This window comes from Schistocerca gregaria, unplaced genomic scaffold, assembly GCF_023897955.1.
Source record: "Schistocerca gregaria isolate iqSchGreg1 unplaced genomic scaffold, iqSchGreg1.2 ptg000251l, whole genome shotgun sequence".
Lineage (NCBI taxonomy): Eukaryota > Metazoa > Arthropoda > Insecta > Orthoptera > Acrididae > Schistocerca > Schistocerca gregaria.
Genome location: NW_026061759.1, coordinates 3467856 through 4044571, shown reverse-complemented (window position 1 = coordinate 4044571; position 576716 = coordinate 3467856).

Here is a 576716-nt window from a genome sequence, read left to right as displayed (position 1 = left end):
TGCGTACATTTGTGATTATGTCCTTGCACCGGAAAATTATAACAGAAAACCTTTCTGTTACCTCTGACAGTATGTAACGTTATCGTTGTTGCTAGGATGTAGGACAGGAAACTTGCAGAGGCGGTGGTATGGAACGAAAGAAGAAAACAATGTGCAGTACACATAGGCTGTAAGATGCATACATCATGAACCATGAGCACTTGTTCATCATCGCTTGCGTGAAAGCCATCTCCACTATTGAACAAGTGCTTACAGCTCCAGAATTATGCAGTTTAGAGTTCCATGTTTACTGCACTTTTTTTCTTGTTTCGGTCTATACTGCCGCCTCTGAACTTTGCCTACCCTACAATCCTAGCAACAACAGTACCAGTACATGTATTCCACTGTCAGAGGCAGGATAACGATTTTCACTTACAACTTTCGACACGTTTGTTTCCGGTACAGGGGCCCTTACCTCAAATCGATACATTTGTCTGTTTCCATCATACTAGGAAGTTTGTAACACAATCACGGATCATCTTGCATATACATACATTTACCGGAGCTGGCGCCTGTGACTTTGATGCTCCACAGCGTCGGTGGGTGACGTTTTCAGGCATGAGTTTCTATGTAAAACTGCAAGCTCTAGAAGTGTTGTGGCTCAGTGGTCTGAAGAAGATGATTCTTGCGAGGAAGGAAATATATTTGAAGATGCAAGTAGTGAAGAATTAGCCAATGAACCTGCAGATGTGAATATTGAGGCAGATGGCAGTCCTTCCGATAATATTACTTCATCAGAGTCTGAAAATGGAGCACCACCACAAAAAGGTATAGAAGACCACACATACATTAGTCGGAATGGAGCGATTTGGAAATTAGATCCTCCTGCAACTTTTCGTACGCCTGTCCATAACATCGTAAAGAAGGCATCTAGTCCAGCCCTTGGTTTGAATACCTGTAAACCTAAGGATGCCTGGGACTATTTCATCTCCAAGGAAATGATCATCTGCACAAATATTGAAGGCAGAAGAGTGGCTGCTTTACGTGGAAAAACGTTTTGCTTGCTGGAATGGTGGGTTTTCTTGGTCTTTTACTGCTTTCTGGTGATGAGAAGACTTGGGATGTCCTTATTAGAGAATTATTCTAGGATGAAAAGGAAAATCCTACATAGAAGGCTACCTTGTCAGTAAATAGATTCGAGGATATAAGGAGAATGATTAGATTTGATGACAGGCGTACCCGTGAAGCTCGATCTGCAGATGATGCAGCAGTTCGCTATGTATGTGAACTATTTCTTGATAAGTGTAGAAATAGAATGAATCCCAATCATTCGCTCACAGTTGACGAACAGCTAGTCCTAATCCGTGGAAGATGCAGCTTCACCCAGTATATGCCCTCTGAACCAGCCAAGTGCGGCATAAAAATATTTTTGTTATGTGATCATATGCTTTAGAGGGAACTGTTTACACGAGAAGGAAGCCCCATGAATTTATTCAGAAAAATCTTGGATTGAATGTAGTGAAAGATCTTGCTAAAAGCATTCAATGATCATCAAAAAATATTACCGTTGACAACTTCTTTACTAGTGTGCTTCAGAAGCAAATTACAGTGGTGGGAACAATCAAACAAAATAAACCAGAAATTCCTAATGAGATGAAACCATCTGTCTCAAGAGCAATTCATTCCTCTTTGTTTGCATTTATAGGTGTCATTACAATGGTGAGTTATCTTCCCAATAAGAAGAAGTCTATAGTTCTCATTAGCACAATGCAATACGACAGAAACATTGATGAAACTCATGCAAAAAAGAAACCAGATGCAATAAACTTCTATAACTCTACGAAGGGTGGAGTAGATAAATGGACCAGAATATTCGTTATTACACTTGCAAGAGACAAACGAGAAGATGTCCATTTGCATTATGGATGAATATGATGGACATCGCAGCAATGACCACTGAAATTTTATTTTCCGCCCAACATCTGACATACCATAGTGGAAGAAGCAATAAAAGGCGTTTGTTCCTAAGAGGTTTAGCAGAGGAAATGGTAAGACCTCTAATGGAACTTCATATTCAGATCCCTAATCTTCCAAAGAAAATCGTTGATGATTTGCGAAGATGTCATATTGCCGAACCAACTACATGTTTCAGGAAAAAGAAGAAGATGCAATTATTGTCCATATAAGAAACACAGGAAAAGTGCTATGACATGCATTAAGTGCAAACCCAACATTTGTAAGGAACATAGTGGCGTTCTTTGTGCTTCTTGTTTGTCACATGTTGGAAACTAAGAAAGATGCAATTTTATGTGAACAATGAATAATAACTTTTTATAAAAATATTGCCTATATACATAATACTGTGAATAATGAGCATGTTTTAATTGAAGAAATTGGTTGTAATAAGTGTTTTAAAATGTAAACTGCAAGTTATAAGTGAATTAATAAAATAATTTGTATATGTTGTTTGTAAAGGAAAGTAACTAATAAAAATTCACTCTTAGAGTTTTATATAAAAAATTTTAATCAGGCCCACCAGATCCTGTCACTGTATCTTAGGAATCTTGCAATATGACAAAAAATTTGACAGAACGAAATTTAACTCCAAAGAATGAATATGTGGAAAGAGGAAAATTTTAAATTAGGTCAGGGCCTTGGAGGCCCTGCATATGCATTCACGTTTGTTTTCGGCACCATGCATCCTAGCGTTAAGAGAAACAGAATGTTTGCATAAAGGCAAACCGCCGGGCTGTCCCCGAGTGAATGATACAGACGTCGAACGCATCCGCCACAGTTTCACGAGGGGTCCGCAGAAATCCGTTCGCCGTGCAGCTCGACAGCTCAGCACGCCCCCGATGTCCGTCTGGCGTCTATGCGTCGACGTTTCTGCATCAAACAACATTAAATTCAGCTACTGCGAGCTGTTCGTGAGGGTGCTAACATCGTGTGAAGTTCCGTAATTTCACTCTTGGCAAGGTGGAGCATTGCTGTTTTCTCCCACAGTTAGTGTTTAGTGACGAGGCAACACTCCATTTACACGGAGAGGTGAACTGTCATAATGTGACAATATGAGGTACGGGACAACCACAACAAGTTGTACAACATAAAATATACTCTCCTAAATTTAATATTTGTATTATGTATTCCTATTTTTTGTCTGCATCCTAGATATTTATAGGCATCTGATTATTCCAGCGCTTCTATGCAGTCGCTGTGGTTATCCAATATGTAATCTTCTTGTTTAGTGTGTTTTCCCTTGCCTATGCTATTTTTCTTACATTTGTCTGTTCCAAAAGCCATATTTATATAATTGCTGAATACTTATGTTATCTTCAGTAATTGGTTGAGTTGTTGATTTGTTGCTGCCAGTAGTTTTAGATCATCCATGTGTGGGTATGTTCCAGTAATATTGTATCCATAATTTGTATTATTTAGCATGTTGGATAGTGGGTTCAGAGCAAGGCAGAACCAGAAAGGACTTAATGAGTCTCCTTAGTATATTCGACGCTTAATCTGTATTGGCTGTGATGTGATATTATTTGAATTTGTTTGGATATTAAGTGTCGTTTTTCATTACTATGTTTAGGAACTGTATCAATTTAGGATCTACTTTGTATATGTCCAATATTTATAGTAACCATGAGTGGGGTACACTATCAAAACCTTTTCGGTATCAATGTATGTGTACTGTAGCGACCTTTGTTTAGTTTTAGCTTGATATGTTACCTCTGCATCTATTATCAGGTGCTCTTTACATCCTCGTGCTCCTTTGCAACAGCCTTTTTGTTCTTCATTTGTAATTTTGTTCTGTGTTGTATGTATCGTTATTTTCTGTGTAATGACTGAAGTTAATATTTAGTATATTGTTGGTAGGCATGTCATGGGGCAATAATTTGCTGGGTTTGCTGTGTGTGCTTGATCTTTAGGTTTCAGACACGTTATTCCTTGTGTATGTGTATCAGGGAATGTGTATGGGTCTGCAATGTAACTGTTAAATAATTTAGTTAGATGTGAATGTGTTGACGTGAACTTCTTTAGGCAGAAATTTGCTATTTTATCTTTTCCAGTGGTTTTCCAATTGTGTGTAGAATTAATTGCTTTGGTCGCTTCATGTTGCAAAATTATCACTTCAGGCATTTGTGGTATCATCTTTTATGTCTCTGTTTCCGCTTGTATCCACCGTGCATGTCTTTAATGTTGTATCAGGTTTGACCATATGTTGCTTCAGAAGTGTTCCATGTCTGTTATGTTTGGTGGATTGTCTATTTTAATGCGTGTGTTATCTATTGTCTGGTAAAATTTCTTTTGGTTTGTGTTGAATGTTTGGTTTTGTTTCCTTCTATTTTCACTTTTTTTGTATGTTCTAAGTCGTTTGGCCAATGCTTCTAATTTCTGCTTCTTTTCATCTAATTGCTCTATCGCTTCTTGTTGTGAGATTTTACCTAACCTTTTTCGTTTTTTATATGATATTTCTTTTCTTAGAAATTGTGTTAGCTGTCTGATGTCTTCTCTCAGTTTTTCTATTCCGATCTGTAGCCTGTGTTGCCATGCAGGTTTTGTGGGTTTCTTCTGTGTGTTGGTTGGTTCTCATGTCTGTCTAGTGTGTAAATTTAGTGTAGAGAATGCTCCTATTTAAACCAGTAGTTGTAACTCTCCCATAGTTGTTTTTTCATTTATTTTGTTGTGTATGATTGTGTTGATAGTTTTTATTGTTGTTTCGACTTGTGGGTTATTTTGCGGTGTATGCAAGAATGGTCTAATGTCTGTATTTGTGTCTTTGTATTCTATATATGTCAGCTGAAATTTTTCTTTTATATCTAACATGTGTGTCACTTCGTGTTCTATTTGTACTTGCTCTGGTGGCAGTCTTAAGATTTCGTTTCCCTTTGATTGTTTAATTGATGCGTGTTGTTCTTCGTTTGTTTGCTCTGGGATGTGTGAGTCCATTACTGTATTATTTTCTTCTTCTTCTTCTGATTGGGCATTATTTTGTTCCAGTATTTGTTGTACTCGTTGTTTGATGTTTTCTAATTCTGATTATTACACAGATCTGATCAGCTAGTCGTTGTTCTGTTAAAAATTTTAATTCTGGGCATCTGGTAGTAAATGTTGTGTATACTTGTGATCTGTATCCAGTTGTATTGGTTGCTAGGTTTGTTGCTTGTTATTATTATTATTTCGTTGTTGTTCTGTTGGTTAACGTGTGAGTAGCGTTGCCAGGTTACTTGCTACAGTAATTTCTTTTTTTTTTTTTTTTTTTTTGCCTTTGCTAGAGCCGTCTTTTAAGTTTGCAGGAGCCACCGCTAGTTGCTTCTATTGGATTGCGACATTACTGTTCTTTCGAAATGTGCCGTTTGTTACTCTTAAAACCAACATGGAGAGCTCCCCAGCGGTGGGGTCGACTTTTTGAAACCAAATAAGCGGTAGTGTAACTCAAGACCCCCCAGTATCAGACCCTGCATCCAGGTGGGCCTCCGTTTGCAAGTAACTGACGCAGAAGAGTTTGGAATTTTGCGTCATGCTATATAGCGTTAAGGAAGTCTTATTCCATAGTCTGGTTGCGTGTCATAATGGTTAGGACAGAAGCTTAACCATGCCTCGTCAGGTGCAGTAAATTTTTTTTAAATCCTTATCGAAATGACTTTGGTGCCTATTTTTACTCAATTTATTGTTTTAAATGTAATTTCTTTCGTTCTATTCCTCTGTCACATCGTTTTAATCACCGTATGAACTTTTCCATTTGTTTCATTTTTCTTTACATCATTCTTCTTCCAATCGGAATTTTTGTGAATGTGTATTTTATTGTACCTATCTGTTTGACTATTCAATTACTTCAAAACTCCGATAAATTAATTAAAAAAACAAAAGACGAAATAATCTATTTATATTGACTGTGCATTAACGTGAAAAACGTATTTTTCGTTACAAGACGTGCCTTTTTTTGCATGGTAATCGACATACAAATATTTAAAACATAACCTAAATTCTTTGTGTACTATGGAAATGTATGGTAGATGAGGATATGAATGAGAGAAAGTTTTCTAAGTAAAACAAAATTCAAGCAATGTGAGAAATCGATATAATGAACACAATAACGAAAACACAGGGCCATAAAAATAGGAGAAATTAAATCGGAATTAATACATGAAGATAATTAAAAGTTCACGAACAAATATTTCCAGTGGAAAATGGATGATAAGAAGAAAAATTAGAGCAAATGAAGAAGTTCATATCACTATTGAATCACGTGACCGAGGAGCGGAAATAAAAAAAAATATATTTACATCAGTTGAATGAAAATGATTATCAATATCACTTCGATAAACACCTAGCATAGATTTCTTCCTCTGGTGAGATTCAAACCCACAACCTCATGCATGTGAAGCTAGTATCCTTTCCAATACCCTCACAACCAACTTAGGTCATTCGGCTTTCTTCACGTTATTGAGTCTCACACAAAATTCCGAATTTCTTTTCTCGTCAGTTCCTCGAAACCGTCTACCCACCAGGATGAATGGCTGCACTGTGTAATACTTGGGTGCTTAACCTACATAACCATATAGATGGTTACAGAAAGTCGATCCTACCCCTGGAGAAATCTCCTTGTAAGACATAACGAAAGAGTGCCGCCGTTTCATTATATCTACTGATACAGTGGTGGACACACAGTTAGTAGTGTAGCCATAGTAACACAAACGGTCTGAAAACTGCACGATCTAAGCAACGAGGGACTACCTCGCACTTAGTCCAATGGAAAATCTCCAGAATTACTAGAAGACTTGTAGCCAATGAACCGAGTCCCCTGAAGTCATTTAGTCCGTAGCGACTGTTGAGAACCTTCAGAGCAGTCATTACGATTCGCACTCTACTACTTCGATGTTACACGTTCGGTGTCCTACTCTATGGAGCTGAGTCATGGACTGTATTAGGCATTTGAAATGCGATCGTATGGAAAAATATTAAGGATACCATCGACAGATTTAGTCAAAAGTACGGCGGTACGAAAATGTAGAAATTCTCAACAGCATCCAGAGAGCAAAACTCGATTGTTTTGGTAGCGCAATTCCGCAACAACAAATAAAACCTGTTGAAATTAATAATTAAAGGAAACATTAATGGCCGGCAGTCTGGACGAGCGTTTCTAGGCGCTTCAGTCTGGAACCGTGCGACCGCTACGGTCGCAGGTTCGAATCCTGCCCGGGAAATGGGTGTGTGTGATGTCCTTAGGTTAGTTAGGTTTAAGTAGTTGTAGGTTCTAGGGGACTGATGAGCTCCGATGTTAAGTCCCATAGTGCTCAGAGCCATATGAACCATTTTTTGAAAGATTAATGGAATATGTGATCCACGACGCACAGGATTAACCTGGCTAAATAACTCAAACCAGCAGTTTGGGTTCAGCACTGAATCAATGTTCTGAAAAACCATGGACGGACAACAGATCATGCTATCGATCGGCAGTGTTACTGGAGGACGAGGTACTTAAGAGAGGAAGAATGACAATGCTTAAAAATTACATAAATGCTCACCATTAAATCTAATACTCCACTCATATAATCGCGCTAGCTGCCATTACAATTAATCTGCAATTGGCATACAGTTAAAATTTTTTGAACCTAGTGCTCTTAACAGCACTCATGTCACCACTTATTTTAATCAATGTACGTATTTTCTCAGACATCCACCGTACGAGGACGCACTGAAAAGTAATGTCGACAGATGTTTTACGTGAAAACTCGCAAAGCTTTTTAAATAAAACAAACTTCATTAACATTCTACATTGTATTCTTCACGTCTATAAATTTATTTCTCAAGACACTCACCCTCGGAACCAGCAAAATTTCCCCAACTAGATACTATTTTGTTGACACCGTCACAGTGTATTGTTTGACTATGTTAACAGAGCCACAACCTTACCCCTGCTTGCACCGCTTGACACAACTGAAATGCTCAAAGGTTTTCTTAGTTTTGCGATAGACGAAAATCGAGACTGTGTGTAGGATGATCGACGGCAGTGAACCAAGGACGTCGGCTTGCTGCAGATGCCGCAGCGATCGTGTGTAGTTTGGCACTGCCGTGCTCAAGGAGAGTGTGCTCCACATGCGGACGAAGTCTTCGAATTCGTTCTTTTAGTTTTGTGAGCTCTTTCTCACCCACCAACATAGTCACTCAGATAAGAGAGGTAACTATCCAAAATAAGGATAAACACTTGTTACAAAACGCTCCTTACGCAAAATCAGTGGGCTGTAGGAATCCAAAGTAAAGATGTAGAATGTTACTGACTTCATCAAATAAAACGGACCGAGTCGTTATCTTCTCAGCACGCCGTCGTGTTATAAGCACAAAAATCCAAAAAATTGCTCTGAAACAAAGTATGCTGTACTTTTAAGTGAAGATCTTTGTAATGTACATCTGTATTAAACGTTATGCTGGTGATATATGGTGACAATGCGTATTTATATTTACAATGAAGAGAGATTGACCAGTGGCCAATATACAACTAAAACCAAGTTGTCAGATGGATATTAACTGCAATGGATTAGTGGAGAAATACAGGGATGAAGAAGTAGTTCGATTGTCTTGCCGCATGCATGCTGTAGAGCACATCTTCCACCGGACTGCCTTGATGATGCATGGATGGTAACAGCGTAGCAAATGCCCGGTGGCGAAAAGGTCATGAATTCGTTGACTATATAGTCAGTCAATAGATGGAAAATCCTAGTACACCATCTGAAATGTGGAATTGGTGAAGACAGACAGTCGACCGAAATTATATCGAAATAAATTCATGCTTAACTTGTCTTCAGTTGCGTTAGGTAACACCTCGATAGCTAACACATCTGCGTTCAGAGAATTTATTTCGAAGTGATTTCGGTCAGCTATCTACCGTCATCAATTCGATGCACAGGACCATGAATACTGTCGAAGTTTGGCATAGCAAACGATACTCAATCAGGCAAAGGTATCTGAACCTACAATTTCTGATCAATATGCTAAAGGAGAATGTAATAAAATCAATACCTGAAATTAAAAAAAAAAGTAATCCGTCGGTTAGCCTATTCAGTGAAAGAGATTAAAAATAAATCCGTGTTGAAAAGGAGTTAAAAGATATTTTAAGAATACATAATGACTTGGTGGATTTAAGGAGTTTAAAATTTACGTCATTCGTACGAAAAGTTCGTAAAATAAGACAGAAGTAATGTTGTAGAACGGAAAATGTAAAAAAAAAAATATTTTTTTAAACACGGCTATGCACTATGTGCATAGACAGCCTTAAGCCTAGATAAAATGTGGAGGGGCGATCTTATTACAAAACACAGCCTCCCCATTGTCGCGGCTTCCCTTGCAGGTCGCAGAAACCGCAGCTAAAATGTATGTGGCCAGAAACACCACGTTGACTCACGGGTCGCCGAGTCCACGGCCGCAGAAGCCCATGACACCCTTTAAGAGGCGGCGAGGCATCTCGTACAGTAGTTATATGAGAGTGAATTTATTCCTCGCTCCTCATGAGACATCATCAAACTTATTTTCCTGCTTCTGGAGTGTCTACAGCGAGTATGAGGGAATCCCGAAACGTGACATCTTACTTTTGTACTGCTCTTCGTTCCACACCTTCAAGGACGAACTTCTTTTCTGTGGCACTCGAACACTTGTACTTCTTCGATGTCATTTTCACGGCGGATCTATGTACTGTGCTTATGCTTTATTGAGAAAACACGGGAATTTTTCAAAGTGTTTAGGGATGAAACGATTATCTTAATAACCGATAAAACAATTCCAGATATCGAGTAATATGTACCGGCTGGCACTTCATTACGAAATGTTTACGGGGCTGTCTGTTATGACAGCCGCATCCGTTTATGGAATGTACCGAACACAGGAGGTTTCTTCGGTAAACAGAAGTTCTTACATGGGTCTTGACAACACGATCGAATTACAGAGGTTCAAATAGTGAGACGCGACTGTGTGGAACTGCATAGGCAGATTTCGGTCCCTGGAAATAATTGTAACTCAACTAAGGACTTTATAGCGACACGAACGTCAGCCGGGTAAATAAGTCCCACACTAAGTGGACATCCAGCGGACGCAGGTAAACACTTCCTGTTACACCACGCCACTGCTGCCTCGGTGTAAACACGGAGGACAGCAGGAAGTGCACTACGACCACTAGCTGGACTCCAGAGCAGGAAACAGCCGGGGTCCCCGGTGGTCTAGTGGTAAGAGGGTCTGAAACGTTCCAGCGCCTCGGCTGGGGCTATTCGCCCCAGCCGGGTCGGGGTTCAATCCCCGGCCGGCGCTGGAATTTTCAGACTTCCGAACACTAGCCTCCACCTCTGCCTTGGCATGTGGCGCATGTCAGGCACCCCCGTGGGGTCCGTGCTTTGGATCCCACGTGGAGCTCACTCCCACACTACAAACTGTACCTAATTATGCTGCTACAAACATTTAAAATTTTAATTCACACACTTTCTTCACCAGACTTCATCTACATATATTTTAAGGTATTTAATATATCTCACTATCAAAAGAAACTGCTTGGTATATGTGTAGGATTACAACTATCAAATAAAACCCTTACAAAAAAAAGATTTTGTTTTCCTTCGTGTACTGAATACTGCTGAGGTAAATACCCAAACATGTGCCATTTTCCTGTAGTTAACAGTCAATATTCGAAAAAAAAAGGTTATCATACTGATTCATATATTACATACTGTATTTCACACGTTCTCAGTGCTGAAAAAGCAGTAAATATTTCAACGTCATAAGAAAATGCCAAATATTACATCAATAGCAAATCACAAGCCAACGCTGTGTTATTTTTAGTATCATGATTGACTATGTGATAAATAAATCCTGTATAATTGCATTTTCAAAAACGAACAAAGGCCTTCTTTTTTCTCAAATTATTCTAGTATCAAAATGGGATGTTTGATGTGACACAGGTCACTAAAGAGATAAACTCTTTTTTTGTATGAAAAACGTTGTTTCTCGTGGTTTTATGTGAGCTGAGTGCTGTATCAAACAGATAACACTTAACGTTAACAAGAGGAATTTCTTGGCGATTTCACTAACACGCCCATATATTTGATATAATATTTCGATTAATAGTTATATGACTACCTCTCTGCCTCTACTTTATGTAAAAGTATCTTTTGGATCAGAAGAGAAATTATATTACTACTTCTACGCGTTAAGTCTGGTTGAATGAAAGAGATTGTAATGGCCTCAGCCGAAGATGCTGAATGTTACCTTCTCTGCAAGGCATTTGCCATCGGTAATGAGTGAAACTGTAAAATAGGAAAAAGAGATGAAAAAAGTCTATTACTGTTGTACTATTATATCACTAGCGTTGCATTACATAAACTTACTTACAGTTCTCGTTGCTGTTCAATATTCTTTAACTCACTATACCGTGCGATTATTTTGTTAACATTTAATATAACAGTAGCCCTGTTCCGAGCCACAAATCCATTTTTAATGCTTAAAAGAGTGGACAAAACTATTAGTAATACTAAATTACGAAGAGGGAATGATGAATGTAACATTCTGCGTACATTAATGTCGCTCGAGATGTAGTTTGCATTATATGTTAAGAGAACAGAATTATTTTGTAATGTGTGAAATACACAAAAATACGGTAACAGACAAACCGAGCAGTGATGCCGTAGTCTGTTTTGTAATAATAGTGTAAAGGAAGAAATAAACAGCAACTAGACATTTAAGTCACTCAATATTCGCGGCCATTTTGCGGTTCATCACTTCGCTGCTACGTGTCGCTACTAGTACCTCACACACTTCGTTGCCTGTAGTGCAGAGCTTCGCTACCAGAGGGCTCTATCAGCATCGGCGAGGACTCACTCTGTCGGCGTTTGCTGCTTCACTGCTCAACATCTATGCTCGCTGATATGCTGCTAAATCTTCAGAATAAACGAAAAAAACAACACCAACACCACATATGGCAAATAGTGATAATTGTGAATACTACCGAACCATCTCTTTCATACGTCCTGGCTGAAAATACAGATCCAAAATATTTGCAGAGGAATGGAACACATTAGAGGAGACGATCTAGAGGAAAATCGAACACACTAGCCGCTAGAGATCGGTTGAAGAAATTCAACCCATATTTATAACATCTATAGATGTAGAAAATAACTTTTCACAGTTTTGACCAAAATATACAGTTTGAATTTAAGATGCAACCAGCAATAAAATACAGTGAGCGGCATGTTATCTAGAGCTCTGCCAAAAATCAGCCAGCAGATGTAAGACTTATAAGGAAGCCGGTAGTTGATAGTTGAGGAGGGAGAGAGAGAGAGAGAGAGAGAGAGAGTGAGTTTGCATACAGAAAGTTTCACACGTCGTGCGACACACTTATCGCGTTTGTAGAGGGGACCTACCTGGGAATCGATGTCTGGAAACATCATCCAGCGACGCTACAGAGTAACAAAGTTACAGGCACTGGAGTCTGTAAAATATGTGTACACAGGGAGATCCAATGAAGATGTTAGCAATTTTCTATGATGATGGAGATGGATAAATGTATAAATTTGAGGTTATGTCCCTATAACGGAAAATTGGAAGAGAAGACATTCCTGTTACGTGTGACAGTATGTACCGGTAGTGTTGCAGCTAAGATGTAGGGCAGGAAACTTTCAGAGGTGGTAGTATGGACCGAATGTCCAGTACACATGGGCTGTAAAATGCATACCTTAAGAGCTGTGAGGACTTGTTCATCTTCGCTAGCATAAAACATATCTCCACTGTTGAACAAGTGCTCATAGCGCCTCAGGTATGCATTTTGTATCCCATGTTTACCGGACATTTTTTTCTTACTTTGATCCATACTACCACCTATGAAAGTTAGCAACAACAGTACCAGTACTTGTATTCCGCCGTCAGAGGTATGATAACGATATTCCCTTGTAACTTCCGGAACATGATACATGATCAAATTGATACATAATCACGGCATCACACTCTACTTACATACATTTGCCGGAGCTGGCGCCTGTATTTTGATGCTCTGTAGCCTCGTTAGATGACGTTTGCATGCATGAGTTACTAGGTAAAATTGCAAGCTCTAGAAATGTGAAACACCTTGTATAAAGAAAGCAACATACGAAACGAACGAGATATTTGGGAAATTAATCGAAGATAAGAAAGAAGAAATAGAAATTGTTTCCAAATCGACCTTTCATTTCGCTGCTGCTGATTTGAAATTTCGTGGCATTTATTCGCTCTGAAGAGGATCGTTGAAACGATGGTCGAAATGTCGTTATTTTAGTTGTTTCACTGTTGCATAATGAAATGGCCTAGTACCCAAAATGATTTTCTTAAATTTGTTTGTAGGAATTCTATCGCTTCTCAACGATATTTTCAGAATGATAGTAGTATTTTTTCCTACACCTACCAACTTTAATAGTGCTAGAAATGATGAAAATAGTACCTAATACTTTTTGATATGGAGACAGAGACGGTGCTTGGTTTTAATGATAACAATATACAGGAAAATTCAGCCATGTTTCTGCGAAGTAGCATTACGCCGAAATTCTGAAATACATCCGTATATTTCGAATGTGGTACAACAGCTGTAGGTAGGAGACGAGGTACTGCAGAAGTAAAGCTGTTTAGACGGGGTGTGAGTCGTGTTTGGGTATCTCAGATGGTAGAGCACTTGCCCATGAAAGGCAGAGGTACCGAGTTCGAATCTTGGTCCCGCACAGAGTTTTAATCTGCCACGAAGTTTCATATCGGCGCACACTCCGCTCCAGAGGGAACTAATTCTGGAAACAGCTGTATAGTTACTGGAGAGATACAGGATGTTCCAAAATCACGTTAAAACTTCTAGGGAACTGAGTAATGATATTCTGAAGAGGAGCCCATGTATAGAAAGGTATAACCGTGCTACAGCCGTATGAATACACTTTCGCTAATGTGGTATGCAACAGGGTTATAATCACTGGAGGGGGGGGGGGGTTACTTACGTCGGATCGTATGATGTCATTTGACAGCTGTCTCCTCTCTGACCTGGTTCGAGTCTCGTTCATGTTTCTGTGAGTGTTAGAGGAACATTGCTGAGTACACTTTTGCCGAATACACCGACACGAGTATTGTGTGGCCAAAGCGCACAGTACTGGGAGAGCTGCTGGTCGCCTTTATCAAGATCGTTTTCCACAACGTCTGACTCCTCCCCACACGCTTTTCGTTACCATTGCGCAACGTCTTCGAGTAAGGGTGCCTTCACCGTTTAGCAGGTGCGTCTGAGGTGCCCCGTGGAGACGCAGCGCACGAGAATTGGAAAATATATTTATATGGATATGGTGTCTGTTCTTTCGGACATGTCCGAAAGGACTCTACGAATGTAGTGTGTGGTCATACAAAGGTGAGAAAGTGGGTCTCGCGGGAGGCGTGCGCGAGAGAGTCCCTGTAGTCTCACTATCCTCTGTGCCGTCGGTGGCTCAAATGGACAGATCGACTGCCATGTAAGCAGGAGATCCATGGTTCAAGTTCCGGTCGGGGCACACATTTTCACCTGTATTCGTTGATATATATCAACGCCCGTCAGTAGCTGAAGGAAATAATATCATTCTAATTTCAAATTGGAAAAGGCCCTCCTGTAAAAACAGTGTATCTGAAGACCGATTTCTTTGTTTCTTGATTATTAACGAGTGAAAGTGTAATACAATAGATGTACTAGATCACATTTACACTGAAATGCCAATGAAACTAGTATAATAATGCATATTCAAACGGAGAGGTATGTAAACAGGTTTAATATGGTGCTGCGGCCGGCAACGCCTGTGTATGACGTGTGTCTGGCGCAGTTGTTAGATCGGTTACTGCTGCTACAATGGCAGGTTATCAAGATTTAAATGACTTTGAACGTGGTTTTATACTGGGCGCAAGGCCGATGGGACACAGCATCTACGAGGTAGCGATGAAGTGGGGATTTTCCTGTACGACCATTCCACGAGGGCACCGTGAATATTAGCAATCCAGTAAAACAACAAATCTCCGACATCTCTGCGGCCGGAAAAATATCCTGCAAGAATGGAATCTGAAGAGAACCGTTCAGCGTGGCGAAAGTGCAATCCTTCCACAAATTACTGAAAATTTCAATGCTTGACCATCAACAAGTTTCAGCATGCGAAATATTCAATATATCTACATGGGCTTTCAGAGCCGAAGGCCCACTCGTGTACCCTTGCTGGCTGCACAGTACAAAGCTTTACGCCTCATTTGGGCCCATCGGTACGAACATTGGACTGTTGATGACTCGAAACATATTGCCTGGTTGGACGTGTCTCATTTCAAAATGTATATACAGTATGGAAGAGTATGGGTATGAATACGACATCATGACTCCATGGACCCCGCATGTCAACTGCGGACTGTTCAATCTGGTGGAGGCTCTGTGACGTTGTAGAGCGTGCGCATTCGGAGTGATGTGGGATCCCTGATACGTCTAGATACATCCTGTCTAATCACCTGCATCCATTCGAGTCCATTGTGGATTTCGACGGAAGTGGTTAATTCCAGCAGGACAAAGGAGCGGCCCACACAACCACAGTTGCTAAAGAGTGGCTGCAGGAACACTCTTCCGAGCTTAAACACTTTCGCTGGCCACCAAACTCCCCAAATATACTGTACGTTTCTAGTAAATTTTATAGCATTAACTAGCATATCTGGAATGCCTTGCAACGTGTTGATCAGAAGAGATCTCTGCTCCCTCTTACTGTTACGGATTTATGGGCAGCTCTGCAGGTTTCATGGTGTCAGTTCCCTGCTGCGCGACTTCAGCCATCAATAGAGTCCATGCCACGGCGTGTTGAGGGATTTCTCGCGGGGGCCATAAACGATATTTCTTTGGCTCCACAGTGTAACAAATTACTTGTCAATGTGACAGCGTTACCAACATGTTTTCAAATGGTTCTAGTATACGGTACGTCTCGGGAGACGGGTTACAATTTAAAATATGAGTATTATGTACTCAGTCCCCTCTACAAGTTCTAGCAGGTAGTGACGGGAATTTCAGAACATCCTGTACGTTTCCAGCAAACTGTATAGCCGTTGTCGTATTACAATTGGTATCTGCGAATACATTCCATAATTCGTGACAGATCGCGAGGCGCATTTACCCAGGGGGCGTCTCGGCTACGGGAGCTCTGACGGCCACGAGAATAGCCGGAGGTAGAGAGCGCAGCACGGCTAGTTTGAAAGCAACTTTCAACTAGTGTTGCCAGAGGTGTCTCTTTTTAGAGATTCTACGACTCGCCCCACGTAAGCTTTATCTGCTAACATTTCGAAATACACTATCCTATCAATGAATGTACAGACACCTATTAGTGGACATTAATATGCAGTGTGTCCAACCTTTGTCTCTATGGCGGCTTGAACTCTGCTCGGGACACTAAGTGAGGTGCCTGCCGACAATTTACGCACCACACACAGAGATCGTATCTACGTGTTTGTACATGCAAGGCAATACATTTCTCAGCAAGATAGCCACATCTCTCGCCAATTTTGAACATTTGGAGCAAAATGGACAGGTTCTGTAAAGAAGGTCGCGATTTTGGCGATGTAATGAACCAACTGAACTGAATTTGGTACCATATCCATCAGGAGGGTATCCACTAACCCTATCAGTCAATGTCAAGCCTAGTAACTGCCAGAGGTGGCCCAACACGTTATCGACTTATCAATTTGTGAAGCTCTTTGTCTTGAATTAATCATCCAGTTTTTCTTCAACTCTAATCATTCATTTGGCCCTACACGTACAGTCATGCTCAAAACTATCCTAACGAACGAATTGAATTTCGCCTGATTCACATGCAACCCACATAACGCAACTGTCTAGCAGGTCCCCTTATCGCTCCTTGGTACAGTCGTTTGACTATTGAAAGTGGTTCCAACAAGTCACCACGAGAAAAAACTGTTCTGTATCGCAATAACTCAAAATGTAAAGTAATACCACGATACTACAAATATCACGGAACACCTTATCACAGATAAGACTGCCCTTAAGGCTTGTAGCTCACATTTATTACAATTAATGACATATCTGACATTTTACCACTCTCATTATTACGTCAGATAGGTAATGCACATAGTAAATTCGTCGAAATCATTATATACTCTTCAAAGTAACATACCGTACTTATTAAACACAAAATAAGATTAAAAATAGAAAGGTATTCACGAGCAGCTGATTGAGAATATTTATGAACTTCAAATTACACGACGAACCGTCTCGTTCTGCATATGGATGCAAACTCAGGTCATGCAGACTAAGCAAAGATTTCGTGCCTGACGGAAACTAACAGTCACTCGTGATTAGGCATACAGAGAGTGATATACCTCGATTTTAGACAGAGCCAGTTTGCAAATACCAATTTTAAATTACATAGCGCAAGTATTTTTGCCGGACGCGAATTCCTACCCAGCACCTGTTGTCCCTGTTAACGAACGACGAGAGATGTTGAATCTTGGTTCTTAACAAGTAACTTACTTGAATTGCCGTGAGGAAAGGCTTTGTATTGGGCAGGGATTCGAACTCAGAACTTAATCGGATAGATATCGACGCACAATCAACTGTGACATTTCGGATTTTCTCGGCAGTAGCTAGATGTTTTAACTGAAATGATAAGACCAAACATTAATTTTTTTCCTTCCCAAGACTCCAACCCGGCATCTATCGCTGTTATATTCTAGATAAAACGAACGTTAAATATGGGTTTGTTGCACCAGCAGCGACATGTGAGCGTATTTGAACTAGAAATAATATGACGAAGAGTTCAGTGCTCACTGGGAATACAGCTCCACACATCATATCGCTTTTGACTACACACAAAGATACGTCAGCTTCCGAATGTTTGTCCAGCTCGGACTAACATCTTGAACTTACAGTGATCTCGCAAATAGTCCTGTGTCTCACTGGGTGTCAAAAACGTCACATATCGTTAGTGTTGACAACGAATGAAAATACATTAAACATTAAAATAATTATCCACCAGCAGATAGGTGTTCTCATGCTAGAGCTTGATAATACATAATGAAATCTATAGTGCCGGGCCAGTATTCGAACCCATTCACGCGCAGTATGTGGAGATGTTGAGGAATCTGCAGTTCTGAACAAACAACAAATTGTAGCCGTGCTGTATTCTCACGAAGGGATCAAATTGAGCGTTAAGTACGGTCTAAGTTGCATTCCCAGATCAGAACCGATTTTATCGACATACAGAAGCTCAGATAAAATATGGACTAAATGTCCTTTGAGCGTTATTTAAGCATCACAAGACTGCACATACATGCAATCGATTTCGAGGTGCAAAGTGTTTATCTTACTTTGGTGACAGGTGGGCATAAGAGATTTCCAAAAACTTTTTATCGTACTGAAATAATCTTTTGTCGGAAAGAAACAAGGTAAGTGTTTTATTCGTATATATTTTGTAGGAAACTGTAATCGTAATGGAAGATTATACACCTTAATGTTTGACAAAACTGCTAGGAGAAAACGCTGCATCCTAACCAAACCCCGCGGTTCCTCTCCATATCCCCGTAAGACACGAGCAGGGGATTCTCCACGCATACCGCTACATAGCTGTTCCTAGCATACCTGAGATTTGGCAACATCGTCACAAACATTAGGCAACACTGTGACAGTGCAATCACTTCCGCCTATGGTACTGAATTGGCTCACTAAATTTACTTGATAGTACCTTTCCATTTGAATGGCTCATGCTGTATAATCCTTACGTAAACTAAGATACTGAGGCAGAAAATTCAATTTTTTGGCTAAAGAAATGCTATTCTCCACATAAGTGGCAACTTTTATTATTTTTCACGATGCGTTATGAGGCTGAGCGACCAATACCATGATGAGAGTGGTGTAAAGGTAGCAGTGTGTCTGTAACCCGGTGGTGCCGCCCATGTCTCGTGTCAGAACGGCTCAATCAGTCGTCAGTTCCAACTGAGGTAGGGACCATCGTGTGCGAGCTTTTTTTTTATGGAGCTGCGAATTTCCAGAAAAAATTCTGTATCGAAATCGGAAGAAAACCTTTACACATCAAATCTTCTTGGTAGCTCGACTCAGTAAGTTGTGTTAATCGTCATAGATCATGGCGTTCTGGCTGCCAAGCTGCTTCGCAATACCAGCGTCTCTGAAGAAATTCGAATCGACCATCAACGATACGAATTTCAGTATTGTTCTTCACTTAACTCACATTCCAGGGTGATAAGTATGAAGGAAATGAGCCTCTTGATTACTCTATGCTAAACTTTCCTGCAGACATGTGCTGACAGTGTCTCTAGCAACTTACTTTTTCTCTGGGTAGCTTCAAATATGGGCAGTTTTGTCGCCTTAAATCCAATTGAATAATCTAAATATCATTTGTGAAAAGCGTTCACTTCTCCATTAATTAAATTTATGGACCTCAAAACAAGCAATTTGCCTTAGTAGCTATAGAGCAGGTTCTGATAGGTACTGACGCAATCATTTTCATCCATTTACCATAGAAAATCAAAGAAAGAAACCAAACACATTACATTGCATTTACTCCCTGTACATTGAGTAATACATATGAATCCACGACAATAATAAATTATTTGAAGAATCTCTTGTGCAAGGAAAAGAACAGAATGTGACGCTTTAATTATAGCGCACTGGATCTGAAACAATGAAATTAATTTTGTGTCACATTGATGTACTGCATTCTAATGTAATAAAGTAATCATCAAATAAAAACGGTTTTGTGCCTCCTTTGCTATCAGGAGTGAAACACAAATCGTAGACAGATTTTATGGGTCACTACTCAACAACATTAAAGCATTGTACATGGTTGAGAGTGTGGAGTGGAGCAGATGTTGTCGGCAGAAGGCAGCGCAGTGCCTCAGCCCCCGCCGGTAGGCAGAAAACGGTGTTCAGAGGCAGATGCTCGGTAAAGAAATCTTTCGCTAAAACATTGTTGAACCAAACTATTATTACCAGTGTGACACAAAGCGAAATATATTGTAGATTCGCTTGAATTACACGCATAGCTTCAGCACCGAGACGAAAGGGGCGATAAAAATTTTGTCGTTGTCTGCTTCCGGTCGCCAGATTTCATATTAGCTAGTCTCGCGTTTTACCTCAAGACTACAGCCTTAGTCAAGAATAATGGACTAAGACTGAACTCAAGACTTCCTCTGGGAAGTGCCGCAGTCTACAATGTTGCTGATCGAGCATACTGCCGGACACAGGATCCTGAGAGGAGCACGACTGTGTTGTCCACCTTATGTGGACGGCTCGGCGGTCAATGTTTTGCTCTAAGGCTGTATCTACAACACATATTGCACCCTGAACACCTAGAAGAATTAAGAAAACAAAAGTAGTTTATGAGAGCAACGTTAACTATGGCGTTAGAAGTATTCATAGTGTTGTGTTCGTGTGTGCAAACGCCTTCCAATGCCCACTCAAGGAGGACAAGGATGCAAAGTCTAGCTTCAGTATAATAAATTCGCTACAGTCTGCGGATGAACTCACACTTAGGTTGATAATTAATTTGAATATTTAGCAATACTATACTCATTGGTGTTAAACTCGTTATTAACCAATGATTCCCACAGCTACAGGGACACTACTTGTGATACTTAGGCAGTGCTATCAGACGAAAAGATCAACCTGACACAAACTGTGGGAAGTTTGTTTTACAAACTTCGTACCAGGATAATGAGCTTTTACGTATTTGGGATGTCTGTGAACGTTGCTGCTTGAGACGATTTAAGACGAAAGTAAATTCCTTCAGCAACGACAATGTTTGAAGAAATCGTCTTAACCGGACTAAATCGTGGTTTGTAAATCGTTTACCGGCCGTACTCTGCCGCATTTCTCTGATTGGAAGGCAAATAGCTTACGGAAAAATGTCACAGAAGGAAAAGGGAGAAAGAAATGTCTCCCACTGGAAGGTCATGTTGTCTTATTTAAATGATTACAAAATCAGGTAAAACGACCAGTCAGATTGTCAGTATAAGAACATTACTGTTGTCAGTATGATGTAGCACTGCCCAGGGCCTGTAACGATAAAGGGCCCGTTTAGGTCAGTCATATTGTATACAGAAGTGGGAGAGAGAGCACCGCTAAATTCTACAATCCGAATGCATTGCAGACACACAGAAATTACTGTTACAGTGTACTAATGGAGCCCAATTAATGAGTGAACTGCATATTTTCCGGTGAGAGAGAGCACTGGCAAATAGTCTTCGGTATATTAGTTTAATTAATCTGGTGTCACTCTGAGCCAGAATTTATGGCCAGCAGCTGAGTGCAAGGTCAGTGGGCCGGATCCGAGTTTTGCAAGTGCGAAATACTTTCCTACATTATAGAAGCGAATATTAAACTGGAACTAATATTCCAAAAATTTTGAACTTGGATAGCTTAGAATGAATATCTTTTTCTTTATTGCAAAGGAAAACAATTGATTTTCTAAAACATTCTCTGTCATACACAACTTGAAACAGGTCACGTCGACCAAATCTTATGGAAAAATTGACAGCGACGTATATCGGCAGGCAGTAAGATCTCTTGGCTTTTGGTTTGGCAGTACTCGACAGCCATTTCTAGGCGCAAGTAATAGAAGAAAGGCAGAGCGTTTTTGTTATCAAGTAACGTCTTCATCGATTACTTTAGTTTCAATGTAATCTATGAGTAATTGCTGGTGTTTGATTTTAACATGGAAAGAATTCTGTTGACAGTGAAAAAACCTCTTCTTGGGAAACTACTTGTATAGTGACCAAAAGGAACGAACTGATATTCAAGTACAGTGTTCCAGCAGCGGCATGAAGAAAATGATAGTAATAATGACGGTAATAATCCAATTATCCGGTAACTTCACACTTCCCAGTGGATCTTCACGAACTAAGAAAATTTCTGAATTTGTGAACATTTCAAAATAGCTTCACATCGAGCCTATGATGCCTACAAGGGTCTTTACATCCTGCTGACATGAGAATAACATAATCTCCGCGTCAGAAGCTTGTTTCTACTTAACCATTTAATAGACTCGCGTTTTATCCACCGTGACTACTTTTGTAAGCTCAGCACATCATCCGTTGCAGCTCACTCCTGGGGCTGGGAAATGTGGGCACAATGGTCTGGTGGAACTATCACAGGAGCAATGCGTGGGTCAGACATTTACTTTTAAGAAGCACAAACAGATTTACTTTGCCTCTGGTAACCTCAAGAGAAAGACGTTATAATCCAGATTTCGCAATACAAATCACGTTCCATCATTACAAACTGGGCAGAGCCAGGTTACGTTGGGAAACGACATAGCGGAAGTCATCGTAAACAGAAATACAGTCGCCAGTAAACTTACTTACATTAGAAAATTTTATTTTATTTTATGAAGCGATAGCCATTTAAAGGATGGGGCTCTTATTTTACTTGTAATTGATTGAACTAGAGACGTTGAAAAATTTGGTGCTGGACTGTGATTCGAATTCGTTTCTCCTCTTTCGAGGATCTGAATCACTCGGAACATTATAGTTCAACCATTTCGTTCCTTTTCGCAAGACTGCAACCTTCTCTAGGTCTCCTCCAAAGGTAAGTATGTGGGTCCGCATCCTGATCCAATACAAAAACATTCATAGTTTCAGTTCAAGCCCTATAACGTGCACACCGTCCCGCTAGTGAAAACCAACGTGCGCTTTTAATGTATATTCATGTTGTAACATTACAGGACATATTGGGACATATTGAAGTATTCGATACTGTAGACTTTTAGGGGATGTCGATACAGATATGCAAAATGTAAAGGGAAACTTTGGTGATGTTTAAATATTGTACTGTGTCAATATTAGGACATTTTGCACAGAAAGAACAAAAATAGAATTAATATAAGTATATATTAGTGTTAGTAACCTATTTTCATTCAATTTTGTAATTATATTTCATTTTGTAAAAGAAAGACTCACTGTTTGCTGTAGCTCTGATTAATTGTATAAATTATCAGTTTTGAGCTAAATTATTTCGTATAATATGGACAAAATACTTTTAAAAAACTCACCAGCTAAAGAGAAAGTCTGTAAATGAACGTTTAATGCACACTTCTGGAATTTTCTATGGAGAAATTCTATATTATCATCCCAAAAATACGAAAACTTGTGAAAACTGTTTCATAACCTAATTTCGAAAGACGATTAGTATCAAGAAATATTGCTAAAAAGATTTATTTACGTTTTGAAACAGGATTTAAATCATTTTACATATAAATAATTGTTCTAAATCACCCAAGAAATATCCAGAATCAAATGTCAAGATATTTCTGGAAACGTCGGTGCAAGTCTGGTGAAGGTTATCCGAAGGCTGGTAGAAAAATGTTATAAACTCTATTTTGAAATTATGCTTGTAAGAATTTATATGTGCTCATCCTTTTACTTGCTTTAATCTGTGCTAAAGTTCTGTAATGTCTGATTTGGTTTTAAGTCGTGAATTGCTATCGTATTGTGAACAAAGCATTGTCAAAGACTCTCATTGTTTGGAAGGATATTAGTACACCTAGGAGTTGTCAATGGGCAGTTCGGATGTGCAGTGCGGTTGGCTGGGAGAGTCTGTTGTTGAGTCTGTCAGTTCTGTTTGTAAATAAACGTCTATAATGAAGAATTACTTGTTGTCGTCAATATGAACTCAAGACCTTTTGCACGAAGCAGACACCTCCTAATGCATAGATCATGAAAACGATATTTCGTAATGATGTGTAACATGTCATTTTAATGAAAGGTTTCTTTACATACCATGATTCAATTTCTTTACAACAATTTCTTACTCTCTCTCATTCTTTTTGATCTCTCTCTCTCTCTCTCTCTCTCTCTCTCTCTCTCTCTCTCTCTCTATCATACACACACATTCATTCTTTTTTTCTTTATTTGTTTGTTTTGCTCGACTATCGGCGAGGCATCAAAACGTCTCTGAATGAGCTTCTTACTTTTTAGTACACTTACGAAATAAATATAAAAACAACTGTGAGAGTTACTGATATATGATGCTTAGTTTTCAGTCAGTTCGGAGTATTGTTAGTAACCACGCTCCAGTCCCTAAACCTAGTTACAGAAATGCGAATCAGACGCATTACGTATTCCAGGCCGTAGTAGCCGCGACTTGGAGACACCAGCTATGGTCACTTCCCAGCCCGCTGTACGATCACATCGGGTCGTCGTCTTTCTGCTGGTACTGTAACTGAGATTTGACAACAAGGCAACGTATGTTTGGGAACTCTGTGATCGACCAGTTCCTTCCTGGTGTGCACGAAATTTATCCTCAAGGTTCACTTGATTTTACCTGTCATTTCCATTGAATAATCTGATTTATTATCGTTTTAGGTGTAACAAAAGATTATAAATTTACTGTTTTCAGCCCAGGAAAGTCGTTGCACGTGGAAATCGCAACTAATCTCGTCCTTTAAATAGCGGTTTACGAGTGCTAGACATTATCGATCTCGTAAGAGTGAGCTAAGACACGTATTTCTACCCCAGCTCTATGGTAATGCGCTGACCTGAGAAAAAGCATCTGTTATGGTTCGCACTTCCAGTCTCACTAACTGTAACGTTTTTATCCCTTCTGTGAAAGAGCTACAAGCAGTCAGATAAAACATCGATAAGGAAATCGCAAAAAAATACTTTCGGCTCATAGTGCAATGGTGAAAACTTACAATGCTGCACAACAGGTAACTCCTCTTCCCGCCGATGACAAGCAAATTTTGGGTTTCTAGGAATACAAAACTTTACTTACGAAATGCGACATTTGCACTGCACGACGTTTTCAACAAAGAGATGGCGCAATACAGTAGACCAAGTGGAAAGAAACACTTCCTATTTAAATTTGCGCATCCTAGACTGTTGGCTGTTCTGTGTAGGTGGCAGGTACGTGATTTTATTTCGGTGATTACAAAATAAAGTCGAATGTATGCACTGGGTAGTCGAGGCAGCTAGTTCATTGTGATTCGGCCAACCAAGTAAATGAATTTACTGAACCTGCTGCAAATTACTACAGGAAGCCTGTGTGTCAGAATTCTCATCCAGTGTGGTGCAACGGCGTTACGATAGAAAAATGAGCCACATACTTATGATATGCTTGTATATCTATAGACTTGGTTCGATTCCAACTTCTGTCAATGATTTTAGATAAGGTGAGACAGATTCCATTCTCTTCTGGCTACACCAAGTGAAGAAGATATAATGACATTGTGGTCTGAAATTAACATGAAAAATGATATTCCTTTTCTACAAAGTAGACGTTAGGATGAATCACAATAAAGACTGGGGCGGCGACACGTAGAAACCTTTCTTATACTTATTATTTATTTCTAGTGACGAAACAAACGCTATGTAGGCTCACAGGACATTTAGTCCATATTTTATCTGAGCTTCTGTATGTCGATAAAATCGGTTCTGAACTGGGAATGCAACTTAGACCGTACTTAAGGCTGAATTTGATCCCTTCGTGAGAATACAGCACGGCTACAATTTGTTGTTTGTTCAGAACTGCAGATTCCTCAACATCTCCACATACTGCGCGTGAATGGGTTCGAATCCTGGCCTGGCACTATAGATTTCATTATGTATTATCAAGCTCTAGCATGAGAACACCTATCTGCTGGTGGATAATTATTTTAATGTTTAATGTATTTTCATTCCTTGTCAACACTAACGATATGTGACGTTTTGACACCCAGTGAGAGACAGAACTATTTGCGAGATCACTGTAAGTTCAAGATGTTAGTCCGAGCTGGACAAACATTCGGAAGCTGACGCATCTTTGTGTGTAGTCAAAAGCGATATGATGTGTGGAGCTGTATTCCCAGTGAGCACTGAACTCTTCGTCATATTATTTCTAGTTCAAACACGCTCACATGTCGCTGCTGGTGCAACAAACCCATATTTAACGTTCGTTTTCTGTAGAATATAACAGCGATTTGTGCCAGGTTGGAGTCTTGGGAAGGAAAAAAAAAAATGTTTCGTCTCGTCATTTCAGTTAAAACATCTAGCTACTGCCGAGAAAATCCGAAATGTCACAGTTGATTGTGCGTCGATATCTATCCGATTAAGTTCTGAGTTCGAATCCCTGCCAAATACAAAGCCTTACCTCACGGCAATTCAAGTAAGTTACTTGTTAGGAACCAAGATTCAACATCTCTCGTCGTTCGTTAACAGGGACAACAGGTGCTGGGTAGGAATTCGCGTCCGGCAAAAATGCTTGCGCTATGAAATTTAAAGTTGGAATTTGCAAACTGGCTCTGTCTAAAATCGAGGTATATCACTCTCTATATGCCTAATCACGAGTGACTGTTAGTATCCGTCAGGCACGAAATCATTGCTTAGTCTGCATGACCTGAGTTGGCACCCATATGCAGAACGAGACGGTTCGTCGTGTCATTTGAAGTTCATAAATATTCTCAATTAGCTGCTCGTGAATACCTTTAATTATTAATCTTATTTTGTGTTTAATTAGTACGGTATGTTACTTTGAAGAGTAAATGAAGAATACGACAAATTTACTACGTGCATTACCTATCTGACGTAATAATGAGAGTGGTAAAATGTCAGATATGTCATTTATTGTAATAAATGTGAGCTACAAGCCTTAAGGGCAGTCTTATCTGTGATAAGGTGTTCCGTGATATTTGTAGTATCGTGGTATTACTTTACATTTTGAGTTATTGCGATACAGAACAGTTTTTTCTCGTGGTGACTTGTTGGAACCACTTTCAATAGTCAAACGACTGTACCAAGGAGCGATAAGGAGACCTGCTAGACAGTTGCGCTATGTGGGTTGCATGTGAATCAGGCGAAATTCAATTCAGGTCGTTCGGATACTATTGGGCATGAATAGACATCACGTGTATCGATTTCCATCGCGCTGGGGTAAGTCCTTCGGGATACGTTTATTCTCCTTAGTGTGTAAATATATTTGGAGCATGTCATTCAAAAACGTTTGAAATGACATAGACGGGAGCGGGTTGTTGTTAGGAGAGCAGAATGTATTAGACTCGCGGATCATGTGGTGTTATTGACAGAGAGCGAAAGAAGTATGACTGAAATGTTAAAAGAATTGAACAAGAGTCGTGAGTAAATTGGAATGAGAAATAATAAGAAAAACGCAAAATGTCCGGTGATAGGTGCAAGAAAATCAAGAACAACTATAATGTTAGGCAGGAAGACACACAACAATTTAGTATTTTTAGATAACTGCGACGTGCTATTATGGACGACATTGGAAGTAATAAGGAGGTGAAAATACGTATAGCAATTGCCAACGAGACGTTTCATAACAGGAGGCTTTTATGTGGGTGCGTTGATAGGTGATAAAATAGGCAAGCACAGTGAGAAATGAGGTGGTGTTGAGTGGGAGAACAGAGAGAAATTTTAAAGGTAGCAGGATGAGCAAACACAATTGGCATGGACACTGAATGAGAAGAGATTGTTTATTGATGGTATGGAGGAAATGGTGAATGCAATAAGAAGAAGAAGAAGAAGAAGAAGAAGAAGACTCTGAACATACCAGGTGGTGGACAGCGTAAGAACAGAAAATAGTTGTGAGAAAATAAGAGGGTAACAAATGATGGGACTGCATGGAGAGCTACATGTGAAGACCTGCCCTAGGGCAGAACACTCATGGTGGTGGTGTTGATGAAGAGGAGACTTATGTAGGATATTTTGCAAAACGCCCATTTTCTTGTAATCCAAATTTAAACAAAACATAGGCAGCTTATAATTTGTAGTCTATAAACGACCGTGAATTGCGTGACAGATGGAACTTGCCAGTATACCAGTTATTAGGACTTATTCCCACTCCACTGACGTATGGAGCGTGCGTACTGTGGCTGCTTAAAAGCCTCTGTGCGTGCTGTGCTTAGTCTCTTCTGGTCATCACGCTTCCTACAGTTACAATACGTAGGCGGTTTCAGTATATTCCATTCCTACATTCATCATGTAACGTCAGTTCTAGAAACTTTCTAATTAGGTCTCCTCGCGATACTTTGCTCTTCCACGGAATAGTCTGTGTCTACCATGAACTGTCCGTTAGTCAGTAAGTGGAATAACTGGTTTTCCGACACATGTCGCCATGTAACTGTCGCTCTGTCTCCACGTCAGAGAGACGGAAATTCTGTGTGCCACATTTGAAGATGAGTCTGTAAAGGTTACAAAACTAGTTAATGGAATTACAAATAGTTCAAAAAGTGAGTTTTTGCAGTTTTCCGTATTTAAATTCAATGCACTAGTCACAGGCTCTCGGCGATCCTTAGGGGATATGCTTCATCGGTTGGGAGCGTGATGTGTCCCTCCGAGATTAATTTCACCTGGGCTTTAAGCGACTCACCGGTCAGCATTTACAGAGCTGCCAACTACATCTCACACCGGGAATATTACCAGGATTAGTTTGCATCGCAGCCTACGGAAGAGAACGCAAATCGAACGAGCATTCACAGTCATTCCCTCCATTGACTACCATTCGCCTATATTCAACAGTTAAGGATTCCTCCGGAAATATTCCAAGTAGACTTACTCTGGATATTGTACGTTTGTTTCCAAGCGCCTGCCTGTTCAATTTGAGCAGAAACTGCGTGACATTCTCCAACGGGTCAAAAAACCTGTGACCATTCGTGCCGCCCTTCTCTGTATACATTCAGTTTCGCCTGGCAGTTGTATCTGATTAGGATCCAAGAATCTCGACCAATATTGGGGGATAAGTCGCAAGCGTGATTTGTAAGCAATTTCTTTTGTACACTGATTGTATTTTCCTAGAATTCTACCAACGAATTGCAGCCAGCCACCGTATTTCCCTAAGACTGCGACTATGTGACGGTTGCATTTCAAATCTCTAGAAATTTTTACACCCAGGTATTCATGTGGGTTGAGCGATTGCGAATTTGACTCGCTGCACTATACTCGTAGGATAAGGTTATATCGTTTTGTGAACCGAACAATTCTACATTTCGGGAACATTTAAACTAAGTTGTCATGCTTTGCACTACACTGAAATCTTATGAGGGCGTGGCTTCTTTCAAACAGAACTTTATTACAGGCAACTGCATCATTTACGGAAACACTGAAGTTTCAAATAGACCGCGTAAGCACCCCCCCTTCTCCCCTCCAAATTGCTGTCTGAAAACTGGAAGTCCCATATGTAAACCACCTTCAGAAGTTCGTTCACTTTCCGTATCAGTTAATGTGTTAAAAACTTGACCTGAAGAAACATGACCCTTTGCAGTTGAAGACGCTCTGTTGTAAGAGAAGCTAGTTTTTTGACAAGTCTCAATATTTATGTACTGAACTAGGTGTTGTACAATTCTATAATTTTCAGGTACATTCGGCGACGTATGTGGATACTGTCTGACAAATGTGTTGCGAATAAAGTGAGTAGTAAAGAAGTAATAAAGTGAAACATCAAGCCTGATGCTGACACCTTACTACACGAACAGCGAAAATGTAGAAGTGATAAAAGTCTTTTTCCTTTCATCATTCTGCCAGGGATGTCAGAGGGAAAAAAAGTTTCGAAATTATGTGTGAAGTTTGTTGGAAGTCGCCACGTGCTGCCTTTCACAAATGCTCGGTGAATATAGTCTCGATAATTTGCGCGCCATAAAATTATGCTGCCTTAGACGAGTATGCAGTTTTTAACTTTTAACGCCCGACTTATTGCGTAAACCTATGCCTTTAAATGAAGGACGGAAGGAGGATTGCATTTAATGTGCTATCGATGTTGAGGTCATTAGAAACGGAGCAGGAGTTGGCACTGCGTCAGGGAAGGGTAAAAGTAGTCCGCCGTTCCCTTTCAAAGGAACCATCCCAGCATTTGCTTGGAGCGATTCAGAAAAGTTACGGAATACGTATCAGGATGGCCGGATGCGGATTTAAACGTCATCCTCCCGAATGCGAGTCTAGTGTACTAGTTGACAGCTCGTCGTGTAGCAAGCGTTGCTGGTGATGGGATTCCGGGTTCGATTCACGGCTGGGTTGCTTTCTCCGCCCGGGAAGTAGGTGTCTATGGTGTCATCATTTCTTCATCATTCGTGATGGTGGCGAAACTGGACTGTGTAAAGGTTGGGGCTTTGTACAGGCGCTGATAACCGTGCAGTTGAGCGCCCCACAAACCAAACATCATCATCATCATCATCATCATCATCATCATCATCATCATCATACCATGTACTAACCACTGCGGCAGCTCGCTTGGTATACATTTAAATGAGCAGATTAAGTCAGCATTTTTAGTATTTACATTGACTTCGTTCTTCATAAATGAAAGCAGGAACTACGACAAGACCAAGGAATTGGGATAACGAATGAGAAATACCTGATTGTGCTTCTGTTTGTAGATGACATGATTCAAGTTCACGAAATGACCTCCAAAGATCTATATACCACCTGAACGAAATATGCAATGAATACAACTTTAAAATTTCTAGTAATAAAACGAAAATAAGTGCACTCCGAGGAAAATACTCAGTCAGTTTAAAACTAGTTTTGGATAATCCTGCTTTAGAACTGGTCTCTTAATCTTTCATTTAGGCTACGCTGTAAGATCTGATATTTACTCTGATACTTAAAATAAATTACACAAATTCTAAGCTGTCTGTGACACTATTATCTGAACATTGGGCAATAAAGTACAAAAAGGTTGTCCCGAAATTCTATAACGTGGTCGCGGTTCCTGTATTATGCTATGAAAGCGAAAACATGGTTAAAAAAAACGAAAAATAAATCACACGGCAGAGATGAGGTTCCTAAGAAATTCGAAGAGCTGCACAACAAGAAATGATTAGGAATGAAGATACTAGAGAAAAATTAAGTATTTTCAACAGAAACTAAAAAATTCAAAAATATCGTGAAGACTGGTGAGAATGCTACGTCCCAGACTTCCCCAAAATATTCTGAACTACAAGCGGAATGGAAGACGTGATATTGAAAGGCCTCGGACGTGGGAGCAATTTCGTTTGTAGAGACTATCCCGCGCGGCGACTACTGAAGTACTTATACATTATAGAATTCTTAAGTTGTACAAGCAAAATAAGTAAGTTTTAATGTAGTTTACGTTCACTGATGCAAAAAAATTTTTCTTGCTTTTTAAAGTGGGCTATGTTCTTTCTCAGGGTTCAAACTGTCTCCATGCCAAATTTGAACAATATATGTTAAGCGGTTTGCACTCGAAAACGAAACAGACTGTGTTACAAAGTAGAAAAGCAACTGAGAGAAAGAAGCGGCGTCGGTTTCTGCAGAAGGCGGCCATCATTTTGTAGGACAATGTTCGGGCACGCTCGGTTCAAGTCGTGACTGATTTGATCGGTATATGGGGATGGGGAGCGCCGCATCACGCACCACGCCTAAAGGATTTCTTGCTAACCATCTCTTCCGACACCATTAATGAATTAACCCTCTTGTCTGCCCCACTTCTGTTGAAGGTTACACATCAGACAAATACCTTGTTGTTGTTGTTGTTGTTGTTGTTGTTGTTGTTGCTCTTGTCTTCAGTCCACAGACTGGTTTGATGCAGCTCTCCATGCTACTGTATCGTGTGGAAGCTTCATCTCCCAGTACCCATTGCAAACCTATATCCTTGTGAATCTGCTTAGTGTATTCATCTCCTGGTCTCCCACCTCGATTTTTACCCTCCACGCTGCCCTCCAATATTAAATTGGTGATCCCTTAATGCCTCAGAACGTGTCCTACCATCCGACCCCATCTTCTAGTCAAGTTTTGCCACAAAGTTCTCTTCTCCAGTATCCTATTCAATACCTCCACATTAGTTATGTAATCTACCCACTTAATCTTCAGCATTCTTCCGTAGCACCACATTTCGAAAGCTTCTATTCTATTCTTGTTCAAACTATATATTGTCCATTATTCACTTCCATACGTGGCTACACTCCATACAAATACTCGGAGAAAGGACTTCCTGATACCTAAAGCTATACTCGATGTTAACAAATTTTTCTTCTTTAGAAACACTTTTCTTACCATTGACAGTCGACATTTTATATCCTCTCTACTTCGACCGTCATCAGTTATTTTGCTCCCTAAATAGCGAAACTCCTTTACTACTTTAAATGTCTCATTTCCTAATCTAATTCCCTCAGCATCACCCACCTTAATTCGACTACATTCCATTATCCTCGTTTTGCTTTTATTGATGCTGATCTTATATCATCCTTTCAGGACACTTCATTCTGTTCAGCTACTCTTCTAGGTTCTTTGCTGTCTCTGAATTAGAACGTCATCGGCAAACCTCAAGGTTTGAGTTTCTTATCCATGGATTTTAATTTCTACTCAGAATTTTTCTTTTGTATCCTTTACTACTTGCTCAATAAACAGATTGAATAACATTGGGGATAGTCTACAACCCTGTCTCATTCCCTTCCCAACTACTGCTTCCGTTTCATATCCCTCGACTCTTATAACTACCACCTGCTTTCTGTACAAATTGTAAATTGCCTTTCGCTCCCTGTAATTTACCCCTGCCACCTTCAGAATTTGAAAGAGAGTATTCCAGTCAACATTGTCAAAGGATTTCTCTAAGTCTACAAATGTTAGAAACGTAGGTTTGCCTTTTCTTAATCTACTTTATAAGGTAAGTCGTAGGGTCAGTATTGCCTCACATGTCCCAGTATTTCCACGGAATCCAAACTGGTCTTCCCTGAGGTCGGCTTCTACCATTTTTTCCATTCGTCTGTAAAGAATTTGCGTTAGTATTTTGCAGCTGTGACTTATTAAACTGATAGTTAGCTAATTTTCACACCTGTCAACACCTGATTTCTTTGAAATTGGAATTATTTCATTCTTCTTGAAGTCTGACGGTATTTCGGCTGTCTCATGCATCTTGCTCATCAGACGGTCACGTTCTGTCAGAGCTGGGTCTCCCAAGCCTGTCAGTAGTTCTAATGGAATGTTGCCTACTCCCGGAACCTTATTTCCACTAAGGTCTTTCAGTGCCCTGTCAAACTCTTCACGCAGTATGTCATCTCCCATTTCATCTTCATCTACATCCTCTTCCGTTTCCATTATATTGTCCTCAAGTACATTGCCCTTGTATAGATCCTCTATATACACCTTCCACCTTTCTGCAATATCTTCTTTGCTGATAACAGGGTTTCCATCTGAGCTCTTGATATGCATACAAGTGAATCTCTTTTCTCTAAAAGTCTCTTTAGTTTTTCTTTAGGCACTATCTATCATGCCCCTAGTGATAAGCGCATCTATATCCTTACGTTTGTCCTCTAGATATCCCTGCTTAGCCATTTTGCACTTCCTGTCGATCTCATTTTTGAGACGTTTGTATTTCTTTTTGTCGGGTTAATTTACTGCATTTTTGTATTTTCTCCTTTCATAAATTAAATTCAATATATCTTCTGTTACCCTCTTTCTTTGCGCATGTCAAGTTCCGTAGGCCCAAATTGAGGAGCAAACCTTCTAGGTCATGGAACGTGCCAGTATCTACATCTACATCCGTACTCCGCAAGCCACCTGACGGTGTGTGGCGGAGGGTACCCTGAGTACCTCTATCGGTTCTCCCTTCTATTCCAGTCTCGTATTGTACGTGGAAAGAAGGATTCTCGGTATGCTTCTGTGTGGGCTCTAATCTCTCTAATTTTATCCTCGTGGTCTCTTCGCGAAATATAAGTAGGAGGGAGCAATACACTGTTTGACTCTTCGGTGAAGGTATGTTCTCGAAACTTCAACAAAAGCCCATACAGAGCTACGGAGCGTCTCTCCTGCAGAGTCTTCCACTGGAGGTTATCTATCATCTCCGTAACGCTTTCGCGATTACTAAATGATCCTGCAACGAAGCGCGCTGCTCTTGGTTGGATCTTCTCTATCTCTTCTATCAACCCTATCTGGTGCGGATCCCACACTGCTGAGCAGTATTCAAGCAGTGGGCGAACAAGCGTACTGTAACCTACTTCCTTCGTTGTCGGATTGCATTTCCTTAGGATTCTTCCAATGAATCTCAGTCTGGCATCTGCTTTACCAACGATCAACTTTATACGATCATTCCATTTTAAATCACTCCTAACGCGTACTCCCAGATAATTTATGGATTTAACTGCTTCCATTTGCTGACCTGCTATTTTGTAGCTAAATGATAAGGACCTATCAGTCTATGTATTCGCATCCCATTACACTTGTCTACATTGAGATTCTATTGCCATTCCGTGCACCATGCGTCAATTCGCTGCAGATCCTCCTGCATTTCAGTACAATTTTCCATTGTTGCAACCTCTCGATACACCACAGCATCATCTGCAAAAAGCCTCAGAGACTTTCCGATGTCACCCACCAGGTCATTTATGAATATTGTGAATAGCAACGGTCCTATGACACTCCCTTGCGGCACACCTGAAATCACTCTTACTTCGGAAGACTTCTCTCCATTGAGAATGACATGCTGCGTTCTGTTATCTAGGAACTCCTCGATCCAAGCACACAACTGATCTGATAGTCCGTATGCTCTTACTTTGATCATTAAACGACTGTGGGGAACTGTGTCAAACGCCTTGCGGAAGTCAAGAAACACGGCTTCTACCTGTGAACCCGTGTCTAAGGCCCTCTGAGTCTCGTGGACGAATAGCGCGAGCTGGGTTTCACACGGCCGTCTTTTTCGAAACCCATGCTGATTCCTACAGAGTAGATTTCTAGTCTCCAGAAAATTCATTATACTCGAACATAATACGTGTTCCAAAACTCTACAACTGATTGACGTTAGAGATATAGGTCTATAGTTCTGCACATCTGTTCGACGTCCCTTCTTGAAAACGGGGATGACCTGTGCCCTTTTCCAATCCTTTGGAACGCTTCGCTCTTCTAGAGACCTACGGTACACCGCTGCAAGAAGGGGGGCAAGTTCCTTCGCGTACTCTGTGTAAAATCGAACTGGTATCCCATCAGTACCAGAGGCCTTTCCTCTATTGAGCGATTTTAATTGTTTCTCTATCCCTCTGTCGTCTATTTCGATATCTACCATTTTGTCAACTGTGCGACTTCAAGAGAAGGAAGCACAGTGCAGTCTTACTCTGTGAAACAGCTTTGGAAGAAGACATTTAGTATTTCGGCCTTTAGTCTGTCATACTCTGTTTCAGTACCATTTTGGTCACAGAGTGTCTGGACATTTTGTTTTGATCCACCTACCGCTTTGACATAGGACCAAAATTTCTTACGATTTTCTGCCAAGTCAGTACATAGAACTTTACTTTCGAATTCATTGAAAGCCTCTCGCATAGACCACCTCACACTACATTTCGCTTCGCGTAATTTTTGTTTGTCTGCAAGGCTTTGGTTATGTTTATGTTGGCTGTGAAGTTCCCTTTGCTTCCGCAGCAGTTTTCTAACTCGGTTGTTGTACCACGGTGGCTCTTTTCCATTTCTTACGATCTTGCTTGGCACATACTCATCTAACGCATATTGTACGATGGTTTTGAAATTTGTCCACTGATTCTCAACACTATCTGTACTTGAGACATAACTTTTGTGTTGAGCCGTCAGGTACTCTGTAATCTGCTTTTTGTCACTTTTGCTAAACAGAAAAATCTTATTACCTCTATTAATATTTCTATTTACGGCTGAAATCGTAGATGCAGTAACCGCTTTATGATCGCTGATTCCCTGTTCTGCATTAACTGATTCTAATAGTTCGGGTCTGTTTGTCACCAGAAGGTCTAATATATTATCGCCACGAGTCGGTTCTCTGTTTAACTGCTCAAGGTAGTTTTCAGATAAAGCACTTAAAAATATTTCACTGGATTCTTTGTCCCTGCCACCCGTTATGAACGTTTGAGTCTCCCAGTCTATATCCAGCAAATTAAAATCTCCACCCAGAACTATAACATGGTGGGGAAATCTACTCGAAATATTTTCCAAATTATTCTTCTGGTGCAGAGCCACAACCGCTGCTGAGCCTGGGGGCCTATAGAGACATCCAATTACCATGTCTGAGCCTGCTTTAACCGTGACCTTCACCCAAATCATTTCACAATTAGAATCTCCGTCAATTTCCTTCGATACTATTGCACTTATTATCGCTATAAACACGTCTCCCCCTTTACTGTCCAGCCTTTGTCTGCGAACTATATGGGCGTTGTGACCGTTTATTAATGAGAGCAGTTCTGGGACCTTTCTATAGACGCTCCTGCAGTTTACTATTAGCACATTAATATTGTTATTCCCTGTTGCATTTTGCCTACTCCTGCCTTGCCGCGTCTCAGGAGGCGTCTTGTCGGGTCTAGGGAGGGAATTCTCTAACCTAAAAAAAAAAAAACCATGTGCACTCCACACGTACTCCGCTACCCTCGTAGCCGCTTCCGGCGTGTAGTGCACGACTGACATATTCAGGGGACCCTACATTTCTCCACCCCATTGCGGAGGTCGAGAAATTTGCACCCCAGCTCTCCGCAGAATCGTCTGAGCCTCTGGTTTAAGCCTTCCACTCGGATCCAAACCAGAGGACCGCGATCGGTTCTGGGAACGATACTACAAATAGTTAGGTCTGATTCCACCCCGCGAGCGAGGCTTTCCGCCTTCACCAACTCCGACAACCGCTTGTACGAACTGAGGATGACCTCTGAATCCACACGGCAGGAGTCATTGGTGCCGACATCAGCAACAATTTGCAGTCGGGTGCACCCAGTGCTCTCTATCACCGCCGGTAGGGCCGCCTCCACATCTCGGATGAGACCCCCCGGCAAGCAGACAGAGTGAACACTGGCCTTCTTCCCCGACCTTTCCACTATTTCCCTAAGGGGCTCCATCACCAGCTTAACGTTGGAGCTCCCAATAACTAATAAACCCCTCCCCCCGTGTGCCTGCTCGGACCTTGCTGAATGAGCAGCCACATGTCCATTCACAGGCAGAGCGGACGATGCCACACGGCCAGCCTCCACATTGACCCTCTGCCTCGTGCGCCGCGAACGCCGCTGAACCCGCCACTCCCCTTGGGGAGAGGGTGGCCCAACCGCGCCCGGTACCCGCGAAAATGTCTCGACAGCAGGGACAGTGGGTGAAGCATCTAACACCTGGGGTGCACCATGCGACGCACCAGACTCCACACTGCCGCTACCCTCCGAGGCAGCAGCCTGAAGACGGCTGACCGCGGCCATCAACACGCTCAGCTGTTCGCGAAGAGTGGCCAGCGTCCGTACACAGCAGTCACACATCCTATCCATCCTAAGGAATCAATATACTGAAGAGACTTAATCAACTTTTAAGTAGACTGCTAATTCACTAAAGGCGGCTGATTACTGACTAAACTGTGATTGCTAACCACTTCTTGTAGAAAACAATGAAAATAGCACTACCTGTCTCTGGACTGTATTGAAAACAAACACTAGCACTACTAGCACTATGGCTGACTACAAGGACTCTCTCTGACTGTATTCAAAACAAACATGAAATCTATTTAACTCTATTACTAGCACTCGACAATTAAAGCTTCCTAAAAGCAAAAACACACGGAAGAAGTAGTGACAAGTAAGAAAACTACAGTTAATACTTCAATCAAGGTAGCTCGCTGCACAGCAGACGTGAAGCAGACGGCGGTTTGGGCGACACATGAACTTACAACATAAAAGTAATAACAGATAAAAATACATGTTCATGAACCAGAGAGAAAATCAGTCCATAAGTTTAAGCAAACGCTATCAGCAGTACAATGAGAATCAGCTTAATTTTTCAATTAACTCCTCGACAGAATAGAAGGAGTGACCCATGAGGAAACACTCCAGTTTCGATTTGAAAGCGCGTGGATTACTGCTAAGATTTTTGAATTCGAGTAGCAGCTTATTGAAAATGGATGTAGCAGTATACTGCACACATTTTTGCACAAGAGTTAAGGAAGTCCGATCCAAATGGAGGTTTGATTTCTCCCGAGTATTAACCGAGTGAAAGCTGCTTATTGTTGGAAATAAACTAATATTGGTAACAAGAAACGACTATAAGGAATATACATATTGAGAGGCCAATGTCAAAATACCCAGACTCCCTGAACAGAGGTCGACAAGAGGTCCGTGAACTCACACCACTTTTTGCCCGAACCTCCCGTTTCTGAGCCAAAAATATCCTTCTAGAATGGGAAGAGTTATCCAAAAACATAATACCATACGACATAAGTGAATGGAAATAAGCAAAGTAGACTAATTTACTTGGCGAAGTATCACTCACTTTCGGTACCGTTCGAATAGTGAAAATGGCAGTATTAAGTCTTTGAACAAGATCCTGAATGTGGGCTTTCCATGACACCTTACTATTTATTTGAACACCTAGGAATTTGAGCCGCTCAGCTTCACCAATCATTTGCCCATGCTGTGAGATTAAAATGTCAGGTTTTGTTGAATTGTGTGTTAGAAACTGTAAAAACTGAATCTTACTGTGATTTAACGTTAGTTTATTTTCTACAAGCCATTGACTGAGGTCATGTACTGCACTACTTGAAACGGAGTCAATGTTGCACACAACATCCTTTACTACCAAGCTAGTGTCATCAGCAATCAGAAATATTTTAGAGTTACCCATAATACTTGAGGGCATATCATTTATATAAATAAGGAACTAGAGCGGCCACAACACTGATCCCTGAGGAACCCCCTCCCCCTTGACAGTATACCACTCAGATCCCCCATCACACTGTATTACTTTGCCCCATTCCTGTAGATCGTTCCCTAATGCACTTCCTGAAACACTCTACAACTTCTGATTCTGTCAGTTCTTTCAGGTCCCATATCCTTAAATTCCCACGTTTTTCCAGTTTCTTCAGTTTTTATCTACAGTTCATAATCAATATATTGTTATCAGAGACCACATTTGCCCCTGGAAATGTCATACAATTTAAAATCTGGTTCCTAAATCTCTGTCTTACCATTATATAATCTATATGAAATATTGCAGTATCTCCAGGTCTCTTCCACGTATACAACCTTCTTTCATGATTTTTGAACCAAGTGTTAGCTATGATTAAATTATGCTCTGGGCAAAAACCTACCAGGCGGCTTCCTCTTTCATTTTTTACCCACATTCCATATTCACCTACTGCGTTTCCTTTTATTCCATTTCCTACCGTCGAATTCCAGTCACCCACTAATATTAAATTTTCATCTCCCATCACTATCTGAATGATTTCTTTTATGTCATCACACATTCCATCAATTTCTTCATCATCTGCGGACTACTTTTACGACTGTGGTAGGCGTGGGATTCGTGGCTATATTGGCCACAACAATGCTTTCACTATGCTGTTTGTAGTGGCTTACCCGCATTCCTATTTTTATTAATTATTAGACCTACTCATGCATTAGCTTCATATTAGCCTTCCTAATACTTAAATCTATATTCGATGTTAACAATGACGCCGGTGGATGGACTATCACGAAATTACTGACCGTCGAGAAAGTCACAAATATAACCGACAAGCTAATGGGCCCTTCACAGGAAAAGGTTTTTCGCCGGAAAACGGGGAAAACTGAAACCCAGCAAATGAGTAAAAAAATGTATATTCACTGACAAAAAAAAGTGTACGCACACAACTTACACAACAATAGTCTGGGATTACTCTATTACGTAACAGTTTTTGTGATTGTATCTTGCAGCTTTAGTTATTTTTAATTAAAAGAGGCTTTAAAAGGACAGAAAGAACGTGTTGGACTACGCTACAGATCGTTCTGTTAGCAAAGTCCTCACTTTGTAATCACTTTCGTTGACTTCGGCAACTCTCAACAGAAATCTCCAACCTAACCGAGACAATGTGCTACGATACAGCCGAGATCATGACAAGAGAATGGGCTACATCACACTCGAAGTAAATTTATATAGGTAAGGATCCCCATGACCTGTGTACGTCTATTATAAAAAATCTCCAAGCCACTCTCCTCAAATAGATCGCCATCTTCTCTTGACCTTCAACTGTTACTATTTCAGAATTAAAAACCAGATTCAAAGAAAATTTGGCTACCAGCCAAAAACTAGAAAAATAAAAATAATAAAAGTGAGAACGTGAAACATGTTAGAATTAACCATAAACACGAGATTTTACAGAAAATAAAATTGAGAAAGGAAATCATTAATATTATCGACCGTTTAGGAACTCTAGGCTACGAAAGGGATGAAACAACATATCGAATAACTGGTGGAAGAGTTAGTGTGTTTTAAGATTATATCCAAACAAGAATTAGAGAAAAACATATCGAAGCAAGGCCTCTATTACGAAAAATAGCTAAATCTCGAGACAAATTGTGTCCTTTTGTATTAGATTAAATGTTTTGGCCCCTAGTACGGATGAAACAGTATCTGCAGTATCAACAGGAACTTCGGACATGTGTTTCATATTTCATCCAAGCCTGCAGTCTATAAATATTTAAACAAAATACTGAAACAAAATACCACTACCGGGGAATTACTTACGAAGCAGTTCTTGGTAAAGAAACACAGGACACAATTACGTATGTAGGCTTAATACGAACTACAACTGTGTTCATAAATCGCTATAGTTGCCTTGGACTAACGACGAGCGAATATCAATATAACCTGTACGCTTTTCAAAGCTGTTATCCATGAAAAAGCTAAACGACGTATCGTGAACAAAATACAATTTAACACCGAAACAATGACATTAGTTGACAATGGGCACAGACTTTAGTCAATGGGCACTGTTGAAAATTTGTGCCAGACCAGGATTAGCACCCGAGTCCCCTGGTTACTAGGGAGAGGCAATGATCACTGTGTCCGAATTACACAGTGGTCAACAGAATAGCACGAACTGCCCGAGCATGCCGTTCGTTAGATCGAAATTCTCAATTTCTCCATAGACTGCTAATACACTGCTCCTTGAACATAATCCTCCTCCCCTTAATTATACAGTACATGGCCAAAAAAACAGACACCGAATATATGCAAACTTGGCCTTACGAACATTGCAGACGTCGTCTATGTAACACACGTCAAACTTCAAAGAATTTACCAATTCGTTGCATTGTTTACTATAGACCACAAATCAAGTAACGTAAAAAAAGCACTGCGTCTATTGAGATCATGATTCATAGTTTAAAGAAAACTAATAAGTCGCCTACATATTACAGTTGCTGCCGAAAGAGGAGAACCATTATTTTCCCACAAAAGGAAATATAGTTAAAATTACGCTTCTATTTCGGTTAGTTTCGGCGGTTACTAAAATTTGCAGTGAAAGTTACATAGTGGACTCTACCCTCCCCCCACCAGAAACGTAGTTATCGTGGCTGTTGTGAGACTTTTGTACACAGTTAGAGAAAGTGTGTTAAATGTGGCGCGGACGGAAACACTAGGCTACGCTACAGGGCAATCTGCTCGCACAACGTTTAGTCGGCATTCATAATCGTTGGCGTAAACAACTCTCAATCAAATTACCACCTTCCAACCTAACTTAGATCTCGGGCTACACTACCAATCGGCCTGTCATCACAACCAAAAATTCATTGAGGGGGGTGGGGGGATTTCCTGTATCTCTCTCTAATGTATCTCTAGGCCCAACTGCCAGTTTTGTCAGACTCAACAGCAAGATTTACCAATGGTAAACACTTTTGAGACGGCTAGTAATTTTAGAATAGTCCTCTTCGTCTTACTTGGCATAAATTGTTCGCTGGCGTCCCAGCAGCTAGCTCCCTCAGTGTCTGCTTCTGCCATCGCACCACGCCAGTCTGCTGTTGTCCTAGCATACCGAACGCACCGCACATCCGACACCTTCGGAACCACTCACTGGCCAGTTAGCAATTGAGCGGAACACTGTTTACATCGTGAAAGGAAAACTATGCAAAGATGTACACTTAACTGGCACGACTGAGTAGCACACACACAGTAATATCTGAGGAATGTCCTTCGACACGCGCAGAACGAAAGTCTTCTCGCGATCGTACAGCGTCTCTGAAAAAAAAAATCTCGTGACTATATTCCGGCGTTACGGCCAGGTTCTCATACAAATGAGCAACAAAGGGTACATTTTAAATTTTTTTTTTTGAGACAATGACAATACATTCGAAGGATGTGTTTGGGAATTACGAGTGATAATACTATGAGCTTAATTTTAGATTTTCAATAAAAATGGCGCCCGTAATTATGATTTGATCAAGGGCCTGCGAGACTGGAGTACGCAGAGTGCGTGCAGTGTGGCACCACAGATGTTACCTGAATTCAAAAATGGGTAACATCAGTTGATACTACATTATTCCTCTGAAATTGAAAATGGATAACATCAGTCGATAAAACATAAAATTTATGCGAGCGCATGCCTAACCGCAATGAAACAACCTTAAATTTAACGATACAGTGCTAATTCGAACTTTGAGTTCGATTTTTGGGGGTTTGTTTCACTCCTTATGCCTACACAAAAATTAGTTAATATTAACAAATGTCATATTATAGCTATAAGTTCCTAAGAAAAGTGTTTACTTTTAGGGGTCAGAGGTAGAAGTTAAGAGATCGAACCACTTTCAATTTATGCTGCATGCCGTTCTGAGAAAATAGTTACCCGAAAAAAATGTGTTCAATGTTTAGGGAAAACATTTAGTTATATTATTACTTCGATTTGCATGAACTGAGTGTTACATATATATTTTTAATGTCGCTGAAAACGAATCTGAAGTCAGATTTTCAATATTCAAAACAGCTAATCCAATACGGAGGGCAAACGATTATGTTTTGACCAATTTTTACCAAAATTGTATTTTCGTTATTTACGTTTAGTCTGCAATTCAAGGAGTATTTATCTACCCTTCCTCTACCTCTGATTGTTCCTAGACAGCAACTTCCTGTTCTTCTTGGCAGGAAAAGCCGATCTGTCTAAGCTGGATTTGCAGCACTCGGCAGCCTGCACTTGATAATCGTCCTTATTTTCGGTGAGTATGTTTGCATGCATTGTGCAGTATAAATCATTTTGAGCACGTGCGACACGGGACGAGTTATCATCTACATCTATATGGATACCCTGCAAAACACGTTTAAGTGCCTGGCAAATGGTTCATCGAATCACCTTCACAACTGATAATTAATTGAAACCCTCAGCTGCCGACAGGTGTTGTTGATATACTTCGATGGGGACAGCTGAAAAGTGTGCCCCTACTGGGACTCGAACCCACGATCTCCTGCTTACATGGCAGACGCTCAATCCATCTGAGCCATCGAGGGCACAAATGAACAGCACGACTGCAGGAATTTATCCCTTGCACGCTTCCCGTGAGACACATCCCCAACCGTCCACAATCCGCATACGTAATGTACGTAATAGGTATTTGCCTATCCACTCATTACTGGCTCACACTAATGTGACGATTCCCGTAAGAGTTCGGGCAACCTGTGCGCATTCGCACAGACGAAGGTCAATGGCTGGGTAACGTTTAACCATAGATATGAAGTAACTGTTCTCGAAAGAACAGGCGCCACTGACGACCGTGCAGCACTTCTAGAATACATGATAGACCGGCCGATGTGGCCGAGCGGTTCTAGGGACTTCAGTCGGGAGCCACGCGACCGCTACGGTCGCAGGTTCAAATCCTGCCTCGAGCATGGATGTGTGTGATGTCCTTAGGTTAGTTAGGTTTAAGTCGTTCTAAGTTCTAGGAAACTGATGACCTCAGATCTTAAGTCCCAAAGTGCTCATAGCCATTTGAACCATCAGTCCGTATGTTTGCACACTACTTACAGTAACTTATGCTAAGGACAACACACACACAACCATGCCCGAAGGAGGACTCGAACCTCCAACGGGGGGAGCCGCGCGAACCCTGACAAGGCGTTGGAGACATGGCGGGTACCCCGCGCGGCTCATGGCAGCCGTGACACTGCTTCAAACACTGGGCTGTAGAAACTTTTGTAAAGCACGGATTAAAAAAAAAAACCTTTCCGTTCCAGGAGTCTAGACAAGTACACCTTTAAAAAATGCAACTACAAAGAAATTAAATTTTTCGAACGGGGCAGGGCTTAAAACTTTGAAGAGTTAAATTTTAATGGCCGTTCTCTTGTATGCAAATAGTTTCACAGTAGAAATTTCTCTAGTTTTATTTATTTATTTATTTTTTGCTGTAGGTAAAGAAGGATAGGATTGTGAGGAGGGGGAAAGGGGGGGGGGAGGAATCTTGCATCTCCAACCTTGGAATTCTTAGTACAGAATTTTTATTCATTACGAGATTCTCAGCCACTTGCAGAAGTGATTTCGCGTGATTCTGCAAAACTTTTCCTTTAGCCAATCGTAGCAACTATAGGATTCCGTTCCTGCTGCATGACATGTCTCGGAACTTAAACTGACCAACTTATTTGCATAAAGAGCTAGCTTATCATCCGCTTCTTTACTTACTTAGACCGTTCATGGTCTGCAAAGCATTTTTTTCTTTAATCGTTTTTTTATGTCTTTTATAAACTGCAACACTTTCTAAACTTTTCTAAACTTAATGCCGTTGAAGCATGGTCTTTTGCTGAATGACCAAAAAGCAATGCTGACAGCTGGAGTCCAAGGTTTTTGTTAATCAAGCCGTTTGTATTCTTGTGGTGATATCTCCGCAGAGTCTTTCATTCCCTAACGCATATTTCTTTATATCTAATTGAGAAGTGAAATACCGGTTATCGTAGATGCAGATTTAAAATATTTTAATATAACGCAATAAATATTTCATTAAAATTCTCATCCCCTTATGCTCGAAGTTAAAAACCAGTGAAACACGTAGTTTTTAAAAATTGTAACAGATTAGCCGAATACGAATTGTCAGATATGCTTTCATAATGCTTTCATAATGAACCATTTTCAGAAACGTGGAGCCAGATCTGGGGGTGAATTTCCTTCTCTCCGAGACACCCGGCTTCTTCTTCGACTTAGCCGGCAAACAGGCCGAGGACGACGGGTGGGGACCGAAAAGGCAGCAGTTGGTGGATGGCGACGTCGTCACTGGCTGTTGCCTTCGTGCGGGCCTCTTGTGTAAAGGGGGAGCCAACCGTGGCCAAGTGAAGGTCTGTATTCCACAGGAACGAGTTAGCATGGCACTCAGATATTTCCACGATTTGGCGGACGGGGGTCATTTGGGGTTCTTCAAGACCTTGAACCGAGTTCGGGAATACATGTTTTGGCCCAACCTATATCGCGATGGCAGGCGATTTCTTGGCAACTGTGTCCAGTGTAAGCGCGGTAAGCCCGATGTGGGGCCGCACAGAGAACTACTACAGTCACTTAGGAACAGTGTCCTCTGGACTGCGACTCAAAGACCGAAACAACGGTCGACGGAAACTGGCACCAGAAACGCACCAGCTCACTCTATTTCATCCCCTTAGGGGTTGAACTTCCAAAAACACCGAAACACGTATTTTCTTATTTGTAGCCTTGAAGTCAAATACCAATTTTCTTAGATGTAGCCTTAAAAATACTTTCATAGTTCTTCCATAATTATTTATCTCAAAATAAAATGTTCATCCACTATTTCACTTCATAGAGGTTAAATTCCCAATGATACTGGAACACATATTTCTTTATTTCTGACCTAGAAACCAGATACAAATGTTCGTATGCCTAGCTTCAAAATTCCCCTAATAGCTACATGATTCAGAAATCCTTTCATGTCCTGCGTCTCCCCCTTAGAGGTGGAATTTCGAAATATGCAGTATAAGCTGTATAAGATCAACACCCTTTCCAAATGTCAAGGTTTATTTTCCTTGGCGGTCTGGACTGTGTGAGTTTCATAGTAATAGTCCTACACACACACAAACACACACACACACACACACACACACACACACACACACACACACACACACACACACACCACTACCAATGCCACCACCACCTCCTGGGGAAATTTCTGCAGACGCCCTTGTTCCACTACAGTCATATTTTGCCGACGACCTACATTTAGCAGCGTGGGAGGGATAGTGTCGTGCAACAGACAGTATACTCAGTAGACAACGAACAGTTCGTTGTGAAATCAGCGACTTCGGTGATCTCACGTGAACCGATGCAACCTCCGCGGCAAGGCCGTTGCCGCAGATATTTCAGAGTAGTTGCTTACGTTTCATAATTATCTAGTTTACGGGGAAAATGTAAAAAAGGCGATTGTCACCGAAGCTACAACTAATCTGAATTTCTGGTTAGTTATCAAGTGGTCTTGTGTGCGAGCCTGAATTTTTCATCCTTTGCGGTGAGAATGATTCAAACCCGTCATGTTCTTCTTATGAAGTGTTCTATTTATTTTGCACACAATGATCGTTTGTAGTTGTCTTGAGTTACTACGTTGATAAATTTTTGTTTGGCGCACGTATCATAACTGAGATTTGCGCTGAATGGCTGAAGGTGAATTAGCGTAATGAGTAGTAGCGAATGTTACAGTAACATGTTTGTAAATTATTTCACGTAAATTACGTTAGTCGTGTAATATAATCCGTATACCAGTACAGTATATGGGCCAATTACGTTAGTCATGGAATACTATCCGTATAAGACTATGTCACCTTGGTGTCCCGGAATTTGCTTCAATTTTGGAATCCACGAAAGAACTGGAAATTTTCCTTTACACAGCTTTCCATATAATTTCTATTACAGTGATTCAGTCTTGTCTGTCACTCGACTTTTCTGACTGTGAAATAAATTCTATCGCTCAGGTGCTTATTACCTCTTCGTGTTTCCATTTGCCGATATTGCGCATAAACACATATCTCAAAGTTGCTATGGACATTGATGGAGCGACACACTTTTCTATGGCGACACTGCAGTTTAGAGATAGAAAAACCGATCAGTTAAAACGATATGGGTATTTTAGTTCTGAATAACCGATGTCTTTCGGTATTTGTTTGCTCTCGGTTATAACAAGTACCTTTTTATTTTTTTCTGATAACCACCTAAAAACAGATATATGAATTAGCCACAGATGTGGTAGTAAAATTTTTTGTTTTCAAATAAACCTTTTTTAAAAAAGACGAGTTATTTTTATTCGTAAGATTTCCATAGCACTGAAACACGGCGTTATTACAGAAAAAAATGGGAAAAGTTATGTATGCCACTTTAATAACACTGCTGATAGAAACGAGCAACAAATGGATTGGTCCAACATTGCCGAGACAATATTGTCCCTGTTACACAAGCAGTGCGCGAGACTGGACACAGTTTCTCGCTGTTGTCGAACGTCAGTTGTAACATAGAATGGCACCATCTGGAAGTCTGGAAGTATTTTACGATATGCGGTACGAGTGAAGAACAAAGTTAGATTTGGTCGACTTGCGACATCATACAAGGAAAGAAGTTAAAATTTAACAAATCATTCATAGTTCGGGATAAAAGTAGAAAGTGCCTCATCTGCTGCTGTGTCTACGTAGTATGCCGTTATCTGCTTTTAGCCCTTAAAAACAGAGAAATTAAAACGAAAAAGAGAGTTCTCCTGCCGCAGTTTTCACTCTTTATCGCTGGACTATACGTAATGCCCGCATAGTGCTGTGATAACCGATTTCAATATAATTTTTGAGCAGAGTTCTAAAAACTAAAATCAGTAGGATAATACTGCCAGTTTTCTGTAGTATAGAAGCACTCGCTATATTTTGAGAGAAGCAGCGAACATCGGACAAAGTTTTATTGGACTATTTAATTGAAAGAAATTAGAATTATATTAATACCGTCAGTTGCTCGCGGGCGTTGATAAATATCAACGTGGACAAGTGAAAATGTGTGCCGCGACCGGGACTCGAACCCGGGATCTCTTGCTAAAATGACAGACGCTCTATCCATCTGAGGCACAGAGGACACAGTGTATGGTTCGACTGCAGGGACTATCTCGCGCACGCCTCCTGCGAGACTCACATTCTCACCTTGAATGTCCATACACTACAGTCGTAGAGTCCCACTCCAACACACTCATTCCTCGTGGAAGACATGTCCATATCCATATAAGTATATGGTTCTGGCAATACCAGCCATGACCTTCTTCTGTGAAGATGCACACGTATTCCGCGAACTGTTACGGGACTTGGTAAGAATGTGTTCCACGAGTAATGAGTGTGTCGGTGTGGGACACTACGAATGTAGTGTGTGGACGTGCAAGGTGAGAATGTGAGTCTCGCGGGAGGCGGGCGCGAGATAATACCTGCAGTCACACTATCGTCTGTGCCCTCGGTGGCTCAGATGGGCAGAGCACCTGCCATGTAAGCAGGAGATCCCGGGTTCGAGTCCCAGACGTGCACACATTGTCACCTGTCCCCGTTGATATATATCGACACCCGTGAGCAGCTGACGGTATTAGTATAATTCTAATTTCGTTCTGAACGGCTGCAGGTCATCATAAGGGTATTTAATTTGACATTTTGATTACATTTATCAAGAAACTGAGAAAGTAAAAATTGTTTAATATTTGTTTGATTTCTACGTTTACTAGAGGAAATAATGTAAATAAAAGACTGAAAATCGGTTATTACAAGAACTGGTATTGTGACGGGTTTTAACAATTAGCTTAAAGAAGGGCTGGGAAACTGATAAGAGCCGAAAACCAGTTGTTTCAGCGATAACCAACATTCCCACTGGTGTTCTGAGTGGTAAGATTGACGCACAAGGACATCAAGAACAGTTTCTCAGAAAGGTTACTGCAGCTCTGATGTTCTCAAAATGAACGGGCCAGCCATTGGCGTCCGCGAGGGGGAAGGGGAGGGGGAGGGGAGGGGGAGAGGATGGGGAGGGGAGGAGGTGGGGAGGGGAGGATAGGCAAAAGGGCACTTTCACCCATCGCCCCCAACCCTCCCTGGAATCTGGAGTAAAGAGTTTTTATTCGTTACAGTATACTCTTCCAGATAAGAATTCTCCACAATACTGATAAACCTTAGCTTTGACCAGTTGTAGCGCTCATAGAGTTAGGGTCTTGTAGCTTGATGCACCTCGTAACTGACCAGCTGATTTGTACACAGAGTGCCAGTTTCAGAATCATGCACTCCAGCCCCGACGCGCCTTCCCCCCTCCCCACCACTGGAAATATTTCTGCAGACTCCAGTCTGCCACTGTGCATATATTTTGATAACATCCTGGTTTTAATAGCATCGAAGTAACAGAATTGTGCAGTAAAGGGTAGACCTAGCACAGAACACACCATTCCCAATGAAACGCATCACTTGGTAGATGGTGAAGTACTCTGAAGCTAGCCAGATAGAAACAGAACCTCCTGGCACTGCATCTAACCCAAATTCTAATCTTACACTAATCTCTTGTATGTACCTACCACGCCCTCAAAGAGCCAACGATTTACTATTATCAGAAGTTCCGAAAAATGAGGAAGAAATTGAGCCACACTTTTTTCCGTTGTTTATTATTTCGATTACCCCATAAAGGGAATGGACTTGTAGCCACAGGTTACACAAGCGATAGATGGTTTAAAATACATAAAAAGAGATGACAATAAGAAACGATTTTTAAAAACACAATGATGCACGGCTTTTACGATTTTTACAGGAAAAAAATGGATGACAAAATGAAGGTTTTTCAAAAATACGCTGGTAGACAATATTGGGGATTTTTTATCTTTATAGATGACTAGCGGAAAAGCTTGGTGTTGACCAGGCATTTATTTACAGCTGTGCGTCCACGTCCGTACTATGCAGCGTCTGGCCTTGTCCTGAGTTTTTATGACGTATCTCCTGAAACATGTGTCGTACAATGATATAATTTTATAGGTACATTCAGCGTCATAAGCGGATACTGTCTGCAAAATTTATTGCGAATATAGTAGCAAAGAAGTAACAAACTTAAATGTCACGAATGCTGTGATGCCCACACACTTGGGTGTAACTAATGTACACGGGATGCTTGGCACGATCATTATGGCTACCATCACCTGTGGTCGTAATTGGTCCAGCTGTGTCGACGTAGTGAAAATATAAATGTGCATAACATGGTAAACGTCCATTCTTTCCAGCCATCAGACCTGAACTACGATCAAAAATATCATGTAAAAGTGGTAGGGGCAATGGCCTTGCCGCAGTGTATACACCGGTTCCCGTCAGATCACTGAAGTTTAGCACTTTCGGGCGTGGTCGGCACTTGGATGGGTGACCATATGGGCCGCTATGCGCTGTTGGCATTTTTCGGGTTGCACTCAGCCTTAATGGCGGATAAATTTTTTGTTAATCGCGGCAAATTAACTTTACCCTAATGACACACAAGGTCAATGACGTACTATCACGTAAAGTATTCTCAGATCGAAATGTTTTGCATTACAAAATCTCCAATGTAGATTCATAATACCACAATTATAATTCACAAAATAATTTGGAGCTACGTTCAATGCATATTTAAATGCATCTTTCAAAACAATAACAGAATTCTCATTAGATCATCATTATCAATGGCTAGAGTATTCTACCAAAAACCGCGTCTCACTATGGCTTCTTCAGTACGCTGTTTTGTTTTCCACTGTTGATAATAGAAACGATCTGGCAGATGTGACATTGTAGATGCCCAGTATGCGTGTCTTAATGCAATTAAACCGTCTGGAACATTTACCCTTGAACGTCCCTAGAATGGGATTTCATGGAACGTTATTACTTTCCTGTGTCCATTTCCATCACACCAGCTGATCGCCACGACTGGGGAAGGGGAGGAGGGGGTGGGCTGAAAGTTGGCAGCAGTGGCAGAAAAACCAAAGAAAACCTCACGTTTTCATCATTTGTTTTCATAATGACAATTCGTCACATCGCACGCTTTTCTCTAGGAAACGGTAAAATTCATCGTCTGGATATCAATCTCGCCTGCTGAGGTATGCAGTCGCACCACTCTGTACGAAATAGGTTCTAAGCTGATGCAGTCGACAAGTAACATCGAAATATATCGTCACCAGGAAATACATCGACACCTTGAAATAAATCCACACCTCGAAATAAATCGCCACCTCGAAATAAATCGCAACCTCGAAATAAATCGCAACCTCGAAATAAATCGACACCGTGAAATAATTCGAAACCTCGAAATAAATCACCTCCAAAAAACCGCTAAATCGAAATGAGTCGATATCCCGAAATATATCGACATCTAGACGCATTTCGGCTTACCATATAGACCGAAATCTCGATGTTAGTCGACATATCGAGATAAATCGAGGTATAGAATTATATCTATATCTCGATATATATTGGTACCACGTAATATAAAGATATCTCTAAAAATAGCGATATCTAGAAATTTATGGATTACTAGAGATATAGAGGTACCTTGAAACATATCGATATCTCGAGAAGAATCGATATCTGTAGTACACCAATACATGGAAATATATCGATACTTTGAAATATATAGACAACCTGTATTGTGTCGGTATATCAAAATAAATCGTTATCTCGATATAATCGGATACTCGAAATCAATCGATACCTCGAAATAAATAGACTCCTCAATATAGGTAGATATCTCGAAATAAATCGATATCATGATATAATGTGTGCATCTACGTATGTCGATATATCGAATTGAATCGATAATGGGAAAAGTATGGACGTCTCAAAATAAATGTGTACCCCTAAGAAAACGAATATCGAAATAAATAGATATAACGAAATATATCGCTATCTTGATAAATACCGTTATCTAGTGGTCGGATAAATGTTTCAAGATGACATGACATAACAGTATAGTCTACATACATGAAAATACTTTGGATTTTCAATATATCGATAGATTTGTAGACCTCGGGAAAAAAATCTTTGATCCGACCTCGGGGCAAAAATGCAGACCTCGGGAAAAAACGCCGACCTCGGGGAAAAACGCCGACCTCGGGGAAAAACGCCGACCTCGGGGCAAAAACACCGACCTCGGGGAAAAACGCCGATCTCGGGGAAAAACGCCGACCTGGGGGAAAAACGACGACATCGTGGAAAAACGCCGACATCGGGGAAAAACACCGACATCGGGGAAAAACGCCGCTGTTGGGAAAAAACGCCGACCTCGGGGAAAAACGCCGACCTCGGGAAAAAACGCAGACCTCGGGGAAAAACGCAGACCTCGGGGAAAAACGCCGACCTCGGGGAAAAACGCCAACCTCGGGGAAAAACGCCGACCTCGGGGAAAAACGCCGACCTCGGGGAAAAACGCCGACCTCGGGGAAAAACGCCGACCTCGGGGAAAAACGCCGACCTTGGGAAAAACGACGACCTCGGGAAAAACGACGACCTTCGGAAAACTGCTGACCTCAGGAAAAATCCAGTTCCATTAATTTACATAGACAATCATGACAGTTACCATTAGGTTCTCAAAATGCAATCAAATTCCTGGTATTTATCACCTCACACAAAAAGTGGTCATGACAGAAAAGTCTCGTTCTTTAGAAAGTTTAGAATGAGATGTTCTAAATATTACAGATAATCCATTTACAATAATCTACAAGCACTGCACAATGAGAAGAGACTGTCAACCAGAGCACTTTGAAATAGTGCACTGCCAGGAAGACAGAGGTATCATTGATGTTTATAATCCTCTGGTGCTTGAGATTCAGAATCCAGGATTGCCTCGAATGAGAACAGCAGGAATGAATGTCCTGCACCAGTATAGAACTTACTCTGGAACTCCACAGAAAATCACAAGTCACAATTATATCACATCATTTTCAGCAAACTACAGAAGCCTCTAATGGACATAACAACGTCGTCACCTCCTTCACTAGTGAAAGATCTTAGTAGCTATTGAGTCAAGAGTAGGTGGCCAATTAATAATTTGTTGTTCAAAGCTAACTTCAGTGTATATGGGAATACTCAGTGGACATCTTTAACCATCATATTTTACTGTCTAAGATATGTCAACTTCCCAGACTATAAGTATAAGCAGAGCTTGGTCTTTACCAATCCGAGATTGTTTAGAATAGGTATCAAGGGAATCAGATCCACTGGGCATTTAGAGCAACCTGCTTTAAACAATATGAGCAGGCAATAGACACAGACACAGAGTTTGAAATATCTCTGTGAAGCGGTTACCTTCATCATCAGCAAACTTATGTTGTGTGCTGCGGTATGCGGAGGCACTAATAGCAACACAGTAAAACACAGAAGAAGCTTATAAGTTGATGTAATCATCCAGTAAGAAGCAGTAAAATTCAAGTTTTAGTAATCGATTATTGACTTATTATCCGGCTTTGGTGCCTCAGACATGTCCGACGACCTTAAGATTTGGCATGAAACGAAGTCTGGAAGACACGTTACACGAGAGAATTGGAAAAGTGTTCATGTGTTGTAAAAACCTAAGAAATCGTCCCGTTTTCGTCAATTGCCGTCGAATCGACGTAATGACAGATCGTCACATTGGATGCTTTTCTGTATAAAACAGTTACATTTATCGTCTGGAAACTTATGTCGCGGGCTGCGGCATGCGGAGGCACTAATAGCAACACCAGAGAACACAGAAGAAGCTTCTAAGTTATTGGTTCAAATGGCTCTGAGCACTATGGGACTTAACATCTGTTGTCATCAGTCCCCTAGAGCGTAGAACTCCTTAAACCTAACTAACCTAAGGACATCAAACACATCCATGCCCGAGGCAGGATTCCAACCTGCGAGCATAGCAGCCCCGCGGTTCCGGACTGAGTGCCAGAACTTCTAGACCACCGCGGCCGGCTCTAAGTTTATGTAATCTGCCAGTAAGAAGCAGTACAATTCAAGTTTTACTATCGATTATGGACTTACTAGCCGCCTTTGGCGCCAGGGATGTGACTGACGACGTTACGATTTTGCATGAAACGAGGTCTGGGAACCACGTTACACGAGAATATGTGAAAACTGATCATATGTAGTAAAAACTTAAGAAATCCGCCCGTTTTCGGCATCTGCTATCGGATCGACGAAATACCAGATCGCCACAATGGCCGCTTTTCTCTCTGAAACGATAAAATTTATCGTCTGCAAACTTACGTCGCTTGCTGCGGTATGCGGAAGCACTAATTACAACATAGCAGAACACAGAAGAAGCTTGTAAGTTGATGTAATCGACCAGTAAGGAACAGTACAATTCAAGTTTAGTTATCGATTATTGACTTTTTAGCCGGCTTTGGTGCCTTGGACATGAGCTACGACCTTACGATTTGGCATGAAGGGAGGTCTAGCAGCCACGTTGAACGGGAGAATGTGAAAAGTGTTAAAATGTAGTTAAAACCTAAGAAATCCGCCCGTTTTCGTCATTTACTATCAAATCGACTTAATGCCAGATCGTCCCATTCGCCGCTCTTCTCTCTGAAACGGTTACATTTATCGTGGGCAAAGCTATGTCGCGTGCTCTGATATGCGGAGATACTAAACGTACTATAATTGAACACAGAAGAAGATTCTAAGTTGATTTAATAGATAGTAAGAAGCAGTACAATTCATGTTTAGTTATCGTTGTTGATTTTTTAGCCGGCTTTGATGCCTTGGACATGAGCTAGGACCTTAAGATTTTGCATGCTGGGAGGACCAGCAGCCACGTTGCACGGGAGGATGTGAAAAGTGTTCATATGTAGTAAAAACCTAAGAAGTCCGCCAGATTTCGTCATTAGCTATGGAATCAACTTAATGTCAGATCGTCACATTGGCCGCTCTTCTCTCTGAAACGGTTACATTTATCGTTTGCAAAGCTATATCGCGTGCTGCGATGTGCTGAGACATTAAAAGCACCATAGTAGAACACAGAAGAAGCTTCTAAGTTGTTGTAATATCCAGTAAGAAGCAGTACAACTCAAGTTTAGTTATCGATTTTTGACTTCTTAGCCGTCTTTGGTGCCTTGGACATGAGCTAGGACCTTAAGATTTTGCATGCAGGGAGGTCTAGCAGCCACGTTGCACGGGAGAATGTGAAAAATGTTCATATGTAGTAAAAACCAAAGAAATCCTCCTGTTCTCGTCATTTGCTATCGAATCGACTTAGTGTCAGATCGTCACATTGGCCACTTTTCTCTCTGAAACGGTTTCATTTATCGAGTGCAAAGACTATGTCGCATGCTGCGATATGCGGGGATACTACATGCACCATAGTAGAAACAGAAGAAGCTTCTGAGTTGCTGTAATAGCCAGTAAGAATCAGTACAATTCTAGTTTTAGATATAGATTTTGACTTTTTAGCAAGCTTTGGTGTCTTGGACATGAGCTTGGACCTTAAGATTTTGCACGATTGGTGGTCTAGCCCCAACGGTGCAGGAGAGGATGTGAAAATTGTTGATATGTAGTAAAAACCTAAGACTTCCAGCAGTTTTCGTCATTTGCTTTCGAACCGACTCAATGTCAGATGGTCAAATTGGCCGCTCTTCTCTCTGAAACGGTACATTTATCGTGTGAAAAGCAATGTCGCGTGCTGCGGAATGCGGAGAAACTAAAGGCCCCTTAGTAGAACGCAGAAGAAGCTTCTATGTTGATGTAATGGACAGTAAGAAGCAGTTCAATTCAAGTTTAGTTATCGATTTTTGGCTGTTTAGCCGGCTTTGGTGCATTGGACATGAGCTAGGAACTTAAGATTTTGCATGCAGGGAGGAGTAGCATCCACGTTGCACAGGAGTATATGAAAAGTGTTCATATGTAGTAACAACCTAAGAAATCCGCCCGTTTTCGTCATTTGCTATCGAATCGACTTAATGTCAGGTGGTCACATTGGCCGCTGTTCTCTCTGAAACGGTTGTATTTATTGTGTGCAAAGCTATGGCGGGTGCTGCGGAATGCGGAGACACTGAAAGCACTATAGTAGAGCACAGAAGAAACTTCTAAGTTGATGTAATAGCCAGTAAGAAACATTACAATTCAAGTTTAGTTCTCGATTTTTGACTTTTTAGCCGGATTTGGTGCGTTGGAGATGAGCTAGGACCTTAAGATTTAGCATGAAGACAGGACATGCACCAACGTTGCACGGCAGGAAGTGAAAAGTGCTCATATGTAGTTAAAAGCTAACAAATCCGCCCGTTTTCGTCATTTTCTATTGAATCAACTTAAATATCAGATCGTAATATTGTACGCTCTTCTCTCTGAAACGGTTACATTTATCGTGTGCAAAGCGATGTCGCGTGCTGCGGAATGCGGAGATACTAAAAGCGCCATAGTTGAACACAGAAGAAGCTTCTAAGTATGTAATAGCCAGTATGAAGCCGTACAATTCTAGTTTAGATATCGATTTTTTCTTTTTAGCCAGCTTTTTTTGCCTTGGACATGAGCTAGGACCTTACGATTTTGCATGAGGGGAAGACTAGCAGCCACGTTGTACGGGAAATGGTGAAAACTTTTCATTTGTAGTATAAACCTAAGAAATCCGCCCGTTTTCGTCATTTGCTATCGAATCGACTTTTTGTCAGATCATCACATTGGCAGTTATTGTCTTTGAAACGGTTACATTTATCGTGTGCAAAGCTATGTCGCGTGCTGCGGAATGCGGAGACATTAAAAGTCCCTCAGTAGAACACAGAAAAAGCTTCTAAGTTGATGTAATAGCCAGTAAGAAGCAGTACAATTCAAGTTTAGTTATCGATTTTTGGCATTTTAGCCGGCTTCGGTGCCTTGGACATGAGCTAGGACCTTAAGATTTTGCATGAAGGGAGGACTAGCAGCCACGTTGCACGGGGGAATGTGAATAGTGTTCATATGTAGTACCAACCTATGAAATCCGGCCGTTTTCTTCATTTGCTATCGAATGGACTTAATGTCAGATGGTATCATTTGGCGCTAATCTCGCTGAAACGGTTACATTTATCTTGTGCGAAGCAATGTCGCGTGCAGCTGAATGCGGAGACACAAAAAGCCCCTCAGTAGAACGCAGAAGAAGCTTCTATGGTGACGTAATGGACAGTAAGAAGCAGTTCAATTCAAGTTTAGTTATCGATTTTTGGCTTTTTAGCCGGCTTTGGTGCCTTGGACATGAGCTAGGAGCTTAAGATTTTGCATGCAGGTAGGACTAGCATCCACGTTGCACGGGAGTGTGTGAAAAGTGTTCATATGTAGTAAAAACCTAAGAAATCCGCCCGTTTTCGTCATTTGCTATCGAATCGACTTTTTGTCAGATCGTCACATTGGTCGCTCTACACTCTGAAACGCTTACATTTATTGTGTGCAAAGCTAGGTCACGTGCTGCGGAATGCGGATACACTAAAAGCCCCATAGTAGAACACAGAAGAAGCTTCTAAGTTGATGTAATAGCCAGTAAGAAGCAGTACAATTCAAGTTTAGTTATCGATTTTTTGCTCTTTAGCTGGCTTTTACTCCTTGGACGTGAACTAAGACCTTAAGATTTTGCAAGAAGGGTGGACTAGCACAAGCGTTGCACGGGAGAAAGTGAAAAGTGTTCATATGTGGTAAAAACCTAAGAAATCCGCCAGTTTTCGTCATTTGCTGTCGAATCGACTTGATGTCAGATCGTCACATTGGCCGCTCTTCTCTCTCAAACGGTTACATTTATTTTGTGCCAAGCTATGTCGCGTGCTGCGGAATGCGGAGACACTAAAAGCACCATAGCAGAACACAGAAGAAGCTTCTAAGTTGATGTAATAGCCAGTAAGAAACATTACATTTCAAGTTTAGTTATCGAATTTTGACTTTATAACCGCGTTTGGTGCCTTGGAGATGAGCTAGGACCTTAAGATTTTGCAGGAAGGGAGGACTAGGAGCCAAGTTGGGCGGGAGAATGTGAAACGTGTCCATATGTAGTAAAAACCTAAGAAATCTGACCGTCTGCGTCATTTGCTATCGAATCGACTTAATGTCAGATCGTCACATTGCCCGCTCTTCTCCCTGAAACCGTTACATTTATCGTGTGCAAAGCTATGTCGGGAGCTGCGGAATGCGGAGACACTAAAAGCACCAGAGTAGAACACAGAAGAACCTTCTAAGTTGATGTAATAGCCAGTAAGAAACATTACAATTCAAGTTTAGTTATCGATTTTGGACGTTTTAGCAGGGTTTGGTGCCTTGGACGTGAGCTAGGACCTTAAGATTTTGCAAGAAGGGAGGACTAGCAGCTACGTTGGCTCCGAGAAAAATAACATAGACGCAAACTTTGAGAAAATTTTTACATTTTTTATCGACTTATACAACATGATAATTGCTTTGCAGTTTTGTGAGATTAAAGATGACTTTGCATTTCGTTTCTTTGATAGCTACACGATTATATCACGACGCTACTAATGTGTGACACAACTTACATTGTGCTTTTATTGTGTATCTGTTTTATATCTGCACAGTTTTTCTTAATTCTTCTGGAAAGGAAAACATGTTTTAGTAGTAACTTTGTGGTATAGCTACAATGAGACAGCCTTTCCTTTAGCACAACAATACGCTACAGTACAGTACTTACTTCATCACGGCAATAAGCGTAGTAACTACGATATCTACACGCAAAGCATTTCACTTTTGTTTATCATGAGGTAAGTACATTGACTTATGCAAAACGTAGCTTTCGGAGGACGATAACTACGACACTTCCACAGAGATTATCTTACAACAAGACGCACATTTTAGCGCTACAGTACACGTATTTGAGTGATTAATTTTGTACTTAAAACATTTATTTTTAAAGATATTTGAAGTACAATGATACAAAGGTTTTCCGTGATACATTTCATTCCTTTGCTGTAATCTGTAACACCTGAGGATATAATTACATTAATCCTCAGGGGGCTACACGCTTACTTTGTGTACCATGTGTATGGCAAGCTCAAGGAGGCCTAGCTAATATAGTATTTGCTTATACAACTTTACACATCGGTACCATATTTCTCTAGCACATTAATTACACAGCTATCTGATGATTTAACTGAGAGACAAACATATTTTTACTACATCAGTGACAAATGTTTACGTAATTATACGGGTGGATTACTTCACACTTATGAAATTGTATTTTGTCTGTACTTTGTGAACAGTTCATATTTTTTCGGAACTATTGTGACACTATGAGCGCTTTGAATGATATATTTGGTATGGGATCATGATTTTTAAAGTACGTTTGAGGTAGATGACACTTTTGTCGTGAGCAGAGAATTTTTTTTAGGCTTTGAAATTATTGCAGAAAGCTATGACATTTTTGAGATTTGACTGAGGTGTTACAATGTTATTATTACGACGACGATGTGAATTATGCTGCTGAGGTATGTTTAAGCTGATGCTATATGAGTTATTTGGTTATGCTACGTATCTGTTATGATGAAATATTGAAGAAGTGTAGACGAATAAGGTAAGGAATAATGAGTAGTGGTTAGGGACTCTGGTTTGTGAAAAATGTTGTTGGAAACCAGGAATCGTACTTTAAGTGTTATGAAAACTATGTATATGCGTGAATGTATCACTATGCTGTCGAAAATTTTTGAACACTATTATTTTTAAAAGATTTTATTTCTACAGATTTGTAACGCAAATTCTTCATCTGTGAATTTTTTTTATATGAGACTGCCACTGTAGGGGAAACTGGTGTCGTAAATATTTCGATAAGACAGTTAAGTGACCACCTGCACGTAATGTGTCGTGGGCACCCAGCTGCGCGACAACCACCTGACAAAAGAAAGCCATTAGTGTGTGCCTTTCAGAGGCACAGGTAAAAAAAAAGGGAGGCCATTATCTTCGCTATTGACATTCCTTTGTAGAAAGCACCGCAAATACGACACGCTCATTACTGAGAAAGATACTTACATCTGACACCTGATTATAACAAACGTCTTTCTACTAGAGTTGAGAGAATTCTACTAACTTATGAAATGTCACATGACTATTGAATGATATTTTTATGCTTTGTCCATAGTTGCTTATTTCATTTGATATCTGTTTTCCAGCTGTGTTGCATCACTGATTTTATAAAATAAAATTAAATGCATTTGCTAATATGAACACTTTCTGCCAACAGACCTATTAAATAATAATTTTATGATCCATATTATTCGAAAAAGGAGCACTTTGAATAGAAAGAACAATATGAAGGGATTAATCACAGTAACTGAATACAAAATTTTCTTTTCAAGTACACAGTAATATTTTTTTACAATAAGTTTTCGTGGTGCACCACTTTAATTACATAGACTATAAGATGTGAATGGACATTGTCCATATCTGCATTGTTGTCTTTAGTGTACATTTTTTTCTGCTTGAGCTTTGTCATGTTTAGGTATAAGTTATAGCATTTTCTGCGGCTGTTTGCCATTCATAGTGCTACTGAATGTCACTTTGTGTTACTAGGTTAAGCCAATTTTATTACTGATTTATTTTTCTTGTTTGGTGCGCATTGCCTTATATAGTTGTAATATTGCTGCCTTTTTTGGCAATTTCCATTTTTTTATCATTGCTGTTCGTGTAAATTGTTTTGTGCTGCTGCATTGCCTCGTCCCTTAGTTAAGCATCTGAGCTCAGTAGGTTGAAGTTAGCTTAAGAGGGGGTAGACTTTATAAGAAACTAACTATGATGAATTGGAAGAAAAGCATTGAGAAGCTATAAAAAAATGGTTTGGCCAAAAAAGTAGTGTACAGTGGAGAAAAACTATTTTTGAAAGAGGATGTGAACAGAAAACAGAAAGCATGCTTGGATAGGATTTTTTTTGGCTGGAGCAAATGTTGAAATAAGAGGGACGATCTATGGAATGAAGTTTTGGGTTGCACTGCAATACCAAATGTTACATTGAAAAAAAACCCTGTCCTTTCCTTTTGTGTTATCCCACTATGTGTTTGTGTACCCTTGTGTATTTGTTTTCTTCCTGTCTCTATGTACTGTTTCATAGAATTTTTTCTCTTCTAATACTAAGCTACATTCACTATGATGAGGAATACCGTTATCCTCAAATATAATTTGCATTAATAACATGTTATTTACTTCGTAAAGATGTTTACACATTATTTATTCTGTTTTATTCTAATGCTCATGTGTGAAGTTGATGTTTCAAAAGTTATTCTGATCTTTTATGTATGTACTTATGTCATAATTTTTGTAACTCTGATGTGCATGTTTATTTCTATTCTTTTGTAATGTCTGTTTTACTACAAATGTTATCTGTATTATTACGTTTTAATGATGTATTTTGTACCTTTGTTATTGTATTCTTATGTTATAAAATTGTAATTGACACCAGTTCATCAAATTAAGTAACTTGTAAGTTACATTTCACTGCACACGTTTCTGTTGGCCATAGTATACAGACAATATGTGAGAAGCAGGGACTGATAGTGTTTGCACGTGTGTTAATGATTCAGCAAGGGACTGGTTAACAGCATTGTTGGTTCTAAGGAAAATTGGTTGATGGATTTGCTATATTCTCCGCAAGACTCTTCGATGGTGATTGTGCACCTGCACAGTCGCAACAGTTGCCTGCTAGCCATCTCTACAAGGACTACAGTGGGTCTACACCGTTGATGACTCACCAATACCATTATCTGTACAAGGACTGCAGTGGGTCTGCACCTCTGGTGGCCCACCAATACCATAATCTCTACTAGGACTATAGTAGGTCTGCTCTGTGATGACCAACCTTCCAATATTCTTCAAAACTTCGACTGACTCTGCTGTGGGTTTGCTCCGTTGTGGCCCATTACCTGTCAGCATGTCTTTCCGTTGGAAGGACACCACTACTTCTTGAAGACTGCATGGAAATACACTACTTGCATGTGCATTTTCTTTTACTGCTCCGACTTTGAGAAAAAAAAAATTCTGCAATTTTACTGTGATGAATGATCAGGACTGTCATTATGGACAGTGAGAAAATTTTAGCTTTTGACCAACATTGTAGTGATAAGTGTGTGCATTTCATTTCTTTGTTATTGTAATTATGAAAAATTTTTTTCAAATCTGTATTGGCCACTGCCCAAAATAATTTGTAAAGTTTTTTGTGGTGAGCATGGGGGCTATGTAAGTAGGCTGTTTAGATTTTTTTATTGGTAACGCCACATAGCGCTCTGTATGAAAAATCACTGGCTGTGCTGTGTGCAGTCAGTGGCAGGTTGGCATTGTTGTAATACTCGCCATTGTAGTGTTGGGCGGCTGGATGTTAACAGCGCGTAGCGTTGTGCAGTTGGAGGTGAGCCGCCAGCAGTGGTGGATGTGCGGAGAGAGATGGCGGAGTTTTGAAATTTGTAAGAATTGGTGTCATGAAATATATATATAATGACTCTTAAGGTAAATACATTGTTTGTTCTCAATTAAAATCTTTCATTTGCTAACTATGCCTGCCTATCAGTAGTTAGTGACTTCCGTAGTTTGAATCTTTTATTTAGCTGGCAGTAGTGGTGCTCGCTGTATTGCAGTAGTTCGAGTAACGAAGATTTTTGGTGAGGTAAGTGATTTGTGAAAGGTATAGGTTAATGTTAGTCAGGGCCATTCTTTTGTAGGGATTATTGAAAGTCAGATTGTGTTGCGTTAAAAAATATTGTGTGTCAGTTTAAGCACAGCCTTGTATAATTGTTCCTAGGGGACGTTTCAACTCTAATTACATTTCTCCTCTTACGACATAGGATACTCAGTGACACACAGCCGTCTCCATTTTGGTCATATTCTCCCTGCACCGAATACCACTAATCCATTTTCTATACTCCCGCAACCTCAGGAAATCTCTTGCAGTCGCGTTTCTTTTGACACTCGCGGAGTCACAAACAGGGCGCGCAAAATCTCGGACACCCCTGTATGATGTCAATTGGCGGAAACACCGGCCAGTGCCCCTCGCGGCAGGTAGTCCCTAAGAAAGGGACAACCAGTCTGCCACCCTACTCCAGGCTGCTCAGCGAGCTTTTAGCAGCTCACTGCAACATTCAGTCTTTACCTGCGCATTACGAAGAACTTAGCCTCCTCTTCAACCAACTAAACTACCACGTAATCCTCTTATCCGAAACGTGGTTGAAACCACACGTATCCTCTGCATCTATCCATCTCCCAGGGTACAAATTTCTTAGGGCAGACAGATCAAAAAAGCGAGGTGGCGGGGTCGGCGCAAATATACGAACAGATCTCAAAGCGAAAGTTTTAAGTACGTCAAATCCTGCTGAAGAAAAAGAGGCTGAATTCATGTTCATTGAGATAAATATACAAAATCGGAGATTCTTGACTGGCGTCGTGTACAATGCGCCAAAAGTAAGCTCAATGAGTTCCTTCCAGTCGGAATTACATTCACTTCAGTGTCAATACGAACATGTCATCGTAATGGGTGATTTGAACATAGACCTGCTAAGAGACACTTCCTCCGCAATAAACCTAAGAAGATTGTTTAGTTGCAATAGCATGAACATTCTTCCATTACAACCTACACACCATATGGCGCACAGTCATACTCTTATAGACGTGATCGCAACGAAACAGACAAAGTAAGAGATGTTGGTCAATCAGCAGCCCCTGGCCTCTCAGCACATTATGTAATATTCCTGGCCTACTCTGTGCAGCCCCCAAGGATCAAATCGCGTTACATAACTTGTAGGAACATGAAACGTATTGACCTTGACGCTCTAACAGCCGATTGCTCAGAAATCTCATGGCATCAAATAATCAGAGAACCTACAAGCGACGGCAAAATTAATGAACTTGGTGATAAACTCACTGCCCTCTTTGACAAACATGCACCTGTGCGCACAGTCCGTGTAAGAAAATCTCCTGCTCCATCGCTGACAGCTGAATTACGCCAAAGGATGACTAATAGGGATGCTGCCCACAGGCGTTTCAAGGCAGATCCGAAAACCGAGAGTTTCGAAGAATATAGAAAGCTACGGAACAGAGTGAAACAATGCATTCGCAATGCCAAAATCAGGCACGCTCGCTCCCTTGTATGCAGCGATCTGACACCCACGACTCTATGGAAGAATCTCCGTAGCTTGGGGGTCGGAAAGGCAAAATCGGAAACTACTTTTCATGTGTCAGCTAACGAATTAAATGAATTCTTCTCTGCACCTCTGATTACCAGCACGGCTGATAATTACCGTCCACAAGAATCCCCAAACAGGATAACTAACAACGATACCTTCCATCTAAAACATGTAACAACAAATACGGCAAGAAAAGCAATAATGAGAATCTCTTCTGATGCAATAGGCAACGACATTATCGGTATAACCATGATTAAGAATGTTGCCGATATCTTAGTACCTGTCTTAACTGACATATTTAATTTTTCCCTCGTGAACGGAATATACCCCACTGCATGGAAAAGAAGCATAATTCGACCCATCCCTAAGATCGAAAACCCGCAACTGCCTAGTGATTACCGACCAATTAGCATACAGCCAGCTGTTTCCAAAGCCCTTGAATATATTGTTCATGACCAAATCACTGAACACTTGCATGAATTCAGTCTATATGACAAATTTCAATCTGGTTTCCATAAACATCACAGCACAAACACTGCTCTAATTAAAGTAACTGATGACCTGAAATATGCCATCGACAATCGAAAGGCAACAATATTGACGGTACTGGACTTTAGCAAAGCTTTTGATATTGTTAACTTTGACATATTACTCAGAAAAATGCAACAGCTTAATTTCTCTGATAGTGCAATGAGATGGTTTGAAAGCTATTTAAAAGACAGACAGCAATGTGTTGTCTGCGCAAATGAAAAATCTTCCTTGAAACATATTTCTTCGGGAGTGCCACAAGGATCAGTCTTAGGACCACTGTTGTTTTCTTTATATGTCAACGATATTTCGTCGGTTTTGTCCTCCTGTAAACATATGCCGACGACCTCCAGCTCTACCTAAGCGTCAGACCTGAAGACGTAAACACTGCAATCGCTCTGATGAATGATGATCTGTCTTCAGTAGTGACATGGGCGAAAAACCAGGGGCTTAAATTAAACGCAAAAAAGACGCAAGTAATCTTAATAGCCCATCAGAAATTAATAAGTTCAGATTTCCGCGAACGGCTACCTCCTATTCTGCTCGAAGGTACTCCAATACCATATCATAAAACAGTGAAGAACTTGGGTGTAACTTTGGACGAGCATCTCAACTGGGCGGAGAATACAGTCGCAGTGTGCCGAAAGACGTCTGCTTGTCTCTATGCTCTCAAAAAGTTTCGGAACATATTCCCACAGAACTTGAAACGCCAGCTCGTGCAAGCACTCGTTCTACCGAACCTCCACTATTGTGATGTGATTCAACAAGGCATGAGTAGTGAAAACAAAAGACGGCTAGAGCTAACCATGAATGCCTGTGTGCGTTACACCTGCAACATTCGCCGATATGATCATGTTAGTGCTTCATACTCCGAGCTAGGGTGGCTGCCGCCGGACAAACTGCGTGACTACCACACTATATGTCTACTTCACCGACTCCTCGTCGCGCAAGCACCCTAGTACCTAGCTTCAGAGATTAAAAACGTGTAATGCCATCATAATCGAAACACGAGGTCGCTCTTATCTGGTATCCTAGCTGTGCCCACTCACAAAACAAAAACTTTTGCAAACTCCTTCTCAGTTGCCGCTGTCCGCCTCTGGAACAAACTGCCCCTTACCTTGAGGAAAATTCAATCTCCTGTTGATTTTAAGAAGAAGTTGAAGCATTTCCTACTATCATCCGCATAAAATTCTCCACAAAATTAATGTGCAAGGCCAATCCTCTCATATGTCAAATAGCAAAGCTAGCGTCTCCTATCTTGCTTCTGAGATGCCTTCTTCTTCATCTATCTCTATTAGCCACGCAGTCTTATTTTCCTTTATATTTTCCTTAATTATGTTTCATCATGTCCCTCTATTCTACTCCTCCCTTCACCATGATTTCCCCCCACACTCCCTGCTGCCAGCACTCCTATCTGAAATCTTTCTCTTCAATAATGTATTTTTGGAGGTGTACCTTTCTAATTGTTTATCTCACTTTTTGTATTAGATGTAGTTTAACATGCCTACTACAACATATGACTGTAAAATAAGTAGAATGCCTGGTTAGATGTAAGAGAGGGACTGATGGCCCTAATCTTGTCAGGTTAAATAAATAAATAAATAAATAAATAAATTTGCTATCGAATCGACTTAAAGTCAGATAGTCACATTGGCCGCTCTTCGCTCTGAAACGGTTACATTTATCTTGTGCAAAGCTATGTCGCGAACTGCGAAATGCGGAGACACTAAAAGAACCATAGTAGAACAGAGAAGAAGCTTCTAAGTTGAAGTAATAGCCAGTATAAAGCAGTACAATTAAAGTTTAGTTTTCGATTTTTGACTTTTTAGCCGGCTCCGGTGCCTTGGACATGAGCTAGGACCTTACGATTTTGCATGAAGGGAGGACTAGCAGCCACGTTGCACAGCAGAATGTGAAAAGTGTTCATATGTAGGACAAACCTGAGAAATCTGCCCGTTTTCGTCATTTGCTATCGAATCGACTTAATGTCAGATCGTCAAAATGGCCGCTTTTCTCTCTGAAACAGTTACAATTATCGTGTGCAAATCTTTGTCGCGTGCTTCGGAATGCGGAGACACTAAAAGCACCATAGTAGAACACAGAAGAAGCTTCTAAGTTGATGTAATAGCCAGTAAGAAGCAGTACCATTCAAGTTTACTTACCGATATTTGACTTTTTAGCCGGCTTTGGTGCGTTGGACTTGAGCAAGAGCCTTAAGATTTTGCATGAAGGGAGGACTAGCAGCCACGTTGCACGGGAGAATCTGAAAAGAGTTCAGATGTAGTAAAAACCTAAGAAATCAGCCCGTTATCGTCATTTGCTATCGAGTCGACTTAATGTCAGATCGTCACATTGACCGCTCTTCTCTCTGAAACGGTTACATTTAACGTGTGCAAAGTTATGTCGCGTGCTGCGAAATGCGGAGACACTAAAAGCACCATAGTAGAACACAGAAGAATCTTCTAAGTTAATGTAATAGACAGTAAGAAGCAGTACAATTCAAGTTTAAGTTACAGGTTATAGAATATTTAGCCGGGTTCGGTGCCTTGGACATGAGCTAGGACCTTAAGATATTGCATAAACGGAGGACTAGCGAACCCCGTTGCACGGGAGTATTTGAAAGGTGTGCATATGTAGTAATAACCTAAGAAATCAGCCCGTTTTCGTCATTTGCTATCTATTCGGCTTCATGTTAGATGGTCACATTGGACCCTAATCTCTGAAACGGTCGCGTGCTGCGGAATGCGGAGACACTAAATTCACAAAAGTAGAACACAAATGAAGCTTCTAAGTTGATGTAACAGTCAGTAAGAAGCAGTACAATTCAAGGTTAGTTATCGATTATTGACTTTTTAGTTTGCTTTGGTGCCTTGGACATGAGCTAGGATCTTAAGATTTTGCATGAGGGAGGACTAGCACCAACGTTGCACGGGAGAATGTGAAAAGTGTTCATATGTAGTAAAATCCTAAGAAATCCGCCCGTTTGCGTCATCTGCTATCGAATCGACTTAATGTCAGATCGTCACATTGGCTGCCCTTCTCTCTGAAATGGTTACATTTATCTTTGCAAAGATATGTCGCGTGCTGCGATATGCGGAGACACTCAAACCACCATAGTAGAACACAGAAATAGCTTCTAAGTTGATGTAATAACCAGTAAGAAGCATTACCATTCAAGTTTTAGTTATCGATTTTTGACTTTTTAGCCGGCTTTGGTGCCTTGGACATGAGCTAGGACCTTACGATTTTGCATGAAGGGATGACTAGCAGCCACTTTGCACGGGAGAATGTGAAATGTTTTCATATGTTGTAAAAACCTAAGAAATCCGCCCGTTTTCGTCACTTGCTATCGAATCGACTTAATGTCAGACGGCCACGTTGGCCGCTTTTATCTCTGAAACGGTTACATTTATCGTGTGAAATGCTATGTCGCGTGCTGCGGACTGCGGAGACACTAAATGCACAAAAGTAGAACACAGAAGAAGCTTTTATGTTGATGTAATAGCCAGTAAGAAGCAGTACAATTCAAGTTTAGTTATCTATTGTTGACTTTTTAGCGTGCTTTGGTGCCTTGGACATGAGCTACGACCTTACGATTTTGCATGAAGGGAGGACTAGCAGCCACGTTGCACGGGAGAATGTGAAAAGTGTTCATATGTAGTAAAAACCTAAGAAATCCGCCCGTTTTCGTCATTTGCTATCGAATCGACTTAATGTCAGATGGTCACATTGGAGGCTCTTCACTCTGAAACGGTTACATTTATCGTGTGCAAAGCTATATTGCGTGCTGCGATATGCGGAGACACTAAAAGCACCATAGTAGAACACAGAAGCCGCTTCAATGTTGATGTTATACCCAGTAAGAAGCAGTACAATTCAAGTTTAGTTATCGATTTTTGAATTTTTAGCTGGATTTGGTGCCTTGCACACGAGCTAGGACCTTAAGATATGCATGAAGGGAGGACTAGCAGCCACGTTGCATGGGAGAATGTGAAAAGTGATCGAATGTAGAAAAAACCTAAGAAATCCGCTCGTTTTCGTCATTTGCTATCGAATCGACTTAATGTCAGATCGTCACATTGGCCGTTATTACCAATGAAACGGTTACATTTATCGTTTGCAAAACTATGTGTCGTGCTGCGGAATGCGCAGACACTAAACGTACCATACTAGAACACAAAAGGAGCTTCTAAGTTGATCTAATAACCAGTAAGAAGCAATACAATACAAGTTTTAGTTATCGATTGTTTACTTTATAGGCGGCTTTGGTGCCTTGGACATGAGCTAGGACCTTACGATCTTGCATGAAGGGAGGACCAGCAGCCACCTTGCACGGAAGAATGTTAAAAGTGTTCATAGGTAGCAATAACCTGAGAAATTCGTCCGTTTTCGTCATTTGCTATAGAATTCACTTATTGTCAGATCGTCACATTGGCCGCTCTTCTCTCTGAAACGGTTACATTTATCGTGTTCAAAGCTATGTTGCGTGCTGTGAAATTCGGAGACACTAAAAGCACCATAGCAGAATACAGAAGGAGCTTCTAAGTTGATGTAATATCCAGTAAGAAGCAGTACAATACAAGTTTTAGTTATCGATTGTTGACTTTATAGGCGGCTTTGGTGCCTTGGACATGAGCTAGGACCTTACGATCTTGCATGAAGGGAGGACTAGCAGCCACCTTCCACGGAAGAATGTGAAAAGTGTTCATATGTACCAAAAACCTGAGAAATTTGTCCGTTTTCGCCATTTGCTATCGAATTGACTTATTGTCAGATCGTCACATTGGCCGCTCTTCTCTCTGAAACGTTTACATTTATGGTGTGCAAAGCTACGTCACGTGCTGCGATATGCGGAGACACTAAAAGTCCCATAGTAGAACACAGAAGTAGCTTCTAAGTTGATGTAAAAAACACTAAGAGGCATAACAATTCAAGTTTTAGTTATCGATTTTTGACATGTTATACGGCTTTGGTGCCTTGGACATGAGCTAGGACCTTACGATTTTACATGAAGGGAAGACTAGCAGCCACGTTGCACGGGAGAATGTGAAAAGAGTTCATATGTAGTAAAAACCTAAGAAACCGGCCCGTTTTTTTCGTCATTTGCTGTCAAATCGACATAATGTCAGGTCGTCACATTGGCCGCACTTCTCTCTGTAATGGATAAATTTATAGTGTGCAAAGTTATGTCGCGTGCTGAGGAATGCGGAGACGCCAAAAGCCCCATAGTATAACACAGAAGACGCTTCTAAGTTGGTGTAATAGCCAGTAAGGAGCAGTACAATTGAAGATTTAGTGATAGATTTTTAAATTTTTAGGCTGCTTTGGTGCCTTGTACATCAGCTAGGACCTTACGATTTTGCATGAAGGGAAGACTAGCAGCCACGTTGCACGGGAGAATGTGAAATGTGTTCATATGTTGTAAAAACCTAAGAAATCCGCCCGATTTCGTCGTTTGCTATCGATTCGACTTTATATCAGATCGTCACATTGGCCGCTCTTCTCTCTGAAACGGTTACATTTATCGTGTGCAAAACTATGTCGCGTGCTGCGGAATGCGGAGACACTAAAAGTCCCATAGTAGAACACAGAAGTAGCTTCTAAGTTGATGTAAAAAACACTAAGAGGCATAACAATTCAAGTTTTAGTTATCGATTTTTCACTTTTTAGCCGGCTTTGGTGCCTTGGACATGAGCTAGGACCTTAAGAATTTGTATGAAGGGAGGACTAGCAGCCACGTTGCACGGGAGAATGTGAAATGTGTTCAAATGTAGTTAAAATCTAAGAAATCCGCTAGTTTTCGTCATTTGCTGTTGAATTGACTTAATATCAAATCGTCACATTGGCTGCTCTTCTCTATGAAATGTTTACATTTATCTATGCAAAGCTATGTCGCGTGCTGCGATATGCGGATACACTAAAAGCGCCGCAGTAGAACACAGATGAAACTTCTAAGTTGATGTAATAGCCAGTAAGAAGCAGTACAATTCAAGTTTAGTAATCGATTTTTGACATTTTAGACAGCTTTGGTGCCTTGGACATGAGCTAGGACCTTACGATTTTGCATGAAGGGAGGACTAGCAGCCACCTTGCACGGAAGAATGTGAAAAGTGTTCATATGTACCAAAACCTGAGAAATTTGTCCGTTTTCGCCATTTGCTATTGAATTGACTTATTGTCAGATCGTCACATTGGCCGCTCTGCTCTCTGAAACGTTTACATTTATGGTGTGCAAAGCTACGTCACGTGCTGCGATATGCGGATACACTAAAAGTCCCATAGTAGAACACAGAAGTAGCTTCTAAGTTGATGTAAAAAACACTAAGAGGCATAACAATTCAAGTTTTAGTTATCGATTTTTGACATGTTATACGGCTTTGGTGCCTTGGACATGAGCTAGGACCTTACGATTTTACATGAAGGGAAGACTAGCAGCCACGTTGCACGGGAGAATGTGAAAAGAGTTCATATGTAGTAAAAACCAAAGAAACCGGCCCGTTTTTTTCGTCATTTGCTGTCAAATCGACATAATGTCAGGTCGTCACATTGGCCGCACTTCTCTCTGTAATGGATAAATTTATAGTGTGCAAAGTTATGTCGCGTGCTGAGGAATGCGGAGACGCCAAAAGCCCCATAGTAGAACACAGAAGTCGCTTCTAAGTTGGTGTAATAGCCAGTAAGGAGCAGTACAATTGAAGTTTTAGTGATAGATTTTTAAATTTTTAGGCGGCTTTGGTGCCTTGTACATCAGCTAGGACCTTACGATTTTGCATGAAGGGAAGACTAGCAGCCACGTTGCACAAGAGAATGTGAAATGTGTTCATATGTAGTAAGAACCTAAGAAAACCGTCCGTTTGCGTCATTTGCTATCGATGCGACTTTATATCAGATCGTCACATTGGCCGCTTTTCACTCTGAAACAGTTACATTTATCGTGTGGAAAGCTATGTTGCGTGCTGCGAAATTTGGAGACACTAAAAGCACCACAGTAGAACACAGAAGGAGCTTCTAAGTTGATGTAATAACCAGTAAGAAGCAGTACAATTTAAGGTTTAGTGATCGATTTTTAAATTTTTAGCCGGCTTTGGTGCCTTGGACATGAGTTAGGACCTTACGATTTTGCATAAATGGAGGACTAGCAGTTACGTTGCACGGGAGAAAGTGAAAAGTGTTCATATGTAGTAAAAACATGAGATATTCGTCCGTTTTCGTCATTTGTATCCAATTGACTTATTGTCAGATCGTCACATTGGCCGCTCTTCTCTCTGAAACGGTTTCATTTATGGTGTGCAAAGCTATGTCACGTGCTGCGATATGCGGAGACTCTAAAAGCACCACATTAGAACACAGAAGAAGCTTCTAAGTTGATGTAATAGCCAGTAACCAGCAGTACAATTCAAGTTTAGTTCTTGATTTTTGACATGTTATACGGGTTTGGTGCCTTGGACATGAGCCAGGACCTTACGATTGTGCATGAAGGGAGGACTAGCAGCCACGTTGCGCGGGAGAATGTAAAATGAGTTCATATGAAGTAGAAACCTAAGAAACCCGCCTGTTTTCGTCATTTGCTATCGAATCGACATAATGTCAGGTCGTCACATCGGCCGCACTTCTCTCTGAAATTGATAAATTTATCGTGTGCAAAGCTATGTCGCGTGCTGAGGAATGCGGAGACACCAAAAGCCCCATAGTACAACACAGAAGACGCTTCTAAGTTGATGTAATTGCCAGTAAGGAGCAGTACAATTTAAGTTTTAGTGATTGATTTTTAAATTTTTAGGCGGCTTTGGTGCCTTGTGCATTAGCTAGGACCTTACGATTTTGCATGAAGGGAAGACTAGCAGCCACGTTGCACGTGAGAATGTGGAAAGTGATCGAATGTATTAAAAGCCTAAGAAATCCACTCGTTTTCGTCATTTGCTATCGAATCGACTTCATATCAGATCGTCACACTGGCCGCTCTTCTCTTTGAAACGGTTACATTTATCGTGTGCAAAACTATGTCGCGTGCTGCGGAATCGGAGACACTAAAAGTACCATAGTAGAACACAGAAGTAGCTTGTAAGTTGATGTAAAAAACACTAAGAGGCATAACAATTCAAGTTTTAGTTATCGATTTTTTACTTTTTAGCCGGCTTTGGTGCCTTGGACATGATCTAGGACCTTAAGAATTTGTATGAAGGGAGGACTAGCAGCCACGTTGCACGGGAGAATGTGAAATGTGTTCAAATGTAGTTAAAAGCTAAGAAATCCGCTAGTTTTCGTCATTTGCTGTTGAATTGACTTAATATCAAATCGTTACATTGGCTGCTCTTCTCTATGAAATGTTTACATTTATCTATGCAAAGCTATGTCGCGTGCTGCGATATGCGGATACACTAAAAGCGCCGCAGTAGAACACAGATGAAACTTCTAAGTTGATGTAATAGCCAGTAAGAAGCAGTACAATTCAAGTTTAGTTATCGATTTTTGACATTTTATACAGCTTTGGTGCCTTGGACATGAGCTAGGACCTTACGATTTTGCATGAAGGGAGGACTAGCAGCCACGTTGCACGGGAGAATGTGAAAAGTGATCGAATGTATTAAAAACCTAAGAAATCCGCTCGTCTTCGTCGTTTGCTATCGAATCGACTTAATGTCAGATCGTCACATTGGCCGCTCTTCTCTATGAAACGGTGACATTTATCGTGTGCAAAACTATGTGGCGTGCTGCGGAATGCGCAGAAACTGAAAGTACCATAGTAGAACACAGAAGTAGCTTCTAATTTGATGTAATAAAGAGTAAGAAGCATAACAATTCAAGTTTTATTTATCGACTTTTGACTTTTTGGCCGGCTTTGGTGCCTTGGACATGAGCTAGGACCTTAAGAATTTGTATGAAGGGAGGACTAGCAGCCACGTTGCACGGGAGAATGTGAAAAGTGTTCATATGTAGTAAAAACCTAAGAAATCCGTCCGTTTGCGTCATTTGCTATCGATGCGACTTTATATCAGATCGTCATATTGGCCGCTCTTCTCTCTGAAACGGTTACATTTATCGTGTGCAAAGCCATGTTGCGTGCTGCGATATGCGGAGACACTAAAAGCACCATAGTAGAACACAGAAGAAGCTTCTATGTTGATGTTATAGCCAGTAAGAAGCAGTAGAACTCAAATTTAGCTATCGATTTTTGAATTTTTAGCCGGATTTGGTGCCTTGAACATGAGGTAGGACCTTAATATTTTGCATGAAGGGAGGACTAACAGTCACGTTGCACGGGAGAATGTGAAAAGAGTTCGAATGTAGTAAAAACCTAAGAAATCCTCTCGTTTTCGTCATTTGCTATCGAATTGACTTATTGTCAGATCGTCACATTGGCCGCTCTTCTCTCTGAAACGGTTACATTTATGGTGTGCAAAGCTATGTCGCGTGCTGTGGAATGCGGAGAGACTAAAAGCACCATAGTAGACCACAGAAGAAGCTTCTATGTTGATGTAATAGCCAATAAGAAGCAGTACAATTGAAGTTTTAGTTAACGATTTTAACTTTTTAGCCGGCTTAGGTGCCTTGGACATGAGCTAGGACCTTAAGATTTTGCATGGAAGACTAGCAGCCCCGTTGCACGGGAGAATGTGAAAAGTGTTCATATGTAAAAAAAATCCTAAGAAATCTGCCCGTTTTCGTCATTTGCTATCGAATCGACTTAATGTCAGATCGTCACATTGGCCGCTCTTTCTTCTGAAACGGTGACATTTATCATGTGCAAAGCTATGTCGCCTGCTGCGGATGCGGAGGCACTGAAATCCCGATAAAAGAACACAGAAGAAGTATTTAATTTGATGTAAATGTCAGTAAGAAGCATTAAATTTAAGTTTAGTATATCGATTTTTGACTTTTTATCCGGCTTTGGTGCACGGGACAGAGCTAGGACCTTCAGATTTTGCATGAAGGGTGGACTATCAGCCACGTTGCACGGGAGAACGTGAAAAGTGATCGGATGTAGTAAAAACCTAAAAAATCCGCTCGTTTTCGTCATTTGCTATCGAATCGACTTAATGTCAGATCGTCACATTGGCCGCTCTTCTTTATGAAACGGTTACATTTATCGTGTGCAAAACTATGTGGCGTGCTGCAGTATGCGCAGACACGAAATGTACCATAGTAGAACACAGAAGTAGCTTCTAAGTTGTTGTAAAAAACACTAAGAGGCGTAACAATTCAAGTTTTAGTTATCGATTTTTGAGTTTTTAGATGGCTTTGGTGCCTTGGACTGAGCTAGGACCTTAAGATTTTGCATGAAGGGAGGACTAGCCGCCACGTTGCACGTGAGAATGTGAAAAGTGATCTAATGTAGTATAAACCTAAGAAATCCGCTCGTTTTCGTCATTTGCTATCGAATCGACTTAATGTCAGAGCGTCACATTGGCCGCTCTTCTTTATGAAACGGTTACATTTACCGTGTGCAAAACTATGTGGCGTGCTGCGGTATGCGCAGACACTAAAAGCACCATACTAGACCACTGAAGAAGCTTCTAAGTTGATGTAATAGCCAATAAGAAGCAGTACAAATCAAGCCTTAGTTAATGTCAGATGGGCACGTTGGCCGCTCTTATCAATGAAACGGTTACATTTATCGTGTGCAAAGCTATGTTGCGTGCTGCGGAATGCAGAGACACTAAAAGCACCATAGTAGACCACAGAAGAAGCTTCTAAGTTGATGTAATAGCCAATAAGAAGCAGTACAATTCAAGTTTCAGTTAACGATTTTTGACTTTTTAGCCGGATTTTGTGCCTTGGACATGAGCGAGAACCTTAAGATTTTGCATGAAGGGAGGACTAGCAGCCACGTTGCACGGGAGAATGTGAAAAGTTTTCATATGTAAAAAAAAAAAAACCTAAGAAATCCGCCCGTTTTCGTCATTTGCTATCGAATCGACTCAATGTCATATGGTCACGTTGTCCGCTCTTCTCTCTGAAACGGTTACATTAATCGTGTGCAAAGCTATGTCGCGTGCTGCGTAAGGCGGAGAAACTAAAAGCACCATAAAAGAACACAGAAGAAGATACTAAGTTGATGTAATAGCCAGTAAGAAGCACTACAATTCAAGTTTAGTTATCGATTTTTGACGTTTTAGCCGGCTTCTTGTGATTTGGACATTTTGCTAGGACCTTAAGATTTTGCAAGAAGTAAGGACTAGCAGCCACGTTGCACGGGAGAATGTGAAAAGTGTTCATATGTAGTAAAAACCTAGGAATCCGCCCGTTTTCGTCATTTGCTGTCGAATCGACTTAATGTCAGATCGTCACATTGGCCGCTCTTCTCTCTGAAACGGTTATATTTGTCGTGTGCAAAGCTATGTCGCGTGCTGCGATATGCGGAAACACTAAAAGCACCATAGTAGAACACAGATGAAGCTTCTAAGTTCATGGAATAGCCAGTATGAAGCAGTAAAATAATAGTTTTAGCTATCGATTATAAACTTCTTAGCCGGCTTTCGCGCCTTGGACATGAGCTACGACCTTAAGAATTTGTATGAAGGGAGGACTAGCATCCACGTTACACGGGAGAATGTGAAAAGTTTTCATATGTAGTAAAAACCTAGGAAATTCGCCCGTTTTCGTCATTTGCTATCGAATCGACTTAATGTCAGATCGTCACATTGGCCGCTCTTCTCTCTGAAACGGTTATATTTAACGTGTGAAAAGCTATGTCACGTGCTGCGGAACGGGGAGACACTAAAAGCACCATACTAGACCACAGATGAAGCTTCTAAGTTGATGTATTAGCCAATAAGAAGCAGTACAATTCAAACTTTAGTTAACGATTTTTGACTTTTTAGTCAGCTTTGTTGCATTGGACATAAGCTAGGACCTTAAGATTTTGCATGAAGGGAGGACTACTAGCTACATTGCACTGGATAATGTGAAAAGTGTTCATATGTAGCAAAAACCTAAGAAATCCTAGCGTTTTCGTCACTTGCTATCGAATCGTTTTAATGTCAGATGGCCACGTTGGCCGCTCTTATGTCTGAAACGGTTACATTTATCGGGTGCAAAGCTATGTTGCGTGCTGCGAATTGCGGAGACACTAAAAGCACCATAGTAGAAAACAGAAGAAGATTATAAGTTGATGTAATAGCCAGTAAGAAGCAGTAAAATAATAGTTTTAGCTATCGATTATTGACTTTTTAGGCGGCTTGGTGCCTTGCACATGAGCTAGGACCTTAAGATTTTTCATGATGGGAGGACTAGGAGCCATGTTGCACGAAAGAATGTGAAATCTGTTCATATATAGTAAAAACCTAATAGATCCGCCCGTTTTCGTCATTTTGCTATCGAATCGACTTAATGGCAGATTTTCACATTGGCCGCTATTCTCTCTAAAACGGTTACATTTAACGTGTGCGAAGCTATGTTGCGTGCTGCGGAATGCGGAGACACTAAAAGCACCATAGAAGACCACAGAAGAAGCTTCTAAGTTGATGTAATAGCCAATAAGAAGCAGTACAATTCAAGTTTTAGTTAACGATTTTTGACTTTTTAGCCGGATTTGGTGCCTTGGACATGAGCTAGGACCTTAAGATTTTGCATGAAGGGAGGACTAGCAGCCACGTTGCACGGGAGAATGTGAAAAGTGTTCATATGTAAAAAAAAAACCTAAGAAATTCGCCCGTTTTCGTCATTTGCTATCGAATCAACTTAATGTCAGATCGTCACATTGGCCGCTCTTCTCTATTAAACGGTTACATTTATCGTGTGCAAAACTATTTGGGGTGCTGCGGAATGCGCAGACACTAAAAATACCATAGTAGAACACAGAAGTAGCTTCTAAGTTGATGTAAAAAACACTAAGAGGCATAACAATTCAGGTTTTAGTTGTCGATTTTTAACATTTTAGACGGCTTTGGTGCCTTGGACTGAGCTAGGACCTTAAGAATTTTTATGAAGGGGGGACTAGCAGCCACTTTGCAAGGGAGAATGTGAAATGTGTTCAAATGTAGTAAAAATCTAAGAAATCCGCTAGTTTTCGTCATTTGCTGTCGAAGTGACTTAATATCAAATCGTCACATTGGCCGCTCTACTCCCTGAAACGGTTACATTTATCGTGTGCAAAGCTATGTCGCGTGCTGCGGAATGCGTAGACACTACAAGCACCATAGTAGAACACAGAAGAAGCTTCTCAGTTGACGTAATAGCCAGTAAGAAGACGTAAAATAATAGTTTAGCTATCGATTATTCACTTTTTAGCCGGCTTTGGTGCCTTGGATATGAGCTAGGACCTTAACAATTTGTATGAAGGAAGGACTAGCAGCGACGTTGTACGGGAGAATATGAAACGTGTTCATATGTAGTAAAAACCTAAGAAATCCGCCCGTTTTCGTCTTTTGCTATCGACTCGACTTGATGTCAGACCGTCACATTGGCCGCTCGTCTATCTGAAAAGGTTACATATATCGTGTGCAAAGCTACGTCGCGTGCTGCGACATGTGGAGACACTACAAGCACCATAGTAGAACACAGAAGAAGCTTCTAAGTTGATGTAACAGCCAGTAACCAGCAGTACAATTAAAGTTTAGTTACCGATTTTTGATTTTTTAGCCGGCTTTGGTGCCTTGGACCTTAAGAATTCGCATGAAGGGAGGACTAGCAGCCACGTTGCACGGGAGAATGTGAAACGTGTTCATATGTAGTAAAAACCTAAGAAATCCGAACGCTTTCCTCATTTGCTATCGAATCGACTTAATGTCAGATGGTCACATTGGAGGCTCTTCTATCTGAAACGGTTACATTTATCGTGTGCAAAGCTACGTCGCGTGCTGTGATATGCGGAGACACTACAAGCACCATAGTAGAACACAGAAGAAGCTTCCAAGTTGACGTAATAGCCAGTAAGAAGCCGTAAAATAATCGTTTTAGTTATCGATTATTAACTTTTTAGCCGGCTTTGGTGACTTGGACATGAGCTAGGAACTTAAGAATTTCTATAAAGGGAGGACAAGCAACCACGTTGCACGGGAGAATGTGAAAAGTGATCGAATGTAGTAAAAAACTAAGTAATCCGCTCGTTTTCGTCATTTGCTATCGATTCGACATGATATCAGATCGTCACATTGGCCGCTCCTCTCTCTGAAACGGTTACATTTATCGTGTGCAAAACTATGTTGCGTGCTGCGATATGCGGAGACACTAAAAGCACCATAGTAGAACACAGAAGAAGCTTCTACGTTGATGTAATAGCCAGTAAGGAGCAGTAGAACTCAAATTTAGCAATCGATTTTTGATTTTTTAGCAGGCTTTGGTGCCTTGGACATGAGGTAGGACCTTAATATTTTGCATGAAGGGAGGGCTAACAGCCACGTTGCACTTGAGAATGTGAAAAGAGATCGAATGTAGTAAAAACCTAAGAAATCCGCTCGTTTTCGTCATTTGCTATCGAATCGACTTAATGTCAGATCGTCACACTGGCCACTCTTCTCTCTGAAACAGTTACATTTATCGTGTGCAAAGCTATGTTGCGTGCTGCGAAATTCGGAGACACTAAAATTACCATAGTAGAACACAGAAGGAGCTTCTAAGTTGATGTAATAACCAGTAAGAAGCAGTACAACACAAGTTTTAGTTATCGATTGTTGACTTTATAGGCGGCTGTGGTGCCTTGGACATGAGCTAGGACCTTACGATTTTGCATGAAGGGAGGACTATTAGCCATGTTGCACGGGAGCATGTGAAAAATGTTCATATGTAGCAAAAACGTAAGAAATCCGCCCGTTTTCGTCATTTCCTATCGAATTAAATTCAGATGGTCACATTGGCCGCTCTTCTGTCTGAAACGGTTAAATTTATCATGTGCAAAGCTATGTTGAGTGCTGCGGAATGCAGAGACACAAAAGCACCATAAAAGAACAGAGAAGAAGTTTCTAATTTGATGTAAATGCCAGTAAGAAGCAGTACAATTTAAGTATAGTTATCGATTTTTGACTTTTGAGCTGGCTCTGGTGCCTTGGACATGAGCTAGGACGTTAAGATTTTGCATGAAGGGACGCCTACCTGCCACGTTGCACGGGAGAATGTAAAAAGTGTTCACATGTAGTAAAAACCTAAGATATCCGCCTGTTTTCGTCATCTGCTATCGAATCGACTCAATATCATATCGTCACGTTGACCGCTCTTCTCTCTGAAACGGTTACGTTTATCGTGTGCAAAGATATGTAGCGTGCTGCGGAATGCGGAGAATCTAAAAGCACCATAGTAGAAAACAGAAGAAGCTTCTAAGTTGATGTAATAGGCAGTAAGAAGCAGTAAAGTAATAGTTTTAGCTATCGGTTATTGACTTTTTAGCCGCCTTTGGTTACTTGGACGTAAGCTAGGACCTTAAGACTTTCTATGAAGGGAGGACTAGCAGCCACGTTAAACGGGCGAATGTGAAAAGTTTTCGTAAGTAGTAACAACCTAATAAATCCGCCCCTCTTTGGTTATTTGCTATTGAATCGACTTAATGTCAGATGGTCGCATTGGCCGCTCTTTTCTCTGAACTGTTACATTCAACGTGTGCAAAGCTATGTCGCGTGCTGTGGAATGCGGAGACACTAAAAGCACCATAGTAGAACACAGAAGGAGCTTCTAAGTTGATGTAATAACCAGTAAGAAACAGTACAATTCAAGTTTTATTTATCTATTTTTTACTTTTAAGCTGGCTTTGGTGCCTTTGAAATGAGCTAGTACCTTACTATTTTGTATGAAGGGAGGACTAGCAGCCACGATGCACGGGAGAACGTGAAAGTTGTTCATATGTAGTAAAAACCTAAGAAATCCGCCCGTTTTCGTCATTTGCTATCGAATCGACTTAATGTCAGATCGTCACACTGGCCGCTCTTCTGTCTGAAACGGTTAAATTTATCTTGTGCAAAGCTATGTCTCGTGCTGCGGAATGCGGAGACTGTACAAGCACCATAGTAGAACACAGAAGAAGCTTCTAAGTTGATGTAATAGCCAATAAGAAGCAGTACAATTCAAGTTATAGTTAACGATTTTTGACTTTTTAGCCGGCTTTGGTGCCTTGGACATGAGCTAGGACCTTAAGATTTTGCATGAAGGGAGGACTAGCAGCCACGTTGCACGGGAGAATGTGAAAAGTGATCATATGTAAAAAAAAAACCTAAGAAATTCGCCCGTTTTCGTCATTTGGTATCGAATCAACTTAATGTCAGATCTGACTAGCAGCCACGTTGTACGGGAGAATGTGAAAAGTGTTCATATGTACGAAAACCATAAGAAATCCGCCCTCTTTCGTCATTTGCTATCGAATCGACTTAATGTCATATGGTCACGTTTTCCGCTCTTATCTCTGAAACGGTTACATTAATCGTGTGCAAAGCTATGTCGCGTGCTGCGTAATGCGGAGAAACTAAAAGCACCATAAAAGAACACAGAAGAAGATACTAAGTTGATGTAATAGCCAGTAAGAAGCACTACAATTCAAGTTAAGTTATCGATTTTTGACGTTTTAGCCGGCTTCTTGTGATTTGGACATTTTGCTAGGACCTTAAGATTTTGCAAGAAGTAAGGACTAGCAGCCACGTTGCACGGGAGAATGTGAAAAGTGTTCATATGTAGTAAAAACCTAGGAATCCGCCCATTTTCGTCATTTGCTGTCGAATCGACTTAATGTCAGATCGTCACATTGGCCGCTCTTCTCTCTGAGATGGTTATATTTGTCGTGTGCAAAGCTATGTCGCGTGCTGCGATATGCGGAAACACTAAAAGCACCATAGTAGAACACAGATGAAGCTTCTAAGTTCATGGAATAGCCAGTATGAAGCAGTAAAATAATAGTTTTAGCTATCGATTATAAACTTCTTAGCCGGCTTTCGCGCCTTGGACATGAGCTACGACCTTAAGAATTTGTATGAAGGGAGGACTAGCATCCACGTTACACGGGAGAATGTGAAAAGTGTTCATATGTACTAAAAACCTAGGAAATTCGCCCGTTTTCGTCATTTGCTATCGAATCGACTTAATGTCAGATCGTCACATTGGCGCTCTTCTCTCTGAAACGGTTATATTTAACGTGTGAAAAGCTATGTCACGTGCTGCGGAACGGGGAGACACTAAAAGCACCATACTAGACCACAGATGAAGCTTCTAAGTTGATGTAATAGCCAATAAGAAGCAGTACAATTCAAACTTTAGTTAACGATTTTTGACTTTTTAGTCAGCTTTGTTGCATTGGACATAAGCTAGGACCTTAAGATTTTGCATGAAGGGAGGACTACTAGCTACATTGCACTGGATAATGTGAAAAGTGTTCATATGTAGCAAAAACCTAAGAAATCCTAGCGTTTTCGTCATTTGCTATCGAATCGTTTTAATGTCAGATGGCCACGTTGGCCGCTCTTATGTCTGAAACGGTTACATTTATCGGGTGCAAAGCTATGTTGCGTGCTGCGAATTGCGGAGACACTAAAAGCACCGTAGTAGAAAACAGAAGAAGGTTATAAGTTGATGTAATAGCCAGTAAGAAGCAGTAAAATAATAGTTTTAGCTATCGATTATTGACTTTTTAGGCGGCTTTGGTGCCTTGCACATGAGCTAGGACCTTAAGATTTTTCATGATGGGAGGACTAGGAGCCATTTTGCACGAAAGAATGTGAAATCTGTTCATATATAGTAAAAACCTAATAGATCCGCCCGTTTTCGTCATTTTGCTATCGAATCGACTTAATGGCAGATTTTCACATTGGCCGCTATTCTCTCTAAAACGGTTACATTTAACGTGTGCGAAGCTATGTTGCGTGCTGCGGAATGCGGAGACACTAAAAGCACCATAGAAGACCACAGAAGAAGCTTCTAAGTTGATGTAATAGCCAATAAGAAGCAGTACAATTCAAGTTTTAGTTAACGATTTTTGACTTTTTAGCCGGATTTGGTGCCTTGGACATGAGCTAGGACCTTAAGATTTTGCATGAAGGGAGGACTAGCAGCCACGTTGCACGGGAGAATGTGAAAAGTGTTCATATGTAAAAAAAACCTAAGAAATTCGCCCGTTTTCGTCATTTGCTATCGAATCAACTTAATGTCAGATCGTCACATTGGCCGCTCTTCTCTATTAAACGGTTACATTTATCGTGTGCAAAACTATTTGGGGTGCTGCGGAATGCGCAGACACTAAAAATACCATAGTAGAACACAGAAGTAGCTTCTAAGTTGATGTAAAAAACACTAAGAGGCATAACAATTCAGGTTTTAGTTATCGATTTTTGACATTTTAGACGGCTTTGGTGCCTTGGACTGAGCTAGGACCTTAAGAATTTTTATGAAGGGGGGACTAGCAGCCACTTTGCAAGGGAGAATGTGAAATGTGTTCAAATGTAGTAAAAATCTAAGAAATCCGCTAGTTTTCGTCATTTGCTGTCGTAGTGACTTAATATCAAATCGTCACATTGGCCGCTCTACTCCCTGAAACGGTTACATTTATCGTGTGCAAAGCTATGTCGCGTGCTGCGGAATGCGTAGACACTACAAGTACCATAGTAGAACACAGAAGAAGCTTCTAAGTTGACGTAATAGCCAGTAAGAAGACGTAAAATAATAGTTTAGCTATCGATTATTCACTTTTTAGCCGGCTTTGGTGCCTTGGATATGAGCTAGGACCTTAACAATTTGTATGAAGGAAGGACTAGCAGCGACGTTGTACGGGAGAATATGAAACGTGTTCATATGTAGTAAAAACCTAAGAAATCCGCCCGTTTTCGTCTTTTGCTATCGACTCGACTTGATGTCAGACCGTCACATTGGCCGCTCGTCTATCTGAAAAGGTTACATATATCGTGTGCAAAGCTACGTCGCGTGCTGCGACATGTGGAGACACTACAAGCACCATAGTAGAACACAGAAGAAGCTTCTAAGTTGATGTAACAGCCAGTAACCAGCAGTACAATTAAAGTTTAGTTATCGATTTTTGATTTTTTAGCCGGCTTTGGTGCCTTGGACATGAGCTAGGACCTTAAGAATTTGCATGAAGGGAGGACTAGCTGCCACGTTGCACGGGAGAATGTGAAACGTGTCCATATGTAGTAAAAACCTAAGAAATCCGAACGCTTTCCTCATTTGCTATCGAATCGACTTAATGTCAGATGGTCACATTGGAGGCTCTTCTATCTGAAACGGTTACATTTATCGTGTGCAAAGCTACGTCGCGTGCTGTGATATGCGGAGACACTACAAGCACCATAGTAGAACACAGAAGAAGCTTCCAAGTTGACGTAATAGCCAGTAAGAAGCCGTAAAATAATCGTTTTAGTTATCGATTATTAACTTTTTAACCGGCTTTGGTGACTTGGACATGAGCTAGGAACTTAAGAACTTCTATAAAGGGAGGACAAGCAACCACGTTGCACGGGAGAATGTGAAAAGTGATCGAATGTAGTAAAAAACTAAGTAATCCGCTCGTTTTCGTCATTTGCTATCGATTCGACTTTATATCAGATCGTCACATTGGCCGCTCCTCTCTCTGAAACGGTTTCATTTATCGTGTGCAAAGCTATGTTGCGTGCTGCGATATGCGGAGACACTAAAAGCACCATAGTAGAACACAGAAGAAGCTTCTACGTTGATGTAATAGCCAGTAAGAAGCAGTAGAACTCAAATTTAGCTATCGATTTTTGATTTTTTAGCAGGCTTTGGTGCCTTGGACATGAGGTAGGACCTTAATATTTTGCATGAAGGGAGGGCTAACAGCCACGTTGCACTTGAGAATGTGAAAAGAGATCGAATGTAGTAAAAACCTAAGAAATCCGCTCGTTTTCGTCATTTGCTATCGAATCGACTTAATGTCAGATCGTCACACTGGCCACTCTTCTCTCTGAAACAGTTACATTTATCGTGTGCAAAGCTATGTTGCGTGCTGCGAAATTCGGAGACACTAAAATTACCATAGTAGAACACAGAAGGAGCTTCTAAGTTGATGTAATAACCAGTAAGAAGCAGTACAACACAAGTTTTAGTTATCGATTGTTGACTTTATAGGCGGCTGTGGTGCCTTGGACATGAGCTAGGACCTTACGATTTTGCATGAAGGGAGGACTATTAGCCATGTTGCACGGGAGCATGTGAAAAATGTTCATATGTAGCAAAAACGTAAGAAATCCGCCCGTTTTCGTCATTTCCTATCGAATTAAATTCAGATGGTCACATTGGCCGCTCTTCTGTCTGAAACGGTTAAATTTATCATGTGCAAAGCTATGTTGAGTGCTGCGGAATGCAGAGACACAAAAGCACCATAAAAGAACAGAGAAGAAGTTTCTAATTTGATGTAAATGCCAGTAAGAAGCAGTACAATTTAAGTATAGTTATCGATTTTTGACTTTTGAGCTGGCTCTGGTGCCTTGGACATGAGCTAGGACGTTAAGATTTTGCATGAAGGGACGCCTACCTGCCACGTTGCACGGGAGAATGTAAAAAGTGTTCACATGTAGTAAAAACCTAAGATATCCGCCTGTTTTCGTCATCTGCTATCGAATCGACTCAATATCATATCGTCACGTTGACCGCTCTTCTCTCTGAAACGGTTACGTTTATCGTGTGCAAAGATATGTAGCGTGCTGCGGAATGCGGAGAATCTAAAAGCACCATAGTAGAAAACAGAAGAAGTTTCTAAGTTGATGTAATAGGCAGTAAGAAGCAGTAAAGTAATAGTTTTAGCTATCGATTATTAACTTTTTAGCCGGCTTTGGTGACTTGGACATGAGCTAGGAACTTAAGAATTTCTATAAAGGGAGGACAAGCAACCACGTTGCACGGGAGAATGTGAAAAGTGATCGAATGTAGTAAAAAACTAAGTAATCCGCTCGTTTTCGTCATTTGCTATCGATTCGACTTTATATCAGATCGTCACATTGGCCGCTCCTCTCTCTGAAACGGTTTCATTTATCGTGTGCAAAGCTATGTTGCGTGCTGCGATATGCGGAGACACTAAAAGCACCATAGTAGAACACAGAAGAAGCTTCTACGTTGATGTAATAGCCAGTAAGAAGCAGTAGAACTCAAATTTAGCTATCGATTTTTGATTTTTTAGCAGGCTTTGGTGCCTTGGACATGAGGTAGGACCTTACTATTTTGTATGAAGGGAGGACTAGCAGCCACGATGCACGGGAGAACGTGAAAGATGTTCATATGTAGTAAAAACCTAAGAAATCCGACCGTTTTCGTCATTTGCTATCGAATCGACTTAATGTCAGATCGTCACACTGGCCGCTCTTCTGTCTGAAACGGTTAAATTTATCTTGTGCAAAGCTATGTCTCGTGCTGCGGAATGCGGAGACTGTACAAGCACCATAGTAGAACACAGAAGAAGCTTCTAAGTTGATGTAATAGCCAATAAGAAGCAGTACAATTCAAGTTATAGTTAACGATTTTTGACTTTTTAGCCGGCTTTGGTGCCTTGGACATGAGCTGGGAACTTACGATTTTGCATGGAGAACTAGCAGCCACGTTGTACGGGAGAATGTGAAAAGTGTTCATATGTAAAAAAAACCTAAGATATCCGAGCGTTTTCGTCATTTGCTATCGAATCGAATTAATGTCAGATCGTCACATTGGCCGCTCTTCTCTATGAAACGGTTACATTTATCGTGTGCAAAACTATGTGGCGTGCTGCGGAATGCGCAGACACTAAAAGTACCATAGTAGAACACAGAAGTAGCTTCTAAGTTGTTGTAAAAAACACTAAGAGGCATAACAATTCAAGTTTTAGTTATCGATTTTTGAGTTTTTAGACGGCTTTGGTGCCTTGGACTGAGCTAGGACCTTAAGAATTTGTATGAAGGGAGGACTATCAGCCACGTTGCACGGGAGAATGTGAAATGTGTTCAAATGTAGTAAAAATCTAAGAGATCCGCCCGTATTCGTCATTTGCTATCGAATCGACTTAATGTCAGATCGTCACATTGGCACGTTCTTCTCTCTGAAACGGTTACATTTATCGTGTGCAAAGCTATGTTGCGTGCTGCGATATGCGGAGACACTTAAAGCACCATAGTAGAACAAAGAAGAAGTTTCTAAGTTGATGTAATAGCTAGTAAGAAGCAGTAGAATTCAAGTTTATTTATCGATTTTTGACTGTTTAGCGGGCTTTGGTGCCTTGGAGTGAGCTAGGACCTTAAGATTTTGCATGAAGGGAGGACTACAAGCCACGTTGCACGTGAGAAAGTGGAAAGTGATTGAATGTAGTATAAACCTAAGAAATTCGCACGTTTTCGTCATTTGCTATCGAGTCGACATAATGTCAGATCGTCACATTGGCCACTCTTCTCTATGAAATGGTTACATTTATCGTGTGCAAAACTATGTGGCGTACAGCGGAATGCGCAGACACTAAAAGTACCATAGTAGAACACAGGAGTAGCTTCTAAGTTGATGTAAAAAACACTAAGAGGCATAACAATTCAAGTTTTAGTTATCGATTATTGACTTTTCAGACGGCTTTGGTGCCTTGGACTGAGCTAGGACCTTAAGAATTTGTATGAAGGGAGGACTAGCAGCCACGTTGCACGGGAGAATGTAAAATTTGTTCAAATGTAGTAAAAACCAAAGAAATCCGAGCGTTTTCGTCACTTGCTATCGAATCGACTTAATGTCAGATCGTCACATTGGCCGCTCTTCTCTCTGAAACGGTTACATTTATCGTGTGCAAAGCTATGTTGCGTGCTGCGGAATGCGGAGGCACTAAAAGCACCATAGTAGACCACAGAAGAAGTTTCTAATTTGATGTAAATGTCAGTAAGAAGCAGTACAATTCCAGTTTAGTTATCGATTTTTGACTTTTGAGCTGGCTTTGGTGCCTTGGAAATGAGCTAGGATCTTAAGATTTTGCATGAAGGGAGGACTAGCTGCCACGTTGCACCGGAGAATGGAAAAAGTTTTCATATGTAGTAAAAACCTAAGAAATCCGCCTGTTTTCGTCATCTGCTATCGAATCGACTCAATGTCATATGGTCACGTTGTCCGCTCTTCTCTCTGAAACGGTTACATTTATCGTGTGCAAAGCTATGTCGCGTGCTGCGTAATGCGGAGAAACAAAAAGCTTCATAAAGAACACAGAAGAAGTTACTAAGTTGATGTAATAGCCAGTAAGAAGCACTACAATTCAAGTTTAGTTATCGATTTTTGACTTTTTAGCCGGCTTTATTGCTTTGGACATTTTGCAAGGACCTTAAGATTTTGCAAGAAGTAAGGACTAGCTGCCACGTTGCACCGGAGAATGGAAAAAGTTTTCATATGTAGTAAAAACCTAAGAAATCCGCCTGTTTTCGTCATCTGCTATCGAATCGACTCAATGTCATATGGTCACGTTGTCCGCTCTTCTCTCTGAAACGGTTACATTTGTCGTGTGCAAAGCTATGTCGCGTGCTGCGATATGGGGAAACACTAAAAGCACCATAGTAGAACACAGATGAAGCTTCTAAGTTGATGGAATAGCCAGTATGAAGCAGTAAAACAATAATTTTAGCTATCGATTGTAAACTTCTTAGCTGGCTTTGGTGCCCTTGGACATGACCTAGGACCTTACGAATTTGCATGAAGGGACGCCTAGCAGCCACGTTGCACGGGAGAATGTGTAAAGTGATCGAATGTAGTAAAAACCTAAGAAATCCGCTCGTTTTCGTCATTTGCTATCGAATCGACTTAATGTCAGATCGTCGCATTGGCCGCTCTTCTCAATGAAACTGGTACATTTTTCGTGTGCAAAACTATGTGGCGTGCTGCGAAATGCGCAGACACTAAAAGTACCATAGTAGAACACAGAAGTAGCTTCTAAGTTGAAGTAATAAACAGTAAGAAGCATAGCAATTCAAGTTTTAGTTATCGAATTTTGAATTTTTAGACGGCTTTGGTGCATCGGACTGCGCTAGGACCTTACAATTTTGTATGAAGGTAGGACTAGCAGCCACCTCTCACGGGAGAATGTGAAAAGTGTACATATGTAGTAAAAACCTGAGAAATTCGTCCGTTTTCGTCATTTGCTGTCGAATTTTCTTAATGTCAGATCGTCACATTGGCCGCTCTTCTCTCTGAAACGGTTACATTTATGGTGTGCAAAGCTATGTTGCGTGCTGCGATATGCGGAGGCACTAAAAGCACCACAGTAGAACACAGAAGAAGCTTCTATGTTGATGTAATAGCCAGTAACCAGCAGTACAATTCAAGTATAGTTATCTATTTTTGACTTTTTAGCCAGCTTCGGTGCCTTGGACTTGAGCTAGGTCCTTACGATTTTGCATGAAGGGAGGACTAGCAGCCACGTTGCACGGGAGAATGTGAAAAGTGTTCATATGTAAAAAAAACCTAAGAAATCCGCCCGTTTTCGTCATTTGCTATCGAATCGACTTAATGTCAGATCGTCACATTGGCCGCTCTTCCCTGTGTTTACTTCGTAGATTCTTATTTAAATTGCGTGTGAGTTTCGTATAGGAGGTGCAATTTCGAGTTTTAGTTACTGTAATCGTAAAATCAGCAGATTGTAGCGCAGTCGTTAGGCATTTGTACAGGTTAGTTGATACATTCTTTGCGTGTTCCGCTTGCGTTATCTAGGCAAGGACTTGTGTTGTTAAACATCGATTAGAATGGACAGGGACTGCGATTGCTGTGTTCGGATGAGGGCTGACTTGGCATCCCTTCCCTCACAGCTGCAATCGGCGCTGACTTCGGTCGCGCAGCTTGAGGCTGTTTCCAATGGGCACCACTGTGGGGAGCCGGACTCGGGTATCACGGGGATGTCAACCTCGTCCCGTCTGTCCCCAGATCGGTCTGCCGCTGTGGTTGCCCCGGTTGCTGCCCGCAATGGGGCTGAGCCCTCGCCTGTGGTTGATTGGGAGGTCGTTCCAAGGCGTGGCAGGCAGCGAAAGGCGTCCCCGGAGGCTGAACAGAAAGCCTCCCTGGTGCGTCTGACAAACCGGTTTCACGCACTGTCTCTGGCTGAGCCAGATGCAGCTGCCTGCCCTGTTTCAGAGGATCATTCTCAGCCTTCAAGGTCCAGGCAATCGCAGAGGGTGGGCTTACTGGTAGTTGGGAGCTCCAATGTTAGGCGCGTAATGGGGCCCCTTAGGGATACGGCGGCTAAGGAGGGGAAGAAATCCAGTGTGCACTCCGTGTGCATTCCGGGAGGAGTCATTCCTGATGTGGAAAGGGTCCTTCCGGATGCTATGGAGAGCACAGGGTGCAGCCTGCTGCAGGTGGTGGCACATGTCGGCACTAATGAATTGAGTCGCTTTGGATCTGAGGAAATTCTCTCTGGATTCCAGCGGCTATCTGATTTGGTGAAGGCTGCCGGTCTTGCTTACGAGATGAAGGCAGAGCTCACCATCTTCAGCATCGTTGACAGAACCGACTGTAGATCTTTGGTGCAGAGCCGGGTGGAGGGTCTGAATCAGAGGCTCAGACGGTTTTGCGACTGTATTGGCTGCAGATTCCTAGACTTGCGCCATAGGGTGGTTGGGTTTCGGGTTCCGCTGAATAGGTCGGGAGTTCACTACACTCAGCTGGCGGCTACACGGGTAGCGGAGGCTGTGTGGCGTGGACTGGGCGGTTTTTTAGGTTAGAAGGCCTCGGGAAAGTGCGGGATGGGCTGAAATGTCAAAGGGTGCTTGGCAATTACAGGACGTGCTTGGATCAAGGAACAGTCGGAATTTTAGTTGTAAATTGTTGTAGTTGCGCTGGAAAAGTCCCTGAGCTTCAAGCGCTAATAGAAAGCACAGAAGCTGATATAGTTATAGGTACAGAAAGCTGGCTAAAGCCTGAAATAAGTTCTGCAGAAATTTTTACGAAGTCTCAGACGGTGTTCAGGAAAGATAGATTAGGCAGAATTGGTGGTGGAGTGTTTGTGTCTGTCAGTAGTGGTTTATCTTGTAGTGAAGTCGAAGTAGATACTCCGTGCGAATTGGTGTGGGTGGAGGTTATACTTAACAGCCGAATTAAGTTAATAATTGGCTCCTTCTACCGACCCCCAGACTCCGATGATATAGTTGCGGAACAGTTCAGAGAAAGTTTGAGTCTCGTAACAAATAAATACCCCACTCATACAGTTATAGTTGGTGGGGACTCAACCTACCCTCGGTATGTTGGCAAAAATACTTGTTCAAAACCGGTGGTAGGCAGAAAACGTCTTCCGAGATTGTCCTAAATGCATTCTCCGAAAATTATTTCGAGCAGTTAGTCCACGAACCCACGCGAATTGTAAATGGTTGCGAAAACACACTTGACCTCTTGGCCACAAACAATCCAGAGCTGATAGAGAGCATCATGACTGATACAGGAATTAGTGATCCCAAGGTCATTGTAGCTAGGCTCAATACCATTTCTTCCAAATCCATCAGAAACAAACGCAAAATAATTTTATTTAAAAAAGCGGATAAAGTGCCACTAGAAGCCTTCCTAAAAGACAATTTCCATTTCTTCCGAACTGACTATGCGAATGTAGACGAGATGTGGCTCAAATTCAAAGATATAGAAGCAACAGCAATTGAGATATTCATACCTCATAAATTGGTAAGAGATGGAACGGATCCCCCGTGGTACTCAAAAAAAGGTCCGAACGCTGTTGAAGAGGCAACGGAAAAAGCATGCGAAGTTCAGAAGAACGCGAAATCCTGAAGATGGGCTAAAATTTACAGACGCGCGAAATTTGGCACGTACTTCGATGCGAGATGCCTTTAATAGGTTCCACAACGAAACATTGTCTCGAAATTTGGTAGAAAATCCGAAGAAATTCTGGTCGTATGTAAAGTACACAAGCGGCAAGACGCAGTCAATACCTTCGCTGCGCAGTGCCGAAGGTACTGTTATCGACGACTGTGCCGCTAAAGCGGAGTTATTGAACGCAGTTTTCCGAAATTCCATCAGCAGGGAAGACGAATGGAATATTCCAGAATTTGAAACACGAACATCTGCTAGCATGAGTTTCTTAGAAGTAGATACCTTAGGGGTTGCGAAGCAACTCAAATCGCTTGATGCGGGCAAGTCTTCAGGTCCAGATTGTATACCGATTAGGTTTCTTTCAGATTACGCTGATACTATAGCTCCCTACTTAGCACTCATATACAACCGCTCGCTCACCGATAGATCTGTACCTACAGATTGGAAAATTGCGCAGGTCGCACCAGTGTTCAAGAAGAGTAGTAGGAGTAATCCATTTAACTACAGACCTATACCATTGACGTCGGTTTGCAGTAGGGTGTTGGAGCATATACTGTATTCAAACATTATGAATCACCTCGAAGGGAACGATCTATTGACACGTAATCAGTATGGCTTCAGAAAACATCGCTCTTGTGCAACGCAGCTAGCTCTTTATTCGCACGAAGTAATTGCCGCTATCGACAGGGGATCTCAAGTTGATTCCGTATTTCTAGATTTCCGGAAAGCTTTTGACACCGTTCCTCACAAGCGACTTCTAATCAAGCTGCGGAGCTATGGGGTATCGTCTCAGTTGTGCGACTGGATTCGTGATTTCCTGTCACGAAGGTCGCAGTTCGTAGTAATAGACGGCAAATCATCGAGTAAAACTGAAGTGATATCAGGTGTTCCCCAGGGAAGCGTCCTGGGACCTCTACTGTTCCTGATCTATATAAATGACCTGGGTGACAATCTGAGCAGTTCTCTTGGACTGTTCGCAGATGATGCTGTAATTTACCGTCTAGTAGGGTCATCCGAAGACCAGTATCAGCTGCAAAGCGATTTAGAAAAGATTGCTGTATGGTGTGTCAGGTGGCAGTTGACGCTAAATAAAAAAAGTGTGAGATGATCCACTTAAGTTCCAAAAGAAATCCGTTGGAATTCGATTACTCGATAAATGGTACAATTCTCAAGGCTGTCAATTCAACTAAGTACCTGGGTGTTAAAATTACGAACAACTTCAGTTGGAAGGACCACATAGATAATATTGTCGGGAAGGCGAGCCAAAGGTTGCGTTTCATTGGCAGGACACTTAGAAGATGCAACAAGTCCACTAAAGAGACAGCTTACACTACACTCGTTCGTCCTCTGTTAGAATATTGCTGCGCGGTGTGGGATCCTTACCAGGTGGGATTGACGGAGGACATCGTGAGGGTGCAAAGAAAGGCAGCTCGTTTTGTATTATCGCGTTATAGGGGAGAGAGTGTGGCAGATATGATACACGAGTTGGGATGGAAGTCATTACAGCATAGACGTTTTTCGTCGCGGCGAGACCTTTTTACGAAATTTCAGTCACCAACTTACTCTTCCGAATGCGAAAATATTTTGTTGAGCCCAACCTACATAGGTAGGAATGATCATCAAAATAAAATAAGAGAAATCAGAGCTCGAACAGAAAGGTTTAGGTGTTCGTTTTTCCCGCTCGCTGTTCGAGAGTGGAATAGTAGAGAGATAGTATGATTGTTGTTCGATGAACCCTCTGCCAAGCACTTAAATGTGAATTGCAGAGTAGTCATGTAGATGTAGATGTAGATGTAGAACAGTGACATTTATCATGTGCAAAGCTATGTCGCCTGCTGCGGATGCGGAGACACTAAAATCCCCATAAAAGAACACAGAAGAAGTTTCTAATTTCATGTAAATGCCAGTAAGAAGCAGTACAATTCAAGTTTAGTTATCGATTTATGACTTTTGAGCTGGCTTTGGTGCCATGGATATGAGCTAGGACCTTAAGATTTTGCATGAAGGGACGCCTAGCTGCCACGTTGCACGTGAAAATATAAAAAGTGTTCATATGTAGTAAAAACCTAAGAAATCCGCCTGTTTTCGTCATCTGCAATCGAATCGACTCAGTGTCATATGGTCACGTTGACCGCTCTTCTCCTGAAACGGTTACATTTATCGCGTGCAAAGCTATGTCGCGTGCTGCGGAATGCGGAGACACTAAAAGCACCATATTAGAACACAGAATAAGCTTCTAAGTTAATGTAATAGCCAGTAAGTAGCAGTACAATTCAAGTTTAGTTATCGATTTTTGACTTTTTAGCCGCCTTTGATGCCTTGGTCATGAGCTAGGACCTTTTTAATTTTGCATGAAGGGAGGAATATCAGCCACGTTGCTCGGGAGAATGATAAAAGTGTTCATATGTAGTAAAAAGCTAAGAAATCCGCCCCTTTTCTTCACTTGCTATCGAATCGACCTTATGTCAGTTGGTCACACTGGCCGCTCTTCTCTCTGAAACGGTTACATTTATTGTGTGTAAAACGATGTCGCGCGGTGCGGAATGCGGAGACACTAAAAGCACCATAGTAGAACACAGAAGAAGCTTCTAAGTTGATGTAATAGCCAGTAAGAAGCAGTAAAATTCAAGTTTTAGTTATCGATTACTGACGTTTTTCCCTTCGTCGGTGCCTTGGAAATGAGCTAAGACCTTAAGATTTTGCATGAAGGGAGGACTAGCAGCCGCGTTGCACGGGTGAATGCAAAATGTCTTCATATGTAGTAAAACCCTCAGAAATCCTCCCGTTTTCGTCATTTGCTATCGAATCGACTTATTGAACGATCGAATCATTGGAGGCTTATATCTCTGAAACGGTTTCATTTATCGTCTTCCAAACTATGTAGCGTTTTGAAGTATGCGGTGACACTAAAAGCTTCATAGTCGAACACAGAAAAAGCTTCTAAGTTGATATAGTCGGGTAGTAAGGAGTACTACAATTCTAGTTTTAGTTACCGTTTATTGACTCACTAGCCTGGTTTGGTGACTTGGACATGAGTTCGTAATTTAAGATTTTGCATGAAAGGAGGTCTAGCAGCCGCGTTGCACGGGAGAATGTGAAAAGTTTTCATATGTAGTAAAAACCTGAGAAATCCTCCCGTTTTCGTTATTTGTTATCGAATCGACTTAATGTCAGATCGTCTCATTGGCCGCTCTTCTCACTGAAACGGTTACATTTAGCGTGTGCAAAGCTGTGCCGCGTGCTGCGGTGAAAGGAGACACTAAAAGCACCATAGCAGAACACAGAAGAAGCTTCTAAGTTGATGTATTAGCCAGTAAGATGCAGTACAATTCAAGTTTTAGTTATCGATTATTGACTTATTAGCTAGTTTTGGTGCCTTGTCCATGAGCTGGGACGTTAAGATTTTGCATGAAAGGAGGTCTAGCAGCCGCGTTGCACTGGACAATGTGGAAAGTGTTCATATGTAGTAAAAATCAGAGAAATCCGTTCGTTTTCGTCATTTGCTATCGAATCTACTTTATGCCAGATCGTCACATTGGCTGCCCTTCTCTCTGAAACGGTTACATTTATCGTGTGCAAAGCTATGTCGCGTTCTGAGGTATGCGGAGACACTAAAGGCACCATAGTAGAACACAGAAGAAGCTTCTAAGTTGATGTAGTAGCCAGCAAGAAGCAATACAATTCAAGTTTTAATTACCGATAATTGAATTTTTTGCCGACTTTGGTGCCTTGTACATGAGTTAGTACCTTAAGATTTTGCATGAGGGGAGGTCTAGCAGACGCGTTGCATATGAAAATGTGAAAAGTGTTCATATGTAGTAAAAACCTGAGAAATACCCCCGTTTGCGTCATTTGCTATCGAATCGACTTAATGGCAGATCGCCACATTGGCCGCTCTTCTCTCTGAAACGGTTACATTCATCGTCTGCAAAGATAGGTCGCTTGCCGCGGTATGTGGCGACACAAAAGCAACATAGTATAATACAGAAGCACATTCTAAGAAGATGTAATCGCCAATAAGAAGCAGTACTATTCAAGATTTAGTAGTCGGTTATTCACTTATTTTCCGCCTTTGGTACATTGGACATGTCCGACGACCTAAAGTTTTGCATGAAACGACGTCTGGAAACCACTTTGCACGGGGGAGTGTGGAAACTGTTCATATGTAGTAAAAACTACAGAAAACCGCCAGCTTTCGTCATTTGCTACCGAATCTATTTTATTGCCAGATCTTCACATTGGCCGCTTTTATCTCTGACACAATTACATTTATCGTCTGAAAATTTATGTCGCGTATTGCAATATGAGGAAAAAACTGAAAAAATCATATTAGATCACAAAAAAGCTTCTAAGAAGATGTAATCGAAAGTACCAAGCAGAAATATACTATTGACTTATTTGCCGGCTTTGGTGCAATGGGCATGAGCTAGGACCTTAAGATTTTTCATAATATTACGTCCGTACGCATCGTTGCACGCGAGAATGTCGAAAGTGTTCATATGTAGTAAAAACCTCAGAAATCCGCCCGCTTTCGTCATTTGCTATCGAATCTAATTAATTGCCAGATTTTCACATTGGCCGCTTTTCTTTCTGAAACGGTAACATTTATCGTCTGGAAATTTGTGCCACGTGTTTGCAATATGCGGAAAAATCTGAAAACATCATGATAGAACACAGAAAAAGCTTCTAAGAAGATGTAATCGAAAGTAGGAAGCAGTACTATTCACGTTTTAGCTATTGGTTATTTACTAATTTGCCGGCTTTGGTGCATTGGACATGAGCTAGGACCTTAAGATTTTGCATAAAAGTACGTCCGTACGCCACGTTGCACGGGAGAATGTGGAAAGTGTTCATATGTATTAAAAACCTCAGAAATCCGCCCGCTTTCGTCATTTGCTATCGAATCGAATGTATTGCCAAATCTTCACATTGGCCGCTTTTCTCTTTGAAACAGTTACATTTATCGTCTGGAAATTTATGTCGCGTATTGCAATATGCGGAAAAAACTGAAAACATCATATCAGAACACAAAAAAGCTTCTAAGAAGACGTAATCGAAAGTAGGAAGCAGTACTATTCAAGTTTTTGCTATCGGTTATTCACTTATTTGCAAGCTTTGGTGCATTGGACGTGAGCTATAACATTAAGATTTTGCATGAAAGTACGTCTGTACGCCACGTTGCACGGGAGAATGAGAAAGGTGTACATAATAGTAACAACATGAGAAATCCGCCAGTTTTCGTCATTTGCGTTCGAATCGACTTAATGCCAGATCGTAACATTGGCCGCTTTTCTCTCTGAAACGGTTACATTTATCGTATGCAAAATTATGTCGCGTGTAGCGGTATGCGGAAAAAACTGAAAACATTATATTAGAATACAGAAAAAGCTTCAAAAAAGATGTATTTGCCAGTAAGAAGCAGTACTATTCAAGTTTCAGTTATCGGTTTATTCACTTATTTTCCGGCTTTTGTGCATTGGACATGAGCTAGGACCTTAGGATTTTGCAAGAAAGTACGTCTGTACGAAACGTTGCACGGGAGAATGTGGAAAGTGTTCATATGTAGTAAAAACCTGAGAAACCCGATCGCTTTCGTCATTTGCTATCGAGTCGAATGTATTGCCAGATCGTCCCATTGGCCGCTTTTCTCTCTGAACAGGTTACATCCATCGTCGACAAAATTATGTCGCGTGTTGCGGTATGGAAAAAAACTGAAAACATTATATTAGAACACAGAAAAAGCTTCGAAGAAGATGTAATCGCCAATAAGAAGCAGTACTATTCAAGATTTAGCTATCGGTAATTCACTTATTTGCCGGCTTTGGTATATTGGACATGACCGACGACCTATAGATTTCGCATGAAACGACGTCTGGAAATCACATTGCGCGGGGGAATGTGAAAACTGTTCATATGTAGTAAAAATTTGAGAGATCCACTCGCTTTCGTCATTTGCCATCGAATCGACTTGATGCCAGATCGTCACACTGGCCGCTTTTCTCTCTGAAACAGTTACATTTATCGTCTGGAAATGTATGTCGCGTATTGCAATATGCGGAAGAAACTGAAAACATCATATTAGAACACAAAAAAGCTTCTAAGAAGATGTAATCGAAAGCAGCAAGCAGAACTAAACTATTGACTTATTTGCCGGCTTTGGTGCATTGAACATCAGTTCAAATGGCTCTGAGCACAATGGGACTCAACTGCTGAGGTCGTTAGTCCCCTAGAACTTAGAACTACTTAAACCTAACTCACCCAAGGAGATGACACACATCCATGCCCCATTCAGGATTCGAACCTGCGACCTTAGCAGTCGCACGGTTGGACATGAGCTAGGACCTTAAGATTTTGCATGAAAGTACGTCTGTACGCCACGTTGCACGGGAGAATGTGAAAAGTGTTCATATGTACTAACAACATGAGAAATCCGCCCGTTTTCGACATTTTCCATCGAATCGACTTAATGTCAGACCGTCATATTGGCCGCTTTTCTCTCTGAAACGGTACATTGGACATGAGCTAAGATCTTAAGATTTTGCATGTAAGTACGTCTGTACGCCACGTTGTACGGGAGAATGAGAAAAGCTTTCATATGTAGTAACACCATGAGAAATCCGCCCGTTTTCGTCATTTGCATAAGAATCGACTTAATGACAGATCGTCACACTGGTGGCTTTTCTCTCTGAAACGGTTACATTCATCGTATACAAAGTTATGTCGCTTGCCGCGGTATGCGCAGTCACTAAAAGCACTATAGTAGTCACAGAAGAAGCTTCTAAGAAGATGTTATCGGCTAGTAACAAGCAGTAGTAGTCAAGTTTTAGTTATCGGTTATTCACTTATTTGCCGGCTTTGGTACATTGGACATGACCGACGACCTAAAGATTCAGCATGAAACGACGTCTGGAAACCACGTTGCACGGGAGAATGTGAAACTGTTCATACGTAGTAAAAACTTCAGAAATCCGCCCGCTTTCGTCATTTGCTATCGAATCGACTTTATTGCCACATCTTCACATTGGCCGCTTTTCTCTCTGAAACGGTTACATTTATCGTCTGCAAAATTATGTCGCGTGTTGCGGTATGCGGAAAAAAATGAAAACATTCTATTAGAACACAGAAATATCTTCTAAGAAGATGTAATAGCCAGTAAGAAGCAGTACTATTCAAGTTTTAGTTATCGGTTATTCCCTTATTTGTCGGCTTTGGTGCATTGGACAAGAGCTAGGACCTTACGATTTTGCATAAAAGTACGTCTGTACGCCAGAATACATCATTTTCAGTTGTCAAACGGCTTCTAAAACCGAACTGTTCATTTGACAGCAAATTGTGTGATATCAAATGATCAATTAACCTTACATGCACAGCCTTTTCGGTAACTTTTGCAAACACTGATGGCATAGAAGTAGGTCTAAAATTAGCTACATTATCCCTTTCTCCCTTTTCATAAAGCGGCTTTACTGATGAGTACTTTAATCGGTCAGGAAACTGACCAGTTCTAAAGGAAAAATTGCAAATATGGCTAAATACAGGGCTAACATGTGCAGCACAGTACTTTAACATGCTGCTAGGCACTCCATCATATCCATGAGAGTCCTTAGTCTTCAGTGATATAGTTATTGACTCAATCTCTCTCTTGTTTGTATCACAGAGGAGTATTTCAGACGTCAATCTCAGAAAGGTATTTGCTAAGAAATTTGTATGATTTCCTGTTGGAACTAAATTTTTATTTAGCTTGATTGTGACTACTTCGAACATTTTGATATAATTCGCCCTATGTTTTACATGAAATCATTATCCCACTAGTCAGCCAACTGTGCTGTCTATTACTGCTAGTACCCCATTCAGAATGTTTTAATGGAAAACAACTCTCAAAGAGCATGAGAAATGTGCCATGGAAAGCATTGTATTTATCATCTGTATTATTGGCACTATAAACATCTTGCCACTCTTGTTCCTTGACAAGTTTTAAAAAACACTCTATTGCTGTTGGATTGACTTTCCTACGTTCTTTGTAACTAAATATGACATTGAGTTGAGTACAAAAACCTTTTAGTGTTAAAATTTGTGCATTATGGTCTGAAAGGCCATTCACACTTTTACTAACAGGATGCCCATCTAGTATTGAGGAACGAATAAAAATATTGTCTATGACCGTGCTACTATTCGCCTGCACCCTAGTTTGAAAAAAAAACACAGTTGGCATCAGATCATATGAATTTAGGTGATCTACCAACATCATTTTTCTTAGGACCGAGCGAGGTGGCGCAGTGGTTAAGGCACTGGACTCACATTCGGGAGGACGACGGTTCAGTCCCGCGTTCAGCCATATTGATTCAGGTTTTCCGTGATTTCCCTAAATCACTCCCGGCAAATTCTGGGTTAGTTCCTCTCAAAGGGCATGGCCGACTTCCTTCCCCATCCTTCCCTAATCCGATGAGACCAATGACATCGCTGTCTGGTCTCCTTCCCCAAACAACCCAACCCCCCTTTTTCTTGCACAATCATATACAAAATTAATATTGAAGTCCCCCACATATAACTACTTGCTGGTACTTCCTACAAAGTGAATCAAGAACCCTCTCTAGCTTAAGCAAAAATGCTCTGAAGTTGGAGTTAGAGGCCCTATAAACACAAGCAATTAGAAGTTGAGTTTCACTAAATTCAACAAATGCTGCACAACTTTCAAATATCTGTTCAGTGCAGTGTCGTGATAAGTCTATGGACTCAAATAACGTACTGTTTTTTATGTACGGTGACACCTCCCCACACCGCAAGAAACTCCTTGAGAAACAGCCAGCTAATATGTAGCCTGGTAAAGGAAGCCTATAAATTATCAATTTATTGAAGTGGTGCTCTGATATACAAATAATTTCAGCGTTAACATCTGTTAGCAGTTCACTAACTTTATCCCTAATAACTCTTATATTCTGATGAAATATGCCAATTCCTTCTCTACTTGGAAACATTACATCCTCTGGAGGAGAGCCCTTAGAGGCACGCCGGCCGCGGTGGTCTTGCGGTTCTAGGCGCTCAGTTCGGAACCGCGCGACTGCTACGGTCGCACGTTCGAATCCTGCCTCGGGCATGGATGTGTGTGATGTCCTTAGGTTAGTTAGGTTTAATTAGTTCTAAGTTCTAGGCGACTGATGACCCCATATGTTAATTTGCATAGTGCTCAGAGCCATTAGAACCATTTTTGAAACTTAGAAGCACTTCCTTTAAGCAGGTATACCAATCAGCTGACTTCAGTATTAAAAAGGTGCAGCTCTAACACCAACTACTACAGGAATTTTTCCATGAGTGACACCACTACCGCCACCACCACCCACTACACTGTCACCTATAAGCTTAGGTAGCCTCTCCTTCGCATACCTATTGAGGGGAAGGCCATGCCTAGTGAAACCCCATCTACTGATAGACCCAACTGGCACCACTGAGATGTGATCCATGCCCTCTCCCATCAGTGCACTCCCCAGCCCCACAATTACGCGCCCAACAGCCGCATTAAGGTGTGCCCGATCATTATGCTGAAACAGTTGCACGAAAAGCACATTAGTGCCACCAGTTTGAGTAGCTATCTTAACCAAGTCACCACTGACATCATACCCCCTGTCCCTATTGTGACTGCTCCCAGCACCACCCACTATCACTACCTGATCCTCCTTTGTAAAATTCTTACATAACTCCCCTATGCTTTCAGCCACCTGAGCCAACCCTGCATTAGGCTTCACAATGCTTGTGACCTGGTACTCACTCCACAAAACTTCTTGCAAATGCTGGCCCACACCTCTACCCGGTAACTACCTAGCAGCAGAACCTAGGCCTCCTAATTGCTGAGGACGGCTGCAAGTTACCTCCATATAAGCTACACGAGGCTCCTCTCCGCTCAACTTTGACAGTTTGTCGTATCTATTGCATGTATGCAAAGTAAAACTGTCTGACTACCTCCTTTTCCTATCTATCTTCTTGTCACCTGCCAGTTCCCATTCCCCAGCACCCTTCACCCTCCTCAACTTATCTAGTTCCTCCTTTGCGCATTGTAACTGCACCTGAAGGGCACAGATCTTACGCTCCTGCTCCTCTATTAACTTGTTTCTACTACAGATTCTACATTCCCAGGACAGGATCACCCTCAAATGACCACTGGCTTCCCCACTGCATTCCCCCCAATGAAAATACTTTGAACAAATCCCACAGCGTAATCCACTACTCACAAACCTACGACATAGCCATCACTTCTCACTCACGATAAAATTTTACAGTTACTAAAAAAAACTATACGTCTACGTTACCAAAGTTCAGTTACAAAAGCAGCACTATTTAAGAACTAACAACTATGGTCTCGAAATTCTCTGTCTACTAAGAAAGCAGCTTCTTGTATTAACACTACTACAACACAGCCGATACCAATACCAGCAAAACTTCACAAAATTATTGGCTAAAACCAAAAAATTTAAACTAAACGCCAGTTGAAAACTAAAGCACGAAATTTACTAAACGACTTCAACACACTGAAAACTCTATAAAACACAGCGAGCGAACGATTACAAGAGTTTATTAAGTCATTATTTCGCCAAAAATGGCAAGCAACACCACTGCAATCTATTCAGTTTAATAACTGTATTACAGAGCACAAACAACTTCGTCAGTACTTAACTTATAACCGCTACAGAGGCAGTGCACGCCGCAAAATGTAAACACACTGATGAGGCGCGAGGCTTAGACGAACCATGAAAGCACACTCACAAATAATAGACCACTCGAGTCAATACCACAGAAAGAAAGACTGAGATAAATGAATATCCACAAATAATTTGCTTTTACGGCAAAAATAATAACACAAAAAAACTTTAAAATACGTAAATGAAGTCTAAAATTTATAAAACATTAACAAGCTATTTCAACAGCAGTGCAGCTCACGTGACGTCACACACATGATGATCTGCCCACCCCCCCCCCCCCCCCCTTGGGAAGGTGCCTATCTACCCCACCTTCGAAATATGCCTATCTATCCCCCTCAGAAGATATCTACCGAGCTACCGATCCATGGAAGATCTCTGTCAACCTGCACCTCCCCTCCCCCCTCAGATGATGTCTGTATACCTACCCACACCCTTGGAATATGTCTGTCTACCTAAACCCCCTCCCCTTAGAATATGTATGACTACCTACCCCTCCCCACAGAATATGAATGTCTACCTACCCCACCCCTCGGGAGATGTCTGTGTACCCACCCCTCCCAGAAGATATCTACCTACACCTCCCACATCGGAAGATTTCATACTACCTCTACCCCATCGAAAGCTGTCTGTCTCTCATCGCCCCACCACCTAATATGTAATTCTACCTACTTGCCTCGTTAGAAAATGTCAGTCTACGTAACTCTCCACAGGAGATGTCTATCTACCTACCCCCTCGGCAGATGTCTGCCTACGTCACCCCCCTAAGGAAGATGTTTGTCCACCTACCTCACCCTGTGAAGATGTCTATCTACACCCCCACAAAAACTCTCTCCCCACCTCGTAAGATGTCTATCACCCTGAAAGATGTCTCTCAACCCCCCCCCCCCCCCACACTAAGGAGATGTCTATCTACCTACCTGCCCTCTCGGAATTTGTCTGTCGACCTATCCCAACCCCTACTCAGCCCCCCCACTCGGAAGTTGTTTACCCCTGTCTCGGAAGATGTCTAGCGACCCCCAAACTTTGGAAGGTGTCTTCCAGCCCCTCAGGCGATGTCTGTCTACCCCCCCCCCCCCCTCATAAGATGTCTGTCAGCATACCAACCACCCTGGAATTAGTCTGTCTACCTACCAACTGCCTCGGAATATATCTGTCTACCTCCCACCTCGGAAAATGTCTTCCAAACACAGTCTCAGAAGAGCCCAGTCTACCAACTGCCAAATTTCAACCCCTGGAAGATTTCTATCCAACCCCCCCCCCACTTGGAATATGTCTATCTACCTCCACTCTCGGTAGCTATCTACACCCCCCCTCTTAGAGAACCTCTAACCCCGCTCTCATAGGATGTCTGTCTACCTACCCTGACCACCATTCGAAGATGTCTACCCCTTGGAGGATGTCTACTCCATCTGGAATATGTCTGTCTACCCACGTTGGATGATGTCTGTCTATCTACTCAGCCCCCCTGGGAAGATATCTGTTAAACTACCACCCCTTGGAATTTGTTTATCTATCATTACCTGCACAAAATATGTCCATCAACCTACAATCTCCTTCTGAAGATGTCTGTCTACCTACAGCTCCCGCTTGGAAGATGTCTGTCTACCTACAACCCCTCAGAAGACGTCTGTCTACCTATCTCCACATCAGAAAATGTCTGTCTCTCATCTCCCCACCCTTGGAATATGTCTGTCTACCTACACTCCCCATCGGAAATGTCTGTCTACCTAAGCTCCCTCAAACCATGTCCGATTTGCTATCCATCCCGGAAGATGTCTGTCTACCTACCCAACCATCAGAAGATGTCTGTCTACCTACCCCTCCCCCTCGGAAAATGTCTGTCTCTCATCCCCCTACCCTGAGTATATGTCTGTCTACTTACCTGCCCCCCCTTGGAAAGATCTCTGTATACCTAAACCCAGCCCTCAGAAGATGTATGACTACCTACCCCTCCCATTGGAAGATATATGTTTTCCAACCCTCCCTTCAGAATATTTCTGCCTACCTACCATCTATCACAAAGGTTGTCTGTCAGCCTACAATTCCTTACAGGTGTCTGTCTACATACCCACCCACACTCGGAAAAAGTTTGTCTACCTGCCACTCCTTAGGAAATGTCGGTTACCAAACCCCTTAGAAGATGTCTGTCTACCTATACACCTCTGATGACGACTGTCTACCTAACCCCCCTCTGTAGATGCCTGTCTACCTACCCCCTTGGAATATGTCCGTCCTCCTACAACTCTTCAGAATATGTCTGCCTACCTACCCCCCTCTCGTAAGATATCTGTCTACATATCCCCCCCCCCCCCCCGCATGATCTGTCTACCTACCCCCTTCCCCTGTCATAAGATGAATGTCTACCTAAACCCCTCAGAAGATGTATGCCTATCTACCCCCTTCAAATGATTCGATTTTATCCCTCCTGTGGGAGATATCTGTCTCCCTACCCCTACCTCTGAGGATATCTGTCTGCCTACCCCCCCCCTCCCGGAAGTTGTTAAACTACCACTCCTCTGGGAAGATATCTACTCCCACATCAGAGAATGTCCACACCCCTCTTGGAGGATGTCTGTATACCAAAACGCATACTTTGGAAGATGTCTCACCCCCTTTGAAAGATGTCTGTCTACAATGAACACCCCGCAGAAGATGTCTGTGTACTGAACTCACCCTCAGAATATATCTCCTCCTAACCTACCCCCCCCCCCCCCTCCCTTGGAATATGTCTGTCTACCTATCCATTTCCCATAAGAAGATGACCTTATTCCCCTCAGAAGGTGTATGTCTACATGCCACGCCTCGGAACATGTCTGCCTACCTAAAACCCTCGGAAGAGGTCCATCTACCTCGCATCTTGGAAGATATTTATTTACACCCCTCTAGGAAGATATCTACCCCTGTCTTGGAGGATGACTACCTCCCTCTCGGATGATGTCTACCCTCTCTCTGAAGATGTCTGTCTACATACCCTCCTCTCGAAAGATATTTCTCCTCCCTCAGATGATGTAAGTCTATCAACCCTCAAATGGAAAATGTCTGTCCTCCTAATCCCCCTCGGAAGATGTCAGTATACCTACCCACTTGTCTGTCTATGTACCCCCACTCCCATGATGTCTGTCTACCTCCCCCTTAGGTATATGTCTGTATACCTACACCCATTCGGAAGATGTCTGTATACCAAACACCCCTCTGAAGATGACTATCTACCTACCCTGCCTCAGAAGGTGTCAGTTTACCTAACCCTTCGTCGGAAGATGCCTGTCTACAAAACTTCACTGGGAAGATGTCTGCCTACCTAACCCTGTCCATGATAATTGTCTGTTTACCAACACCTCTGCTTCGGAAGAGGTCTGTCTACCTACTTACACCCCTTGGAAGATGTCTCTCTACATCCCTCCAGTCATAAAGTATTGTCTACCAACCCATACTTCTGAATATGTCTGTCTACCTACCCCAGAAGATGATTGTCTAATTACCCCCTCATCTGAAGATGTCTGTCTACCTAGACCCCACTTGGAAAATGTATGTCTATGTACACCCCTCGGAAAATGTCTGTCTCCCTACACCCCCTCAGAAGATGTGTGTCTACCTACATGAACTTTTGTATGATATCTATCTATGACGCCCGCACTTGGAAGATGTTTGTCTACCTACCGCACCCATTGGAATATGTCTGTCTATGTACCCACCAACCATCGGAAGATGTATGTCCATCTACACATCCCCCTCAGAAGATGTCTGTCTACCTACACTCATCAGAAGATGTTGTCTACTTTCCACCATTTGAAAATGTCTCTCTACCTACCGCTCTTGGCAAATGTCATTCTACACCACCCCTCTGAAGAGGTCAGTTTACCTACAACCCCCCAGAAGAAGTCTGTCTAACTCCCCCCCTCTCAAAAAATGTCTATAGTCACCCTGCCTCGGACAATGTCTCTCTGCCTACGCCCCATCATGGAAGATGTCAGTCTACCCACCCACCCATCAGAAGAAGGCTGTCTACAACCATCCCCTCACATGATATGTCTGCCTACCAACCTCCTATTGGAAGATGTCTGGCTACCTACCCCACCCCACATCTGAAGATGTCTGTCTACCAACCCTCCACTTGGAAGACGTCTGTCCTCCTACAACCCCTCAGAAGATGTCAGTCTTCATAACCCCTCTCAGACGTTATCTGCCTAAATACCCCTCCTCGGATGGTTTCTGTCTACCTACACCCACAACCCGTCATAATATGAATGTTTACCTAAACCCCTCAGAATCTGTATATTTATCTACAACACCTTGAATGATTTGTCTCTATCTTATCCCTATCTCGGAAGATGTCTGTCTCCCAACCCACCCCCTCTGAGGATGTCTGTATACCTACCCCCCCTTTCTCGAAAGTTGTCTGTCTACATTCACCACACATTTAAACATGTCTATCTATGTACTCCTCTGGGAAGATATGTATCTATTGCCGCCATGGAAGAAAAGTATCTCCCCCCTCTCGGAATATGTCAATCTACCACTCCTCTCAGAAGATATACACTCCCCATCTGAGAATGTCTACATCCTCTCTCGTAGGATGTCTGTCTACCAAACTGCATCCTTTAGAAGGTGCTTCCCACCCCTTGGAAGATGTCTGTCTTCCAACACCCCCCTTCCCCCCCTTGGAAGATGTCTTTCTACCGCACCCAGGCTCAGAAGATGTCTCCATACCTAACACTCCTCGGAAGATGTCTTTCTACCTACCCACCCCATCAGAAGATGACTGTCGACGTTATCTCCCTCACAGAATGTCTAGGCCCCTCTCGGAGGATACTGTCTACCAAACTGCATCCTTTAGAAGATGTTTCCCACCCCTTGAAAGATATCTGTCTTCCAACACCCCCCCCCCCCTTGGAAGATGCCTGTCTACCGAATCCAGCCTCAGAAGATGCCTCCATACCTACCACCACTCGGAAGATGTCTGTCTACCCACCCACCCCGATCAGAAGATGACTGTCGACGTTATCCCCCTCAGAAGATGTCTGTCTACATACCCTCCCTCAGAAGATGTCTGCCTAGCTAAGACCAGTGGAAGATGTACAACTGCCTCCCATCTTGGAAGACATCTACTCCCCCTCTCGGAGGATGACTATCTCCCTCTCGGAGGATGACTACCTCCTCTCTGAAGATGTCCGTCTATGTAGCCTCCCCTCAAAAGATGTCTCTCCCCCCTCAGATGATTTATGTCTACCAACCCCCACATGGAAAATGTCTGTCCTTCTAACCCCCTTGGATGATGTCTGTGTACCTACCCAACTGGAAGATGGCTGTCTACCTACCACCACTCGGGACATGTCTGTCTACCTTCCCCCTAGGTATATGTCTGTAAACCTACACCCCTTCGGAAAATGTCTGTCTACCTACCCCATCACTTCAGAAGATGTAATTCTACTTACCACACATCGGAAAGTGTCAGTCTACCTATGCCCCACCCTCAGAAACTATCTGTCTACCTTGCCCCTTTGGAAGATGTCAGTTTACCAACCCCACTCAAAAGATGTCTGCTTACCTACTCTCCCATCCAAAGATGTCTTTCTACCTACCCCCTCTCGGAAGATTTTGTCTACCCCCTCTCTGAGATGTCATTCTACACCCACTTGGAAGATGCCTATCTAAACCCCTGGGATGAAATCCCTCCCTCTAAAAATGCCTACCTAAACCCTTCCACATCGGAAGATGCCAATCTAGCTCCCTTCAGCTGATGCCTACCAACACCCACCTCATAAGATTATCTATCCATACCTTCCTCGGAAGAGGTGTATCTACCCCCACCTCAGAAGATGTCTATCCCCCACGTGGATGTCTATAACTCACCTCATGAAAGATGCCTGTCTATCAACCCCCTCCTCTCAGAATATGTATGTCTACCTACCCCACCCCTGTTAAGATTTCCATCTAGCCCCTCCTCTCAGAGAACATTTATCCTAGACTCAGAAGAGTTCTACAGCCTTCCTTCATTTGGAATGTGTCTACTGCCCATTCTGTATATGTTTGTCTACCTCCAAATTCTAGGAAGATGTCTGTATGTCTGTCTACCTCACAAACTCCGGACAAGTCTATCTATCCCCACTATAGAAGAAATATATCTAAACCCCTCTCTGATTATGTCTATCTACCCTCCTTGCCAAAGATATCTACACCCCATCTTCGAGGAGCTCTATCCCCCCTTCATGAAAGATGCCTGTTTATCTACCCGAACCCATCAGAAGACGTAAGTGTACATACCATCACTCCCCACAGAAGATGTCTGTCTACTTACCGACATTTCTTGGAAGATGTCTGTCTACTGACCCCCCCCCCCCCCAACCTTTGAAGATGTCTGACTACTCACCTTCCCCCATGGAAGAATACTATCTCCCCCCTCCCAGAAGATGTCAATCTACTCTCCCCCTCGAAAATATCTCCCCCCCCCCCGGAAAATGTCTACCTCCCCTATCTGGCCCCAATCGAAAAATGTCTCCCCCCTTGGAAAATGTCGGTCTACCAAGCCTCCCCCTTGAAGACGTATGACTAAGAAACAACCCCTCAGAAGATGTCTGTCTTACTACCCCTCCTTGGAATTGTTTGTCTACCATTATCACCACAGAAGCTGTCTCTCCCCCCTCTTGGAAGATGTCTGTCTACCTACCACCATTCGGAAGATGTCTGACCATGTACCCTGCTTTGGAATATGTCTGTCTACCTACCCCTCGTGGAAGATGTGTGTCTTCCTACCTCCCCACAGAAGATGTAGGTAAACAGATACCTTTCAAGAGGGAGTAGGTAGACAGACATCTTGCAAGTGAGTGGTATGTAGACAGAAATTACCAAGGGGTGGGGAATAATTAGACAGACTTCTTCCGAGGGGGGGGGGGGGTAGGTATACATACATTTTCTGAGTGTTCGTAGGTAGACAATCTTCTGAGGGGGTAGGCAGAAAGGCACCTTTCGAGGGGGTTTGTTGACAGACATCTCCCATTGGTGGGTTGGTAGACAGCCATCTTCTGATGGGTGTACTTAGACAGACATCATCTAGAGGGGTAAGTAGACCAACATCTTCCAAGGGGGGTGGTAGACAGAAATCTTCGGAGGGTGTAGGTAGACAGACATCCTCGGAGGATGGGGGCAGGGGGTAGGTAGATAGACATCATCTGTGGAGGTGTGGATAAACAGACATCTTCTGAGAGGTAGGTAGACAGACATTTACCGAGTTGTGTTGTAGGTAGACAGATATCTCCCATAGGGGGGGGGGGGGGGATAGGTAGACAGAGACTTTCCTGGTGGGTGGTTTGAGAATCTCCTGATGGGGGGTTGGTAAACAGACTTCTTCTTAAGGGGGTAGGTACACAGACGTCTACTGTTGGTGCGGGACAAATAGACATAATTCTTCTGAGGCTGGGGATGATAGACATCTTCCGAAGGAGGGCACGTAGACAGACATGTTCCAAGTTGGGCAGACTGACAGACATCTTCCGGGGAGTAGAAAGACATAGATGTTCCAAGGGTGGTAGGTAGACAGACATCTTCTGTGGGGGAGTAGGTTGGCAGACGTCATCTTAGTTTGGGTATGTAGACAGACATCTTCCAAGGGGAGGGAGTATATAGGAAGATACCTTCTGAGGGGGATGATAGACATCTTATGGGAGTAGGTAAACAGACATAGTTGACAGACATATACATTCAGAGGGGGTAGTTAGACAGACATCTTCTGAGTGGTGGAAAATAGACCATTTCCAAGGGGGAGGTAGGCATCTTCCTAAGTGAGCGGGCAGGTTGCCTGACATCTTCCATGGGGTAGGTAGCCAATCATCTTCCAAAGATGGGTTGGGTAGGCAGATATATTCAATGGGGGGTAGGTAGACAGACATCTTCTGAGATGGTGGTAGATAGACATTTCTGAGTTGGGGTAGAAAGGCATCGTCCAAGATGGGTAGATAGGAATCTTCCGTGCGTGGATGGGGTAGGTAGACAGACATTTTCGGAAAGGGGTGTAAGTAGACTGGCATCTTCTGTACGGGGGTAGGTAGACAATCATCTTCTGAGGGGGATGGGTACACAGACCTCTTCCGGGGGTGGGTAGACAGACATCATCTGAGGGGGGGTTGATAGACATGTTCTGCCAGTATTAGAAAGGCATCTTTGTGGGTGGAGCGGGCAGTTAGACAGACATCTTCCAAAGGGAGGCAGGTAGAGGGACATCTAGCACATGGGAGTAGGTAGACAATCATCTTCTGAGGGGGAAGATGGGTACACCAACGTTTTTGAGGGCGGGAGGTAGACAGTCATCTTTGGAGGTTGGGTATGTAGACAGACACCTTAGATAGGGGGTATAGGTAGACAGACTTCTAGTTAGGGGTTAGATAGAAATTCCTCCGAGGGGGGGGGGGGTAGATAGACAGACTTTTCCTTAGGGGGGATGGTTGGTAGTAAGACATCTTCTGAGGGAATTTAGGTAGACAGACATATTCTGAGGGCTGATAGGTAATCTTCCTATAGCAGAAGGGCAGGTAGACAAACATCTTCTGATTGTGGTTGGGAAAAGTGCCATCTTCTGGGGGTATGTTGACAGACATCTTCTGATGGGGTGGTAGATGGACATCTGATGAGGGAGGTTGATAGACTTTTTCCAAGGGGGGGGGGGGGGGGGGGTAAGACTGACATCTTCTGAGGTGGGGATTGGTAGACTGACATCTTCTGATGGGTGTGTTGGTAACAGACTTCTTCTAAGGGAGGCAGTAGACAGACAGAAATCTTCTGGGGGGGGTGGTTAGGTAGACAGACATCTTCTGAGGATGGTAGGTAGACATACGTCTTCTGAGGATGAGGGGGGGGGGGGGTAGGTAGATAGACATCATCTGAGGAGGTGTAGGTAGACAGAAACCTTCTGAGGGGGTAGGTAGACAGACATTTTGTGAGGGGTTTTGTAGGTAGAGAGGTATCTTCCAAGAGGGGGTAGGGAGACAGAGACCTTCCTAGGGGGTAGTTGGACAGACTTCTCCTGATGTAAAGTTGGTAAACATACTTCTTCTGAGATGGGCTGGAAATACAGACATCTTCCGAGGGTGTGGGACAGATAGACACACATCTACTGAGTTTGGTGATGTTAGACATTTTCCAAAGGGGGGCACATTGACGGACATTTTCCGAGTTGGGCAGGTAGACATATATCTTTGAAGGGGTAGACAGACATACATCTTCCAAGGGTGGTAGATTGACATTTTCTGAAGGGGTGGTACACTGGCCGACATCTTCTGAGGAGGGGGTAGATAAACAATTTCTGAGCTGGGGTAGAAAGGCATCTTCCAAGGTGATTAGATAAGCATCTTCCATGAGTGGATGGGGTAGATAGACAGACATTTCCTGAAGGGGTGGGGTAGGTAGTGAGACATCTTACATACAGGGGTAGGTAGACAATCATTTTCTGAGGGGAAGATGGGTACAGAGATGTTTTACTGGGGGTAGGTAGACAGACATCTTCAAGGGGGTAGGTAGACAGACAACTGAGGGGGGGGGGGTTGTTAGACAGACATGTTCTGAGGGTTTTTTTAAGTAGACAGATATCTTCTGAGCAGGGGTAGTAGACATACAGCTTCAGAGGATGAGGGATATGTAGACAGACATCTTCTAAGGTAGCGTAGGTAGAGAGACAATTAGTGAGGGGGTAGGTAGACAGACATTATCCGAGGCTGGGTTGTAGGTAGACAGAAATAATCTGAGGGGGTGTAGTTAGACAAGTATTTTCTGAGGCTAGGGGTATGTAGACAGACATTGTCCATGGGGATAGTTAGACACACCTTCTGAGGTATGGGGAGTAGGAAGACTGACATTTCCTGAGGATGGTAGGTAGGGTGTCACTTTCGAAGGGGCGAGGGGGGTGGGGGTAGTGAGAGAGACTTCATAGGAGGTGGGGGATGTTGGTAGATAGACATGTTCTGAGGGAGGGAGGGAGATAGACATGTTCAGAGGGAGGGGTGGTAGAAAGCAATATTCCGAATGAGTGTAGGTAGACATACATATTCCGAGGGGTGGTTGGTAGGCAGACATCTTCTGAGGTGGGGTAGGTAGGCAGTTGTTTTCTGAATTTGGGTATGTTGACAGACATCTTCCAATAGAAGTGGGTATGAAGGCAGATATCTTCGTAGGGGGAGCTAGGTAGCCAGACGTCTTCCGAGGGTGTTGGGTATGTAGGCATACATCTTCAAAGGTGGTTGGTAGACCGATATTTTCCAATGGGGGTAGGTAAACACACATACTACGAGTGGTGGTAGGTAAACACATCTTCTATGGGGTAGGTAGACAATCATCTTCCGAGGTGGGGTTGGTAGACATTCATTATCTGGGGTGTAGGTAGACTAACATTTTCGAGAGGGGTAGGACAGATATCTTCTGAGGGTGGTGTATTGGACAGACATCTTCCGAGCGGGTGTAGATAGACAACTTATGTAGGTGGTAGACAGACATCTGCTGACTGGGGGGGGGGGGGGGGTAGGTAGACAGACATGTTTCAAGGGTAGGGTAGATAGATATACTACTTCTGAGGGGGGTGGTAGGTAGAGAGACATCTTCTGAGAGGGGGCTGGTAGACAGATATTTTCCGTGAGGTGTTATAGGTAGACAGAAATCTTCCAAGGGGGGGTAGGTCGACTGACATTTTCTGAGGGGGCAGGTAGACAGACAACTTCTGGGGGTAGATAGACATACATGTTCAGTTTGGGTGCATAAACAGAGACCTTCTGAGGTGGGTTAGGTTGGCAGCTATCTTATTATTAGTTTTGGCATGTAGAGGAGTATTGGTAGACAGGTATCTTCCGAGGGGGGTATGTAGACTGACATTGTCTAAGGTAGTTAGGTAGACATACACATCCCACAGGCAGATAGATGGACAGACATCTTCTGAGGGGGGTTAGGTAGCCATACATCTTCCGACAGGAGAGTTGGTGGACAGACACCTTCCAAGGATGGGGGGTAGGCAGACAGATATTTTCCAAGCGAGATTTAGGTAGACAGGCATTTTCCAAGGAGGGGTAGGTAGACATACATCTTCCGAGGATGGTTTGGGTAGGAAGACAGACAGTGTGGGGTAGGTAGACAGACATCTTATTAGAGGGTGTATGTAGACAGACAGTTTCCGAGGGCAGGTTGTAGGTAGACAGATATCTTACAGGGGGTGGAGTAAGTAGGCACGTATTTTCCAAGGCTGAGAGTATATAGATAGACATAGTCCCGGTGGGCAATTAGACCGATATCTCCTGAGGGAGGGTAGGTACACAGACATCTTCAGAGTGGGAGGATAGGTAGACAGACACCTTCTAAGAGTGGGATGATAGACATCTTTCCAACTGGGAAAGATAGACATTTTACGAGGGGTAGACACAGATATTACGAGGGGGGGGGGGGGTAGGTAGAAAGATTTCTTATAAGGTGGGGTAGGTTGGTAGACATCTTCTGAGGTTGAGTATGTAGGCACCAAGGGTAGAGGATATGAAGACATATATCTTCCGAGGGGGGGGGGGCAAGGTAGACAGAAAATCTCCAACAGAGGGATGATAAACTTCTTCCGAGGGGGGTAGGTATGCAGACATCGTATGAGGGGGTGTAGGAAGACATACATATACCAAGGCAGGGTAGGTAGACAAAAATCATCTGAGGGGGGTTGGAAGATAGACATCTTCTGAGGGGCGAATGGAATACATACATCTTCCGAGGGGGTAGGAAGACAAAGTCCTCCAAGGGGGGGGGGGGGGAGTTTAACAGACATCCACCAAGGGGGTTAGATGTATGGTCATCTTCTGTTGTAGTGGGAGGGGGCAGGTAGGCTTCCATCTTCTGGGTGGTCAGTAGACAATCATCTTCTGAGTTGTGGTTCAGTAGGCAATCATGTTCAGAGGGGGGTAGGTAGACAGACATCTTCCGAGGTGGGATGATAGACATCTTCCAAAGGGGTGGAAAGTAGACAGGCATTTTACAAAGTGAGGTGCAGGTGGACTGACATCTCCCATGCAGTAGGTGGAAAATCATATTCCGAGGTCGGGTTAGATATACAGACATATTCCGAGGGAGGTGGTAGGTAGACAGCCATCTTCCGAGTGGGGATAGATAGACATACTTTTCCCGAGAGGGGGTTGGGTAGACAGGCATTTACCGAGGGGGTGGAGGGTAGGTAGATAGACATCTTCTGAAGGGGGGTAGGTAGACAGACATCTCCCGAGGAGGGGTGATAGACATACAACTTTCGAGGGGCAGTAGGTAGACAGACATTTTCTGTTGGAGGGGTTGATTGACAGGCATCTTTCAGAAGTGAGGGGGTGCAGGTAGACTGAAATCTTCCGGGGGTAGGTAGACAATCATCTTCTGAGGGGAGTGTTGGGTAGACAGACATCCTCCGGGTTTTGGTAGACATAAATATTCCAAGGTGGGCAGGTAGACAGACATTTTCTGAGGGAGGGCCAGGTTGACAGACATCTTCAAATGGCGGGTTGGTAGACACACAACTTATGAGTGGGGGCGTAGGTAGAGAGACATGTCCGGAAGTGGGGTAGGTAGACACACATGTTCCGAGGGGAGTGGTGGCTAGTCATACATATTCCGAGTGTGTGTTTATGTGGGCAGACATCTTCCAAGAGGGGCTAGGTAGACAAACATCTTCCAAGGGGGGGGGGGGGGGGGGTAAGTAGACAGACATCTTCCATGTGGGGTATGTAGACAGACATATTCTGACAGGGTGAGGCAGGCATATACCGCGGTTCGGTAGATAGACAGGCATCTTCGAGGGTGTGCTAGCTAGACATACACCTTCCGAGTGTAGTGGTAGGAAGTCATACATCTTCCAAAGCGGTTTTTTCGGTTGTCAAATGTCTTCCAAGAGGGGGGTCTGCACACATACATCCTCCAGGGATGGGAGGAGGGTTTGACAGAGATCTTCGTAGGTGGGGTAGTCAGTTACACATCTTTTGAAGTGGGTGTAGGTAGGCAGACACCATCTAAATGGTGGTACCTAGGCAGATAGGCAAACATCTTCGGGGGGGGGGGGGGAGGTAGGTAGACAGACAGTTTCTGATTGTGAGAATGGTGGTGGTGGTGGTTAGTGTTTAACGTCCCGTCGACAACGAGGTCATTAGAGACGGAGCGCAAGCTCGGGTTAGGGAAGGATTGGGAAAGAAATTGGCCGTGCCCTTTCAAAGGAACCATCCCGGCATTTGCCTGAAACGATTTAGGGTAATCACGGAAAACCTAAATCAGTATGGCCGGAGACGGGATTGAACCGTCGTCCTCCCGAATGCGAGTCCAGTGTGCTAACCACTGTACCACCTCTCTCGATGTGTGAGAATGGTAGACAGACAGATAGGGTGGGAGATCAGAGAGAGTCATATTCTGAGGGTGGGGTATGTAGACAGCCATCTTCTGAGGGGGTAGATAAGAGTCTTCTGAAGGTGATGGAGAGATAGTCATCTTCCAAGTGCAGGTAGATAGGAATCTTCTGAGTTGGGGTAGCTTCCGAGCTAGGCGATAGATAGGCATCTTCACAGGGGGGGATGTTAGATTGGCATCTTATGGGGTGGGGGGGGGGGGGGCGAGTAGACAAACATCACCCGATAGGTGGTATGTATAGAGACATCTTCCATGGAGTAGTAGGTAGGCAAACATCTTCTGAAGGGTGGGTTAGGGAGACAGACATCATCCACGTGCGGAGTAGGTAGTGAGTGATCTTCTGAGGGGGGTGGGGGATGTAGATAGAAAGACATATTTTGAGAGGCTGGTAGGTAGGCAGACATGTTCCAAACGAGGGGGGGGGGGGGTTAGGTAGACAGGTATCTTCCGAGGGTGTGTAGGTAGACAGTCATCTTCTGAGGGGGGGGAGGGGGTGGGAAAACTGACGTTTTCCGGTTGGGGGGATAAGTAGAGAGTCATCTTCTGAGGGGGAAGTGGGTAGACACACATTTTCAGAAGGCGTGAGTAGGTAGACAGACATATTACGAGGGGGGGGGGGGGGGTGGCGGGTGTACGTAGACAGTCATCTTACGAGGGCGGAGGGGGGTAAAAAGACAGACATGTTCCAAGGTCCTCTATCAACTGCAAGACACCAGAACCGGCCTACAGTTGAATTTTCGATACCTAAAACTTGAGTAGTACTACTTCTTACCTGCCGATTGCATCAAATGAGAAGCTCCTATTTTGTTGTTTGTGGTGCGACCGCATACCACAGCACATGACGTAAGTTTCCAGATGTATATGTAAACAGTTCCGTGAGCAAAGCTGCCACTGCGACGATCTGGCATTACGATTAGGCGCGTGAGTGCGTGTGAAATCGCTCTCTAAGTTTTCATACATTTATAGGTTTCAGATACATATTTTAACGGTTTTTGTGATAATATTTACTATATAAGATACTTATTAGTGGTTTCTTCATTCACCTCCGCCTTTCTTGGGTTGTGACCTGATATTTGCGAGTGTTTCGTATCGAGCAACTTAACTTCTTACCTGTGTTTACATTCCGCGCTGACCAGTTGCAGCTGTAGCGGGACATCCAAAGCTAAGTACTAATTAGTTGTTTGTGTATAGTGGTTTATTTTGGAACTTTAGTAGTCTTCAATCGCTGTTCTTGTTGTTTCCTGGTGAAATAGTTTCAGAAGAAATTGTCGCGAACTGTTTTCAGTTTCGTTACTGTGCCATTAGACGTTTGATAATCTTTCTGTTTTACCATTTGTTTTATTTGCTGTTAATAAATACTGTTAATAATAGTAGCTACTTCCCTTGTACAGCAAGATTATGATTATTGTAGTCAGTTTTTTAACAGATTCTTATTGTACTAACGGAACTTAAATAAATGCGAAAGGTTTTCTTAGGTTTTTACTACATATTAACACGTTTCACATTTCCCCGTGCAACGTGGCGTTCAGACCTCGTTTGATGCAAAAGCTTGAGGTCCTCGATCATGTCCAAGGCACCAAAGCCGGCTAATAAGTCAGTAATCGATAACTAAAACTTGAATTGTACTGCTTCTTACTGGCTAAATACATCTTCTTAACACCTTCTTCTGTCTTCTACTGTGGTGCTTTTAGTGTCTCCGCAAACCGCAGCAGGCGACATAAGTTTGCAGACTATAAATTTAACCGTCTCAGAGCGTAAAGCGGCCGATGTGACGATCTGCCAATAAGTCGATTCGACAGCAAATGAAGAAAACGGTCGGATTTCTTAGGTTTTTACTACAAATGGACACTTTTCCCATCATCCCGTGCAACGTGGCGTCCAGACCGCGTTTCATGCAAAATCTTAAGGCCCTAGCTCATGTCCAAGGTACCAAAGCAGGCTAATAAGTCAATAAATGATAACTAAAATTTTAATTGTACTGCTTATTACTTGTTCTTTCTCGCTGATTACACCAACAGAGAAGCTTCATCTGTGTTCTACTGTGATGCTTTGACTGTCTCCGCATAACGCAGCACGCGACATAAGCTTGCAGACGATATATGTAACAGTTTCAGAGAGAAAAGCGGCCAATATGACGATCTGGCAGTAAATCGATTAAATAGAAAATGACGAAAACGGGAGGATTTCTCAGGTTTTTACTACATATGAACACTTTTCACATTCTCAGGCGCAACGTGGCAGACAGACCTCGTTTCATGAACAATCTCAAGGTCATAGCTCATCTCCAAATAACCAAAGCCGGTTAATAAGTCAATAATAGATAAGTAAAATGTGAATTGTAATGCTTCGTACTAGAAGATTGCATCTTCTGAGAGTCTTCTTCTGTGTTCTACTATGGTGCTTTTATTGTCTCCGTATACCGCAGCACGCGACTTAGCTTTGCAGACGATAAATGTAACCGTTTCAGAGTGAAGAGTGGCCAATGTGACGATCTCACTTTAAGACGATTTGATAACAAATGACGAAAACGGACGGATTTCACAGGTTTTTACTACTTTTGAACACTTTTCACATTCTCCCTTGTGCTAGTTCTTCTTTCGTGCAAAATTGTAAGGTCCTAGCTCAAGTCCTAGGCACCAAAGAAGGCTAAAAAGTCAATAATCGATAACTAAAACTTGAATTGTACTGCTTCTTACTGCCTATTACATCAACTTAGAAGCCTCTTATGTCTACATCTACATCTACATCCGTACTCCGCAAGCCACCTGACGGTGTGTGGCGGAGGGTACCCTGAGTACTTCTATCGGTTCTCCCTTCTATTCCAGTCTCGTATTGTACGTGGAAAGAAGGATTGTCGGTATGCTTCTGTGTGGGCTCTAATCTCTCTGATTTTATCCTCATGGTCTCTTCGCGAGATATACGTAGGAGGGAGCAATATACTGCTTGACTCTTCGGTGAAGGTATGTTCTCGAAACTTTAACAAAAGCCCGTACCGAGCTACTGAGCGTCTCTCCTGCAGAGTCTTCCACTGGAGTTTATCTATCATCTCCGTAACGCTTTCGCAATTACTAAATGATCCTGTAACGAAGCGCGCTGCTCTCCGTTGGATCTTCTCTATCTCTTCTATCAACCCTACCTGGTGCGGATCCCACACTGCTGAGCAGTATTCAAGCATTGGGCGAACAAGCGTACTGTAACCTACTTCCTTTGTTGTCGGATTGCATTTCCTTTTAGTGTCTACGCATACCGCAGCACGCGACATAGATTTGCATTCGATAAATGTAACCGTTTCAGAGAGAAGACCGGCCAATGTGACGATCTAGCTAAAAGCCGATTCGATAACAAATGACGAAAACGGACTGATTTCTCTGGTTTTTACTACGAATGAACACTTTTCACACTCTCTCGTGCAACGCGGCTGCTAGACCTCCCATCATGCAAAATCGTAAGGTCCTAGCTCATGTCAAAGGCACCAAAGTCTAAAAAGACAATAATCGATATCTAAAACTTGTGTTGTATTACTTCTTACTAGCTATTACATCAACTTAGAAGCTTCATCTGAGTTCTACTATGGCGCTTTTAGTATCTCCGCATACGCAGCACGCGCCATAGCTTTGCAGACGATATATTTAACCGTATCAGAGAGAAGAGCGGCTAATCTGACGATCTGGCATTAAGTCGATTCAATAGCAAATGACAAAAACTGGCGGGTTTCTCAGGTTATCACTACATATGAACACTTTTGCACATTCCCCCGAGCAATGCGGCTACTAGAGCTCCCTTCATGCAAAATCTGAAGGTCCTAGCTCATGCCCAACGCAACAAAGCCGTCTACAAAATCAATAATCGATAGCTAAACTTAAATTGTACTGCTTCGTACTGGCTATCACATCAACTTAGAAGCTTCTTCTGTGTTCTACTATGGTGATTTTAGTGTCTCCGCATACCGAAGCACGCGACATAGCTTTGAACACGATAAATCTAACGGTTTCAGAGAGAAAAGCGGCCAATATGACGATCTGGCATTAAGCTGATACGATAGCAAATGACGAAAACGGGCGGATTTCTCAGGTTTTCACTACATATGAACACTTTTCACATTCCCCAGTGCAACACAGCTCCTAGACCTCCCTTCATGCAAAATCGTAATGTCCTAGCTCATGTCGAAGGCACCAAAACCGTCTAAAAATTCAATAATCGATATCTAAAACTTGAATTGTACTGCTACGTACTAGCTATCACATCAACTTAGATGCTTCTTCTGTGATCCATTATGGTGCTTTTAGTGTCTCCGCATACCGCAGCACGCGACATAGCTTTGCACATGATAAATGTAACCGTTTCAGAGAGAAGTACGGCCAATATGACGATCTGGCATTAAGTTGATTCGATAGCAAATGAAGAAAACGGGCGGGTTTATCAGGTTTTCACTACATATGAACACTTTTCACATTCCCCCGTGCAACGCGGCTGCTAGATCTCCCTTCATGCAAAATTTTAATGTCCTAGCTCATGTCCAAGACACCAAAGCCGTCTAAAAAGTCAATAATCGATAGCTAAAACTTGAATTGTACTGCTTCGTTTTGGCTATCACATCAACTTAAAGGCTTCTTCTGTGTTCTATTGTGGTGCTTTTAGTGTCTCCGCATACCGCAGCACGTGACATAGCTTTGCACACGATAAATGTAACCGTTTCAGAGAGAAGAGCCGCCAATATGACGATCTGGCAAATGTCGATTCGATAGCAAATGAGGAGAACGGGCGGATTTCCCAGGTTTTCACTATATATGAACACCTCTCACAATCCCCCGTCAAATGCGGCTGCTAGACCTCCCTCATGCAAAATCTTAAGGACCTACCTCATGTCCAAGCCACGAAAGCCGTCTAAAAAGTCAATAAGCGATAGTTAAAACTTGAATTGGACTGCTTCGAAACGGATATCACATCAACTTAGAAGCTTCTTCTTTGATCTATTATGGTGCTTTTAGTGACTCCGCATACTGCAGCACGTGACATAGCTTTCCTCACGATAAATGTAACCTTCTCAGGGAGAATACCGGCCAATATGACGATCTGGCATTAAGTCGATTCGATAGCAAATGACGAAAACGGGCGGATTTCTCAGTATTTCACTACATATGAACACTTCTCACAATCTCGAGTGCAACGTGGCTGCTAGACCTCGGTTCATGCAAAATCTTAAGTGCCTGGATCAGGTCCAAGACACCGAAGCCGTCTAAAAAGTTAATAATCGATAACTAAAACTTGAATTGTACTGCATCGTACTGACTATCACATTAACTTAGAAGCTTCATCTGTGTTCTATTATGGTGCTTTTAGTGTCTCCACATACCGCAGCACGCCATATGGCTTTGCACACGATAAATGTAACAGTTTCAGATTGATGAGCGGCCAATATGAAGATCTGGCATTAATTCGATTCTATAGCAAATGACGAAAACGGGCGGATTTCTCCGGTTTCCACTACATATGAACACTTTTCACATTCCTCCGTGCAACGCGGCTGCTAGACCTCCCTTCATGGAAAATCTTAAGGTCCTAGCTCATGTCCAATGCACCAAAGCCGTCAAAAAGGTCAACAATCGATAACTAAAACTTGAATTGTACTGCTTCGTTTTGGCTATCACACCAAATTAGAAGCTTCTTCTGCTTTCTATTATCGTGCTTTTAGTGTCTCCGCATACCGCAGCACTCGACGAAGCTTTGCACACGATAAATGTAACCGTTTCAGAGAAAAGAGTGGCCAATATGACGATCTGGCAAAAGTCGATTCGATAGCAAATGACGAAAACGGACGGATTTCTCAGGTTTTCACAACATATGAACACTTTTCACATTCCCCCGTGCAACGCGGCTGCTAGACCTCCCTTCATGCAAAATCTTAAGGTCCTAGGTCATGTCCAAGGCAACAAAGCCGTCTAAGAAGTCAATAATCGATAACTAAAACCTGAATTGCACTGTTTCTTACTGGCTATCACATCAACTTAGAAGCATCTTCTGTGATCTATTATGGTGCTTTTAGTGTCTCTTCATACCGCAGCACGCGACATAGCTTGGCACACGCTAAATGTAATGGTTTCAGAGAGAATTGCGGGCAATATGACAATCTGTAATTAAGTCGATTCGATAGCAAATGACGAAAACGCTCGGTTATCTCAGGTTTTCTCTACATATGAACAATTTTCACATTTGCCCGTGCATCGCTTCTCTTAGACATCCCTTTATGCAATATCTTAAGGTCCTAGCTCATGTCAAAGGAACCAAAGCCGTCTAAAAAGTCAATAATCGACAACTGAAACCTGAATTGTACTGCTGCGTATTGGCTATCACATCAACTTAGAAGCTTCTTCTGTGTTCTACTATGGTGCTTTTAGTGTTTCGGCATACCGCAGCACGCGACATAGCTTTGCAGACGATAAGTGTAACCGTTTCAGAGAGAAGTACGGCCAATATGACGATCTGGCATTAAGTCGATTCGAAAGCAAATGACCATAACGGGCGGGTTTATCAGGTTTTCACAACATATGAACACTTTTCACATTCACCTGTGCAACGCGGTTGTTAGACCTCTCTTCATGCAAAATCGTAATGTCCTAGCTCATGTCCAAGGCAATAAAACCGTCTAAAAATTCAATAATCGATATCTAAAATTTGAATTGTACTGCTTCGTACTAGCTATCACATCAACTTAGAAGATTCTTCTGTGTTCTATTATGGTGCTTTTAGTATCTCCGCATACCGCAGCACGCGACATCCCTTTCCTCACGATAAATATAACCTTTTCAGGGAGAATACCGGCCAATATGACGATCTGGCAAAAGTCGATTCGATACAAATGACGAAAACGGGCGGATTTCTCAGGTTTTCACTACATAAGAACACTTTTGACATTCCCCCGTGCAACGCTGCTGCCAGATCTCCCTTCATGCAAAACTTTCAGTTCTTAGCTCATGTCCAAGGCACCAAAGCCGGCTAAAAAGTCAATAACAGATAACTGAAACTTGACTTGTACTGCTTCGTACTGGCTATCACATCAACTTAGAAGTTTCTTCTGTGTTCTATTATGGAGCTTTTAGTGTCTCCGCGTACCGCAGCACGCGACATAGCTTTGCACACGATAAATGTAACCATTTCAGAGACAAGAGTGGCCAATATGACGATCTGGCATTAAGTCGATTCGATAGCAAATGACGAAAACGAGCGGATTTCTTAGGTATTCACTACATACGATCACTTTTCACACTCCCCCGTGCAACGCGGCTGCTATTCTCCTTTCATGCAAGGTCGTAAGTCCTAGCGCATTTCCATGGCACCAAAATCGTCTAAAAAGTCAGTAATCGATAACTAAATCTTGAATTGTACTGCTTCGTACTGGCTATAACATCGACCTAGAAGCTTCTTCTGTGTTCTATTATGGTGCTTCTAGTGTCTCCGCATACCACAGCACGCGACATAGCTTTGCACACGATAAATGTATCCTTTTCAGAGAGAAGAGCGGCCAATATGACGATCTCGCATTAAGTCGAATCGATAGCAAATGACGAAAACGGGAGGGTTTCTCAGGTTTTCACTACATATGAACACTTTTCACATTCCCCCGTAAAACACGGCTGCTAGAACTATCTCATGCAAAATCTTAAGGTCCTAGCTCATGTCCAAGGCACCAAAGCCGTCTAAAAAGTCAATAATCGATAACTAAACTTGAATTGTACTGCTTCTTACTGGTTATCACAACAGCTTAGAAACTTCATCAGTGTTGTATTATGGTGCTTTTAGTGTCTCCGCATACTGCAGCACGAGACCTAGCTTTGCACACGATAAATGTAACCGTTTCAGAGAGAAGAGCGGCCAATATGACGATCTGGCATTAAGTCGATTCGATAGCAAATGACGAAAACGGGCGGATCTCTCAGGTTTTCACTACATATGAACATTTTTCACATTCCCCCGTGCAACGCGGCTGCTAGACCTCCCTTCATGCTAGGTCGTAAGGTCCTACCTCATGTCGAAGGCACCAAAATAGTCTAAAAATTCAATAATCGATAACTAAAACTTGAATTGTACTGCTTCGTACAGGCTATCACATCAACTTAGAAGCTTCATCTGTGTTCTGTTAATGTGCTTTTAGTGTCTCCGCATACCGCAGCACGCGACATAACTTTGAAAACGATAAATGTAACCGTTTCAGAGAGAAGAGCGGCCAATATGACCATCTGGCAAAAGTCGATTCGATAGCAAATGACGAAAACGGACGGATTTCTCAGGTTTTCACTACATATGAACACTTTCCACATTCCCCCGTGCAACGCGGTTGCTAGATCTCCATTCATGGAAAATCTTAAGGTCCTAGCTCATGTACAAGGCACCAAAGCAGTCTAAAAAATCAATTATCGATAACTAGAACCTGAATTGTACTGCATCGTACTGGCTATCACATCAACTTAGAAGCTTCATCTGTGTTCTGTTATGGACCTTTTAGTGTCTCCACATACCGCAGCACGCGACATAGCTTTGCACACGATAAATGTAACGGTTTCAGAGTGAATAGCGGCCTATATGACGATCTGGCATTAAGTCGATTAGATAACAAATGACGAAAACGGGTGGATTTCTCAGGTTTTCACTACATATGAACACATTTCACATTCCCCCATGCAACGCAGCTCCTAGATCTCCCTTCATGCAATATCTTAAGGTCGAAGCTTATGTCAAAGGAACCAAAGCCGTCTAAAAAGTCAGTAATCGATAACTGAAACTTGAATTGTACGGCTTCGCACTGGCTATCATGTCATCATAGAAGCTTCTTCTGTGTTCTGTTATGGTGCTTTTAGTGTCTCCGCATACCGCAGCACGCGACATAGCTTTGCACACGATAAGTGTAACCGTTTCAGAGAGAAGAGCGGCCAATATGACGATCTGGCATTAAGTCGATTCGATAGCAAATGACGAAAACGAGCGGATATCACAGGTTTTCACCGCACATGAGCACTTTTCACATTCTCCCGTGCAACGCGGCTGCTAGACCTCCCTTCATTCAAAATCGTGAGGTCCTAGCTCATGTCCAAGGCACCAAAACAGTCTAAAAAGTCAATAATCGATACCTAAAACTTTAACTGTACTGCTTCGTACTGTCTATCACATTAACTGAGAAGCTTCTTCTGTGATCCATTATGGTGCGTTTAGTGTCTCCGCATACCGCAGCACGAGACCTTGCTTTGCACACGGTAAATGTAAGCGTTTCAGAGAGAAGGGCGGCCTATATGACCATCAGGCAAAAGTCGATTCGATAGCAAATGACAAAACGGGCGGATCTCTCAGGTATTCACTACATATGAACACTTTTCACATTCCCCCGTGCAACGCGGCTGCTAGACCTCCCTTCATGCAAGGTCGTAAGGTCCTACCTCATGTCCAAGGCACCAAAATAGTCTAAAAATTCAATAATCGATAACTAAAACTTGAATTGTACTGCTTCGTACAGGCTATCACATCAACTTAGAAGCTTCATCTGTGTTCTGTTATGGTGCTTTTAGTGTCTCCGCATACCGCAGAACGCGACATAGCTTTGAACACGATAAATGTAACCGTTTCAGAGAGAAGAGCGGCCAATGTGACGATCTGTTTTAAAGTCGATTCGATAACAAATGACGATAACGAACGGATTTCTCAGGTTTTTACTACATATGAACCCTTTTCACATTCTGCCATGCAACGCGGCTGCGAGTCCTCCTTTCATGCAAAATCTTAAGTTCCTAGCTCATGTCCAATGCACTAATGAAGGGTAAAAATTCAGTAATCGATACCTAAAACTTGAATTGTACTACTTCTTACTGGCTATTACATCAACTTGCAAGCTTTATCTGTATTCTACTATGGTGCTTTTAGTGTCTCCGCTAACCGCAGAACGCGACATAGCTTTGCAGACTATAAGTACAACCGTTTCAGGGAGAAGAGCGGTTATTGTGAAGATCTGGCTTTAAGTCGATTCGATAACAAATGACGAAAACGGACGGATTTATCAGGTTTTTACTACATATGAACACTTTTTACTTTCTCCCAAGCAACGCAGATGCTAGTCCTCCTTTCATGCAAAATCTTAAGTTCCTAGCTCATGTTCAAGGCACCAATGAAGGGTAAAACGGCAATAATCGATACCTAAAATTTTAATTGTACTACTTCTTACTGCTATTACACCAACTTAGAAGCTTCATCTGTGTTCTACTATGGTGCTTTTCGTGTCTCCGCATACCACAGCGCGAAAAATAGCTTTGCACACGATATATGTAACTGTTTCAGACAGAAGAGCGTCCAATGTGACGATCTGGCTAAGTCGATTCGATAACAAATGACGAAAACGGACGGATATCTCAGGTTTTTACTACAAATGAACACTTTTCACATTCTCCCTTGCAACTCGGCTTCTAGTCCTCCTTTCACGGAGAATCTTAAGGTCCTAGCTCTTGTCCGAGTCGCCAAAGAAGGGTAAAAAGTCAATAAACGATACCTAAAACTTGAATAGTACTACTTCTTACTGGGTATTACATCAACTTAGAAGCTTCATCTGTGTTCTACTATGGTGCTTTTAGTGTCTCCGCATACCGCAGCACGTGACATAGCTTTGCAGACGATAAGTACAACCGTTTCAGAGAGAAGAGCGGCCAATGTGACGATCAGGCTTTAAGTCGATTCGATAACAAATGACGAAAACGGACGGGTTTCTCAAGTTTTTACTACATATGAACACTTTTCACATTCTCCCGTGCAACTCGGCTGTTAGTCCTCCTTTCTTGCAAAATCTTAAGTTCCTAGCTCATTTCCAAGGCACCGAAGAAGGGTAAAAAAGTCAATAATCGATACCTAAAACTTGAATTGTACTACTTCTTACTGGCTATTACAACAACTTAGAAGCTTCATCTGTGTTCTACTACGGTGCTTTTCGTGTCTCCGCATACCGCAGCACGCGACATAAATTTGCAGACGGTAAGTACAACCGTTTCAGAGAGAAGAGCGGCCAATGTGACGATGTGGCTTTCAGTCAGTTCGATAACAAATTACGAAAACGGACGGATTTCACAGGTTTTTACTACATATGAACACTTTTCACATTCTCCCACGAAACGCGGCTGCTAGTCCTCCTTTCATGCAAAATCTTAAGTTCCTAGCTCATGTCCAGGGCACCAAAGGAGGGTAAAAAGTCAGTAATCCATTCCTAAAACTTGAATTGTACTACTTCTTACTGGCTATTACATCAACTTAGAAGCTTCATCTGTGTTCTACTATGGTGCTTTTAGTGTCTCCGCATACCGCAGCACGCGACATAGCTTTGCAGACGATAAGTACAACCGTTTCAGAGAGAAGAGCGGCCAATGTGAAGATCTGGCTTTAAGCCGATTCGATAACATATGACGAAAACGGACGGATTTCTCTGGATTTTACTACATATGGAAACTTTTCACATCCTCCCGTGCAACGCGGCGGCTAGTCCTCCTTTCATGCAAAATCTTAAGTTCCTAGCTCATGTCAAAGGCACCAAAGCCAGCTAAAAATTCAATAATCGATAACTAAAACTTGAATTGTACTACTTCTTACTGTCTATTACATCAACTTAGAAGCTTCATCTGTGTTCTACTATGGTGCTTATAGTGTCTCCCTATACCACAGCACGCGACGAAGTTTTGCAGACGATAAGTACAACCGTTTCAGAGAGAAGAGCGGCCAATGTGACGATCTGTTTTAAAGTCGATTCGATAACAAATGACGATAACGAACGGATTTCTCAGGTTTTTACTACATATGAACACTTTTCACATTCTGCCATGCAACGCGGCTGCGAGTCCTCCTTTCATGGAAAATCTTAAATTCCTAGTTCATGTGCAAGGCACCAATGAAGGGTAAAAAGTCAATAATCGATACCTAAAACTTTAATTGTACTACTTCTTACTGGCTATTACATCAACTTGCAAGCTTTATCTGTATTCTACTATGGTGCTTTTAGTGTCTCCACAAACCGCAGCACGCGACATAGCTTTGCAGACGATAAGTACAACCGTTTCAGAGAGAAGAGCGGCCAATGTGAAGATCTGGCTTTAAGTCGATTCGATAACAAATGACGAAAACGGACGGATTTCTCAGGTTTTTAGTACATATGAACACTTTTCACATTCTCCCTTGCAACGCGGCTGCTAGTCCTCCTTTCATGCAGAATCTTAAGGTCCTAGCTCATGTCCAAGGCACCAAAGCGAGCTAAAAATTCAATAATCGATAACTAAAACTTGAATTGTACTACTTCTTACTGGCTATTACATCAACTTAGAAGCTTCTTCTGTGTATTACAATGGTGCATTTGCTGTCTCCGCATACTGCAGCACGCGACATAGCTTTGCAGACAATAAATGTAACCGTTTCAGTCAGAAGTGATTCTAATGTGACGATCTGGCTTTAAGTCGATTCAATAACAAATGATGAAAAGGGGCGGATTTCTCATGTTTTTACCACATATGAAAACTTTTCACATTCTCCCATGCAACGCGGCTGATAGTCCCCCTTTCATGCAAAATCTTAAGTTCAAAGCACATGTCCAAGGTAGCAAAGAAGGGTAAAAAGTCAATAAATGATACCTAAAACTTGAATTGTACTACTTTCGAATGGCTATTACATCAACTTAGAAGTTCATCTGTGTTCTACTATGGTGTTTTTAGCGTCTCCGCATACCGCAGCACGCGACATAGCTTTGCAGACGATAAGTACAACCGTTTCAGAGAGAAGAGCGGCCGATGTGTAGATCTGGCTTTAAGTCGATTCGATAACAAATGACGAAAACGGACCGATTTCTCAGGTTTTTACTACATATGCACACTTTTCAATTTCTCCCGCGCAACGCGGCTGCTAGTCCTTTTTTCATGCAAAATCTTAAGTTCCTAGCTCATGTCCAAGGCACAAGAGAAGGGTAAAAAGTCAATAATCGATACCTAAAACTTGAATTCTACTACTTCTTACTGGCTATTACATCAACTTAGAAGCTTCATCTGTGTTCTACTATGGTGCTTTTAGTGTCTCCGCACACCACAGCCCGCGATATAGATTTGCACACGATAAATGTAACTGTCTCAGACAGAAGAGCGGCCAATGTGACGATCTGGCTTCAAGTCGATTCCATAACAAATGACGAAAATGGAAGGATTTCTCAGGTTTTTACTACATATGAACACTTTTCACATTCTCCCGTGCAACGCGGCTGCTAATTCTACTTTCATGCAAAATCTGAAGTTCCTATCTCATGTCGAAGGCACCAAAGAAGGGTAAGAAGACAATAATCGATACCTAAAACTTGAAATGTACTACTTCTTACTGGCTATTACATCACCTTAGAAGCTTCATCTGTGTTCTACTATGGTGCTTTTAGTGTCTCCGCATACCGCAGCACGCGACGTAGCTTTGCAGACGATAAATGTAACCGTTTCAGACAGAAGTGCGGCCAGTGTGACGATCTGGCTTTAAGTCGATTCGATAACAAATAACGAAAACGGACGGATTTCTCAGGTTTTTGCTACATATGAACACTTTTCACATTCTCCCGTGCAACGCGGCTGCTACTCCTCCTTTCATGCAAAATCATAAATTCCTAGCTCATGTCCAAGGCACCAAAGAAGGGTAAAAAGTCTATAATCGATACCTAAAACTTGAATTGTACTACTTCTTACTGGATATTACATCAGCTTAGAAGCTTCATCTGTGTTCTACTATGGTGCTTTTAGTGTCTCCGCATACCGCAACACGCGACATAGCTTTGCAGACGACAAGTACAACCATTTCAGAGAGAAGAGCGGCCAATGGGACGATCTGGCTTTAAGTCGATTCGATAACAAATGACGAAAACGGACAGATTTCTCAGGTTTTTACTACTTATGAAAATTTTTCACATTCTCCCGTGCAACGCGGCTGCTAATCCTCCTTTCATGCAAAACCTTACGTTCCTAGCTCATGTATAAGGCAACAAAGAAGGGTAGAAAGTCAATAATGGATACCTAAAACTTGAATTGTACTACTTCTTACTGGCTATTAAATCAATTTAGAAGCTTCATCTGTGATCTACTATGGTGCTTTTAGTGTCTCCGCATTCCGCAGCACGTGACATAGCTTTGCAGACGAAAATTACAAACATTTCAGTAAGAAGAGCGGCCAATTGGACGATCTGGCTTTAAGTCGATTCGATAACAAATGACGAAAACGGACGGATTTCTCAGGTTTTTACTACATATGATCACTTTCCACATTCTCCCGTGCAACGCGGCTGCTAGTCCCACTTTCATGCAAAATCTTAAGTTCCTAGCTCATGTCCAAGGCACCAAAGAAGGGTAAAAAGTCTATAATCGCTACCTAAATCTTGAATTGTACTACTTCTTACTGGCTATTACATGAACTTAGAAGCTTCATCTGTGTTCTACTATGGTGCTTTTAGTGTCTCCGCATACCGCAGCACGCGACATAGCTTTTCAGACGATAAGTACAACCATTTTAGAGAGAAGAGCGGCCAATGTGACGATTGGGCTTTAAGTCGATTCGATAACAAATGACGAAAACGGACGGATTTCTCAGGTTTTTACTACATATGAACAATTTTCACATTCTCCCGTGCAACTCGGCTGCTAGTCCTTCTTTCATGCAGAATCTTAAGATCCTAGCTCATGTCCAAGGCAGCAAAGAAGGGTAAAAAGTCAATAATCGATACCTAAAACTTGAATTGTACTACTTTTGAATGGCTATTACATCAACTTATATGCTTCATCTGTGTTCTACTATGGTGCTATTAGCGTCTCCGCGTACCGCAGCACGCGACATTGCTTTGCAGACGATAAGTACAACCGTTTCAGGGAGAAGAGCGGCCAATGTGACGATCTGGCTTTAAGTCGATTCGATAACAAATGACGAAAACGGACAGATTTCTCAGGTTTTTACTACTTATGAAAACTTTTCACATTCTCCCGTGCAACGGGGCTGCTAGTCCTCCTTTGATGCAAAATCGTAAGTTCGTAGCTCATGTCGAAGGCACCAAAGAAGGGTAAAATGTCAATAATCTATAATTAAAGCTTGAATTTTTTTACTTCTTACTGGCTATTACATCAACTTAGAAGCTTCATCTGTGTTCTACTATGGTGATTTTAGTGTCCCCGCATACTGCAGCAAGCGACTTAGCTTTGCACACGATACGTACAACCTTTTTAGAGAGAAGTGCGGTCAATGTGACGATCTGGCTTTAAGTCGATTCGATAACAAATGACGAAAACGGACTGATTTCACAGGTTCTTACTACATATGAAAATTTTTCACATTCTCCTGTGCAACGCGGCTGTTATTCCTCGTTTGATGCAAAATCTTAAGTTCCTAGCTCATGTCCAAGGCACCAAAGAAGGGTAAAAAGTCAATAATCGATACGTAAAACTTGAATTGTACTTCTTCTTACTGGCTATTACATCAACTTAGAAGCTTCATCTGTGTTCTACTATGGTGCTTTTAGTGTCTCCGCATACCGCAGCACGCGACATAGCTTTTCAGTCGATAAATATAACTGTTTCAGACGGAAGTGCGGCCAGTGTGACGATCTGGCTTTAAGTCGATTCGATAACAAATGACGACAACGGACGGATTTCTCAGGTTTTTACTACATACGAACACTTTTCTCATTCTCCCGTGCAACGCGGATGCTAGTCCTCCTTTCATGCAAAATCATAAGTTCCTAGCTCATGTACAAGGCACCAAAGAAGGGTAGAAAGTCAATAATCGATACTTAAAACTTGAATTGTACGACTTCTTACTGGCTATTACATCAACTTAGAAGATTCATCTGTGTTCTACTATGGTGCTTATAGTGTCTCCGCATACCGCAGCACGCGACATAGCTTTGCATATAATATGACACACGTTTCAGAGAGAAGAGCGGCCTATGTGACGATCTGGCTTTAAGTCGATTAGATAACAAATGACGAAAACGGACGGATTTCACAGGTTTTTAATACATATGACCACTTTCCACATTCTCCCGTGCAACGCGGCTGCTAGTCCCACTTTCATGCAAAATCTTAAGTTCCTAGCTGATGTCCAAGGTACCAAAGAATTGTAAAAAGTCAATAATCGATACCTAAAACTTGAATTGTACTACTTCTTACTGGCAATACATTAACTTAGAAGCTTCATCTGTGTTCTACTATGGTGCTTTTGGTGTCTTCTCATACTGCAGCAGGCGACATAGCTTGTCAGACGATAAGTACAACCATTTTAGAGAGAAGAGCGGCCAATGTGACGATCGGGCTTTAAGTCGATTCGATAACAAATGACGAAAACGGACGGATTTCTCAGGTTTTTACTATATATGAACACTTTTCACATTCTCCCGTGCAACTCGGCTGCTAGTCCTCCTTTCATGCAGAATCTTAAGGTCCTAGCTCATGTCCAAGGCAGCAAAGAAGGGTAAAAGGTCAAAAATCGATACCTAAAACTTGAATTGTACTTCTTCTTACTGGCTATACATCAACTTAGAAGCTTCATCTGTGTTCTACTATGGTGCTTTTAGTGTCTCCGCATACCGCAGCACGCGACATAGCTTTGCAGACAATAAATGTAACCGTTTCAGACAGAAGAGCGGCCAATTTGACGATCTGGCTTTAAGTCGATTCGATAACAAATGACGAAAGCGGACAGATTTCTCAGGTTTTTACTACATATGAAAACTTTTCACATTCTCCCGTGCAACGGGGCTGCTAGTCCTCCTTTGATGCAAAATCTAAAGTTCCTAGCTCATGTCCAAGGCACCAAAGAAGGGTAAAAAGTCAATAATCGATACCTAAAACTTGAATTTTGCTACTTCTTACTGGCTATTACATCAACTTAGAAGCTTCATCTGTGTTCTACTATGGTGCTTTTAGTGTCTCCGCATACCGCAGTACGCGACATAGCTTTGCAGACGATAAATGTAACCGTTTCAAACAGATTTGCGGCCAGTGTGACGATCTGGCTTTAAGTCGATTCGATAACAAATAAGGAAAACGGACGGATTTCTCAGGTTTTTGCTACATATGAACACTTTTCACATTCTCCCGTGCAACGCCGATGCTAGTCCTCCTTTCTTGCAAAATCATAAGTTCCTAGCTCATGTCCAAGGCATCAAAGAAGGGTAAATAGTCAATAATCGATACCTAAAACTTAAATTGTACTACTTCTTACTGGCTATTACATCAACTTAGAAACTTCATCTGTGTTCTACTATGGTGCTTTTAGTGTCTCCGCATACCGCAGCACGCGACATAGCTTTGCAGACGACAAGTACAACCGTTTCAGAGAGAAGAGCCGTCAATGTGACGATCTGGCTTTAAGTCGATTCGATAACAAATGACGAAAACGGACGGATTTCTCAGGTTTTTACTACATATGAACGCTTTTCACATTCTCCCGTGCAACGCGGCTGCTAGTTCTCTTTTCATGCAATATCATAAGTTCCTAGCTCAAGTCCAAGGCACCAAAGAAAGGTAAAAAGTCAATAACCTATACCTAAAACTTGAATTGTACTACTTCTTACTGGCTATTACATCAATTTAGAAGCTTCATCTGTGTTCTACTATGGTGTTTTTAGTGTCTCCGCATACCGCAGCACGCGACATAGCTTTGCAGACGAAAAATACAACCATTTCAGAGAAAAGAGCGGCCAATGTGACGATCTGGCTTTAAGTCGATTCGATAACAAATGACGAAAACGGACGGATTTCTCAGGATTTTACTACATACGAACGCTTTTCACATTCTCCCGTGCAACGGGGCTGCTAGTCCTCCTTTGATGCAAAATCTTAAGTTCCTAGCTCATGTCCAAGGCACCAAAGAAGGGTAAAAAGTCAATAATCGATACCTAAAACGTGAATTTTGCTACTTCTTACTGGCTATTACATCAACTTAGAAGCTTCATCTGTGTTCTACTATGGTGCTTTTAGTGTCTCCGCATACCGCAGCACGCGACATTGCTTTGCAGACGATAAGTACAACCGTTGTCGAGAGAAGAGCGGCCAATGTGACGATCTGGCTTTAAGTCGATTCGATAACAAACGACGAAAACGGACGGATTTCTCAGGTTTTTACTACATATGAACACTTCTCACATTCTCCCGTGCAACTCGGCTCCTAGTCCTCCTTTCATGCAGAACCTTAAGGTCCTAGCTCATGTCGAAGGCACCAAAGCCAGCTAAAAAGTCAATAATCGATACCTGAAACTTGAATTGTACTACTACTTACTGGCAATTACAACAACTTAGAAGCTTCATCTGTGTTCTACTATGGTGCTTTTGGTGTCTTCGCATACTGCAGCACGCGACATAGCTTTTCAGACGATAAGTACAACCATTGTAGAGAGAAGAGCGGCCAATGTGACGATCGGGCTTTAAGTCGATTCGATAACAAATGACGAAAACGGACGGATTTCTCAGGTTTTTACTACATATGAACACTTTTCACATTCTCCCGTGCAACTCGGCTGCTAGTCCTCCTTTCATGCAGAATCTTAAGGTCCTAGCTCATGTCCAAGACACAAAGAAGGGTAAAAAGTCAATAATCGATAACTAAAACTTGAATTGTACTTCTTCTTACTGGCTATACATCAACTTAGAAGCTTCATCTGTGTTCTACTATGGTGCTTTTAGTGTCTCTGCATACCGCAGCACGCGACATAGCTTTGCAGACAATAAATGTAACCGTTTCAGACAGAAGAGCGGCCAATGTGACGACCTGGCTTTAAGTCGATTCGATAACAAATGACGAAAGCGGACAGATTTCTCAGGTTTTTACTACATATGAAAACTTTTCACATTCTCCCGTGCAACGGGGTTGCTAGTCCTCCTTTGATGCAAAATCTTAAGTTCCTAGCTCATGTCCAAGGCACCAAAGAAGGGTAAAAAGTCAATAATCGATACCTAAAACTTGAATTGTACTACTTCTTACTGGATATTACATCAACTTAGAAGCTTCATCTATGTTCTAATATGGTGCTTTTAGTGTCTCCGCATACCGCAGCACGCGACATAGCTTTGCAGACGATAAATGTAACCGTTTCAGACAGAAGTGCGGCCAGTGTGACGATCTGGCTTTAAGTCGATTCGATAACAAATAAGGAAAACGGACGGATTTCTCAGGTTTTTGCTACATATGAACACTTTTCACATTCTGCCGTGCAACGCGGCTGCTAGTCCTCCTTTCATGCAAAATCTTAAGTTCCTAGCTTATGTCCAAGGCTGCAAAGAAGGGTAAAAAGTCAATAATCGATACCTAAAACTTGAATTGTACTACTTCTTTCTGGCTATTACATCAACTTAGAAGCTTCATCTTTGTTCTACTATGGTGCTTTTAGTGTCTCCGCATACCGCAGCACACGACATAGCTTTGCAGACGATAAATGCAACCGTTTCAGACAGAAGTGCGGTCAGTGTGACGATCTGGCTTCAAGTCGATTTGATAACAAATGACCAAAACGGACAGATTTCTCAGGTTTTTAATACTTATGAAAACTTTTCACATTCTCCCGTGCAACGCGGCTGCTAGTCATCCTTTCATGCAAAACCTTAAGGTCCTAGATCATGTCCAAGGCACCAAAGATAGCTAAAAAGTCAATAACCGATACCTAAAACTTGAACTGTACTACTTCTTACTGGATATTACATCACCTTAGAAGCTTCATCTGTGTTCCACTATGGTGCTTTTAGTGTCTCCGCATACCGCAGCACGCGACATTGCTTTGCAGACGATAAGTACAACCGTTGTCGAGAGAAGAGCGGCCAATGTGACGATCTGGCTTTAAGTCGATTCGATAACAAACGACGAAAACGGACGGATTTCTCAGGTTTTTACTACATATGAACACTTCTCACATTCTCCCGTGCAACTCGGCTCCTAGTCCTCCTTTCATGCAGAACCTTAAGGTCCTAGCCCATGTCGAAGGCACCAAAGCCAGCTAAAAAGTCAATAATCGATACCTGAAACTTGAATTGTACTACTACTTACTGGCAATTACAACAACTTAGAAGCTTCATCTGTGTTCTACTATGGTGCTTTTGGTGTCTTCGCATACTGCAGCACGCGACATAGCTTTTCAGACGATAAGTACAACCATTTTAGAGAGAAGAGCGGCCAATGTGACGATCGGGCTTTAAGTCGATTCGATAACAAATGACGAAAACGGACGGATTTCTCAGGTTTTTACTACATATGAACACTTTTCACATTCTCCCGTGCAACTCGGCTGCTAGTCCTCCTTTCATGCAGAATCTTAAGGTCCTAGCTCATGTCCAAGACACAAAGAAGGGTAAAAAGTCAATAATCGATAACTAAAACTTGAATTGTACTTCTTCTTACTGGCTATACATCAACTTAGAAGCTTCATCTGTGTTCTACTGTGGTGCTTTTAGTGTCTCTGCATACCGCAGCACGCGACATAGCTTTGCAGACAATAAATGTAACCGTTTCAGACAGAAGAGCGGCCAATGTGGCGACCTGGCTTTAAGTCGATTCGATAACAAATGACGAAAGCGGACAGATTTCTCAGGTTTTTACTACATATGAAAACTTTTCACATTCTCCCGTGCAACGGGGCTGCTAGTCCTCCTTTGATGCAAAATCTTAAGTTCCTAGCTCATGTCCAAGGCACCAAAGAAGGGTAAAAAGTCAATAATCGATACCTAAAACTTGAATTGTACTACTTCTTACTGGATATTACATCAACTTAGAAGCTTCATCTATGTTCTAATATGGTGCTTTTAGTGTCTCCGCATACCGCAGCACGCGACATAGCTTTGCAGACGATAAATGTAACCGTTTCAGACAGAAGTGCGGCCAGTGTGACGATCTGGCTTTAAGTCGATTCGATAACAAATAAGGAAAACGGACGGATTTCTCAGGTTTTTGCTACATATGAACACTTTTCACATTCTGCCGTGCAACGCGGCAGCTAGTCCTCCTTTCATGCAAAATCTTAAGTTCCTAGCTTATGTCCAAGGCTGCAAAGAAGGGTAAAAAGTCAATAATCGATACCTAAAACTTGAATTGTACTACTTCTTTCTGGCTATTACATCAACTTAGAAGCTTCATCTGTGTTCTACTATGGTGCTTTTAGTGTCTCCGCATACCGCAGCACACGACATAGCTTTGCAGACGATAAATGCAACCGTTTCAGACAGAAGTGCGGTCAGTGTGACGATCTGGCTTCAAGTCGATTTGGTAACAAATGACCAAAACGGACAGATTTCTCAGGTTTTTAATACTTATGAAAACTTTTCACATTCTCCCGAGCAACGCGGCTGCTAGTCATCCTTTCATGCAAAACCTTAAGGTCCTAGATCATGTCCAAGGCACCAAAGATAGCTAAAAAGTCAATAACCGATACCTAAAACTTGAACTGTACTACTTCTTACTGGATATTACATCACCTTAGAAGCTTCATCTGTGTTCCACTATGGTGCTTTTAGTGTCTCCGCATACCGCAGCACGCGACATTGCTTTGCAGACGATAAGTACAACCGTTGTCGAGAGAAGAGCGGCCAATGTGACGATCTGGCTTTAAGTCGATTCGATAACAAATGACGAAAACGGAGGGATTTCTCAGGTTTTTACTACATATGAACACTTTCCACATTCTCCCGTGCAACGCGGCTGCTGGTCCTCCTTTCATGCAAAACCTTAAGTTCCTAGCTCATGTCCAAGCCACCAAAGAAGGGTAAAAAGTCAAGAATGGATACCTAAAACTTGAATTGTACTACTTCTTACTGGCTATTACCCCAACTTAGAAGCTTCATCTGTGTTCTACTATGGCTCTTTTAGTGTCTCCGCATACCGCAGCACGCGCCATAGCCTTGCAGACGATAAATGTAACAGTTTCAGACAGAAGTGCGGCCAATGTGACGATCTGGCTTTAAGTCGATTCGATAACAAATTACGAAAACGGACGGATTTCTCAGGTTTTTACTACATACGAACACTTTTCACATTCTCCCGTGCAACGCCGATGCTAGTCCTCCTTTCATGCAAAATCATAAGTTCGTAGCTCATTTCCAAGGCACCAAAGCCAGCTAAAAAGTCAATAACCGATACCTAAAACTTGAATTGTACTGCTTCTTACTGGCTATTACATCAACTTAGAAGCTTCATCTGTGTTCTACTACGGTGCCTTTAGTGTCTCCGCATACCGCAGCACGCGACATAGCTTTGCAGACGATAAGTACAAACGTTTCAGTGAGAAGAGCTGCCAATGTGACGATCTGGCTTTTAGTCGATTCGATAACAAATAACGAAAACGGACGGATTTCTCAGGTTTTTGCTACATATGAACACTTTTCACATTCTCCCGTGCAACGCGGCTGCTACTCCTCCTTTCATGCAAAATCATAAGTTCCTAGCTCATGTCCAAGGCACCAAAGAAGGGTAAAAAGTCAATAATCGATACCTAAAACTTGAATAGTACTACTACTTACTGGCTATTACATCAACTTAGAAGCTTCATCTGTGTTCTACTATGGTGCTTTTAGTGTCTCCGCATACCGCAGCACGCGATATAGCTTTGCAGACGACAAGTACAACCGTTTCAGAGAGAAGAACGGCCAATGTGACGATCTGGCTTTAAGTCGATTCGATAACAAATGACGAAAACGGACAGATTTCTCATGTTTATACTACTTATGAAAACTTTTCACATTCTCAAGTGCAACGCGGCTGCTAAATCTCCTTTCATGCAAAATCTTAAGTTCCTAGCTTATGTATAAGGCAACAAAGAAGGGTAAAAAGTCAATAATGTATACCTAAAACTTGAATTGTACTACTTCTTACTGGCTATTACATCAATTTAGAAGCTTCATCTGTGTTCTACTATGGTGCTTTTAGTGTCTCCGCATACCGCAGCACACGACATAGCTTTGCAGACGATAAATGTAACCGTTTCAGACAGAAGTGCGGCCAGTGTGACGATCTGGCTTTAAGTCGATTCGATAACAAATAAGGAAAACGGACGGATTTCTCAGGTTTTTGCTACATATGAACACATTTCACATTCTCCCGTGCAACGCCGATGCTAGTCCTCCTTTCATGCAAAATCATAAGTTCCTAGCTCATGTCCAAGGCATCAAAGAAGGGTAAATAGTCAATAATCGACACCTAAAACTTGAATTGTACTACTTCTTACTGGCTATTACATCAACTTAGAAGCTTCATCTGTGTTCTACTATGGTGCTTTTAGTGTCTTCGCATACTGCAGCACGCGACATAGCTTTTCAGACGATAAGTACAACCATTTTAGAGAGAAGAGCGGCCAATGTGACGATCGGGCTTTAAGTCGATTCGATAACAAATGACGAAAACGGACGGATTTCTCAGGTTTTTACTACATATGAAAACTTTTCACATTCTCCCGTGCAACGGGGCTGCTAGTCCTCCTTTGATGCAAAATCTTAAGTTCCTAGCTCATGTCCAAGACACAAAGAAGGGTAAAAAGTCAATAATCGATACCTAAAACTTGAATTGTACTTCTTCTTACTGGCTATACATCAACTTAGAAGCTTCATTTGTGTTCTACTATGGTGCTTTTAGTGTCTCCGCATACCGCAGCACGCGACATAGCTTTGCAGATAATAAATGTAACCGTTTCAGACAGAAGAGCGGCCAATGTGACGACCTGGCTTTAAGTCGATTCGATAACAAATGACGAAAGCGGACAGATTTCTCAGGTTTTTACTACATATGAAAACTTTTCACATTCTCCCGTGCAACGGGGCTGCTAGTCCTCCTTTGATGCAAAATCTTAAGTTCCTAGCTCATGTCCAAGGCACCAAAGAAGGGTAAAAAGTCAATAATCGATACCTAAAACTTGAATTGTACTACTTCTTACTGGATATTACATCAACTTGGAAGCTTCATCTGTGTTCTAATATGGTGCTTTTAGTGTCTCCGCATACCGCAGCACGCGACATAGCTTTCCAGACGATAAATGTAACCGTTTCAGACAGAAGTGCGGCCAGTGTGACGATCTGGCTTTAAGTCGATTCGATAACAAATAAGGAAAACGGACGGATTTCTCAGGTTTTTGCTACATATGAACACTTTTCACATTCTCCCGTGCAACGCGGCTGCTAGTCCTCCTTTCATGCAAAATCTTAAGTTCCTAGCTTATGTCCAAGGCTGCAAAGAAGGGTAAAAAGTCAATAATCGATACCTAAAACTTGAATTGTACTACTTCTTACTGGATATTACATCAACTTAGAAGCTTCATCTGTGTTCCACTATGGTGCTTTTAGTGTCTCCGCATACTGCAGCACGCGACATTGCTTTGCAGACGATAAATGCAACCGTTTCACACAGAAGTGCGGTCAGTGTGACGATCTGGCTTCAAGTCGATTTGATAACAAATGACCAAAACGGACAGATTTCTCAGGTTTTTAATACTTATGAAAACTTTTCACATTCTCCCGTGCAACGCGGCTGCTAGTCACCCTTTCATGCAAAACCTTAAGGTCCTAGATCATGTCCAAGGCACCAAAGAGAGCTAAAAAGTCAATAACCGATACCTAAAACTTGAATTTTGCTACTTCTTACTGGCTATTACATCAACTTAGAAGCTTCATCTGTGTTCTACTATGGTGCTTTTAGTGTCTCCGCATACCGCAGCACGCGACATAGTTTTGCAGACGATAAATGTAACCGTTTCAGACAGAAGTGCGGCCAGTGTGACGATCTGGCTTTAAGTCGATTCGATAACAAATAAGGAAAACGGACGGATTTCTCAGGATTTTACTACGTACGAACGCTTTTCACATACTCCCGTGCAACGGGGCTGCTAGTCCTCCTTTGATGCAAAATCTTAACTTCGTAGCTCATGTCGAAGGCACCAAAGAAGGGTAAAAAGTCAATAATCGATACCTAAAACTTGAATTGTACTACTTCTTACTGGCTATTACATCAACTTAGAAGCTTCATCTGTGTTCTACTATGGTGCTTTTAGTGTCTCCGCATACCGCAGCACACGACATAGCTTTACAGACGATAAATGCAACCGTTTCAGACAGAAGTGCGGTCAGTGTGACGATCTGGCTTCAAGTCGATTTGATAACAAATGACCAAAACGGACAGATTTCTCAGGTTTTTAATACTTATGAAAACTTTTCACATTCTCCCGTGCAACGCGGCTGCTAGTCATCCTTTCATGCAAAACCTTAAGGTCCTAGATCATGTCCAAGGCACCAAAGATAGCTAAAAAGTCAATAATCGATACCTAAAACTTGAACTGTACTACTTCTTACTGGATATTACATCAACTTAGAAGCTTCATCTGTGTTCCACTATGGTGCTTTTAGTGTCTCCGCATACCGCAGCACGCGACATTGCTTTGCAGACGACAAGTACAACCGTTGTCGAGAGAAGAGCGGCCAATGTGACGATCTGGCTTTAAGTCGATTCGATAACAAATAACGAAAACGGACGGATTACTCAGGTTTTTACTACATATGAACACTTTTCACATTCTCCCGTGCAACTCGGCTGCTAGTCCTCTTTTCATGCAGAATCTTAAGGTCCTAGCTTATGTACAAGGCACCAAAGGCAGCTAAAAAGTAAATAATCGATACCTAAAAATTGAACTGTATTACTTCTTACTGGCTATTACATCAACTTAGAAGCTTCATCTGTGTTCTACTATGGTTCTTTTAGTGTCTCCGCATACCGTAGCACGCGACATAGCTTTTCAGACGATAAGTACAACCATTTTAGAGAGAAGAGCGGCCAATGTGGCGATCGGTCTTTAAGTCGATTCGATAACAAATGACGAAAACGGACGGATTTCTCAGGTTTTTACTAAATATGAACACTTTTCACATTCTCCCGTGCAACTCGGCTGCTAATCCTCCTTTCATGCAGAATCTTAAGGTCCTAGCTCATGTCCAAGGCAGCAAAGAAGGGTAAAAAGTCAATAATCGATACCTAAAACTTGAATTGTACTACTTTTGAATGGCTATTACATCAACGTAGATGCTTCATCTGTCTTCTACTATGGTGCTTTTAGCGTCTCCGCATACCGCAGCATGCGACATTGCTTTGCAGACGATAAGTACAACCGTTTCAGAGAGAAGAGCGGCCAATGTGACGATCTGGCTTTAAGTCGAATCGATAACAAATGACGAAAACGGACAGATTTCTCATGTTTATACTACTTATGAAAACTTTTCACATTCTCAAGTGCAACGCGGCTGCTAGTCCTCCTTTCATGCAAAATCTTAAGTTCCTAGCTCATGTCCAAGGCACCAAAGAAGGGTAAGAAGTCAATAATCGATACCTAAAACTTGAATTTTACTACCTCTTACTGGCTATTACATCAACTTAGAAGCTTCATCTGTGGTCTACTATGGTGCTTTTAGTGTCTCCTCATACCGCAGCACGCGACATAGCTTAGCAGACGATAAATGTAACCGTTTCAGACAGAAGAGCGGCCAATGTGACGATCTGGCTTTAAGTCGATTCGATAACTAATGACTTAAGCGGACAGATTTCTCAGGTTTTTACTACATATTAAAACTTTTCACATTCTCCCGTGCAACGGCACTGCTAGTCCTGCTTTGATGCAAAATCTTAAGTTCCTAGCTCATGTCCAAGGCACCAAAGAAGGGTAAAAAGTCAACAATCTTTACCTAAAACTTGAATTTTACTACTTCTTACTGGCTATTACATCAACTTAGAAGCTTCATCTGTGTTCTACTATGGTGCTTTTAGTGTCTCCGCATACGGCAGCACGCGACATAGCTTTGCAGACGATAAATGTAACCGTTTCAGACAGAAGTGCTGCCAGTGTGACGATCTGGCTTTTAGTCGATTAGATAACAGATAACGAAAACGGACGGATTTCTCAGGTTTTTGCTACATATGAACACTTTTCACATTCTCCCGTGCAACGCGGCTGCTACTCCTCCTTTCATGCAAAATCATAAGTTCCTAGCTCATGTCCAAGGCACCAAAGAAAGGTAAGAAGTCAATAATCGATACCTAAAACTTGAATTTTACTACCTCTTACTGGCTATTACATCAACTTAGAAGTTTCATCTGTGGTCTACTATGGTGCTTTTAGTGTCTCCTCATACCGCAGCACGCGACATAGCTTAGCAGACGATAAATGTAACCGTTTCAGACAGAAGAGCGGCCAATGTGACGATCTGGCTTTAAGTCGATTCGATAACTAATGACATAAGCGGACAGATTTCTCCGGTTTTTACTACATATGAAAACTTTTCACATTCTCCCGTGCAACGGCGCTGCTAGTCCTGCTTTGATGCAAAATCTTAAGTTCCTAGCTCATTTCCAAGGCACCAAAGAAGGGTAAAAAGTCAATAATCGATACCTAAAACTTGAATTTTACTACTTCTTACTGGCTATTACATCAACTTAGAAGCTTCATCTGTGTTCTACTATGGTGCTTTTAGTGTCTCCGCATAACGCAGCACGCGACATAGCTTTGCAGACGATAAATGTAACCGTTTCAGACAGAAGTGCGGCCAGTGTGACGATCTGGCTTTTAGTCGATTCGATAACAAATAACGAAAACAGACGGATTTCTCAGGGTTTTGCTACATATGAACACTTTTCACATTCTCCCGTGCAACGCGGCTGCTACTCCTCCTTTCATGCAAAATCATATGTACCTATCTCATGTCCAAGGCACCAAAGAAGGGTAAAAAGTCAATAATCGATACCTAAAACTTGAATAGAACTACTACTTACTGGCTATTACATCAACTTAGAAGCTTCATCTGTGTTCTACTATGTTGCTTTTAGTGTCTCCGCATACCGCAGCACGCGACATAGCTTTGCACACGATAAATGTAACCGTTTCAGACAGAAGTGCGGCCAGTGTGACGATCTGGCTTTAAGTCGATTCGATAACAAATAAGGAAAACGGACGGATTTCTCAGGTTTTTGCTACATATGAACACTTTTCACATTCTCCCGTGCAACGCCGATGCTAGTCCTCCTTTCATGCAAAATCATAAGTTCCTAGCTCATGTCCAAGGCATCAAAGAAGGGTAAAAAGTCAATTATCGACACCTAAAACTTGAATTGTACTACTTCTTACTGGCTATTACATCAACTTAGAAGCTTCATCTGTGTTCTACTATGGTGCTTTTAGTGTCTCCGCATACCGCAGCACGCGACATAGCTTTGCAGACGACAAGTACAACCGTTTCAGAGAGAAGAGCGGTCAATGTGACGATCTGGCTTTAAGTCGATTCGATAACAAATGACGAAACGGACAGATTTCTCAGGTTTTTACTACTTATGAAAACTTTTCACATTCTCCCGTGCAACGCGGCTGCTAATCCTCCTTTCTTGCAAAACCTTACGTTCCTAGCTCATGTATAAGGCAACAAAGACGGGTAGAAAGTCAATAATGGATACCTAAACCTTGAATTGTACTACTTCTTACTGGCTTCTACATCAATTTAGAAGCATCATCTGTGTTCTACTATGGTGTTTTTAGTGTCTCCGCATACCGCAGCACGCGACATAGCTTTGCAGACGAAAAATACAACCATTTCAGAGAAAAGAGCGGCCAATGAGACGATCTGGCTTTAAGTCGATTCGATAACAAATGACGAAAACGGACGGATTTCTCAGGATTTTACTACATACGAACGCTTTTCACATTCTCCCGTGCAACGGGGCTGCTAGTCCTCCTTTGATGCAAAATCTTAACTTCGTAGCTCATGTCGAAGGCACCAAAGAAGGGTAAAAAGTCAATAATCGATACCTAAAACTTGAATTGTACTACTTCTTACTGGTTATTACATCAACTTAGAAGCTTCATCTGTGTTCTACTATGGTGCTTTTAGTGTCTCCGCATACCGCAGCACACGACATAGCTTTACAGACGATAAATGCAACCGTTTCAGACAGAAGTGCGGTCAGTGTGACGACCTGGCTTCAAGTCGATTTGATAACAAATGACCAAAACGGACAGATTTCTCAGGTTTTTAATACTTATGAAAACTTTTCACATTCTCCCGTGCAACGCGGCTGCTAGTCATCCTTTCATGCAAAACCTTAAGGTCCTAGATCATGTCCAAGGCACCAAAGATAGCTAAAAAGTCAATAATCGATACCTAAAACTTGAACTGTACTACTTCTTACTGGATATTACATCAACTTAGAAGCTTCATCTGTGTTCCACTATGGTGCTTTTAGTGTCTCCGCATACCGCAGCACGCGACATTGCTTTGCAGACGACAAGTACAACCGTTGTCGAGAGAAGAGCGGCCAATGTGACGATCTGGCTTTAAGTCGATTCGATAACAAATGACGAAAACGGAGGGATTTCTGAGGTTTTTACTACATATGAACACTTTCCACATTCTCCCGTGCAACGCGGTTGCTGGTCCTCCTTTCATGCAAAACCTTAAGTTCCTAGCTCATGTCCAAGCCACCAAAGAAGGGTAAAAAGTCAAGAATGGATACCTAAAACTTGAATTGTACTACTTCTTACTGGCTATTACCTCAACTTAGAAGCTTCATCTGTGTTCTACTATGGTTCTTTTAGTGTCTCCGCATACCGCAGTACGCGACATAGCCTTGCAGACGATAAATGTAACAGTTTCAGACAGACGTGCGGCCAATGTGACGATCTGGCTTTAAGTCTATTCGATAACAAATAACGAAAACGGACGGATTACTCAGGTTTTTACTACATATGAACACTTTTCACATTCTCCCGTGCAACTCGGCTGCTAGTCCTCTTTTCATGCAGAATCTTAAGGTCCTAGCTTATGTACAAGGCACCAAAGGCAGCTAAAAAGTAAATAATCGATACCTAAAAATTGAACTGTATTACTTCTTACTGGCTATTACATCAACTTAGAAGCTTCATCTGTGTTCTACTATGGTACTTTTAGTGTCTCCGCATACCGTAGCACGCGACATAGCTTTTCAGACGATAAGTACAACCATTTTAGAGAGAAGAGCGGCCAATGTGGCGATCGGTCTTTAAGTCGATTCGATAACAAATGACGAAAACGGACGGATTTCTCAGGTTTTTACTAAATATGAACACTTTTCACATTCTCCCGTGCAACTCGGCTGCTAATCCTCCTTTCATGCAGAATCTTAAGGTCCTAGCTCATGTCCAAGGCAGCAAAGAAGGGTAAAAAGTCAATAATCGATACCTAAAACTTGAATTGTACTACTTTTGAATGGCTATTACATCAACGTAGATGCTTCATCTGTCTTCTACTATGGTGCTTTTAGCGTCTCCGCATACCGCAGCATGCGACATTGCTTTGCAGACGATAAGTACAACCGTTTCAGAGAGAAGAGCGGCCAATGTGACGATCTGGCTTTAAGTCGAATCGATAACAATTGACGAAAACGGACAGATTTCTCATGTTTATACTACTTATGAAAACTTTTCACATTCTCAAGTGCAACGCGGCTGCTAGTCCTCCTTTCATGCAAAATCTTAAGTTCCTAGCTCATGTCCAAGGCACCAAAGAAGGGTAAGAAGTCAATAATCGATACCTAAAACTTGAATTTTACTACCTCTTACTGGCTATTACATCAACTTAGAAGCTTCATCTGTGGTCTACTATGGTGCTTTTAGTGTCTCCTCATACCGCAGCACGCGACATAGCTTAGCAGACGATAAATGTAACCGTTTCAAACAGAAGAGCGGCCAATGTGACGATCTGGCTTTAAGTCGATTCGATAACTAATGACTTAAGCGGACAGATTTCTCAGGTTTTTACTACATATTAAAACTTTTCACATTCTCCCGTGCAACGGCACAGCTAGTCCTGCTTTGATGCAAAATCTTAAGTTCCTAGCTCATGTCCAAGGCACCAAAGAAGGGTAAAAAGTCAATAATCTTTACCTAAAACTTGAATTTTACTACTTCTTACTGGCTATTACATCAACTTAGAAGCTTCATCTGTGTTCTACTATGGTGCTTTTAGTGTCTCCGCATACCGCAGCACGCGACATAGCTTTGCAGACGATAAATGTAACCGTTTCAGACAGAAGTGCTGCCAGTGTGACGATCTGGCTTTTAGTCGATTAGATAACAAATAACGAAAACGGACGGATTTCTCAGGTTTTTGCTACATATGAACACTTTTCACATTCTCCCGTGCAACGCGGCTGCTACTCCTCCTTTCATGCAAAATCATAAGTTCCTAGCTCATGTCCAAGGCACCAAAGAAAGGTAAGAATTCAATAATCGATACCTAAAACTTGAATTTTACTACCTCTTACTGGCTATTACATCAACTTAGAAGCTTCATCTGTGTTCTACTATGGTGCTTTTAGTGTCTCCGCATACCGCAGCACGCGACATAGCTTTGCAGACGATAAGTACAACCGTTTCAGAGAGAAGGGCGGAAAATGTGACGATCTGGCTTTAAGTCGAGTCGATAACAAACGACGAAAACGGACGGATTTCTCAGGGATTTTACTACATATGAACACTTTTCACATTCTCCCGTGCAACGGGGCTGCTAGTCCTCCTTTGATGCAAAATCTTAAGTTCCTAGCTCATGTCCAAGGCACCAAAGAAGGGTAAAAAGTCAATAATCGATAACTAAAACTTCAATTTTACTACTTCTTACTGGCTATTACATCAACTTACAAGCTTCATCTGTGTTCTACTATGGTGCTTTTAGTGTCTCCGCATACCGCAGCACGCGACATAGCTTTGCAGACGATAAATGTAACCGTTTCAGACAGAAGTGCGGCCAGTGTGACTATCTGGCTTTAAGTCGATTCGATAACAAATAACTAAAACGGAGGGATTTCTCAGGTTTTTGCTACATATGAACACTTTTCACATTCTCCCGTGCAACGCGGCTGCTACTCCTCCTTTCATGCAAAATCATAAGTTCCTAGCTCATGTCCAAGGCACCAAAGAAGGGTAAAAAGTCAATAATCGATACCTAAAACTTGAATAGTACTACTACTTACTGGCTATTACATCAACTTAGAAGCTTCATCTGTGTTCTACTATGGTGCTTTTAGTGTCTCCGCATACCGCAGCACTCGATATAGCTTTGCAGACGACAAGTACAACGGTTTCAGAGAGAAGAGCGGCCAATGTGATGATCTGGCTTTAAGTCGATTCGATAACAAATGACGAAAACGGACAGATTTCTCATGTTTTTACCACTTATGAAAACTTTCCACATTCTCCCGTGCAACGCCGCTGCTAATCCTCCTTTCATGCAAAATCTTAAGTTCCTAGCTCATGTCGAAGGCACCAAAGAAGGGTAAAAAGTCAATAATCGATACCTAAAGCTTGAATTTTTCTTCTTCTTACTGGCTATTACATCAACTTAGAAGCTTCATCTGTGTTCTACTATGGTGCTTTTAGTGTCTCCGCATACCGCAACACGCGACGTAGCTTTGCAGACGATATGACAACCGTTTGAGAGAGAAGAGCGGCCAATGTGACGATCTGGCTTTAAGTCGATTCGATAACAAATGACGAAAACGGACGGATTTCTCAGGTTTTTAATACATATGACCACTTTCCACATTCTCCCGTGCAACGCGGCTGCTAGTCCCACTTTAATGCAAAATCTTAAGTTCCTAGCTGATGTCCAAGGTACCAAAGAATTGTAAAAAGTCAATAATCGATACCTAAAACTTGAATTGTACTACTTCTTACTGGCTATTACATCAACTTAGAAGCTTCATCTGTGTTCTACTATGGTGCTTTTGGTGTCTTCGCATACTGCAGCACGGGACATAGCTTTTCAGACGATAAGTACAACCATTGTAGAGAGAAGAGCGGCCAATGTGACGATCGGGCTTTAAGTCGATTCGATAACAAATGACGAAAACGGACGGATTTCTCAGGTTTTTACTACATATGAACACTTTTCACATTCTCCCGTTAACTCGGCTTCTAGTCCTCCTTTCTTGCAGAATCGTAAGGTCCTAGCTCATGTCCAAGGCACCAAAGAAGGGTAAAAAGTCAAGAATGGATTCCTAAAACTTGAATTGTACTACTTCTTACTGGCTATTACATCAACGTAGATGCTTCATCTGTCTTCTACTATGGTGCTTTTAGCGTTTCCGCATACCGCAGCACGCGACATTGCTTTGCAGACGTTAAGTACAACCGTTTCAGAGAGAAGAGCGGCCAATGTGACGACCTTTCTTTAAGTCGATTCGATAACAAATGACGAAAACGGACGGATTTCTCAGGGATTTTACTACATATGAACACTTTTCATATTCTCCCGTGCAACGCGGCTGCTAGTCCTCCTTTCATTCAAAATCTTAAGTTCCTAGCTCATGTCCAAGGCACCAAAGAAGGGTAAGAAGTCAATAATCGATACCTAAAACTTGAATTGTACTACTTCTTACTGGCTATTACATCAACTTAGAAGCTTCATCTGTGTTCTACTATGGTGCTTATAGTGTCTCCGCATACCGCAGCACGCGACATAGCTTTGCAGACGATAAATGTAACAGTTTCAGACAGAAGAGCGGCCAATGTGACGATCTGGCTTTAAGTCGATTCGATAACAAATGACGAAAGCGGACAGATTTCTCAGGTTTTTACTACATACGAACGCTTTTCACATTCTCCCGTGCGACGGGGCTGCTAGTCCTCCTTTGGTGCAAAATCTTAAGTTCGTAGCTCATGTCCAAGGCACCAAAGAAGGGTAAAAAGTCAATAATCGATACCTAAAACTTGAATTCTACTACTTCTTACTGGCTATTACATCAACTTAGAAGCTTCATCTGTGTTCCACTATGGTGCTTCTAGTGTCTCCGCATACCGCAGCAAGCGACGTAGCTTTGCATACGATACGTACAACCATTTTAGAGAGAAGAGCGGATAATGTGACGATCTGGCTTTAAGTCGATTCGATAACAAATGACGAAAACCGAGTGATTTCTCAGGTTCTTACTACATATGAAAATTTTTCACATTCTCCCGTGCAACGCGGCTGTTAGTCCTCGTTTGATGCAAAATCTTAAGTTCCTAGCTCATGTCCAAGGCACCAAAGAAGGGTAAAAAGTTAATAATCGATACGTAAAACTTGAATTGTACTACTTCTTACTGGGTATTACATCAACTTAAAAGCTTCATCTGTGTTCTACTATGGTGCTTATAGTGTCTCCGCATACCACAGCACGCGACATAGCTTTGCAGACAATAAGTACAACCCTTTCAGAGAGAAGAGCGGCCAATGTGACGATCTGGCTTTAAGTCGATTCGATAACAAACGACGAAAACGGACGGATTTCTCAGGTTTTTACTACATATGAACACTTTTCACATTCTCCCGTGCAACTCGGCTCCTAGTCCTCCTTTCATGCAGAACCTTAAGGTCCTAGCTCATGTCGAAGGCACCAAAGCCAGCTAAAAAGTCAATAATCGATACCTGAAACTTGAATTGTACTACTTCTTACTGGCTATTACATCAACTTAGAAGCTTCATCTGTGTTCTATTATGGTGCTTTTAGTGTCTCCGCATACCGCAGCACGCGACATAGCTTTGCAGACGATAAATGTAACCGTTACAGACAGAAGTGCGGCCAGTGTGACTATCTGGCTTTAAGTCGATTCGATAACAAGTAACTAAAACGGACGGATTTCTCAGGTTTTTGCTACATATGAACACTTTTCACATTCTCCCGTGCAACGCGGCTGCTACTCCTCCTTTCATGCAAAATCATAAGTTCCTAGCTCATGTCCAAGGCACCAAAGAAGGGTAAAAAGTCAATAATCGATACCTAAAACTTGAATAGTACTACTACTTACTGGCTATTACATCAACTTAGAAGCTTCATCCGTGTTCTACTATGGTGCTTTTAGTGTCTCCGCATACCGCAGCACTCGATATAGCTTTGCAGACGACAAGTACAACGGTTTCAGAGAGAAGAGCGGCCAATGTGATGATCTGGCTTTAAGTCGATTCGATAACAAATGACGAAAACGGACAGATTTCTCATGTTTTTACCACTTATGAAAACTTTTCACATTCTCCCGTGCAACGCGGCTGCTAATACTCCTTTCATGCAAAATCTTAAGTTCCTAGCTCATGTCGAAGGCACCAAAGAAGGGTAAAAAGTCAATAATCGATACCTAAAGCTTGAATTTTTCTTCTTCTTACTGGCTATTACATCAACTTAGAAGCTTCATCTGTGTTCTACTATGGTGCTTTTAGTGTTTCCGCATAACGCAGCACGCGACATAGCCTTGCAGACGATAAGTACAACCGTTTCAGAGAGAAGAGCGGCCAATGTGACGATCTGGCTTTAAGTCGATTCGATAACAAATGACGAAAACGGACGGATTTCTCAGGTTTTTACTACTTATGAAAACTTTTCACATTCTCCCTTGCAACGCGGCTGCTGGTCCTCCTATCATGCAAAACCTTAAGTTCCTAGCTCATGTCCAAGGCACCAAAGAAGGGTAAAAAGTCAAGAATGGATACCTAAAACTGGGATTGTACCATTTCTTACTGGCTATTACATGAACGTAGATGCTTCATCTGTCTTCTACTATGGTGCTTTTAGCGTCTCCACATACCGCAGCATGCGACATTGCTTTGCAGACGATAAGTACAACCGTTTCAGAGAGAATAGCGGCCAATGTGACGATCTGGCATTAAGTCGAGTCGATAACAAATGACGAAAACGGACGGATTTCTCAGGGATTTTACTACATATGAACACTTTTCACATTCTCCCGTGCAACGGGGCTGCTAGTCCTCCTTTGATGCAAAATCTTAAGTTCCTAGCTCATGTCCAAGGCACCAAAGAAGGGTAAAAAGTCAATAATCGATACCTAAAACTTGAATTTTACTACTTCTTACTGGCTATTACATCAACTTAGAAGCTTCATCTGTGTTCTACTATGGTGCTTTTAGTGTCTCCGCATACCGCAACACGCGACGTAGCTTTGCAGACGATATGACAACCGTTTGAGAGAGAAGAGCGGCCAATGTGACGATCTGGCTTTAAGTCGATTCGATAACAAATGACGAAAACGGACGGATTTCTCAGGTTTTTAATACATATGACCACTTTCCACATTCTCCCGTGCAACGCGGCTGCTAGTCCCACTTTAATGCAAAATCATAAGTTACTAGCTGATGTCCAAGGTACCAAAGAATTGTAAAAAGTCAATAATCGATACCTAAAACTTGAATTGTACTACTTCTTACTGGCTATTACATCAACTTAGAAGCTTCATCTGTGTTCTACTATGGTGCTTTTGGTGTCTTCGCATACTGCAGCACGGGACATAGCTTTTCAGACGATAAGTACAACCATTTTAGAGAGAAGAGCGGCCAATGTGACGATCGGGCTTTAAGTCGATTCGATAACAAATGACGAAAACGGACGGATTTCTCAGGTTTTTACTACATATGAACACTTTTCACATTCCCCCGTTAACTCGGCTTCTAGTCCTCCTTTCTTGCAGAATCGTAAGGTCCTAGCTCATGTCCAAGGCACCATAGAAGGGTAAAAAGTCAATAATCGATACCTAAAACTTGAATAGTACTACTACTTACTGGCTATTACATCAACTTAGAAGCTTCATCTGTGTTCTACTATGGTGCTATTAGTGTCTCCGCATACCGCAGCACTCGATATAGCTTTGCAGACGACAAGTACAACGGTTTCAGAGAGAAGAGCGGCCAATGTGATGATCTGGCTTTAAGTCGATTCGATAACAAATGACGAAAACGGACAGATTTCTCATGTTTTTACCACTAATGAAAACTTTTCACATTCTCCCGTGCAACGCGGCTGCTAATCCTCCTTTCATGCAAAATCTTAAGTTCCTAGCTCATGTCCAAGGCACCAAAGAAGGGTAAGAAGTCAATAATCGATACCTAAAACTTGAATTGTACTACTTCTTACTGGCTATTACATCAACTTAGAAGCTTCATCTGTGTTCTACTATGGTGCTTATAGTGTCTCCGCATACCGCAGCACGCGACATAGCTTTGCAGACGATAAATGTAACAGTTTCAGACAGAAGAGCGGCCAATGTGACGATCTGGCTTTAAGTCGATTCGATAACAAATGACGAAAGCGGACAGATTTCTCAGGTTTTTACTACATACGAACGCTTTTCACATTCTCCCGTGCGACGGGGCTGCTAGTCCTCCTTTGGTGCAAAATCTTAAGTTCGTAGCTCATGTCGAAGGCACCAAAGAAGTGTAAAAAGTCAATATTCGATACCTAAAGCTTGAATTTTTCTACTTCTTACTGGCAATTACATCAACTTAGAAGCTTCATCTGTGTTCTACTATGGTGCCTTTAGTGTCTCCGCATACCGCAGCACGCGACATAGCTTTGCAGACGATAAATGTAACCGTTTCAGAGAGAAGAGCGGCCAGTGTGACGATCTGGCATTAAGTCAATTCGATAACACATGACGAAAACGGACGGATTTCTCAGGTTTTTACTACATATGAACGCTTTTCACATTCTCCCGTGCAACGCGGCTGCTAGTCCTCCTTTCATGCAATATCATAAGTTCCTAGCTCAAGTCCAAGGCACCAAAGAAGGGTAAAAATTCAATAACCTATACCTAAAACTTGAATTGTACTACTACTTACTGGCTATTACATTAACTTAGAAACTTCATCTGTGTTCTACTATGGTGCTTTTAGTGTCTCCACATACCGCAGCACGCGACATGGCTTTGCAGAAGATAAATGTAACCGTTTCAGACAGATGTACGGCCAATGTGACGATCTGGCTTTAAGTCGATTCGATAACAAATGACGAAAACGGACGGATTTCTCAGGTTTTTGCTACATATGAACACTTTTCACATTCTCCCGTGCAACGCCGATGCTAGTCCTCCTTTCATGCAAAATCATAAGTTCCTAGCTCATGTCCAAGGCATCAAAGAAGGGTAAAAAGTCAATAATCGATACCTAAAACTTGAATTGTACTACTTCTTACTGGCTATTACTTCAACTTAGAAGCTTCATCTGTGTTCTACTATGGTGCTTTTAGTGTCTCCGCATACCGCAGCACGCGACATAGCTTTGCAGACGACAAGTACAACCGTTTCAGAGACAAGAGCGGTCAATGTGACGATCTGGCTTTAAGTCGATTCGATAACAAATGACGAAAACGGACGGATTTCTCAGGTTTTTGCTACATATGAACACTTTCCACATTCTCCCGTGCAACGCGGCTGCTAGTCCTCCTTTGATGCAAAATCTTAAGTTCCTAGCTCATGTCCAAGGCACCAAAGAAGGTTAAAAAGTCAATAATCGATACCTAAAACTTGAATTCTACTACTTCTTACTGGCTATTACATCAACTTAGAAGCTTCATCTGTGTTTTACTATGGTGCTTTTAGTGCCTCCGCATACCGCAGCACGCGACATAGCTTTGCAGACAATAAATGTAACCGTTTCAGACAGAAGAGCGGCCAATGTGATGATCTGGCTTTAAGTCGATTCGATAACAAATGACGAAAACGGACGGATTTCTCAGGTTTTTGCTACATATGAACACCTTTCACATTCTCCCGTGCAACGCCGATGCTAGTCCTCCTTTCATGCAAAATCATATGTTCCTAGCTCATGTCCAAGGCATCAAAGAAGGGTAAAAAGTCAATAATCGATACCTAAAACTTGAATTGTACTACTTCTTACTGGCTATTACATCAACTTAGAAGCTTCATCTGTGTTCTACTATGGTGCTGTTAGTGTCTCCGCATACCGCAGCACGCGACATAGCTTTGCAGACGACAAGTACAACCGTTTCAGGGAGAAGAGCGGTCAATGTGATGATCTGGCTTTAAGTCGATTCGATAACAAATGACGAAAACGGATAGATTTCTCAGGTTTTTACTACTTATGAAAACTTTTCACATTCTCCCGTGCAACGCGGCTGCTAATCCTCCTTTCATGCAAAACCTTACGTTCCTAGCTCATGTATAAGGCAACAAAGACGGGTAGGAAGTCAATAATGGATACCTAAAACTTGAATTGTACTACTTCTTACTGGCTTCTTCATCAATTTAGAAGCTTCATCTGTGTTCTACTATGGTGTATTTAGTGTCTCCGCATACCGCAGCACGCGACATAGCTATGCAGACGAAAAATACAACCATTTCAGAGAAAAGAGCGGCCAATGTGACGATCTGGCTTTAAGTCGATTCGATAACAAATGACGAAAACGGACGGATTTCTCAGGATTTTACTACATATGAACGCTTTTCACATTTTCCCGTGCAACGGGGCTGCTACTCCTCCTTTGATGCAAAATCTTAAGTTCGTAGCTAATGTCGAAGGCACCAATGAAGGGTAAAAAGTCAATAATCGATACCTAAAGCTTAATTTTTTCTACTTCTTACTGGCTATTACATCAACTTGGAAACTTCATCTGTGTTCTACTATGGTGCTTCTAGTGTCTCCGCATACCGCATCACGCGACATAGATTTGCAGACGATAAATGCAACCGTTTCAGACAGAAGTGCGGTGAGTGTGACGATCTGGCTTTAAGTCGATTCGATAACAAATGACGAAAACGGACGGATTTCTCAGGTTTTTACTACTTACGAACGCTTTTCACATTCTCCCGTGCAACGCGGCTGCTACTCCTCCTTTCATGCAAAATCATAAGTTCCTAGCTCATGTCCAAGGCACCAAAGAAGGGTAAAAAGTCAATAATCGATACCTAAAGCTTGAATTTTTTTACTTCTTACTGGCTATTACATCAACTTAGAAGCATCATCTGTGTTTTACTATGGTGCTTTTAGTGTCTCCGCATACCGCAGCAAGCGACTTAGCTTTGCACACGATACGTACAACCATTTTAGAGAGAAGAGCGGCCAATGTGACGATCTGGCTTTAAGTCGATTCGATAACAAATGACGAAAACGGACCGATTTCTCAGGTTCTTACTACATATGAAAATTTTTCACATTCTCCCGTGCAAGCGGCTGTTAGTCCTCGTTTGATGCAAAATCTTAAGTTCCTAGCTCATGTCCAAGGCACCAAAGAAGGGTAAAAAGTCAATAATCGACACGTAAAACTTGAATTGTACTACTTCTTACTGGGTATTACATCAACTTAGAAGCTTCATCTGTGTTCTACTATGGTGCTTATAGTGTCTCCGCATACCACAGCACGCGACATAGCTTTTCAGACAATAAGTACAACCCTTTCAGAGAGAAGAGCGGCCAATGTGACGATCTGGCTTTAAGTCGATTCGATAACAAACGACGAAAACGGACGGATTTCTCAGGTTTTTACTACATATGACCACTTTGCACATTCTCCCGTGCAACGCGGCTGCTAGTCCCACTTTCATGCAAAATCTTAAGTTCCTAGCTCATGTCCAAGGTACCAAATAAGGGTAAAAAGTCAATAATCGATACCTAAAACTTTAATTGTACTACTTCTTACTGGCTATACATCAACTTAGAATCTTCATCTGTGTTCTACTATGGTGCTTTTGGTGTCTTCGCATACTGCAGCACGCGACATAGCTTTTCAGACGATAAGTACAACCATTTTAGAGAGAAGAGCGGCCAATGTGACGATCGGGCTTTAAGTCGATTCGATAACAAATGACCAAATCTGACGGATTTTTCAGGTTTTTACTACATATGAACACTTTTCACATTCTCCCGTGCAACTCGGCTGCTAGTCCTCCTTTCATGCAGAATCTTAAGGTCCTAGCTCAGGTCCAAGACAGCAAAGAAGGGTAAAAAGTCAATAATCGATACCAAAAACTTGAATTGTACTACTTCTTACTGGCTATACATCAACTTAGAAGCTTCATCTGTGTTCTACTATGGTGCTTTTAGTGTCTCCGCATACCGCAGCACGCGACATAGCTTTGCAGACAATAAATGTAACCGTTTCAGGCAGAAGAGCGGCCAATGTGACGATCTGGCTTTAAGTCGATTCGATAACAAATGACGAAAGCGGACAGATTTGTCAGGTTTTTACTACATATGAAAACTTATCACACTCTCCCGTGCAACGGGGCTGTTGTCCTCCTTTGATGCAAAATCTTAAGTTCCTAGCTCATGTCCAAGGCACCAAAGAAGGGTAAAAAGTCAATAATCGATACCTAAAACTTGAATTTTGTTACTTCTTACTGGCTATTACATCAACTTAGAAGCTTCATCTGTGTTCTACTATGGTGCTTTTAGTGTCTCCGCATACCGCAGCACGCGACATAGCTTTGCAGACGATAAATTTAACCGTTTCAGACAGAAGAGCGGCCAATGTGACGATCTGGCTTTAAGTCGATTCGATAACAAATGACGAAAGCGGACAGATTTCTCAGGTTTTTACTACATATGAAAACTTTTCACATTCTCCCGTGCAACGGGGCTGCTAGTCCTCCTTTGATGCAAATTCTTAAGTTCCTAGCTCATGTCCAAGGCACCAAAGATGGGTAAAAAGTCAATAATCGATACCCAAAGCTTGAATTTTTGTACTTCTTACTGGCTATTACATCAACTTAGAAACTTCATCTGTGTTCTACTATGGTGCTTCTAGTGTCTCCGCATACCGCATCACGCGACATAGCTTTGCAGACGATAAATGCAACCGTTTCAGACAGAAGTGCGGTGAGTGTGACGATCTGGCTTTAAGTCGATTCGATAACAAATGATGAAAACGGACGGATTTCTGAGGTTTTTACTACATACGAACGCTTTTCACATTCTCCCGTGCAACGCGGCTGCTACTCCTCCTTTCATGCAAAATCATAAGTTCCTAGCTCATGTCCAAGGCACCAAAGAAGGGTAAAAAGTCAATAATCGATACCTAAAGCTTGAATTTTTTTACTTCTTACTGGCTATTACATCAACTTAGAAGCTTCATCTGTGATTTACTATGGTGCTTTTAGTGTCTCCGCATACCGCAGCAAGCGACTTAGCTTTGCACACGATACGTACAACCATTTTAGAGAGAAGAGCGGCCAATGTGACGATCTGGCTTTAAGTCGATTCGATAACAAATGACGAAAACGGACCGATTTCTCAGGTTCTTACTACATATGAATATTTTTCACATTCTCCCGTGCAACGCGGCTGTTAGTCCTCGATTGATGCAAAATCTTAAGTTCCTAGCTCATGTCCAAGGCACCAAAGAAGGGTAAAAAGTCAATAATCGACACGTAAAACTTGAATTGTACTACTTCTTACTGGGTATTACATCAGCTTAGAAGCTTCATCTGTGTTCTACTATGGTGCTTATAGTGTCTCCGCATACCACAGCACGCGACATAGCTTTTCAGACAATAAGTACAACCCTTTCAGAGAGAAGAGCGGCCAATGTGACGATCTGGCTTTAAGTCGATTCGATAACAAACGACGAAAACGGACGGATTTCTCAGGTTTTTACTACATATGAACACTTTTCACATTCTCCCGTGCAACTCGGCTCCTAGTCCTCCTTTCATGCAGAACCTTAAGGTCCTAGCTCATGTCGAAGGCACCAAAGCCAGCTAAAAAGTCAATAATCGATACCTGAAACTTGAATTGTACTACTTCTTACTGGCAATTACATCAACTTAGAAGCTTCATCTGTGTTCTATTATGGTGCTTTTAGTGACTCCGCATACCGCAGCACGCGACATAGCTTTGCAGACGATAATTACAACCGTTTCAGAGAGAAGAGCGGCCAATGTGACGATCTGGCTTTAAGTCGGTTCGATAACAAATGACGAAAACGGACGGATTTCTCAGGTTTTTACTACATATGACCACTTTGCACATTCTCCCGTGCAACGCGGCTGCTAGTCCCAGTTTCATGCAAAATCTGAAGTTCCTAGCTCATGTCCAAGGTACCAAAGAAGGGTAAAAAGTCAATAATCGATACCTAAAACTTGAATTGTACTACTTCTTACTGGCTATACATCAACTCAGAATCTTCATCTGTGTTCTACTATGGTGCTTTTGGTGTCTTCGCATACTGCAGCACGCGACATAGCTTTTCAGACGATAAGTACAACCATTTTAGAAAGAAGAGCGGCCAATGTGACGATCGGGCTTTAAGTCGATTCGATAACAAATGACGAAATCTGACGGATTTTTCAGGTTTTTACTACATATGAACACTTTTCACATTCTCCCGTGCAACTCAGCTGCTAGTCCTCCTTTCATGCAGAATCTTAAGGTCCTAGCTCATATCCAAGACAGCAAAGAAGGGTAAAAAGTCAATAATCGATACCAAAAACTTGAATTGTACTACTTCTTACTGGCTATACATCAACTTAGAAGCTTCATCTGTGTTCTACTATGGTGCTTTTAGTGTCTCCGCATACCGCAGCACGCGACATAGCTTTGCAGACGATAAGTACAACCGTTTCAGAGAGAAGAGCGGCCAATGTGACGATCTGGCTTTAAGTCGATTCGATAACAAATGACGAAAACGGACAGATTTCTCAGGTTCTTACTACATATGAAAATTTTTCACATTCTCCCGTGCAACGCGGCTGTTAGTCCTCGTTTGATGCAAAATCTTAAGTTCGTAGCTCATGTCCAAGGCACCAAAGAAGGTAAAAAGGCAATAATCGATACGTAAAACTTGAATTGTACTACTTCTTACTGGGTATTACATCAACTTAGTAGCTTCATCTGTGTTGTACTATGGTGCTTATAGTGTCTCCGCATACCACAGCACGCGACATAGCTTTGCAGCAATAAGTACAACCGTTTCAGAGAGAAGAGCGGCCAATGTGACGATCTGGCTTTAAGTCGATTCGATAACAAACGACGAAAACAGACGGATTTCTCAGGTTTTTTCTACATATGAACACTTTTCACATTCTCCCGTGCAACTCGGCTCCTGGTCCTCCTTTCATGCAGAACCTTAAGGTCCCAGCTCATGTCGAAGGCACCAAAGCCAGCTAAAAAGTCAATAATCGATACCTGAAACTTGAATTGAACTACTTCTTACTGGCAATTACATCAACTTAGAAGCTTCATCTGTGTTCTACTATGGTGCTTATAGTGTCTCCGCATACCACAGCACGCGACATAGCTTTTCAGACAATAAGTACAACCCTTTCAGAGAGAAGAGCGGCCAATGTGACGATCTGGCTTTAAGTCGATTCGATAACAAACGACGAAAACGGACGGATTTCTCAGGTTTTTACTACATATGAACACTTTTCACATTCTCCCGTGCAACTCGGCTCCTAGTCCTCCTTTCATGCAGAACCTTAAGGTCCTAGCTTGTGTCGAAGGCACCAAAGCCAGCTAAAAAGTCAATAATCGATACCTGAAACTTGAATTGTACTACTTCTTACTGGCAATTACATCAACTTAGAAGCTTCATCTGTGTTCTATTATGGTGCTTTTAGTGACTCCGCATACCGCAGCACGCGACATAGCTTTGCAGACGATAATTACAACCGTTTCAGAGAGAAGAGCGGCCAATGTGACGATCTGGCTTTAAGTCGATTCGATAACAAATGACGAAAACGGACGGATTTCTCAGGTTTTTACTACATATGACCACTTTGCACATTCTCCCGTGCAACGCGGCTGCTAGTCCCAGTTTCATGCAAAATCTTAAGTTCCTAGCTCATGTCCAAGGTACCAAAGAAGGGTAAAAAGTCAATAATCGATACCTAAAACTTGAATTGTACTACTTCTTACTGGCTATACATCAACTTAGAATCTTCATCTGTGTTCTACTATGGTGCTTTTGGTGTCTTCGCATACTGCAGCACGCGACATAGCTTTTCAGACGATAAGTACAACCATTTTAGAGAGAAGAGCGGCCAATGTGACGATCGGGCTTTAAGTCGATTCGATAACAAATGACGAAATCTGACGGATTTTTCAGGTTTTTACTACATATGAACACTTTTCACATTCTCCCGTGCAACTCAGCTGCTAGTCCTCCTTTCATGCAGAATCTTAAGGTCCCAGCTCATATCCAAGACAGCAAAGAAGGGTAAAAAGTCAATAATCGATCCCAAAAACTTGAATTGTACTACTTCTTACTGGCTATACATCAACTTAGAAGCTTCATCTGTGTTCTACTATGGTGCTTTTAGTGTCTCCGCATACCGCAGCACGCGACATAGCTTTGCAGACAATAAATGTAACCGTTTCAGGCAGAAGAGCGGCCAATGTGACGATCTGGCTTTAAGTCGATTCGATAACAAATGACGAAAGCGGACAGATTTGTCAGGTTTTTACTACATATGAAAACTTATCACACTCTCCCGTGCAACGGGGCTGCTAGTCCTCCTTTGATGCAAAATCTTAAGTTCCTAGCTCATGTCCAAGGCACCAAAGAAGGGTAAAAAGTCAATAATCGATACCTAAAACTTGAATTTTGTTACTTCTTACTGGCTATTACATCAACTTAGAAGCTTCATCTGTGTTCTACTATGGTGCTTTTAGTGTCTCCGCATACCGCAGCACGCGACATAGCTTTGCAGACGATAAATTTAACCGTTTCAGACAGAAGTGCGGCCAGTGTGACGATCTGGCTTTAAGTCGATTCGATAACAAATAAGGAAAACGGACAGATTTGTCAGGTTTTTACTACATATGAACACTTTTCACATTCTCCCGTGCAACGCGGCTGCTAGTCCTCCTTTCATGCAATATCATAAGTTCCTAGCTCAAGTCCAAGGCACCAAAGAAGGGTAAAAAGTCAATAACCTATACCTAAAACTTGAATTGTACTACTTCTTACTGGCTATTACATTAACTTAGAAACTTCATCTGTGTTCTACTATGGTGCTTTTAGTGTCTCCACATACCGCAGCACGCGACATGGCTTTGCAGACGATAAATGTAACCGTTTCAGACAGAAGTACGGCCAATGTGACGATCTGGCTTTAAGTCGATTCGATAACAAATAAGGAAAACGGACAGATTTCTCAGGTTTTTACTACATACGAACGCTTTTCACATTCTCCCGTGCAACGCGGCTGCTAGTCCTCCTTTCATGCAAAATCATAAGGTCCTAGCTCATGTCCAAGGCACCAAAGCCATCTAAAAAGTCAACAATCGATACCTAAAACTTGAACTGTACTACTTCTTACTGGCTATTACATCAACTTAGAAGCTTCATCTGTGTTCTATTATGGTGCTTTTAGTGACTCCGCATACCGCAGCACGCGACATAGCTTTGCAGACGATAATTACAACCGTTTCAGAGAGAAGAGCGGCCAACGTGACGATCTGGCTTTAAGTCGGTTCGATAACAAATGACGAAAACGGACGGATTTCTCAGGTTTTTACTACATATGACCACTTTGCACATTCTCCCGTGCAACGCGGCTGCTAGTCCCAGTTTCATGCAAAATCTGAAGTTCCTAGCTCATGTCCAAGGTACCAAAGAAGGGTAAAAAGTCAATAATCGATACCTAAAACTTGAATTGTACTACTTCTTACTGGCTATACATCAATTTAGAAGCTTCATCTGTGTTCTACTATGGTGCTTTTAGTGTCTCCGCATACCGCAGCACGCGACATAGCTTTGCAGACAATAAATGTAACCGTTTCAGACAGAAGAGCGGCCAATGTGACGATCGGGCTTTAAGTCGATTCGATAACAAATGACGAAAATAGACGGATTTCTCTGGTTTTTACTACATATGAAAACTTTTCACATTCTCCCGTGCAACGGGGCTGCTAGTCCTCCTTTGATGCAAATTCTTAAGTTCCTAGCTCATGTCGAAGGCACCAAAGAAGGGTAAAAAGTCAATAATCGATACCCAAAGCTTGAATTTTTCTACTTCTTACTGGCTATTACATCAACTTAGAAACTTCATCTGTGTTCTACTATGGTGCATCTAGTGTCTCCGCATACCGCATCACGCGACATAGCTTTGCAGACGATAAATGCAACCGTTTCAGACAGAAGTGCGGTGAGTGTGACGATCTGGCTTTAAGTCGATTCGATAACAAATGATGAAAACGGACGGATTTCTGAGGTTTTTACTACATACGAACGCTTTTCACATTCTCCCGTGCAACGCGGCTGCTACTCCTCCTTTCATGCAAAATCATAAGTTCCTAGCTCATGTCCAAGGCACCAAAGAAGGGTAAAAAGTCAATAATCGATACCTAAAGCTTGAATTTTTTTACTTCTTACTGGCTATTACATCAACTTAGAAGCTTCATCTGTGATTTACTATGGTGCTTTTAGTGTCTCCGCATACCGCAGCAAGCGACTTAGCTTTGCACACGATACGTACAACCATTTTAGAGAGAAGAGCGGCCAATGTGACGATCTGGCTTTAAGTCGATTCGATAACATATGACGAAAACGGACCGATTTCTCAGGTTCTTACTACATATGAATATTTTTCACATTCTCCCGTGCAACGCGGCTGTTAGTCCTCGATTGATGCAAAATCTTAAGTTCCTAGCTCATGTCCAAAGCACCAAAGAAGGGTAAAAAGTCAATAATCGACACGTAAAACTTGAATTGTACTACTTCTTACTGGGTATTACATCAGCTTAGAAGCTTCATCTGTGTTCTACTATGGTGCTTATACTGTCTCCGCATACCACAGCACGCGACATAGCTTTGCAGACAATAAGTACACCCCTTTCAGAGAGAAGAGCGGCCAATGTGACGATCTGGCTTTATGTCGATTCGATAACAAATGACGAAAACGGACGGATTTCTCAGGTTTTTACTACATATGACCACTTTGCACATTCTCCCGTGCAACGCGGCTGCTAGTCCCACTTTCATGCAAAATCTTAAGTTCCTAGCTCATGTCCAAGGTACCAAAGAAGGGTAAAAAGTCAATAATCGATACCTAAAACTTGAATTGTACTACTTCTTACTGGCTATACATCAACTTAGAATCTTCATCTGTGTTCTACTATGGTGCTTTTGGTGTCTTCGCATACTGCAGCACGCGACATACCTTTTCAGACGATAAGTACAACCATTTTAGAGAGAAGAGCGGCCAATGTGACGATCGGGCTTTAAGTCGATTCGATAACAAATGACGAAAACGGACGGATTTCTCAGGTTTTTACTACATATGAACACTTTTCACATTCTCCCGTGCAACTCGGCTGCTAGTCCTCCTTTCATGCAGAATCGTAAGGTCCTAGCTCATGTCCAAGACAGCAAAGAAGGGTAAAAAGTCAATAATCGATACCTAAAACTTGAATTGTACTACTTCTTACTGGCTATACATCAACTTAGAAGCTTCATCTGTGTTCTACTATGGTGCTTTTAGTGTCTCCGCATACCGCAGCACGCGACATAGCTTTGCAGACAATAAATGTAACCGTTTCAGACAGAAGAGCGGCCAATGTGACGATCTGGCTTTAAGTCGGTTCGATAACAAATGACGAAAGCGGACAGATTTCTCAGGTTTTTACTACATATGAAGACTTATCATATTCTCCCGTGCAACGGGGCTGCTAGTCCTCCTTTGTTGCAATATCTTAAGTTCCTAGCTCATGTCCAAGGCACCAAAGAAGGGTAAAAAGTCAATAATCGATACCTAAAACTTGAATTGTACTACTTCTTACTGGCTATTACATCAACTTAGAAGCTTCATCTGTGTTCTACTATGGTGCTTTTAGTGTTTCCGCATAACGCAGCACGCGACATAGCCTTGCAGACTATAAGTACAACCGTTTCAGAGAGAAGAGCGGCCAATGTGACGATCTGGCTTTAAGTCGATTCGATAACAAATGACGAAAACGGACAGATTTCTCAGGTTCTTACTACATATGAAAATTTTTCACATTCTCCCGTGCAACGCGGCTGTTAGTCCTCGTTTGATGCAAAATCTTAAGTTCGTAGCTCATGTCCAAGGCACCAAAGAAGGTAAAAAGGCAATAATCGATACGTAAAACTTGAATTGTACTACTTCTTACTGGGTATTACATCAACTTAGTAGCTTCATCTGTGTTGTACTATGGTGCTTATAGTGTCTCCGCATACCACAGCACGCGACATAGCTTTGCAGCAATAAGTACAACCGTTTCAGAGAGAAGAGCGGCCAATGTGACGATCTGGCTTTAAGTCGATTCGATAACAAACGACGAAAACAGACGGATTTCTCAGGTTTTTTCTACATATGAACACTTTTCACATTCTCCCGTGCAACTCGGCTCCTGGTCCTCCTTTCATGCAGAACCTTAAGGTCCTAGCTCATGTCGAAGGCACCAAAGCCAGCTAAAAAGTCAATAATCGATACCTGAAACTTGAATTGAACTACTTCTTACTGGCAATTACATCAACTTAGAAGCTTCATCTGTGTTCTACTATGGTGCTTATAGTGTCTCCGCATACCACAGCACGCGACATAGCTTTTCAGACAATAAGTACAACCCTTTCAGAGAGAAGAGCGGCCAATGTGACGATCTGGCTTTAAGTCGATTCGATAACAAACGACGAAAACGGACGGATTTCTCAGGTTTTTACTACATATGAACACTTTTCACATTCTCCCGTGCAACTCGGCTCCTAGTCCTCCTTTCATGCAGAACCGTAAGGTCCTAGCTTGTGTCGAAGGCACCAAAGCCAGCTAAAAAGTCAATAATCGATACCTGAAACCTGAATTGTACTACTTCTTACTGGCAATTACATCAACTTAGAAGCTTCATCTGTGTTCTATTATGGTGCTTTTAGTGACTCCGCATACCGCAGCACGCGACATAGCTTTGCAGACGATAATTACAACCGTTTCAGAGAGAAGAGCGGCCAATGTGACGATCTGGCTTTAAGTCGATTCGATAACAAATGACGAAAACGGACGGATTTCTCAGGTTTTTACTACATATGACTACTTTGCACATTCTCCCGTGCAACGCGGCTGCTAGTCCCAGTTTCATGCAAAATCTTAAGTTCCTAGCTCATGTCCAAGGTACCAAAGAAGGGTAAAAAGTCAATAATCGATACCTAAAACTTGAATTGTACTACTTCTTACTGGCTATACATCAACTTAGAATCTTCATCTGTGTTCTACTATGGTGCTTTTGGTGTCTTCGCATACTGCAGCACGCGACATAGCTTTTCAGACGATAAGTACAACCATTTTAGAGAGAAGAGCGGCCAATGTGACGATCGGGCTTTAAGTCGATTCGATAACAAATGACGAAATCTGACGGATTTTTCAGGTTTTTACTACATATGAACACTTTTCACATTCTCCCGTGCAACTCAGCTGCTAGTCCTCCTTTCATGCAGAATCTTAATGTCCCAGCTCATATCCAAGACAGCAAAGAAGGGTAAAAAGTCAATAATCGATACCAAAAACTTGAATTGTACTACTTCTTACTGGCTATACATCAACTTAGAAGCTTCATCTGTGTTCTACTATGGTGCTTTTAGTGTCTCCGCATACCGCAGCACGCGACATAGCTTTGCAGACAATAAATGTAACCGTTTCAGGCAGAAGAGCGGCCAATGTGACGATCTGGCTTTAAGTCGATTCGATAACAAATGACGAAAGCGGACAGATTTGTCAGGTTTTTACTACATATGAAAACTTATCACACTCTCCCGTGCAACGGGGCTGCTAGTCCTCCTTTGATGCAAAATCTTAAGTTCCTAGCTCATGTGCAAGGCACCAAAGAAGGGTAAAAAGTCAATAATCGATACCTAAAACTTGAATTTTGTTACTTCTTACTAGCTATTACATCAACTTAGAAGCTTCATCTGTGTTCTACTATGGTGCTTTTAGTGTCTCCGCATACCGCAGCACGCGACATAGCTTTGCAGACGATAAATTTAACCGTTTCAGACAGAAGTGCGGCCAGTGTGACGATCTGGCTTTAAGTCGATTCGATAACAAATAAGAAAAACGGACAGATTTGTCAGGTTTTTATTACATATGAACACTTTTCACATTCTCCCGTGCAACGCGGCTGCTAGTCCTCCTTTCATGCAATATCATAAGTTCCTAGCTCAAGTCCAAGGCACCAAAGAAGGGTAAAAAGTCAATAACCTATACCTAAAACTTGAATTGTACTACTTCTTACTGGCTATTACATTAACTTAGAAACTTCATCTGTGTTCTACTATGGTGCTTTTAGTGTCTCCACATACCGCAGCACGCGACATGGCTTTGCAGACGATAAATGTAACCGTTTCAGACAGAAGTACGGCCAATGTGACGATCTGGCTTTAAGTCGATTCGATAACAAATAAGGAAAACGGACGGATTTCTCAGGTTTTTACTACATACGAACGCTTTTCACATTCTCCCGTGCAACGCGGCTGCTAGTCCTCCTTTCATGCAAAATCATAAGGTCCTAGCTCATGTCCAAGGCACCAAAGCCATCTAAAAAGTCAACAATCGATACCTAAAACTTGAACTGTACTACTTCTTACTGGCTATTACATCAACTTAGAAGCTTCATCTGTGTTCTACTATGGTGCTTTTAGTGTTTCCGCATAACGCAGCACGCGACATAGCCTTGCAGACGATAAGTACAACCGTTTCAGAGAGAAGAGCGGCCAATGTGACGATCTGGCTTTAAGTCGATTCGATAACAAATGACGAAAACGGACAGATTTCTCAGGTTCTTACTACATATGAAAATTTTTCACATTCTCCCGTGCAACGCGGCTGTTAGTCCTCGTTTGATGCAAAATCTTAAGTTCCTAGCTCATGTCCAAGGCACCAAAGAAGGGTAAAAAGTCAATAATCGATATGTAAAACTTGAATTGTACTACTTCTTACTGGGTATTACATCAACTTAGAAGCTTAATCTGTGTTGTACTATGGTGCTTATAGTGTCTCCGCATACCACAGCACGCGACATAGCTTTGCAGACAATAAGTACAACCCTTTCAGAGAGAAGAGCGGCCAATGTGACGATCTGGCTTCAAGTCGATTCGATAACAAACGACGAAAACGGACGGATTTCTCAGGTTTTTACTACATATGAACACTTTTCACATTCTCCCGTGCAACTCGGCTCCTAGTCCTCCTTTCATGCAGAACCTTAAGGTCCTAGCTCATGTCGAAGGCACCAAAGCCAGCTAAAAAGTCAATAATCGATACCTGAAACTTGAATTGTACTACTTCTTACTGGCAATTACATCAACTTAGAAGCTTCATCTGTGTTCTACTATGGTGCTTTTGGTGTCTTCGCATACTGCAGCGCGCGACATAGCTTTTCAGACGATAATTACAACCATTTTAGAGACAAGAGCGGCCAATGTGACGATCGGGCTTTAAGTCGATTCGATAACAAATGACGAAAATAGACGGATTTCTCTGGTTTTTACTACATATGAACACTTTTCACATTCTCCCGTGCAACTCGGCTGCTAGTCATCCTTTCATGCAGAATCTTAAGGTCCTAGCTCATGTCCAAGACAGCAAAGAAGGGTAAAAAGTCAATAATCGATACCTAAAACTTGAATTGTACTACTTCTTACTGGCTATACATCAATTTAGAAGCTTCATCTGTGTTCTACTATGGTGCTTTTAGTGTCTCCGCATACCGCAGCACGCGACATAGCTTTGCAGACAATAAATGTAACCGTTTCAGACAGAAGAGCGGCCAATGTGACGATCGGGCTTTAAGTCGATTCGATAACAAATGACGAAAATAGACGGATTTCTCTGGTTTTTACTACATATGAAAACTTTTCACATTCTCCCGTGCAACGGGGCTGCTAGTCCTCCTTTGATGCAAATTCTTAAGTTCCTAGCTCATGTCCAAGGCACCAAAGAAGGGTAAAAAGTCAATAATCGATACCTAAAGCTTGAATTTTTTTACTTCTTACTGGCTATTACATCAACTTAGAAGCTTCATCTGTGATTTACTATGGTGCTTTTAGTGTCTCCGCATACCGCAGCAAGCGACTTAGCTTTGCACACGATACGTACAACCATTTTAGAGAGAAGAGCGGCCAATGTGACGATCTGGCTTTAAGTCGATTCGATAACATATGACGAAAACGGACCGATTTCTCAGGTTCTTACTACATATGAATATTTTTCACATTCTCCCGTGCAACGCGGCTGTTAGTCCTCGATTGATGCAAAATCTTAAGTTCCTAGCTCATGTCCAAAGCACCAAAGAAGGGTAAAAAGTCAATAATCGACACGTAAAACTTGAATTGTACTACTTCTTACTGGGTATTACATCAGCTTAGAAGCTTCATCTGTGTTCTACTATGGTGCTTATAGTGTCTCCGCATACCACAGCACGCGACATAGCTTTGCAGACAATAAGTACACCCCTTTCAGAGAGAAGAGCGGCCAATGTGACGATCTGGCTTTATGTCGATTCGATAACAAATGACGAAAACGGACGGATTTCTCAGGTTTTTACTACATATGACCACTTTGCACATTCTCCCGTGCAACGCGGCTGCTAGTCCCACTTTCATGCAAAATCTTAAGTTCCTAGCTCATGTCCAAGGTACCAAAGAAGGGTAAAAAGTCAATAATCGATACCTAAAACTTGAATTGTACTACTTCTTACTGGCTATACATCAACTTAGAATCTTCATCTGTGTTCTACTATGGTGCTTTTGGTGTCTTCGCATACTGCAGCACGCGACATACCTTTTCAGACGATAAGTACAACCATTTTAGAGAGAAGAGCGGCCAATGTGACGATTGGGCTTTAAGTCGATTCGATAACAAATGACGAAAACGGACGGATTTCTCAGGTTTTTACTACATATGAACACTTTTCACATTCTCCCGTGCAACTCGGCTGCTAGTCCTCCTTTCATGCAGAATCGTAAGGTCCTAGCTCATGTCCAAGACAGCAAAGAAGGGTAAAAAGTCAATAATCGATACCTAAAACTTGAATTGTACTACTTCTTACTGGCTATACATCAACTTAGAAGCTTCATCTGTGTTCTACTATGGTGCTTTTAGTGTCTCCGCATACCGCAGCACGCGACATAGCTTTGCAGACAATAAATGTAACCGTTTCAGACAGAAGAGCGGCCAATGTGACGATCTGGCTTTAAGTCGGTTCGATAACAAATGACGAAAGCGGACAGATTTCTCAGGTTTTTACTACATATGAAAACTTATCATATTCTCCCGTGCAACGGGGCTGCTAGTCCTCCTTTGTTGCAATATCTTAAGTACCTAGCTCATGTCCAAGGCACCAAAGAAGGGTAAAAAGTCAATAATCGATACCTAAAACTTGAATTTTGCTACTTCTTACTGGCTATTACATCAACTTAGAAGCTTCATCTGTGTTCTACTATGGTGCTTTTAGTGTCTCCGCATACCGCAGCACGCGACATATCTCTGCAGACGATAAACGTAACCGTTTCAGACAGAAGTGCGGCCAGTGTGACGATCTGGCTATAAGTCGATTCGATAACAAATAAGGAAAACGGACGGATTTGACACGTTTTTACTACATATGAAAGCTTTTCACATTCTCCCGTGCAACGCGATTGCTAGTCCTCCTTTCATGCAATATCATAAGTTCCTAGCTCAAGTCCAAGGCACCAAAGAAGGGTAAAAAGTCAATAACCTATACCTAAAACTTGAATTGTACTACTTCTTACTGCCTATTACATCAACTTAGAAGCTTCATCTGTGTTGTACTATGGTGCTTTTAGTGTCTCCGCATACCGCATCACGCGATATAGCTTTGCAGACGATAAATGCAACCGTTTCAGACAGAAGTGCGGTGAGTGTGACGATCTGGCTTTAAGTCGATTCGATAACAAATAAGGAAAACGGACGGATTTGACACGTTTTTACTACATATGAACGCTTTTCACATTCTCCCGTGCAACGGGGCTGCTAGTCCTACTTTGATGCAAAATCTTAAGTTCCTAGCTCATGTCGAAGGCACCAAAGAAGGGTAAAAAGTCAATAATCGATACCTAAAGCTTGAATTTTTCTACTTCTTACTGGCTATTACATCAACTTAGAAACTTCATCTGTGTTCTACTATGGTGCTTTTAGTGTCTCCGCATACCGCAGCACGCGACATAGCTTTGCAGACGATAAATGTAACCGTTTCAGAGAGAAGAGCGGCCAGTGTGACGATCTTGCATTAAGTCGATTCGATAACAAATGACGAAAACGGACGGATTTCTCAGGTTTTTGCTACATATGAACACTTTCCACATTCTGCCGTGCAACGCGGCTGCTAGTCCTCCTTTCATGCAAAATCATAAGGTCCTAGCTCATGTCCAAGGCACCAAAGCCATCTAAAAAGTCAATAATCGATACCTAAAACTTGAACTGTACTACTTCTTACTGGCTATTACATCAACTTAGAAGCTTCATCTGTGTTCTACTATGGTGCTTTTAGTGTTTCCGCATAACGCAGCACGCGACATAGCCTTGCAGACGATAAGTACAACCGTTTCAGAGAGAAGAGCGGCCAATGTGACGATCTGGCATTAAGTCGATTCGATAACAAATGACGAAAACGGACAGATTTCTCAGGTTCTTACTACATATGAAAATTTTTCACATTGTCCCGTGCAACGCGGCTGTTATTCCTCGTTTGATGCTAAATCTTAAGTTCGTAGCCCATGTCCAAGGCACCAAAGAAGGTAAAAAGGCAATAATCGATTGGTAAAACTTGAATTTTACTACTTCTTACTGAGTATTACATCAACTTAGTAGCTTCATCTGTGTTGTACTATGGTGCTTATAGTGTCTCCGCATACCACAGCACGCGACATAGCTTTGCAGACAATAAGTACAACCGTTTCAGAGAGAAGAGCGGCCGATGTGACGATCTGGCTTTAAGTCGATTCGATAACAAACGACGAAAACAGACGGATTTCTCAGGTTTTTTCTACATATGAACACTTTTCACATTCTCCCGTGCAACTCGGCTCCTGGTCCTCCTTTCATGCAGAACCTTAAGGTCCTAGCTCATGTCGAAGGCACCAAAGCCAGCTAAAAAGTCAATAATCGATACCTGAAACTTGAATTGAACTACTTCTTACTGGCAATTACATCAACTTAGAAGCTTCATCTGTGTTCTACTATGGTGCTTTTGGTGTCTTCGCATACTGCAGCACGCGACATAGCTTTTCAGACGATAAGTACAACCATTTTAGAGAGAAGAGCGGCCAATGTGACGATCGGGCTTTAAGTCGATTCGATAACAAATGACGAAAACGGACGGATTTCTCAGGTTTTTACTACATATGAACACTTTTCACTTTCTCCCGTGCAACTCGGCTGCTAGTCCTCCTTTCATGCAGAATCTTAAGGTCCTAGCTCATGTCCAAGACAGCAAAGAAGGGTAAAAAGTCAATAATCGATACCTAAAACTTGAATTATACTACTTCTTACTGGCTATACATCAACTTAGAAGCTTCATCTGTGTTCTACTATTGTGCTTTTAGTGTCTCCGCATACCGCAGCACGCGACATAGCTTTGCAGGCAATAAATGTAACCGTTTCAGACAGAAGAGCGGCCAATGTGACGATCTGGCTTTAAGTCGATTCGATAATAAATGACGAAAGCGGACAGATTTCCCAGGTTTTTACTACATATGAAAACTTTTCACATTCTCCCGTGCAACGGGGCTGCTAGTCCTCCTTTGATGCAAAATCTTAAGTTCCTAGCTCATGTCCAAGGGACCAAAGAAGGGTAAAAAGTCAATAATCGATACCTAAAACTTGAATTTTGCTACTTCTTACTGGCTATTACATCAACTTAGAAGCTTCATCTGTGTTCTACTATGGTGCTTTTAGTGTCTCCGCATACCGCAGCACGCGACATAGCTTTGCAGACGATAAATGTAACCGTTTCAGACAGAAGTGCGGCCAGTGTGACGATCTCGCTTTAAGTCGATTCGATAACAAATAAGGAAAACGGACGGATTTCTCAGGTTTTTGCTACATATGAACACTTTTCACATTCTCCCGTACAAAGCCGATGCTAGTCCTCCTTTCATGCAAAATCATAAGTTCCTAGCTCATGTCCAAGGCATCAAAGAAGGGTAAAAAGTCAATAATCGATACCTAAAACTTGAATTGTACTACTTCTTACTGGCTATTACATCAACTTAGAAGCTTAATCTGTGTTCTACTATGGTGCTTTTAGTGTCTCCGCATACCACAGCACGCGACATAGCTTTGCAGACGACAAGTACGACCGTTTCAGAGAGAAGAGCGGTCAATGTGACGATCTGGCTTTAAGTCGATTCGATAACAAATGACGAAAACGGACAGATTTCTCAGGTTTTAACTACTTATGAAAACTTTTCACATTCTCCCGTGCAACGCGGCTGCTAATCCTCCTTTCATGCAAAACCTTACGTTCCTAGCTCATGTATAAGGCAACAAAGACGGGTAGAAAGTCAATAATGGATACCTAAAACTTGAATTGTACTACTTCTTACTGGCTTCTACATCAATTTAGAAGCTTCGTCTGTGTTCTACTATGGTGTTTTTAGTGTCTCCGCATACCGCAGCACGCGACATAGCTTTGCAGACGAAAAATGCAACCATTTCAGAGAAAAGAGCGGCCAATGTGACGATCTGGCTTTAAGTCGATTCGATAACAAATGACGAAAACGAACGGATTTCTCAGGATTTTACTACATACGAACGCTTTTCACATTCTCCCGTGCAACGGGGCTGCTAGTCCTCCTTTGATGCAAAGTCTTAAGTTCGTAGCTCATGTCGAAGGCACCAAAGAAGGGTAAAAAGTCAATAATCTATACCTAAAGCTTGAATTTTTCTACTTCTTACTGGCTATTACATCAACTTAGAAACTTCATCTGTGTTCTACTATGGTGCTTTTAGTGTCTCCGCATACCGCAGCACGCGACATAGCTTTGCAGACGATAAATGCAACCGTTTCCGACAGAAGTGCGGTCAGTGTGACGATCTGGCTTCAAGTCGATTTGATAACAAATGACCAAAACGGACAGATTTCTCAGGTTTTTAATACTTATGAAAACTTTTCACATTCTCCCGTGCACCGCGGCTGCTAGTCATCCTTTCATGCAAATCCTTAAGGTCCTGGATCATGGCCAAGGCACCAAAGATAGCTAAAAAGTCAATAATCGATACCTAAAACTTGAACTGTACTACTTCTAACTGGATATTACATCAACTTACAAGCTTCATCTGTGTTCTACTATGGTGCTTTTAGTGTCTCCGCATACCGCAGCACGCGACATTGCTTTGCAGACGATAAGTACAACCGTTGTCGAGAGAAGAGCGGCCAATGTGACGATCTGGCTTTAAGTCGATTCGATAACAAATGACGAAAACGGAGGGATTTCTCAGGTTTTTACTACATATGAACACTTTCCACATTCTCCCGTGCAACGCGGCTGCTGGTCCTCCTTTCATGCAAAACCTTAAGTTCCTAGCTCATGTCCAAGCCACCATAGAAGGGTAAAAAGTCAAGAATGGATACCTAAAACTTGAATTGTACTACTTCTTACTGGCTATTACCTCAACTTAGAAGCTTCATCTGTGTTGTACTATGGTGCTTTTAGTGTCTCCGCATACCGCAGCACGCGACATAGCTTTGCAGACGATAAGTACAACCGTTTCAGCGAGAAGAGCGGCCAATGTGACGATCTGGCTTTAAGTCGATTCGATAACAAATGACGAAAACGTACGGATTTCTCAGGTTTTTACTACATATGAACACTTTTCACATTCTCACGTGCAACTCGGCTGCTAGTCCTCTTTTCATGCAGAATCTTAAGGTCCTAGCTTATGTACAAGGCACCAAAGGCAGCTAAAAAGTAAATAATCGATACCTAAAACTTGAACTGTATTACTTCTTACTGGCTATTACATCAACTTAGAAGCTTCATCTGTGTTCTACTATGGTGCTTTTAGTGTCTCCGCATACCGCAGCTCGCGACATAGCTTTGCAGACGATATGTACTACCGTTGTAGAGAGAAGAGCGGCCAATGTGACGATCTGGCTTTAAGTCGATTCGATAACAAATGACGAAAACGGACGGATTTCTCAGGTTTTTACTACATATGAACACTTTCCACATTCTCCCGTGCAACGCGGCTGCTAATCCTCCTTTCATGCAAAATCTTAAGTTCCTAGCTCATGTCCAAGGCACCAAAGAAGGGTACAAAGTCAACAATCGATAACTAAAACTTGAATTGTACTACTTCTTACTGGCTATTACATCAACTTAGAAGCTTCATCTGTGTTCTACTATGGTACTTTTAGTGTCTCCGCATACCGTAGCACGCGACATAGCTTTTCAGACGATAAGTACAACCGTTTCAGCGAGAAGAGCGGCCAATGTGACGATCGGTCTTTAAGTCCATTCGATAACAAATGACGAAAACGGACGGATTTCTCAGGTTTTTACTACATATGAACACTTTTCACATTCTCCCGTGCAACTCGGCTGCTAATCCTCCTTTCATGCAGAATCTTAAGGTCCTAGCTTATGTCCAAGGCAGCAAAGAATGGTAAAAGTCAATAATCGATACCTAAAACTTGAATTGTACTACTTTTGAATGGCTATTACATCAACGTAGATGCTTCATCTGTCTTCTACTATGGTGCTTTTAGCGTCTCCGCATACCGCAGCATGCAACATTGCTTTGCAGACGATAAGTACAACCGTTTCAGAGAGAAGAGCGGCCAATGTGACGATCTGGCTTTAAGTCGAGTCGATAACAAATGACGAAAACGGACGGATTTCTCAGGGATTTTACTACATATGAACACTTCTCATATTCTCCCTTGCAACGCGGCTGCTAGTCCTCCTTTCATGCAAAATCTTAAGTTCCTAGCTCATGTCCAAGGCACCAAAGAAGGGTAAGAAGTCAATAATCGATACCTAAAACTTGAATTTTACTACTTCTTACTGGCTATTACATCAACTTAGAAGCTTCATCTGTGGTCTACTATGGTGCTTTTAGTGTCTCCTCATACCGCAGCACGCGACATAGCTTTGCAGACGATAAATGTAACCGTTTCAGACAGAAGAGCGGCCAATGTGACGATCTGGCTTTAAGTCGAGTCGATGACAAATGACGAAAACGGACGGATTTCTCAGGGATTTTACTACATATGAACACTTTTCACAATCTCCCGTGCAACGGGGCTGCTAGTCCTCCTTTGATGCAAAATCGTAAGTTCCTAGCTCATGTCCAAGGCACCAAAGAAGGGTAAAAAGTCAATAATCGATACCTAAAACTTCAATTTTACTACTTCTTACTGGCTATTACATCAACTTAGAAGCTTCATCTGTGTTCTACTATCGTGCTTTTAGTGTCTCCGCATACCGCAGCACGCGACATAGCTTTGCAGACGATAAATGTAACCGTTTCAGACAGAAGTGCGGCCAGTGTGACGATCTGGCTTTAGGTCGATTCGTTAACAAATAACTAAAACGGACGGATTTCTCAGGTTTTTGCTACATATGAACACTTTTCACATTCTCCAGTGCAACGCGGCTGCTACTCCTCCTTTCATGCAAAATCTTAAGTTCCTAGCTCATGTCCAAGGCACCAAAGAAGTGTAAAGAGTCAATAATCGATACCTAAAACTTGAATAGTACTACTACTCACTGGCTATTACATCAACTTAGAAGCTTCATCTGTGTTCTATTATGGTGCTTTTAGTGTCTCCTCATACCGCAGCACGCGATATAGCTTTGCAGACGACAACTACAACCGTTTCAGAGAGAAGAGCGGCAAATGTGACGATCTGGCTTTAAGTCGATTCGATAACAAATGACGAAAACGGACAGATTTCTCATGTTTTTACTACTTATGAAAACTTTTCACATTCTCAAATGCAACGCGGCTGCTAATCCTCCTTTCATGCAAAATCATAAGTTCCTAGCTCATGTCCAAGGCACCAAAGCCATCTAAAATGTCAATAATCGATACCTAAAACTTGAACTGTACTACTTCTTACTGGCTATTACATCAACTTAGAAGCTTCATCTGTGTTCTACTATGGTGCATTTAGTGTTTCCGCATAACGCAGCACGCGACATAGCTTTGCAGACGATAAGTACAACCGTTTCAGAGAGAAGAGCGGCCAATGTGACGATCTGGCTTTAAGTCGAGTCGATAACAAATGACGAAAACGGACGGATTTCTCAGGGATTTTACTACATATGAACACTTTTCATATTCTCCCTTGCAACGCGGCTGCTAGTCCTCCTTTCATGCAAAATCTTAAGTTCCTAGCTCATGTCCAAGGCACCAAAGAAAGGTAAGAAGTCAATAATCGATACCTAAAACTTGAATTTTACTACTTCTTACTGGCTATTACATCAACTTAGAAGATTCATCTGTGTTCTACTATGGTGCTTTTAGTGTCTCCGCATACTGCAGCACGCGACATAGCTTTGCAGACGATAAATGTAACCGTTTCAGACAGAAGTGCGGCCAGTGTGACGATCTGGCTTTTGGTCGATTCGATAACAAATAACGAAAACGGACGGATTTCTCAGGTTTTTGCTACATATGAACACTTTTCACATTCTCCCGTGCAACGCGGCTGCTACTCCTCCTTTCATGCAAGATCATAAGTTCCTAGCTCATATCCAAGGCACCAAAGAAGGGTAAAAAGTCAATAATCGATACCTAAAACTTGAATAGTACTACTACTTACTGGCTATTACATCAACTTAGAAACTTCATCTGTGTTCTACTACAGTGCTTTTAGTGTCTCCGCATACCGCAGCACGCGATATAGCTTTGCAGACGACAAGTACAACCGTTTCAGAGAGAAGAGCGGCAAATGTGGCGATCTGGCTTTAAGTCGATTCGATAACAAATGACGAAAACGGACAGATTTCTCATGTTTTTACTACTTATGAAAACTTTTCACATTCTCAAATGCAACGCGGCTGCTAATCCTCCTTTCATGCAAAATCATAAGTTCCTAGCTCATGTCCAAGGCACCAAAGCCATCTAAAATGTCAATAATCGATACCTAAAACTTGAACTGTACTACTTCTTACTGGCTATTACATCAACTTAGAAGCTTCATCTGTGTTCTACTATGGTGCATTTAGTGTTTCCGCATAACGCAGCACGCGACATAGCTTTGCAGACGATAAGTACAACCGTTTCAGAGAGAAGAGCGGCCAATGTGACGATCTGGCTTTAAGTCGAGTCGATAACAAATGACGAAAACGGACGGATTTCTCAGGGATTTTACTACATATGAACACTTTTCATATTCTCCCTTGCAACGCGGCTGCTAGTCCTCCTTTCATGCAAAATCTTAAGTTCCTAGCTCATGTCCAAGGCACCAAAGAAAGGTAAGAAGTCAATAATCGATACCTAAAACTTGAATTTTACTACTTCTTACTGGCTATTACATCAAATTAGAAGATTCATCTGTGTTCTACTATGGTGCTTTTAGTGTCTCCGCATACTGCAGCACGCGACATAGCTTTGCAGACGATAAATGTAACCGTTTCAAACAGAAGTGCGGCCAGTGTGACGATCTGGCTTTTGGTCGATTCGATAACAAATAACGAAAACGGACGGATTTCTCAGGTTTTTGCTACATATGAACACTTTTCACATTCTCCCGTGCAACGCGGCTGCTACTCCTCCTTTCATGCAAGATCATAAGTTCCTAGCTCATATCCAAGGCACCAAAGAAGGGTAAAAAGTCAATAATCGATACCTAAAACTTGAATTGTACTACTTTTGAATGGCTATTACATCAACGTAGATGCTTCATCTGTCTTCTACTATGGTGCTTTTAGCGTCTCCGCATACCGCAGCATGCAACATTGCTTTGCAGACGATAAGTACAACCGTTTCAGAGAGAAGAGCGGCCAATGTGACGATCTGGCTTTAAGTCGAGTCGATAACAAATGACGAAAACGGACGGATTTCTCAGGGATTTTACTACATATGAACACTTCTCATATTCTCCCTTGCAACGCGGCTGCTAGTCCTCCTTTCATGCAAAATCTTAAGTTCCTAGCTCATGTCCAAGGCACCAAAGAAGGGTAAGAAGTCAATAATCGATACCTAAAACTTGAATTTTACTACTTCTTACTGGCTATTACATCAACTTAGAAGCTTCATCTGTGGTCTACTATGGTGCTTTTAGTGTCTCCTCATACCGCAGCACGCGACATAGCTTTGCAGACGATAAATGTAACCGTTTCAGACAGAAGAGCGGCCAATGTGACGATCTGGCTTTAAGTCGAGTCGATGACAAATGACGAAAACGGACGGATTTCTCAGGGATTTTACTACATATGAACACTTTTCACAATCTCCCGTGCAACGGGGCTGCTAGTCCTCCTTTGATGCAAAATCGTAAGTTCCTAGCTCATGTCCAAGGCACCAAAGAAGGGTAAAAAGTCAATAATCGATACCTAAAACTTCAATTTTACTACTTCTTACTGGCTATTACATCAACTTAGAAGCTTCATCTGTGTTCTACTATCGTGCTTTTAGTGTCTCCGCATACCGCAGCACGCGACATAGCTTTGCAGACGATAAATGTAACCGTTTCAGACAGAAGTGCGGCCAGTGTGACGATCTGGCTTTAAGTCGATTCGTTAACAAATAACTAAAACGGACGGATTTCTCAGGTTTTTGCTACATATGAACACTTTTCACATTCTCCAGTGCAACGCGGCTGCTACTCCTCCTTTCATGCAAAATCTTAAGTTCCTAGCTCATGTCCAAGGCACCAAAGAAGTGTAAAGAGTCAATAATCGATACCTAAAACTTGAATAGTACTACTACTCACTGGCTATTACATCAACTTAGAAGCTTCATCTGTGTTCTATTATGGTGCTTTTAGTGTCTCCTCATACCGCAGCACGCGATATAGCTTTGCAGACGACAACTACAACCGTTTCAGAGAGAAGAGCGGCAAATGTGACGATCTGGCTTTAAGTCGATTCGATAACAAATGACGAAAACGGACAGATTTCTCATGTTTTTACTACTTATGAAAACTTTTCACATTCTCAAATGCAACGCGGCTGCTAATCCTCCTTTCATGCAAAATCATAAGTTCCTAGCTCATGTCCAAGGCACCAAAGCCATCTAAAATGTCAATAATCGATACCTAAAACTTGAACTGTACTACTTCTTACTGGCTATTACATCAACTTAGAAGCTTCATCTGTGTTCTACTATGGTGCATTTAGTGTTTCCGCATAACGCAGCACGCGACATAGCTTTGCAGACGATAAGTACAACCGTTTCAGAGAGAAGAGCGGCCAATGTGACGATCTGGCTTTAAGTCGAGTCGATAACAAATGACGAAAACGGACGGATTTCTCAGGGATTTTACTACATATGAACACTTTTCATATTCTCCCTTGCAACGCGGCTGCTAGTCCTCCTTTCATGCAAAATCTTAAGTTCCTAGCTCATGTCCAAGGCACCAAAGAAAGGTAAGAAGTCAATAATCGATACCTAAAACTTGAATTTTACTACTTCTTACTGGCTATTACATCAACTTAGAAGATTCATCTGTGTTCTACTATGGTGCTTTTAGTGTCTCCGCATACTGCAGCACGCGACATAGCTTTGCAGACGATAAATGTAACCGTTTCAGACAGAAGTGCGGCCAGTGTGACGATCTGGCTTTTGGTCGATTCGATAACAAATAACGAAAACGGACGGATTTCTCAGGTTTTTGCTACATATGAACACTTTTCACATTCTCCCGTGCAACGCGGCTGCTACTCCTCCTTTCATGCAAGATCATAAGTTCCTAGCTCATATCCAAGGCACCAAAGAAGGGTAAAAAGTCAATAATCGATACCTAAAACTTGAATAGTACTACTACTTACTGGCTATTACATCAACTTAGAAACTTCATCTGTGTTCTACTACAGTGCTTTTAGTGTCTCCGCATACCGCAGCACGCGATATAGCTTTGCAGACGACAAGTACAACCGTTTCAGAGAGAAGAGCGGCCAATGTGACGATCTGGCTTTAAGTCGATTCGATAACAAATGACGAAAACGGACAGATTTCTCATGTTTTTACTACTTATGAAAACTTTTCACATTCTCCCGTGCAACGCGGCTGCTGGTCCCCCTTTCATGCAAAACCTTAAGTTCCTAGCTCATGTCCCAGGCACCAAAGAAGGGTAAAAGTCAAGAATGGATACCTAAAACTTGAATTGTACTACTTCTTACTGGCTATTACATCAACGTAGATGCTTCATCTGTCTTCTACTATGGTGCTTTTAGCGTCTCCGCATACCGCAGCATGCGACATTGCTTTGCAGACGATAAGTACAACCGTTTCAGAGAGAAGAGCGGCCAATGTGACGATCTGGCTTTAAGTCGAGTCGATAACAAATGACGAAAACGGACGGATTTCTCAGGGATTTTACTACATAAGAACACTTTTCACATTCTCCCGTGCAACTTGGCTGCTAGTGCTCCTTTGATGCAAAATCTTAAGTTCCTAGCTCATGTCCAAGGCACCAAAGAAGGGTAAAAAGTCAATAATCGATACCTAAAATTTCAATTTTACTACTTCTTACTGGCTATTACATCAACTTAGAAGCTTCATCTGTGTTCTGCTATTGTCCTTTTAGTGTCTCCGCATACCGCACCACGCGACATAGCTTTGCAGACGATAAATGTAACTCTTTCAGACAGAAGTGCGGCCAGTGTGACGATCTGGCTTTAAGTCGATTCGATAACAAATAACTAAAACGGACGGATTTCTCAGGTTTTTGCTACATATGAACACTTTTCACATTCTCCCGTGCAACGCGGCTGCTACTCCTCCTTTCATGCAAAATCATAAGTTCCTAGCTCATGTCCAAGGCACCAAAGAAGGGAAAAAGTCAATAATCGATACCTAAAACTTGAATAGTGCTACTACTTACTGGCTATTACATCAACTTAGAAGCTTCATCGGTGTTCTACTATGGTGCTTTTAGTGTCTCCTCATACCGCAGCACGCGATATAGCTTTGCAGACGACAAGTACAACCGTTTCAGAGAGAAGAGCGGCCAATGTGACGATCTGGCTTTAAGTCGATTCGATAACAAATGACGAAAACGGACAGATTTCTCATGTTCTTACTACTTATGAAAACTTTTCACATTCTCAAGTGTAACGCGGCTGCTAATCCTCCTTTCATGCAAAATCATAAGTTCCTAGCTCATGTCCAAGGCACCAAAGCCATCTAAAAAGTCAATAATCGATACCTAAAACTTGAACTCTACTACTTCTTACTGGCTATTACATCAACTTAGAAGCTTCATCTGTGTTCTACTATGGTGCTTTTAGTGTTTCCGCATAACGCAGCACGCGACATAGCTTTGCAGACGATAGGTACAACCGTTTCTGAGAGAAGAGCGGCCAATGTGACGATCTGGCTTTAAGTCGATTCGATAACAAATGACGAAAACGGACAGATTTCTCAGGTTTTTACTACATATGAAAACTTTTCACATTCTCCCGTGCAACGCGGCTGCTATTCCTCCTTTGATGCAAAATCTTAAGTTCCTAGCTCATGTCGAAGGCACCAAAGAAGGGTAAAAAGTCAATAATCGATACCTAAAGCTTGAATTTTTCTACTTCTTACTGGCTATTACATCAACTTAGAAGCTTCATCTGTGTTCTACTATCGTGCTTTTAGTGTCTCCGCATACCGCAGCACGCGACATAGCTTTGCAGACGATAAATGTAACCATTTCAGACAGAAGTGCGGCCAGTGTGACGATCTGGCATTAAGTCGATTCGATAACACATGACGAAAACGGACGGATTTCTCAGGTTTTTACTACATACGAACGCTTTTCACATTCTCCCGTGCAACGCGGCTGCTAGTCCTCCTTTCATGCAATATCATAAGTTCCTAGCTCAAGTCCAATGCACCAAAGAAGGGTAAAAAGTCAATAACCTATACCAAAAACTTGAATTGTACTACTTCTTACTGGCTATTACATCAACTTAGAAGCTTCATCTGTGTTCTACTATGGTGCTTTTAGTGTCTCCGCATACCGCAGCACGCGACATAGCTTTGCAGACGATAAATGTAACCGTTTCAGACAGAAGTACGGCCAGTGTGACGATCTGGCTTTAAGTCGATTCGATAACAAATGACGAAAACGGACGGATTTCTCAGGTTTTTGCTACATATGAACACTTTTCACATTCTCCCGTGCAACGCGGCTGCTAGTCCTCCTTTCATGCAATATCATAAGTTCCTAGCTCAAGTCCAAGGCACCAAAGAAGGGTAAAAAGTCAATAACCTATACCAAAAACTTGAATAGTACTACTTCTTACTGGCTATTACATCAACTTAGAAGCTTCATCTGTGTTCTACTATGGTGCTTTTAGTGTCTCCGCATACCGCAGCACGCGACATAGCTTTGCAGACGATAAATGTAACCGTTTCAGACAGAAGTACGGCCAGTGTGACGATCTGGCTTTAAGTCGATTCGATAACAAATGACGAAAACGGACGGATTTCTCAGGTTTTTGCTACATATGAACACTTTTCACATTCTCCCATGCAACGCGGCTGCTAGTCCTCCTTTCATGCAAAATCATAAGTTCCTAGCTCATGTCCAAGGCACCAAAGCCATCTAAAAAGTCAATAATCGATACCTAAAACTTGAACTGTACTACTTCTTACTGGCTATTACATCAACTTCGAAGCTTCATCTGTGTTCTACTATGGTGCTTTTAGTGTTTCCGCATAACGCAGCACGCGACATAGCTTTGCAGACGATAAGTACAACCGTTTCAGAAAGAAGAGCGGCCAATGTGACGATCTGGCTTTAAGTCGATTCGATAACAAATGACGAAAACGGACGGGTTTCTCAGGTTTTTACTACTTATGAAAACATTTCACATTCTCCCGTGCAACGCGGCTGCTGGTCCTCCTTTCATGCAAAACCTTAAGTTCCTAGCTCATGTCCAAGGCACCAAAGAAGGGTAAAAAGTCAAGAATGGATACCTAAAACTTGAATTGTACTACTTCTTACTGGCTATTACATCAACTTAGAAGCTTCATCTGTGTTCTACTATGTTGCTTTTAGTGTCTCCGCATACCGCAGCACGCGACACAGCTTTGCAGACGATAAATGTAACCGGTTCAGACAGAAGTGCGGCCAGTGTGACGATCTGGCTTTAAGTCGATTCGATAACAAATAACTAAAACGGACGGATTTCTCAGGTTTTTGCTACATATGAACACTTTTCACATTCTCCCGTGCAACGCGGCTGCTACTCCTCCTATCATGCAAAATCATAAGTTCCTAGCTCATGTCCAAGGCACCAAAGCCATCTAAAAAGTCAATAATCGATACCTAAAACTTTAATAGCACTACTACTTACTGGCTATTACATCAACTTAGAAGCTTCATCTGTGTTCTACTATGGTGCTTTTAGTGTCTCCGCATACCGCAGCACGCGATATAGCTTTGCAGACGACAAGTACAACGGTTTCAGAGAGAAGAGCGGCCAATGTGACGATCTGGCTTTAAGTCGATTCGATAACAAATGACGAAAACGGACAGATTTCTCAGGTTTTCACTACATCTGAAAACTTTTCACATTCTCCCGTGCAACGCGGCTGCTAGTCCTCCTTTGATGCAAAATCGTAAGTTCCTAGCTCATGTCGAAGGCACCAAAGAAGGGTAAAAAGTCAATAATCGATACCTAAAGCTTGAATTTTTCTACTTCTTACTGGCTATTACATCAACTTAGAAGCTTCATCTGTGTTCTACTATCGTGCTTTTAGTGTCTCCGCATACCGCAGCACGCGACATAGCTTTGCAGACGATAAATGTAACCGTTTCAGACAGAAGTACGGCCAGTGTGACGATCTGGCATTAAGTCGATTCGATAACACATGACGAAAACGGACGGATTTCTCAGGTTTTTACTACATACGAACGCTTTTCACATTCTCCCGTGCAACGCGGCTGCTAGTCCTCCTTTCATGCAATATCATAAGTTCCTAGCTCAAGTCCAAGGCACCAAAGGAGGTTAAAAAGTCAAAAACCTATACCTAAAACTTGAATTGTACTACTTCTTACTGGCTATTACATCAACTTAGAAGCTTCATCTGTGTTCTACTATGGTGCTTTTAGCGTTTCCGCATAACGCAGCACGCGACATAGCCTTGCAGACGATAAGTACAACCGTTTCAGTGACAAGAGCGGCCAATGTGACGATCTGGCTTTAAGTCGATTCGATAACAAATGACATAAACGGACGGGTTTCTCAGGTTTTTACTACTTATGAAAACTTTTCACATTCTTCCGTGCAACGCGGCTGCTGGTCCTCCTTTCATGCAAAACCTTAAGTTCCTAGCTCATGTCCAAGGCACCAAAGAAGGGTAAAAAGTCAAGAATGGATACCTAAAACTTGAATTGTACTACTTCTTACTGGCTATTACATCAACGTAGATGCTTCATCTGTCTTCTCCTATGGTGCTTTTAGCGTCTCCGCATACCGCAGCATGCGACATTGCTTTGCAGACGATAAGTACAACCGTTTCAGAGAGAAGAGCGGCCAATGTGACGATCTGGCTTTAAGTCGAGTCGATAACAAATGACGAAAACGGACGGATTTCTCAGGGATTTTACTACATATGAACAGTTTTCACATTCTCCCGTGCAACGGGGCTGCTAGTCCTCCTTTGATGTAAAATCTTAAGTTCCTAGCTCATGTATAAGGCAACAAAGAAGGGTAAAAAGTCAATAATGGATACCTAAAACTTGAATTGTATTACTTCTTACTGGCTATTACATCAATTTAGAAGCTTCATCTGTGTTCTACTATGGTGCTTTTAGTGTCTCCGCATACCGCAGCACGCGACATAGCTTTGCAGACGAAAAATACAACCATTTCAGAGAGAAGAGCGGCCAATGTGACGATCTGGCATTAAGTAGATTCGATAACAAATGACGAAAACGGACAGATTTCTCAGGTTTTTACTACATATGAAAACTTTTCACATTCTCCCGTGCAACGCGGCTGCTATTCCTCCTTTGATGCAAAATCGTAAGTTCCTAGCTCATGTCGAAGGCACCAAAGAAGGGTAAAAAGTCAATAATCGATACCTAAAGCTTTAATTTTTCTACTTCTTACTGGCTATTACATCAACTTCGAAGCTTCATCTGTGTTCTACTATGGTGCTTTTAGTGTTTCCGCATAACGCAGCACACGACATAGCTTTGCAGACGATAAGTACAACCGTTTCAGAAAGAAGAGCGGCCAATGTGACGATCTGGCTTTAAGTCGATTCGATAACAAATGACGAAAACGGACGGGTTTCTCAGGTTTTTACTACTTATGAAAACATTTCACATTCTCCCGTGCAACGCGGCTGCTGGTCCTCCTTTCATGCAAAACCTTAAGTTCCTAGCTCATGTCCAAGGCACCAAAGAAGGGTAAAACGTCAAGAATGGATACCTAAAACTTGAATTGTACTACTTCTTACTGGCTATTACATCAACTTAGAAGCTTCATCTGTGTTCTACTATGTTGCTTTTAGTGTCTCCGCATACCGCAGCACGCGACATAGCTTTGCAGACGATAAATGTAACCGGTTCAGACAGAAGTGCGGCCAGTGTGACGATCTGGCTTTAAGTCGATTCGATAACAAATAACTAAAACGGACGGATTTCTCAGGTTTTTGCTACATATGAACACTTTTCACATTCTCCCGTGCAACGCGGCTGCTACTCCTCCTTTCATGCAAAATCATAAGTTCCTAGCTCATGTCCAAGGCACCAAAGCCATCTAAAAAGTCAATAACCGATACCTAAAACTTTAATAGTACTACTACTTACTGGCTATTACATCAACTTAGAAGCTTCATCTGTGTTCTACTATGGTGCTTTTAGTGTCTCCGCATACCGCAGCACGCGATATAGCTTTGCAGACGACAAGTACAACGGTTTCAGAGAGAAGAGCGGCCAATGTGACGATCTGGCTTTAAGTCGATTCGATAACAAATGACGAAAACGGACAGATTTCTCAGGTTTCTACTACATCTGAAAACTTTTCACATTCTCCCGTGCAACGCGGCTGCTAGTCCTCCTTTGATGCAAAATCTTAAGTTCCTAGCTCATGTCGAAGGCACCAAAGAAGGGTAAAAAGTCAATAATCGATACCTAAAGCTTGAATTTTTCTACTTCTTACTGGCAATTACATCAACTTAGAAGCTTCATCTGTGTTCTACTATCGTGCTTTTAGTGTCTCCGCATACCGCAGCACGCGACATAGCTTTGCAGACGATAAATGTAACCGTTTCAGACAGAAGTGCGGCCAGTGTGACGATCTGGCATTAAGTCGATTTGATAACACATGACGAAAACGGACGGATTTCTCAGGTTTTTACTACATACGAACGCTTTTCACATTCTCCCGTGCAACGCGGCTGCTAGTCCTCCTTTCATGCAATATCATAAGTTCCTAGCTCAAGTCCAAGGCACCAAAGAAGGGTAAAATGTCAATAACCTATACCTAAAACTTGAATTGTACTACTTCTTACTGGCTATTACATCAACTTAGAAGCTTCATCTGTGTTCTACTATGGTGCTTTTAGTGTCTCCGCATACCGCAGCACGCGACATAGCTTTGCAGACGATAAATGTAACCGTTTCAGACAGAAGTGCGGCCAGTGTGACGATCTGGCATTAAGTCGATTTGATAACACATGACGAAAACGGACGGATTTCTCAGGTTTTTACTACATACGAACGCTTTTCACATTCTCCCGTGCAACGCGGCTGCTAGTCCTCCTTTCATGCAATATCATAAGTTCCTAGCTCAAGTCCAAGGCACCAAAGAAGGGTAAAAAGTCAATAACCTATACCAAAAACTTGAAATGTACTACTTCTTACTGGCTATTACATCAACTTAGAAGCTTCATCTGTGTTCTACTATGGTGCTTTTAGTGTCTCCGCATACCGCAGCACACGACATAGCTTTGCAGACGATAAATGTAACCGTTTCAGACAGAAGTACGGCCAGTGTGACGATCTGGCTTTAAGTCGATTCGATAACAAATGACGAAAACGGACGGATTTCTCAGGTTTTTGCTACATATGAACACTTTTCACAATCTCCCGTGCAACGCGGCTGCTAGTCCTCCTTTCATGCAAAATCATAAGTTCCTAACTCATGTCCAAGGCACCAAAGCCATCTAAAAAGTCAATAATCGATACCTAAAACTTGAACTGTACTACTTCTTACTGGCTATTACATCAACTTCGAAGCTTCATCTGTGTCCTACTATGGTGCTTTTAGTGTTTCCGCATAACGCAGCACGCGACATAGCTTTGCAGACGATAAGTACAACCGTTTCAGAAAGAAGAGCGGCCAATGTGACGATCTGGCTTTAAGTCGATTCGATAACAAATGACGAAAACGGACGGGTTTCTCAGGTTTTTACTACTTATGAAAACATTTCACATTCTCCCGTGCAACGCGGCTGCTGGTCCTCCTTTCATGCAAAACCTTAAGTTCCTAGCTCATGTCCAAGGCACCAAAGAAGGGTAAAAAGTCAAGAATGGATACCTAAAACTTGAATTGTACTACTTCTTACTGGCTATTACATCAACTTAGAAGCTTCATCTGTGTTCTACTATGTTGCTTTTAGTGTCTCCGCATACCGCAGCACGCGACATAGCTTAGCAGACGATAAATGTAACCGGTTCAGACAGAAGTGCGGCCAGTGTGACGATCTGGCTTTAAGTCGATTCGATAACAAATAACTAAAACGGACGGATTTCTCAGGTTTTTGCTACATATGAACACTTTTCACATTCTCCCGTGCAACGCGGCTGCTACTCCTCCTTTCATGCAAAATCATAAGTTCCTAGCTCATGTCCAAGGCACCAAAGCCATCTAAAAAGTCAATAACCGATACCTAAAACTTTAATAGTACTACTACTTACTGGCTATTACATCAACTTAGAAGCTTCATCTGTGTTCTACTATGGTGCTTTTAGTGTCTCCGCATACCGCAGCACGCGATATAGCTTTGCAGACGACAAGTACAACGGTTTCAGAGAGAAGAGCGGCCAATGTGACGATCTGGCTTTAAGTCGATTCGATAACAAATGACGAAAACGGACAGATTTCTCAGGTTTCTACTACATCTGAAAACTTTTCACATTCTCCCGTGCAACGCGGCTGCTAGTCCTCCTTTGATGCAAAATCTTAAGTTCCTAGCTCATGTCGAAGGCACCAAAGAAGGGTAAAAAGTCAATAATCGATACCTAAAGCTTGAATTTTTCTACTTCTTACTGGCAATTACATCAACTTAGAAGCTTCATCTGTGTTCTACTATCGTGCTTTTAGTGTCTCCGCATACCGCAGCACGCGACATAGCTTTGCAGACGATAAATGTAACCGTTTCAGACAGAAGTGCGGCCAGTGTGACGATCTGGCATTAAGTCGATTTGATAACACATGACGAAAACGGACGGATTTCTCAGGTTTTTACTACATACGAACGCTTTTCACATTCTCCGTGCAACGCGGCTGCTAGTCCTCCTTTCATGCAATATCATAAGTTCCTAGCTCAAGTCCAAGGCACCAAAGAAGGTTAAAAAGTCAAAAACCTATACCTAAAACTTGAATTGTACTACTTCTTACTGGCTATTACATCAACTTAGAAGCTTCATCTGTGTTCTACTATGGTGCTTTTAGTGTTTCCGCATAACGCAGCACGCGACATAGCCTTGCAGACGATAAGTACAACCGTTTCAGTGACAAGAGCGGCCAATGTGACGATCTGGCTTTAAGTCGATTCGATAACAAATGACGAAAACAGACGGGTTTCTCAGGTTTTTACTACTTATGAAAACTTTTCACATTCTTCCGTGCAACGCGGCTGCTGGTCCTCCTTTCATGCAAAACCTTAAGTTCCTAGCTCATGTCCAAGGCACCAAAGAAGGGTAAAAAGTCAAGAATGGATACCTAAAACTTGAATTGTACTACTTCTTACTGGCTATTACATCAACGTAGATGCTTCATCTGTCTTCTACTATGGTGCTTTTAGCGTCTCCGCATACCGCAGCATGCGACATTGCTTTGCAGACGATAAGTACAACCGTTTCAGAGAGAAGAGCGGCCAATGTGACGATCTGGCTTTAAGTCGAGTCGATAACAAATGACGAAAACGGACGGATTTCTCAGGGATTTTACTACATATGAACAGTTTTCACATTCTCCCGTGCAACGGGGCTGCTAGTCCTCCTTTGATGCAAAATCTTAAGTTCCTAGCTCATGTCCAAGTCACCAAAGAAGGGTAAAAAGTCAATAATCGATACCTAAAACATCAATTTTACTACATCTTACTGGCTATTACATCAATTTAGAAGCTTCATCTGTGTTCTACTATGGTGCTTTTAGTGTCTCCGCATACCGCAGCACGCGACATAGCTTTGCAGACGATAAATGTAACCGTTTCAGACAGAAGTACGGCCAGTGTGACGATCTGGCTTTAAGTCGATTCGATAACAAATGACGAAAACGGACGGATTTCTCAGGTTTTTGCTACATATGAACACTTTTCACATTCTCCCGTGCAACGCGGCTGCTAGTCCTCCTTTCATGCAATATCATAAGTTCCTAGCTCAAGTCCAAGGCACCAAAGAAGGGTAAAAAGTCAATAACCTATACCTAAAACTTGAATTGTACTAATTCTTACTGGCTATTACATCAACTTAGAAGCTTCATCTGTGTTCTAACATGGTGCTTTTAGTGTCTCCGCATACCGCAGCACGCGACATAGCTTTGCAGACGATAAATGTAACCGTTCCAGACAGAAGTACGGCCAGTGTGACGATCCGGCTTTAAGTCGATTCGATAACAAATGACGAAAACGGACGGATTTCTCAGGTTTTTGCTACATATGAACACTTTTCACCTTCGCCCGTGCAACGCGGCTGCTAGTCCTCCTTTCATGCAAAATCATAAGTTCCTAGCTCAAGTCCAAGGCACCAAAGAGGGGTAAAAAGTCAATAACCTGTACCTAAAACTTGAATTGTACTACTTCTTACTGGCTATTACATCAACTTAGAAGCTTCATCTGTGTTCTACTATGGTGCTTTTAGTGTCTCCGCATACCGCAGCACGCGACATAGCTTTGCAGACGATAAATGTAACCGTTTCAGACAGAAGTACGGCCAGTGTGACGATCTGGCTTTAAGTCGATTCGATAACAAATGACGAAAACGGACGGATTTCTCAGGTTTTTGCTACATATGAACACTTTTCACATTCTCCCCTGCAACGCGGCTGCTAGTCCTCCTTTCATGCAAAATCATACGTTCCTAGCTCATGTCCAAGGCACCAAAGCCATCTAAAAAGTCAATAATCGATACCTAAAACTTGAACTGTACTACTTCTTACTGGCTATTACATCAACTTAGAAGCTTCATCTGTGTTCTACTATGGTGCTTTTAGTGTCTCCGCATAACGCAGTACGCGGCATAGCTTTGCAGACGATAAGTACAACCGTTTCAGAGAGAAGAGCGGCCAATGTGACGATCTGGCTTTAAGTCGATTCGATAACAAATGACGAAAACGGACGGATTTCTCAGGTTTTTACTACTTATGAAAACTTTTCACATTCTCCCGTGCAACGCGGCCGCTGGTCCTCCTTTCATGCAAAACGTTAAGTTCCTAGCTCATGTCCAAGGCACCAAAGAAGTGTAAAAAGTCAATAATCGATACCTAAAACTTGAATTGTACTGCTTCTTACTGGCTATTACATCGACTTAGAAGCTTCATCTGTGTTCTACTATGGTGCTTTTAGTGTCTCCGCATACCGCAGCACGCGACATAGCTTTGCAGACGATAAGTACAACCGTTTCAGAGAGAAGAGCGGCCAATGTGACGATCTGGCTTTAAGTCGATTCGATAACAAAAGACAAAAAGGGACGGTTTTCTCAGGTTTTTACTACATATGAACACTTTTCACGTTCTCCCGTGCAACTCGTCTGCTGGTCCTCCTTTCATGCAGAATCTTAAGGTCCTAGCTCAAGTCAAAGCACCAAAGCAAGCTTAAAGGTCAATAATCCATGCCTAAAACTTGAAATATACTACTTCATACTGGCTATTACATCAACTTAGAAGCTTCATCTGTGTTCTACTATGGTGCTTTTAGTGTTTACGCTTACCGCAGCACGCGACATAGCTTTGCAGACGATAAATGTAACTGTTTCAGACAGAAGTGCGGCCAATGTGACGATCTGGCTTTAAGTCGATTCGATAACAAATGACGAAAACGGCCGGATTTCTCAGGCTTTTTGTACATATGAACACTTTTCACATTCTTCCGTGCAACAGGGCTACTAGTCCTCATTTCATGCAAAATCTTAAGTTCCTAGCTCATGTCCAAGGCACCAAAGAAGGGTACACAGTCATTAATCGATAAATAAAACTTGAATTGTACTACGTCTTACTGGCTATTACATCAACTTAGAAGCTTCATCCATGTTCTACTATGGTGCTTTTGGTATCTCCACATACCGCAGCACGCGACATAGCTTTGCAGACGATAATTACAACCGTTGTAGAGAGAAGAGTGGCCAATGTGACGATTTGGCTTTAAGTCGATTCGATAACAAATGACGAAAATGACGGATTTCTCAGGCTTTTAGTACATATGAACACTTTTCACATTCTCCCGTGCACCTCGGCTGCTAGTCTTCCTTTCATGCAGAATCTTAAGTTCCTAGCTCATGTCCAAGCCACCAAAGCCAGCTTAATAGTCAATAATCCTTACCTAAATCTTGAATTGTACTACTTTTTTCTGGGTATTACATCAACTTAGAAGCTTCATCTGTGTTCTACTATGGTGCTTTTAGTGTCTCCGCAAACCTCAGCACGCGACATAGCTTTGCAGACGATAATTACAACCTTTGTAGAGAGAAGAGCGGCCAATGTGACGATCTTGCTTTAAGTCGATTCGATAACAAATGACGAAAACGGCCGGATTTCTCAGGCTTTTTGTACATATGAACACTTTTCACATTCTTCCGTGCAACAGGGCTACTAGTCCTCATTTCATGCAAAATCTTAAGTTCCTAGCTCATGTCCAAGGCCCTAAAGAAGGGTAAACAGTCAATAATCGATAAATAAAACTTGAATTGCACTACTTCTTACTGGCTATAACATCAACTTAGAAGTTTCATCTGTGTTCTACTATGGTGCTTTTAGTGTCTCCGCATGCCGCAGCACGCGACATAGCATTGCAGACGATAATTACAACCGTTTCAGAGAGAAGAGCGGCCAATGTGACGATCTGGCTTTAAGTCGATTCGTTAACAAATGACGAAAACGGACGGATTTCTCAGGTTTTTACCACATATGAACACTTTCCAAATTCTCCCGAGTAACGCGGCTGCTAGTCCTCCTTACATGCAAAATCTTAAGGTCCTAGCTCATGTCCAAGGCACCAAAGAAGGGTAAAAAGTCAATAGCCGATTCCTAAAACTTGAATTGTACTTCTTCTTACTGGTTATTACATCAACTTAGATGCTTCATCTGTGTTCTACTATGGTGCTTTTAGTGTCTCCGCATATAGCAGCACGCGACATACCATTGCACACGATAAATGTAACCGTTTCAGAGCGAAGAGCGGCCAATGTGACGATCTGGCTTTAAGTCGATTCGATAACAAATGGCAAAAACTGACGGATTTCTCAGGTTTTTAGTACATATGAACACTTTTTACGTTCTCCCGTGCAACTCGGCTGCTAGTCCTCCTTTCATGCAGAATCTTAAGGTCCTAGCTCATGTCCAAGGCACCAAAGCCAGCTTAAAGGTCAATAATCCATGCCTAATACTTGAATTGTACTACTTCTTACTGGCTATTACATCAACTTAGAAGCTTCATCTGTGTTCTACTATGGTGCTTTTAGTGTTTCCGCATACCGCAGCACGCGACATAGCTTTGCAGACGACAAATGTAACTGTTTCAGACGGAAGTGCGGCCAATGTGACGATCTGGCTTTAAGTAGATTCGATAACAAATGACGAAAACGGACGGATTTTTCAGGTTTTTTCTACATATGAACACTTTTCACATTCTCCCGTGCAGCTCGGCTGCTAGTCTTCCTTTCATGCTGAATCTTAAGGTCCTAGCTCATGTCCAAGGCACCAAAGCCAGCTTGTTGTTGTTGTTGTTGTTGTTGTTGTGGTCTTCAGTCCTGAGACTGGTTTGATGCAGCTCTCCATGCTACTCTATCCTGTGCAAGCTTCTTCATCTCCCAGTACCTACTGCAACCTACATCCTTCTGAATCTGCTTAGTGTACTCATCTCTCGGTCTCCCTCTACGATTTTTACCCTCCACACTGCCCTCCAATGCTAAATTTGTGATCCCTTGATGCCTCAAAACATGTCCTACCAACCGATCCCTTCTTCTAGTCAAGTTGTGCCACAAACTTCTCTTCTCCCCAATCCTATTCAATACCTCCTCATTAGTTACGTGATCTATCCACCTTATCTTCAGTATTCTTCTGTAGCACCACATTTCGAAAGCTTCTATTCTCTTCTTGTCCAAACTAGTTATCGTCCATGTTTCACTTCTACACTCCAAACAAATATTTTCAAAAATGACTTCCTGACACTTAAATCTATATTCGATGTTAACAAATTTCTCTTCTTCAGAAACGCTTTCCTTGCCATTGCCAGTCTACATTTTATATCCTCTCTACTTCGACCATCATCAGTTATTTTACTTCCTAAATCGCAAAACTCCTTTACTACTTTAAGTGTCTCATTTCCTAATCTAATTCCCTCAGCATCACCCGATTTAATTGGACTACATTCCATTATCCTCGTTTTGCTTTTGTTGATGTTCATCTTATATCCTCCTTTCAAGACACTGTCCATTCCGTTCAACTGCTCTTCCAAGTCCTTTGCCGTCTCTGACAGAATTACAATGTCATCGGCGAACCTCAAAGTTTTTACTTCCTCTCCATGAATTTTAATACCTACTCCAAATTTTTCTTTTGTTTCCTTTACTGCTTGCTCAATATACAGATTGAATAACATCGGGGAGAGGCTACAACCCTGTCTCACTCCTTTCCCAACCACTGCTTCCCTTTCATGCCCCTCGACTCTTATGACTGCCATCTGGTTTCTGTACAAATTGTAAATAGCCTTTCGCTCCCTGTATTTTACACCTGCCACCTTTAGAATTTGAAAAAGAATATTCCAGTCAACATTGTCAAAAGCTTTCTCTAAGTCTACAAATGCTAGAAACGTAGGTTTGCCTTTTCTTAATCTTTCTTCTAAGATAAGTCGTAAGGTCAGTATTGCCTCACGTGTTCCAACATTTCGACGGAATCCAAACTGATCCTCCCCGAGGTCCGCATCTACCAGTTTTTCCATTCGTCTGTAAAGAATTCGCGTTAGTATTTTGCAGCTGTGACTTATTAAACTGATAGTTCGGTAATTTTCACATCTGTCAGCACCTGCTTTCTTTGGGATTGGAATTATATTCTTCTTGAAGTCTGAGGGTATTTCGCCTGTCTCATACATCTTGCTCACCAGCTGGTAGAGTTTAGTCATGACTGGCTCTCCCAAAGCCGTCAGTAGTTCTAATGGAATGTTGTCTACTCCGGGGGCCTTGTTTCGACTCAGGTCTTTCAGTGCTCTGTCAAACTCTTCACGCAGTATCGTATCACCCATTTCGTCTTCATCTACATCCTCTTCCATTTCCATAATATTGTCCTCAAGTACATCACCCTTGTATAAACCTTCTATATACTCCTTCCACCTTTCTGCCTTCCCTTCTTTGCTTAGAACTAGGTTGCCATCTGAGCTCTTGATATTCATACACGTGGTTCTCTTCTCTCCAAAGGTCTCTTTAATTTTCCCGTAGGCAGTATCTATCTTACCCCTAGTGAGATAAGCTTCTACATCCTTACATTTGTCCTCTAGCCATCCCTGTTTAGCCATTTTGCACTTCCTGTCGATCTCATTTTTGAGACGTTTGTATTCCTTTTTGCCTGCTTCATTTACTGCATTTTTATATTTTCTCCTTTCATCAATTAAATTCAATATTTCTTCTGTTACCCAAGGATTTCTAGCAGCCCTCGTCTTTTTACCTACTTTATCCTCTGCTGCCTTCACTACTTCATCCCTCAGAGCTACCCATTCTTCTTCTACTGTATTTCTTTCCCCTATTCCTGTCAATTGTTCCCTAATGCTCTCCCTGAAACTCTGTACAACCTCTGGTTCTTTCAGTTTATCCAGGTCCCATCTCCTTAATTTCCCACATTTTTGCAGTTTCTTCAGTTTTAATCTACAGGTCATAACCAATAGATTGTGGTCAGAGTCCACATCTGCCCCTGGAAATGTCTTACAACTTAAAACCTGGTTCCTAAATCTCTGTCTTACCATTATATAATCTATCTGATACCTTTTAGTATCTCCAGGATTCTTCCACGTATACAACCTTCTTTCATGATTCTTAAACCAAGTGTTACCTATGATTAAGTTGTGCTCTGTACAAAATTCTACTAGGCGGCTTCCTCTTTCATTTCTTAGCCCCAATCCATATTCACCTACTATGTTTCCTTCTCTCCCTTTTCCTAGACTCGAATTCCAGTCACCCATTACTATTAAATTTTCGTCTCCCTTCACTATCTGAATAATTTCTTTTATTTCATCGTACATTTCTTCAATTTCTTCGTCATCTGCAGAGCTAGTTGGCATATAAACTTGTACTATTGTAGTAGGTGTGGGCTTCGTATCTATCTTGGCCACAATAATGCGTTCACTATGCTGTTTGTAGTAGCTTACCCGCATTCCTATTTTCCTATTCATTATTAAACCTACTCCTGCATTACCCCTATTTGATTTTGTGTTTATAAACCTGTCATCACCTGACCAGAAGTCTTGTTCCTCCTGCCACCGAACTTCACTAATTCCCACTATATCTAACTTTAACCTATCCATTTCAATTTTTAAATTTTCTAACCTACCTGCCCGATTAAGGGATCTGACATTCCACGCTCCGATCCGTAGAACGCCAGTTTTCCTTCTCCTGATAACGACATCCTCCTGAGTAGTCCCCGCCCGGAGATCCGAATGGGGGACTATTTTACCTCCGGAATATTTTACCCAAGAGGATGCCATCATCATTTAATCATACAGTAAAGCTGCATGTCCTCGGGAAAAATTACGGCTGTAGTTTCCCCTTGCTTTCAGCCGTTCGCAGTACCAGCACAGCAACGCCGTTTTGGTTAATGTTGCAAGGCCAGATCAGTCAATCATCCAGACTGTTGCCCCCGCAACTACTGAAAAGGCTGCTGCCCCTCTTCAGGAACCACACGTTTGTCTGGCCTCTCAACAGATACCCCTCCGTTGTGGTTGCACCTACGGTACGGCCATCTGTATCGCTGAGGGACGCAAGCCTCCCCACCAACGGCAAGGTCCATGGTTCATGGGGGGAAAGCCAGCTTAAAAGACAATAATCCATACCTAAAACTTGAATTGTACTACTTCTTACTCACTATTACATCAACTTAGAAGCTTCATCTGTGTTCTGCTATTGTCCTTTTAGTGTCTCCGCATACCGCAGCACGCGACATAGCTTTGCAGACGATAAGTACAACCGTTTCAGAGAGAAGAGCGGCCAATGTGACGATCTGGTTTTAAGTCGATTCGATAACAAATGACGAAAACGGACGGATTTCTCAGGTTTTTAATACATATGAACACTTTTCACATTCTCCCGTGCTACAGGGCTGCTAGTCCTCATTTCATGCAAAATCTTAACTTCCTAGTTCATGTCCAAGGCACCAAAGAAGGGTAAACAGTCAATAATCGATAAATAAAACTTGAATTGTACTACTTCTTACTGGCTATTACATCAACTTAGAAGCTTCATCCGTGTTCTACTATGGTGCTTTTAGTGTCTCCGCATACCGCAGCACGCGACATAGTTTTGCAGACGATAATTACAACCGTTGTAGAGAGAAGAGCGGCCAATGTGACGATTTGGCTTTAAGTCGATTCGATAGCAAATGACGAAAACGGACGGATTTCTCAGGTTTTTTGTACATATGAACACTTGTCACATTGTCCCGTGCAACGCAGCTGCTAATCCTCCTTTCATGCAAAATCTTAAGTTCCTAGCTCATGTCCAAATCACCAAAGAAGGGTAAAAAGTCAATAATCGATACCTAAAACTTGATTTTTACTATTTCTTACTGGCTATTACATCAACTTAGAAGCTTCATCTGTGTTCTACTATGGTGCTTTTAGTGTCTCCGCATATCACAGCACGCGACTTAGCTTTGCACGCGATAAATGTTACCGTTTCAGAGGGAAGAGCTGCCAATGTTACGATCTGGCTTTAAGTCGATTTGATAACAAATGACGAAAACGGACGGACTTTTCAGGTTTTTGCTACATATGGACAAGTTTCACATTCTCCCGTGCAACAGGGCTACTAGTCCTCATTTCATGCAAAATCTTAAGTTCCTAGCTCATGTCCAAGGCACCAAAGAAGGGTAAACAGCCAATAATCGATAAAAAAAACTTGAATTGTACTGCTTCTTACTGGCTATTACATCAACTTAGAAGCTCCATATGTATTCTACTATGGTGCCTTTAGTGTTTCCGCATATTGCAGCACGCGACATAGCTTTGCGGACGATAAGTACAACCGTTTTAGAGAGAAGAGCGGCCAATGTGACGATCTGGCGTTAAGTCGATTCGATAACAAATGATGAAAACGGACGGATTTCTCAGGGTTTTACTACATATGAACACTTTCCACATTCTCCCTTGCAACGCGGCTGCTAGTCCTCCTTTCATGCAACATCTTTAGTTCCTAGCTCATGTCTAAGGCACCAAAGAAGGGTAAAAAGTCAATAATCGATACCTAAAACTTGAATTTTACAACTTCTTACTGGTCATTGCATCAACTTAGAAGCTTCATCTGTGTTCTACTATGGTGCTTTTAGTGTCTCCGCATACCGCAGCACGCGACATAGCTTTGCAGACGGTATGTACACCCGTTTCAGAGTGAAGAGCGGCCAATGTGACGATCTGTCTTTAAGTCGATTCGATAACAAATGTGTAAAACGGACTGATTTCTCAGGGTTTTACTACATATGAACACTTTCCACATTCTCCCGTGCAACGCGGCTGCTAGTCCTCCTTTGATGCAGAATTTCAAGGTCCTAGCTCATGTCCAAGGCACCAAAGCCAGCTTAAAAGTCAATAATCCATGCCTAAAACTTGAATTGTACTACTTCTTACTGGCTATTACATCAACTTAGAAGCTTCATCTGTGTTCTACTATGGAGCTTTTAGTGTCTCCGCATACCGCAGCACGTGACATAGCTTTGCAGTCGATAATTACAACCGTTTCAGAGAGAAGAGCGGCCAATGTGACGATCTGGCTTTAAGTCGATTCGATAACAAATTACCAAAGGGGACGGATTTCTCAGGTTTTTACTACATATGAACTTTTCACGTTCTCCCGTGCAACTCGGCTGCTAGTCCTCCTTTCATGTCGAATCTTAAGGTCCTAGCTCATGTCCAAGCCACAAAGAAGGGTAAAAAAGTCAATAATCGATACCTAAACCTTGAATTGTACTACTTCTTACTGGCTAATACATCAACTTAGAAGCTTCATCTGTGTTCTACTATGGTGCTTTTAGTGTCTCCGTATACCGCAGCACACGACATGGCTTTGCAGACGATAAGTACACCCGTTTCAGAGAGAAAAGCGACCAATGTGACGATCTTGCTTTAAGTCGATTCGATAACAAATGACGAAAACGGACGGATATCTCAGGTTTTTACTACATATGAACACTTTCCACATTCTCCCGTGCAAGGCGGCTGCTGGTCTTCCTTTTATGCAAAATCGTAAGTTCCTAGCTCATGTCCAAGGCACAAAAGAAGGGTAAAAAAGTCAAAATCGATACCTAAAAATTGAATTGTACTACTTCTTACTGGCTATTACATCTACTTAGAAGCTTCAACTGTGTTCTACTATGGTGCTTTCATTGTCTCTGCATACCGCAGCACGCGACATAGCTTTGCAGACGATGAGTACAACCGTTTCAGAGAGAAGAGCGGCCAATGTGACGATCTGGCTTTAAGTCGATTAGATAACAATTGACGAAAACGGACGGATTTCTCAGGTTTTTACTACATATGAACACTTTCCACATTCTCCCGTGCAACGCGGCTGCTAGTCCTCCATAAATGCTAAATCTTAATTTCCTAGCTCATGTCCAAATCACCGAAGAAGGGTAAACAGTCAATAATCGATAAATAAAACTTGAACTGTACTACTTCTTACTGGCCATTACATCAACTTAGAAGCTTCATCTGTGTTCTACTATGGTGCTTTTAGTGTCTCCGCATACCGCAGCACGCGACATAGCTTTGCAGACGGTAAGTACACCCGTTTCAGAGTGAAGAGCGGCCAATGTGACGATCTGGCTTAAAGTCGATTCGTTAACAAATGACGAAAACGGACGGATGTCTCAGTTTTTTACTACATATGAACACTTTCCAAATTGTCCCGAGCGACGCGGTTGCTAGTCCTCCTTTCATGCAAAATCTTAAGTTCCTAGCTCATGTCCAAGGCACCAAAGCCAGCTTAAAGGGCAATAATCCATGCCTAAAACTTGAATTGCACTACTTCGTACTGACTATTACATCAACTTAGAAGCTTCATCTGTGTTCTACTATTGTGCATTTAGTGTCTCCGCATACCGCAGCACGCGACATAGCTTTGCAGACGATAAATGTAACTGTTTCAGACAGAAGTGCGGCCAATGTGACGATCGGGCTTTAAGTAGATTCGATAACAAATGAAAAAAAGTTACAGATTTCACAGGTTTTTACTACATATGAACACTTTTCAAATTCTCACGTGCAACAGGGCTACTAGTCCTCATTTCATGCAAAATCTTAAGTTCCTAGGTCATGTCCAAGGCACCAAAGAAGAGTAAAAAAACTCAATTATCGATACCTAAAACTTGAACTGTACTACTTCTACTGTCTATTACATCAACTCAGAAGCTTCAACTGTGTTCTACTATGGTGCTTTTAGAGTCTCCGCATATCGCAGCACGCGACATAGGTTGGCACACGATAAATGTAACCGTTTCAGAGAGAAAAGCGGCCATTGTGACGATCTGGCTTTTAGTCGATTTGATAACAAATGTCGAAAACGGACGGATTTCTCAGGTTTTTACTACATACGAACACTTTCCAAATTGACCCGAGCGACGCGGTTGCTAGTCCTCCTTTCATGCAAAATCTTAAGTTCCTAGCTCATGTCCAAGGCACCAAAGAAGGGTAAAAAGTCAATAATCGATACCTAAAACTTGAATTGTACTACTTCTTACTGGCTATTACATCTACTTAGAAGCTTCAACTGTGTTCTACTATGGTGCTTTCATTGTCTCCGCATACCGCAGCACGCGACATAGCTTTGCAGTCGATAATTACAACCGTTTCAGAGAGAAGAGCGGCCAATGTGACGATCTGGCTTTAAGTCGATTCGTTAACAATTGACGAAAACGGACGGATTTCTCAGGTTTTTACTACATATGGACACTTTTCTCATTCTCCCGTGCAACAGGGCTACTAGTCCTCATATCATGCAAAATCTTAAGTTCCTAGCTCATGTCCAAGGCACCAAAGAAGGGTAAACAGTCAATTATCGATAAATAAAACTTGAATTGTACTACTTCTTACTGGCTATTACATCTACTTAGAAACTTCAACTGTGTTCTACTATGGTGCTTTCATTGTCTCCGCATACCGCAGCACGCGACATAGCTTTGCAGACGATAAGTACAACCGTTTCAGAGAGAAGAGCGGCCAATGAGACGATCTGGCTTTAAGTCGATTCGATAACAATTGACGAAAACGGACGAATTTCTCAGGGTTTTCTACATATGAACATTTTTCACATTCTCCCGTGCAACGCGGCTGCTAGTCCTCCTTTGATGCAGAATCTCAAGGTCCTAGCTCATGTCCAAGGCACCAAAGCCAGCTTAAAAGTCAATAATCCATGCCTAAAACTTGAATTGTACTACTTCTTACTGGCTATTACATCAACTTAGAAGCTTCATCTGTGTTCTACTATGGTGCTTTTAGTGTGTCCGCATACCGCAGCACGCGACATAGCTTTGCAGACGGTAAGTACACCCGTTTCAGAGTGAAGAGCGGCCAATGTGACGATCTGTCTTTAAGTCGATTCGATAACAAATGTCGAAAACGGACGGATTTCTCAGGGTTTTACTACATATGAACACTTTCCACATTCTCCCGTGCAACGCGGTTGCTAGTCCTCCTTTCATGCAAAATCTTAAGTTCCTAGCTCATGTCCAAGGCACCAAAGTAGGATAAAAAGTCAATTATCGATTCCTAAAACCTGAATTGTACTACTTCTTACTGGCTATTACATCTACTTAGAAGCTTCAACTGTGTTCTACTATGGTGCTTTCATTGTCTCCGCATACCGCAGCACGCGACATAGCTTTGCAGTCGATAATTACAACCGTTTCAGAGGGAAGAGCGGCCAATGTGACGATCTGGCTTTAAGTCGATTCGTTAACAATTGACGAAAACGGACGGATTTCTCAGGTTTTTACTACATATGGACACTTTTCTCATTCTCCCGTGCAACAGGGCTACTAGTCCTCATTTCAGGCAAAGTCCTAAGTTCCTAACTCATGTCCAAGTCACCAAAGAAGGGTAAACAGTCAATAATCGATAAATAAAACTTGAATTGTACTACTTCTTACTGGCTATTACATCAACTTAGAAACTTCATCTGTGTTCTACTATGGTGCTTTTAGTGTCTCCGCATACCGCAGCACGCGACATAGCTTTGCAGACGGTAAGTACACAAGTTTCAGAGTGAAGAGCGGCCAATGTGACGATCTGTCTTTAAGTCGATTCGATAACAAATGACGAAAACGGACGGATTTCTCAGGGTTTTACTACATATGAACACTTTCCAGAATCTCCCGTGCAACGCGGCTGCTAGTCCCCCTTTGATGCAGAATCTCAAGGTCCTAGCTCATGTCCAAGGCAGCAAAGCCATCTTAAAAGTCAATAATCCATGCCTAAAACTTGAATTGTACTACTTCTTACTGGCTATCATCAACTTAGAAGCTTCATCTGTTTTCTACTATGGCGCTTTTAGTGTCTCCACATATCACAGCACGCGACATAGCTTTGCACACGATAAATGAAACCGTTTCTCGAAGGAAGAGCGGCCAATGTGACGATCTGGCTTTAAGTCGATTTGATAACAGGTGACGAAAACGGACGGACTTCTAAGGTTCTTACTACATATGAACTCTTTTCACATTCTCCCGTGCAACGCGGCTGCTAGTCCTCCTTTAATGCAAAATCCTAAGTTCCTAGCTCATGTCCAAGTCACCAAAGAAGAGTAAAAAGTCAATAATCGATACCTAAAACTTGAATTGTAGTACTTCTTACTGGTTATTACATCAACTTAGAAGCTTCATCTGTGTTCTACTATGGTGCTTTTAGTGTCTCCTCATACCGCAGCACGTGACATAGCTTTGCAGACGATAAATGTAACCGTTTCAGACAGAAGAGCGGCCAATGTGACGATTTGGCTTTAAGTCGATTCGATAACAAATGACGAAAACGGACGGATTTCTCAAGTTTTTACCACATATGAACACTTTTCACATTCTCCCGTGCAACGCGGCTGCTAGTCCACCTTTCATGCAAAATCTTAAGTTCCTAGCTCAAGTCCAAGGCACCATAGAAGGGTAAAAAGTCAATAATCGATACCTAAAACTTGAATTGTACTACATCTTACTGCCTATTACATCAACTTAGAAGCTTCATCTGTGTTCTACTATGGTGCTTTTAGTGTCTCCGCATACCGCAGCACGCGACATAGCTTTGCAGACGATAAATGTACCCGTTTCAGACATAGGTGTGGCCGATGTGACGATCTGGCTTTAAGTCGATTCTATAAGAAATGACGAAAACGGACGGATTTGTCAATTTTTTAAAACATATGAACACTTTTCACATTCTCCCGTGCAACTCGGCTGCTAATCCTCCTTTCATGCAAAATATTAAGTTCATAGCTCATGTCCAAGGCACCAAAGAAGGGTAAAAAGTCAATAATCGATACCTAAAACTTGAATTTTACTACATCTTACTGGCTATTACATCAACTAAGAAGCTTCATCTGTGTTCTACTATTGTGCTTTTATTGCCTCCTAATACCGCAGCACGCGACATAGCTTTGCAAACGATAAATGTAACCGTTTCAGAGAGAAGAGCGGCCAATGTGACGATCAGGCTTTAAGTCGATTCGATAACAAATGACGAAAACGGACGGGTTTCTCAGGTTTTTACTACATATGAACATTTTTCACATTCGCCCGTGCTACGCGGCTGCTAGTCCTCCTTTAATGCAAAATCTTAAGTTCCTAGGTTTTGTATAAGGCACCAAAGATGGGTAAAAAGTCAATAATCAATACCTGAAAATTGAAGTGTACTACTTCTTACTGGCTATTACATCAACTTAGAAGCTTCATCTGTGTTCTACTATGGTGCTTTTAGTGTCTCCGCATACCGCAGCACACGAAATAGCTATGCAGACGATAAATGTAACCGTTTCGGACAGAAGTGTGCCCAATGTGACGATCTGGGATTAAGTCGATTCGATAACAAATGACGAAAACGGACGGATTTCTCAAGTTTTTACCACATCTGAACACTTTTCACATTCTCCCGTGCAACGCGGCAGCTAGTCCACCTTTCATGCAAAATCTTAAGTTCCTTGCTCATGTCAAAGGCACCAAAGAAGGGTGAAAAGTCAATAATCAATACCTAAAACTTGAATTGTACTACTTCTTAATGGTTATTGCATCAACTTAGAAGCTTCATCTGTGTTCTACTATGGTGCTTTTAGTGTCTCCGCATACCGCAGCACGTGACATAACTTTGCAGACGGTAAATGTAACCGTTTCAGACACAAGTGCGGCCAATGTGACGATCTGGCTTTTAAGTCGATTCGATAACAAGTGAAGAAAACTTACGGATTTCTCAGGTTTTTACTAGATATGAACACTTTTCACATTCTCCCGTGCAAATCGGCTGCTAATCCTCCTTTCCTGCAAAATCTTAAGTTCCTAGCTCAAGTCCAAGGCACCATAGAAGGGTAAAAAGTCAATAATCGATACCTAAAACTTGAATTGTACTACATCTTACTGCCTATTACATCAACTTAGAAGCTTCATCTGTGTTCTACTATGGTGCTTTTAGAGTCTCCGCATACCGCAGCACGCGACATAGCTTTGCAGACGATAAATGTAACCGTTTCAGACAGAAGAGCGGCCAAAGAGACGATCTGGCTTTAAGTCGATTCGATAACAAATGACGAGAACGGACGGATTTCTCAGGTTCTTACCACATATGAACACTTTTCACATTCTCCTGAGCAACGCGGCTGCTAGTCCTCCTTTCATGCAAAATCTTAAGTTCCTAGCTCATGTCCGAGTCGCCAAAGAAGGGTAAAAAGTCAATAAACGATACCTAAAACTTGAATACTACTACTTCTTACTGGCTATTACATCAACTTAGAAGCTTCATCTGTGTTCTACTATGGTGCTTTTAGTGTCTCCGCATACCGCAGCACGTGACATAGATTTGCAGACGATAAGTACAACCGTTTCAGAGAGAAGAGCGGCCAATGTGACGATCAGGCTTTAAGTCGATTCGATAACAAATGACGAAAACGGACGGGTTTCTCAGGTTTTTACTACATATGAACATTTTTCACATTCGCCCGTGCTACGCGGCTGCTAGTCCTCCTTTAATGCAAAATCTTAAGTTCCTAGGTTTTGTCCAAGGCACCAAAGAAGGGTAAAAAGTCAATAATCAATACCTGATAATTGAAGTGTACTACTTCTTACTGGCTATTACATCAACTTAGAAGCTTCATCTGTGTTCTACTATGGTGCTTTTAGTGTCTCCGCATACCGCAGCACACGAAATAGCTATGCAGACGATAAATGTAACCGTTTCAGACAGAAGTGTGCCCAATGTAACGATCTGGGATTAAGTCGATTCGATAACAAATGACGAAAACGGACGGATTTCTCAAGTTTTTACCACATATGAACACTTTTCACATTCTCCCGTGCAACGCGGCTGCTAGTCCACCTTTCATGCAAAATCTTAAGTTCCTTGCTCATGTCAAAGGCACCAAAGAAGGGTGAAAAGTCAATAATCAATACCTAAAACTTGAATTGTACTACTTCTTAATGGTTATTACATCAACGTAGAAGCTTCATCTGTGTTCTACTATGGTGCTTTTAGTGTCTCCGCATACCGCAGCACGTGACATAACTTTGCAGACGGTAAATGTAACCGTTTCAGACACAAGTGCGGCCAATGTGACGATCTGGCTTTTAAGTCGATTCGGTAACAAATGAAGAAAACTTACGGATTTCTCAGGTTTTTACTAGATATGAACACTTGTCACATTCTCCCGTGCAAATCGGCTGCTAATCCTCCTTTCATGCAAAATCTTAAGTCCCTAGCTCAAGTCCAAGGCACCATAGAAGGGTAAAAAGTCAATAATCGAAACCTAAAACATGAATTGTACTACATCTTACTGCCTATTAAATCAACTTAGAAGCTTCATCTGTGTTCTACTATGGTGCCTTTAGTGTCTCCGCATACCGCAGCACGCGACATAGCTTTGCAGACGATAAATGTACCCGTTTCAGACATAGGTGTGGCCGATGTGACGATCTGGCTTTAAGTCGATTCGATAACAAATGACGAAAACGGACGGATTTCTCGGGTTTTTAAAACATATGAACACTTTTCACATTCTCCCGTGCAACGCGGCTGCTAGTCCTCCTTTCATGCAAAACCTTAAGTTCCTAGCTCATGTCCAAGCCACCATAGAAGGGTAAAAAGTCAATAATCGATACCTAAAACTTGAATTGTAGTACTTCTTACTGGTTATTACATTAACTTAGAAGCTTCATCTGTGTTCTACTATGGTGCTTTTAGTGTCTCCGCATACCGCAGCACACGACATAACTTTGCAGACGATAAATGTAACCGTTTCAGAGAGAAGAGAGGCCAATGTGACGATCTGGCCTTAATTCGATTTGATAACAAATGACGAAAACGGCCGAATACCTTAGGTTTTTACTACAAATGAACACTTTTCACACTCTCCCGTGTATCGCAGCTACTAGTCCTCCTTTCATGCAAAATCTTAAGGTCCTAGCTCACGTCCAAGGCACCAAAGCCGGCTAAAAAGTCAATAATCGATAACTAAAACGTGAATTGTACTACTTTTTACTTGCTATTACATAAACTTAGAAGCTTTTTCAGTGTTCTACTATGGTGCTTTTTGGGTCTCCGCATACCGCAGCACTCGACATAGCTTTGCAGACGATAAATGTAACCGTTTCAGAGAGAAGAGCAGACAATGTAACGTCCTGGCTTTAAGTCAATTCGATATCAAATGAAGAAAACCGACAGATTTCTCAGTTTTTTACTACATATGAACGCTTTAACACATTTTCCCGTGCAACGCGGCTTCTAGTCCTCGTTTCATGCAAAATCTTATGGTCCTAGCTCATGTCCAAGTGACTAAAGCCGGTTAAAAACTCAATAATCGAAAACTAAAACTTCAATTGTACTACCTATTACATCAACTTAGAAGCTTCTACTGTGTTCTACTATAAGGCTTTTAGTGTCTCCGCATACCGCACCCAACGACATAACTTTGCAGACGGTAAATGTAACAGTTTCAGAGGGAAGAGCGGCCAATGTGATGATCTGGCTTTAAGTCGATTCGGTAACAAATGAAGAAAACGGACGGATTTCTCAGATTTTTACTACATATGAACACTTTTCACATTCGCCCGTGCTACACGGCTGCTAGTCCTCCTTTCATGCAAAATATTAAGATCCTAGCTCATGTCCAAGGCACCAAAGAGGGTAAAAAGTCAATAATCAATACCTGAAACTTGAATTGTACTACTTCTTACGGACTATTACACAAACTTAGAAGCTTCATCTGTGTTCTACTATGGTGCTTTTAGTGTCTCCGCATATCGCAGCCTGCGACATAGCTTTGCAGACGATAAATGTAACCGTTTCAGACAGAAGTGCGGCTAATGTGACGATCTGGCTTTAAGTCGATTCGATAACAAGTGACGAAAACGGACGGATTTCTCAGGTTTTTACTACATATGAACACTTTTCACATTCTCCCGTACAACGCGGCTGCTAGTCCTCCTTTCATGCAAAATCTTAAGTTCCTAGCTCATGTCCGAGTCGCCAAAGAAGGGTAAAAAGTCAATAATCGATACCTAAAACTTGAATAGTACTACTTCTTACTGGCTATTACATCAACTTAGAAGCTTCATCTGTGTTCTACTATGGTGCTTTTAGTGTCTCCGCATACCGCAGCACGCGACATAGCTTTGCAGACGATAAATGTAACCGTTTCAGACAGAAGACTGGCCAATGTGACGATCTGGCTTTAAGTCGATTCGATAACAAATGACGAAATCTCACGGATTTCTCAGGTTTTTACTACATATGAACACTTCTCACTGTCGCCCGTGCACCGCGGCTGCTAGTCCTCCTTTCATGCAAAATCTTAAGCTCCTAGCTCATGTCCAAGGCACCAAAGAAGGGTAAAAAGTCAATAATCGATACCTAATACTTGCATAGTACTACTTCTTACTGGCTATTACATCAACTTAGAAGCTGCATCTGTGTTCTACTATGGTGCTTTTAGTGTCTCCGCATACCACAGCACGCGACATAGCTTTGCAGACGATAAATGTAACCGTTTCAGACAGAAGAGCGGCCAAAGAGACGATCTGGCTTTAAGTCGATTCGATAGCAAATGACGAGAACTGACGGATTTCTCAGGTTCTTACCACATATGAACACTTTTCACATTCTCCTGAGCAACGCGGCTGCTAGTCCTCCTTTCATGCAAAATCTTAAGTTCCTAGCTCATGTCCGAGTCGCCAAAGAAGGGTAAAAAGTCAATAATCGATACCTAAAACTTGAATAGTACTACTTCTTACTGGCTATTACATCAACTTAGAAGCTTCATCTGTGTTCTACTATGGTGCTTTTAGTGTCTCCGCATACCGCAGCACGTGACATAGCTTTGCAGACGATAAGTACAACCGTTTCAGAGAGAAGAGCGGCCAATGTGACGATCTGGCTTTAAGACGATTCGATAACAAATGACGAAAACGGACAGGTTTCTCAGGTTTTTACTACATATGAACATTTTTCACATTCGCCCGTGCTACGCGGCTGCTATTCCTCCTTTAATGCAAAATCTTAAGTTCCTAGGTTTTGTCCAAGGCACCAAAGAAGGGTAAAAAGTCAATAATCAATACCTGAAAATTGAAGTGTACTACTTCTTACTGGCTATTACATCAACTTAGAAGCTTCATCTGTGTTCTACTATGGTGCTTTTAGTGTCTCCGCATACCGCAGCACACGACATAGCTATGCAGACGATAAATGTAACCGTTTCAGACAGAAGTGCGGCCAATGTGACGATCTGGCTTTAAGTCGATTCGACAACAAATGACGAAAACGGACTGATTTCTCAGGTATTTACTACATATGAACACTTTTCACATTCTCCCGTACAACGCGGGTGCTAGTCCTCCTTTCATGCAAAATCTTAAGTTCCTAGCTCAAGTCCAAAGCACCAAAGAAGTGTAAAAAGTCAATAATCTATACCTAAAACACGAATTGTACTACATCTTACTGGCTATTACGTCAACTTAGAAGCTTCATCTATGTTCTACTATGGTGCTTTTAGTGTCTCTGTATACCGCAGCACGCGACATAGCTTTGCAGACGATAAATATAACCGCTTCAGACAGAAGTGTGCCCAATGTGACGATCTGGGTTTAAGTCGATTTGATAACAAATGACGAAAACGGACGAATTTCTCAAGTTTTTACCACATATGAACACAGTTCACATTCTCCCGTGCAACGCGGCTGCTAGTCCACCTTTCATGCAAAATCTTATGTTCCTAGCTCATGTCAAAGGCACCAAAGAAGGGTGAAAAGTCAATAATCAATACCTAAAACTTCAATTGTACTACATCTTACTGGTTATTACATCAACTTAGAAGCTTCATCTGTGTTCTACTATGGTGCTTTTAGTGTCTCCGCATACCGCAGCACGCGACATAGCTTTGCAGACGATAAATGTAACCGTTTCAGACAGAAGTGCGGCCAATGAGACGATGTGGCTTTAAGTCGATTCGATAACAAATGTCGAAAACGGACGGATTTCTCAGGTATTTACTACATACGAACACTTTTCACATTTTCCCGTGCAACGCGGGTGCTAGTCCTCCTTTCATGCAAAATCTTAAGTTCTTAGCTCAAGTCCAAGGCTCCAAAGAAAGGTAAAAAGTCAATAATCTATACCCAAAATACGAATTGTACTACATCTTACTGGCTATTACATCAACTTAGAAGCTTCATCTGTGTTCTACTACGGTGCTTTTAGTGTCTCCGCATACCGCAGCACGTGACATAACTTTGCAGACGATAAATGTAATTGTTTCAGAGAGAAGAGAGGCCAATGTGACGATCTGGCCTTAAGTCGATTTGATAGCAAATGACGAAACCGGCCGAATACCTTAGGTTTTTACTACAAATGAACACTTTTCACTCTCTCCCGTGTATCGCAGCTACTAGTCCTCCTTTCATGCAAAATCTTAAGGTCCTAGCTCACGTCCAAGGCACCAAAGCCGGCCAAAAAGTCAATAATCGATAACTAAAACGTGAATTGTACTACTTTTTACTTGCTATTACATAAACTTAGAAGCTTTTTCAGTGTTCTACTATGGTGCTTTTTGTGTCTCCGCATACCGCAGCACGCGACATAGCTTTGCAGACGATAAATGTAACCGTTTCAGAGAGAAGAGCAGACAATGTAACGTCCTGGCTTTAAGTCAATTCGATAACAAATGAAGAAAACCGGCAGATTTATCAGTTTTTTACTACATATGAACGCTTTAACACATTTTCCCGTGCAACGCGGCTGCTAGTCCTCCTTTCATGCAAAATCTTATGGTCCTAGCTCATGTCCAAGTGACTAAAGCCGGTTAGAAACTCAATAATCAAAAACTAAAACTTCAATTGTACTACCTATTACATCAACTTAGAAGCTTCTACTGTGTTCTACTATAAGGCTTTTAGTGTCTCCGCATACCGCACCCAACGACATAGCTTTGCAGACGATAAATAAAACCGTTTCAGAGAGAAGAGCGACCTATGTAACGATCTTGCTTTAAGTCGATTTGATAACAATGACGAAAACGGAAAGATTTCTCAGGTTCTTACTACATATGATCACTTTTCACATTTTCCCGTGCAACGCGGCTTCTAGTCCTTCTTTCATGCAAAATCTTAAGGTCCTAGCTCATGCCCAAGGCACCAAAGCCGGCTAAAAAGTCAATAATCGATTGCTAAAACGTGAATTTTACTACTACTTACTGGGTATTACATCAACTTAGAAGCTACAACTGTGTTATACTGTGCTGATTTTTGTGTCTCCGCATACCGCAGCACGCGACATAGCTTTGCAGACGATAAATGTAACCGTTTCAGAGACATGAGCGGCCAATGTGACGATCTGGCTTTAAGTCGATTCGATAACAAATGACCAAAACCGACGGATTTCTCAGGTTTTTAGTACATGTGAACACTTTTCACATTCTCCCCTGAAACGAGGCTGCTAGTCCTCCTTTCATGCAAAATCTTAAGGTCCTAGCTCATGTCCAAGGCACCAAAGCCGGCTAAAAAGTCAGTAATCGAAAACTAAAACTTGAATTGTGCTACTTCTTACTGGCTATTACATCAACTTAGAAGCTTCTTCTGTGTTCTAGTATAGTGCTTTTAGTGTCTCCGCATACCGCACCCAGCGACATAGCTTTGCAGACGATAAATGTAACCGTTTCAGAGGGTAGACCGGCCAATGTGACGATCTGCCTTTAAGGCGAATCGAAAACAAATTACGAACACGGACAGATTTCTCAGGTTTTTACTACATATGAACACTTTTCACATTCTCCCGTGCAACGCGGATGCTAGTAGTCCTTTTATTCAAAATCGTAACGTCCTAGCTCATGCACAAGGCACCAAAAAAGGCTAAATAGTCAATAATCGATAACTAAAACGTGAATTGTACTACTTCTTACTAGGTATTACATCAACTTAGAAGCTACTTCTGTGTTCTACTATGGTGATTTTAGAGTCCCGCATAACGCAGCACGCGACATAGCTTTGCAGACGATAAATGTAACCGTTTCAGAGAGGAGAGCGGCCAATGTACAAATTAACAAATTACGAAAACGGACGGATTTCTCAGGTTTTTACTACATATGAACACTTTTCACATTCTCCCGTGCAACGCGGCTAATAGTCCTCCTTTCATGCAAAATCTTAATGTCCCAGCTGCTGTACAAGGTACCAAAGCCGGGTGAAAAGTGAATAATCGATAACGAATACTTGAATTACACTACTTCTTACTGGCTATAACATCAACTTAGAAGCTTCATCTGTGTTCTAGTATAGTGCTTTTAGTGTCTCCGCATTACGTAGCTCGCGACACATCTTTGGAGCCGATAAATGTAACGGTTTCAGAGGGAAGAGCGGCCAATGTACGATCTGGCTTTAAGTCGATTCGATAACAATTGACGAAAACATACGGATTTCTCAGATTTCACTACATATGAACCTTTTCACATTCTCCCGTGCAACGCAGCTGCTAGTCCTCCTTTCATGCAAAATCTTATGGTTCCACCTCATGTCCAAGGAACCAAAGCCGGCTAAAAATCAATAATCAATAACCAATACTTGAATTGTACTGCTTCTGACTGGCTATTACAACAACTCAGAAGCTTCATCTGTGTTCAACTATGGTGCTTTTAGTGTCTCCGCATATCGCAGCACGCGACATAGCTTTGCAGACGATAAATGTAACCGTTTCAGAGAGAAGAGCCGCATATGTGACGATCTGGCTTGAAGTCGATTCGATAACATATGACGAAAACGGTGGGATTTCACAGGTTTTACTATATATGAACATTTTTCACATTCTCCCGTGCAAAGCGGCTGCTACACTTCCCTTCATGCAAAATCGTAAAGTCCTAGCTCATTTCCAAGGCACCAAAGAAAAGTAAAAGTCAATAATCGATAACTAAAACTTGAATTATACTGTTTCTTACTGGCTATTACATCAACTGAGAAGCTTCATCTGTGTTCTACTATGGTGCTTTTAGTGTCTCCGCAAACCGCAGCACGCGACATAGCTTCGCAGACGACAAATGTAACCGTTTCAGAGAGAAAAGCGGCGAATGTACGTCCTGGCTTTAAGTCGATTCGATAACAAATGACGAAAACGGCCGGATTTCTCAGATTTTCACGACATATGAACACCTTTCACATTCTCCCGTGCAACGCGGCTGCTATTCCTCCTTTCATGCAAAATCGTAAGGTCCTAGCTCATGCCCAAAGCATCAAAAATGGCTAAAAAGTGAATAATCGATAACTAAAACGTGAATTTTACTACTTTTTACTGGGTATTACATCAATTTAGAAGCTACTTCTGTTTTCTACTATGGTGATTTTAGTGACTCCGCATACCGCAACACGCGACATAGCTTTGCAGACGATAAATGTAACCATTTCAGATAGAAGAGCGGCCAATGTGGCGATCTGGCTTAAAGTCGATTTGATAACAAATGACGAAAACGGGCGAATTTCTTACTTGCTATTACATAGCCGGGTAAATAGTCAAAAGTCGATAACTAAAACTTGAATTGGACTACCTGTTACTGGCTATTACATCAACTTAGAAGTTTCATCTGTGTTCTACTATGGTGCTGTTAGTGTCTCCGCATACCGCAGCACGCGACATAGCTTTGCAGACGATAAATGTAACCGTTTCAGAGAGAAGAGCGACCAATGTGACGATGTGGCTTTAAGTCGATTTGATAAGAAATGACGATAACGGACGGATTTCTCAGGTTTTTACTACATATGAACACTTTTCACATTCTCCCGTGCAACGCAGCAGCTAGTCCTCCTTTGATGCAAAGTCTTAAGGTCCTAGCTCATGTCCAAGACCACAAAGCCAGCTAAAAAGTCAATAATCGATATCTAAAACGTTATTGCACTACTTCTTACTGGCTATTACATCAACTTAGAAGTATCATCTGTGTTCTACTACGGTTCTGTTAGTGTCTCCGCGTACCGCAGCACGCGACATAGCTTTGCAGACGATAAATGTAACCGTTTCAGAGAGAAGAGTGTCCAATGTGACGATCTGGCTTTAAGTCGATTTGATAAGAAATGACGAAAACGGACGGATTTCTCAGGTTTTTGCTACATATGAACACTTTTCACATTCTCCCGCGCAACGGAGCTGCTAGTCCTCCTTTGATGCAAAGTCTTAAGGTCCTAGCTCATGTCCAAGACCCCAAAGCCAGCTAAAAACTCAATAAAGGATATTTAAAACGTTATTGCACTACTTCTTACTGGCTATTACAACAACTTAGAAGTTTCTTCAGTGTTCTACTATGGTGCTGTTAGTGTCTCTGCATACCGCAGCACGCGACATAGCTTTGCAGACGATAAATGTAACCGTTTCAGAGAGAAGAGCGACCAATGTGACGATCTGGTTTTAAGTCGATTTGATAAGAAATGACGAAAATGGACGGATTTCTCAGGTTTTTACTACATATGAACACTTTTCACATTCTCCCGTGCAACGCAACTGTTAGTCCTCCTTTGATGCAAAACCTTAAGGTCCTAGCTCATGTCCAAGTCCCCAAAGCCAGCTAAAAAGTCAATAATCGATATCTAAAACGTTATTGTACTACTTCTTACTGGCTATCACAACAACTTAGAAGCTTCGTCTGTGTTCTACTATGGTGCTGTTAGTGTATCCAGATACCGCAGCACGCGACATAGCTTTTCAGACGATAAATGTGACCGTTTCAGAGAGAAGAGCGACCAATGTGAAGACCTGGCTTTAAGTCGATTTGATAAGAAATGACGAAAACGGACGGAATTCTCAGGTTTTTAGTACATATGAACACTTTTCACATTCTCCCGTGCAACGCAGCTGCTAGTTCTCCTTTGATGCAAAATCTTAAGGTCCTAGCTCATGTCCAAGTCCCCAAAGCCAGCTAAAAAGTCAATAATCGATATGTAAAACGTTATTGTACTACTTCTTACTGGCTATTACATCAACTTAGAAGTTTCATCAGTGTTCTACTATGGTGCTATTTGTGTCTCTGCATACCGCAGCACGCGACATAGTTTTGCAGACGATAAATGTAACCGTTTCAGAGAGAAGAGCGACCAATGTGGCGATCTGGCTTTAAGTCGATTTGATAAGAAATGACGAAAACGGACGGATTTCTCAGGTTTTTACTACATATGAACACTTTTCACATTCTCCAGAGCAACGCAGCTGCTAGTTCTCCTTTGATGAAAACTCTTAAGGACCTAGCTCATGTCCAAGTCCCCAAAGTAAGCTAAAAAGTCAATAATCGGTACCTAAAACGTTATTGTACTACTTCTTACTGGCTATTACATCAACTTAGAAGTTTCATCTGTTTTATACTATGGTGCTGTTAGTGTCTCCGCATGCCGCAGCACGCGACATAGCTTTGCAGACGATAAATATAACCGTTTCAGAGAGAAGAGCGACCAATGTGACGATCTGGCTATAAGTCGATTTGATAAGAAATGACGAAAGCGGACGGATATCTCAGGGTTTTACTACATATGAACACTTTTGACATTCTCCCGTGCAACGCAGCTGCTAGTCCTCCATTCATGCAAAATCTTAAGGTCCTAGCTCATGTCCAAGTCCCCAAAGCCAGCTAAAAAGCCAATAATCGAAATCTAAAACGTTATTGTACTACTTCTTACTGGCTATTACATCAACTTAGAAGTTTCATCTGTGTTCCGCTATGGTGCTGTTAGTTTCTCCGCATACCGCAGCACGCGACGTAGCTTTGCAGACGATAAATGTAACCGTTTCAGAGAGAAGATCGACCAATGTGACGATCTGGCTTTAAGTCGACTCGATAGCAAATGACGACAAAGGACGGATTTCTCTGGTTTTTACTACATATGAACACTTTTCGTATTCTCCCGAACAACGCTGATGCTAGTCCTTCTTTTATGCAAAATCGTAAGGTCCTAGCTCATGTCCAAGGCACCAAAGCCGGCACAAAAGGCAATAATCGATAAGTAAAACCTGATTTGTACTGCTTCTTACTGGCTATTACATCAACTTGGAAGCTTCTTCTGTGTTCTACTATGGTGCTGTTAGTGTCTCCGCATACCGCAGCACGCGACATAGCTTTGCAGACGATAAATGTAACCGTTTCAGAGAGAAGAGTGTCCAATGTGACGATCTGGCTTTAAGTCGATTTGATAAGAAATGACGAAAACGGACGGATTTCTCAGGTTTTTACTACATATGAACACTTTTCACATTCTCCCGCGCAACGGAGCTGCTAGTCCTCCTTTGATGCAAAGTCTTAAGGTCCTAGCTCATGTCCAAGACCCCAAAGCCAGCTAAAAACTCAATAAAGGATATTTAAAACGTTATTGCACTACTTCTTACTGGCTATTACAACAACTTAGAAGTTTCTTCAGTGTTCTACTATGGTGCTGTTAGTGTCTCTGCATACCGCAGCACGCGACATAGCTTTGCAGACGATAAATGTAACCGTTTCAGAGAGAAGAGCGACCAATGTGACGATCTGGTTTTAAGTCGATTTGATAAGAAATGACGAAAATGGACGGATTTCTCAGGTTTTTACTACATATGAACACTTTTCACATTCTCCCGTGCAACGCAACTGTTAGTCCTCCTTTGATGCAAAACCTTAAGGTCCTAGCTCATGTCCAAGTCCCCAAAGCCAGCTAAAAAGTCAATAATCGATATCTAAAACGTTATTGTACTACTTCTTACTGGCTATCACAACAACTTAGAAGCTTCGTCTGTGTTCTACTATGGTGCTGTTAGTGTATCCAGATACCGCAGCACGCGACATAGCTTTTCAGACGATAAATGTGACCGTTTCAGAGAGAAGAGCGACCAATGTGAAGACCTGGCTTTAAGTCGATTTGATAAGAAATGACGAAAACGGACGGAATTCTCAGGTTTTTAGTACATATGAACACTTTTCACATTCTCCCGTGCAACGCAGCTGCTAGTTCTCCTTTGATGCAAAATCTTAAGGTCCTAGCTCATGTCCAAGTCCCCAAAGCCAGCTAAAAAGTCAATAATCGATATGTAAAACGTTATTGTACTACTTCTTACTGGCTATTACATCAACTTAGAAGTTTCATCAGTGTTCTACTATGGTGCTATTTGTGTCTCTGCATACCGCAGCACGCGACATAGTTTTGCAGACGATAAATGTAACCGTTTCAGAGAGAAGAGCGACCAATGTGGCGATCTGGCTTTAAGTCGATTTGATAAGAAATGACGAAAACGGACGGATTTCTCAGGTTTTTACTACATATGAACACTTTTCACATTCTCCAGAGCAACGCAGCTGCTAGTTCTCCTTTGATGAAAACTCTTAAGGACCTAGCTCATGTCCAAGTCCCCAAAGTAAGCTAAAAAGTCAATAATCGGTACCTAAAACGTTATTGTACTACTTCTTACTGGCTATTACATCAACTTAGAAGTTTCATCTGTTTTATACTATGGTGCTGTTAGTGTCTCCGCATGCCGCAGCACGCGACATAGCTTTGCAGACGATAAATATAACCGTTTCAGAGAGAAGAGCGACCAATGTGACGATCTGGCTATAAGTCGATTTGATAAGAAATGACGAAAGCGGACGGATATCTCAGGGTTTTACTACATATGAACACTTTTGACATTCTCCCGTGCAACGCAGCTGCTAGTCCTCCATTCATGCAAAATCTTAAGGTCCTAGCTCATGTCCAAGTCCCCAAAGCCAGCTAAAAAGCCAATAATCGAAATCTAAAACGTTATTGTACTACTTCTTACTGGCTATTACATCAACTTAGAAGTTTCATCTGTGTTCCGCTATGGTGCTGTTAGTTTCTCCGCATACCGCAGCACGCGACGTAGCTTTGCAGACGATAAATATAACCGTTTCAGAGAGAAGAGCGACCAATGTGACGATCTGGCTATAAGTCGATTTGATAAGAAATGACGAAAGCGGACGGATATCTCAGGGTTTTACTACATATGAACACTTTTGACATTCTCCCGTGCAACGCAGCTGCTAGTCCTCCATTCATGCAAAATCTTAAGGTCCTAGCTCATGTCCAAGTCCCCAAAGCCAGCTAAAAAGCCAATAATCGAAATCTAAAACGTTATTGTACTACTTCTTACTGGCTATTACATCAACTTAGAAGTTTCATCTGTGTTCCGCTATGGTGCTGTTAGTTTCTCCGCATACCGCAGCACGCGACGTAGCTTTGCAGACGATAAATGTAACCGTTTCAGAGAGAAGATCGACCAATGTGACGATCTGGCTTTAAGTCGACTCGATAGCAAATGACGACAAAGGACGGATTTCTCTGGTTTTTACTACATATGAACACTTTTCGTATTCTCCCGAACAACGCTGATGCTAGTCCTTCTTTTATGCAAAATCGTAAGGTCCTAGCTCATGTCCAAGGCACCAAAGCCGGCACAAAAGGCAATAATCGATAAGTAAAACCTGATTTGTACTGCTTCTTACTGGCTATTACATCAACTTGGAAGCTTCTTCTGTGTTCTACTATGGTGCTGTTAGTGTCTCCGCATACCGCAGCACGCGACATAGCTTTGCAGACGATAAATGTAACCGTTTCAGAGATATGAGCGGCCAATGAGACGATCTGACATTAAGTCGATTCGATAACAGACGAAAACGGACGGATTTCTCAGGTTTTTACTACATATGAACACTATTTACATTCTCCCGTGCAACGCGGCTCCTAGTCCTCCTTTGATGCAAAGTCTTAAGGTCCTAGCTCATGTCCAAGACCCCAAAGCCAGCTAAAAAGTCAATAATCTATATCTAAAACGTTATTGCACTACTTCTTACTGGCTATTACAACAACTTAGAAGTTTCTTCAGTGTTCTACTATGGTGCTGTTAGTGTCTCTGCATACCGCAGCACGCGACATAGCTTTGCAGACGATAAATGTAACCGTTTCAGAGAGAAGAGCGACCACTGTGACGATCTGGTTTTAAGTCGATTTGATATGAAATGACGAAAATGGACGGATTTCTCAGGTTTTTACTACATATGAACACTTTTCACATTCTCCCGTGCAACGCAACTGCTAGTCCTCCTTTGATGCAAAATCTTGAGGTCCTAGATCATGTCCAAGTCCCCAAAGCCAGCTAAAAAGTCAATAATCGATATCTAAAACGTTATTGTACTACTTCTTACTGGCTATCACAACAACTTAGAAGCTTCGTCTGTGTTCTACTATGGTGCTGTTAGTGTCTCCAGATACCGCATCTCGCGACATAGCTTTGCAGACGATAAATGTGACCGTTTCAGAGAGAAGAGCGACCAATGTGAAGACCTGGCTTTAAGTCGATTTGATAAGAAATGACGAAAACGGACGGAATTCTCAGGTTTTTAGTACATATGAACACTTTTCACATTCTCCCGTGCAACGCAGCTGCTAGTTCTCCTTTGATGCAAAATCTTAAGGTCCTAGCTCATGTCCAAGTCCCCAAAGCCAGCTAAAAAGTCAATAATCGATATCTAAAACGTTATTTTACTACTTCTTACTGGCTATTACATCAACTTAGAAGTTTCATCAGTGTTCTACTATGGTGCTATTAGTGTCTCTGCATACCGCAGCACGCGACATAGCTTTGCAGACGATAAATGTAACCGTTTCAGAGAGAAGAGCGACCAATGTGACGATCTGGCTTTAAGTCGATTTGATAAGAAATGACGAAAACGGACGGATTTCTCAGGTTTTTACTACATATGAACACTTTTCACATTCTCCCGAGCAACGCAGCTGCTAGTTCTCCTTTGATGAAAAATCTTAAGGTCCTAGCTCATGTCCAAGTCCCCAAAGCCAGCTAAAAAGTCAATAATCGGTACCTAAAACGTTATTGTACTACTTCTTACTGGCTATTACATCAACATAGAAGTTTCATCTGTGTTCCGCTATGGTGCTGTTAGTGTCTCCGCATACCGCAGCACGCGACGTAGCTTTGCAGACGATAAATGTAACCGTTTCAGAGAGAAGAGCGACCAATGTGACGTTCTGGCTTTAAGTCGACTCGATAACAAATGACGACAAAGGACGGATTTCTCGGGTTTTTACTACATATGAACACTTTTCGTATTCTCCCGAACAACGCTGATGCTAGTCCTTCTTTTATGCAAAATCGTAAGGTCCTAGCTCATGTCCAAGGCACCAAAGCCGGCACAAAAGGCAATAATCGATGAGTAAAACCTGATTTGTACTGCTTCTTACTGGCTATTACATCAACTTGGAAGCTTCTTCTGTTTTCTACAATGGTGCTGTTAGTGTCTCCGCATACCGCAGCACGCGACATAGCTTTGCAGACGATAAATGTAACCGTTTCAGAGATATGAGCGGCCAATGAGACGATCTGACATTAAGTCGATTCGGTAACAAATGACGAAAACGGACGTATTTCTCAGGTTTTTACTACATATGAACACTATTTACATTCTCCCGTGCAACGCAGCTGCTAGTCATCTTTTGATGCAAAATCTTAAGGTCCTAGCTCATGTCCAAGGCCCCAAAGCCAGCTAAAAAGTCAATAATCGATATCTAAAACGTTATTGTACTACTCTTTTCTGGCTATTACAATAACTGAGAAATTTCATCTGTGTTCTACTATGGTGCTGTTAGTGTCTCCGCATACCGCAGCACGCGACGTAGCTTTGCAGACGATAAATGTAACCGTTTCAGGGAGAAGAGCGACCAATGTGACGATCTGGCTTTAAGTCGATTTGATAAGAAATGACGAAAATGGACGGATTTCTCAGGTTTTTACTACATATGAACGCTTTTCACATTCTCCCGTGCAACGCAGCCGCTAGTTCTCCTTTGATGGAAAATCTTAAGGTCCTAGCTCATGTCCAAGACCCCAAAGCCAGCTAAAAAGACAATAATCGGCATCTAAAACGTTATTGTACTACTTCTTGCAAGCTATTACATCAACTTAGAAGTTTCATCTGTTTTCTGCTATGGTGCTGTGAGTGTCTCCGCATACCGCAGCACGCGACATAGCTTTGCAGACAATAAATGTAACCGTTTCAGAGGGAAGAGCGACCAATGTGACGATCTGGCTTTAAGTCGATTTGATAAGAAATGACGAAAACGGACGGATTTCTCATGTTTTAGTACATATGAACACTCTTCACATTCTCCCGGGCAACGCAGCTGCTAGTCCTCCTTTGATGCGAAATCTTAAGGTCCTAGCTCATGTCCAAGGCCCCAAAGCCAGCTTAAAAGTCAATAATCGGTTTCTAAAACGTTATTGTACTACTTCTTACTGGCTATTACATCAACTTAGAAGTTTCATCAGTGTTCTACTATGGTGCTGCTAGTGTCTCCGCATACCGCAGCACGCGACATAGCTTTGCAGACGATAAATGTAACCATTTCAGGGAGAAGAGCGACCAATGTGACGATCTGGCTTTAAGTCGATTTGATAAGAAATGACGAAAACGGACGGATTTCTCAGGTTTTTACTACATATGAACACTTTTCACATTCTCCCGTGCAACGCAGCTGCTAGTCCTCCTTTGCTGCAAAATCTTAAGGTCCTAGCTCATGCCCAAGTCCCCAATGCCAGCTAAAAAGTGAATAATCGATATCTAAAGTTGTTGTACTACTTCTTACTGGCTATAACATAAACTTAGAAGTTTCATCTGTTTTCTACTATGGTGCTGTTAGGGTCTCCGCTTACCGCAGCACGCGACATAGCTTTGCAGACGATAAATGTGACCGTTTCAGAAAGAAGAGCGACCAATGTGAAGACCTGGTTTTAAGTCGATTTGATAAGAAATGACAAAAACGGACGGATTTCTAAGGTTTTTACTACATATGAACTCTTTTGACATTCTCCCGGGCAACGCAGCTGCTAGTCCTCCTTTGATGCAAAATCTTAAGGTCCTAGCTCATGTCCTAGGCCCCAAAGCCAGCTAAAAAGTCAATAATCGATATCTAAAACGTTATTGTACTACTTCTTACTGGCTATTACATCAACTTAGAAGTTTCATCTGTGTTCTACTATGGTGCTGTTAGTGTCTCCGCATACCGCAGCACGCGACATAGCTTTGCAGACGGGTAATGTAACCTTTTCAGAGAGAAGAGCGTCCAATGTGACGTCCTGGCTTTAAGTCGATTTGATAAGAAATTACGAAAACGGACGGATTTCTCAGGTTTTTACTGCATATGAACACTTTTTACATTCTCCGTGCAACGGAGCATCTAGTCCTCGTTTGATGCAAAATCTTAAGGTCCTAGCTCATGTCCAAGGCCCCAAAGCCAGCTAAAAAGTCAATAATCGATATCTAAAACGTTATTGTACTACTCCTTACTGGCTATTACAATAACTGAGAAATTTCATCTGTGTTCTATTAAGGTGCTGTTAGTGTCTCCGCATACCGCAGCACGCGACGTAGCTTTGCAGACGATAAATGTAACCGTTTCAGGGAGAAGAGCGACAAATGTGACGATCTGGCTTTAAGTCGATTTGATAAGAAATGACGAAAACGGACGGATTTCTCAGGTTTTTACTACATATGAGCACTTTTCACATTCTCCCGGGCAACGCAGCTGCTAGTTCTCCTTTGATGCAAAATCTTAAGGTCCTAGCTCAAGTCCGAGGCCCCAAAGCCAGCTAAAAAGTCAATAATCGGTTTCTAAAACGTTACTGTACTACTTCTTACTGGCTATTACATCAACTTAGAAGTTTCATCAGTGTTCTACTATGGTGCTGCTAGTGTCTCCGCATACCGCAGCACGCAACATAGCTTTGCAGACAATAAATGTAACCGTTTCAGAGAGAAGAGCGACCAATGTGACGATCTGGTTTTAAGTCGCTTTTATAAGAAATGACGAAAACGGACGGATTTCTCAGGTTTTTACTACATATGAACACTTTTCACATACTCCCGTGCAACGAGGCTGCTAGTCTTAGTTTCATGCAAAATCTTAAGGTCTTAGATCATGTCCAAGACCCCAAAGCCAGCTAAAAAGTCAATAATCGATATCTAAAACGTTATTGTACTACTTCTTACTGGCTATTACATCAACTTAGAAGTTTCATCACTGTTCTACTCTGGTGCTGTTAGTGTCTCTGCATACCGCAGCACGCGACATTGCTTTGCAGACGGTAAATGTAACCGTTTCAGAGAGAAGGGCGACCAATCTGACGATCTGGCTTTAAGTCGATTTGATAAGAAATGACGAAAACGGACGGATTTCTCAGGTTTTTACTACATATGAACACTTTTCACATTCTCCCGTGCAACGCAGCTGCTAGTTCTCCTTTGATGCAAAATCTTAAGGTCCTAGCTCATGTCCGAGGCCCCAAAGCCAGCTAAAAAGTCAATAATCGGTATCTAAAATGTTATATTACTACTTCTTACTGGCTATAACATCAACTTAGAAGCTTCGTCTGTGTTCTACTATGGTGCTCTTAGTGTCTCCACATACCGCAGCACGCGACATAGCTTTGCAGACGATAAATGTGACCGTTTCAGAGAGAAGAGCGACCAATGTGAAGACCTGGCTTTAAGTCGAATTGATAAGAAATGACGAAAATGGACGGATTTCTCATGTTTTAGTACATATGAACACTCTTCACATTCTCCCGGGCAACGCAGCTGCTAGTCCTCCTTTGATGCAAAATCTTAAGGTCCTAGCTCATGTCCAAGGCCCCAAAGCCAGCTTAAAAGTCAATAATCGGTTTCTAAAACGTTATTGTACTACTTCTTACTGGCTATTACATCAACTTAGAAGTTTCTTCAGTGTTCTACTATGGTGCTGCTAGTGTCTCCGCATACCGCAGCACGCGACATAGCTTTGCAGACGATAAATGTAACCATTTCAGGGAGAAGAGCGACCAATGTGACGATCTGGCTTTAAGTCGATTTGATAAGAAATGACGAAAACGGACGGATTTCTCAGGTTTTTACTACATATGAACACTTTTCACATTCTCCCGTGCAACGCAGCTGCTAGTCCTCCTTTGATGCAAAATCTTAAGGTCCTAGCTCATGCCCAAGTCCCCAAAGCCAGCTAAAAAGTGAATAATCGATATCTAAAGTTGTTGTACTACTTCTTACTGGCTATAACATCAACTTAGAAGTTTCATCTGTTTTCTACTATGGTGCTGTTAGGGTCTCCGCTTACCGCAGCACGCGACATAGCTTTGCAGACGATAAATGTGACCGTTTCAGAAAGAAGAGCGACCAATGTGAAGACCTGGTTTTAAGTCGATTTGATAAGAAATGACAAAAACGGACGGATTTCTAAGGTTTTTACTACATATGAAGACTTTTGACATTCTCCCGGGCAACGCAGCTGCTAGTCCTCCTTTGATGCAAAATCTTAAGGTCCTAGCTCATGTCCTAGGCCCCAAAGCCAGCTAAAAAGTAAATAATCGATATCTAAAACGTTATTGTACTACTTCTTACTGGCTATTACATCAACTTAGAAGTTTCATCCGTGTTCTACTATGGTGCTGTTAGTGTCTCCGCATACCGCAGCACGCGACATAGCTTTGCAGACGAGTAATGTAACCTTTTCAGAGAGAAGAGCGTCCAATGTGACGTCCTGGCTTTAAGTCGATTTGATAAGAAATTACGGAAACGGACGGATTTCTCAGGTTTTTACTGCATATGAACACTTTTTACATTCTCCGTGCAACGGAGCATCTAGTCCTCGTTTGATGCAAAATCTTAAGGTCCTAGCTCATGTCCAAGGCCCCAAAGCCAGCTAAAAAGTCAATAATCGATATCTAAAACGTTATTGTACTACTCCTTACTGGCTATTACAATAACTGAGAAATTTCATCTGTGTTCTATTAAGGTGCTGTTAGTGTCTCCGCATACCGCAGCACGCGACGTAGCTTTGCAGACGATAAATGTAACCGTTTCAGGGAGAAGAGCGACCAATATGACGATCTGGCTTTAAGTCGATTTGATAAGAAATGACGAAAACGGACGGATTTCTCAGGTTTTCACTACATATGAACACTTTTCACATTCTCCCGTGCAACGCAGCTGCAAGTTCTCCTTTGATGCAAAATCTTAAGGTCCTAGCTCATATCCAAGGCCCCAAAGCAAGCTAAAAAGTCAATAATCGGAATCTAAAACGTTATTGTACTACTTCTTACAGGCTATTACATCAACTTAGAAGTTTCATCTGTTTTCTACTATGGTGCTGTTAGTGTCTCCGCATACCGCAGCACGCGACACAGCTTTGCAGACAATAAATGTAACCGTTTCAGCGAGAAGAGCGACCAATGTGACGATCTGGCTTTAAGTCGATTTGATAAGAAATGACGATAACGGTCGGATTTCTCAGGTTTTTACTACATATGAACACTTTTCACATTCTCCCGTGCAACGCAGCTGTTAGTCCTCCTTTGATGCAAAGTCTTAAGGTCCTAGCTCATGTCCAAGACCACAAAGCCAGCTAAAAAGTCAATAATCGATATCTAAAACGTTATTGCACTACTTCTTACTGGCTATTACATCAACTTAGAAGTTTCATCACTGTTCTACTGTGGTGCTGTTAGTGTCTCTGCATACCGCAGCACGCGACATTGCTTTGGAGACGATAAATGTAACCGTTTCAGAGAGAAGGGCGACCAATGTGACGATCTGGCTTTAAGTCGATTTGATAAGAAATGACGAAAATGGACGGATTTCTCAGGTTTTTACTGCATATGAACATTTTTCACATTCTCCCGTGCAACGCAGCTGCTAGTTCTCCTTTGATGCAAAATCTTAAGGTCCTAGCACATGTCCAAGGCCCCAAAGCCAGCTAAAAAGTCAATAATCGGAATCTAAAACGTTATTGTACTATTTCTTACTGGCTATTACATCAACTTAGAAGTTTCATCTGTGTTCTACTATGGTCCTGTTAGTGTCTCCGCATACCGCAGCACGCGACATAGCTTTGCAGACGATAAATGTAACCGTTTCAGAGAGAAGAGCGATCAATGTGACGATCTGGCTTTAAGTCGATTTGATAAGAAATGACGAAAACGGATGGATATCTCAGGTTTTCACTGCATATGAACACTTTTGACATTCTTACGTGATACGGAGCTGCTAGTCCTCCTTTGATGCAAAGTCTTAAGCTCCTAGCTCATGTCCAAGACCCCAAAGCCAGATAAAAAGTCAATAATCTATATCTAAAACGTTATTGCAATACTTCTTACTGGCTATTACAAGAAGTTAGAAGTATCATCAGTGTTCTACTATGGTGCTGTTAGTGTCTCTGCATACCGCAGCACGCGACATAGCTTTGCAGACGATAAATGTAACCGTTTCAGACAGAAGAGCGTCCAATGTGACGATCTGGCTTTAAGTCGATTTGATAAGAGATGACGAAAATGGACGGATTTCCCAGTTTTTACTACATATGAACACTTTTCACATTCTCCCGTGCAATGCAGCTGCTAGTCCTCCCTTGATGCAAAATCTTAAGGTCCTAGCTCATGTCCTAGGCCCCAAAGCCAGCTAAAAAGTCAATAATCGATATCTAAAACGTTATTGTACTACTCCTTACTGGCTATTACAATAACTGAGAAATTTCATCTGTGTTCTATTAAGGTGCTGTTAGTGTCTCCGCATACCGCAGCACGCGACGTAGCTTTGCAGACGATAAATGTAACCGTTTCAGGGAGAAGAGCGACAAATGTGACGATCTGGCTTTAAGTCGATTTGATAAGAAATGACGAAAACGGACGGATTTCTCAGGTTTTTACTACATATGAGCACTTTTCACATTCTCCCGGGCAACGCAGCTGCTAGTTCTCCTTTGATGCAAAATCTTAAGGTCCTAGCTCAAGTCCGAGGCCCCAAAGCCAGCTAAAAAGTCAATAATCGGTTTCTAAAACGTTATTGTACTACTTCTTACTGGCTATTACATCAACTTAGAAGTTTCATCAGTGTTCTACTATGGTGCTGCTAGTGTCTCCGCATACCGCAGCACGCAACATAGCTTTGCAGACAATAAATGTAACCGTTTCAGAGAGAAGAGCGACCAATGTGACGATCTGGCTTTAAGTCGCTTTTATAAGAAATGACGAAAACGGACGGATTTCTCAGGTTTTTACTACATATGAACACTTTTCACATACTCCCGTGCAACGAGGCTGCTAGTCTTAGTTTCATGCAAAATCTTAAGGTCTTAGATCATGTCCAAGACCCCAAAGCCAGCTAAAAAGTCAATAATCGATATCTAAAACGTTATTGTACTACTTCTTACTGGCTATTACATCAACTTAGAAGTTTCATCACTGTTCTACTCTGGTGCTGTTAGTGTCTCTGCATACCGCAGCACGCGACATTGCTTTGCAGACGATAAATGTAACCGTTTCAGAGAGAAGGGCGACAAATGTGACGATCTGGCTTTAAGTCGATTTGATAAGAAATGACGAAAACGGACGGATTTCTCAGGTTTTTACTACATATGAACACTTTTCACATTCTCCCGTGCAACGCAGCTGCTAGTTCTCCTTTGATGCAAAATCTTAAGGTCCTAGCTCATGTCCGAGGCCCCAAAGCCAGCTAAAAAGTCAATAATCGGTATCTAAAACGTTATATTACTACTTCTTACTGGCTATAACATCAACTTAGAAGCTTCGTCTGTGTTCTACTATGGTGCTCTTAGTGTCTCCACATACCGCAGCACGCGACATAGCTTTGCAGACGATAAATGTGACCGTTTCAGAGAGAAGAGCGACCAATGTGAAGACCTGGCTTTAAGTCGAATTGATAAGAAATGACGAAAATGGACGGATTTCTCATGTTTTAGTACATATGAACACTCTTCACATTCTCCCGGGCAACGCAGCTGCTAGTCCTCCTTTGATGCAAAATCTTAAGGTCCTAGCTCATGTCCAAGGCCCCAAAGCCAGCTTAAAAGTCAATAATCGGTTTCTAAAACGTTATTGTACTACTTCTTACTGGCTATTACATCAACTTAGAAGTTTCTTCAGTGTTCTACTATGGTGCTGCTAGTGTCTCCGCATACCGCAGCACGCGACATAGCTTTGCAGACGATAAATGTAACCATTTCAGGGAGAAGAGCGACCAATGTGACGATCTGGCTTTAAGTCGATTTGATAAGAAATGACGAAAACGGACGGATTTCTCAGGTTTTTACTACATATGAACACTTTTCACATTCTCCCGTGCAACGCAGCTGCTAGTTCTCCTTTGATGCAAAATCTTAAGGTCCTAGCTCAAGTCCGAGGCCCCAAAGCCAGCTAAAAAGTCAATAATCGGTTTCTAAAACGTTATTGTACTACTTCTTACTGGCTATTACATCAACTTAGAAGTTTCATCAGTGTTCTACTATGGTGCTGCTAGTGTCTCCGCATACCGCAGCACGCCACATAGCTTTGCAGACGATAAATGTAACCATTTCAGGGAGAAGAGCGACCAATGTGACGATCTGGCTTTAAGTCGATTTGATACGAAATGACGAAAACGGACGGATTTCTCAGGTTTTTACTACATATGAACACTTTTCACATTCTCCCGTGCAACGCAGCTGCTAGTCCTCCTTTGATGCAAAATCTTAAGGTCCTAGCTCATGCCCAAGTCCCCAAAGCCAGCTAAAAAGTGAATAATCGATATCTAAAGTTGTTGTACTACTTCTTACTGGCTATAACATCAACTTAGAAGTTTCATCTGTTTTCTACTATGGTGCTGTTAGGGTCTCCGCTTACCGCAGCACGCGACATAGCTTTGCAGACGATAAATGTGACCTTTTCAGAAAGAAGAGCGACCAATGTGAGACCTGGTTTTAAGTCGATTTGATAAGAAATGACAAAAACGGACGGATTTCTAAGGTTTTTACTACATATGAAGCCTTTTGACATTCTCCCGGGCAACGCAGCTGCTAGTCCTCCTTTGATGCAAAATCTTAAGGTCCTAGCTCATGTCCTAGGCCCCAAAGCCAGCTAAAAAGTAAATAATCGATATCTAAAACGTTATTGTACTACTTCTTACTGGCTATTACATCAACTTAGAAGTTTCATCTGTGTTCTACTATGGTGCTGTTAGTGTCTCCGCATACCGCAGCACGCGACATAGCTTTGCAGACGAGTAATGTAACCTTTTCAGAGAGAAGAGCATCCAATGTGACGTCCTGGCTTTAAGTCGATTTGATAAGAAATTACGAAAACGGACGGATTTCTCAGGTTTTTACTGCATATGAACACTTTTTACATTCTCCGTGCAACGGAGCATCTAGTCCTCGTTTGATGCAAAATCTTAAGGTCCTAGCTCATATCCAAGGCCCCAAAGCCAGCTAAAAAGTCAATAATCGATATCTAAAACGTTATTGTACTACTCCTTACTGGCTATTACAATAACTGAGAAATTTCATCTGTGTTCTATTAAGGTGCTGTTAGTGTCTCCGCATACCGCAGCACGCGACGTAGCTTTGCAGACGATAAATGTAACCGTTTCAGGGAGAAGAGCGACCAATTTGACGATCTGGCTTTAAGTCGATTTGATAAGAAATGACGAAAACGGACGGATTTCTCAGGTTTTCACTACATATGAACACTTTTCACATTCTCCCGTGCAACGCAGCTGCAAGTTCTCCTTTGATGCAAAATCTTAAGGTCCTAGCTCATGTCCAAGGCCCCAAAGCAAGCTAAAAAGTCAATAATCGGAATCTAAAACGTTATTGTACTACTTCTTACAGGCTATTACATCAACTTAGAAGTTTCATCTGTTTTCTACTATGGTGCTGTTAGTGTCTCCGCATACCGCAGCACGCGACACAGCTTTGCAGACAATAAATGTAACCGTTTCAGCGAGAAGAGCGACCAATGTGACGATCTGGCTTTAAGTCGATTTGATAAGAAATGACGATAACGGTCGGATTTCTCAGGTTTTTACTACATATGAACACTTTTCACATTCTCCCGTGCAACGCAGCTGTTAGTCCTCCTTTGATGCAAAGTCTTAAGGTCCTAGCTCATGTCCAAGACCACAAAGCCAGCTAAAAAGTCAATAATCGATATCTAAAACGTTATTGCACTACTTCTTACTGGCTATTACATCAACTTAGAAGTTTCATCACTGTTCTACTGTGGTGCTGTTAGTGTCTCTGCATACCGCAGCACGCGACATTGCTTTGGAGACGATAAATGTAACCGTTTCAGAGAGAAGGGCGACCAATGTGACGATCTGGCTTTAAGTCGATTTGATAAGAAATGACGAAAATGGACGGATTTCTCAGATTTTTACTACATATGAACATTTTTCACATTCTCCCGTGCAACGCAGATGCTAGTTCTCCTTTGATGCAAAATCTTAAGGTCCTAGCACATGTCCAAGGCTCCAAAGCCAGCTAAAAAGTCAATAATCGGAATCTAAAACGTTATTGTACTATTTCTTACTGGCTATTACATCAACTTAGAAGTTTCATCTGTGTTCTACTATGGTCCTGTTAGTGTCTCCGCATACCGCAGCACGCGACATAGCTTTGCAGACGATAAATGTAACCGTTTCAGAGAGAAGAGCGATCAATGTGACGATCTGGCTTTAAGTCGATTTGATAAGAAATGACGAAAACGGATGGATATCTCAGGTTTTCACTGCATATGAACACTTTTGACATTCTTACGTGATACGGAGCTGCTAGTCCTCCTTTGATGCAAAGTCTTAAGCTCCTAGCTCATGTCCAAGACCCCAAAGACAGATAAAAAGTCAATAATCTATATCTAAAACGTTATTGCAATACTTCTTACTGGCTATTACAAGAAGTTAGAAGTATCATCAGTGTTCTACTATGGTGCTGTTAGTGTCTCTGCATACCGCAGCACGCGACATAGCTTTGCAGACGATAAATGTAACCGTTTCAGACAGAAGAGCGACCAATGTGACGATCTGGCTTTAAGTCGATTTGATAAGAGATGACGAAAATGGACGGATTTCCCAGTTTTTTCTACATATGAACACTTTTCACATTCTCCCGTGCAATGCAGCTGCTAGTCCTCCCTTGATGCAAAATCTTAAGGTCCTAGCTCATGTCCAAGTCCCCAAAGCCAGCAAAAAAGTCAATAATCGATATCTAAAACGTTATTGCACTACTTCTTACTGGCTATTACATCAACTTAGAAGTTTCATTAGTGTTCTACTATGGTGCTGTTAGTGTCTCCGCATACCGCAGCACGCGACTTTGCTTTGCAGACGATAAATGTAACCGTTTCAGAGAGAAGAGCGACTAATGTGACGATCTGGCTTTAAGTCGATTTGAGAAGAAATGACGAAAACGGACGGATTTCTCAGGTTTTTACTACATATGAACACTTTTCACATTCTCCCATGCAACTCGGCTGCTAGTCCTCCTTTCAAGCAGAATCTTACGGTCCTAGCTCATGTCCAAGGCACCAAAGCCAGCTAAAAAGTCAATAATCGATACCTAAAACTTGAATTGTGCTACCTCTTACTGGATTTTACATCAACTTAGAAGCTTCATCTGTGTTCTACTATGGTGCTTTTAGTGCCTCCGCATACCGCAACACGCGACATAGCTTTGCAGACGATAAGTACAACCGTTTCAGAGAGAAGGGCGGCCAATGTGACGGTCTGGCTTTAAGCCGATTCGATAACAAATGACGAAAACGGACGGATTTCTCAGGTTTTTACTACATATGTACACTTTTCACAATCTCCCGTGCAACGCGGCTGTTAGTCCTCCTTTCATGCAAAATCTTAAGTTCCTAGCTCATGTCCAAGGCACCAAAGAAGGGTAAAAAGTCAATAATCGATAATTAAAACTTGAAATGTACTACTTCTTATTGGCTATTGCATCATCTTAGAAGATTCATCTGTGTTCTACTATGGTTCTTTTAGTGTCTGCGCATACCGCAGCACGCGACATAGCTTTGCAGACGATAAATGTAACCGTTTCAGACAGAAGAGCGGCCAATGTGATAATCTGGCTTTAAGTCATTTCGATAACAAATGAGGAAACGGACAGATTTCTTAGGTTTTTACTACATATGAACACTTTTCACATTCTCCCGTGCAACGCGGCTGCTAGTCCTCCTTTCATGCAAAATCTTAAGTTCCTAGCTCATGTCCAAGGCACCAAAGAAGGGTAAAAAGCCAATAATCGATACTTAAAACTTGAAGTGTACTACTTCTTACTGGCTATTACATCAACTTAGAAGTTTCATCAGTGTTCTACTATGGTGCTGTTAGTGTCTCCGCATACCGCAGCACGCGACATAGCTTTGCAGACGATAAATGTGACCGTTTCAGAGAGAAGAGCGACCAATGTGAAGACCTGGCTTTAAGTCGATTTGATAAGAAATGACGAAAACGGACGGATTTCTCATGTTTTAGTACATATGAACACTCTTCACATTCTCCCGGGCAACGCAGCTGCTAGTCCTCCTTTGATGCAAAATCTTAAGGTCCTAGCTCATGTCCAAGGCCCCAAAGCCAGCTTAAAAGTCAATAATCGGTTTCTAAAACGTTATTGTACTACTTCTTACAGGTTATTGCATCAACTTAGAAGTTTCATCAGTGTTCTACTATGGTGCTGTTTGTGTCTCTGCATACCGCAGCACGCAACATAGCTTTGCAGACGATAAATGTAACGGTTTCAGAGAGAAGAGCGACCAATGTGACGATCTGGCTTTAAGTCGCTTTTATAAGAAATGATGAAAACGGACGGATTTCTCAGGTTTTTACTACATATGAACACTTTTCACATTCTCCCGTGCAACGCAGCTGCTAGTCCTCCATTGATGCAAAATCTTAAGGTCCTAGCTCATGTCCAAGTCCCCAAAGCCAGCTAAAAAGTCAATAATCGATATCTAAAAGTTATTGTACTATTTCTTACTGGCTATAACATCAACTTAGAAGTTTCATCTGTTTTCTACTATGGTGCTGTTAGGGTCTCCGCTTACCGCAGCACGCGACATAGCTTTGCAGACGATAAATGTGACCGTTTCAGAGAGAAGAGCGACCAATGTGAAGACCTGGTTTTAAGTCGATTTGATAAGAAATGACAAAAACGGACGGATTTCTAAGGTTTTTACTACATATGAACACTTTTCACATTCTCCCGGGCAACGCAGCTGCTAGTCCTCCTTTGATGCAAAATCTTAAGGTCCTAGCTCATGTCCTAGGCCCCAAAGCCGGCTAAAAAGTCAATAATCGATATCTAAAACGTTATTGTACTACTTCTTACTGGCTATTACATCGACTTAGAAGTTTCATCTGTGTTCTACTATGGTGCTGTTAGTGTCTCCGCATACCGCAGCACGCGACATAGCTTTGCAGACGAGTATTGTAACCTTTTCAGAGAGAAGAGCGTCCAATGTGACGTCCTGGCTTTAAGTCGATTTGATGAGAAATTACGAAAACGGACGGATTTCTCAGGTTTTTACTGCACATGAACACTTTTTACATTCTCCCGTGCAACGGAGCATCTAGTCCTCCTTTGATGCAAAATCTTAAGGTCCTAGCTCATGTCGAAGGCCCCAAAGCCAGCTAAAAAGTCAATAATCGATATCTAAAACGTTATTGTACTACTCCTTACAGGCTATTACAATAACTGAGAAATTTCATCTGTGTTCTATTAAGGTGCTGTTAGTGTCTCCGCATACCTCAGCACGCGACTTAGCTTTGCAGACGATAAATGTAACCGTTTCAGGGAGAAGAGCGACCAACGTGACGATCTGGCTTTAAGTCGATTTGATAAGAAATGACGAATACGGACGGATTTCTCAGGTTTTCACTGCATATGAACACTTTTCACATTCTCCCGTGCAACACAGCTGCTAGTTCTCCTTTGATGCAAAATCTTAAGGTCCTAGCTCATGTCCAAGGCCCCAAAGCCAGCTAAAAAGTCAATAATCGGTATCTAAAACGTTATTGTACTACTTCTTACTGGCTATTACATCAACTTAGAAGTTTCATCTGTGTTCTACTATGAACCTGTTAGTGTCTCCGCATACCGCAGCACGCGACATAGCTTTGCAGACGATAAATGTAACCGTTTCAGGGAGAAGAGCGACCAATGTGACGATCTGGCTTTAAGTCGATTTGATAAGAAATGACGAAAACGGACGGATTTCTCAGGTTTTCACTACATATGAACACTTTTGACATTCTCCCGTGCAACGGAGCTGCTAGTCCTCCTTTGATGCAAAGTCTTAAGGTCCAAGACCACAAAGCCAGATAAAAAGTCAATAATCGGTTTCTAAAACGTCATTGTACTACTTCTTACTGGCTATTACATCAACTTAGAAGTTTCATCAGTGTTCTACTATGGTGCTGTTAGTGTCTCCGCATACCGCAGCACGCGACATAGCTTTGCAGACGATAAATGTAACCATTTCAGGGAGAAGAGCGACCAATGTGACGAACTGGCTTTAAGTCGATTTGATAAGAAATGACGAAAATTGACGGATTTCTCAGTTTTTTACTACATATGAACACTTTTCACATTCTCCCGTGCAACTCAGCTGCTAGTTCTCCTTTGATGCAAAATCTTAAGGTCCTAGCTCATGTCCAAGTCCCCAAATCCAGCTAAAAAGTCAATAATCGGTACCAAAAACGTTATTGTACTACTTCTTACTGGCTATTACATCAACTTAGAAGTTTCATCCGTTTTCTACTATGGTGCTGTTAGTGTTTCCGCATATCGCAGCACGCGACATAGCTTTTCACACGATAAACATAACCTTTTCAGAGAGAAGAGCGACCAATGTGACGATATGGCTTTAAGTCGATTTGATAAGAAATGACGAAAACGGACGGATTTCTCAGGTTTTTACTACATATGAACACTTTTCACATTCTCCCGTGCAACGCAGCTGCTAGTCCTCCATTGATGCAAAATCTTAAGGTCCTAGCTCATGTCCAAGTCCCCAAAGCCGGCTAAAAAGTCAATAATCGATATCTAAAAGTTATTGTACTATTTCTTACTGGCTATAACATCAACTTAGAAGTTTCATCTGTTTTCTACTATGGTGCTGTTAGGGTCTCCGCTTACCGCAGCACGCGACATAGCTTTGCAGACGATAAATGTGACCGTTTCAGAGAGAAGAGCGACCAATGTGAAGACCTGGTTTTAAGTCGATTTGATAAGAAATGACAAAAACGGACGGATTTCTAAGGTTTTTACTACATATGAACACTTTTCACATTCTCCCGGGCAACGCAGCTGCTAGTCCTCCTTTGATGCAAAATCTTAAGGTCCTAGCTCATGTCCTAGGCCCCAAAGCCGGCTAAAAAGTCAATAATCGATATCTAAAACGTTATTGTACTACTTCTTACTGGCTATTACATCGACTTAGAAGTTTCATCTGTGTTCTACTATGGTGCTGTTAGTGTCTCCGCATACCGCAGCACGCGACATAGCTTTGCAGACGAGTAATGTAACCTTTTCAGAGAGAAGAGCGTCCAATGTGACGTCCTGGCTTTAAGTCGATTTGATGAGAAATTACGAAAACGGACGGATTTCTCAGGTTTTTACTGCACATGAACACTTTTTACATTCTCCCGTGCAACGGAGCATCTAGTCCTCCTTTGATGCAAAATCTTAAGGTCCTAGCTCATGTCGAAGGCCCCAAAGCCAGCTAAAAAGTCAATAATCGATATCTAAAACGTTATTGTACTACTCCTTACAGGCTATTACAATAACTGAGAAATTTCATCTGTGTTCTATTAAGGTGCTGTTAGTGTCTCCGCATACCTCAGCACGCGACTTAGCTTTGCAGACGATAAATGTAACCGTTTCAGGGAGAAGAGCGACCAACGTGACGATCTGGCTTTAAGTCGATTTGATAAGAAATGACGAATACGGACGGATTTCTCAGGTTTTCACTGCATATGAACACTTTTCACATTCTCCCGTGCAACACAGCTGCTAGTTCTCCTTTGATGCAAAATCTTAAGGTCCTAGCTCATGTCCAAGGCCCCAAAGCCAGCTAAAAAGTCAATAATCGGTATCTAAAACGTTATTGTACTACTTCTTACTGGCTATTACATCAACTTAGAAGTTTCATCTGTGTTCTACTATGAACCTGTTAGTGTCTCCGCATACCGCAGCACGCGACATAGCTTTGCAGACGATAAATGTAACCGTTTCAGGGAGAAGAGCTACCAATGTGACGATCTGGCTTTAAGTCGATTTGATAAGAAATGACGAAAACGGACGGATTTCTCAGGTTTTCACTACATATGAACACTTTTGACATTCTCCCGTGCAACGGAGCTGCTAGTCCTCCTTTGATGCAAAGTCTTAAGGTCCAAGACCACAAAGCCAGATAAAAAGTCAATAATCGGTTTCTAAAACGTCATTGTACTACTTCTTACTGGCTATTACATCAACTTAGAAGTTTCATCAGTGTTCTACTATGGTGCTGTTAGTGTCTCCGCATACCGCAGCACGCGACATAGCTTTGCAGACGATAAATGTAACCATTTCAGGGAGAAGAGCGACCAATGTGACGAACTGGCTTTAAGTCGATTTGATAAGAAATGACGAAAATTGACGGATTTCTCAGTTTTTTACTACATATGAACACTTTTCACATTCTCCCGTGCAATTCAGCTGCTAGTTCTCCTTTGATGCAAAATCTTAAGGTCCTAGCTCATGTCCAAGTCCCCAAATTCAGCTAAAAAGTCAATAATCGGTACCAAAAACGTTATTGTACTACTTCTTACTGGCTATTACATCAACTTAGAAGTTTCATCCGTTTTCTACTATGGTGCTGTTAGTGTTTCCGCATATCGCAGCACGCGACATAGCTTTTCACACGATAAACATAACCTTTTCAGAGAGAAGAGCGACCAATGTGACGATATGGCTTTAAGTCGATTTGATAAGAAATGACGAAAACGGACGGATTTCTCAGGTTTTTACTACATATGAACACTTTGCACATTCTCCCGTGCATCGCAGCTGCTAGTCCTCCCTTGATGCAAAATCTTAAGGTCCTAGCTCATGTCCAAGTCCCCAAAGCCAGCTAAAAAGTCAATAATCGATATCTAAAACGTTATTGCACTACTTCTTACTGGCTATTACATCAACTTAGAAGTTTCATCAGTGTTCTACTATGGTGCTGTTAGTGTCTCCGCATACCGCAGCACGCGACATTGCTTTGCAGACGATAAATGTAACCGTTTCAGAGAGAAGAGCGACCAATGTGACGATCTGGCTTAAGTCGATTTGATGAGAAATGACGAAAACGGACGGATTTCTCAGGTTTTTACTACATATGAACACTTTTCACATTCTCCCATGCAACTCGGCTGCTAGTCCTCCTTTCAAGCAGAATCTTACGGTCCTATCTCATGTCCAAGGCACCAAAGCCAGCTAAAAAGTCAATAATCGATACCTAAAACTTGAATTGTGCTACCTCTTACTGGATATTACATCAACTTAGAAGCTTCATCTGTGTTCTACTATGGTGCTTTTAGTGCCTCCGCATACCGCAACACGCGACATAGCTTTGCAGACGATAAGTACAACCGTTTCAGAGAGAAGGGCGGCCAATGTGACGGTCTGGCTTTAAGCCGATTCGATAACAAATGACGAAAACGGACGGATTTCTCAGGTTTTTACTACATATGAACACTTTTCACAATCTCCTGTGCAACGCGGCTGTTAGTCCTCCTTTCATGCAAAATCTTAAGTTCCTAGCTCATGTCCAAGGCACCTAAGAAGGGTAAAAAGTTTATAATCGATACCTAAAACTTGATTTGAACTACTTCTTACTGGCTATTACATCAACTTAGAAGCTTCATCTGAGTTCTACTATGGTTCTTTTAGTGTCTGCGCATACCACAGCACGCGACATAGCTTTGCAGACGATAAATGTAACCGTTTCAGACAGAAGAGCGGCCAATGTGATAATCTGGCTTTAAGTCATTTCGATAACAAATGAGGAAACGGACGGATTTCTTAGGTTTTTACTACATATGAACACTTTTCACATTCTCCCGTGCAACGCGGCTGCTAGTCCTCCTTTCATGCAAAATCTTAAGTACCTAGCTCATGTCCAAGGCACCAAAGAAGGGTAAAACGTCAATAATCGATAACTAAAACTTGAATTATACTACTTCTCACTGGCTATTACATCGACTTAGGAGCTTCATCTGTGTTCTACTATGGTTCTTTTAGTGTCTCCGCATACCACAGCACACGACATAGCTTTGCAGACGATAAATGTAACCGTTTCAGGCAGTAGAGCGGCCAATGTGACGATCTGGCTTTAAGTCTTTTCGATAACAAATGACGAAAACGGACGGAGTTCTCAGGTTTTTACTACACATGAACACTTTTCACACTCTCCCGTGCAACTCGGCTGCTAGTCCTCCTTTCATGCAGAATCTTTAAGTCCTAGCTCGTGTCCAAGGCACCAAAGCCAGCTAAAAAGGCAATATTCGATACCTAAAACTTGAATTGTACTACTTCTTACTGGATATTACAACAACCTAGAAGCGTCATCTGTGTTCTACTATAGTGCTTGTAGTGTCTCCACATACCGCAGCACGCGACATAGCTTTGCAGACGATAAATGTAACCGTTTCAGACAGAAGAGCGGCCAATGTGGCTATCTATCTTTAAGTCGATTCGATAACAAATGACGAAAACGGACAGATTTCTCAGGTTTTTACTACATATGAACACTTTTCACATTCTCCCATGCAACTCGGCTGCTAGTCCTCCTTTCAAGCAGAATCATTCGGTCCTAGCTCATGTCCAAGGCACCAAAGCCAGCTAAAAAGTCAATAATCGATACCTAATACTTGAATAGTACTACTACTTACTGGCTATTGCATCAACTAAGAAGATTCATCTGTGTTCTACTTTGGTGTTTTTAGTGTCTTCGCATACTGCAGCACGCGAAATAGCTTTGCAGACGATAAGTAAAACTGTTTCAGAGAGAAGAGCGGTCATTGTGACGATCTGGCTTAAGTCGTTTCGATAACAAATGAAGAAAACGGACGGATTTCTCAGGTTTTTACTACATATGAACACTTTTCACATTCTCCCGTGCAACGCCGCTGCTAGTCCTCCTTTCATGCAAAATCTTAAGTACCTAGCTCATGTCCAAGGCACCAAAGAAGGGTAAAAAGTCAAAAATCGATACATAAAACTTGAATTGTACTACTTCTCACTGCCTATTACATCAACTTAGAAGCTTCATCTGTGTTCTACTATGGTGCTTTTAGTGCCTCCGCATACCGCAACACGCGACATAGCTTTGCAGACGATAAGTACAACCGTTTCAGAGAGAAGGGCGGCCAATGTGACGATCTGGCTTTAAGCCGATTCGATAACAAGTGAAGAAAACGGACGGATTTCTTAGGTTTTTACTACACATGAACACTTTTCACAATCTCCCGTGCAACGCGGCTGCTAGTCCTCCTTTCATGCAAAATGTTAAGTTCCTAGCACATGTCCAAGGCACCAATGAAGGGTAAAAAGTCAATAATCGATAATTAAAACTTGAATTGTACTACTTCTTATTGGCTATTGCATCATCTTAGAAGCTTCATCTGTGTTCTACTATGGTGCTTTTAGTGTCTCGGCATACCGCAATACGCGACATAGCTTTGCAGACGATAAATGTAACCGTTTCAGACAGTAGAGCGGCCAATGTGGCTATCTGGCTTTAAGTCGATTCGATAACAAATGACGAAAACGGACAGATTTCTCAGGTTTTTACTACATATGAACACTTTTCACATTCTCCCATGCAACTCGGCTGCTAGTCCTCCTTTCAAGCAGAATCATTCGGTCCTAGCTCATGTCCAAGGCACCAAAGCCAACTAAAAAGTCAATAATCGATACCTAAAACTGGAATTGTGCTACTTCTTACTGGATATTACATCAACTTAGAAGCTTCATCTGTGTTCTACTTTGGTGCTTTTAGTGTCTTCGCATACCGCAGCACGCGAAATAGCTTTGCAGACGATAAGTAAAACTGTTTCAGAATGAAGAGCGGTCATTGTGACGATCTGGCTTAAGTCGTTTCGATAACAAATGACGAAAACGGACAGATTTCTCAGGTTTTTACTACATATGAACACTTTTCACATTCTCCCGTGCAACGCGACTGCTAGTCCTCCTTTCATGCAAAATCTTAAGTTCCTAGATCATTTCCAAGGCACCGAAGAATGGTAAAAAGTTTATAATCGATACCTAAAACTTGATTTGTACTACTTCTTACTGGCTATTACATCAACTTAGAAGCTTCATCTGTGATCTACTATGGAGCTTTAAGTGTATCCGCATATCGCAGCACGCGGCATAGCTCTGCAAACGATAAATCTAACCGTTTCAGACAGAAGTGCGGCCAATGTGACGATCTGGGTTTTTTAGTCGATTCGATAAGAAATGACGAAAACGGACGGATTTCTCAAGTTTTTACTACATATGAACACTTTTCACATTCTCCCAAGCAACGCGGCTGCTAATCCTCCTTTCATGCAGAATCTTAAGGTCCTAGCTCATGTCCAAGGCACCAAAGCCAGCTAAAATGTCAATAATTGATACCTAAAACTTGAATTCTACTACTTCTTACTGGCTGTTACATCAACTTAGAAGCTTCATCTGTGTTCTACTATGGTGCTTTAAGTGCCTCCGCATACCGCAGCACGCGACATAGCTTTGCAGACGATAAATGTAACCGTTTCAGACAGAAGTGCGGCCAATGTGACGATCTGGCTTTAAGTCGATTCGATAACAAATGACGAAAACGGACTTGTTTCTCAGGTTTTTACTACATATGAACACTTTTCACATTCTCCCGTGCTACTCGGCTGCTAGTCCTCCTTTCATGCCGAATCTTAAAGTCCTTGCTCTTGTCCAAGACACCAAAGCCAGCTAACAAGGCAATAATCGATACCTAAAACTTCAATTGTACTACTTCTTACTGGATATTACATCAACTTAGAAGCTTCATCTGTGTTCTACTATGGTGCTTTTAGTGCCTCCGCATACCGCAACACGCGACATAGCTTTGCAGACGATAAGTACAACCGTTTCAGAGAGAAGGGCGGCCAATGTGACAATCTGGCTTGAAGCCGATTGGATAACAAATGACGAAAACGGACGGATTTCTCAGGTTTTTACTACATATGAACACTTTTCACAATCTCCCGTGCAACGCGGCTGTTAGTCCTCCTTTCATGCAAATTCTTAAGTTCCTAGCTCATGTCCAAGGCACCAAAGAAGGGTAAAAAGTCAATAATCGATAATTGAAAACTTGAATTGTACTACTTCTTATTGGCTATTGCATCATCTTAGAAGCTTCATCTGTTTTCTACTATGGTGCTTTTAGTGTCTCGGCATACCGCAGCACGCGACATAGCTTTGCAGACGATAAATGTAATCGTTTCAGACAGAAGAGCGGCCAATGTGACGATCTGGCTTTAAGGCGATTCGATAACAAATGACGAAACGGACGAATTTCTTAGGTTTTTACTACATATGAACACTTTTCACATTCTCCCGTGCAACGCGACTGCTAGTACTCCTTTCATGCAAAATCTTAAGTTCCTAGCTCATTTCCGAGGCACCGAAGAAGGGTAAAAAGTTTATAATCGATACCTAAAACTTGATTTGAACTACTTCTTACTGGCTATTACATCAACTTAGAAGCTTCATCTGAGTTCTACTATGGTGCGGTCAGTGTCTGCGCATACCGCAACACGCGACATAGGTTTGCAGACGATAAGTACAACCGTTTCAGAGAGAAGGGCGGCCAATGTGTAGATCTGGCTTTAAGCCGATTCGATAACAAATGACGAAAACGGACGGATTTCTCAGGTTTTTACTACATATGAACACTTTTCACAGTCTCTCGTGCAACGCGGCTGCTAGTCCTCCTTTCATGCAAAATCTGAAGTTCCTAGCTCATGTCCAAGGCAGCAAAGAAGGGTAAAAAGTCAATAATCGATACCTAAAACTTAAATTGTACTACTTCTTACTGGCTATTACATTAACTTAGAAGCGTCATCTGTGTTCTACTATGGTGCTTTTAGTGTCTCCGCATACCGCAGCACGCGACATAGCTTTGCAGACGATAAATGTAATCGTTTCAGACAGAAGAGCGGCCAATGTGACGATCTGGCTTTAAGTCGATTCGATAACAAATGTCGAAAACGGATGGATTTCTCAAGTTTTTAGTACATATGAACACTTTTCACATTCTCCCGTGCAACGCGGCTGCTAATCCTCCTTTCATGCAGAATCTTAATGTCCTAGCTCATGTCCAAGGCACCAAAGCCAGCTAAAAAGTCAATAATCGATACCCAATACTTGAATAGTACTACTTCTTACTGGCTATTGCATCAACTAAGAAGATTCATCTGTGTTCTACTATGGTGCTTTTAGTGTCCCCGCACACCGCAGCACGCGACATAGCTTTGCAGACGATAAGTACAACCGTTTCAGAGAGAAGAGCGGCCAATGTGACGATCTGGCTTTAAGTCGATTCGATAACAAATGACGAACACGGACGGATTTCTCAGGTTTTTACTACATATGAACACTTTTCACATTCGAATGTGCAACGCAGCCGCTAGTCCTCCTTTCATGCAAAATGTTAAGTTCCTAGCTCATGTCCAAGGCACCATACAAGGGTAAAAAGTCAATAATCCATATCTAAAACTTGAATTGTACTACCTCTCACTGGCTATTACATCGACTCACGAGCTTCATCTGTGTTCTACTATGGTTCTTTTAGTGTCTCCGCATACCGCAGCACGCGACATAGCTTTGCAGACGATAAATGTAACCGTTTCAGACAGAAGAGCGGCCAATGTGACAATCTGGCTTTAAGTCATTTCGATAACAAATGACGAAACGGACGGATTTCTTAGGTTTTTAGTACATATGAACACTTTTCACATTCTTCCGTGCAACGCGGCGGCTAGTCCTCCTTTCATGCAAAATCTTATGTTCCTAGCTCATGTCCAAGGCACCAAAGAAGGGTACAAAGCCAATAATCGATACTTAAAACTTGAATTGTACTACTTCTTACTGGCTATTACATCAACTTTGAAGCTTCATCTGTGATCTACTATGGTGCTTTTAGTGTCTCCGCATGCCGCAGCACGCGACATAGCTTTGCAGACGATAAATGTAATCGTTTCAGACAGAAGAGCGGCCAATGTGACGATCTGGCTTTAAGTCGATTCGATAACAAATGACGAAAACGGATGGATTTCTCAAGTTTTTACTACATATGAACACTTTTCACATTCTCCCGTGCAACGCGGCTGCTAATCCTCCTTTCATGCAGAATCTTAATGTCCTAGCTCATGTCCAAGGCACCAAAGCCAGCTAAAACGTCAATAATCGATACCTAAAACTTGAATTCTACTACCTCTTATTGGCTATTACATTAACTTAGAAGCTTCATCTGTGTTCTACTATGGAGCTTTTAGTGTCTCCGCATACCGCAGCACGCGACATAGCTTTGCAGACGATAAATGTAACCGTTTCAGACAGAAGAGCGGCTAATGTGACCATCTGGCTTTAATTCTGTTCAATAACAAATGACGAAAACGGACGTATTTCTCAGGTTTTTACTACATATGAACTCGTTTTACTTTCTCCCGTGCCACGCGGCTGCTAATCCTCCTTTCATGCAGAATCTTAAGGTCCTACCTCATGTCCAAGGCACCAAAGCCAGCTAACAAGTCAATAATCGATACCTAAAACTTGAATTCTACTACATCTTACTGGCTATTACATCAACTTGGAAGCTTCATCTGTGGTATACTATGGTGCTTTTAGTGTCTCCGCATGCCGCAGCACGCGACGTATCTTTGCAGACGATAATTACAACCTTTATACAGAGAAGAGCGGCAAATGTGTCGATCTGGCTTTAAGTCGATTCCATAACAAATGACGAAAACGGACGTATTGCTCAGGTTTTTACTACATATGAACTCTTTTCACATTCTCCCGTGCCACGCGGCTGCTAGTCCTCCTTTCATGCAAAATCTTAAGATCCTAGCTCTTGTCCAAGGCACCAAAGAAGGGTAAAAGGTCAGTAATCGATACCTAAAACTTGAATTGTACTACTTCTTACTAGCTATTACATCAACTTAGAAGCTTCATCTGTGGTCTACTATGGTGCTTTTAGTGTCTCCGCATACCGCAGCACGCGACATAGCTTTGCAGATGATAAATGTAACCGTTTCAGACAGAAGAGCGGTTAATGTGGCGATCTGTCTTTAAGTCGATTCGATAACAAATGACGAAAGCGGACAGATTTCTCAGGTTTTTACTACATATGAACACTTTTCACATTCTCCCATGCAACTCGGCTGCTAGTCCTCCTTTCAAGCTGAATCTTTCGGTCCTAGCTCATGTCCAAGGCACCAAAGCCAGCTAAAAAGTCAATAATCGATACCTAAAACTAGAATTGTGCTACTTCTTACTGGCTATTACATCAACTTAGAAGCTTCATCTGTGTTCTACTTTGGTGCTTTTAGTGTCTTTGCATACCGCAGCGCGCGACATAGCTTTGCAGACGATAAGTACAACTGTTTCAGAGAGAAGAGCGGTCATTGTGACGATCTGGCTTAAGTCGTTTCGATAACAAATGACGAAAACGGACGGATTTCTCAGGTTTTTACTACATATGAACACTTTTCACATTCTCTCGTGCAACTCGGCTGCTAGTCCTCCTTTCATGCAGAATCTTAAAGTCCTAGGTAATGTCCAAGGCACCAAAGCCAGCTAAAAAGTCAATAATCGATAACTAAATCTTGAATTGTACTACTTCTTACTGCCTATTACATCAACTTAGAAGCTTCATCTGTGGTCTACTATGGTGCTTTTAGTGTCTCCGCATACCGCAGCACGCGACATAGCTTTGCAGACGATAAATGTAATAGTTTCAGACAGAAGAGCGGCCAATGTGACGATCTGGCTTTAAGTCGATTCGATAACAAATGACGAAAACGGATGGATTTCTCAGGTTTTTACTACATATGAACACTTTTCACATTCTCCCGTGCAACGCGGCTGCTAATCCTCCTTTCATGCAGAATCTTAAAGTCCTAGGTAATGTCCAAGGCACCAAAGCCAGCTAAAAAGTCAATAATCGATACCTAATACTTGAATAGTACTATTTCTTACTGGCTATTGCAATCAACTAAGCAGATTCATCTGCGTTCTACTATGGTGCTTTTAGTGTCCCCGCATACCGCAGCACGCGACATAGCTTTGCAGACGATAAATGTAACCGTTTCAGACAGAAGAGCGGCCAATGTGACAATCTGGCTTTAAGTCATTTCGATAACAAATGACGAAACGGACGGATTTCTTAGGTTTTTACTACATATGAACACTTTTCACATTCTCCCGTGCAACGCGGCGGCTAGTCCTCATTTCATGCAAAATCTTAAGTTCCTAGCTCATGTCCATGGCACCAAAGAAGGGTACAAATCCAATAATCGATACTTAAAACTTGAATTGTACTACTTCTTACTGGCTATTATATCAACTTAGAAGCTTCATCTGTCTTCTACTATGGTGCTTTTAGTGTCTCCGCATACCGCAGCACGCGACATAGCTTTGCAGACGATAAATGTAACCGTTTCAGACAGAATAGCGGCCAATGTGGTGATCTGGCTTTAAGTCGATTCGATAACAAATGACGAAAACTGACGGATTTCTCAAGTTTTTACTACATATAAACACTTTTCACATTCTCCCATGCAACTCGGCTGCTAATCCTCCTTTCATGCAGAATCTTAAGGTCCTAGCTCATGTCCAAGGCACCAAAGCCAGCTAACAAGTCAATAATCGATACCTAAAACTTGAATTCTACTACACCTTACTGGCTATTACATCAACTTGGAAGCTTCATCTGTGGTCTACGATGGTGCTTTTAGTGTCTCCGCATACCGCAGCACGCGACATAGCTTTGCAGATGATAAATGTAACCGTTTCAGACAGAAGAGCGGCTAATGTGGCGATCTGTCTTTAAGTCGATTCGATAACAAATGACGAAAGCGGACAGATTTCTCAGGTTTTTACTACATATGAACACTTTTCAGATTCCCCCATGCAACTCGGCTGCTAGTCCTCCTTTCAAGCAGAATCTTTCGGTCCTAGCTCATGTCCAAGGCAAAAAAGCCAGCTAAAAAGTCAATAATCGATACCTAAAACTAGAATTGTTCTACTTCTTACTGGCTATTACATCAACTTAGAAGCTTCATCTGTGTTCTACTTTGGTGCTTTTAGTGTCTTCGCATACCGCAGCGCGCGACATAGCTTTGCAGACGATAAGTACAACTGTTTCAGAGAGAAGAGCGGTCATTGTGACGATCTGGCTTAAGTCGTTTCGATAACAAATGACGAAAACGGACGGATTTCTCAGGTTTTAGCTACATATGAACACTTTTCACATTCTCTTGTGCAACTCGGCTGCTAGTCCTCCTTCCATGCAGAATCTTAAAGTCCTAGGTAATGTTCAAGTCACCAAAGCCGGCTAAAAAGTCAATAATCGATAACTAAAACTTGAATTGTACTACTTCTTACTGGCTATTACATCAACTTAGAAGCTTCATCTGTGTTCTACTATGGTGCTTTTAGTGTCTCCGCATACCGCAGCACGCGACATAGCTTTGCAGACGATAAATGGAACCGTTTCAGACAGAAGAGCGGCTAATGTGACCATCTGGCTTTAAGTCGATTCTATAACAAATGACGAAAACGGACGGATTTCTCAGGTTTTTACTACATATGAACACTTTTCACATTCTCTCATGCAACTCGGCTGCTAGTCCTCCTTTCATGCAGAATCTTAAAGTCTTAGGTAATGTCCAAGGCACCAAAGCCAGCTAAAAAGTCAATAATCGATGCCTAATACTTGAATAGTACTATTTCTTACTGGCTATTGCAATCAACTAAGCAGATTCATCTGTGTTCTACTATGGTGCTTTTAGTGTCCCCGCATACCGCAGCACGCGACATAGCTTTGCAGACGATAATTACAACCGTTTCAGAGAGAAGAACGGCCAATGTGACGATCTGGCTTTAAGTCGATTCGATAACAAATTACGAACACGGACGGATTTCTCATGTTTTTACTACATATGAACACTTTTCACATTCGCCTGTGCAACGCAGCTGCTAGTCCTCCTTCAATGCAAAATGTTAAGTTCCTAGCTCATGTCCAAGGCACCAAACAAGGTTAAAAATTCAATAATCCATATCTAAAACTTGAATTGTACTACCTCTCACTGGCTATTACATCGACTCAGGTGCTTCATCTGTGTTCTACTATGGTTCTTTTAGTGTCTCCGCATACCGCAGCACGCGACGTAGCTTTGCAGACGATAAATGTAACCGTTTCAGACAGAAGAGCGGCCAATGTGAGAATCTGGCTTCAAGTCATTTCGATAACAAATGACAAAACGGACGGATTTCTTAGGTTTTTACTACATATGAACACTTTTCACATTCTCCCGTGCAACGCGGCTGCTAGTCCTCCTTTCATGCAAAATCTTAAGTTCCTAGCTCATGTCCAAGGCACCAAAGAAGGGTAAAAAGCCAATAATCGATACTTAAAACTTGAAATCTACTACTTCTTACTGGCTATTACATCAATTTAGAAGGTTCATCTGTGTTCTACTATGGTGCTTTTACTGTCTCCGCATACCGCAGCACGCGACATAGCTTTGCAGACGATAAATGTATCCGCTTCAGACAGAAGAGCGGCCAATGTGACGATCGGGCTTTAAGTCGATTCGATAACAAATGACGAAAAAGGACGGATTTCTCAGGTTTTTACTAAATATGAACACTTTTCACATTCTCCCGTGCAACTCGGCTGCTAGTCCTCCTTTCATGCAATATCTTAAGTTCCTAGCTCATGTCCAAGGCACCAAAGAAGGGTAAAAAGTCAATAATCGATACATAAACTTCAATTGTACTACTCCTTACTGGGTATTACATCATCTTAGAAGCTTCATCTGTGTTCTTCTATGGTACTTTTAGTGTCTACGCAAACCACAGCACGCGACTTAGCTTTGCAGACGATAAATGTATCCGTTTGAGACAGAAGAGCGGCCAATGTGACGATCTGGCTTTAAGTCGATTCGATAACAAATGCCGAAAACGGACGGATTTCTCAGGTTTTTACTACATATGAACACTTTTCACATTCTCCCGTGCAACGCGGCTGCTAGTGCTCCTTTCATGCATTATCTTAAGTTGGAAGCTCATGTCCAAGGGATCAAAGAAGGGTAAAAAGTCAATAATCGATAACTAAAACTTGAATTGTAGTACTTCTTACTGGCTATTACATCAACTTAGAAGCTTTATCTGTGTTCTACTAAAGTTCTTTTAGTGTCTCCACATACCGCAGCACGCGACATAGCTTTGCAGTGGATAAACGTAACCGTTTCAGACAGAAGAGCGGCCAATGTGACGATCTGGCTTTAAGTCGATTCGATAACAAATGACGAATACGGACGGATTTCTCAGGTTTTTACTACATATGAACACTTTTCACATTCTCCCGTGCAACTCGGCTGCTAGTCCTCCTTTCATGCAATATCTTAAGTTCCTAGCTCAAGTCCAAGGCACCAAAGAAGGGTAAAAAGTCAATAATCGCTACCTAAAACCTGAATTCTACTACTTCTTACTGGCTATTACATCAACTTAGAAGCTTCATCTGTGTACTACTATCGTGCTTTTATTGCCTCCGCATACCGCAGCGCGTGACATAGCTTTGCAGACGATAAGTACAACTGTTTCAGAGAGGAGATGGCCAATGTGACGATCTGGCTTTAAGTCGATTCGATAACAAATGACGAAAACGGACGGATTTAGCACGTTTTTACTACATAAGAACACTTTTCACATTCTCCCGTGCAACTCGGCTGCTAGTACTCCTTTCATGCAGAATCTTAAGGTCCTAGCTCATGTCCAAGGCAGCAAAGCCAGCAAAAAAGTCAATAATCGATACCTAAGACCTGAGTTGTACTACTTATTACTGGCTATTACATCAACTTTGAAGCTTCATCTGTGTTCTACTATGGTGCTTTTAGTGTCTCCACATACCGCAGCACGCGACATAGCTTTGCAGACAATAAGCGTAACCGTTTCAGACAGAAGAGCGGACAATGTGACGATCTGGCTTTCAGTCGATTCGATAACAAATGACGAAAACTGACGGATTTCTCAGGTTTTTACTACATATGAACACTTTTCACATTCTCACGTGAACGTGGCTGCTAGTCCTCCTTTCATGCAAAATCTTAAGTTCTTAGCTCATGTCCAAGGCACCAAAGAAGGGTAAAAAGTCAATAATCGATACCTAGAACTTGAATTGTACTACTTCTTATTGGCTATTACATCAACTTAGAAGTTTCATCTGTGTTTTACTATGGTGCATGTAGTGTCTCCGCATACCGCTGCGCGCGACATAGGTTTGCAGACGATAAGTACAACCGTTTCAGAGAGAAGAGCGGCCAATGTGACGATCTGGCTTTAAGTCGATTCGATAACAAATGACGAAAACTGACGGATTTCTCAGGTTTTTACTACATATGAACACTTTTCACATTCTCCCGTGCAACGCGGCTGCTAGTCCTCCTTCCATGCAAAATCTGATGTTCCTAGCTCATGTCCAATGCACCAAAGAAAGGTACAAAGTCAATAATCGATACTTAAAACTTGAATTGTACTACTTCATAATGGCTATTACATCAACTTAGATGCTTCATCTGTGTACTACTATGGTGCTTTTATTGTCTCCGCATACCGCAGCTCGTTACATAGCTTTGCAGACGATAAGTACAACTGTTTCAGAGAGGAGATGGCCAATGTGACGATCTGGCTTTAAGTCGATTCGATAACAAATGCCGAAAACGAACGAATTTCTCAGGTTTTTACTACATATGAACACTTTTCACATTCTCCCGTGCAACGCGGCTGCTAGTGCTCCTTTCATGCGAAATCTTAAGTTCGTAGCTCATGTCCAAGGGATCAAAGAAGGGTAAAATGTCAATAATCGATAACTAAAACTTGAATTGTAGTACTTCTTACTGGCTATTACATCAACTTAGGAGCTTAATCTGTGTTCTACTAAAGTGCGTTTAGTGTCTCCGCATACCGCAGCACGCGACATATCTTTGCAGACGATAAATGTATCCGTTTCAGACAGAAGAGCGGCCAATGTGACGATCTGGCTTTAAGTCCATTCGATAACAAATGACGAAAAAGGACGTATTTCTCAGGTTTTTACTAAATATGAACACTTTTCACATTCTCCCGTGCAACTCGGCTGCTAGTCCTCCTTTCATGCAATATCTTAAGTTCCTAGCTCATGTCCAATGCACCAAAGAAGGGTAAAAAGTCAATAATCGATACCTAAAACTTCAATAGTACTACTCCTTACTGGCTATTACATCATCTTAGAAGCTTCATCTGTGTTCTTCTATGGTACTTTTAGTGTCTCCGCATTCCGCAGCACGCGACATAGCTTTGCAGACGATAAACGTAACCGTTTCAGACAGAAGAGCGGCCAATGTGACGATCTGGATTTAAGTCAATTCGATAACAATTGACGTAAACGGACGGATTTCTCAGGTTTTTACTACATATGAACACTTTTCACATTCTCACATGCAACGCGGCTGCTAGTGCTCCTTTCATGCAAAATCTTAAGTTCGTAGCTCATGTCCAAGGGATCAAAGAAGGGTAAAAAGTCAATAATCGATAACTAAAACTTGAATTGTAGTACATCTTACTGGCTATTACATCAACTTAGAAGCTTAATCTGTGTTCTACTAAAATGCTTTTAGTGTCTCCGCATTCCGCAGCACGCGTCATAGCTTTGCAGTCGATAAACGTAACCGTTTCAGACAGAAGAGCGGCCAATGTGACGATCTAGCTTTAAGTCGATTCGATAACAAATGTCGAAAACGGACGGATTTCTCAGGTTTTTACTACGTATGAACACTTTTCACATTCTCCCGCGCAACTCGGCTGCTAGTCCTCCTTTCATGCAATATCTTAAGTTCCTAGCTCAAGTCCAAGGCACCAAAGAAGGGTAAAAAGTCAATAATCGATACCTAAAACTTGAATTCTACTACTTCTTACTGGCTATTACATCAACTTAGAAGCTTCATCTGTGTTCACCTATGGTACTTTTAGTGTCTCCGCATACCGCAGCACACGACATAGCTTTGCAGACGATAAATGTATCCGTTTCAGACAGAAGAGCGGCCAATGTGATGATCTGGCTTTAAGTCGATTCGATAACAAATGACGAAAAAGGACGGATTTCTCAGGTTTTTACTAAATATGAACACTTTTCACATTCTCCCGTGCAACTCGGCTGCTAGTCCTCCTTTCATGCAATATCTTAAGTTCCTAGCTCATGTCCAAGGCACCAAAGAAGGGTAAAAAGTCAATAATCGATACATAAACTTCAATTGTACTACTCCTTACTGGGTATTACATCATCTTAGAAGCTTCATCTGTGTTCTTCTATGGTACTTTTAGTGTCTACGCAAACCACAGCACGCGACTTAGCTTTGCAGACGATAAATGTATCCGTTTGAGACAGAAGAGCGGCCAATGTGACGATCTGGCTTTAAGTCGATTCGATAACAAATGCCGAAAACGGACGGATTTCTCAGGTTTTTACTACATATGAACACTTTTCACATTCTCCCGTGCAACGCGGCTGCTAGTGCTCCTTTCATGCATTATCTTAAGTTGGAAGCTCATGTCCAAGGGATCAAAGAAGGGTAAAAAGTCAATAATCGATAACTAAAACTTGAATTGTAGTACTTCTTACTGGCTATTACATCAACTTAGAAGCTTAATCTGTGTTCTACTAAAGTTCTTTTAGTGTCTCCACATACCGCAGCACGCGACATAGCTTTGCAGTGGATAAACGTAACCGTTTCAGACAGAAGAGCGGCCAATGTGACGATCTGGCTTTAAGTCGATTCGATAACAAATGACGAATACGGACGGATTTCTCAGGTTTTTACTACATATGAACACTTTTCACATTCTCCCGTGCAACTCGGCTGCTAGTCCTCCTTTCATGCAATATCTTAAGTTCCTAGCTCAAGTCCAAGGCACCAAAGAAGGGTAAAAAGTCAATAATCGCTACCTAAAACTTGAATTCTACTACTTCTTACTGGCTATTACATCAACTTAGAAGCTTCATCTGTGTACTACTATCGTGCTTTTATTGTCTCCGCATACCGCAGCGCGTGACATAGCTTTGCAGACGATAAGTACAACTGTTTCAGAGAGGAGATGGCCAATGTGACGATCTGGCTTTAAGTCGATTCGATAACAAATGACGAAAACGGACGGATTTAGCACGTTTTTACTACATAAGAACACTTTTCACATTCTCCCGTGCAACTCGGCTGCTAGTACTCCTTTCATGCAGAATCTTAAGGTCCTAGCTCATGTCCAAGGCAGCAAAGCCAGCAAAAAAGTCAATAATCGATACCTAAGACCTGAGTTGTACTACTTATTACTGGCTATTACATCAACTTTGAAGCTTCATCTGTGTTCTACTATGGTGCTTTTAGTGTCTCCACATACCGCAGCACGCGACATAGCTTTGCAGACAATAAGCGTAACCGTTTCAGACAGAAGAGCGGACAATGTGACGATCTGGCTTTCAGTCGATTCGATAACAAATGACGAAAACTGACGGATTTCTCAGGTTTTTACTACATATGAACACTTTTCACATTCTCACGTGCAACGTGGCTGCTAGTCCTCCTTTCATGCAAAATCTTAAGTTCTTAGCTCATGTCCAAGGCACCAAAGAAGGGTAAAAAGTCAATAATCGATACCTAGAACTTGAATTGTACTACTTCTTATTGGCTATTACATCAACTTAGAAGTTTCATCTGTGTTTTACTATGGTGCATGTAGTGTCTCCGCATACCGCTGCGCGCGACATAGGTTTGCAGACGATAAGTACAACCGTTTCAGAGAGAAGAGCGGCCAATGTGACGATCTGGCTTTAAGTCGATTCGATAACAAATGACGAAAACTGACGGATTTCTCAGGTTTTTACTACATATGAACACTTTTCACATTCTCCCGTGCAACGCGGCTGCTAGTCCTCCTTCCATGCAAAATCTGATGTTCCTAGCTCATGTCCAATGCACCAAAGAAAGGTACAAAGTCAATAATCGATACTTAAAACTTGAATTGTACTACTTCATAATGGCTATTACATCAACTTAGATGCTTCATCTGTGTACTACTATGGTGCTTTTATTGTCTCCGCATACCGCAGCTCGTTACATAGCTTTGCAGACGATAAGTACAACTGTTTCAGAGAGGAGATGGCCAATGTGACGATCTGGCTTTAAGTCGATTCGATAACAAATGCCGAAAACGAACGAATTTCTCAGGTTTTTACTACATATGAACACTTTTCACATTCTCCCGTGCAACGCGGCTGCTAGTGCTCCTTTCATGCGAAATCTTAAGTTCGTAGCTCATGTCCAAGGGATCAAAGAAGGGTAAAATGTCAATAATCGATAACTAAAACTTGAATTGTAGTACTTCTTACTGGCTATTACATCAACTTAGGAGCTTAATCTGTGTTCTACTAAAGTGCTTTTAGTGTCTCCGCATACCGCAGCACGCGACATATCTTTGCAGACGATAAATGTATCCGTTTCAGACAGAAGAGCGGCCAATGTGACGATCTGGCTTTAAGTCCATTCGATAACAAATGACGAAAAAGGACGTATTTCTCAGGTTTTTACTAAATATGAACACTTTTCACATTCTCCCGTGCAACTCGGCTGCTAGTCCTCCTTTCATGCAATATCTTAAGTTCCTAGCTCATGTCCAATGCACCAAAGAAGGGTAAAAAGTCAATAATCGATACCTAAAACTTCAATAGTACTACTCCTTACTGGCTATTACATCATCTTAGAAGCTTCATCTGTGTTCTTCTATGGTACTTTTAGTGTCTCCGCATTCCGCAGCACGCGACATAGCTTTGCAGACGATAAACGTAACCGTTTCAGACAGAAGAGCGGCCAATGTGACGATCTGGATTTAAGTCGATTCGATAACAATTGACGTAAACGGACGGATTTCTCAGATTTTTACTACATATGAACACTTTTCACATTCTCACATGCAACGCGGCTGCTAGTGCTCCTTTCATGCAAAATCTTAAGTTCGTAGCTCATGTCCAAGGGATCAAAGAAGGGTAAAAAGTCAATAATCGATAACTAAAACTTGAATTGTAGTACATCTTACTGGCTATTACATCAACTTAGAAGCTTAATCTGTGTTCTACTAAAATGCTTTTAGTGTCTCCGCATTCCGCAGCACGCGTCATAGCTTTGCAGTCGATAAACGTAACCGTTTCAGACAGAAGAGCGGCCAATGTGACGATCTAGCTTTAAGTCGATTCGATAACAAATGTCGAAAACGGACGGATTTCTCAGGTTTTTACTACGTATGAACACTTTTCACATTCTCCCGCGCAACTCGGCTGCTAGTCCTCCTTTCATGCAATATCTTAAGTTCCTAGCTCAAGTCCAAGGCACCAAAGAAGGGTAAAAAGTCAATAATCGATACCTAAAACTTGAATTCTACTACTTCTTACTGGCTATTACATCAACTTAGAAGCTTCATCTGTGTTCACCTATGGTACTTTTAGTGTCTCCGCATACCGCAGCACGCGACATAGCTTTGCAGACGATAAATGTATCCGTTTCAGACAGAAGAGCGGCCAATGTGATGATCTGGCTTTAAGTCGATTCGATAACAAATGACGAAAACGGACGGATTTTTCAGGTTTTTACTACATATGAACAATTTTCACATACTCCCAAGCAACTCGGCTGCTGGGTCTTCGTTTCATGCAATATCTTAAGTTCCTAGCTCAAGTCAAAGGCACCAAAGAAGGGTAAAATGTCAACAATCGATACCTAAAACTTGAATTGTACTACTCCTTTATTGGCTATTACAACAACTTAGAAGTTTCATCTGTGTACTACTATGGTGCTTTTATTGTCTCCGCATACCGCAGCTCGTGACATAGCTTTGCAGACGATAAGTACAACTGTTTCAGAGAGGAGATGGCCAATGTGACGATCTGGCTTTAAGTCGATTCGATAACTAATTACGAAAACGCACGGATTTATCACGTTTTTACTACATAAGAACACTTTTCACATTCTCCCATGCAACTCGGCTGCTAGTCCTCCTTTCATGCAGAATCTTAAGGTCCTAGCTCATGTCCAAGGCACCAACGCCAGCAAAAAAGTCAATAATCGATACCTAAAACCTGAGTTGTACTACTTCTTACTGGCTATTACATCAACTTAGAAGCTTCATCTGTGTTCGACTATGGTGCTTTTAGTGTCTCCGCATACCACAGCATGTGACATAGGTTTGCAGACGATAAATGTATCCATTTCAGTCAGAAGAGCGGCCAATGTGACGCTCTGGCTTTAAGTCGATTCGATAACAAATGCCGAAAACGGACGGATTTCTCAGGTTTTTACTACATATGAACACTTTTCACATTCTCCCGTGCAACGCGGCTGCTAGTCCTCCTTTCATGCAAAATCATAAGTCCCTAGCTCATGTCCAAGGCACTAAAGAAGGGTAAAAAGTCAATAATTGATACTAAAACTTGAATTGTAGTACTTCTTACTGGCTATTACATCAACCTAGAAGCTTAATCTGTGTTCTACTAAAGTGCTTTTAGTGTCTCCGCATACCGCAGCACGCGACATAGCTTTGCAGACGATAAATGTATCCGTTTCAGACAGAAGAGCGGCCAATGTGACGATCTGGCTTTAAGTCGATTCGATAACAAATGACGAAAAAGGATGGATTTCTCAGGTTTTTACTAAATATGAACACTTTTCACATTCTCCCGTGCAACTCGGCTGCTAGTCCTCCTTTCATGCAATATCTTAAGTTCCTAGCTCATGTCCAAGGCACCAAAGAAGGGTAAAAAGTCAATAATCGATACCTAAAACTTCATTTGTACTACTCCTTACTGGCTATTACATCATCTTAGAAGCTTCATCTGTGTTCTTCTATGGTACTTTTAGTGTCTCCGCATTCCGCAGCACGCGACATAGCTTTGCAGACAATAAACGTAACCGTTTCAGACAGAAGAGCGGCAAATGTGACGATCTGGCCTTAAGTCGATTCGATAACAAATGACGAAAACGTACGGATTTCTCAGGTTTTTACTACACATGAACACCTTTCACATTCTCCCGTGCAACTCGGCTGCTAGTCCACGTTTCATGCAATATCTTACGTTCCTAGCTCATGTCCAAGGCACCAAAGAAGGGTAAAAAGTCAATAATCGACACCTAAAACTTGAATTGTACTACATCGTACTGGCTATTACATCAACTTAGAAGCTTCATCTGTGCTGTTCTATGGTACTTTTAGTGTCTCCGCATACCGCAGCAAGCGACATAGCTTTTCAGACGATAAATGTATCCCTTTTCAGACAGAAGAGCGGCCAATGTGACGATCTGGCTTTAAGTCGATTGGATAACAAATGACGAAAACGGACGGATTTCTCAGGTTTTTACTACATATGTATACTTTTCACATTGTCGCGTGCAAAACGGCTGCTAGTGCTCCTTTCATTCAAAATCTTAAGGTCCTAGCTCATGTCCAAGGCACCAAAGCCAGCTAAAAAGTCAATAATCGATACGTAAAACTTGAATTGTAGTGCTTCTTACTGCCTATTACATCAACTTAGAAGCTTCATCTGTGTTCCACTATGGTGTTTTTAGTGTCTCGGCATACCGCAGCACGCGACATAGCTTTGCAGACAATAAACGTAACCGTGTCAGACAGAAGAGCGGCCAATGTGACGATCTGGCTTTAAGTCGATTCGATAACAAATGACGAAAACTGACGGATTTCTCAGGTTTTTACTACATATGAACACTTTTCACATTCTCGCGTGCAACGCGGCTGCTAGCGCTCCTTTCATGCAAAATCTTAAGGTCCTAGCTCATGTCCAAGACACCAAAGCCAGCTAAATGTCAATAATCGGTACATAAAACTTGAATTGTAGTACTTCTTACTGGTTATTACATCAACTTAGATGCTTCATTGTGTTCTACTATGGTGTTTTTATTTTTTCCGCATACCGCAGCACGCGACATAGCTTTGCAGACGATAAGTACAACCGTTTCAGAGACAAGAGCTGCCAATGTGACGATCTGGCTTTAAGTCGATTCGATAACAAATGACGAAAAAGGACGGATTTCTCAGGTTTTTACTACATATGAGACCTTTTCACATTCTCACGTGCAACGTGGCTGCTAGTCATCCTTTCATGCAAAATCTTAAGGTCCTAGCTCATGTCCAAGGCACCAAAGCCAGCAAAAAAGTCAATAATCGATACCTAAAACCTGAGTTTTACTACTTCTTACTGGCTATTACATCAACTTAGAAGCTTCATCTGTGTTCTACTATGGTGCTTTTAGTGTCTCCGCATACCGCAGCACGCGACATAGCTTTGCAGACGATAAATGTAACCGTTTCAGACAGAAGAGCGGCCAAGGTGACGATCTGGCTTTAAGTCGGCTCGATAACAAATGACGAAAACGGACGGATTTCTCAGGTTTTTCCTACATACGAACACTTTTCACATTCTCCCATGCAACGCGGCTGCTAGTCCTCCTTTCATGCAAAATCATAAGTCCCTAGCTCATGTCCAAGGCACTAAAGAAGGGTAAAAAGTCATTAATCGATACCTAAAACTTGAATTGTTCTACTTCTTACTAGCTATAACATCAACTTAGGAACTTCATCTGTGTTCTACTATGGTGCATTTTTGTGTCTCCGCATACCGCAGCACGCGACATAGCTTTGCAGACGATAAGTACAACCGTTTCAGAGACAATAGCGGCCAATGTGACGATCTGGCTTTAAGTCGATTGGATAACAAATGACGAAAACGGACGGATTTCTCAGGTTTTTACTACATATGAACACTTTTCACATTCTCCCGTGCAACGCGGCTGCTAGTCCTCCTTCCATGCTAAATCTTAAGATCCTAGCTCATGACCAAGGCACCAAAGAAGGGTAAAAAGCCACTAATCGATACCTAAAACTTGAATTGTACTAGTTCTTACTGGCAATTACATCAACTTAGAAGCTTTATCTGTGTTCTACTATGGTGTTTTAATTGTCTCCGCATACCGCAGCACGTGACATAGCTTTTCAGACGATAAGTACAACTGTTTCAGAGAGGAGGTCGGCCAATGTAACGATCTGGCTTTAAGTCGATTCGATAACAAATGACGAAAACGGACGGATTTATCAGGTTTATACTACATATGAACACTTTTCACATTCCCCCGTGCAACTCGGCTGCTAGTACTCCCTTCATGCTGAATCTTAAGGTCCTAGCTCATGTCCAAGGCACCAAAGCCAGCAAAAATGTCAATAATCGATACCTAAAACCTGAGTTGTACTACTTCTTACTGGCTATTACATCAACTTAGAAGCTTCATCTGTGCTCTACTATGGTGCTTTTAGTGTCTCCACATACCGCAGCACGCGACATAGCTTTGCAGACAATAAACGTAACCGTTTCAGACAGAAGAGCGGCCAATGTGACGATCTGGCTTTAAGTCGATTCGATAACAAATGACGAAAACGGACGGATTTCTCAGGTTTTTCCTACATATGAACACTTTTCACATTCTCCCATGCAACGCGGCTGCTAGTCCTCCTTTCATGCAAAATCATAGGTCCCTAGCTCATGTCCAAGGCACCAAAGAAATGTAAAAAGTCAATTATCGATACCTAAAACTTGAATTGTACTACTTCTTACTACCTATTACATCAACTTAGGAGCTTCATCTGTTTTCTACTATGGTGCTTTTTGTGTCTCCGGATACCGCAGCACGCGACATAGCTTTGCAGATGATAAATGTAACCAGTCCAGACAGAAGAGCGACCAATGTGACGATCTGGCTTTAAGTCGACTCGATAACAAATGACGAAAACGGACGGATTTCTCAGGTTTTTCCTACATATGAACACTTTTCACATTCTCCCGTGCAACTCGGCTGCTAGTCCACGTTTCATGCAATATCTTAAGTTCCTAGCTCATGTCCAAGGCACCAAAGAAGGGTAAAAAGTCAATAATCGATACCTAAAACTTGAATTCTACTACTTCTTACTGGCTATTACATCAACTTAGAAGCTTCATCTGTGTTCAACTATGAGCTTTTAGTTTCTCCGCATACCGCAGCACGCGACATAGCTTTGCAGACAATAAACGTAACCGTTTCAGACAGAAGAGCGGCCAATGTGACGATCTGGCTTTAAGTCGATTCGATAACAAATGACGAAAACTGACGGATTTCTCAGGTTTTTCCTACATATGAACACTTTTCTCATTCTCCCGTGCAACTCGGCTGCTAGTCCACGTTTCATGCAATATCTTAAGTTCCTAGCTCATGTCCAAGGCACCAAAGAAGGGTAAAAAGTCAATAATCGATACCTAAAACTTGAATTGTACTACTTCTTCCTGGCTATTACATCAACTTAGAACCTTCATCTGTGTTCTACTATGGTGCTTTTAGTGTCTCCGCATACCGCAGCACGCGACATAGCTTTGCAGACGATAAGTACAACCGTTTCAGAGCGATGAGCGGCTAATGTGACGATCTGGCTTTAAGTCGATTGGATAACAAATGACGAAAACGGACGGATTTCTCAGGTTTTTGCTACATATGACCACCTTTCACATTCTTGCTTGCAACGCGGCTGCTAGTGCTCCTTTCATGCAAAATCTTAAGGTACTAGCTCATGTCCAAGGCACCAAAGCCAGCTAAAAGTCAATAATCGGTACGTAAAACTTGAATTGTAGTACTTCTTACTGGCTATTACATCAACTTAGATGCTTCATCTGTGTTCTACTATGGCGTTTTTAGTGTCTCCGCATACCGCAGCACGCGACATAGCTTTGCAGACGATAAGTACAACCGTTTCAGAGACAAGAGCGGCCAATGTGACGATCTGGCTTTAAGTCGATTCGATAACAAATGACCAAAACGGAAGGATTTCTCAGGTTTTTACTACATATGAGACCTTTTCACATTCTCACGTGCAACGTGGCTGCTAGTCATCCTTTCATGCAAAATCTTAAGGTCCTAGCTCATGTCCAAGGCACCAAAGCCAGCAAAAAAGTCAATAATCGATACCTTAAACCTGAGTTGTACTACTTCTTACTGGCTATTACATCAACTTAGAAGCTTCATCTGTGTTCTACTATGGTGCTTTTAGTGTCTCCGCATACCGCAGCACGCGACATATCTTTGCAGACAATAAACGTAACCGTTTCAGACACAAGAGCGGCCAATGTGACGATCTGGCTTTAAGTCGATTCGATAACAAATGACGAAAACTGACGGATTTCTCAGGTGTTTCCTACATATGAACACTTTTCACATTCTCCCATGCAACGCGGCTGCTAGTCCTCCTTTCATGCAAAATCACAAGTCCCTTGCTCATGTCCAAGGCACTAAAGAAGTGTAAAAAGTCAATAATCGATACCTAAAACTTGAATAGTACTACTTCTTACCAGCTATAACATCAACTTAGGAGCTTCATCTGTGTTCTACTATGGTGCATTTTTGTGTCTCCGCATGCCGCAGCACGCGACATAGCTTTGCAGACGATAAATGTAACCGTTTCAGACAGAAGAGCGGCCAATGTGACGATCTGGCTTTAAGTCGATTCGATAACCTATGACGAAAACGGACGGATTTCTAGGGTTTTTACTACATATGAACACTTTTCACATTCTCCCGTGCAACTCGGCTGCTAGTCCACGTTTCATGCTAAATCTTAAGTTCCTAGCTCATGTCCAAGGCACCAAAGAAGGGTAAAAAGTCAATAATCGGTACCTAAAACTTGAATTGTACTACATCTTACTGGCTATTACATCAACTTAGAAGCTTCATCTTGTTCTTCTATGGTACTTTTAATGTCTCCGCATACCGCAGCACGCGACATAGCTTTGCAGACGATAAATGTATCCGTTTCAGACAGAAGATCGGCCAATGTGACGATATGGCTTTAAGTCGATTCGATAACCTATGACGAAAACGGACGGATTTCTAAGGTTTTTACTACATATGAACACTTTTCACATTCTCCCGTGCAACGTGGCTAATAGTCCTAATTTCATGAAAAATCTTAAGTTCTTAGCTCATGTCCAACGCACCAAAGAAGGGTAAAAAGTCAATAATCGATACCTAAAACTTGAATTGTACTACTTCTTCCTGGCTATTACATCAACTTAGAACCTTCATCTGTGTTCTACTATGGTGCTTTTAGTGTCTCCGCATGCCGCAGCACGCGACATAGCTTTGCAGACGATAAGTACAACCGTTTCAGAGCGAAGAGCGGCTAATGTGACGATCTGGCTTTAAGTCGATTGGATAACAAATGACGAGAACGGACGGATTTCTCAGGTTTTTGCTACATATGACCACCTTTCACATTCTTGCTTGCAACGCTGCTGCTACTGCTCCTTTCATGCAAAATCTTAAGGTACTAGCTCATGTCCAAGGCACCAAAGCCAGCTAAAAGTCAATAATCGGTACCTAAAACTTGAATTGTAGTACTTCTTACTGGCTATTACATCAACTTACATGCTTCATCTGTGTTCTACTATGGCGTTTTTAGTGTCTCCGCATACCGCAGCACGCGACATAGCTTTGCAGACGATAAGTACAACCGTTTCAGAGACAAGAGCGGCCAATGTGACGATCTGGCTTTAAGTCGATTCGATAACAAATGACCAAAACGGACGGATTTCTCAGGTTTTTACTACATATGAGACCTTTTCACATTCTCACGTGCAACGTGGCTGCTAGTCATCCTTTCATGCAAAATCTTAAGGTCCTAGCTCATGTCCAAGGCACCAAAGCCAGCAAAAAAGTCAATAATCGATACCTAAAACCTGAGTTGTACTACTTCTTACTGGCTATTACATCAACTTAGAAGCTTCGTCTGTGTTCTACTATGGTGCTTTTAGTGTCTCCGCATACCGCAGCACGCGACATAGCTTTGCAGACAATAAACGTAACCGTTTCAGACACAAGAGCGGCCAATGTGACGATCTGGCTTTAAGTCGATTCGATAACAAATGACGAAAACTGACGGATTTCTCAGGTGTTTCCTACATATGAACACTTTTCACATTCTCCCATGCAACGCGTCTGCTAGTCCTACTTTCATGCAAAATCATAAGTCCCTAGCTCATGTCCAAGGCACCAAAGAAGTGTAAAAAGTCAATAATCGATACCTAAAACTTGAATTGTACTACTTCTTACTAGCTATTACATCAACTTAGGAGATTCATCTGTGTTCTACAATGGTGCTTTTTGTGTCTCCGCATACTGCAGCACGCGACATCGCTTTGCAGACGATAAATGTAACCGTTTCAGACAGAAGAGCGGCCAATGTGACGGTCTGGCTTTAAGTCGATTCGATAACCTATGACGAAAACGGACGGATTTCTAGGGTTTTTACTACATATGAACACTTTTCACATTTTCTCGTGCAACTCGGCTGCTAGTCCACGTTTCATGCAATATCTTAAGTTCCTAGCTCATGTCCAAGGCACCAAAGAAGGGTAAAAAGTCAATAATCGGTACCTAAAACTTGAATTGTACTACATCTTACTGGCTATTACATCAACTTAGAAGCTTCATCTGTGTTCTTATATGGTACTTTTAATGTCTCCGCATACCGCAGCACGCGACACAGCTTTGCAGACGATAAATGTATCCGTTTCAGACAGAAGAGCGGCCAATGTGACGATCTGGCTTTAAGTCGATTGGATAACACATGACGAAAACGGACGGATTTCTCAGGTTTTTACTACATAAGAACGCTTTTCACATTCTCGAGTGCAACGCGGCTGCTAGTGCTCCTTTCATGCAAAATCTTAAGGTCCTAGCTGATGTCCAAGGCACCAAAGCCAGCAAAAAAGTCAATAATCGATACCTAAAACCTGAGTTGTACTACTTCTTACTGGCTATTACATCAACTTAGAAACTTCATCTGTGTTCTACTATGGTGCTTTTAGTGTGTCCGCATACCGCAGCACGCGACATAGCTTTGCAGACAATAAACGTAACCGTTTCAGACAGAAGAACGGCCAATGTGACGATCTGGCTTGAAGTCGATTCGATAACAAATGAAGAATACGGATGGATTTCTCAGGTTTTTACTACATTTGAAAACTTTTCACATTCTCCCGTGCAACGCGGCTGCTAGTCCTCCGTTCATGAAAAATCTTAAGTTCTTAGCTTATGTCCAAGGCCCCAAAGAAGGGTAAAAAGTCAATGATCAATACCTAAAACTTGAATTGTACTACTTCTTCCTGGCTATTACATCAACTTAGAAGCTTCATCTGTGTTCTGCTATGGTGCTTTTAGTATCTCCGCATACCGCAGCACGCGACATAGCTTTGCAGACGATAAACGTAACGGTTTCAGACAGAAGAGCGGCCAATGTGACGATATGGCTTTAAGTCGATTCGATAACCTATGACGAAAATGGACGGATTTCTAAGGTTTTTACTACATATGAACACTTTTCACATTCTCCCGTGCAACGTTGGCTAATAGTCCTAATTTCATGCTAAATCTTAAGTTCTTAGCTCATGTCCAACGCACCAAAGAAGGGTAAAAAGTCAATAATCGATACCTAAAACTTGAATTGTACTACTTCTTCCTGGCTATTACATCAACTTAGAACCTTCATCTGTGTTCTACTATGGTGCTTTTAGTGTCTCCGCATGCCGCAGCACGCGACATAGCTTTGCAGACGATAAGTACAACCGTATCAGAGCGAAGAGCGGCTAATGTGACGATCTGGCTTTAAGTCGATTCGATAACAAATGAAGAAAATGGACGGATTTCTCAGATTTTTACTACATATGAACACTTTTCACATTCTCCCGTGTAACGCGGCTGCTAGTCCTCCTTCCATGCAATATCTTAAGTTCCTAGCTCATGACCAATGCATCAAAGAAGGGTAAAAAGCCAATAATCGATAACTAAAACTTGAATTGTACTACTTCTTACTGGCAATTACATCAACTTACAAGCTTCATCTGTGTTCTACTATGGTGCTTTTATTGTCTCCGCATACCACAGCACCTGACATAGCTTTGCAGACGATAAATGTAAATGTTTCAGGCAGAAGAGCGGCCAATGTGACGATCTGGCTTTAAGTCGATTCGATAACAAATGACGAAAACGGACGGATTTCTCAGGTTTTTAATACATATGAACACTTTTTACATTCTCCCGTGTAACGCGGCTGATAGACCTCCCTTCATGCAGAATCTTAAGGTCCTAGCTCATGTCCAAGGCACCAAAGCCAGCAAAAAAGTCAATAACCGATACCTAAAACCTGAGTTGTACTACTTCTTATTGGCTATTACATCAACTTAGAAGCTTCATATGTGCTCTACTATGGTGCTTTTAGTGTCTCCGCATACCGCAGCACGCGACATAGCTTTGCAGACAATAAACGTAACCGTTTCAGACAGAAGAGCGGCCAATGCGACGATCTGGCTTTAAGTCGATTCGATTAAAATGACGAAAACTGACGGATTTCTCAGGTTTTTACTACATATGAACACTTTTCACATTCTCCTGTGCAACGCGGCTGCTAGTCCTCCTTCCATGCAAAATCTTAAGTTCCTAGCTCATGTCCAAGGCATCAAAGAAGGGTAAAAAGTCAATAATCGATAACTAAAACTTGAATTGTACTACTTCTTACTGGCTATTACATTAACTTAGAACCTTCATCTGTGTTCTACTATGGTGCTTTTAGTGTCTCCGCATGCCGCAGCACGCGACATAGCTTTGCAGACGATAAGTACAACCGTTTCAGAGCGACGAGCGGCTAATGTGACGATCTGGCTTTAAGTCGATTCGATAACAAATGAAGAAAATGGACGGATTTCTCAGATTTTTTCTATATATGAACACTTTTCACATTCTCCCGTGTAACGCGGCTGCTAGTCCTCCCTTTATGCAGAATCTTAAGGTCCTAGCTCATGTCCAAGGCACCAAAGCCAGCAAGAAAGTCAATAATCGATACCTAAAACCTGAGTTGTACTACTTCTTATTGGCTATTACATCAACTTAGAAGCTTCATCTGTGCTCTACTATGGTGCTTTTAGTGTCTCCGCATACCGCAGCACGCGACATAGCTTTGCAGACGATAAGTACAACTGTTTGAGAGTGGAGGGCGGCCAATGTGACGATCTGGCTTTAAGTCGATTCGACAACAAATTACGGAAACGGACGGATTTATCAGGTTTTTACTACATATGAACACTTTTCACATTCTCCCGTGCAACTCGGCTGCTAGTCCTCCTTTCATGCAATATCATAAGTTCCTAGCTCAAGTCCAAATCAGCAAAGAAGGGTAAAAAGTCAATAATCGATACCTAAAACTTGAATTCTACTACTTCTTACTGGCTATTACATCAACTTAGAAGCTTTATCTGTTTTCTACTATGGTGCTTTTAGTGTCTCCGCATACCGCAGCACGCGACATAGCTTTGCAGACAATAAACGTAACCGTTTCAGACAGAAGAACGGCCAATGTGACGATCTGGCTTGAAGTCGATTCGATAACAAATGACGAAAACTGACGGATTTCTCAGGTTTTTACTACATATGAAACTTTTCACATTCTCCCATGCAACGCGTCTGCTAGTCCTTCTTTCATGCAAAATCATAAGTCCCTAGCTCATGTCCAAGGCACCAAAGAAGGGTAAAAAGTCAATAATCGATACCTACAACTTGAATTGTACTACTTCTTACTAGCTATTACATCAACTTAGTAGTTTCATCTGTGTTCTACTATGGTGCATTTTGTGTCTCCGCATAACGCAGCACGCGACATAGCTTTGCAGACGATAAACGTAACCGTTTCAGACAGAAGAGCGGCCAATGTGACGATCTTTCTTTAAGTCGATTTGATAACATATGACGAAAACGGAAGGATTTCTCAGGTTTTTACTACATATGAACACTTTTCACATTCTCACGCTCAACGCGGCTGCTAATCCTCCTTTCATGCAAATTCATAAGTCCGTAGCTCATGTCCAAGGCACCAAAGAAATGTAAAAAGTCAATAATCGATACCTAAAACTTGAATTGTACTACTTCTTACTGGCTATTACATTAACTTAGAACCTTCATCTGTGTTCTACTATGGTGCTTTTAGTGTCTCCGCATGCCGCAGCACGCGACATAGCTTTGCAGATGATAAATGTAACCGTTTCAGACAGAAGAGCGGCCAATGTGACGATCTGGCTTTAAGACGACTCGATAACAAATGACGAAAACGGACGATTTCTCAGGTTTTTACTACATATGAAACTTTTCACATTCTCCCATGCAACGCGTCTGCTAGTCCTCCTTTCATGCAAAATCATAAGTCCCTAGCTCATGTCCACGGCACCAAAGACGGGTAAAAAGTCAATAATCGATACCTAAAACTTGAATTTTCCTACTTCTTCCTAGCTATTACATGCAAAATCTGAAGTTCCGACCTCATGTCCAATGCACCAAAGAAGCGTAAAAAGTCAATAATCGATACTTAAAACTTGAATTGTACTACTTCTTACTGGCTATTACATCAACTTAGAAGCTTCATCTGTGTTCTACTATGGTGCTTTTATTGTCTCCGCATACCGCAGCACGTGAAATAGCTTTGCAGACGATAAGTACTACTGTTTCAGAGAGGAGATGGCCAATGTGACGATCTGGCTTTAAGTCGATTCGATAACAAATTACGAAAACGGACGGATTTATTACGTTTTTACTACATAAGAACACTTTTCACATTCTCCCATGCAACGCGGCTGCTAGTCCTCCTTTCATGCAAAATCATAGGTCCCTAGCTCATGCCCAAGGCACCAAAGAAATGTAAAAAGTCAATAATCGATACCTAAAACTTGACTTTTCCTACTTCTTCCTAGCTATTACATCAACTTAGGAGCTTCATCTGTGTTCTACTATGGTGCTTTTTGCGTCTCCGCATACCGCAGCACTTGACATTGCTTTGCAGACGATAAATGTACCCGTTTCAGACAGCAGAGCGGCCAAGGTGACGATCTGGCTTTAAGTCGACTCGATAACAAATTACGAAAACGGACGGATTTCTCATTTTTTTCCTACATATGAACACTTTTCACGTTCTCCCATGCAACGCGGCTGCTAGTCCTCCTTTCATGCGATATCAAAAGTCCATAGCTCATGTCCAAGGCACCAAAGAAGGGTAAAAAGTCAATAATCGATACCTAAAACTTGAATTGTACTACTTCTTACTAGCTATTACATGAACTTAGGAGCTTCATCTGTGTTCTACGATGGTGCATTTTCGTGTCTCCGCATACCGCAGCACGCGACACAGCTTTGCAGATGATAAATGTAACCGTTTCAGACAGAAGAGCGGCCAATGTGACGATCTGGCTTTAAGTCGACTCGATAACAAATGACGAAAACGGACGGATTTCTCAGGTTTTTCCTACATATGAACACTTTTCACATTCTCCCGTGCAACTCGGCTGCTAGTCCACGTTTCATGCAATATCTAAAGTTCCTAGCTCATGTCCAAGGCACCAAAGAAGGGTAAAAAGTCAATAATCGATACCTAAAACTTGAATTCTACTACTTCTTACTGGCTATTACATCAACGTAGAAGCTTCATCTGAGTTCTACTATGAGCTTTTAGTGTCTCCCCATACAGCAGCACGCGACATAGCTTTGCAGACATTAAACGTAACCGTTTCAGACAGAAGAGCGGCCAATGTGACGATCTGGCTTTAAGTCGATTCGATAACAAATGACGAAAACTGACGGATTTCTCAGGTTTTTACTACATATGAAAACTTTTCATATTCTCCCGTGCAACTCGGCTGCTAGTCCTCCTTTCATGCAAAATGTGAAGTTCCTAGCTCATGTCCAATGCACCGAAGAAGTGTAAAAAGTCAATAATCGATACTTAAAGTTGAATTGTACTACTTCTTACTGGCTATTACATCAACTTAGAAGCTTCATCTGTGTTCTACTATGGTGCTTTTATTGTCTCCGCATACCGCAGCACGCGACATAGCTTTGCAGATGATAAGTACAACCGTTTCAGAGAGGAGAGCGGCCAGTGTGACGATCTGGCTCTAAGTCGCTCGACAACAAATGACGAAAACGGACGGATTTCTCAGGTTTTTCCTACATATGAACACTTTTCATATTCTCCCATGCAACGCGGCTGCTAGTCCTCCTTTCATGCAAAATCATAATCCCTAGCTCATGTCCAAGGCATTAAAGAAGGGTAAAAAGTCAATAATCGATATCTAAAACTAGAATTGTACTACTTCTTACTGGCTATTACATCAACTTAGAAGCTTCATCTGTGTTCTACTATGGTTCTTTTAGTATCTCCGCATACCGCAGCAAGTGACATTGCTTTGCAGACGATAAGTAAACTGTTTCAGAGAGGAGATGGCCAATGTGACGATCTGGCTAAGTCGATTCGATAACAAATTACGAAAACGGACGGATTTCTCAGGTTTTTACTAAATATGAAACTTTTCACATTCTCCCATGCAACGCGTCTGCTAGTCCTCCTTTCATGCAAAATCATAAGTCCCTAGCTCATGTCCACGGCACCAAAGACGGGTAAAAAGTCAATAATCGATACCTAAAACTTGAATTTTCCTACTTCTTCCTAGCTATTACATCAACTTAGGAGCTTCATCTGTGTTCTACTATGGTGCTTTTTGCGTCTCCGCATACCGCAGCACTTGACATTGCTTTGCAGACGATAAATGTACCCGTTTCAGACAGCAGAGCGGCCAAGGTGACGATCTGACTTTAAGTCGACTCGATAACAAATTACGAAAACGGACGGATTTCTCATTTTTTTCCTACATATGAACACTTTTCACGTTCTCCCATGCAACGCGGCTGCTAGTCCTCCTTTCATGCGATATCAAAAGTCCATAGCTCATGTCCAAGGCACCAAAGAAGGGTAAGAAGTCAATAATCGATACCTAAAACTTGAATTGTACTACTTCTTACTAGCTATTACATGAACTTAGGAGCTTCATCTGTGTTCTACGATGGTGCATTTTCGTGTCTCCGCATACCGCAGCACGCGACACAGCTTTGCAGATGATAAATGTAACCGTTTCAGACAGAAGAGCGGCCAATGTGACGATCTGGCTTTAAGTCGACTCGATAACTAATGACGAAAACGGACGGATTTCTCAGGTTTTTCCTACATATGAACACTTTTCACATTCTCCCGTGCAACTCGGTTGCTAGTCCACGTTTCATGCAATATCTAAAGTTCCTAGCTCATGTCCAAGGCACCAAAGAAGGGTAAAAAGTCAATAATCGATACCTAAAACTTGAATTCTACTACTTCTTACTGGCTATTACATCAACGTAGAAGCTTCATCTGAGTTCTACTATGAGCTTTTAGTGTCTCCCCATACAGCAGCACGCGACATAGCTTTGCAGACATTAAACGTAACCGTTTCAGACAGAAGAGCGGCCAATGTGACGATCTGGCTCTAAGTCGATTCGATAACAAATGACGAAAACTGACGGATTTCTCAGGTTTTTACTACATATGAAAACTTTTCATATTCTCCCGTGCAACTCGGCTGCTAGTCCTCCTTTCATGCAAAATGTGAAGTTCCTAGCTCATGTCCACGGCACCAAAGAAGGGTAAAAAGTCAATAATCGATACCTAAAACTTGAATTTTTCTACTTCTTCCTAGCTATTACATCAACTTAGGAGCTTCATCTGTGTTCTACTATGGTGCTTTTTGCGTCTCCGCATACCGCAGCACTTGACATTGCTTTGTAGACGATAAAAGTACCTGTTTCAGACAGCAGAGCGGCCAAGGTGACGACCTGGCTTTAAGTCGACTCGAAAACAAATTACGAAAACGGACGGATTTCTCATATTTTTCCTACATATGAACACTTTTCACGTTCTCCCATGCAACGCGGCTGCTAGTCCTCCTTTCATGCGATATCGAAAGTCCATAGCTCATGTCCAAGGCACCAAAGAAGGGTAAAAAGTCAATAATCGATACCTAGAACTTGAATTGTACTACTTCTTACTACCTATTACATGAACTTAGGAGCCTCATCTGTGTTCTACGATGGTGCATTTTCGTGTCTCCGCATACCGCAGCACGCGACATAGCTTTGCAGATGATAAATGTAACCGTTTCAGACAGAAGAGCGGCCAATGTGACGATCTGGCTTTAAGTCGACTCGATAACAAATAACGAAAACGGACGGATTTCTCAGGTTTTTCCTACATATGAACACTTTTCACATTCTCCCGTGCAACTCGGCTGCTAGTCCAAGTTTCATGCAATATCTTAAGTTCCTAGCTCATGTCCAAGGCACCAAAGAAGGGTAAAAAGTCAATAATCGATACCTAAAACTTGAATTCTACTACTTCATACTGGCTATTACATCAACTTAGAAGCTTCATCTGTGTTCTACTTTGAGCTTTTAGTGTCTCCCCATACCGCAGCACGCGACATAGCTTTGCAGACAATAAACGTAACCGTTTCAGACAGAAGAGCGGCCAATGTGAAGATCTGGCTTTAAGTCGATTCGATAACAAATGACGAAAACTGACGGATTTCTCAGGTTTTTACTACATATGAAAACTTTTCATATTCTCCCGTGCAACTCGGCTGCTAGTCCTCCTTTCATGCAAAATGTGAAGTTCCTAGCTCATGTCCAATGCACCGAAGAAGTGTAAAAAGTCAATAATCGATACTTAAAATTTGAAATGTACTACTTCTTACTGGCTATTACATCAACTTAGAAGCTTCATCTGTGTTATACTATGGTGCTTTTATTGTCTCCGCATACCGCAGCACGTGAAATAGCTTTGCAGACGATAAGTACTACTGTTTCAGAGAGGAGATGGCCAATGTGACAATCTGGCTTTAAGACGATTCGATAACAAATTACGAAAACGGACGGATTTATCACGTTTTTACTACATAAGAACACTTTTAACATTCTCCAGTGCAACTCGGCTGCTAGTCCTCCTTTCATGCAGAATCTTAAGGTCCTAGCTCTTGTCCAAGGCACCAAAGCCAGCAAAAAAGTCAATAATCGATACCTAAAACCTGAGTTGTACTACTTCTTACTGGCTATTACATCAACTTAGAAACTTCATCTGTGTTCTACTATGGTGGTTTTATTGTCTCCGCATACCGCAGCACGCGACATAGCTTTGCAGATCATAAGTACAACCGTTTCATAGAGGAGAGCGGCCAGTGTGACGATCTGGCTCTAAGTCGACTCGACAACAAATGACGAAAACGGACGGATTTCTCAGGTTTTTCCTACATATGAACACTTTTCATATTCTCCCATGCAACGCGGCTGCTAGTCCTCCTTTCATGCAAAATCATAATCCCTAGCTCATGTCCAAGGCATTAAAGAAGGGTAAAAAGTCAATAATCGATATCTAAAACTAGAATTGTACTACTTCTTACTGGCTATTACATCAACTTAGAAGCTTCATCTGTGTTCTACTATGGTTCTTTTAGTATCTCCGCATACCGCAGCACGTGACATTGTTTGCAGACGATAAGTAAACTGTTTCAGAGAGGAGAGCGGCCAGTGTGACGATCTGGCTCTAAGTCGACTCGACAACAAATGACGAAAATGGACGGATTTCTCAGGTTTTTCCTACATATGAACACTTTTCACATTCTCCCATGCAACGCGGCTGCTACAACTCCTTTCATGCAAAATCATCATCCCTAGCTCATGTCCAAGGCATTAAAGAAGGGTAAAAAGTCAATAATCGATATCTAAAACTTGAATTGTACTACTTCTTACTAGCTATTACATCAACTTAGGAGTTTCATCAGTGTTCTACTATGGTGCATTTAGTGTCTCCGCATAACGCAGCACGCGACATAGCTTTGCAGACGATAAACGTAACCGTCTCAGAGAGAAAAGCGGTCAATGTGACGATCTGGCTTTAAGCCGATTCGATAACAAATGACGAAAACGGACGGATTTCTCAGGTGTTTACTACATATGAACACTTTTCACATTCTCCCGTGGAACGCAGCTGTTAGTCCTCCTTCCATGCAAAATCTTAAGTTCCTAGCTTATGTCCAAGGCACCAAAAAAGCGTAAAAAGTCAATAATCGATACTTATAACCTGAGTTGTACTACTTCTTACTGGCTATTACATCAACTTAGAAACTTCATCTGTGTTCTACTATGGTGCTTTTATTGTCTCCGCATACCGCAGCACGCGACATAGCTTTGCAGATGATAAGTACAACCGTTTCAGAGAGGAGAGCGGCCAGTGTGACGATCTGGCTCTAAGTCGACTCGACAACAAATGACGAAAACGGACGGATTTCTCAGGTTTTTCCTACATATGAACACTTTTCATATTCTCCCAAGCAACGCGGCTGCTAGTCCTCCTTTCATGCAAAATCATAATCCCTAGCTCATGGCCAAGGCATTAAAGAAGGGTAAAAAGTCAATAATCGATATCTAAAACTTGAATTGTACTACTTCTTACTGGCTATTACATCAACTTAGAAGCTTCATCTGTGGTCTACTAAGGTTCTTTTAGTATCTCTGCATACCGCAGCACGTGACATTACTTTGCAGACGATAAGTACAACTGTTTCAGAGAGGAGAGCGGCCAGTGTGACGATCTGGCTCTGAGTCGACTCGGGAACAAATGACGAAAACGGACGGATTTCTCAGGTTTTTCCTACATATGAACACTTTTCACATTCTCCCATGCAACGCGGCTGCTAGTACTCCTTTCATGCAAAATACTAATCCCTAGCTCATGTCCAAGGCATTAAAGAAGGGTAAAAAGTCAATAATTGATACCTAAAACTTGAATTGTACTACTTCTTACTAGCTATTACATCAACTTAGGAGTTTCATCAGTGTTCTACTATGGTGCATTTAGTGTCTCCGCATAACGCAGCACGCGACATAGCTTTGCAGACAATAAACGTAATCGTTTCAGAAAGAAGAGCGGCCAATTTGACGATCTGGCTTTATGTCGAATCGATAACAAATGACGAACACGGACGGATTTCTCAGGCTTTTACTACATATGAAAACTTTTCACATTCTCTCGTGCAACGCGGCTGATAGTCCTCCTTTCATGAAAAATCTTAACTTCTTAGCTCATGTCCAAGGCACCAAAGAACAGTAGAAAGTCAATTATCGATACCTAAAACTTGAATTGTACTACTTTTTACTGGCTATTACATCAACTTACAAGCTTCATCTGTGTTCTACTAGTGTGCTTGTATTGTCTCCGCATACCGCAGCACGCGACATAGCTTTGCAGACAATAAACGTAACCGTTTCAGACATAAGAGCGGCCAATGTGACGATCTGGCTTTAAGTCGATTCGATAACAAATGACGAAAACTGACGGATTTCTCAGGTTTTTACTACATATGAACACTTTTCACATTCTCCCATGCAACGGGGCTGCTAGTCCTCCTATCATGCAAAATCTTAAGGTCCTAGCTTATGTCCAAGGCACCAAAGCCGTCTAAAATGTCAATAATCGGTAACTAAAAATTGCATTGCACTACTTCTTATTGGCTATTACATCAACTTAGAAGCTTCATCTGTGTTCTACTATGAGCTTTTAGTGTCTCGGTATACCGCAGCACGCGACATAGCATTGCAGACAATAAACGTAACCGTTTCAGAAAGAAGAGCGGCCAATGCGTCGATCTGGCTTTAAAACGATTCGATAACAAACGACGAAAACTGACGGATTTCTCAGATTTTTACTACATATGAACACTTTTCACATTCTCCCGTGCAACGCGGCTGCTAGCCCTCCTTTCATGCAAAATCTTAAGTTGCTAGCTCATGTCCAAGGCACCAAAGAAGGGTAAGAAGTCAATAATCGATACTTAAAACTTGAATTGTACTACTTCTTACTTGCTATTACATCAACTTAGAAGCTTCATCTGTGTTCTACTATGCTGCTTTTAGTGTCTCCGCATACCGCAGCACGCGACATAGCTTTGCAGACAATAAACGTAATCGTTTCAGAAAGAAGAGCGGCCAATTTGACGAACTGGCTTTATGTCGAATCGATAACAAATGACGAACACGGACGGATTTCTCAGGCTTTTACTACATATGAAAACTTTTCACATTCTCTCGTGCAACGCGGCTGCTAGTCCTCCTTTCATGAAAAATCTTAACTTCTTAGCTCATGTCCAAGGCACCAAAGAAATGTAAAAAGTCAATAATCGATACCTAAAACTTGAATTGTACTACTTCTTACTACCTATTACATCAACTTAGGAGCTTCATCTGTTTTCTACTATGGTGCTTTTTGTGTCTCCGCATACTGCAGCACGCGACATAGCTTTGCAGATGATAAATGTAACCGTTTCAGACAGAAGAGCGGCCAGTGTGACGATCTGGCTTTAAGTCGACACGATAACAAATGACGAAAACGGACGGATTTCTCAGGTTTTTCCTACATATGAACACTTAGCACATTCTCCCGTGCAACTCGGCTGCTAGTCCACGTTTCATGCAATATCTTAAGTTCCTAGCTCATGTCCAAGGCAAGAAAGAAGGGTAAAAATCAATAATCGATACCTAAAACTTCAATTCTACTACTTCTTACTGGCTATTACATCAACTTAGAAGCTTCATCTGTGTTCTACTATTGTGCTTTTATTGTCTCCGCATACCGCAGCACGCGACATAGCTTTGCAGACGATGAGTACAACTGTTTTAGAGCGAAGAGCGGCTAATGTGACGATCTGGCTTTAAGTCGATTCGATAACAAATGAAGAATACGGACGGATTTATCACGCTTTTACTACATAAGAACACTTTTCACATTCTCCCGTGCAACTCGGCTGCTAGTCCTCCTTTCATGCAGTGTCTTAAGGTCCTAGCTCGTGTCCAAAGCACCAAAGACAGCAAAAAAGTCAATAATCGATACCTAAAACCTAAGTTGTACTACTTCTTACTGGCTATTACATCAACTTAAAAACTTCATCTGCGTTCTACTATGGTGCTTTTACTGTCTTCGCATACCGCAGCACGCGACATAGCTTTGCAGACGATGAGTACAACTGTTTCAGAGCGAAGAGCGGCTAATGTGACGATCTGGCTTTAAGTCGATTCGATAACAAATGAAGAATACGGACGGATTTCTCAGGTTTTTACTACATATGAACACTTTTCACATTCTCGCGTGCAACGCGGCTGCTAGTCCTCCTTTCATGCAAAATCATAATTCCTAGCTCATGTCCAAGGCACCAAAGAAATGTAAAATGTCAATAATCGATACGTAAAACTTGAATTGTACTACTTCTTACTACCTATTACATCAACTTAGGAGCTTCATCTGTTTTCTACTATGGTGCTTTTTGTGTCTCCGCATACCGCAGCACGCGACATAGCTTTTCAGACGATAAATGTATCCGTTTCAGACAGAAGAGCGGCCAATGTGACGATCTGGCTTTAAGTCGATTGGATAACAAATGACGAAAACGGACGGATTTCTCAGGTTTTTACTACATATGAACACTTTCCACATTCTCGCGTGCAACGCGGCTGCTAGTGCTCCTTTCATGCAAAATCTTAAGGTCCTAGCTCATGTCCAAGGCACCAAAGCCAGCAAAAAAGTCAATAATCGATACCTAAAACCTGAGTTGTACTTCTTCTTACTGGCTATTACATTAACTTAGAAGCATCATCTGTGTTCTACTATGGTGCTTTTAGTGTCTCCGCATACCGCAGCACGCGACATAGCTTTGCAGACGATAAGTACAGCCGTTTCAGAGCGAAGAGCGGCTAATATGACGATCTGGCTTTAAGTCGATTCGATAACAAATTAAGAAAATATACGGATTTCTCAGATTTTTACTACATATGAACACTTTTCACATTCTCCCGTGTAACGCGGCTGCTAGTCCTCCTTCCATGCAAAATCTTAAGTTCTTAGCTCATGTCCAAGGCACCAAAGAAGGGTAAAAAGTCAATAATCGATACCTAATACTTGAATTTTACTACTACTTACTGGCTATTACATCAACTTAGAAGCTTCATCTGTGTTCTACTATGGTGCTTTTAGTGTCTCCACATACCGCAGCACGCGACATAGCTTTGCAGACGATGAGTACAACTGTTTCAGAGCGAAGAGCGGCTAATGTGACGATCTGGCTTTAAGTGGATTCGATAACAAATGACGAAATCGGACGGATTTCTAAGTTTTTTTAATAAATATGGACACTTTTCACATTCTCCCGTGCAACGCGGCTGCTAGTCCTCCTTTCATGCAGAATCTCAAGGTCTTAGCTGATGTCCAAGGCACCAAAGCCAGCTGAAAAGTCTATCATCGATATATATAACTTGAATTGTACTACTTCTTAGAGGATATTACAGCAACATAGAAGCTACATCTGTGTTGCACTATGATGCTTTTAGTGCCTCCGCATACCGCAGTACGCGACATAGCTTTGCAGACGATGAGTACAACCGTTTCAGAGAGAAGGACGGCCAATGTGACGATCTGGCTTTAAGTGGATTCGATAACAAATGACGAAATCGGACGGATTTCTAAGTTTTTTTAATAAATATGGACACTTTTCACATTCTCCCGTGCAACGCGGCTGCTAGTCCTCCTTTCATGCAGAATCTCAAGGTTTAGCTGATGTCCAAGGCACCAAAGCCAGCTGAAAAGTCTATCATCGATATATAAAACTTGAATTGTACTACTTCTTAGAGGATATTACAGCAACATAGAAGCTTCATCTGTGTTCTACTATGGTGCTTTTAGTGTCTCCGCATACCGCAGCACGCGACATAACTATGCAGACGATAAGTACAACCGTTTCAGAGAGAAGGGCGGCCAATGTGACGATCTGGCTTTAAGTGGATTCGATAACAAATGACGAAATCGGACGGATTTCTAAGTTTTTACTACATATGAACACTTTTGACATTCTCCCGTGCAACGCGGCTGCTAGTCATCCTTTCATGCAGAATCTTAAGGTCCTAGCTCATGTCCAAGGCACCAAAGCCAGCTAAAAAGTCTATAATCGATATATAAAACTTGAATTGTACTACTTCTTAGTGGATATTACATCAACTTAGAAGCTTTATCTGTGTTCTATTATTCTGCTTTTAGTGTCTCCGCATACCGCAGCACGCGACATAGCTATGCAGACGATAAGTACAACCGTTTCAGAAAGAAGAGCGGCCAATGTGACGTTCTGGCTTTAAGTCTATGCGATAACAAATGCCGAAAACGGACGGATTTCTTAGGTTTTTACTACATATGAACACTTTTCACATTCTCCCGTGCAACTCGGCTGCTAGTCCTCCTTTCATGCAGAATCTTAAGGTCCTAGCTCATGTCCAAGACACCAAAGCCAGCTAAAAAGTCTATAACCGATATATAAAACTTGAATTGTACTACGTCTTACTGGATATTATATCAACTTAGGAGCTTCATCTGTGTTCTACTATGGTGCTTTTAGTGTCTCCGCATACCGCAGCTCGCGACATTGCAATGCAGACGATAAATACATCCGTTTCATAGGGAAGAGCGGCTAATGTGACGTTTCTGCTTTATGTCGATTCGATAACAAATGCTGAAAACGGACGGATTTCTTAGGGTTTTTTTTTACATATGAACACTTTTCACATTCTCCCGTGCCACTCGTCTGCTAGTCCTCCTTTCATGCAAAATCTTAAGTTCCTAGCTCATATCCAAGGCACCAAAGAAGGGTAAAAAGTCAATAATCGATACCTAAAACTAGAATTGTACTACTTCATACTGGCTATTACATCAACTTAGAAGCTTGATCTGTGTTCTACTATGGTGCTTTTAGTGTCTCCGCATACCGAAGCACGCGACATAGCTTTGCACACGATAAGTACAACTTTTTCAGAGAGAAGAGCGGCCAATGTGAGGATCTGGCTTTAAGTCGATTTGATAACAAATGACGAAAACTGACGGATTTCTCAGGTTTTTACTAAATATGAACACTTTTTACATTCTCCCGTGCAACTCGGCTGCTTGTCCTCCTTTCATGCAGAATCTTAAGGTCCTAGCTCATGTCCAAGGCACCAAAGCCAGCTAAAAAGTCTATAATCGATATATAAAACTTGAATTGTACTACTTCTTACTGGCTATTACATCAACTTAGAAGCTTCATCTGTGTTCTACTATGGTGCTTTTAGTGTCTCCGCATACCGCAGCACGCGACATAGCTTTGCAGACAATAAATGTAACCGTTTCAGACAGAAGAGCGGCCAATGTGACGATCTGGCTTTAAGTCGATTCGATAACAAATGACGAAAACGGACGGATTTCTCAGGTTTTTACTACATATGAACACTTTTCACATTCTCACGTGCAACGCGGCTGCTAGTCCTCCTTTCATGCAGAATCTTAAGGTCCTACCTCATGTCCAAGACACCGAAGCCAGCTAAAAAATCTATAACCGATATATAAATCTTGAATTGTACTACTTCTTACTGGATATTATATCAACTTAGGAGCTTCATCTGAGTTCTACTATGGTGCTTTTAGTGTCTCCGCATACCGCAGCACTTGACATAGCTTTGCAGACGATTAGTACAACCGTTTCAGAGAGAAGTGCGGCCAATGTGACGATCTGGCTTTAAGTCGATTCGATAACAAATGACGAAAACGGACGGATTTCTCAGGTTTTTACTACATATGAACACTTTTCACATTCTCACGTGCAACGCGGCTGCTTGTCCTCCTTTCATGCAAAATTTTATGTTCCTAGCTCATGTCCAAGGCACCAAAGAAGGGTAAAATGTCAATATTCGATACCTAAAACATGTATTGTACTACATCTTACTGGCTATTACATCAACTTAGAAGCTTCATCTGTGTTCTACTATGATGCTTTTATAGTCTCCGCATACCGCAGCACATGACATAGCTTTGCAGACGATAAGTACAACTGTTTCAGAGAGAAAGGCGGCCAATGTGACGATCTGGCTTTAAGTCGATTCGATAACAAATAACGAAAACGGACGGATTTCTCAGGTTTTTACTACATATGAACACTTTTCACATTCTCCCGTGCAACGCGGCTGCTAGTCCTCCTTTCATGCAGAATCTCAAGGTCCTAGCTCATGTCCAAGGCACCAAAGCCAGCTAAAAAGTCTATAATCGATATATAAAACTCGAATTGTACTACTTCTTAGAGGATATTACAGCAACATAGAAGCTTCATCTGTGTTCTACTATGGTGCTTTTAGTGTCTCCGCATACCGCAGCACGCGACTTAACTATGCAGACGATAAGTACAACCGTTTCAGAGAGAAGTGCGGCCAACGTGACGATCTGGCTTTAAGTGGATTCCATAACAAATGACGAAATCGGACGGATTTCTCAGTTTTTTACTACATATGGACACTTCTCACATTCTCCCGTGCAACGCGGCTGCTAGTCCTCCTTTCATGCAAAATCTTAAGGTCCTAGCTCATGTCCAAGGCACCAAAGGAGGGTACAAAGTCAATAATCGATAAGTAAAACTTGAACTGTACTACTTCATACTGGCTATTACATCAACTTGGAAGCTTCATCTGTGTTCTACTATGGTGCTTTTAGTGTCTCCGCATACCGAAGCTCGCGACATAGCTTTGCACACGATAAGTACAACCGTTTCAGAGAGAAGAGCAGCAAATTTGATGATCTGGCTTTAAGTCGATTCGATAACAAACGACGATAACGGACGGATTTCTTAGGGTTTTTTTTACATATGAACACTTTTCACATTCTCCCATGCAACTGGGTTTCTAGTCCTCCTTTCATGCAGAATCTTAAGATCCTAGCTCATGTCCAAGACAGCAAAGCCAGCTAAAAAGTCTATAACCGATATATAAAACTTGAATTGTACTACTTCTTACTGGATATAATATCAACTTAGGAGCTTCATCTGTGTTCTACTATGGTGCTTTTAGTGTCTCCGCATACCGCAGCTCGCGACATAGCAATGCAGACGATAAACACAACCGTTTCAGAGAGAAGAGCGGGTATTGTGACGTTCTGGCTTTATGTCGATTCGATAACAAATGCCGAAAACGGACGGATTTCTTAGGGTTTTTTTTTACATATGAACACTTTTCACATTCTCCCGTGCAACTCGGCTGCTGGTCCTCCTTTCATGCAGAATCTTAAGTTCCTAGCTCATGTCCAAGGCACCAAAGGAGGGTAAAAAGTCAATAATCGATTAGTAAAACTTGAACTGTACTACTTCATACTGGCTATTACATCAACTTGGATGCTTCATCTGTGTTCCACTATGGTGCTTTTAGTGTCTCCGCATACCGCAGCTCGCGACATAGCTTTGCAGACGATAAGTACAACCGTTTCAGAGAGAAGAGCGACCAATATGACGATCTGGCTTTAAGTCGATTCGATAACAAACGACGAAAACGGACGGATTTCTCAGGTTTTTACTACATATGAAAACTTATCACATTCTCCCGTGCAACGCGGCTGCTAGTCCTCCTTTCATGCAATGCCTTAATTTCCTAGCTCATGTCCAAGGCACCAAAGAAGGGTAAAAAGTCAATAATCGATACCTAAAACTTGTATTGTACTACACCTTACTGGCTATTACATCAACTTAGATGCTTCATCTAAGTTCTAAGATGGTGCTTTTAGTGTCTCCGCATACCGCAGCACGCGACATAGCTTTGCACACGATAAATGTAACCGTTTCAGACAGAAGTGCGGCCAATGTGACGATCTGGCTTTAAGTCGATTCGATAACAAATGACGAAAACGGACGGATTTCTCAGGTTTTTACTACATATGAACACTTTTCACATTCTCACGTGCAACGCGGCTGCTAGTCCTCCTTTCATGCAAAATTTTAAGTTCCTAGCTCATGTCCAAGGCACCAAAGAAGGGTAAAAAGTCAATAATCGATACCTAAAACTTGTATTGTACTACATCTTACTGACTATTACATCAACTTAGAAGCTTCATCTGTGTTCCACTATGATGCTTTTAGTGTCTCCACATACCGCAGCACACGACATAGCTTTGCAGAAGATAAGTACAACCGTTTCAGAGAGAAGGGCGGCCAATGTGACGATCTGGCTTTAAGTGGATTCGATAACAAATGACGAAATCGGACGGATTTCTAAGTTTTTTTAATAAATATGGACACTTTTCACATTCTCCCGTGCAACGCGGCTGCTAGTCCTCCTTTCAAGAAGAATCTCAAGGTCTTAGCTGATGTCCAAGGCACCAAAGCCAGCTGAAAAGTCTATCATCGATATATAAAACTTGAATTGTACTACTTCTTAGAGGATATTACAGCAACATAGAAGCTTCATCTGTGTTGCACTATGATGCTTTTAGTGCCTCCGCATACCGCAGCACGCGACATAGCTTTGCAGACGATTAGTACAACCGTTTCAGAGAGAAGGGCGGCCAATGTGACGATCTGGCTTTAAGTGGATTCGATAACAAATGACGAAATCGGACGGATTTCTAAGTTTTTTTAATAAATATGGACACTTTTCACATTCTCCCGTGCAACGCGGCTGCTAGTCCTCCTTTCATGCAGAATCTCAAGGTTTAGCTGATGTCCAAGGCACCAAAGCCAGCTGAAAAGTCTATCATCGATATATAAAACTTGAATTGTACTACTTCTTAGAGGATATTACAGCAACATAGAAGCTTCATCTGTGTTCTACTATGGTGCTTTTAGTGTCTCCGCATACCGCAGCACGCGACATAACTATGCAGACGATAAGTACAACCGTTTCAGAGAGAAGGGCGGCCAATGTGACGATCTGGCTTTAAGTGGATTCGATAACAAATGACGAAATCGGACGGATTTCTAAGTTTTTACTACATATGAACACTTTTGACATTCTCCCGTGCAACGCGGCTGCTAGTCATCCTTTCATGCAGAATCTTAAGGTCCTAGCTCATGTCCAAGGCACCAAAGCCAGCTAAAAAGTCTATAATCGATATATAAAACTTGAATTGTACTACTTCTTAGTGGATATTACATCAACTTAGAAGCTTTATCTGTGTTCTATTATGGTGCTTTTAGTGTCTCCGCATACCGCAGCACGCGACATAGCTATGCAGACGATAAGTACAACCGTTTCAGAAAGAAGAGCGGCCAATATGACGTTCTGGCTTTAAGTCTATGCGATAACAAATGCCGAAAACGGACGGATTTCTTAGGTTTTTACTACATATGAACACTTTTCACATTCTCCCGTGCAACTCGGCTGCTAGTCCTCCTTTCATGCAGAATCTTAAGGTCCTAGCTCATGTCCAAGACACCAAAGCCAGCTAAAAAGTCTATAACCGATATATAAAACTTGAATTGTACTACGTCTTACTGGATATTATATCAACTTAGGAGCTTCATCTGTGTTCTACTATGGTGCTTTTAGTGTCTCCGCATACCGCAGCTCGCGACATTGCAATGCAGACGATAAATACATCCGTTTCATAGGGAAGAGCGGCTAATGTGACGTTTCTGCTTTATGTCGATTCGATAACAAATGCCGAAAACGGACGGATTTCTTAGGGTTTTTTTTTACATATGAACACTTTTCACATTCTCCCGTGCCACTCGGCTGCTAGTCCTCCTTTCATGCAAAATCTTAAGTTCCTAGCTCATATCCAAGGCACCAAAGAAGGGTAAAAAGTCAATAATCGATACCTAAAACTAGAATTGTACTACTTCATACTGGCTATTACATCAACTTAGAAGCTTGATCTGTGTTCTACTATGGTGCTTTTAGTGTCTCCGCATACCGAAGCACGCGACATAGCTTTGCACACGATAAGTACAACTTTTTCAGAGAGAAGAGCGGCCAATGTGAGGATCTGGCTTTAAGTCGATTTGATAACAAATGACGAAAACTGACGGATTTCTCAGGTTTTTACTAAATATGAACACTTTTTACATTCTCCCGTGCAACTCGGCTGCTTGTCCTCCTTTCATGCAGAATCTTAAGGTCCTAGCTCATGTCCAAGGCACCAAAGCCAGCTAAAAAGTCTATAATCGATATATAAAACTTGAATTGTACTACTTCTTACTGGCTATTACATCAACTTAGAAGCTTCATCTGTGTTCTACTATGGTGCTTTTAGTGTCTCCGCATACCGCAGCACGCGACATAGCTTTGCAGACAATAAATGTAACCGTTTCAGACAGAAGAGCGGCCAATGTGACGATCTGGCTTTAAGTCGATTCGATAACAAATGACGAAAACGGACGGATTTCTCAGGTTTTTACTACATATGAACACTTTTCACATTCTCCCGTGCAACTGGGCTGGTAGTCCTCCTTTCATGCAGAATCTTAAGGTCCTACCTCATGTCCAAGACACCGAAGCCAGCTAAAAAATCTATAACCGATATATAAATCTTGAATTGTACTACTTCTTACTGGATATTATATCAACTTAGGAGCTTCATCTGTGTTCTACTATGGTGCTTTTAGTGTCTCCGCATACCGCAGCTCGCGACATAGCAATGCAGATGATAAATACAACCGTTTCAGAGAGAAGAGCGGCTAATGTGACGTTCTGGCTTTATGTCGATTCGATAACAAATGCCGAAAACGGACGGATTTCTTAGGTTTTTTTTTTACATATGAACACTTTTCACATTCTCCCGTGCAACTCGGCTGCTTGACCTCCTTTCATGCAGAATCTTAAGGTCCTAGCTCATGTCCAAGGCACCAAAGCCAGCTAAAAAGTCAATAATTGATACCTAAAACTCGATTTGTACTACCTCTTACTGGCTATTACATCAACTTAGAAGCTTCATCAGTGTTCTACTATGGTGCTTTTAGTGTCTCCGCATACCGCTGCACGCGACATAGCCTTGCAGACGATAAGTACAACCGTTTCAGAGAGAAGAGCGGCCAATGTGACGATCTGTCTTCAAGTCAATTCGATAACAAATGACGACAACGGACGGTTTTCTCAGATTTCTACTACATATGAACACTTCTCACATTCCCCCGTGCAACGCGGCTGCGAGTTTTCCTTTCATGCAAAATCTTAAGTTCCTAGCTCAAGGCACCAAAGAAGTGTAAAAAGTCAATAATCGATACCTAAAACTTGAATTATACTACTTCATACTGGCTATTACATCAACTTAGAAGCTTCATCTGTGTTCTACTATGGTGCTTTTAGTGTCTCTGCATACCGCAGCACACGACATAGCTTTGCAGACGATTAGTACAACCGTTTCAGACAAAAGTGCGGCCAATGTGACGATCTGGCTTTAAGTCGATTCGATAACAAATGACGAAATCGGACGGATATCTCAGTATTTTGCTACACATGGACACTTTTCACATTCTCCCGTGCAACGCGGCTGCTAGTCCTCCTTTCATGCAAAATCTTAAGTCCCTAGTTCATGTCCAAGGCACCAAAGGAGGGTACAAAGTCAATAATCGATAAGTAAAACTTGAACTGTACTACTTCTTACTGGATATTATATCAACTTAGGAGCTTCGTCTGTGTTCTACTATGGTGCTTTTAGTGTCTCCGCATACCGCAGCACGCGACATAGCTTTGCAGACGATTAGTACAACCGTTTCAGACAAAAGTGCGGCCAATGTGACGATCTGGCTCAGGTTTTTACTACATATGAACACTTTTCACATTCTCACGTGCAACGCGGCTGATTGTCCTCTTTTCATGCAAAATTTTAAGTTCCTAGCTCATGTCCAAGGCACCAAAGAAGGGTAAAAAGTCAATAATCGATACCCAAAACTTGTATTGTACTACATCTTCCTGGCTATTACATCAACATAGAATCTTCATCTGTGTTCTACTATGACGCTTTTAGTGTCTCCGCATACCGCAGCACACGACATAGCTTTGCAGACCATAAGTACAACTGTTTCAGAGAGAAGGGCGGCCAATGTGACGATCTGGCTTTAAGTCGATTCGATAACAAATGACGAAATCGGACGGATTTCTCAGTATTTTGCTACACATGGACACTTTTCACATTCTCCCGTGCAACGCGGCTGCTAGTCCTCCTTTCATGCAAAATCTTAAGTCCCTAGTTCATGTCCAAGGCACAAAAGGAGGGTACAAAGTCAATAATCGATAAGTAAAACTTGAACTGTACTACTTCTTACTGGCTATTACATCAACTTGGAAGCTTCATCTGTGTTCTACTATGGTGCTTTTAGTGTCTCCGCATACCGCAGCTCGCGACATAGCTTTGCACACGATAAGTACAACCGTTTCAGAGACAAGAGCAGCAAATATGATGGTCTGGCTTTACGTCGATTCGATAACAAACGACGAAAACGGACGGATTTCTCAGGTTTTTACTACATATGAACATTATTCACATTCTCCCATGCAACTGGGCTGCTAGTCCTCCTTTCATGCAGAATCTTAAGGTCCTAGCTCATGTCCAAGACAGCAAAGCCAGCTAAAAAGTCTATAACCGATATATAAAACTTCAATTGTACTACTCCTTACTGGATATTATATCAACTTAGGAGCTTCATCTGTGTTCTACTATGGTGCTTTTAGTGTCTCCGCATACCGCAGCTCGCGACGTAGCAATGCAGACAATAAATACAACCATTTCAGAGAGAAGAGCGGCTAATGTGACGTTCTGGCATTATGTCGATTCGATAACAAATGACGAAAACGGTTGGATTTCTTAGGGTTTTTTTTACATATGAACACTTTTCACATTCTCCCGTGCAACTCGGCTGCTAGTCCTCCTTTCATGCAAAATCTTAAGTTCCTAGCTCATGTCCAAGGCACCAAAGAAGGGTAAAAAGTCAATAATCGATACCTAAAACTTGAATTGTACTACTTCATACTGGCTATTACAACAACTTAGAAGCTTCATCTGTGTTCTACGATGGTGCTTTTAGTGTCTCCGCATACCGCAGCACGCGACATAGCTTTGCACACGAAAAGTACAACCGTTTCAGAGAGAAGAGCGGCCAATTTGAGGATCTGGTTTTAAGTCGATTTGATAACAAATGACGAAAACTGACGGATTTATCAGGTTTTTACTACATATGAACACTTTTTACAATTCTCCCGTGCAACGCGGCTGCTTGTCTTCCTTTCATGCAGAATCTTAAGGTCCTAGCTCATGTCCAAGGCACCAAAGCCAGCTAAAGGTCAATAATCGATACCTAAAACTCGAATTGTACTACTTCTTCTGGCTATTACATCAACTTAGAAGCTTCATCTGTGTTATACTATGGTGCTTTTAGTGTCTCCGCATACCGCTGCACGCGACATAGCCTTGCAGACGATAAGTACAACCGTTTCAGAGAGAAGAGCGGCCAATGTGACGATCTGTCTTCAAGTCAATTCGATAACAAATGACGACAACGGACGGTTTTCTCAGGTTTCTACTACATATGAACACTTTTCACATTCCCCCGTGCAACGCGGCTGCGAGTTTTCCTTTCATGCAAAATCTTAAGTTCCTAGCTCAAGGCACCAAAGAAGGGTAAAAAGTCAATAATCGATACCTAAAACTTGAATTATACTACTTCATACTGGCTATTACATCAACTTAGAAGCTTCATCTGTGTTCTACTATGGTGCTTTTAGTGTCTCCGCATACCGCAGCACGCGACATAGCCTTGTAGACGATAAGTACAACCGTTTCAGAGAGAACTGCGGCCAATGTGACGATCTGTCTTCAAGTCAATTCGATAACAAATGACTTCAACGGACGGTTTTTTCAGGTTTCTACTACATATGAACACTTTTCACATTCACCCGTGCAACGCGGCTGCTAGTCCTCCCTTCATGCAGAATCTGAAGATCCTACCTCATGTCCAAGGCACCAAAGCCAGCTAAAAAGTCAATAATCGATAGATAAAACTTTTAATTATACTACTTCTTACTGGCTAGTACATCAACTTAGATGCTTCATCTGTGTTCCACTATGGTGCTTTTAGTGTCTCCGCATACCGCAGCACGCCACATAGCTTTGCAGACGATAAATGTAACCGTTTCAGACAGAAGAGCGGCCAATGTGGCGATCTGGCTTTAAGTCCATTCGATAACAACTGACGAAAATGGACGGATTTCTCAGGTTTTTACTACATATGAACACTTTTCATTTTCTCCCTTGCAACGCGGCTGCTAGTCCTCCTTTCATGCAAAATCTTAAGGTCCTAGCTCATGTCCAAGGCACCAAAGCTAGCAAAAAAGTCAATAATCGATAACTGAAACTTGAATTGTACTACATCTTACTAGCTATTACATCAACTTAGAAGCTTCGTCTGTGTTCTACTATGGTACTTTTAGTGTCTCCACATACCGCAGCACGCGACATAGCTTTGCAGACGATAAATGTAACCGTTTCAGAAAGAAGAGCGGCCAATGTGACGATCTGGCTTTAAGACGATTCGACAACAAATTACGAAAACGTACGGTTTACTCAGGTTTTTACTACATATGAACACTTTTCACATTCTCCCGTGCAACGCGGCTGCTAGTCCCCCTTTCATGCAAAATCTTAAGTTCCTAGCTCATGTCCAAGGCACCAAAGCCACCTAATAAGTCAATAATCGATACCTAAAACTTGAATTGTACTACTTCTTACTGGCAATTACATCAACTTAGAAGCTTCATCTGTGTTCTACTATGGTGCTTTTAGTGTCTCCACATACCGCAGCAAGCGACATAGCTTTGCAGACGATAAGTACAACCGTTTCAGAGAGAAGAGCGGCCAATATGACGATCTGGCTTTAAGTCGATTCGATAGAAAATGACGAAAACGTTCGGATTTCTCAGGTTTTTACTACATATGAACACTTTTCACATTCCCCCGTGCAACGCGACTGCCAGTCCTCCCTTCATGTAGAATCTGAAGATCCTACCTCATGTCCAAGGCACCAAAGCCGGCTAAAAAGTCAATAATCGATAGATAAAACTTGAATTATACTACTTCTTACTGGCTATTACATCTACTTAGATGCTTCATCTGTGTTCCATTATGGTGCTTTTAGTGTCTCCGCATACCGCAGCACGCCATATAGCTTTGCAGACGAAAAATGTAACCGTTTCAGACAGAAGAGCGGCCAATGTTGCGATCTGGCTTTAAGTCCATTCGGTAACAAATGACGAAAACGGACGGATTTCTCAGGTTTTACTACATATGAACACTTTTCATATTCTCCCTTGCAACGCGGCTGCTAGTCCTCCTTTCATTCAAAATCCTAAGTTCCTAGCCCATGTCCAAGGCACCAGAGAAGGGTAAAAAGTCAATAATCGATACCTAAAACTTGAATTGTAGTACTTCTTACTGGCTATTACATCAACTTAGAAGCTTCATCTGTGTTCTACTGTGGTACTTTTAGTGTCTCCACATACCGCAGCACGCGACATAGCTTTGCAGACGATAAATGTAACTGTTTCAGAAAGAAGAGCGGCCAATGTGACGATCTGGCTTTAAGTCGATTCGACAACAAATTACGAAAACGTACGGTTTACTCAGGTTTTTACTACATATGAACACTTTTCACATTCTCCCGTGCAACGCGGCTGCTAGTCCCCTTTCATGCAAAATCTTAAGTTCCTAGCTCATGACCAAGGCACCAAAGCCAGCTAAAAAGTCAATAATTGATACCTAAAACTTGAATTGTACTACTTCTTACTGGCTATTACATCAACTTAGAAGCTTCGTCTGTGTTCTACTATGGTGCTTTTGGTGTCTCCACATACCGCAGCAAGCGACATAGCTTTGCAGACGATAAGTACAACCGTTTCAGAGAGAAGAGCAGCCAATATGACGATCTGGCTTTAAGTCGATTCGATAGAAACTGACGAAAACGGACGGATTTCTCAGGTTTTTACTACATGTGATCACTTTTCACATTCTCCCGTGCAACGCGGCTGCTAGTCCTCCCTTCATGCAGAATCTTAAGGTCCTAGCTCATGTCCAAGGCACCAAAGCTAGCAAAAAAGTCAATAATCGATAACTGAAACTTGAATTGTACTACTTCTTACTAGCTATTACATCAACTTAGAAGCTTCATCTGTATTCTACTATGGTACTTTTAGTGTCTCCACATACCGCAGAACGTGACATAGCTTTGCAGACGATAAATGTAACCGTTTCAGAAAGAAGAGTGGCCAATGTGACGATCTGGCTTTAAGTCGATTCGACAACAAATTACGAAAACCTACGGTTTACTCAGGTTTTTACTACATATGAACACTTTTCACATTCTCCCGTGCAACGCGGCTGCTAGTCCCCCTTTCATGCAAAATCTTAAGTTCCTAGCTCATGTCCAATGCACCAAAGCCAGCTAAAAAGTCAATAATCGATACCTAAAACTTGAATTGTACTACTTCTTACTGGCTGTTACATCAACTTAGAAGCTTCATCTGTGTTCTACTATGGTGGTTTTAGTGTCTCCGCATACCGCAGCACGCGACATAGCTTTGTGAACGATAAGTACAACCGTTTCAGAGAGAAGAGCGGCGAATGTGACGATTTGGCTTTAAGCCGATTCAATAACAAATGACGAAAACGGACGTATTTCTCAGGTTTTTACTACATATGAACACTTTTCACATTCTCCTGTGCAACTCGGCTGCTAGTCCTCCTTTCATGCAAAATCTTAAGTTCCTACCTCATGTCCAAGGCACCAAAGAAGGGTAAAAAGTCAATAATCGATACCTAAAACTTGTATTGTACTGATTCTTACTGGCTATTACAACAACTTAGAAGCTTTATCTGTGTTCTACTATGGTGCTTTTAGTGTCTCCGCACACCGCAGCACGCGACATAGCTTTGCAGACGATAAGTACAACCGTTTCAGAGAGAAGAGCGGCCAATGTGACGATCTGGCTTTAAGTCGAATCGATAACAAATGACGAAAACGGACGGATTTCTCAGGTTCTTACTACATATGAACACTTTTCATTTTCTACCTTGCAACGCGGCTGCTAATCCTCCTTTCATGCTGTATCTTAAGGTCCTAGCTCATGTCCAAGGCACCAAAGCTAGCAAAAAAGTCAATAATCGATAACTGAAACTTGAATTGTACTACATCTTACTAGCTATTACATCAACTTAGAAGCTTCATCTGTGTTCTACTATGGTACTTTTAGTGTCTCCACATACCGCAGCACGCGACATAGCTTTGCAGACGATAAATGTAACCGTTTCAGAAAGAAGAGCGGCCAATGTGACGATCTGGCTTTAAGTCGATTCGACAACAAATTACGAAAGCCTACGGTTTACTCAGGTTTTTACTACATATGAACACTTTTCACATTCTCCCGTGCCACGCGGCTGCTAGTCCCCCTTTCATGCAAAATCTTAAGTTCCTAGCTCATGTCCAAGGCACCAAAGCCAGCTAAAAAGTCAATAATCGATACCTAGAACTTGAATTGTACTATTTCTTGCTGGCTATTACAACAACTTAGAAGCTTCATCTGTGTTCTACTATGGTGCTTTTAGTGTTTCCGCGTACCGCAGCACGCGACATAGCTTGGCAGACGATAAGTACAACCGTTTCAGAGAGAAGAGCGGCCAATGTGACGATCTGGCTTTAAGTCGATTCGATAACAAATGACGAAAACGGACGGATTTCTCAGGTTTTTACTACGTATGAACACTTTTCACTTTCTCCCGTGCAGCTTGGCTGCTAGTGCTCCTTTCATGCAGAAACTTAAGGTCCTAGCTCATGTCCGAGGCACCAAAGCCAGAAAGTCAATAATCGATAGATAAAACTTGAATTATACTACTTCTTACTGGCTATTACATCAACTTAGATGGTTCATCTGTTTTCCAATATGGTGCTTTTAGTGTCTCCGCATACCGCAGCACGCGACATAGCTTTGCAGACGATAAATGTAACCGTTCCAGACAGAAGAGCGGCCAATGTGACGGTCTGGCTTTAAGTCGATTCGATAACAAATGACGAAAACGGACGGATTTCTCATGTTTTTACTACATATGAACAATTTTCACATTCTCCCGTGAAACTCGGCTGCTAGTCCTCCTTTCATGCAGAATCTTATGGTCCTAGCTCATGTCCGAGGCACCAAAGCCAGTTAAAAAGTCAATAATCATTACCTAAAACTTGAATTGTACTACTTATTACTGGCACCAAAGCCAGCTAAAGAGTCAATAATCGATGCCTAAAACTTGAATTGTACTACTTATTACTGGCTATTGCATCAACTTAGAAGCTTCATCTGTGTTCTACTATGGTGCTTTTAGTGTCTCCGCACACCGCAGCCCGCGACATAGCTTTGCAGACGATAAGTACAACCGTTTCAGAGAGAAGAGCGGCCAATGTGACGATCTGGCTTTAAGTCGATTCGATAACAAATGACGAATACGGACAGATAACTCAGGTTTTTACTACATATGAACATTTTTCACATTCTCCCGTGCAACGCGGCTGCTAGTCCTCCTTTCATGCAAAATCTTAAGATCCTAGCTCATATCCAAGGCACCAAAGCCAGCTAAAAAGTCAATAATCGATACCTAAAACTTGAATTGTACTACTTCTTACTGGCTATTACTTCAACTTAGAAGCTTCATCTGTGTTCTACTATGTTGCTTTTAGTGTCTCCGCATACCACAGCCCGCGACATAGCTTTGCAGACGATAAGTACAACCGTTTCAGGGAGAAGAGCAGCCAATGTGACGATCTGGCTTTAAGTCGATTCGATAACAAATGACGAAAACGTTCGGATTTCTCAGGTTTTTACTACATATGAACACTTTTCACATTCTCCCATGCAACGCGGCTGCTAGTCCTCCCTTCATGCAGAATCTGAAGATCCTACTTCATGTCCAAGGCACCAAAGCCAGCTAAAAAGTCAATAATCGATAACTGAAACTTTAATTGTACTACATCTTACTAGGTATTACATCAACTTAGAAGCTTCATCTGTGTTCTTCTTTGGTGCTTTTAGTGTCTCCGCATACCGCAGCACACGACATAGCTTTGCAGACGATAAGTACAACCGTTTCAGAGAGGAGGGCGGCCAATGTGACGATCTGGGTTTAAGTCGATTCGATAACAAGTGACGAAAACGTTCGGATTTCCTAGGTTTTTACTGCATATGTACACTTTTCACATTCTCCCATGCAACGCGGCTGCTAGTCCTCGATTCATGCAGAATCTGACGATCTTACCTCATGTCCAAGGCACCAAAGCCAGCTAAAAACTCAATAATCGATAGATAAAACTTGAATTATACTACTTCTTACTGGCTATTACATCAACTTAGATGCTTCATCTATGTTCCACTATGGTGCTTTTAGTGTCTCCGCATACCGCAGCACGCCACATAGCTTTGCATACGATAAATGTAACCGTTTCAGACAGAAGAGAGGCCAATGTGGCGATCTGGCTTTAAGTCGATTTGATAACAAATGACGAAAACGGACGGATTTCTCAGGTTTTTACTACATATGAACACTTTTCACATTCTCCCGTGCAATTCTCCTGCTAGTCCTCCTTTCATGCAAAATCTTAAGTTTCTAGCTCATGTCCAAGGCACCAAAGAGGGGTAAAAAGTCAATAATCGATACCTCAAACTTGAATTGTACTACTTCTTGCTGGCTATTACAACAACTTAGAAGCTTCATCTGTGTTCTACTATGGTGCTTTTAGTGTCTCCGCATACCGCAGCACGCGACATAGCTTTGCAGACGATAAGTACAACCGTTTCAGAGAGAAGAGCGGCCAATGTGACGATCTGGCTTTAAGTCGATTCGATAACAATTGACGAAAACGGACGGATTTCTCATGTTTTTACTCCATATGAACAATTTTCACATTCTCCCGTGCAACTCGATTGCTAGTCCTCCTTTCATGCAGAATGTTAAGGTCCTAGCTCATGTCCGAGGCACCAAAGCCAGTTAAAAAGTCAATAATCGATACCTAAAAATTGAATTGTACTACTTATTACTGGCGCCAAAGCCTGCTAAAAAGTCAATAATCGATACCTAAAACTTGAATTGTACTACTTATTACTGGCTATTACATCGACTTAGAAGCTTCATCTGTGTTCTACTATGGTGCTTTTAGTGTCTCCACATACCGCAGCACGCGACATAGCTTTGCAGACGATAAGTACAACCGTTTCAGGGAGAAGAGCGGCCAATGTGACGATCTGGCTTTAAGTCCATTCGATAACAAATGACGAAAACGGACGGATTTCTCAGGTTTTTACTACATATGAACACTTTTTATTTTCTCCCTTGCAACGCGGCTGCTAGTCCTCCTTTCATGCAGAATCTTAAGGTCCTAGCTCATGTCCAAGGCACCAAAGCTAGCAAAAAAGTCAATAATCGATAACTGAAACTTGAATTGTACTACATCTTACTAGCTATTACATCAACTTAGAAGCTTCACCTGTGTTCTACTATGGTACTTTTAGTGTCTCCACATACCGCAGCACGCGACATAGCTTTGCAGACGATAAATGTAACCGTTTCAGAAAGAAGAGCGGCCAATGTGACGATCTGGCTTTAAGTCGATTCGACAACAAATTACGAAAACTTACGGTTTACTCAGGTTTTTACTACATATGAACACTTTTCACATTCTCCCGTGCAACGCGGCTGCTAGTCCCCCTTTCATGCAAAATCTTAAGTTCCTAGCTCATGTCCAATGCACCAAAGCCAGCTACAAAGTCAATAATAGATACCTAAAACTTGAATTGTACTACTTCTTACTGGCTATTACATCAACTTAGAAGCTTCATCTGTGTTCTACTATGGTGCTTTTAGTGTCTCCACATACCGCAGCAAGCGACATAGCTTTGCAGACGATAAGTACAACCGTTTCAGAGTGAAGAGCGGCCAATATGGCGATCTGGCTTTAAGTCGATTCGATAGAAAATGACGAAAACGTTCGGATTTCTCAGGTTTTTACTACATATGAACACTTTTCACATTCTCCCGTGCAACGCGGCTGCTAGTCCTCCCTTCATGCAGAATCTGAAGATCCTACCTCATGTCCAAGGCACCAAAGCCGGCTAAAAAGTCAATAATCGATAGATAAAACTTGAATTATACTACTTCTTACTGGCTATTACATCAACTTAGATGCTTCATCTGTGTTCCACTATGGTGCTTTTAGTGTCTCCACATACCGCAGCACGAGACATAGTTTTGCAGACGATAAATGTATCCGTTTCAGACAGAAGAGCGGCCAACGTGGCGATCTGGCTTTAAGTCCATTCGATAACAAATGACGAAAACGGACGGATTTCTAAGGTTTTTACTACATATCAACACTTTTCACTTTCTCCTGTGCAACTCTGTTGCTAGTCCTCCTTTCATGCAGAATCTTAAGGTCCTAGCTCATGTCCAAGGCACCAAAGCCAGCTAAAAAGTCAGTAATCCATACCTAAAACCTGAATTGTACTACTTCTTACTGGCTATTACATCAACTTAGAAGCTTCATCTGTGTTCTACTATGGTGGTTTTAGTGTCTCCGCATACCGCAGCACGCGACATACCTTTGCAAACGATAAGTACAACCGTTTCAGAGAGAAGAGCGGCGAATGTGACGATTTGGCTTTAAGCCGATTCAATAACAAATGACGAAAACGGACGGATTTCTCAGGTTTTTACTACATATGAACACTTTTCACATTCTCCCGTGCAACTCGGCTGCTAGTCCTCCTTTCATGCAAAATCTTAAAGTCGTAGCTCATGTCGAAGGCACCAAAGCCAGCAAAAAAGTCAATAATCGATAACTGAAACTTGAATTGTACTACATCTTACTAGGTATTACATCAACTTAGAAGCTTCATCTGTGTTCTACTATGGTGCTTTTAGTGTCTCCGCATACCGCAGCACGCGACATAGCTTTGCAGACGATCAGTACAACCGTTTCAGAGAGAAGGGCGGCCAATGTGACGATCTGGCTTTAAGTCGATTTGATAACAAGTGACGAAAACGTTCGGATTTCTCAGGTTTTTACTACATATGAAAACTTTTCACATTCTCCCATGCAACGCGGCTGCTAGTCACCCCTTCATGCAGAATCTGAAGATCCTACCTCATGTAAAAGGGCACCAAATCCAGCTAAGAAGTCAATAATCGATAGATAAAACTTGTATTATACTACTTCTTACTGGCTGTTACATCAACTTAGATGCTTCATCTATGTTCCACTATGGTGCTTTTAGTGTCTCCGCATACCGCAGCACGCCACATAGCTTTGCAGACGATAAATGTAACCGTTTCAGACAGAAGAGCGGCCAATGTGACGATGTGGCTTTAAGTCGATTCGATAACAAATTACGAAAACTTACGGTTTACTCAGGTTTTTACTACATATGAACACTTTTCACATTCTCCCGTGCAACGCGGCTGCTAGTCCCCCTTTCATGCAAAATCTTAAGTTCCTAGCTCATGTCCAATGCACCAAAGCCAGCTACAAAGTCAATAATAGATACCTAAAACTTGAATTGTACTACTTCTTACTGGCTATTACATCAACTTAGAAGCTTCATCTGTGATCCACTATGGTGCTTTTAGTGTCTCCACATACCGCAGCACGCGACATAGCTTTGCAGACGGTAGGTACAACCGTTTCAGAGAGAAGAGCGGCCAATGTGACGACCTGGCTTTAAGTCGAATCGATAACAAATGACGAATACGGACGGTTAACTCAGGTTTTTACTACATATGAACACTTTTCACAATCTCCCGTGCAACGCGGCTGCTAGTCCCCCTTTCATGCAAAATCTTAAGTTCCTAGCTCATGTCCAAGGCACCAAAGCCAGCTAAAAAGTCAAAGATCGATACCTAATACTTGAATTGTACTACTTCTTACTGGCTATTACATCAACTTAGAAGCTTCATCTGTGTTCTATAATGGTGCTTTTAGTGTCTCCACATACCGCAGCACGCGACATAGCTTTGCAGACGATACGTACAACCGTCCTAGAGCGAAGAGCGGCCAATGTGACGATCTGGCTTTAAGTCGATTCCATAACAAATGACGAAAACGGACGGATTTCTCAGGTTTTTACTACATATGAACACTTTTCACGTTCTCCCGTGCAACGCGGCTGCTAGTCCTCCTTTCATGCAAAATCTTAATTTCCTAGCACATGTCTAAGGCACCAAAGAAGGGTAAAAAGTCAATAATCGATACCTGAAACTTGAATTGTACTACTTCTTACTGGCTTATACATCAACTTACAAGCTTCATCTGTGTTCTACTATGGTGCTTTTTGTGTCTCCACATACCGCAGCACGCGACATAGCTTTGCAGACGATAAATGTAACCGTTTCAGACAGAAGAGCGGCCAATGAGACGATCTGGCTTTAAGTCGATTCGATAACAAATGACGAATACGGACGGATAACTCAGGTTTTTACTACATATGAACACTTTTCACATTCTCCCGTGCAACTCGGCTGCTAGTCCCCCTTTCATGCAAAATCTTAAGTTCCTAGCTCATGTTCAATGCACCAAAGCCAACTAAAAAGTCAATAATCGATTCCTTATACTTGAATTGTACTACTTCTTACTCTCTATTACATCAACTTAGAAGCTTCATCTGTGTTCTACTATGGTGCTTTTAGTGTCTCTGCATAACGCAGCACGCGACATAACTTTGCAGACGATAAGTACAACCGTTTCAGAGAGGAGAGGGGGCAATGTGACGATCTGGCTTTAAGTCGATTCGATAACAAATGACGAAAACAGACATATTTCTCAGGTTTTTACTACATATGAACACTTTCCACATTCTCCCGTGCAACGCGTCTGCTAGTCCTCCTTTCATGCAAAACCTTAAGTTCCCAGCTCATGTCCAAGGCACCAAAGAAGGGTAAAAAGTCAAAAATCCACAACTAAAACTAGAATTGTACTACATCAACTTAGAAGCTTCATCTGTGTTCTGCTATGGTGCTTTTAGTGTCTCCGCATACCGCAGCACGCGACATAGCTTTGCAAACGGTAAGTACAACCGTTTCAGAGAGAAGAGCGGCGAATGTGACGATTTGGCTTTAAGCCGATTCAATAACAAATGACGAATACGGACGGATAACTCAGGTTTTTACTACATATGAACACTTTTCACAATCTCCCGTGCAACGCGGCTGCTAGTCCCCCTTTCATGCAAAATCTTAAGTTCCTAGCACATGTCTAAGGCACCAAAGAAGGGTAAAAAGTCAATAATCGATACCTGAAACTTGAATTGTACTACTTCATACTGGCTTATACATCAACTTACAAGCTTCATCTGTGTTCTACTATTGTGCTTTTTGTGTCTCCACATACCGCAGCACGCGACATAGCTTTGCAGACGATAAATGTAACCGTTTCAGACAGAAGAGCGGCCAATGAGACGATCTGGCTTTAAGTCGATTCGATAACAAATGACGAATACGGACGGATAACTCAGGTTTTTACTACATATGAACACTTTTCACATTCTCCCGTGCAACGCGGCTGCTAGTCCCCCTTTCATGCAAAATCTTAAGTTCCTAGCTCATGTCCAAGGCACCAAAGCCAGCTAAAAAGTCAAAGATCGATACCTAATACTTGAATTGTACTACTTCTTACTCTCTATTACATCAACTTAGAAGCTTCATCTGTGTTCTACTATGGTGCTTTTAGTGTCTCTGCATAACGCAGCACGCGACATAACTTTGCAGACGAGAAGTACAACCGTTTCAGAGAGGAGAGGGGGCAATGTGACGATCTGGCTTTAAGTCGATTCGATAACAAATGACGAAAACAGACATATTTCTCAGGTTTTTACTACATATGAACACTTTCCACATTCTCCCGTGCAACGCGGCTGCTAGTCCTCCTTTCATGCAAAATATTAAGTTCCTAGCTCATGTCCAAGGCACCAAAGAAGGGTAAAAAGGCAACAATCGATACCTAAAATTTGAATTGTACTACTTCTTACTAGTTATTAAATCAACTTATAAAGCTTCACCTGTGTTCTACTACGGTGCTTTTTGTGTCTCCGCATACCGCAGCATGCGACATAGCTTTGCAGACGATAAATGTAACCGTTTCAGACAGAGGAGCGGCCAACGTGACGATATGGCTTTAAGTCGATTTGATAACATATGACGAAAACGGACGGATTTCTCAGGTTTTTACTACATATGAACACTTTTGACATTCTCCCGTGCAAAGCGGCTGCTAGTCCTCCTATCATGCAGAATCTTATGTTCCTAGCTCATGTCCAAGGCACAAAAGAAGGGTAAAAAGTCAATAATCGATACGTAAAACTTGAATTGTACTACTTCTTACTGGCTATTACATCAACTTAGAAGCTTCATCTGTGTTCTACAATGGTGCATTTAGTGTCTCCGCATACCGCAGCACGCGACATAGCTTTGCAGACGATAAATGTAACGTTTTCAGACAGATCTGCGGCCAATGTGACGATCTGGCTTTAAGTCGATTCGATAACAAATGACGAAAACGGACAGATTTCTCAGGTTTTTACTACATATGAACACTTTTCATACTCTCCCTTTTAACGCGGCTGCTAGTCCTCCTTTCATGCAAAATCTTAAGTTCCTAGCTCATGTCCAAGGCACAAAAGAAGGGTAAAATGTCAATAATCGATACGTAAAACTTGACTTGTACTACTTCTTACTGGCTATTACATCACCTTAGAAGTTTCATCTGTGTTCAACTATGGTGCATTTAGTGTCTCCGCATACCGCAGCACGCGACATAGTTTGCAGGCGATAAGTACAACCGTTTCAGGGAGAAGAGCGGCCAATGTGACTATCTGGCTTTAAGTCGATTCGAATACAAATGACGAACCCGGACGGGTTTCTCAGGTTTTTACTACATATGAACACTTCTCACATTCTCCCGTGCAACGCGTCTGCTAGTCCTCCTTTCATGCAAAACCTTAAGTTCCCAGCTCATGTCCAAGGCACCAAAGAAGGGTAAAAAGTCAAAAATCCACAACTAAAACTAGAATTGTACTACATCAACTTAGAAGCTTCATCTGTGTTCTACTATGGTGCTTTTAGTGTCTCCGCATACCGCAGCACGCGACATAGCTTTGCAAACGGTAAGTACAACCGTTTCAGAGAGAAGAGCGGCGAATGTGACGATTTGGCTTTAAGCCGATTCAATAACAAATGACGAAAACGAACGGATTTCTCAGGTTTTTACTACATATGAACACTTTTCACGTTCTCCCGTGCAACGCGGCTGCTAGTCCTCCTTTCATGCAAAATCTTAATTTCCTAGCACATGTCTAAGGCACCAAAGAAGGGTAAAAAGTCAATAATCGATACCTGAAACTTGACTTGTAATACTTCTTACTGGCTTATACATCAACTTACAAGCTTCATCTGTGTTCTACTATGGTGCTTTTTGTGTCTCCACATACCGCAACACGCGACATAGCTTTGCAGACGATAAATGTAACCGTTTCAGACAGAAGAGCGGCCAATGAGACGATCTGGCTTTAAGTCGATTCGATAACAAATGACGAATACGGACGGATAACTCAGGTTTTTACTACATATGAACACTTTTCACATTCTCCCGTGCAACGCGGCTGCTAGTCCCCCTTTCATGCAAAATCTTAAGTTCCTAGCTCATGTTCAAGGCACCAAAGCCAACTAAAAAGTCAATAATCGATACCTAATACTTGAATTGTACTACTTCTTACTCTCTATTACATCAACTTAGAAGCTTCATCTGTGTTCTACTATGGTGCTTTTAGTGTCTCTGCATAACGCAGCACGCGTCATAACTTTGCAGACGATAAGTACAACCGTTTCAGAGAGGAGAGGGGCAATGTGACGATCTGGCTTTAAGTCGATTCGATAACAAATGACGAAAACAGACATATTTCTCAGGTTTTTACTACATATGAACACTTTCCACATTCTCCCGTGCAACGCGGCTGCTAGTCCTCCTTTCATGCAAAATATTAAGTTCCTAGCTCATGTCCAAGGCACCAAAGAAGAGTAAAAAGGCAACAATCGATACCTAAAATTTGAATTGTACTACTTCTTACTAGTTATTACATCAACTTATAAAGCTTCACCTGTGTTCTACTACGGTGCTTTTTGTGTCTCCGCATACCGCAGCATGCGACATAGCTTTGCAGACGATAAATGTAACCGTTTCAGACAGAAGAGCGGCCAACGTGACGATATGGCTTTAAGTCGATTTGATAACATATGACGAAAACGGACGGATTTCTCAGGTTTTTACTACATATGAACACTTTTCACATTCTCCCGTGCAAAGCGGCTGCTAGTCCTCCTATCATTACAACAACTTAGAAGCTTTATCTGTGTTCTACTATGGTGCTTTTAGTGTCTCCGCACACCGCAGCACGCGACATAGCTTTGCAGACGATAAGTACAACCGTTTCAGAGAGAAGAGCGGCCAATGTGACGATCTGGCTTTAAGTCGATTCGATAACAAATGACGAATACGGACGGATAACTCAGGTTTTTACAACATATGAACATTTTTTACATTCTCCCGTGCAACTCGGGTGCTAGTCCTCCTTTCATGCAAAATCTTAAAGTCGTAGCTCATGTCGAAGGCACCAAAGCCAGCAAAAAAGTCAATAATCGATAACTGAAACTTGAATTGTACTACATCTTACTAGGTATTACATCAACTTAGAAGCTTCATCTGTGTTCTACTATGGTGCTTTTAGTGTCTCCGCATACCGCAGCACGCGACATAGCTTTGCAGACGATAAGTACAACCGTTTCAGAGAGTAGGGCGGCCAATGTGACGATCTGGCTTTAAGTCGATTTGATAACAAGTGACGAAAACGTTCGGATTTCTCAGGTTTTTACTACATATGAAAACTTTTCACATTCTCCCATGCAACGCGGCTGCTAGTCCTCCCTTCATGCAGAATCTGAAGATCCTACCTCATGTCCAAGGCACCAAATCCAGCTAAAAAGTCAATAATCGATAGATAAAACTTGTATTATACTACATCTTACTGGCTATTACATCAACTTAGATGCTTCATCTATGTTCCACTATGGTGCTTTTTGTGTCTCCGCATACCGCAGCACGCCACATAGCTTTGCAGACGATAAATGTAACCGTTTCAGACAGAAGAGCGGCGAATGTGACGATTTGGCTTTAAGCCGATTCAATAACAAATGACGAAAACGGACGGATTTCTCAGGTTTTTACTATGTATGAAAACTTTTCACTTTCTCCCGTGCAACTCGGCTGCTAGTCGTCCTTTCATGCAGAATCTTAAGGTCCTAGCTCATGTCCAAGGCACCAAAGCCAGCTAAAAAGTCAAAAATCGATACCTAAAACTTGAATTGTGCTACTTATTACTGGCACCAAAGCCAGCTAAAAAGTCAATAATCGATACCTAAAACTTGAGTTGTACTACTTATTACTGGCTATTACATCAACTTAGAAGCTTCATCTGTGTTCTACTATGGTGGTTTTAGTGTCTCCACATACCGCAGCACGCGACATAGCTTTGCAAACGATAAGTACAACCGTTTCAGAGAGAAGAGCGGCCAATGTGACGATCTGGCTTAAAGTCGATTCGATAACAAATTACGAAAACGGACGGATTTCTCAGGTTTTTACTACGTATGAACACTTTTCACTTTCTCCCGTGCAGCTTGGATGCTAGTGCTCCTTTCATGCAGAAACTTAAGGTACTAGCTCATGTCCTAGGCACCCAATCCAGAAAGTCAATAATCCGTAGATAAAACTTGAATTATACTACTTCTTACTGGCTATTACAAAAAAGGGTAAAAAGTCAATAATCGATACCTTTAACTTGTATTGTAATGATTCTTACTGGCTATTACAACAACTTAGAAGCTTTATCTGTGTTCTACTATGGTGCTTTTAGTGTCTCCGCACACCGCAGCACGCGACATAGCTTTGCAAACGATAAGTACAACCGTTTCAGAGAGAAGAGCGGCCAATGTGACGATCTGGCTTAAAGTCGATTCGATAACAAATTACGAAAACGGACGGATTTCTCACGTTTTTACTACGTATGAACACTTTTCACTTTCTCCCGTGCAACTTGGCTGCTAGTGCTCCTTTCATGCAGAAACTTAAGGTACTAGCTCATGTCCAAGGCACCAAATCCAGAAAGTCAATAATCCGTAGATAAAACTTGAATTATACTACTTCTTACTGGCTATTACATCAACTTAGATGCTTCATCTGTTTTCCACTATGGTGCTTGTAGTGTCTCCGCATACCGCAGCACGCGACATAGCTTTGCAGACGATAAATGTAACCGTTTCAGACAGAAGAGCGGCCAATGTGACGATCTGGCTTTAAGTCGATTCGATAACAAATGACGAAAACGTTCGGATTTCTCAGGTTTTTACTACATATGAACCATTTTCACATTCTCGCGTGCAACCCGGCTGCTAGTCCACCTTTCATGCAGAATCTGAAGATCCTACCTCATGTCCAAGGCACCAAAGCCAGCTAGAAGTCAATAGTCGATAGATAAAACTTGAGTTATACTACTTCATACTGGCTATTACATCAACTTAGATGCTTCATCTGTGATTCACTATGGTGCTTTTAGTGTCTCCACATACCGCAGCACGCGACATAGCTTTGCAGACGGTAAGTACAACCGTTTCAGAGAGAAGAGCGGCCAATGTGACGACCTGGCTTTAAGTCGATTCGATAACATATGACGAAAACGGACGGATTTCTCAGGTTTTTACTACATATGAACACATTTCACATTCACCCATAAAACGCGGCTGCTAGTCCTCCTTTCATGCAAAATCTTAAGTTCCTAGCTCATGTTCAAGGCACCAAAGCCAACTAAATAGTCAATAATCGATACCTAATACTTGAATTGTACTACTTCTTACTCTCTATTACATCAACATAGAAGCTTCATCTGTGTTCTACTATGGTGCTTTTAGTGTCTCTGCATACCGCAGCACGCGACATAGCTTTGCAGACGATAAGTACAACCGTTTCAGAGAGGAGAGGGGACAATGTGACGATCTGGCTTTAAGTCGATTCGATAACAAGTGACGAAAACAGACATATTTCTCAGGTTTTTACTACATATGAACACTTTCCACATTCTCCCGTGCAACGCGGCTGCTAGTCCTCCTTTCATGCAAAATATTATGTTCCTAGCTCATGTCCAAGGCACCAAAGAAGGGTAAAAAGTGAACAATCGATAACTAAAACTTGAATTGTACTACTTCTTACTAGTTATTTCATCAACTTAGAAGCTTCACCTGTGTTCTACTACGGTGCTTTTTGTGTCTCCGCATACCGCAGCATGCGACATAGCTTTGCAGACGATAAATGTAACCGTTTCAGACAGAAGAGCGGCCAACGTGTCGATCTGGCTTTAAGTCGATTTGATAACCATATGACGAAAACGGACGGATTTCTCAGGTTTTTACTACATATGAACACTTTTCACATTCTACCGTGCTAAGCGGCTGCTAGTCCTCCTTTCATGCAGAATCTTATGTTCCTAGATCATGTCCAAGGCACCAAAGAAGGGTACAAAGTCAATAATCGATACGTAAAACTTGAATTGTACTACTTCTTACTGGCTATTACATCAACTTAGAAGCTTCATCTGTGTTCTACTATGGTGCATTTAGTGTCTCCCCATACCGCAGCACGCGACATAGCTTTGCAGACGATAAATGTAACGTTTTCAGACAGAGCTGCGGCCAATGTGACGATCTGGCTTTAAGTCGATTCGATAACAAATGACGAAAACGGACAGATTTCTGAGGTTTTTACTACATATGAACACTTTTCACATTCTCCCTTGCAACGCGGCTGCTAGTCCTCCTTTCATGCAAAATCTTAAGTTCCTAGCTCGTGTTAAGGCACCAAAGAAGGGTAAAATGTCAATAATCGATAGCTAAACTTGAATAGTACTACTTCTTACTGGCTATTACATCAACATAAAAGCTTCATCTGTGTTCTACTATGGTGCTTTTAGTGTCTCCGCATACCGCAGCATGCGACATAGCTTTGCAGACGATAAGTACAACCGTTTCAGAGAGAAGAACGGCCAATATGACGATCTGGATTTAAGTCGATTCGATAACAAATGACGAAAACGGACAGATTTCTCAGGTTTTTACTACATATGAACACTTTTCAGATTCTCCCTTGCAACGCGGCTGCTAGTCCTCCTTTCATGCAAAATCTTATGTTAATAGCTCATGTCCAAGGCGCCAAAGAATGGTAAAAAGTCAATAATCGATACCTAAAACTTGAATTGTACCACTTCTTACTAGCTATTACATCAACTTAGAAGTTTCATCTCTGTTCAACTATGGTGCATTTAGTGTATCCGCATACCGCAGCACGCGACATAGCTTTGCAGGCGATAAGTACAACCGTTTCAGGGAGAAGAGCGGCCAATGTGACGATCTGTCTTTAAGTCGATTCGAATACAAATGAGGAAAACGGACGGATTTCTCAGGTTTTTACTACATATGAACACTTTTCACATTCTCCCGTGCAACGCGGCTGCTAGTCCTCCTTTCATGCAAAATCTTAAGGTCCTAGGTCACGTCCAAGACACCAAAGCCGGCTAAAAAGTGAATAATCGACTACTAAAACTTGAATTGTACTACTTCTTACTGGCTATTACTTCAACTTAGAAGCTTCTTCTGTGTTATACTATGGTGATTTTAGTGTTTCCGCATACCGCAGCATGCGACATAGCTTTGCAGACGATAAATATAACCGTCTTACAGAGAAATGCGGAAAATGTGACGATCTGGCTTTAAGTCGATTCGATAACAAATGACGAAAACGGACGGATTTCTCAGGTTTTTACTACATATGAACACTTTTCACATTCTCCCGTACAACGCGGCTGCTAATCCTCCTTTCATGCAAAATCTTAAGGTCCTAGGTCATGTCCAAGCCACCACAGCCGGCTAAAAGTGAATAATCGACAGCTAAAACTTGAATTGTACTACTTCTTACTGGCTATTACTTCAACTTAGAAGCTACTTCTGTGTTCTACTATGGTGCTTTTATTCTCTCCGCATACCGCAGCACGCGACATAGCTTTGCAGATTATAAATGTAAACGATTCAGAGAGAAGAGCGGCCAATGTGACGATCTGGCTTTGAGTCGATTTGATAACAAATGACGAAAACGGACTGATTTCTCAGGTTTTTACTACATATGAACACTTTTCACATTCTCCCGTACAACGCGGCTACTAGTCCTCCTTTCATGCAAAATGTTAAGGTCGTAGCTCATGTCGAAGGCACCAAAGCCAGCTAAGAAGTCAATAATTGATAACTAAAACTTGAATTGTACTACTTCTTACTGGCTATTACATCAACTTAGAAGCTTCATCTGTCTTCTACTATGGTGCTTTTAGTGTTTCCGCATACCGCAGCACGCGACATAGCTTTGCAGACGATAAATGTAACCGTTTCAAACAGAAGAGCGCCCAATGTGACGATCTGGCTTTAAGTCGATTTGATAACAAATGACGAAAACGGACGGATTTCTAAGGTTCTTACTACATATGAACACTTTTCACATTCTCCCGTGCAACGCAGCTGCTAGTCCTCCTTCCATGCTAAATCATAAGTTCCTAGCGCATGTCCAAGGCACCAAAAAAGGGTAAAAAGTCAATAATCGGTACCTAAAACTTGAATTGTACTACTACTTACTGGCTATTACATCAACTTAGAAGCTTCATCTCTGATCAACTATGGTGCTTTTAATGTCTCCGCATACCGCAGCACGCGATATAGCTTTGCAGACGATAATTTACAACCATTTCATAGAGAAGAGCGGCCAATGTGACGATCTGCCTTTAACTCGAATGGATAAGAAATGACGAAAACGGACGGAATTCTCACGTTTATACTACATATGAACCCTTTTCACATTCTCTCGTGCAACGCGGCTGCTACTCCTCCTTTCATGCAAAATCTTATGGTTCCACCTCTTGTCCAAGGCACCAAAGCCGGCTAAAAATCAATAATCGATAACCAAAACTTGAATTGTACTGCTTCTTACTGGCTATTGTTTCAACTTATAAGCTTCTTCTGTGTTCTACTATGGTGCTTTTAGTCTCTCCGCATACCGCAGTACGCGACATAGCTTTGCAGACGATAAATGTAACCGTTTCAGACAGAAGAGCGGCCAATGTGACGATCTGGCTTTAAGTCGATTCGATAACAAATAACGAAAACGGACGGATTTCTCAGGTTTTTACTACATATGAACACTTTTCACATTCTCCCGTACTACGCGGCTGCTAGTCCTCCTTTCATGCAAAATGTTAAGGTCCTAGCTCATGTCCAAGGCACCAAAGCCAGCTAAAAGTCAATAATTGATAACTAAAACTTGAATCGTACTACTTCTTACTGGCTATTACATAAACTTAGAAGCTTCATCTGTCTTCTACTATGGTGCTTTTAGTGTCTCCGCATACCGCAGCACGCGACATAGTTTTGCAGACGATAAATGTAACCGTTTCAGACAGAAGAGCGCCCAATGTGACGATCTGGCTTTAAGTCGATTTGATAACAAATGACGAAAACGGACGGAATTCTAAGGTTCTTACTACATATGAACACTTTTCACATTCTCCCGTGCAACGCGGCTGCTAGTCCTCTTTTCATGCAAAATCGTAAGGTCCTAGGTCATGTCCAAGCCACCAAAGTCGGCTAAAAAGTGAATAATCGACAACTAAAACTTGAATTGTACTAGTTCTTACTGGCTATTATATCAACGTAGAAGCTTCTTCTGTGTTCTACTATGGTGATTTTAGTGTTTCCGCATACCGCAGCACGGACATAGCTTTGCAGACGATAAATGTAACCGTTTCAGAGAGAAGAGCGGCCAATCTGACGATCTGGCTTTAAGCCGTTTCGATAACAAATGACGAAAACGGACGGATTTCTCGGGTGTTTACTACATATGAACACTTTTCACATTCTCCCGGGGAACGCAGCTGCTAGTCCTCCTTTCATGCAAAATCTTAAGTTCCTAGCTCATGTCCAAGGCACCAAAAAAGTGTAAAAAGTCAATAATCGACACCTAAAACTTGAATTGTACTACTTCTTACTTCCTATTACATCAACTTAGAAGTTTCATCTATGTTCTACTATGGAGCGTTTAGTGTCTCCGGATACCGCAGCACGCGACATAGCTTTGCAGACGATAAGTACAACCGTCTCAGAGAGAAAAGCGGTCAATGTGACGATCTGGCTTTAAGCCGATTCGATAACAAATGACGAAAACGGACGGATTTCTCAGGTGTTTACTACATATGAACACTTTTCACATTCTCCCGTGGAACGCAGCTGTTAGTCCTCCTTCCATGCAAAATCTTAAGTTCCTAGCTTATGTCCAAGGCACCAAAAAAGCGTAAAAAGTCAATAATCGATACCTAAAACTTGAATTGTACTACTTCTTACTGGCTATTACATCAACTTAGAAGTTTCATCTGTGTTCTACTATGGAGCTTTTAGTGTCTCCGGATACCGCAGCACGCGACATAGCTTTGCAGACGATAATTACAACCGTCTCAGAGAGAAAAGCGGCCAATGTGACGATCTGGCTTTAAGTCGATTCGGTAACAAATGACGAAAACGGACGGATTTCTCAGGTGTTTACTACATATGAACACTTTTCACATTCTCCCGTGCAATGCAGCTGCTAGTCCTCCTTCCATGCAAAATCTTAAGTCCCTAGCTCATGTCCAAGGCACCAAAAAAGGGTAAAAAGTCAATAATCGATACCTAAAACTTGAATTGTACTACTTCTTACTGGCTATTACTTCAACTTAGAAGCTTCTTCTGTGTTCTACTATGGTGATTTTAGTGTTTCGCATACCGCAGCACGCGACATGGGTTTGCTGACGAAAAATGTAACCGATTCAGAGAGAAGAGCGGCCAATGTGACGATCTGGCTTGAAGCCGATTCGATAACAAATGACGAAAACGGACGGATTTCTCAGGTTTTTACTGCATATGAACACTTTTCACATTCTCCCGTGCAACGCGGCTGCTAGTCCTCCTTTCATGCAAAATCTTAAGGTCCTAGGTCATGTCCAAGCCACCAAAGTCGGCTAAAAAGTGAATAATTGATAACTAAAATATGAATTGTACTACTTCTTACTGGCTATTACTTCAACTTAGAACCTTCTTCTGTGTTCTACTATGGTGCTTTTAGTCTCTCCGCATACCGCAGTACGCGACATAGCTTTGCAGACGATAAATGTAACAGTTTCAGAGAAAAGAGCGGCCAATGTGACGATCTGGCTTTAAGTCGATTCGATAACAAATGACGAAAACGGACGGATTTCTCAGGTTTTTACTACATATGAACACTGTTCACATTCTCCCGTACTACGCGGCTGCTAGTCCTCCTTTCATGCAAAATGTTAAGGTCCTAGCTCATGTCCAAAACACCAAAGCCAGCTAAAAAGTCAATAATTGATAACTAAAACTTGAATCGTACTACTTCTTACTGGCTATTACATAAACTTAGAAGCTTCATCTGTCTTCTACTATGGTGCTTTTAGTGTCTCCGCATACCGCAGCACGCGACTTAGCTTTGCAGACGATAAATGTAACCGTTTCAGACAGAAGAGCGCCCAATGTGACGATCTGGCTTTAAGTCGATTTGATAACAAATGACGAAAACGGACGGAATTCTAAGGTTCTTACTACATATGAACACTTTTCACATTCTCCCGTGCAACGCGGCTGCTAGTCCTCTTTTCATGCAAAATCGTAAGGTCCTAGGTCATGTCCAAGCCACCAAAGTCGGCTAAAAAGTGAATAATCGACAACTAAAACTTGAATTGTACTAGTTCTTACTGGCTATTACATCAACGTAGAAGCTTCTTCTGTGTTCTACTATGGTGATTTTAGTGTTTCCGCATACCGCAGCACGGACATAGCTTTGCAGACGATAAATGTAACCGTTTCAGAGAGAAGAGCGGCCAATCTGACGATCTGGCTTTAAGCCGTTTCGATAACAAATGACGAAAACGGACGGATTTCTCAGGTGTTTACTACATATGAACACTTTTCACATTCTCCCGGGGAACGCAGCTGCTAGTCCTCCTTCCATGCAAAATCTTAAGTTCCTAGCTCATGTCCAAGGCACCAAAAAAGTGTAAAAAGTCAATAATCGACACCTAAAACTTGAATTGTACTACTTCTTACTTCCTATTACATCAACTTAGAAGTTTCATCTATGTTCTACTATGGAGCGTTTAGTGTCTCCGGATACCGCAGCACGCGACATAGCTTTGCAGACGATAAGTACAACCGTCTCAGAGAGAAAAGCGGTCAATGTGACGATCTGGCTTTAAGCCGATTCGATAACAAATGACGAAAACGGACGGATTTCTCAGGTGTTTACTACATATGAACACTTTTCACATTCTCCCGTGGAACGCAGCTGCTAGTCCTCCTTCCATGCAAAATCTTAAGTTCCTAGCTTATGTCCAAGGCACCAAAAAATCGTAAAAAGTCAATAATCGATACCTAAAACTTGAATTGTACTACTTCTTACTGGCTATTACATCAACTTAGAAGTTTCATCTGTGTTCTACTATGGAGCTTTTAGTGTCTCCGGATACCGCAGCACGCGACATAGCTTTGCAGACGATAATTACAACCGTCTCAGAGAGAAAAGCGGCCAATATGACGATCTGGCTTTAAGTCGATTCGATAACAAATGACGAAAACGGACGGATTTCTCAGGTGTTTACTACATATGAACACTTTTCACATAATCGCGTGCAACGCAGCTGCTAGTCCTCCTTCCATGCAATATCTTAAGTTCCTAGCTCATGTCCAAGGCACCAAAAAAGGGTAAAAAGTCAATAATCGATACCTAAAACTTGAATTGTACTACTTCTTCCTGGCTATTACTTCAACTTAGAAGCTTCTTCTGTGTTCTACTATGGTGATTTTAGTGTTTCCGCATACCGCAGCACGCGACATAGCTTTGCTGACGATAAATGTAACCGTTTCAGAGAGAAGAGCGGCCAATGTGGCGATCTGGCTTTAAGCCGATTCGATAACAAATGACGAAATCGGACGGATTTCTCAGGTTTTTCTAAATATGAACACTTTTCACATTCGCCCGTGCAACGCGGCTGCTAGTCCTCCTTACATGCAAAATCTTAAGGTCCTAGGTCATGTCCAAGCCACCAAAGGCGGCTAAAAAGTGAATAATCGACAAATAAAACTTGAATTGTACTACTTCTTACTGGCTATTACATCAACTTAGAAGCTACATCTGTCTTCTACTATGGTGCTTTTAGTGTCTCCGCATACCGCAGCACGCGACATAGCTTTGCAGACGATAAATGTGACCGTTTCAGACAGACGTGCGGCCAATGTGACGAATTGGCTTTAGGTCGATTCGATAACAAATGACGAAAACGTACGGATTTCTCAGGTTTTTACTACATATGAATACTTTTAAGATTCTCCCTTGCAACTCGGCTGCTAGTCCTATTTTCATGCAGAATCTTAAAGTCCTAGCTCATGTCCTACTCACCAAAGCAAGCTAAATAGTCAATAATCGATACCTAAAACTTGAATTGTACTACTTCTTACTGGCTATTACTTCAACTTATAAGCTTCTTCTGTGTTCCACTATGGTGCTTATAGTGTCTTCGCATACCGCAGCACGCGACATAGCTTTGCAGACGATAAATGTAACCGTCTCAGAGAGAAAAGCGGCCAATGTGATGATCTGGCTTTAAGTCGATTCGGTAACAAATGACGAAAACAGACGGATTTCTCAGGTTTTTACTACATATGAACTCTTTTCACATTCTCCAGTACAACGCTATTGTTAGTCCTCTTTTCATGCAAAATCGTAAGGTCCTAGGTCATGTCCAAGCCACCAAAGCCGGCTAAAAAGTGAATAATCGACAACTGAAACTTGAATTGTACTACGTCTTACTGGCTATTACTTCAACTTAGAAGCTTATTCTGTGTTCTACTATGGTGCTTTTAGTCTCTCCGCAGACCGCAGCACGCGAAATAGCTTTGCAGACGATAAATGTAACTGTTTCAGAGAGAAGAGCGTCCAATGTGACATCTGGCTTTAAGTCGATTCGATGACAAATGACGATACCGGACGGCTTTCTCAGGTTTTTACTACATATGAACACTTTTCACATTCTCCCGTGCAACGCGGCTGCTGGTCCTCCTTTCATGCAAAATCTTAAGGTCCTAGGTCATGTCCAAGCCACCAAAGGCGGCTAAAATGTGAATAATCGACAACTAAAAGTAGAATTGTACTACTTCTTACTGGCTATTACTTCAACTTAGAAGCTTATTCTGTGTTCTACTCTGGTGCTTATTGTGTCTTCGCATACCGCAGCACGCGACATAGCTTTGCAGACGATAAATGTAACCGTCTTAGAGAGAAAAGCGGCCAATGTGATGATCTGGCTTTAAGTCGATTCGATAACAAATGACGAAAACAGTCGGATTTCTCAGGTTTTTACTACATATGAACTCTTTTCACATTCTCCAGTACAACGCTATTGTTAGTCCTCTTTTCATGCAAAATCGTAAGGTCCTAGGTCATGTCCAAGCCACCAAAGTCGGCTAAAAAGTGAATAATCGACAACTAAAACTTGAATTGTACTACTTCTTACTGGCTATTACTTCAACTTAGAAGCTTCTTCTGTGTTCTACTATGGTGCTTATAGTGTCTTCGCATACCGCAGCACGCGACATAGCCTTGCAGATGATAAATGTAACCGTTTCAGACAGAAGTGCGGCCAATGTGACGATCTGGCTTTAAGTCGTTTCGATATCAAATGACGAAAACGGACGGATTTCTCAGGTGTTTACTACATATGAATACTTTTTACATTCTCCCGTACAACGCGGCTGCTAGTCCTCCTTTCATGCAAAATGTTAAGGTCCTAGCTCATGTCCAAGGCACCAAAACCAGCTGAAAAGTCAATAATTGATAACTAAAACTTGAATTGTACTACTTCTTACTGGCTATTACATCAACTTAGAAGCTTCATCTGTCTTCTACTATGGAGCTTTTAGTGTCTCCGCATACCGCAGCACGCGACATAGCTTTGCAGACGATAAATGTAACCGTTTCAGACAGAAGAGCTTCCAATGTGACGATCTGGCTTTAAGTCGATTTGATAACAAAAGACGAAAACGGACGGATTTCTAAGGTTCTTACTACATATGAACACTTTTCACATTCTCCCGTGCAACGCGGCTGCTAGTCCTCATTTCATGCAAAATCTTAAGGTCCTAGGTCATGTCCAAGCCACCAAAGCCGGCTAAAAAGTGAATAATCGACAACTGAAACTTGAATTGTACTACTTCTTACTGGCTATTACTTCAACTTAGAAGCTTATTCTGTGTTCTACTATGGTGCTTTTAGTCTCTCCGCAGACCGCAGCACGCGAAATAGCTTTGCAGACGATAAATGTAACTGTTTCAGAGAGAAGAGCGGCCAATGTGACAATCTGGCTTTAAGTCGATTCGATGACAAATGACGATACCGGACGGCTTTCTCAGGTTTTTACTACATATGAACACTTTTCACATTCTCCCGTGCAACGCGGCTGCTAGTCCTCCTTTCATGCAAAATCTTAAGGTCCTAGGTCATGTCCAAGCCACCAAAGGCGGCTAAAATGTGAATAATCGACAACTAAAAGTAGAATTGTACTACTTCTTACTGGCTATTACTTCAACTTAGAAGCTTCTTCTGTGATCTACTATGGTGCTTATAGTGTCCTCGCATACCGCAGCACGCGACATAGCTTTGCAGACGATAAATGTAACCGTTTCAGACAGAAGTGCGGCCAATGTGACGATCTGGCTTTAAGTCATTTCGATATCAAATGACGAAAACGGACGGATTTCTCAGGTGTTTACTACATATGAACACTTTTTACATTCTCCCGTACAACGCGGCTGCTAGTCCTCCTTCCATGCAAAATGTTAAGGTCCTAGCCCATGTCCAAGCACCAAAACCAGCTGAAAAGTCAATAATTGATAACTAAAACTTGAATTGTACTACTTCTTACTGGCTATTACATCAACATAGAAGCTTCATCTGTCTTCTACTATGGTGCTTTTAGTGTCTCCGCATACCGCAGCACGCGACATAGCTTTGCAGACGATAAATGTAACCGTTTCAGACTGAAGAGCTTTCAATGTGACGATCTGGCTTTAAGTCGATTTGATAACAAAAGACGAAAACGGACGGATTTCTAAGGTTCTTACTACATATGAACACTTTTCACATTCTCCCGTGCAACGCGGCTGCTAGTCCTCATTTCATGCAAAATCTTAAGGTCCTAGGTCATGTCCAAGCCACCAACGCCGGCTAAAAAGTGAATAATCGACAACTGAAACTTGAATTGTACTACTTCTTACTGGCTATTACTTCAACTTAGAAGCTTCTTCTGTGTTCTGCTATGGTGCTTTTAGTGTCTCCGCATACCGCAGCACGCGACATAGCTTTGCAGACGATAAATGTAACCGTTTCAGACAGAAGTGCGGCCAATGTGACGATCTGGCTTTAAGTCGTTTCGATATCAAATGACGAAAACGGACTGATTTCTCAGGTGTTTACTACATATGAACACTTTTTACATTCTCCCGTACAACGCGGCTGCTCGTCCTCCTTTCATGCAAAATGTTAAGGTCCTAGCTCATGTCCAAGGCACCAAAACCCGCTGAAAAGTCAATAATTGATAACTAAAACTTGAATTTTACTACTTCTTACTGGCTATTACATCAACTTAGAAGCTTCATCTGTCTTCTACTATGGTGCTTTTAGTGTCTCCGCATACCGCAGCACGCGACATAGCTTTGCAGACGATAAATGTAACCGTTTCAGACAGAAGAGCTTCCAATGTGACGATCTGGCTTTAAGTCGATTTGATAACAAAAGACAAAAACGGACGGATTTCTAAGGTTCTTACTACATATGAACACTTTTCACATTCTCCCGTGCAACGCGGCTGCTAGTCCTCATTTCATGCAAAATCTTAAGGTCCTAGGTCATGTCCAAGCCACCAAAACCGGCTAAATAGTGAATAATCGACAACTAAAACTTGAATTGTACTACTTCTTACTGGCTATTACTTCAACTTAGAAGCTTCTTCTGTGTTCTGCTATGGTGCTTTTAGTGTCTTCGCATACCGCAGCACGCGACATATCTTTGCAGACGATAAATGTAACCGTCTCAGAGGGAAGAGCGGCCAATGTGGCGATCTGGCTTTAAGTCGATTCGATAACAAATGACGAAAACGGACGGATTTTCAGGTGTTTACTACATATGAACACTTTTCACATTCTCCCGTGCAACGCAGCTGCTAGTCCTCCTTCCATGCAAAATCTTAAGTTCCTAGCTCATGTCCAAGCCACCAAAAAAGGGTAAAAAGTCAATAATCGATACCTAAAACTTGAATTGTACTACTTCTTACTGGCTATTACTTCAACTTAGAAGCTTCTTCTGTGTTCTACTATGGTGCTTATAGTGTCTTTGCATACCGCAGCACGTGACATAGCTTTGCAGACGATAAATGTAACCGTTTCAGACAGAAGTGCGGCCAATGTGACGATCTGGCTTTAAGTCGTTTCGATATCAAATGACGAAAACGGACGGATTTCACAGGTGTTTACTACATATGAACACTTTTTACATTCTCCCGTACAACGCGGCTGCTAGTCCTCTTTTCATGCAAAATGTTAAGGTCCTAGCTCATGTCCAAGGCACCAAAACCAGCTGAAAAGTCAATAATTGATAACTAAAACTTGAATTGTACTACTTCTTACTGGCTATTACATCAACTTAGAAGCTTCATCTGTCTTCTACTATGGTGCTTTTAGTGTCTCCGCATACCGCAGCACGCGACATAGCTTCGCAGACGACAAATGTAACCGTTTCAGACAGAAGAGCTTCCAATGTGATGATCTGGCTTTAAGTCGATTAGATAACAAAAGACGAAAACGGACGGATTTCTAAGGTTCTTACTACATATGAACACTTTTCACATTCTCCCATGCAACGCGGCTGCTAGTCCTCATTTCATGCAAAATCTTAAGGTCCTAGGTCATGTCCAAGCCACCAAAGCCAGCTAAAAAGTGAATAATCGACAACTGAAACTTGAATTGTACTACTTCTTACTGGCTATTACATCAACTTAGAAGCTTCATCTGTCTTCTACTATGGTGCTTTTAGTGTCTCAGCATACCGCAGCACGCGACATAGCTTTGCAGACGATAAATGTAACCGTTTCAGACAGAAGAGCTTCTAATGTGACGATCTGGCTTTAAGTCGATTTGATAACAAATGACGAAAACGGACGGATTTCTAAGGTTCTTACTACATATGAACACTTTTCACATTCTCCCGTGCAACGCGGATGCTAGTCCTCATTTCATGCAAAATCTTAAGGTCCTAAGTCATGTCCAAGCCACCAAAGCCGGCTAAAAAGTGAATAATCGACAACTGAAACTTGAATTGTACTACTTCTTACTGGCTATTACATCAACTTAGAAGCTTCTTCTGTGTTCTACTATGGTGCTTATAGTGTCTTCGCATACCGCAGCACGCGACATAGCCTTGCAGACGATAAATGTAACCGTCTCAGAGAGAAGAGCGGCCAATGTGGCGATCTGGCTTTAAGTCGATTCGATAACAAATGACGAAAACGGACGGATTTTCAGGTGTTTACTACATATGAACACTTTTCACATTCTCCCGTGCAACGCAGCTGCTAGTCCTCCTTCCATGCAAAATCTTAAGTTCCTAGCTCATGTCGAAGACACCAAAAAAGGGTAAAAAGTCAATAATCGATACCTAAAACTTGAATTGTACTACTTCTTACTGGCTATTACTTCAACTTAGAAGCTTCTTCTGTGTTCTACTATGGTGCTTATAGTGTCTTTGCATACCGCAGCACGTGACATAGCTTTGCAGACGATAAATGTAACCGTTTCAGACAGAAGTGCGGCCAATGTGACGATCTGGCTTTAAGTCGTTTCGATATCAAATGACGAAAACGGACGGATTTCACAGGTGTTTACTACATATGAACACTTTTTACATTCTCCCGTACAACGCGGCTGCTAGTCCTCTTTTCATGCAAAATGTTAAGGTCCTAGCTCATGTCCAAGGCACCAAAACCAGCTGAAAAGTCAATAATTGATAACTAAAACTTGAATTGTACTACTTCTTACTGGCTATTACATCAACTTAGAAGCTTCATCTGTCTTCTACTATGGTGCTTTTAGTGTCTCCGCATACCGCAGCACGCGACATAGCTTTGCAGACGACAAATGTAACCGTTTCAGACAGAAGAGCTTCCAATGTGATGATCTGGCTTTAAGTCGATTAGATAACAAAAGACGAAAACGGACGGATTTCTAAGGTTCTTACTACATATGAACACTTTTCACATTCTCCCGTGCAACGCGGATGCTAGTCCTCATTTCATGCAAAATCTTAAGGTCCTAGGTCATGTCCAAGCCACCAAAACCGGCTAAAAAGTGAATAATCGACAACTGAAACTTGAATTGTACTACTTCTTACTGGCTATTACTTCAACTTAGAAGCTTATTCTGTGTTCTACTATGGTGCTTTTAGTCTCTCCGCAGACCGCAGCACGCGAAATAGTTTTGCAGACGATAAATGTAACTGTTTCAGAGAGAAGAGCGGCCAATGTGACAATCTGGCTTTAAGTCGATTCGATGACAAAGGACGATACAGGACGGCTTTCTCAGGTTTTTACTACATATGAACACTTCTCACATTCTCCCGTGCAACGCGGCTGCTAGTCCTCCTTTCATGCAAAATCTTAAGGTCCTAGGTCATGTCCAAGCCACCAAAACCGGCTAAATAGTGAATAATCGACAACTGAAACTTGAATTGTACTACTTCTTACTGGCTATTACTTCAACTTAGAAGCTTATTATGTGTTCTACTATGGTGCTTTTAGTCTCTCCGCAGACCGCAGCACGCGAAATAGCTTTGCAGACGATAAATGTAACTGTTTCAGAAAGAAGAGCGGCCAATGTGACAATCTGGCTTTAAGTCGATTCGATGACAAATGACGATACCGGACGGCTTTCTCAGGTTTTTACTACATATGAACACTTGTTACATTCTCCCGTGCATCGCGGGTGCTAGTCCTCCTTTCATGCAAAATCTTAAGGTCCTAGGTCATGTCCAAGCCACCAAAGGCGGCTAAAATGTGAATAATCGACAACTAAAAGTAGAATTGTACTACTTCTTACTGGCTATTACTTCAACTTAGAAACTTCTTCTGTGTTCTACTATGGTGCTTATAGTGTCTTCGCATACCGCAGCACGCGACATAGCTTTGCAGACGATAAATGTAACCGTCTCAGAGAGAAAAGCGGCCAATGTGATGATCTGGCTTTAAGTCGATTCGATAACAAATGACGAAAACGGACGGATTTCTCAGGTTTTTACTACATATGAACACTTTTCACATTCTCCCGTGCAACGCGGCTGCTAGTCCTCTTTTCATGCAAAATCGTAAGGTCCTAGGTCATGTCCAAGCCACCAAAGTCGGCTAAAAAGTGAATAATCGCCAACTAAAACTTGAATTGTACTACTTCTTACTGGCTATTACATCAACATAGAAGCTTCTTCTGTGTTCTACTATGGTGCTTATAGTGTCTTCGCATACCGCAGCACGCGACATAGCGTTGCAGACGATAAATGTAACCGTTTCAGACAGAAGTGCGGCCAATGTGACGATCTGGCTTTAAGTCGTTTCGATATCAAATGACGAAAACGGACGGATTTCTCAGGTGTTTACTACATATGAACACTTTTTACATTCTCCCGTACAACGCGGCTGCTAGTCCTCCTTTCATGCAAAATCTTAATGTCCTAGGTCATGTCCAAGCCACCAAAGCCGGCTAAAAAGTGAATAATCGACAACTGAAACTTGAATTGTACTACTTCTTACTGGCTATTACATCAACTTAGAAGCTTCATCTGTCTTCTACTATGGTGCTTTTAGTGTCTCAGCATACCGCAGCACGCGACATAGCTTTGCAGACGATAAATGTAACCGTTTCAGACAGAAGAGCTTCCAATGTGACGATCTGGCTTTAAGTCGATTTGATAACAAATGACGAAAACGGACGGATTTCTAAGGTTCTTACTACATATGAACACTTTTCACATTCTCCCGTGCAACGCGGATGCTAGTCCTCATTTCATGCAAAATCGTAAGGTCCTAGGTCATGTCCAAGCCACCATAGCCGGCTAAAAAGTGAATAATCGACAACTGAAACTTGAATTGTACTACTCCTTACTGGCTATTACATCAACTTAGAAGCTTCTTCTGTGTTCTACTATGGTGCTTATAGTGTCTTCGCATACCGCAGCACGCGACATAGCCTTGCAGACGATAATTGTAACCGTCTCAGATAGAAGAGCGGCCAATGTGGCGATCTGGCTTTAAGTCGATTCGATAACAAATGACGAAAACGGACGGATTTTCAGGTGTTTACTACATATGAACACTTTTCACATTCTCCCGTGCAACGCAGCTGCTAGTCCTCCTTCCATGCAAAATCTTAAGTTCCTAGCTCATGTCCAAGAAACCAAAAAAGGGTAAAAAGTCAATAATCGATACCTAAAACTTGAATTGTACTACTTCTTACTGGCTATTACTTCAACTTAGAAGCTTCTTCTGTGTTCTACTATGGTGCTTATAGTGTCTTTGCATACCGCGGCACGTGACATAGCTTTGCAGACGATAAATGTAACCGCTTCAGACAGAAGTGCGACCAATGTGACGATCTGGCTTTAAGTCGTTTCGATATCAAATGACGAAAACGGACGGATTTCACAGGTGTTTACTACATATGAACACTTTTTACATTCTCCCGTACAACGCTGCTGCTAGTCCTCCTTTCATGCAAAATGTTAAGGTCCTAGCTCATGTCCTAGGCACCAAAACCAGCTGAAAAGTCAATAATTGATAACTAAAACTTGAATTGTACTACTTCTTACTGGCTATTACATCAACTTAGAAGCTTCATCTGTCTTCTACTATGGTGCTTTTAGTGTCTCCGCATACCGCAGCACGCGACATAGCTTTGCAGACGACAAATGTAACCGTTTCAGACAGAAGAGCTTCCAATGTGATGATCTGGCTTTAAGTCGATTTGATAACAAATGACGAAAACGGACGGATTTCTAAGGTTCTTACTACATATGAACACTTTTCACATTCTCCCGTGCAACGCGGCTGCTAGTCCTCATTTCATGCAAAATCTTAAGGTCCTAGGTCATGTCCAAGCCACCAAAACCGGCTAAAAAGTGAATAATCGACAACTGAAACTTGAATTGTACTACTTCTTACTGGCTATTACTTCAACTTAGAAGCTTATTCTGTGTTCTACTATGGTGCTTTTAGTCTCCCCGCAGACCGCAGCACGCGAAATAGTTTTGCAGACGATAAATGTAACTGTTTCAGAGAGAATAGCGGCCAATGTGACAATCTGGCTTTAAGTCGATTCGATGACAAAGGACGATACCGGACGGCTTTCTCAGGTTTTTACTACATATGAACACTTCTCACATTCTCCCGTGCAACGCGGCTGCTAGTCCTCCTTTCATGCAAAATCTTAAGGTCCTAGGTCATGTCCAAGCCACCAAAGGCGGCTAAAATGTGAATAATCGACAACTAAAAGTAGAATTGTACTACTTCTTACTGGCTATTACTTCAACTTAGAAGCTTCTTCTGTGTTCTACTATGGTGCTTATAGTGTTTTCGCATACCGCAGCACGCGACATAGCTTTGCAGACGATAAATGTAACCGTCTTAGAGAGAAAAGCGGCCAATGTGATGATCTGGCTTTAAGTCGATTCGATAACAAATGACGAAAACAGACGGATTTCTCAGGTTTTTACTACATATGAACTCTTTTCACATTCTCCAGTGCAACGCTATTGTTAGTCCTCTTTTCATGCAAAATCGTAAGGTCCTAGGTCATGTCCAAGCCACCAAAGTCGGCTAAAAAGTGAATAATCGACAACTAAAACTTGAATTGTACTACTTCTTACTGGCTATTACTTCAACTTAGAAGCTTCTTCTGTGTTCTACTATGGTGCTTATAGTGTCTTCGCATACCGCAGCACGCGACATAGCTTTGCAGACGATAAATGTAACCGTTTCAGACAGAAGTGCGGCCAATGTGACGATTTGGCTTTAAGTCGTTTCGATATCAAATGACGAAAACGGACGGATTTCTCAGGTGTTTACTACATATGAACACTTTTTACATTCTCCCGTACAACGCGGCTGCTAGTCCTCCTTTCATGCAAAATGTTAAGGTCCTAGCTCATGTCCAAGGCACCAAAACCAGCTGAAAAGTCAATAATTGATAACTAAAACTTGAATTGTACTACTTCTTACTGGCTATTACATCAAATTAGAAGCTTCATCTGTCTTCTACTATGGTTCTTTTAGTGTCTCCGCATACCGCAGCACGCGACATAGCTTTGCAGACGATAAATGTAACCGTTTCAGAGAGAAGAGCGGCCAATGTGACGATCTGGCTTTAAGTCGATTTGATAACAAAAGACGAAAACGGACGGATTTCTAAGGTTCTTACTACATATGAACACTTTTCACATTCTCCCGTGCAACGCGGCTGCTAGTCGTCATTTCATACAAAATCTTAAGGTCCTAGGTCATGTCCAAGCCACCAAAGCCGGCTAAAAAGTGAATAATCGACAACTGAAACTTGAATTGTACTACTTCTTACTGGCTATTACTTCAATTTAGAAGCTTATTCTGTGTTCTACTATGGTGCTTTTAGTCTCCCCGCAGACCGCAGCACGCGAAATAGCTTTGCAGACGATAAATGTAACTGTTTCAGAGAGAAAAGCGGCCAATGTGACAATCTGGCTTTAAGTCGATTCGATGACAAATGACGATACCGGACGGCTTTCTCAGGTTTTTACTACATATGAACACTTATCACATTCTCCCGTGCAACGCGGCTGCTAGTCCTCATTTCATGCAAAATCTTAAGGTCCTAGGTCATGTCCAAGCCACCAAAGCCGGCTAAAAAGTGAATAATCGACAACTGAAACTTGAATTGTACTACTTCTTACTGGCTATTACATCAACTTAGAAGCTTCATCTGTCTTCTACTATGGTGCTTTTAGTGTCTCCGCATACCGCAGCACGCGACATAGCTTTGCAGACGATAAATGTAACCGTTTCAGACAGACGTGCGCCCAATGTGACGAATTGGCTTTAGGTCGATTCGATAACAAATGACGAAAACGGACGGATTTCTCAGGTTTTTACTACATATGAATACTTTTAACATTCTCCCTTGCAACTTGGCTGCTAGTCCTCCTTTCATGCAGAATCTTAAGGTCCTAGCTCATGTCCAAGGCACCAAAGCAAGCTAAATAGCCAATAATCGATACCTAAAACTTGAATTGTACTACTTCTTACTGGCTATTACTTCAACTTAGAAGCTTATTCTGTGTTCTACTATGGTGCTTATAGTGTCTTCGCATACCGCAGCACGCGACATAGCTTTGCAGACGATAAATGTAACCGTCTCAGAGAGAAAAGCGGCCAATGTGATGATCTGGCTTTAAGTCGATTCGGTAACAAATGACGAAAACGGACGGATTTCTCAGGTTTTTACTACATATGAACACTTTTCACATTCTCCCGTGCAACGCGGCTGCTAGTCCTCTTTTCATGCAAAATCGTAAGGTCCTAGGTCATGTCCAAGCCACCAAAGTCGGCTAAAAAGTGAATAATCGACAACTAAAACTTGAATTGTACTACTTCTTACTGGCTATTACTTCAACTTAGAAGCTTCTTCTGTGTTATACTTCGTGCTTTTAGTGTCTGCGCATACCGCAGCACGCGACATAGCTTTGCAGACGATAAATGTAACCGTTTCAGACAGAAGTGCGGCCAATGTGACGATCTGGCTTTAAGTCGTTTCGATATCAAATGACGAAAACGGTCGGATTTCTCAGGTGTTTACTACATATGAACACTTTTCACATTCTCCCGTGCAACGCGGATGCTAGTCTTCATTTCATGCAAAATCTTAAGGTCCTAGGTCATGTCCAAGCCACCAAAGCCGGCTAAAAGTGAATAATCGACAACTGAAACTTGAATTGTTCTACTTCTTACTGGCTATTACTTCAACTTAGAAGCTTATTCTGTGTTCTACTATGGTGCTTTTAGTCTCTCCGCAGACCGCAGCACGCGAAATAGTTTTGCAGACGATAAATGTAACTGTTTCAGAGAGAAGAGCGGCCAATGTGACAATCTGGCTTTAAGTCGATTCGATGACAAATGACGATACCGGACGGCTTTCTCAGGTTTTTACTACATATGAGCACTTGTCACATTCTCCCATGCAACGCGGCTGCTAGTCCTCCTTTCATGCAAAATCTTAAGGTCCTATGTCCTGTCCAAGCCACCAAAGGCGGCTAAAATGTGAATAATCGACAACTAAAAGTAGAATTGTACTACTTCTTACTGGCTATTACTTCTACTTAGAAGCTTCTTCTGTGTTCTACTATTATAGTGTCTTCGCATACCGTAGCACGTGACATAGCTCTGCAGACGATAAATGTAACCGTCTCAGAGAGAAAAGCGGCCAATCTGATGATCTGGCTTTAAGTCGATTTGATAACAAATGACGAAAACAGACGGATTTCTCAGGTTTTTACTACATATGAACTCTTTTCACATTCTCCAGTGCAACGCTATTGTTAGTCCTCTTTTCATGCAAAATCGTAAGGTCCTAGGTCATGTCCAAGCCACCAAAGTCGGCTAAAAAGTGAATAATCGACAACTAAAACTTGAATGGTACTACTTCTTACTGGCTATTACTTCAACTTAGAAGCTTCTTCTGTGTTCTACTATGGTGCTTTTAGTGGTTTCGCATACCGCAGCATGCGACATATCTTTGCAGACGATAAATGTAACCGTCTCAGAGAGAAAAGCGGCCAATGTGATGATCTGGCTTTAAGTCGATTCGATAACAAATGACGAAAACGGACGGATTTCTCAGGTTTTTACTACACATGAACACTTTTCACACTCTCCCGTGCAACGCGGCTGCTAGTCCTCTTTTCATGCAAAATCGTAAGGTCCTAGGTCATGTCCAAGCCACCAAAGACGGCTAAAAAGTGAATAATCGCCAACTAAAACTTGAATTGTACTACTTCTTACTGGCTATTACATCAACATAGAAGCTTCTTCTGTGTTATACTTTGGTGCTTTTAGTGTCTCCGCATACCGCAGCACGCGACATAGCTTTGCAGACGATAAATGTAACCGTTTCAGACAGAAGAGCTTCCAATGTGACGATCTGGCTTTAAGTCGATTTGATAACAAATGACGAAAACGGGCGGATTTCTAAGGTTTTTACTACATATGAACACTTTTCACATTCTCCCATGCAACGCGGCTGCTAGTCCCTCATTTCATGCAAAATCTTAAGGTCCTAGGGCATGTCCAAGCCACCAAAGCCGGCTAAAAAGTGAATAATCGACAACTGAAACTTGAATTGTACTACTTCTTACTGGCTATTACTTCAACTTAGAAGCTTATTCTGTGTTCTACTATGGTGCTTTTAGTCTCTCCGCAGACCGCAGCACGCGAAATAGCTTTGCAGACGATAAATGTAACCGTCTCAGAGAGAAAAGCGGCCAATGTGACGATCTGGCCTTAAGTCGATTCGATAACAAATGACGAAAACGGACGGATTTCTCAGGTTTTTACTACATATGAACACTTTTCACATTCTCCCGTGCAACTCGGCTGCTAGTCCTCCTTTCATGAAGAATCTTAAGTTCCTAGCTCATGTCCAAGGCACCAAAGCCAGACAAAAAGTCAATAATCGATACCTAAACTTGAATTGTACTATTTCTTACTACCTATTACATCAACTTAGATGCTTCATCTGTGTTCTACTATGGTGCTTTTAGTGTCTCCGCATACCGCAGCACGCTACATAGCTTTGCAGACGATAAGTACAACCGTATCTTAGAGAAGAGCGGCCAATGTGACGATCTGGCTTTAAGTCGATTCGATAACAAATGACGAAAACGGACGGATTTCTCAGGTTTTTACTACATATGAACACCTTTCACATTCTCCCGTGCAACTCGGCTGCTAGTCCTCCTTTAATGCAGAATCTTAAGGTCCTAGCTCATGTCTAAGGCACCAAAGCCAGCTAAAAGGTCAATAATCGATACCTGAAACTTGAATTTTACTACTTCTTACTGGCTATTACATCAACTTAGAAACTTCATCTGTGTTCTACTATGGTGCTTTTAGTGTCTCCGCATAACGCAGCACGCGACATAGCTTTGCGGACGACAAGTACAACCGTTTCTGAGAGAAGAGCGGCCAATGTGACGATCTGGCTTTAAGTCGATTCGATAACAAATGACGAAAACGGACGGATTTCTCAGGTTTTTACTACATATGAACACTTTTCACATTCTCCCGTGAAACACGGCTGCTAGTCCTCCTTTCATGAAGAATCTTAAGTTCCTAGCTCATGTCCAAGGCACCAAAGCCAGCTAAAAAGTCAATAATCGATACCTAAAACTTGAATTGTACTATTTTTTACTAGCTATTACATCAACTTAGATGCTTCATCTGTGTTCTGCTATGGTGCGTTTAGTGTCTCCGCATACCGCAGCACGCGACTTAGGTTTGCAGACGATAAATGTAACCGTTTCAGACAGAACAGTAGCCAAATAGACGATCGGGCTTTAAGTCGATTCGATATCAAATGACGAACACGGACGGATTTCTCAGGTTTTTACTACACATGAACACCTTTCACATTCTCCCGTGCAGCGCGGCTGCTAGTCCTCCGTTCATGCAGAATCTTAAGTTCCTAGCTCATGTCCAAGGCACCAAAGCCACCTAAAAAGTCAATAATCGATACCTAAAACTTGAATTGTACTACTTCTTAATGGCTATTACTTCAAATTAGAAGCTTCATCTGTGTTCTACTATGGTGCTTTTAGTGTCTCCGCAAACCGCAGCACGCGACATAGCTTTGCGGACGATAAGTACAACCGTTTCAGAGAGAAGAGCGGCCAATGTGACGATCTGGCTTTAAGTCGATTCGATAACAAATGACGAAAACGGACAGGATTTCTCATGTTTTTACTACATATGAACACTTTTCTCATTCTCCCGTGCAACTCGGCTGCTAGTCCTCCTTTCATGCAGAATCTTAAGGTCCTAGCTCATGTCCAAGGCACCAAAAAAGGGTAAAAGTTCAATAATCGATAGCTAAAACTTCAATTTTACTACTTCTTACTGGCTATTACATCAACTTAGAAGCTTCATCTGTGTTCTACTATGGTGCTTTTAGTGTCTCCGCATACCGCAGCACGCGACATAGCCTTGCGGATGATAAGGACAACCGTTTCAGAAAGAAGAGCGGCCAATGTGACGATCTGGATTTAAGTCGATTCGATAACAAATTACGAAAACAAACAGATTTCTCATTTTTTTACTACATATGAACACTTTTCTCATTCTCCCGTGCAACTCGGCTGCTAGTCCTCCTTTCATGCAGAATCTTAAGGTCCTAGCTCATGTCCAAGGCACCAAAGCCAGCTAAAAAGTCAATAATCGATACTTAAAACTTGAATTGTACTACTTCTTAATGGCTATTACTTCAAATTAGAAGCTTCATCTGTGTTCTACTATGGTGCTTTTAGTGTCTCCGCAAACCGCAGCACGCGACATAGCATTGCGGACGATAAGTACAACCGTTTCAGAGAGAAGAGCGGCCAATGTGACGATCTGGCTTTATGTCGATTCGATAACAAATGACGAAAACGGACAGGATTTCTCATGTTTTTACTACATATGAACACTTTTCACATTCTCCCATGCAACTCTCTTGCTAGTCCTCCTTTCATGCAGAATCTTAAATTCCTAGCTCATCTCCAAGGCACCAAAGCCAGCTAAAACGTCAATAATCGATACCTAAAACTTGAATTTTACTACTTCTTTCTAGCTATTACATCAACTTAGATGCTTCATCTGTGTTCTACTATGGTGCTTTTAGTGTCTCCGCGTACCGCACCACGCGACATAGCTTTGCAGACGATAAATGTAACCGTTTCAGTCAGAAGAGCGGCCAATGTGACGATCTGGCTTTAGGTCGATTCGATAAGAAGTGACGAAAACGGACGGATTTCTCAGGTTTTTACTACGTATGAACACTTTTCACATTCTCCTGTGCAACTCGGCTGCTAGTCTTCCTTTCATGCACAATCTTAAGTTCCTAGCTCATGTCCAAGGCACCAAAGAAGGGTAAAAGTCAATAATCGATACCTAAAACTTGAATTGTACTACTTCTTACTGGCTATTACATCAACTTAGAAGCTTCATCTGTGTTCTACTATGGTGCTTTTAGTGTCTCCACATACCGCAGCACGCGACATAGCTTTGCGGACGATAAGTACAACCGTTTCAGGAGAAGAGCGGCGAATGTGACGATCTGGCTTTAAGTCGATTCGATAACAAATTACGAAAACGGACATATTTCTCATGTGTTTACTACATATGAACACTTTTCTCATTCTCCCGTGCATCTCGGCTGCTAGTCCTCCTTTCATGCAGAATCTTAAGGTCCTAGCTCATGGCCAAGGCACCAAAGCCAGCTAAAAAGTCAATAATCGATACCTAAAACTTGAATTGTACTACTTCTTAATGGCTATTACTTCAAATTAGAAGCTTCATCTGTGTTCTACTATGGTGCTTTTAGTGTCTACGCATTCCGCAGCACGCGACATAGCCTTGCGGACGATAAGGACAACCGTTTCAGAGAGAAGAGCAGCCAATGTGACGATCTGAATTTAAGTCGATTTCATAACAAATGACGAAAACGGATGGATTTCTCAGGTTTTTACTACATATGAACACTTTTCACATTCTCCCGAGCAACTCGGCTGTAGTCCTCCTTTGATGCAGAAACTGAAGGTCCTAGCTCATGTCCAAGGCACCAAAGCCAGCTAAAAAGTCAATAATCGATACCTAAAACTTGAATTGTACTACTACTTAATGGCTATTACATCAACTTAGAAGCTTCATCTGTGTTCTACTATGGTGCTTTTAGTGTCTCCGCATATCGCAGCACGCGACATAGCTTTGCGGACGGTAAGTACAACCGTTTCAGGAGAAGAGCGGCGAATGTGACGATCTGGCTTTAAGTCGATTCGATAACAAATTACGAAAACGGACAGATTTCTCAGGTGTTTACTACATATGAACACTTTTCTCATTCTCCCGTGCAACTCGGCTGCTTGTCCTCCTTTCATGCAGAATCTTAAGGTCCTAGCTCATGTCCAAGGCACCAAAGCCAGCTAAAACGTCAATAATCGATACCTAAAACTTGAATTGTACTACTTCTTAATGGCTATTACTTCAAATTAGAAGCTTCATCTGTGTTCTACTATGGTGCTTTTAGTGTCTCCGCATACCGCAGCACGCGACATAGGTTTGCGGACGATAAGTACATCCGTTTCAGAGAGAAGAGCGGCCAATGTGACGATCTGGGTTTAAGTCGATTCGATAACAAATAACGAAAACGGACGGATTTCTCAGGTTTTTACTACATATGAACACTTTTCACATTCTCCCGTGCAACGCGGCTGCTAGTCTTCCTTTCATGCAAAATCTTAAGGTCCTAGGTCATGTCCAAGCCACCAAAGCCGTCTAAAAAGTGAATAATCGACATGTAAAACTTGAATTGTACTACTTCTTACTGACTATTACATCAACTTAGAAGCTTCATCTGTGTTCTACTATGGTGCTTTTAGTGTCTCCGCATACCGCAGCACGCGACATAGCTTTGCAGACGATAAGTAAAACCGTTTCAGAGAGAAGAGTGGCCAATGTGACGATCTGGCTTTAAGTTGATTTGATAACTAATGACGAAAACGGACGGATTTCTCAGGTTTGTACTACATATGAACACTTTTCACATTCTCCCGTGCAACTCGGCTGCTAGTCCTCCTTTCATGAAGAAACTTAAGTTCCTAGCTCATGTCCAAAGCACCAAAGCCAGCTAAAAAGTCAATAATCGATACCTAAAACTTGAATTGTACTATTTCTTACTAGCTATTACATCAACTTAGATGCTTCATCTGTGTTCTACTATGGTGCTTTTAATGTCTCCGCATACCGCAGCACGCGTCATAGTTTTGCAGACGATAAGTACAATCGTTTCAGAGAGAAGAGCTGCAAATGTGACGATCTGGCTTTAAGTCGATTCGCTAACAAATGACGAAAACGGACGGTTTTCTCAGGTTTGTACTACATATGAACACTTTTTACATTCTCCCATGCACACGTGGCTGCTAGTCCTCCTTTCATGAAAAATCTTAATATCCTAACTCATGTCCAAGGCACCAAAGAAGGGTAAAAAGTCAATATTCGATACCTAAAACTTGAATTGTACTACTTCTTACTGGCTATTACATCAACTTAGAAACTTCATCCGTGGTCTACTATGGTGCTTTTAGGGTCTCCACATACCGCAGCACGCGACATAGCTTTGCAGACGATAAGTACAACCGTTCCAGAGAGAAGAGCGGCCAATGTGGCGATCTGGCTTTAAGTCGATTCGATAACAAATGACGAAAACGGACGGATTCTCAGGTTTTTACTACATATGAACACTTTTCACATTCTCCTGTGCAACTCGGCTACTAATCCTCCTTTCATGCAGAATCTTAAGGTCCTAGCTCATGTCCAAGGCACCAAAGCCAGCTAAAAAGTCAATAATCGATACCTAAAACTTGAATTGTACTACTTCTTAATGGCTATTACTTCAAATTAGAAGCTTCATCTGTGTTCTACTATGGTGCTTTTAGTGTCTCCGCATACCGCAGCACGCAACATAGCTTTGCGGACTATAAGTACAACCGTTTCAGAGAGAAGAGCGGCCAATGTGACGATCTGGCTTTAAGTCGATTCGATAAGAAATGACGAAAACGGACGGATTTCTCAGGTTTTTACTACGTATGAACACTTTTCACATTCTCCTGTGCAACTCGGCTGCTAGTCCTCCTTTCATGCACAATCTTAAGTTCCTAGCTCATGTCCAAGGCACCAAAGAAGGGTAAAAATTCAATAATCGATACCTAAAACTTGAATTGTACTCCTTCTTACTGGCTATTACATCAACTTAGAACTTCATCTGTGTTCTACTATGGTGCTTTTAGTGTCTCCCCATACCGCAGCACGCGACATACTTTTGCAGATGATAAGTACAACCGTTTCAGAGAGAAGAGCGGCCAATGTGACGATCTGGCTTTAAGTCGATTCGAAAACAAATGACGAAAACGGACGGATTTCTCAGGTTTTTACTACATATGATCACTTTTCACATTGTACCATGCAACGCGGCTGCTAGTCCTCCTTTCATGCAAAATCTTTAGTTTCTAGCTCATGTCCAAGGCACCAAAGATGGGTAAAAAGTCAATAATCGATAACATAACTTGAATTATACTACTTCATACTGACTATTACATCAACTTAGAAGCTTCATCTGTGTTTTACTATGGTGCTTTTAGTGTCTGCGCATACCGCAGCACGCGACATAGCTTTGCAGACGAAAAGTACAACCGTTTCAGAGAGAAGAGCGGCAAATGTGACGATCTGGCTTTAAGTCGATTCTATAACAAATGACGAAAACGGACGGATTTCTCAGGTTTTTACTACATATCAACACTCTTCACATTCTCCCGTGCAACTCGGCTGCTAGTCCTCCTTTCATGAAGAAACTTAAGTTCCTAGCTCATGTCCAAGGCACCAAAGCCAGCTAAAAAGTCAATAATCGAAACCTAAAACTTGATTTGTACTACTACTTAATGGCTATTACATCAACTTAGAAGCTTCATCTGTGTTCTACTATGGTGCTTTTAGTGTCTCCGCATATCGCAGCACGCGACATAGCTTTGCGGACGATAAGTACAACCGTTTCAGGAGAAGAGCGGCGAATGTGACGATCTGGCTTTAAGTCGATTCGATAACAAATTACGAAAACGGACAGATTTCTCAGGTGTTTACTACATATGAACACTTTTCTCATTCTCCCGTGCAACTCGGCTGCTAGTCCTCCTTTCATGCAGAATCTTAAAGTCCTAGCTCATGTCCAAGGCACCAAAGCCAGCTAAAAAATCAATAATCGATACCTAAAACTTGAATTGTACTACTTCTTAATGGCTATTACTTCAAATTAGAAGCTTCATCTGTGTTCTACTATGGTGCTTTTAGTGTCTCCGCATACCGCAGCACGCAACATAGCTTTGCGGACGATAAGTACAACCGTTTCAGAGAGAAGAGCGGCCAATGTGACGATCTGGGTTTAAGTCGATTCGATAACAAATAACGAAAACGGACGGATTTCTCAGGATTTAACTACATATGAAGACTTTTCACATTCTCCCATGCAACTCTGCTGCTAGTCCTCCTTTCATGCAGAATCTTAAGCTCCTAGCTCATGTCCAAGACACCAAAGCCAGCTAAAACGTCAATAATCAATACCTAAAACTTGAATTTTACTACTTCTTTCTAGCTATTACATCAACTTAGATGCTTCATCTGTGTTCTACTATGGTGCATTTTGTGTCTCCGCGTACCGCACCACGCGACATAGCTTTGCAGACGATAAATGTAACCGTTTCAGTCAGAAGAGCGGCCAATGTGACGATCTGGGTTTAAGTCGATTCGATAACAAATGACGAAAACGGACGGATTTCTCAGGTTTTTACTACATATGATCACTTTTCACATTGTCCCATGCAACGCGGCTGCTAGTCCTCCTTTCATGCAAAATCTTTAGTTTCTAGCTCATGTCCAAGGCACCAAAGATGGGTAAAAAGTCAACAATCGATAACAGAACTTGAATTATACTACTTCATACTAACTATTATATCAACTTAGAAGCTTCATTTGTGTTCTACTATGGTGCTTTTAGTGTCTCCGCATACCGCAGCACGCGACATAGCTTTGCAGACGATAAGTACAACCGTTTCAGAGAGAAGAGCGGCAAATGTGACGATCTGGCTTTAAGTCGATTCGATAACAAATGACGAAAACGGACGGATTTCTCAGGTTTTTACTACATATGAACACTTTTCACATTCTCCCGTGCAACGCGGCTGCTAGTCTTCCTTTCATGCAAAATCTTAAGGTCATAGGTCATGTCCAAGCCACCAAAGCCGGCTAAAAAGTGAATAATCGACAACTAAAACTTGAATTGTACTACTTCTTACTGACTATTACATCAACTTAGAAGCTTCATCTGTGTTCTACTATGGTGCTTTTAGTGTCTCCGCATACCGCAGCACGCGACATAGCTTTGCAGACGATAAGTAAAACCGTTTCAGAGAGAAGAGTGGCCAATGTGACGATCTGGCTTTAAGTTGATTTGATAACTAATGACGAAAACGGACGGATTTCTCAGGTTTGTACTACATATGAACACTTTTCACATTCTCCCGTGCAACTCGGCTGCTAGTCCTCCTTTCATGAAGAAACTTAAGTTCCTAGCTCATGTCCAAAGCACCTAAGCCAGCTAAAAAGTCAATAATCGATACCTAAACCTTGAATTGTACTACTTCTTACTGGCTATTACATCAACTTAGAAACTTCATCCGTGTTCTACTATGGTGCTTTTAGGGTCTACACATACCGCAGCAAACGACATAGCTTTGCAGACGATAAGTACAACCGTTTCAGAGAGAAGAGCGGCCAATGTGGCGATCTGGCTTAAAGTCGATTCGATAACAAATGACGAAAACGGACGGATTCTCAGGTTTTTACTACATCTGAACACTTTTCACATTCTCCTGTGCAACTCGGCTACTAATCCTCCTTTCATGCAGAATCTTAAGGTCCTAGCTCATGTCCAAGGCACCAAAGAAGAGAAAAAGTCAATAATCGATAACAAAAACTTGAATTGTACTACTTCATACTGACTATTACATCAACTTGGAAGCTTCATCTGTGTTTTACTATGGTGCTTTTAGTGTCTCCGCATACCGCAGCACGCGACATAGCTTTGCAGACGATAAGTACAACCGTTCCAGAGAGAATAGCGGCAAATGTGACGATCTGGCTTTAAGTCGATTCGATAACAAATGACGAAAACGGACGGATTTCTCAGGTTTTTACTACATATGAACACTTTTCACATTCTCCCGTGCACACGCGGCTGCTAGTCCTCCTTTCATGCAAAATCTTAATATCCTAACTCATGTCCAAGGCACAAAAGAAGGGTAAAAAGTCAATAATCGATACCTAAAACTTGAATTGTATTACTTCTTACTGGCTATTACATCAACTTAGAAACTTCATCCGTGTTCTACTATGGTGCTTTTAGGGTCACCACATACCGCAGCACGCGACATAGCTTTGCAGACGATTAATGTAACCGTCTCAGAGAGAAAAGCGGCCAATATGACGATCAGGCTTTAAGACGATTCGATAACAAATGACGAAAACGGACGGATTTCTCAGGTTGTTACTACATATGAACACTTTTCACATTCTCCGTGCAACGCGGCTGCTAGTCTTCCTTTCATGCAAAATCTTAAGGTCCTAGGTCATGTCCAAGCCACCAAAGCCAGCTAAAAAGTGATTAATCGACAACTATAACTTGAATTGTACTACTTCTTACTTGCTATTGCTTCAACTTATAAGCTTCTTCTGTGTTCTAATATGGTGCTTTTAGTGTCTCCGCATACCGCAGCACGCGACATAGCTTTGCAGACGATAAATGTAACCGTCTCAGAGAGAAAAGCAGCCAATGTGTCGATCAGAATTTAAGTCGATTCGATAACAAATGACGAAAACGGACGGATTTCTCAGGTTTTTACTACATATGAACACTTTTCACATTCTCCCGTGCAACGCGGCTGCTAGTCCTCCTTTCATGCAAATCCTTAAGGTCCTAGGTCATATCCAAGCCACCAAAGCCGTCTAAAATGTGAATAATCTATAATTAAAACTTGAATTGTACTACTTCTTACTGGCTATTACTTCAACTTAGAAACTTATTCTGAGTTCTACTGTGGTGCTTTTAGTGTTTCCGTATACCGCAGCATTCGACATAGCTTTGCAGACGATAAATGTAACCGTTTCAGAGAGAAGAGCGGCCATTGTGACGATTTGGCTTTAAATCGATTCGATAACAAATGACGAAAACGGACGGATTTCTCAGGTTTTTACTACATATGAACACTTTTCACATTCTCCCGTGCAACGCGGCTGCTTGTCTTCCTTTCTTGCAAAATGTTAAGGTCCTAAGACATGTCCAAGCCACCAAAGCCGGTTAAAAAGTGATTCAACGACATCTAAAACTTAAATAGTACTACTTTTTACTGGCTATTACTTCAACTTAGAAGCTTCTTCTCTGTTCTACTAGGGTGCGTTTAGTGTTTCCGCATACCGCAGCACGCGACATAGCTTTGCAGACGATAAATGTAACCGTTTCGGAGAGAAGAGCGGCCACTGTGACGATCTGGCTTTAAATCGATTCGATAACAAATGACGAAAACGGACGGATTTCTCAGGTTTTTACTACATATGAACACTTTTCACATTCTCCCGTGCAACGCGGCTGCTAGTCTTCCTGTCATGCAAAATCTTAATGTCCTAGGTCATGTCCAAGCCACCAAAGCCGGTTAAAAAGTGATTAATCGACAACTAAAACTTAAATAGTACTACTACTTACTGGCTATTACTTCTACTTAGAAGCTTCTTCTGTGTTCTAATATGGTGCTTTTAGTGTCTCCGCATACCGCAGCATGCGACATAGCTTTGCAGACGATTAATGTAACCGTTTCAGAGAGAAGAGCGGCCAATGTGAAGATCTGGCTTTAAATCGATTCGATAACAAATGACGAAAACGGACGGATTTCTCAGGTTTTTACTACATATGAACACTTTTCACATTCTCCCGTGCAACGCGGCTGCTAGTCTTCCTTTCATGCAAAATCTTAAGGTTCCACCTCATGTCCAAGCCACCAAAGCTGGCTAAAACGTGAATAATCGATAACTAAAACTTGAATTGTACTACTTCTTACTGGCGATTACTTAGACTTAGAAGCTCCTTCTGTGTTCTACTATGGTGCTTTTAGTGTCTCCGCATACCGCAGCATGCGACATAGCTTTGCAGACGATTTATGTAACCGTCTCAGAGAGAAAAGCGGCCAATGTGTCGATCTGAATTTAAGTCGATTCGATAACATATGACGAAAACGGACGGATTTCTCAGGTTTTTACTACATATGAACACTTTTCACATTCTCCCGTGCAACGCGGCTGCTAGTCTTCCTTTCATGCAAAATCTTAAGTTTCCACCTCATGTCCAAGCCACCAAAGCCGGCTAAAAAGTGAATAATCGATAACTAAAACTTGAATTGTACTACTTCTTACTGGCTATTACTTCAACTTAGTGCTTCTTCTGTGTTCTACTATGGTGCTTTTAATGTCTCCGCATACCGCAGCACGCGACATAGCTTTGCACACGATTAATGTAACCGTCTCAGAGAGAAAAACGGCCAATATGACGATCGGGCTTTAAGTCGATTCGATAACAAATGACGAAAACGGACGGATTTCTCAGGTTTTTACTACATATGAACACTTTTCACATTCTCCCGTGCAACGCGGCTACTAGTCCTCCTTTCATGCAAAATCGTAAGGTCCTAGGTCATGTCCAAGCCACCAAAGCCGGCTAAAAAGTGAATAATCGACAACTAAAACTTGAATTGTACTACTTCTTACTGGCTATTACTTCAACTTAGAAGCTTCTTCTGTGTTCTACTATGGTGCTTTTAGTGTTTCCGCATAACGCAGCACGCGACATAGCTTTGCAGACCATAAATGTAACCGTTTCAGAGAGAAGAGCGGCCAATGTGGCGATATGGCTTTAAATCGATTCGATAACAAATGACGAAAACGGACGGATTTCTCAGGTTTTTACTACATATGAACACTTTTCACATTCTCCCGTGCAACGCGGCTGCTAGTCTTCCTTTCTTGCAAAATCTTAAGGTCCTAAGACATGTCCAAGCCACCAAAGCCGGTTAAAAAGTGATTCAACGACAACTAAAACTTAAATAGTACTACTTTTTACTGGCTATTACTTCAACTTAGAAGCTTCTTCTCTGTTCTACTATGGTGCTTTTAGTGTTTCCGCATACCGCAGCACGCGACATAGCTTTGCAGACGATAAATGTAAACGTTTCGGAGAGAAGAGCGGCCACTGTGACGATCTGGCTTTAAATCGATTCGATAACAAATGACGAAAACGGACGGATTTCTCAGGTTTTTACTACATATGAACACTTTTCACATTCTCCCGTGCAACGCGGCTGCTAGTCTTCCTGTCATGCAAAATCTTAATGTCCTAGGTCATGTCCAAGCCACCAAAGCCGGTTAAAATGTGATTAATCGACAACTAAAACTTAAATAGTACTACTACTTACTGGCTATTACTTCTACTTAGAAGCTTCTTCTGTGTTCTAATATGGTGCTTTTAGTGTCTCCGCATACCGCAGCATGCGACATAGCTTTGCAGACGATTAATGTAACCGTTTCAGAGAGAAGAGCGGCCAACGTGACGATCTGGCTTTAAATCGATTCGATAACAAATGACGAAAACGGACGGATTTCTCAGGTTTTTACTACATATGAACACTTTTCACATTCTCCCGTGCAACGCGGCTGCTAGTCTTCCTTTCATGCAAAATCTTAAGGTTCCACCTCATGTCCAAGCCACCAAAGCTGGCTAAAACGTGAATAATCGATAACTAAAACTTGAATTGTACTACTTCTTACTGGCGATTACTTAGACTTAGAAGCTTCTTCTGTGTTCTACTATGGTGCTTTTAGTGTCTCCGCATACCGCAGCACGCGACATAGCTTTGCACACGATTAATGTAACCGTCTCAGAGTGAAATGCGGCCAATATGACGGTCGGGCTTTAATCGATTCGATAACAAATGACGAAAACGGACGGATTTCTCAGGGTTTTTACTACATATGAACACTTTTCACATTCTCCCGTGCAACGCGGCTACTAGTCCTCCTTTCATGCAAAATCGTAAGGTCCTAGGTCATGTCCAAGCCACCAAAGCCGGCTAAAAAGTGAATAATCGACAACTAAAACTTGAATTGTACTACTTCTTACTGGCTAATACTTCAACTTAGAAGCTTCTTCTGTGATCTACTATGGTGCTTTTAGTGTTTCCGCATAACGCAGCACGCGACATAGCTTTGCAGACCATAAATGTAACCGTTTCAGAGAGAAGAGCGGCCAATGTGACGATCTGGCTTTAAATCGATTCGATAACAAATGACGAAAACGGACGGATTTCTCAGGTTTTTACTACATATGAACACTTTTCACATTCTCCCGTGCAACGCGGCGCTAGTCTTCCTTTCATGCAAAATGTTAAGGTCCTAGGTCATGTCCAACCCACCAAAGCCAGCTAAAAAGTGATTAATCGACAACTATAACTTGAATTGTACTACTTCTTACTTGCTATTACTTCAACTTATAAGCTTCTTCTGTGTTCTAATATGGTGCTTTTAGTGTCTCAGCATACCGCAGCACGCGACATAGCTTTGCAGACGATTAATGTAACCGTCTCAGAGTGAAATGCGGCCAATATGACGGTCGGGCTTTAATCGATTCGATAACAAATGACGAAAACGGACGGATTTCTCAGGGTTTTTACTACATATGAACACTTTTCACATTCTCCCGTGCAACGCGGCTACTAGTCCTCCTTTCATGCAAAATCGTAAGGTCCTAGGTCATGTCCAAGCCACCAAAGCCGGCTAAAAAGTGAATAATCGACAACTAAAACATGAATTGTACTACTTCTTACTGGCTATTACTTCAACTTAGAAGCTTCTTCTGTGTTCTAATATGCTGCTTTTAGTGTCTCCGCATACCGCAGCACGCGACATAGCTTTGCAGACGATAAATGTAACCGTCTCAGAGAGAAGAGCGGCCAATGTGACGATCTGGCTTTAAATCGATTCGATAACAAATGACGCAAACGGACGGATTTCTCAGGTTTTTACTACATATGAACACTTTTCACATTCTCCAGTGCAACGCGGCTGCTAGTCTTCCTCTCATGCAAAATCTTAAGGTCCTAGGTCATGTCCAAGCCACCAAAGCCGGCTAAAAAGTGAATAATCGACAACTTAAACTTGAATTTTTCTACTTCTTACTGGCTATTACTTCAACTTAGAAGCTTCTTCTGTGTTCTACTATGGTGCTTTTAGTGTCTCCGCATACCGCAGCACGCGACATAGCTTTGCAGACGATAAATGTAACCGTCTCAGAGAGAAAAGAGGCCAATGTGTCGATCTGAATTTAAGTCGATTCGATAACAAATGACGAAAACGGACGGATTTCTCAGGTTTTTACTACATATGAACACTTTTCACATTCTCCCGTGCAACGCGGATGCTAGTCCTCGTTTCATGCAAATCCTTAAGGTCCTAGGTCATATCCTAGCCACCAAAGCCGTCTAAAATGTGAATAATCTATATTATAACTTGAATTGTACTACTTCTTACTGGCTATTACTTCAACTTAGAAACTTATTCTGAGTTCTACTGTGGTGCTTTTAGTGTTTCCGTATACCGCAGCATTCGACATAGCTTTGCAGACGATAAATGTAACCGTTTCAGAGAGAAGAGCAGCCATTGTGACGATCTGGCTTTAAATCGATTCGATAACAAATGACGAAAACGGACGGATTTCTCAGGTTTTTACTACATATGAACACTTTTCACATTCTCCCGTGCAACGCGGCTGCTAGTCTTCCTTTCTTGCAAAATCTTAAGGTCCTAGGACATGTCCAAGCCACCAAAGCCGGTTAAAAAGTGATTCAACGACAACTAAAACTTAAATAGTACTACTTTTTACTGGCTATTACTTCAACTTAGAAGCTTCTTCTGTGTTCTAATATGGTGCTTTTAGTGTCTCCGCATACCGCAGCACGCGACATAGCTTTGCAGACGATAAATGTAACAGTCTCAGAGAGAAAAGCGGCCAATGTGACGATCTGGCTTTAATTCGATACGTTAACAAATGACGAAAACCCATGGATTTCTTAGGTTTTTACTACATATGAACACTTTTCACATTCTCCCGTGCAACGCGGTTGTTAGTCCTGCTTTCGTACAAAATCTTAAGGTTCCATCTCATGTCCAAGCCACCAAAGCCGGCTAAAAAGTGAATAATCGATAACTAAAACTTGAATTGTACTACATCTTACTGGCTATTACTTCAATTTAGAAGCTTCTTCTGTGTTCTACTATGGTGCTTTTAGTGTCTCCGCATACCGCAGCATGCAACATAGCTTTGCAGACGATTAATGTAACCGTCTCAGAGAGAAAAGCGGCCAATGTGTCGATCTGAATTTAAGTCGATTCGATAACAAATGACGAAAACGGACGGATTTCATCTTTTTACTACATATGAACTCTTTTCACATTCTCCCGTGCAACGCGGCTGCTAGTCTTCCTTTCATGCAAAATCTTAAGGTCCTAGGACATGTCCAAGCCACCAAAGCCGGTTAAAAAGTGATTAATCGACAACTAAATCTTAAATATTACTACTTCTTACTGGCTATTACTTCAACTTAGAAGCTTCTTCTCTGTTCTACTATGGTGCTTTTAGTGTCTCCGCATACCGCAGCACGCGACATAGCTTTGCAGACCATTAATGTAACCGTCTCAGAGAGAAAAGCGGGCAATATGACGATCTGGCTTTGAGTCGATTCGATAACAAATGACGAAAACGGACGAATTTCTCAGGTTTTTACTACATATGAACACTTTTCACATTCTCCCGTGCAACGCGGCTGCTAGTCCTCCTTTCATGCAAAATCTTAAGGTCCTGGGTCATGTCCAAGCCACCAAAGCCGGCTAAAAAGTGAATAATCGACAACTAAAACTTGAATTGTACTACTTCTTACTGGCTCATACTTCAACTTATAAGCTTCTTCTGTGTTCTACTATGGTGCTTTTAGTGTTTCCGCATACCGTAGCACGCGACATAGCTTTGCAGACGATAAATGTAACCGTTTCAGAGAGAAGAGCGGCCAATGTGACGATCTGGCTTTAAGTCGATTCGATAACAAATGACGAAAACGGACGGATTTTTCAGGTTTTTACTACATATGAACACTTTTCACATTCTCCCGTGCAACGCGGATGCTAGTCCTCGTTTCATGCAAATCCTTAAGGTCCTAGGTCATATCCTAGCCACCAAAGCCGTCTAAAATGTGAATAATCTATATTATAACTTGAATTGTACTACTTCTTACTGGCTATTACTTCAACTTAGAAACTTATTCTGAGTTCTACTGTGGTGCTTTTAGTGTTTCCGTATACCGCAGCATTCGACATAGCTTTGCAGACGATAAATGTAACCGTTTCAGAGAGAAGAGCGGCCATTGTGACGATCTGGCTTTAAATCGATTCGATAACAAATGACGAAAACGGACGGATTTCTCAGGTTTTTACTACATATGAACACTTTTCACATTCTCCCGTGCAACGCGGCTGCTAGTCTTCCTTTCTTGCAAAATCTTAAGGTCCTAGGACATGTCCAAGCCACCAAAGCCGGTTAAAAAGTGATTCAACGACAACTAAAACTTAAATAGTACTACTTTTTACTGGCTATTACTTCAACTTAGAAGCTTCTTCTGTGTTCTAATATGGTGCTTTTAGTGTCTCCGCATACCGCAGCACGCGACATAGCTTTGCAGACGATAAATGTAACAGTCTCAGAGAGAAAAGCGGCCAATGTGACGATCTGGCTTTAATTCGATACGTTAACAAATGACGAAAACCCATGGATTTCTTAGGTTTTTACTACATATGAACACTTTTCACATTCTCCCGTGCAACGCGGTTGTTAGTCCTGCTTTCGTACAAAATCTTAAGGTTCCATCTCATGTCCAAGCCACCAAAGCCGGCTAAAAAGTGAATAATCGATAACTAAAACTTGAATTGTACTACATCTTACTGGCTATTACTTCAATTTAGAAGCTTCTTCTGTGTTCTACTATGGTGCTTTTAGTGTCTCCGCATACCGCAGCATGCAACATAGCTTTGCAGACGATTAATGTAACCGTCTCAGAGAGAAAAGCGGCCAATGTGTCGATCTGAATTTAAGTCGATTCGATAACAAATGACGAAAACGGACGGATTTCATCTTTTTACTACATATGAACTCTTTTCACATTCTCCCGTGCAACGCGGCTGCTAGTCTTCCTTTCATGCAAAATCTTAAGGTCCTAGGACATGTCCAAGCCACCAAAGCCGGTTAAAAAGTGATTAATCGACAACTAAATCTTAAATATTACTACTTCTTACTGGCTATTACTTCAACTTAGAAGCTTCTTCTCTGTTCTACTATGGTGCTTTTAGTGTCTCCGCATACCGCAGCACGCGACATAGCTTTGCAGACCATTAATGTAACCGTCTCAGAGAGAAAAGCGGGCAATATGACGATCTGGCTTTGAGTCGATTCGATAACAAATGACGAAAACGGACGAATTTCTCAGGTTTTTACTACATATGAACACTTTTCACATTCTCCCGTGCAACGCGGCTGCTAGTCCTCCTTTCATGCAAAATCTTAAGGTCCTGGGTCATGTCCAAGCCACCAAAGCCGGCTAAAAAGTGAATAATCGACAACTAAAACTTGAATTGTACTACTTCTTACTGGCTCATACTTCAACTTATAAGCTTCTTCTGTGTTCTACTATGGTGCTTTTAGTGTTTCCGCATACCGTAGCACGCGACATAGCTTTGCAGACGATAAATGTAACCGTTTCAGAGAGAAGAGCGGCCAATGTGACGATCTGGCTTTAAATCGATTCGATAACAAATGACGAAAACGGACGGATTTCTCAGGTTTTTACTACATATGAACACTTTTCACATTCTCCCGTGCAACGCGGCTGCTAGTCTTCCTCTCATGCAAAATCTTAAGGTCCTAGGTCATGTCCAAGCCACCAAAGCCGGCTAAAAAGTGAATAATCGACAACTTAAACTTGAATTTTTCTACTTCTTACTGGCTATTACTTCAACTTAGAAGCTTCTTCTGTGTTCTACTATGGTGCTTTTAGTGTCTGCGCATACCGCAGCACGCGACATAGCTTTGCAGACGATAAATGTAAACGTCTCAGAGAGAAAAGCGGCCAATGTGTCGATCTGAATTTAAGTCGAATCGATAACAAAATACGAAAACGGAGGGATTTCTCAGGTTTTTACTACATATGAACACTTTTCACATTCTCCCGTGCAACGCGGCTGCTAGTCCTCATTTCATGCAAATCCTTAAGGTCCTAGGTCATATCCAAGCCACCAAAGCCGTCTAAAATGTGAATAATCTATAATTAAAACTTGAATTGTACTACTTCTTACTGGCTATTACTTCAACTTAGAAACTTATTCTGAGTTCTACTGTGGTGCTTTTAGTGTTTCCGTATACCGCAGCATTCGACATAGCTTTGCAGACGATAAATGTAACCGTTTCAGAGAGAAGAGCGGCCATTGTGACGATCTGGCTTTAAATCGATTCGATTACAAATGACGAAAACGGACGGATTTCTCAGGTTTTTACTACATATGAACACTTTTCACATTCTCCCGTGCAACGCGGCTGCTAGTCTTCCTTTCTTGCAAAATCTTAAGGTCCTAGGACATGTCCAAGCCACCAAAGCCGGTTAAAAAGTGATTCAACGACAACTAAAACTTAAATAGTACTACTTTTTACTGGCTATTACTTCAACTCAGAAGCTTCTTCTCTGTTCTACTATGGTACTTTTAGTGTTTCCGCATACCGCAGCACGCGACATAGCTTTGCAGACGATAAATGAAACCGTTTCGGAGAGAAGAGCGGCCACTGTGACGATCTGGCTTTAAATCGATTCGATAACAAATGACGAAAACGGACGGATTTCTCAGGTTTTTACTACATATGAACACTTTTCACATTCTCCCGTGCAACGCGGCTGCTAGTCTTCCTTTCATGCAAAATCTTAAGGTTCCACCTCATGTCCAAGCCACAAAAGCTGGCTAAAAAGTGAATAATCGATAACTAAAACTTGAATTGTACTACTTCTTACTGGCTATTACTTAGACTTAGAAGCTTCTTCTGTGTTCTACTATGGTGCTTTTAGTGTCTCCGCATACCGCAGCATGCGACATAGCTTTTCAGACGATTAATGTAACCGTCTCAGAGAGAAAACCGGCCAATGTGTCGATCTGAATTTAAGTCGATTCGATATCAAATGACGAAAACGGACGGATTCCTCAGGTTTTTACTACATATGAACACTTTTCACATTCTCCCGTGCAACGCGGCTGCTAGTCTTCCTTTCACGCAAAATCTTAAGGTTCCACCTCATGTCCAAGCCACCAAAGCCGGCTAAAAAGTGAATAAACGATAACTAAAACTTGAATTTTACTACTTCTTACTGGCTATTACTTCAACTTAGTGCTTCTTCTGTGTTCTACTATGGTGCTTTTAGTGTCTCCGCATACCGCAGCACGCGACATAGCTTTGCACACGATTAATGTAACCGTCTTGGAGAGAAAAGCGGCCAATATGACGATCGGGCTTTAAGTCGATTCGATAACAAATGACGAAAACGGACGGATTTCTCAGGTTTTTACTACATATGAACACTTTTCACATTCTCCCGTACAACGCGGCTACTAGTCCTCCTTTCATGCAAAATCGTAAGGTCCTAGGTCATGTCCAAGCCACCAAAGCCGGCTAAAAAGTGAATAATCGACAACTAAAACTTGAATTGTACTACTTCTTACTGGCTATTACTTCAACTTAGAACCTTCTTCTGTGTTCTACTATGGTTCTTTTAGTGTTTCCGCATAACGCAGCACGCGACATAGCTTTGCAGACGATAAATGTAACCGTTTCAGAGAGAAGAGCGGCCAATGTGACGATCTGGCTTTAAATCGATTCGATAACAAATGACGAAAACGGACGGATTTCTCAGGTTTTTACTACATATGAACACTTTTCACATTCTCCCGTGCAACGCGGCTGCTAGTCTTCCTCTCATGCAAAATCTTAAGGTCCTAGGTCATGTCCAAGCCACCAAAGCCGGCTAAAAAGTGAATAATCGACAACTTAAACTTGAATTTTTCTACTTCTTACTGGCTATTACTTCAACTTAGAAGCTTCTTCTGTGTTCTACTATGGTGCTTTTAGTGTCTCCGCATACCGCAGCACGCGACATAGCTTTGCAGACGATAAATGTAACCGTCTCAGAGAGAAAAGAGGCCAATGTGTCGATCTGAATTTAAGTCGATTCGATAACAAATGACGAAAACGGACGGATTTCTCAGGTTTTTACTACATATGAACACTTTTCACATTCTCCCGTGCAACGCGGCTGCTAGTCCTCCTTTCATGCAAATCCTTAAGGTCCTAGGTCATATCCTAGCCACCAAAGCCGTCTAAAATGTGAATAATCTATATTAAAACTTGAATTGTACTACTTCTTACTGGCTATTACTTCAACTTAGAAACTTATTCTGAGTTCTACTGTGGTGCTTTTAGTGTTTCCGTATACCGCAGCATTCGACATAGCTTTGCAGACGATAAATGTAACCGTTTCAGAGAGAAGAGCGGCCATTGTGACGATCTGGCTTTAAATCGATTCGATAACAAATGACGAAAACGGACGGATTTCTCAGGTTTTTACTACATATGAACACTTTTCACATTCTCCCGTGCAACGCGGCTGCTAGTCTTCCTTTCTTGCAAAATCTTAAGGTCCTAGGACATGTCCAAGCCACCAAAGCCGGTTAAAAAGTGATTCAACGACAACTAAAACTTAAATAGTACTACTTTTTACTGACTATTACTTCAACTTAGAAGCTTCTTCTGTGTTCTAATATGGTGCTTTTAGTGTCTCCGCATACCGCAGCACGCGACATAGCTTTGCAGACGATAAATGTAACCGTTTCGGAGAGAAGAGCGGCCACTGTGACGATCTGGCTTTAAATCGATTCGATAACAAATGACGAAAACGGACGGATTTCTCAGGTTTTTACTACATATGAACACTTTTCACATTGTCCCGTGCAACGCGGCTGCTAGTCTTCCTTTCATGCAAAATCTTAAGGTTCCACCTCATGTCCAAGCCACTAAAGCTGGCTAAAAAGTGAATAATCGATAACTAAAACTTGAATTGTACTACTTCTTACTGGCTATTACTTAGACTTAGAAGCTTCTTCTGTGTTCTACTATGGTGCTTTTAGTGTCTCCGCATACCGCAGCATGCAACATAGCTTTTCAGACGATTACTGTAACCGTCTCAGAGAGAAAACCGGCCAATGTGTCGATCTGAATTTAAGTCGATTCGATATCAAATGACGAAAACGGACGGATTCCTCAGGTTTTTACTACATATGAACACTTTTCACATTCTCCCGTGCAACGCGGCTGCTAGTCTTCCTTTCATGCAAAATCTTAAGGTTCCACCTCATGTCCAAGCCACCAAAGCCGGCTAAAAAGTGAATAATCGATAACTAAAACTTGAATTGTAGTACTTCTTACTGGCTATTACTTCAACTTAGTGCTTCTTCTGTGTTCTACTATGGTGCTTTTAGTGTCTCCGCATACCGCAGCACGCGACATAGCTTTGCACACGATTAATGTAACCGTCTTAGAGAGAAAAGCGGCCAATATGACGATCGGGCTTTAAGTCGATTCGATAACAAATGACGGAAACGGACGGATTTCTCAGGTTTTTACTACATATGAACACTTTTCACATTCTCCCGTGCAACGCGGCTGCTAGTCCTCTTTTCATGCAAAATCTTAAGGTCCTAGGTCATGTCCAACCCACCAAAGCCAGCTAAAAAGTGATTAATCGACAACTACAACTTGAATTGTACTACTTCTTACTGGCTATTACTTCAACTTATAAGCTTCTTCTGTGTTCTAATATGGTGCTTTTAGTGTCTCCGCATACCGCAGCACGCGACATAGCTTTGCAGACGATAAATGTAACCGTTTCGGAGAGAAGAGCGGCCAATGTGACGATCTGGCTTTTAATCGATTCGATAACAAATGACGAAAACGGACGGATTACTCAGGTTTTTACTACCTATGAACACTTTTCACATTCTCCCGTGCAACGCGGCTGCTAGTCCTCCTTTCATGCAAAATCTTAAGGTCCTGGGTCATGTCCAAGCCACCAAAGCCGGCTAAAAGGTGAATAATCGACAACTTAAACTTGAATTTTTCTACTTCTTACTGGCTATTACTTCAACTTAGAAGCTTCTTCTGTGTTCTACTATGGTGCTTTTAGTGTCTCCGCATACCGCAGCACGCGACATAGCTTTGCAGACGATAAATGTAACCGTCTCAGAGAGAAAAGCGGCCAATGTGTCGATCTGAATTTAAGTCGATTCGATAACAAATGACGAAAACGGACGGATTTCTCAGGTTTTTACTACATATGCACACTTTTCACATTCTCCCGTGCAACGCGGCTGCTAGTCCTCCTTTCATGCAAATCCTTATGGTCCTAGGTCATATCCAAGCCACCAAAGCCGTCTAAAATGTGAATAATCTATAATTAAAACTTGAATTGTACTACTTCTTACTGGCTATTACTTCAACTTAGAAACTTATTCTGAGTTCTACTGTGGTGCTTTTAGTGTTTCCGTATACCGCAGCATTCGACATAGCTTTGCAGACGATAAATGTAAACGTTTCAGAGAGAAGAGCGGCCATTGTGACGATCTGGCTTTAAATCGATTCGATAACAAATGACGAAAACGGACGGATTTCTCAGGTTTTTACTACATATGAACACTTTTCACATTCTCCCGTGCAACGCGGCTGCTAGTCTTCCTATCTTTCAAAATCTTAAGGTCCTAGGACATGTCCAAGCCACCAAAGCCGGTTAAAAAGTGAATCAACGACATTTAAAACTTAAATAGTACTACTTTTTACTGGCTATTACTTCAACTTAGAAGCTTCTTCTCTGTTCTACTATGGTGCTTTTAGTGTTTCCGCATACCGCAGCACGCGACATAGCTTTGCAGACGATAAATGTAACCGTTTCGGAGAGAAGAGCGGCCACTGTGACGATCTGGCTTTAAATCGATTCGATAACAAATGACGAAAACGGACGGATTTTTCAGGTTTTTACTACATATGAACACTTTTCACATTCTCCCGTGAACGCGGCTGCTAGTCTTCCTTTCATGCAAAATCTTAAGGTTCCACCTCATGTCCAAGCCACCAAAGCTGGCTAAAAAGTTAATAATCGATAACTAAAATTTGAATTGTACTACTTCTTACTGGCTATTACTTAGACTTAGAAGCTTCTTCTGTGTTCTACTATGGTGCTTTTAGTGTCTCCGCATACCGCAGCATGCGACATAGCTTTGCAGACGATTAATGTAACCGTCTCAGAGAGAAAAGCGGCCAATGTGTCGATCTGAATTTAAGTCGATTCGATAACAAATGACGAAAACGGACGGATTCCTCCGGTTTTTACTACATATGCTTTTCACATTCTCCCGTGCAACGCGGCTGCTAGTCTTCCTTTCATGCAAAATCTTAAGGTTCCACCTCATGTCCAAGCCACCAAAGCCGGCTAAAAAGTGAATAATCGATAACTAAAACTTGAATTGTACTACTACTTACTGGCTATTACTTCAACTTAGTGCTTCTTCTGTGTTCTACTATGGTGCTTTTAGTGTGTCCGCATACCGCAGCACGCGACATAGCTTTGCACACGATTAATGTAACCGTCTCAGAGAGAAAAGCGGCCAATATGACGATCGGGCTTTAAGTCGATTCGATAACAAATGACGAAAACGGACGGATTTCTCAGGTTTTTACTACATATGAACACTTTTCACATTCTCCCGTGCAACGCGGCTACTAGTCCTCCTTTCATGCAAAATCGTAAGGTCCTAGGTCATGTCCAAGCCACCAAAGCCGGCTAAAAAGTGAATAATCGACAACTAAAACTTGAATTATACTACTTCTTACTGGCTCATACTTCAACTTAGAAGCTTCTTCTGTGTTCTACTATGGTGCTTTTAGTGTTTCCGCATAACGCAGCACGCGACATAGCTTTGCAGACGATAAATGTAACCGTTTCAGAGAGAAGAGCGGCCAATGTGACGATCTGGCTTTAAATCGATTCGATAACAAATGACGAAAACGGACGGATTTCTCAGGTTTTTACTACATATGAACACTTTTCACATTCTCCCGTGCAACGCGGCGCTAGTCTTCCCTTCATGCAAAATCTTAAGGTCCTAGGTCATGTCCAACCCACCAAAGCCAGCTAAAAAGTGATTAATCGACAACTATAACTTGAATTGTACGACTTCTTACTTGCTATTACTTCAACTTATAAGCTTCTTCTGTGTTCTAATATGGTGCTTTTAGTGTCTCCGCATACCGCAGCACGCGACATAGCTTTGCAGACGATAAACGTAACCGTTTCAGAGAGAAGAGCGGCCAATGTGACGATCTGGCTTTAAAACGATTCGATAACAAATGACGAAAACGGACGGATTTCTCAGGTTTTTACTACATATGAACACTTTTCACATTCTCCAGTGCAACGCGGCTGCTAGTCTTCCTCTCATGCAAAATCTTAAGGTCCTAGGTCATGTCCAAGCCACCAAAGCCGGCTAAAAAGTGAATAATCGACAACTTAAACTTGAATTTTTATACTTCTTACTTGCTATTACTTCAACTTATAAGCTTCTTCTGTGTTCTAATATGGTGCTTTTAGTGTCTCCGCATACCGCAGCACGCGACATAGCTTTGCAGACGATAAACGTAACCGTTTCAGAGAGAAGAGCGGCCAATGTGACGATCTGGCTTTAAAACGATTCGATAACAAATGACGAAAACGGACGGATTTCTCAGGTTTTTACTACATATGAACACTTTTCACATTCTCCAGTGCAACGCGGCTGCTAGTCTTCCTCTCATGCAAAATCTTAAGGTCCTAGGTCATGTCCAAGCCACCAAAGCCGGCTAAAAAGTGAATAATCGACAACTTAAACTTGAATTTTTATACTTCTTCCTGGCTATTACCTCAACTTAGAAGCTTCTTCTGTGTTCTACTATGGTGCTTTTAGTGTCTCCGCATACGGCAGCACGCGACATAGCTTTGCAGACGATAAATGTAACCGTCTCAGAGAGAAAAGCGGCCAATGTGTCGATCTGAATGTAAGTCGATTCGATAACAAATGACGAAAACGGACGGATTTCTCAGGTTTTTACTACATATGAACACTTTTCACATTCTCCCGTGCAACGCGGCTGCTAGTCCTCCTTTCATGCAATTCCTTAAGGTCCTAGGTCATATCCAAGCCACCAAAGCCGTCTAAAATGTGAATAATCTATAATTAAAACTTGAATTGTACTACTTCTTACTGGCTATTACTTCAACTTAGAAACTTATTCTGAATTCTGCTGTGGTGCTTTTAGTGTTTCCGTATACCGCAGCATTCGACATAGCTTTGCAGACGATAAATGTAACCGTTTCAGAGAGAAGAGCGGCCATTGTGACGATCTGGCTTTAAATCGATTCGATAACAAATGACGAAAACGGACGGATTTCTCAGGTTTTTACTACATATGAACACTTTTCACATTCTCCCGTGCAACGCGGCTGCTAGTCTTATTTCTTGCAAAATCTTAAGGTCCTAGGACATGTCCAAGCCACCAAAGCCGGTTAAAAAGTGATTCAACGACAACTAAAACTTAAATAGTACTACTTTTTACTGGCTATTACTTCAACTTAGAAGCTTCTTCTGTGTTCTAATATGGTGCTTTTAGTGTCTCCGCATACCGCAGCACGCGACATAGCTTTGCAGACGATAAATGTAACAGTCTCGGAGAGAAAAGCGGCCAATGTGTCGATCTGAATTTAAGTCGATTCGATAACAAATGACGAAAACGGACGGATTTCTCAGGTTTTTACTACATATGAACACTTTTCACATTCTCCCGTGCAACGCGGCTGCTAGTCTTCCTTTCATGCAAAATCTTAAGGTCCTAGGACATGTCCAAGCCACCAAAGCCAGTTAAAAAGTGATTAATCGACAACTAACTCTTAAATATTACTACTTCTTACTGGCTATTACTTCAACTTAGAAGCTTCTTCTCTGTTCTACTATGGTGCTTTTAGTGTTTCCGCATACCGCAGCACGCGACATTGCTTTGCAGACGATAAATGTAACCGTTTCAGAGAGAAGAGCGGCCAATGTGACGATCTGGCTTTACATCGATTCGATAACAAATGACGAAAACGGACGGATTTCTCAGGTTTTTACTACATATGAACACTTTTCACATTCTCCCGTGCAACGCGGCGCTACTCTTCCTTTCATGCAAAGTCTTAAGGTCCTAGGTCATGTCCAACCCACCAAAGCCAGCTAAAAAGTGATTAATCGACAACTACAACTTGAATTGTACTACTTCTTACTGGCTATTACTTCAACTTATAAGCTTCTTCTGTGTTCTAATATGGTGCTTTTAGTGTCTCCGCATACCGCAGCACGCGACATAGCTTTGCAGACGATAAATGTAACCGTTTCAGAGAGAATAGCGGCCAATGTGACGATCTGGCTTTAAATCGATTCGATAACAAATGATGAAAACGGACGGATTCTCAGGTTTTGACTACATATGAACACTTTTCACATTCTCCCGTGCAACGCGGCTGCTAGTCCTCCTTTCATGCGAATTCATAAGGTCCTAGGTCATATCCAAGCCACCAAAGCCGGCTAATATGTGAATAATCTATAATTAAAACTTGAATTGTACTACTTCTTACTGGCTATTACTTCAACTTAGAAGCTTATTCTGAGTTCTACTGTGGTGCTTTTAGTGTTTCCGTATACCGCAGCACGCGACATAGCGTTGCAGACGATAAATGTAACCGTTTCAGAGAGAAGAGCGGCCATTTTGTCGATCTGGCTTTAAATAGATTCGATAACAAATGACGAAAACGGACGGATTTCTCAGGTTTTTACTACATATGAACACTTTTCACACCCTCTCGTGCAACGCGGCTGCTAGTCTTCCTTTCATGCAAAATCTTAGGGTTCCACCTCATTTCCAAGCCATCAAAGCCGGCTACAAAGTGAATAATCGACAACTAAAACTTGAATTGTACTACATCTTACTGGCTATTACTTCAACTTAGAAGCTTCTTCTGTGTTCTACTATGGTGCTTATAGTGTCTCCGCATACCGCAGCACGCGACATAGCTTTGCAGGCGATAAATGTAACCGTTTCGGAGAGAAGAGCGGCCAATGTGACGATCTGGCTTTTAATCGATTCGATAACAAATGACGAAAACGGACGGATTACTCAGGTTTTTACTACATATGAACACTTTTCACATTCTCCCGGGCAACGCGGCTGCTAGTTTTCCTTTCATGCAAAATCTTAAGGTCCTAGGACATGTCCAAGCCACCAAAGCTGGTTAAAAAGTGATTAAACGACAACTAAAACTTAAATAGTACTACTTCTTACTGGCTATTACTTCAACTTAGAAGCTTCTTCTCTGTTCTACTATGGTGCTTTTAGTGTTTCCGCATACCGCAGCACGCGACATAGCTTTGCAGACGATTAATGTAACAGTCTCAGAGTGAAAAGCGGCCAATATGACGATCTGGCTTTAAGTCGATTCGATAACAAATGACGAAAACGGACGGATTTCTCAGGTATTTACTACATATGAACACCTTTCACATTCTCCCGTGCAACGCGGCTGCTAGTCCTCCTTTCATGCAAAATCTTAATGTCCTAGGACATGTCCAAGCCACCAAAGCCGGTTAAAAAGTGATTAATCGACAACTAAAACTTAAATACTACTACTTCTTACTGGCTATTACTTCAACTTAGAAGCTTCTTCTGTGTTCTACTATGGTGCATTTAGTGTCTCAGCATACCGCAGCACGCGACATAGCTTTGCAGACGATTAATGTAACCGTCTCAGAGAGAAAAAACCGGCCAATATGACGATCTGGATTTAAGGCGATTCGATAACAAATGACGAAAACGGACGGATTTCTCAGGTTTTTACTACATATGAACACTTTTCACATTCTCCCGTGCAACGCGGCTGCTAGTCTTCCTTTCATGCAAAATCTTAAGGTCCTAGGACATGTCCAAGCCACCAAAGCCAGTTAAAAAGTGATTAATCGACAACTAAATCTTAAATATTACTACTTCTTACTGGCTATTACTTCAACTTAGAAGCTTCTTCTCTGTTCTACTATGGTGCTTTTAGTGTTTCCGCATACCGCAGCACGCGACATTGCTTTGCAGACGATAAATGTAACCGTTTCAGAGAGAAGAGCGGCCAATGTGACGATCTGGCTTTACATCGATTCGATAACAAATGACGAAAACGGACGGATTTCTCAGGTTTTTACTACATATGAACACTTTTCACATTCTCCCGTGCAACGCGGCTGCTAGTCTTCCTTTCATGCAAAATCTTAAGGTCCTAGGTCATGTCCAAGCCACCAAAGCCGGCTAAAAAGTGAATAATCGACAACTAAAACATGAATTGTACTACTTCTTACTGGCTATTACTTCAACTTAGAAGCTTCTTCTGTGTTCTACTATGGTGCTTTTAGTGTCTCCGCATACCGCAGCACGGGACATAGCTTTGCAGACGATAAATGTAACCGTCTCAGAGGAAAAAGCGGCCAATGTGTCGATCTGAATTTAAGTCGATGCTATAACAAATGACGAAAACGGACGGATTCTCAGGTTTTTACTACATATGAACACTTTTCACATTCTCCCGTTGCAACGAGGCTGCTAGTCCTCCTTTCAAGCAAATTCGTAAGGTCCTAGGTCATATCCAAGCCACCAAAGCCGGCTAAAATATGAATAATCTATAATTAAAACTTGAATTGTACTACTTCTAACTGGCTATTACTTCAACTTAGAAGCTTATTCTGAGTTCTACTGTGGTGCTTTTAGTGTTTCCGTATACCGCAACACGCGACATAGCTTTGCAGACGATTAATGTAACAGTCTCAGAGTGAAAAGCGGCCAATATGACGATCTGGCTTTAAGTCGATTCGATAACAAATGACGAAAACGGACGGATTTCTCAGGTATTTACTACATATGAACACTTTTCACATTCTCCCGTGCAACGCGGCTGCTAGTCCTCCTTTCATGCAAAATCTTAATGTCCTAGGACATGTCCAAGCCACCAAAGCCGGTTAAAAAGTGATTAATCGACAACTAAAACTTAAATACTACTACTTCTTACTGGCTATTACTTCAACTTAGAAGCTTCTTCTGTGTTCTACTATGGTGCATTTAGTGTCTCAGCATACCGCAGCACGCGACATAGCTTTGCAGACGATTAATGTAACCGTCTCAGAGAGAAAAAACCGGCCAATATGACGATCTGGCTTTAAGGCGATTCGATAACAAATGACGAAAACGGACGGATTTCTCAGGTTTTTACTACATATGAACACTTTTCACATTCTCCCGTGCAACGCGGCTACTAGTCCTCCTTTCATGCAAAATCGTAAGGTCCTAGGTCATGTCCAAGCCACCAAAGCCGGCTAAAAAGTGAATAATCGACAACTAAAACTTGAATTGTACTACTTCTTACTGGCTATTACTTCAACTTAGAAGCTTCTTCTGTGTTCTACTATGGTGCTTTTAGTGTTTCCGCATACCGCAGCACGCGACATAGCTTTGCAGACGATAAATGTAACAGTCTCAGAGAGAAAAGCGGCCAATGTGTCGATCTGAATTTAAGTCGATTCGATAACAAATGACGAAAACGGACGGATTTCTCAGGTTTTTACTACATATGAACACTTTTCACATTCTCCCGTGCAACGCGGCTGCTAGTCTTCCTTTCATGCAAAATCTTAAGGTCCTAGGACATGTCCAAGCCACCAAAGCCAGTTAAAAAGTGATTAATCGACAACTAAATCTTAAATATTACTACTTCTTACTGGCTATTACTTCAACTTAGAAGCTTCTTCTCTGTTCTACTATGGTGCTTTTAGTGTTTCCGCATACCGCAGTACGCGACATTGCTTTGCAGACGATAAATGTAACCGTTTCAGAGAGAAGAGCGGCCAATGTGACGATCTGGCTTTACATCGATTCGATAACAAATGACGAAAACGGACGGATTTCTCAGGTTTTTACTACATATGAACACTTTTCACATTCTCCCGTGCAACGCGGCTGCTAGTCTTCCTTTCATGCAAAATCTTAAGGTCCTAGGTCATGTCCAAGCCACCAAAGCCGGCTAAAAAGTGAATAATCGACAACTAAAACATGAATTGTACTACTTCTTACTGGCTATTACTTCAACTTAGAAGCTTCTTCTGTGTTCTACTATGGTGCTTTTAGTGTCTCCGCATACCGCAGCACGGGACATAGCTTTGCAGACGATAAATGTAACCGTCTCAGAGGAAAAAGCGGCCAATGTGTCGATCTGAATTTAAGTCGATGCTATAACAAATGACGAAAACGGACGGATTCTCAGGTTTTTACTACATATGAACACTTTTCACATTCTCCCGTTGCAACGAGGCTGCTAGTCCTCCTTTCAAGCAAATTCGTAAGGTCCTAGGTCATATCCAAGCCACCAAAGCCGGCTAAAATATGAATAATCTATAATTAAAACTTGAATTGTACTACTTCTAACTGGCTATTACTTCAACTTAGAAGCTTATTCTGAGTTCTACTGTGGTGCTTTTAGTGTTTCCGTATACCGCAACACGCGACATAGCTTTGCAGACGATAAATGTAACCGTTTCAGAGAGAAGAGCGGCCATTGTGACGATCTGGCTTTAAATCGATTCGATAACAAATGACGAAAACGGACGGATTTCTCAGGTTTTTACTACATATGAACACTTTTCACATTCTCCCGTGCAACGCGGCGCTACTCTTCCTTTCATGCAAAGTCTTAAGGTCCTAGGTCATGTCCAACCCACCAAAGCCAGCTAAAAAGTGATTAATCGACAACTACAACTTGAATTGTACTACTTCTTACTGGCTATTACTTCAACTTATAAGCTTCTTCTGTGTTCTAATATGGTGCTTTTAGTGTCTCCGCATACCGCAGCACGCGACATAGCTTTGCAGACGATAAATGTAACCGTTTCAGAGAGAATAGCGGCCAATGTGACGATCTGGCATTAAATCGATTCGATAACAAATGATGAAAACGGACGGATTCTCAGGTTTTGACTACATATGAACACTTTTCACATTCTCCCGTGCAACGCGTCTGCTAGTCCTCATTTCATGCGAATTCATAAGGTCCTAGGTCATATCCAAGCCACCAAAGCCGGATAATATGTGAATAATCTATAATTAAAACTTGAATTGTACTACTTCTTACTGGCTATTACTTCAACTTAGAAGCTTATTCTGAGTTCTACTGTGGTGCTTTTAGTGTTTCCGTATACCGCAGCACGCGACACAGCTTTGCAGACGATAAATGTAACCGTTTCAGAGAGAAGAGCGGCCATTTTGACGATCTGGCTTTAAATAGATTCGATAACAAATGACGAAAACGGACGGATTTCTCAGGTTTTTACTACATATGAACACTTTTCACACCCTCTCGTGCAACGCGGCTGCTAGTCTTCCTTTCATGCAAAATCTTAAGGTTCCACCTCATTTCCAAGCCATCAAAGCCGGCTACAAAGTGAATAATCGACAACTAAAACTTGAATTGTACTACATCTTACTGGCTATTACTTCAACTTAGAAGCTTCTTCTGTGTTCTACTATGGTGCTTATAGTGTCTCCGCATACCGCAGCACGCGACATAGCTTTGCAGGCGATAAATGTAACCGTTTCGGAGAGAAGAGCGGCCAATGTGACGATCTGGCTTTTAATCGATTCGATAACAAATGACGAAAACGGACGGATTACTCAGGTTTTTACTACATATGAACACTTTTCACATTCTCCCGGGCAACGCGGCTGCTAGTTTTCCTTTCATGCAAAATCTTAAGGTCCTAGGACATGTCCAAGCCACCAAAGCTGGTTAAAAAGTGATTAAACGACAACTAAAACTTAAATAGTACTACTTCTTACTGGCTATTACTTCAACTTAGAAGCTTCTTCTCTGTTCTACTATGGTGCTATAAGTGTTTCCGCATACCGCAGCACGCGACATAGCTTTGCAGACGATTAATGTAACAGTCTCAGAGTGAAAAGCGGCCAATATGACGATCTGGCTTTAAGTCGATTCGATAACAAATGACGAAAACGGACGGATTTCTCAGGTATTTACTACATATGAACACTTTTCACATTCTCCCGTGCAACGCGGCTGCTAGTCCTCCTTTCATGCAAAATCTTAATGTCCTAGGACATGTCCAAGCCACCAAAGCCGGTTAAAAAGTGATTAATCGACAACTAAAACTTAAATACTACTACTTCTTACTGGCTATTACTTCAACTTAGAAGCTTCTTCTGTGTTCTACTATGGTGCATTTAGTGTCTCAGCATACCGCAGCACGTGACATAGCTTTGCAGACGATTAATGTAACCGTCTCAGAGAGAAAAAACCGGCCAATATGACGATCTGGCTTTAAGCCGATTCGATAACAAATGACGAAAACGGACGGATTTCTCAGGTTTTTACTACATATGAACACTTTTCACATTCTCCCGTGCAACGCGGCTACTAGTCCTCCTTTCATGCAAAATCGTAAGGTCCTAGGTCATGTCCAAGCCACCAAAGCCGGCTAAAAAGTGAATAATCGACAACTAAAACTTGAATTGTACTACTTCTTACTGGCTATTACTTCAACTTAGAAGCTTCTTCTGTGTTCTACTATGGTGCTTTTAGTGTTTCCGCATACCGCAGCACGCGACATAGCTTTGCAGACGATAAATGTAACCGTTTCAGAGAGAATAGCGGCCAATGTGACGATCTGGCTTTATATCGATTCGATAACAAATGACGAAAACGGACGGATTTCTCAGGTTTTTACTACATATGAACACTTTTCACATGCTCCCGTGCAACGCGGCGCTAGTCTTCCTTTCATGCAAAATCTTAAGGTCCTAGGTCATGTCCAACCCACCAAAGCCAGCTAAAAAGTGATTAATCGATAACTAAATCTTGAATTGTACTACTTCTTACTGGCTATTACTTCAACTTATTAGCTTCTTCTGTGTTCTAATATGGTGCTTTTAGTGTCTCCGCATACCGCAGCACGCGACATAGCTTTGCAGACGATAAATGTAACCGATTCAGAGAGAAGAGCGGCCAATGTGAAGATCTGGCTTTAAATCGATTCGATAACAAATGATGGAAACGGACGGATTTCTCAGGTTTTTACTACATATGAACACTTTTCACATTCTCCCGTGCAACGCGGCTGCTAGTCTTCCTTTCATGCAAAATCTTAAGGTCCTAGGTCATGTCCAAGCCACCAAAGCCGGCTAAAAAGTGAATAATCGACAACTAAAACATGAATTGTACTACTTCTTACTGGCTATTACTTCAACTTAGAAGCTTCTTCTGTGTTCTACTATGGTGCTTTTAGTGTCTCCGCATACCGCAGCACGGGACATAGCTTTGCAGACGATAAATGTAACCGTCTCAGAGGAAAAAGCGGCCAATGTGTCGATCTGAATTTAAGTCGATGCTATAACAAATGACGAAAACGGACGGATTCTCAGGTTTTTACTACATATGAACACTTTTCACATTCTCCCGTTGCAACGTGGCTGCTAGTCCTCCTTTCAAGCAAATTCGTAAGGTCCTAGGTCATATCCAAGCCACCAAAGCCGGCTAAAATATGAATAATCTATAATTAAAACTTGAATTGTACTACTTCTAACTGGCTATTACTTCAACTTAGAAGCTTATTCTGAGTTCTACTGTGGTGCTTTTAGTGTTTCCGTATACTGCAACATGCGACATAGCTTTGCAGACGATAAATGTAACCGTTTCAGAGAGAAGAGCGGCCATTGTGACGATCTGGCTTTAAATCGATTCGATAACAAATGACGAAAACGGACGGATTTCTCAGGTTTTTACTACATATGAACACTTTTCACATTCTCCTGTGCAACGCGGCTGCTAGTCTTCGTTTCATGCAAAATCTTAAGGTTCCACCTCATGTCCAAGCAACCAAAGCCGGCTAAAAAGTGATTAAACGACAACTAAAACTTAAATAGTACTACTTCTTAATGGCTATTACTTCAACTTAGAAGCTTCTTCTGTGTTCTACTATGGTGCTTTTTGTGTCTCCGCATACCGCAGCACGCGACATAGCTTTGCAGACGATAAATGTAACCGTTTCGGAGAGAAGAGCGGCCAATGTGACGATCTGGCTTTAAATCGATTCGATAACAAATGACGAAAACGGACGGATTTCTCAGGTTTTTACTACATATGAACACTTTTCACATTCTCTCGTGCAACGCGGCTGCTAGTCTTCCTTTCATGCAAAATCGTATTTCCTAGGACATGTTCAAGCCACAAAAGCAGGTTAAAAAGTGATTAATCGACAACTAAAACTTAAATAGTACTACTTCATACTGGCTATTACTTCAACTTAGAAGCTTCTTCTCTTTTCTACTATGGTGCTTATAGTGTCTCCGCATACCGCAGCACGCAACATTGCTTTGCAGACGATAAAAGTAACCGTTTCAGAGAGAAGAGCGGCCAATGTGACGATCTGGCTTTAAATCGATTCGATAACAAATGACGAAAACGGACGGATTTCTCAGGTTTTTACTACATATGAACACTTTTCACATTCTCCAGTGCAACGCGGCTGCTAGTCTTCCTCTCATGCAAAATCTTAAGGTCCTAGGTCATGTCCAAGCCACCAAAGCCGTCGAAAAAGTGAATAATCGACAACTTAAACTTGAATTTTTATACTTCTTACTGGCTATTACTTCAACTTAGAAGCTTCTTCTGTGTTCTACTATGGTGCTTTTAGTCTCCGCATACCGCAGCACGCGACATAGCTTTGCAGACGATAAATGTAACCGTCTCAGAGTGAAAAGCGGCCAATGTGTCGATCTGAATGTAAGTCGATTCGATAACAAATGACGAAAACGGACGGATTTCTCAGGTTTTTACTACATATGAACACTTTTCACATTCTCCCGTGCAACGCGGCTGCTAGTCCTCCTTTCATGCAAATCCTTAAGGTCCTAGGTCATATCCAAGCCACCAAAGCCGTCTAAAATGTGAATAATCTATAATTAAAACTTGAATTGTACTACTTCTTACTGGCTATTACTTCAACTTAGAAACTTATTCTGAGTTCTGCTGTGGTGCTTTTAGTGTTTCCGTATACCGCAGCATTCGACATAGCTTTGCATACGATAAATGTAACCGTTTCAGAGAGAAGAGCGGCCATTGTGACGATCTGGCTTTAAATCGATTCGATAACAAATGACGTAAACGGACGGATTTCTCAGGTTTTTACTACATATGAACACTTTTCACATTCTCCCGTGCAACGCGGCTGCTAGTCTTATTTCTTGCAAAATCTTAAGGTCCTAGGACATGTCCAAGCCACCAAAGCCGGTTAAAAAGTGATTCAACGACAACTAAAACTTAAATAGTACTACTTTTTACTGGCTATTACTTCAACTTAGAAGCTTCTTCTGTGTTCTAATATGGTGCTTTTAGTGTCTCCGCATACCGCAGCACGCGACATAGCTTTGCAGACGATAAATGTAACAGTCTCAGAGAGAAAAGCGGCCAATGTGTCGATCTGAATTTAAGTCGATTCGATAACAAATGACGAAAACGGACGGATTTCTCAGGTTTTTACTACATATGAACACTTTTCACATTCTCCCGTGCAACGCGGCTGCTAGTCTTCCTTTCATGCAAAATCTTAAGGTCCTAGGACATGTCCAAGCCACCAAAGCCAGTTAAAAAGTGATTAATCGACAACTAAATCTTAAATATTACTACTTCTTACTGGCTATTACTTCAACTTAGAAGCTTCTTCTCTGTTCTACTATGGTGCTTTTAGTGTTTCCGCATACCGCAGCACGCGACATTGCTTTGCAGACGATAAATGTAACCGTTTCAGAGAGAAGAGCGGCCAATGTGACGATCTGGCTTTAAATCGATTCGATAACAAATGACGAAAACGGACGGATTTCTCAGGTTTTTACTACATATGAACACTTTTCACACCCTCTCGTGCAACGCGGCTGCTAGTCTTCCTTTCATGCAAAATCTTAAGGTCCTAGGTCATGTCCAAGCCACCAAAGCCGGCTAAAAAGTGAATAATCGAAAACTAAAACATGAATTGTACTACTTCTTACTGGCTATTACTTCAACTTAGAAGCTTCTTCTGTGTTCTACTATGGTGCTTTTATTGTCTCCGCATACCGCAGCACGGGACATAGCTTTGCAGACGATAAATGTAACCGTCTCAGAGGAAAAAGCGGCCAATGTGTCGATCTGAATTTAAGTCGATGCTATAACAAATGACGAAAACGGACGGATTCTCAGGTTTTTACTACATATGAACACTTTTCACATTCTCCCGTTGCAACGTGGCTGCTAGTCCTCCTTTCAAGCAAATTCGTAAGGTCCTAGGTCATATCCAAGCCACCAAAGCCGGCTAAAATATGAATAATCTATAATTAAAACTTGAATTGTACTACTTCTAACTGGCTATTACTTCAACTTAGAAGCTTATTCTGAGTTCTACTGTGGTGCTTTTAGTGTTTCCGTATACCGCAACACGCGACATAGCTTTGCAGACGATAAATGTAACCGTTTCAGAGAGAAGAGCGGCCATTGTGACGATCTGGCTTTAAATCGATTCGATAACAAATGACGAAAACGGACGGATTTCTCAGGTTTTTACTACATATGAACACTTTTCACATTCTCCCGTGCAACGCGGCTGCTAGTCTTCGTTTCATGCAAAATCTTATGGTTCCACCTCATGTCCAAGCCACCAAAGCCGGCTAAAAAGTGATTAAACGACAACTAAAACTTGAATAGTACTACTTCTTAATGGCTATTACTTCAACTTAGAAGCTTCTTCTGAGTTCTACTATGGTGCTTTTTGTGTCTCCGCATACCGCAGCACACGACATAGCTTTGCAGACGATAAATGTAACCGTTTCGGAGAGAAGAGCGGCCAATGTGACGATCTGGCTTTAAATCGATTCGATAACAAATGACGAAAACGGACGGATTTCTCAGGTTTTTACTACATATGAACACTTTTCACATTCTCTCGTGCAACGCGGCTGCTAGTCTTCCTTTCATGCAAAATCGTATTTCCTAGGACATGTTCAAGCCACAAAAGCAGGTTAAAAAGTGATTAATCGACAACTAAAACTTAAATAGTACTACTTCATACTGGCTATTACTTCAACTTAGAAGCTTCTTCTCTTTTCTACTATGGTGCTTTTAGTGTCTCCGCATACCGCAGCACGCGACATAGCTTTGCAGACGATAAATGTAACCGTTTCAGAGAGAAGAGCGGCCAATGTGACGATCTGGCTTTAAATCGATTCGATAACAAATGACGAAAACGGACGGATTTCTCAGGTTTTTACTACATATGAACACTTTTCACATTCTCCAGTGCAACGCGGCTGCTAGTCTTCCTCTCATGCAAAATCTTAAGGTCCTAGGTCATGTCCAAGCCACCAAAGCCGGCGAGAAAGTGAATAATTGACAACTTAAACTTGAATTTTTATACTTCTTACTGGCTATTACTTCAACTTAGAAGCTTCTTCTGTGTTCTACTATGGTGCTTTTAGTGTCTCCGCTTACCGCAGCACGCGACATAGCTTTGCAGACATTAAATGTAACCGTCTCAGAGAGAAAAGCGGCCAATGTGTCGATCTGAATGTAAGTCGATTCGATAACAAATGACGAAAACGGACGGATTTCTCAGGTTTTTACTACATATGAACACTTTTCACATTCTCCCGTGCAACGCGGCTGCTAGTCCTCCTTTCATGCAAATCCTTAAGGTCCTAGGTCATATCCAAGCCACCAAAGCCGTCTAAAATGTGAATAATCTATAATTAAAACTTGAATTGTACTACTTCTTACTGGCTATTACTTCAACTTAGAAACTTATTCTGAGTTCTGCTGTGGTGCTTTTAGTGTTTCCGTATACCGCAGCATTCGACATAGCTTTGCAGACGATAAATGTAACCGTTTCAGAGAGAAGAGCGGCCATTGTGACGATCTGGCTTTAAATCGATTCGATAACAAATGACGTAAACGGACGGATTTCTCAGGTTTTTACTACATATGAACACTTTTCACATTCTCCCGTGCAACGCGGCTGCTAGTCTTATTTCTTGCAAAGTCTTAAGGTCCCAGGACATGTCCAAGCCACCAATGCCGGTTAAAAAGTGATTAATCGACAACTAAATCTTAAATATTACTACTTCTTACTGGCTATTACTTCAACTTAGAAGCTTCTTCTCTGTTCTACTATGGTGCTTTTAGTGTTTCCGCATACCGCAGCACGCGACATTGCTTTGCAGACGAAAAATGTAACCGTTTCAGAGAGAAGAGCGGCCAATGTGACGATCTGGCTTTAAATCGATTCGATAACAAATGACGAAAACGGACGGATTTCTCAGGTTTTTACTACATATGAACACTTTTCACACCCTCTCGTGCAACGCGGCTGCTAGTCTTCCTTTCATGCAAAATCTTAAGGTTCCACCTCATTTCCAAGCCATCAAAGCCGGCTACAAAGTGAATAATCGACAACTAAAACTTGAATTGTACTACATCTTACTGGCTATTACTTCAACTTAGAAGCTTCTTCTGTGTTCTACTATGGTGCTTTTAGTGTCTCCGCATACCGCAGCACGCGACATAGCTTTGCAGGCGATAAATGTAACCGTTTCGGAGAGAAGAGCGGCCAATGTGACGATCTGGCTTTTAATCGATTCGATAACAAATGACGAAAACGGACGGATTACTCAGGTTTATACTACATATGAACACTTTTCACATTCTCCCGGGCAACGCGGCTGCTAGTTTTCCTTTCATGCAAAATCTTAAGGTCCTAGGACATGTCCAAGCCACCAAAGCTGGTTAAAAAGTGATTAAACGACAACTAAAACTTAAATAGTACTACTTCTTACTGGCTATTACTTCAACTTAGAAGCTTCTTCTCTGTTCTACTATGGTGCTTTTAGTGTTTCCGCATACCGCAGCACGCGACATAGCTTTGCAGACGATTAATGTAACAGTCTCAGAAAGAAAAGCGGCCAATATGACGATCTGGCTTTAAGTCGATTCGATAACAAATGACGAATACGGACGGATTTCTCAGGTATTTACTACATATGAACACTTTTCACATTCTCCCGTGCAACGCGGCTGCTAGTCCTCCTTTCATGCAAAATTTTAATGTCCTAGGACATGTCCAAGCCACCAAAGCCGGTTAAAAAGTGATTAATCGACAACTAAAACTTAAATAGTACTACTTCTTACTGGCTATTACTTCAACTTAGAAGCTTCTTCTGTGTTCTACTATGGTGCATTTAGTGTCTCAGCATACCGCAGCACGCGACATAGCTTTGCAGACGATTAATGTAACCGTCTCAGAGAGAAAAAATCGGCCAATATGACGATCTGGCTTTAAGGCGATTCGATAACAAATGACGAAAACGGACGGATTTCTCAGGTTTTTACTACATATGAACACTTTTCACATTCTCCCGTGCAACGCGGCTACTAGTCCTCCTTTCATGCAAAATCGTAAGGTCCTAGGTCATGTCCAAGCCACCAAAGCCGGCTAAAAAGTGAATAATCGACAACTAAAACTTGAATTGTACTACTTCTTACTGGCTATTACTTCAACTTAGAAGCTTCTTCTGTGTTCTACTATGGTGCTTTTAGTGTTTCCGCATACCGCAGCACGCGACATAGCTTTGCAGACGATAAATGTAACCGTTTCAGAGAGAATAGCGGCCAATGTGACGATCTGGCTTTAAATCGATTCGATAACAAATGACGAAAACGGACGGATTTCTCAGGTTTTTACTACATATGAACACTTTTCACATGCTCCCGTGCAACGCGGCGCTAGTCTTCCTTTCATGCAAAATCTTAAGGTCCTAGGTCATGTCCAACCCACCAAAGCCAGCTAAAAAGTGATTAATCGATAACTAAAACTTGAATTGTACTACTTCTTACTGGCTATTACTTCAACTTATTAGCTTCTTCTGTGTTCTAATATGGTGGTTTTAGTGTCTCCGCATACTGCAGCACGCGACATAGCTTTGCAGACGATAAATGTAACCGTTTCAGAGAGAAGAGCGGCCAATGTGGCTTTAAATCGATTCGATAACAAATGACGGAAACGGACGGATTTCTCAGGTTTTTACTACATATGAACACTTTTCACATTCTCCCGTGCAACGCGGCTGCTAGTCTTCCTTTCATGCAAAATATTAAGGTCCTAGGTCATGTCCAAGCCACCAAAGCCGGCTAAAAAGTGAATAATCGACAACTAAAACTTGAATTGTATTACTTCTTACTGGCTATTACATCAACTTAGAAGCTTCTTCTGTGTTCTACTATGGTGCTTTTAGTGTCTCCGCATACCGCAGCACGCGACATAGCTTTGCAGACGATAAATGTAACCGTCTCAGAGGGAAAAGCGGCCAATGTGTCGATCTGAATTTAAGTCGATGCGATAACAAATGACGAAAACGGACGGATTCTCAGGTTTTTACTACATATGAACACTTTTCACATTCTCCCGTGCAACGTGGCTGCTATTACAACTTTCAAGCAAATTCGTAAGGTCGTAGGTCATATCCAAGCCACCAAAGCCAGTTAAAAAGTGATTAATCGACAACTAAATCTTAAATATTACTACTTCTTACTGGCTATTACTTCAACTTAGAAGCTTCTTCTCTGTTCTACTATGGTGCTTTTAGTGTTCCCGCATACCGCAGCACGCGACATTGCTTTGCAGACGAAAAATGTAACCGTTTCAGAGAGAAGAGCGGCCAATGTGACGATCTGGCTTTAAATCGATTCGATAACAAATGACGAAAACGGACGGATTTCTCAGGTTTTTACTACATATGAACACTTTTCACACCCTCTCGTGCAACGCGGCTGCTAGTCTTCCTTTCATGCAAAATCTTAAGGTTCCACCTCATTTCCATGCCATCAAAGCCGGCTACAAAGTGAATAATCGACAACTAAAACTTGAATTGTACTACATCTTACTGGCTATTACTTCAACTTAGAAGCTTCTTCTGTGTTCTACTATGGTGCTTTTAGTGTCTCCGCATACCGCAGCACGCGACATAGCTTTGCAGGCGATAAATGTAACCGTTTCGGAGAGAAGAGCGGCCAATGTGACGATCTGGCTTTTAATCGATTCGATAACAAATGACGAAAACGGACGGATTACTCAGGTTTATACTACATATGAACACTATTCACATTCTCCCGGGCAACGCGGCTGCTAGTTTTCCTTTCATGCAAAATCTTAAGGTCCTAGGACATGTCCAAGCCACCAAAGCTGGTTAAAAAGTGATTAAACGACAACTAAAACTTAAATAGTACTACTTCTTACTGGCTATTACTTCAACTTAGAAGCTTCTTCTCTGTTCTACTATGGTGCTTTTAGTGTTTCCGCATACCGCAGCACGCGACATAGCTTTGCAGACGATTAATGTAACAGTCTCAGAGAGAAAAACGGCCAATATGACGATCTGGCTTTAAGTCGATTCGATAACAAATGACGAAAACGGACGGATTTCTCAGGTATTTACTACATATGAACACTTTTCACATTCTCCCGTGCAACGCGGCTGCTAGTCCTCCTTTCATGCAAAATTTTAATGTCCTAGGACATGTCCAAGCCACCAAAGCCGGTTAAAAAGTGATTAATCGACAACTAAAACTTAAATAGTACTACTTCTTACTGGCTATTACTTCAACTTAGAAGCTTCTTCTGTGTTCTACTATGGTGCATTTAGTGTCTCAGCATACCGCAGCACGCGACATAGCTTTGCAGACGATTAATGTAACCGTCTCAGAGAGAAAAAATCGGCCAATATGACGATCTGGCTTTAAGGCGATTCGATAACAAATGACGAAAACGGACGGATTTCTCAGGTTTTTACTACATATGAACACTTTTCACATTCTCCCGTGCAACGCGGCTACTAGTCCTCCTTTCATGCAAAATCGTAAGGTCCTAGGTCATGTCCAAGCCACCAAAGCCGGCTAAAAAGTGAATAATCGACAACTAAAACTTGAATTGTACTACTTCTTACTGGCTATTACTTCAACTTAGAAGCTTCTTCTGTGTTCTACTATGGTGCTTTTAGTGTTTCCGCATACCGCAGCACGCGACATAGCTTTGCAGACGATAAATGTAACCGTTTCAGAGAGAATAGCGGCCAATGTGACGATCTGGCTTTAAATCGATTCGATAACAAATGACGAAAACGGACGGATTTCTCAGGTTTTTACTACATATGAACACTTTTCACATGCTCCCGTGCAACGCGGCGCTAGTCTTCCTTTCATGCAAAATCTTAAGGTCCCAGGTCATGTCCAACCCACCAAAGCCAGCTAAAAAGTGATTAATCGATAACTAAAACTTGAATTGTACTACTTCTTACTGGCTATTACTTCAACTTATTAGCTTCTTCTGTGTTCTAATATGGTGGTTTTAGTGTCTCCGCATACCGCAGCACGCGACATAGCTTTGCAGACGATAAATGTAACCGTTTCAGAGAGAATAGCGGCCAATGTGACGATCTGGCTTTAAATCGATTCGATAACAAATGACGAAAACGGACGGATTTCTCAGGTTTTTACTACATATGAACACTTTTCACATGCTCCCGTGCAACGCGGCGCTAGTCTTCCATTCATGCAAAATCTTAAGGTCCTAGGTCATGTCCAACCCACCAAAGCCAGCTACAAAGTGATTAATCGATAACTAAAACTTGAATTGTACTACTTCTTACTGGCTATTACTTCAACTTATTAGCTTCTTCTGTGTTCTAATATGGTGGTTTTAGTGTCTCCGCATACCGCAGCACGCGACATAGCTTTGCAGACGATAAATGTAACCGTTTCAGAGAGAAGAGCGGCCAATGTGGCTTTAAATCGATTCGATAACAAATGACGGAAACGGACGGATTTCTCAGGTTTTTACTACATATGAACACTTTTCACATTCTCCCGTGCAACGCGGCTGCTAGTCTTCCTTTCATGCAAAATATTAAGGTCCTAGGTCATGTCCAAGCCACCAAAGCCGGCTAAAAAGTGAATAATCGACAACTGAAACTTGAATTGTATTACTTCTTACTGGCTATTACATCAACTTAGAAGCTTCTTCTGTGTTCTACTATGGTGCTTTTAGTGTCTCCGCATACCGCAGCACGCGACATAGCTTTGCAGACGATAAATGTAACCGTCTCAGAGGCAAGAGCGGCCAATGTGTCGATCTGAATGTAAGTCGATGCGATAACAAATGACGAAAACGGACGGATTCTCAGGTTTTTACTACATATGAACACTTTTCACATTCTCCCGTGCAACGTGGCTGCTATTCCTCCTTTCAAGCAAATTCGTAAGGTCCTAGGTCATATCCAAGCCACCAAAGCCGGCTAAAATGTGAATAATCTATAATTAAAACTTGAATTGTACTACTTCTTACTGGCTATTACTTCAACTTAGAAGCTTATTCTGAGTTCTACTGTGGTGCTTTTAGTGTTTCCGTATACCGCAGCACGCGACATAGCTTTGCAGACGATAAATGTAACCGTTTCAGAGAGAAGAGCGGCCATTGTGACGATCTGGCTTTAAATCGATTCGATAACAAATGACGAAAACGGACGGATTTCTCAGGTTTTTACTACATATGAACACTTTTCACATTCTCCCGTGCAACGCGGCTGCTAGTCTTCCTTTCATGCAAAATCTTAAGGTCCTAGGTCATGTCCAAGCCACCAAAGCCGGCTAAAAAGTGAATAATCGACAACTAAAACATGAATTGTACTACTTCTTACTGGTTATTACTTCAACTTAGAAGCTTCTTCTGTGTTCTACTATGGTGCTTTTAGTGTCTCCGCATACCGCAGCACGGGACATAGCTTTGCAGACGATAAATGTAACCGTCTCAGAGGAAAAAGCGGCCAATGTGTCGATCTGAATTTAAGTCGATGCTATAACAAATGACGAAAACGGACGGATTCTCAGGTTTTTACTACATATGAACACTTTTCACATTCTCCCGTTGCAACGTGGCTGCTAGTCCTCCTTTCAAGCAAATTCGTAATGTCCTAGGTCATATCCAAGCCACCAAAGCCGGCTAAAATATGAATAATCTATAATTAAAACTTGAATTGTACTACTTCTAACTGGCTATTACTTCAACTTAGAAGCTTATTCTGAGTTCTACTGTGGTGCTTTTAGTGTTTCCGTATACCGCAACACGCGACATAGCTTTGGAGACGATAAATGTAACCGTTTCAGAGAGAAGAGCGGCCATTGTGACGATCTGGCTTTAAATCGATTCGATAACAAATGACGAAAACGGACGGATTTCTCAGGTTTTTACTACATATGAACACTTTTCACATTCTCCCGTGCAACGCGGCTGCTAGTCTTCGTTTCATGCAAAATCTTAAGGTTCCGCCCCATGTCCAAGCCATCAAAGCCGGCTAAAAAGTGATTAAACGACAACTAAAACTTAAATAGTACTACTTCTTACTGGCTATTACTTCAACTTAGAAACTTCTTCTGTGTTCTACTATGGTGCTTTTAGTGTCTCCGCATACCGCAGCACGCGACATAGCTTTGCAGACGATAAATGTAACCGTTTCGGAGAGAAGAGCGGCCAATGTGTCGATCTGGCTTTAAATCGATTCGATAAGAAATGACGAAAACCCACGGATTTCTCAGGTTTTTACTACATATGAACACTTTTCACATTCTCCCGTGCAACGCGGCTGCTAGTCTTCCTTTCATGCAAAATCGTATTTCCTAGGACATGTTCAAGCCACAAAAGCAGGTTAAAAAGTGATTAATCGACAACTAAAACTTAAATAGTACTACTTCATACTGGCTATTACTTCAACTTAGAAGCTTCTTCTCTTTTCTACTATGGTGCTTTTGGTGTCTCCGCATACCGCAGCACGCGACATAGCTTTGCAGACGATTAATGTAACCGTCTCAGAGAGAATGCGGCCAATATGACGATCTGGCTTTAAGTCGATTCGATAACAAATGACGAAAACGGACGGATTTCTCAGGTTTTTACTACATATGAACACTTTTCATATTCTCCCGTGCAACGCGGATGCTAGTCTTCATTTCATGCAAAATCTTAATATCCTAGGACATGTCCAAGCCACCAAAGCCGGTTAAAAAGTGATTAATCGACAACTAAAACTTAAATAGTACTACTTCTTACTGGCTATTACTTCAACTTAGAAGCTTCTTCTGTGTTCTAATATGATGCTTTTAGTGTTTCCGCATACCGCAGCACGCGACATACCTTTGCAGACGATAAATGTAACCGCCTCAGAGAGAAAAGCGGCCAATGTGACGATCTGGCTGTAAGTCGATACGATAACAAATGACGAAAACCCACGGATTTCTCAGGTTTTTACTACATATGAACACTTTTCACATTCTCCCGTGCAACGCGGCTGCTAGTCCTCCTTTCATGCAAAATCTTAAGGTTCCACCTCATGTCCAAGCCACCAAAGCCGGCTAAAAAGTGAATAATCGATAACTAAAACTTGAATTGTACTACTTCTTACTGGCTATTACTTCAACTTAGAAGCTTCTTCTGTGTTCAACTATGGTGCTTTTAGTGTCTCCGCATACCGCAGCACGCGACATAGCTTTGCAGACGAAAAATGTAACCGTCTCAGAGAGAAAAGCGGCCAATGTGTCGATCTGGCTTTAAATCGATTCGATAACAAATGGCGAAAATGGACAGATTTCTCAGGTTTTTACTACATATGAACACTTTTCACATTCTCCCGTGCAACGCGGCTGCTAGTCCTCCTTTCATGCAAAATCTTAAGGTCCTAGGTCATGTCATAGCCACCAAAGCCGGCTAAAAAGTGAATAATCGACAACTAAAACTTGAATTGTACTACTTCTTACTGCCTATTACTTCAACTTAGAAGCTTCTTCTGTGTTCTACTATGGTGCTTTTATTGTCTCCGCATACCGCAGCGCGCCACATAGCTTTGCAGACGATAAATGTAACCGTCTCAGAGAGAAAAGCGGCCAATGTGACGATCTTGCTTTAAGTCGATTCGATAACAAATGACGAAAACGGACGGATTTCTCAGGTTTTTAATACATATGAACACTTTTCACATTCTCCCGTGCAACGCGGCTGCTAGTCCGCCTTTCATGCAAATTCTTAAGGTCCTAGGTCATATCCAAGCCACCAAAGCCGGCTAAAATGTGAATAATCTATAATTAAAACTTGAATTGTACTACTTCTTACAGGCTATTACTTCAACTTAGAAGCTTCTTCTGTGTTCTACTATGGTGCTTTTAGTGTCTCCGCATACCGCAGCATGCGACATAGCTTTGCAGACGATTAATGTAACCGTCTCAGAGAGAAAAGCGGCCAATGTGTCGATCTGAATTTAAGTCGATTCGATAACAAATGACGAAAACCGACGGATTTCTCAGGTTTTTACTACATATGAACACTTTTCACATTCTCCCGTGCAACGCGGCTGCTAGTCCTCCTTTCATGCAAATTCTTAAGGTCCTAGGTCATTTCCAAGCCACCAAAGCCGGCTAAAATGTGAATAATCTATAATTAAAACTTGAATTGTACTACTTCTTACTGGCTATTACTTCAACTTAGAAGCTTATTCTGAGTTCTACAATGGTGCTTTTAGTGTTTCCGTATACCGCAGCACGCGACATAGCTTTGGAGACGATAAATGTAACCGCCTCAGAGAGAAAAGCGGCCAATGTGACGATCTGGCTTTAAGTCGATACGATAACAAATGACGAAAACCCACGGATTTCTCAGGTTTTTACTACATATGAACACTTTTCACATTCTCCCGTGCAACGCGGCTGCTAGTCCTCCTTTCATGCAAAATCTTAAGGTTCCACCTCATGTCCAAGCCACCAAAGCCGGCTAAAAAGTGAATAATCGATAACTAAAACTTGAATTGTACTACTTCTTACTGGCTATTACTTCAACTTAGAAGCTTCTTCTGTGTTCAACTATGGTGCTTTTAGTGTCTCCGCATACCGCAGCACGCGACATAGCTTTGCAGACGATTAATGTAACCGTCTCAGAGAGAAAAGCGGCCAATATGACGATCTGGCTTTAAGTCGATTCGATAACAAATGCCGAAAACGGACGATTTCTCAGGTTTTTACTACATATGAACACTTTTCACATTATCCCGTGCAACGCGGCTGCTAGTCCTCCTTTCATGCAAAATCTTAAGGTCCTAGGTCATGTCCAAGCCACTAAAGACGGCTAAAAAGTGAATAATCGACAACTAAAACTTGAATTGTACTACTTCTTACTGGCTATTACTTCAAATTAGAAGCTTCTTCTGTGTTCTACTATGGTGTTTTATTGTCTCCGCATACCGCAGCGCGCGACATAGCTTTGCAGACGATAAATGTAACCGTCTCAGAGAGAAAAGCGGCCAATGTGACGATCTGGCTTTAATTCGATTCGATAACAATGACGAAACTGGACGGATTTCTCAGGTTGTTACTACATATGAACACTTTTCACATTCTCCCGTGCAACGCGGCTGCTAGTCTTCCTTTCATGCAAAATCCTAAGGTCCTACGTCATGTCCAACCCACCAAAGCCAGCTAAAACGTGATTAATCGACAACTACAACTTGAATTGTACTACTTCTTACTGGCTATTACTTCAACTTAGAAGCTTCTTCTGTGTTCTAATATGGTGCTTTTAGTGTCTCCGCATACCGCAGCACGCGACATAGCTTTGCAGACGATAAATGTAACCGTCTCAGAGAGAAATGCGGCCAATGTGGCGATCTGGCTTTAAGTCGATATGATAACAAATTACGAAAACCCACGGATTTCTCAGGTTTTTACTACATATGAACACTTTTCACATTCTCCCGTGCAACGCGGTTGCTAGTCCCCCTTTCATGCAAAATCTTAAGGTTCCACCTCATGTCCAAGCCACCATAGCCGGCTAAAAAGTGAATAATCGATAACTAAAACTTGAATTGTACTACTTCTTACTGGCTATTACTTCAACTTAGAAGCTTCTTCTGTGTTCTAATATGGTGCTTTTAGTGTCTCCGCATACCGCAGCACGGGACATAGCTTTGCAGACGATAAATGTAACCGCCTCAGAGAGAAAAGCGGCTAATATGACGATCTGGCTTTAAGTCGATACGATAACAAATGACGAAAACCCACGGATTTCTCAGGTTTTTACTACATATGAACACTTTTCACATTCTCCCGTGCAACGCGGCTGCTAGTCCTCTATTCATGCAAAAACTTAAGGTACCACCTCATGTCCAAGCCACCAAAGCCAGCTAAAAAGTGATTAATCGACAACTACTACTTGAATTGTACTACTTCTTACTGGCTATTACTTCAAATTAGAAGCTTCTTCTGTGTTCTAATATGGTGCTTTTAGTGTCTCCGCATACCGCAGCACGCGACATAGCTTTGCAGACGATAAATGTAACCGTCTCAGAGAGAAAAGCGGCCAATGTGACGATCTGGCTTTAAGTCGATACGATAACAAATGACGAAAACCCACGGATTTCTCAGGTTTTTACTACATATGAACACTTTTCACATTCTCCCGTGCAACGCGGCTGCTAGTCCTCCTTTCATGCAAAATCTTAAGGTTCCACCTCATGTCCAAGCCACCAAAGCCGGCTAAAAAGTGAATAATCGATAACTAAAACTTGAATTGTACTACTTCTTACTGGCTATTACTTCAACTTAGAAGCTTCTTCTGTGTTCAACTATGGTGCTTTTAGTGTCTCCGCATACCGCAGCACGCGACATAGCTTTGCAGACGATTAATGTAACCGTCTCAGAGAGAAAAGCGGCCAATATGACGATCTGGCTTTAAGTCGATTCGATAACAAATGCCGAAAACGGACGATTTCTCAGGTTTTTACTACATATGAACACTTTTCACATTATCCCGTGCAACGCGGCTGCTAGTCCTCCTTTCATGCAAAATCTTAAGGTCCTAGGTCATGTCCAAGCCACTAAAGACGGCTAAAAAGTGAATAATCGACAACTAAAACTTGAATTGTACTACTTCTTACTGGCTATTACTTCAACTTAGAAGCTTCTTCTGTGTTCTACTATGGTGTTTTATTGTCTCCGCATACCGCAGCGCGCGACATAGCTTTGCAGACGATAAATGTAACCGTCTCAGAGAGAAAAGCGGCCAATGTGACGATCTGGCTTTAATTCGATTCGATAACAATGACGAAACTGGACGGATTTCTCAGGTTGTTACTACATATGAACACTTTTCACATTCTCCCGTGCAACGCGGCTGCTAGTCTTCCTTTCATGCAAAATCCTAAGGTCCTACGTCATGTCCAACCCACCAAAGCCAGCTAAAACGTGATTAATCGACAACTACAACTTGAATTGTACTACTTCTTACTGGCTATTACTTCAACTTAGAAGCTTCTTCTGTGTTCTAATATGGTGCTTTTAGTGTCTCCGCATACCGCAGCACGCGACATAGCTTTGCAGACGATAAATGTAACCGTCTCAGAGAGAAAAGCGGCCAATGTGGCGATCTGGCTTTAAGTCGATATGATAACAAATGACGAAAACCCACGGATTTCTCAGGTTTTTACTACATATGAACACTTTTCACATTCTCCCGTGCAACGCGGTTGCTAGTCCCCCTTTCATGCAAAATCTTAAGGTTCCACCTCATGTCCAAGCCACCATAGCCGGCTAAAAAGTGAATAATCGATAACTAAAACTTGAATTGTACTACTTCTTACTGGCTATTACTTCAACTTAGAAGCTTCTTCTGTGTTCTAATATGGTGCTTTTAGTGTCTCCGCATACCGCAGCACGGGACATAGCTTTGCAGACGATAAATGTAACCGCCTCAGAGAGAAAAGCGGCTAATATGACGATCTGGCTTTAAGTCGATACGATAACAAATGACGAAAACCCACGGATTTCTCAGGTTCTTACTACATATGAACACTTTTCACATTCTCCCGTGCAACGCGGCTGCTAGTCCACTATTCATGCAAAAACTTAAGGTACCACCTCATGTCCAAGCCACCAAAGCCAGCTAAAAAGTGATTAATCGACAACTACTACTTGAATTGTACTACTTCTTACTGGCTATTACTTCAAATTAGAAGCTTCTTCTGTGTTCTAATATGGTGCTTTTAGTGTCTCCGCATACCGCAGCACGCGACATAGCTTTGCAGACGATAAATGTAACCGTCTCAGAGAGAAAAGCGGCCAATGTGACGATCTGGCTTTAAGTCGATACGATAACAAATGACGAAAACCCACGGATTTCTCAGGTTTTTACTACATATGAACACTTTTCACATTCTCCCGTGCAACGCGGCTGCTAGTCCTCCTTTCATGCAAAATCTTAAGGTTCCACCTCATGTCCAAGCCACCAAAGCCGGCTAAAAAGTGAATAATCGATAACTAAAACTTGAATTGTACTACTTCTTACTGGCTATTACTTCAACTTAGAAGCTTCTTCTGTGTTCAACTATGGTGCTTTTAGTGTCTCCGCATACCGCAGCACGCGACATAGCTTTGCAGACGATTAATGTAACCGTCTCAGAGAGAAAAGCGGCCAATGTGACGATCTGGCTTTAAGTCGATACGATAACAAATGACGAAAACCCACGAATTTCTCAGGTTGTTACTACATATGAACACTTTTCACATTCTCCCGTGCAACGCGGCTGCTAGTCCTCTATTCATGCAAAAACTTAAGGTACCACCTCATGTCCAAGCCACCAAAGCCAGCTAAAAAGTGATTAATCGACAACTACAACTTGAATTGTACTACTTCTTACTGGCTATTACTTCAAATTAGAAGCTTCTTCTGTGTTCTAATATGGTGCTTTTAGTGTCTCCGCATACCGCAGCACGCGACATAGCTTTGCAGACGATAAATGTAACCGTCTCAGAGGAAAAAGCGGCCAATGTGTCGATCTGAATTTAAGTCGATATGATAACAAATGACGAAAACCGACGGATTTCTCAGGTTTTTACTACATATGAACACTTTTCACATTCTCCCGTGCAACGCGGCTGCTAGTCCTCCTTTCATGCAAAATCTTAAGGTCCTAGGTCATGTCAAAGCCACCATAGCCGGCTAAAAAGTGAATAATCGACAACTAAAACTTGAATTGTACTACTTCTTACTGGCTATTACTTCAACTTAGAAGCTTCTTCTGTGTTCTACTATGGTGTTTTATTGTCTCCGCATACCGCAGCGCGCGACATAGCTTTGCAGACGATAAATGTAACCGTCTCAGAGAGAAAAGCGGCCAATGTGACGATCTGGCTTTAAGTCGATTCGATAACAATGACGAAACCGGACGGATTTCTCAGGTTGTTACTACATATGAACACTTTTCACATTCTCCCGTGCAACGCGGCTGCTAGTCCTCCTTTCATGCAAAATCTTAAGGTTCCACCTCATGTCCAAGCCACCAAAGCCGGCTCAAAAGTTAATAATCGATAACTAAAACTTGAATTGTACTACTTCTTACTGGCTATTACTTCAACTTAGAAGCTTCTTCTGTGTTCAACTATGGTGCTTTTAGTGTCTCCGCATACCGCAGCACGCGACATAGCTTTGCAGACGATTAATGTAACCGTCTCAGAGAGAAAAGCGGCCAATGTGACGATCTGGCTTTAAGTCGATACGATAACAAATGACGAAAACCCACGAATTTCTCAGGTTGTTACTACATATGAACACTTTTCACATTCTCCCGTGCAACGCGGCTGCTAGTCCTCTATTCATGCAAAAACTTAAGGTACCACCTCATGTCCAAGCCACCAAAGCCAGCTAAAAAGTGATTAATCGACAACTACAACTTGAATTGTACTACTTCTTACTGGCTATTACTTCAAATTAGAAGCTTCTTCTGTGTTCTAATATGGTGCTTTTAGTGTCTCCGCATACCGCAGCACGCGACATAGCTTTGCAGACGATAAATGTAACCGCCTCAGAGAGAAAAGCGGCTAATATGACGATCTGGCTTTAAGTCGATACGATAACAAATGACGAAAACCCACGGATTTCTCAGGTTTTTACTACATATGAACACTTTTCACATTCTCCCGTGCAACGCGGCTGCTAGTCCTCTATTCATGCAAAAACTTAAGGTACCACCTCATGTCCAAGCCACCAAAGCCAGCTAAAAAGTGATTAATCGACAACTACAACTTGAATTGTACTACTTCTTACTGGCTATTACTTCAAATTAGAAGCTTCTTCTGTGTTCTAATATGGTGCTTTTAGTGTCTCCGCATACCGCAGCACGCGACATAGCTTTGCAGACGATAAATGTAACCGTCTCAGAGAGAAAAGCGGCCAATGTGACGATCTGGCTTTAAGTCGATACGATAACAAATGACGAAAACCCACGGATTTCTCAGGTTTTTACTACATATGAACACTTTTCACATTCTCCCGTGCAACGCGGCTGCTAGTCCTCCTTTCATGCAAAATCTTAAGGTTCCACCTCATGTCCAAGCCACCAAAGCCGGCTAAAAAGTGAATAATCGATAACTAAAACTTGAATTGTACTACTAATTACTGGCTATTACTTCAACTTAGAAGCTTCTTCTGTGTTCAACTATGGTGCTTTTAGTGTCTCCGCATACCGCAGCACGCGACATAGCTTTGCAGACGATTAATGTAACCGTCTCAGAGAGAAAAGCGGCCAATGTGACGATCTGGCTTTAAGTCGATACGATAACAAATGACGAAAACCCACGAATTTCTCAGGTTTTTACTACATATGAACACTTTTCACATTCTCCCGTGCAACGCGGCTGCTAGTCCTCTATTCATGCAAAAACTTAAGGTACCACCTCATGTCCAAGCCACCAAAGCCAGCTAAAAAGTGATTAATCGACAACTACAACTTGAATTGTACTACTTCTTACTGGCTATTACTTCAACTTAGAAGCTTCTTCTGTGTTCTGCTATGGTGCTTTTAGTGTCTCCGCATACCGCAGCACGGGACATAGCTTTGCAGACGATAAATGTAACCGTCTCAGAGGAAAAAGCGGCCAATGTGTCGATCTGAATTTAAGTCGATGCTATAACAAATGACGAAAACGGACGGATTCTCAGGTTTTTACTACATATGAACACTTTTCACATTCTCCCGTGCAACGCGGCTGCTAGTCTTCCTTTCATGCAAAATCGTATTTCCTAGGACATGTTCAAGCCACAAAAGCAGGTTAAAAAGTGATTAATCGACAACTAAAACTTAAATTGTACTACTTCTTACTGGCTATTACTTCAACTTAGAAGCTTCTTCTGTGTTCTAATATGATGCTTTTAGTGTTTCCGCATACCGCAGCACGCGACATACCTTTGCAGACGATAAATGTAACCGCCTCAGAGAGAAAAGCGGCCAATGTGACGATCTGGCTGTAAGTCGATACGATAACAAATGACGAAAACCCACGGATTTCTCAGGTTTTTACTACATATGAACACTTTTCACATTCTCCCGTGCAACGCGGCTGCTAGTCATCCTTTCATGCAAAATCTTAAGGTTCCACCTCATGTCCAAGCCACCAAAGCCGGCTAAAAAGTGAATAATCGATAACTAAAACTTGAATTGTACTACTTCTTACTGGCTATTACTTCAACTTAGAAGCTTCTTCTGTGTTCTAATATGGTGCTTTTAGTGTCTCCGCATACCGCAGCACGCGACATAGCTTTGCAGACGATAAATGTAACCGTCTCAGAGAGAAAAGCGGCCAATGTGGCGATCTGGCTTTAAGTCGATATGATAACAAATGACGAAAACCCACGGATTTCTCAGGTTTTTACTACATATGAACACTTTTCACATTCTCCCGTGCAACGCGGTTGCTAGTCCCCCTTTCATGCAAAATCTTAAGATTCCACCTCATGTCCAAGCCACCATAGCCGGCTAAAAAGTGAATAATCGATAACTAAAACTTGAATTGTACTACTTCTTACTGGCTATTACTTCAACTTAGAAGCTTCTTCTGTGTTCTACTATGGTGTTTTATTGTCTCCGCATACCGCAGCGCGCGACATAGCTTTGCAGACGATAAATGTAACCGTCTCAGAGAGAAAAGCGGCCAATGTGACGATCTGGCTTTAAGTCGATTCGATAACAATGACGAAACCGGACGGATTTCTCAGGTTGTTACTACATATGAACACTTTTCACATTCTCCCGTGCAACGCGGCTGCTAGTCCTCCTTTCATGCAAAATCTTAAGGTTCCACCTCATGTCCAAGCCACCAAAGCCGGCTCAAAAGTTAATAATCGATAACTAAAACTTGAATTGTACTACTTCTTACTGGCTATTACTTCAACTTAGAAGCTTCTTCTGTGTTCAACTATGGTGCTTTTAGTGTCTCCGCATACCGCAGCACGCGACATAGCTTTGCAGACGATTAATGTAACCGTCTCAGAGAGAAAAGCGGCCAATGTGACGATCTGGCTTTAAGTCGATACGATAACAAATGACGAAAACCCACGAATTTCTCAGGTTGTTACTACATATGAACACTTTTCACATTCTCCCGTGCAACGCGGCTGCTAGTCCTCCTTTCATGCAAAAACTTAAGGTACCACCTCATGTCCAAGCCACCAAAGCCAGCTAAAAAGTGATTAATCGACAACTACAACTTGAATTGTACTACTTCTTACTGGCTATTACTTCAAATTAGAAGCTTCTTCTGTGTTCTAATATGGTGCTTTTAGTGTCTCCGCATACCGCAGCACGCGACATAGCTTTGCAGACGATAAATGTAACCGCCTCAGAGAGAAAAGCGGCTAATATGACGATCTGGCTTTAAGTCGATACGATAACAAATGACGAAAACCCACGGATTTCTCAGGTTTTTACTACATATGAACACTTTTCACATTCTCCCGTGCAACGCGGCTGCTAGTCCTCTATTCATGCAAAAACTTAAGGTACCACCTCATGTCCAAGCCACCAAAGCCAGCTAAAAAGTGATTAATCGACAACTACAACTTGAATTGTACTACTTCTTACTGGCTATTACTTCAAATTAGAAGCTTCTTCTGTGTTCTAATATGGTGCTTTTAGTGTCTCCGCATACCGCAGCACGCGACATAGCTTTGCAGACGATAAATGTAACCGTCTCAGAGAGAAAAGCGGCCAATGTGACGATCTGGCTTTAAGTCGATACGATAACAAATGACGAAAACCCACGGATTTCTCAGGTTTTTACTACATATGAACACTTTTCACATTCTCCCGTGCAACGCGGCTGCTAGTCCTCCTTTCATGCAAAATCTTAAGGTTCCACCTCATGTCCAAGCCACCAAAGCCGGCTAAAAAGTGAATAATCGATAACTAAAACTTGAATTGTACTACTAATTACTGGCTATTACTTCAACTTAGAAGCTTCTTCTGTGTTCAACTATGGTGCTTTTAGTGTCTCCGCATACCGCAGCACGCGACATAGCTTTGCAGACGATTAATGTAACCGTCTCAGAGAGAAAAGCGGCCAATGTGACGATCTGGCTTTAAGTCGATACGATAACAAATGACGAAAACCCACGAATTTCTCAGGTTTTTACTACATATGAACACTTTTCACATTCTCCCGTGCAACGCGGCTGCTAGTCCTCTATTCATGCAAAAACTTAAGGTACCACCTCATGTCCAAGCCACCAAAGCCAGCTAAAAAGTGATTAATCGACAACTACAACTTGAATTGTACTACTTCTTACTGGCTATTACTTCAACTTAGAAGCTTCTTCTGTGTTCTGCTATGGTGCTTTTAGTGTCTCCGCATACCGCAGCACGGGACATAGCTTTGCAGACGATAAATGTAACCGTCTCAGAGGAAAAAGCGGCCAATGTGTCGATCTGAATTTAAGTCGATGCTATAACAAATGACGAAAACGGACGGATTCTCAGGTTTTTACTACATATGAACACTTTTCACATTCTCCCGTGCAACGCGGCTGCTAGTCTTCCTTTCATGCAAAATCGTATTTCCTAGGACATGTTCAAGCCACAAAAGCAGGTTAAAAAGTGATTAATCGACAACTAAAACTTAAATTGTACTACTTCTTACTGGCTATTACTTCAACTTAGAAGCTTCTTCTGTGTTCTAATATGATGCTTTTAGTGTTTCCGCATACCGCAGCACGCGACATACCTTTGCAGACGATAAATGTAACCGCCTCAGAGAGAAAAGCGGCCAATGTGACGATCTGGCTGTAAGTCGATACGATAACAAATGACGAAAACCCACGGATTTCTCAGGTTTTTACTACATATGAACACTTTTCACATTCTCCCGTGCAACGCGGCTGCTAGTCATCCTTTCATGCAAAATCTTAAGGTTCCACCTCATGTCCAAGCCACCAAAGCCGGCTAAAAAGTGAATAATCGATAACTAAAACTTGAATTGTACTACTTCTTACTGGCTATTACTTCAACTTAGAAGCTTCTTCTGTGTTCTAATATGGTGCTTTTAGTGTCTCCGCATACCGCAGCACGCGACATAGCTTTGCAGACGATAAATGTAACCGTCTCAGAGAGAAAAGCGGCCAATGTGGCGATCTGGCTTTAAGTCGATATGATAACAAATGACGAAAACCCACGGATTTCTCAGGTTTTTACTACATATGAACACTTTTCACATTCTCCCGTGCAACGCGGTTGCTAGTCCCCCTTTCATGCAAAATCTTAAGATTCCACCTCATGTCCAAGCCACCATAGCCGGCTAAAAAGTGAATAATCGATAACTAAAACTTGAATTGTACTACTTCTTACTGGCTATTACTTCAACTTAGAAGCTTCTTCTGTGTTCTAATATGGTGCTTTTAGTGTCTCCGCATACCGCAGCACGGGACATAGCTTTGCAGACGATAAATGTAACCGCCTCAGAGAGAAAAGCGGCTAATATGACGATCTGGCTTTAAGTCGATACGATAACAAATGACGAAAACCCACGGATTTCTCAGGTTTTTACTACATATGAACACTTTTCACATTCTCCCGTGCAACGCGGCTTCTAGTCCTCTATTCATGCAAAAACTTAAGGTACCACCTCATGTCCAAGCCACCAAAGCCAGCTAAAAAGTGATTAATCGACAACTACTACTTGAATTGTACTACTTCTTACTGGCTATTACTTCAAATTAGAAGCTTCTTCTGTGTTCTAATATGGTGCTTTTAGTGTCTCCGCATACCGCAGCACGCGACATAGCTTTGCAGACGATAAATGTAACCGTCTCAGAGAGAAAAGCGGCCAATGTGACGATCTGGCTTTAAGTCGATACGATAACAAATGACGAAAACCCACGGATTTCTCAGGTTTTTACTACATATGAACACTTTTCACATTCTCCCGTGCAACGCGGCTGCTAGTCCTCCTTTCATGCAAAATCTTAAGGTTCCACCTCATGTCCAAGCCACCAAAGCCGGCTAAAAAGTGAATAATCGATAACTAAAACTTGAATTGTACTACTTCTTACTGGCTATTACTTCAACTTAGAAGCTTCTTCTGTGTTCAACTATGGTGCTTTTAGTGTCTCCGCATACCGCAGCACGCGACATAGCTTTGCAGACGATTAATGTAACCGTCTCAGAGAGAAAAGCGGCCAATGTGACGATCTGGCTTTAAGTCGATACGATAACAAATGACGAAAACCCACGAATTTCGCAGGTTGTTACTACATATGAACACTTTTCACATTCTCCCGTGCAACGCGGCTGCTAGTCTTCCTTTCATGCAAAATCCTAAGGTCCTACGTCATGTCCAACCCACCAAAGCCAGCTAAAACGTGATTAATCGACAACTACAACTTGAATTGTACTACTTCTTACTGGCTATTACTTCAACTTAGAAGCTTCTTCTGTGTTCTAATATGGTGCTTTTAGTGTCTCCGCATACCGCAGCACGCGACATAGCTTTGCAGACGATAAATGTAACCGTCTCAGAGAGAAAAGCGGCCAATGTGGCGATCTGGCTTTAAGTCGATATGATAACAAATGACGAAAACCCACGGATTTCTCAGGTTTTTACTACATATGAAAACTTTTCACATTCTCCCGTGCAACGCGGTTGCTAGTCCCCCTTTCATGCAAAATCTTAAGGTTCCACCTCATGTCCAAGCCACCATAGCCGGCTAAAAAGTGAATAATCGATAACTAAAACTTGAATTGTACTACTTCTTATTGGCTATTACTTCAACTTAGAAGCTTCTTCTGTGTTCTAATATGGTGCTTTTAGTGTCTCCGCATACCGCAGCACGGGACATAGCTTTGCAGACGATAAATGTAACCGCCTCAGAGAGAAAAGCGGCTAATATGACGATCTGGCTTTAAGTCGATACGATAACAAATGACGAAAACCCACGGATTTCTCAGGTTTTTACTACATATGAACACTTTTCACATTCTCCCGTGCAACGCGGCTGCTAGTCCTCTATTCATGCAAAAACTTAAGGTACCACCTCATGTCCAAGCCACCAAAGACAGCTAAAAAGTGATTAATCGACAACTACAACTTGAATTGTACTACTTCTTACTGGCTATTACTTCAACTTAGAAGCTTCTTCTGTGTTCTAATATGGTGCTTTTAGTGTCTCCGCATACCGCAGCACGCGACATAGCTTTGCAGACGATAAATGTAACCGTCTCAGAGAGAAAAGCGGCCAATGTGACGATCTGGCTTTAAGTCGATACGATAACAAATGACGAAAACCCACGAATTTCTCAGGTTTTTACTACATATGAACACTTTTCACATTCTCCCGTGCAACGCGGCTGCTAGTCCTCCTTTCATGCAAAATCTTAAGGTCCTAGGTCATGTCCAAGCCACTAAAGACGGCTAAAAAGTGAATAATCGACAACTAAAACTTGAATTGTACTACTTCTTACTGGCTATTACTTCAACTTAGAAGCTTCTTCTGTGTTCTACTATGGTGTTTTATTGTCTCCGCATACCGCAGCGCGCGACATAGCTTTGCAGACGATAAATGTAACCGTCTCAGAGAGAAAAGCGGCCAATGTGACGATCTGGCTTTAATTCGATTCGATAACAATGACGAAACTGGACGGATTTCTCAGGTTGTTACTACATATGAACACTTTTCACATTCTCCCGTGCAACGCGGCTGCTAGTCTTCCTTTCATGCAAAATCCTAAGGTCCTACGTCATGTCCAACCCACCAAAGCCAGCTAAAACGTGATTAATCGACAACTACAACTTGAATTGTACTACTTCTTACTGGCTATTACTTCAACTTAGAAGCTTCTTCTGTGTTCTGCTATGGTGCTTTTAGTGTCTCCGCATACCGCAGCACGGGACATAGCTTTGCAGACGATAAATGTAACCGTCTCAGAGGAAAAAGCGGCCAATGTGTCGATCTGAATTTAAGTCGATGCTATAACAAATGACGAAAACGGACGGATTCTCAGGTTTTTACTACATATGAACACTTTTCACATTCTCCCGTGCAACGCGGCTGCTAGTCTTCCTTTCATGCAAAATCTTAAGGTCCTAGGTCATGTCCAAGCCACCAAAGCCGGCTAAAAAGTGAATAATCGACAACTAAAACATGAATTGTACTACTTCTTACTGGCTATTACTTCAACTTAGAAGCTTCTTCTGTGTTCTGCTATGGTGCTTTTAGTGTCTCCGCATACCGCAGCACGGGACATAGCTTTGCAGACGATAAATGTAACCGTCTCAGAGGAAAAGCGGCCAATGTGTCGATCTGAATTTAAGTCGATGCTATAACAAATGACGAAAACGGACGGATTCTCAGGTTTTTACTACATATGAACACTTTTCACATTCTCCCGTTGCAACGTGGCTGCTAGTCCTCCTTTCAAGCAAAGTCGTAAGGTCCTAGGTCATATCCAAGCCACCAAAGCCGGCTAAAATATGAATAATCTATACTTAAAACTTGAATTGTACTACTTCTAACTGGCTATTACTTCAATTTAGAAGCTTATTCTGAGTTCTACTGTGGTGCTTTTAGTGTTTCCGTATACCGCAACACGCGACATAGCTTCGGAGACGATAAATGTAACCGTTTCAGAGAGAAGAGCGGCCATTGTGACGATCTGGCTTTAAATCGATTCGATAACAAATGACGAAAACGGACGGATTTCTCAGGTTTTTACTACATATGAACACTTTTCACATTCTCCCGTGCAACGCGGCTGCTAGTCTTCGTTTCATGCAAAATCTTAAGGTTCCACCTCATGTCCAAGCCACCAAAGCCGGCTAAAAAGTGATTAAACGACAACTAAAACGTAAATAGTACTACTTCTTACTGGCTATTACTTCAACTTAGAAGCTTCTTCTGTGTTCTACTATGGTGCTTTTAGTGTCTCCGCATACCGCAGCACGCGACATTGCTTTGCAGACGATTAATGTAACCGTTTCGGAGAGAAGAGCGGCCAATGTGACGATCTGGCTTTAAATCGATTCGATAACAAATGACGAAAACGGACGGATTTCTCAGGTTTTTACTACATATGAACACTTTTCACATTCTCCCGTGCAACGCGGCTGCTAGTCTTCCTTTCATGCAAAATCGTATTTCCTAGGACATGTTCAAGCCACAAAAGCAGGTTAAAAAGTGATTAATCGACAACTAAAACTTGAATTGTACTACTTCTTACTGGCTATTACTTCAACTTAGAAGCTTCTTCTGTGTTCTAATATGATGCTTTTAGTGTTTCCGCATACCGCAGCACGCGACATACCTTTGCAGACGATAAATGTAACCGCCTCAGAGAGAAAAGCGGCCAATGTGACGATCTGGCTGTAAGTCGATACGATAACAAATGACGAAAACCCACGGATTTCTCAGGTTTTTACTACATATGAACACTTTTCACATTCTCCCGTGCAACGCGGCTGCTAGTCCTCCTTTCATGCAAAATCTTAAGGTTCCACCTCATGTCCAAGCCACCAAAGCCGGCTAAAAAGTGAATAATCGACAACTAAAACTTGAATTGTACTACTTCTTACTGGCTATTACTTCAACTTAGAAGCTTCTTCTGTGTTCTACTATGATGCTTTTATTGTCTCCGCATACCGCAGCGCGCGACATAGCTTTGCAGACGATAAATGTAACCGTCTCAGAGAGAAAAGCGGCCAATGTGACGATCTGGCTTTAAGTCGATTCGATAACAAATGACGAAAACGGACGGATTTCTCAGGTTTTTACTACATATGAACACTTTTCACATTCTCCCGTGCAACGCGGTTGCTAGTCCCCCTTTCATGCTAAATCTTAAGGTTCCACCTCATGTCCAAGCCACCATAGCCGGCTAAAAAGTGAATAATCGATAACTAAAACTTGAATTGTACTACTTCTTACTGGCTATTACTTCAACTTAGAAGCTTCTTCTGTGTTCTAATATGGTGCTTTTAGTGTCTCCGCATACCGCAGCACGGGACATAGCTTTGCAGACGATAAATGTAACCGCCTCAGAGAGAAAAGCGGCTAATATGACGATCTGGCTTTAAGTCGATACGATAACAAATGACGAAAACCCACGGATTTCTCAGGTTTTTACTACATATGAACACTTTTCACATTCTCCCGTGCAACGCGGCTGCTAGTCCTCTATTCATGCAAAAACTTAAGGTACCACCTCATGTCCAAGCCACCAAAGCCAGCTAAAAAGTGATTAATCGACAACTACAACTTGAATTGTACTACTTCTTACTGGCTATTACTTCAAATTAGAAGCTTCTTCTGTGTTCTAATATGGTGCTTTTAGTGTCTCCGCATACCGCAGCACGCGACATAGCTTTGCAGACGATAAATGTAACCGTCTCAGAGAGAAAAGCGTCCAATGTGACGATCTGGCTTTAAGTCGATACGATAACAAATGACGAAAACCCACGGATTTCTCAGGTTTTTACTACATATGAACACTTTTCACATTCTCCCGTGCAACGCGGCTGCTAGTCCTCCTTTCATGCAAAATCTTAAGGTTCCACCTCATGTCCAAGCCACCAAAGCCGGCTAAAAAGTGAATAATCGATAACTAAAACTTGAATTGTACTACTTCTTACTGGCTATTACTTCAACTTAGAAGCTTCTTCTGTGTTCAACTATGGTGCTTTTAGTGTCTCCGCATACCGCAGCACGCGACATAGCTTTGCAGACGATTAATGTAACCGTCTCAGAGAGAAAAGCGGCCAATGTGACGATCTGGCTTTAAGTCGATACGATAACAAATGACGAAAACCCACGAATTTCGCAGGTTGTTACTACATATGAACACTTTTCACATTCTCCCGTGCAACGCGGCTGCTAGTCTTCCTTTCATGCAAAATCCTAAGGTCCTACGTCATGTCCAACCCACCAAAGCCAGCTAAAACGTGATTAATCGACAACTACAACTTGAATTGTACTACTTCTTACTGGCTATTACTTCAACTTAGAAGCTTCTTCTGTGTTCTAATATGGTGCTTTTAGTGTCTCCGCATACCGCAGCACGCGACATAGCTTTGCAGACGATAAATGTAACCGCCTCAGAGAGAAAAGCGGCTAATATGACGATCTGGCTTTAAGTCGATACGATAACAAATGACGAAAACCCACGGATTTCTCAGGTTTTTACTACATATGAACACTTTTCACATTCTCCCGTGCAACGCGGCTGCTAGTCCTCTATTCATGCAAAAACTTAAGGTACCACCTCATGTCCAAGCCACCAAAGACAGCTAAAAAGTGATTAATCGACAACTACAACTTGAATTGTACTACTTCTTACTGGCTATTACTTCAACTTAGAAGCTTCTTCTGTGTTCTAATATGGTGCTTTTAGTGTCTCCGCATACCGCAGCACGCGACATAGCTTTGCAGACGATAAATGTAACCGTCTCAGAGAGAAAAGCGGCCAATGTGACGATCTGGCTTTAAGTCGATACGATAACAAATGACGAAAACCCACGGATTTCTCAGGTTTTTACTACATATGAACACTTTTCACATTCTCCCGTGCAACGCGGCTGCTAGTCCTCCTTTCATGCAAAATCTTAAGGTTCCACCTCATGTCCAAGCCACCAAAGCCGGCTAAAAAGTGAATAATCGATAACTAAAACTTGAATTGTACTACTTCTTACTGGCTATTACTTCAACTTAGAAGCTTCTTCTGTCTTCAACTATGGTGCTTTTAGTGTCTCCGCATACCGCAGCACGCGACATAGCTTTGCAGACGATTAATGTAACCGTCTCAGAGAGAAAAGCGGCCAATGTGACGATCTGGCTTTAAGTCGATACGATAACAAATGACGAAAACCCACGAATTTCTCAGGTTTTTACTACATATGAACACTTTTCACATTCTCCCGTGCAACGCGGCTGCTAGTCCTCCTTTCATGCAAAATCTTAAGGTCCTAGGTCATGTCCAAGCCACTAAAGACGGCTAAAAAGTGAATAATCGACAACTAAAACTTGAATTGTACTACTTCTTACTGGCTATTACTTCAACTTAGAAGCTTCTTCTGTGTTCTACTATGGTGTTTTATTGTCTCCGCATACCGCAGCGCGCGACATAGCTTTGCAGACGATAAATGTAACCGTCTCAGAGAGAAAAGCGGCCAATGTGACGATCTGGCTTTAATTCGATTCGATAACAATGACGAAACTGGACGGATTTCTCAGGTTGTTACTGCATATGAACACTTTTCACATTCTCCCGTGCAACGCGGCTGCTAGTCTTCCTTTCATGCAAAATCCTAAGGTCCTACGTCATGTCCAACCCACCAAAGCCAGCTAAAACGTGATTAATCGACAACTACAACTTGAATTGTACTACTTCTTACTGGCTATTACTTCAACTTAGAAGCTTATTCTGTGTTCTAATATGGTGCTTTTAGTGTCTCCGAATACCGCAGCACGCGACATAGCTTTGCAGACGATAAATGTAACCGTCTCAGAGAGAAAAGCGGCCAATGTGGCGATCTGGCTTTAAGTCGATATGATAACAAATGACGAAAACCCACGGATTTCTCAGGTTTTTACTACATATGAACACTTTTCACATTCTCCCGTGCAACGCGGTTGCTATTCCTCCTTTCAAGCAAATTCGTAAGGTCCTAGGTCATATCCAAGCCACCAAAGCCGGCTAAAATGTGAATAATCTATAATTAAAACTTGAATTGTACTACTTCTTACTGGCTATTACTTCAACTTAGAAGCTTATTCTGAGTTCTACTGTGGTGCTTTTAGTGTTTCCGTATACCGCAGCACGCGACATAGCTTTGCAGACGATAAATGTAACCGTTTCAGAGAGAAGAGCGGCCATTGTGACGATCTGGCTTTAAATCGATTCGATAACAAATGACGAAAACGGACGGATTTCTCAGGTTTTTACTACATATGAACACTTTTCACATTCTCCCGTGCAACGCGGCTGCTAGTCTTCCTTTCATGCAAAATCTTAAGGTCCTAGGTCATGTCCAAGCCACCAAAGCCGGCTAAAAAGTGAATAATCGACAAGTAAAACATGAATTGTACTACTTCTTACTGGCTATTACTTCAACTTAGAAGCTTCTTCTGTGTTCTGCTATGGTGCTTTTAGTGTCTCCGCATACCGCAGCACGGGACATAGCTTTGCAGACGATAAATGTAACCGTCTCAGAGGAAAAAGCGGCCAATGTGTCGATCTGAATTTAAGTCGATGCTATAACAAATGACGAAAACGGACGGATTCTCAGGTTTTTACTACATATGAACACTTTTCACATTCTCCCGTTGCAACGTGGCTGCTAGTCCTCCTTTCAAGCAAAGTCGTAAGGTCCTAGGTCATATCCAAGCCACCAAAGCCGGCTAAAATATGAATAATCTATAATTAAAACTTGAATTGTACTACTTCTAACTGGCTATTACTTCAACTTAGAAGCTTATTCTGAGTTCTACTGTGGTGCTTTTAGTGTTTCCGTATACCGCAACACGCGACATAGCTTTGGAGACGATAAATGTAACCGTTTCAGAGAGAAGAGCGGCCATTGTGACGATCTGGCTTTAAATCGATTCGATAACAAATGACGAAAACGGACGGATTTCTCAGGTTTTTACTACATATGAACACTTTTCACATTCTCCCGTGCAACGCGGCTGCTAGTCTTCGTTTCATGCAAAATCTTAAGGTTCCACCTCATGTCCAAGCCACCAAAGCCGGCTAAAAAGTGATTAAACGACAACTAAAACGTAAATAGTACTACTTCTTACTGGCTATTACTTCAACTTAGAAGCTTCTTCTGTGTTCTACTATGGTGCTTTTAGTGTCTCCGCATACCGCAGCACGCGACATAGCTTTGCAGACGATTAATGTAACCGTTTCGGAGAGAAGAGCGGCCAATGTGACGATCTGGCTTTAAATCGATTCGATAACAAATGACGAAAACGGACGGATTTCTCAGGTTTTTACTACATATGAACACTTTTCACATTCTCCCGTGCAACGCGGCTGCTAGTCTTCCTTTCATGCAAAATCGTATTTCCTAGGACATGTTCAAGCCACAAAAGCAGGTTAAAAAGTGATTAATCGACAACTAAAACTTAAATAGTACTACTTCTTACTGGCTATTACTTCAACTTAGAAGCTTCTTCTGTGTTCTAATATGATGCTTTTAGTGTTTCCGCATACCGCAGCACGCGACATACCTTTGCAGACGATAAATGTAACCGCCTCAGAGAGAAAAGCGGCCAATGTGACGATCTGGCTGTAAGTCGATACGATAACAAATGACGAAAACCCACGGATTTCTCAGGTTTTTACTACATATGAACACTTTTCACATTCTCCCGTGCAACGCGGCTGCTAGTCCTCCTTTCATGCAAAATCTTAAGGTTCCACCTCATGTCCAAGCCACCAAAGCCGGCTAAAAAGTGAATAATCGACAACTAAAACTTGAATTGTACTACTTCTTACTGGCTATTACTTCAACTTAGAAGCTTCTTCTGTGTTCTACTATGGTGCTTTTAGTGTCTCCGCATACCGCAGCATGCGACATAGCTTTGCAGACGATTAATGTAACCGTCTCAGAGAGAAAAGCGGCCAATGTGTCGATCTGAATTTAAGTCGATTCGATAACAAATGACGAAAACCGACGGATTTCTCAGGTTTTTACTACATATGAACACTTTTCACATTCTCCCGTGCAACGCGGCTGCTAGTCCTCCTTTCATGCAAAATCTTAAGGTCCTAGGTCATGTCAAAGCCACCATAGCCGGCTAAAAAGTGAATAATCGACAACTAAAACTTGAATTGTACTACTTCTTACTGGCTATTACTTCAACTTAGAAGCTTCTTCTGTGTTCAACTATGGTGCTTTTAGTGTCTCCGCATACCGCAGCACGCGACATAGCTTTGCAGACGATTAATGTAACCGTCTCAGAGAGAAAAGCGGCCAATGTGACGATCTGGCTTTAAGTCGATACGATAACAAATGACGAAAACCCACGAATTTCGCAGGTTGTTACTACATATGAACACTTTTCACATTCTCCCGTGCAACGCGGCTGCTAGTCTTCCTTTCATGCAAAATCCTAAGGTCCTACGTCATGTCCAACCCACCAAAGCCAGCTAAAACGTGATTAATCGACAACTACAACTTGAATTGTACTACTTCTTACTGGCTATTACTTCAACTTAGAAGCTTCTTCTGTGTTCTAATATGGTGCTTTTAGTGTCTCCGCATACCGCAGCACGCGACATAGCTTTGCAGACGATAAATGTAACCGCCTCAGAGAGAAAAGCGGCTAATATGACGATCTGGCTTTAAGTCGATACGATAACAAATGACGAAAACCCACGGATTTCTCAGGTTTTTACTACATATGAACACTTTTCACATTCTCCCGTGCAACGCGGCTGCTAGTCCTCTATTCATGCAAAAACTTAAGGTACCACCTCATGTCCAAGCCACCAAAGACAGCTAAAAAGTGATTAATCGACAACTACAACTTGAATTGTACTACTTCTTACTGGCTATTACTTCAACTTAGAAGCTTCTTCTGTGTTCTAATATGGTGCTTTTAGTGTCTCCGCATACCGCAGCACGCGACATAGCTTTGCAGACGATAAATGTAACCGTCTCAGAGAGAAAAGCGGCCAATGTGACGATCTGGCTTTAAGTCGATACGATAACAAATGACGAAAACCCACGGATTTCTCAGGTTTTTACTACATATGAACACTTTTCACATTCTCCCGTGCAACGCGGCTGCTAGTCCTCCTTTCATGCAAAATCTTAAGGTTCCACCTCATGTCCAAGCCACCAAAGCCGGCTAAAAAGTGAATAATCGATAACTAAAACTTGAATTGTACTACTTCTTACTGGCTATTACTTCAACTTAGAAGCTTCTTCTGTCTTCAACTATGGTGCTTTTAGTGTCTCCGCATACCGCAGCACGCGACATAGCTTTGCAGACGATTAATGTAACCGTCTCAGAGAGAAAAGCGGCCAATGTGACGATCTGGCTTTAAGTCGATACGATAACAAATGACGAAAACCCACGAATTTCTCAGGTTTTTACTACATATGAACACTTTTCACATTCTCCCGTGCAACGCGGCTGCTAGTCCTCCTTTCATGCAAAATCTTAAGGTCCTAGGTCATGTCCAAGCCACTAAAGACGGCTAAAAAGTGAATAATCGACAACTAAAACTTGAATTGTACTACTTCTTACTGGCTATTACTTCAACTTAGAAGCTTCTTCTGTGTTCTACTATGGTGTTTTATTGTCTCCGCATACCGCAGCGCGCGACATAGCTTTGCAGACGATAAATGTAACCGTCTCAGAGAGAAAAGCGGCCAATGTGACGATCTGGCTTTAATTCGATTCGATAACAATGACGAAACTGGACGGATTTCTCAGGTTGTTACTGCATATGAACACTTTTCACATTCTCCCGTGCAACGCGGCTGCTAGTCTTCCTTTCATGCAAAATCCTAAGGTCCTACGTCATGTCCAACCCACCAAAGCCAGCTAAAACGTGATTAATCGACAACTACAACTTGAATTGTACTACTTCTTACTGGCTATTACTTCAACTTAGAAGCTTATTCTGTGTTCTAATATGGTGCTTTTAGTGTCTCCGAATACCGCAGCACGCGACATAGCTTTGCAGACGATAAATGTAACCGTCTCAGAGAGAAAAGCGGCCAATGTGGCGATCTGGCTTTAAGTCGATATGATAACAAATGACGAAAACCCACGGATTTCTCAGGTTTTTACTACATATGAACACTTTTCACATTCTCCCGTGCAACGCGGTTGCTATTCCTCCTTTCAAGCAAATTCGTAAGGTCCTAGGTCATATCCAAGCCACCAAAGCCGGCTAAAATGTGAATAATCTATAATTAAAACTTGAATTGTACTACTTCTTACTGGCTATTACTTCAACTTAGAAGCTTATTCTGAGTTCTACTGTGGTGCTTTTAGTGTTTCCGTATACCGCAGCACGCGACATAGCTTTGCAGACGATAAATGTAACCGTTTCAGAGAGAAGAGCGGCCATTGTGACGATCTGGCTTTAAATCGATTCGATAACAAATGACGAAAACGGACGGATTTCTCAGGTTTTTACTACATATGAACACTTTTCACATTCTCCCGTGCAACGCGGCTGCTAGTCTTCCTTTCATGCAAAATCTTAAGGTCCTAGGTCATGTCCAAGCCACCAAAGCCGGCTAAAAAGTGAATAATCGACAAGTAAAACATGAATTGTACTACTTCTTACTGGCTATTACTTCAACTTAGAAGCTTCTTCTGTGTTCTGCTATGGTGCTTTTAGTGTCTCCGCATACCGCAGCACGGGACATAGCTTTGCAGACGATAAATGTAACCGTCTCAGAGGAAAAAGCGGCCAATGTGTCGATCTGAATTTAAGTCGATGCTATAACAAATGACGAAAACGGACGGATTCTCAGGTTTTTACTACATATGAACACTTTTCACATTCTCCCGTTGCAACGTGGCTGCTAGTCCTCCTTTCAAGCAAAGTCGTAAGGTCCTAGGTCATATCCAAGCCACCAAAGCCGGCTAAAATATGAATAATCTATAATTAAAACTTGAATTGTACTACTTCTAACTGGCTATTACTTCAACTTAGAAGCTTATTCTGAGTTCTACTGTGGTGCTTTTAGTGTTTCCGTATACCGCAACACGCGACATAGCTTTGGAGACGATAAATGTAACCGTTTCAGAGAGAAGAGCGGCCATTGTGACGATCTGGCTTTAAATCGATTCGATAACAAATGACGAAAACGGACGGATTTCTCAGGTTTTTACTACATATGAACACTTTTCACATTCTCCCGTGCAACGCGGCTGCTAGTCTTCGTTTCATGCAAAATCTTAAGGTTCCACCTCATGTCCAAGCCACCAAAGCCGGCTAAAAAGTGATTAAACGACAACTAAAACGTAAATAGTACTACTTCTTACTGGCTATTACTTCAACTTAGAAGCTTCTTCTGTGTTCTACTATGGTGCTTTTAGTGTCTCCGCATACCGCAGCACGCGACATAGCTTTGCAGACGATTAATGTAACCGTTTCGGAGAGAAGAGCGGCCAATGTGACGATCTGGCTTTAAATCGATTCGATAACAAATGACGAAAACGGACGGATTTCTCAGGTTTTTACTACATATGAACACTTTTCACATTCTCCCGTGCAACGCGGCTGCTAGTCTTCCTTTCATGCAAAATCGTATTTCCTAGGACATGTTCAAGCCACAAAAGCAGGTTAAAAAGTGATTAATCGACAACTAAAACTTAAATAGTACTACTTCTTACTGGCTATTACTTCAACTTAGAAGCTTCTTCTGTGTTCTAATATGATGCTTTTAGTGTTTCCGCATACCGCAGCACGCGACATACCTTTGCAGACGATAAATGTAACCGCCTCAGAGAGAAAAGCGGCCAATGTGACGATCTGGCTGTAAGTCGATACGATAACAAATGACGAAAACCCACGGATTTCTCAGGTTTTTACTACATATGAACACTTTTCACATTCTCCCGTGCAACGCGGCTGCTAGTCCTCCTTTCATGCAAAATCTTAAGGTTCCACCTCATGTCCAAGCCACCAAAGCCGGCTAAAAAGTGAATAATCGACAACTAAAACTTGAATTGTACTACTTCTTACTGGCTATTACTTCAACTTAGAAGCTTCTTCTGTGTTCTACTATGGTGCTTTTAGTGTCTCCGCATACCGCAGCATGCGACATAGCTTTGCAGACGATTAATGTAACCGTCTCAGAGAGAAAAGCGGCCAATGTGTCGATCTGAATTTAAGTCGATTCGATAACAAATGACGAAAACCGACGGATTTCTCAGGTTTTTACTACATATGAACACTTTTCACATTCTCCCGTGCAACGCGGCTGCTAGTCCTCCTTTCATGCAAAATCTTAAGGTCCTAGGTCATGTCAAAGCCACCATAGCCGGCTAAAAAGTGAATAATCGACAACTAAAACTTGAATTGTACTACTTCTTACTGGCTATTACTTCAACTTAGAAGCTTCTTCTGTGTTCTACTATGGTGTTTTATTGTCTCTGCATACCGCAGCGCGCGACATAGCTTTGCAGACGATAAATGTAACCGTCTCAGAGAGAAAAGCGGCCAATGTGACGATCTGGCTTTAAGTCGATTCGATAACAATGACGAAACCGGACGGATTTCTCAGGTTGTTACTACATATGAACACTTTTCACATTCTCCCGTGCAACGCGGCTGCTAGTCTTCCTTTCATGCAAAATCCTAAGGTCCTACGTCATGTCCAACCCACCAAAGCCAGCTAAAACGTGATTAATCGACAACTACAACTTGAATTGTACTACTTCTTACTGGCTATTACTTCAAATTAGAAGCTTCTTCTGTGTTCTAATATGGTGCTTTTAGTGTCTCCGCATACCGCAGCACGCGACATAGCTTTGCAGACGATAAATGTAACCGTCTCAGAGAGAAAAGCGGCCAATGTGGCGATCTGGCTTTAAGTCGATATGATAACAAATGACGAAAACCCACGGATTTCTCAGGTTTTTACTACATATGAACACTTTTCACATTCTCCCGTGCAACGCGGTTGCTAGTCCCCCTTTCATGCAAAATCTTAAGGTTCCACCTCATGTCCAAGACACCATAGCCGGCTAAAAAGTGAATAATCGATAACTAAAACTTGAATTGTACTACTTCTTACTGGCTATTACTTCAACTTAGAAGCTTCTTCTGTGTTCTAATATGGTGCTTTTAGTGTCTCCGCATACCGCAGCACGCGACATAGCTTTGCAGACGATTAATGTAACCGCCTCAGAGAGAAAAGCGGCTAATGTGACGATCTGGCTTTAAGTCGATACGATAACAAATGACGAAAACCCACGGATTTCTCAGGTTTTTACTACATATGAATGCTTTTCACATTCTCCCGTGCAACGCGGCTGCTAGTCCTCTATTCATGCAAAAACTTAAGGTACCACCTCATGTCCAAGCCACCAAAGCCAGCTAAAATGTGATTAATCGACAACTACAACTTGAATTGTACTACTTCTTACTGGCTATTACTTCAACTTAGAATCTTCTTCTGTGTTCTAATATGGTGCTTTTAGTGTCTCCGCATACCGCAGCACGCGACATAGCTTTGCAGACGATAAATGTAACCGTCTCAGAGAGAAAAGCGGCCAATGTGACGATCTGGCTTTAAGTCGATACGATAACAAATGACGAAAACCCACGGATTTCTCAGGTTTTTACTACATATGAACACTTTTCACATTCTCCCGTGCAACGCGGCTGCTAGTCTTCCTTTCATGCAAAATCCTAAGGTCCTACGTCATGTCCAACCCACCAAAGCCAGCTAAAACGTGATTAATCGACAACTACAACTTGAATTGTACTACTTCTTACTGGCTATTACTTCAACTTAGAAGCTTCTTCTGTGTTGTAATATGGTGCTTTTAGTGTCTCCGCATACCGCAGCACGCGACATAGCTTTGCAGACGATAAATGTAACCGTCTCAGAGAGAAAAGCGGCCAATGTGGCGATCTGGCTTTAAGTCGATATGATAACAAATGACGAAAACCCACGGATTTCTCAGGTTTTTACTACATATGAACACTTTTCACATTCTCCCGTGCAACGCGGTTGCTAGTCCCCCTTTCATGCAAAATCTTAAGGTTCCACCTCATGTCCAAGCCACCATAGCCGGCTAAAAAGTGAATAATCGATAACTAAAACTTGAATTGTACTACTTCTTACTGGCTATTACTTCAACTTAGAAGCTTCTTCTCTGTTCTAATATGGTGCTTTTAGTGTCTCCGCATACCGCAGCACGGGACATAGCTTTGCAGACGATAAATGTAACCGCCTCAGAGAGAAAAGCGGCTAATGTGACGATCTGGCTTTAAGTCGATACGATAACAAATGACGAAAACCCACGGATTTCTCAGGTTTTTACTACATATGAACACTTTTCACATTCTCCCGTGCAACGCGGCTGCTAGTCCTCTATTCATGCAAAAACTTAAGGTACCACCTCATGTCCAAGCCACCAAAGCCAGCTAAAAAGTGATTAATCGACAACTACAACTTGAATTGTACTACTTCTTACTGGCTATTACTTCAACTTAGAAGCTTCTTCTGTGTTCTAATATGGTGCTTTTAGTGTCTCCGCATACCGCAGCACGCGACATAGCTTTGCAGACGATAAATGTAACCGTCTCAGAGAGAAAAGCGGCCAATGTGACGATCTGGCTTTAAGTCGATACGATAACAAATGACGAAAACCCACGGATTTCTCAGGTTTTTACTACATATGAACACTTTTCACATTCTCCCGTGCAACGCGGCTGCTAGTCCTCCTTTCATGCAAAATCTTAAGGTTCCACCTCATGTCCAAGCCACCAAAGCCGGCTAAAAAGTGAATAATCGATAACTAAAACTTGAATTGTACTACTTCTTACTGGCTATTACTTCAACTTAGAAGCTTCTTCTGTGTTCAACTATGGTGCTTTTAGTGTCTCCGCATACCGCAGCACGGGACATAGCTTTGCAGACGAAAAATGTAACCGTCTCAGAGAGAAAAGCGTCCAATGTGACGATCTGGCTTTAAGTCGATTCGATAACAAATGGCGAAAATGGACAGATTTCTCAGGTTTTTACTACATATGAACACTTTTCACATTCTCCCGTGCAACGCGGCTGCTAGTCCTCCTTTCATGCAAAATCTTAAGGTCCTAGGTCATGTCAAAGCCACCAAAGCCGGCTAAAAAGTGAATAATCGACAACTACAACTTGAATTGTACTACTTCTTACTGGCTATTACTTCAACTTAGAAGCTTCTTCTGTGTTCTGCTATGGTGTTTTTTTGTCTCCGCATACCGCAGCGCGCGACATAGCTTTGCAGACGATAAATGTAACCGTCTCAGAGAGAAAAGCGGCCAATGTGACGATCTGGCTTTAAGTCGATTCGATAACAAAGACGAAACCGGACGGATTTCTCAGGTTGTTACTACATATGAACACTTTTCACATTCTCCCGTGCAACGCGGCTGCTAGTCTTCCTTTCATGCAAAATCTTAAGGTCCTACGTCATGTCCAACCCACCAAAGCCAGCTAAAACGTGATTAATCGACAACTACAACTTGAATTGTACTACTTCTTACTGGCTATTACTTCAACTTAGAAGCTTCTTCTGTGTTCTAATATGGTGCTTTTATTGTCTCCGCATACCGCAGCGCGCGACATAGCTTTGCAGACGATAAATGTAACAGTCTCAGAGAGAAAAGCGGCCAATGTGACGATCTGGCTTTAAGTCGATACGATAACAAATGACGAAAACCCACGGATTTCTCAGGTTTTTACTACATATGAACACTTTTCACATTCTCCCGTGCAACGCGGCTGCTAGTCCTCTTTTCATGCAAAATCTTAAGGTTCCACCTCATGTCCAAGCCACCAAAGCCAGCTAAAAAGTGATTAATCGACAACTACAAATTGAATTGTACTACTTCTTACTGGCTATTACTTCAACTTAGAAGCTTCTTCTGTGTTCTAATATGGTGCTTTTAGTGTCTCCGCATACCGCAGCACGCGACATAGCTTTGCAGACGATAAATGTAACCGTCTCAGAGAGAAAAGCGGCCAATGTGACGATCTGGCTTTAAGTCGATACGATAACAAATGACGAAAACCCACGGATTTCTCAGGTTTTTACTACATATGAACACTTTTCACATTCTCCCGTGCAACGCGGCTGCTAGTCCTCCTTTCATGCAAAATCTTAAAGTTCCACCTCATGTCCAAGCCACCAAAGCCGGCTAAAAAGTGAATAATCGACAACTAAAACTTGAATTGTACTACTTCTTACTGGCTATTACTTCAACTTAGAAGCTTCTTCTGTGTTCTACTATGATGCTTTTATTGTCTCCGCATACCGCAGCGCGCGACATAGCTTTGCAGACGATAAATGTAACCGTCTCAGAGAGAAAAGCGGCCAATGTGACGATCTGGCTTTAAGTCGATTCGATAACAATGACGAAACCGGACGGATTTCTCAGGTTGTTACTACATATGAACACTTTTCACATTCTCCCGTGCAACGCGGCTGCTAGTCTTCCTTTCATGCAAAATCCTAAGGTCCTACGTCATGTCCAACCCACCAAAGCCAGCTAAAACGTGATTAATCGACAACTACAACTTGAATTGTACTACTTCTTACTGGCTATTACTTCAACTTAGAAGCTTCTTCTGTGTTCTAATATGGTGCTTTTAGTGTCTCCGCATACCGCAGCACGCGACATAGCTTTGCAGACGATAAATGTAACCGTCTCAGAGAGAAAAGCGGCCAATGTGGCGATCTGGCTTTAAGTCGATATGATAACAAATGACGAAAACCCACGGATTTCTCAGGTTTTTACTACATATGAACACTTTTCACATTCTCCCGTGCAACGCGGTTGCTAGTCCCCCTTTCATGCAAAATCTTAAGGTTCCACCTCATGACCAAGCCACCATAGCCGGCTAAAAAGTGAATAATCGATAACTAAAACTTGAATTGTACTACTTCTTACTGGCTATTACTTCAACTTAGAAGCTTCTTCTGTGTTCTAATATGGTGCTTTTAGTGTCTCCGCATACCGCAGCACGGGACATAGCTTTGCAGACGATAAATGTAACCGCCTCAGAGAGAAAAGCGGCTAATGTGACGATCTGGCTTTAAGTCGATACGATAACAAATGACGAAAACCCACGGATTTCTCAGGTTTTTACTACATATGAACACTTTTCACATTCTCCCGTGCAACGCGGCTGCTAGTCCTCTATTCATGCAAAAACTTAAGGTACCACCTCATGTCCAAGCCACCAAAGCCAGCTAAAATGTGATTAATCGACAACTACAACTTGAATTGTACTACTTCTTACTGGCTATTACTTCAACTTAGAAGCTTCTTCTGTGTTCTAATATGGTGCTTTTAGTGTCTCCGCATACCGCAGCACGCGACATAGCTTTGCAGACGATAAATGTAACCGTCTCAGAGAGAAAAGCGGCCAATGTGACGATCTGGCTTTAAGTCGATACGATAACAAATGACGAAAACCCACGGATTTCTCAGGTTTTTACTACATATGAACACTTTTCACATTCTCCCGTGCAACGCGGCTGCTAGTCTTCCTTTCATGCAAAATCCTAAGGTCCTACGTCATGTCCAAACCACCAAAGCCTGCTAAAACGTGATTAATCGACAACTACAACTTGAATTGTACTACTTCTTACTGGCTATTACTTCAACTTAGAAGCTTCTTCTGTGTTGTAATATGGTGCTTTTAGTGTCTCCGCATACCGCAGCACGCGACATAGCTTTGCAGACGATAAATGTAACCGTCTCAGAGAGAAAAGCGGCCAATGTGGCGATCTGGCTTTAAGTCGATATGATAACAAATGACGAAAACCCACGGATTTCTCAGGTTTTTACTACATATGAACACTTTTCACATTCTCCCGTGCAACGCGGTTGCTAGTCCCCCTTTCATGCAAAATCTTAAGGTTCCACCTCATGTCCAAGCCACCATAGCCGGCTAAAAAGTGAATAATCGATAACTAAAACTTGAATTGTACTACTTCTTACTGGCTATTACTTCAACTTAGAAGCTTCTTCTGTGTTCTAATATGGTGCTTTTAGTGTCTCCGCATACCGCAGCACGGGACATAGCTTTGCAGACGATAAATGTAACCGCCTCAGAGAGAAAAGCGGCTAATGTGACGATCTGGCTTTAAGTCGATACGATAACAAATGACGAAAACCCACGGATTTCTCAGGTTTTTACTACATATGAACACTTTTCACATTCTCCCGTGCAACGCGGCTGCTAGTCCTCTATTCATGCAAAAACTTAAGGTACCACCTCATGTCCAAGCCACCAAAGCCAGCTAAAAAGTGATTAATCGACAACTACAACTTGAATTGTACTACTTCTTACTGGCTATTACTTCAACTTAGAAGCTTCTTCTGTGTTCTAATATGGTGCTTTTAGTGTCTCCGCATACCGCAGCACGCGACATAGCTTTGCAGACGATAAATGTAACCGTCTCAGAGAGAAAAGCGGCCAATGTGACGATCTGGCTTTAAGTCGATACGATAACAAATGACGAAAACCCACGGATTTCTCAGGTTTTTACTACATATGAACACTTTTCACATTCTCCCGTGCAACGCGGCTGCTAGTCCTCCTTTCATGCAAAATCTTAAGGTTCCACCTCATGTCCAAGCCACCAAAGCCGGCTAAAAAGTGAATAATCGATAACTAAAACTTGAATTGTACTACTTCTTACTGGCTATTACTTCAACTTAGAAGCTTCTTCTGTGTTCAACTATGGTGCTTTTAGTGTCTCCGCATACCGCAGCACGCGACATAGCTTTGCAGACGATTAATGTAACCGTCTCAGAGAGAAAAGCGGCCAATGTGACGATCTGGCTTTAAGTCGATACGATAACAAATGACGAAAACCCACGAATTTCTCAGGTTTTTACTACATATGAACACTTTTCACATTCTGCCGTGCAACGCGGCTGCTAGTCCTCCTTTCATGCAAAATCTTAAGGTCCTAGGTCATGTCCAAGCCACTAAAGACGGCTAAAAAGTGAATAATCGACAACTAAAACTTGAATTGTACTACTTCTTACTGGCTATTACTTCAACTTAAAAGCTCCTTCTGTGTTCTACTATGGTGCTTTAAGTGTCTCCGCATACCGCAGCACGCGACATAGCTTTGCAGACGAAAAATGTAACCGTCTCAGAGAGAAAAGCGTCCAATGTGACGATCTGGCTTTAAGTCGATTCGATAACAAATGGCGAAAATGGACAGATTTCTCAGGTTTTTACTACATATGAACACTTTTCACATTCTCCCGTGCAACGCGGCTGCTAGTCCTCCTTTCATGCAAAATCTTAAGGTCCTAGGTCATGTCAAAGCCACCAAAGCCGGCTAAAAAGTGAATAATCGACAACTACAACTTGAATTATACTACTTCTTACTGGCTATTACTTCAACTTAGAAGCTTCTTCTGTGTTCTGCTATGGTGTTTTTTTGTCTCCGCATACCGCAGCGCGCGACATAGCTTTGCAGACGATAAATGTAACCGTCTCAGAGAGAAAAGCGGCCAATGTGACGATCTGGCTTTAAGTCGATTCGATAACAAAGACGAAACCGGACGGATTTCTCAGGTTGTTACTACATATGAACAGTTTTCACATTCTCCCGTGCAACGCGGCTGCTAGCCTTCCTTTCATGCAAAATCTTAAGGTCCTACGTCATGTCCAACCCACCAAAGCCAGCTAAAACGTGATTAATCGACAACTACAACTTGAATTGTACTACTTCTTACTGGCTATTACTTCAACTTAGAAGCTTCTTCTGTGTTCTGCTATGGTGTTTTTTTGTCTCCGCATACCGCAGCGCGCGACATAGCTTTGCAGACGATAAATGTAACAGTCTCAGAGAGAAAAGCGGCCAATGTGACGATCTGGCTTTAAGTCGATACGATAACAAATGACGAAAACCCACGGATTTCTCAGGTTTTTACTACATATGAACACTTTTCACATTCTCCCGTGCAACGCGGCTGCTAGTCCTCTTTTCATGCAAAATCTTAAGGTTCCACCTCATGTCCAAGCCACCAAAGCCAGCTAAAAAGTGATTAATCGACAACTACAAATTGAATTGTACTACTTCTTACTGGCTATTACTTCAACTTAGAAGCTTCTTCTGTGTTCTAATATGGTGCTTTTAGTGTCTCCGCATACCGCAGCACGCGACATAGCTTTGCAGACGATAAATGTAACCGTCTCAGAGAGAAAAGCGGCCAATGTGACGATCTGGCTTTAAGTCGATACGATAACAAATGACGAAAACCCACGGATTTCTCAGGTTTTTACTACATATGAACACTTTTCACATTCTCCCGTGCAACGCGGCTGCTAGTCCTCCTTTCATGCAAAATCTTAAGGTTCCACCTCATGTCCAAGCCACCAAAGCCGGCTAAAAAGTGAATAATCGATAACTAAAACTTGAATTGTACTACTTCTTACTGGCTATTACTTCAACTTAGAAGCTTCTTCTGTGTTCAACTATGGTGCTTTTAGTGTCTCCGCATACCGCAGCACGCGACATAGCTTTGCAGACGATTAATGTAACCGTCTCAGAGAGAAAAGCGGCAAATATGACGATCTGGCTTTAAGTCGATTCGATAACAAATGCCGAAATTGGACGGATTTCTAAGGTTTTTACTACATATGAACACTTTTCACATTCTCCCGTGCAACGCGGCTGCTAGTCCTCCTTTCATGCAAAATCTTAAGGTTCCACCTCATGTCCAAGCCACTAAAGACGGCTAAAAAGTGAATAATCGACAACTAAAACTTGAATTGTACTACTTCTTACTGGCTATTACTTCAACTTAAAAGCTCCTTCTGTGTTCTAATATGGTGCTTTAAGTGTCTCCGCATACCGCAGCACGCGACATAGCTTTGCAGACGAAAAATGTAACCGTCTCAGAGAGAAAAGCGTCCAATGTGACGATCTGGCTTTAAGTCGATTCGATAACAAATGGCGAAAATGGACAGGTTTCTCAGGTTTTTACTACATATGAACACTTTTCACATTCTCCCGTGCAACGCGGCTGCTAGTCTTCCTTTCATGCAAAATCTTAAGGTCCTACGTCATGTCCAACCCACCAAAGCCAGCTAAAACGTGATTAATCGACAACTACAACTTGAATTGTACTACTTCTTACTGGCTATTACTTCAACTTAGAAGCTTCTTCTGTGTTCTAATATGGTGCTTTTATTGTCTCCGCATACCGCAGCGCGCGACATAGCTTTGCAGACGATAAATGTAACAGTCTCAGAGAGAAAAGCGGCCAATGTGACGATCTGGCTTTAAGTCGATACGATAACAAATGACGAAAACCCACGGATTTCTCAGGTTTTTACTACATATGAACACTTTTCACATTCTCCCGTGCAACGCGGCTGCTAGTCCTCTTTTCATGCAAAATCTTAAGGTTCCACCTCATGTCCAAGCCACCAAAGCCAGCTAAAAATGATTAATCGACAACTACAACTTGAATTGTACTACTTCTTACTGGCTATTACTTCAACTTAGAAGCTTCTTCTGTGTTCTAATATGGTGCTTTTAGTGTCTCCGCATACCGCAGCACGCGACATAGCTTTGCAGACGATAAATGTAACCGTCTCAGAGAGAAAAGCGGCCAATGTGACGATCTGTCTTTAAGTCGATACGATAACAAATGACGAAAACCCACGGATTTCTCAGGTTTTTACTACATATGAACACTTTTCACATTCTCCCGTGCAACGCGGCTGCTAGTCCTCCTTTCATGCAAAATCTTAAGGTTCCACCTCATGTCCAAGCCACCAAAGCCGGCTAAAAAGAGAATAATCGATAACTAAAACTTGAATTGTACTACTTCTTACTGGCTATTACTTCAACTTAGAAGCTACTTCTGTGTTCAACTATGGTGCTTTTAGTGTCTCCGCATACCGCAGCACGCGACATAGCTTTGCAGACGATTAATGTAACCGTCTCAGAGAGAAAAGCGGCAAATATGACGATCTGGCTTTAAGTCGATTCGATAACAAATGACGAAAACCGACGGATTTCTCAGGTCTTTACTACATATGAACACTTTTCACATTCTCCCGTGCAACGCGGCTGCTACTCCTCCTTTCATGCAAAATCTTAAGGTCCTAGGTCATGTCCAAGCCACTAAAGACGGCTAAAAAGTGAATAATCGACAACTAAAACTTGAATTGTACTACTCCTTACTGGCTATTACTTCAACTTAAAAGCTCCTTCTGTGTTCTACTATGGTGCTTTAAGTGTCTCCGCATACCGCAGCACGCGATATAGCTTTGCAGACGAAAAATGTAACCGTCTCAGAGAGAAAAGCGTCCAATGTGACGATCTGGCTTTAAGTCGATTCGATAACAAATGGCGAAAATGGACAGATTTCTCAGGTTTTTACTACATATGAACACTTTTCACATTCTCCCGTGCAACGCGGCTGCTAGTCCTCCTTTCATGCAAAATCTTAAGGTACTAGGTCATGTCAAAGCCACCAAAGCCGGCTAAAAAGTGAATAATCGACAACTACAACTTGAATTGTACTACTTCTTACTGGCTATTACTTCAACTTAGAAGCTTCTTCTGTGTTCTGCTATGGTGTTTTTTTGTCTCCGCATACCGCAGCGCGCGACATAGCTTTGCAGACGATAAATGTAACCGTCTCAGAGAGAAAAGCGGCCAATGTGACGATCTGGCTTTAAGTCGATTCGATAACAAAGACGAAACCGGACGGATTTCTCAGGTTGTTACTACATATGAACACTTTTCACATTCTCCCGTGCAACGCGGCTGCTAGTCTTCCTTTCATGCAAAATCTTAAGGTCCTACGTCATGTCCAACCCACCAAAGCCAGCTAAAACGTGATTAATCGACAACTACAACTTGAATTGTACTACTTCTTACTGGCTATTACTTCAACTTAGAAGCTTCTTCTGTGTTCTAATATGGTGCTTTTATTGTCTCCGCATACCGCAGCGCGCGACATAGCTTTGCAGACGATAAATGTAACAGTCTCAGAGAGAAAAGCGGCCAATGTGACGATCTGGCTTGAAGTCGATTCGATAACAAAGACGAAACCGGACGGATTTCTCAGGTTGTTACTACATATGAACACTTTTCACATTCTCCCGTGCAACGCGGCTGCTAGTCTTCCTTTCATGCAAAATCTTAAGGTCCTACGTCATGTCCAACCCACCAAAGCCAGCTAAAAAGTGATTAATCGACAACTACAACTTGAATTGTACTACTTCTTACTGGCTATTACTTCAACTTAGAAGCTTCTTCTGTGTTCTAATATGGTGCTTTTAGTGTCTCCGCATACCGCAGCACGCGACATAGCTTTGCAGACGATAAACGTAACCGTCTCAGAGAGTAAAGCGGCCAATGTGACGATCTGGCTTTAAGTCGATACGATAACAAATGACGAAAACCCACGGATTTCTCAGGTTTTTACTACATATGAACACTTTTCACATTCTCCCATGCAACGCGGCTGCTAGTCCTCTATTCATGCAAAAACTTAAGGTACCACCTCATGTCCAAGCCACCAAAGCCAGCTAAAAAGTGATTAATCGACAACTACAACTTGAATTGTACTACATCTTACTGGCTATTACTTCAACTTAGAAGCTTCTTCTGTGTTCTAATATGGTGCTTTTAGTGTCTCCGCATACCGCAGCATTCGACATAGCTTTGCAGACGATAAATGTAACCGTCTCAGAGAGAAAAGCGGCCAATTTGGCGATCTGGCTTTAAGTCAATATGATAACAAATGACGAAAACCCACGGATTTCTCAGGTTTTTACTACATATGAACACTTTTCACATTCTCCCGTGCAACGCGGTTGCTAGTCCCCCTTTCATGCAAAATCTTAAGGTTCCACCTCATGTCCAAGCCACCATAGCCGGCTAAAAAGTGAATAATCGATAACTAAAACTTGAATTGTACTACTTCTTACTGGCTATTACTTCAACTTAGAAGCTTCTTCTGTGTTCTAATATGGTGCTTTTAGTGTCTCCGCATACCGCAGCACGGGACATAGCTTTGCAGACGATAAATGTAACCGCCTCAGAGAGAAAAGCGGCTAATGTGACGATCTGGCTTTAAGTCGATACGATAACAAATGACGAAAACCCACGGATTTCTCAGGTTTTTACTACATATGAACACTTTTCACATTCTCCCGTGCAACGCGGCTGCTAGTCCTCTATTCATGCAAAAACTTAAGGTACCACCTCATGTCCAAGCCACCAAAGCCAGATAAAAAGTGATTAATCGACAACTACAACTTGAATTGTACTACTTCTTACTGGCTATTACTTCAACTTAGAAGCTTCTTCTGTGTTCTAATATGGTGCTTTTAGTGTCTCCGCATACCGCAGCACGCGACATAGCTTTGCAGACGATAAATGTAACCGTCTCAGAGAGAAAAGCGGCCAATGTGACGATCTGGCTTTAAGTCGATACGATAACAAATGACGAAAACCCACGGATTTCTCAGGTTTTTACTACATATGAACACTTTTCACATTCTCCCGTGCAACGCGGCTGCTAGTCCTCCTTTCATGCAAAATCTTAAGATTCCACCTCATGTCCAAGCCACCAAAGCCGGCTAAAAAGTGAATAATCGATAACTAAAACTTGAATTGTACTACTTCTTACTGGCTATTACTTCAACTTAGAAGCTTCTTCTGTGTTCAACTATGGTGCTTTTAGTGTCTCCGCATACCGCAGCACGCGACATAGCTTTGCAGACGATTAATGTAACCGTCTCAGAGAGAAAAGCGGCAAATATGACGATCTGGCTTTAAGTCGATTCGATAACAAATGACGAAAACGGACGGATTTCTCAGGTTTTTACTACATATGAACACTTTTCACATTATCCCGTGCAACGCGGCTGCTAGTCCTCCTTTCATGCAAAATCTTAAGGTCCTAGGTCATGTCCAACCCACCAAAGCCAGCTAAAACGTGATTAATCGACAACTACAACTTGAATTGTACTACTTCTTACTGGCTATTACTTCAACTTAGAAGCTTCTTCTGTGTTCTAATATGGTGCTTTTATTGTCTCCGCATACCGCAGCGCGCGACATAGCTTTGCAGACGATAAATGTAACAGTCTCAGAGAGAAAAGCGGCCAATGTGACGATCTGGCTTTAAGTCGATACGATAACAAATGACGAAAACCCACGGATTTCTCAGGTTTTTACTACATATGAACACTTTTCACATTCTCCCGTGCAACGCGGCTGCTAGTCCTCTTTTCATGCAAAATCTTAAGGTTCCACCTCATGTCCAAGCCACCAAAGCCAGCTAAAAAGTGATTAATCGACAACTACAACTTGAATTGTACTACTTCTTACTGGCTATTACTTCAACTTAGAAGCTTCTTCTGTGTTCTAATATGGTGCTTTTAGTGTCTCCGCATACCGCAGCACGCGACATAGCTTTGCAGACGATAAATGTAACCGTCTCAGAGAGAAAAGCGGCCAATGTGACGATCTGGCTTTAAGTCGATACGATAACAAATGACGAAAACCCACGGATTTCTCAGGTTTTTACTACATATGAACACTTTTCATATTCTCCCGTGCAACGCGGCTGCTAGTCCTCCTTTCATGCAAAATCTTAAGGTTCCACCTCATGTCCAAGCCACCAAAGCCGGCTAAAAAGTGAATAATCGATAACTAAAACTTGAATTGAACTACTTCTTACTGGCTATTACTTCAACTTAGAAGCTTCTTCTGTGTTCAACTATGGTGCTTTTAGTGTCTCCGCATACCGCAGCACGCGACATAGCTTTGCAGACGATTAATGTAACCGTCTCAGAGAGAAAAGCGGCAAATATGACGATCTGGCCTTAAGTCGATTCGATAACAAATGCCGAAAACGGACGGATTTCTCAGGTTTTTACTACATATGAACACTTTTCACATTCCCCCGTGCAACGCGGCTGCTAGTCCTCCTTTCATGCAAAATCTTAAGGTCCTAGGTCATGTCCAAGCCACTAAAGACGGCTAAAAAGTGAATAATCGACAACTAAAACTTGAATTGTACTACTTCTTACTGGCTATTACTTCAACTTAAAAGCTCCTTCTGTGTTCTACTATGGTGCTTTAAGTGTCTCCGCATACCGCAGCACGCGACATAGCTTTGCAGACGAAAAATGTAACCGTCTCAGAGAGAAAAGCGTCCAATGTGACGATCTGGCTTTAAGTCGATTCGATAACAAATGGCGAAAATGGACAGATTTCTCAGGTTTTTACTATATATGAACACTTTTCACATTCTCCCATGCAACGCGGCTTCTAGTCCTCTATTCATGCAAAAACTTAAGGTACCACCTCATGTCCAAGCCACCAAAGCCAGCTAAAATGTGATTAATCGACAACTACAACTTGAATTGTACTACTTCTTACTGGCTATTACTTCAACTTAGAAGCTTCTTCTGTGTTCTAATATGGTGCTTTTAGTGTCTCCGCATACCGCAGCACGCGACATAGCTTTGCAGACGATAAATGTAACCGTCTCAGAGAGAAAAGCGGCCAATGTGACGATCTGGCTTTAAGTCGATACGATAACAAATGACGAAAACCCACGGATTTCTCAGGTTTTTACTACATATGAACACTTTTCACATTCTCCCGTGCAACGCGGCTGCTAGTCTTCCTTTCATGCAAAATCCTAAGGTCCTACGTCATGTCCAAACCACCAAAGCCAGCTAAAACGTGATTAATCGACAACTACAACTTGAATTGTACTACTTCTTACTGGCTATTACTTCAACTTAGAAGCTTCTTCTGTGTTGTAATATGGTGCTTTTAGTGTCTCCGCATACCGCAGCACGCGACATAGCTTTGCAGACGATAAATGTAACCGTCTCAGAGAGAAAAGCGGCCAATGTGGCGATCTGGCTTTAAGTCGATATGATAACAAATGACGAAAACCCACGGATTTCTCAGGTTTTTACTACATATGAACACTTTTCACATTCTCCCGTGCAACGCGGTTGCTAGTCCCCCTTTCATGCAAAATCTTAAGGTTCCACCTCATGTCCAAGCCACCATAGCCGGCTAAAAAGTGAATAATCGATAACTAAAACTTGAATTGTACTACTTCTTACTGGCTATTACTTCAACTTAGAAGCTTCCTCTGTGTTCTAATATGGTGCTTTTAGTGTCTCCGCATACCGCAGCACGGGACATAGCTTTGCAGACGATAAATGTAACCGCCTCAGAGAGAAAAGCGGCCAATGTGACGATCTGGCTTTAAGTCGATACGATAACAAATGACGAAAACCCACGGATTTCTCAGGTTTTTACTACATATGAACACTTTTCACATTCTCCCGTGCAACGCGGCTGCTAGTCCTCTATTCATGCAAAAACTTAAGGTACCACCTCATGTCCAAGCCACCAAAGCCAGCTAAAAAGTGATTAATCGAAAACTACAACTTGAATTGTACTACTTCTTACTGGCTATTACTTCAACTTAGAAGCTTCTTCTGTGTTCTAATATGGTGCTTTTAGTGTCTCCGCATACCGCAGCACGCGACATAGCTTTGCAGACGATAAATGTAACCGTCTCAGAGAGAAAAGCGGCCAATGTGACGATCTGGCTTTAAGTCGATACGATAACAAATGACGAAAACCCACGGATTTCTCAGGTTTTTACTACATATGAACACTTTTCACATTCTCCCGTGCAACGCGGCTGCTAGTCCTCCTTTCATGCAAAATCTTAAGGTTCCACCTCATGTCCAAGCCACCAAAGCCTGCTAAAAAGTGAATAATCGATAACTAAAACTTGAATTGTACTACTTCTTACTGGCTATTACTTCAACTTAGAAGCTTCTTCTGTCTTCAACTATGGTGCTTTTAGTGTCTCCGCATACCGCAGCACGCGACATAGCTTTGCAGACGATTAATGTAACCGTCTCAGAGAGAAAAGCGGCCAATGTGACGATCTGGCTTTAAGTCGATACGATAACAAATGACGAAAACCCACGAATTTCTCAGGTTTTTACTACATATGAACACTTTTCACATTCTCCCGTGCAACGCGGCTGCTAGTCCTCCTTTCATGCAAAATCTTAAGGTCCTAGGTCATGTCCAAGCCACTAAAGACGGCTAAAAAGTGAATAATCGACAACTAAAACTTGAATTGTACTACTTCTTACTGGCTATTACTTCAACTTAAAAGCTCCTTCTGTGTTCTACTATGGTGCTTTAAGTGTCTCCGCATACCGCAGCACGCGACATAGCTTTGCAGACGAAAAATGTAACCGTCTCAGAGAGAAAAGCGTCCAATGTGACGATCTGGCTTTAAGTCGATTCGATAACAAATGGCGAAAATGGACAGATTTCTCAGGTTTTTACTACATATGAACACTTTTCACATTCTCCCGTGCAACGCGGCTGCTAGTCCTCCTTTCATGCAAAATCTTAAGGTCCTAGGTCATGTCAAAGCCACCAAAGCCGGCTAAAAAGTGAATAATCGACAACTACAACTTGAATTGTACTACTTCTTACTGGCTATTACATCAACTTAGAAGCTTCTTCTGTGTTCTGCTATGGTGTTTTTTTGTCTCCGCATACCGCAGCGCGCGACATAGCTTTGCAGACGATAAATGTAACCGTCTCAGAGAGAAAAGCGGCCAATGTGACGATCTGGCTTTAAGTCGATTCGATAACAAAGACGAAACCGGACGGATTTCTCAGGTTGTTACTACATATGAACACTTTTCACATTCTCCCGTGCAACGCGGCTGCTAGTCTTCCTTTCATGCAAAATCTTAAGGTCCTACGTCATGTCCAACCCACCAAAGCCAGCTAAAACGTGATTAATCGACAACTACAACTTGAATTGTACTACTTCTTACTGGCTATTACTTCAACTTAGAAGCTTCTTCTGTGTTCTAATATGGTGCTTTTATTGTCTCCGCATACCGCAGCGCGCGACATAGCTTTGCAGACGATAAATGTAACAGTCTCAGAGAGAAAAGCGGCCAATGTGACGATCTGGCTTTAAGTCGATACGATAACAAATGACGAAAACCCACGGATTTCTCAGGTTTTTACTACATATGAACACTTTTCACATTCTCCCGTGCAACGCGGCTGCTAGTCCTCTTTTCATGCAAAATCTTAAGGTTCCACCTCATGTCCAAGCCACCAAAGCCAGCTAAAAAGTGATTAATCGACACCTACAAATTGAATTGTACTACTTCTTACTGGCTATTACTTCAACTTAGAAGCTTCTTCTGTGTTCTAATATGGTGCTTTTAGTGTCTCCGCATACCGCAGCACGCGACATAGCTTTGCAGACGATAAATGTAACCGTCTCAGAGAGAAAAGCGGCCAATGTGACGATCTGGCTTTAAGTCGATACGATAACAAATGACGAAAACCCACGGATTTCTCAGGTTTTTACTACATATGAACACTTTTCACATTCTCCCGTGCAACGCGGCTGCTAGTCCTCCTTTCATGCAAAATCGTAAGGTTCCACCTCATGTCCAAGCCACCAAAGCCGGCTAAAAAGTGAATAATCGATAACTAAAACTTGAATTGTACTACTTCTTACTGGCTATTACTTCAACTTAGAAGCTTCTTCTGTGTTCAACTATGGTGCTTTTAGTGTCTCCGCATACCGCAGCACGCGACATAGCTTTGCAGACGATTAATGTAACCGTCTCAGAGAGAAAAGCGGCAAATATGACGATCTGGCTTTAAGTCGATTCGATAACAAATGCCGAAATTGGACGGATTTCTCAGGTTTTTACTACATATGAACACTTTTCACATTCTCCCGTGCAACGCGGGTGCTAGTCCTCCTTTCATGCAAAATCTTAAGGTTCCACCTCATGTCCAAGCCACTAAAGACGGCTAAAAAGTGAATAATCGACAACTAAAACTTGAATTGTACTACTTCTTACTGGCTATTACTTCAACTTAAAAGCTCCTTCTGTGTTCTACTATGGTGCTTTAAGTGTCTCCGCATACCGCAGCACGCGACATAGCTTTGCAGACGAAAAATGTAACCGTCTCAGAGAGAAAAGCGTCCAATGTGACGATCTGGCTTTAAGTCGATTCGATAACAAATGGCGAAAATGGACAGATTTCTCAGGTTTTTACTACATATGAACACTTTTCACATTCTCCCGTGCAACGCGGCTGCTAGTCTTCCTTTCATGCAAAATCTTAAGGTCCTACGTCATGTCCAACCCACCAAAGCCAGCTAAAACGTGATTAATCGACAACTACAACTTGAATTGTACTACTTCTTACTGGCTATTACTTCAACTTAGAAGCTTCTTCTGTGTTCTAATATGGTGCTTTTATTGTCTCCGCATACCGCAGCGCGCGACATAGCTTTGCAGACGATAAATGTAACAGTCTCAGAGAGAAAAGCGGCCAATGTGACGATCTGGCTTTAAGTCGATACGATAACAAATGACGAAAACCCACGGATTTCTCAGGTTTTTACTACATATGAACACTTTTCACATTCTCCCGTGCAACGCGGCTGCTAGTCCTCTTTTCATGCAAAATCTTAAGGTTCCACCTCATGTCCAAGCCACCAAAGCCAGCTAAAAAGTGATTAATCGACAACTACAACTTGAATTGTACTACTTCTTACTGGCTATTACTTCAACTTAGAAGCTTCTTCTGTGTTCTAATATGGTGCTTTTAGTGTCTCCGCATACCGCAGCACGCGACATACCTTTGCAGACGATAAATGTAACCGTCTCAGAGAGAAAAGCGGCCAATGTGGCGATCTGGCTTTAAGTCGATACGATAACAAATGACGAAAACCCACGGATTTCTCAGGTTTTTACTACATATGAACACTTTTCACATTCTCCCGTGCAACGCGGCTGCTAGTCCTCCTTTCATGCAAAATCTTAAGGTTCCACCTCATGTCCAAGCCACCAAAGCCGGCTAAAAAGTGAATAATCGATAACTAAAACTTGAATTGTACTACTTCTTACTGGCTATTACTTCAACTTAGAAGCTACTTCTGTGTTCAACTATGGTGCTTTTAGTGTCTCCGCATACCGCAGCACGCGACATAGCTTTGCAGACGATTAATGTAACCGTCTCAGAGAGAAAAGCGGCAAATATGACGATCTGGCTTTAAGTCGATTCGATAACAAATGACGAAAACCGACGGATTTCTCAGGTCTTTACTACATATGAACACTTTTCACATTCTCCCGTGCAACGCGGCTGCTACTCCTCCTTTCATGCAAAATCTTAAGGTCCTAGGTCATGTCCAAGCCACTAAAGACGGCTAAAAAGTGAATAATCGACAACTAAAACTTGAATTGTACTACTTCTTACTGGCTATTACTTCAACTTAAAAGCTCCTTCTGTGTTCTACTATGGTGCTTTAAGTGTCTCCGCATACCGCAGCACGCGATATAGCTTTGCAGACGAAAAATGTAACCGTCTCAGAGAGAAAAGCGTCCAATGTGACGATCTGGCTTTAAGTCGATTCGATAACAAATGGCGAAAATGGACAGATTTCTCAGGTTTTTACTACATATGAACACTTTTCACATTCTCCCGTGCAACGCGGCTGCTAGTCCTCCTTTCATGCAAAATCTTAAGGTACTAGGTCATGTCAAAGCCACCAAAGCCGGCTAAAAAGTGAATAATCGACAACTACAACTTGAATTGTACTACTTCTTACTGGCTATTACTTCAACTTAGAAGCTTCTTCTGTGTTCTGCTATGGTGTTTTTTTGTCTCCGCATACCGCAGCGCGCGACATAGCTTTGCAGACGATAAATGTAACCGTCTCAGAGAGAAAAGCGGCCAATGTGACGATCTGGCTTTAAGTCGATTCGATAACAAAGACGAAACCGGACGGATTTCTCAGGTTGTTACTACATATGAACACTTTTCACATTCTCCCGTGCAACGCGGCTGCTAGTCTTCCTTTCATGCAAAATCTTAAGGTCCTACGTCATGTCCAACCCACCAAAGCCAGCTAAAACGTGATTAATCGACAACTACAACTTGAATTGTACTACTTCTTACTGGCTATTACTTCAACTTAGAAGCTTCTTCTGTGTTCTAATATGGTGCTTTTATTGTCTCCGCATACCGCAGCGCGCGACATAGCTTTGCAGACGATAAATGTAACAGTCTCAGAGAGAAAAGCGGCCAATGTGACGATCTGGCTTTAAGTCGATTCGATAACAAAGACGAAACCGGACGGATTTCTCAGGTTGTTACTACATATGAACACTTTTCACATTCTCCCGTGCAACGCGGCTGCTAGTCTTCCTTTCATGCAAAATCTTAAGGTCCTACGTCATGTCCAACCCACCAAAGCCAGCTAAAAAGTGATTAATCGACAACTACAACTTGAATTGTACTACTTCTTACTGGCTATTACTTCAACTTAGAAGCTTCTTCTGTGTTCTAATATGGTGCTTTTAGTGTCTCCGCATTCCGCAGCACGCGACATAGCTTTGCAGACGATAAACGTAACCGTCTCAGAGAGTAAAGCGGCCAATGTGACGATCTGGCTTTAAGTCGATACGATAACAAATGACGAAAACCCACGGATTTCTCAGGTTTTTACTACATATGAACACTTTTCACATTCTCCCATGCAACGCGGCTGCTAGTCCTCTATTCATGCAAAAACTTAAGGTACCACCTCATGTCCAAGCCACCAAAGCCAGCTAAAAAGTGATTAATCGACAACTACAACTTGAATTGTACTACATCTTACTGGCTATTACTTCAACTTAGAAGCTTCTTCTGTGTTCTAATATGGTGCTTTTAGTGTCTCCGCATACCGCAGCATTCGACATAGCTTTGCAGACGATAAATGTAACCGTCTCAGAGAGAAAAGCGGCCAATCTGGCGATCTGGCTTTAAGTCGATATGATAACAAATGACGAAAACCCACGGATTTCTCAGGTTTTTACTACATATGAACACTTTTCACATTCTCCCGTGCAACGCGGTTGCTAGTCCCCCTTTCATGCAAAATCTTAAGGTTCCACCTCATGTCCAAGCCACCATAGCCGGCTAAAAAGTGAATAATCGATAACTAAAACTTGAATTGTACTACTTCTTACTGGCTATTACTTCAACTTAGAAGCTTCTTCTGTGTTCTAATATGGTGCTTTTAGTGTCTCCGCATACCGCAGCACGGGACATAGCTTTGCAGACGATAAATGTAACCGCCTCAGAGAGAAAAGCGGCTAATGTGACGATCTGGCTTTAAGTCGATACGATAACAAATGACGAAAACCCACGGATTTCTCAGGTTTTTACTACATATGAACACTTTTCACATTCTCCCGTGCAACGCGGCTGCTAGTCCTCTATTCATGCAAAAACTTAAGGTACCACCTCATGTCCAAGCCACCAAAGCCAGATAAAAAGTGATTAATCGACAACTACAACTTGAATTGTACTACTTCTTACTGGCTATTACTTCAACTTAGAAGCTTCTTCTGTGTTCTAATATGGTGCTTTTCGTGTCTCCGCATACCGCAGCACGCGACATAGCTTTGCAGACGATAAATGTAACCGTCTCAGAGAGAAAAGCGGCCAATGTGACGATCTGGCTTTAAGTCGATACGATAACAAATGACGAAAACCCACGGATTTCTCAGGATTTTACTACATATGAACACTTTTCACATTCTCCCGTGCAACGCGGCTGCTAGTCCTCCTTTCATGCAAAATCTTAAGATTCCACCTCATGTCCAAGCCACCAAAGCCGGCTAAAAAGTGAATAATCGATAACTAAAACTTGAATTGTACTACTTCTTACTGGCTATTACTTCAACTTAGAAGCTTCTTCTGTGTTCAACTATGGTGCTTTTAGTGTCTCCGCATACCGCAGCACGCGACATAGCTTTGCAGACGATTAATGTAACCGTCTCAGAGAGAAAAGCGGCAAATATGACGATCTGGCTTTAAGTCGATTCGATAACAAATGCCGAAAACGGACGGATTTCTCAGGTTTTTACTACATATGAACACTTTTCACATTATCCCGTGCAACGCGGCTGCTAGTCCTCCTTTCATGCAAAATCTTAAGGTCCTAGGTCATGTCCAACCCACCAAAGCCAGCTAAAACGTGATTAATCGACAACTACAACTTGAATTGTACTACTTCTTACTGGCTATTACTTCAACTTAGAAGCTTCTTCTGTGTTCTAATATGGTGCTTTTATTGTCTCCGCATACCGCAGCGCGCGACATAGCTTTGCAGACGATAAATGTAACAGTCTCAGAGAGAAAAGCGGCCAATGTGACGATCTGGCTTTAAGTCGATACGATAACAAATGACGAAAACCCACGGATTTCTCAGGTTTTTACTACATATGAACACTTTTCACATTCTCCCGTGCAACGCGGCTGCTAGTCCTCTTTTCATGCAAAATCTTAAGGTTCCACCTCATGTCCAAGCCACCAAAGCCAGCTAAAAAGTGATTAATCGACAACTACAACTTGAATTGTACTACTTCTTACTGGCTATTACTTCAACTTAGAAGCTTCTTCTGTGTTCTAATATGGTGCTTTTAGTGTCTCCGCATACCGCAGCACGCGACATAGCTTTGCAGACGATAAATGTAACCGTCTCAGAGAGAAAAGCGGCCATTGTGACGATCTGGCTTTAAGTCGATACGATAACAAATGACGAAAACCCACGGATTTCTCAGGTTTTTACTACATATGAACACTTTTCATATTCTCCCGTGCAACGCGGCTGCTAGTCCTCCTTTCATGCAAAATCTTAAGGTTCCACCTCATGTCCAAGCCACCAAAGCCGGCTAAAAAGTGAATAATCGATAACTAAAACTTGAATTGAACTACTTCTTACTGGCTATTACTTCAACTTAGAAGCTTCTTCTGTGTTCAACTATGGTGCTTTTAGTGTCTCCGCATACCGCAGCACGCGACATAGCTTTGCAGACGATTAATGTAACCGTCTCAGAGAGAAAAGCGGCAAATATGACGATCTGGCCTTAAGTCGATTCGATAACAAATGCCGAAAACGGACGGATTTCTCAGGTTTTTACTACATATGAACACTTTTCACATTCCCCCGTGCAACGCGGCTGCTAGTCCTCCTTTCATGCAAAATCTTAAGGTCCTAGGTCATGTCCAAGCCACTAAAGACGGCTAAAAAGTGAATAATCGACAACTAAAACTTGAATTGTACTACTTCTTACTGGCTATTACTTCAACTTAAAAGCTCCTTCTGTGTTCTACTATGGTGCTTTAAGTGTCTCCGCATACCGCAGCACGCGACATAGCTTTGCAGACGAAAAATGTAACCGTCTCAGAGAGAAAAGCGTCCAATGTGACGATCTGGCTTTAAGTCGATTCGATAACAAATGGCGAAAATGGACAGATTTCTCAGGTTTTTACTATATATGAACACTTTTCACATTCTCCCGTGCAACGCGGCTGCTAGTCCTCCTTTCATGCAAAATCTTAAGGTCCTAGGTCATGTCAAAGCCACCAAAGCCGGCTAAAAAGTGAATAATCGACAACTAAAACTTGAATTGTACTACTTCTTACTGGCTATTACTTCAACTTAGAAGCTTCTTCTGTGTTCTGCTATGGTGTTTTTTTGTCTCCGCATACCGCAGCGCGCGACATAGCTTTGCAGACGATAAATGTAACCGTCTCAGAGAGAAAAGCGGCCAATGTGACGATCTGGCTTTAAGTCGATTCGATAACAAAGACGAAACCGGACGGATTTCTCAGGTTGTTACTACATATGAACACTTTTCACATTCTCCCGTGCAACGCGGCTGCTAGTCTTCCTTTCATGCAAAATCTTAAGGTCCTACGTCATGTCCAAGCCACCAAAGCCAGCTAAAAAGTGATTAATCGACAACTACAACTTGAATTGTACTACATCTTACTGGCTATTACTTCAACTTAGAAGCTTCTTCTGTGTTCTAATATGGTGCTTTTAGTGTCTCCGCATACCGCAGCATTCGACATAGCTTTGCAGACGATAAATGTAACCGTCTCAGAGAGAAAAGCGGCCAATTTGGCGATCTGGCTTTAAGTCGATATGATAACAAATGACGAAAACCCACGGATTTCTCAGGTTTTTACTACATATGAACACTTTTCACATTCTCCCGTGCAACGCGGTTGCTAGTCCCCCTTTCATGCAAAATCTTAAGGTTCCACCTCATGTCCAAGCCACCATAGCCGGCTAAAAAGTGAATAATCGATAACTAAAACTTGAATTGTACTACTTCTTACTGGCTATTACTTCAACTTAGAAGCTTCTTCTGTGTTCTAATATGGTGCTTTTAGTGTCTCCGCATACCGCAGCACGGGACATAGCTTTGCAGACGATAAATGTAACCGCCTCAGAGAGAAAAGCGGCTAATGTGACGATCTGGCTTTAAGTCGATACGATAACAAATGACGAAAACCCACGGATTTCTCAGGTTTTTACTACATATGAACACTTTTCACATTCTCCCGTGCAACGCGGCTGCTAGTCCTCTATTCATGCAAAAACTTAAGGTACCACCTCATGTCCAAGCCACCAAAGCCAGATAAAAAGTGATTAATCGACAACTACAACTTGAATTGTACTACTTCTTACTGGCTATTACTTCAACTTAGAAGCTTCTTCTGTGTTCTAATATGGTGCTTTTCGTGTCTCCGCATACCGCAGCACGCGACATAGCTTTGCAGACGATAAATGTAACCGTCTCAGAGAGAAAAGCGGCCAATGTGACGATCTGGCTTTAAGTCGATACGATAACAAATGACGAAAACCCACGGATTTCTCAGGTTTTTACTACATATGAACACTTTTCACATTCTCCCGTGCAACGCGGCTGCTAGTCCTCCTTTCATGCAAAATCTTAAGATTCCACCTCATGTCCAAGCCACCAAAGCCGGCTAAAAAGTGAATAATCGATAACTAAAACTTGAATTGTACTACTTCTTACTGGCTATTACTTCAACTTAGAAGCTTCTTCTGTGTTCAACTATGGTGCTTTTAGTGTCTCCGCATACCGCAGCACGCGACATAGCTTTGCAGACGATTAATGTAACCGTCTCAGAGAGAAAAGCGGCAAATATGACGATCTGGCTTTAAGTCGATTCGATAACAAATGCCGAAAACGGACGGATTTCTCAGGTTTTTACTACATATGAACACTTTTCACATTATCCCGTGCAACGCGGCTGCTAGTCCTCCTTTCATGCAAAATCTTAAGGTCCTAGGTCATGTCCAACCCACCAAAGCCAGCTAAAACGTGATTAATCGACAACTACAACTTGAATTGTACTACTTCTTACTGGCTATTACTTCAACTTAGAAGCTTCTTCTGTGTTCTAATATGGTGCTTTTATTGTCTCCGCATACCGCAGCGCGCGACATAGCTTTGCAGACGATAAATGTAACAGTCTCAGAGAGAAAAGCGGCCAATGTGACGATCTGGCTTTAAGTCGATACGATAACAAATGACGAAAACCCACGGATTTCTCAGGTTTTTACTACATATGAACACTTTTCACATTCTCCCGTGCAACGCGGCTGCTAGTCCTCTTTTCATGCAAAATCTTAAGGTTCCACCTCATGTCCAAGCCACCAAAGCCAGCTAAAAAGTGATTAATCGACAACTACAACTTGAATTGTACTACTTCTTACTGGCTATTACTTCAACTTAGAAGCTTCTTCTGTGTGCTAATATGGTGCTTTTAGTGTCTCCGCATACCGCAGCACGCGACATAGCTTTGCAGACGATAAATGTAACCGTCTCAGAGAGAAAAGCGGCCAATGTGACGATCTGGCTTTAAGTCGATACGATAACAAATGACGAAAACCCACGGATTTCTCAGGTTTTTACTACATATGAACACTTTTCATATTCTCCCGTGCAACGCGGCTGCTAGTCCTCCTTTCATGCAAAATCTTAAGGTTCCACCTCATGTCCAAGCCACCAAAGCCGGCTAAAAAGTGAATAATCGATAACTAAAACTTGAATTGAACTACTTCTTACTGGCTATTACTTCAACTTAGAAGCTTCTTCTGTGTTCAACTATGGTGCTTTTAGTGTCTCCGCATACCGCAGCACGCGACATAGCTTTGCAGACGATTAATGTAACCGTCTCAGAGAGAAAAGCGGCAAATATGACGATCTGGCCTTAAGTCGATTCGATAACAAATGCCGAAAACGGACGGATTTCTCAGGTTTTTACTACATATGAACACTTTTCACATTCCCCCGTGCAACGCGGCTGCTAGTCCTCCTTTCATGCAAAATCTTAAGGTCCTAGGTCATGTCCAAGCCACTAAAGACGGCTAAAAAGTGAATAATCGACAACTAAAACTTGAATTGTACTACTTCTTACTGGCTATTACTTCAACTTAAAAGCTCCTTCTGTGTTCTACTATGGTGCTTTAAGTGTCTCCGCATACCGCAGCACGCGACATAGCTTTGCAGACGAAAAATGTAACCGTCTCAGAGAGAAAAGCGTCCAATGTGACGATCTGGCTTTAAGTCGATTCGATAACAAATGGCGAAAATGGACAGATTTCTCAGGTTTTTACTATATATGAACACTTTTCACATTCTCCCGTGCAACGCGGCTGCTAGTCCTCCTTTCATGCAAAATCTTAAGGTCCTAGGTCATGTCAAAGCCACCAAAGCCGGCTAAAAAGTGAATAATCGACAACTACAACTTGAATTGTACTACTTCTTACTGGCTATTACTTCAACTTAGAAGCTTCTTCTGTGTTCTGCTATGGTGTTTTTTTGTCTCCGCATACCGCAGCGCGCGACATAGCTTTGCAGACGATAAATGTAACCGTCTCAGAGAGAAAAGCGGCCAATGTGACGATCTGGCTTTAAGTCGATTCGATAACAAAGACGAAACCGGACGGATTTCTCAGGTTGTTACTACATATGAACACTTTTCACATTCTCCCGTGCAACGCGGCTGCTAGTCTTCCTTTCATGCAAAATCTTAAGGTCCTACGTCATGTCCAACCCACCAAAGCCAGCTAAAACGTGATTAATCGACAACTACAACTTGAATTGTACTACTTCTTACTGGCTATTACTTCAACTTAGAAGCTTCTTCTGTGTTCTAATATGGTGCTTTTATTGTCTCCGCATACCGCAGCGCGCGACATAGCTTTGCAGACGATAAATGTAACAGTCTCAGAGAGAAAAGCGGCCAATGTGACGATCTGGCTTTAAGTCGATTCGATAACAAAGACGAAACCGGACGGATTTCTCAGGTTGTTACTACATATGAACACTTTTCACATTCTCCCGTGCAACGCGGCTGCTAGTCTTCCTTTCATGCAAAATCTTAAGGTCCTACGTCATGTCCAACCCACCAAAGCCAGCTAAAAAGTGATTAATCGACAACTACAACTTGAATTCTACTACTTCTTACTGGCTATTACTTCAACTTAGAATCTTCTTCTGTGTTCTAATATGGTGCTTTTAGTGTCTCCGCATACCGCAGCACGCGACATAGCTTTGCAGACGATAAACGTAACCGTCTCAGAGAGTAAAGCGGCCAATGTGACGATCTGGCTTTAAGTCGACACGATAACAAATGACGAAAACCCACGGATTTGTCAGGTTTTTACTACATATGAACACTTTTCACATTCTCCCGTGCAACGCGGCTGCTAGTCCTCCTTTCATGCCAAATCTTAAGGTTCCACCTCATGTCCAAGCAACCAAAGCCGGCTAAAAAGTGAATAATCGATAACTAAAACTTGAATTGTACTACTTCTTACTGGCTATTATTTCAACTTAGAAGCTTCTAGTGTGTTCAGCTATGGTGCTTTTTGTGTCTCCGCATACCGCAGCACGCGACATAGCTTTGCAGACGATTAATGTAACCGTCTCAGAGAGAAAAGCGGCCAATATGACGATCTGGCTTTAAGTCGATTCGATAACAAATGCCGAAAACGGACGGATTTCTCAGGTTTTTACTACATATGAACACTTTTCACATTCTCCCGTGCAACGCGACTGCTAGTCCTCCTTTCATGCAAAATCTTAAGGGCCTAGGTCATGTCCAAGCCACCAAAGATGGCTAAAAAGTGAATAATCGACAACTAAAACTTGAATTGTACTACGTCTTACTGGCTATTACTTCAACTTAAAAGCTCCTTCTGTGTTCTACTATGGTGCTTTAAGTGTCTCCGCATACCGCAGCACGCGACATAGCTTTGCAGACGAAAAATGTAACCGTCTCAGAGAGAAAAGCGGCCAATGTGACGATCTGGCTTTAAGTCGATTCGATAACAAATGGCGAAAATGGACAGATTTCTAAGGTTTTTACTACATATAAACACTTTTCACATTCTCCCGTGCAACGCGGCTGCTAGTCCTCTATTCATGCAAAATCTTAAGGTCCTAGGTCATGTCATAGCCACCAAAGCTGGCTAAAAAGTGAATAATCGACAAATAAAACTTGATTTGTACTACTTCTTACTGGCTATTACTTCAACTTAGAAGCTTCTTCTGTGTTCTACTATGGTGCTTTTAGTGTCTCCGCATACCGCAGCGCGCGACATAGCTTTGCAGACGATAAATGTATCCGTCTCAGAGAGAAAAGCGGCCAATGTGACGATCTGGCTTTAAGTCGATTCGATAACAAAGACGAAACCGGACGGATTTCTCAGGTTGTTACTACATATGAACACTTTTCACATTCTCCCGTGCAACGCGGCTGCTAGTCTTCCTTTCATGCGAAATCTTAAGGTCCTACGTCATGTCCAACCCACCAAAGCCAGCTAAAAAGTGATTAATCGACAACTACAACTTGAATTGTACTACTTCTTACTGGCTATTACTTCAACGTAGAAGCTCCTTCTGTGTTCTAATATGGTGCCTTTAGTGTCTCCGCATACCGCAGCACGCAGACGATAAATGTAACCGTCTCAGAGAGAAAAGCGGCCAATGTGACGATCTGGCTTTAAGTCGATACGATAACAAATGACGAAAACCCACGGATTTCTCAGGTTTTTACTACATATGAACACTTTTCACATTCTCCCGTGCAACGCGGTTGCTAGTCCTCCTTTCATGCAAAATCTTAAGGACCCACCTCATGTCCAAGCCACCAAAGCCGGCTAAAAAGTGAATAATCGATAACTAAAACTTGAATTGTACTACTTCTTACTGGCTATTACTTCAACTTAGAAGCTTCTTCTGTGTTCTACTATGGTGTTTTTAGTGTCTCCGCATACCGCAGCATGCGACATAGCTTTGCAGACGATTAATGTAACCGTCTCAGAGAGAAAAGCGGCCAATGTGTCGATCTGAATTTAAGTCGATTCGATAACAAATGACGGAAACGGACGTATTCCTCAGGTTTTTAATACATATGAACACTTTTCACATTCTCCCGTGCAACGCGGCTGCTAGTCCGCCTTTCATGCAAGTTCTTAAGGTCCTAGGTCATATCCAAGCCACCAAACCCGGCTAAAATGTGAATAATCTATAATTAAAACTTGAATTGTACTACTTCTTACTGGCTATTACTTCAACTTAGAAGCTTATTCTGAGTTCTACTGTGGTGCTTTTAGTGTTTCCGTATACCGCAGCACGCGACATAGCTTTGCAGACGATAAATGTAACCGTTTCAGAGAGAAGAGCGGCCATTGTGACGATCTGGCTTTAAATCGATTCGATAACAAATGACGAAAACGGACGGATTTCTCAGCTTTTTACTACATATGAAAACTTTTCACATTCTCCCGTGCAAAGCGGCTGCTAGTCTTATTTTCATGCAAAATCTTAAAGTCCTAGGACATGTCAAAGCCACCAAAGCCGGTTAAAAAGTGATTAAACGACAACTAAAACTTAAATATTACTACTTCTTACTGGCTATTACTTCAACTTAGAAGCTTCTTCTCTGTTCTACTATGGTGCTTTTAGTGTCTCCGCATACCGCAGCACGCGACATAGCTTTGCAGACGATTAATGTAACCGTCTCAGAGAGAAAAGCGGCCAATATGACGATCTGGCTTTAAGTCGATTCGATAACAAATGACGAAAACGGACGGATTTCTCAAGTTTTTACTACATATGAACACTTTTCACATTCTCCCGTGCAACGCGGCTACTAGTCTTCCTTTCATGCAAAACCTTAAGGTCCTAGGTCATGTCCAACCCACCAAAGCCAGCTAAAAAGTGATTAATCGACAACTACAACTTGTATTGTACTACTTTTTACTGCCTATTACTTCAACATATAAGCTTCTTCTGTGTTCTAATATGGTGATTTTAGTGTCTCCGCATACCGCAGCACGCGACATAGCTTTGCAGACGATAAATGTAACCGTTTCAGAGAGAAGAGCGGCCAATGTGACGATCTGACTTTAAATCGATTCGATAACAAATGACGAAAACGGACGGATTTCTCAGGTTTTTACTACATATGAACACTTTTCACATTCTCCCGTGCAACGCGGCTGCTAGTCCTCCTTTCATGCAAATTCTTAAGTTCCTAGGTCATATCCAAGCCACCAAACCCGGCTAAAATGTGAAAAATCTATAATTAAAACTTGAATTGTACTACTCCTTACTGGCTATTACTTCAACTTAGAAGCTTATTCTGAGTTCTACTGTGGTGCTTTTAGTGTTTCCGCATTCCGCAGCACGCGACATAGCTTTGCAGACGATAAATGTAACCGTTTCAGATAGAAGAGCGGCCAATGTGACGATCTGGCTTTAAATCGATTCGATAACAAATGACGAAAACGGACGGATTTCTCAGGTTTTTACTACATATGAACACTTTTCACATTCTCCCGTGCAACGCGGCTGCTAGTCTTCCTTTCATGCAAAATCTTAAGGTCCTAGGACAGGTCCAAGCCACCAAAGCCGGTTAAAAAGTGATTAATCGACAACTAAAACTTAAATAGTACTACTTCTTACTGCCTATTACTTCAATTTAGAAGCTTCTTCTGTATTCTAATCTGGTGCTTTTAGTGTCTCCGCATTCCGCAGCACGCGACATAGCTTTGCAGACGATAAATGTAACCGTCTCAGAGAGAAAAGCGTCCAATGTGACGATCTGGCTTTAAGTCGATACGATAACAAATGACGAAAACCCACGGATTTCTCAGTTTTTTACTACATATGACCACTTTTCACATTCTCCCGTGCAACGCGGTTGCTAGTCCTCCTTTCATGCAAAATCTTAAGGTTCCACCTCATGTCCAAGCCACCAAAGCCGGCTAAAAAGTGAATAATCGATAACTAAATATTGAATTGTACTACATTTTACTGGCTATTACTTCAACTTAGAAGCTTCTTCTGTGTTCTACTATGGTGCTTTTAGTGTCTCCGCATACCGCAGCATGCGACATAGCTTTGCAGACGATTAATGTAACCGTCTCAGAGAGAAAAGCGGCCAATGTGTCGATCTGAATTTAAGTCGATTCGATAACAAATGACGAAAACGGACGGATTTCTCAGGTTTTTACTACATATGAACACTTTTTACATTCTGCCGTGCAACGTGGTTGCTAGTCCTCCTTTCATGCAAATTCTTAAGGTCCTAGGTCATATCCAAGCCACAGAACCCGGCTAAAATGTGAATAATCTATAATTAAAACTTGAATTGTACTACATTTTACTGGCTATTACTTCAACTTAGAAGCTTCTTCTGTGTTCTACTATGGTGCTTTTAGTGTCTCCGCATACCGCAGCACGCGACATAGCTTTGCAGACGATAAATCGTCTCAGAGAGAAAAGCGGCCAATGTGTCGATCTGAATTTAAGTCGATACGATAACAAATGACGAAAACGGACGGATTTCTCAGGTTTTTACTACATATGAACACTTTTTACATTCTCCCGTGCAACGCGGCTGCTAGTCCTCCTTTCATGCAAAATCTTAAGGTCCTAGGTCATGTCCAAGCCACCAAAACCGGCTAAAAAGTGAATAATCGACAACTAAAACTTGAATTGTACTACTTCTTACTGGCTATTACTTCAACTTAGAAGCTTCTTCTGGGTTCTACTATGGTGCTTTTAGTGTTTCCGCATACCGCAGCACGCGACATAGCTTTGCAGACGATAAATGTAACCGTTTCGGAGAGAAGAGCGGCCACTGTGCCGATCTGAATTTAAGTCGATTCGATAACAAATGACGAAAACGGACGGATTTCTCAGGTTTTTACTACATATGAACACTTTTCACATTCTGCCGTGCAACGCGGCTGCTAGTCCTCCTTTCATGCAAATTCTTAAGCTCCTAGGTCATATCCAAGCCACCAAACACGGCTAAAATGTGAATAATCTATAATTAAAACTTGAATTGTACTACTTCTTACTATCTATTACTTCAACATATAAGCTTCTTCTGTGTTCTAATATGGTGCTTTTAGTGTCTCCGCATACCGCAGCACGCGACATAGCTTTGCAGACGATAAATGTAACCGTTTCAGAGAGAAGAGCGGCCAATGTGACGATCTGACTTTAAATCGATTCGATAACAAATGACGAAAACGGACGGATTTCTCAGGTTTTTACTACATATGAACACTTTTCACATTCTCCCGTGCAACGCGGCTGCTAGTCCTCCTTTCATGCAAATTCTTAAGTTCCTAGGTCATATCCAAGCCACCAAACCCGGCTAAAATGTGAAAAATCTATAATTAAAACTTGAATTGTACTACTCCTTACTGGCTATTACTTCAACTTAGAAGCTTATTCTGAGTTCTACTGTGGTGCTTTTAGTGTTTCCGCATTCCGCAGCACGCGACATAGCTTTGCAGACGATAAATGTAACCGTTTCAGATAGAAGAGCGGCCAATGTGACGATCTGGCTTTAAATCGATTCGATAACAAATGACGAAAACGGACGGATTTCTCAGGTTTTTACTACATATGAACACTTTTCACATTCTCCCGTGCAACGCGGCTGCTAGTCTTCCTTTCATGCAAAATCTTAAGGTCCTAGGACAGGTCCAAGCCACCAAAGCCGGTTAAAAAGTGATTAATCGACAACTAAAACTTAAATAGTACTACTTCTTACTGCCTATTACTTCAACTTAGAAGCTTCTTCTGTATTCTAATCTGGTGCTTTTAGTGTCTCCGCATTCCGCAGCACGCGACATAGCTTTGCAGACGATAAATGTAACCGTCTCAGAGAGAAAAGCGTCCAATGTGACGATCTGGCTTTAAGTCGATACGATAACAAATGACGAAAACCCACGGATTTCTCAGTTTTTTACTACATATGACCACTTTTCACATTCTCCCGTGCAACGCGGTTGCTAGTCCTCCTTTCATGCAAAATCTTAAGGTTCCACCTCATGTCCAAGCCACCAAAGCCGGCTAAAAAGTGAATAATCGATAACTAAATCTTGAATTGTACTACATTTTACTGGCTATTACTTCAACTTAGAAGCTTCATCTGTGTTCTACTATGGTGCTTTTAGTGTCTCCGCATACCGCAGCACGCGACATAGCTTTGCAGACGATAAATCGTCTCAGAGAGAAAAGCGGCCAATGTGATGATCTGGCTTTAAGTCGATACGATAACAAATGACGAAAACGGACGGATTTCTCAGGTTTTTACTACATATGAACACTTTTCACATTCTCCCGTGCAACGCGGCTGCTAGTCCTCCTTTCATGTAAAATCTTAAGGTCCACCTCATGTCCAAGCCACCAAAGCCGGCTAAAAAGTGAATAATCTATAATTAAAACTTGAATTGTACTACTTCTTACTGGCTATTACTTCAACATATAAGCTTCTTCTGTGTTCTAATATGGTGCTTTTAGAGTCTCCGCATACCGCAGCACGCGACATAGCTTTGCAGACGATTAATGTAACCGTCTCAGAGAGAATGCGGCCAATATGACGATCTGGCTCTAAGTCGATTCGATAACAAATGCCGAAAACGGACGGATTTCTCACGTTTTTACTACATATGAACACTTTTAACATTCTCCCGTGCAACGCGGCTGCTAGTCCTCCTTTCATGCAAAATCTTAAGGTCCTAGGTCATGTCCAAGCCACCAAAACCGGCTAAAAAGTGAATAATCGACAACTAAAACTTGAATTGTACTACTTCTTACTGGCTATTACTTCAACTTAGAAGCTTCTTCTGGGTTCTACTATGGTGCTTTTAGTGTTTCCGCATACCGCAGCACGCGACATAGCTTTGCAGACGATAAATGTAACCGTTTCGGAGAGAAGAGCGGCCACTGTGACGATCTGGCTTTAAATCGATTCGATAACAAATGACGAAAACGGACGGATTTCTCAGGTTTTGACTACATATGAACACTTTTCACATTCTCCCGTGCAACGCGGCTGCTAGTCTTCCTTTCATGCAAAATCTTAATGTCCTAGGACCTGTCCAAGCCACCAAAGCCGGTTAAAAAGTGATTAATCGACAACTAAAACTTAAATAGTGCTACTTCTTACTGGCTATTACTTCAACTTAGTAGCATCTTCTGTGTTCTAATATGGTGCTTTTAGTGTCTCCGCATACCGCAGCACGCGACATAGCTTTGCAGACGATAAATGTAACCGTTTCAGAGAGCCAATGTGACGATCTGGCTTTAAATCGATTCGATAACAAATGACGAAAACGGTCGGATTTCTCAGGTTTCTACTACATATGAACACTTTTCACATTCTCCCGTGCAACGCGGCTGCTAGTCTTCCTTTCATGCAAATACTTAAGGTCCTAGGACATGTCCAAGCCACCAAAGCCGGCTAAAAAGTGAATAATCGACAACTAAAACTTGAATTGTACTACTTCTTACTGGCTATTACTTCAACTTAGATGCTTCTTCTGTGTTCTACTATGGTGCTTTTAGTGTCTCCGCACACCGCAGCACGCGACATAGCTTTGCAAACGATATATGTAACCGTGTCAGAGAGAAAAGCGGCCAATATAACGATCTGGCTTTGTCGATACGATAACAAATGACTTAAACGGACGGATTTCTCAGGTTTTTACTACATATGAGCACTTTTCACATTCTCCCATGCAACGCGGCTGCTAGACCTCCTTTCATGCAAAATCTTAAGGTCCTAGGTCATGTCCAAGCCACCAAAGCCGGCTAAAAAGTGAATAATCGATAACTAAAACTTGAATTGTACTACTTCTTACTGGCTATTACTTCAACTTAGAAGCTTCTTCTATGTTCTACTATGGTGCTTTTAGTGTGTCCGCATACCGCTGCACGCGACATAGCTTTGCAGACGATTAATGTAACCGTCTCAGAGAGAAAAGCGGCCAATGTGACGATCTGGCTTTAAGTCGATTCGATAACAAATGATGAAAACGGACGGATTTCTCAGGTTGTTACTACATATGAACACTTTTCACATTCTCCCATGCAACGCGGCTGCTAGTCCTCCTTTCATGCAAAATCTTAAGGTCCTATGTCATGCCCAAGCCACCAAAGCCGGCTAAAAAGTGAATAATCGACAACTAAAACTTCAATTGTACTACTTCTTACTGGCTATTACTTCAACTTAGAATCTTCTTCTGTGTTGTACTATGGTGCTTTTAGTGTCTCCGCATACCGCAGCACGCGACATAGCTTTGCAGACGATAAATGTAACCGTCTCGGAGAGAAAAGCGGCCAATATAACGATCTGCCTTTAAGTCGATTCGATAACAAATGACGAAAACGGACGGATTTCTCAGGTTTTTACTACATATGAACACTTTTCACATTCTCCCGTGCAACGCGGCTGCTAGTCCTCCTTTCATGCAAAATCTTAATGTCCTAGGTCATGTCCAAGCCACCAAAGCCGGCTAAAAAGTGAATAATCGACAACTAAAACTTGAATTGTACTACTTCTTACTGGCTATTACTTCAACTTTGAAGTTTCTTCTGTGTTCTACTATGGTGCTTTTAGTGTCTACGCATACGGCAGCACGCGACATAGCTTTGCAGACGATAAATGTAAGCGTCTCAGAGAGAAAAGCGGCCAATGTGACGATTTGGCTTAAAGTCGATTCGATAACAAATGGCGAAAACGGACGGATTTCTCAGGTTTTTACTCCATATGAACACTTTTCACATTCTCCCGTGCAACCCGGCTGCTAGTCCTCCTTTCATGCAAAATCGTAAGGTCCTAGTTCATATCCAAGCCACCAAAGCCGGCTAGAAAGTGAATAATCGATAATTTAAACTTGAATTGTACTACTTCTTACTGGCTATTACTTCAACTTAGAAGCGTGTGTGTGTGTGTGTGTTTGAGGTTTACGAGCGCTAAACATCGTGGTCATCAGCGCCCAAGCGCATAGAAACAGGAACAGAGGCGGTGAAGGGACGAAGACGGACGCCGAACAAGGAGAACGGCTAAAAGACACAGGCCTGACGCAGTTCCAAATGCGCACATACAGAGGCAAAACAAGAGGAGAAGAAACACACTAAAAAAGGAAAGGAAACACAAGGAAAAGAGAACAGATACCGAAGTGAAACAAGGAGGTAATCGTGACTGGCGGACCTCTTACCTAAAAACTGGGTGAGCCAGTCACCCAGCAGCTCATTAAAACCTTCTCCCTAAAATCCGAGGCAACAGATTGGACAGGACACAAAACCGTAAAACCTTAACCACAGTCGCTGCGTCGTCTTGCAAAATAGAGGGCAAATCCGGTGGCAAGGAAACCACCGCCCTCTGGTCAGAGAATAAAAGACAGTCAAGTAAAATGTGGCGGACAGTAATCTGGACGCCACAAGCACTGCAGATTGGGGGGTCCTCCCGCCAGAGTAAAAAACCATGCGTGAAGGGACTGTGTCCAATGCGGAGGCGAGTGAGGAGAACCTCATCCCGCCTGTATGACTGGTAGGACGTACGCCATGGTCGCGTAGTGGCCTTTACCATACGCAGCTTATTGTCAGAAACTGCCAACCACTCCTCTTCCCATTGATGCATAACACGAAAACGCAAAAGGGAGGTTACAGCATGGAGGGGGACGGCACATTCAACAACGTGAGGGAGGGAACATGCATCTTTGGCAGCCACATCCGCCAGTTCGTTGCCCCTAATACCCACGTGCCCCGGCACCCAGCAGAAAGAAACCTCCTTCCCCTGCCGTTGCAGGTGGAGTAGGGCATCATGGATGTTCTGGACGACCGTATCCGCTGGGTACAAGTGTTGAATGGTCTGAAGGGCACTCAGGGAGTCAGAACAGATGAGGAACTTAATACTGGGAACACATCTCATCTGCTCCAATGCCCGCAGTATTGCAAACAATTCGGCATCGAGGATGGTAAACACCGCAGGAAGCCGTAACTTGACGACTCGATCAGGGAAAACAACAGCACAACCAACAGTGTCCCCCTGTTTAGAGCCATCTGTGAATACAGGTACATGGTCCGGATGTTGGTTTAAAATATCGTAAAATAAGGAGGTAAAAACAAACGCCGGAGTGCAGTTCCTCCGGTTCTCCGACAAGTCTAAAAGGATGCTGGGCCTCTGGAGCAACCAGGGAGGCAGGCGAGTAAAACCTTGTCGTTGGGGGGCCACACGCTCCACACCAAGGGACTCAAGCAAATGCTTGGCACGAATCCCAAATGGTTTTGTTGCCCTGGGACGACTGGAAAAGAGACGTTCCATAGGCGGTCGGGCAACGGTAGGGTACGCAGGGGAGGTAGGACAGGCAAGGAAATGACACACCCGTCGCACCATGAGGAGTTTCCGCCGGATGGCGAGCGGCGGTTCCCCTGCCTCAGCACACAGGCTGGGGATGGGACTGGTACGGAAGGCACCAGTGGCCAGCCTGATACCCTCATGGTGTGTACTGCGTCAAGGATCTTCAGATACGAAGGCCTTGCTGACCCATACACGGTGCAAGCATAGTCAAGACGCGATCGGACGAAAGCCCTATAAAACTGCAGCAGACGCGCCCGATCTGCTCCCTAGGACTGATGGCTCAGACACTTCAAAATATTCAGTGCCTTCAGGGCCCGCACCTTGAGGTCTTTAAGGTGAGGCAACCACGACAACTTGGAATCAAAAGTGAGGCCCAGGAACCTCACAGTGTCTCTAAAAGGAAGAACGGTGTGCCTCAGACGCAATTCAGGGGAGGTAAAAAGACGCCGAGAACGATTAAAATGAACACACACAGATTTGTCTGCAGAAAAGGTAAAACCCGTCTTTGCAGTCCATGCCTCTAAGCGCTTTATCGTAAGCTGTAACTGCCGACTAGCACTGACAAGACTGGAGGAAGAACAGAAAACAGCAAAATCGTCCACAAACAAGGAGCATTGGGCAGGACTCCGGATAGTGGACGTGATACTGTTAATAGCAACGGCAAAGAGGGTGACACTTAAAACGCTGCCCTGAGGAACACCATTCTCCTGCACGTACAAATCCGATAGCACATTACCAACCCGATATCGAAAGAGGCGGTGAGAAAGAAAGGACCGAATGAAGATGGGGAGACGGCCACGAAAGCCCCACTCATGGAGTTGATTGAGGATAAGGCGGCGCCAAGTAGTGTCATACGCCTTATTAATGTCAAAGAAGACCCCTAGACAATGCTGGTTACGTAGAAAGGCCTGCTGGATGGCGGCCTCAAGCAGGGTCAAGTTGTCTATAGTGGAACGACATCTCCGAAAGCCACACTGAGAGGGGCTAAGGAGCTGCCTGGTCTCGAGCAGCCAAACCAGGCGGCGGTTGACCATGCGTTCCAACGTCTTCCCAACACAGCTCGTCAAGGCAATACCCCGATAACTACTGGGATGCGTTCGGTCCTTCTCTGGTTTGAGGAGGGGAATCAAAATTGCCTCCATCCACGAGTCAGGGTACGTGCCAGATAACCATATCATATTGAAACAGTTCAGGAGAACTTCCTTGGATGGCAGCGACAGGTGCCGCAGCATGCTGTACCGGATTTGATCATGACCAGGCGCAGTATCATGAGCCACAGACAGCGCAGAATCCAGCTCCCACATTGTGAAGGGGCAGTTATAGGGTTCAGAATTTAGAGACCGGAAGTCCAAGTGACCCCTTTCGACGGCAGTGCGGTAGCGGCAGAAATCTGGATCACAGTTAATAGTGGCGGTAGATTCCGCAAAATGCATGACCAGTGTCTGGGCAATGTCTCTCGGCGCCGTGAGGAGACATCCCTGATGCAGCAATGCCGTGATAGGTAGCTGGCTGAGTTTCCCGGAAATCCTCCTGATGGCTTCCCATACTTTCGTAGAACTAGTGGAGCGAGAGATGGAATTCAAGAACGATTGCCATGACCGTCGTTTGCTCTCTTTAATCACCCGCCGCGCTCTGGCCCTTGCCACTCGAAAGGGCGCAAGATTGTCAGCTGAGGGACGGCACTTGAAGCGGCGCAGTGCTGCACGGCGGGCGCGGATGGCTAAGTGGCACTCAGTGGTCCACCAAGGGACAGGACGCCTCTTGGGATGACCGGATGACCGTGGGATGGACGATTCAGCAGCATGAGAGATCACGGCTGCAACATGGTCTACCCATTCGTGGACGCTGGCACGGTGTTCCAAAACAGCCAGTTGACTGAAAAGTGTCCAGTCAGCTCTGCAAAGGTGCCACCGGGGCGGCACTGGTAATGCCACAGCCTCATCCAGGAGGCGAATCCAGAGGGGGAAGTGGTCACTAGAATGGAGGTCAGCAGCAGCCTCCCACAGAGCAGAATCCGCGAGTGCTGGAGAGCAAAAGGAAAGGTCAATAGCCGATGACGATCCGGAAGCAGTACAGAAATGAGTGGGAGCACCAGAGTTGAGGAGGCACAGTTCTTCAGACATCATGACGCTTTCCAGAATGCGACCCCTGGGGCAAGTAGTCGGAGAGCCCCATAAGACATTATGAGCGTTGAAGTCCCCCAGAAGAAGAAATGGGCGAGGGAGTTGGCTAATAAGGTCCGTGAGAGCCTGAGTGTCTATCGCATCCGGAGGTGGTAAATAAACAGAACAGACTGTGAGCCTCCGACCCACAAGAATGTCAACTGCAACTGCTTGCAAGTCGGTGACGAGAGGGAGCTCAGATGAGGGGTGCACATCACGGACAAAAACTGCAACACCACCCTTTGCCCTTTGCCCCGTCAGATCATCTTTTCGATATGCGGTATAGCCGCGTAAAGAAGGAGAATCAGTGGCCCGAAAATGTGTCTCTTGGAGACATAAGCACAAGGGGCACTCTCGTATGAGGAGTTGTAATTCGGCCACATGCGTCCTGAAACCATTCAGGTTCCACTGTAATATGGGAGCCAGTGATGAGGGTGGCTGAACTTTCACCCTGCCTCTGTGCTTTGGAGGAGAGACCGTACTGGCCGGAGATTTATTCCTGGGGCGAGAAGATCGCCCCCGGTCGACATCAATGTCCATAAGATCCGATGACGACCCACGGGAGATGTCAGACAGTACAATGGCATCATCATCGGACCGACGCTGACTAGTCTCCTCAGGTGGCAGAACCTTCATCTTCTGAGGCTTTGTCTTGGGGAACTTGGAATGCAGAGCCTTGTCAACAGTTGGAGGTTGACTCGCCTGGGCAGAAGGCGCCATATGGGGGGAGGCTGGAAGTACCTCAATGTCAGCAACCACGGCTTTGTCCGATGTAGTGGGGAGAGCCGCAGATTGCAAAACAACCGCAGCAGCACAAGTGCACTGGCAAGCGCAGGTTTTAGTGCTAACGCTAGCAACCTCCGTTTGTGTAGCAACAGTGGCCAGTTGTACCGGTTTTTTGAGAGCGGCAGCGAAAGATGTGGAAAACACAGGAGGTTGCATGGCCTTAAAGATCTTCTTGGCCTCACCATAGGGGATGCGCTTAGATGTTTTAATCTCCTGTACCTTCCGCTCTTCGAGATAGATGGGGCAGATCCGGCTCCAGACAGGGTGACTCCCAGAGCAATTCACGCACTTCACAGGCGATGAACAATCGGCTCCATCATGGGCAGGCTGACCACATTTACCACACGTGGCTATTCCATTGCACCCCAACGTAGTATGCCCAAAGCGCTGACATTTAAAACAGCGCATTGGGTTGGGGAAATATGGCCGTACGGACAAACGTAAGAACCCCGCTTTAACATGCTCCGGGAGTCTCGGGCAACTGAATGTGAGAATAAACGAGTCAGATTTGACGAGGTCCCCATTGACTCGTTTCATAATGTGCTGCACGTCAACAATTCCTTCGTCAGCCCACTCAGATTTTAGCACGTCTATGGGGATATCCACCAAGTCCCTACACGTCACAACACCCTTACTATAGTTCAAAGTGGAGTGGAGCTCGGTCTCGACAGCGTACTCTCCTAGACAATTTGCTTTCCGAAGGGCAGCGACTTGACGGGAACTAGAAGTTTCAACTAACAGAGTCCCATTGCGCAGTCGCTTTACAGATTTCAGTGTTCCTGCAATTCCCTCAAGACCCTTGTGGATGTAAAAGGGAGAAACCCTCTCAAAGCTACCCTCCTTCCTTTTAATAATCAAAAACACATTCTGATTATCAGCATGTGCTCCGTTACTACATTCTGTTAAATCTCTAGCAACACCAGGCGCTGGAGGACTCGCAGCGCGTAGCCGCTTTTTCGATTGGGTGTGTTTTCCTACCAGCAGCCCACCCAAGCCACTGGTAGGGGGAAAAGTAGAGGTCGAAGGGTCCATTGTGGTCCCACGAGCAGCTAGGGAACTAAAAGTCCGCTCAGACAGAGCCCCGCGTGCCTGAGTAAGCCTTATACAACTGGGGTGCGGCAGGTGCCCGAGAGGTTGCCCACTTGCGACTGTTCCACCCCAACAGCCATGCATCTTCTAGGCGCGGAGCACACCGAAAGATTGAGGGGTTTTTATAGAGGTTGGCCTTCCTCGCAATCCAGACGGTCAAGCCATGATTACCATTCCCCGCAGCACACAACGTTTCACCGCCGCGCCGTACGGTGGTCGCTGAAGCATGTCCGGGGGTTACGGTGACAGGACACCGGCGGCGCTGACCAGTCCCCAGCTCAGGACCCCGGGGTCGCCAAGCCCGTACTCAGCAAGTGAATGCTGAGCCGAGGGGGGGAACTTAGAAGCTTCTTCTGTGTTCTACTATGGTGGTTTTAGTGTTTCCGCATACCGCAGCACGCGACATAGCTTTGCAGACGATAAATGTAACCGTTACAGAGAGAAGAGCGGCCATTGTGACGATCTGGCTTTAAAACGATTCGATGACAAATGACGAAAACGGACGGATTTCTCAGGTTTTTACTACATATGAACACTTTTCACATTCTCCCATGCAACGCGGCTGCTAGTCTCCCTTTCATGCAAAATCTTAAGGTCCTAGGTCATGTCCAAGCCACCAAAGCCGGCTAAAAAGTGATTAATCGACAACTAAAACTTAAATAGTACTACTTCTTACTGGCTATTACTTCAATTTAGAAGCTTCTTCTGTGTTCTACTATGGTGCTTTTAGTGTCTCCGCATACCGCAGCACGCGACATAGCTTTGCAGACGATAAATGTAACCGTCTCAGAGAGAAGAGCGGCCATTGTGACGATCTGGCTTTAAAACGATTCGATGACAAATGACGAAAACGGACGGATTTCTCAGGTTTTTACTACATATGAACACTTTTCACATTCTCCCATGCAACGCGGCTGCTAGTCTCCCTTTCATGCAAAATCTTAAGGTCCTAGGTCATGTCCAAGCCACCAAAGCCGGCTAAAAAGTGATTAATCGACAACTAAAACTTAAATAGTACTACTTCTTACTGGCTATTACTTCAATTTAGAAGCTTCTTCTGTGTTCTACTATGGTGCTTTTAGTGTCTCCGCATACCGCAGCACGCGACATAGCTTTGCAGACGATAAATGTAACCGTCTCAGAGAGAAAAGCGGCCAATGTGACGATCTGGCTTTGAGTCGATTCGATAACAAATGACGAAAACGGACTGATTTCTCAGGTTTTTACTACATATGAACGCTTTTCACATTCTCCCGTGCAAAGCGGCTGCTAGTCCTACTTTCATGCAAAATCTTAAGGTCCTAGGTCATCTCCAAGCCACCAAAGCCGGCTAAAAAGTGAATAATCGACAACTAAAACTTGAATTGTACTACTTCTTACTGGCTATTACTTCAACTTAGAAGCTCCTTCTGTGTTCTACTATGGTGCTTTTAGTGTCTCCACATACCGCGGCACGCGACATAGCTTTGCAGACGATTAATGTAACCGTCTCAGAGAGAAAAGCGGCCAATGTGACGATCTGGCTTTAAGTCGATTCGATAACAAAGACGAAACCGGACGGATTTCTCAGGTTGTTACTACATATGAACACTTTTCACATTCTCCCGTGCAACGCGGCTGCTAGTCCTTCTTTCATGCAAAATCTTAAGGTCCTAGGTCATGTCCAAGCCACCAAAGCCGGCTAAAAAGTGAATAATCGACAACTAAAACTTGAATTGTACTACTTCTTACTGGCTATTACTTCGACTTAGAAGCTTCTTCTGTGTTCTACTATGGTGCTTTTAGTGTTCCCGCATACCGCAGCAAGCGACATAGCTTTGCAGACGATAAATGTAACCGTCTCAGAGAGAAAAGCGGCCAATGTGACGATCTGGCTTTAAGTCGATTCGATAACAAATGACGAAAATGGACAGATTTCTCAGGTTTTTACTACATATGAACACTTTTCACATTCTCCCATGCAACGCGGCTGCTAGTCCTCCTTTCATCAAAATCTGATGTCCTAGGTCATGTCCAAGCCACCAAAGCCGGCTAAAAAGTGAATAATCGACAACTAAAACTTGAATTGTACTACTTCTTACTGGCTATTACTTCAACTTAGAAGCTTCTTCTGTGTTCTACTATGGTGCTTTTAGTGTCTACGCATACGGCAGCACGCGACATAGATTTGCAGACGATTAATGTAACCGTTTCAGAGAGAAGAGAGGCCAATGTGACGATCTGGCTTTAAATCGACTCGATAACAAATGACGAAAACGGACGGATTTCTCAGGTTTTTACTCCATATGAACACTTTTCACATTCTCCCGTGCAACGCGGCTGCTAGTCCTCCTATAATGCAAAATCTTAAGGTTCCACCTCATGTCCAAGCCACCAAATCCGGCTAAAAAGTGAATAATCAATAACTAAAACTTGAATTGTACTACTTCTTACTGGCTATTACTTCAACTTAGAATCTTCTTCTGTGTTCTACTATGGTGCTTTTAGTGTTCCGCATACCGCAGCACACGACATAGCTTTGCAGACGATAAATGTAACCGTCTCAGAGAGAAAAGCGGCCAATGTGACGATCTGGCTTTAAGTCGATTCAATAACAAATGACGAAAATGGACAGATTTCTCAGGTTTTAACTACATATGAACACTTTTCACATTCTCCCGTGCAACGCGGCTGCTGGTCCTCCTTTCATGCAAAATCTTAAGATCCTAGGTCATGTCCAAGCCACCAAAGCCGGCTAAAAAGTGAATAATCGACAACTAAAACTTGAATTGTACTACTTCTTACTGGCTATTACTTCAACTTAGAAGCTCCTTCTGTGTTCTACTATGGTGCTTTTAGTGTCTCCACATACGGCAGCAGGCGACATAGCTTTGCAGACGATAAATGTAACCGTCTCAGAGAGAAAAGCGGCCAATGTGACGATCTGGCTTCAAGTCGATTCGATAACAAATGACGAAAATGGACAGATTTCTCAGGTTTTTACTACATATGAACACTTTTCACATTCTCCCATGCAACGCGGCTGCTAGTCCTCATTTCATGCAAAATCGTAAGATCCTTGGTCATGTCCAAGCCACCAAAGCCGGCTAAAAAGTGAATAATCGATAACTAAAACTTGAATTGTACTACTTCTTACTGCCTATTACTTCAACTTAGAAGCTTCTTCTGTGTTCTACTATGGTGCTTTTAGTGTCTCCGCATACCGCAGCACGCGACATAGCTTCGCAGACGATAAATGTAACCGTTTCAGAGAGAAGAGCGGCCAATGTGACAATCTGGCTTTAAATCGATTCGATAACAAATGACGAAAACGGCCGGGTTTCTCAGTTTTTTACTACATACGAACACTTTTCACATTCTCCCGTGCAACGCGGCTGCTAGTCCTCCTATAATGCAAAATCTTAAGGTTCCACCTCATGTCCAAGCCACCAAATCCGGCTAAAAAGTGAATAATCAATAACTAAAACTTGAATTGTACTACTTCTTACTGGCTATTACTTCAACTTAGAATCTTCTTCTGTGTTCTACTATGGTGCTTTTAGTGTTCCGCATACCGCAGCACACGACATAGCTTTGCAGACGATAAATGTAACCGTCTCAGAGAGAAAAGTGGCCAATATAACTATCTGGCTTTAAGTCGATTCGATAACAAATGACGAAAACGGACGGATTTCTCAGGTTTTCACTACATATGAACACTTTTCACATTCTCCCGTGCAACGCGGCTGCTAGTCCTCCTTTCATGCAAAATCTTAAGGTCCTAGGTCATGTCCAAGCCACCAAAGCCGGCTAAAAAGTGAATAATCGACAACTAAAACTTGAATTGTACTACTTCTTACTGGCTATTACTTCAACTTAGAAGCTTCTTCTGTGTTCTACTATGGTGCTTTTAGTATCTCCACATACCGCAGCACGCGACATAGCTTTGCAGACGATAAATGTAACCGTCTCAGAGAGAAAAGCGGCCAATGTGACGATCTGGCTTTAAGTCGATTCAATAACAAATGACGAAAATGGACAGATTTCTCAGGTTTTAACTACATATGAACACTTTTCACATTCTCCCGTGCAACGCGGCTGCTGGTCCTCCTTTCATGCAAAATCTTAAGATCCTAGGTCATGTCCAAGCCACCAAAGCCGGCTAAAAAGTGAATAATCGACAACTAAAACTTGAATTGTACTACTTCTTACTGGCTATTACTTCAACTTAGAAGCTCCTTCTGTGTTCTACTATGGTGCTTTTAGTGTCTCCACATACGGCAGCAGGCGACATAGCTTTGCAGACGATAAATGTAACCGTCTCAGAGAGAAAAGCGGCCAATGTGACGATCTGGCTTCAAGTCGATTCGATAACAAATGACGAAAATGGACAGATTTCTCAGGTTTTTACTACATATGAACACTTTTCACATTCTCCCATGCAACGCGGCTGCTAGTCCTCATTTCATGCAAAATCGTAAGATCCTTGGTCATGTCCAAGCCACCAAAGCCGGCTAAAAAGTGAATAATCGATAACTAAAACTTGAATTGTACTACTTCTTACTGCCTATTACTTCAACTTAGAAGCTTCTTCTGTGTTCTACTATGGTGCTTTTAGTGTCTCCGCATACCGCAGCACGCGACATAGCTTCGCAGACGATAAATGTTACCGTTTCAGAGAGAAGAGCGGCCAATGTGACAATCTGGCTTTAAATCGATTCGATAACAAATGACGAAAACGGCCGGGTTTCTCAGTTTTTTACTACATACGAACACTTTTCACATTCTCCCGTGCAACGCGGCTGCTAGTCCTCCTATAATGCAAGATCTTAAGGTTCCACCTCATGTCCAAGCCACCAAATCCGGCTAAAAAGTGAATAATCATTAACTAAAACTTGAACTGTACTACTTCTTACTGGCTATTACTTCAACTTAGAATCTTCTTCTGTGTTCTACTATGGTGCTTTTAGTATTCCGCATACCGCAGCACGCGACTTAGCTTTGCAGACGATAAATGTAACCGTTTCAGAAAGAAGAGCGGCCAATATAACGATCTGGCTTTAAGTCGATTCGATAACAAAGAACGAAAACGGACAGATTTCCCATGTTTTCACTACATATGAACACTTTTCACAGTCTCCCGTGCAACGCGGCTGCTAGTCCTCCTTTCATGCAAAATCTTAAGGTCCTAGGACATGTCCAAGCCACCAAAGCCGGCTAAAAAGTGAACAATCGACAACTAAAACTTGAATTATACTACTTCTTACTGGCTATTACTTCAACTTAGAAGCTTCTTCTGTGTTCTACTATGGTGCTTTTAGTGTCTCCACATACCGCATCACGCGACATAGCTTTGCAGACGATAAATGTAACCGTCTCAGAGAGAAAAGCGGCCAATGTGACGATCTGGCTTGAAGTCGATTCGATAACAAATGACGAAAATGGACAGATTTCTCAGGTTTTTACTACATATGAACACTTTTCACATTCTCCCGTGCAACGCGGCTGCTAGTCCTCCTTTCATGCAAAATCTTAAGGTCCTAGGTCATGTCCAAGCCACCAAAGCCGGCTAAAAAGTGAATAATCGACAACTAAAACTTGAATTGTACAACTTCTTACTGGCTATTACTTCAACTTAGCAGCTGATTCTGTGTTCTACTATGGTGCTTTTAGTGTCCCCACATACCGCAGCACGCGACATAGCTTTGCAGACGATAAATGTAACCGTCTCAGAGAGAAAAGCGGCCAATGTGACGATCTGGCTTTAAATCGATTCGATAACAAATGACGAAAACGGACGGGTTTCTCAGGTTTTTACTCCATATGAACACTTTTCACATTCTCCCGTGCAACGCTTCTGCTAGTCCTCCTTTCATGCAAAATCTTAAGGTCCTAGGTCATGTCCAAGCCACCAAAGCCGGCTAAAAGGTGAATAATCGATAATTAAAAATTGAATTGTACTACTTCTTACTGGCTATTACTTCAGTTTAGAAGCTTCTTCTGTGTTCTACTATGGTGCTTTTAGTGTCTACGCATACGGCAGCACGCGACATAGCTCTGCAGACGATAAATGTAACCGTTTCAGAGTGAAGAGAGGCTAATGTGACGATCTTCCTTTAAATCGATTCGATAACAAATGACGAAAACGGACGGATTTCTCAGGTTTTTACTCCATATGAACACTTTTCACATTCTCCCGTGCAACGCGGCTGCTAGTCCTCCTTTCATCAAAATCTAAAGGTTCCACCTCATGTCCAAGCCACCAAATCCGGCTATAAAGTGAATAATCAATAACTAAAACTTGAATTGTACTACTTCTTACTGGCTATTACTTCAACTTAGAATCTTCTTCTATGTTCTACTATGGTGCTTTTAGTGTTCCGCATACCGCAGCACGCGACATAGCTTTGCAGACGATAAATGTAACCATCTCAGAGAGAAAAGCGGCCAATATAACGATCTGGCTTTAAGTCGATTCGATAACAAATGACGAAAACAGACGGATTTCTCAGGTTTTCACTACATATGAACACTTTTCACATTCTTCCGTGCAACGCGGCTGCTGTCCTCCTTTCATGCAAAATCTTAAGGTCCTAGGTCATGTCCAAGCCACCAAAGCCGGCTAAAAAGTGAATAATCGATAATATAAACTTGAATTGTACTACTTCTTACTGGCTATTACTTCAACTTAGAAGCTTCTTCTGTGTTCTACTATGGTGCTTTTAGTGTCTCCACATACCGCAGCACGCGACATAGTTTTGCAGACGATAAATGTAACCGTCTCAGAGAGAAAAGCGGCCAATGTGACGATCTGGCTTTAAGTCGATTCAATAACAAATGACGAAAATGGACAGATTTCTCAGGTTTTTACTACATATGAACACTTTTCACATTCTCCCGTGCAACGCGGCTGCTGGTCCTCCTTTCATGCAAAATCTTAAGATCCTAGGTCATGTCCAAGCCACCAAAGCCGGCTAAAAAGTGAATAATCGACAACTAAAACTTGAATTGTACTACTTCTTACTGGCTATTACTTCAACTTAGAAGCTCCTTCTGTGTTCTACTATGGTGCTTTTAGTGTCTCCACATACGGCAGCACGCGACATAGCTTTGCAGACGATAAATGTAACCGTCTCAGAGAGAAAAGCGGCCAATGTGACGATCTGGCTTCAAGTCGATTCGATAACAAATGACGAAAATGGACAGATTTCTCAGGTTTTTACTACATATGAACACTTTTCACATTCTCCCATGCAACGAGGCTGCTAGTCCTCCTTTCATGCAAAATCGTAAGATCCTTGGTCATGTCCAAGCCACCAAAGCCGGCTAAAAAGTGAATAATCGATAACTAAAACTTGAATTGTTTTACTTCTTACTGCCTATTACTTCAACTTAGAAGCTTCTTCTGTGTTCTACTATGGTGCTTTTAGTGTCTCCGCATACCGCAGCACGCGACATAGCTTCGCAGACGATAAATGTAACCGTTTCCGAGAGAAGAGCGGCCAATGTGACAATCTGGCTTTAAATCGATTCGATAACAAATGACGAAAACGGCCGGGTTTCTCAGTTTTTTACTACATACGAACACTTTTCACATTCTCCCGTGCAACGCGGCTGCTAATCCTCCTATAATGCAAGATCTTAAGGTTCCACCTCATGTCCAAGCCACCAAATCCGGCTAAAAAGTGAATAATCATTAACTAAAACTTGAATTGTACTACTTCTTACTGGCTATTACTTCAACTTAGAATCTTCTTCTGTGTTCTACTATGGTGCTTTTAGTATTCCGCATACCGCAGCACGCGACTTAGCTTTGCAGACGATAAATGTAACCGTTTCAGAGAGAAGAGCGGCCAATATAACGATCTGGCTTTAAGTCGATTCGATAACAAAATACGAAAACGGACGGATTTCCCAGGTTTTCACTACATATGAACACTTTTCACAGTCTCCCGTGCAACGCGGCTGCTAGTCCTCCTTTCATGCAAATTCTTAAGGTCCTAGGTCATGTCCAAGCCACCAAAGCCGGCTAAAAAGTGAACAATCGACAACTAAAACTTGAATTATACTACTTCTTACTGGCTATTACTTCAACTTAGAAGCTTCTTCTGTGTTCTACTATGGTGCTTTTAGTGTCTCCACATACCGCATCACGCGACATAGCTTTGCAGACGATAAATGTAACCGTCTCAGAGAGAATAGCGGCCAATGTGACGATCTGGCTTTAAGTCGATTCGATAACAAATGAGGAAAATGGACAGATTTCTCAGGTTTTTACTACATATGAACACTTTTCACATTCTCCCGTGCAACGCGGCTGCTAGTCCTCCTTTCATGCAAAATCTTAAGGTCCTAGGTCATGTCCAAGCCACCAAAGCCGGCTAAAAAGTGAATAATCGACAACTAAAACTTGAATTGTACTACTTCTTACTGGCTATTACTTCAACTTAGAAGCTTCTTCTGTGTGCTACTATGGTGCTTTTAGTGTCTCCACATACCGCAGCACGCGACATAGCTTTGCAGACGATAAATGTAACCGTCTCAGAGAGAAAAGCGGCCAATGTGACGATCTGGCTTTAAGTCGATTCAATAACAAATGACGAAAATGGACAGATTTCTCAGGTTTTTACTACATATGAACACTTTTCACATTCTCCCGTGCAACGCGGCTGCTGGTCCTCCTTTCATGCAAAATCTTAAGATCCTAGGTCATGTCCAAGCCACCAAAGCCGGCTAAAAAGTGAATAATCGACAACTAAAACTTGAATTGTACTACTTCTTACTGGCTATTACTTCAACTTAGAAGCTCCTTCTGTGTTCTACTATGGTGCTTTTAGTGTCTCCACATACGGCAGCACGCGACATAGCTTTGCAGACGATAAATGTAACCGTCTCAGAGAGAAAAGCGGCCAATGTGACGATCTGGCTTCAAGTCGATTCGATAACAAATGACGAAAATGGACAGATTTCTCAGGTTTTTACTACATATGAACACTTTTCACATTCTCCCATGCAACGAGACTGCTAGTCCTCCTTTCATGCAAAATCGTAAGATCCTTGGTCATGTCCAAGCCACCAAAGCCGGCTAAAAAGTGAATAATCGATAACTAAAACTTGAATTGTTTTACTTCTTACTGCCTATTACTTCAACTTAGAAGCTTCTTCTGTGTTCTACTATGGTGCTTTTAGTGTCTCCGCATACCGCAGCACGCGACATAGCTTCGCAGACGATAAATGTAACCGTTTCAGAGAGAAGAGCGGCCAATGTGACAATCTGGCTTTAAATCGATTCGATAACAAATGACGAAAACGGCCGGGTTTCTCAGTTTTTTACTACATACGAACACTTTTCACATTCTCCCGTGCAACGCGGCTGCTAATCCTCCTATAATGCAAGATCTTAAGGTTCCACCTCATGTCCAAGCCACCAAATCCGGCTAAAAAGTGAATAATCATTAACTAAAACTTGAATTGTACTACTTCTTACTGGCTATTACTTCAACTTAGAATCTTCTTCTGTGTTCTACTATGGTGCTTTTAGTATTCCGCATACCGCAGCACGCGACTTAGCTTTGCAGACGATAAATGTAACCGTTTCAGAGAGAAGAGCGGCCAATATAACGATCTGGCTTTAAGTCGATTCGATAACAAAAAACGAAAACGGACGGATTTCCCAGGTTTTCACTACATATGAACACTTTTCACAGTCTCCCGTGCAACGCGGCTGCTAGTCCTCCTTTCATGCAAATTCTTAAGGTCCTAGGTCATGTCCAAGCCACCAAAGCCGGCTAAAAAGTGAACAATCGACAACTAAAACTTGAATTATACTACTTCTTACTGGCTATTACTTCAACTTAGAAGCTTCTTCTGTGTTCTACTATGGTGCTTTTAGTGTCTCCACATACCGCATCACGCGACATAGCTTTGCAGACGATAAATGTAACCGTCTCAGAGAGAAAAGCGGCCAATGTGACGATCTGGCTTTAAGTCGATTCGATAACAAATGACGAAAATGGACAGATTTCTCAGGTTTTTACTACATATGAACACTTTTCACATTCTCCCGTGCAACGCGGCTGCTAGTCCTCCTTTCATGCAAAATCTTAAGGTCCTAGGTCATGTCCAAGCCACCAAAGCCGGCTAAAAAGTGAATAATCGACAACTAAAACTTGAATTGTACTACTTCTTACTGGCTATTACTTCAACTTAGAAGCTGATTCTGTGTTCTACTATGGTGCTTTTAGTGTCCCCACATACCGCAGCACGCGACATTGCTTTGCAGACGATAAATGTAACCGTCTCAGAGAGAAAAGCGGCCAATGTGACGATCTGGCTTTAAATCGATTCGATAACAAATGACGAAAACGGACGGGTTTCTCAGGTTTTTACTCCATATGAACACTTTTCACATTCTCCCGTGCAACGCGGCTGCTAGTCCTCCTTTCATGCAAAATCTTAAGGTCCTAGGTCATGTCCAAGCCACCAAAAGCCGGCTAAAAGGTGAATAATCGATAATTAAAAATTGAATTGTACTACTTCTTACTGGCTATTACTTCAATTTAGAAGCTTCTTCTGTGTTCTACTATGGTGCTCTTAGTGTCTACGCATACGGCAGCACGCGACATAGCTCTGCAGACGATAAATGTAACCGTTTCAGAGTGAAGAGAGGCCAATGTGACGATCTGGCTTTAAATCGATTCGATAACAAATGACGAAAACGGACGGATTTCTCAGGTTTTTACTCCATATGAACACTTTTCACATTCTCCCGTGCAACGCGGCTGCTAGTCCTCCTTTCATCAAAATCTTAAGGTTCCACCTCATGTCCAAGCCACCAAATCCGGCTATAAAGTGAATAATCAATAACTAAAACTTGAATTGTACTACTTCTTACTGGCTATTACTTCAACTTAGAATCTTCTTCTGTGTTCTACTATGGTGCTTTTAGTGTTCCGCATACCGCAGCACGCGACATAGCTTTGCAGACGATAAATGTAACCATCTCAGAGAGAAAAGCGGCCAATATAACGATCTGGCTTTAAATCGATTCGATAACAAATGACGAAAACAGACGGATTTCTCAGGTTTTCACTACATATGAACACTTTTCACATTCTCCCGTGCAACGCGGCTGCTAGTCCTCCTTTCATGCAAAATCTTAAGGTCCTAGGTCATGTCCAAGCCACCAAAGCCGGCTAAAAAGTGAATAATCGACAACTAAAACTTGAATTGTACTACTTCTTACTGGCTATTACTTCAACTTAGAAGCTCCTTCTGTGTTCTACTATGGTGCTTTTAGTGTCGCCACATACCGCAGCACGCGACATAGCTTTGCAGACGATAAATGTAACCGTCTCAGAGAGAAAAGCGGCCAATGTGACGATCTGGTTTTAAGTCGATTCGATAACAAGTGACGAAAATGGACAGATTTCTCAGGTTTTTACTACATATGATCACTTTTCACATTCTCCCATGCCACGCGGCTGCTAATCCTCCTTTCATGCAAAATCTAAAGGTCCTAGGTCATGTCCAAGCCACCAAAGCCGGCTAAAAGGTGAATAATCGATAACTAAAACTTTAATTGTACTACTTCTTACTGGCTATTACTTCAACTTAGAAGTTTCTTCTGTGTTCTAATATGGTGCTTTTAGTGTCTCCGCATACCGCAGCACGCGACATAGCTTTGCAGACGATAAATGTAACAGTCTCAGAGAGAAAAGCGGTCAATGTGACGATCTGGCTTTAAGTCGATTCGATAACAAATGACGATAACGGACGGATTTCTCAGGTTTTTACTCCATATGAACACTTTTCACATTCTCCCGCGCAACGCGGCTGCTAGTCCTCCTTTTCATGCAAAATCTTAAGGTCCTAGGTCTTATCCAAGCCACCAAAGCCGGCTAAAAAGTGAATAATCGATAATTAAAACTTGAATTGTACTACTTCTTACTGGCTATTACTTCAACTTAGAAGCTTCTTCTGTGTTCTACTATGGTGCTTTTAGTGTTCCCGCATACCGCAGCACGCGACATAGCTTTGCAGACGATAAATGTAACCGTTTCAGAGAGAAGAGCGGCCAATGTGACGATCTGGTTTTAAATCGATTCGATAACAAATGACGAAAACGGCCGGGTTTTTCAGGTTTTTACTACATATGAACACTTTTCACATTCTCCCGTGCAACGCGGCTGCTAGTCCTCCTATCATGCAAAATCTTAAGGTTCCACCTCATGACCAAGCCACCAAATCCGGCTAAAAAGTGAATAATCAATAACTAAAACTTGAATTGTACTACTTCTTACTGGCTATTACTTCAACTTAGAATCTTCTTCTGTGTTCTACTATGGTGCTTTTAGTGTTCCGCATACCGCAGCACGCGACATAGCTTTGCAGACGATAATGTAACCGTCTCAGAGAGAAAACCGGCCAATATAATGATCTGGATTTAGGTCGATTCGATAACAAATGACGACAATGGACAGATTTCTCAGGTTTTTACTACATATGAACACTTTTCACATTCTCCCATGCAACGCGGCAGCTAGTCTTCCTTTCATGCAAAATCGTAAGGTCCTTGGTCATGTCCAAGCCACCAAAGCCGGCTAAAAGGTGAATAATCGATAACTAAAACTTGAATTGTACTACTTCTTACTGGCTATTACTTCAACTGAGAAGCTTCTTCTGTGTTCTACTATGGTGCTTTTAGTGTTCCCGCATACCGCAGCACGCGACATAGCTTTGCAGACGATAAATGTAACCGTCTCAGAGAGAAAAGCGGCCAATGTGACGATCTGGCTTTAAGTCGATTCGATAACAAATGACGATAACGGACGGATTTCTCAGGTTTTTACTCCATATGAACACTTTTCACATTCTCCCGCGCAACGCGGCTGCTAGTCCTCCTTTCATGCAAAATCTTAAGGTCCTAGGTCGTATCCAAGCCACCAAAGCCGGCTAAAAAAGTGAATAATCGATAATATAAACTTGAATTGTACTACTTCTTACTGGCTATTACTTCAACTTTGAAGCTTCTTCTGTGTTCTACTATGGTGATTTTAGTGTGCCCGCATACCGCAGCACGCGACATAGCTTTGCAGACGATAAATGTAACCGTTTCAGAGAGAAGAGCGGCCAATGTGACGATCTGGCTTTAAATCGATTCGATAACAAATGACGAAAACGGACGGATTTCTCAGGTTTTTACTACATATTAACACTTTTCACATTCTCCCGTGCAACGCGGCTGCTAGCCCTCCTTTCATGCAAAATCTTAAGGTCCTAAGTCATTTCCAAGCGACCAAAGCCGGCATATAAGTGATTAGTCGACAACTAAAACATAAATAGTACTACTTCTTACTGGCTATTACTTCAATTTAGAAGCTTATTCTGTGTTCTAATATGGTGCTTTTAGTGTCTCCGCATACCGCAGCACGCGACATAGCTTTGCAGGCGATAAATGTAACCGTCTCAGAGAGAAAAGCGGCCAATGTGACGATCTGGCTTTAAGTCGATTCGATTACAAATGACGATAACGGACGGATTTCTCAGGTTTTTACTTCATATGAACACTTTTCATATTCTCCCGTGCAACGCGGCTGCTAGTCTTCCTTTCATGCAAAATCTTAAGGTCCTAGGTCTTATCCAAGCCACCAAAGCCGGCTAAAAAGAGAATAATCGATAATTAAAACTTGAATTGTACTACTTCTTACTGGCTATTACTTCAACTTAGAAACTTCTTCTGTGTTCTACTATGGTGCTTTTAGTGTTCCTGCATACCGCAGCACGCGACATAGCTTTGCAGACGATAAATGTAACCGTCTCAGAGAGAAAAGCGGCCAATGTGACGATCTCGCTTTAAGTCGATTCGATAACAAATGACGATAACGGACGGATTTCTCAGGTTTTTACTCCATATGAACACTTTTCACATTCTCCCGTGCAACGCGGCTGCTAGTCCTCCTTTCATGCAAAATCTTAAGGTCCTAGGTCTTATCCAAGCCACCAAAGCCGGCTAAAAAGTGAATAATCGATAATATAAACTTTAATTGTACTACTTCTTACTGGCTATTACTTCAACTTAGAAGCTTCTTCTGTGTTCTACTATGGTGCTTTTAGTGTGCCCGCATACCGCAGCACGCGACATAGCTTTGCAGGCGATAAATGTAACCGTTTCAGAGAGAAGAGCGGCCAATGTGACGATCTGGCTTTAAATCGATTCGATAACAAATGACGAAAACGGACGGATTTCTCAGGTTTTTACTACATATGAACACTTTTCACATTCTCCCGTGCAACGCGGCTGCTAGTCTTCCTTTCATGCAAAATCTTAAGGTCCTAAGTCATGTCCAAGCCACCAAAGCCGGAGAAAAAGTGATTAGTCGACAACTAAAACTTAAATAGTACTACTTCTTGCTGGCTATTACGTCAATTTAGAAGCTTCTTCTGTGTTCTAATATGGTGCTTTTAGTGTCTCCGCAGACCGCAGCACGCGACATAGCTTTGCTGACGATAAATGTAACCGTCCCAGAGAGAAAAGCGGCCAATGTGACGATCTGCCTTTAAGTCGTTTCGATAACAAATGACGAAAACGGACGGATTTCTCAGGTTTTTACTACATATGAACACTTTTCACATTCTCCCATGCAACGCGGCTGCTAGTCCTCCTTTCATGCAGAATCTTAAGGTCCTAGGTCATGTTCAAACCACCAAAGACGGCTAAAAAGTTAATAATCGGTAACTAAAACTTGAATTGTACTACTTCTTACTGGCTATTACTTCAACTTAGAAGCTTCTTCTGTATTCTACTATTGTGCTTCTAGTGTTTCCGCATACCGCAGCACGCGACATAGCTATGCAGACGATAAATGTAACCGTCTCAGAGAGAAAAGCGGCCAATGTGACGATCTCGCTTTAAGTCGATTCGATAACAAATGACGATAACGGACGGATTTCTCAGGTTTTTACACCATATGAACACTTTTCACATTCTCCCGTGCAACGCGGCTGCTAGTCCTCCTTTCATGCAAAATCTTAAGGTCCTAGGTCTTATCCAAGCCACCAAAGCCGGCTAAAAAGTGAATAATCGATAATATAAACTTGAATTGTACTACTTCTTACTGGCTATTACTTCAACTTAGAAGCTTCTTCTGTGTTCTACTATGGTGCTTTTAGTGTGCGCGCATACCGCAGCACGCGACATAGCTTTGGAGACGATAAATGTAACCGTTTCAGAGAGAAGAGCGGCCAATGTGACGATCTGGCTTTAAATCGATTCGATAACAAATGACGAAAACGGACGGATTTCTCAGGTTTTTACTACATATGAACACTTTTCACATTCTCCCGTGCAACGCGGCTGCTAGTCTTCCATTCATGCAGAATCTTAAGGTCCTAGGTCATGTTCAAACTACCAAAGACGGCTAAAAAGTTAATAATCGATAACTAAAACTTGAATTGTACTACTTCTTACTGGCTATTACTACAACTTAGAAGCTTCTTCTGTATTCTACTATTGTGCTTTTAGTGTTTCCGCATACCGCAGCACGCGGCATAGCTTTGCAGACTATAAATGTAACCGTCTCAGAGAGAAAAGCGGCCAATGTGACGATCTGGCTTTAAGTCGATTCAATAACAAATGACGATAACGGACGGATTTCTCAGGTTTTTACTACATATGAACACTTTTCACATTCTCCCGTGCAACGCGGCTGCTAGTCCTCCTTTCATGCAAAATCTTAAGGTCCAAGGTCTTATCCAAGCCACCAAAGCCGGCTAAAAAGTGAATAATCGATAATATAAACTTGAATTGAACTACTTCTTACTGGCTATTGCTTCAACTTAGAAGCTTGTTCTGTTTTCTACTATGGTGCTTTAAGTGTCTCCGTATACGGCAGCACGCGACATAGCTTTGCAGACGATAAATGTAACCGTCTCAGAGAGAAAAGCGGCCAATGTGACGATCTGGCTTTAAATGGATTCGATAACAAATACGAAACCGGACGGATTTCCCAGGTTTTTACTACATATGAACACTTTTCACATTCTCCCGTGCAACGCGGCTGCTAGTCCTCCTTTCATGCAAAATCTTAAGGTCCTAGGTCATGTCCAAGCCACCAAAGCCGGCTAAAAAGTGAATAATCGACAACTAAAACTTGAATTGTACTACTTCTTACTGGCTATTACTTCAACTTAGAAGTTTCTTCTGTGTTCTAATATGGTGCTTTTTGTGTCTCCGCATACCACTGCACGCGACATAGCATTGCAGACGATAAATGTAACCGTCTCAGAGAGAAAAGCGGCCAATGTGACGATCTCGTTTTAAGTCGATTCGATAACAAATGACGATAACGGACGGATTTCTCAGGTTTTTACACCATATGAACACTTTTCACATTCTCCCATGCAATGCGGCTGCTAGTCCTCCTTTCATGCAAAATCTTAAGGTCCTATGTCTTATCCAAGCCACCAAAGCCGGCTAAAAAGTGAATAATCGATAATATAAACTTGAATTGTACTACTTCTTACTGGCTATTACTTCAACTTAGAAACTTCTTCTGTGTTCTACTATGGTGCTTTTAGTGTTCCCGCATACCGCAGCACGCGACATAGCTTTGCAGACGATAAATGTAACCGTCTCAGAGAGAAAAGCGGCCAATGTGACGATCTGGCTTTAAGTCGATTCGATAACAAATGACGATAACGGACGGATTTCTCAGGTTTTTACTCCATATGAACACTTTTCACATTCTCCCGTGCAACGCGGCTGCTAGTCCTCCTTTCATGCAAATTCTTAAGGTCCTAGGTCTTATCCAAGTCACCAAAGCCGGCTAAAAAGTGAATAATCGATAATATAAACTTGAATTGTACTACTTCTTACTGGCTATTACTTCAACTTAGAAGCTTCTTCTGTGTTCTACTATGGTGCTTTTAGTGTGCCCGCATACCGCAGCACGCGACATAGTTTTGCAGGCGATAAATGTAACCGTTTCAGAGAGAAGAGCGGCCAATGTGACGATCTGGCTTTAAATCGATTCGATAACAAATGACGAAAACGGACGGATTTCTCAGGTTTTTACTACATATGAACACTTTTCACATTCTCCCGTGCAACGCGGCTGCTAGTCTTCCTTTCATGCAAAATCTTAAGTTCCTAAGTCATGTCCAAGCCACCAAAGCCGGAGAAAAAGTGATTAGTCGACAACTAAAACTTAAATAGTACTACTTCTTACTGGCTATTACTTCAATTTAGAAGCTTCTTCTGTGTTCTAATATGGTGCTTTTAGTGTCTCCGCATACCGCAGCACGCGACATAGCTTTGCAGGCGATAAATGTGTCCGTCTATGAGAGAAAAGCGGCCAATGTGACGATCTATCTTTAAGTCGATTCGATTACAAATGACGAAAAGGGACGGATTTCTCAGGTTTTTACTACATATGAACACTTTTCACATTCTCCCGTGCATCGCGGCTGCTAGTCCTCCTTTCATGCAAAATCTTATGGTCCTAGGTCATGTCCAATCCACCAAAGCAGGCTAAAAAGTGAATAATCGACAACTAAAACTTGAATTGTACTACATCTTACTGGCTATTACTTCAACTTAGAAGATCCTTCTGTGTTCTAATATGGTGCTTTTAGTGTCTCCACATACCGCAGCACGCGACATAGCTTTGCAGACGATAAATGTAACCGTCTCAGGGAGAAAAGCGGCCAATGTGACGATCTGGCTTTAAGTCGATTCCATAACAAATGTCGAAAATGGTCAGATTTCTCTGGTTTTTACTACATATGAACACTTTTCACATTCTCACATGCAACGCGGCTGCTAGTCCTCCTTTCATGCAAAATCTTAAGGTCCTAGGTCATGTACAAGCCACCAAAGCCGGCTAAAAGGTGAATAATCGATAACTTAAACTTCAATTGTACTACTTCTTACTGGCTATTGCTTCAACTTAGAAGCTTCTTCTGTGTTCTACTATGGTGCTTTTAGTGTTTCCGCATACCGCTGCACGCGACATAGCTTTGCAGACGATAAATGTAACCGTCTCAGAGAGAAAAGCGGCCAATGTGACGATCTGGCTTTAAGTCGATTCGATAACAAATGACGAAAACGGACGGATTTCTCAGGTTTTTACTACATATCAACACTTTTCACATTCTCCCGTGCAACGCGGCTGCTAGTCCTCCTTTCATGCAAAATCTTAAGGTCCTAGGTCTGTCCAAGCCACCAAAGCCGGCTAAAAGGTGAATAATCGATAACTAAAACTTGAATTGTACTACTTCTTACTGGCTATTGCTTCAACTTAGAAGCTTCTTCTGTATTCTACTATGGTGCTTTTAGTGTTTCCTCATACCGCAGCATGCGACATAGCTTTGCAGACGATAAATGTAACCGTCTCAGAGAGAAAAGCGGCCAATGTGACGATCTGGCTTTAAGTGGATTCGATAACAAATACGAATCCGGACGGATTTCCCAGGTTTTTACTACATAAGAACACTTTTCACATTCTCCCGTGCAACGGGGCTGCTAGTCTTCCTTTCATGCAAAATCTTAAGGTCCTAGGTCTTATCCAAGCCACCAAAGCCGGCTAAAAAGTGAATAATCGATAATTAAAACTTGAATTGTACTACTTCTTACTGGCTATTACTTCAACTTAGAAACTTCTTCTGTGTTCTACTATGGTGCTTTTAGTGTTCCCGCATACCGCAGCACGCGACATAGCTTTTCAGACGATAAATGTAACCGTCTCAGAGAGAATAGCGGCCAATGTGACGATCTCGCTTTAAGTCGATTCGATAACAAATGACGATAACGGACGGATTTCTCAGGTTTTTACTCCATATGAACACTTTTCACATTCTCCCGTGCAACGCGGCTGCTAGTCCTCCTTTCATGCAAAATCTTAAGGTCCTAGGTCTTATCCAAGCCACCAAAGCCGGCTATAAAGTGAATAATCGCTAATATAAACTTGAATTGTACTACTTCTTACTGGCTATTACTTCAACATAGAAGCTTCTTCTGTGTTCTACTATGGTGCTTTTAGTGTGCCCGCATACCGCAGCACGCGACATAGCTTTGCAGGCGATAAATGTAACCGTTTCAGAGAGAAGAGCGGCCAATGTGACGATCTGGCTTTAAATCGATTCGATAACAAATGACGAAAACGGACGGATTTCTCAGGTTTTTACTACATATGAACACTTTTCACATTCTCCCGTGCAACGCGGCTGCTAGTCTTCCTTTCATGCAAAATCTTAAGGTCCTAAGTCATGTCCAAGCCACCAAAGCCGGAGAAAAAGTGATTAGTCGACAACTAAAACTTAAATAGTACTACTTCTTACTGGCTATTTCTTCAATTTAGAAGCTTCTTCTGTGTTCTAATATGGTGCTTTTAGTGTCTCCGCAGACCGCAGCACGCGACATAGCTTTGCTGACGATAAATGTAACCGTCTCAGAGAGAAAAGCGGCCAATGTGACGATCTGGCTTTAAGTCGTTTCGATAACAAATGACGAAAACGGACGGATTTCTCAGGTTTTTACACCATATGAACACTTTTCACATTCTCCCGTGCAACGCGGCTGCTAGTCCTCCTTTCATGCAAAATCTTAAGGTCCTAGGTCTTATCCAAGCCACCAAAGCCGGCTAAAAAGTGAATAATCGATAATATAAACTTGAATTGTACTACTTCTTACTCGCTATTACTTCAACTTAGAAGCTTCTTCTGTGTTCTACTATGGTGCTTTTAGTGTGCGCGCATACCGCAGCACGCGACATAGCTTTGCAGACGATAAATGTAACCGTTTCAGAGAGAAGAGCGGCCAATGTGACGATCTGGCTTTAAATCGATTCGATAACAAATGACGAAAACGGAAGGATTTCTCAGGTTTTTACTACATATGAACTCTTTTCACATTCTCCCGTGCAACGCGGCTGCTAGTCTTCCTTTCATGCAAACTCTTAAGGTCCTAAGTCATGTCGAAGCCACCAAAGCCGGCTAAAAAGTGGTTAATCGACAACTAAAACTTAAATAGTACTACTTCTTACTGGCTATTACTTCAATTTAGAAGCTTCTTCTGTGTTCTAATATGGTGCTTTTAGTGTCTCCGCATACCGCAGCACGCGACATAGCTTTGCAGGCGATAAATGTAACCGTCTCAGAGAGAAAAGCGGCCAATGTGACGATCTGGCTTTAAGTCGATTCGATAACAAATGACGATAACGGACGGATTTATCAGGTTTTTACTTCATATGAACACTTTTCACATTCTCCCGTGCAACGCGGCTGCTAGTCTTCCTTTCATGCAAAATCTTAAGGTCCTAGGTCTTATCCAAGCCACCAAAGCCGGCTAAAAAGTGAATAATCGATAATTAAAACTTGAATTGTACTACTTCTTACTGGCTATTACTTCAACTTAGAAACTTCTTCTGTGTTCTACTATGGTGCTTTTAGTGTTCCCGCATACCGCAGCACGCGACATAGCTTTGCAGACGATAAATGTAACCGTCTCAGAGAGAAAAGCGGCCAATGTGACGATCTCGCTTTAAGTCGATTCGATAACAAATGACGATAACGGACGGATTTCTCAGGTTTTTACTCCATATGAACACTTTTCACATTCTCCCGTCAACGCGGCTGCTAGTCCTCCTTTCATGCAAAATCTTAAGGTCCTAGGTCTTATCCAAGCCACCAAAGCCGGCTAAAAAGTGAATAATCGATAATATAAACTTGAATTGTACTACTTCTTACTGGCTATTACTTCAACTTAGAAACTTCTTCTGTGTTCTACTATGGTGCTTTTAGTGTGCCCGCATACCGCAGCACGAGACATAGCTTTGCAGGCGATAAATGTAACCGTTTCAGAGAGAAGAGCGGCCAATGTGACGATCTGGCTTTAAATCGATTCGATAACAAATGACGAAAACGGACGGATTTCTCAGGTTTTTACTACATATGAACACTTTTCACATTCTCCCGTGCAACGCGGCTGCTAGTCTTCCTTTCATGCAAAATCTTAAGGTCCTAAGTCATGTCCAAGCTACCAAAGCCGGAGAAAAAGTGATTAGTCGACAACTAAAACTTAAATAGTACTACTTCTTACTGGCTATTACTTCAATTTAGAAGCTTCTTCTGTTTTCTAATATGGTGCTTTTAGTGTCTCCGCATACCGCAGCACGCGACATAGCTTTGCAGGCGATAAATGTAACCGTCTCAGAGAGAAAAGCGGCCAATGTGACGATCTGGCTTTAAGTCGATTCGATAACAAATGACGATAACGGACGGATTTCTCAGGTTTTTACTTCATATGAACACTTTTCACATTCTCCCGTGCAACGCGGCTGCTAGTCCTCCTTTCATGCAAAATGTTAAGGTCCTAGGTCTTATCCAAGCCACCAAAGCCGGCTAAAAAGTGAATAATCGATAATTAAAACTTGAATTGTACTACTTCTTACTGGCTATTACTTCAACTTAGAAGCTTCTTCTGTGTTCTACTATGGTGCTTTTAGTGTTCCCGCATACCGCAGCACGCGACATAGCTTTGCAGACGATAAATGTAACCGTTTTAGAGAGAAGAGCGGCCAATGTGACGATCTGGCTTTAAATCGATTCGATAACAAATGACGATAACGGACGGATTTCTCAGGTTTTTACTCCATATGAACACTTTTCACATTCTCCCGTGCAACGCGGCTGCTAGTCCTCCTTTCATGCAAAATCTTAAGGTCCTAGGTCTTATCCAAGCCACCAAAGCCGGCTAAAAAGTGAATAATCGATAATATTAACTTGAATTGTACTACTTCTTACTGGCTATTACTTCAACTTAGAAGCTTCTTCTGTGTTCTACTATGGTGCTTTTAGTGTGCCCGCATACCGCAGCACGCGACATAGCTTTGCAGGCGATAAATGTAACCGTTTCAGAGAGAAGAGCGGCCAATGTGACGATCTGGCTTTAAATCGATTCGATAACAAATGACGAAAACGGACGGATTTCTCAGGTTTTTACTACATATGAACACTTTTCACATTCTCCCGTGCAACGCGGCTGCTAGTCTTCCTTTCATGCAAAATCTTAAGGTCCTAAGTCATGTCCAAGCCACCAAAGCCGGAGAAAAAGTGATTAGTCGACAACTAAAACTTAAATAGTACTACTTCTTACTGGCTATTACTTCAATTTAGAAGCTTCTTCTGTGTTCTAATATGGTGCTTTTAGTGTCTCCGCATACCGCAGCACGCGACATAGCTTTGCAGGCGATAAATGTAACCGTCTCAGAGAGAAAAGCGGCCAATGTGACGATCTGGCTTTAAGTCGATTCGATAACAAATGACGATAACGGACGGATTTCTCAGGTTTTTACTTCATATGAACACTTTTCACATTCTCCCGTGCAACGCGGCTGCTAGTCCTCCTTTCATGCAAAATCTTAAGGTCCTAGGTCTTATCCAAGCCACCAAAGCCGGCTAAAAAGTGAATAATCGATAATTAAAACTTGAATTGTACTACTTCTTACTGGCTATTACTTCAACTTAGAAGCTTCTTCTGTGTTCTACTATCGTGCTTTTAGTGTTCCCGCATACCGCAGCACGCGACATAGCTTTGCAGACGATAAATGTAACCGTTTTAGAGAGAAGAGCGGCCAATGTGACGATCTGGCTTTAAATCGATTCGATAACAAATGACGAAAACGGACGGATTTCTTAGGTTTTTACTACATATGAACACTTTTCACATTCTCCCATGCAACGCGGCTGCTAGTCCTCCTTTCATGCAGAATCTTAAGGTCCTAGGTCATGTTCAAGCCACCAAAGACGGCTAAAAAGTGAATAATCGACAACTAAAACTTGAATTGTACTACTTCTTACTGGCTATTACATCAACTTAGAAGCTTCTTCTGTACTCTACTATGGTGCTTTTAGTGTTTCCGCATACCGCAGCATGCGACATAGCTTTGCAGACGATAAATGTAACCGTCTCAGAGAGAAAAGCGGCCAATGTGACGATCTATCTTTAAGTCGATTCCATTACAAATGACGAAAAGGGACGGATTTCTCAGGTTTTTACTACATATGAACACTTTTCACATTCTCCCGTGCAACGCGGCTGCTAGTCCTCCTTTCATGCAAAATATTATTGTCCTAGGTCATGTCCAAGCCACCAAAGCCGGCTAAAAAGTGAATAATCGACAACTAAAACATGAATTGTACTATTTCTTACTGGCTATTACTTCAACTTAGAAGATCCTTCTGTGTTCTAATATGGTGCTTTTAGTGTCTCCACATACCGCAGCACGCGACATAGCTTTGCAGACGATAAATGTAACCGTCTCAGGGAGAAAAGCGGCCAATGTGACGATCTGGCTTTAAGTCGATTCCATAACAAATGTCGAAAATGGTCAGATTTCTCAGGTTTTTACTACATATGAACACTTTCACATTCTCACATGCAACGCGGCTGCTAGTCCTCCTTTCATGCAAAATCTTAAGGTCCTAGGTTATGTACAAGCCACCAAAGCCGGCTAAAAGGTGAATAATCGATAACTTAAACTTCAATTGTACTACTTCTTACTGGCTATTGCTTCAACTTAGAAGCTTCTTCTGTGTTCTACTATGGTGCTTTTAGTGTTTCCGCATACCGCAGCACGCGACATAGCTTTGCAGACGATAAATGTAACCGTCTCAGAGAGAAAAGTGGCCAATGTGACGATCTGGCTTTAAGTCGATTCGATAACAAATGACGAAAACGGACGGATTTCTCAGGTTTTTACTACATATCAACACTTTTCACATTCTCCCGTGCAACGCGGCTGCTAGTCCTCCTTTCATGCAAAATCTTAAGGTCCTAGGTCATGTCCAAGCCACCAAAGCCGGCTAAAAGGTGAATAATCGATAACTAAAACTTGAATTGTACTACTTCTTACTGGCTATTGCTTCAACTTAGAAGCTTCTTCTGTATTCTACTATGGTGCTTTTAGTGTTTCCTCATACCGCAGCATGCGACATAGCTTTGCAGACGATAAATGTAACCGTCTCAGAGAGAAAAGCGGCCAATGTGACGATCTGGCTTTAAGTGGATTCGATAACAAATACGAATCCGGACGGATATCCCAGGTTTTTACTACATATGAACACTTTTCACATTCTCCCGTGCAACGCGGCTGCTAGTCCTCCTTTCATGCAAAATCGTAAGGTCCTAGGTCATGTCCAAGCCACCAAAGCCGGCTAAAAAGTGAATAATCGACGACTAAAACTTGAATTGTACTACTTCTTACTGGCTATTACTTCAATTTAGAAGCTTCTTCTGTGTTCTAATATGGTGCTTTTAGTGTCTCCGCATACCGCAGCACGCGACATATCTTTTCAGACGATAAATGTAACCGTCTCAGAGAGAAAAGCGGCCAATGTGACGATCTCGCTTTAAGTCGATTCGATAACAAATGACGATAACGGACGGATTTCTCAGGTTTTTACTCCATATGAACACTTTTCACATTCTCCCGTGCAACGCGGCTGCTAGTCCTCCTTTCATGCAAAATCTTAAGGTCCTAGGTCTTATCCAAGCCACCAAAGCCGGCTAAAAAGTGAATAATCGATAATATAAACTTGAATTGTACTACTTCTTACTGGCTATTACTTCAACTTAGAAGCTTCTTCTGTGTTCTACTATGGTGCTTTTAGTGTGCCCGCATACCGCAGCACGCGACATAGCTTTGCAGGCGATAAATGTAACCGTTTCAGAGAGAAGAGCGGCCAATGTGACGATCTGGCTTTAAATCGATTCGATAACAAATGACGAAAACGGACGGATTTCTCAGGTTTTTACTACATATGAACACTTTTCACATTCTCCCGTGCAACGCGGCTGCTAGTCTTCCTTTCATGCAAAATCTTAAGGTCCTAAGTCATGTCCAAGCCACCAAAGCCGGAGAAAAAGTGATTAGTCGACAACTAAAACTTAAATAGTACTACTTCTTACTGGCTATTACTTCAATTTAGAAGCTTCTTCTGTGTTCTAATATGGTGCTTTTAGTGTCTCCGCAGACCGCAGCACGCGACATAGCTTTGCTGACGATAAACGTAACCGTCTCAGAGAGAAAAGCGGCCAATGTGACGATCTGGCTTTAAGTCGTTTCGATAACAAATGACGAAAACGGACGGATTTCTCAGGTTTTTACACCATATGAACACTTTTCACATTCTCCCGTGCAACGCGGCTGCTAGTCCTCCTTTCATGCAAAATCTTAAGGTCCTAGGTCTTATCCAAGCCACCAAAGCCGGCTAAAAAGTGAATAATCGATAATATAAACTTGAATTGTACTACTTCTTACTGGCTATTACTTCAACTTAGAAGCTTCTTCTGTGTTCTACTATGGTGCTTTTAGTGTGCCCGCATACCGCAGCACGCGACATAGCTTTGTAGACGATAAATGTAACCGTTTCAGAGAGAAGAGCGGCCAATGTGACGATCTGGCTTTAAATCGATTCGATAACAAATGACGAAAACGGACGGATTTCTCAGGTTTTTACTACATATGAACACTTTTCACATTCTCCCGTGCAACGCGGCTGCTAGTCTTCCTTTCATGCAAAATGTTAAGGTCCTAAGTCATGTCCAAGCGACCAAAGCCGGCATAAAAGTGATTAGTCGACAACTAAAACATAAATAGTACTACTTCTTACTGGCTATTACTTCAACTTAGAAGCTTCTTCTGTGTTCTACTATGGTGCTTTTAGTATTCCCGCATACCGCAGCACGCGACATAGCTTTGCAGACGATAAATGTAACCGTTTCAGAGAGAAGAGCGGCCAATGTGACGATCTGGCTTTAAATCGATTCGATAACAAATGACGAAAACGGAAGGATTTCTCAGGTTTTTACTACATATGAACTCTTTTCACATTCTCCCGTGCAACGCGGCTGCTAGTCTTCCTTTCATGCAAACTCTTAAGATCCTAAGTCATGTCGAAGCCACCAAAGCCGGCTAAAAAGTGGTTAATCGACAACTAAAACTTAAATAGTACTACTTCTTACTGGCTATTACTTCAATTTAGAAGCTTCTTCTGTGTTCTAATATGGTGCTTTTAGTGTCTCCGCATACCGCAGCACGCGACATAGCTTTGCTGACGATAAATGTAACCGTCTCAGAGAGAAAAGCGGCCAATGTGACGATCTGGCTTTAAGTCGTTTCGATAACAAATGACGAAAACGGACGGATTTCTCAGGTTTTTACTACATATGAACACTTTTCACATTCTCCCATGCAACGCGGCTGCTAGTCCTCCATTCATGCAGAATCTTAAGGTCCTAGGTCATGTTCAAACCACCAAAGACGGCTAAAAAGTTAATAATCGATAACTAAAACTTGAATTGTACTACTTCTTACTGGCTATTACTTCAACTTAGAAGCCTCTTCTGTATTCTACTATTGTGCTTTTAGTGTTTCCGCATACCGCAGCACGCGACATATCTTTGCAGACAATAAATGTAACCGTCTCAGAGAGAAAAGCGGCCAATGTGACGATCTGGCTTTAAGTCGATTCAATAACAAATGACGATAACGGACGGATTTCTCAGATTTTTACTACATATGAACACTTTTCACATTCTCCCGTGCAACGCGGCTGCTAGTCCTCCTTTCATGCAAAATCTTAAGGTCCAAGGTCTTATCCAAGCCACCAAAGCCGGCTAAAAAGTGAATAATCTACAATTAAAACTTGAATTGAACTACTTCTTACTGGCTATTGCTTCAACTTAGAAGCTTCTTCTGTGTTCTACTATGGTGCTTTAAGTGTCTCCGTATACGGCAGCACGCGACATAGCTTTGCAGACGATAAATGTAACCGTCTCAGAGAGAAAAGCGGCCAATGTGACGATCTGGCTTTAAGTGGATTCGATAACAAATACGAAACCGGACGGATTTCCCAGGTTTTTACTACATATGAACACTTTTCACATTCTCCCGTGCAACGCGGCTACTAGTCCTCCTTTCATGCAAAATCTTAAGGTCCTAGGTCATGTCCAAGCCACCAAAGCCGGCTAAAAAGTGAATAATCGACAACTAAAACTTGAATTGTACTACTTCTTACTGGCTATTACTTCAACTTAGCAGTTTCTTCTGTGTTCTAATATGGTGCTTTTTGTGTCTCCGCATACCGCAGCACGCGACATAGCATTGCAGACGATAAATGTAACCGTCTCAGAGAGAAAAGCGGCCAATGTGACGATCTCGCTTTAAGTCGATTCGATAACAAATGACGATAACGGACGGATTTCTCAGGTTTTTACACCATATGAACACTTTTCACATTCTCCCATGCAACGCGGCTGCTAGTCCTCTTTCATGCAAAATCTTAAGGTCCTAGGTCTTATCCAAGCCACCAAAGCCGGCTGAAAAGTGAATAATCGATAATATAAACTTGAATTGTACTACTTCTTACTGGCTATTACTTCAACTTAGAAGCTTCTTCTGTGTTCTACTATGGTGCTTTTAGTGTGCCCGCATACCGCAGCACGCGACATAGCTTTGCAGACGATAAATGTAACCGTTTCAGAGAGAAGAGCGGCCAATGTGACGATCTGGCTTTAAATCGATTCGATAACAAATGACGAAAACGGAAGGATTTCTCAGGTTTTTACTACATATGAACTCTTTTCACATTCTCCCGTGCAACGCGGCTGCTAGTCTTCCTTTCATGCAAACTCTTAAGGTCCTAAGTCATGTCGAAGCCACCAAAGCCGGCTAAAAAGTGGTTAATCGACAACTAAAACTTAAATAGTACTACTTCTTACTGGCTATTACTTCAATTAAGAAGCTTCTTCTGTGTTCTAATATGGTGCTTTTAGTGTCTCCGCATACCGCAGCACGCGACATAGCTTTGCTGACGATAAATGTAACCGTCTCAGAGAGAAAAGCGGCCAATGTGACGATCTGGCTTTAAGTCGTTTCGATAACAAATGACGAAAACGGACGGATTTCTCAGGTTTTTACTACATATGAACACTTTTCACATTCTCCCATGCAACGCGGCTGCTAGTCCTCCATTCATGCAGAATCTTAAGGTCCTAGGTCATGTTCAAACCACCAAAGACGGCTAAAAAGTTAATAATCGATAACTAAAACTTGAATTGTACTACTTCTTACTGGCTATTACTTCAACTTAGAAGCCTCTTCTGTATTCTACTATTGTGCTTTTAGTGTTTCCGCATACCGCAGCACGCGACATATCTTTGCAGACAATAAATGTAACCGTCTCAGAGAGAAAAGCGGCCAATGTGACGATCTGGCTTTAAGTCGATTCAATAACAAATGACGATAACGGACGGATTTCTCAGGTTTTTACTACATATGAACACTTTTCACATTCTCCCGTGCAACGCGGCTGCTAGTCCTCCTTTCATGCAAAATCTTAAGGTCCAAGGTCTTATCCAAGCCACCAAAGCCGGCTAAAAAGTGAATAATCTATAATTAAAACTTGAATTGAACTACTTCTTACTGGCTATTGCTTCAACTTAGAAGCTTCTTCTGTGTTCTACTATGGTGCTTTAAGTGTCTCCGTATACGGCAGCACGCGACATAGCTTTGCAGACGATAAATGTAACCGTCTCAGAGAGAAAAGCGGCCAATGTGACGATCTGGCTTTAAGTGGATTCGATAACAAATACGAAACCGGACGGATTTCCCAGGTTTTTACTACATATGAACACTTTTCACATTCTCCCGTGCAACGCGGCTACTAGTCCTCCTTTCATGCAAAATCTTAAGGTCCTAGGTCATGTCCAAGCCACCAAAGCCGGCTAAAAAGTGAATAATCGACAACTAAAACTTGAATTGTACTACTTCTTACTGGCTATTACTTCAACTTAGAAGTTTCTTCTGTGTTCTAATATGGTGCTTTTTGTGTCTCCGCATACCGCAGCACGCGACATAGCATTGCAGACGATAAATGTAACCGTCTCAGAGAGAAAAGCGGCCAATGTGACGATCTCGCTTTAAGTCGATTCGATAACAAATGACGATAACGGACGGATTTCTCAGGTTTTTACACCATATGAACACTTTTCACATTCTCCCATGCAACGCGGCTGCTAGTCCTCTTTCATGCAAAATCTTAAGGTCCTAGGTCTTATCCAAGCCACCAAAGCCGGCTGAAAAGTGAATAATCGATAATATAAACTTGAATTGTACTACTTCTTACTGGCTATTACTTCAACTTAGAAGCTTCTTCTGTGTTCTACTATGGTGCTTTTAGTGTGCCCGCATACCGCAGCACGCGACATAGCTTTGCAGACGATAAATGTAACCGTTTCAGAGAGAAGAGCGGCCAATGTGACGATCTGGCTTTAAATCGATTCGATAACAAATGACGAAAACGGACGGATTTCTCAGGTTTTTACTACATATGAACACTTTTCACATTCTCCCGTGCAACGCGGCTGCTAGTCTTCCTTTTATGCAAAATCTTAAGGTCCTAAGTCATGTCCAAGCGACCAAAGCCGGCATAAAAGTGATTAGTCGACAACTAAAACATAAATGGTACTACTTCTTACTGGCTATTACTTCAATTTAGAAGCTTCTTCTGTGTTCTAATATGGTGCTTTTAGTGTCTCCGCATACCGCAGCACGCGACATAGCTTTGCAGGCGATAAATGTAACCGTCTCAGAGAGAAAAGCGGCCAATGTGACGATCTGGCTTTAAGTCGATTCGATAACAAATGACGATAACGGACGGATTTATCAGGTTTTTACTTCATATGAACACTTTTTCACATTCTCCCGTGCAACGCGGCTGGTAGTCTTCCTTTCATGCAAAATCTTAAGGTCCTAGGTCTTATCCAAGTCACCAAAGCCGGCTAAAAAGTGAATAATCGATAATTAAAACTTGAATTGTACTACTTCTTACTGGCTATTACTTCAACTTAGAAACTTCTTCTGTGTTCTACTATGGTGCTTTTAGTGTTCCCGCATACCGCAGCACGCGACATAGCTTTGCAGACGATAAATGTAACCGTTTCAGAGAGAAGAGCGGCCAATGTGACGATCTGGCTATAAATCGATTCGATAACAAATGACGAAAACGGACGGATTTCTCAGGTTTTTACTACATATGAACACTTTTCACATTCTCCCGTGCAACGCGGCTGCTAGTCTTCCTTTCATGCAAAATCTTAAGGTCCTAAGTCATGTCCAAGCCACCAAAGCCGGCTAAAAAGTGATTAATCGACAACTAAAACTTAAATAGTACTACTTCTTACTGGCTATTACTTCAATTTAGAAGCTTCTTCTGTGTTCTAATATGGTGCTTCTAGTGTCTCCGCATACCGCAGCACAAGACATAGCTTTGCTGACGATAAATGTAACCGTCTCAGAGAGAAAAGCGGCCAATGTGATGATCTGGCTTTAAGTCGTTTCGATAACAAATGACGAAAACGGACGGATTTCTCAGGTTTTTACTACATATGAACACTTTTCACATTCTCCCATGCAACGCGGCTGCTAGTCCTCCTTTCATGCAGAATCTTAAGGTCCTAGGTCATGTTCAAGCCACCAAAGACGGCTAAAAAGTGAATAATCGACAACTAAAACTTGAATTGTACTACTTCTTACTGGCTATTACATCAACTTAGAAGCTTCTTCTGTACTCTACTATGGTGCTTTTAGTGTTTCCGCATACCGCAGCATGCGACATAGCTTTGCAGACGATAAATGTAACCGACTCAGAGAGAAAAGCGGCCAATGTGACGATCTATCTTTAAGTCGATTCGATTACAAATGACGAAAAGGGACGGATTTCTCAGGTTTTTACTACATATCAACACTTTTCACATTCTCCCGTGCAACGCGGCTGCTAGTCCTCCTTTCATGCAAAATCTTATGGTCCTAGGTCATGTACAAGCCACCAAAGCCGGCTAAAAGGTGAATAATCGATAACTTAAACTTCAATTGTACTACTTCTTACTGGCTATTGCTTCAACTTAGAAGCTTCTTCTGTGTTCTACTATGGTGCTTTTAGTGTTTCCGCATGCCGCAGCACGCGACATAGCTTTGCAGACGATAAATGTAACCGTCTCAGAGAGAAAAGCGGCCAATGTGACGATCTGGCTTTAAGTCGATTCGATAACAAATGACGAAAACGGTCGGATTTCTCAGGTTTTTACTACATATGAACACTTTTCACATTCTCCCGTGCAACGCGGCTGCTAGTCCTCCTTTCATGCAAAATCTTAAGGTCCTAGGTCATGTCCAAGCCACCAAAGCCGGCTAAAAGGTGAATAATCGATAACTAAAACTTTAATTGTACTACTTCTTACTGGCTATTACTTCAACTTAGAAGTTCTTCTGTGTTCTACTATGGTGCTTTTAGTGTCTCCGCATACGGCAGCACGCGACATAGCTTTGCAGACGATAAATGTAACAGTCTCAGAGAGAAAAGCGGCCAATGTGACGATCTGGCTTTAAGTGCATTCGATAACAAAGACGAAACCGGACGGATTTCTCAGGTTTCTACTACATATGAACACTTTTCACATTCTCCCGTGCAACGCGACTGATAGTCCTCCTTTCATGCAAAATCTTAAGGTCCTAGGTCATGTCCAAGCCACCAAAGCCGGCTAAAGAGTGAATAATCGACAACTATAACTTGAATTGTACTACTTCTTACTGGCTATTACTTCAATTTAGAAGTTTCTTCTGTGTTCTAATATGGTGCTTTTAGTGTTCCCGCATACCGCAGCACGCGACATAGCTTTGCAGACGATAAATGTAACCGTCTCAGAGAGAAAAGCGGCCAATGTGACGATCTGGCTTTAAGTCGTTTCGATAACAAATGACGATAACGGACGGATTTCTCAGGTTTTTACTACATATGAACACTTTTCACATTCTCCCATGCAACGCGGCTGCTAGTCCTCCTTTCATGCAGAATCTTAAGGTCCTAGGTCATGTTCAAGCCATCAAAGACGGCTAAAAAGTGAATAATCGACAACTAAAACTTGAATTGTACTACTTCTTACTGGCTATTACATCAGCATAGAAGCTTCTTCTGTACTCTACTATGGTGCTTTTAGTGTTTCCGCATACCGCAGCATGCGACATAGCTTTGCAGACGATAAATGTAACCGTCTCAGGGAGAAAAGCGGCCAATGTGACGATCTGGCTTTAAGTCGATTCCATAACAAATGTCGAAAATGGTCAGATTTCTCAGGTTTTTACTACATATGAACACTTTCACATTCTCACATGCAACGCGGCTGCTAGTCCTCCTTTCATGCAAAATCTTAAGGTCCTAGGTCATGTACAAGCCACCAAAGCCGGCTAAAAGGTGAATAATCGATAACTTAAACTTCAATTGTACTACTTCTTACTGGCTATTGCTTCAACTTAGCAGCTTCTTCTGTGTTCTACTATGGTGCTTTTAGTGTTTCCGCATACCGCAGCACGCGACATAGCTTTGCAGACGATAAATGTAACCGTCTCAGAGAGAAAAGCGGCCAATGTGACGATCTGGCTTTAAGTCGATTCGATAACAAATGACGATATCGGACGGATTTATCAGGTTTTTACTTCATATGAACACTTTTCACATTCTCCCGTGCAACGCGGCTGCTAGTCTTCCTTTCATGCAAAATCTTAAGGTCCTAGGTCTTATCCAAGTCACCAAAGCCGGCTAAAAAGTGAATAATCGATAATTAAAACTTGAATTGTACTACTTCTTACTGGCTATTACTTCAACTTAGAAACTTCTTCTGTGTTCTACTATGGTGCTTTTAGTGTTCCCGCATACCGCAGCACGCGACATAGCTTTGCAGACGATAAATGTAACCGTCTCAGAGAGAAAAGCGGCCAATGTGACGATCTCGCTTTAAGTCGATTCGATAACAAATGACGATAACGGACGGATTTCTCAGATTTGTATTCCATATGAACACTTTTCACATTTTCCCGTGCAACGCGGCTGCTAGTCCTCCTTTCATGCAAAATCTTAAGGTCCTAGGTCTTATCCAAGCCACCAAAGCCGGCTAAAAAGTGAATAATCGATAATATAAACTTGAATTGTACTACTTCTTACTGGCTATTACTTCAACTTAGAAGCTTCTTCTGTGTTCTACTATGGTGCTTTTAGTGTGCCCGCATACCGCAGCACGCGACATAGCTTTGCAGGCGATAAATGTAACCGTTTCAGAGAGAAGAGCGGCCAATGTGACGATCTGGCTTTAAATCGATTCGATAACAAATGACGAAAACGGACGGATTTCTCAGGTTTTTACTACATATGAACACTTCTCACATTCTCCCGTGCAACGCGGCTGCTAGTCCTCCTTTCATGCAAAATCTTAAGGTCCTAAGTCATGTCCAAGCCACCAAAGCCGGAGAAAAAGTGATTAGTCGACAACTAAAACTTAAATAGTACTACTTCTTACTGGCTATTACTTCAATTTAGAAGCTTCTTCTGTGTTCTAATATGGTGCTTTTAGTGTCTCCGCATACCGCAGCACGCGACATAGCTTTGCAGGCGATAAATGTAACCGTCTCAGAGAGAAAAGCGGCCAATGTGACGATCTGGCTTTAAGTCGATTCGATAACAAATGACGATACGGACGGATTTCTCAGGTTTTTACTTCATATGAACACTTTTCACATTCTCCCGTGCAACGCGGCTGCTAGGCCTCCTTTCACGCAAAATCTTAAGGTCCTAGGTCTTATCCAAGCCACCTAAGCCGGCTAAAAAGTGAATAATCGATAATTAAAACTTGAATTGTATTACTTCTTACTGGCTATTACTTTAACTTAGAAGCTTCTTCTGTGTTCTACTATGGTGCTTTTAGTGTTCCCGCATACCGCAGCACGCGACATAGCTTTGCAGACGATAAATGTAACCGTTTCAGAGAGAAGAGCGGCCAATGTGACGATCTGGCTATAAATCGATTCGATAACAAATGACGAAAACGGACGGATTTCTCAGGTTTTTACTACATATGAACACTTTTCACATTCTCCCGTGCAACGCGGCTGCTAGTCTTCCTTTCATGCAAAATCTTAAGGTCCTAAGTCATGTCCAAGCCACCAAAGCCGGCTAAAAAGTAATTAATCGACAACTAAAACTTAAATAGTACTACTTCTTACTGGCTATTACTTCAATTTAGAAGCTTCTTCTGTGTTCTAATATGGTGCTTCTAGTGTCTCCGCATACCGCAGCACGCGACATAGCTTTGCTGACGATAAATGTAACCGTCTCAGAGAGAAAAGCGGCCAATGTGACGATCTGGCTTTAAGTCGTTTCGATAACAAATGACGAAAACGGACGGATTTCTCAGGTTTTTACTACATATGAACACTTTTCACATTCTCCCATGCAACGCGGCTGCTAGTCCTCCTTTCATGCAGAATATTAAGGTCCTAGGTCATGTTCAAGCTACCAAAGACGGCTAAAAAGTGAATAATCGACAACTAAAACTTGAATTGTACTACTTCTTACTGGCTATTACATCAACTTAGAAGCTTCTTCTGTACTCTACTATGGTGCTTTTAGTGTTTCCGCATACCGCAGCATGCGACATAGCTTTGCAGACGATAAATGTAACCGTCTCAGAGAGAAAAGCGGCCAATGTGACGATCTATCTTTAAGTCGATTCGATTACAAATGACGAAAAGGGACGGATTTCTCAGGTTTTTACTACATATCAACACTTTTCACATTCTCCCGTGCAACGCGGCTGCTAGTCCTCCTTTCATGCAAAATCTTATGGTCCTAGGTCATGTCCAAGCCACCAAAGCCGGCTAAAAAGTGAATAATCGACAACAAAAACTTGAATTGTACTACTTCTTACTGGCTATTACTTCAACTTAGAAGATCCTTCTGTGTTCTAATATGGTGCTTTTAGTGTCTCCACATACCGCAGCACGCGACATAGCTTTGCAGACGATAAATGTAACCGTCTCAGGGAGAAAAGCGGCCAATGTGACGATCTGGCTTTAAGTCGATTCCATAACAAATGTCGAAAATGGTCAGATTTCTCAGGTTTTTACTACATATGAACACTTTCACATTCTTACATGCAACGCGGCTGCTAGTCCTCCTTTCATGCAAAATCTTAAGGTCCTAGGTCATGTACAAGCCACCAAAGCCGGCTAAAACGTGAATAATCGATAACTTAAACTTCAATTGTACTACTTCTTACTGGCTATTGCTTCAACTTAGCAGCTTCTTCTGTGTTCTACTATGGTGCTTTTAGTGTTTCCGCATAACGCAGCACGCGACATAGCTTTGCAGACGATAAATGTAACCGTCTCAGAGAGAAAAGCGGCCAATGTGACGATCTGGCTTTAAGTCGATTCGATAACAAATGACGAAAACGGTCGGATTTCTCAGGTTTTTACTACATATGAACACTTTTCACATTCTCCCGTGCAACGCGGCTGCTAGTCCTCCTTTCATGCAAAATCTTAAGGTCCTAGGTCATGTCCAAGCCACCAAAGCCGGCTAAAAGGTGAATAATCGATAACTAAAACTTTAATTGTACTACTTCTTACTGGCTATTACTTCAACTTAGAAGTTCTTCTGTGTTCTTCTATGGTGCTTTTAGTGTCTCCGCATACGGCAGCACGCGACATAGCCTTGCAGACGATAAATGTAACAGTCTCAGAGAGAAAAGCGGCCAATGTGACGATCTGGCTTTAAGTGCATTCGATAACAAAGACGAAACCGGACGGATTTCTCAGGTTTTTACTACATATGAACACTTTTCACATTCTCCCATGCAACGCGGCTGCTAGTCCTCCTTTCATGCAGAATCTTAAGGTCCTAGGTCATGTTCAAGCCACCAAAGACGGCTAAAAAGTGAATAATCGACAACTAAAACTTGAATTGTACTACTTCTTACTGGCTATTACATCAACATAGAAGCTTCTTCTGTACTCTACTATGGTGCTTTTAGTGCCTCCGCATACCGCAGCACGCGACATAGCTTTGCTGACGATAAATGTAACCGTCTCAGAGAGAAAAGCGGCCAATGTGACGATCTGGCTTTAAGTCGTTTCGATAACAAATGACGAAAACGGACGGATTTCTCAGGTTTTTACTACATATGAACACTTTTCACATTCTCCCATGCAACGCGGCTGCTAGTCGTCCTTTCATGCAGAATCTTAAGGTCCTAGGTCATGTTCAAGCCACCAAAGACGGCTAAAAAGTGAATAATCGATAACTAAAATTTGAATTGTACTACTTCTTACTGGCTATTGCTTCAACTTAGAAGCTTCTTCTGTGTTCTAAGATGGTGCTTTTTGTGTCTCCGCATACCGCAGCACGCGACATAGCATTGCAGACGATAAATGTAACCGTCTCAGAGAGAAAAGCGGCCAATGTGACGATCTCGCTTTAAGTCGATTCGATAACAAATGACGATAACGGAAGGATTTCTCAGGTTTTTACACCATATGAACACTTTTCACATTCTCCCATGCAACGCGGCAGCTAGTCCTCCTTTCATGCAAAATCTTAAGGTCCTAGGTCTTATCCAAGCCACCAAAGCCGGCTAAAAAGTGAATAATCGATAATATAAACTTGAATTGTACTACTTGTTACTGGCTATTACTTCAACTTAGAAGCTTCTTCTGTGTTCTACTATGGTGCTTTTCGTGTGCCCGCATACCGCAGCACGCGACATAGCTTTGCAGACGATAAATGTAACCGTTTCAGAGAGAAGAGCGGCCAATGTGACGATCTGGCTTTAAATCGATTCGATAACAAATGACGAAAACGGACGGATTTCTCAGGTTTTTACTACATATGTACACTTTTCACATTCTCCCGTGCAACGCGGCTGCTAGTCTTCCTTTCATGCAAAATCTTAAGGTCCTAAGTCATGTCCAAGCGACCAAAGCCGGCATAAAAGTGATTAGTCGACAACTAAAACATAAATAGTACTATTTCTTACTGGCTATTACTTCAATTTAGAAGCTTCTTCTGTGTTCTAATATGGTGCTTTTAGTGTCTCCGCATACCGCAGCACGCGACATAGCTTTGCAGGCGATAAATGTAACCGTCTCAGAGAGAAAAGCGGCCAATGTGACGATCTGGCTTTAAGTCGATTCGATAACAAATGACGATAACGGACGGATTTATCAGGTTTTTACTTCATATGAACACTTTTCACATTCTCCCGTGCAACGCGGCTGCTAGTCTTCCTTTCATGCAAAATCTTAAGGTCCTAGGTCTTATCCAAGTCACCAATGCCGGCTAAAAAGTGAATAATCGATAATTAAAACTTGAATTGTACTACTTCTTACTGGCTATTACTTCAACTTAGAAACTTCTTCTGTGTTCTACTATGGTGCTTTTAGTGTTCCCGCATACCGCAGCACGCGACATAGCTTTGCAGACGATAAATGTAACCGTCTCAGAGAGAAAAGCGGCCAATGTGACGATCTCGCTTTAAGTCGATTCGATAACAAATGACGATAACGGACGGATTTCTCAGATTTTTACTCCATATGAACACTTTTCACATTCTCCCGTGCAACGCGGCTGCTAGTCCTCCTTAAATGCAAAATCTTAAGGTCCTAGGTCTTATCCAAGCCACCAAAGCCGGCTAAAAAGTGAATAATCGATAATATAAACTTGAATTGTACTACTTCTTACTGGCTATTACTTCAACTTAGAAGCTTCTTCTGTGTTCTACTATGGTGCTTTTAGTGTGCCCGCATACCGCAGCACGCGACATAGCTTTGCAGGCCATAAATGTAACCGTTTCAGAGAGAAGAGCGGCCAATGTGACGATCTGGCTTTAAATCGATTCGATAACAAATGACGAAAACGGACGGATTTCTCAGGTTTTTACTACATATGAACACTTCTCACATTCTCCCGTGCAACGCGGCTGCTAGTCCTCCTTTCATGCAAAATCTTAAGGTCCTAAGTCATGTCCAAGCCACCAAAGCCGGAGAAAAAGTGATTTGTCGACAACTAAAACTTAAATAGTACTACTTCTTACTGGCTATTACTTCAATTTAGAAGCTTCTTCTGTGTTCTAATATGGTGCTTTTAGTGTCTCCGCATACCGCAGCACGCGACATAGCTTTGCAGGCGATAAATGTAACCGTCTCAGAGAGAAAAGCGGCCAATGTGACGATCTGGCTTTAAGTCGATTCGATAACAAATGACGATACGGACGGATTTCTCAGGTTTTTACTTCATATGAACACTTTTCACATTCTCCCGTGCAACGCGGCTGCTAGTCCTCCTTTCATGCAAAATCTTAAGGTCCTAGGTCTTATCCAAGCCACCTAAGCCGGCTAAAATGTGAATAATCGATAATTAAAACTTGAATTGTACTACTTCTTACTGGCTATTACTTCAACTTAGAAACTTCTTCTGTGTTCTACTATGGTGCTTTTAGTGTTCCCGCATACCGCAGCACGCGACATAGCTTTGCAGACGATAAATGTAACCGTTTCAGAGAGAAGAGCGGCCAATGTGACGATCTGGCTATAAATCGATTCGATAACAAATGACGAAAACGGACGGATTTCTCAGGTTTTTACTACATATGAACACTTTTCACATTCTCCCGTGCAACGCGGCTGCTAGTCTTCCTTTCATGCAAAATCTTAAGGTCCTAAGTCATGTCCAAGCCACCAAAGCCGGCTAAAAAGTGATTAATCGACAACTAAAACTTAAATAGTACTACTTCTTACTGGCTATTACTTCAATTTAGAAGCTTCTTCTGTGTTCTAATATGGTGCTTCTAGTGTCTCCGCATACCGCAGCACGCGACATAGCTTTGCTGACGATAAATGTAACCGTCTCAGAGAGAAAAGCGGCCAATGTGACGATCTGGCTTTAAGTCGTTTCGATAACAAATGACGAAAACGGACGGATTTCTCAGGTTTTTACTACATATGAACACTTTTCACATTCTCCCATGCAACGCGGCTGCTAGTCCTCCTTTCATGCAGAATCTTAAGGTCCTAGGTCATGTTCAAGCCACCAAAGACGGCTAAAAAGTGAATAATCGACAACTAAAACTTGAATTGTACTACTTCTTACTGGCTATTACATCAACTTAGAAGCTTCTTCTGTACTCTACTATGGTGCTTTTAGTGTTTCCGCATACCGCAGCATGCGACATAGCTTTGCAGACGATAAATGTAACCGTCTCAGAGAGAAAAGCGGCCAATGTGACGATCTATCTTTAAGTCGATTCGTTTACAAATGACGAAAAGGGACGGATTTCTCAGGTTTTTACTACATATGAACACTTTTCACATTCTCCCGTGCAACGCGGCTGCTAGTCCTCCTTTCATGCAAAATCTTATGGTCCTATGTCATGTCCAAGCCACCAAAGCCGGCTAAAAAGTGAATAATCGACAACAAAAACTTGAATTGTACTACTTCTTACTGGCTATTACTTCAACTTAGAAGATCCTTCTGTGTTCTAATATGGTGCTTTTAGTGTCTCCACATACCGCAGCACGCGACATAGCTTTGCAGACGATAAATGTAACCGTCTCAGGGAGAAAAGCGGCCAATGTGACGATCTGGCTTTAAGTCGATTCCATAACAAATGTCGAAAATGGTCAGATTTCTCAGGTTTTTACTACATATGAACACTTTCACATTCTCACATGCAACGCGGCTGCTAGTCCTCCTTTCATGCAAAATCTTAAGGTCCTAGGTCATGTCCAAGCCACCAAAGCCGGCTAAAAGGTGAATAATCGATAACTAAAACTTTAATTGTACTACTTCTTACTGGCTATTACTTCAACTTAGAAGTTCTTCTGTGTTCTACTATGGTGTTTTAGTGTCTCCGCATACGGCAGCACGCGACATAGCTTTGCAGACGATAAATGTAACAGTCTCAGAGAGAAAAGCGGCCAATGTGACGATCTGGCTTTAAGTGCATTCGATAACAAAGACGAAACCGGACGGATTTCTCAGGTTTCTACTACATATGAACACTTTTCACATTCTCCCGTGCAACGCGACTGATAGTCCTCCTTTCATGCAAAATCTTAAGGTCCTAGGTCATGTCCAAGCCACACAAGCCGGCTAAAGAGTGAATAATCGACAACTATAACTTGAATTGTACTACTTCTTACTGGCTATTACTTCAATTTAGAAGTTTCTTCTGTGTTCTAATATGGTGCTTTTAGTGTTCCCACATACCGCAGCACGCGACATAGCTTTGCAGACGATAAATGTAACCGTTTCAGAGAGAAGAGCGGCCAATGTGACGATCTGGCTTTAAATCGATTCGATAACAAATGACGAAAACGGACGGATTTCTCAGGTTTTTACTACATATGAACACTTTTCACATTCTCCCGTGCAACGCGGCTGCTAGTCTTCCTTTCATGCAAAATCTTAAGGTCCTAAGTCATGTCCAAGCCACCAAAGCAGGCTAAAAAGTGATTAATCGACAACTAAAACTTCAATTGTACTACTTCTTACTGGCTATTACATCAACATAGAAGCTTCTTCTGTACTCTACTATGGTGCTTTTAGTGCCTCCGCATACCGCAGCACGCGACATAGCTTTGCTGACGATAAATGTAACCGTCTCAGAGAGAAAAGCGGCCAATGTGACGATCTGGCTTTAAGTCGTTTCGATAACAAATGACGAAAACGGACGGATTTCTCAGGTTTTTACTACATATGAACACTTTTCACATTCTCCCATGCAACGCGGCTGCTAGTCGTCCTTTCATGCAGAATCTTAAGGTCCTAGGTCATGTTCAAGCCACCAAAGACGGCTAAAAAGTGAATAATCGATAACAAAAATTTGAATTGTACTACTTCTTACTGGCTATTGCTTCAACTTAGAAGCTTCTTCTGTGTTCTACTATGGTGCTTTAAGTGTCTCCGTATACGGCAGCACGCGACATAGCTTTGCAGACGATAAATGTAACCGTCTCAGAGCGAAAAGCGGCCAATGTGACGATCTGGCTTTAAGTGGATTCGATAACAAATACGAAACCGGACGGATTTCCCAGGTTTTTACTACATATGAACAGTTTTCACATTCTCCCGTGCAACGCGGCTACTAGTTCTCCTTTCATGCAAAATCTTAAGGTCCTAGGTCATGTCCAAGCCACCAAAGCCGGCTAAAAAGTGAATAATCGACAACTAAAACTTGAATTTTACTACTTCTTACTGGCTATTACTTCAACTTAGAAGTTTCTTCTGTGTTCTAAGATGGTGCTTTTTGTGTCTCCGCATACCGCAGCACGCGACATAGCATTGCAGACGATAAATGTAACCGTCTCAGAGAGAAAAGCGGCCAATGTGACGATCTCGCTTTAAGTCGATTCGATAACAAATGACGATAACGGACGGATTTCTCAGGTTTTTACACCATATGAACACTTTTCACATTCTCCCATGCAACGCGGCAGCTAGTCCTCCTTTCATGCAAAATCTTAAGGTCCTAGGTCTTATCCAAGCCACCAAAGCCGGCTAAAAAGTGAATAATCGATAATATAAACTTGAATTGTACTACTTGTTACTGGCTATTACTTCAACTTAGAAGCTTCTTCTGTGTTCTACTATGGTGCTTTTCGTGTGCCCGCATACCGCAGCACGCGACATAGCTTTGCAGACGATAAATGTAACCGTTTCAGAGAGAAGAGCGGCCAATGTGACGATCTGGCTTTAAATCGATTCGATAACAAATGACGAAAACGGACGGATTTCTCAGGTTTTTACTACATATGAACACTTTTCACATTCTCCCGTGCAACGCGGCTGCTAGTCTTCCTTTCATGCAAAATCTTAAGGTCCTAAGTCATGTCCAAGCGACCAAAGCCGGCATAAAAGTGATTAGTCGACAACTAAAACATAAATAGTACTAATTCTTACTGGCTATTACTTCAATTTAGAAGCTTCTTCTGTGTTCTAATATGGTGCTTTTAGTGTCTCCGCATACCGCAGCACGCGACATAGCTTTGCAGGCGATAAATGTAACCGTCTCAGAGAGAAAAGCGGCCAATGTGACGATCTGGCTTTAAGTCGATTCGATAACAAATGACGATAACGGACGGATTTATCAGGTTTTTACTTCATATGAACACTTTTCACATTCTCCCGTGCAACGCGGCTGCTAGTCTTCCTTTCATGCAAAATCTTAAGGTCCTAGGTCTTATCCAAGTCACCAATGCCGGCTAAAAAGTGAATAATCGATAATTAAAACTTGAATTGTACTACTTCTTACTGGCTATTACTTCAACTTAGAAACTTCTTCTGTGTTCTACTATGGTGCTTTTAGTGTTCCCGCATACCGCAGCACGCGACATAGCTTTGCAGACGATAAATGTAACCGTCTCAGAGAGAAAAGCGGCCAATGTGACGATCCGGCTATAAATCGATTCGATAACAAATGACGAAAACGGACGGATTTCTCAGGTTTTTACTACATATGAACACTTTTCACATTCTCCCGTGCAACGCGGCTGCTAGTCTTCCTTTCATGCAAAATCTTAAGGTCCTAAGTCATGTCCAAGCCACCAAAGCCGGCTAAAAGGTGAATAATCGATAACTAAAACTTTAATTGTACTACTTCTTACTGGCTATTACTTCAACTTAGAAGTTCTTCTGTGTTCTACTATGGTGTTTTAGTGTCTCCGCATACGGCAGCACGCGACATAGCTTTGCAGACGATAAATGTAACAGTCTCAGAGAGAAAAGCGGCCAATGTGACGATCTGGCTTTAAGTGCATTCGATAACAAAGACGAAACCGGACGGATTTCTCAGGTTTCTACTACATATGAACACTTTTCACATTCTCCCGTGCAACGCGACTGATAGTCCTCCTTTCATGCAAAATCTTAAGGTCCTAGGTCATGTCCAAGCCACCAAAGCCGGCTAAAGAGTGAATAATCGACAACTATAACTTGAATTGTACTACTTCTTACTGGCTATTACTTCAATTTAGAAGTTTCTTCTGTGTTCTAATATGGTGCTTTTAGTGTTCCCGCATACCGCAGCACGCGACATAGCTTTGCAGACGATAAATGTAACCGTCTCAGAGAGAAAAGCGGCCAATGTGACGATCTGGCTTTAAGTCGTTTCGATAACAAATGACGAAAACGGACGGATTTCTCAGGTTTTTACTACATATGAACACTTTTCACATTCTCCCATGCAACGCGGCTGCTAGTCCTCCTTTCATGCAGAATCTTAAGGTCCTAGGTCATGTTCAAGCCACCAAAGACGGCTAAAAAGTGAATAATCGACAACTAAAACTTGAATTGTACTACTTCTTACTGGCTATTACATCAACATAGAAGCTTCTTCTGTACTCTACTATGGTGCTTTTAGTGTTTCCGCATACCGCAGCATGCGACATAGCTTTGCAGACGATAAATGTAACCGTCTCAGAGAGAAAAGCGGCCAATGTGACGATCTATCTTTAAATCGATTCGATTACAAATGACGAAAAGGGACGGATTTCTCAGGTTTTTACTACATATGAACACTTTTCACATTCTCCCGTGCAACGCGGCTGCTAGTCCTCCTTTCATGCAAAATCTTATGGTCCTAGGTCATGTCCAAGCCACCAAAGCCGGCTAAAAAGTGAATAATCGACAACAAAAACTTGAATTGTACTACTTCTTACTGGCTATTACTTCAACTTAGAAGATCCTTCTGTGTTCTAATATGGTGCTTTTAGTGTCTCCGCATACCGCAGCACGCGACATAGCGTTGCAGGCGATAAATGTAACCGTCTCAGAGAGAAAAGCGGCCAATGTGACGATCTGGCTTTAAGTCGATTCGATAACAAATGACGATACGGACGGATTTCTCAGGTTTTTACTTCATATGAACACTTTTCACATTCTCCCGTGCAACGCGGCTGCTAGTCCTCCTTTCATGCAAAATCTTAAGGTCCTAGGTCTTATCCAAGCCACCTAAGCCGGCTAAAAAGTGAATAATCGATAATTAAAACTTGAATTGTACTACTTCTTACTGGCTATTACTTCAACTTAGAAGCTTCTTCTGTGTTCTACTATGGTGCTTTTAGTGTTCCCGCATACCGCAGCACGCGACATAGCTTTGCAGACGATAAATGTAACCGTTTCAGAGAGAAGAGCGGCCAATGTGACGATCTGGCTATAAATCGATTCGATAACAAATGACGAAAACGGACGGATTTCTCAGGTTTTTACTACATATGAACACTTTTCACATTCTCCCGTGCAACGCGGCTGCTAGTCTTCCTTTCATGCAAAATCTTAAGGTCCTAAGTCATGTCCAAGCCACCAAAGCAGGCTAAAAAGTGATTAATCGACAACTAAAACTTAAATAGTACTACTTCTTACTGGCTATTACTTCAATTTAGAAGCTTCTTCTGTGTTCTAATATGGTGCTTCTAGTGTCTCCGCATACCGCAGCACGCGACATAGCTTTGCTGACGATAAATGTAACCGTCTCAGAGAGAAAAGCGGCCAATGTGACGATCTGGCTTTAAGTCGTTTCGATAACAAATGACGAAAACGGACGGATTTCTCAGGTTTTTACTACATATGAACACTTTTCACATTCTCCCATGCAACGCGGCTGCTAGTCCTCCTTTCATGCAGAATCTTAAGGTCCTAGGTCATGTTCAAGCCACCAAAGACGGCTAAAAAGTGAATAATCGACAACTAAAACTTGAATTGTACTACTTCTTACTGGCTATTACATCAACTTAGAAGCTTCTTCTGTACTCTACTATGGTGCTTTTAGTGTTTCCGCATACCGCAGCATGCGACATAGCTTTGCAGACGATAAATGTAACCGTCTCAGAGAGAAAAGCGGCCAATGTGACGATCTATCTTTAAGTCGATTCGATTACAAATGACGAAAAGGGACGGATTTCTCAGGTTTTTACTACATATGAACACTTTTCACATTCTCCCGTGCAACGCGGCTGCTAGTCCTCCTTTCATGCAAAATCTTATGGTCCTAGGTCATGTCCAAGCCACCAAAGCCGGCTAAAAAGTGAATAATCGACAACAAAAACTTGAATTGTACTACTTCTTACTGGCTATTACTTCAACTTAGAAGATCCTTCTGTGTTCTAATATGGTGCTTTTAGTGTCTCCACATACCGCAGCACGCGACATAGCTTTGCAGACGATAAATGTAACCGTCTCAGAGAGAAAAGCGGCCAATGTGACGATCTGGCTTTAAGTCGATTCCATAACAAATGTCGAAAATGGTCAGATTTCTCAGGTTTTTACTACATATGAACACTTTCACATTCTCACATGCCACGCGGCTGCTAGTCCTCCTTTCATGCAAGATCTTAAGGTCCTAGGTCATGACCAAGCCACCAAAGCCGGCTAAAAGGTGAATAATCGATAACTAAAACTTTAATTGTACTACTTCTTACTGGCTATTACTTCAACTTAGAAGTTCTTCTGTGTTCTACTATGGTGTTTTAGTGTCTCCGCATACGGCAGCACGCGACATAGCTTTGCAGACGATAAATGTAACAGTCTCAGAGAGAAAAGCGGCCAATGTGACGATCTGGCTTTAAGTGCATTCGATAACAAAGACGAAACCGGACGGATTTCTCAGGTTTCTACTACATATGAACACTTTTCACATTCTCCCGTGCAACGCGACTGATAGTCCTCCTTTCATGCAAAATCTTAAGGTCCTAGGTCATGTCCAAGCCACCAAAGCCGGCTAAAGAGTGAATAATCGACAACTATAACTTGAATTGTACTACTTCTTACTGGCTATTACTTCAATTTAGAAGTTTCTTCTGTGTTCTAATATGGTGCTTTTAGTGTTCCCGCATACCGCAGCACGCGACATAGCTTTGCAGACGATAAATGTAACCGTCTCAGAGAGAAAATGGCCAATGTGACGATCTGGCTTTAAGTCGTTTCGATAACAAATGACGAAAACGGACGGATTTCTCAGGTTTTTACTACATATGAACACTTTTCACATTCTCCCATGCAACGCGGCTGCTAGTCCTCCTTTCATGCAGAATCTTAAGGTCCTAGGACATGTTCAAGCCACCAAAGACGGCTAAAAAGTGAATAATCGACAACTAAAACTTGAATTGTACTACTTCTTACTGGCTATTACATCAACATAGAAGCTTCTTCTGTACTCTACTATGGTGCTTTTAGTGTTTCCGCATACCGCAGCATGCGACATAGCTTTGCAGACGATAAATGTAACCGTCTCAGAGAGAAAAGCGGCCAATGTGACGATCTATCTTTAAGTCGATTCGATTACAAATGACGAAAAGGGACGGATTTCTCAGGTTTTTACTACATATGAACACTTTTCACATTCTCCCGTGCAACGCGGCTGCTAGTCCTCCTTTCATGCAAAATCTTATGGTCCTAGGTCATGTCCAAGCCACCAAAGCCGGCTAAAAAGTGAATAATCGACAACAAAAACTTGAATTGTACTACTTCTTACTGGCTATTACTTCAACTTAGAAGATCCTTCTGTGTTCTAATATGGTGCTTTTAGTGTCTCCACATACCGCAGCACGCGACATAGCTTTGCAGACGATAAATGTAACCGTCTCAGGGAGAAAAGCGGCCAATGTGACGATCTGGCTCTAAGTCGATTCCATAACAAATGTCGAAAATGGTCAGATTTCTCAGGTTTTTACTACATATGAACACTTTCACATTCTCACATGCAACGCGGCTGCTAGTCCTCCTTTCATGCAAAATCTTAAGGTCCTAGGTCATGTACAAGCCACCAAAGCCGGCTAAAAGGTGAATAATCGATAACTTAAACTTCAATTGTACTACTTCTTACTGGCTATTGCTTCAACTTAGAAGCTTCTTCTGTGTTCTACTATGGTGCTTTTAGTGTTTCCGCATGCCGCAGCATGCGACATAGCTTTGCAGACGATAAATGTAACCGTCTCAGAGAGAAAAGCGGCCAATGTGACGATCTGGCTTTAAGTCGATTCGATAACAAATGACGAAAACGGTCGGATTTCTCAGGTTTTTACTACATATGAACACTTTTCACATTCTCCCGTGCAACGCGGCTGCTAGTCCTCCTTTCATGCAAAATCTTAAGGTCCTAGGTCATGTCCAAGCCACCAAAGCCGGCTAAAAGGTGAATAATCGATAACTAAAACTTTAATTGTACTACTTCTTACTGGCTATTACTTCAACTTAGAAGTTCTTCTGTGTTCTACTATGGTGTTTTAGTGTCTCCGCATACGGCAGCATGCGACATAGCTTTGCAGACGATAAATGTAACAGTCTCAGAGAGAAAAGCGGCCAATGTGACGATCTGGCTTTAAGTGCATTCGATAACAAAGACGAAACCGGACGGATTTCTCAGGTTTCTACTACATATGAACACTTTTCACATTCTCCCGTGCAACGCGACTGATAGTCCTCCTTTCATGCAAAATCTTAAGGTCCTAGGTCATGTCCAAGCCACCAAAGCCGGCTAAAGAGTGAATAATCGACAACTATAACTTGAATTGTACTACTTCTTACTGGCTATTACTTCAATTTAGAAGTTTCTTCTGTGTTCTAATATGGTGCTTTTAGTGTTCCCGCATACCGCAGTACGCGACATAGCTTTGCAGACGATAAATGTAACCGTCTCAGAGAGAAAAGCGGCCAATGTGACGATCTGGCTTTAAGTCGTTTCGATAACAAATGACGAAAACGGACGGATTTCTCAGGTTTTTACTACATATGAACACTTTTCACATTCTCCCATGCAACGCGGCTGCTAGTCCTCCTTTCATGCAGAATGTTAAGGTCCTAGGTCATGTTCAAGCCACCAAAGACGGCTAAAAAGTGAATAATCGACAACTAAAACTTGAATTGTACTACTTCTTACTGGCTATTACATCAACATAGAAGCTTCTTCTGTACTCTACTATGGTGCTTTTAGTGTTTCCGCATACCGCAGCATGCGACATAGCTTTGCAGACGATAAATGTAACCGTCTCTGAGAGGAAAGCGGCCAATGTGACGATCTATCTTTAAGTCGATTCGATTACAAATGACGAAAAGGGACGGATTTCTCAGGTTTTTACTACATATGAACACCTTTCACATTCTCCCGTGCAACGCGGCTGCTAGTCCTCCTTTCATGCAAAATCTTATGGTCCTAGGTCATGTCCAAGCCACCAAAGCCGGCTAAAAAGTGAATAATCGACAACAAAAACTTGAATTGTACTACTTCTTACTGGCTACTACTTCAACTTAGAAGATCCTTCTGTGTTCTAATATGGTGCTTTTAGTGTCTCCACATACCGCAGCACGCGACATTGCTTTGCAGACGATAAATGTAACCGTCTCAGGGAGAAAAGCGGCCAATGTGACGATCTGGCTTTAAGTCGATTCCATAACAAATGTCGAAAATGGTCAGATGTCTCAGGTTTTTACTACATATGAACACTTTCACATTCTCACATGCAACGCGGCTGCTAGTCCTCCTTTCATGCAAAATCTTAAGGTCCTAGGTCATGTACAAGCCACCAAAGCCGGCTAAAAGGTGAATAATCGATAACTTAAACTTCAATTGTACTACTTCTTACTGGCTATTGCTTCAACTTAGAAGCTTCTTCTGTGTTCTACTATGGTGCTTTTAGTGTTTCCGCATGCCGCAGCATGCGACATAGCTTTGCAGACGATAAATGTAACCGTCTCAGAGAGAAAAGCGGCCAATGTGACGATCTGGCTTTAAGTCGATTCGATAACAAATGACGAAAACGGTCGGATTTCTCAGGTTTTTACTACATATGAACACTTTTCACATTCTCCCGTGCAACGCGGCTGCTAGTCCTCCTTTCATGCAAAATCTTAAGGTCCTAGGTCATGTCCAAGCCACCAAAGCCGGCTAAAAGGTGAATAATCGATAACTAAAACTTTAATTGTACTACTTCTTACTGGCTATTACTTCAACTTAGAAGTTCTTCTGTGTTCTACTATGGTGTTTTAGTGTCTCCGCATACGGCAGCACGCGACATAGCTTTGCAGACGATAAATGTAACAGTCTCAGAGAGAAAAGCGGCCAATGTGACGATCTGGCTTTAAGTGCATTCGATAACAAAGACGAAACCGGACGGATTTCTCAGGTTTCTACTACATATGAACACTTTTCACATTCTCCCGTGCAACGCGACTGATAGTCCTCCTTTCATGCAAAATCTTAAGGTCCTAGGTCATGTCCAAGCCACCAAAGCCGGCTAAAGAGTGAATAATCGACAACTATAACTTGAATTGTACTAATTCTTACTGGCTATTACTTCAATTTAGAAGTTTCTTCTGTGTTCTAATATGGTGCTTTTAGTGTTCCCGCATACCGCAGTACGCGACATAGCTTTGCAGACGATAAATATAACCGTCTCAGAGAGAAAAGCGGCCAATGTGACGATCTGGCTTTAAGTCGTTTCGATAACAAATGACGAAAACGGACGGATTTCTCAGGTTTTTACTACATATGAACACTTTTCACATTCTCCCATGCAACGCGGCTGCTAGTCCTCCTTTCATGCAAAATCTTATGGTCCTAGGTCATGTCCAAGCCACCAAAGCCGGCTAAAAAGTGAATAATCGACATCAAAAACTTGAATTGTACTACTTCTTACTGGCTATTACTTCAACTTAGAAGATCCTTCTGTGTTCTAATATGGTGCTTTTAGTGTCTCCACATACCGCAGCACGCGACATAGCTTTGCAGACGATAAATGTAACCGTCTCAGGGAGAAAAGCGGCCAATGTGACGATCTGGCTTTAAGTCGATTCCATAACAAATGTCGAAAATGGTCAGATTTCTCAGGTTTTTACTACATATGAACACTTTCACATTCTCACATGCAACGCGGCTGCTAGTCCTCCTTTCATGCAAAATCTTAAGGTCCTAGGTCATGTACAAGCCACCAAAGCCGGCTAAAAGGTGAATAATCGATAACTTAACCTTCAATTGTACTACTTCTTACTGGCTATTGCTTCAACTTAGAAGCTTCTTCTGTGTTCTACTATGGTGCTTTTAGTGTTTCCGCATACCGCAGCACGCGACATAGCTTTGCAGACGATAAATGTAACCGTCTCAGAGAGAAAAGCGGCCAATGTGACGATCTGGCTTTAAGTCGATTCGATAACAAATGACGAAAACGGTCGGATTTCTCAGGTTTTTACTACATATGAACACTTTTCACATTCTCCCGTGCAACGCGGCTGCTAGTCCTCCTTTCATGCAAAATCTTAAGGTCCTAGGTCATGTCCAAGCCACCAAAGCCGGCTAAAAGGTGAATAATCGATAACTAAAACTTTAATTGTACTACTTCTTACTGGCTATTACTTCAACTTAGAAGTTCTTCTGTGTTCTACTATGGTGCTTTTAGTGTCTCCGCATACGGCAGCGCGCGACATAGCTTTGCAGACGATAAATGTAACAGTCTCAGAGAGAAAAGCGGCCAATGTGACGATCTGGCTTTAAGTGCATTCGATAACAAAGACGAAACCGGACGGATTTCTCAGGTTTCTACTACATATGAACACTTTTCACATTCTCCCGTGCAACGCGACTGATAGTCCTCCTTTCATGCAAAATCTTAAGGTCCTAGGTCATGTCCAAGCCACCTAAGCCGGCTAAAGAGTGAATAATCGACAACTATAACTTGAATTGTACTACTTCTTACTGGCTATTACTTCAATTTAGAAGTTTCTTCTGTGTTCTAATATGGTGCTTTTAGTGTTCCCGCATACCGCAGCACGCGACATAGCTTTGCAGACGATAAATGTAACCGTTTCAGAGAGAAGAGCGGCCAATGTGACGATCTGGCTTTAAATCGATTCGATAACAAATGACGAAAACGGACGGATTTCTCAGGTTTTTACTACATATGAACACTTTTCACATTCCCCCGTGCAACGCGGCTGCTAGTCTTCCTTTCATGCAAAATCTTAAGGTCCTAAGTCATGTCCAAGCCACCAAAGCAGGCTAAAAAGTGATTAATCGAAAACTAAAACTTCAATTGTACTACTTCTTACTGGCTATTACTTCAATTTAGAAGCTTCTTCTGTGTTCTAATATGGTGCTTTTAGTGCCTCCGCATACCGCAGCACGCGACATAGCTTTGCTGACGATAAATGTAACCGTCTCAGAGAGAAAAGCGGCCAATGTGACGATCTGGCTTTAAGTCGTTTCGATAACAAATGACGAAAACGGACGGATTTCTCAGGTTTTTACTACATATGAACACTTTTCACATTCTCCCATGCAACGCGGCTGCTAGTCCTCGTTTCATGCAGAATCTTAAGGTCCTAGGTCATGTTCAAGCCACCAAAGACGGCTAAAAAGTGAATAATCGATAACTAAAATTTGAATTGTACTACTTCTTACTGGCTATTACTTCAACTTAGAAGCTTCTTCTGTGTTTTACTATTGTGCTTTTAGTGTATCCGCATACCGCAGCACGCGACATAGCTTTGCAGACGATAAATGTAACCGTCTCAGAGAGAAAAGCGGCCTATGTGACGATCTGGGTTTAAGTCGATTCGATAACAAATAATGAAAATGGACAGATTTCTCAGGTTTTTACTACATATGAACACTTTTCACATTCTCCCATGCAACGCGGCTGCTAGTCCTCCTTTCATGCAAAATCTTATGGTCCTAGGTCTTGTCATTGCCACCAAAGCCGGCTAAAAAGTGACAATCGACAACTAAAACTTGAATTGTACTACTTCATACTGGCTATTACTTCAACTTAGAAGCTTCTTCAGTGTTCTACTATGGTGCTTTTAGTGTCTCCGCATACCGCAACACGCGACATAGCTTTGCAGACAATAAATGTAACCGTCTCAGAGAGAAAAGCGGCCAATGTGACGATCTGGCTTTAAGACGATTCGATAACAAATGACGAAAACGGACGGATTTCTCAGGTTTTTACTCCATATGAACACTTTTTACATTCTCCCGTGCTACGCGGCTCCTAGTCCTCCTTTCATGCAAAATCTTAAGGTCCTAGGTCTTATCCAAGCCACCAAAGCCGGCTAAAAAGTGTATAATCGATAAATAAAACTTGAATTGTACTACTTCTTACTGGCTATTACTTCAACTTAGAAGCTTCTTCTGTGTTCTACTATGGTGCTTTTAGTGTTCCCGCATACCGCAGCACGCGACATAGCTTTGCAGACGATAAATGTAACCGTTTCAGAGAGAAGAGCGGCCAATGTGACGATCTGGCTTTAATTCGATTCGATAACAAATGACGAAAACGGACGGATTTCTCAGGTTTTTACTACATATGAACACTTTTCACATTCTCCCGTGCAACGCGGCTGCTAGTCGTCCTTTCATGCAAAATCTTAAGGTCCTAAGTCATGTCCAAGCCACCAAAGCCGGCTAAAAAGTGATTAATCGACAACTAAAACTTCAATTGTACTACTTCTTACTGGCTATTACTTCAATTTAGAAGCTTCTTCTGTGTTCTAATATGGTGCTTTTAGTGCCTCCGCATACCGCAGCACGCGACATAGCTTTGCTGACGATAAATGTAACCGTCTCAGAGAGAAAAGCGGCCAATGTGACGATCTGGCTTTAAGTCGTTTCGATAACAAATGACGAAAACGGACGGATTTCTCAGGTTTTTACTACATATGAACACTTTTCACATTCCCTCATGCAACGCGGCTGCTAGTCCTCCTTTCATGCAGAATCTTAAGGTCCTAGGTCATGTTCAAGCCACCAAAGACGGCTAAAAAGTGAATAATCGATAACTAAAACTTGAATTGTACTACTTCTTACTGGCTATTACTTCAACTTAGAAGCTTCTTCTGTGTTCTACAATTGTGCTTTTAGTGTATCCGCATACCGCAGTACGCTACATAGCTTTGCAGACGATAAATGTAGCCGTCTCAGACAGAAAAGCGGCCAATGTGACGATCTGGCTTTAAGTCGATTCGATAACAAATAATGAAAATGGACAGATTTCTCAGGTTTTTACTACATATGAACACTTTTCACATTCTCCCATGCAACGCGGCTGCTAGTCCTCCTTTCATGCAAAATCTTATGGTCCTAGGTCTTGTCATTGCCACCAAAGCCGGCTAAAAAGTGACAATCGACAACTAAAACTTGAATTGTACTACTTCATACTGGCTATTACTTCAACTTAGAAGCTTCTTCAGTGTTCTACTATGGTGCTTTTAGTGTCTCCGCATACCGCAACACGCGACATAGCTTTGCAGACGATAAATGTAACCGTCTCAGAGAGAAAAGCGGCCAATGTGACGATCTGGCTTTAAGACGATTCGATAACAAATGACGAAAACGGACGGATTTCTCAGGTTTTTACTCCATATGAACACTTTTCACATTCTCCCGTGCTACGCGGCTCCTAGTCCTCCTTTCATGCAAAATCTTAAGGTCCTAGGTCTTATCCAAGCCACCAAAGCCGGCTAAAAAGTGAATAATCGATAATTAAAACTTGAATTGTACTACTTCTTACTGGCTATTACTTCAACTTAGAAGCTTCTTCTGTGTTCTGCTATGGTGCTTTTAGTGTTCCCGCATACCGCAGCACGCGGCATAGCTTTGCAGACGATAAATGTAACCGTTTCAGAGAGAAGAGCGGCCAATGTGACGATCTGGCTTTAAATCGATTCGATAAGAATTGACGAAAACGGACGGATTTCTCAGGTTTTTACTACATATGAACACTTTTCACATTCTCCCGTGCAACGCGGCTGCTAGTCTTCGTTTCATGCAAAATCTTAACGTCCTAAGTCATGTCCAAGCCACCAAAGCCGGCTAAAAAGTGATTAACCGACAACTAAAACTTAAATAGTACTACTTCTTACTGGCTATTACTTCAATTTAGAAGCTTATTCTGTGTTCTAATATGGTGCTTTTAGTGCCTCCGCATACCGCAGCACGCGACATAGCTTTGCTGACGATAAATGTAACCGTCTGAGAGAGAAAAGCGGCCAATGTGACGATCTGGCTTTAAGTCGTTTCGATAACAAATGACGAAAACGGACGGATTTCTCAGGTTTTTACTACATATGAACACTTTTCACATTCTCCCATGCAACGCGGCTGCTAGTCCTCCTTTCATGCAGAGTCTTAAGGTCCTAGGTCATGTCCAAGCCACCAAAGCCGGCTAAAAAGTGAATAATCGACAACTAAAACTTGAATTTTACTACTTCTTACTGGCTACTACTTCAACTTAGAAGCTTCTTCTGTGTTCTACTACGGTGCTTTTAGTGTTTCCGCATACCGCAGCACGCAACATAGCTTTGCAGACGATAAATGTAACCGTCTCAGAGAGAAAAGCGTCCAATGTGACGATCTGGCTTTAAGTCGATTCGATAACAAATGACGAAAACGGACGGATTTCTCAGGTTTTTACTACATGTGAACACTTTTCACATTCTCCCGTGCAACGCGGCTGCTAGTCCTCCTTTCATGCAAAATCTTAAGGTCCTACGTCATGTCCAAGCCACCAAAGCTGGCTAAAAGGTGAATAATCAATAACTAAAAGTTTAATTGTACTACTTCTTACTGGCTATTACTTCAACTTAGAAGTTTCTTCTGTGTTCTACTATGGTGCTTTTAGTGTCTCCGCATACGGCAGCACGCGACATAGCTTTGCAGACGATAAATGTAACCGTCTCAGAGAGAAAAGCGGCCAATGTGACGATCTGGCTTTAAGTGCATTCGATAACAAAGACGGAACCGGACGGATTTCTCAGGTTTCTACTACATATGAATACTTTTCACATTCTCCCGTGCAAGGCGACTGATAGTCCTCCTTTCATGCAAAATCTTAAGGTCCTAGGTCATGTCCAAGCCACCAAAGCGGCTAAAAAGTGAATAATCGACAACTAAAACTTGAATTGTACTACTTCTTACTGGCTATTACTTCAACTTAGAAGTTTCTTCTGTGTTCTAATATGGTGCATTTAGTGTCTCCGCATACCGCAGCACGCGACATTGCTTTGCAGACGATAAATGTAACCGTCTCAGAGAGAAAAGCGGCCAATGTGACGATCTGGCTTTAAGTCGATTCGATAACAAATGACGATAACGGACGGATTTCTCAGGTTTTTACTCCATATGAACACTTTTCACATTCTCCCGTGCAACGCGGCTGCTAGTCCTCCTTTCATGCAACATCTTAAGGTCCTAGGTCTTGTCATTGCCACCAAAGCCGGCTAAAAAGTGACAATCGACAACTAAAACTTGAATTGTACTACTTCATACTGGCTATTACTTCAACTTAGAAGCTTCTTCAGTGTTCTACTATGGTGCTTTTAGTGTCTCCGCATACCGCAACACGCGACATAGCTTTGCAGACGATAAATGTAACCGTCTCAGAGAGAAAAGCGGCCAATGTGACGATCTGGCTTTAAGACGATTCGATAACAAATGACGAAAACGGACGGATTTCTCAGGTTTTTACTCCATATGAACACTTTTCACATTCTCCCGTGCTACGCGGCTCCTAGTCCTCCTTTCATGCAAAATCTTAAGGTCCTAGGTCTTATCCAAGCCACCAAAGCCGGCTAAAAAGTGAATAATCGATAATTAAAACTTGAATTGTACTACTTCTTACTGGCTATTACTTCAACTTAGAAGCTTCTTCTGTGTTCTACTATGGTGCTTTTAGTGTTCCCGCATACCGCAGCACGCGGCATAGCTTTGCAGACGATAAATGTAACCGTTTCAGAGAGAAGAGCGGCCAATGTGACGATCTGGCTTTAAATCGATTCGATAACAAATGACGAAAACGGACGGATTTCTCAGGTTTTTACTACATTGAACACTTTTCACATTCTCCCGTGCAACGCGGCTGCTAGTCTTCGTTTCATGCAAAATCTTAAGGTCCTAAGTCATGTCCAAGCCACCAAAGCCGGCTAAAAAGTGATTAACCGACAACTAAAACTTAAATAGTACTACTTCTTACTGGCTATTACTTCAATTTAGAAGCTTCTTCTGTGTTCTAATATGGTGCTTTTAGTGCCTCCGCATACCGCAGCACGCGACATAGCTTTGCTGACGATAAATGTAACCGTCTCAGAGAGAAAAGCGGCCAATGTGACGATCTGGCTTTAAGTCGTTTCGATAACAAATGACGAAAACGGACGGATTTCTCAGGTTTTTACTACATATGAACACTTTTCACATTCTCCCATGCAACGCGGCTGCTAGTCCTCCTTTCATGCAGAATCTTAAGGTCCTAGGTCATGTCCAAGCCACCAAAGCCGGCTAAAAAGTGAATAATCGACAACTAAAACTTGAATTTTACTACTTCTTACTGGCTACTACTTCAACTTAGAAGCTTCTTCTGTGTTCTACTATGGTGCTTTTAGTGTTTCCGCATACCGCAGCACGCAACATAGCTTTGCAGACGATAAATGTAACCGTCTCAGAGAGAAAAGCGTCCAATGTGACGATCTGGCTTTAAGTCGTTTCGATAACAAATGACGAAAACGGACGGATTTCTCAGGTTTTTACTACATATGAACACTTTTCACATTCTCCCATGCAACGCGGCTGCTAGTCCTCCTTTCATGCAAAATCTTAAGGTCCTACGTCATGTCCAAGCCACCAAAGCTGGCTAAAAGGTGAATAATCAATAACTAAAAGTTTAATTGTACTACTTCTTACTGGCTATTACTTCAACTTAGAAGTTTCTTCTGTGTTCTACTATGGTGCTTTTAGTGTCTCCGCATACGGCAGCACGCGACATAGCTTTGCAGACGATAAATGTAACCGTCTCAGAGAGAAAAGCGGCCAATGTGACGATCTGGCTTTAAGTGCATTCGATAACAAAGACGAAACCGGACGGATTTCTCAGGTTTCTACTACATATGAATACTTTTCACATTCTCCCGTGCAAGGCGACTGATAGTCCTCCTTTCATGCAAAATCTTAAGGTCCTAGGTCATGTCCAAGCCACCAAAGCGGCTAAAAAGTGAATAATCGACAACTAAAACTTGAATTGTACTACTTCTTACTGGCTATTACTTCAACTTAGAAGTTTCTTCTGTGTTCTAATATGGTGCATTTAGTGTCTCCGCATACCGCAGCACGCGACATTGCTTTGCAGACGATAAATGTAACCGTCTCAGAGAGAAAAGCGGCCAATGTGACGATCTGGCTTTAAGTCGATTCGATAACAAATGACGATAACGGACGGATTTCTCAGGTTTTTACTCCATATGAACACTTTTCACATTCTCCCGTGCAACGCGGCTGCTAGTCCTCCTTTCATGCAAAATCTTAAGGTCCTAGGTCTTATCCAAGCCACCAAAGCCGGCTAAAAAGTGAATAATCGATAATTAAAACTTGACTTGTACTACTTCTTACTGGCTATTACTTCAACTTAGAAGCTTCTTCTGTGTTCTACTATGGTGTTTTTAGTGTTCCCGCATACCGCAGCACGCGACATAGCTTTGCAGACGATAAATGTAACCGTTTCAGAGAGAAGAGCGGCCAATGTGACGATCTGGCTTTAAATCGTTTCGATAACAAATGACGAAAACGGACGGATTTCTCAGGTTTTTACTACATATGAACACTTTTCACATTCTCCCATGCAACGCGGCTGCTAGTCCTCCTTTCATGCAGAATCTTAAGGTCCTAGGTCATGTTCAAGCCACCAAAGACGGCTAAAAAGTGAATAATCGATAACTAAAACTTGAATAGTACTACTATTTACTGGCTATTACTTCAACTTAGAAGCTTCTTCTGTGTTCTACTATTGTGCTTTTAGTGTCTCCGCATACCGCAGCACGCGACATAGCTTTGCAGACGATAAATGTAACCGTCTCAGAGAGAAAAGCGGCCAATGTGACGATCTGGCTTTAAGTCGATTCGATAACAAATGACGAAAATGGTCAGATTTCTCAGGTTTTTACTACATATGAACACTTTTCACATTCTCCCATGCAACGCGGCTGCTACTCCTCCTTTCATGCAAAATCTTAAGGTCCTAGGTCATGTCCAAGCCACCAAAGCCGGCTAAAAGGTGAATAATCGATAATTAAAACTTGAAATGTACTACTTCTTACTGGCTATTGCTTCAACTTAGAAGCTTCTTCTGTATTCTACTATGGTGCTTTTAGTGTTTCCGCATACCGCAGCATGCGACATAGCTTTGCAGACGATAAATGTAACCGTCTCAGAGAGAAAAGCGGCCAATGTGACGATCTGGCGTTAAGTCGATTCGATTACAAATGACGAAAAGGGACGGATTTCACAGGTTTTTACTACATGTGAACACTTTTCTTATTCTCCCGTGCAACGCGGCTGCTAGTCCTCCTTTCATGCAAAATCTTAAGGTCCTAGGTCTTATCCAAGCCACCAAAGCCGGCTAAAAAGTGAATAATCGATAATTAAAACTTGAATTGTACTACTTCTTACAGGCTATTACTTCAACTTAGAAGCTTCTTCTGTGTTCTACTATGGTGCTTTTTGTGTTTCCGCATACCGCAGCACGCAACATAGCTTTGCAGACGATAAATGTAACCGTCTCAGAGAGAAAAGCGTCCAATGTGACGATCTGGCTGTAAGTCGATTCGATAACAAATGACGAAAACGGACGGATTTCTCAGGTTTTTACTACATGTGAACACTTTTCACATTCTCCCGTGCAACGCGGCTGCTAGTGCTCCTTTCATGCAAAATCTTATGGTCCTAGGTCATGTCATTGCCACCAAAGCCGGCTAAAAAGTGAATAATCGATAATTAAAACTTGAATTGTACTACTTCTTACTGGCTATTACGTCAACTTAGAAGCTTCTTCTGTGTTCTACTATGGTGCTTTTAGTGTCTCCGCATACCGCAGCACGCGACATAGCTTTGCAGACGATAAATGTAACCGTCTCAGAGAGAAAAGCGGCCAATGTGACGATCTGGCTTTAAGTTGATTCGATAACAAATGACGAAAACGGACGGAGTTCTCAGGTTTTTACTACATTTGAACACTTTTCACATTCTCCCATGCAACGCGGCTGCTAGTCCTCCTTTCATGCAAAATCTTATGGTCCGAGGTCATGTCCAAGCCACCAAACACGGCTAAAAAGTGAATAATCGATAACTAAAACTTGAATTGTACTACTTCTTACTGGCAATTACTTCAACTTAGAAGCTTCCTCTGTGTTCTACTATGGTGCTTTTAGTGTCTCCGCATACCGCAGCACGCGACATAGCTTTGCAGACGATAAATGTAACCGTCTCAGAAAGAAAAGCGGCCAATGTGACGATCTGGCTTTAAGTCGATTCCATAACAAATGACGAAAACGGACTGATTTCTCAGGTTTTTACTACATATGAACAATTTCACATTCTCCAGTGCAACGCGGCTGCTAGTCCTCCTTCCATGCAAAATCTTAAGGTCCTAGGTCATGTCAAAGCAACCAAAGCCGGCTAAAAAGTGAATAATCGACTACTAAAACTTGAATTGTACTATTTATTACTGACTATTACTTCAACTTAGAAACTCCTTCTGTGTTCTACTATGGTGCTTTTAGTGTCTCCGCATACGGCAGCAAGCGACATAGCTTTGCAGACGATAAATGTAACCGTCTCAGGGAGAAAAGCGGCCAATGTGACGATCTGGCTGTAAGTCGATTCGATAACAAATGACGAAAATGGTCAGATTTCTCAGGTTTTTACTACATATGAACACTTTCACATTCTCCCATGTAACGCGGCTGCTAGTCCTCCTTTCATGCAAAATCTTAAGGTCCTAGGTCATGTCCAAGCCACCAAAGCCGGCTAAAAGGTGAATAATCGATAACTTAAACTTGAATTGTACTACTTCTTACTGGCTATTGCTTCAACTTAGAAGTTTCTTCTGTGTTCTACTATGGTGCTTTTAGTGTTTCCGCATACCGCAGCACGCGACATAGCTTTGCAGACGATAAATGTAACCGTCTCAGAGAGAAAAGCAGCCAATGTGACGATCTTGCTTTATGTCGATTCGACAACAAATGACGAAAACGGACGGATTTCTCAGGTTTTTACTACATATGAACACTTTTCACATTCGCCCGTGCAACGCGGCTGCTAGTACTTCTTTCATGCAAAATCTTATGCTTCTAGGTCATATCATAGCCACCAAAGCCGGCAAAAAACTGACAATCGACAAATAAAACTTGAATTGTACTACATCTTACTGGCTATTACTTCAACTTAGAAGCTTCTTCTGTGTTCTGCTATGGTGCTTTTAGTGTCTCCGCATACGGCAGCACGCGACGTAACTCTTCAGACGATAAATGTAACCGTCTCAGAGAGAAAAGCGGCCAATGTGACGATCTGGCTTAAAGTGCATTCGATAACAAAGACGAAACCGGACGGATTTCTCAGGTTTTTACTACATATGAACACTTTTCACATTCTCCCGTGCAACGCGACTGATAGTCCTCCTTTCATGCAAAATCTTAAGGTCCTAGGTCATGTTCAAGCCATCAAAGACAGCTAAAAAGTGAATAATCGATAACTAAAACTTGCATTGTACTACTTCTTACTGGCTATTACTTCAACTTAGAAGCTTCTTCTGTGTTCTATTATGGTGCTTTTAGTGTCTCCGCATACCGCAGCACGCGACATAGCTTTGCAGACGATAAATGTAACCGTTTCAGAGGGAAGAGCGGCCAATGTGACGATCTGGCTTTAAATCGATTCGATAACAAATGACGAAAACGGACGGATTTCTCAGGTTTTTACTACATATGAACACTTTTCACATTCTCCCGTGCAACGCGGATGCTAGTCTTCCTTTCATGCAAAATGTTAAGGTCCTAGGTCATATCCAAGCCACCAAAGCCGGCTAAAATGTGAATAATCGATAATTAAAACTTGAATTGTACTAATTCTTACTGACTATTACTTCAACTTAGAAGCTTCTTCTGTGTTCTACTATGGTGCTTTTAGTGTTCCCGCATACCGAAGCACGCGACATAGCTTTGCAGACGATAAATGTAACCTTTTCAGAGAGAAGAGCGGCCAATGTGTCGATCTGGCTTTAAATCGATTCGATAACAAATGACGAAAAAAGACGGATTTCTCAGGTTTTTACTACATATGAACACTTTTCACATTCTCCCATGCAACGCGGCTGCTAGTCCTCCTTTCATGCAAAATCTTATGGTCCGAGGTCATGTCCAAGCCACCAAAGACGGCTAAAAAGTGAATAATCGATAACTAAAACTTGAATTGTACTACTTCTTACTGGCTATTACTTCAACTTAGAAACTCCTTCTGTGTTCTACTATGGTGCTTTTAGTGTCTCCGCATACGGCAGCACGCGACATAGCTTTGCAGACGATAAATGTAACCGTCTCAGGGAGAAAAGCGGCCAATGTGACGATCTGGCTTTAAGTCGATTCGATAACAAATGACGAAAATGGCGAGATTTCTCAGGTTTTTACTACATATGAACACTTTCACATTCTCCCATGTAACGCGGCTGCTAGTCCTCCTTTCATGCAAAATCTTAAGGTCCTAGGTCATGTCCAAGCCACCAAAGCCGGCTAAAAGGTGAATAATCGATAACTTAAACTTGAATTGTACTACTTCTTACTGGCTATTGCTTCAACTTAGAAGCTTCTTCTGTGTTCTCCTATGGTGCTTCTAGTGTTTCCGCATACCGCAGCACGCGACATAGCTTTGCAGACGATAAATGTAACCGTCTCAGAGAGAAAAGCAGCCAATGTGACGATCTGGCTATATGTCGATTCGACAACAAATGACGAAAACGGACGGATTTCTCAGGTTTTTACTACATATGAACACTTTTCACATTCTCCCGTGCAACGCGGCTGCTAGTACTCCTTTCATGCAAAATCTTATGCTTCTAGGTCATATCATAGCCACCAAAGCCGGCTAAAAAGTGACAATCGACAAATAAAACTTGAATTGTACTACATCTTACTGGCTATTACTTCAACTTAGAAGCTTCTTCTGTGTTCTGCTATGGTGCTTTTAGTGTCTCCGCATACGGCAGCACGCGACGTAACTCTTCAGACGATAAATGTAACCGTCTCAGAGAGAAAAGCGGCCAATGTGACGATCTGGCTTTAAGTGCATTCGATAACAAAGACGAAACCGGACGGATTTCTCAGGTTTTTACTACATATGAACACTTTTCACATTCTCCCGTGCAACGCGACTGATAGTCCTCTTTTCATGCAAAATCTTAAGGTCCTAGGTCATGTTCAAGCCATCATAGACAGCTAAAAAGTGAATAATCGTTAACTAAAACTTGCATTGTACTACTTCTTACTGGCTATTACTTCAACTTAGAAGCTTCTTCTGTGTTCTATTATGGTGCTTTTAGTGTCTCCGCATACCGCAGCACGCGACATAGCTTTGCAGACGATAAATGTAACCGTTTCAGAGAGAAGAGCGGCCAATGTGACGATCTGGCTTTAAATCGATTCGATAACAAATGACGAAAACGGACGGAATTCTCAGGTTTTTACTACATATGAACACTTTTCACATTCTCCCGTGCAACGCGGCTGCTAGTCTTCCTTTCATGCAAAATGTTAAGGTCCTAGGTCATATCCAAGCCACCAAAGCCGGCTAAAATGTGAATAATCGATAATTAAAACTTGAATTGTACTACTTCTTACTGACTATTACTTCAACTTAGAAGCTTCTTCTGTGTTCTACTATGGTGCTTTTAGTGTTCCCGCATACCGAAGCACGCGACATAGCTTTGCAGACGATAAATGTAACCGTTTCAGAGAGAAGAGCGGCCAATGTGTCGATCTGGCTTTAAATCGATTCGATAACAAATGACGAAAACGGACGGATTTCTCAGGTTTTTACTACATATGAACACTTTTCACATTCTCCCGTGCAACGCGGCTGCTAGTCTTCCTTTCATGCAAAATCTTAAGGTCCTAGGTCATGTCCAAGCCACCAAAGCCGGCTAAAAAGTGATTAATCGACAACTAAAACTTAAATAGTACTACATCTTTCTGGCTATTACTTCAATTTAGAAGCTTCTTCTGTGTTCTAATATGGTGCTTTTAGTGTCTCCGCATACCGCAGCACGCGACGTAGCTTTGCAGACGATAAATGTAACCGTCTCAGAGAGAAAAGCGGCCAATGTGACGATCTGGCTTTAAGTCGATTCGATAACAAATGACGAAAACGGACGGAGTTCTCAGGTTTTTACTACATATGAACACTTTTCACATTCTCCCATGCAACGCGGCTGCTAGTCCTCCTTTCATGCAAAATCTTATGGTCCGAGGTCATGTCCAAGCCACCAAAGACGGCTAAAAAGTGAATAATCGATAACTAAAACTTGAATTGTACTACTTCTTACTGGCTATTACTTCAACTTAGAAGCTTCTTCTGTGTTCTACTATGGTGCTTTTAGTGTCTCCGCATACCGCAGCACGCGACATAGCTTTGCAGACGATAAATGTAACCGTCTCAGAAAGAAAAGCGGCCAATGTGACGATCTGGCTTTAAGTCGATTCGATAACAAATGACGAAAACGGACGGATTTCTCAGGTTTTTACTACATATGAACAATTTCACATTCACCAGTGCAACGCGGCTGCTAGTCCTCCTTCCATGCAAAATCTTAAGGTCCTAGGTCATGTCAAAGCAACCAAAGCCGGCTAAAAAGTGAATAATCGACAACTAAAACTTGAATTGTACTACTTCTTACTGGCTATTACTTCAACTTAGAAACTCCTTCTGTGTTCTGCTATGGTGCTTTTAGTGTTTCCGCATACCGCAGCACGCGACATAGCTTTGCAGACGATAAATGTAACCGTCTCAGAGAGAAAAGCAGCCAATGTGACGATCTGGCTTTATGTCGATTCGATAACAAATGACGAAAACGGACGGATTTCTCAGGTTTTTACTACATCTGAACACTTTTCACATTCTCCCGTGCAACGCGGCTGCTGGTACTCCTTTCATGCAAAATCTTATGCTCCTAGGTCATATCATAGCCACCAAAGCCGGCTAAAAAGTGACAATCGACAAATAAAACTTGAATTGTACTACATCTTACTGGCTATTACTTCAACTTAGAAGCTTCTTCTGTGTTCTGCTATGGTGCTTTTAGTGTCTCCGCATACGGCAGCACGCGACGTAACTTTGCAGACGATAAATGTAACCGTCTCAGAGAGAAAAGCGGCCAATGTGACGATCTGGCTTTAAGTGCATTCGATAACAAAGACGAAACCGGACGGATTTCTCAGGTTTTTAGTACATATGAACACTTTTCACATTCTCCCGTGCAACGCGTCTGATTGTCCTCCTTTCATGCAAAATCTTAAGGTCCTAGGTCATGTTCAAGCCATCAAAGACAGCTAAAAAGTGAATAATCGATAACTAAAACTTACATTGTACTACTTCTTACTGGCTATTACTTCAACTTAGAAGCTTCTTCTGTGTTCTATTATGGTGCTTTTAGTGTCTCAGCATACCGCAGCACGCGACATAGCTTTGCACACGATAAATGTAACCGTCTCAGAGAGAAAAGCGGCCAATATGACGATCTGGCTTTAAGTCGATTCGATAACAAATGACGAAAATGGACAGATTTCTCAGGTTTTTACTACATATGAACACTTTTCACATTCTCCCGTGCAACGCGGCTGCTAGTCATCCTTTCATGCAAAATCATAAGGTCGTAGGTTATGTTCAAGCCACCAAAGACGGCTAAAAAGTGAATAATCGATAACAAAAACTTGAATTGTACTACTTCTTACTGGCTATTACTTCAACTTAGAAGCTTCTTCTGTGTTCTACTATTGTGGTTTTAGTGTCTCCGCATACCGCAGCACGCGACATAGCTTTGCAGACGATAAATGTAACCGTCTTAGAGAGAAAAGCGGCCAATGTGACGATCTGGCTTTAAGTCGATTCGATAACAAATGACGAAAATGGACAGATTTCTCAGGTTTTTACTACATATGAACACTTTTCACATTCTCCCATGCAATGCGGCTGCTAGTCCTCCTTTCATGCAAAATCGTAAGGTCCTAGGTCATGTCCAAGCCACCAAAGCCGGCTAAAAGGTGAATAATCGATAACTAAAACTTGAATTGTACTACTTCCTACTGGCTATTGCTTCAACTTAGAAGCTTCTTCTGTATTCTACTATGGTGCTTTTAGTGTTTCCGCATACCGCAGCATGCGACATAGCTTTGCAGACGATAAATGTAACCGTCTCAGAGAGAAAAGCGGCCAATGTGACGATCTGGCTTTAAGTCGATTCGATAACAAATGACGAAAACGGACGGATTTCTCAGGTTTTTACTACATATGAACACTTTTCACATTCTCCCGTGCAACGCGGCTGCTAGTCCTCCTTTCATGCAAAATCTTAAGGGCCAAGGTCATGTCCAAGCCACCAAAGCCGGCTAAAACGTGAATAATCAATAACTAAAACTTGAATTGTACTACTTCTTACTGGCTATTGCTTCAACGTAGAAGCTTCTTCTGTGTTCTACTATGGTGCATTTAGTGTTTCCGCATGCCGCAGCACGCGACATAGCTTTGCAGACGATAAATGTAACCATCTCAGAGAGAAAAGCGGCCAATGTGGCGATCTGGCTGTAAGTCGATTCGATAACAAATGACGAAAACGGACGGATTTCTCAGGTTTTTACTCCATATGAACACGTTTCACATTCTCCCGTGCAACGCGGCTGCTAGTCCTCCTTTCATGCAAAATCTTAAGGTCCAAGGTCATGTCCAACCCACCAAAGCCGGCTAAAAAGTGAATAATCGACAACTAAAACTTGAATTGTACTACATCTTACTGGCTATTACTTCAACTTAGAAGCTTCTTCTGTGTTCTGCTTTGGTGCTTTTAGTGTCTCCGCATACGGCAGCACGCGACGTAACTTTGCAGACGATAAATGTAACCGTCTCAGAGAGAAAAGCGCCCAATGTGACGATCTGGCTTTAAGTGCATTCGATAACAAAGACGAAACCGGACGGATTTCTCAGGTTTTTACTACATATGAACACTTTTCACATTCTCCCGTGCAACGCGACTGATAGTCCTCCTTTCATGCAAAATCTTAAGGTCCTAGGTCATGTTCAAGCCATCAAAGACAGCTAAAAAGTGAATAATCGATAACTAAAACTTGCATTGTACTACTTCTTTCTGGCTATTACTTCAACTTAGTAGCTTCTTCTGTGTTCTATTATGGTGCTTTTAGTGTCTCCGCATACCGCAGCATGCGACATAGCTTTGCAGACGATAAATGTAACCGTTTCAGAGAGAAGAGCGGCCAATGTGACGATCTGGCTTTAAATGGATTCGATAACAAATGACGAAAACGGACGGATTTCTCAGGTTTTTACTACATATGAACACTTTTCACATTCTCCCGTGCAACGCGGCTGCTAGTCTTCCTTTCATGCAAAATGTTAAGGTCCTAGGTCATATCCAAGCCACCAAAGCCGGCTAAAATGTGAATAATCGATAATTAAAACTTGAATTGTACTACTTCTTACTGACTATTACTTCAACTTAGAAGCTTCTTCTGTGTTCTACTATGGTGCTTTTAGTGTTCCCGCATACCGAAGCATGCGACATAGCTTTGCAGACGATAAATGTAACCGTTTCAGAGAGAAGAGCGGCCAATGTGTCGATCTGGCTTTAAATCGATTCGATAACAAATGACGAAAAAAGACGGATTTCTCAGGTTTTTACTACATATGAACACTTTTCACATTCTCCCGTGCAACGCGGCTGCTAGTCTTCCTTTCATGCAAAATCTTAAGGTCCTAGGTCATGTCCAAGCCACCAAAGCCGGCTAAAAAGTGATTAATCGACAACTAAAACTTAAATAGTACTACTTCTTTCTGGCTATTACTTCAATTTAGAAGCTTCTTCTGTGTTCTAATATGGTGCTTTTAGTGTCTCCGCATACCGCAGCACGCGACGTTGCTTTGCAGACGATAAATGTAACCGTCTCAGAGAGAAAATCGGCCAATGTGACGATCTGGCTTTAAGTCGATTCGATAACAAATGACGAAAACGGACGGAGTTCTCAGGTTTTTACTACATATGAACACTTTTCACATTCTCCCATGCAACGCGGCTGCTAGTCCTCCTTTCATGCAAAATCTTATGGTCCGAGGTCATGTCCAAGCCTCCAAAGACCGCTAAAAAGTGAATAATCGATAACTAAAACTTGAATTTTACTACTTCTTACTGGCTATTACTTCAACTTAGAAGCTTCTTCTGTGTTCTACTATGGTGCTTTTAGTGTCTCCGCATACCGCAGCACGCGACATAGCTTTGCAGACGATAAATGTAACCGTCTCAGAAAGAAAAGCGGCCAATGTGACGATCTGGCTTTAAGTCGATTCGATAACAAATGACGAAAACGGACTGATTTCTCAGGTTTTTACTACATATGAACAATTTCACATTCACCAGTGCAACGCGGCTGCTTGTCCTCCTTCCATGCAAAATCCTAAGGTCCTAGGTCATGTCAAAGCAACCAAAGCCGGCTAAAAAGTGAATAATCGACAACTAAAACTTGAATTGTACTACTTCTTACTGGCTATTACTTCAACTTAGAAACTCCTTATGTGTTCTACTATGGTGCTTTTAGTGTCTCCGCATACGGCAGCACGCGACATAGCTTTGCAGACGATAAATGTAACCGTCTCAGGGAGAAAAGCGGCCAATGTGACGATCTGGCTTTAAGTCGATTCGATAACAAATGACGAAAATGGTCAGATTTCTCAGGTTTTTACTACATATGAACACTTTCACATTCTCCCATGTAACGCGGCTGCTAGTCCTCATTTCATGCAAACTCTTAAGGTCCTAGGTCATGTCCAAGCCACCAAAGCCGGCTAAAAGGTGAATAATCGATAACTTAAACTTGAATAGTACTACTTCTTACTGGCTATTGCTTCAACTTAGAAGCTTCTTCTGTGTTCTACTATGGTGCTTTTAGTGTTTCCGCATACCACAGCACGCGACATAGCTTTGCAGACGATAAATGTAACCGTCTCAGAGAGAAAAGCAGCCAATGTGACGATCTGGCTTTATGTCGATTCGATAACAAATGACGAAAACGGACGGATTTCTCAGGTTTTTACTACATCTGAACACTTTTCACATTCTCCCGTGCAACGCGGCTGCTGGTACTCCTTTCATGCAAAATCTTATGCTCCTAGGTCATATCATAGCCACCAAAGCCGGCTAAAAAGTGACAATCGACAAATAAAACTTGAATTGTACTACATCTTACTGGCTATTACTTCAACTTAGAAGCTTCTTCTGTGTTCTGCTATGGTGCTTTTACTGTCTCCGCATACGGCAGCACGCGACGTAACTTTGCAGACGATAAATGTAACCGTCTCAGAGAGAAAAGCGGCCAATGTGACGATCTGGCTTTAAGTGCATTCGATAACAAAGACGAAACCGGACGGATTTCTCAGGTTTTTACTACATATGAACACTTTTCACATTCTCCCGTGCAACGCGACTGATAGTCCTCCTTTCATGCAAAATCTTAAGGTCCTAGGTCATGTTCAAGCCATCAAAGACAGCTAAAAAGTGAATAATCGATATCTAAAACTTGCATTGTACTACTTCTTACAGGCTATTATTTCAACATAGAAGCTTCTTCTGTGTTCTATTATGGTGCTTTTAGTGTCTCCGCATACCGCAGCACGCGACATAGCTTTGCAGACGATAAATGTAACCGTCTCAGAGAGAAAAGCGGCCAATATGACGATCTGGCTTTAAGTCGATTCGATAACAAATGACGAAAATGGACAGATTTCTCAGGTTTTTACTACATATGAACACTTTTCACATTCTCCCGTGCAACGCGGCTGCTAGTCATCCTTTCATGCAAAATCATAAGGTCCTAGGTTATGTTCAAGCCACCAAAGACGGCTAAAAAGTGAATAATCGATAACAAAAACTTGAATTGTACTACTTCTTACTGGCTATTACTTCAACTTAGAAGCTTCTTCTGTGTTCTACTATTGTGGTTTTAGTGTCTCCGCATACCGCAGCACGCGACATAGCTTTGCAGACGATAAATGTAACCGTCTTAGAGAGAAAAGCGGCCAATGTGACGATCTGGCTTTAAGTCGATTCGATAACAAATGACGAAAATGGACAGATTTCTCAGGTTTTTACTACATATGAACACTTTTCACATTCTCCCATGCAACGCGGCTGCTAGTCCTCCTTTCATGCAAAATCGTAAGGTCCTAGGTCATGTCCAAGCCACCAAAGCCGGCTAAAAGGTGAATAATCGATAACTAAAACTTGAATTGTACTACTTCCTACTGGCTATTGCTTCAACTTAGAAGCTTCTTCTGTATTCTACTATGGTGCTTTTAGTGTTTCCGCATACCGCAGCATGCGACATAGCTTTGCAGACGATAAATGTAACCGTCTCAGAGAGAAAAGCGGCCAATGTGACGATCTGGCTTTAAGTCGATTCGATAACAAATGACGAAAACGGACGGATTTCTCAGGTTTTTACTACATATGAACACTTTTCACATTCTCCCGTGCAACGCGGCTGCTAGTCCTCCTTTCATGCAAAATCGTAAAGTCCAAGGTCATGTCCAAGCCACCAAAGCCGGCTAAAAAGTGAATAATCGACAACTAAAACTTGAATTGTACTACTTCTTACTGGCTATTACTTTAACTTTGAAGCTTCTTCTGTGTTCTACTATGGTGCTTTTAGTGTCTCCGCATACCGCAGCACACGACATAGCTTTGCAGACGATAAATGAAACCGTCTCAGAGAGAAAAGCGGCCAATGTGACGATCTGGCTTTAAGTCGATTCGATAACAAATGAAGAAATTGGACAGATTTCTCAGGTTTTTACTACATATGAACACTTTTCACATTCTCCCATGCAACGCGGCTGCTAGGTCCCCTTTCATGCAAAATCGTAAGGTCCTAGGTCATATCCAAGATACCAAAGCCGGCTAAAAGGTGAATAATCGATAACTAAAACTTGAATTGTACTACATCTTACTGGCTATTGCTTCAACTTAGAAGCTTCTTCTGTGTTCTACTATGGTGCTTTTAGTGTTTCCGCATACCGCAGCATGCGACATAGCTTTGCAGACGATAAATGTAACCGTCTCAGAGAGAAAAGCGGCCAATGTGACGATCTGGCTTTAAGTCGATTCGATAACAAATGACGAAAAGGGACGGATTTCTCAGGTTTTTACTACATATGAACACTTTTCACATTCTCCCGTGAAACGCGGCTGCTAGTCCTCCTTTCATGCAAAATCTTATGGTCCTAGGTCATGTCACTGCCACCAAAGCCGGCTACAAAGTGACAATCGACAACTAAAACTTCAATTGTACTACTTCTTACTGGCTATTACTTCAACTTAGAAGCTTCTTCTATGTTCTAATATGGTGCTTTTAGTGTCTCCGCATACGGCAGCACGCGAAATAGCTTTGCAGATGATAAATGTAACCGTCTCAGAGAGAAAAGCGTCCAATGTGACACCTGGCTTTAAATCGATTCAATAACAAAGACGAAAACAACCGGATTTCTCAGGTTTCTACTACATATGAAAACTTTTCACATTCTCCCGTGCAATGCGGCTGCTAGTCTTCCTTTCATGCAAAATCTTAAGGTCCTTGGTCATGTCCAAGCCACCAAAGCTGGCTAAAAAGTGATTAATCGACAACTAAAACTTAAATAGTACTACTTCTTACTGGTTTTACTTCAATTTAGAAGCTTCTTCTGTGTTCTAATATGGTTCTTTTAGTGTCTCCGCATACCGCAGCACGCGACATAGAATTGCAGACGATAATTGTAACCGTCTCAGAGAGAAAAGCGGCCAATGTGACGATCTGGCTTTAGGTCGATTCGATAACAAATGACGAAAACGGACGGATTTCTCAGGTTTTTACTACATATGAACACTTTTCACATTCTCCCATGCAACGCGGCTGCTAGTCCTCATTTTATGCAAAATCTTAAGGTTCTAGGTCATGTCCAAGCCACCAAAGCCGGCTAAAAAGTGAATAATCGACAACTAAAACTTGAATGGTACTACTTCTTACTGGCTATTACTTCAACTTAGAAGCTTCTTCTGTGTTCTACTATGGTGCTTTTAGTGTTTCCGCATACCGCAGCACGCGACATAGCCTTGAAGACGATACATGTAACCGTCTCAGAGAGAAAAGCGGCCAATGTGACGATCTGGCTTTAAGTCGATTCGATAACAAATGACGAAAACGGACGGATTTCTCAGGTTTTTACTACATATGAACACTTTTCACATTCTCCCGTGCAACGCGGCTGCTAGTCCTACTTTCATGCAAAATCTTAAGGTTCCACCTCATGTCCAAGCCACCAAAGCCGGCTAAAAAGTGAATAATCAATAACTAAAACATGAATTGTACTACTTCTTACTGGCTATTACTTCAACTTAGAAGCTTCTTCTGTGTTCTACTACGGTGCTTTTAGTGTCTCCACATATCGCAGCACGTGACATAGCTTTGCAGACGATAAATGTAACCGTCTCAGAGAGAAAAGCGGCCAATGTGACGATCTGGCTTTAAGTCGTTTCGATAACAAATGACGAAAACGGACGGATTTCTCATTTTTTTACCACATATGAACACATTTCACATTCTCCCGTGCAACGCGGCTGCAAGTACTCCTTTCATGCAAAATCTTAAGGTCCTAGGTCATATCCAAGCCACCAAAGCCGGCTAAAAAGTGAATATTCGGCAACTAAAACTTGAATTGTACTACTTCTTACTGGCTATTACTTCAAATTAGAAGCTTCTTCTGTGTTCTACTATGGTGCTTTTAGTGTTTCGGCATACCGCAGCACGCGACATAGCTCTGCAGACGACAAATGTAACCGTTTCAGAGAGAAGAACGGCCAATGTGACGATCTGGCTTTAAGTCGATTCGATAACAAATGACGAAAACGGACGGATTTCTCAGGTTTTTACTACATATGAACACTTTTCACATTCTCCCGTGCAACGCGGCTGCTATTCCTCCTTTCATGCAAAATCGTAAGGTCCTAGGTCATGTCCAAGCCACCAAAGCCGGCAAAAAAGTGAATATTCGACAACTAAAACTTAAATTGTACTACTTCTTAATGGCTATTACTTCAACTTAGAAGCTTCTTCTGTGTTCTACTATGGTGCTTTTAGTGTCTCCGCACACCGCATCACGCGACATAGCTTTGCAGACGATAAATGTAACCGTCTCAGAGAGAAAAGCGGCCAATGTGACGATCTGGCTTTAAGTCGATTCGATAACAAATGACGAAAACGGACGGATTTCTCAGGTTTTTACTACATATGAACACTTTTCACATTCTCCCATGCAACGCGGCTGCTAGTCCTCCTTTCATGCAAAATCGTAAGGTCCTAGGTCATGTCCAAGCCACCAAAGCCGGCTAAAAAGTGAATAATCGATAACTAAAACTTGAATTGTACTACTTCTTACTGGCTATTACTTCAACTTAGAAGCTTCTTCTGTGTTCTACTATGGTGCTTTTAGTGTCTCCACATACCGCAGCACGCGACATAGCTTTGCAGACGATAAATGTAACCGTCTCAGTGAGAAAAGCGGCCAATGTGACGTTCTGGCTTTAAGTCGACTCGATAACAAATGACGAAAACGGACGGATTTCTCAGGTTTTTACTACATATGAACACTTTTCACATTCTCGCGTGCAACGCGGCTGCTAGTCTTCCTTTCATGCAAAATCTTAACCTTCCACCTAATGTCAAAGCCACCAAAGCCGGCTAAAAAGTGAATAATCGACAACTAAAACTTGAATTGTACTACTTCGTACTGGCTATTACTTCAAATTAGAAGCTTCTTCTGTGTGCTACTATGGTGCTTTTAGTGTTTCGGCATACCGCAGCACGCGACATAGCTTTGCAGACGACAAGTGTAACCGTTTCAGGGAGAAGAACGGCCAATGTGACGACCTGGCTTTAGTCCATTCGATAACAAATGACGAATACGGACGGATTTTTCAGATTTTTACTACATATGAACACTTTTCACATTCTCCCGTGGAACGCGGCTGCTAGGTCTCCTTTCCTGCAAAATCTTAAGGTCCTAGGTCATGTCCAAGCCATCAAAGACAGCTAAAAAGTGAATAATCGATATCTAAAACTTGCATTGTACTACTTCTTACAGGCTATTATTTCAACTTAGAAGCTTCTTCTGTGTTCTATTATGGTGCTTTTAGTGTCTCCGCATACCGCAGCACGCGACATAGCTTTGCAGACGATAAATGTAACCGTCTCAGAGAGAAAAGCGGCCAATATGACGATCTGGCCTTAAGTCGATTCGATAACAAATGACGAAAATGGACAGATTTCTCAGGTTTTTACTACATATGAACACCTTTCACATTCTCCCATGCAACGCGGCTGCTAGTCCTCCTTTCATGCAAAATCGTAAGGTCCTAGGTCATGTCCAAGCCACCAAAGCCGGCTAAAAGGTGAATAATCGATAACTAAGACTTGAATTGTACTACTTCCTACTGGCTATTGCTTCAACTTAGAAGCTTCTTCTGTATTCTACTATGGTGCTTTTAGTGTTTCCGCATACCGCAGCATGCGACATAGCTTTGCAGACGATAAATGTAACCGTCTCAGAGAGAAAAGCGGCCAATGTGACGATCTGGCTTTAAGTCGATTCGATAACAAATGACGAAAACGGACGGATTTCTCAGGTTTTTACTACATATGAACACTTTTCACATTCTCCCGTGCAACGCGGCTGCTAGTCCTCCTTTCATGCAAAATCGTAAAGTCCAAGGTCATGTCCAAGCCACCAAAGCCGGCTAAAAAGTGAATAATCGACAACTAAAACTTTAATTGTACTACTTCTTACTGGCTATTACTTCAACTTTGAAGCTTCTTCTGTGTTCTACTATGGTGCTTTTAGTGTCTCCGCATACCGCAGCACACGACATAGCTTTGCAGACGATAAATGTAACCGTCTCAGAGAGAAAAGCGGCCAATGTGACGATCTGGCTTTAAGTCGATTCGATAACAAATGAAGAAATTGGACAGATTTCTCAGGTTTTTACTACATATGAACACTTTTCACATTCTCCCATGCAACGCGGCTGCTAGGTCCCCTTTCATGCAAAATCGTAAGGTCCTAGGTCATATCCAAGATACCAAAGCCGGCTAAAAGGTGAATAATCGATAACTAAAACTTGAATTGTACTACATCTTACTGGCTATTGCTTCAACTTAGAAGCTTCTTCTGTGTTCTACTATGGTGCTTTTAGTGTTTCCGCATACCGCAGCATGCGACATAGCTTTGCAGACGATAAATGTAACCGTCTCAGAGAGAAAAGCGGCCAATGTGACGATCTGGCTTTAAGTCGATTCGATAACAAATGACGAAAAGGGACGGATTTCTCAGGTTTTTACTACATATGAACACTTTTCACATTCTCCCGTGAAACGCGGCTGCTAGTCCTCCTTTCATGCAAAATCTTATGGTCCTAGGTCATGTCACTGCCACCAAAGCCGGCTACAAAGTGACAATCGACAACTAAAACTTCAATTGTACTACTTCTTACTGGCTATTACTTCAACTTAGAAGCTTCTTCTATGTTCTAATATGGTGCTTTTAGTGTCTCCGCATACGGCAGCACGCGAAATAGCTTTGCAGATGATAAATGTAACCGTCTCAGAGAGAAAAGCGTCCAATGTGACACCTGGCTTTAAATCGATTCAATAACAAAGACGAAAACAACCGGATTTCTCAGGTTTCTACTACATATGAAAACTTTTCACATTCTCCCGTGCAACGCGGCTGCTAGTCTTCCTTTCATGCAAAATCTTAAGGTCCTTGGTCATGTCCAAGCCACCAAAGCCGGCTAAAAAGTGATTAATCGACAACTAAAACTTAAATAGTACTACTTCTTACTGGTTTTACTTCAATTTAGAAGCTTCTTCTGTGTTCTAATATGGTTCTTTTAGTGTCTCCGCATACCGCAGCACGCGACATAGCTTTGCAGACGATAATTGTAACCGTCTCAGAGAGAAAAGCGGCCAATGTGACGATCTGGCTTTAGGTCGATTCGATAACAAATGACGAAAACGGACGGATTTCTCAGGTTTTTACTACATATGAACACTTTTCACATTCTCCCGTGCAACGCGGCTGCTAATCCTCCTATAATGCAAGATCTTAAGGTTCCACCTCATGTCCAAGCCACCAAATCCGGCTAAAAAGTGAATAATCATTAACTAAAACTTGAATTGTACTACTTCTTACTGGCTATTACTTCAACTTAGAAGCTTCTTCTGTGTTCTAATATGGTGCTTTTAGTGTCTCCGCATACGGCAGCACGCGAAATAGCTTTGCAGATGATAAATGTAACCGTCTCAGAGAGAAAAGCGGCCAATGTGACGATCTGGCTTTAAGTCGATTCGATAACAAAGACGAAAACGGACAGATTTCTCAGGTTTCTACTACATATGAAAACTTTTCACATTCTCCCGTGCAACGCGGCTGCTAGTCTTCTTTCATGCAAAATCTTAAGGTCCTAGGTCATGTCCAAGCCACCAAAGCCGGCTAAAAAGTGATTAACCGACAACTAAAACTTAAATAGTATTACTTCTTACCGGCTTTACTTCAATTTAGAAGCTTCTTCTGTGTTCTAATATGGTGCTTTTAGTGTCTCCGCATACCGGAGCACGCGACATAGCTTTGCAGACGATAAATGTAACCGTCTCAGAGAGAAAAGCGGCCAATATGACGATCTGGCTTTAGGTCGATTCGATAACAAATGACGAAAACGGACGGATTTCTCAGGTTTTTACTACATATGAACACTTTTCACATTCTCCCATGCAACGCGGCTGCTAGTCCTCATTTTATGCAAAATCTTAAGGTTCTAGGTCATGTCCAAGCCACCAAAGCCGGCTAAAAAGTGAATAATCGACAACTAAAACTTGAATGGTACTACTTCTTACTGGCTATTACTTCAACTTAGAAGCTTCTTCTGTGTTCTACTATGGTGCTTTTAGTGTTTCCGCATACCGCAGCACGCGACATAGCCTTGAAGACGATACATGTAACCGTCTCAGAGAGAAAAGCGGCCAATGTGACGATCTGGCTTTAAGTCGATTCGATAACAAATGACGAAAACGGACGGATTTCTCAGGTTTTTACTACATATGAACACTTTTCACATTCTCCCGTGCAACGCGGCTGCTAGTCCTACTTTCATGCAAAATCTTAAGGTTCCACCTCATGTCCAAGCCACCAAAGCCGGCTAAAAAGTGAATAATCAATAACTAAAACATGAATTGTACTACTTCTTACTGGCTATTACTTCAACTTAGAAGCTTCTTCTGTGTTCTACTACGGTGCTTTTAGTGTCTCCACATATCGCAGCACGTGACATAGCTTTGCAGACGATAAATGTAACTGTTTCAGAGAGAAAAGCGGCCAATGTGACGATCTGGCTTTAAGTCGTTTCGATAACAAATGACGAAAACGGACGGATTTCTCATTTTTTTACCACATATGAACACATTTCACATTCTCCCGTGCAACGCGGCTGCAAGTACTCCTTTCATGCAAAATCTTAAGGTCCTAGGTCATGTCCAAGCCACCAAAGCCGGCTAAAAAGTGAATATTCGGCAACTAAAACTTGAATTGTACTACTTCTTACTGGCTATTACTTCAAATTAGAAGCTTCTTCTGTGTTCTACTATGGTGCTTTTAGTGTTTCGGCATACCGCAGCACGCGACATAGCTCTGCAGACGACAAATGTAACCGTTTCAGAGAGAAGAACGGCCAATGTGACGATCTGGCTTTAAGTCGATTCGATAACAAATGACGAAAACGGACGGATTTCTCAGGTTTTTACTACATATGAACACTTTTCACATTCTCCCGTGCAACGCGGCTGCTATTCCTCCTTTCATGCAAAATCGTAAGGTCCTAGGTCATGTCCAAGCCACCAAAGCCGGCAAAAAAGTGAATATTCGACAACTAAAACTTAAATTGTACTACTTCTTAATGGCTATTACTTCAACTTAGAAGCTTCTTCTGTGTTCTACTATGGTGCTTTTAGTGTCTCCGCACACCGCATCACGCGACATAGCTTTGCAGACGATAAATGTAACCGTCTCAGAGAGAAAAGCGGCCAATGTGACGATCTGGCTTTAAGTCGATTCGATAACAAATGACGAAAACGGACGGATTTCTCAGGTTTTTACTACATATGAACACTTTTCACATTCTCCCATGCAACGCGGCTGCTAGTCCTCCTTTCATGCAAAATCGTAAGGTCCTAGGTCATGTCCAAGCCACCAAAGCCGGCTAAAAAGTGAATAATCGATAACTAAAACTTGAATTGTACTACTTCTTACTGGCTATTACTTCAACTTAGAATCTTCTTCTGTGTTCTACTATGGTGCTTTTAGTGTCTCCACATACCGCAGCACGCGACATAGCTTTGCAGACGATAAATGTAACCGTCTCAGTGAGAAAAGCGGCCAATGTGACGTTCTGGCTTTAAGTCGACTCGATAACAAATGACGAAAACGGACGGATTTCTCAGGTTTTTACTACATATGAACACTTTTCACATTCTCGCGTGCAACGCGGCTGCTAGTCTTCCTTTCATGCAAAATCTTAACCTTCCACCTAATGTCAAAGCCACCAAAGCCGGCTAAAAAGTGAATAATCGACAACTAAAACTTGAATTGTACTACTTCGTACTGGCTATTACTTCAAATTAGAAGCTTCTTCTGTGTGCTACTATGGTGCTTTTAGTGTTTCGGCATACCGCAGCACGCGACATAGCTCTGCAGACGACAAATGTAACCGTTTCAGAGAGAAGAACGGCCAATGTGACGATCTGGCTTTAAGTCGATTCGATAACAAATGACGAAAACGGACGGATTTCTCAGGTTTTTACTACATATGAACACTTTTCACATTCTCGCGTGCAACGCGGCTGCTACTCCTCCTTTCATGCAAAATATTAAGGTTCCACCTAATGTCGAAGCCACCAAAGCCGGCTAAAAAGTGAATAATCGACAACTAAAACTTGAATTGTTTTACTTCTTACTCTCTATTACTTCAACTTACAAGCTTCTTCTGTGTTCTAATATGGTGCTTTTAGTGTCTCCGCATACCGCAGCACGCGACATAGCTTTGCAGACGATAAATGTAACCGTTTCAGACAGAAGAGCGGCCAATGTGACGATGTGGCTTTCAGTCGATTCGATAACAAATGACGAAAACGGACGGATTTCTCAGGTTTTTACTACATATGAACACTTTTCACATTCTCCCATGAAACGCGGCTGCTAGGTCTCCTTTCATGCAAAATCTTAAGGTCCTAGATCACGTCCAAGCCACCAAAGCAGGCTAAAAAGTGAATAATCGACAACTAAAACTTGAATTGTGCTACATCTTACTTGCTATTACTTCAACATAGAAGATTCTTCTGTGTTCTACTATGATGCTTTTAGTGTCTCCGCATACCGCAGCACGCGACATAGCTTTGCAGACGATAAATGTAACCGTTTCAGACAGAAGAGCGGCCAACGTGACGATCTGGCTTTAAGTCGATTCGATAACAAATGACGAAAACGGACAGATTTCTCAGGTTTTTACTACATATGAACACTTTTCACATTCTCGCGTGCAACGCGGCTGCTACTCCTCCTTTCATGCAAAATATTAAGGTTCCACCTAATGTCGAAGCCACCAAAGCCGGCTAAAAAGTGAATAATCGACAACTAAAACTTGAATTGTACTACTTCTTACTCTCTATTACTTCAACTTACAAGCTTCTTCTGTGTTCTACTATGGTGCTTTTAGTGTTTCCGCATACTGCGGCACGCGACATAACTTTGCAAACGATAAATGTAACTCTTTCAGAGAGAAGAATGGCCAATGTGACGATGTGGCTTTAAGTCGATTCGATAACAAATGACGAAAACGGACGGATTTCTCAGGTTTTTACTACATATGAACACTTTTCACATTCTCCCATGAAACGCGGCTGCTAGGTCTCCTTTCATGCAAAATCTTAAGGTCCTAGATCACGTCCAAGCCACCAAAGCAGGCTAAAAAGTGAATAATCGACAACTAAAACTTGAATTGTGCTACATCTTACTGGCTATTACTTCAACTTAGAAGATTCTTCTTTGTTCTACTATGATGCTTTTAGTGTCTCCGCATACCGCAGCACGCGACATAGCTTTGCAGACGATAAATGTAACCGTTTCAGACAGAAGAGCGGCCAACGTGACGATCTGGCTTTAAGTCGATTCGATAACAAATGACGAAAACGGACAGATTTCTCAGGTTTTTACTACATATGAACACTTTTCACATTCTCGCGTGCAACGCGGCTGCTACTCCTCCTTTCATGCAAAATATTAAGGTTCCACCTAATGTCGAAGCCACCAAAGCCGGCTAAAAAGTGAATAATCGACAACTAAAACTTGAATTGTACTACTTCTTACTCTCTATTACTTCAACTTACAAGCTTCTTCTGTGTTCTACTATGGTGCTTTTAGTGTTTCCGCATACTGCGGCACGCGACATAACTTTGCAAACGATAAATGTAACTCTTTCAGAGAGAAGAATGGCCAATGTGACGATGTGGCTTTAAGTCGATTCGATAACAAATGACGAAAACGGACGGATTTCTCAGGTTTTTACTACATATGAACACTTTTCACATTCTCCCATGAAACGCGGCTGCTAGGTCTCCTTTCATGCAAAATCTTAAGGTCCTAGATCACGTCCAAGCCACCAAAGCAGGCTAAAAAGTGAATAATCGACAACTAAAACTTGAATTGTGCTACATCTTACTGGCTATTACTTCAACTTAGAAGATTCTTCTGTGTTCTACTATGATGCTTTTAGTGTCTCCGCATACCGCAGCACGCGACATAGCTTTGCAGACGATAAATGTAACCGTTTCAGACAGAAGAGCGGCCAACGTGACGATCTGGCTTTAAGTCGATTCGATAACAAATGACGAAAACGGACAGATTTCTCAGATTTTTACTACATATGAACACTTTTCACATTCTCGCGTGCAACGCAGCTGCTACTCCTCCTTTCATGCAAAATATTAAGGTTCCACCTAATGTCGAAGCCACCAAAGCCGGCTAAAAAGTGAATAATCGACAACTAAAACTTGAGTTGTACTACTTCTTACTCTCTATTACTTCAACTTACAAGCTTCTTCTGTGTTCTACTATGGTGCTTTTAGTGTTTCCGCATACTGCGGCACGCGACATAACTTTGCAAACGATAAATGTAACTCTTTCAGAGAGAAGAATGGCCAATGTGACGATTTGGCTTTAAGTCGATTCGATAACAAATGACGAAAACGGACGGATTTCTCAGGTTTTTCTACATATGAACACTTTTCACATTCTCCCGTGCAACGCGGCTGCAAGTCCTCCTTTCATGTAAAATCTTAAGATCCTAGGTCATGTCCAAGCCACCAAAGCCGGCTAAAAAGTGAATAATCGACAAGTAAAACTTGAATTGTACTACTTCTTACTGGCTATTACTTCAACTTAGAAGCTTCTTCTGTGTTCTACTATGGTGCTTTTAGTGTTTCGGCATACCGCAGCACGCGACATAGCTTTCCAGACGATAAGTGTAACCGTTTCAGAGAGAAGAGCGGCCAATGTGACGATCTGGCTTTAAGTCGATTCGATAACAAATGACGAAAACGGACGGATTTCTCAGGTTTTTACTTTATATGAACACTTTTCACATTCTCCCATGCAACGCGGCTGCTAGTCCTCCTTTCATGCAAAATCTTAAGGTCCTAGGTCATGTCCAAGATATCAAAGCCGGCTAAAAAGTGAATAATCGATAACTAAAACTTGAATTGTACTACTTCTTACTGCCTATTACTTCAACTTAGAAGCTTCTTCTGTGTTCTACTATGGTGCTTTTAGTGTCTCCGCACACCGCAGCACGCGACATAGCTTTGCAGACGATAAATGTAACCGTCTCAGAGAGAAAAGCGGCCAATGTGACGATCTGACTTTAAGTCGACTCGATAACAAACGACGAAAACTGACGGATTTCTCAGGTTTTTACTACATATGAACACTTTTCACACTCTCGCGTGCAACGCGGCTGCTAGTCCTCCTTTCATGCAAAATCTTAAGCTTCCACCTAATGTCAAAGCCACAAAAGCCGGCTAAAAAGTGAATAATCGACAACTAAAACTTGAATTGTACTACTTCTTACTGGCTATTACTTCAAATTAGAAGCTTCTTCTGTGTTCTACTATGGTGCTTTTAGTGTTTCGGCATACCGCAGCACGCGACATAGCTTTGCAGACGACAAATGTAACCGTTTCAGAGAGAAGAACGGCCAATGTGACGATCTGGCTTTAAGTCGATTCGATAACAAATGACGAAAGCGGACGGATTTCTGAGGTTTTTACTACATATGAACACTTTTCACATTCTCGCGGGCAACGCGGCTGCTACTCCTCCTTTCATGCAAAATCTTAAGGTCCTAGGTCATGACCAAGCCACCAAAGCCGGCTGAAAAGTAAATAATCGACAACTAAAACTTGAATTGTACTACTTCTTACTGGCTATTACTTCAAATTAGAAGCTTCTTTTGTGTTCTACTATGGTGCTTTTAGTGTTTCCGCATACCGCAGCACGCGACATAGCTTTGCAGACGATATATGTAACCGTTTCAGAGAGAAGAGCGGCCAATGTGACGATCTGGCTTTATGTCGATTCGATAACAAATGACGAAAACGGACGGATTTCTCAGGTTCTTACTACATATGAACACTTTTCACATTCTCCCATGCAACGCGGCTGCTAGTCCTCCTTTCAAGCAAAATCTTATGGTCCTACGTCATGTCCAAGCCACCAAAGCCGGCTAAAAAGTGAAAAATCGACAACCAAAACTTGAATTGTACTACTTCTTACTGGCTATTACTTCAACTTAGAAGCTTCTTTTGTGTTCTACTATGGTGCTTTTAGTGTTTCCGCTTACCGCAGCACGCGACATAGCTTTGCAGACGATATATGTAACCGTTTCAGTGAGAAGAGCGGCCAATGTGACGATCTGGCTTTAAGTCGATTCGATAACAAATGACGAAAACGGACGGATTTCTCAGGTTCTTACTACATATGAACACTTTTCACATTCTCCCGTGCAACGCGGCTGCTTGTCCTCCTTTCAAGCAAAATCTTAAGGTCCTAGGTCATGTCCAAGCCACCAAAGCCGGCAAAAACGTGAATAATCGACAACTAAAACTTGAATTGTACTACTTCTTACTGGCTATTACTTCAACTTAGAAGCTTCTTCTGTGTTCTACTATGGTGCTTTTAGTGTTTCGGCACACCGCAGCACGCGACATAGCTTTGCAGACGATAATTGTAACCGTTTCAGAGAGAAGAGCGGCCAATGTGACGATCTGGCTTTAAATCGATTCGATAACAAATGACGAAAACGGACGGATTTCTCAGGTTTTTACTACATATGAACACTTTTCACACTCTCTCGTGCAACGCGGCTGCTAGTCTTCCTTTCATGCGAAATCTTAAGGTTCCACGTCATGTCCAAGCCATCAAAGCCGGCCAAAAAGTGAATAATCGACAACTAAAACTTGAATTGTACTACTTCTTACTGGCTATTACTTCAACTTAGAAGCTTCTTCTGTGTTCTACTATGGTGCTTTTAGTCTCTCCGCACACCGCAGCACGCGACATAGCTTTGCAGACGATAAATGTAACCGTCTCAGAGAGAAAAGCGGCCAATGTGACGATCTGGCTTAAAGTCGATTCGATAACAAAGACGAAAACGGACGGATTTCTCAGGTTTCTGCTACATATGAACACTTCTCACATTCTCCCATGCAACGCGGCTGCTAGTCCTCCTTTCATGCAAAATCTTAAGGTTCTAGGTCATGTCCAAGCCACCAAAGCCGGCTAAAAAGTGAATAATCGACAACTAAAACTTGAATGGTACTACTTCTTACTGGCTATTACTTCAACTTAGAAGCTTCTTCTGTGTTTTACTATGGTGCTTTTAGTGTCTCCGCTTACCGCAGCACGCGACATAGCTTTGCAGACGATATATGTAACCGTTTCAGAGAGAAGAGCGGAAAATGTGACGATCTGGCTTTAAGTCGATTCGATAACAAATGACGAAAACGGACGGATTTCTCAGGTTCTTACTACATATGAACACTTTTCACATTCTACCGTGCAACGCGGCTGCTAGTCCTACTTTCATGCAAAATCTTAAGGTTCCACCTCATGTCCAAGCCACCAAAGTCGGCTAAAAGTGAATAATCAATAACTAAAACATGAATTGTACTACTTCTTACTGGCTATTACTTCAACTTAGAAGCTTCTTCTGTGTTCTACTATGGTGCTTTTAGTGTCTCCGCATATCGCAGCACGTGACATAGCTTTGCAGACGATAAATGTAACTGTTTCAGAGAGAAAAGCGGCCAATGTGACGATCTGGCTTTAAGTCGACTCGATAACAAATGACGAAAACGGACGGATTTCTCAGGTTTTTACTACATATGAACACTTTTCACATTCTCCCGTGGAACGCGGCTGCTAGTCCTCCTTTCATGCAAAATCTTAAGGTACTAGGTCATGTCCAAGCCACCAAAGCCGGCTAAAATGTGAATAATCGACAACTAAAACTTGAATTGTACTACTTCTTACTGGCTATTACTTCAACATAGGAGCTTCTTCTGTATTCTACTGTGGTGCTTTTAGTGTTTTCGCATACGGCAGCACGCGAAATAGCTTTGCAGATGATAAATGTAACCGTCTCAGAGAGAAAAGCGGCCAATGTGACCACCTGGCTTTAAGTCGATTCGATAACAAAGACGAAAACGGACGGATTTCTCAGGTTTCTACTACATATGAAAACTTTTCACATTCTCCCATGCAACGCGGCTGCTAGTCTCCCTTTCATGCAAAATCTTAAGGTCCTAGGTCATGTCCAAGCCACCAAAGCCGGCTAAAAAGTGATTAATCGACAACTAAAACTTAAATAGTACTACTTCTTAGTGGCATTACTTCAATTTAGAACCTCCTTCTGTGTTTTAATATGGTGCTTTTAGTGTTTCCGCATACCGCAGCACGCGACATAGCTTTGCAGACGATATATGTAACCGTTTCAGAGAGAAGAGCGGCCAATGTGCCGATCTGGCTTTAAGTCGATTCGATAACAAATGACGAAAAGGGACGGATTTCTCAGGTTCTTACTACATATGAACACTTTTCACATTCTCCCGTGCAACGCGGCTGCTAGTCCTCCTTTCAAGCAATATCTTATGGTCCTACGTCATGTCCAAGCCACCAAAGCCGGCAAAAACGTGAATAATCGACAACTAAAACTTGAATTGTACTACATCTTACTGGCTATTACTTCAACTTAGAAGCTTCTTCTGTGTTCTACCATGGTGCTTTTAGTGTTTCGGCATACCGCAGCACGCGACATAGCTTTGCAGACGATAAGTGTAACCGTTTCAGAGAGAAGAGCGGCCAATGTGACGATCTGGCTTTAAGTCGATTCGATAACAAATGACGAAAACGGACGGATTTCTCAGGTTTTTACTACATATGAACACTTTTCACACTCTCTCGTGCAACGCGGCTGCTAGTCTTCCTTTCATGCAAAATCTTAAGGTTCCACCTCATGTCCAAGCCATCAAAGCCGGCTAAAAAGTGAATAATCGACAACTAAAACTTGAATTGTACTACTTCTTACTGGCTATTACTTCAACTTAGAAGCTTCTTCTGTGTTTTACTATGGTGCGTTTAGTGTCTCCGCATACCTCAGCACGCGACATAGCTTTGCAGACGATAATTGTAACCGTCTCAGAAAGAAAAGCGGCCAATGTGACGATCTGTCTTTATGTCGATTCGATAACAAATGCCGAAAGCGGACGGATTTCTCAGGTTTTTACTACTTATGAACACTTTTCACATTCTCGCGTGCAACGCGGCTGCTACTCCTCCTTTCATGCAAAATATTAAGGTTCCACCTAATGTCAAAGCCACCAAAGCCGGCTAAATAGTGTATAATCGACAACTAAAACTTGAATTGTACTACTTCTTACTGGCTATTACTTCAACTTAGAAGCTTCTTCTGTGTTTTACTATGGTGCTATTAGTGTCTCCGCTTACCGCAGCACGCGACATAGCTTTGCAGACGATAAGTGTAACCGTTTCAGAGAGAAGAGCGGCCAATGTGACGATCTGGCTTTAAGTCGATTCGATAACAAATGACGAAACCGGACGGATTTCTGAGGCTTTTACTACATATGAAAACTTTTCACACTCTCTCGTGCAACGCGGCTGCTAGTCTTCCTTTCATGCAAAATCTTAAGGTTCCACCTCATGTCCAAGCCATCAAAGCCGGCTAAAAAGTGAATAATCGACAACTAAAGCTTGAATTGTACTACTTCTTACTGGCTATTACTTCAACTTAGAAGCTTCTTCTGTGTTTTACTATGGTGCTTTTAATGTCTCCGCATACCTCAGCACGCGACATAGCTTTGCAGACGATAATTGTAACCGTCTCAGAAAGAAAAGCGGCCAATGTGACGATCTGTCTTTATGTCGATTCGATAACAAATGACGAAAGCGGACGGATTTCTCAGGTTTTTACTACATATGAACACTTTTCACATTCTCGCGTGCAACGCGGCTGCTACTCCTCCTTTCATGCAAAATATTAAGGTTCCACCTAATGTCAAAGCCACCAAAGCCGGCTAAATAGTGTATAATCGACAACTAAAACTTGAATTGTACTACTTCTTACTGGATATTAATTCAACTTAGAAGCTTCTTCTGTGTTTTACTATGGTGCTTTTAGTGTCTCCGCTTACCGCAGCACGCGACATAGCTTTGCAGACGATAAATGTAACCGTCTCAGAGAGAAAAGCGGCCAATGTGACGATCGGGCTTTAAGTCGATTCGATAACAAATGACGAAAACGGAGGGATTTCTCAGGTTTTTACTACATATGAATCCTTTTCACATTCTCCCATGCAACGCGGCTGCTAGTCCTCCTTTCATGCAAAATCTTAAGGTCCTAGGTCATGTCCAAGCCACCAAAGCAGGCTAAAAGTGAATAATCGACAACTAAAACTTCAATTGTACTACTTCTTACTGGCTATTACTTCAACATAGAAGCTTCTTCTGTGTTCTACTATGGTGCTTTTAGTGTTTCCGCATACCGCAGCACGCGACATAGCTTTGCAGACGATAAATGTAACCGTTTCAGAGAGAAGAGCGGCCAATGTGACGATCTGGCTTTAAGTCGATTCGATAACAATTGACGAAAACGGACGGATTTCTCAGGTTTTTACTACATATGAACACTTTTCACATTCTCCCATGCAACGCGGCTGCTACTCCTCCTTTCATGCAACATCTTAAGGTCCTAGGTCATGTCCAAGCCACCAAAGCAGGCTAAAAAGTGAATAATCGACAACTAAAACTTCAATTGTACTACTTTTTACTGGCTATTACTTCAACATAGAAGCTTCTTCTGTGTTCTACTATGGTGGTTTTAGTGTTTCTGCATACCGCAGCACGCGACATAGCTTTGCAGACGATAAATGTAACCGTTTCAGAGAGAAGAGCGGCCAATGTGACGATCTGGCTTTAAGTCGATTCGATAACAAATGACGAAAACGGACGGATTTCTCAGGTTTTTACTACATATGAACACTTTTCACATTCTCCCTTTCAACGCGGCTGCAAGTCCTCCTTTCACGCAAAATCTTAAGGTCCTAGGTGATGTCCAAGCCACCAAAGCCGGCTAAAAAGTGAATAATCGACAACTAAAACTTGAATTGTACTACTTCTTACTGGCTATTGCTTCAACGTAGAAGCTTCTTCTGTGTTCTACTATGGTGCTTTTAGTGTCTCCGCATACCGCAGCACGCGACATAGCTTTGCATACGATAAATGTAACCGTTTCAGAGAGAAGAGCGGCCAATGTGACGAACTGGCTTTAAGTCGATTCGATAACAAATGACGAAAACGGACGGATTTCTCAGGTTTTTACTACATATGAACACTTTTCACTTTCTCCCATGCAACGCGGCTGCTAGTCCTCCTTTCATGCAACATCTTGAAGTCCTATGTCACGTCCAATCCACCAAAGCCGGCTAAAAAGTGAATAATCAATAACTAAAACTTCAATTATACTACTTCTTACTGGCTATTACTTCAACATAGAAGCTTCTTCTGTGTTCTACTATGGTGCTTTTAGTCTCTCCGCACACCGCAGCACGCGACATAGCTTTGCAGACGATAAATGTAACCGTCTCAGAGAGAAAAGCGGCCAATGTGACGATCTGGCTTAAAGTCGATTCGATAACAAAGACGAAAACGGACGGATTTCTCAGGTTTCTGCTACATATGAACACTTTTCACATTCTCCCATGCAACGCGGCTGCTAGTCCTCCTTTCATGCAAAATCTTAAGGTTCTAGGTCATGTCCAAGCCACCAAAGCCGGCTAAAAAGTGAATAATCGACAACTAAAACTTGAATGGTACTACTTCTTACTGGCTATTACTTCAACTTAGAAGCTTCTTCTGTGTTTTACTATGGTGCTTTTAGTGTCTCCGCTTACCGCAGCACGCGACATAGCTTTGCAGACGATATATGTAACCGTTTCAGAGAGAAGAGCGGAAAATGTGACGATCTGGCTTTAAGTCGATTCGATAACAAATGACGAAAACGGACGGATTTCTCAGGTTCTTACTACATATGAACACTTTTCACATTCTACCGTGCAACGCGGCTGCTAGTCCTACTTTCATGCAAAATCTTAAGGTTCCACCTCATGTCCAAGCCACCAAAGCCGGCTAAAAGTGAATAATCAATAACTAAAACATGAATTGTACTACTTCTTACTGGCTATTACTTCAACTTAGAAGCTTCTTCTGTGTTCTACTATGGTGCTTTTAGTGTCTCCGCATATCGCAGCACGTGACATAGCTTTGCAGACGATAAATGTAACTGTTTCAGAGAGAAAAGCGGCCAATGTGACGATCTGGCTTTAAGTCGACTCGATAACAAATGACGAAAACGGACGGATTTCTCAGGTTTTTACTACATATGAACACTTTTCACATTCTCCCGTGGAACGCGGCTGCTAGTCCTCCTTTCATGCAAAATCTTAAGGTACTAGGTCATGTCCAAGCCACCAAAGCCGGCTAAAATGTGAATAATCGACAACTAAAACTTGAATTGTACTACTTCTTACTGGCTATTACTTCAACATAGAAGCTTCTTCTGTATTCTACTGTGGTGCTTTTAGTGTTTTCGCATACGGCAGCACGCGAAATAGCTTTGCAGATGATAAATGTAACCGTCTCAGAGAGAAAAGCGGCCAATGTGACCACCTGGCTTTAAGTCGATTCGATAACAAAGACGAAAACGGACGGATTTCTCAGGTTTCTACTACATATGAAAACTTTTCACATTCTCCCATGCAACGCGGCTGCTAGTCTCCCTTTCATGCAAAATCTTAAGGTCCTAGGTCATGTCCAAGCCACCAAAGCCGGCTAAAAAGTGATTAATCGACAACTAAAACTTGAATTGTACTACTTCTTACTGGCTATTACTTCAACTTAGAAGCTTCTTCTGTGTTCTACCATGGTGCTTTTAGTGTTTCGGCATACCGCAGCACGCGACATAGCTTTGCAGACGATATATGTAACCGTTTCAGAGAGAAGAGCGGCCAATGTGACGATCTGGCTTTAAGTCGATTCGATAACAAATGACGAAAAGGGACGGATTTCTCAGGTTCTTACTACATATGAACACTTTTCACATTCTCCCGTGCAACGCGGCTGCTAGTCCTCCTTTCAAGCAATATCTTATGGTCCTACGTCATGTCCAAGCCACCAAAGCCGGCAAAAACGTGAATAATCGACAACTAAAACTTGAATTGTACTACATCTTACTGGCTATTACTTCAACTTAGAAGCTTCTTCTGTGTTCTACCATGGTGCTTTTAGTGTTTCGGCATACCGCAGCACGCGACATAGCTTTGCAGACGATAAGTGTAACCGTTTCAGAGAGAAGAGCGGCCAATGTGACGATCTGGCTTTAAGTCGATTCGATAACAAATGACGAAAACGGACGGATTTCTCAGGTTTTTACTACATATGAACACTTTTCACACTCTCTCGTGCAACGCGGCTGCTAGTCTTCCTTTCATGCAAAATCTTAAGGTTCCACCTCATGTCCAAGCCATCAAAGCCGGCTAAAAAGTGAATAATCGACAACTAAAACTTGAATTGTACTAATTCTTACTGGCTATTACTTCAACTTAGAAGCTTCTTCTGTGTTTTACTATGGTGCGTTTAGTGTCTCCGCATACCTCAGCACGCGACATAGCTTTGCAGACGATAATTGTAACCGTCTCAGAAAGAAAAGCGGCCAATGTGACGATCTGTCTTTATGTCGATTCGATAACAAATGCCGAAAGCGGACGGATTTCTCAGGTTTTTACTACTTATGAACACTTTTCACATTCTCGCGTGCAACGCGGCTGCTACTCCTCCTTTCATGCAAAATATTAAGGTTCCACCTAATGTCAAAGCCACCAAAGCCGGCTAAATAGTGTATAATCGACAACTAAAACTTGAATTGTACTACTTCTTACTGGCTATTACTTCAACTTAGAAGCTTCTTCTGTGTTTTACTATGGTGCTTTTAGTGTCTCCGCTTACCGCAGCACGCGACATAGCTTTGCAGACGATAAGTGTAACCGTTTCAGAGAGAAGAGCGGCCAATGTGACGATCTGGCTTTAAGTCGATTCGATAACAAATGACGAAACCGGACGGATTTCTGAGGTTTTTACTACATATGAAAACTTTTCACACTCTCTCGTGCAACGCGGCTGCTAGTCTTCCTTTCATGCAAAATCTTAAGGTTCCACCTCATGTCCAAGCCATCAAAGCCGGCTAAAAAGTGAATAATCGACAACTAAAGCTTGAATTGTACTACTTCTTACTGGCTATTACTTCAACTTAGAAGCTTCTTCTGTGTTTTACTATGGTGCTTTTAATGTCTCCGCATACCTCAGCACGCGACATAGCTTTGCAGACGATAATTGTAACCGTCTCAGAAAGAAAAGCGGCCAATGTGACGATCTGTCTTTATGTCGATTCGATAACAAATGACGAAAGCGGACGGATTTCTCAGGTTTTTACTACATATGAACACTTTTCACATTCTCGCGTGCAACGCGGCTGCTACTCCTCCTTTCATGCAAAATATTAAGGTTCCACCTAATGTCAAAGCCACCAAAGCCGGCTAAATAGTGTATAATCGACAACTAAAACTTGAATTGTACTACTTCTTACTGGATATTACTTCAACTTAGAAGCTTCTTCTGTGTTTTACTATGGTGCTTTTAGTGTCTCCGCTTACCGCAGCACGCGACATAGCTTTGCAGACGATAAATGTAACCGTCTCAGAGAGAAAAGCGGCCAATGTGACGATCGGGCTTTAAGTCGATTCGATAACAAATGACGAAAACGGACGGATTTCTCAGGTTCTTACTACATATGAACACTTTTCACATTCTCCCGTGCTACGCGGCTGCTAGTCCTCCTTTCAAGCAAAATCTTATGGTCCTACGTCATGTCCAAGCCACCAAAGCAGGCTAAAAAGTCAATAATCGACAACTAAAACTTCAATTGTACTACTTCTTACTGGCTATTACTTCAACATAGAAGCTTCTTCTGTGTTCTACTATGGTGCTTTTAGTGTCTCCGCATACCGCAGCACGCGACATAGCTTTGCAAACGATAAATGTAACCGTTTCAGAGAGAAAAGCGGCCAATGTGACGATCTGGCTTTAAGTCGATTCGATAACAAATGACGAAAACGGACGGATTTCTCAGGTTTTTACTACATATGAACACTTTTCATATTCTGCCTTGCAACGCGGCTGCAAGTCCTCCTTTCATGCAAAATCTTAAGGTCCTAGGTGATGTCCAAGCCACCAAAGCCGGCTAAAAAGTGAATAATCAATAACTAAAACTTCAATTATACTACTTCTTACTGGCTATTACTTCAACATAGAAGCTTCTTCTGTGTTCTACTATGGTGCTTTTAGTGTTTCCGCATACCGCAGCACGCGACATAGCTTTGCAGACGATAAATGTAACCGTTTCAGAGAGAAGAGCGGCCAATGTGACGAACTGGCTTTAAGTCGATTCGATAACAAATGACGAAAACGGACGGATTTCTCAGGTTTTTACTACATATGAACACTTTTCACTTTCTCCCATGCAACGCGGCTGCTAGTCCTCCTTTCATGCAAAATCTTAAGGTCCTAGGTCATGTCCAAGCCACCAAAGCAGGCTAAAAAGTGAATAATCGACAACTAAAATTTCAATTGTACTGCTTCTTACTGGCTATTACTTCAACATAGAAGCTTATTCTGTGTTCTACTCTGGTGCTTTTAGTGTTTCCGCATACCGCAGCACGCGACATAGCTTTGCAGACGATAAATGTAACCGTGTCAGAGAGAAGAGCGGCCAATGTGACGATCTGGCTTTAATTCGATTCGATAACAAATGACGAAAACGGACGGATTTCTCAGGTTTTTACTACATCTGAACACTTTTCACATTCTCGCGTGCAACGCGGCTGCTACTCCTCCTTTCATGCAAAATATTAAGGTTCCACCTAATGTCAAAGCCACCAAAGCCGGCTAAATAGTGTATAATCGACAACTAAAACTTGAATTGTACTACTTCTTACTGGCTATTACTTCAACTTAGAAGCTTCTTCTGTGTTTTACTATGGTGCTTTTAGTGTCTCCGCTTACCGCAGCACGCGACATAGCTTTGCAGACGATATATGTAACCGTTTCTGAGAGAAGAGCGGCCAACGTGACGATCTGGCTTTAAGTCGATTCGATAACAAATGACGAAAACGGACGGATTTCTCAGGTTCTTACTACATATGAACACTTTTCACATTCTCCCGTGCTACGCGGCTGCTAGACCTCCTTTCAAGCAAAATCTTATGGTCCTACGTCATGTCCAAGCCCTCAAAGCCGGCTAAAAGGTGAATAATCGACAACTAAAACTTGAATTGTACTACTTCTTACTGGCTATTACTTCAACATAGAAGCTTCTTCTGTGTTCTACTATGGTGCTTTTAGTGTTTCGGTATACTGCAGCACGCGACATAGCTTTGCAGACGATAAATGTAACCGTTTCAGAGAGAAGAACGGCCAATGTGACGATCTGGCTTTAAGTCGATTCGATAACAAATGACGAAAACGGACGGATTTATCAGGTTTTTATTACATATGAACAATTTTCACATTCTCCCGTGCAACGCGGCTGCTAGTCCTCCTTTCATGCAAAATCTTAAGGTCCTAGGTCATGTCCAAGCCACCAAAGCAGGCTAAAAAGTGAATAATCGACAACTAAAACTTCAATTGTACTACTTCTTACTGGCTATTACTTCAACATAGAAGCTTCTTCTGTGTTCTACTATGGTGCTTTTAGTGTTTCCGCATACCGCAGCACGCGACATAGCTTTGCAGACGATAAATGTAACCGTTTCAGAGAGAAAAGCGGCCAATGTGACGATCTGGCTTTAAGTCGATTCGATAACAAATGACGAAAACGGACGGATTTCTCAGGTTTTTACTACATATGAACACTTTTCATATTCTGCCTTGCAACGCGGCTGCAAGTCCTCCTTTCACGCAAAATCTTAAGGTCCTAGGTGATGTCCAAGCCACCAAAGCCGGCTAAAAAGTGAATAATCGACAACTAAAACTTCAATTGTACTACTTCTTACTGGCTATTACTTCAACATAGAAGCTTCTTCTGTGTTCTACTATGGTGATTTTAGTGTTTCCGCATACCGCAGCACGCGACATAGCTTTGCAGACGATAAATAAAACCGTTTCAGAGAGAAGAGCGGCCAATGTGACGATCTGGCTTTAAGTCGATTTGATAACAAATGACGAAAACGGACGGATTTCTCAGGTTTTTACTACATATGAACACTTTTCACATTCTCCCGTGCAACGCAGCTGCTAGTCCTCCTTTCATGCAAAATCTTAAGGTCCTAGGTCTTGCCCAAGCCACCAAAGCCGGCTAAAAAGTGAATAATCGACAACTAAAACTTGAATTATACTACTTCTTACTGGCTATTGCTTCAACTTAGAAGCTTCTTCTGTGTTCTACTATGGTGCTTTTAGTATCTCCGCATACCGCAGCACGCGACATAGCTTTGCATACGATAAATGTAACCGTCTCAGAGAGAAAAGCGGCCAATGTGACGATCTGACTTTATGTCCATTCGATAACAAGTGACGAAAGCGGACGGATTTCTCAGGTTTTTACTACATATGAACATTTTTCACATTCTCGCGGGCAACGCGGCTGCTACTCCTCCTTTCATGCAAAATCTTAAGGTCCTAGGTCATGTCCAAGCCACCAAAGACGGCTAAAAAGTGAATAATCGATAACTAAAACTGGAATTGTACTACTTCTTACTGGCTATTACTTCCACTTAGAAGCTTCTTCTGTGCTCTACTATGGTGCTTTTAGTGTCTCCGCATACCGCAGAACGCGACATAGCTTTGCAGACGATAAATGTAACCGTCTCAGAGAGAAAAGCGGCCAATGTGACGATCTGGCTTTAAGTCGATTCGATAACAAATGACGAAAACGGACTGATTTCTCAGGTTTTTACTACATATGAACACTTTTCACATTCTCCCATGCAACGCGGCTGCTAGTCCTCCTTTCATGCAACATCTTAAAGTCCTAGGTCATGTCCAATCCACCAAAGCCGGCTAAAAAGTGAATAATCGACAACTAAAACTTGAATTGTACTACTTGTTACCTGCTATTACTTCAACATAGAAGCTTCTTCTGTGTTCTACTATGGTGCTTTTAGTGTTTCCGCAAACCACAGCACGCGACATAGCTTTGCAGACGATAAATGTAACCGTTTCAGAGAGAAGAGCGGCCAATGTGACGATCTGGCTTTAAGTCGATTCGATAACAAATGACGAAAACGGACGGATTTCTCAGGTTTTTACTACATATGAACACTTTTCACATTCTCCCTTGCAACGCGGGTGCAAGTCCTCCTTTCATGCAAAATCTTAAGGTCCTAGGTGATGTCCAAGCCACCAAAGCCGGCTAAAAAGTGAATAATCAATAACTAAAACTTCAATTATACTACTTCTTACTGGCTATTACTTCAACACAGAAGCTTCTTCTGTGTTCTACTATGGTGCTTTTAGTGTTTCCGCATACCGCAGCACGCGACATAGCTTTGCAGACGATAAATGTAACCGTTTCAGAGAGAAGAGCGGCCAATGTGACGAACTGGCTTTAAGTCGATTCGATAACAAATGACGAAAAGGGACGGATTTCTCAGGTTTTTACTACATATGAACACTTTTCACTTTCTCCCATGCAACGCGGCTGCTAGTCCTCCTTTCATGCAAAATCTTAAGGTCCTAGGTCATGCCCAAGCCACCAAAGCCGGCTAAAAAGTGAATAATCGACAACTAAAACTTGAATTGTACTACTTCTTACTGGCTATTGCTTCAACTTAGAAGCTTCTTCTGTGTTCTACTATGGTGCTTTTAGTGTCTCCGCATACCGCAGCACGCGACATAGCTTTGCATACGATAAATGTAACCGTCTCAGAGAGAAAAGCGACCAATGTGACGATCTGACTTTAAGTCGATTCGATAACAAGTGACGAAAGCGGACGGATTTCTCAGGTTTTTCCTACATATGAACACTTTTCACATTCTCGCGGGCAACGCGGCTGCTACTCCTCCTTTCATGCAAAATCTTAAGGTCCTAGGTCATGTTCAAAGCACCAAAGACGGCTAAAAAGTGAATAATCGATAACTAAAACTTGAATTGTACTACTTCTTACTGGCTATTACTTCAATTTAGAAGTTTCTTCTGTGTTCTAATATGGTGCTTTTAGTGTTCCCGCATACCGCAGCACGCGACATAGCTTTGCAGACGATAAATGTAACCGTCTCAGAGAGAAAAGCGGCCAATGTGACGATCTGGCTTTAAGTCGATTCGATAACAAATGACGAAAACGGACAGATTTCTCATGTTTTTACTACATATGAACACTTTTCACATTCTCCCATGCAACGCGGCTGCTAGTCCTCCTTTCATGCAACATCTTAAAGTCCTAGGTCATGTCCAATCCACCAAAGCCGGCTAAAAAGTGAATAATCGACAACTAAAACTTGAATTGTACTACTTGTTACTGGCTATTACTTCAACATAGAAGCTTCTTCTATGTTCTACTATGGTGCTTTTAGTGTTTCCGCATACCGCAGCACGCGACATAGCTTTGCAGACGATAAATGTAACCATTTCAGAGAGAAGAGCGGCCAATGTGACGAACTGGCTTTAAGTCGATTCGATAACAAATGACGAAAACGGACGGATTTCTCAGGTTTTTACTACATATGAACACTATTCACTTTCTCCCATGCAACGCGGCTGCTAGTCCTCCTTTCATTCAAAATCTTAAGGTCCTAGGTCATGTCCAAGCCACCAAAGCAGGCTAAAAAGTGAATAATCGACAACTGAAACTTCAATTGTACTGCTTCTTACTGGCTATTACTTCAACATAGAAGCTTCTTCTGTGTTCTACTATGGTGCTTTTAGTGTTTCCGCATACCGCAGCACGCGACATAGCTTTGCAGACGATAAATGTAACCGTTTCAGAGAGAAGAGCGGCCAATGTGACGATCTGGCTTTAAGTCGATTCGATAACAAATGACGAAAACGGACGGATTTCTCAGGTTTTTACTACATATGAACACTTTTCACATTCTCGCGGGCAACGCGGCTGCTACTCCTCCTTTCATGCAAAATCTTAAGGTCCTAGGTCATGTCCAAGCCACCAAAGCCGGCTAAAAAGTGAATAATCGACAACTAAAACTTGAATTGTACTACTTCTTACTGGCTATTACTTCAAATTAGAAGCTTCTTCTGTGTTCTACTATGGTGCTTTTAGTGTTTCGGTATACTGCAGCACGCGACATAGCTTTGCAGACGATAAAAGTAACCGTTTCAGAGAGAAGAGCGGCCAATGTGACGATCTAGCTTTAAGTCGATTCGATAACAAATGACGAAAACGTACGGATTTCTCAGGTTTTTACTGCATATGAACACTTTTCACATTCTCCCGTGCAACGCGGCTGCTAGTCCTCCTTTCATGCAAAATCTTAAGGTCCTAGGTCATGCCCAAGCCACCAAAGACGGCTAAAAAATGAATAATCGATAACTAAAACTTGAATTGTACTACTTCTTACTGGCTATTACTTCAACTTAGAAGCTTCTTCTGTGCTGTACTATGGTGCTTTTAGTGTCTCCGCATACCGCAGCACGCGACATAGCTTTGCAGACGATAAATGTAACCGTCTCAGAGAGAAAAGCGGCCAATGTGACGATCTGGCTTTAAGTCGATTCGATAACAAATGACGAAAACGGACTGATTACTCAGGTTTTTACTACATATGAACACTTTTCACATTCTCCCATGCAACGCGGCTGCTAGTCCTCCTTTCATGCAACATCTTAAAGTCCTAGGTCATGTCCAATCCACCAAAGCCGGCTAAAAAGTGAATAATCGACAACTAAAACTTGAATTGTACTACTTCTTACTGGCTATTACTTCAACATAGAAGCTTATTCTGTGTTCTACTATGGTTTATTTAGTGTTTCCGCATACCGCAGCACGCGACATAGCTTTGCAGACGATAAATGTAACCGTTTCAGAGAGAAAAGCGGCCAATGTGACGATCTGGCTTTAAGTCGATTCGATAGCAAATGACGAAAACGGACGGATTTCTCAGGTTTTTACTACATATGAACACTTTTCACATTCTCCCTTGCAACGCGGGTGCAAGTCCTCCTTTCATGCAAAATCTTAAGGTCCTAGGTGATGTCCAAGCCACCAAAGCCGGCTAAAAAGTGAATAATCGATAACTAAAACTTGAATTGTACTACTTCTTACTGGCTATTGCTTCAACTTAGAAGCTTCTTCTGTGTTCTACTATGGTACTTTTAGTGTCTCCGCATACCGCAGCACGTGACATAGCATTGCAGACGATAAATGTAACCGTCTCAGAGAGAAAAGCGGCCAATGTGACGATCTGTCTTTAAGTCGATTCGATAACAAATGACGAAAACGGACGGATTTCTCATTCTCGCGGGCAACGCGGCTGCTACTCCTCCTTTCATGCAAAATCTTAAGGTCTTAGGTCATGTCCAAGCCACCAAAGCCGGCTAAAAAGTGATTAATCGACAACTAAAACTTGAATTGTACTACTTCTTACTGGCTATTACTTCAAATTAGAAGCTTCTTCTGTGTTCTACTATGGTGCTTTTAATGTTTCGGTATACTGCAGCACGCGACATAGCTTTGCAGACGATAAATGTAACCGTTTCAGAGAGAAGAACGGCCAATGTGACGATCTGGCTTTAAGTCGATTCGATAACAAATGACGAAAACGGACGGATCTATCAGGTTTTTACTACATATGAACACTTTTCACATTCTCCCGTGCAACGCGGCTGCTAGTCCTCCTTTCATGCAAAATCTTAAGGTCCTAGGTCATGTCCAAGCCACCAAAGCAGGCCAAAAAGTGAATAATCGACAACTAAAACTTCAATTGTACTACTTCTTACTTGCTATTACTTCAACATAGAAGCTTCTTTTGTGTTCTACTATGGTGCTTTTAGTGTTTCCGCATACCGCAGCACGCGACATAGCTTTGCAGACTATAAATGTAACCGTTTCAGAGAGAAGAAGTGCGGCCAATGTGACGAACTGGCTTTAAGTCGATTCGATAGCAAATGACGAAAACGGACGGATTTCTCAGGTTTTTACTACATATGAACACTTTTCACATTCTCCCTTGCAACGCGGGTGCAAGTCCTCCTTTCATGCAAAATCTTAAGGTCCTAGGTGATGTCCAAGCCACCAAAGCCGGCTAAAAAGTGAATAATCGATAACTAAAACTTGAATTCTACTACTTCTTACTGGCTATTACTTCAACTTAGAAGCTTCTTCTGTGTTCTACTATGGTACTTTTAGTGTCTCCGCATACCGCAGCACGTGACATAGCTTTGCAGACGATAAATGTAACCGTCTCAGAGAGAAAAGCGGCCAATGTGACGATCTGTCTTTAAATCGATTAGATAACAAATGACGAAAGCGGACGGATTTCTCAGGTTTTTACTACATATGAACACTTTTCACTTTCTCCCATGCAACGCGGCTGCTAGTCCTCCTTTCATGCAAAATCGTAAGGTCCTAGGTCATGTCCAAGCCACCAAAGCAGGCTAAAAAGTGAATAATCGACAACTAAAACTTCAATTGTACTACTTCTTACTGGCTATTACTTCAACATAGAAGCTTCTTCTGTGTTCTACTATGGTGCTTTTAGTGTTTCCGCATACCGCAGCACGCGACATAGCTTTGCAGATGATAAATGTAACCGTTTCAGAGAGAAGAGCGGCCAATGTGACGATCTGGCTTTAAGTCGATTCGATAACAAATGACGAAAACGGACGGATTTCTCAGGTTTTTACTACATATGAACACTTTTCACATTCTCCCTTGCAACGCGGCTGCAAGTCCTCCTTTCACGCAAAATCTTAAGGTCCTAGGTGATGTCCAAGCCACCAAAGCCGGCTAAAAAGTGAATAATCGACAACTAAAACTTGAATTGTACTACTTCTTACTGGGTATTGCTTCAACTTAGAAGCTTCTTCTGTGCTCTACTATGGTGCTATTAGTGTCTCCGCATACCGCAGCACGCGACATAGCTTTGCAGACGATAAATGTAACCGTCTCAGAGAGAAGAACGGCCAATGTGACGATCTGGCTTTAAGTCGATTCGATAACAAATGACGAAAACGGACGGATTTCTCAGGTTTTTACTACATAGGAACACTTTTCACATTCTCGCGGGCAACGCGGCTGCTACTCCTCCTTTCATGCAAAATCTTAAGGTCCTAGGTCATGTCCAAGCCACCAAAGCCGGCTAAAAAGTGAATAATCGACAACTAAAACTTGAATTGTACTACTTGTTACTGGCTATTACTTCAACATAGAAGCTTCTTCTGTGTTCTACTATGGTGCTTTTAGTGTTTCCGCATACCGCAGCACGCGACATAGCTTTGCAGACTATAAATGTAACCGTTTCAGAGAGATGAGCGGCCAATGTGACGAATTGGCTTTAAGTCGATTCGATAACAAATGACGAAAACGGACGGATTTCTCAGGTTTTTACTACATATGAACACTTTTCACTTTCTCCCATGCAACGCGGCTGCTAGTCCTCATTTCATGCAAAATCTTAAGGTCCTAGGTCATGTCCAAGCCACCAAAGCAGGCTAAAAAGTGAATAATCGACAACAAAACTTCAATTGTACTACTTCTTACTGGCTATTACTTCAACATAGAAGCTTCTTCTGTGTTCTACTATGGTGCTTTTAGTGTTTTGGTATACTGCACCAAGCGACATAGCTTTGCAGACGAGAAATGTAACCGTTTCAGAGAGAAGAACGGCCAATGTGACGATCTGGCTTTAAGTCGATTCGATAACAAATGACGAAAACGGACGGATCTATCAGGTTTTTACTACATATGAACACTTTTCACATTATCCCGTGCAACGCGGCTGCTAGTCCTCCTTTCATGCAAAATCTTAAGGTCCTAGGTCATGTCCAAGCCACCAAAGCAGGCCAAAAAGTGAATAATCGACAACTAAAACTTCAATTGTACTACTTCTTACTGGCTATTACTTCAACATAGAAGCTTCTTCTGTGTTCTACTATGGTGCTTTTAGTGTTTCCGCATACCGCAGCACGCGACATAGCTTTGCAGACTATAAATGTAACCGTTTCAGAGAGATGAGCGGCCAATGTGACGAATTGGCTTTAAGTCGATTCGATAACAAATGACGAAAACGGACGGATTTCTCAGGTTTTTACTACATATGAACACTTTTCACATTCTCCCTTGCAACGCGGGTGCAAGTCCTCCTTTCATGCAAAATCTTAAGGTCCTAGGTCATGTCCAAGCCACCAAAGCAGGCCAAAAAGTGAATAATCGACAACTAAAACTTGAATTGTACTACTTCTTACTTGCTATTACTTCAACATAGAAGCTTCTTTTGTGTTCTACTATGGTGCTTTTAGTGTCTCCGCATACCGCAGCACGCGACATAGCTTTGCAGACTATAAATGTAACCGTTTCAGAGAGAAGAAGTGCGGCCAATGTGACGAACTGGCTTTAAGTCGATTCGATAACAAATGACGAAAACGGACGGATTTCTCAGGTTTTTACTACATATGAACACTTTTCACTTTCTCCCATGCAACGCGGCTGCTAGTCCTCCTTTCATGCAAAATCGTAAGGTCCTAGGTCATGTCCAAGCCACCAAAGCAGGCTAAAAAGTGAATAATCGACAACTAAAACTTCAATTGTACTACTTCTTACTGGCTATTACTTCAACATAGAAGCTTCTTCTGTGTTCTACTATGGTGCTTTTAGTGTTTCCGCATACCGCAGCACGCGACATAGCTTTGCAGATGATAAATGTAACCGTTTCAGAGAGAAGAGCGGCCAATGTGACGATCTGGCTTTAAGTCGATTCGATAACAAATGACGAAAGCGGACGGATTTCTCAGGTTTTTACTACATATGAACACTTTTCACATTCTCCCTTGCAACGCGGCTGCAAGTCCTCCTTTCACGCAAAATCTTAAGGTCCTAGGTGATGTCCAAGCCACCAAAGCCGGCTAAAAAGTGAATAATCGACAACTAAAACTTGAATTGTACTACTTCTTACTGGGTATTGCTTCAACTTAGAAGCTTCTTCTGTGCTCTACTATGGTGCTATTAGTGTCTCCGCATACCGCAGCACGCGACATAGCTTTGCAGACGATAAATGTAACCGTCTCAGAGAGAAGAACGGCCAATGTGACGATCTGGCTTTAAGTTGATTCGATAGCAAATGACGAAAACGGACGGATTTCTCAGGTTTTTACTACATAGGAACACTTTTCACATTCTCGCGGGCAACGCGGCTGCTACTCCTCCTTTCATGCAAAATCTTAAGGTCCTAGGTCATGTCCAAGCCACCAAAGCCGGCTAAAAAGTGAATAATCGACAACTAAAACTTGAATTGTACTACTTGTTACTGGCTATTACTTCAACATAGAAGCTTCTTCTGTGTTCTACTATGGTGCTTTTAGTGTTTCCGCATACCGCAGCACGCGACATAGCTTTGCAGACTATAAATGTAACCGTTTCAGAGAGATGAGCGGCCAATGTGACGAAATGGCTTTAAGTCGATTCGATAACAAATGACGAAAACGGACGGATTTCTCAGGTTTTTACTACATATGAACACTTTTCACTTTCTCCCATGCAACGCGGCTGCTAGTCCTCATTTCATGCAAAATCTTAAGGTCCTAGGTCATGTCCAAGCCACCAAAGCAGGCTAAAAAGTGAATAATCGACAACAAAACTTCAATTGTACTACTTCTTACTGGCTATTACTTCAACATAGAAGCTTCTTCTGTGTTCTACTATGGTGCTTTTAGTGTTTTGGTATACTGCACCAAGCGACATAGCTTTGCAGACGAGAAATGTAACCGTTTCAGAGAGAAGAACGGCCAATGTGACGATCTGGCTTTAAGTCGATTCGATAACAAATGACGAAAACGGACGGATCTATCAGGTTTTTACTACATATGAACACTTTTCACATTATCCCGTGCAACGCGGCTGCTAGTCCTCCTTTCATGCAAAATCTTAAGGTCCTAGGTCATGTCCAAGCCACCAAAGCAGGCCAAAAAGTGAATAATCGACAACTAAAACTTCAATTGTACTACTTCTTACTGGCTATTACTTCAACATAGAAGCTTCTTCTGTGTTCTACTATGGTGCTTTTAGTGTTTCCGCATACCGCAGCACGCGACATAGCTTTGCAGACTATAAATGTAACCGTTTCAGAGAGGAGAGCGGCCAATGTGACGAACTGGCTTTAAGTCGATTCGATAACAAATGACGAAAACGGACGGATTTCTCAGGTTTTTACTACATATGAACACTTTTCACTTTCTCCCATGCAACGCGGCTTCTAGTCCTCCTTTCATGCAAAATCTTAAGGTCCTAGGTCATGTCCAAGCCACCAAAGCAGGCTAAAAAGTGAATAATCGACAACTAAAACTTCAATTGTACTACTCCTTACTGGCTATTACTTCAACATAGAAGCTTCTTCTGTGTTCTACTATGGTGCTTTTAGTGTTTCCGCATACCGCAGCACGCGAAATAGCTTTGCAGACGATAAATGTAACCGTTTCAGAGAGAAGAACGGCCAATGTGACGATCTGGCTTTAAGTCGATTCGATAACAAATGACGAAAACGGACGGATTTCTCAGGTTTTTACTACATATGAACACTTTTCACATTCTCCCTTGCAACGCGGCTGCAAGTCTTCCTTTCACGCAAAATCTTAAGGTCCTTGGTGATGTCCAAGCCACCAAAGCCGGCTAAAAAGTGAATAATCGACAACTAAAACTTGAATTGTACTACTTTTTACTGGCTATTGCTTCAACTTTGAAGCTTCTTCTGTGCTCTACTATGGTGCTATTAGTGTCTCCGCATACCGCAGCACGCGACATAGCTTTGCAGACGAAAAATGTAACCGTCTCAGAGAGAAGAACGGCCAATGTGACGATCTAGCTTTAAGTCGATTCGATAACAAATGACGAAAACGGACGGATCTATCAGGTTTTTACTACATATGAACACTTTTCACATTCTCCCATGCAACGCGGCTGCTAGTCCTCCTTTCATTCAACATCTTAAGGTCCTAGGTCATGTCCAAGCCACCATAGCCGGCTAAAAAGTGAATAATCGAAAACTAAAACTTGATTTGTACTACTTCTTACTGGCTTTTACTTCAAATTAGAAGCTTCTTCTTTGTTCTACTATGGTGCTTTCAGTGTTTCGGTATACTGCAGCACGCGACATAGCTTTGCAGACGATAAATGTAACCGTTTCAGAGAGAAGAACGGCCAATGTGACGATCTGGCTTTAAGTCGATTCGATAACGAATGACGAAAACGGACGGATTTATCAGGTTTTTACTACATATGAACACTTTTCACATTCTCCCGTGCAACGCGGCTGCTAGTCCTCTTTTGATGCAAAATCTTAAGGTCCTAGGTCATGCACAAGCCACCAAAGCCGGCTAAAAAGTGAATAATCGACAACTAAAACTTGAATTGTACTACTTCTTACTGGCTATTGCTTCAACTTAGAAGCTTCTTCTGTGTTCTACTATGGTGCTTTTAGTGTCTCCGCATACCGCAGCACGCGACATAGCTTTGCAGACGATAAATGTAACCGTCTCAGAGAGAAAAGCGGCCAATGTGACGATCTGGCTTTAAGTCGATTCGATAACAAATGACGAAAACGGACTCATTTCTCAGGTTTTTACTACATATGAACACTTTTCACATTCTCCCATGCAACGCGTCTGCTAGTCCTCCTTTCATGCAACATCTTAAAGTCCTACGTCATGTCCAATCCACCAAAGCCGGCTAAAAAATGAATAATCGACAACTAAAACTTGAATTGTACTACTTCTTACTGGCTATTACTTCAACATAGAAGCTTCTTCTGTGTTCTACTATGGTGCTTTTAGTGTTTTCGCATACCGCAGCACGCGACATAGCTTTGCAGACGATAAATGTAACCGTTTCAGAGAGAAGAGCGGCCAATGTGACGATCTGGCTTTAAGTCGATTCGATAACAAATGACGAAAGCGGACGGATTTCTCAGGTTTTTACTACATATGAACACTTTTCACATTCTCGCGGGCAACGCGGCTGCTACTCCTCCTTTCATGCAAAGTCTTAAGGTCCTAGGTCATGTCCAAGCCACCAAAGCCAGCTAAAAAGTGAATAATCGACAACTAAAACTTGAATTGTACTACTTCTTACTGGCTATTACTTCAACATAGAAGCTTCTTCTGTGTTCTACTATGGTGCTTTTAGTGTTTCCTCATACCGCAGCACGCGACATAGCTTTGCAGACTATAAATGTAACCGTTTCAGAGAGAAGAGCGGCCAATGTGACGAACTGGCTTTAAGTCGATTCGATAACAAATGACGAAAACGGACGGATTTCTCAGGTTTTTACTACATATGAACACTTTTCACTTTCTCCCATGCGACGCGGCTGCTAGTCCTCCTTTCATGCAAAATCTTAAGGTCCTAGGTCATGTCCAAGCCACCAAAGCAGGCTAAAATGTGAATAATCGACAACTAAAACTTCAATTGTACTACTTCTTACTGGCTATTACTTCAACATAGAAGCTTCTTCTGTGTTCTACTATGGTGCTTTTAGTGTTTCCGCATACCGCAGCACGCGACATAGCTTTGCAGACGATAAATGTTACCGTTTCAGAGAGAAGAGCGGCCAATGTGACGATCTGGCTTTAAGTCGATTCGATAACAAATGACGAAAACGGACGGATTTCTCAGGTTTTTACTACATATGAACACTTTTCACATTCTCCCTTGCAACGCGGCTGCAAGTCCTCCTTTCACGCAAAATCTTAAGGTCCTAGGTGATGTCCAAGCCACCAAAGCCGGCTAAAAAGTGAATAATCGACAACTAAAACTTGAATTGTACTACTTCTTACTGGCTATTGCTTCAACTTAGAAGCTTCTTCTGTGCTCTACTATGGTGCTATCAGTGTCTCCGCATACCGCAGCACGCGACATAGCTTTGCAGACGATAAATGTAACCGTCTCAGAGAGAAGAACGGCCAATGTGACGATCTGGCTTTGTCGATTCGATAACAAATGACGAAAACCTACGGATTTCTCAGGTTTTTACTACATATGAACACTTTTCACATTCTCCCGTGCAGCGCGGCTGCTAGTCCTCCTTTCATGCAAAATCTTAAGGTCCTAGGTCATGTCCAAGCCACCAAAGCCGGCTAAAAAGTGAATAATCGACAACTAAAACTTGAATTGTACTACTTCTTACTGGCTATTGCTTCAACTTAGAAGCTTCTTCTGTGCTCTACTATGGTGCTATCAGTGTCTCCGCATACCGCAGCACGCGACATAGCTTTGCAGACGATAAATGTAACCGTCTCAGAGAGAAGAACGGCCAATGTGACGATCTGGCTTTAAGTCGATTCGATAGCAAATGACGAAAACGGACGGATTTCTCAGGTTTTTACTACATATGAACACTTTTCACGTTCTCCCTTGCAACGCGGGTGCAAGTCCTCCTTTCATGCAAAATCTTAAGGTCCTAGGTGATGTCCAAGCCACCAAAGCCGGCTAAAAAGTGAATAATCGATAACTAAAACTTGAATTGTACTACTTCTTACTGGCTATTGCTTCAACTTAGAAGCTTCTTCTGTGTTCTACTATGGTACTTTTAGTGTCTCCGCATACCGCAGCACGTGACATAGCTTTGCAGACGATAAATGTAACCGTCTCAGAGAGAAAAGCGGCCAATGTGACGATCTGTCTTTAAGTCGATTCGATAACAAATGACGAAAGCGGACGGATTTCTCAGGTTTTCACTACATATGAACACTTTTCACATTCTCGCGGGCAACGCGGCTGCTACTCCTCCTTTCATGCAAAATCTTAAGGTCCTAGGTCATGTCCAAGCCACCAAAGCCGGCTAAAAAGTGATTAATCGACAACTAAAACTTGAATTGTACTACTTCTTACTGGCTATTACTTCAAATTAGAAGCTTCTTCTGTGTTCTACTATGGTGCTTTTAGTGTTTTGGTATACTGCAGCAAGCGACATAGCTTTGCAGACGAGAAATGTAACCGTTTCAGAGAGAAGAACGGCCAATGTGACGATCTGGCTTTAAGTCGATTCGATAACAAATGACGAAAACGGACGGATCTATCAGGTTTTTACTACATATGAACACTTTTCACATTCTCCCGTGCAACGCGGCTGCTAGTCCTCCTTTCATGCAAAATCTTAAGGTCCTAGGTCATGTCCAAGCCACCAAAGCAGGCCAAAAAGTGAATAATCGACAACTAAAACTTCAATTGTACTACTTCTTACTGGCTATTACTTCAACATAGAAGCTTCTTCTGTGTTCTACTATGGTGCTTTTAGTGTTTCCGCATACCGCAGCACGCGACATAGCTTTGCAGACTATAAATGTAACCGTTTCAGAGAGAAGAGCGGCCAATGTGACGAACTGGCTTTAAGTCGATTCGATAACAAATGACGAAAACGGATGGATTTCTCAGGTTTTTACTACATATGAACACTTTTCACTTTCTCCCATGCAACGCGGCTTCTAGTCCTCCTTTCATGCAAAATCTTAAGGTCCTAGGTCATGTCCAAGCCACCAAAGCAGGCTAAAAAGTGAATAATCGACAACTAAAACTTCAATTGTACTACTCCTTACTGGCTATTACTTCAACATAGAAGCTTCTTCTGTGTTCTACTATGGTGCTTTTAGTGTTTCCGCATACCGCAGCACGCGACATAGCTTTGCAGACGATAAATGTAACCGTTTCAGAGAGAAGAACGGCCAATGTGACGATCTGGCTTTAAGTCGATTCGATAACAAATGACGAAAACGGACGGATTTCTCAGGTTTTTACTACATATGAACACTTTTCACATTCTCCCTTGCAACGCGGCTGCAAGTCTTCCTTTCACGCAAAATCTTAAGGTCCTTGGTGATGTCCAAGCCACCAAAGCCGGCTAAAAAGTGAATAATCGACAACTAAAACTTGAATTGTACTACTTTTTACTGGCTATTGCTTCAACTTAGAAGCTTCTTCTGTGCTCTACTATGGTGCTATTAGTGTCTCCGCATACCGCAGCACGCGACATAACTTTGCAGACGAAAAATGTAACCGTCTCAGAGAGAAGAACGGCCAATGTGACGATCTAGCTTTAAGTCGATTCAATAACAAATGACGAAAACGGACGGATCTATCAGGTTTTTACTACATATGAACACTTTTCACATTCTCCCATGCAACGCGGCTGCTAGTCCTCCTTTCATGCAACATCTTAAGGTCCTAGGTCATGTCCAAGCCACCATAGCCGGCTAAAAAGTGAATAATCGAAAACTAAAACTTGATTTGTACTACTTCTTACTGGCTTTTACTTCAAATTAGAAGCTTCTTCTTTGTTCTACTATGGTGCTTTCAGTGTTTCGGTATACTGCAGCACGCGACATAGCTTTGCAGACGATAAATGTAACCGTTTCAGAGAGAAGAACGGCCAATGTGACGATCTGGCTTTAAGTCGATTCGATAACGAATGACGAAAACGGACGGATTTATCAGGTTTTTACTACATATGAACACTTTTCACATTCTCCCGTGCAACGCGGCTGCTAGTCCTCTTTTGATGCAAAATCTTAAGGTCCTAGGTCATGCACAAGCCACCAAAGCCGGCTAAAAAGTGAATAATCGACAACTAAAACTTGAATTGTACTACTTCTTACTGGCTATTGCTTCAACTTAGAAGCTTCTTCTGTGTTCTACTATGGTGCTTTTAGTGTCTCCGCATACCGCAGCACGCGACATAGCTTTGCAGACGATAAATGTAACCGTCTCAGAGAGAAAAGCGGCCAATGTGACGATCTGGCTTTAAGTCGATTCGATAACAAATGACGAAAACGGACTCATTTCTCAGGTTTTTACTACATATGAACACTTTTCACATTCTCCCATGCAACGCGGCTGCTAGTCCTCCTTTCATGCAACATCTTAAAGTCCTAGGTCATGTCCAATCCACCAAAGCCGGCTAAAAAATGAATAATCGACAACTAAAACTTGAATTGTACTACTTCTTACTGGCTATTACTTCAACATAGAAGCTTCTTCTGTGTTCTACTATGGTGCTTTTAGTGTTTCCGCATACCGCAGCACGCGACATAGCTTTGCAGACGATAAATGTAACCGTTTCAGAGAGAAGAGCGGCCAATGTGACGATCTGGCTTTAAGTCGATTCGATAACAAATGACGAAAGCGGACGGATTTCTCAGGTTTTTACTACATATGAACACTTTTCACATTCTCGCGGGCAACGCGGCTGCTACTCCTCCTTTCATGCAAAGTCTTAAGGTCCTAGGTCATGTCCAAGCCACCAAAGCCGGCTAAAAAGTGAATAATCGACAACTAAAACTTGAATTGTACTACTTCTTACTGGCTATTACTTCAAGATAGAAGCTTCTTCTGTGTTCTACTATGGTGCTTTTAGTCTTTCGGTATACTGCAGCCCGCGACATAGCTTTGCAGACGATAAATGTAACCGTTTCAGAGAGAAGAACGGCCAATGTGACGATCTGGCTTTAAGTCGATTCGATAACAAATGACGAGAACGGACGGATTTATCAGGTTTTTACTACATATGAACACTTTTCACATTCTCCCGTGCAACGCGGCTGCTAGTCCTCCTTTCATGCAAAATCTTAAGGTCCTAGGTCATGTCCAAGCCACCAAAGCAGGCTAAAAAGTGAATAATCGACAACTAAAACTTCAATTGTACTACTTCTTACTGGCTATTACTTCAACATAGAAGCTTCTTCTGTGTTCTACTATGGTGCTTTTAGTGTTTCCGCATACCGCAGCACGCGACATAGCTTTGCAGACTATAAATGTAACCGTTTCAGAGAGAAGAGCGGCCAATGTGACGAACTGGCTTTAAGTCGATTCGATAACAAATGACGAAAACGGACGGATTTCTCAGGTTTTTACTACATATGAACACTTTTCACTTTCTCCCATGCAACGCGGCTGCTAGTCCTCCTTTCATGCAAAATCTTAAGGTCCTAGATCATGTCCAAGCCACCAAAGCAGGCTAAAAAGTGAATAATCGACAACTAAAACTTCAATTGTACTACTTCTTACTGGCTATTACTTCAACATAGAAGCTTCTTCTGTGTTCTACTATGGTGATTTTAGTGTTTCCGCATACCGCAGCAAGCGACATAGCTTTGCAGACGATAAATGTAACCGTTTCAGAGAGAAGAGCGGCCAATGTGACGATCTGGCTTTAAGTCGATTCGATAACAAATGACGAAAACGGACGGATTTCTCAGGTTTTTACTACATATGAACACTTTTCACATTCTCCCTTGCAACGCGGCTGCAAGTCCTCCTTTCACGCAAAATCTTAAGGTCCTAGGTGATGTCCAAGCCACCAAAGCCGGCTAAAAAGTGAATAATCGACAACTAAAACTTGAATTGTACTACTTCTTACTGGCTATTGCTTCAACTTAGAAGCTTCTTCTGTGCTCTACTATGGTGCTATCAGTGTCTCCGCATACCGCACCACGCGACATAGCTTTGCAGACGATAAATGTAACCGTCTCAGAGAGAAGAACGGCCAATGTGACGATCTGTCTTTAAGTCGATTCGATAACAAATGACGAAAGCGGACGGATTTCTCAGGTTTTTACTACATATGAACACTTTTCACATTCTCGCGGGCAACGCGGCTGCTACTCCTCCTTTCATGCAAAATCTTAAGGTCCTAGGTCATGTCCAAGCCACCAAAGCCGGCTAAAAAGTGATTAATCGACAACTAAAACTTGAATTGTACTACTTCTTACCGGCTATTACTTCAAATTAGAAGCTTCTTCTGTGTTCTACTATGGTGCTTTTAGTGTTTCCGCATACCGCAGCACGCGACATAGCTTTGCAGACGATAAATGTTACCGTTTCAGAGAGAAGAGCGGCCAATGTGACGATCTGGCTTTAAGTCGATTCGATAACAAATGACGAAAACGGACGGATTTCTCAGGTTTTTACTACATATGAACACTTTTCACATTCTCCCTTGCAACGCGGCTGCAAGTCCTCCTTTCACGCAAAATCTTAAGGTCCTAGGTGATGTCCAAGCCACCAAAGCCGGCTAAAAAGTGAATAATCGACAACTAAAACTTGAATTGTACTACTTCTTACTGGCTATTGCTTCAACTTAGAAGCTTCTTCTGTGCTCTACTATGGTGCTATCAGTGCCTCCGCATACCGCAGCACGCGACATAGCTTTGCAGACGATAAATGTAACCGTCTCAGAGAGAAGAACGGCCAATGTGACGATCTGGCTTTGTCGATTCGATAACAAATGACGAAAACCTACGGATTTCTCAGGTTTTTACTACATATGAACACTTTTCACATTCTCCCGTGCAGCGCGGCTGCTAGTCCTCCTTTCATGCAAAATCTTAAGGTCCTAGGTCATGTCCAAGCCACCAAAGCCGGCTAAAAAGTGAATAATCGACAACTAAAACTTGAATTGTACTACTTCTTACTGGCTATTGCTTCAACTTAGAAGCTTCTTCTGTGCTCTACTATGGTGCTATCAGTGTCTCCGCATACCGCAGCACGCGACATAGCTTTGCAGACGATAAATGTAACCGTCTCAGAGAGAAGAACGGCCAATGTGACGATCTGGCTTTAAGTCGATTCGATAGCAAATGACGAAAACGGACGGATTTCTCAGGTTTTTACTACATATGAACACTTTTCACGTTCTCCCTTGCAACGCGGGTGCAAGTCCTCCTTTCATGCAAAATCTTAAGGTCCTAGGTGATGTCCAAGCCACCAAAGCCGGCTAAAAAGTGAATAATCGATAACTAAAACTTGAATTGTACTACTTCTTACTGGCTATTGCTTCAACTTAGAAGCTTCTTCTGTGTTCTACTATGGTACTTTTAGTGTCTCCGCATACCGCAGCACGTGACATAGCTTTGCAGACGATAAATGTAACCGTCTCAGAGAGAAAAGCGGCCAATGTGACGATCTGTCTTTAAGTCGATTCGATAACAAATGACGAAAGCGGACGGATTTCTCAGGTTTTCACTACATATGAACACTTTTCACATTCTCGCGGGCAACGCGGCTGCTACTCCTCCTTTCATGCAAAATCTTAAGGTCCTAGGTCATGTCCAAGCCACCAAAGCCGGCTAAAAAGTGATTAATCGACAACTAAAACTTGAATTGTACTACTTCTTACTGGCTATTACTTCAAATTAGAAGCTTCTTCTGTGTTCTACTATGGTGCTTTTAGTGTTTTGGTATACTGCAGCAAGCGACATAGCTTTGCAGACGAGAAATGTAACCGTTTCAGAGAGAAGAACGGCCAATGTGACGATCTGGCTTTAAGTCGATTCGATAACAAATGACGAAAACGGACGGATCTATCAGGTTTTTACTACATATGAACACTTTTCACATTCTCCCGTGCAACGCGGCTGCTAGTCCTCCTTTCATGCAAAATCTTAAGGTCCTAGGTCATGTCCAAGCCACCAAAGCAGGCCAAAAAGTGAATAATCGACAACTAAAACTTCAATTGTACTACTTCTTACTGGCTATTACTTCAACATAGAAGCTTCTTCTGTGTTCTACTATGGTGCTTTTAGTGTTTCCGCATACCGCAGCACGCGACATAGCTTTGCAGACTATAAATGTAACCGTTTCAGAGAGAAGAGCGGCCAATGTGACGAACTGGCTTTAAGTCGATTCGATAACAAATGACGAAAACGGATGGATTTCTCAGGTTTTTACTACATATGAACACTTTTCACTTTCTCCCATGCAACGCGGCTTCTAGTCCTCCTTTCATGCAAAATCTTAAGGTCCTAGGTCATGTCCAAGCCACCAAAGCAGGCTAAAAAGTGAATAATCGACAACTAAAACTTCAATTGTACTACTCCTTACTGGCTATTACTTCAACATAGAAGCTTCTTCTGTGTTCTACTATGGTGCTTTTAGTGTTTCCGCATACCGCAGCACGCGACATAGCTTTGCAGACGATAAATGTAACCGTTTCAGAGAGAAGAACGGCCAATGTGACGATCTGGCTTTAAGTCGATTCGATAACAAATGACGAAAACGGACGGATTTCTCAGGTTTTTACTACATATGAACACTTTTCACATTCTCCCTTGCAACGCGGCTGCAAGTCTTCCTTTCACGCAAAATCTTAAGGTCCTTGGTGATGTCCAAGCCACCAAAGCCGGCTAAAAAGTGAATAATCGACAACTAAAACTTGAATTGTACTACTTTTTACTGGCTATTGCTTCAACTTAGAAGCTTCTTCTGTGCTCTACTATGGTGCTATTAGTGTCTCCGCATACCGCAGCACGCGACATAACTTTGCAGACGAAAAATGTAACCGTCTCAGAGAGAAGAACGGCCAATGTGACGATCTAGCTTTAAGTCGATTCAATAACAAATGACGAAAACGGACGGATCTATCAGGTTTTTACTACATATGAACACTTTTCACATTCTCCCATGCAACGCGGCTGCTAGTCCTCCTTTCATGCAACATCTTAAGGTCCTAGGTCATGTCCAAGCCACCATAGCCGGCTAAAAAGTGAATAATCGAAAACTAAAACTTGATTTGTACTACTTCTTACTGGCTTTTACTTCAAATTAGAAGCTTCTTCTTTGTTCTACTATGGTGCTTTCAGTGTTTCGGTATACTGCAGCACGCGACATAGCTTTGCAGACGATAAATGTAACCGTTTCAGAGAGAAGAACGGCCAATGTGACGATCTGGCTTTAAGTCGATTCGATAACGAATGACGAAAACGGACGGATTTATCAGGTTTTTACTACATATGAACACTTTTCACATTCTCCCGTGCAACGCGGCTGCTAGTCCTCTTTTGATGCAAAATCTTAAGGTCCTAGGTCATGCACAAGCCACCAAAGCCGGCTAAAAAGTGAATAATCGACAACTAAAACTTGAATTGTACTACTTCTTACTGGCTATTGCTTCAACTTAGAAGCTTCTTCTGTGTTCTACTATGGTGCTTTTAGTGTCTCCGCATACCGCAGCACGCGACATAGCTTTGCAGACGATAAATGTAACCGTCTCAGAGAGAAAAGCGGCCAATGTGACGATCTGGCTTTAAGTCGATTCGATAACAAATGACGAAAACGGACTCATTTCTCAGGTTTTTACTACATATGAACACTTTTCACATTCTCCCATGCAACGCGGCTGCTAGTCCTCCTTTCATGCAACATCTTAAAGTCCTAGGTCATGTCCAATCCACCAAAGCCGGCTAAAAAATGAATAATCGACAACTAAAACTTGAATTGTACTACTTCTTACTGGCTATTACTTCAACATAGAAGCTTCTTCTGTGTTCTACTATGGTGCTTTTAGTGTTTCCGCATACCGCAGCACGCGACATAGCTTTGCAGACGATAAATGTAACCGTTTCAGAGAGAAGAGCGGCCAATGTGACGATCTGGCTTTAAGTCGATTCGATAACAAATGACGAAAGCGGACGGATTTCTCAGGTTTTTACTACATATGAACACTTTTCACATTCTCGCGGGCAACGCGGCTGCTACTCCTCCTTTCATGCAAAGTCTTAAGGTCCTAGGTCATGTCCAAGCCACCAAAGCCGGCTAAAAAGTGAATAATCGACAACTAAAACTTGAATTGTACTACTTCTTACTGGCTATTACTTCAAGATAGAAGCTTCTTCTGTGTTCTACTATGGTGCTTTTAGTCTTTCGGTATACTGCAGCCCGCGACATAGCTTTGCAGACGATAAATGTAACCGTTTCAGAGAGAAGAACGGCCAATGTGACGATCTGGCTTTAAGTCGATTCGATAACAAATGACGAGAACGGACGGATTTATCAGGTTTTTACTACATATGAACACTTTTCACATTCTCCCGTGCAACGCGGCTGCTAGTCCTCCTTTCATGCAAAATCTTAAGGTCCTAGGTCATGTCCAAGCCACCAAAGCAGGCTAAAAAGTGAATAATCGACAACTAAAACTTCAATTGTACTACTTCTTACTGGCTATTACTTCAACATAGAAGCTTCTTCTGTGTTCTACTATGGTGCTTTTAGTGTTTCCGCATACCGCAGCACGCGACATAGCTTTGCAGACTATAAATGTAACCGTTTCAGAGAGAAGAGCGGCCAATGTGACGAACTGGCTTTAAGTCGATTCGATAACAAATGACGAAAACGGACGGATTTCTCAGGTTTTTACTACATATGAACACTTTTCACTTTCTCCCATGCAACGCGGCTGCTAGTCCTCCTTTCATGCAAAATCTTAAGGTCCTAGATCATGTCCAAGCCACCAAAGCAGGCTAAAAAGTGAATAATCGACAACTAAAACTTCAATTGTACTACTTCTTACTGGCTATTACTTCAACATAGAAGCTTCTTCTGTGTTCTACTATGGTGATTTTAGTGTTTCCGCATACCGCAGCAAGCGACATAGCTTTGCAGACGATAAATGTAACCGTTTCAGAGAGAAGAGCGGCCAATGTGACGATCTGGCTTTAAGTCGATTCGATAACAAATGACGAAAACGGACGGATTTCTCAGGTTTTTACTACATATGAACACTTTTCACATTCTCCCTTGCAACGCGGCTGCAAGTCCTCCTTTCACGCAAAATCTTAAGGTCCTAGGTGATGTCCAAGCCACCAAAGCCGGCTAAAAAGTGAATAATCGACAACTAAAACTTGAATTGTACTACTTCTTACTGGCTATTGCTTCAACTTAGAAGCTTCTTCTGTGCTCTACTATGGTGCTATCAGTGTCTCCGCATACCGCAGCACGCGACATAGCTTTGCAGACGATAAATGTAACCGTCTCAGAGATAAAAGCGGCCAATGTGACGATCTGACTTTAAGTCGATTCGATAGCAAATGACGAAAACGGACGGATTTCTCAGGTTTTTACTACATATGAACACTTTTCACGTTCTCCCTTGCAACGCGGGTGCAAGTCCTCCTTTCATGCAAAATCTTAAGGTCCTAGGTGATGTCCAAGCCACCAAAGCCGGCTAAAAAGTGAATAATCGATAACTAAAACTTGAATTGTACTACTTCTTACTGGCTATTGCTTCAACTTAGAAGCTTCTTCTGTGTTCTACTATGGTACTTTTAGTGTCTCCGCATACCGCAGCACGTGACATAGCTTTGCAGACGATAAATGTAACCGTCTCAGAGAGAAAAGCGGCCAATGTGACGATCTGTCTTTAAGTCGATTCGATAACAAATGACGAAAGCGGACGGATTTCTCAGGTTTTCACTACATATGAACACTTTTCACATTCTCGCGGGCAACGCGGCTGCTACTCCTCCTTTCATGCAAAATCTTAAGGTCCTAGGTCATGTCCAAGCCACCAAAGCCGGCTAAAAAGTGATTAATCGACAACTAAAACTTGAATTGTACTACTTCTTACTGGCTATTACTTCAAATTAGAAGCTTCTTCTGTGTTCTACTATGGTGCTTTTAGTGTTTTGGTATACTGCAGCAAGCGACATAGCTTTGCAGACGAGAAATGTAACCGTTTCAGAGAGAAGAACGGCCAATGTGACGATCTGGCTTTAAGTCGATTCGATAACAAATGACGAAAACGGACGGATCTATCAGGTTTTTACTACATATGAACACTTTTCACATTCTCCCGTGCAACGCGGCTGCTAGTCCTCCTTTCATGCAAAATCTTAAGGTCCTAGGTCATGTCCAAGCCACCAAAGCAGGCCAAAAAGTGAATAATCGACAATTAAAACTTCAATTGTACTACTTCTTACTGGCTATTACTTCAACATAGAAGCTTCTTCTGTGTTCTACTATGGTGCTTTTAGTGTTTCCGCATACCGCAGCACGCGACATAGCTTTGCAGACTATAAATGTAACCGTTTCAGAGAGAAGAGCGGCCAATGTGACGAACTGGCTTTAAGTCGATTCGATAACAAATGACGAAAACGGATGGATTTCTCAGGTTTTTACTACATATGAACACTTTTCACTTTCTCCCATGCAACGCGGCTTCTAGTCCTCCTTTCATGCAAAATCTTAAGGTCCTAGGTCATGTCCAAGCCACCAAAGCAGGCTAAAAAGTGAATAATCGACAACTAAAACTTCAATTGTACTACTCCTTACTGGCTATTACTTCAACATAGAAGCTTCTTCTGTGTTCTACTATGGTGCTTTTAGTGTTTCCGCATACCGCAGCACGCGACATAGCTTTGCAGACGATAAATGTAACCGTTTCAGAGAGAAGAACGGCCAATGTGACGATCTGGCTTTAAGTCGATTCGATAACAAATGACGAAAACGGACGGATTTCTCAGGTTTTTACTACATATGAACACTTTTCACATTCTCCCTTGCAACGCGGCTGCAAGTCTTCCTTTCACGCAAAATCTTAAGGTCCTTGGTGATGTCCAAGCCACCAAAGCCGGCTAAAAAGTGAATAATCGACAACTAAAACTTGAATTGTACTACTTTTTACTGGCTATTGCTTCAACTTAGAAGCTTCTTCTGTGCTCTACTATGGTGCTATTAGTGTCTCCGCATACCGCAGCACGCGACATAACTTTGCAGACGAAAAATGTAACCGTCTCAGAGAGAAGAACGGCCAATGTGACGATCTAGCTTTAAGTCGATTCAATAACAAATGACGAAAACGGACGGATCTATCAGGTTTTTACTACATATGAACACTTTTCACATTCTCCCATGCAACGCGGCTGCTAGTCCTCCTTTCATGCAACATCTTAAGGTCCTAGGTCATGTCCAAGCCACCATAGCCGGCTAAAAAGTGAATAATCGAAAACTAAAACTTGATTTGTACTACTTCTTACTGGCTTTTACTTCAAATTAGAAGCTTCTTCTTTGTTCTACTATGGTGCTTTCAGTGTTTCGGTATACTGCAGCACGCGACATAGCTTTGCAGACGATAAATGTAACCGTTTCAGAGAGAAGAACGGCCAATGTGACGATCTGGCTTTAAGTCGATTCGATAACGAATGACGAAAACGGACGGATTTATCAGGTTTTTACTACATATGAACACTTTTCACATTCTCCCGTGCAACGCGGCTGCTAGTCCTCTTTTGATGCAAAATCTTAAGGTCCTAGGTCATGCACAAGCCACCAAAGCCGGCTAAAAAGTGAATAATCGACAACTAAAACTTGAATTGTACTACTTCTTACTGGCTATTGCTTCAACTTAGAAGCTTCTTCTGTGTTCTACTATGGTGCTTTTAGTGTCTCCGCATACCGCAGCACGCGACATAGCTTTGCAGACGATAAATGTAACCGTCTCAGAGAGAAAAGCGGCCAATGTGACGATCTGGCTTTAAGTCGATTCGATAACAAATGACGAAAACGGACTCATTTCTCAGGTTTTTACTACATATGAACACTTTTCACATTCTCCCATGCAACGCGGCTGCTAGTCCTCCTTTCATGCAACATCTTAAAGTCCTAGGTCATGTCCAATCCACCAAAGCCGGCTAAAAAATGAATAATCGACAACTAAAACTTGAATTGTACTACTTCTTACTGGCTATTACTTCAACATAGAAGCTTCTTCTGTGTTCTACTATGGTGCTTTTAGTGTTTCCGCATACCGCAGCACGCGACATAGCTTTGCAGACGATAAATGTAACCGTTTCAGAGAGAAGAGCGGCCAATGTGACGATCTGGCTTTAAGTCGATTCGATAACAAATGACGAAAGCGGACGGATTTCTCAGGTTTTTACTACATATGAACACTTTTCACATTCTCGCGGGCAACGCGGCTGCTACTCCTCCTTTCATGCAAAGTCTTAAGGTCCTAGGTCATGTCCAAGCCACCAAAGCCGGCTAAAAAGTGAATAATCGACAACTAAAACTTGAATTGTACTACTTCTTACTGGCTATTACTTCAAGATAGAAGCTTCTTCTGTGTTCTACTATGGTGCTTTTAGTCTTTCGGTATACTGCAGCCCGCGACATAGCTTTGCAGACGATAAATGTAACCGTTTCAGAGAGAAGAACGGCCAATGTGACGATCTGGCTTTAAGTCGATTCGATAACAAATGACGAGAACGGACGGATTTATCAGGTTTTTACTACATATGAACACTTTTCACATTCTCCCGTGCAACGCGGCTGCTAGTCCTCCTTTCATGCAAAATCTTAAGGTCCTAGGTCATGTCCAAGCCACCAAAGCAGGCTAAAAAGTTAATAATCGACAACTAAAACTTCAATTGTACTACTTCTTACTGGCTATTACTTCAACATAGAAGCTTCTTCTGTGTTCTACTATGGTGCTTTTAGTGTTTCCGCATACCGCAGCACGCGACATAGCTTTGCAGACTATAAATGTAACCGTTTCAGAGAGAAGAGCGGCCAATGTGACGAACTGGCTTTAAGTCGATTCGATAACAAATGACGAAAACGGACGGATTTCTCAGGTTTTTACTACATATGAACACTTTTCACTCTCTCCCATGCAACGCGGCTGCTAGTCCTCCTTTCATGCAAAATCTTAAGGTCCTAGATCATGTCCAAGCCACCAAAGCAGGCTAAAAAGTGAATAATCGACAACTAAAACTTCAATTGTACTACTTCTTACTGGCTATTACTTCAACATAGAAGCTTCTTCTGTGTTCTACTATGGTGCTTTTAGTGTTTTGGTATACTGCAGCACGCGACATAGCTTTGCAGACGATAAATGTAACCGTTTCAGAGAGAAGAGCGGCCAATGTGACGATCTGGCTTTAAGTCGATTCGATAACAAATGACGAAAACGGACGGATTTCTCAGGTTTTTACTACATATGAACACTTTTCACATTCTCCCTTGCAACGCGGCTGCAAGTCCTCCTTTCACGCAAAATCTTAAGGTCCTAGGTGATGTCCAAGCCACCAAAGCCGGCTAAAAAGTGAATAATCGACAACTAAAACTTGAATTGTACTACTTCTTACTGGCTATTGCTTCAACTTAGAAGCTTCTTCTGTGCTCTACTATGGTGCTATCAGTGTCTCCGCATACCGCACCACGCGACATAGCTTTGCAGACGATAAATGTAACCGTCTCAGAGAGAAGAACGGCCAATGTGACGATCTGTCTTTAAGTCGATTCGATAACAAATGACGAAAGCGGACGGATTTCTCAGGTTTTTACTACATATGAACACTTTTCACATTCTCGCGGGCAACGCGGCTGCTACTCCTCCTTTCATGCAAAATCTTAAGGTCCTAGGTCATGTCCAAGCCACCAAAGCCGGCTAAAAAGTGATTAATCGACAACTAAAACTTGAATTGTACTACTTCTTACCGGCTATTACTTCAAATTAGAAGCTTCTTCTGTGTTCTACTATGGTTCTTTTAGTGTTTCCGCATACCGCAGCACGCGACATAGCTTTGCAGACTATAAATGTAACCGTTTCAGAGAGAAGAGCTGCCAATGTGACGAATTGGCTTTAAGTCGATTCGATAACAAATGACGAAAACGGACGGATTTCTCAGGTTTTTACTACATATGAACACTTTTCACTTTCTCCCATGCAACGCGGCTGCTAGTCCTCATTTCATGCAAAATCTTAAGGTCCTAGGTCATGTCCAAGCCACCAAAGCAGGCTAAAAAGTGAATAATCGACAACTAAAACTTCAATTGTACTACTTCTTACTGGCTATTACTTCAACATAGAAGCTTCTTCTGTGTTCTACTATGGTGCTTTTAGTGTTTCCGCATACCGAAGCACGCGACATAGCTTTGCAGACGATAAATGTTACCGTTTCAGAGAGAAGAGCGGCCAATGTGACGATCTGGCTTTAAGTCGATTCGATAACAAATGACGAAAACGGACGGATTTCTCAGGTTTTTACTACATATGAACACTTTTCACATTCTCCCTTGCAACGCGGCTGCAAGTCCTCCTTTCACGCAAAATCTTAAGGTCCTAGGTGATGTCCAAGCCACCAAAGCCGGCTAAAAAGTGAATAATCGACAACTAAAACTTGAATTGTACTACTTCTTACTGGCTATTGCTTCAACTTAGAAGCTTCTTCTGTGCTCTACTATGGTGCTATCAGTGTCTCCGCATACCGCAGCACGCGACATAGCTTTGCAGACGATAAATGTAACCGTCTCAGAGAGAAGAACGGCCAATGTGACGATCTGGCTTTGTCGATTCGATAACAAATGACGAAAACCTACGGATTTCTCAGGTTTTTACTACATATGAACACTTTTCACATTCTCCCGTGCAGCGCGGCTGCTAGTCCTCCTTTCATGCAAAATCTTAAGGTCCTAGGTCATGTCCAAGCCACCAAAGCAGGCTAAAGAGTGAATAATCGACAACTAAAACTTGAAGTGAACTACTTCTTACTGGCTTTTACTTCAACTTAGAAGCATCTTCTGTGTTCTACTATCGTGCTTTTAGTGTCTCCGGATACCGCAGCACGCGACATAGCTTTGCAGACGATAAATGTAACCGTCTCAGAGAGAAGAGCGACCAATGTGACGATCTGGCTTTAAGTCGATTCAATAACAAAGACGAAACCGGACGGATTTCTCAGGTTTTTACTACATATGAACACTTTTCACATTCTCGCGGGTAACGCAACTGCTACTCCTCCTTTCATGCAAAATCTTAAGGTCCTAGGTCATGTCCAAGCCACCAAAGCCGGCTAAAAAGTGATTAATCGACAACTAAAACTTGAATTGTACTACTTCTTACTGGCTATTACTTCAAATTAGAAGCTTCTTCTGTGTTCTACTATGGTGCTTTTAGTGTTTTGGTATACTGCAGCACGCGACATAGCTTTGCAGACGATAAATGTAACCGTTTCAGAGAGAAGAACGGCCAATGTGACGATCTGGCTTTAAGTCGATTCGATAACAAATGACGAAAACGGACGGATCTATCAGGTTTTTACTACATATGAACACTTTTCACATTCTCCCGTGCAACGCGGCTGCTAGTCCTCCTTTCATGCAAAATCTTAAGTTCCTAGGTCATGTCCAAGCCACCAAAGCAGGCCAAAAAGTGAATAATCGACAAATAAAACTTCAATTGTACTACTTCTTACTGGCTATTACTTCAACATAGAAGCTTCTTCTGTGTTCTACTATGGTGCTTTTAGTGTTTCCGCATACCGCAGCACGCGACATAGCTTTGCAGACTATAAATGTAACCGTTTCAGAGAGAAGAGCGGCCAATGTGACGAACTGGCTTTAAGTCGATTCGATAACAAATGACGAAAACGGACGGATTTCTCAGGTTTTTACTACATATGAACACTTTTCACTTTCTCCCATGCGACGCGGCTGCTAGTCCTCCTTTCATGCAAAATCTTAAGGTCCTAGGTCATGTCCAAGCCACCAAAGCAGGCTAAAATGTGAATAATCGACAACTAAAACTTCAATTGTACTACTTCTTACTGGCTATTACTTCAACATAGAAGCTTCTTCTGTGTTCTACTATGGTGCTTTTAGTGTTTCCGCATACCGCAGCACGCGACATAGCTTTGCAGACGATAAATGTTACCGTTTCAGAGAGAAGAGCGGCCAATGTGACGATCTGGCTTTAAGTCGATTCGATAACAAATGACGAAAACGGACGGATTTCTCAGGTTTTTACTACATATGAACACTTTTCACATTCTCCCGTGCAGCGCGGCTGCTAGTCCTCCTTTCATGCAAAATCTTAAGGTCCTAGGTCATGTCCAAGCCACCAAAGCCGGCTAAAAAGTGAATAATCGACAACTAAAACTTGAATTGTACTACTTCTTACTGGCTATTGCTTCAACTTAGAAGCTTCTTCTGTGCTCTACTATGGTGCTATCAGTGTCTCCGCATACCGCAGCACGCGACATAGCTTTGCAGACGATAAATGTAACCGTCTCAGAGAGAAGAACGGCCAATGTGACGATCTGGCTTTAAGTCGATTCGATAGCAAATGACGAAAACGGACGGATTTCTCAGGTTTTTACTACATATGAACACTTTTCACGTTCTCCCTTGCAACGCGGGTGCAAGTCCTCCTTTCATGCAAAATCTTAAGGTCCTAGGTGATGTCCAAGCCACCAAAGCCGGCTAAAAAGTGAATAATCGATAACAAAAACTTGAATTGTACTACTTCTTACTGGCTATTGCTTCAACTTAGAAGCTTCTTCTGTGTTCTACTATGGTACTTTTAGTGTCTCCGCATACCGCAGCACGTGACATAGCTTTGCAGACCATAAATGTAACCGTCTCAGAGAGAAAAGCGGCCAATGTGACGATCTGTCTTTAAGTCGATTCGATAACAAATGACGAAAGCGGACGGATTTCTCAGGTTTTCACTACATATGAACACTTTTCACATTCTCGCGGGCAACGCGGCTGCTACTCCTCCTTTCATGCAAAATCTTAAGGTCCTAGGTCATGTCCAAGCCACCAAAGCCGGCTAAAAAGTGATTAATCGACAACTAAAACTTGAATTGTACTACTTCTTACTGGCTATTACTTCAAATTAGAAGCTTCTTCTGTGTTCTACTATGGTGCTTTTAGTGTTTTGGTATACTGCAGCAAGCGACATAGCTTTGCAGACGAGAAATGTTACCGTTTCAGAGAGAAGAACGGCCAATGTGACGATCTGGCTTTAAGTCGATTCGATAACAAATGACGAAAACGGACGGATCTATCAGGTTTTTACTACATATGAACACTTTTCACATTCTCCCGTGCAACGCGGCTGCTAGTCCTCCTTTCATGCAAAATCTTAAGGTCCTAGGTCATGTCCAAGCCACCAAAGCAGGCCAAAAAGTGAATAATCGACAACTAAAACTTCAATTGTACTACTTCTTACTGGCTATTACTTCAACATAGAAGCTTCTTCTGTGTTCTACTATGGTGCTTTTAGTGTTTCCGCATACCGCAGCACGCGACATAGCTTTGCAGACTATAAATGTAACCGTTTCAGAGAGAAGAGCGGCCAATGTGACGAACTGGCTTTAAGTCGATTCGATAACAAATGACGAAAGCGGACGGATTTCTCAGGTTTTCACTACATATGAACACTTTTCACATTCTCGCGGGCAACGCGGCTGCTACTCCTCCTTTCATGCAAAATCTTAAGGTCCTAGGTCATGTCCAAGCCACCAAAGCCGGCTAAAAAGTGATTAATCGACAACTAAAACTTGAATTGTACTACTTCTTACTGGCTATTACTTCAAATTAGAAGCTTCTTCTGTGTTCTACTATGGTGCTTTTAGTGTTTTGGTATACTGCAGCAAGCGACATAGCTTTGCAGACGAGAAATGTTACCGTTTCAGAGAGAAGAACGGCCAATGTGACGATCTGGCTTTAAGTCGATTCGATAACAAATGACGAAAACGGACGGATCTATCAGGTTTTTACTACATATGAACACTTTTCACATTCTCCCGTGCAACGCGGCTGCTAGTCCTCCTTTCATGCAAAATCTTAAGGTCCTAGGTCATGTCCAAGCCACCAAAGCAGGCCAAAAAGTGAATAATCGACAACTAAAACTTCAATTGTACTACTTCTTACTGGCTATTACTTCAACATAGAAGCTTCTTCTGTGTTCTACTATGGTGCTTTTAGTGTTTCCGCATACCGCAGCACGCGACATAGCTTTGCAGACTATAAATGTAACCGTTTCAGAGAGAAGAGCGGCCAATGTGACGAACTGGCTTTAAGTCGATTCGATAACAAATGACGAAAACGGACGGATTTCTCAGGTTTTTACTACATATGAACACTTTTCACTTTCTCCCATGCAACGCGGCTTCTAGTCCTCCTTTCATGCAAAATCTTAAGGTCCTAGGTCATGTCCAAGCCACCAAAGCAGGCTAAAAAGTGAATAATCGACAACTAAAACTTCAATTGTACTACTCCTTACTGGCTATTACTTCAACATAGAAGCTTCTTCTGTGTTCTACTATGGTGCTTTTAGTGTTTCCGCATACCGCAACACGCGACATAGCTTTGCAGACGATAAATGTAACCGTTTCAGAGAGAAGAACGGCCAATGTGACGATCTGGCTTTAAGTCGATTCGATAACAAATGACGAAAACGGACGGATTTCTCAGGTTTTTACTACATATGAACACTTTTCACATTCTCCCTTGCAACGCGGCTGCAAGTCTTCCTTTCACGCAAAATCTTAAGGTCCTTGGTGATGTCCAAGCCACCAAAGCCGGCTAAAAAGTGAATAATCGACAACTAAAACTTGAATTGTACTACTTTTTACTGGCTATTGCTTCAACTTAGAAGCTTCTTCTGTGCTCTACTATGGTGCTATTAGTGTCTCCGCATACCGCAGCACGCGACATAGCTTTGCAGACGAAAAATGTAACCGTCTCAGAGAGAAGAACGGCCAATGTGACGATCTAGCTTTAAGTCGATTCGATAACAAATGACGAAAACGGACGGATCTATCAGGTTTTTACTACATATGAACACTTATCACATTCTCCCATGCAACACGGCTGCTAGTCCTCCTTTCATGCAACATCTTAAGGTCCTAGGTCATGTCCAAGCCACCATAGCCGGCTAAAAAGTGAATAATCGAAAACTAAAACTTGATTTGTACTACTTCTTACTGGCTTTTACTTCAAATTAGAAGCTTCTTCTTTGTTCTACTATGGTGCTTTCAGTGTTTCGGTATACTGCAGCACGCGACATAGCTTTGCAGACGATAAATGTAACCGTTTCAGAGAGAAGAACGGCCAATGTGACGATCTGGCTTTAAGTCGATTCGATAACGAATGACGAAAACGGACGGATTTATCAGGTTTTTACTACATATGAACACTTTTCACATTCTCCCGTGCAACGCGGCTGCTAGTCCTCTTTTGATGCAAAATCTTAAGGTCCTAGGTCATGCACAAGCCACCAAAGCCGGCTAAAAAGTGAATAATCGACAACTAAAACTTGAATTGTACTACTTCTTACTGGCTATTGCTTCAACTTAGAAGCTTCTTCTGTGTTCTACTATGGTGCTTTTAGTGTCTCCGCATACCGCAGCACGCGACATAGCTTTGCAGACGATAAATGTAACCGTCTCAGAGAGAAAAGCGGCCAATGTGACGATCTGGCTTTAAGTCGATTCGATAACAAATGACGAAAACGGACTCATTTCTCAGGTTTTTACTACATATGAACACTTTTCACATTCTCCCATGCAACGCGGCTGCTAGTCCTCCTTTCATGCAACATCTTAAAGTCCTAGGTCATGTCCAATCCACCAAAGCCGGCTAAAAAATGAATAATCGACAACTAAAACTTGAATTGTACTACTTCTTACTGGCTATTACTTCAACATAGAAGCTTCTTCTGTGTTCTACTATGGTGCTTTTAGTGTTTCCGCATACCGCAGCACGCGACATAGCTTTGCAGACGATAAATGTAACCGTTTCAGAGAGAAGAGCGGCCAATGTGACGATCTGGCTTTAAGTCGATTCGATAACAAATGACGAAAGCGGACGGATTTCTCAGGTTTTTACTACATATGAACACTTTTCACTTTCTCCCATGCAACGCGGCTGCTAGTCCTCCTTTCATGCAAAATCTTAAGGTCCTAGATCATGTCCAAGCCACCAAAGCAGGCTAAAAAGTGATTAATCGACAACTAAAACTTCAATTGTACTACTCCTTACTGGCTATTACTTCAAATTAGAAGCTTCTTCTGTGTTCTACTATGGTGCTTTTAGTGTTTTGGTATACTGCAGCACGCGACATAGCTTTGCAGACGAGAAATGTAACCGTTTCAGAGAGAAGAACGGCCAATGTGACGATCTGGCTTTAAGTCGATTCGATAACAAATGACGAAAACGGACGGATCTATCAGGTTTTTACTACATATGAACACTTTTCACATTCTCCCGTGCAACGCGGCTGCTAGTCCTCCTTTCATGCAAAATCTTAAGGTCCTAGGTCATGTCCAAGCCACCAAAGCAGGCCAAAAAGTGAATAATCGACAACTAAAACTTCAATTGTACTACTTCTTACTGGCTATTACTTCAACATAGAAGCTTCTTCTGTGTTCTACTATGGTGCTTTTAGTGTTTCCGCATACCGCAGCACGCGACATAGCTTTGCAGACTATAAATGTAACCGTTTCAGAGAGAAGAGCGGCCAATGTGACGAACTGGCTTTAAGTCGATTCGATAACAAATGACGAAAACGGACGGATTTCTCAGGTTTTTACTACATATGAACACTTTTCACTTTCTCCCATGCAACGCGGCTGCTAGTCCTCCTTTCATGCAAAATCTTAAGGTCCTAGGTCATGTCCAAGCCACCAAAGCAGGCTAAAAAGTGAATAATCGACAACTAAAACTTCAATTGTACTACTCCTTACTGGCTATTACTTCAACATAGAAGCTTCTTCTGTGTTCTACTATGGTGCTTTTAGTGTTTCCGCATACCGCAGCACGCGACATAGCTTTGCAGACGATAAATGTAACCGTTTCAGAGAGAAGAACGGCCAATGTGACGATCTGGCTTTAAGTCGATTCGATAACAAATGACGAAAACGGACGGATTTCTCAGGTTTTTACTACATATGAACACTTTTCACATTCTCCCTTGCAACGCGGCTGCAAGTCTTCCTTTCACGCAAAATCTTAAGGTCCTTGGTGATGTCCAAGCCACCAAAGCCGGCTAAAAAGTGAATAATCGACAACTAAAACTTGAATTGTACTACTTTTTACTGGCTATTGCTTCAACTTAGAAGCTTCTTCTGTGCTCTACTATGGTGCTATTAGTGTCTCCGCATACCGCAGCACGCGACATAGCTTTGCAGACGATAAATGTAACCGTCTCAGAGAGAAGAACGGCCAATGTGACGATCTAGCTTTAAGTCGATTCGATAACAAATGACGAAAACGGACGGATCTATCAGGTTTTTACTACATATAAACACTTTTCACATTCTCCCATGCAACGCGCCAGCTAGTCCTCCTTTCATGCAACATCTTAAGGTCCTAGGTCATGTCCAAGTCACCATAGCCGGCTAAAAAGTGAATAATCGAAAACTAAAACTTTATTTGTACTACTTCTTACTGGCTTTTACTTCAAATTAGAAGCTTCTTCTTTGTTCTACTATGGTGCTTTCAGTGTTTCGGTATACTGCAGCACGCGACATAGCTTTGCAGACGATAAATGTAACCGTTTCAGAGAGAAGAACGGCCAATGTGACTATCTGGCTTTAAGTCGATTCGATAACGAATGACGAAAACGGACGGATTTATCAGGTTTTTACTACATATGAACACTTTTCACATTCTCCCGTGCAACGCGGCTGCTAGTCCTCCTTTGATGCAAAATCTTAAGGTCCTAAGTCATGCACAAGCCACCAAAGCCGGCTAAAAAGTGAATAATCGACAACTAAAACTTGAATTGTACTACTTCTTACTGGCTATTGCTTCAACTTAGAACCTTCTTCTGTGTTCTACTATGGTGCTTTTAGTGTCTCCGCATACCGCAGCACGCGACATAGCTTTGCAGACGATAAATGTAACCGTCTCAGAGAGAAAAGCGGCCAATGTGACGATCTGGCTTTAAGTCGATTCGATAACAAATGACGAAAACGGACTCATTTCTCAGGTTTTTACTACATATGAACACTTTTCACATTCTCCCATGCAACGCGGCTGCTAGTCCTCCTTTCATGCAACATCTTAAAGTCCTAGGTCATGTCCAATCCACCAAAGCCGGCTAAAAAGTGAATAATCGACAACTAAAACTTGAATTGTACTACTTCTTACTGGCTATTACTTCAACATAGAAGTTTCTTCTGTGTTCTACTATGGTGCTTTTAGTGTTTCCGCATACCGCAGCACGCGACATAGCTTTGCAGACGATAAATGTAACCGTTTCAGAGAGAAGAGTGGCCAATGTGACGATCTGGCTTTAAGTCGATTCGATAACAAATGACGAAAACGGACGGATTTCTCAGGTTTTTACTACATATGAACACTTTTCACATTCTCGCGGGCAACGCGGCTGCTACTCCTCCTTTCATGCAAAATCTTAAGGTCCTAGGTGATGTCCAAGCCACCAAAGCCGGCTAAAAAGTGAATAATCGACAACTAAAACTTGAATTGTACTACTTCTTACTGGCTATTACTTCAAATTAGAAGCTTCTTCTGCGTTCTACTACGGTGCTTTTAGTGTTTCGGTATACTGCAGCGCGCGACATAGCTTTGCAGACGAAAAATGTAACCGTTTCAGAGAGAAGAACGGCCAATGTGACGATCTGGCTTTAAGTCGATTCGATAACAAATGACGAGAACGGACGGATTTATCAGGTTTTTACTACATATGAACACTTTTCACATTCTCCCGTGCAACGCGGCTGCTAGTCCTCCTTTCATGCAAAATCTTAAGGTCCTAGGTCATGTTCAAGCCACCAAAGCAGGCTAAAAAGTGAATAATCGACAACTAAAACTTCAATTGTACTACTTCTTACTGGCCATTACTTCAACATAGAAGCTTCTTCTGTGTTCTACTATGGTGCTTTTAGTGTTTCCGCATACCGCAGCACGCGACATAGCTTTGCAGACGATAAATGTAACCGTTTCAGAGAGAAGAGCGGCCAATGTGACGAACTGGCTTTAAGTCGATTCGATAACAAATGACGAAAACGGACGGATTTCTGAGGTTTTTACTACATATGAACACTTTTCACTTTCTCCCATGCAACGCGGCTGCTAGTCCTCCTTTCATGCAACATCTTAAGGTCCTAGGTCATGTCCAAGCCACCAAAGCAGGCTAAAAAGTGAATAATCGGCAACTAAAACTTCAATTGTACTACTTCTTACTGGCTATTACTTCAACATAGAAGCTTCATCTGTGTTCTACTATGGTGCTTTTAGTGTTTCCGCATACCGCAGCACGCGACATAGCTTTGCAGACGATAAATGTAACCGTTTCAGAGAGAAGAGCGGCCAATGTGGCGATCTGGCTTTAAGTCGATTCGATAACAAATGACGAAAACGGACGGATTTCTCAGGTTTTTACTATATATGAACACTTTTCACATTCTCCCTTGCAACGCGGCTGCAAGTCCTCCTTTCACGCAAAATCTTAAGGTCCTAGGTGATGTCCAAGCCACAAAAGCCGGCTAAAAAGTGAATAATCGACAACTAAAACTTGAATTGTACTACTTCTTACTGGCTATTGCTTCAACTTAGAAGCTTCTTCTGTGCTCTACTATGGTGCTTTTAGTGTCTCCGCATACCGCAGCACGCGACATAGCTTTGCAGACGATAAATGTAACCGTCTCAGTGAGAAGAACGGCCAGTGACGATCTGGCTTTAAGACGATTCGATAACAAATGACGAAAACGGACGGATTTCTCAGGTTTTTACTACATATGAACACTTTTCACATTCTCCCATGCAACGCGGCTGCTAGTCCTCCTTTCATGCAACATCTTAAGGTCCTAGGTCATGTCCAAGCCTCCAAAGCCGGCTAAAAAGTGAATAATCGAAAACTAAGACTTGAATTGTACTACTTCTTACTGGCTATTACTTCAAATTAGAAGCTTCTTCTGTGTTCTACTATGGTGCTTTTAGTGTTTCGGTATACTGCAGCACGCGACATAGCTTTGCAGACGATAAATGTAACCGTTTAAGAGAGAAGAACGGCCAATGTGACGATCTGGCTTTAAGTCGATTCGATAACGAATGACGAAAACGGACGGATTTATCAGGTTTTTTCTACATATGAACACTTTTCAGTGTCTCCGCATACCGCAGCACGCGACATAGCTTTGCATACGATAAATGTAACCGTCTCAGAGAGAAAAGCGGCCAATGTGACGATCTGACTTTAAGTCGATTCGATAACAAGTGACGAAAGCGGACGGATTTCTCAGGTTTTTACTACATATGAACACTTTTCACATTCTCGCGGGCAACGCTGCTGCTACTCCTCTTTCATGCAAAATCTTCAGGTCCTAGGTCATGTCCAAGCCACCAAAGACGGCTAAAAAGTGAATAATCGATAACTAAAACTTGAATTGTACTACTTCTTACTGGCTATTACTTCAACTTAGAAGCTTCTTCTGTGCTCTACTATGGTGCTTTTAGTGTCTCCGCATACCACAGCACGCGACATAGCTTTGCAGACGATAAATGTAACCGTCACAGAGAGAAAAGCGGCCAATGTGACGATCTGGCTTTAAGTCGATTCGATAACAAATGACGAAAACGGACTGATTTCTCAGGTTTTTACTACATATGAACACTTTTCACATTCTCCCATGCAACGCGGCTGCTACTCCTCCTTTCATGCAACATCTTAAAGTCCTAGGTCATGTCCAATCCACCAAAGCCGGCTAAAAAGTGAATAATCGAAAACTAAAACTTGAATTGTACTACTTCTTACTGGCTATTACTTCAAATTAGAAGCTTCTTCTGTGTTCTACTATGGTGCTTTTAGTGTTTCGGTATACTGCAGCACGCGACATAGCTTTGCAGACGATAAATGTAACCGTTTCAGAGAGAAGAACGGCCAATGTGACGATCTGGCTTTTAGTCGATTCGATAACAAATGACGAAAACGGACGGATTTATCAGGTTTTTACTACATATGAACACTTTTCACATTCTCCCGTGCAACGCGGCTGCTAGTCCTCCTTTCATGCAAAATCTTAAGGTCCTAGGTCATGTCCAAGCCACCAAAGCCGGCTAAAAAGTGAATAATCGACAACTAAAACTTCAATTGTACTACTTCTTACTGGCTATTACTTCAACATAGAAGCTTCATCTGTGTTCTACTATGGTTCTTTTAGTGTTTCCGCATACCGCAGCACGCGACATAGCTTTGCAGACGATAAATGTAACCGTTTCAGAGAGAAGAGCGGCCAATGTGACGAACTGGCTTTAAGTCGATTCGATAACAAATGACGAAAACGGACGGATTTCTCAGGTTTTTACTACATATGAACACTTTTCACTTTCTCCCATGCAACGCGGCTGCTAGTCCTCCTTTCATGCAAAATCTTAAGATCCTAGGTCATATCCAAGCCACCAAAGCAGGCTAAAAAGTGAATAATCGACAACTAAAACTTCAATTGTACTACTTCTTACTGGCTATTACTTCAACATAGGAGCTTCTTCTGTGTTCTACTATGGTGCTTTTAGTGTTTCCGCATACCGCAGCACGCGACATAGCTTTGCAGACGATAAATGTAACCGTCTCAGAGAGAAAAGCGGCCAATGTGACGATCTGTCTTTAAGGCGATTCGATAACAAATGACGAAAGCGGACGGATTTCTCACGTTTTTACTACATATGAACACTTTTCACAATCTCGTGGGCAACGCGGCTGCTACTCCTCCTATCATGCAAAATCTTAAGGTCCTAGGTCATGTCCAAGCCACCAAAGCCGGCTAAAAAGTGAATAATCGACAACTAAAACTTGAATTGTACTACTTCTTACTGGCTATTACTTCAAATTAGAAGCTTCTTCTGTGTTCTACTATGGTGCTTTTAGTGTTTCGGTATACTGCAGCGCGCGACATAGCTTTGCAGACGATAAATGTAACCGTTTCAGAGAGAAGAACGGCCAATGTGACGATCTGGCTTTAAGTCGATTCGATAACAAATGACGAAAACGGACGGATCTATCACGTTTTTACTACATATGAACACTTTTCACATTCTCCCTTGCAACGCGGCTGCAAGTCCTCCTTTCACGCAAAATCTTAAGGTCCTAGGTGATGTCCAAGCCACCAAAGCCGGCTAAAAAGTGAATAATCGTCAACTAAAACTTGAATTGTACTACTTCTTACTGGCTATTGCTTCAACTTAGAAGCTTCTTCTGTGCTCTACTATGGTGCTTTTAGTGTCTCCGCATACCGCAGCACGCGACATAGCTTTGCAGACGATAAATGTAACCGTCTCAGAGAGAAGAACGGCCAATGTGACGATCTGGCTTTAAGACGATTCGATAACAAATGACGAAAACGGACGGATTTCTCAGGTTTTTACTACATATGAACACTTTTCACATTCTCCCATGCAACGCGGCTGCTAGTCCTCCTTTCATGCAACATCTTAAGGTCCTAGGTCATGTCCAAGCCACCAAAGCTGGCTAAAAAGTGAATAATCGAAAACTAAGACTTGAATTGTACTACTTCTTACTGGCTATTACTTCAAATTAGAAGCTTCTTCTGTGTTCTACTATGGTGCTTTTAGTGTTTCGGTATACTGCAGCACGCGACATAGCTTTGCAGACGATAAATGTAACCGTTTCAGAGAGAAGAACGGCCAATGTGACGATCTGGCTTTAAGTCGATTCGATAACGAATGACGAAAACGGACGGATTTATCAGGTTTTTTCTACATATGAACACTTTTCAGTGTCTCCGCATACCGCAGCACGCGACATAGCTTTGCATACGATAAATGTAACCGTCTCAGAGAGAAAAGCGGCCAATGTGACGATCTGACTTTAAGTCGATTCGATAACAAGTGACGAAAGCGGACGGATTTCTCAGGTTTTTACTACATATGAACACTTTTCACATTCTCGCGGGCAACGCTGCTGCTACTCCTCCTTTCATGCAAAATCTTAAGGTCCTAGGTCATGTCCAAGCCACCAATGCAGGCTAAAAAGTGAATAATCGACAACTAAAACTTCAATTGTACTACTTCTTACTGGCTATTAGTTCAACATAGAAGCTTCATCTGTGTTCTACTATGGTGCTTTTAGTGTTTCCGCATACCGCAGCACGCGACATAGCTTTGCAGACGATAAATGTAACCGATTCAGAGAGAAGAGCGGCCAATGTGACGAACTGGCTTTAAGTCGATTCGATAACAAATGACGAAAACGGACGGATTTCTCAGGTTTTTACTACATATGAACACTTTTCACTTTCTCCCATGCAACGCGGCTGCTAGTCCTCCTTTCATGCAAAATCTTAAGGTCCTAGGTCATGTCCAAGCCACCAAAGCAGGCTAAAAAGTGAATAATCGACAACTAAAACTTCAATTGTACTACTTCTTACTGGCTATTACTTCAACATAGAAGCTTCTTCTGTGTTCTACTATGGTGCTCTTAGTGTTTCCGCATACCACAGCACGCGACATAGCTTTGCAGACGATAAATGTAACCGTCTCAGAGAGAAAAGCGGCCAATGTGACGATCTGTCTTTAAGGCGATTCGATAACAAATGACGAAAGCGGACGGATTTCTCACGTTTTTACTACATATGAACACTTTTCACAATCTCGTGGGCAACGCGGCTGCTACTCCTCCTTTCATGCAAAATCTTAAGGTCCTAGGTCATGTCCAAGCCACCAAAGCCGGCTAAAAAGTGAATAATCGACAACTAAAACTTGAATTGTACTACTCCTTACTGGCTATTACTTCAAATTAGAAGCTTCTCCTGTGTTCTACTATGGTGCTTTTAGTGTTTCGGTATACTGCAGCACGCGACATAGCTTTGCAGACGATAAATGTAACCGTTTCAGAGAGAAGAACGGCCAATGTGACGATCTGGCTTTAAGTCGATTCGATAACAAATGACGAAAACGGACGGATTTATCAGGTTTTTACTACATATGAACACTTTTCACATTCTCCCGTGCAACGCGGCTGCTACTCCTCCTTTCATGCAAAATATTAAGGTTCCACCTAATGTCCAAGCCACCAATGCCGGCTAAAAAGTGAATAATCGACAACTAAAACTTGAATTGTACTACTTCTTACTGGCTATTACTTCAAATTAGAAGCTTCTTCTGTGTTCTACTAAAGTGCTTTTAGTGTTTCGGCATAACGCAGCACGCGACATAGCTTTGCAGACGATAAATGTAACCGTTTCAGAGAGAAGAACGGCCAATGTGACGATCTGGCTTTAAGTCGATTCGATAACAAATGAAGAAAACGGACGGATTTCTCAGGTTTTTACTACATATAAATACTTTTCACATTCTCCCATGCAACGCGGCTGCTAGTCCTAATTTCATGAACATCTTAAGGTCCTAGGTCATGTCCAAGCCACCGAAGCCGGCTAAAAAGTGAATAATCGAAAACTAAAACTTGAATTGTACTACTTCTTACTGGCTATTACTTCAGATTAGAAGCTTCTTCTGTGTTCTACTATGGTGCTTTTAGTGTTTCGGTATACTGCAGCACGCGACATAGCTTTGCAGACGATAAATGTAACCGTTTCAGAGAGAAGAACGGCCAATGTGACGATCTGGCTTTAAGTCGATTCGATAACGAATGACGAAAACGGACGAATTTATCAGGTTTTTACTACATATGAACACTTTTCACATTCTCCCGTGCAACGCGGCTGCTAGTCCTCCTTTCATGCAATATCTTAAGGTCCTAGGTCATGCCCAATCCACCAAAGCCGGCTAAAAAGTGAATAATCGACAACTAAAACTTGAATTGTACTACTTCTTACTGGCTATTACTTCAACGTAGAAGCTTCTTCTGTGTTCTACTATGGTGCTTTTAGTGTCTCCGCATACCGCAGCACGCGACATAGCTTTGCATACGATAAATGTAACCGTCTCAGAGAGAAAAGCGGCCAATGTGACGATCTGACTTTAAGTCGATTCGATAACAAGTGACGAAAGCGGACGGATTTCTCAGGTTTTTACTACATATGAACACTTTTCACATTCTCGCGGGCAACGCTGCTGCTACTCCTCCTTTCATGCAAAATCTTAAGGTCCTAGGTCATGTCCAAGCCACCAAAGACGGCTAAAAAGTGAATAATCGATAACTAAAACTTGAATTGTACTACTTCTTACTGGCTATTGCTTCAACTTAGAAGCTTCTTCTGTGTTCTACTATGGTGCTTTTAGTGTCTCCGCATACCGCAGCACGTGACATAGCTTTGCAGACGATAAATGTAACCGTCTCAGAGAGAAAAGCGGCCAATGTGACGATCTGACTTTAAGGCGATTCGATAACAAATGACGAAAGCGGACGGATTTCTCAGGTTTTTACTACATATGAACACTTTTCACATTCTCCCGTGCAACGCGGCTGCTACTCCTCCTTTCATGCAAAATATTAAGGTTCCACCTAATGTCCAAGCCACCAAAGCCGGCTAAAATGTGAATAATCGACAACTAAAACTTGATTTGTACTACTTCTTACTGGCTATTACTTCAAATTAGAAGCTTCTTCTGTTTTCTACTATGGTGCTTTTAGTGTTTCGGTATACTGCAGCACGCGACATAGCTTTGCAGACGATAAATGTAACCGTCTCAGAGAGAAAAGCGGCCAATGTGACGATCTGGCTTTAAGTCGATTCGATAACAAATGACGAAAACGGACTGATTTCTCAGGTTTTTACTACATATGAACACTTTTCACATTCTCCCATGCAACGCGGCTGCTAGTCCTCCTTTCATGCAACATCTTAAAGTCCTAGGTCATGTCCAATCCACCAAAGCCGGCTAAAAAGTGAATAATCGACAACTAAAACTTGAATTGTACTACTTCTTACTGGCTATTACTTCAACATAGAAGCTTCTTCTGTGTTCTACTATGGTGCTTTTAGTGTTTCCGCATACCGCAGCACGCGACATAGCTTTGCAGACGATAAATGTAACCGTTTCAGAGAGAAGAGCGGCCAATGTGACGATCTGGCTTTAAGTCGATTCGATAACAAATGACGAAAACGGACGGATTTCTCAGGTTTTTACTACATATGAACACTTTTCACATTCTCCCTTGCAACGCGGGTGCAAGTCCTCCTTTCATGCAAAATCTTAAGGTCCTAGGTGATGTCCAAGCCACCAAAGCCGCCTAAAAAGTGAATAATCGATAACTAAAACTTGAATTGTACTACTTCTTACTGGCTATTGCTTCAACTTAGAAGCTTCTTCTGTGTTCTACTATGGTGCTTTTAGTGTCTCCGCATACCGCAGCACGTGACATAGCTTTGCAGACGATAAATGTAACCGTCTCAGAGAGAAAAGCGGCCAATGTGACGATCTGTCTTTAAGGCGATTCGATAACAAATGACGAAAGCGGACGGATTTCTCAGGTTTTTACTACATATGAACACTTTTCACATTCTCGCGGGCAACGCGGCTGCTACTCCTCCTATCATGCAAAATCTTAAGGTCCTAGGTCATGTCCAAGCCACCAAAGCCGGCTAAAAAGTGAATAATCGACAACTAAAACTTGAATTGTACTACTTCTTACTGGCTATTACTTCAAATTAGAAGCTTCTTCTGTGTTCTACTATGGTGCTTTTAGTGTTTCGGTATACTGCAGCACGCGACATAGCTTTGCAGACATTAATGGAACCGTTTCAGAGAGAAGAACGGCCAATGTGACGATCTGGCTTTAAGTCGATTCGATAACAAATGACGAAAACGGACGGATTTATCAGGTTTTTACTACATATGAACACTTTTCACATTCTCCCGTGCAACGCGGCTGCTAGTCCTCCTTTCATGCAAAATCTTAAGGTCCTAGGTCATGTCCAAGCCACCAAAGCAGGCTAAAAAGTGAATAATCGACAACTAAAACTTCAATTGTACTACTTCTTACTGGCTATTACTTCAACATAGAAGCTTCTTCTGTGTTCTACTATGGTGCTTTTAGTGTTTTCGCATACCGCAGCACGCGACATAGCTTTGCAGACGATAAATGTAACCGTTTCAGAGGGAAGAGCGGCCAATGTGACGAACTGGCTTTAAGTCGATTCGATAACAAATGACGAAAACGGACGGATTTCTCAGGTTTTTACTACATATGAACACTTTTCACATTCTCCCGTGCAACGCGGCTGCTACTCCTCCTTTCATACAAAATATTAAGGTTCCACCTAATGTCCAATCCACCAAAGCCGGCTAAAAAGTGAATAATCGACAACTAAAACTTGAATTGTACTACTTCTTACTGGCTATTACTTCAAATTAGAAGCTTCTTCTGTGTTCTACTAAGGTGCTTTTAGTGTTTCGGCATACCGCAGCACGCGACATAGCTTTGCAGACGATAAATGTAACCGTTTCAGAGATAAGAGCGGCCAATGTGACGAACTGGCTTTAAGTCGATTCGATAACAAATGACGAAAACGGACGGATTTCTCAGGTTTTTACTACATATGAACACGTTTCACTTTCTCCCATGCAACGCGGCTGCTAGTCCCCCTTTCATGCAACATCTTAAGATCCTAGGTCATGTCCAAGCCACCAAAGCCGGCTAAAAAGTGAATAATCGAAAACTAAAACTTGAATTGTACTACTTCTTACTGGCTATTACTTCAAATTAGAAGCTTCTTCTGTGTTCTACTATGGTGCTTTTAGTGTTTCGGTATACTGCAGCACGCGACATAGCTTTGCAGACAATAAATGTAACCGTTTCAGAGAGAAGAACGGCCAATGTGACGATCTGGCTTTAAGTCGATTCGATAACGAATGACGAAAACGGACGGATTTATCAGGTTTTTACTACATATGAACACTTTTCACATTCTTCCGTGCAACGCGGCTGCTAGTCCTCCTTTCATGCAAAATCTTAAGGTCCTAGGTCATGCCCAAGCCACCAAAGCCGGCTAAAAAGTGAATAATCGACAACTAAAACTTGAATTGTACTACTTCTTACTGGCTATTGCTTCAACGTAGAAGCTTCTTCTGTGTTCTACTATGGTGCTTTTAGTGTCTCCGCATACCGCAGCACGCGTCATAGCTTTGCATACGATAAATGTAACCGTCTCAGAGAGAAAAGCGGCCAATGTGACGATCTGACTTTAAGTCGATTCGATAACAAGTGACGAAAGCGGACGGATTTCTCAGGTTTTTACTACATATGAACACTTTTCACATTCTCGCGGGCAACGCTGCTGCTACTCCTCCTTTCATGCAAAATCTTAAGGTCCTAGGTCATGTCCAATCCACCAAAGACGGCTAAAAAGTGGATAATCGATAACTAAAACTTGAATTGTACTACTTCTTACTGGCTATTACTTCAACTTAGAAGCTTCTTCTGTGCTCTACTATGGTGCTTTTAGTGTCTCCGCATACCGCAGCACGCGACATAGCTTTGCAGACGATAAATGTAACCGTCTCAGAGAGAAAAGCGGCCAATGTGACGATCTGGCTTTAAGTCGATTCGATAACAAATGACGAAAACGGACTGATTTCTCAGGTTTTTACTACATATGAACACTTTTCACATTCTCCCATGCAACGCGGCTGCTAGTCCCCCTTTCATGCAACATCTTAAGGTCCTAGGTCATGTCCAAGCCACCAAAGCCGGCTAAAAAGTGAATAATCGACAACTAAAACTTCAATTGTACTACTTCTTACTGGCTATTACTTCAACATAGAAGCTTCTTCTGTGTTCTACTATGGTGCTTTTAGTGTTTCCGCATAGCGCAGCACGCGACATAGCTTTGCAGACGATAAATGTAACCGTTTCAGAGAGAAGAACGGCCAATGTGACGATCTGGCTTTAAGTCGATTCGATAACGAATGACGAAAACGGACGGATTTATCAGGTTTTTACTACATATGAACACTTTTCACATTCTTCCGTGCAACGCGGCTGCTAGTCCTCCTTTCATGCAAAATCTTAAGGTCCTAGGTCATGTCCAAGCCACCAAAGCAGGCTAAAAAGTGAATAATCGACAACTAAAACTTCAATTGTACTACTTCTTACTGGCTATTACTTCAACATAGAAGCTTCTTCTGTGTTCTACTATGGTGCTTTTAGTGTTTCCGCATAGCGCAGCACGCGACATAGCTTTGCAGACGATAAATGTAACCGTTTCAGAGAGAAGAACGGCCAATGTGACGATCTGGCTTTAAGTCGATTCGATAACGAATGACGAAAACGGACGGATTTATCAGGTTTTTACTACATATGAACACTTTTCACATTCTTCCGTGCAACGCGGCTGCTAGTCCTCCTTTCATGCAAAATCTTAAGGTCCTAGGTCATGTCCAAGCCACCAAAGCAGGCTAAAAAGTGAATAATCGACAACTAAAACTTCAATTGTACTACTTCTTACTGGCTATTACTTCAACATAGAAGCTTCTTCTGTGTTCTACTATGGTGCTTTTAGTGTTTTCGCATACCGCAGCACGCGACATAGCTTTGCAGACGATAAATGTAACCGTTTCAGAGGGAAGAGCGGCCAATGTGACGAACTGGCTTTAAGTCGATTCGATAACAAATGACGAAAACGGACGGATTTCTCAGGTTTTTACTACATATGAACACTTTTCACATTCTCCCGTGCAACGCGGCTGCTACTCCTCCTTTCATACAAAATATTAAGGTTCCACCTAATGTCCAATCCACCAAAGCCGGCTAAAAAGTGAATAATCGACAACTAAAACTTGAATTGTACTACTTCTTACTGGCTATTACTTCAAATTAGAAGCTTCTTCTGTGTTCTACTAAGGTGCTTTTAGTGTTTCGGCATACCGCAGCACGCGACATAGCTTTGCAGACGATAAATGTAACCGTTTCAGAGATAAGAGCGGCCAATGTGACGAACTGGCTTTAAGTCGATTCGATAACAAATGACGAAAACGGACGGATTTCTCAGGTTTTTACTACATATGAACACGTTTCACTTTCTCCCATGCAACGCGGCTGCTAGTCCCCCTTTCATGCAACATCTTAAGATCCTAGGTCATGTCCAAGCCACCAAAGCCGGCTAAAAAGTGAATAATCGAAAACTAAAACTTGAATTGTACTACTTCTTACTGGCTATTACTTCAAATTAGAAGCTTCTTCTGTGTTCTACTATGGTGCTTTTAGTGTTTCGGTATACTGCAGCACGCGACATAGCTTTGCAGACAATAAATGTAACCGTTTCAGAGAGAAGAACGGCCAATGTGACGATCTGGCTTTAAGTCGATTCGATAACGAATGACGAAAACGGACGGATTTTTCAGGTTTTTACTACATATGAACACTTTTCACATTCTTCCGTGCAACGCGGCTGCTAGTCCTCCTTTCATGCAAAATCTTAAGGTCCTAGGTCATGTCCAAGCCACCAAAGACGGCTAAAAAGTGGATAATCGATAACTAAAACTTGAATTGTACTACTTCTTACTGGCTATTACTTCAACTTAGAAGCTTCTTCTGTGCTCTACTATGGTGCTTTTAGTGTCTCCGCATACCGCAGCACGCGACATAGCTTTGCAGACGATAAATGTAACCGTCTCAGAGAGAAAAGCGGCCAATGTGACGATCTGGCTTTAAGTCGATTCGATAACAAATGACGAAAACGGACTGATTTCTCAGGTTTTTACTACATATGAACACTTTTCACATTCTCCCATGCAACGCGGCTGCTAGTCCCCCTTTCATGCAACATCTTAAGGTCCTAGGTCATGTCCAAGCCACCAAAGCCGGCTAAAAAGTGAATAATCGACAACTAAAACTTCAATTGTACTACTTCTTACTGGCTATTGCTTCAACGTAGAAGCTTCTTCTGTGTTCTACTATGGTGCTTTTAGTGTCTCCGCATACCGCAGCACGCGACATAGCTTTGCATACGATAAATGTAACCGTCTCAGAGAGAAAAGCGGCCAATGTGACGATCTGACTTTAAGTCGATTCGATAACAAGTGACGAAAGCGGACGGATTTCTCAGGTTTTTACTACATATGAACACTTTTCACATTCTCCCATGCAACGCGGCTGCTAGTCCTCCTTTCATGCAACATCTTAAAGTCCTAGGTCATGTCCAATCCACCAAAGCCGGCTAAAAAGTGAATAATCGACAACTAAAACTTGAATTGTACTACTTCTTACTGGCTATTACTTCAAATTAGAAGCTTCTTCTGTGTTCTACTATGGTGCTTTTAGTGTTTCGGTATACTGCAGCACGCGACATAGCTTTGCAGACGATAAATGTAACCGTTTCAGAGAGAAGAACGGCCAATGTGACGATCTGGCTTTTAGTCGATTCGATAACAAATGACGAAAACGGACGGATTTATCAGGTTTTTACTACATATGAACACTTTTCACATTCTTCCGTGCAACGCGGCTGCTAGTCCTCCTTTCATGCAAAATCTTAAGGTCCTAGGTCGTGTCCAAGCCACCAAAGCAGGCTAAAAAGTGAATAATCGACAACTAAAACTTCAATTGTACTACTTCTTACTGGCTATTACTTCTACATAGAAGCTTCTTCTGTGTTCTACTATGGTGCTTTTAGTGTTTCCGCATACCGCAGCACGCGACATAGCTTTGCAGACGATAAATGTAACCGTTTCAGAGAGAAGAGCGGCCAATGTGACGAACTGGCTTAAAGTCGATTCGATAACAAATGACGAAAACGGACGGATTTCTCAGGTTTTTACTACATATGAACACTTTTCACTTTCTCCCATGCAACGCGGCTGCTAGTCCTCCTTTCATGCAAAATCTTAAGGTCCTAGGTCATGTCCAAGCCACCAAAGCAGGCTAAAAAGTGAATAATCGACAACTAAAACTTGAATTGTACTACTTCTTACTGGCTATTACTTCAAATTAGAAGCTTCTTCTGTGTTCTACTATGATGCTTTTAGTGTTTCGGCATACCGCAGCACGCGACATAGCTTTGCAGACGATAAATGTAACCGTTTCAGAGAGAAGAGCGGCCAATGTGACGATCTGGCTTTAAGTCGATTCGATAACAAATGACGAAAACGGACGGATTTCTCAGGTTTTTACTACATATGAACACTTTTCACATTCTCCCTTGCAAAGCGGCTGCAAGTCCTCCTTTCACGCAAAATCTTAAGGTCCTAGGTGATGTCCAAGCCACCAAAGCCGGCTAAAAAGTGAACAATCGACAACTAAAACTTGAATTGTACTACTTCTTACTGGCTATTGCTTCAACTTAGAAGCTTCTTCTGTGCTCTACTATGGTGCTTTTAGTGTCTCCGCAAACCGCATCACGCGACATAGCTTTGCAGACGATAAATGTAACCGTCTCAGAGAGAAAGCGGCCAATGTGACGATCTGGCTTTAAGACGATTCGATAACAAATGACGAAAACGGACGGATTTCTCAGGCTTTTACTACATATGAACACTTTTCACATTCTCCCATGCAACGCGGCTGCTAGTTCTCCTTTCATGCAACATCTTAAGGTCCTAGGTCATGTCCAAGCCACCAAAGCTGGCTAAAAAGTGAATAATCGAAAACTAAGACTTGAATTGTACTACTTCTTACTGGCTATTACTTCAAATTAGAAGCTTCTTCTGTGTTCTACTATGGTGCTTTTAGTGTTTCGGTATACTGCAGCACGC